Source organism: Syngnathus typhle, linkage group LG2, assembly GCF_033458585.1.
Source record: "Syngnathus typhle isolate RoL2023-S1 ecotype Sweden linkage group LG2, RoL_Styp_1.0, whole genome shotgun sequence".
NCBI lineage: Eukaryota > Metazoa > Chordata > Actinopteri > Syngnathiformes > Syngnathidae > Syngnathus > Syngnathus typhle.
The window spans coordinates 18,935,928-19,480,853 of NC_083739.1; the positions used below are offsets into that span (position 1 = coordinate 18,935,928).

The following is a 544,926-nucleotide window of genomic DNA, read 5'->3' on the forward strand; positions in this document are numbered from 1 at the left end:
GGTGGCATGTTTACACTCGCAAACCTACAAAGATAATTGTCCTGACTTATGCTGTTCAACACCAGAGCCCATGTTCTGCACCGTGCTGGGCTTACATGTGTTTAACACACTACTCCTCACAGGAGAGTAATTGTTCCAGTTGAAAATCACTTAAGGAACGGTGGGGAGGCTGGTCGAACAGGAATGCAGTCGTAGTTTACACATTGTGTCCAGATGGCTCAAGTCAAAGAGGAAATCGACGAGTCACTGAAAAGCAAAGAGTTCTACTGAAAGAGATGATACATTCATTCCAAGGTCTAGAAAATGAAAAACAATAGGTACTTGACAGTAGTTCAGTCTAGATGCCAATTTGATTCCTGAGCGCTGTCAAGGTATAGTATATTGACAAAAAACATGTGGTCAGGCACCCATAGGAACTACGGGTTCACTCCAAAGGAACCCAGAAGGAAACAGGTAGATAATAGCTGTCAGTTCTAATCATTGCCCAAAGTGGTGATCGCAAATGCTTTCCAGATGTCCATGCATGGTATACATATTTAATGTCAACTTTTAATAAAAGTTGAATTATTTATAGGACAGGTCTCCGGTGGGATTCTCCTGGGTCAAACGGGTAGAAGTTTAATTATTAAGGTGTTTGCACTAGAGAAAATATTGTAGATCAGGCTAACACATTTAATGACCTTTGAACCATCTATGAAGTCAAATTGAGAGAGATGACAGAATTTCCATTCCTTGTCTGCAAGCAAAATTTCTCTGAGGTTCAACATTAGTCTTGAACTCTTAAACCTTGTAAAGCTCATAACTGAGTGATGGGACTGTTTTGGTGAAAGTATATTGGCAAATATGTATAAGTAAGAGATAGAAAGAGAAAACGAGAGGTAAAAGACAGATCATCCCCGCTGAGAGGTGATGAAATAGCTGAATGTATAAATAGATGGTTACATACTCTTACACACACACACACACATACGTATATATATAAAAAAACATTTTTATACATATTTATCAAATCCACATCCCTCTCTGTGAATAGCCACCAAATACTTGTGATTATTGCTCAGAGTTGCACTTTTCATTAGAGGGCCCCTCTGAGGATGTCAACATCAATAATGTCATTACCTTTTAATTAGCCTCTATCATAGTCTGTTTATATAATCAACACTGCTAAATGTACTCTGTATTCTCCCAATAATATCAAGGAATCCACGGTGAAAGTTTAGGGACGTGACTGTCTTTTGCAATCTGCATTTCCATTCCATAATATTTCTTTGACATTTTTAATTATGTCTCTGTATCAGTGACCAAAAAAGCTCCTCCTGCTTCTCGTTTTGTGTACACCAGAACTCCTATACTGGTGTTCCACTTGTGGAGCAATCGCCCTGGCATTTCTTTTAACTTAACCTGACATTGAAATGTGAACATACTAGAGGGCTGCTGGGAATTTAAAATTCTTCATGGGCATTCTGAGACGCACGCTTGATTCCATATCCTGGAAACAATACCAAAGTGTTGGATTCTTGTGAAACTTTCCTGACTCATGGCTCACTACTTTTACGACATGCCTGCCGTTCCTTTAAAGGTCATCAAAGGGAACGTTTCAAGAATTCAGCAGACAATTTTAAAGACCCAGAGCACACGCTCCTCTTTGATCATGGCATCTTCTCTGAAGTACAGTGTTCGTTGTTATATCATGGGAACAACCAAATAAGTTTCTTTGAGATCTAACCAGGACGACTTGTTCTCCTTGTCTATCCATCATGACTTCCCGCTGGTGTGCAAGGGCTGTTACTTAATTTTTCATTTCATCCTTTGAAAAGTATGAGCAAAGTTGGTTCTCTAATTAACCCCATTGCCTATGCACACTGAGGCAGAGGCAGCCTACAGCAACCATGTTTTCCTGTTTGCTCACACCAACTTCCATCACCCAAAAGCCTCTCCATTCACTTCGCCAAAGAGACACGGCACATATAGCAAAATTCCCTCCATTGGCCAGCGACCTCATAACATAACATGCAACATAGGGTGCTCACGTTCACTTTGCAGATCTACACACACACAAAAACTACACAAACGTATATATATATATATATATATATATATATATATATATATATAAATATGTATATAAACTTGTTTTTATTGTGTATGTAACCTGCTGTGAATCCGTCTTTTTCTATGCACTCAATCCTTTTACATCTGACAGCAAGAATAACTTTGAAGATGATCGCCTATCTGGAGTGAGAATAGAAATTAAAGCCTGTGGCAGCCCATACACCTAAGAGAAAGAAAGAGAATGCCATCCATTTTCTTGTTATCGCCTGTCTGAGAATTGAATTGGAGAAAAAGACTTAAACGGTAAGCATACTGCCACATTCTGGTCTTTTTTCTTTTGCGTGTGCCAGGAAGCATGATGCAAAAAACCTCTTGTCCTTATTGTCATAGCAAGTGAAGCTATGCCAAAATTGTGGGAGACATAATGAGGAAATGTTCCATTTTATCTTCGGTGTCCAAGAGATAAGTAAGTGGAGAATGTTCGGTTCATTGCTAGAAGCGTAGTAAGCAGTATGTACTTTTGCAACTTTCAGCTTTGAAAGAAGTTTAAGATACTGTAAGACACCATTGAATTTTAAGACAGTGTTCCATGTCCGTGATTATTCAGATACATCCTCAGTACATAAAATGTAAATTGTGTATGTGTTTTACATGCAGTATGGAAATGTATTTTTCAAAAACTGAGACAAAGAACAGAACAGCTTAGACTTGCACCAAAATCCTCATTCTCTAATCGTACTGACGGTAGCAAACAAGTTTTGATTGGATAAAAAACAAAATACTTTTAACTCCAGAAAACCCAGGTAACAGACGTTTGAGGATCTCTTAGTTACAATATGTTTCAAAAGAGATATGAAACGGAAATAGCTTTGTTGTTGTAGACAAAATCTGATAAATTGTTCATGCAACACGCAGTTTAACTGAAAATGTAGTCGAACATGTAGATAGCATACTCAAACGAGAAAGTTTATAATTGGCATCAAGGAGAGCTTTTGAATTGTTGATTGTAAAAGAAGGCTGTGTAATGTTGGCTCTTGTGAGAAGTTATGTAGAATGTCATGGTCAAAGTCATGTATCGAGCAAGAAAAAACTGCACAAATCCAATTTAGTCTATGATTGATCACTGTGCCAGCCACTTAATTACGTGACCAACGAGGCTCAGAAGAGATGTAGATACACAGGAGCTATTTCCTTCAGCCTCGCTGTAAACACGCTCGTGACCTTCCCAACTTAGTCTATGAACTGCAAACAGCCCTCCAGAATCACTTATATGGAACTGGTTTCTAGAAGAAGGGAAGCCACCCTACCACTAAGAATGTACACATCACTCATCTTGTCTGGAATCAGCTTTATCAAGATAAAAACTCCTTGATGAGCAGTAATCGTTATGATTTGTTTGCTGACCTTTTTGCACAGATACCATCCTCATCTCAGACGGAGAGGACAATTTGTTTGTATCAAGAAAGTAATATGCTTTGATCTTATCAGACAAAGGATGATAAGACAAAGTTGAGTTAGATAAATACAGACATAATATTCAGATTCATTGTGAGTGTTTTTAACGTAGCAAACGGAACTTTAAAAAAAGAAAAAACAAGACTTAACAAGCTCTCTTTATCTCGTGGTTGTCTAAAGTAAGTATTTAGTGACTGAAAAAAGCAAGATTTTAGATATTTATCCTCCTCATTTAGGGACATAACAATAAACCCGTTTCCGACATTTTTTGTGAGGTGATTTTTGTGTGATCATGTCACGCAGGTCTTTTTTGCACTGCTCTCAGAAAAATTAGCTTTGGCTTTTTAAAATGTCTTTTCCAATTCCTTTTTTGGAAAATGATACACAGTGAAAGTCTCTTCAATTTGATGATTTTTCATGCAGTTTTATTGCACACATGGCGTGATAACTCATCTTTGACCTCCAAAAAGGGTTTAAAAGTTGTGTCCCCTAACCTTGAATGGGGAGAGACAGAAAGAAGCCATCCAGCGGGATAAGTCTTGCGCCTTGGGGTGCTGGACACAGAGGATGTGGAGGATGTGTACATTTATGCATTTTTACCCTCATTCTCGCATGCTCATTCTGAACCTCACAGTGCTGCAAGTGAACCAAAAGCTGAGGAAAATGAGGTTTGGTTCCCTAAGCAACGAGGAAATTCCAGCTTTCCTAAAAGGGATGAGAGCCGACCGACTTTGTGTCGAGGTCTGGTGGTCGTCTTGTGCAGCTCTCTTGTGTGCTAAAAACAAGGTTGAAAACAACACAGAATACTCTAATTTCCTTTGAATATCATGTTTGTCAGTCAAGACAGAACTAATATTAAAATATAAAGCACAGTGGGAAAAAAATGTAATGTCGAATGCTATGCCCTTCCATCTGTGGTCCCTTCTCAAGGTTTCTCATTTTTCCGCTAGTATGTTTTTTTTGCGTTTTTCCTTGCCCTTTTGGGAGATTAAGATCAGGGGATGCTTTGAGAATAATTGTCAATTGTTTGTCTATGTGAAGCCCTTTGAGACTGCTTGTGATCTAGGGCTATACAAATAAACCTGACTTAACTTGACATGCCAGTTTATACTAATTTGACAAAATATCTGTTGCAGACTGGAGAACTTAGAATTTAGTATGCAGCCAGACTGATGTAGACTTGACTGATGTCAGTTGGCCTGATAGGATAAAAAAAAAAAAATGCTGGGGCATCACACTCAGCTGCACTGAGGTGCGGATACATGAAAGTGAAAAAGGAGCCTATTTGACACAGTGAAGAGGAAAGTGAGACAAGTTCAACCTTGACAGTTCAAAGTGTGATTTTTGATTGACTTTGCTCTTACTAGTGTGGGCCACCATTCTTAGAAAATAACATATATGGCTTTGGTTTTATAAAAAAAAGCCAGAACAAGTCTGCATCAAGAAAATAACAAACATTTGCATGTTAGAATTGGTTCACTATATCTATAGCCAAAACGCCAAACATACTAAATGTCAGTGTCTTTTGCAGGAGCTCCGTTTTTACAAAGGTTATGAAACATTAAACTTTATTTTCCAGACACATCTGAGTGGTGCCCTAGTATGACAAAATAACAAAAATATACAAAATAACTATTGATTGAGTGTTATAAAATAGTCTGCATGATTTTTATCTAAGGAGACTAAATTGAGAGAACGGTTAACTAAATTGAGGATACTGATAAACTGACAAAAGTAAATAAGCGAGTAAAACTAAGGTGATATTTGTTCATGAACTGAGGTTCCACTGTAAATTGCTCATTAGAGCAGACAGATTGATGTATCTTGGAGCCAACAAATGTGTGCCTGTAGATTATTGGATTTAAATGACTGTTAATTTTTACAGACATTTCTCTTCAACCTGCATGACTTTGGATAAAAGCTTTAAACCCAAAGTGAATTCATAAAAGCATTCTGACAATATGTTACAAGGAAGGATGGTAAATATTTGACTATGGCGAAGTGAATAAGCAGACTGCCAGAGTGTTGCTCTGCAAGAAAATGTACATTTAGAGAAGAAGCAACAACAATTTCTGGAACTTCACTTTCACTGTGCTGATTAAATATAACTTCCTCTGAGGAAAAACCTGACCTCCCTGTGCTCAAAATCCCTCCCTTCCTCCAGTACCACCACCACCTCCACACACATCCACCTCCACCTATCTCCAGGGATCTCCAAGACCTCCAGCACACCAACTCTCAATCCGCGACTAAACCATTTTAATTACAGCTGGCCACCGCCTACACTCAAACTCATGAATTATGCTCAACTGTCCACAAGCACGCCGTTGTGTCATGTGATAGCTATCAACTGCCTCATTTCACTTAGCTACGGTTCACAAGCGGAGGGTGTCTGGGTCCTTTAGTGGAAGATGGATCGCCTCACACAGCCTAAATCAATATGGACCCCACACAATGGTGGAATTAAGGGAAAGTTGAAGTTACTCTGCTCTTTCCAAATGCTATTCTTTCACAACCTCCACCCCACTCGCCAAAAGTAACACTTATTAAACATAGAATACACATTTTGGCACTCAGTGCGAGAGTAGTTAAGGTCCATGAAGATTCTCATGACATCCCCCCCCACTTTCTTCTTTTATGTTTTCATAGGGAAATTTAGAGGCATATACAGTAACCATAACTTTTATACAATGAATCATTGAGGGAAACCGTAAACGGGCAAAAACAGTTAATGATATATTGGGCACATATGAACAAAACAACAACTTTGCTCAAAATAAAATCTGCGCATAAATCTTGCCAAAGGCATGTATGTAAATGTATACGTGATATCAAACAGTGTGTTCTTCAGTGTAGACTTTTAATATTTCTACAGTTGCTTTTTCCCTGCTTTGTCTCCTGCCGTTTGCAAATCACCTGAAGGGGAAGGAAGTGCTTTGACGCGTTTGACCGAATGCGGAGGTTGGTTGTGAATAACCCCGATTATCCAACAAAAACATTGTGGGGAGGGAAAATGCTGAATGGAAAATAATTCTGGGAAACCAGTAACCACAGTGGCTGATGAGTTCATGTCAAGCCACGATAAAGAGACATAGTGGGTGTTAAAAGCATGGTCTCAAATTGCATATTTGCCTTACAGTTTCCCTAGTTCAAAAACACTGAACTGAATTAGCATGTGGATTCAGCCCAGGGATTGGCAAGGTTGAGCAGAGGTTGAGATAAAGTGGCATGCTTCGGGCATCGTTATCTCCACGCTGCCCTTAAGTCCAACAGCAAGCTTCCAGTCTTCTCAACCGTGCTGCATGAACAAATGTTTTAGCTTCCAGTCAACATTTCTCCACTCTGAATATCATCTGAACATTTGAGCAAAAGTTGTTCAGACTGAGCAAAGGAATCAAGGAGGTGCATTGGTAAAGGAAATATGGAAGAGGGTGTGGCTTATCTGGCGACCCTCATCCTTAGTGTTAGCCCCATATAGTAAATTACCGGCGATCTCTGTTCATCTGCCCGATTACAACGCCTCAAGAGAAGGCTGCTAATCACTGCAATTAACTTCCCTCCAATTGAGGCTTTGCTTTTGGTCGTGCTTTAATGGACCGCACAATGCTGAGAAATTAATCCGTGCTCAGATAATGAATCTGATTGACAAAGCATAAACTCATTAACCTTTTGACAGTGAAGGTGTCAGCAGAGATTGTTTCAGCGTCTTATTGTTTTAACCATTCTACACTTTCTCACATTATTCATTGAATGGTGTACAAGTTAAGAGCCATGGTTCAAATGAAAATACAATTACACAGGGCTAAATAAATTGATTTGACCACATGTGATAAAGCATGCAGCATCATAAAGTGCCTTCATGCCGAATCATTACATTTTAGCGACTGTTCACCATTTTACCATTTTAAACTCAAGCGAGGAAGGTGGTACATAATTCATCTTTTGAAATCCACATTTGGGGCATCTCACTGGGCTTGAGTTTCTCATTCATTCAGGTCATTTATTTATTGAATCGATCTCAGCTGGACTGCTCTGGTTGTCTTGGAAGACGTTTCGCCTCTCATCTGAGAAGGCTTCATCAGTTTATACAACAATGCTTGTTTAGGAGTGACCAACCTGAGTTGATGAGGAAAACCGAAAAACTCCAGCTGAAGGCACGCCCTTTGACTTATTGACTGACACAGGTGTCTTTGCAAGGCATCTTAACGATGGTCATTTTGCATTCCAAAAGAATGATATCATTGGTAGTGATGGTGCGGGCCTCTAAAAGACAAACACAGTAGTCAAGTGGCGATCGATTCAAGAATAGCATTCAACCTAAACCTTTGTTTTCTGTCGAGTAATATAAGTACAAAGAATAATTATAAATTAACAGCTTAATTTTGTTTTCAGGTTGTTGTGTTTTTTTGTAAAAAAAATATTTTTTTGGCTAACAATATTAATTATACTTGACATTACAAATTGCATCTACATACTGCAGAAAATTATTTTGGAAATGACCTATGTTATTAGGTTGGGGTAGCTGTGGTAGTCAAATAAAAGTATTAAGCACAATACCAACACCTTATATAGACAGAGCATATATGACAGATGCATTATCATTATTTATTCTACTGTGGTGAGATTATTCATTTCACACAAACGGTGATGTGTTTGCCAGATTTATCCCAGAACAGAACAGTTTTTGCTTAAAGGCCTGCCCTGTTTTCATTTTTGGAGTGCTCTACTTTTGAGGAGAATTATAGTCCACAAAACAGGACAATGCACAGAGAGACAGCAAGACAGACTGAGGCAAGCCAATTTATATTTACTAGGCAACTTCAAACATATTAGTTGCATGGAAAGTCACAACTAGATAGGAATGGTGGATATAGAGTTTATTCAGACTGACAGGCATGTGGATAAAGGTCATTTACCTTCATCAGTAATCTGAGATGCGTACTTTGGAAGTATGCACTTGCTAACCTTTGTAAGCATATACTACATCTGTCCTGTCCAAGTGGATGAGACTTTGAGAAAAGGGCCGACATATTAGCAATATTAAAGTCTAGATTGTAATCTTGCGATAATCCATCCATCCATTTTCTGAACCGCTTAGTCCCCACAGGGGTCGCGGGAGTGCTGGAGCCTATCCCAGCCATCATCAGGCAGTAGGCGGGGGACACCCTGAACCGGTTGCCAGCCAATCGCAGGGCACACAGAGACAAACAACCATCTGCACTCGCACTCACACCATTGGATTCTTCAATCGGCCTACCAAACGTGTTTTTGGGATGTGGGAGGAAACCGGAGTGCCCGGAGAAAACCCACGCAGGCCCGGGGAGAACATGCAAACTCCACACAGGTGGAATCGAACCTACACCCTCCTAACTGTGAGGCGGACGTGCTACCCAGTGCGCCACCGAGCCGCAATCTTGTGATAATATCAAACCAAAAAGTGATTTAAATATGAATCTCAGTGAAATAGGAGACACATTTCTATACACATGAAATATTGGGGGCAGCTCAGTGACGCACTGTTTAGTCCGCTTGTGTGTTTGCATGTTCTCCCCGTGCCTGCGTGGGTTTTCTCCGGGCACTCCGGTTTCCTCTCACATCCCAAAAACATGCATGGTAGGCCGATCGAGCATTCCATATTGTCTGTAGGTGTGAATAGGTGTGAGTGGGGATGGTTGTTTGTATCTCTGTGCCCTACGAGTGGCTGGCAACCGGTTCAGGTTGTCCCCCGCCTACTGCCTGATGACTGCTTGGATAGGCTCCAGCATGCGGTACAGAAAATGGATGATGGATGGATGACATATTGGTTGGCTGAAGTATCAATACCTGATGTTAAATTCAATTTATCGAGAATGGAAAAATTGGTTGCTAGAGATTAGCCAACATTGTTAATCTCTAAACGATTTAGACAGCAGTGCTATAATCTCATGAAAGGGACAACATTTGCACTTGGGTTTCCAACTTCTAAAGACAATTAGTGGGGTTTTTTAATCATTCAAGGTTGTGTCCACATTAGTGCCTGGGGGTCTAATTTTACTGCAATGAGCAATATGTGAATTATTGGGGTGTCCAAAGTCAGATACCTGTTGAAATTGACCAAGGATTTAAAAAATAGGGTATGCATTCATTATTATTATTTTTATTTACAAGCGTTGATGTTCTTTGTCATAAAAGCAAATGTGAAAGATAAATGAACTCAACTTTTTTGATATTTGAATCAGAATGTAAATTTGACATCATTAGAGGCGTATCTCTACATACAATAAATGTACTGTCTATATTTACACTGATTATTGGGGGGGGGGGGGGGGGGGTTATTTGTTAGTAGCTTGGAAAGGTTTAAAGGTTCCTACAAGATTTAAACCTCTTAGTCTCTTAGTCTGTGATGTTCAATCTAATTACCTCTGCAAAAGCTTAAAAGGACATAATGTGGCAATCACCATTTGTTAGTGATTTAATTATCTGGCAGGATTATGCAAAAGCTGCTTAACTGATTTCAAGGAAAGTTTGTGGCTAGATGGCACATCATCAGTCAAGAACCCATTCCAATTTGGTGCGGATTGAGGGATTTACTTCCACTTTCTGCTATCTGAGTCACTATGTTTTTTGCGTTTGGCATTTTCTATTCCCTATTCCCAGGAAGTAGCCTGTGCATACATACAGACACTTACATTGGCAATTATAATAAGTAATCATTGTAGTACAACAGAATGATTGAGAAAAAAAATATTAAAATTGGGCTGGAACTCTCTGAAAGCGTAGAATGTTTTGATAATCTTAAACAATGCTTGATTGACTGACTGACTGACTGATTGATTGATTGATTGATTGATTGATTCATTCATTCATTCATTCATTCATTCATTCATTCATTCATTCATTCAAGACACCAAATGCAACCCAAGGGTAAGGGTTAGTACGTAACTCATCAGTTTAGTTAGTTTTAGTTTTTCTTTAATGCAGTGGCAACAGGGATCTATGTGTTTTTAAGATTTTTATTTCACTTTTGATTGTCCTATCTTCCTTGTTGGAGGTCATTCCCAAGATCTATGCTGTCCTTGTCTGTGATTATCCCAAATTCGTCAATGTGATTTGCCAAAGAAATTTTCTTACAGCCACTCCAAAAACATCCTTGTATTTAAACAAGCTCAGCCCAAAGTCAAATGGGAAACAAGGACAGGCAATTTTAAACCATTTAGAGCAGCTACACCACCAAGATGGTATGCTCTTGATCTAAACACTCTTACTTAAAATTCCACTTTGCAAATTACGAATGGTATAGTGAATATTTCTGTCGACAACACGCACATGCATGTTTGCTCCCCAGAGATGTTGGTTGCGGGATTATCAACAATGTCTTCCTTTTGGGAATAGCATTTACAATAGACCTCATCATTGATATTGTTTATTTGGTGCCTTGTTAATATAGTGGCAGCTCTGGTGCTATGATTGATAGGGTACTCACTTATAGGCGACAGCTTTCAATTATTGAGGAGAATGCTTCCTGCTGATTTATGCTGCCATGCAAGCAGTTTATGTTCTCATAATCCTTTGTTTTTGGATGGATACGCCTTTCAGCAACCTTCTTTTATTCAATGTTTGAATGTTTATGCTCTTGGGAGTGTGTTAAGTAGTTTCCCCCCCCCCCCCCCCCCACACACCTTTCTTTTTTTTTTTTTTAATCATTTGTGTTTCTGCATGCTTGGTGGATCCGCGTGGTTGTCGGCTGGTGCACACATTTTTGCGGCATAAGGCCACAGGGGAAACCAGTGAACAGCTGCTCTTGAAGCACTGGGTTCTTCCAAAAAGGCAGACCAAACCACCCACTGTATGTGTGTGTCACACATTGTATTTGTGTCAACTTCGAAACTTAGAAGTCAAGAAGCATTTTAGACTCTCATATTACTTATTCATTGTGCTCTTGACCTACAGTCATTACCATATATGACATTACATTTCATTGGGTGCACAGTCTGTCAAGGCGACTTACCAATGATTGCCATTTGACGTGTGCTATATTTAAGCAATATTACCCACCATTGGAGTTTGGACATTATTCTTTTCTGATGTAGGTGGTAGCTGGATGCCTGTAATGCAATATGTAAAATTCTTAATGATGAAAACATTTGTTACAAGCAACATTTTCGTTTTTCTTGTCCCTTCATTTGTGCCCCTCAAATACAAGCAACAATACCTTTCATGTGTCGTGACTATGGATAAGAATTTGGAAAATTCTTTGGAAAATAGACGTAAACTCAACCAAGAATACATCCACCTTTACATTGCTTTTATAGTGAATAGTCCACTTTAACTGCATTAATAATGAAAGTAAGACTTGTGTTTTTACTTCCACTTAGGACGTTTGAGTCCTTGCTTGTTCTGGCGGCATCCAACAAGTGGTCAAATTTGATATATACAGAGACAGAGATAATATATCACATGTAATTTTAATTATACAGAAATGTGCCATAAACAGAACACTCTGAATTAACTACAAAAACAACAAAAACTGTTCATTCCAAAATGTAAGAGTGCATATCTGAGGAGGTCTCCCCTGTCGCTGGGAGAACTGTTGCCCTCAGGTAGTGTGTGTGCGTTACATAACACATAATATAGGCCAGTGTGGGATGCCGCTACAAAAGACCTGAGAAAAGCAAGCAAGCAATGGCTTACTCTGGAGAGATACTGGTAAAATTCAGAAATAGTTTTTAGTAAGCATCAATAAAGCTTGTTTAACTAATAAAATGCAGATAATGTGAGATAGAACAAATTATCATTCTGGATAAAAAAGTAATATTGGATTATTTTATAGCCTATTCTTTCTTTAAGATAGCAGATTTAAAGTAAACTCAAACCACACAAAATAAAGCGAAATTATGGCCTCATCCTAATTTACTCCGAGATTTATTTTGTTATCAAATGTGTGAGTGTTAATTGAACACATAATTGATGTTCTGATTGAATAAAAATGTACTGCCTACCTACCCACAAACTAAACGCCATTGCTGTTGTGGCGTCAGGTTTATTGTACCTCCGGACATCGAATAAAAGAACATTGAATTGTTGTCATTGGTATACAAGACAATATCGCACAGAACATTGAATTGTTGTCATTGGTATGCAATACAATATCGCACATTATCCAAGTGAATAAATATAAATTTCTCAAATGATTTTGCACACATTAAATGGATAATGATGAGCTCCCTCAGCACCTTGGTTGGGAATCGCAGGCCTAATACATTAAATGTTTTCTTAGTGAACTGTGATCCTAACATTTTTTGAAGGTTGAGGCTTCCTTTTTACAAAGCCATTGACGTCAGCATGCCCATCATTGACTGTAAAGCAGGAAAGTGTCCAGTTTTTATTTACACTCAAAGAATAAACACTCAAAAGGCGCAGAATAAGACCCTCCTGCGCCGTATTCATCCCTGAGGCAGTGTTGTGGTGTGCTAATGGAATTTTGCAACAAAAGTGTATCTCCAGGCAGTTTGAAGAAGCAATTATGCCTGTAATGGTAGCGCTACTACAAAATGAAAGCATCAGCAGGGTGGCAAAAATGATCATAGAGAAGACCCCAACAGTGAATTCTATGACAAATGTAATTGTTCGTTTCTTATCCTAACCTCCAATAATATCTCTGTACTGATGGATGCCTATTGTATTGTATTGGTTATTAAGATAGATTATATTGAGAGGGTAACAGTTTAACTCCAACCTTGTTGTTAAATCAATATGTTATCAGCAATAAATCCATAAATCCAACTAATAATATCTGTTGTTCCAACAAAAGAAAAAAAAAACACAGCTTCAACATTAAAGATGACTTGTTCTTCACAGCAAATAATACTGCTGACTTTAGCAGAACCAAATAAAACTTTTCTTATTGGGCTATGAACAATTACTAGAACCTCTAAAGTTGTGTTCACTATGCTTGCAGTATTCAACATTTGACAACATATTTTGGTAATTTAAAAAAATAAAAATAAAAAGTTTGTGTCACAGTAGGCATAGGGTACACTTGCCTGACTTTGGTAAAGGGAGGGTGGTTTCAGTTCCAACTCCATGCAGGTGTAAATATGAGTGTGAATTGTACTCAAAGTGTCACTGTGTGTCTTATTGTTAATGTTTTTTCATCGTGGCTCACACATTGTTTACACTTGCATGAAAAGTAACAATTTTCAAATGAGAGTTTAAAGAGAATGGCAGTTTACTAATCTGTTTAATGTTTAGTAATCTGTTTACTTAATTAATCAGATTTGAAAATATTTTTTTGACCAAATCAGTGGTTCCACTGTTCATTCAGTCTTTGCGTTGTACTTTGAAGCAAAACCTCTCTTTACTATATTCGGTTCTTTCCTCTCCAAGACTGAGAAATGTGCTTTAATCTGTGTGACCACAAAAAAATGGATTGTGTTACTCCACAAATAAAACCAACTGGTTCTAAAATAAAAAGTAGAGAAGAAGACTGGGACTGAGCAGTGTTTGCTGTGTTTAGAAGAAAGAAGCAGGGTGCGATTGAGATCCCCTTGAGGTGGACAGGCTGCTGCTTTTGGACTTGGGCCTGGAGACATAGCCAGCTCCATCATAGGGAATCGCAAAAGCACTGAGATTCAGGATGCTAGCCAGGGACTGATAAGCTCAGAAAGAGCATGTAGAAAGATAACAAGACAGAAGAAGTGATATCAGATTTGTGAATTAAATGGATTTTAAAGGCCTTAGAAAGTGACAAAGTGGGACAAGTCTCATGACATTTCTAGAAAGAGTAGAGAGGGAAGATGTGTCTTACCAATGCTCTAATCCTGATGGATACACAATAGAAAACATGAAAGATCACAGTTTTAATAGAAATAGTACATGATGTTGCAAAAGTCACTGTGCACTTGGGTCTAACATGGTTTAATAAAAAATAGTACTGTATCTATCACCCGTATTCCATATTGAAACATGACTGATCGAGCCCAATAACTTTCCGAATAATACAGGAGGTACTACAGTTCATCAAGGGGTGTCAAATCCAGGACCCTGCCAAAAAAGAAAAAATACGGATTTGCCACTTGCACAAACATTTGCAAGCTTTTTCCGCTCAGTGAGATATGAGCTTTGAAGCTAAGTAAATTGGGGCATCCTTTGTCTGGTTTTAAAAGACAATTCCTCTTTTGATGAAATACGGAGTTATCAGAGAAGAGTGCTAAGCATCTTGGTGCCTAGCAAGACGGTGGCAGCACCCGAGGCTGCCTACAGGCCAGGTCTGCTGCACTGGAGCTCCCCCCAGGCCTTCTCCTCACCACCTGCTCTTCCAGTTGTGATGGAGTCATGCCAATAGATCCATCTTGAGCATTCTGCCTTGCGGACAAGCGGAGTAGAACTTGAGTTGGGCGCTATTTGTTTAATTTAAATCATGAAGTGAAATTACTGGGAAGTGGATGGAAACACACAAGAAAAAACACAGAGGGAGGCACAGATTGCCATTTGGCTGCAGTTTATGAAAACTGTTTTAAAAAGAATCCCTGCAACTTCTTGAAAGCACACAGATTTCTTGGACGTCATTGATATGGAACTTTTTAAAGCTGGGCGGGCTCACCTCAATATCCCCATCGCCACTGGTTAATGTTTTTTTATCTTTAGGCTTTTCTCCCAAGTGTGCCATGGAGCTGTCCATGGAACTCGTGCAAAACAAGCAGGTCTTTCCATGTTTGTTTGTGAGCGCTAATTTGGATCCTCATCGCAGGTGGGACTTTGCCTTCGCTGTGAAACACTGACATTTGACTCACTCATTACAAGATATATGAATATTAAAGCACTACCTATGCTTCCGTGCAGCTGATTGGCAGTTCCATTCAGGAATGTCGATTCTGTCACAGATAGGATGTAAGAAAATAAACAAAATTAACATGAATAATTTGTATGCACGCTCGATTATACTCTCAGATTTTTACTATGCACATGTAATTAACAGCATTACCCAACAATCTTTAGTGCGAAAACATTAAACGCTTTATGAACAGTTAAGTTCAGTTAAGCCGAGCTCCCGAAAGTTGGCCTTAGATGGCTTTGAAAAGCACTTTGGAAAGTCTCCAAGTGCAGGACTCATGTCCCATAAGCATTGAAGGAAAAGGACACTCGAAAAGACGAGTTTAAAGCATCTTCAGATACTAAGGCGTCAAAAGAAGGAACCCACAACATGGTTTAACCTTTTAAAAGGCTACTTAAACAAAAACGGTATTTTTCTCCTTCATCCGTCAAGTGTATAGAATGCCATGTTGCTTTTGTTATCTCAGGCTCTGATCTTTTTTAAATTGTTTTGCTGTATGTATAAAAACACGGATTGTGTGAAGGCTGAGGACTCTGTTAAAACACTTCAAGTCATGTGGGAAACCATTTTTCCCTGTTTCACATTTTCACAGTGAAAAATTTCCCATTTATTCCCAATTCCATATTCAACATTTCCATTGTTTCTATCCCTTAGTAAAACCACTAACCCAACCCTAGTTTCAAATCCTAGTATGAACCCTCATGGTAGCCTCCCCACCCCTAACCCTAAGCACACACCCTTACCTCTGACCCTGGTTTTAAACCTAACTTTAATTTGAAACACTACTTGAAAACCCAGCCATGGCACAAATACATGCAATCTCTTTGATACCTCTGCTGCCTTTGTGCTGTCCAGCTCAAAGTTGAAGGAAGTCAATACGGCAACTGACAGACTGAAATCATCTACCAACCTTGCGTTGTTGTTTAATTATGGCATGTTGTTGAGACCATTTGCCTTTCAAAGGTAAAACATTTTCCTTGATAATGTGGAGGGGAGCTATTTTGGAGCTCCACCTCAGCTGAATACTTTAAAAATATTTTTTCCCCCTTTGCTTTGGTTTCTGTCCCTGGGAGGTCAGCAGGTGGCTGACATCCACAGACAGTCCCGCTGAGATAGAGGGGAGGAATAATCATGCACAAAATGGACAGTCAAAGAAGTAAAGTGACGTAAAAGAACTGTGTCACATGCCTGAAGACATTGACAAGTCATTGTAATCTCTGTATGGCCACTGCGGAGCTGCAGACAGAAAATCAATAGCTGTCAACTGTTTGGACTCACCGATTTTGTTTTTATTACTTACAACATAATTGACAGCAGAAAAGTCACGTGGGGACAAGCTTTTTAGAAGCAACATTCGCATCCACTCTCTGCGCTCTCCGGAGAAACAGAGTGGCGGTGCTTGCTTGAATGCAACCCTGGGCCAGGCCGCTTGATGAAGTCTTTCATTTTGAAGGGTGCGCTACTGTCACCGATCCCCTTACACATTCTTTCCTCCATGCTGCTATTTTTCCGTATAGTGGGTCGCAAGCACTCGCACTCCAGCAGTTTCTCTAATTGTTCAGTAATTGTAACATCACCGTTCCACCAGCCTATCATTCTGACCTGCGTTTCTCGTCTTTCCAATGAGTACAATCTCCTTTTAAGTTCTCTCAGACCACATCAAAATGTCATCAGCAAACACCAAAGTATGCAGAGACTCTTGCCTGACATCATCTGTCACTCCGCCTTTTCACCATCGCAAACAAGAAGGAGCTCCGAGCCGATCCTTGATGAAGTCCCACCTCCAATTTGAATCTCGCATCACTCGGGCAGGACAACTCTACACTGTTTTACGGTTCTCATGTGCTGGTGGACTGTAGTACAACATACAGGTACTTCTTTGGAGTGCCTTGGAGCAGCTCGAGTGCATGGTAATATCTGAATGATCCAAATGCCTATGCAGGGTTACCACATACACCAGCTCACGTGACTTGTTTTTGGCTCATCTCGGCGAGTACTTAAAGGAAATATGCTTACTGCCCTCCCCCCATTCACCTTCATATTTGCTGGATCAGTAAACAAAGACCAAGCAAAATCACACTCACAGATATTGATTTAATGACAAAGACATTTGCCATGGAAAAAAATATTTCCTGGACCTGTTGCTACTGACTACTCAAAAACAAACATGTAGGTGAACAGGAGCTCACAGGTACAGTGTTTATTAAGCAATAACAACTCACTTGACTCCAAGATATTTCCTGTCAGGAATGAGTTGAGCCAGGCGACCAAATGCAACTTGAACCAGGATTTATTGAAGGGAAAGGGAGTTGGAAGGGAGGTAGGTGGGGAGCCGAAGACACAGACGGGATAGAGACTCACGGCCAGCAAACAGACAGACCGACCGACAGACAGGCAGAAGTCCACTTGGACAAGGTTAGAATTCTGACCGTGAGCCTCCAGACAGACCAGGGGGAAACCAGACGACAGAACAGGAGCCATCTGCTCTGCCCTCCACTCGGCCCTCACCCACCTGGAGAGGAGGGACTCGTGTGTGAGATTGTTGTTTGTGGACTTCAGTTCTGCCTTCAACACCATTGTGCCACAACGCCTCATCAGCAAACTTGACGCGCTGGGCCTCAGTACCTACCTCTGCAACTGGCTACTGGACTTCCTCTGTCAGAGGCCACAGGTAGTACGTGTTGGCGACAAAATCTCCGCCAGCATCACGCTGAGCACGGGGCCCCCCCAAGGCTGCGTGCTCAGTCCGCTGCTCTTCACCCTCCTGACGCATGACTGCACTGCAATCTACAGCGACAACCATATCGTGAAGTTTGCTGACGACACGACTCTGGTGGGTCTCATCACCAAGGGAGACGAGACTCAATACAGGCTGGAGGTTGACCTTCTGACCACGTGGTGCAGGGACAACAACCTCCTGCTGAACGTCGACAAGACCAAGGAGATTGTTGTGGACTTCCGGAAGGGTCACACCCAACACCTGCCGCTGACCATCGACGGTGCTGTGGTGGAGAGAGTGAGCAGCGCCAAGTTCCTGGGGGTGCACATCAGTGAGGATCTCTCCTGGTCCACCAACACCGCATCACTGGCAAAGAAAGCCCAGCGCCGCCTGTACTTCCTGCGGAAACTCAGGCGAGCGAGCGCTCCTCCGGCCGTCATGACTGCATTTTACCGCGGCACCATTGAGAGCGTCCTCTCCAGCTGTATTGCTGTTTGGGGTGGCGGCTGCACTGACTACAACTTGAAGGCCCTGCAGCGCATAGTAAACACGGCTGGGAAAATTGCTGGTGCTTCGCTCCCCTCCTTGAAGGACATTTACACCTCCCATCTCACCCGCAAGGCGACCACGATTGTGAGTGATGTGAGTCACCCCGCTCACTCTTTGTTCGAGCTTCTGCCCTCTGGGAAGAGGTACAGAAGCCTGCGCTCCCGCACCACCAGACTCTCAAACAGCTTCATACTCCAGGCTGTTAGGATCCTGAACTCGCTCCCCTGTTCTGCGTAGCGTCCTGTACTTTTACTGTTTGTACTGTCTGTATGCACACTGGCTCTTATTTGTTGTGTTATCTGTTTATTTATTATTTATTATTACTCTTATTATTTATTGTTTGTGCCTTTTTGTTTATGATGTTTTTTACTTTTGCGCTATGCTTGCTCGCTCCGTTTTGCTCCTCTTATTTATTGTGTTATCTGTTTATTTATTATTTATTCATCACTCTTACTATTGATTGTTTGAATTTTTGCCTTCTTGTTTTTATATTGTGTCGCGTACTTGTATGTCTATCGTGTTATGTGTCTCGTCACCGTGGGATGGAGAAAAACGTAATTTCGGTCTCTGTGTGTTGTGACATGTGGAGAGATTGACAATAAAGCTGACTTTGACTTTTGACTTTGAACACTGGGCACAGACCGGGACAGAACACAACAGTAGACACCGACAAGAAGGAACACACGGGCAGGGTTTAAATACATCAGGTAACAAGAGGGAGCAGGTGACAGACATGACGATAACGAAGGGGTGTGGCTGAGGGAAGTTGACGGCCGAGCGTGCTCTGGCACGGGCGTGACACTTCCTAGCTGATTTTTTTAATCAACCTGGAGTTGGACTAGACACCTTATTTATCCCTAAATTTTAAAATGTTCTAATTTGGTGAATAAAATAAATTCAACCTCCACATCTTCAAACAACACACATGACCCACATGCCGTGATGAAAAATCAGACATAAAAGAAACACACCAACAAAAAAACAGATGGATGACGGTTCTGTTCAGCTTTGAACAGTCAGTAGAGCCTGTGGGGAAAAAGATGGAGTCTTCAGAAGATGTAATTATTGGATAATTATTTATTAGGCAAAATGCATTGTTTAGTTATGTTTTCACAAACAAAGGACACAGTTTGCTTGAGCATTAGAAAGCGAATTTGAAACAGTGACAGAATGGGCACCAACTGGTGCTGTAGCACTCCTGTACTGCTGAACCGCCACCACCTATTCTCTTGGCTTCTTTGACAGACTCAAGACAGGTATGAGTCACATATGTCATAGCATCCAACAGCATTGTACAGTATATTTAGTGACCATTGTTTTGGTCAACTCTGGACTTCCCCAAGCGAGAAATCTTCACCAGCTGCCACTGATGTGTACCAGCATAAAGTTGTTATTATAAAACGGATTACAGTTGTTTAATCACTTAAGCAATTAAACACAAACTGATTCCATTCCTTCACAGTTATAAACTCTCCATGCAAGTACTTATCACCAGTAAATGCAATTTGCTGCATTGCAGAACCTTGAAGGCAAGTGTAAATTGACCAACTAATTATGGTGCAACTGCTACTGATGGCGTACCGTCTGTAAGTAATGCTAGTTGACAGTGTTTCTCTTAATGTATTGCGCGAAGAATATATAACGACTTTTAGCAGGCCTTTTAACACCGTCAAGTCTCCAAAGCAGGTGTCCTACCATATGCTGCATTAATTATACAAAAATCTTTAATGACTTATAACACCACTGATTACCAAACTGTATGGCAACATGCCCTCAATCCTTTTACTCTGGCCTGATTGATATTTATAGCAGAGATTACAGCCTAAATAGCCAGGCAGAGACATGTACATAAAGTAGACAAGTGGAATTTCTTCTTCTGGGGAATCCCAGAGGGGGTAAGTGAACATTAAGCAAATGTACTTGTTTCCAAATAATGAAGAGCCATCAGAGTCGGATGTGGCAGCCCGACAGGATTTGCGTTTTTTCCAGCACTGTATAAACAGGGATGACAGTCTAATGAAAAGGCTGATTGCGGTGCATGACTGTAGTTATTGTTAAAAGTCCCTCAGAGGGCAAAGATACACTTTGAAAATGTGTTGATCTTCTCTGCTCAGTCTACAGTCGGTGAGACAGAGCATGGAAGGTGACATGCAGTGTATGCAGACCGCTGTCAATGAGGCGAATTTGCAGGAGCGCTGACAACAAGACCCGAGGCTGACTTGACCACAGAGGTAGCACGAATCCTGAATATCACGCGCCCACTCCTAGCCAGTCATGACAGCATACATGGCTGAAAAGCTACGGTTGCATCTTGTGTTGCTGGGAAAAGGGAAAAGGTTGTTTCTAAAGTTGTCATTTCCTCTGCTCTCCAGCCCAAAATAGCTTGGCCCCACCATTTATTTAACCTGTGTACCTAACACTACATTTTGTCCCGGAAGTCATCTCCTCATGGATTTCTTTCAACATTCAAAAAGTTGGAAAGCACAATATGATCCAGAAAGCACAGAGGGAACACTGGAGTCTCTCAAACAAAACTAAAATCCTTTTGTTGTATTTTTCAGTTTTATTTGAGTTTGGGTTATGATGACTGAGGCTGCAAAATTTTATAGATACATTTTTAACCATTTGGACTTTACAAAGTGGCTTCAAAATAATCACTGTTGCCCCACCCCTGTTATCAGTCCTCATATTGGTATAGATTGCTGAAAATAAGTTCTAAAACAAATGTCCAATCATGCTGTATATTTTCATTCAGAGAAACAGTTGCAACAACAAACAAAGTGAGTCTTTAATTAGCCTAACATGCATGTTGTGTGAGAAAGCTAGAGCCAGAGAAAAAAACATACAAGCAAAGAGAGACAATGCAAACTCCACACAGGATTCAAACAAGCATCTCCTGACTCTGAGGCCGACGTGCTAACCGAACCACCATTTCAATTTAATTTCTGCTCAAAGTGGAACAAAAAAGCATGTTAATACCGCTTGTGTGCATTGGCTAAATACAAAATTGTATTTTAACAATCCCACAGTGAGCAAGGCTTTTATGTGACTGTGAGCCGTGAGCTTGTCCTCTCACATTGGATCATTCTTTGTCTGACGGCAACGTGAACCCTGAATGACCTGCCACTCTGGGGACTGGCTGCGGGTCTGTGGACAGTGACGCTTGGCCTCATGCCCGAGCTCAGGACTACACACAATCTCTGTGGGTGCTGGGCCTAAACTCTTAAGAAACACCCAGACTCCAAACATTTAGTTATTTCTTAATTCACACTGCAAAAGCTGTGAGATCAATGCACGGCCATTTTAAGAGGTGCAGAAAAGTGAGGAATTTATAGAACAACATGGTGAGTTCGCAGAGGGCCCACTGCTGTAACCGAACTGCAGTTTGTCCAAAAGAGAGTCAAAATACAAACATAATACATTTTAAAGTCACTGATCTCCCATGTAGTGTCACTTGACAAGATTGTACAAGTCACAGTGTTCCAATGGACAACGATCATGAAATGTTAGTCCAATAAATGTCTTACCAAACAGCTGTAAATTTAATAATGTAAATGAACAACTACATAGTCAGCTTCATACCATGCCAGCAAGGAAGGATGTACTCTAACCCCCCCCCAATTCCATGCATGGTGTTTGTGCATAATGGCCAAGTCAAATCCCAAAACGACTCCTTCAAAATCAGAATAGTTTGGGTTGGATGACAAAAGAACGATAGCTGATATGGCCCTAATAAAACATTATATTAATCTCCGGGCACTCTGGTTTCCTCCCACATCCCAAAAACATGCTTGGTAGGCCGATTGAACACTCCAAATTGTCCCTAGGTGTGAGTGCGAGTGCAAATGGTTGTTTGTCTCTGTGTGCCCTGCAATTGGCTGGCAACCGGTTCAGGGTGTCCCCCGCCTACTGCCCGATGACAGCTGGGATAGGCTCCAGCACGCCCGCGACCCCAGTGGGGACTAAGCGGTACAGAAAATGGATGGATGGATGAAATTAATAAGATGGTTTTTTTTTTCTTCTTCAGTGGTCAACCACTTGGTAATGAGTTTACTGGCACACACAGGACTGGAAGGGATTATTACAGGCTTCTGCTTATTTCTAAATTTAGAACAAAGATCCGGCAAACTAGTGACAGTCCAAAACGTAACTAAATCTATGTAAGGCTGTCAGAGGTAAACCCAATCGGGGGTCCATATTTTAATTTACACTCTCCCTCATTTTCAACACTTAGTGTATTAAGCCAGAAATCTCGGGACTGATTTTCAAAGAGACTTGATTAAACTGAAATGGTACATGATTTCTCATTTGAAATTTAAATCCCTTCTACCAGTTGAGTACTTGCTATCTGCATCAGATTGAATAATTTCCCTTTCACGGCATCAGTCTAAATTTAATTTTAATTTGAGAGCAAACTGACTCAATCGGCAAAGTCTTGCCAGTGGAAGAAAGCAAAGTAAAAAAATAAAAGTTCATACTCCTACAAGAATTCGAAGTTCCAGGATTTCCTGTGAAGGGTCAGAAATGTGCAATATTAAAAGATGGAATATGCGGAACATTAAAACAAGTTCAAGAAAAAAAGATAGGAAAATAATCCTAAATTTACAAAATTAAATGATTTTCAGAGAAAATCATGAGAATAAGAATGTCAGTCAGTCCAGAAGAATGAATAACGACGACGGTTAAGCAAGTATACAAGTCCTTTGGTTTGAAATGCAAATGGCGTGCGACCTTTTAATGTGCAACGACTTGATAAAAATCTCATTATAAAGTATAAGCTAGTATTTACAGCACCAACTTAAAGCTTTTACTTGAAGTGTATTGTATAGCGCTGTCAGCAAACGTGACCTTTTACCAACCGAATTCCATTTACACAAAAGTTAGCCTGTGTTTGTCATCATCTTCCATTGTGCACTCAGTACTCACGTCTTCTTCAAACAGTGTTAAAAGAAAAAAAAATCATTTAAAAACAGGCATCCAGTAATAACATCCATTAAACACAAATATTAAAGTCGAGAGTTAGTGTTTACACCTCTCTTTAGTGGTAGCAGGATTATGAAAAAGCATCATCTTGATGCATGATGGAATAAAAATGAGGCTCCAGAGCTTCATCATTGGTGACTTGCTGAGGAGACTGAGAGGCAGTGATACAAAAACACTTAAGCGAGTGGTTGGGAAATCTAGCTGTGTCTTGGGCTGCAAACCGGACTCCGTTGAGTAGATAGCAGATAGAAGGATATTGGCCAAGGAGACATTTTAGACACTTTCGAATCCCCGAGCAGCTCCTTCAGTGCCAGACTTTCACACCATTTGTGCGAGAGAGCGCTACGGTAGGTCAATCCCGCCAACAACAATAAGACGATTCAATAGCAATAAAGAACTATACAACACACAAATACTTTCAAATGTCACACATGTATAATATTTTCTGAAGAGTGTATTAAAGAACAAGAATACAATTTAACGAAGCTAGAAACAAACAAAAAAACTCATCACCATTGAGTCTCACTTCTTACTAAGAGTAATATCGTTACATTTGAAATAAGGGACTGGCTTGCAGTACTTGGAGTAAAAAGGCCGTGAATGGGTGTTGTTTCTCGTCTAATTCTAACTACAGTCGGCTCCGCATGCTGCTGACCTGATATGCTTTCATTCAGTTGAGCTCATTAACACAGGTCAGTGCAGCTACTTGCTGTGGTTCAAATAAAGAATCACCTGGTTGCAGGTAGGTAGAGGAATTTGTAAAGGAGACAATTATTGTTAAGGAAGACCACCTTGAAGTATGTAGGACTATTTCCCCTCCATTGTATAATACCCACTGGGACAATGGGCACTGATTGATCTCTTAGTCGAAACACCTTAGCTCCTCACACAAAGTGTGATTGTGCTTGCACAGTGCTCACATATAGAGATTAAATAATTGCATTGAATAAACCAAAGTCAACTTGTCAAACATACGCCTGCGTCACAGCACATTATACACTTGCACATCATAAAAAGTGAAAAGGTGGCCAAATGTATTGAATAATTATTTGGATGCATATTAATAATAAAACTCAAGCATTTAAAGCAGTGCTATTGAATGTGAATTATCATATTTTTGCTACGCAGCCATTATCACTTTTTTCATTCCAAGCACTTACTGGTTATCACATTTTGAAATTTTGCTCCATTGCAGAGCGCCTGGCACTGCTCCCAACCACTAGGAGGAATATTTGCATTATATCTGATGTTAGTTATGCCTTAATTAATATGCTTATTTCTGAAACATTTCAGCACTGCTACAGCATGTCAAACCACATGTATACAATTTCTAAGGGAATTGTAATTTCAAAATTTTAAGTATGACTCAATCCATACCATTAAGACGCCACTCCCAAATCCTGCCAAAAATTAAAATGCAAACTATTCCAGGAGAGTCCGAATGCCCAACCCAACATTCTATCATGAAGTGAATGGAGCTGGGCGACCAAATGCAGCTTGGACCAGGGTTTATTGTAGGAACTCAAGACAGACTATAGAGGCGTGACTAGGGACGAGAATAACTGAATAGAAAGACGAAACAAGACGAGAGCAGACAAGCAACTATCAAAACAGGAAACAAGAAGACACGAGACGCAAACCATCCGACCGGGAGTGACTTAAATACAAGACAGCTAACGAGAGGCTGGTGAGGGTGATCACATTGATCAGGGCACACGAGGGGAGGGGTGAGCACACAGATACGCGAACCGAAATTATGACAACATTAGAACAAGGAAACAAACTGTGACAGATCTTGACACATTCAGTTGTATTTAACTTAATACATGTTCATTTAAGCTTTTAGAACGGAACACAATTTTATTTAACTTATATGCAAAACATTTTAGGTTAATCATTATTTATTATTTTGTTCTTATTGTTCTATATTTGAGTATATTTGAGTACATAGTTAATGTTCGAACTATGCATAATGTTATGGTGGCTTACAATGATTAATATACTTTATATGAATAAAACCCCTGCCTCATTTTGATGTCAGTTAGGCTTGCTGGACTGAAAACCGCAGGATCTGTGTGTTCGTAGGATTTCTAAAAACCGACGTGCCAGTGTGGCTTTAGGGACTATGTTGCCCACTTGTTGCAGCTCACAGCCATTTCATAGTGGGGACATTGTGCATTTGCCGTGCCACTTGGTATTAAAATAATGCTAGAAAATCAGTGCCATGGCGATGTCTTCCTTGTCAATGGGAGCGCCAAAAATAGCGTAAAACTGGCTATACACAACAATGCTCTTGTCACACCTCTTTAATGGAATTACGTTCAAAACACACACTAGAGGCGACATGAGGGCAGTGTTTTTGTTGTATAAACAAGTCAAGCCGCATGATGGTGGTGACTGGAGTAGGATTAATGTCAATATGTGTGTAATCCGTGTGTTCAAACTAGCACATTGGTACCATTTTTATTTGCCTTTTTTTTAACTGATTTTCATATGCTCAGCCTCTTTAAATGATGTGAACACAGCAATTCGTTGCAGTAATGCACACAAAAATCTGACTCAAGAGCATGAAGGGGGGAGTTGGCTACACATATACTCATATTCATTTACACGGCTCTTGCAGGTGTCCTCATCAGATACACTGTCACTTTGACACACTGTGATGCCCCTCAATCAATGTGTGTGAGCATGTTGTTTTCTTGTACCTACTTGGATGGGAGCTGAAGGTCACCAGAGAGGTGAAGTGTGGTTTTGCTCCACATGAGGACAATAAGAGCCACCTGTTACTGTCTAGTCAACCTCCCCTCTGTACTACCTGACAGGAAGGAGCCCTGCACTAACAAGGTGAGCAGACAGTTAGGGGAAGGGGGAGGTATGGGTGCTGGTGAGTGGGGGTTAACGTTACAAAGCCCCCACTCCCTCCCCCCTCCCTCATGGAGCTGACAGTTACTGGACTTGCAGCACTTAGGTGTTATAAAATGCCCTGGACCTTGCTGAGAGAGCAACCATGCTAGTGCGACTGAGGGTTGCACTTCAGGCCAGGCAATTACTCTGGTTGTGACAACAACAAAAACACTACTGGAAGAGAGAATAGCAACCCATTTATCACCAGATGCACTTCCATTGCTTACAGTGGCCAGGCATCGTTTATAGCATATCGCATTCGCAATATCAAGCATTATTTTCTGCATCGCTTGGTATTTGCTGGCAACTGGCTCTACTAGTGGGAAGAAGTACAGTAGTTTTCCTGTGGCTGCTTTATTACTCAGCTGGCAAGCGTGAAAATGGATGGATGAACGAACAGACGGATAGAGCCACCAGTGAATAGTTTTTTGATATACATACATGGCTGCCAACTGAACAAGTTTTTTTTATGTATCATATTAATTATTTGACTGATGACAAAATCAGCAGCATTCATTTATATCTGCTCATATTCAGCGAAATGCATTAGAACTCATTAGATTGCGGTTCACGGTGCAGCATGACCATGACCCCAAGCATACTGTGAAAGCAACCAAAGTTGTTTTCAAGACAAAGCAGAGAAATGTTATGCAATGTTATGCCAAGTCAATCACTTGACTTGAATCACAGTGAGCGTGCATTTCATTTGAAGACAAAACTAAAAGGAAAATGGCCCAAGAACAAGCAGGAACTGAAGAAGCAAGGCAGATCATCACAATGGATGACATAAAGCATCTGGTGATGCAGTCTATGCGTTACAGACTTCAAACGGCTGCAAAGGATTTGCATCCTAATAGGAAAGTGAAAGTTTGTCCCATTTGGTGCCTTAAAAAGTGGGAGCCATACACACTTGAAAATGATAAAAATGTACAAGAGCTGGGGTGTCTCCGTGCAGGTACTTGCTCCACATAGGACAAACGTGGTCCTCACCCCAATTAGATGACCACACGCAATTACAATCAACCTACCCAAGCACTTCTGCAGTCGCTCAGATGTGAAGTGTGGGGGCGTTTTATAGTCTTGAGTCTCGCCGCACCTCAGCATGTCCTTTATTCTTGTCTTATTATTGTATTTAAATTCTAATTTACTGTCATATATGTTATTTTAGTATCATTAATTACCGTTCTTACCATGTATAATGCGCAAAATTTAACTAATTTATTGTCCTAAAGTCTGGGGTGCGCATTATACATGGGTACAATTTTTTATTATATTTTTTTTAATCCCGATATCATACGGAGGCCGCCATGATGACAGATGCACTTTCTTCTCTGCTGTTCACTTCAAACACGCTCCATACGAACACAATGCTCTCGTATCAGACGCTTGCTGGATCACCTGCTCGTTTGCTGTCACAATGTATCCTACACAAATCCGAAACATTTCTTCGCTATTGAGTTTTCTAGCGCATGCGCAGTGATACTGACCGGCAGAATAACATCCGGTTGTTCCCAAAGATCATCTTTTTTCTGAAATAATTTTACGTTTACGGACTTAAGTAGGAGTCAAAATTTGGGTGCGTATTATACATGGGTACAGGCTTTTTTCCAGCATCAACATGCCATTTTTAGGGTGCGTATTATACATGGGGGCGCATTATACATGGAAAAAAATGGTACTTGTGGAATAAGATTAATGGTTTATGTTAAATAAATAAATATAGCCCAAATCCAGTAGTCTCTTCTCATAAAGCTTTGATGCTGTGCGTAAGGACCATGTAAAAGCAGGAAAATTAATATTTTGCTTCGAACCACATATTAGAAAAGGTAAAGATGAAGTGTACCCAACTGAGCTGTTATCTTCATTTTATTAGTCTTCACTGCTGCACTCAAAGCTCAGTTTGCTGCCTGCATTCTAATGAGAGAGAAAATGAGACAGGAGGGGGTGGAGGCGATTGTGTAACGGGCTGTTATGCAACACAACGTGCACGCCATTCTCTTTGTGCGAGACACATGGCAAGAATGAGGGGAGCATTGTTCTCCTCACTTCAAAACATCATACCCCCATTATGGCGGTGCGTCTAATAATGGCATGATAAGGATAAATTATTTGGGAGGGTTAGAGGGGGCGCGCGGACCCCTGGCTTGAGTTAGATTAAAACCTGACTATAAAGTGGCATTGAAGAGGGTTTGCTGGGCAATTAAAGACGATAAAATGTTATTGCTTTCACCCTCGATGCGTTTTCTGATGGTTGGGGATGAACTGTCAAGAACATTGACTGGACGCCTCAAAAGAGGGAAAACGATAAGCCGGGTGCGAAAGACAGTGCAGCTGAGATGATTAAGTTGTGTTTGTCAAGGGTTGATTTATTTCAGGCAGGCTCGTTAGATCAGCACAAAAATAAATCCCACTCGTGGGCATTCATACAGCAACTCATAGGCCAATTATCAAAAATACAAAATAGAAATCAAAGGCTCTTACAAGTACAAAATTATATATTTTAGGTAGAAAAACTGAATCAGACACATATCACATCTACTGATTCAAAAGTAATTGACCTTCACGCAGAACGTCTCCTCAGTCTTCTCCTCCAGGTTGTTCACGTAGACCAGTATCTCCACTGAACCTGCACTCTGGCTGGAGGCGACGCGCAGTCCAATGGTGTAACTCTCTCCCCCATCAAGCTGACCAGCAAACAGAAAAAAAAACAAACAAATGAAATTGTGTCTTTCTGAAGACATGATGAAACCAACTTTTCTCTCCCTTTAAATGCAAGTAACCGATGATTGTTAGCAGTATGTCAGAAATGAAATGCCATCCCGATGAGGCAATCACCGTTAATTAAAATGGTGAGGTAGATGACCGGATGACTGATAAACTCATAAATATCTTCCATGTCTTCCCAGAAGAGTGAAAGCTGTTATAGCAGCAAGTTTTTTTTTTCCATTTTCACCATCTGTATAGTTGTCATGACCGTGCCAAGCAATACTTGTGTTGATAAAATGTAACTTTTAAACGCAGTCACACCTAAAATCAGAAAAGAGTGTATGGATAGGAGACTATTGACAACTGCGGCTCAAAAATAATCAATTGCTTTAGGATAGTGATGATTGGCTGTGTCCCTGTGGGATTGGTTTAGACATTTAGCATTTGTTTTGTGACCAATCTTACTTGCAAATCAGGTAAATATTTGCCATTGAAATGTAATTGAAAAGAAAAAAAAAAAGCATTGTTGCTGCATAAAACGATAATAAATAACGAGTTTTATTACATGGAATCACCCTGGAGTCTGACGTGGATCCTCGTAAGTGTTTTAATTTTAAATTTGTCAGAGTTTCTCCTGTGCAATGAACAGCTGAAATTGCAGTGGCCAACGTCCCTATCTTTTTTTGCTCTCCCCACAATAGGACCCGTGCATTCATCATGGGGAAAATCACAATTATTATGAAACATAACTGATTAAACAACCAAAGCATAAATAAAACTCACTTGCTGATCCAATCGTCGAAACAATCAAACACCACAGCATAGTCTTTGAAATACATGCTAGCAGTAATGTCAGAATAAATGCAGCGCGGAAATCTTACATAAAGATTTATTCCTCCTCTGAGGCAATAAAAACAAGACCCTGGCCCAAGAGATTCTTGCTGTATTCTGATGTTAAGTCTGAGAAGCAGAAATAGAAAGTGCAGACGAGAGCAAGGGCAGTTATGCAGTGACACTATCTCCGACACACAGGAGAGCGTGTACAACGTGGCTCCACATTCTTTTCAAAGTGGAATAAATGTGCTCCTAGGAAGCGCATTGGAGGGTCTAGCAGCAGTTTCTTACAGCTGGTTGGAGATGACTAGCAGCTCCACATTTTATATCACACATGGTCACCTCACACAATGGCCGACTGTCTTCCTCTCCAAGGCTCCATGTGGTAGCAGGGGCTGGAGTTACCACTTAATAATAAACTCATACATGTTGTCCACCATGCGTTAAATCAGAAATAAAAGTGGGAGGAAATACCCCGTCACCCCGCATTTGTATGGATGCTTGTTCCCAACAGAATCATAAGCTATTTAACTGCTATCTGAGGAAACTTTCCTGGAAGGCTGTAGAATGGGCCAAAAAAGGAAATGTACAGCTTCGTAGTGGATCCAAAAACAGCTGCACAAAACTTTGTATTGAACTGACTTTCTAAACTCCATTTCCCATTGAGATAAGTTGTTTTCAGAATAATTTGTTACAGAACCTAATATAAATGTCAATTTATTAATAGAGAATGAAATATTGTGATCCCTCCAATTGGTTGGGGCAGAGCTAAAAGTCAGCTGGTCCAGCTCACCTGCAACCCTAATGAGTACTGCCACTCACAAAGATGTATGGATGGGTGGGATTAGGATCCTTGGGGCCACCATGTTTGTGCCTCATCGCAATTTTGCCTTGAGTCGCTATCTGTGAGTATCAATCACCATATTGCCATACTGTGCAGCCTTAGGTTGAGATTCAGTCTAAAAGATAGCATGCACTGATAAGACAAAGAGGAAGCCGTGGGTGGTTCCATGGAGGTAAACAAAATCCAAGAGAGTTGGAACCGTGTTCTCATCATGCGATTTACACATTTGATCGATTGTGACTTTTCTGTGAAGAGGTCCAGATTCGGTGGTGAAAATTGGTGGGTGGCTGACTATTCAATCAAGTAATATATTTTGAACAATTAATATTTTATAATGTCTACAGATGAAAAAAAAAAAATCCGCTCCTCTCGTTTGGTCCTTCAGGCTCTGGAGGTTAAGCAGATCTAGAATCATATAAACATAAAAGTAAAATGGAAAAACAGTAACTGGGCAATGTCAGATGAGTCTATGCTTCAAAACAAGTAAAAAAAGCCAAGTAAAATAAAAAGTAAAAGTTTGCTTTTACTTTACTGATTATTTTTTAGTTCTCATAGATAGGGATTGGTTTCACCAAAGACCCCAGAAATGTATTTTACTTTACCATTCATTCATTCATTCATTCATTCATTCATTCATTCATTCATTCATTCATTCATTCATTCATTCATTCATTCATTCATTCATTCATTCATACATGAATTCATCCATCCATCCATCCATTCATTCATTCATGTTATGCAAAGATATATTGCACCACTGTGACTTGAATGTTAGTTTTTGTTTTAGTGACGCCTCAAACATCTCAACAGTCTTTTCCTTCGATAAAATACCAACAGGAACAATGAAAATTTGTTTGATGACAATGAGCAGTATGTACAAATATGACCAGTGTTTTACCACCAATTTTACATTGGACTAACTTTACAAACTATTTGCATGCTTGTGTGTGCGTGCAGTATACCATGCATATGTGTGTGTACGAGTGTGGGTGCATGTGCATTACGTCGTTGCCTCCAATTTGGATTTAAATAATTATTTTGGAACACTGTTTGTAGTAGACACAAACGCTTTGATCAATCGAACGCTGCATTTAAGGGACATATTTGTATTCTAATCTATTTTCATCTCCTGCCAGCTCATGTGCTCAATTTTCTTTCACTGTTACCTTTATTCTTCTTCCCGGTAATTCAATCAATCCGGTTCCATTTTGTATTACAGCATGCGAGAGATAAATGAGTCTATGTCGAGGATTTATATCCCCCAAAAGCTTATCGGTATTGATCTCTGCTGGGCTTTCCCTGCTGAAAATGTGTTTTATTATTAGAAGTCAAATGAAAAAGGAAGCAAAGTTTCCCCACAATTGGTAAATGCTGCTGGCAGGCTTAATGCGTTATTAGACACCTGGAGCGTTGCTAACAATATGAAATAAAACAAAAGGCCCACCTCCCTCCCTCAGGCTAATTGATGCAATGAGGTCCTGGTCAGGATCAGCATTTCGCCTTAATAGTTTATGTGGAAAAAGACTCCCATTGCATCTCACTGGTTTTATTGTTAATGGGTTTTGTCATTTGTTTTTCCCTTTTATCACATCTCATCAAAAGAACTGCAATAACAGCAATGACTCCTTCTTGTGCATGACTCAAATAGGCTTTTACTCATTTCCCTTCATAATTAGAAAATAATTATTTGTTAGCATGCTTTTGTTTTTCTGAAGACTCCACCTAAGAAACAAGTGCAGCGTTACCATATACCTGTATATTGCTGCAAGGAAATACAGAAAAATTGTCACACAGTCATTCATTTGACTTTTTCAGCATCTGACCAAGTCTTTAAAATATAGATATACATTAAGATGATCCACCATTAAAATCATTCATCCATCAATTTCTTCATTTGCTATAGCAATTATGCTCTTTAGGGATGAGGGCGGGTGGAGCCTATGACAGATGACTTTTGGGTTGAGAATTCCACAGACAATCATCCATACTCATTTTCACAATGTCATTAAATGAGAACTGCTTGCACTTAAGTCATGCGAGTGAGCACTACATTAACAGTGACCCACTATTAAAAATATGTATATTAAAATATTTAAGTGGGTTGAAAGGTAGTTACGCATCACAACTGTGTTAAGTTACAAGTTAAAGTTAAAGTCCCAATGATCGTCACACACACGTCTGGGTGTGGTGAAATTTGTCCTCTGCATTTAACCCATCCCCGTGTGATTTTAATCCATCCCGTGGGGGAGAGGGGAGCAGTGAGCGGCAGCGGTGCCGCGCTCGGGAATCATTTGGTGATCTAACCCCCCAATTCCAACCCTTAATGCTGAGTGCCAAGCAGGGAGGCAATGGGTCCCATTTTTATAGTCTTTGGTATGACCCGGCCGGGGTTTGAACCCACAACCTTCCAGTCTCAGGGCGGACACTCTACCACTAGGCCACTGAGCTAATCATTCAATTCAATTCAATTTAATTAAACAATAGAAAGCAAAACTAGACATTTGTTTGAATGTTTTTACTGTAAGCCTTGTTTTTTTTTTAAACCGCTTTATATTTGTCTAGTTTTATAATGCTGGAAGCTTGCCATAGAATGGATTGAATCCATTTAATTTAAAGTGCAAAAGATAGCTTTCAACCTTATGCCTGTTAATATAAACACTGAAACACTTCATAGGGCATAAACCGCCTTTTTTATGGCACGTTTGGCCCTTTTGACAAGGTTTACCAGCCTAATTTCACCTGGAATTTATCCTCTTTGAACTGGAGCAAATCCGGATGGTCAGAATGGAGCAGGAAGGTGCGGCTGCTGGTGTAAGGGTTAACGTAGGTGATTTTCTTGGAGCTGCCCCGACCACTGCTAACTGGGACGCACACTTCAAACGCCTGCGCACACAAACAATTTTACATTTAATAGAATGGTCTGAGCAAAGTATTTTCTTGCACAGAGATCCAAAAAGTACATTTAGCATGTAAACAAATCCTTCGACAACATCTTCTGAATTATTAATTCTAATCATCTTCTGTCATTACCAATGTTTGCTTTTTGATGTGTTTCTGGGATAATTAGGAATATTACAACTTAAATGTACACTGCATTTTAAAATGCATTTTGACTAGACACATAAAAGAATAAACCTTGTGTAAACCTGAGAGCTAACAGTAGAGCTTCAGAATCTGAAATGGAAAAAATATGTACATTGTGTCACCCACTCAGAACGGGACTATATTGGTTGACGAGGTCAACGTGTTTACAGGATGGCGGAGTCACTGCTGTTATGATGAAAATCAACAACATGCAGGGTGTCTTGTCTGAGTGTCTGGAAGAGCGCTACAGTCATCTGTTCACCTTGGACAGCACAGGCCTGTGGACATTGAGGCACAGGAGCCAAGCGGTCACTAACTGCGTCTGCTCCACGTCCACCGCGTTCACATACAGGAAGCGACTGCCTGCCCGCCATGGCTGCACCTTTAACTGAAGCTCTTGCACTCCTGCAGGTGGCAACATGAAAACACCTCCAGGCTTGACCTGCGGAGAAAGTTAAAATAAAGAGAAAACTTGTTTGGAAGATGTTTGTTACTTTTATATGGCATTGTACAATATTTAATCGTATTATGGCGAACTTCCACATACTAAGTATTCGTGATTCAGCCACACAAATATCACATTTTGGGGCAAAGGTTTGCCAAGGGACGTCCATTTTGTGGGCAAAAGATGAGGGATAAGAAAGTTTAAAAAAACACAAGGACTGAGGACGGACTGAAGGGAATTTTCGTCAGTCTGTGTAATTGTTCATGTCAGTGCCAACGGACTGTATTAGCGCACTAACATGGAAGTCTGCCAAAGATAGTGGTTTCCGTTTCCGCTTTGTAAGCCGTGTGTGATCCGTATGTAAGTACAAACCGATTGTTAAAAAGAAAAAAAAGAATTAAGTTTCTTCATGCAGGTGGCAAAATGAGACTGTGTGTAAGTGAAGTAAAATGACAAAGAAAGACGTGGATTGAGGTAGAATTCTTATCTGGTATAGTGCCCACTTCAATTGACAAATGCATACTAATTCAGTGAAGTAAATTAGATTTGAAAGAAAATAATAAAATTGTCAAGGCAATATTATGAAGAGATTTATATTCTATAAAATTGTAAACATAAAAAAATATTTATTAATTGTAACAATGTTCATAATTTCATGAATGTACATATTACCAGCAAAAATCTAACCACTGGATCCTTGGCAAAATACCCATCATGAAATATTCAGGTTGACAGGAAGTTGCAGGCAAACCCGCCAAAAAAAAAAGAAAGAAAAGAAATCCACTTACCATAAGCTTTTTGGCAACCAAATTAATGAGTAGGTGTAAGGGAGGGGAAAAACGAGGACAGACCATGAGTGAGAATCGTGAGTACAGTGAGACGAAAATAAGGAGAGACAGCAGGATGTGAGAATGAGAATTAATGCATTGGTTTTTTTTCTCTTTTGAGAAAACCTAAACTATTCTCTGGCGGTGAGCTTTATCTTGTTTCATAAGACTCCTCCAATACGTTCCACAGCGTCTCAACCTGCTGAGAGTCACATCAAAGCAACCACTGTGATGCACATTATGCTGGAATGTTTTAAAAATACATCTGTCGATTTTGTCTCTTTTTTTTTTCCGGGCTGTACCGTATTTCTTCAAGGAAAGTACCTGTATCTCTACTACGTATATGGATGATAATGATGTAAAAAGATTGATTATCCTGTCAAACCACTTTGGGAAATTTCAAGATAATAATTCTGTCGGACATTCAGTCATTTTGTCTTGCCTTCATTAGGATGGAGCTGCGCAACAAAGTAATCCTAGATCACGGCAGAGAAATGCCTAATCTTGTCGTTATCAACACACAGGACCACTTTGTTTTTTGTTTTTCTAATTTGGAAGAAGTATTTTGTTTTATTGGATTCTAAACAGAATGTTGTAAATGTATTCTGTCATTGTCCAGTGAAAATCATGTATAATTCTATATGTTCTGAGATGTTCTTTATTAATCTGAAAAACACCAAAAACATTTTTCTGTTGAGCTAAACAAAAACAAAACATGTAATACATTTGTGTAATTTGTTGTTAATTATAATATGGGGGCTATAAAATCCATCAAAACACCTCAAATCATCATCAATTAGTAGCTTAGTATAGTACATGCTTTGACGTTAAATAGAATATAACAAAGATATCAAACAGTCCAATAAAAATAATCTCCAAATTGTGAAGTTTTGTTTTCAATGTAATGTTATGTAAATAAAAGCAATGTGATTTTGTGATTTGAAAAAAAAAACCCAAAAAGTAGCAACAGTGGAGAAAAAATAGAATACATGGTGTTCATTTCAGAGCCAAACTCTGAGTAACTTGACTTGCGCATCCTGTGTGACAGGATGTAAACAAATGTGACGTGAAAATATCAAAATGTCAACACACGCCACAAACATGGAAGACATGCTGCAAAGAGAAGTCATTTATTTCTGTGGAAACATCTAGACAACCATTTTTCAGGGAGATTGTCCTGATTAGGTGGGTGAGCTTGAGCCTATGCCATTTGACTAGAGGTTAGTGTCATGGGTAAACCCTGCACTGGTCACTAGCCATTGGCAGGGCACGTCCTATTATTCATTAATGCATCCAATTTCTACCGCTTATCTGGACTGCGGTCAGGACATATTTTATGATATCCCGCTAAGTTCAGGCTTTGCGGAATAGATCTCAGCAATGTGGTTTGTGCAATGGAAAGACAAAAGACGGGGGAAGTTCAAGTTCAGTAAACTTCTCAACTACTTCTAGCATCAGGAAATGCCTCAATCTGCTACTTTTCTACATAATTAGACCAGAACGTGTTTGATGAGAAGAAAGAGATAACACCAACACTGGCAGCGTAATGACGCTTCGTCTATTAATGAGCAGCTGCCGTCCAAAAGTGCAGCAATGCATGCCAGTTTCTCACTGCGCTTCATGGTTCACACTCTCCATCTGCCTCAAAAACATTTTCTAGAGAGATCATCCGCCTAACAAAAGCAGGTATGCAGTAGGCTTTTGTCATACTAACCCAGACTCGAGAGACCCAAAATACTGCAAGCCAAGGCAATGCTACCCCAACCTAATGATACCCTTGGATCACTTGGAAAAATTAAGAGGATCGGACTTCGGTCAGATTCGAAGAACCATGATGGGGGTCAAAATGACTAGTGAAAGAATACATGATCTGATAGATCAAATCCATGTATGATCACCAACAGGGTGGTTCAAGCATGTAACTGGACCTTTTTTGGCAAGATGCAGACTTTGAATTGAATTGAAATAGTGTTGAGAAGTCACAATAATGACTTGAAAATCAGTAAACGCTTTTGTTGGCTTTTGAATTGTTGGTGCGAGGTTTCCCCTCAGATTTGCGGAACAATTGCTGGAAAACTCCAAGGCAGGGGTGTCAAACTAATTTTTCTCACATTGTAGTTGGGGTTTACTTTGGAGGGACACTATGACAGAGAGAACACAAATAAATGTATAATCGCCTTAAATTACTTATAACCAACAAATGGATGAAAAACTACTTCTGAAATCAGATGCCAGTCAAAACTGTTCAAATGTTAATACATTTATTTTAAAGGGGAATTTGATTGCAATAATTCTTTAGCATTTTAAAAAGTGTAGACGACTTTCAATTTTGGAATTTTATCAAAAAACATGAAGTCGATGCAAATAAGGTCTGGCTGGACACCTGCAAGCTAACGGCTATAAAAATAAAACGGGATTGAATTGTACATTAAAGAAGTGACCATGAAACACAAAACCAAATCTTGGTTTATAATACCCAAAACCTATTTAGCATCTGGCAAGTATGAGATTTTCTAGGTTATTGAGTTCAACATTGAGCTTGAATAATCTTTCCATCTTGCTCTGTGAGTGCTGTCTAGATTGAAATAACTGTGCGGATGCCCTAAGCAAATAAGGATTACAGGCAGAGAACCCAATGTTCTGAACATAATAAACTGGGACCAGAATCAAATGAGAGTCACACTATAACTTTCTAGGCACTAAATTTACAAACTGGCGCTGTACCTCAATCTCCTGGGGATGTGATGAGAAACACTTGACCTTGCGAGGAGCCAGCCTCCCCCTCAGCACCAGTGATTGACAACTCCGTTGGCCAGTGATACAACTGACATCAACCCGCTCCATGAAATGCACATAAATCTGCCAGATCTGCGAAGGGGCAGCCATCCACTTATCACTGTGGAGAGAAATCATCATCAGGAACAAATGCGGCGAAATAAACCACCTCCACCATCCCCACTCCTAGGAGACAACAAGAGGTCAAAGATGACGAGGGCTGATCTACAAGTGCCCTAGGCATTTTAATGATCAGCCAATACTGCCACCGCCATTCCTATCTTCGTCATCATCATTATCATCATCATCCTCCCACCGCTGAGAGGAAGGGAATTCAAGTCTCAGCTGCCTGAGCTGAAACGGAGAGCTGTGAGTGGGAGGTGATGTAGTCACATACTCAGCAGTGCTCTGTGACAGAACTGAAAGAGCATTCAGATATTTGGAAGATGCTTTAAGTCATTTGGGAACTTTGATGATGAGAAAGAATGCCGCTTTTGCCCACTATCAACATGAAAGGAAGTCTAAAAGGTATTGTTTTTAAACACCAAATCAACTATAAATTCTCTCTAATACTACTTGATTAACATACTATGCCAGACCGTATTCCAAACATGTTAAATAATTATGACTTTTACTTTGAAAAAAAGTGTATTGTTGTCTTAATAAAAGCTGCTTTTACAGTATATTCATAAAATATTCATCAATATCAATTACATTTTTCTACATTTACATTACACCATTACACCAAGATATAAATTCTCTCTAATACTACTTGATTAACATACTACGCCAGACCACATTCCAAACATGTTAAATAATTATGACTTTTACTTTGAAAAAAAGAGTATCGTTGTCTTAATAAAAGCTGCTTTTACAGTATATTCATAAAATATTCATCAATATCAATTACATTTTTCTACATTTACATTACACCATTACACCAAGATAATTTGAATGCATTCTCTCTTATTCATCAACATGCAAACAGCAGGAACAAAAAAATAATGAGAATCTTCTCAAACTGCGTCTAATGTGCCCACCACAAGAATACTTACGTGAAAATCATCACAAAGAACATTTTGATGTTAGGACTCGGACTTCCAGGTACCTTCAAGTGCACATCCTGAGCCTCTCCTGGCGCCTAGGGACAAAGTAAAACTAATAAATGGATGAAGGTAAGGGGGGAATAAGTGGGCAGAAATTACCATTAAAAAACAGACAAGCATGATAAAAGCATTCAACTGGGTAAAAAGACTCAAGCCGTCTTTGTGTTTCAAAAAAGATACTTGACTCATTACAAAGAATGCTGGAATAGCACTCTGTCCTGAAACAAAGAATGGTGCTGAAGCTTTCACTTTAGTAATTAAACCCTTGCTTACATTAGTGTGGGCTGGGAGATTTATAGTATGTACTGTGTGAAGGAAGTCATTCTCTCACCAGCATCCGGGTCTGACAGATGATGTTTGGGTCACTGCAGCGTACAGAAATATTAGCCTCAGCATTCATGTCTCCAACTGCTATAAATATTAATAAAGAAGTTTTTTTTTTAAAAGAGCACATAAATACTGGAGTCAAAATTCAAAGTCAAATAAATACACATTTCCTGTGTAATGCTTTGCTTACTATCGACTAAATGACTAAATTAGTGTATAGCAGTATTTAGTAGAATTGTATTGTTTTAAAATACATACTGCCGGCGCTTTGTTTTCTTTGGACTGCGATGTAATGCGAATTTCGGTTCAGACCTCAAAGTGCAGCAATGAAGTTAAAATACATGACTGCTATTTTTAATGTTTAAGAGCATTTGTTACAATAGCCTCCTAACGAAAGAAAAATATGTAAATATAAACCCGTCCAACATAGTTAAAGATGTAGATTTTGAAGACTGTTGCATAATTTGTCTATGTAATTACAAATAAAATCAGTCATATGTTTTACTGCTTTATAGTGAGGGACACAAAGTATGTTTCCTTATCCAACAAAGACACCAACTTGAAAATTGCTGCCGTAAACAGTAATACATTATTTGGAAGTGTGCAGTAGTAATTTATCTCTTTTACCAGTGAGTGCATGCCAAGGTGGCAAGCGGATGGCCTTCTTGAGGAAAGTGAGTTCTGGGTGGTAAAGTCGGAATGTTTGGTCCACAATGTGTGGCGATGGTTCCACAATCACCTGGCAGACGGCTATTGGATCACCATTTTCTGCTTTGAATGAAACCTGGAGATAGAAGGTCAATAAAATTATTGCCTACAGGATTTCTTTCAATTACCGTTTTTTTCCATGTATAATGCGCAAAATTTAACTAATTTATTGTCCTAAAATCTGGGGTGCGCATTATACATGGGTACAAAAAAAAATAAAAATTTAAATCCGGGTATGATACGGAGGCCGCCATTACAGATGCGCTTTCTTCTCTGCTGTTCACGTCGAACACACTCCATACGAACACAATGTTCTCGTATCAGACGCTTGCTTGATCATCTGCTTGTTTGCTGTCACAATGTACCCTACACAAATCCGAAACATTTCTTCGCTATCGAGTTTGCTAGCGCATGCGAAGTGATACTGACCGGCAGAATAACATCCGGTTGTTCCCAAAGATCTTTTTTCTGAAATAATTTTATGTTAACCGACTTAAGTAGGAGTCAAAATTTGGGTGCGTATTATACATGGGTACAGGCTTTTTTCCAGCATCAACATGCCATTTTTAGGGTGCGTATTATACATGGGGGCGCATTACACATGGAAAAAAACGGTAGGTTGATTTTATTACAACAGGTGGTTTATTTAGTAGACAACCAACACTTTGTCTGAGAGAGATCATATAAATACTGTTTAATAATTATAAATACTGTTAATTCAGTGTCGTTGTGGCTCGAACCTGATGTAGAGATATGTTCAATGCTCATGTTTACGTTGCTGTGACATCGCAGATGCTGTATAAAATTTCAAGACTGATTTTTTCCACAGATGGAACAAGCCTGATTTCTCTCGAAGTATGTTTTTAATTATTTTTAGTCTGCTGTGAAGCAGATTTGTATTTTATCACTAAGAATAAACTGAAAATGGTTCTACTTAAACCAGCTGTAGTTTTCGTGTGTGTGATAATCATAAATCATCTTTTTAATCAGCCACATACGGTTGTACGAACCATGGAGGTATGTTCACATAAAATTAAAATGTCTTGCCAGTGGGGAAGCTCTTTGTTGTCACCAGACAAATTTAGATCAAAATGTGACATTGTACATTTTGGTTATTGACTCTCAACCTGACAGAAATTGATTTACCACCCAACAGCAGCTGAGCAAATGATTGATGTATCAGATCTGCAGACCTATGCTGACCATATGTGGCTATGGTGACGTTCTGACTGACAGTGGCATCAAAGCTGGCATCCTGACAGTCTGTCAATTCAAACAAGACACATACTTGACTCAGACCTGACCTCATTCACCTTAACAGGATTCAGGTTTGTTTTTTACTTTTCATGGGAGAGCAGTTCTGACACCTAGACACAAATGGGAAGGCGACTATTGGAACATGGGTAATTATTCCATTAAACAGGGCAATGAATGTACTTAACACAAATAACCTTGATACTATGACTGCATGTTTACTTTTTAGTCAGCTGCCTGCTATGCACTCACTTCCAAATATGGGAAAGCTTGCATTGGGATGCTTTCCATCTTGTACGCTGTCTCATGGCACACAACAAGAAAACCAAGTGCCATATGAAAAGGGATTTAATTTCTGAGCTGGTCAGAGACTGTAATAATCTTGTATATCCAGATGGAAGAAAAATCAAACCACAGCAGTGTTGCCCTATTATTATTAATAGAATAATATTGTATATCCAGAAGGGGAAAAAAAATCAAACCACTGCAGTATTATTCTTCTTCTTCGAGTATTTCTAGTTATTCAGAAATGTCGATTTTGAATGAACCAAACAAAACAAATGCTACATTAACATAAAATTAAATTAATTTGCAAAAGAGCCAAAGATAACCTTGATTAATTCTAATGATTACAGATGTTAAGAAACAGCTTGTTTTAGTCCATTCTATTCTATTCTGTTCTTTGTGGACATGGTTGCTGATTACTACATCAGGTGAATATGAACTCTCTTTAAGTGCTTAAATTTAATTCGCTGCCTAATGAGAGCAGAATACAGTGCAACTTCCAATTCAATCTCACGTAGCAGAAATAGTTTTTGCTGACAGCAGTAATATGATGCGGCTACACAGTAAATTACATCACAAGAAGATAAAAAAACAAAAAAACACATGGTCTTATCAAGTTCATCCAATAGAAATGTATTATACTGACATTGTTTCTCCCTCCTCTCAACTTCTTACGTATTATTAACGGTGTGTGAAATGGGAAAGTAACTCCAGCCATACTTAGCGTGCATGGTTCATTTAACTAGATTAGCCAGACGTGTCAAACTGTCCTCCTTTTAGAGGCACTTTAACGCTTAAGCCTGACATTTCCAGTTGGAGATAAAAGAAAAAAAAAAAGGGAAAAGTTCAGTAAGATAAACAAGATAAATGTGATTTCTGGCGTATAATTTTGCTCGACACTCTCACTTGTCTGGCTGTAGTGTAACTTTTGAAATAGTTGGCACTTCAAAGCAGCAGGAGCTGCAGCGGAGGGAAGAGCAAAGGCTACACACTGCAAGTTCTGTCTTAAGAAATCTTGCAGCTGAGAATAAAATCAGATAGGAGGTAAACATGATCCTCTATAGCAAGGAGATCTTGAGCACAATAACACACACGCTTTACCTTGATGGTTTTGGCAGCAACCATATTGGACACAATCTTCTTCGCCACATTAGAACTTTTGCTCGGAGGTAGAAAGCTCGGCCCCTGCTGTGAGGATATGATAAGACACAGAATGCTTATCAAAATTGATGATCTGTCAAGCCCAGATGAGAATGAGTGCATCGGATATCTTGTATTTTGCACCCCAAGCCAGAAAAAAAACCTGACAAAAACAAAACAACAGCATGAAGCTTTAATAGGCAAGTTTGTCCTTTAGGCATCAACTTTTGAGTGTCAGTACATGTTCACTAAGTAAAGCCAGCTATGCTATATCTCATTAATATTACATATATAATATTTATATAAGTGGCTTAATTTCAGTTCCACTCCCATCTCACACTGGGCAAAAACAAATTCGGTACAATATGAGGTGATACTTGCACGACTCAATACAAAAACTGCACAAGAAGAACTCCCTAGAAAATAATAATGATCAGATTGGATTTCATATGCCACAGCATTTCACACTTTGATGTCACATTAAAATGAAACTTTGACAAGTTATGGCATGTACTGAGATGTCATGCTGGTATATGACTGCTTTGAACGAGAGTTCCATTTAGGTCATGCATCTTCAACAAAATCCAAAGAAAAAGGAACATGTCTTTTTTAAATGATTTTTTATTTTAGGGGGCAGATTTTTCCTGAAATCTACACGAACGCAGGGACATTCGGCTTTTCACTGTGTTCATTATTGTGCTGGTGACTGTGAGCTTTTTCAAAGATTTGGCGCAGCTAATGGTCCTGAGATCGAGCTAAATATTGACTGGGTTGCACATCACAGCACACTACCAACACAGTAAAAAGCCCACTGTATTGCAAAAAGAATTACACTCCTTTGGGGTCGAATGATTTGTGAAACTAATATTTTAAATGCACTTTGGCAATTGATTGGAAGTTTTGTTTAAAGACTGTTTTGTAATACAAAGTAATTAATTTTTACATGACCAAACAATATTATACAGCTCTTTAGTGTGGTGTAAAATGTCCTTTTCCATATGCTGAGTCTATTTGATATGATTAATACAAATATTTACATTTAAATTAAAATTACTTCATATACACAAATATGTTGTGGCTCACTTTGCTGACATTAAAAATATCAACCCATAGGTCTGTTACAACATTACATCTTTATACCGTATTTGGAAAGCATAATTTTTTGATTCAGCCTTTGTATTGGAACTCATTTATTGTTGTGACTGGGAAGAATATGTTTGAACTAAGCACCTGTCGAACTCGTTTGAAGACCCATTTTTATTCTTTGGCGTTTCAATTTACTGTTTTCACTGTCTTTGTGGTTGTCCCATTGCTATATGTATGTGAGGCGCTTTGTTACAATCGCAGCTGTGGTAAAATGCACTTTCTTAATAAGACTGTATGTTATTGTGTTGGATTGTAATTAGAGTTCAGACATGTTTTATAAGAATAACGCTAAAAATCTAAAGCAGGAAAGATTTGCTCTCAACTTTACCTGAGTACTACTCATGTTATGGTCACACAGGAAGCTCTGGTATTTTAGCGGTATATGAACGCTCTCCTTAGGTCGTAGGTAAACCTTTGGTCCCAGAGCTCCTTCCTCCAAGTGGAACATGTCCTCCTCCAGCAAAGAAGGTGTTTTAGTAAGTTCTTTGAAGTACTGCCACTCTTTTGTGTTAGTGATGACACTGGATCAAGAAAATATTACACACAAGTGACTTTAAAACATACATCATCTCATTGAGGTGTCAACATTTATGAACTGTCAAACCAACCATAAAATAGACACCATTGCAAATATTGTGGTGTGTATAAAAATAAATCAAACAATGAGCTGGATTGTGTCATCTGGGTAGAAACATAAAAAAGACCCCCGTCTGTAAAATTGTCAATAGCGGTAACTCCAAAATATCCAACTTTCCTTGTTACTTGATAAATTTCTGACTGTTTGAAGAACAAAAGGGCATACATCATTTAAAGAACTCTCAGAAAATAATAATCAAGGAAACTTTAAGGAGCAATATCTTAGAATAAGATCGATGGAAAGAAGGATGACTCTCAATTAGACTGGGTAAACCTGATGGTAGGGCTAATGCCATAATGAATCATCCATGGCGCTCTCCAACCTTTGTTGATCAATGAGATTTGTGTTAATCCAAAACACAGGCATGAGCTGAATCCCTAATAGGCGATTTAGTGTGTGTAGATTAACAACAATGCAAAAGAAATAAACATGACAAGATACAGAGTGCAGGGGATCCAAGAATCAACACTATTATGGCTGCCATATGTGTACCGTATTAAACAGGGGCAGTCACATTTTACCAGCATTATTCTTGTCTTTATGTGTAAATGTGCGTGATTTGTGTGTGATGTGTGTCATTTGAGATATATTGGTCTTTGATTACAAAACAACAATTAGACAATTGTTTGATGTACTCTGCACAAGGAAGCTTGCGATCATATGCAAGTGTGAAGCCCATTTGTCATATCTGAAAATAACAAAAAGTGGAAATCAGCCTTATAAAATAATGTACAAATGCTTCGTTATTGTACATCCAGTAAGTATTATATTCACATCTGTACATTATTTTTATTTCTGACAACGCTCGCTTATACTCCACCACATAATGATAATAATAATTATTATTATAATAATAATAATAATTATAATAATAATAATTATAATAATAATTATTATTATTATTATTATTATTATCATACCTTTTACTAAAGAACACTTGTCTACAGTTTTGCATGTCCAGTTTGACTTGTACAATTTTGGCAGGTATCCTCGGCAGCAGTAATAATCTGTTTTCTCAGTGCATCCAAATTCAGTCTACCATTGGACAGCAAAAAAAAAAAAAAAAAAAAAAAAGGTTTTTCTTTATGTTTCACTTTTTCACAATGGACAGGGTCTGTGAACACTGTTAACAACTCCACAAGTATTTCCGTCCCTTCTTTACCACCTTTGGGAACACATCCACAAAGTGTTAACATGTTTTCATTTCAGAGCAAAGCGTGTTACACTGTCAGCATAGTTAACGCTCAAACACAAACTACATGGAAACACATGCTCACAGTTGGCGTGCTAGATTTGGGACATCATGTTGGGCACCTTTTCCCTCTTAGAGAATGATGGAACCTCACCTGAGCTCAGGATCATTGATGTGGATGGTGACTGTCTGAGGCGAGTTGAAAGGGTTTTTAAGAACAAATTCCATGTACTCGGCAGAGCCCAGGCTGGCGAAAAGTTGATGCGGGGTTGTGATAGCATGGCAAAGCATGTTGCTGATGCCCTCTGCCTTGCTGATGTCATCAAAGAAGATGCTCGAAGAACGTTGTATGGTCAAAGGAATGTCTTTAGTCCCATCCTAAGACCAAACAATATTTTTAAAAAGCTGAACAAAATACAAAACAAAAATTATTACTCTACACTGTACATCAGCATTACATGTCAATTTCTTATCTAAGTATCAAATGATGAGACCACATTTATTGTTTGAAAACAATAAACTAAACAAAAAAAAAGCCTATGGGTAGTCTCAATTTTTCACAACACTGTTTGGATCAACTGCTCATAGTTAGAACCTTACAAGCAGTATATGTTTTAGTGTAGAGAAATTGTGAAATAATAGAGGAATGAGTTACATATGTAAATAATATAATAAAACTATCTACATTGCTGTGCTAAATCTGAAATGAATACTAACTTTTTCTATAATCCTTTGTTCACTGCCAAAAGGTTATCAAGAAATTAACCTAATATTCAATTGTAGTTGCCTTCTCAATTAAATCTGTAAATAAAATAAAGTGTCTTCTCAAATAGAACCAATGGTTATAATAATTTAGGGAATCATTTCAGGGACATCTCAGAGTACTACAGTAGGTTAAAACCTGAATACAGTAAAACAGCAAAGCTTAACGTATAACTGGATAAATCAGCGCAAAAGAAAATAGATGTTTCATGAAAATGTGACGTACAAGACCAAAATGTTTGGTTAAACAATTACCGTAATTTTCGGACTATAAGTCGCTCCGGAGTACAAGTCGCATCAGCCATAAAATGCCCAAAAAAGTGAAGAAAAACATATAGTATAAGTCGCTCCGGAGTATAAGTCGCATTTTGAGGGACAATTTATTCGACAAAATCCAACACCAAGAACAGTCATGAACGAGCAACAACAGGGTAAACGATAGGTATGCTAACGTCACATAAACACAAACTAAGAGCTGAGAACGGCCCTGATGTAAAATTCAGAGTTATTCAAAAAACTATTACATAAATAACACATTAATAAAACCATCTGTGTCACTCCAATTCATTAAATCCATCAACAATGCGTGCGAGCCGCTGACGGCTCTTGCACTTCAAAATATTCCACAGGCCCATATAACGATATATAAATTAGGTATCAAATAACTATTATATAAGCAATTGTATTATCAAACCATCTGTGAACTCTAAATCATTAAATCCATCGATCAAATTCCTCGTCCTTTGTCAACAACGCCGCGCGTGCGCCCTGACGTCAGCCTCGTCGTTATTCCACAGATCTACTATATAACTATATTGTAGCGTTAACAAAGTTTAAGGAAAGACGTGGGTTTGGTAAACGGCACTTTATTTAACAACACAAACTTCCAGGCGTGTGGCGGCGTGGACTTCCAGCCACGGAAGTGGAAGAGAGCTCCATAGAATAGGACCGGGCGTGCGTAAAAGCCATGACCGATCCCCATCCACCGTCACCGGACAGCCACCCAGCTGAGCACCGGCCCCAGACTTCCATCCACGGAGGTGAAATTGAGCTCCATAGAATAGGACCGGGCGTGCGTAAAAGCCATAATAGTCTGTCACTCCAAATCCTTAAATCCTTCGTCCGCCGTGTCACTTAGAAACAAAGCCGCTAAGGATGCCGGTAGTACGTGGGGTCATTCGTCATCTTCGTCTTCCCGTGATCAATCTTTGTCCTTTATGTAAACAACCGCCGTGCCACGCCGCGTCGCGCTGCGTCGCGCTGCGTCGCGCTGCGTCGCGCTGCTGACGTCACTTGAAATTCAAATTACAGTAATCCCTTGCTACATCGCGGTTCGTTTATTGCAGTTTCCCTTTTTTTTTTTTAAATCTTTGAAAAAACCACACAAGTCGCTCCTTATTATAAATCGTCCCCCCCCCCCACCCAAACTATGAAAAACTTATAGTCCAAAAATTACGGTACTAAACATGGAAAAACATTTCAAAGCTGTTTTGAATCTCAATCGTATTTGTAAGGCATGGAAAATGTGCTGAGGCTGTTAATATTTGACAGGAAATTGGCTGTAAGGGCTGTGTGAAATAAAAACACTGGTCGTACCGCAGGAAGTGTAATGTACAAAACGTGTGAGTGAGACACAATACTGGCAAAATGACATTTAGCATGTGCACCCGCGAGTGAAAGAACAAGTTGTACCTACAGGGAGAGGAACAATTAAAACCTACTTGTACTGTTCAGTCACTAAACCACGGGTGCCTGAAGGGCGCGCCACCGTGACAATAGTAAAAATGGCAGGCTCCCTGGCAGATGCACCACATCGCTATGAAACCTCCCGTGTGAGTGTGTTTCTAAGCCAGAAGGAAAGCTGACACTTTCTCAACTGTCTATTTAAGTGACAATAAACTATTTATAGGCTTTCAATATAAGATAGTGAGCTCCAACTGACATTAGGCACACTCCAGAAATGCAGTTTGACCTTACATGAGTCATTTTATAAGCATCCTTCTTGCCCTCCTTCTGGTGCACGGCGGCCATACACTGCAGCTTGCGATGGCCACTCTCAAGCTTGCTCTTTTCCCAAGAAAAGCTGGTGCTGTTGTTGATCCCACCTCTGTACGCTGGCCCATGCTCCTCTTGTACCTGCAGTCTTTGGGCCTGTGCGGTGTTCTTCACTGCGAAGAAGAAACCATATGCAGGCATGAAATGTATTTATTCACTGAACAGAATAAATTGTAATCGCTTTGTTGTCACCGCCATATGTTCGAAACTCTCGCCAAATGTCCAGGGGAGACAGGCGCAAACAAATTATAAAGTATTTTTGGAGCACAAAACCAACAGCTTGTGCACGTACATGAGTGGAGTCAAACAACTGGCACCACGACAAGTGGGCCAGAGTCCTACCCGTGGCGCGACATACACACACTCCTTATCTCCAATCCAAGCCCTTCCCCCAACATCCCACCAAGCCATGCATCCACTGCAAGAGGAAGTGACTAATTATTGGCATTTGGCATTTGTCACCAAATAATCCATTATGATTCGGACTGGATCATGCAAATCATCCATGTTGCTGTAAAAGCTCTGACAAGAAAATTTCCCTAATCCTGCACTTTGCACAACACTCCAGCATGGCCAAGGTTGAAACAGGGGACTACTTAAATCATTGCCTCTTTGCATTGCGTATTTTTAAAGTCAGTACACAGAAAATGTGTAAAGCTATAAAAGTTAACTTTGGGCTTAGCCAAAATATGGCAGCTCACGCAACAGCTAGTCATATTTAAATTAGGTTCAAATCCATCAATTTTCTTCTGCTTATCCTACTCAGCGTTGTGGTAAAGCTGCATTCTATCCCACCTGACTGTGTGGTGTCCAGAAATGTATATGAAAGAGACAGAGCACGAGGGTTGAGTGGCCATGAGACAATAGGATGTAATACAATACACAGCCATGGGGAACAAAGAAATAGAAGAAATGAACCCACCCTTGTGTCTTCAGTTTCCTGTTAATTTTTAGATATCTAGTACAACTAAAAGTACCGTAATTTTCGGACTATAAGTTGCTCCGGAGTATAAGTCGCATCAGCCATAAAATGCCCAAAAAAGTGAAAAAACATATATAAGTCGCTCCGGAGTATAAGTCGCATTTTGGGGGGCAATTTATTCGACAAAATCAAACACCAAGAACAGTCATGAATGAGCAACAACAGGCTAAACGATAGGTATGCTAACGTGACATAAACACAAACTAAGAGCTGAGAACGGCCCTGACGTAAAATTCAGAGTTATTCAAAAAACTATTACATAAATAACACGTTAATAAAAACATCTGTGTCACTCCAATTCATTAAATCCATCAATCGTACTTTGTCAACAATGCGTGCGCGCCGCTGACGGCTTGCACTTCAAAATATTCCACAGGCCCATATAACGATATATAAATTATATATCAAATAACTATTATATAAGCAATAATGTTATCAAACCATCTGTGCACTCTAAATCATTAAATCCATCGATCAAATTCCTCGTCCTTTGTCAACAACGCCGCGCGTGCGCCCTGACGTCAGCCTCGTCGTTATTCCACAGATCTACTATATAACTATATTGTAGCCTTAACAAAGTTCAAGGAAAGACGTGGGTTTGGTAAAAGGCTCTTTATTTAACAAAACAAACTTCCAGGCGTGTGGCGGCGTGGACTTCCAGCCACGGAACTGGAAGAGAGCGCCATAGAATAGGACCAGGCGTGCTTTTTTTGTTTTTGAAACAAATTAAAAAAACACATATAAGTCGGTCCTTATTATAAGTCGACCCACCCCCCCCCACCCAAACTATGAAAAAAACCTCGATTTATAGTCCGACAATTACGGTACATCAGTTTGGACCAATATACGTTGAAACTGACAAGTAGTGAGAAACTAATGAGTAACCTGCAATGTTTATTTTTTGTTTTCATGAAAACAACAAAGTGATCATTATTATATATAGCGAAAATATTATGATTGCTTTTTTGAAATGTTATTACATACTAGAGATGCACCGATCCGATATCTGGATCGGATATCGGCCCCGATATCAACAAAATAGATGGATCGGGTATCGGAAAATACAGCCGATCTGTGAGCCGATACTTTCCTTAATCTATTGGGACGCGGGGTACGTCATACGTCAGCAGCACGTGTGCCGCATGCCACGAGAGTTTTCTAAACAAATGCAAACATGGAGCGAACGTTCGCTTCTCTTCCCCGGGTTGCTAAGCGGACGTCAAACCATGCGCGTTCGCTTCTCTTCGGGTTGCTAATGTGACGTCAAAGGCTGCGCGTTCGCTTCTCTCCCGAATGGGGGGGCGGGGGGCGGTGGGCGGAGGCTAATCGGATGTCAAACGCTGCGTGTTCGCTTCTCTTCCGGGGGGGTGTTAATGTTATATGTTTTCAGAATTTGCTGCGGGCCAATAAAAACTGGACCGTTAGTTTGGACACCCCTAATTTAGAGCAAAGAACTGTGTAGTCTGCCTGATGCCATTGCCTTTGGTCTTTTCTGTTCCACATGTAGAGTTATGTAGCTTGTTAAGTCAACCATAATATCGGATCGGTATCGGGTATCGACCGATACGCAAAGCCACGGCATCGGTATCGGTATCGGAACTGAAAAAGTTGGATCGGTGCATCTCTATTACATACATTATTGAACTGTTATACATCAAGGTATCTAATCAATTTTTCTATAATTTTCTTTCAAATACGTATATGGAGACCTTGCATTTGAAACTCTTTTCACCCCTTTCATTAATTCCTCAGCAAAATAATGTGTGCATCTTAAGAGAAACATTTTGTAAACTGCATTATTTAGTAGTAATCCATATTTGTGGCCGTTAGGCTTTGGCTGAGGTTTCAGCCTCACTAAAGTGCCTTTCAAGTTTATATGCAAGTGTCATTCATTTTAGACATTCCAGTGCACACTTGGCATCATCACACGCTATACCCTTGACTAGCCATTGCTTGTTTAAGTGAGGGGAAAAAGTGGTTTCTGTTTGTGTGTGTGTTTGCTTGGACTCAGCATACCCACACACACAGCACACACACACAATACACACACATACACAGACATACGCAGCAAGCTTGTGGCTCGCCACCAGAGATGCTTCTGCAGGCTCAATTAGGCTGGAAATTGAGTGGGTCAATGGTGCAGCCAACAGCCACAATGTGAAATTGAGCTAGTTGGCTTGATCAAGGCGGTCAGCAGCCCGACAGTGAAAGACATTGACTGCTAATTGCTGAGATAGAAACACATGAAGGCACTTTGATATATTTGATAAATATGAAAAAGTAAAACAGACATGTTAGGACAAACAGAGTGTCGGCTGCGGTTGCTTACTTACCGTTAAGTTGGAGAATATTCCTGGTAGAGAGGCTACCCCCTGCAAAGCCACCAGTGACCTCATGAGGGATGATGATGTGAGAATGAGACTGTAAGCGGTCTGTTGTCCTTCTACTCAGATTTGCTTGGGAGCCTTCAAGGGAGAAAGAAGTTGGATTTTCAAAGCCGTGTCGTTTTATACCTCAAAGAGCTACTTAATATGAGAAGGTCAAAGAGAAGCTTAAATGGACTTTTATTTCACTGTAAAGGGCAAATGTTCAGATAGTTATCATTGAGCAATGACCCCAAACTTTCAAACACAATCAGCCTGGATGACTGAGGGCATGCAATATTAAATCAAACGTGTCTTCTAAAACTCTAGAAAATAGGGTCAATTGTTATACCTTTTGAGGAGCAATCAATGGATTTTTTTCTTAAACTACATTTCATTGCATTGTTGCTCAACACCGGGCTGAAATGAGTGAAACACACGCACACACACACACATCTATTTTCTACTAACAGTAGAAAAAAATGTGAACAGAATCTTAATAAATTTGCTGCATGATTTGCAAGCTCATCTGTGTAAACAGACAAGCCGAAAAAGCTACGTACATGTAATGTTTCTCCCGATTAAGAAATTATGTTCCCCCAAGGATCAAAATATTAAATGCAGCACGACAAAACATTAAATGCAGCCCGACAACAACATACAAGACAGCAGACAAGTAAAAATGCGAAAACACTGTGTGGCTACTTGACTTGACATGGAATCACTTTTTACTCAGTTAGTGACGCAAAGGCAGAGACAAAATGGTTATTTGACTTTGTCGAAACGTAGTAGTCAAGCAAAGAAAAGGTTCAAATTTGATTGACAACTGATGTGTTTTTTTTATGTGTAAACATTTTTTGGCATCATCTTTTTTTATGGAAGCCCTTTCTTTCCTTTTAGTCAAAGTGAACACACTGATGGAACAATCTTGGCTTCCAACACCCGAGGCTCGATCAATACCATGGTCACAAGTCTGGCAGGGTTACAGTAATTGGCATCTTTGACTGACAAGAGGATTCGAAATGGAGACAGCTGATAACATGATGACTGTCATTCTGATTGATGGTTAATGTTCTCTGGGTGAATAATCAGTGTCGTTTCCACAGTAGAGCAAAGCCAAAATGTTGGGGGTTGCATCATCAGAGAATCTTTCAATTTCAAATTTCAGCGTCAGACATCATATGTCCTTCAGCTCTATGACTGATCCTGATGACTTTTTTAAGGCATATAAATATAAATTTGGAGTCTGAGAGGGAACAGTAAATTGACCGACTTGTTCATCATGTACCATCACAAAACCTTTACCCCAGATAAGTTCATGTGGGGTAAGAGGAATCATTTATGAACTGAACTTAAACATACAGTAACACACCTTATTTAAATATGAGTTCCAGGACTACTATCACAAGAGAAACATTTCAAATCCTATCCTAAACTGTGTTTATTCACTGAGATATCTACCAGCAGGTCTTTCTAGTGGTTTCCAGCAGGCTTTGCTTCAATAGTGTGTAAGGAGAAACAGGACAAATGGAGCCTGCTTCACCATGACAACAAGCCTGCTCACAGCGCCCTGAGCATTCCGCTTGAACTCGAACAAAAGAAGACATAAAGATGGCAGTGACAACGGCGATGCGGATCAAGTCAAGTCAATCCATTCTGAACCGCTTATAAATCAAGTTTATTTAGCCCTTAATCACAGATATGTCTCAAAGGGCCCACAATTGACCAATATTCTCTGATCATAACTGCCAGCAGGGCAAGGAAAAACGGCTTCACATGCCCACAATTGACCAATATTCTCTTATCATAACTACCAGCAGGGCAAGGAAAAATAAACAACAACAAAACGATCACGGAAAAATGACAAATCTTGAGTAGAGACCACAGATGGAAGGATCCCCCTTCCAGGGTGACCAGGCTGCAATGGAGGCCAAGTAGGCAACATTTAACACATTTCTGGAAGAATGCTTCCAGAAGTAAATGAAGGTGTGGATTACTTTGAATGAAAGAAAAAAAGTAGTTTGTAACTGAAATATATCTTTTGTGACACCAGTATCAACATTTTTCTCACACACCCAGGCCAACATATGGAGCTGCCAAAAGGTCTAATCATGTTTAAGGCCCTGTTAAATCTAGTGTACTTGTACAGAATGCCTTGATCAAATTCTAAAATTTCAATTGTCAACACACACCCAAGGAGCTGCTTAGTTGATAGAGAACATGTTTCATATTTTTTTACAATAAAGTTCGGTATACCACTGAGGACGCTTCCTTATGAAATACAGTGACCGCATCAGTTATGCTGCTTTACCACCTGAAACACGCAGCTAAGTGAGCACGGGAGGTGTTAGTATCAAAAGCACTCTTCACATGCTTTCCATGCAGACTCCAACAAAAAACTGATAATGGGCAACATCTAAATGAATAATAGGAGCCTGGGGTTGCCATGAACACAGACAGCAGTTCTGCAGATTAATGGTCGAGGTGTCTGCCGTCTCAAAGCGTCGCCTTCATCATCCATCAGCCTTTACCACCACCCCACTCTGCGCAATGTAATTGTTTGAGTTCTATTTCCCCAAATACTGTTGTGAGGACATTACTTCTGCATAAACATCTCCAATCTATAATAAAACCATCAAGACAGACGCCTCAATGATTTATTATAGGCCTTTCAGTTAATTTCTTTTGTGTATAGGATTGTTTTGGAGATGGATAGAATCATGCAAGAAAGCTTGCTACGATGCAATGTGAAGAACGTCAAGTACTATTTGTTCACAATAAAACAAATGGCTTAATAATGAACTCAATTAAAATCCTCTGATTTAATCTGTTAAGCATTCTAATTAACCATCTATCACCATATGAGATTTAATAGTCCTAACAAATAATGCCTATTCAAATACTCATCTAATTGACATGGAAGTCTACATCTGGGTCACACGATTTCTAAATTTCCCATTAAATTATGGATTATACTTTACATTGAACTATAATGGCAATAACATTGTGACCTTTTTGGAAACTTGGAAATCTTTGCAAATTGATTTTAGCTCCTTTGTATCATGTAAAGGTCTTAATTTTCGAGTCAAAAGGCACTGTATCTCAATACTTCCTGAACTCCAATGACCAATTTGTGAGAGTTTTAATTTCATTATGAGGCATCTTTGGGTGTTACAGAAAAAATACAACAATACACGAATGAGTCAGATAGTGAAAAACAAACCACAAAAAGATGAGTTTTTCGTGTGTGTTAGTGAACAAAAAGAGGCTTTACAATTTCTGTTACGCATTGAGATGTATTGTTGATAGCTATCTTACTGAATAAATTATTCTTTAGCCTTGATATTGTTATATTTTAGTTGCCAAAATATTGCAACATTATATCTCAGTTACTCTGCTATTATCACCCCTAAATAATATTATTTGTGCTGCAGAGAAAACACCTGAGTAAAGCTGTTCCTCATTTATGGGAAATGTGAACTGGAAAAAAAATAGCTGTTCCTCATTTATGGGAAATGTGAACTGGAAAAAAAATAGCAGGGGGCTGAACTCTTATCACATTTATTGATAATTTGGCACTGTTGCATGACAATAATCACATTGGGCGATACCCCCTGGCCCACTCCACTTTGCTCTGCTGGCAGTTCTTGAGGTTGAGGCCACAACAAACCAGCAATTTACTGGCCCAAGAACAAATAGGAGCAAGCATCGAGGGACTTTCAAAGTAGTTTGAAATAATCAAATTTTCCTGCCTCCTGATTCCAGGCCACTGATCTTTCCGAATAAGCAGATTCTCCCTGTCACCTCAGAGCTAAAAGCAAGGTTGATAGAGCGAGGCCTTTGAAGGAAAGAAACAGCTTTTAATAAGTAAGACATACTGTACTGTATGATCACCCCTTGGGGAAGTCCCGCAGACCAACTAATTGTTAGGTAAATTCCACATATAATTTGTTTCACTTAGAGCACCTTTCAGCAAGAGTTTCAGTGCTCTCTTTAGCTACAGCACTCACTCTGGGGCTTATCAGACTGCTGCAGATATGTGAAGGTTGAAGAAAGTCGCCTTGTCTACTGTGGAGAGACAGATATATATATATATATAAACTTTCTGTTTGCTTGTGTGCATGAGAGCATACGCATGCCGGTCTATTGGCAGAGCAAGAGAAAGGCTATAGATGCAGTAGTTCGAAGCAAGTAAACAGATTTAACAGGAGAGGGCTCTTCGTTCCAGTGGCACGCATTTGCTGAGCAATTTGAAGTCACAGGTTCAAATCTCAATTTTGGACTTTCTGCACATGTTTTTTCTGAGGGTACTCTGCCCCTTCCACCATTCCGTTTATTGAAAGATTAAATCCTCCAGTAAATGATTTGTACAGTATATACCCTGTGCTTGGCAACCATTCTTTCTTGTACCACACCTCTTGTCAAGAATTAACTGGGAAGGGCTGCAGCAATTAAATGAGAGGTTTCATTCTCTTAAATCTATTGTAAGTCTGTCTGTTAAAAAGTTGGTGTTTTGGTACAAAAAGTTCCTTCAAAATAAAAGCTTAACTGGTATTCAAGTATCTATCGATGTCGAAACAAAATGCAAAACTACAGAAATGGGCCTCAGTTTTTCAGAAGTTTTGATGGCAGCATATTTGGCGCGACTTTATGGGCTAGGTGTGCATAAATTACTTTGTAACAGAAAAAAACCCCCGATGTTAATCTTTTTGAATACTCTGATGGCATCTGACATGCTGATAGCCTGTGTCAGTCGATGATATACAGTTGTTCGTAAAATGCAACTTTGCCTAGGACTTGGCTATACAGTGCTAAATGTAGAAGACTGTCTGCCTTGATTTATTGTCCCAAGCGAACATCATTGATGATTACGATCTAGACATGAAGCACTTGCAAAGTGGCCATCGAGGCTGAGGTGAAACATCGCTTTAATGTATCACCTAGGTTACCACCAATTTACTTGCATGGCTTCATCAGATAAAGACAATAAAGCAAAATCGATTTCCTCTTGGTTGACCAGTCAATCAGTTTCATTGGAGAACTGAAAACTTTACATTTATTTTACATTTACATTTCATTTCTTTTTTGTCCTTGAATCTTCACTAAGGGTGGCTTAATAGAATAATGAATAAGGCTGTCACCATATACATTGGCACTAATTTAATGACTTGTCAATCCCAACCTAACTTTACGGTAATAGGAAAAGACATCAATTGGTGGTCTGCTGTTTCTCATTTAAAATAACAGGCTTAGGCAAACTTGTTCAATTAAAAATATCTGATAAATATAATAAGACACGTTTCATAGAATGTATGATTGAAACGCATTGAAGCAGGACTGCTGTAACAAGGCCCATCATGATGTTAGAGGACATAATTGAATCTATATTTTATACCTCTCACTAATGAGACTTGATTAGGTAGAAGTGAACAATCGAGTGAAATCCAAGAGAAAAACTGTATTAAAACTGCCTTTGCAAAGACAACATTGTACATCTCAAATTCACATTGATATTTACAATTAAAAGGTGTAATGTAAATTCAATGTATTATTTACATCTGTATTTGATGTGATTTTGATTCCGAATGTTTGAAACTGAAATATTTCTCACCTATCAATATAAATAAAGCTTAAAAAAGTATTCATAATGGATGTTTAACAAAATTCTAGCAATAGATTTGTTTGTTTGTTTGTTTGTTTCGAACATTAAACGAAATACAAGAAAAAAAGTAAAAAATACAGAAAAAGATAACTCCATAGTACAATAGAACATAAAAAAAAGAAAACAAAGATATTGCATTATAATTTTCCCTTTATCGTAAATTCATTTGTTCAAAAGGGAGTAGAAGGAAGCCTAAGCTTATCTGACTCTACCCCCTGTAACTACATAGATAAGTATATGCGTCTGCTAAAATGATTGGAAAAAGCTTTTCCTCCATTATGTGGCACACAAATCATTTTAGTTGTACTTGCTACTGTCACCGTCATATGCGTCAGGCTTGAAATAAACAGTACACCAATGTTCACATCAACTTAAGTTGTAGCTGTGCCTTCCCTATGAATGCTACAAAAATATAATCCACATTTATATTTTTATATACCACATTTCTTGCTACCCCTCAGTCTCTTCTCAGTTAAGATGTGTCACCTTAAGTAAATTTTCGTTCGCTTCCATTGTTGTTGTTTGTGCCAATGTGTTTCCCTCATGACTACAGTACACAAGCATGCGGACAGGTATTGCGTCGTTCAAAAGCAACATTCGCTTGGCCTGCATGCATTTTTGTAAATACAGCCAGGGTGGATTTACAAGTATTTGAATTGCAAGAATCCAAGGATACGACAGAAAAATCACGAGGCGAAGCGTCTCACATGATACCAGTGTTCTATTGCAGAATATTTCCATCCGCCAGCCTCATCACACAAGGTGCCCCATGCTCTGCTACACCTGTCTGTCTATATGTCTGCGTGGACGCATGAGCGCTCGCCTCCTCGGCATGTGTGAGCGGTTTGATTTCCACCCTGTCCAATCTCAGTCAAAGCCTTCACCCGGCACATCCATCTCAATCCATGTGCAACTTTTCGCCTTTTTGCCCACTAATGAATGCCCTTCATATCCTTCAACAAGCCACCCATTAAGAGTTGTTGAGTCTGATGAAAAGACACCTCGCTTCCTCCTCCCAGATGTGTTGTCGAGGAGGTGAGGGGCGGAAAAAAAATGTGAGAACTAGCAAGAAGAGAATGTGAGGAAATGAGCTAACATGGATAAGAAAACAAAGAAAAGTTCTTGTGAGCCCGCCTCCCTTTCCAAATTGATTCCCACTGTCCGCCAAGCTGTCTAATGGATAACCGAGCGTTGATTGGAATTTACATGCAGACACAATCCACCCGCTCCCTCGCCGCCACTTCTATCCAATAAGCCGTTGCACTCTCAACCTGCTTTGAGTGATAAGCACAATGAGAAAGTGCTGGCATATTTAGAACTTAGAATGGCACTCTGCACTGTTTCTAAGGCTGGGTACAATGATGCGTTGTTTATGCAAGGGAGTATGTTTCAGCAGTTGATGCATGGCAAAAAAAAAGATACTGGCAGCAGCCATTGCTCTGTACAAGCCCAAAGTGAATGAGTACAAAAGAAGGGAAGAAATAGGGAGCTCCCTAGCTAGCTGAAGTGGAACTATCACATCAAAATATTTCTCCATAGCAGAGTGTTAGCTTTGCAGCCTTCTAGACTTTAAAAAACATCAATCTTCAGGATTCCCCTGCCATTTTCCAACCATAGTAAAGTAAACATGACTTCACGGGAAGGGACATTGGCTGAATACCGTAAGTGGTTTGTAAATATTTTAGGGGAAAGAGGAAGATGATGGATCAAAACTACTCTATGAAAAGTACTCTACACTGAAAAATATTCACATAAACTTGCATAAAAGCAACAAACACAAAAAAATCATAACTTTTTTCAATAGTAATAAAGCGCATATTTTACACACGCACGCACGCACGCACGCACGCACACACACACACACACACACGCACACACACACACACACACAGACAAACTGTCAGCATTAGAAACAACGGATAACAGCACAAAGTAACAGAAGCGTCTGCTGAAATTTGCTCAACTTTCAACATGGTGTTTTTCATCATGATGAGGGTGCGTACGTGAGCAGCAGATCTTAATGTCGATAATCCTCATGTGTCAGTCGGCTTTGATTAAAACCAAAAAAACAATTAACACACAACATGGAATTCATCAAAACATTCCCAAACGTGATTTTGCTGCATAAAAAGCAAGATGGTAGGATAGATGAACGTGTAATGCTCCTACAATCTGAAAAAAACACACCATTCTTTTATCTGCAGGGCCTAATGCTTGGGAAAGAAGTCGTGTCTTGTACTCTAAACTTTACAGAATCACTGGCCCAATTATTATTTTGGTGGTTATTATAATTGGTGTGTGTTTGTCAGAGTATATTTCATGCTTTAAATGTTCCAAAATACTTGCCGCCAATGTTTCCAGTGCGAACATGCAGCCGACCTCTGACGATGGTGGAGGGGTTGTAAGAGGCGTCGCCTGTCTGCAAGGTTTCCTCTCCGACATAGTCGGTAGTCAGGACCTCCAGCTCATGGAGTGCTTGCACGGCCATTTTGCCGTGCCGCAACATGTACTGGGGATGCAGAGGCAGAAAGGGACGTTTAAAAACTATTTTGTTAGGATAAGTAGTTCTGATAATGGATAGATGAATGTATATTTACACTACCGTTCAAACGTTTGAGGTCACTCAGACAATTTAGTGTTTTCCATGAAAACATTATTTCACAAGGGTTTTTAAGGTTTTTCTAATCATCCATTAGCCTTCTAACACAATTAGCAAACACAATGTGGATGCTGAAAATAGACCTATGTGGAGATTGCATTGAAAACCTGACGTTTGCAGCAAGAATAGTCATTTACCACATTAACAATGCATGTATTCCTGATTAGTTTAATCCTAATTGAAAAAAATAGTGCTTTTATTTGAAAAATAAAGACATTTCTAAGTGACCCCAAACAAAGTCTTTCTTCTACTTCTTTATAATAAAACAATATGGGCCTAAGATATGATGGAATTAAAATGCATCTGTGCTCATCTGGTACTATGAGAGAGAAAACTAATGTGTTACAAAAAATGTGTTAGGTTTACATGAGAAAAAAAAATCATACAAAAGCTGTGTAGTATATTGTAGTTAAAGATTTGTTTTATTGTTAGGGAAAGGCAGAAATCATAAGTAATGTGGAGGTTTTTTTTACGGAGGATATGGTGTGCTTTATGCACTGAGACATGCTTCTCTATGGATGCACTGCAATGCCATAACGGGTTGTGAAAACAAATAGCAATCTACCGTAATTTTCGGACTGTAAGTCGCTCCATAGTATAAGTCGCACCAGCCATAAAATGCCCAAACATGTGAAAAAAAAACATATATAAGTCGCTCCGGAGTATAAGTCGCATTTTGGGGAGCAGTTTATTCGACAAAATCCAACACCAAGAACAGACATGAATGAGCAACAACAGGCTAAACGATACGGTATGCTAACGTGACAAACACAAACGAGGAGCTGAGAACAGGCCTGACATAACATTCAGTTATTTAAAAAAAACTATTACATAAATAACACGTTTATAAAACCATTAAATCCATCGATCAAATTTCTCGTCCTTTATGTCATCCTGGTGACAGAGGACATGTCCAGAGGATATGGCGCTTTAAAGTGTTGATTACTTTATTTGATTTTTTCTCTCTATTTTTCATGTTTTGAATATGTTCAAGATAAAGATATCAAAGCATGTGATGTGACCAACTATACTAAAAATAACACGTGAAGCTGTCAACTATACTTGTAAGTAAGTGATGTGTTAATGATCAAGTAAGAATTTGTGAAAAAAAACATACATAAGTCCCTCCTGAGTATAAGTCGCCCCCCCACCCAAACTATGAAAAAGAAACGCGACTTATAGTCCAAAAGTCACGGTATTATAAATTATGCTCTATCACTGGTGGTTAAAATGTCACATGAAATGGAATGAGAATTCTTTCTGTAAGAGCCATAATATTGTATTGGTTTTGCTCACAAATGGAGTGTATTACCTTGAGCTCAATAGCTGTTGAACCTATGAGCAGCAATGACTCACTGTCCCAAATGTCAACATGCATGGTGTGAAGGGCCAGGTAGCGCAGGAACCAATGCTTCTCTCCTGGCTTTAGAAAACTGTCATCAACTCTGAACTGTACCTGCAGCCCAGGTGAATCTGCACAAAGATAGAGAAGGTGGCAATGCAGCCAAATAACACATTGCAACTACCAGGAAAAAACAGACTAGTTAAAAGTAGCATGATCGACACTGAATAATGTACCATGAAAGACAGACATGAAAATGAATCGTTATACCTTATGAAAGGTGACATTAAACTACAGTTACTCACTCCATCACAACTTACTGTTAGTACTCCCACTTTATTGTTTAATCAATTGTGTTTTTGTTTGTTGTTTTGGTATTTTTACACGAGCATACTCAGACCTAGCCCCAGACCTCAGACTTTAGGATGGAACATAAAATGCATGGGGGGCCCAATTACTAATAATACCCTACAGACAGTCCTTACTCAGCTCCATATATTTGATGCTAGCATACTCGGTTGGCTCAGCAGTCAATAGTCTTGATAAAGTTTAAATCTGTTTGAGGCATGTGGGATGGCTAAAACTATATTCAAAAACATTTCTATATTCTGAAATACTGGACGGCTGGAATATTTTTTGTCTGTCAAGAAGTATGTTTTGAGTATGATGACCACAAGAATGTTCAAACACGGTAAAATCATTTACCGTCCATCTGCCCAAACACCCAGGAAGTCTTCACTTGGATCATTAATTCACCCAGCATGCCATGAGCTTGTAACAATGAAAGAGCAAGAGAAGAGCCAAGAGGAAGATGGACAACACTCTGTGGGTGTTTGCGTTCAGAAGCAGGCAAGGACTGAGATATCTGCCCCGAGGGGCATATATGTGTGTGCGTGTGGGTTGGGAGACTTGGAGCGACACCCAACAGAGTGACAAGTCACTCTGCAACACTACTACACAACCAGGATAGACTGTCTGATGTGTGCACAGCAGGCCAACCAGCCTGAAAGTCATGCAGGGCAACAATGAAGTGTGCGTTTCCGTGTGTGTGTGTGTGTGTGTGTGTGTGTGTGTGTGTGTGTCTCTATGGTCATTATTGTTTGGCTGTGTAACTGCAGGTCTCAGGAAAGATACCTCTCGTGGACAAATGGCAAAACTGCATCATACAATGAACTATCAAACAGCATTTACTGGTGCGTGAGAAAGTCAACATATAATCGGCATTTAATTGGCAAACCTCCAATCGATTATGATTATTTTGTAAAAAAAAATAAAAAAAAAAGGCTCTTTTCTTTTCTTGGAAAAAAAACCCAGCAGAACGATTCATCAAAAGTTATGTTTGCACCAAACATTTTGGATTTATAGCCAAAAGATGGCAACTTGATTTCTCTTCACCATAACAAAATCCCCCAAACAAATGTTTGGAAATTGTGTTATCAAAAGAACACACCAGTAATCAATGAAAACTACGATGAAACAATGGCTGATGGCTGTCAGCGGAGTAATGATTAGGTCATCTGCATCAACAGCACATTTAAACCAACGGTGCCAGGAGTCAAGTCAAAGGCAGCTAAAATTGGAGCCAAGAATGGAAGTCACAGGGTGTAATATAAAATGATGTAATTTTGTTGCATTACATTCAAACTTGCATTGTGCTTACTTGCTGCACTAACAGGACTTCTTTTTTTTTGCCAGCTTTCTCGACAGACTGCCACACTTGGACTCAGGTTTTGGTATTTATCTCTGTTTGTGGGCTCACATAAACTATAAAATTCTGGTGAAGATCAATATTGCAGAGGAATAGGCTACCAGGTGGTACATGTTATTCCAAATATATTTATCATTATGAAAGCTCCAGTCACTTCAAGAGCCCATCTGTTGCTTGCCTGTTGTGATGCATAAGATCACCACCTCCAGGGTTAAAGTAAAACAACATTGACTGCTGTTCTTAATTTTGTGATTGTTATTTCTGCATTATACTGCCCTAATCGGTACATTTTGCATAAATTTGATTTATTCCTTTTTTCCCCGGATTTCTGAAAATAAAAATGCAAAAGTCTTTTTTTTTTTTCTTTACAAAGACCAAAACAAATTGACCAATGTGTTCTGTATTCTTCACTGTTTTCACGCTCCATCGCTTTTGGTATTTATATTACAGCGGAAGCTCAAAATCCATCCACAATTGTCCATCACGGAACATTGGCTGTTGTTGTTGTCGATGTTTGGCTGGCCTACATTAATTTGATTGAATTTCCCATGGAAAATTAATTACATTTGGAATAATTTGTTCCAGAGAAGTTCCACAGCTGTGACTCAGTGGACTCAAATGACCAGCATCCACCCAACACAAAAAAATATCCAGTGAAAGTCTAATGACGTGTGATTGTATGATTATGATGACACATATGATGACAGTTATAACCTCCAAGATGAAGCATTATTGTCACCAAAAGAGCACATTTGGAGCTCAGAGGCTTCCCATGATATCTGTTTGCGTTTGACAAAGAACTCGATGTGTTGTGAATTCAAGTTGATTTCATGTCCTCTGCTTTGACATTTTCATTTAAAAACAAAAGAAAAGGATGTGACAGGAGTCATGAGAAGAATAGAACGTTAAACCCAGAAAGGCAATAAACCGACAAACTGCTAAACGGCACCCTTAACCCTTAAAAATTAAAAGGGTAGAGTTATTCAGCTTTTGCCAATGAATTGGTGTAAAGGTTTTCCGGGTGATAATACTGAACCATATATGGAAAGATCTTGGTGAAAGTACACTGGGTAATATAGTATAGCGTGCAGCCAGAAATATTGACAGTGTTAATCCAGAATGTCTTTCTGAGGATGTCTGTAGGGTAAGAGGGGGGGTAATGTTTGTGTGTTCAATATCACACTCTGTCAGTAGCAGTAATATCTCTTCCATTTCATTAGTTGCGACATGAATAGATATCAATCACTGGCCGCTTGGCTGATTGAAAGGGAAGTGGCATCGGAGAACATCGTGGAGCATCATGGAACTGGCTCGCAGTTTGTACAAAATGATTGGACAACTCCGAGCTGGATAGGGCTGACATAAATCACAATGAAGCTTGCACGCACAATATGAGTTATAGTTAATGCTGTTCACATGAGGAATGGTCCTTTGATGTTTTTTTTCCTGGTACATTTGGACCTTTTGTGCACATGCTTCCCTTTGTATTATATGATAGAGAAAGTGTTCATTTGTGTTACGTGATTTCATTTTAGTTTTTTTGTTATTTTACATTGCTTTGAATGTTAACTCCGCATGCTACAATGTTAAAAAGTGTTTCCTATTGTAATTGCAGTTGTGAAATATCAGGACTTGTGCAAATGAGAAATGCACGTTTCATTTACTCTTATATCATTCTAATAAAAATCGCCTGTGCAAAATGAAACGGGGGGCGCACAGAAGTGGTCTCACCCAGGTGGTAATTCAGTATAGAACTGCCAATTGCTACCGTTTACAAAAACATTGTGTAGGACGGCAGCCTGCATAATATTTTGATAATTTTGTTATTAGAAAGTTTGTGTATACTGTTCTGTTTTGGTTGTGGTTTTGACTTGTTTATGTTGTTTATGTTATTAATTCTTTGTTATCAACCATTTGTATGATTCTCATTCCTCATTGAAAGCAAACTACTGTGACTACTTACTCTATAACCAGTGCAGCTACAAACTAAAAACTCCAAAAGAAGGTAGCACAATTTATGAGACACGTATCAATATCTTTTCAAAACAACAGAGGATCATTACCAGAGTTGACAGAGCCGTCATTATTGATGGAGGTTAGAACACAAGGAAGCGACTCGCTTGCTTTCTGCTGCACTTTGTCACTGTTGAGCAGTCGAAGCTGCTGTGATGTGACTGGTGGAAAACGGTAGAACTGGAAGGTAAAGTAGATGTTGGCTGGCCATTCAGGACCATTCCCCACCACTGGCATCCTGATTAAAAACAAACAAAAAAACATTGCATTTAACAAAATCAAGACCGGCAACTCAGTAAATAAACTGAGATACTCTCTTCTGTACATTGTAAAGGAAGTTGTCTACATATGAATTCACCCTTTGCTGTACTAAACCTGAATATACAGTGTATTCTTCTATAACTGTACAAACATTTACCAGGAAATCATATAGTTTGTATAGTTGGGATCTATTCTACGTCACTTCAGAAATTGACTATTTTCTAGCATAATGCCTCATGGTGCCTGCACTAGCTCAACAAATATGATGTCCTAAAAATATCATTAATTAACAAACAGTGTACTGTTTCATCATTTGCTCAATTATTAGTTAAAAAATAATTATTACATCTAAATAAATTAAATTCTAGAAATAGATTGTTGTAAAATGTAAAGTCATTCATTCAACAATCTTTAAAACAACCCTTTATCCTTTTAACAGCACCCACACAAAGACACAAAGAAACATCTACCGCTAAACAAACTTGAGGTTGTTAAAAAAGAAAAGAAAAGAGCCTTTTCTGTCATTGTACACTTGAAAGATTACACTGAATTACACTGAATAATGAAATCAACTTCCGTGCACTTGTATTGGGCTGATAAGCAATCAGCAATCACCTTAATAGACAAAACATTTTTGCATGCAACACAAATGTATGCAGAGAGACAACCACATTTCCTTTCAGGTTAATATTAATACATTTTAAAATCATGAAATAAGATTCCACAGAGTGAATACAAAGATGAATAAATTGCATATGTACAATGACACTGACTGTATGGGATGGAAGGATGGATGGATGGACGGACGGACAGCCAAATGAAAGTAAAAGGGCACAGGACAGAGTGTTCGGGAGAAGGTTGGTAAAAAAACAAGAAAATATTTCAATGTAAAAATTAAATTCTTCAAAACACTATATTTATGTGTTGATTGGTCCAATCATTTTTTTTTATGATTATGCCGATGCTATATGCATTATTACTTTTTCATTCAATGTTTATTGTTACTCGTTTATAGTTGACAAATAGGTGGTCATTGGGTCTCCAATGACTATCTAGAGGGAATACGCTGACATTTTGATCCTGCTTTTAACAAATAATTGCGCTAATACTTTTTAAAAATAGTTGTGCTAATTCAATTAGCTTACTTCACAAATTTCTTTATGAACTGACAAACCAGCCACACAAAGGAAGTCATCCCTTGAATACGAGGATGCTGTACTCACTGTGTGTCATTGAAAACTACCGTACGCAAGTCTGTCCGCTGCCATTTCCCCATTAACAGTGGTTAAGGGGATAATGGGACACATACTGCTTATTTCCTTGTTAAAAGCATGTACATTTATTTGAAAACAAGGCTAACATATCCCGGGTGCTTGTGCACGAAATGTCATGGTGACATGTTGAACAACAACAAAGAACGGCCTTAATAAACTGCTGACATTGCATACACAACGAGACAAGGACACAGTAATGCGAGTGATGTGTTCAGCACGCATCTTCTACTGTCACTGAGAGGGGGCCGGCTCCGGGGCCTTTGTGACGGCTTGCTGACAGAGGGTGTGCTGACAGGAAATGTGTTTTTGCGAGAATTGTGAGCATATGTGTGCGTGCGGTGCATGAGCATGCAGCTGACATGTGAGTAGAGGATGACTGACAGAACTTAATGCCTGAGTGCGTCTGTATCTTAGACGCAGCTCAGCAAGAGGGGGGTAAAAAAAGAGAAACTCGGCCGTCGGCATTTTTTTTTTCTCGGATGCGATTGAAAAATGCAAGGATACGCATTTGTAGTGCATGGTCAGAAGTGTGAAAAAGGGAGTATTTTCTTTATTGTATTTCAAACAATAGATTCAACCCTAGCCCAAAAGAAATCTTTCTCATTATGGTGTTTTAATGATGCAAATAAACAAACTAATTGAACTAAATGACAAATATGTCATTGAGTCAGGTGTCAAAATTCACCACGTCAAATTAATTGCAACAATCCGATTATCAGATGAAGCTCTCATTCCTTTGTGACTTAGGGAAAATCATGTAACTTCTTTTAAACACAAGATGACCAAAGAAACCAAAACAAATGTGTCAGTCCAGTAGATCTTTCTCAAGAATAGACAAACTTTTAGACAATTACCTAAAACTGTGATACTGACTATAGTTTTGAGGTGACATTGACTATTTCATTGTTTGTGATTGAGTGCAACTTGGAAACACTCTCAAGCATGCCTGCAGGATCTAAGCTGCAGTTGATAATAACAACAATTACAGGACTGCCAACTTTACCTTGTAAATGCAAGAAATTGGAAGACCAAAAGATTCTCCCGCAGAGGATCCATTTCTTCACGGTGTGGATCAAAGGGCACTGGCTCTGTGGCATCCAAGACTTCTGCCACCTGCCCTCTCGAATCCGCAATGTTAGGAAAGCCAGCAGAGTAGAGGTGGGCCAGTGAACTCCTCGAACTGACTGTGGACAAGCTGTGAGGAGAAGAGTTGCATTACATTAGAACCATTCAAGGTGAGATTGAGTTTAGCAATTAAAGTAACTGTGTAAAAAATAAAATGTGTTGCTGTTAAGAATCTTGTAAACAAAATTAATCTGAGATGGAAACTGAGGGCAACAAGAAAACAAATTGCTGCAGCAAAGTTAAGACCAGGAGTTATACTGCTGAGGCACGCGTGTTCATTTCTGGCTGTACATCATCAAAACAATGATGTGTCAATGACAAATCTACCCGACTGACCAGTTAATACAAGGTCGACATTGAGTAGTGGAAAATGCCATTCCAAAGACAACTTTTCAGGCACGCCACTGGAATCCTGCATCAACATTATTTTAGAAAGCATATGTATTCCTTTTGGAAACCACTCCATTCATTTAATTTTTTTCTAATTTTTCCTGTGACGTCAGAAGGGAGCTCAAGATTGCGCGTAATTTACCGGAGCTTAACTTCAATTTACTCATTGCATTTCGTTACAATCAAGTTCAACTTCAGTCTTCACTTTCTCCAAAATGTTTTCAGGAACATTCATCAAGCACAGGGACCGTGAGAGTACTTGGAGGGAAAAGACAGAGGGCGCTGAAGTACACCCTGAGGATTTCCTCACATAATTGTCAGTTATGGCTAATCATAGCAACCACCTGTCTTGCGGCAGCCATAGTAACATTCATAACTTCTACTGTCAACAATGACACCCAACACAGCACACAGATGGCTGGCTAAAAGCACAGTGAATGCTAATGTTTCGGATAATGTTTAGGCTTATCATGAAAGCGTTGTCTGTGCCCAGTTGGTGAACAGATGATACCCAACGGTGCACCAGACTGAAGCCTTAATCAAACTAATTATGGTGACAACAATGAGGTTGGTGGATCATTTTATTTTCTCTCAGATGTGGCTTGAATTTCATATACCAGCCACTCAGTCATTCTTTTAAAAAAAAAAAAAAAAAACTATATTTATGTTCAAGGCAATTAAGGCAAAATGGTACAGGTGTTAAACGTCATTGCTGTCAAACAAATGAGTCATTCCACCCGGAAAAACTTTCTACTTCCACAAGAGGTGGCAGAGATGTTTCAGCCCACTGAACTGAAGAGCCGCATGTCTAAATCCACATTGTAGGGTCGAAAAGCTGTTTTTGCAAGTTGCTTGATTACACACTCTTTGTACTAATGCAAGATCTTGTTTCTGTGTCAGAGTGCCCATTATTTTCTGGATGTAGTCCTTTCTGTCGAAAACATTGGCACATCTCTATGGCAGGCTTGCTGTCTTACCGCTGGACTAAATAATCTATCTCTTCCATCTAAAAGCCAACTCTACTTGGATCATTATCCAAGTAAACACAGCAATACCAGAGTTTAAACTGGCTATACATATAAGAACAATAATACTGGATTATGCAGAACAACCACTGTCAATTAGTAAGACAATCGATACCACTGTGGATAGCAACACAGTCACTTACAGCTGTAATGAACGGCTGTACACACTAAGATACACAGGAGGGTTTTACAGTATGTGGCTTCATTGGTGACTTTGGCCAATCAACATTAACTAATGCGACTCAAACATCCACAATTACAAAGTTGAACTACTTGAGGAATAATGTGAAGTGCCCTTCAAGTACAAAAAGTCACAAAAATATACTGTTGCAATTATCTTTGTAACTTTAAAGACACACAGGCATGCACAAATATTGTGTGGATGTCTGGTGAACGTCTTTGCAACCTTGAACAAACCCTGATGAAAAAACAGTATTCGGGCGATGAAAAAACAGTATTCGGGCGATGCAAAAACACTCACAGGAAAATATACGGGCTTCAGAGATAGGGTGAGAAGTTTGGTCATCCAGGAAAGGATCAGAGTAGAGTCAGATTGGGTGGCTTGGGCGGCTTGGGCATCTAGTTAGGATGGCTCCTGGAAACCTCCCCAGTGAGGTGTTCCCGGCAAATTATTATGTATGTCAGTAATATATTATAAGTGTAAACATGATAAACGGATGTGATTTCTATGTGATGTCCTACTAGTATTCTCACTGTTTACAGCACAGACAGGCAAAAAGTGTGCACGGGCACATACTGTGCTTAGTCACCAATTTCCCATCAGCCTGTAGCACTGACAGAAAGCGGTGTAAGCCAGACACTATCTGTCTGGTGAGTGGCAGTCCACCCAGTGCTTCTTTTGATAAGGAGACTTTACAGAATGTGGTCAGACACAGAGAGGTGAGGTAAATGTTGGAGCATGAAAAAGATAAAAAATGCAAGGTATGGGTGGACAGTATGTATCAATCAAAGGCAATTTACTACTTCAAAAGTCACACTGACTTTGAAGAAACCAAACCATTTTTTTTTTACTTGACACACCTTGGTGTAGTCACACCCACTGTGATAACAGGGGCATGGACAGGAATGAACGGGAGTTCCTGAAGTTGGTCTTCCTCGTGTTTAAGTAAATGGGTCTTATCCCTCTCCGGCTGAATATCCATCTCTAGGTGCGGAACACTGCTGACAACTGAGCCGACCTGAAGAAGAATGGCATGCATGTAATGATGTAATGGGGGAAAATACAACCTAAATCATGAGTGCAGTAAAACTAAAAGTGACAGTGTCAAAACTAAGCATTATCATTTTGCTTGGAAATATGAACATTTGGATGTATAGTAAGTCTTATATTGGCTCTCATTAGGTTGTGCAGGTGTACCTAGTAAAGTGTCCACAAGGTGTAGATGCCTAATGCCTGTGGGTGAACATGGTCCAATTATGCAGAGACAAGGCAGCTTTCACAGGCAAAGTGCTGATATTGTGCTGTGCATACCTATAACTGGGGGAGCAGGTTAGCCTTAGTTCATTTCTGGAAATTATTCCGTAATTAAACACAGCACAGTCTAGCTGACGTCTTCATTTCTTCATTCCCCTGGCTGAAGCAATGAGACTCCGGAAGTCCATAAAGCTGGTTATCAGTTACACCCAGTTAGCTACGTTTACAGGTATTTTCCATTATGTTTGAGGTCTAAAAGCTTTCAATTAGACACATTTGTTGGGAGAAAAAGGCATGACCCAGTATTGTGATTTAAACAATTAAAGCTTTTTGAGATACAGTAGGTGAGACAGAAATGCATTTTAAACCGCAAAAAAAACAAAAAAAAACAATACAGATGAAAAGCGGAAATCTGCTGCACGCAGCATCGGTCATATTTCCACAGGCAAAATAAATGGTTTGAGGCTAAAGTTTAGTTTGGCAGCACAAGTGGAGTACTGTAAACATGTTCTCGAACTCAGTCAGTGACTGCCTGTGTATACTTTGGTTGAAATGATTATGCATGCTGTATTTTGTACAAAGTATTAGTGTATGCTGTCTTTGTGAAGGCCTCTTGGCTTGCTTTCCAACTCTGAGTGTGCACCTACCTCCGTATGTGTGTTTTGTGCATGTCTGTGAACTCGTAGAGAAGGAGCAGCATGTGATGGCCACTGGACCGGCGCCGTTAGGGAAGGCTGGTGAAGAGACGACTGTTGCCATGGCAACCCTGAGCTGGAATTGCTCATGGTCGGGTAGTGTGAGGTAGCTGTCAGTTGAGACAGTGATAGCTGAAAAGAAACACTGGTTAGCTATCATCACGTCATGTTATGTTATATAGCTTGTGATTGTTTTGGTATCATTGTTTTATTATGAATAACAAGGGAGACGCTTGTACTTAATGAGTTTCAAATGACAACCACAATTTAAAACATTACAAATAGTGTTTGTAAAAAATTGGCGGTTTATTCAGTTGACAAGATGCAAATGAAACCTCAAAACCAACTAAAATGTTGGCATGAACAGATGGTGTTGCACTTGTCTGGGAAAACCCAGAAAACATATGAGTCTCCACTAATTTAGATTAATCGAATCAAATCTTATTCTCCTTGTTTTAGCATCTTATCCAACCACCCAAATTACAAAGCATAGTGTCTCCTTTAAAATGCATCTTCTGTGATGTAAAACATCTGCAGTAGGAAGTTGAGTTTCCCTGCCAAAAGCTGTAGAGCCACTATCACAGCACCATCATTAAAGTTAAAGATCCAGGAGATGTCCATTTAGAAGTACTTGACTGCTTAATAGTGCAATGTAACCTGAAATGTTGTAAACTCCATTTAAACTCAATATACAGTGACCCAATGACTTTCCTCATTGCTCATACAATGACTTCGTTTGAGGAGCACTTTGCCAATTTTAAGGAGCATTACAGGTTAATCTCAGCGACCTGAAGGAAGGGTTTTACGAAACAATAAAAGTCTAAAATTATGTTGAATGTAAGGATTCAGCCATCTCAGAATTCAAGTACTGTACATTGACCATTGACACCTCATACGTAGCTGACAATTTGATGGACGGGCCGATGTCTTTACTGTGTAGCAGGTATCGTCCGGTACACAAAGGTTTTCGAATGTTGCCAGGATGTTGGGACAGGAAAGGAGAAAGCAAGTGTAATTTTAAGAACAAACGGTGTAGCAGCCAAGCACACAAAGGAACATATTAGCGAGCTGTCAGAAGGCGACTACTAAGTCAAAGTATGAAGAATTGGCGCTGACAGAGACTAAGCATAGGTGATAATAGAAGGTTCTACACTGAACCTATCCTTTCATCAAATCCATCCCCTCCATCATCATCCCCTCCATCCATCCATCCGCACCAACTGTCCGTCCATCCATCCATCCACCCACCCATCCACCCACCCATCCATCCACCCATCCATCCATCCATCCATCCATCCATCCATCCATCCATCCATCCATCCATCCATCCATCCACCCAGTCCATCCCTCCCTCCCTCCCTCCCTCCCTCCCTCCCTCCCTCCCTCCCTCCCTCCCTCCCTCCCTCCATCCATCCATCCATCCCTACCTGCCAGCCTCCCTCCCTCCCTCCCTAACCCTAACCCTCCCTCCCTCCGTCCGTCCATCCATCCGTCCATCCATCCATCCATCCATCCATCCATCCATCCATCCATCCATCCATCCACTACAACACTGTTCATCTTGTTTAGGGTAGCAGGATAGGACAAAGCCTGTAGTAGGAAGACATTTTAGGTCAACATTTAGCATTTCAAACAAGACTATTTTAAGATGCTGAACTGAACTATGACCCTGGGCGAAATTGTGTTTATTTCTAATGCTAAAAAGCATTGCACTCCAAGGACTGTACCACACAAACATCCAAGGATTTGAGCAAATAGTGCTTCAATCCTACTTGAATGCAAAAATATATGTTCTATACATATTAGTCACGGCTGCTTTTAACCCATATTAGATATTTTTGATGCCCTGCGTCTAATCTGGTGCAACAAAAATACAAAACTGTAGCTTGGGAGAACCAAGGACAACAGGGAATAATAACACCTCTTGCAATACTTTCAACAAATGTTGAAACAAAATAGCTGCTGAGTTTTACAATCCTACAAAAAGGGTTGTAGAGCAGGAACGTAATCATGGTCTTGCGCCCGTTTCAAGAAAATAAGTATTTTTTTAACGACATCTCTGCTTCTGAGGGAAGCCAATTCTACAGGCCCTGGCAGCAGTGCATTAGAACGCTTCCTTTCAAAGATAATACACCTGCCATTCATATTACATTGCAGTTTCATCAAGCTCTGTTCAACAGCCACTATCGGTGGTCTGGAAAGAAAATGGATACCTTGCAATTTGCATGTGACAACAGAAGGACCATTTGTAGTTTGACAAGAAAATATGCTTCAACAATCACACAAAAACTTAGGTCTCTCGCATGGATGGATGGGATGGATGGGATGGATGGGATGGATGGATGGATGGATGGATGGATGGATGGATGGATGGATGGATGGATGGACGGACGGATGGACGGACGGACGGACAGTCGCAGACAGACAGACAGACATTGTTATGAGTATCTGCATTGTGTTTACAACTTGAAGACCGGTGACAAGAGTGCTTGCACAAAGCAATGAACAGTAGTGCTAACATAGAAATGAGGTAAAACGAGACGATTGTCACGGTATCCAAAGACAAGAATGGGATGTAACTTATTCAGCATTACAGGCATCTGTGCAAATGAGTTGTGACTGAGACAGTAGCAGCTGCCAGATCAGCCAGTGCCAACAAAAAAAGTGCAACAGAGACTCACCCTGGCTTGGAGACTACGCGTGCGCTTGCATTTACAGCATGACCATGAAAAACATCCACGACCCGATGCAAAATAGTATCAACATCTACATGGAAAGTCAATGGCTAGCCCAAACGTTGGCTATAAATATCACAGCATAATTAGCATTCTGCACAGCAGCAAACAGGGGGCTAAAAATCAATAATGTATGCAAGCAAGAGAAAGTTGTCAGATCAAACAATGGCTGCCGACAGAATCGGAGAGAAAGGCTTGTTTACGCTCGCCATCCCAGAAAAGGATGCGATTGATTAATCAGCACTTGACAGCCATGTTGACAAGGGAAGAGAAATTTGTTGAGCAGGAAAAGGAAATGGGTTTAGTTGGTTCAAACACTTATTTTTATAGCTGTATCTTTAAAAGCAGAGGAAATGGGAAAAGAGTGCATTTGTGACTACTGCTGCACAACTAGTCAAGATGAAGTTTAGGATGCCAAAAGCAATGTCATGGCTTTACACATTGATTCCCATTTCATCTCTCCATGCGAAGACTTGGAGTGCCATTAAAATGATAGATGAATACATAGCCAAAAAGATTTATGGTGTGCACTCAGAGCAGCCTCAGCAATAATGACTTGTGCTTCACACCGTTATTTACTTAGTCTTTCATATAAATGTAGGAGCTAGAAGAAGAGACATATGCACTTCAGCCATTAGTTGGCTCATAAAACATCTGACATGTTCCCAGGTTATACCGTGAAAAAGTAACACTACTCACTGTTACTCTCCCCTGCAACACATAGCTACAATGAATAGTAGTGGTAATAATAGTACTCGTAGCTGTGCATCTGGAGTGGCTAACGTGCTATCGGGCAGACCGGGCCATTGTACGACGGGGACAGTCGCGAGGAGGTGGGATGTGCGTCTACATCCGTGATGGATGGTGCCGGGACTCTGTGGTGGTATGCGAGCACTGCTCGCCACTGGCGGAGTTTGTGATCTCCAGGCTGTTAGGGTCCTGAACTCTCTCCCCCCCTTCTGCGTAGCGTCCTGTACTTTTGCGCTTTGTTCTGACTGTCTGCTGTGCACTCTTGCCCCGTTTTGCTCCTCTTATTTACTGTGTTATTTGTTTATTAATCACTCTTATTGTTCATTGTTTGTGCCTTCTTGTTTTTATTTTGAGTTGTTTACTTGTATGTTTATCGTGTACTGTGTCTCGTCACCGTGGGATAGGGGAAACGTAATTTCGATTTCTTTGTGTGTTTGGCATGAAGAGATTGACAATAAAGCAGACTTTGACTTTGACTTTTGACTTTGACGAATATAGTAGTACTAAAAAAAGTGTTTCAATCAATGTTCGAAGCAGTTCTTCAGCTGAAAGAAATATGCTTGTCAAATTGAAAAATTCAACTCTCGCTGCTCTTTAAGAAAATACTGAACTTCATTTTATACAAAACTCATTTTGTTGTGCCTTCGACACATTTAAGTACACTAATTTAGTTGATCGGCTTAAACAATGGGTACGGTCCAGAGGTTCTGGATTAAGATGGTTTTACTCTTTTCGAGCAAATATCTTTGGTCAACTTGGGCAACGCCTGCTCAAGCCAATTACCCCTTGTCTTTGGTGTGCTGCTGGGTTCAGTTACGTCCAATTTTTTTACCATTTATATGCTGCCTGCCACTTGGCCAAATTTCTGAGTGCCATAAAGTGTCCTTTCCCTGTCATACAGTCAATACAGGATCCTAGCAGCCTAGCTGCTGTAAAATACTGCCTTTCTGACATTTGTTGGATGACTCACAAAACTATTCAAATGGTAGTTTGTAAACTCATTTTTAAAGGTGCTAAAAATGTATCATTATTATTAATACTCTTGATGTACTTTCTGAAAACAATAAAAGGTTACTAATTAAAGCCACAGCACATGGATTCTTAAAGCTCAGTCATGTTTGCTTGGAAAAAAAAAAAACATAGGCGGGCAATGAGGTGACCAATTGGTTATCACGTTAACTTCAGTTATGAGGTTTAGGGTTTGCATCTGGACTGTGGAGTACACATTAACTCTTGACGTTGGAAAAGAAAAACCTTGGTAAAACAGTGCTCGGGCAATTTCTGCCAAAAGCTTTGAGGAACTATCAAAATAACACGATAAAAGTTCGAATGAACGAGACCTCAATGTTGTTTACCTTAGGGCCCCATGGTGACTCTGGAGAAAAAACCTCGTGGATGTCATTTTGACCTGCAAAATATATGTGCAAAAAGTTGTTGAATCATAAAGTAAGCAGTGACCATCTCAAATTAAATCTGTCACTTGAACTCACATCTTTACCTCCTGCATTCTGAGCTAACAACCACAACGGGATACTCTTGCATTCAAAAATCAAATAATTGGAAATGGAATAAAAGTCACTGCCATTACTTTAAATAGCTAAAAGAAACTATAATGAGAAGATGCCAACACACTGCATTCCGAGTATTGCGCTAACATGAATAGTGGTTCGTATAAAAGATAAATATAAATCCACATTTTACCATGATTACACCAAAGTAGAAAGTGCAGAACGCAGTGTGTGAAATACTAAAGATATTTGAACCGAGTAGTAAATGTATCCACCCTGAAAAAGGGTTAGATTTAGATGTCATTGTGAGTTTTAAGTTCAACAATGATTCTTCCTGAGGTATTTGGTTGGTCGCCATGGTAATTCCGGAACAAAAGGTTTCCCAGCATCTTTGTCCTTCCTCCTACTCTTTGTCGTGCTCTGTGCTGGAGCTCGAATGATCTTTTGGAAATTGCTAGGTCTGCCCGAGGTGTCTCACTGTAGCTCCCATTTGTTCATACAACATGCACACAGAGCTATGCTGGCTCTCTGTCTCAAACTTACGCTTGCATTACCTCTCATCTGAAGACATTTGGCTTGAGGATGTTCGTTTTCATTATTTTCCTTGCCAGTGGCGAATGTTTTACCTGATCAAGATGGACTTTTTTTTCTTAACTGAGCTAAACTATGGACAATACATACAAGCTCAGCAACAACAATAAGACATTTTTGCTCCTACGTTTTTAATTCATTTAAATTTTTCCTTGGCTGAGACTCCCTTTTCATTTTTCCTGCCATATTTGCATCCATCCATCCATCCATCCATCCATCCATCCATCCATCCATCCATCCATCTATTTTTCTACACTTAAGCTCATTAAGATAATGGAAAATGGAGCGTGTTAAAGCACACCTTGTATAATATTTGAAGTCTTGATTTTTCATTTAATACTCATACATTAGTTGTGAATGATTTGGACCTTTTTCCAAGAAAAGTCACTTAATTTTTTATACTTCATTTCTACAATATAGGTAATAGGATTCAAACCTTGACGTGACATTACAGGTCATTTTTGGGGGCTTTCTGTTAAAAATGCTACTTTTTTCTTCAATATCGGTATTTTATTTTAATAGGGATACTTCATTGTCATATTCAGTCAATAAAGACCTTCTAAGAGCTATCTGAAAGAAAAACAAAAATACAAATTCTATCCATGCACGAACATGCACAAAGCCAATAATTATTCAGTGTCTGGAATTAACAAAAGGCAGAGATCATTGGTTTTCCCTCTCAACACATGCTTCAATCACTCAGGCCACTTGGGCTTTCTTCAGAGAGCGCTCTGCTATGCATGGGCCCTTGAAGTGGACCCAGATCAAGACCATTCTTTTCCCCCACAATAAGTTAACAACCTTATTAAAGGGTCCAATCATTGAGCATATGGCCAGGCTCGACTCAACTTATTTGAGCTGTCATGGGAGATGAGTGGCTGTGTGTTGTGTTTACTACAATTTTGATGTATTTACTGGCAGATGCCAAGTACAGAAAATAAGCAGTTTGGGCTTCAATAAGAAATGCAGACAGAGGCACATTTATCTTCAGATGTGTGCAGGATGTAGAATATCTAATAGGGATTTTAGAACTTGTAGTTCAAAAGTTATTTTGGGAGGGATATTATTATATTGGGAATGATAAGGAAGAGCACGCTTGGTAATATAAACCCAGCAGCTTTGAGTAAACCTCCAAGAAAACGTGTAAAGGACTCAGTGGCAAGGTTTTGTTCTACGGTCACATAGCCCTCTGTTAAACCACTTTTATGTGAATTAATAGTATCAATCCATCATCCAGATAGCGGGTATGCTGGAGCCTATCCCAGCAGTCTCTGAGCAGTAGGCGGGGTCCATTGTGAACTGGGTGTCAGCCAGGATCAGCCGGTCCCCTCTGTTTGGAGGGATTATCTTTTATAGTTTGTAACTCCTTTTAGGCCATTCCACAGTGACGCAGTCGCTAGCGGTAAACTCTTTCCCCAGTGTTTCTGCAAAACTTCTCTTGGCAATGTTAATGTTCTTTTTCAGCTGGTTTTGCGACCATTTGTACAGTATTTTGAAAGGTGTCTACCTTAGCCTTCCTGAGTGTCTGAGTTTGGCAGTGAACCATGCCATGTTGAACGAGTGAATTTTTTTTATTGAGACACGTCCTCACAAAAACTAATGTACGATGTCCGTATATTCATTCAAGCTGCCAGCTGAAGTTTCAAAGCCAGTCATCGCATTCCAAACAGTCCTGTAGGGCCGTCTTTGCTTCACTGGTCAACTTTTCACAGTTTTCACTGCAGCTTTGCACGTTTAAAATTGTGCTAATATATATGTTGTGGACCTTGTTCCGCGCCTCCATTGTTGAGGCGGCCGACCGGAGCTGTGGCCGTAAGGTCATTGGTGCCTGTCCTGGCGGCAATCCCCGAACCCGCTGGTGGACACCGGCGGTAAGGGATGCCGTCAAGCTGAAGAAGGAGTCCTATCGGGCCGTTTTGGCCTGCGGGACTCCGGAGGCAGCTGACAGGTACCGGATGGCCAAGCGGAACGCGGCTTCGGCGGTTGCTGAGGCAAAAACCCGGGCATGGGAGGAGTTTGGCGAGGCCATGGAGAATGACTTCCGGACGGCTTCGAGGAAATTCTGGTCAACCATCCGGCGTCTCAGGAGGGGGAAGCAGTGCAACGTCAACACTGTTTACAGTGGAGATGGCGTGCTACTGACCTCGACTCGGGACGTCGTGTGTCGGTGGGGAGAATACTTCAAAAACTTCCTCAATTCCACCTACACGCCTTCCATTGTGGAAGCAGGGCCTGGGGACTCTGAGGCGGACTCTCCAATCTCTGGGGTCAAAGTCACTGAGGTAGTTAAAAAAAACTCCTCTGTGGCAAGGCCCCGGGGGTGGATGAGATCCGCCCGGAGTTCTTAAGGGCTCTGGATGTTGTGGGGCTGTCATGGATGGCACGGCTCTACAACATTGCGTGGACATCGGGGACAGTGCCTATGGATTGCCAGACTGGGGTGGTGGTTCCCCTCTTTAAGAAGGGGGACCGGAGGGTGTGTTCCAATTACAGGGGAATTACACTCCTCAGCCTTCCTGGTAAGGTCTATTCAGGGGTGCTGGAGAGGAGGGTCTGTCAGGAGGTCGAACCTCGGATTCAGGAGGAGCAGTGTGGCTTTCGTCCTGGCCGTGGAACAGTGGACCAGCTCTTCACCCTCAGCAGGATCCTTGAGGGTGCATGACAGTTTGCCCAACCAGTCCACATGTGTTTTGTGGACTTGGAGAAGGCGTTCGACCGTGTCCCTCGGGAGGTTCTGTGGGGGATGCTTGGGGAGTACGGGGTACCGAGCCAACTGATAAGGGCGGTTCGGTCCCTGTATCACCGATGCCAGAGTTTGGTCCGCATTTCCGGCAGTAAGTCGGATTCGTTCCCAGTGAGGGTTGGACTCCGCCAAGGCTGCCCTTTGTCACCGATTCTGTTCATAATTTTTATGGACAGAATTTCTAGGCGCAGCCGAGGCGTTGAGGGGGTCCGGTTTGGGGACCTCAGCATCGCGTCTCTGCTTTTTGCAGACGATGTGGTGCTGTTGGCTTCTTCAGGCCGTGATCTCCAGCTCTCACTGGAGCGGTTCGCAGCCGAGTGTGAAGCGGTCGGGTTGAGAGTCAGCACCTCCAAATCCGAGTCCATGGTCCTCGATCGTAAAAGGGTGGAATGCCCTCTCCGGATCGGGGATGAGATCCTGCCCCAAGTGGAGGAGTTTAAGTATCTTGGGGTCTTGTTCACGAGTGAAGGGAGGATGGAGCGCGAGATCGACAGGCGGATCGGTGCAGCGTCGGCAGTAATGCGGACTCTGTACCAGTCCGTCGTGGTAAAGAGAGAGCTGAGCCAAAAGGCAAAGCTCTCAATTTACCGGTCGATTTACGCTCCTACCCTCACCTATGGTCACGAGCTATGGGTCGTGACCGAAAGAACGACATCACGGATACAAGCGGCCAAAATGAGTTTTCTCCGCAGGATGTCCGGGCTCTCCCTTAGAGATAGGGTGAGAAGTTCGGTCATCCGGGAGAGACTCGGAGTAGAGTCGCTACTCCTCCACGTTAAGAGGAGCCAGATGAGGTGGCTCGGGCATCTCAACAGGATGCCTCCTGGGGAGGTGTTCCGAGCATGTCCCACCGGTAGGAGACCCCGGGAACAACCCAGGACGCGCTGGAGAGACTATGTCTCTCAGCTGGCCTGGGGACGCCTTGGGATCCCCCGAGATGAGCTGGATGAAGTGGCTGGGGAGAGGGAAGTCTGGGAGTCGCTCCTGAACCTGCTGCCCCCGCGACCCGACCCCGGATAAGCGGAAGAAGATGGATGGATGGCTATATGTTGTGATTAAATGGATCTTAAACAGTGGTCAGACAAAGCTGCATGGACAACAGTCTTTCAATATTCCAGCAGTAATTCAAAACGTTGCTTTCCTTGGTGGTACAAACAACGGGCTGCATATACCTAGGAAGTTCATGGATAGCTTTCGCTGTTACAGTCACTTAGAATAATGAAGTTTAAATCTGGGTGCATTAGTTTGAGTTTTAGTGCGCGTCTAATAAAATACTAAGGCTACAAAGCTAAACCCCCACTGCGGTTTATTGGATCAGTTTACGAAAATTATATATATAAGATAACACCAACAGATCACCACATAAACACACTAAATACTGAATGGTAATTGGAGTATTCTTTTGGAGTTCCTATTGCAACAAAGTAACTTCAATGGCTGCCATTTCATTAGATTGCAATTAACCATTATTGTTTTTTTCAAGCAACATTAAGGCATGCTTTGCAAAAATATTAAAGAGATCCTAGGTCTTAACCATTTTCTTTTGTAAAAACGTCCCAAGAATCAACAATTATAGCACACACAGCATCGCCCGCTCTAAACAGCCATATTTAATACAGTCAATTTTGGTGGACTTCTTTATGATGCAAATTAACCACTGCTCATATCAATTTTTGTGAATGTTGACTAAATTGTGATGTAGTGTTAATATTTGTAATTCTTATGACTGCTTATAATAATTTTAGACTATAATAATAACATATACCTTTTTGTAGATAATTAAAGCAAAATAATTTAACGTTTTATACAAATACATACAATTAATATGGCACACAATCTAGCAGGTTGGCATGGCCCTAACAGCAGTTCCACTTATCACATGATACCCATCTAAATTTAAATGCCAGGCCCAGACTTCTGTTGATAAAATAAAAGATGTTGTCAATGACTAGCTCAACAAACAGGTCATTGGGTTTAATTCAATAATTGGTATCCAAATTTTAAGCTGTAACAGGGTTGGACTTTGGAAGAGTTTCTTTGTATTAGCCAGAGTTGACCTCTTCGACATGCACGAGAAAGACATTTCAGCCCAAGTGTTTGCACTTTGACTGCAGTTCCCGTGAGCCTCAGTCATGGAGTGTGCTCATCCTCAACGCTGGATAGTGGATTCTGTTTTACAGGACATGCCAACTTGAGTGAGGTGAAACAAAATTATTTGTCATTACAATTATATTAGTTAAGCAATGGAAAGAATGAAACGCATCTGCAAGAGATAAGGCGACATTTACTTAGAGTGGGCGATGAAGATGAACGTCCCTGACGTGCTCCATCGTCCAACTTTGTTCTCACAGACGTCTTTGGACTGGATGTCATTTTTTCTGAACTGGGGGACAGCCGAAATTTGATCATATCCTAAAAGGTATACAAGTTCAACATTTAAATATTGTGCGGAAAGTTGAAAGATTATGTGTTGTAAAATTTGTCACAAATGATAGAGGCACGTTACAGCAGAGAAAGGTGTGCCTGTCCCTCTTTGGCAGATAAAGATTAAATGATGGGGTTCATAAAAAAAAAAAAATTAACCCCCTAGTCTCTTCGACCTCTATAGAACTTTATAACCTTGACCCTAGTTTGAAAGCCTAGTTAGAAACCCTAAAAGTTGTTTGAAACCGTCGTTGGAAACCCTAACCCTAGTTTTAAAACCTAGTTTGAAACCCAAACCTTGGTTTAAAACCCTCGTCCGGAACCCTAACCCTAGTTTGAAGCCCTAATTGGCGATCGTAAAACTCGTTGGAAACCCTAGTGGGAAATCCTAAACCTAGTTTGAAAGCCTAGTTAGAGACCCTAATCTTAGAAACCCTAAAAGTAGTTTGAAACCCCCGTTGGAAACCCCAACCCTAGTTTTAAAACCTACTTTTTAACACGTGACACTTCTGCAGGTGGCCCAGGCACCCCCTTTGTATCTGTTCTGTGCTATGCTCTGATTGGTTAGTCCTGTGTGGCTTAAGAAAAGCAATTCGGATACCAATATTTTCATATTCGAGGCCGTTGAATTCCTGCAGCACCTTTTTTTCTAGCTGCTTTCTGCTTTCGAGCCTTCGTTCACAACAGTGTGATACCTGAACTGTGCCTGAAGTTGAGAGTGGTGCAGTGCTCTCAGTTGTGGCCGAGCTGTAAACCATGAGTCCAAGAGGGTTTGGCTTTGAACCCCCTTGTAGTACCAGTTGTATCTCTTCCCCCTTCCAGTTTGGCTGCTCGTGGAATGGGCACAACATCGCCCAACAAAGGCACTGCAGGAATGCTGCCCGGGATGTTGATGTGGCAGACAGCTGTGTGATGGGAAAAGACACGGCAACACAGTTACTGACAATGAAATCAATAAGCTCCCATATGCAGTGTTGCAACATCAGTTTATGCAACATATGGTGTGTGTGTGTGTGTGTGTGTGTGTGTGTGTGTGTGTGTGTGTGTGTGTGTGTGTGTGTGTGTGTGTGTGTGTGTGTGTATGTATATATATATATATATATATATATATATATATATATACACACACACACACTCACGCACATATATATACACAGCTCTCTCTCTCTCTATATATATATAAATATATATATACACACACACATATATATGGCATATATATACATATATATATATATATAGAGAGAGAGAGAGAGAGAGAGCTGTATCCACTCAAGGTATTGAAAACATGCCTTGCTCAACTCCGTATGTACGCAATAGTCTGGAGTTGAACCACAGGCTAAATAATGTGTGCTGTGTCGTTGCGCTTAATTAACACAAAACTTTTCAAATGTCTCTGGTGTGTGGACACGCACAACCAAAACCGAGTGAGGCGGTGATTTGTTGGAAAACATCGAAGCCGTCCGTGGGCTCACACGTGAGCTTGTTAGCCTGCAAAATGTGGACCGGCGTTGGCGTCGAGTAGACTGGTGGCCGGGCCATCTCTAAAGCCGGCACGCACTGTGGCAAGCAGAGGAGGACCGACTAATGCCAGAAAGACAAGGTGTGTAAACTTGCCCCCCCCCCAAAAAAGTAATAATCACAATAATTCAGTACTTAAATGTTTTTAACACTTGCAGTACCTTCAAACATATGTTGAGAGATAATTGAAAACACTTTACTGGATCTTTAAGCAAAAACACTAACTGATGGAATTCTTGAAACCAAGCTAAACAAATGAAATGCTCCATAAATATGCGGTATAAATAAAGTCGTATTGTGTTGTATCGTATTGTATCGTTCAGCAGTGTGCTTCTCCATAGCGATGCCAACTCTGGAGCCGGCCAGGTAAAGAAGCGCCATTAGACTTCCCCAGTGCAACAAACGAGCGCCAAAACTGCCTGCCATTCACAGCTAAGGAAAACCTTTACAGAATGTGACAAATGACAGAAGGTGATCCCATCAGAAAGTGACAGGCCAGGAGGGAATATAGGGAAGCACTTGTAAACTGCAGGCCAAAATGTTGGGCGCAATTGAGCTTCTGGGACTCAGGAGGCCTATCCTGAAAAACAACTTGAAAATACAGGGGGAAAATTGCTACTGGAAACATAGCGTAAACGTAACCTTGAGGTCGTGGTTGAGCTGCAAGCATTCATGCCAACATTAACTTATGGAACGTGGCGAGTATAATAAAATAAAATAAAAACTGGTACCCAGAAACAACCGACACTAGCATAGAAAAATAAAACACAAATTCCACACGGTAAGGTCAGAGCTGATATTTAAAACCTCGAACCTGAGAGCTGAGCTACTTTGAAAAAGGCAAGCCGAGAAAGGCCGTGACAACCCGCTTATCTGATTGGATGGGACACATAGGCGTTTAAGCAATGTAGTGTCAGGGAACGCCGCTCTACACCCAACTTTGATTCATATGTTTTTATTTTCTTCCTTTCAAATGATTAACTTTTTGTGTGATGAGCTTGTATGTTTGTCCAACAACCAACCAACCAACCAACTTTTTCTTCCTTTCAAATTGTTAACTTTCAGTTTGATGAGCTTTTCCTTTTGTCCAACCAACCAACCACTCTATCAAGCAAACAAGCAATCCTTCTTGGTTTATTATTGAATCAAATTTGAATGGCTTACCCATAATGTCTGCTTTAAAGATCTCCTCATTGTTCAATGAATACATTTAGTTAGTTGAGAAAATCTTGCTTCATAACATGGACTCAAAATATGAGTGAGTGCGGAAATATTTGGGCAGCCTGTGTCTGTTTGAAAATGATCACCACTGAAAGTAGTCATCATGTCAGCTATAACTAATTATTGTTAAATGTGCGAATAATGGTCAGAATTAAACTTGGCAGGCATGTCCTCAATTGTCAAGAACAATTTAGTTAAATAGTACGATCCTGACTGTTTCATTTTAACAGGGACAGATTAGAGATGTTTATTTCAAATTGATGTTGACCCTGAACGAACACACACAAAAATATCATTCTTGCATTTAACATCAACATTTAGCTTATCAAATGTGACATATTCTAGCACTGCATTAACACATTTCTAATGGCACATCCTTGTATTTGGGTCTATTATTTCCAGTATGAAACTTTAAAAAGTTTACATTGCTGGAATCTGGGTTGTAACACTCTGTGTGCATATATTTTGATGATTTAATAGTTCAACTCTAGCCCCTAACCTTAAGTGCAAAAAATGCCTTACTGCCGCAATTCTATTTATTTCCACATTCTTCGGCAGTGCAAAAAAAACCTTGCTTATTTTTCAATAATAATTTATTGTACAGTATTGGCTTTCTAAGCACAGGAAATAATTATTTAAACTGCAATTGTTGCATTCACCCTCTCCATAGGGAACCTTAAATCTAGGTCACACAGAGTTAAGGAAAGCTTTCCCGTGGATGAATATGATTCACAGTCTGCCCTGTTGCACCTATACTATAAAAATCGTGGGAAAGTAAAAATAAAAGAAAGAAATGAAAGAAAGAATATGGGGTGAAAGATTGACGTCCTCCACGAGGGACCGCAGGCTTTTGCTGAATCGATTAATAAGCTGGTCAGCTTCATACAACTTTAATCAATCACAGGTAGAATACACAAGGCGCACAATATACAGTACACAGCCATCCTGATAGTGGCCATTGTTCAAAACAAAGTGAAACCCACCATGGTTCACTCAATAGCATTGAGTCCATTTTTTTTTTTTTTTTTTTTTTACATGAAAGCCATAAGCATTTGCTACAGGTCATCAGTCAAAAAAATATATAAAAATAAAAATAAATGTAAAAAAAAAAACTAAATATAAAAAACTATGCCGGAATACCATGCAAATCACTAGCGCCTTTGGTGATCCTGACATAGATGGCAGCATACGTCCTCATATGTGCTGCTGTATTACAAATCTGGAAAGAGATAACATCAGCTCTCTGCATAAGAATGTTTAAGAAAGTGGATGAGAAGCATTTTACTTTGTCAGTCACAGTAAAATCGGGAGCATCAGTATTTTTTGTTGACTCAGTAAAAGCTTATTCCACACAAGTGGACTAAGCTGCCAACAGAGGTGAAGTCAGCCCCTAGTATAAATACTTTTCATTCACACCTTTGGAGAAGGCTTTTTTAAGCATTTAAAATCAATTTCACTGTCAGTTTAGAAACCTACTTTTTTTTCCTTTACTTTGCTTTTAAATGCCCTAAACTATTTTGTTAGTGCATGTATGTAATTGTCCTCAATGTACGTTCTTTTAATAAAATCTACATTTGTTAAGATAGTAGGGGCATGCAGAAAAAACTACTCTAAAGAAAGTTTTGGACTTAAGGATTTCTGTATATGTCCAATTTAAGCCATTACGAGTCTAAAAATGGTTTATCAATGTTATTTCATCCATTATAGCTAAGGAACACGAAGTAAGTACCCCCTCACAGGGAGATTTTTTTTCCATGGCTATTTCTTTGTTAATTAGCAAGATAATGCAAAACTTATTAAACAGATTCTCCAAAAGTGCATGTTTAGCACTTTCTTTTATTCCTTTATTTTTCCTTTTCCTGTGAGCAATGCATGGATCCAACCATTCATCACGGGGCAAGCTGGAGGTGGGGGTACACTCTGGACTGGTCACCAAGCCCATCACAGAGCAGATAATAGCTCTAAACAAGCATTCACACTCACATTTACAACAATGATCAATAAAGAGTAGCATACGGGTGTTTGGAATGCGGAGAGGCGGTGGGGGATACCTGAAGAAAACGCACAAGCGCATGCTAAATCTCAGACTTGAGGGGCATACAATGGCAACCAATTTGTAAAATGCTTGAATCCTTACAACTAAACTTAATTACTAGCAGGTTTAAAAAGACAAAAGAAAAGACATGCTGACTGAGTCAATGATAAATATAGCCAGTTGTTTTTTGTGGGTACCAAAAACTGAACAGACCTATACAAAAGCAGGATGTTGAATGTAGTCCACCAATATTTTATTATACAGGCCATTACGTAGATACTCCAGGGTCTCCATGGAAACTACTGAGAAGCTATTCTCTTAATGTCAAGCCTTGAGAACCATCACAATGATTCCTAAGCTGTTATTCTTCTGTTTGTTTACATATGATGAGACTCTCCAGCGCTTCACACAAATTAAGTAGCAGAGAATTGCGAATCAATATTCAATTCCTATGGGGAGTTTGTTTGCTTCAGACTATAATTTGACCCTCAACCATTAAAAGCACAACTCTTTCATTGAATTGGAAAAGCAGAAGTATACAGCAGATCGCAGCAATGACTCACTCAGTAAGAAGTGCTTTCTGCTGTTCATTTACTTGGTTAACTTGGTTAGGGATTAATATGACACTGTATGAAATATTCCACATGCATGTTTTCAACATAATATATATATAATATATATATTTTACTGTTACAGTTCGAAAATATTATGCTACGCAGTGAAACCGGTAAAAATCCTAAGGAGCCCGATGAAGTCATACACGTCAAGCATAGCAGAAAAGAAACCTTGAGCAACGTGACTGTCTAGCACACGAGCGATCATTCACCTTGTATTATTCAATGAATATGGTACTGTGTAGGAGTTATTCGGGGGCAGAAATGCTGGCTGAGCTCTAAGAGAATGCGAGAGACAAAGAACTAATCGGGGGCCCTTTCTACATGGTTGCCTACAGCGTTGGAGAGAGAGCTTTTACTCTCCTACACTTATTGCACATGTTCAGTCGCCTGATCATCAGAATGAGAAAACAGTTTTATCTTCAATACTTGCTAAGAGAAAATAAGTAAGAATATGAAGGCCGAAAGGGGCTGTGGGCTAGTCTTCACAACTACATCTCTTTAAAACATGCATTACATGAACATCCATGACTGAGATCAAGCAAGGAATAACATATTCATAATCAACTGACGGGATCTCTTAAAAGCAGTGTATCCACATTGAAAGGAAAAGACAATGGGGGAAAAGAGAAAGAATATCCTTTTGAGAAGAAAAGCTCATAGCGGCACGAATCGCTATCCATTTCAACGCTTAGTTTTTGCACTGGGGAACGATGTGATCTACATATGAACTGCATAAACGTCAGAGAGCTTAGGGTATGAAACAACAGGATTAAAGGAATCTCACTGGGACTGTTTACTTGTGGTTTCAGTAAATAAACAGGGATAAGAGTTTCATTCAAAATGGGGTTAAACTCACATGCAGGCATGTAATCCATGCGCACACAGTCCATGGTTAGTCACACACAAAAGCTGGAGGATGACAATGAGAAGTTGTGCGAGTGGAGGTGGTGTTTAATGGCATTATGATTTAAAAAATATACTGTAGGAACCAGCTCTGATGCTCGCACATGTTGGCTTGAAGAGTTTGACACATCCACAAAGTAACAAAGTAAATCTAAAAGTCTCATTTAACAATACCAGATGCAGACAGCTTTCAATCGTTTGTAGCAGTAAAATACACTGAGTATTGTACATCATCATCTGTTACTTTAGAGCAGCGATGAGAGGGAGCCAATTACGTGCAAGTCAAGTCATTGACTTCTAATTTCACTACACTACAAAAATAGAATATAAACTAACGAGTTATGGTATAACAAATTAGGCTTAAATAGCTGTCACAACCGTTAACTCAACGTTTTGATGCAAGGAACGTATCTATGCATACATACATGCATACATACATACATACATGCATACATACATACATACATACATACATACATACACACATAAATTCTATTTTAACAGTCATAAGGTTTTACAAAAGTTTTAATAGTGCATGCAATTGGGGAGGAATCGGAATAAAAATAACAGCCTATGGCAAAAACAGGGAAGCACCAATATTTCTCACAAAGTTACACTGAAAACAATAACAGGCTATGTCACTGCTCATGTAATTGCTCCAACAGGCAAAACATTTGCAAGGGGAAGAATCCATTAATCTTGTTTGCAAATGTAAAAGAAAATAAAATCTATGTTTCAAATACTTGCCAGGTTGGAAAAGACTTGAGATCTGTGACCTGGAGCCAGGCCCCCTCAAAAAAAATCATCAAACTTAAGGAGGAACATAAAGGACAATGGGAAAATGGAGCAAAACCATCCAAAGGTAGCAGACTGTGAATTCTGAGTCTAACACAGCTGAAATTCCATTATCCCTGAAAATGGGAGGAAGAGGGAGGAAAAGTCATTAAAGGGTCCAATATTCACCATCTACAAGGTCAAGTACGACTTGTTCCTGAACTCCAAAGTGACACTATTATTGTTAGATATAAAACTTTAGGGATGGTGCTGGTTGCATCTTTTGAAGCAGAAAAGAACTATAGCTCCAGCTTTGTGTTGGATAAAATGATAAGACACGATGAAAAAAAGAGTTTCCTAGAGCACAGCGTGAATTAATCCTAAATTAGGAGGATGTGAGCACTGATGGGAGACTGGGCCTGACAGTTATTACTATTACCGCATGTCTGTTGGGTTTTTCAAGTCATTATTTCAGCCCAGAAGACTGCAGCGGCCACCAGCCCAGTGCTCCTACTACTGTACTCATAGTCTCCACAATGAGAAGCCCTGGAGGGGGGGAGCCAACTCGTGCTGAGATCATTAACTTAAGAGCACTAAACCATTCACATTTTCATCCATCTGCATGAGTAGCTCAAATGAACCCGGCAGGCTATATACTGTGCTGGGAAAATTAGACTTTGCTTTCGATCACGGCTTCAAGGAGACCCTTTTGCAAGGCATGTTTAATGTTTTCACTTCATTAGAAGTTTTGGATCTTGAAAAATTAAAAGAAATGGAAATACAGAATAAAGATAATGACCCCATCTACAATCACCACTGAGATCTTTTAGGAAAATATATGAAAATTAGAAAAAGTCCGATACGAATCAAAGGGCTTTTTATTTCTATTTTTAAAACCCCCTGGTTTTGGAGATCGTGTCCAGATCTCCCATCAAAATTCTATATGACATGCAATATTATTAAGACAATCACAGTGCATACAACATTGCTGTATTCTTAGGCGGAAAAATAAGATAACATATTTAAGGTCTGTAACTGCAATCAAGCGGGAGCTGGAGCACGCCGCAGTTTTGATGCCATGTTTTCTTCAGGTGGTACATAGCAGTGTATAATTTCTGTCTCCTGTTATTGCTTTTCTACCGGAGTGCCTGTTGCACTTATTGGTGGTCGCCTGGAGGACGTTTTATACTGTGTTATGTCGAATTCAAGTGACTCATCATAGCAATTGTGCAAAAGGGGCGGACTAAGTCAGTAATTTAGCTCCACAATGCGCACCAATAGTGAGGAAATGCCAAAGCTACAACTCATGTAGACTGTAGTGAAGTTCCACAAGTTTTAACCTGATATAAACGCAGGCTACAAAAGCAGGGAAATTCACAAGCAAATAAATAAGTAGTTAGTCGGGCAATTGGAAAACGAGAGGAAATCAGCACCAAAAGGCCATGTACGATGTTCTTTTGCTTTAAAACTGCACAAGGGACTGACAGACTAACAAGTAACAGTGGAAATTGATTTTTCGCCAGATGTTCAAGCCTCGGATGGCTCCAAAATGCCACCAGCCACTTTGTACAACTGCCGTTATCATTCAAGGCGGGATTTAAGATCCTCGGGAGTGCGAGCCCGACCTAAGTGTGCGGTGACCATCCACAAATCAGCGATTCCATATGCAAACATTATCGCCACTGTCTGTCTAGCTTCTAGGGGAATGCATTTGTCTGGAGAAAGATGGCACTGCTAGCAGATTGTGACAGGGTACGACTCACTCTGGGCCTATCGTGAGGGGAGATTGATGTACTCCTCGGTGTGTGTGTGTGTGGGGGGGGGGGGGGGGGGAGTCTGACATTCATTTTAATTAGGCAGGCGAAATATTGTCTCTCCGGCATATATATAACCTCCTTTGCCATGTAATTCAACTTTTCCTCTTGATGTACAATAGGGAATAAAAAAAGTGCCCTAGGGTAGGACTGACCGCCGAGGAATGAGCGGCAAGCAACTAAATATAACACTTCCAAATCCTGATGACATTACCGTGTTTAAGCTGTTTGATTAACATTTAATTAACATTTACATGGCATTTCACATCAGAGACACAAAATTTAACAGGTTTCTTTGAATATGAGGTCAACAACGCTGGGAGATGTTTGTGGGGGATGCAGTGAGATACTGTGTGGTCAAGAAAACCAGGACAAAGATGGGAGTCATGGGTTGGGGGTAATCGTATAGTAAACTAGGCTCTTTAATGAGCATGTTATTGCAGGAGCTTTTCACTCAGCAAACATCATTAAGAGCTGCAGGGCCCCTACGATCACTGTGTTTACACACACAACCAAGAACATATCGCACATTTTTCGGAAAAGTGGCAATACCATGCCGCAATGTACACAGCATGTTACTGTCACCAGCCAATTAAAACGTGGCCCAGAGGAGAAGCTGTATACGGCAACACCTTTAATGAACTTCGCCACTGGCCATGTCACTGCATCCATCTCCACAACCACACGTGTGTCCATAAACCAATTGATCTCTGCTATTTGTGCTGCAAAGGAACATTTACAGGAATTTATACATTTAATTAAGGTGAGATTCATTGATGGAATTATTTTCCTATGCTAAGTCTGTTGTAAACTGGGTGTAATGATTTGAATTTTGGTGGACAATAACTTGGTTCACTCACGCGAGTGCACATAGCTCAGCTCTCACACTTGTGAATGTTGTTTGTTACGATATGGCCCATGTGATTAAATGCCGATACTGCAGAGTGTAGTCTGCCTTTTGCACTTGCCCACGATCCGCAACCTGTGATTTAAGAAATGGAAGGACAGAACTTAAATTGTCACATTTGTATTGAAAAGGTGCTTATCGTGCTACAACTACTGACCTGTTACGACTACACACCTGAAATAGAGTAAGGTCTTCCTGGCTGCCGAAATGAGTAGCAATACGGTTGAATTCAACATTACAAAAATGTCATAACCTGTCATTAAGGAGGTTAGAATAGGTTGTTACAGTTGGCTTATACATCTGAAAAGATGGAGGAAGCTCTACGCATCAGGTGCTGTATTTAGACTTGTTTTTTCTTTCTTTGGTTCAAACAAGTTAATGAATTTGTTTAAGTGCCCTCCTCCTTACTTTCCTTGAATGCCCATTTCACTCCATGTTTAAACGCCATTTCGTGGCACACAGTGAAAAAACATTTAGCTTCTATGATTTTTTTACACTTGCCTTGAAGCATAATGTCTGCAGCAACACATCCTCCAGTTTTCCGACAGTGATTCATTGCGCAAATCACTCAATTATATTAAAATTATGTTCTGTTCCCACCCGAACGTCTGATTTGGAATTTGTCATTTATAATCAAAACCAGACTGAAATAGAGGATGACGACCTTTTTGCTATTCAGCGCACTCAGTGAAAAAAGGCTCGAGTATTCAGCCTACTGATGATTCTGTTTTCAATGTGTTGTAAGGCTGCCTTGTGTAGCAAACAAATGATAGAGATATTGCTCTCAGTCCCATTCTCTGTCTGAAGAAGCAAGTAAAAGTAAAAGCAAAAGGGCACAATAAAGAGGAGTTTGAAAGGTCACATAATAACGCTTGGACTTTCTTAGACAGTAATCAGAATTTGCTGAGCCTCAAATCCAGTCAGGGTTGAAGGTGAACATATGATGTGCTTGACAGGCACATTCATTAATGATTTGCTTAAATGAAGAACCCATTTTGACAGGCATCAAAAGCTGTCACCATCCAAGTTTGAGAGAGTTGTCAGTTATGTTCTGAGGAAGGAACTTGGTGCTTGCTAGTCTTTCAAGCACAAAAGACAGAAATGAAACAAAGTGGACCTTTGGAATAGAGGTCAAACAACTTACATTAAATTGAATGCAAAATAAGCAACAACAAAAACGTTTCTCAGTCCATACAGTTTCTTTTTTCTTATATGACACTTAACAAGGGTAAAATAGATTAGAAGCCCAAAAGGAAAACTATAATGAAGACAACAGAATGAAAAAGGAAAGTGTTACTCCTCACAGAAATCATGTCACTTTTGTTTTTGTTTTACGCTGGAAAAGATGTATACCACCTTTTATACTTGCACGGCGATCAACAATGGTAAAGTGTAAGGTGAAATTGGAACCATAAATTAGATAAATTTCCATTATTTCTCAGTGAGAAAAATAATCCAGTTTATTTTTATGTGCTTGTGTACCGTTAGCTTCAAATCCAACAAAGTGGAGGCAGTCACTCATTCCTTGTCTCGAAACTTTGGATGAGTGCAGCTATCTCCTTGCCCCATGGCAAATTGTGTTTTGGCAAAAAGACAAAAAGTAACAGACTAGGAGTATCTCCTGCCTCCATTTATCTTCCAGGGTTCCATTAGTGATGAGCTAATGAGTGTCATCAAGAGCAAAGCAGACAGCAATACGCCCCAACCTTTTGACTAAGACCGCATACAGTGTGATGTAATTGATAGGCAGCATCAAGCACAAGAGTAGGAAAACACTTAGTGACACATTCTCACACTAAGTGCAAGGAGCATATCATATCCTCTGACATGGAATGATAAAACCAGGGAGGGCAGCCCAGATGTAGAAAAAAGAATCACGACAAACAGATGACACAAAACATAAACAAGACAAAAGAGAAAAAGAGCAGGAAAAACATGAGCCAAAATTGCGAAAATAAAACAACAAAAATCACACAGTGACGAGCTTAGACTACGCATTGGAGCCGAAAGAAAAATCCCAAACGGTCACTGTTGTAGCTGATCATGAGTTGGAAGTGTCGTATTTTGTGTAGTGACATAACCAAAGACTGCTGATCTGGCATCTTGGACGCTTCAGGACCACCACACAGAAGGTTTGGTGTGTCCAAAAAGTTTTGGTAGGGAACGATGATTTCCACATAGTGTGACACGGCCCTAGAACCTGTTTTTAGACATTGACCATTACTGTGACAAAGTAAAACCCTCATTACTCTCTGACCAGCGTAGACTAGTAGTTCTCTTTTCTGCTCAACATATTGGCACTCACCGGGATCGTGCAACCATTTTAATGATTACTTGTTTTTTAACAAAAGAACAAAGGATTTATCCTTTTTCAATTTGATGTATTGCTTAGCAGTGCCAATAGAGGCATTATAGTCTCTGCTATTCTATTTGATTTCAAATACAATGGTATGTGCTATTCTGTTGTGGTTATAGAAGTTTTTTCGCTGTTCCGCAGCATTGGCAGATCTATTGTACGTATTTATTTATTAGTTTGTTAGTACTTCCATTCAAAGCTACACAGCACAAGCAATTCAAAAATAATAGAGTCAACAGCCAATACTCATCACCGTTCCGAAGTTAATTGGACATTGACTGAGTGGCCTTGGAATGCAAACACTAAGTGAATTGCTAGTCTGTTGTACCTTTGCAAGAAAACAGAAGCAAAACATTGATTGTGTCAAATGTTGAGACTTAAAAACACATTTCAACAAGGCCTTGAGTGGTATTTGATGACGTAGTAGCAGCAATCAGAGCCAGTCCCGTGCCAAATAAAAGAGTTTCAAGCAGCATGAAGTATTGTTGCCTACCCTGAAGGCAGAGCTCAGCTCAGTCCCTATTAAAGCAAAGAAAAAAACTGTGTCACATCTGTGACAGCTTTGTCACAGCACAGGGACATGAAGAATGTCCCATCGCACTTCTCAAGGTAGTCGAGTGACACATGACGCTTTTTTGACACCGTGCAAGCTTTATCGTCAAAACTCACTGTGAACCTGAGTGTGATTTCAGGCATCACTCACATAATCTCCAGGAGGGAGCGCTTATCTTGCTCTTATCACAGTACCCCCAAGGCAGACTGCTGATTAGAAATACAACACATGCATACAGCAACACAAACACTCCACTCCCGCACACAACCTAAATGAAGCACCTGTAACGTCCCTCAAACGTCCAGGCCTTGGAAGGTCACAATGGTGAAGTCAAATGATTGCATCTCATTTGCTCACCCAGACAATCATTATTTACAAAGCAATTGTTTGTGATGTACTGTAGATTACAGTATTAATTTTAATGCTCTCCGCTTTTTGAGATAAATCGTATTAGATACTCATTGCCATTTTTGAATTGTGTTTACCTCATCTGCAAATCTAACATTGATATTTGGAGGAGGGGAATGTGGAGCACAGTTTTAAGACTGCTCATAAAAGCTACAACACCACCTTCTCTCTGAAAAGCAAGCTGGGAAAGGCAAAGGTTAAAGAATTGAAATGCCAGTTGATATATTAGAGCCAGTCGCTATATTCATCCGCTACCCTTTTCGGGAAGATACTGACGTTTATTTACTCCCATCAAAAATTGCAACACTTATTCATGTGAACTCGTCTGGAGTGGAAGATGTTGACAGTTGGAATTTACTCACAGAGCACAAGTTTACCAACATGAGGAAATGTGCCACTGGCATATAACGGCATTCAAAAAAAGTCCTAAGTGATTCAAGATAGCCCAGTTTGTCTTCATAATTGTGGCATTTTGCTAATTATCTCCGTATATCTTCAGAACATTTTGGTTTGGTGGTAGCAAAAAAAAAAAAAGAGGTTAGCAAAAAAACACGTAGTGTAACTCAAATTTATGCCGCTAATCTTATTACCTGTCAACACAGTTTAGTTGATACGCTAAAAGAGCATAAATTGGTCAAATTGCACATAAATATGTAAACAAATGACTAATGTAACGTGTCAAGTGAGGACAAGTTCTGTTCTAATATTGTTTTAATTTATTGTCTTTAAGTGTGTGCCATAAATACGGTGCATTTATATCCCTCTTACCATTGTCTCTCGGACAATTGGAGCAGAGAAGACATACTCCAGCTGAAAGACAACTGCTATAGCTTGGTGATTGATCAGCCTGATCTCCAAGTTGCTGCGAAGGCCGAGCGTCTGGGGGGCCAGTGATCCTGCCGAGCTGAGGATATTTCCCCCAGCACACCACACACACACACACACACACACACACAAACGCACACGCACGCACACGCACGCACACACACACACACACACACACAGGCATGAAATGAAGGTGTGCCAGCCAAACAAGTGATGATGCACAACCATTGAATTAAATGACAACAGGTCCCTTCATTTAATACAACTCCAGTCATTAAAAACATAAATCTTTGCATTGAAGATTTAACACTTGTTTGCTCAGTGTACCTTGGAAATGAAGTGGTATACTGCGTAAGATGTGGAACAGCACTCCTCATATTTGCAATTTACAGTTTGCATACTCCTTGGGCAAGATTAAACAGTGAGGTTGCGTCAAGCAAAATTTACCTTTTTTACTACATAAACCCCAGAATATCATCCTATCATTCATTATTATTATTATTATTATCCATCTATCCATCCATCCATTATTTGTACCACTTGTCCCACAGGGGTCACAGGCGTGCTGGAGCCTATCCCAGCCGTCATCGGGCAGTAGGCTGAAATGGTTGCCGGCCAATCGCAGGGCACATAGAGACAAACAACCATCCATTCTTGCTCTCACACCTAGGGGCAATTTGGAGTGCTCAATTGGCCTAACAAGCATGTTTTTGAGGATGTGGGAGGAAAACGGAGGACAAGGAGAAAACGCAGGGACAGGGGGAACTTGCAAGGAAGGCTGGAGGTGGAATCGAACCCGCACCCTCTGAACTGAGGCGGACGTGTTAAAGAGTGCGACCCTGTGCCACCCTACTATTATTATTATTATTACTATTACTATTACTATTGCTTTCTCATCCTCAGATGAGATCAGAAGATTACCAGTAATAAGTATCATCATTATGGATTACAAACATACTTTGATTACGACAATACTGTCTTATTCACATAATATCTATTGCAGCTACATAACTTTTACGTGAAGACTAGCGATGGGATTAAAAAAAATCTGAGAATCAGATAATAATTATCCGTTAAACACATTCAAATAAAAAAATATACACAAAAACTGATTTTTGGAAAAAAAGAAAAGGCATTCAGGTCTACAAAGTGTGCAAATGTACACTATTGCCTGCTGTCTAAGCAAATCAAGATAAAACCATTAGTCTGTGGGCTTGCACTCATCGCGGCCAGTAGATACAGAGACCTCTTCTTCGTTTAGTTGGCCTATTGCTGCATTACATCAACATGTAAGCATGTTTTCATGAGTGTTGACAGCATACAACCTTTCGTCTTTAGGAAATCCATGATACCAGAGAAAGGTGTGGGCACACTTTCTAACGCATTAATAGCTCTTTGTATTTGCCTCAGCTATGAGGCCTTCAACAATACCGAAAATTTTAAAAAAGCGCAGAGGGGAATCCTCTTATACATTATTGCCCAACAATTTCACTGACAAAGATATGACACCTGTTGTTATGTCATGTAAAAGTCTTGCTCACCTGTCTTTGGTCTGGCTATTATGTTTGGAGACGCTGTCCACTCGTCCTTTGACCCCTGAGCATAAGGGCTCTAGCACCATTATTTGGGGTGTATCAATGAAACACCAGCCGTTGTGAACCCCAACGTGAAGCCTTCTTTCCTGGATGACAACAGTCTTGAGTGAGCTCTCTTGGCTCGACTGTTGCTGAAAAATAAAGAGGCAAAGTAGACAGTAACTAACATAGTTGAATAAAAGCATCATCTACTCGACTACTTCTCCTATGAAGATGTTCATGCAGAGGACTGATTTCTAACCATATTGGCATCACTGCAAAAACATCCTGCACGTCAACGTGCGACATGATCTTGGTGCAATTTAAAGTTGATCTTCGAATGTCAAACACAATTTGCTGCGGGGTGCTGGCGACCTCCTCCAGGAAATGATGAAACTAGAAATAATAATTGCCAAGGTCGGCGAGTAGCTGTCATGAATGTTTTATTAACATTATTGGTATTTTTTCTCACCCAGCGTCTGCTGGGAGAGGTTTCTGCTCTCCCTTGACCATTACAAGAATAAATGTTTAAAACGGACAAGTGTAAAACTAAGTTACTTAACATCCAAACTTTGAGCTCTGATCAGTCATGCTTGGCATATAATTTTTTGAGATGAGAATTCAATAAATGCAAACAAAACACAAAACATTGATTAGTGCATGAAGTCACAGACTTTGGAAAGCACAGTTGTAGGAAATCCTAAAAAAGTTGGATGTGTTGTCTAACACGATTTGAGCTAGACCTCACAAAGCAAGGAATAAAATTGTGTGTATGTACAGCAAAAAGGGTGAATTCCAGCAAGATGTTTTCCGAGCAAGATGCTTAAAAAGTAAAATATCATGTGGACAAATGCAGCTAGAGACCTTGACTATATCCCGAACAAATTTATACAGACTGACTGTCACCTTTCAACCCAGAATACTCCGCTCCCCTCACCTTCGACTTCTCTGCACTTCAATGTCGACACATCTTCTACTCCCATACTCTACCTGCATCCTTCTTTTCTTGCCATTAGCTCTTCCCGTCCCTCTTGCTGCGCCAGACTTCTCCACATCCACCCACATCTTTGCAATCAAATTAGCATTTCAAATCCGCCCCTATGTCCTCTGTGTAGCTTCCAAGAAGCAACAGCAAGGTCCTATTTGGCTTGTTACTCTACAAACTAGATAAAACGTCTTGTTTTCTTGAAATTTACAGCTCTGCTTTGACAGTCTCCATTATTCCTCCCTCTATTTACGACTAACTACCCTGTCTTGTTAGCGCTGCTCATCATCTTACTGAGCAACGGTTGAGTGTACAAAATTATTCTGTTATTTGGGGACACTAGATTTGGTCCTCTTGTCATAATCGCGAATGATGCTTTCATTTAACTTCTTCCATTAACACCTCTTATCGCAAGTTCTGTGGCGGTGAGAGAGAGTCAGGCAATCAAAATGGATATGCCAAGGTTTCATAATGAATACCCAGCAGCCCTTGTCTACAGGGCCACTGCGGTGCCTTTTGTCAAAGTTGTCGTTTCATTTTGTTATATGATGCGGTGACTCACCATGGTACATATGGGCTGTTTAAAGCATGGCAGCTCTCATTTGGCATTGGGGGTGTTATGTAACTGTCTTCCAGCTGGATCGCATAGGGTAGGCTCTATCCAATTAATGTTTTTCACCTTTGCCAAGTGCCAGAGCTAAAATGATCGCTGACAGGAGACTATAGCATATTTATCAAAACAAAAATAGCTCAACTGAACATACTCTCGGACTGGGCCACTGATCAACTGAGGTAAACAATGGTAGACAAACAACTTACGGACTCCCTTGGCAGAACGTTACTACACAGATGAAATAAAATGCAACTCACAATCCTGGTTCTGAAATGCTGAGGGTTTTTTCCAAAAATAAATTAAAGCACTTTATTCCTTGACTCCTCTGAGGTCGACAGTTGCTGCTAAGGTTTCAGTTTGCACAAGACATGGCTGTATTACATCAAATCATGTGTTATATAATTTTTAGCACCCCTGCTGTTCAAGCCCCTTTTGCCAACAGAACCGCACCTAATCTTCTTTTATTATGTTTCACAAGATCAGAGAATACAGAAAGAAGGATCTTTCAACCAGTCCTCTTTGCTTAATCACTGAATCATCCAGTGACCTGGGTCGTCCTCTTGAGCTCACTCCACAGATATTCAATGGGGTCTGGGAACTGAGATGGCCAAGGGTGGAGCTTGACTCTGCGTCTGGTGAACCAACCACGTCTGCGATTTTCAGAATGAGTGTGCTTTTACAATAAAACAGAATTTATTTTAAGGCTTGAACACATCTTAATCAGGGGTGCCAATAATAACGGAGGGCACTGTATATCACAAAGACACTGAATTCAAATCTGCTCATTTTGCAGGTTTTCTAAACACTACAGCATGCAAATGCAAACTCACGTAGAATTTCAACTTAAATCATGTCATATTAATTTGACTATATTATGCATAAAACAAAAGAACAAAATTCATTTTGATGGCATAGGACCTTTAAGATGCTGATAGATAGGCATATATCGCTCCCCCCAAAAAGGCAATTTAGAAGAAGGTTGGCATACAGTCATGGGAAAAAATTAAGAAACGACCCATGTTTCTTCAGTTTAAAGGTACATGTGTTTGGTCCAATAGAACAATGTTAAAAAACAGCTCATGTGAGTTGGTTTAAGAGCCTATTGAGATATTTTCCAAAGTTTTTTTGATAATGGCCAAATTCACTTGATTAGTTCTTAGCTTGGTTTTGTACTGCCAAAAAGTTTTCTTTAAGGCATTGCATGTTTTCTTTTTTGTCAGTTAGTCATTTGATAATCCTTTAGTGGCACCTGACATTAAAATGAACAAGAAATTGAAACAAGATGGTCTTTTTTTTTTTTCTAGGGCTGTATTTTATGGGCTTACAAGTGTGCTTGCAGTGACATCTGGATTATAATTAGGATAGTGGCTTCCTAGTCTATGAGAGGGAAGATAAGAGGAAATGCTGTTCCTCACTCGTGTAACAGAACTGCAATGGAGTAGTTTTCATGGCAGCAATACTCAAAGCTGTTTATAGGAAAACATCAATTAAAACACTCGTGTTGCATTTTATACTCCCCGTTTTGCTCCTTCCAATCCTCATCCTTTTTAGCTCCTCATTTATTTCACCACTTTTCTTCCACACTTCATCTGTTTCTCTTCTCTCTCCTGACGCGCTCTGGCTTCAACCGTTACAGATTTTTTCCTCCCTTGCCTGCAATATGAATATTTTACAGCTAAGAAGCTTAAAGGGAACAATGAAATGGACTCACAGCCCCTCAAGTTAAATTGTACTCTATTTCAAGCGTCAAATAAGCACAGCTTTTCAGAGTAATGAACACACAGGTGGCACGCGGTTGCGTCTGTCTTGATGCCCCCTTTACACATACACACACATACACACACACACACACAAACACACACACACACACACATACACACGTACACACAAGTTTGTCATCTCCTGCTTTGGTGATATCAATGCACAGACTCCTGTCAGTAGCTGTGGACCCAATCAATCGGGTCCCTTTTGCGTTCGGGCTGAGCACTTGACAATCGAGGCGGAACAATTGAAAAAAGTCGTTTGGGGCTGAGGTGACTAAATTATGTTAGTATCATTAAAAGGAAAAGATGTCTTCTTAATGGGGCGGTTTGTTTGTTTAACAAGAAAACAAGGGAATTACAGACATTTGTGGCGGGATATTTGTGTTTAATTAGAAAAGTCGTTCTTGTGTGGACATCATGAAGGGAATTGAAATTCTGCGAAACCATAGAATTGCTGTGAGAAAAAGAGAGAAATACTGTATTGATAGAGAAAAAAACAGGTATGACAACTTTGCACATGGCTGCTTGCCTGTATCAAAAACATTATATTGATGTGGCCTTGAGGACTTAGCGCAATGTTGCATCCCTATATTGCAGAAGAGTAACCAAGGGACGGTTTTTCAAAGCACAGAATCCTATGAAACGTTTGTGACTCTTGCAGTCATCACAGATGTCTGTCCATGAGCTAAGGCTACGCAAAAAAGGTGATGGTGCTTTTACTTGACACGCTGTAGAAAATCGAGGGGGGAAAAGTAATTTGAGAACACATTGCCTGTTCAACTAGAGCTGAAATCAATAGACTGCCTCACCCACGTATAAAAGAAGAGGTGACTCATAGGATAATTACATCTTGTCTTTATCTAGCTCGCAATATTATATTCCCTCTTCTTTTTGATTATCCAAATTACCACACGTCAAAATTATTTATTATGCATTTTGTTATCCGTTCTTTTACCAATTTCCTAGTGTGGCAGTGCATTTTAGGCCATGCTTTCATTTTTGATTATGCTGATTATTATTCCAGGAAAGAGAACTGAAGGCTATTCAAGAGTTAAAGCCCTCTGCAGAAGGTAGTGTTAAATTATTAAGGTACACCAACATTAATATCACTGTAAAAAAGCCCCATACAGAATTCAAGACTAGGTCAAATTAACGTAGTGAGCTTTTTTAGCAAAGAGCAGGGTCCGTGCGACATTGATATATGACATGCTCTATTTTCTCTCTTTCTTTATGCATTTTTCCTTCCCACTCCATCAACCATCCACCTGCCAACATCTTTATATGAAGCGACCACTAAAATGCAAAAAATCTAGTATCGTTCAGGTTTCATATATACTTTTTTGGAAGGGGGCTGTAAACCTTTTGCTATGCGTAGAGAGGGTGAGAGCAGCGTGCAATTTTGCCTGCGTGCATTTTAGAGGAAACACTGGCCCAGATGATAAGAATGGAGAAGTCTCTCTGACCTTTTGTGGACTTTTTTTGAAACCTTTTGCCAACTGGAATCATTTGACAGCACATCTGAAATATAATGACCAATACAAGGCGTGCAATTTATATACACAAAGTACTCAACATGCTGTACTCACCTGTACATATCCAGCATCTACAAAGTACCCACAAACAGTACACATTCTATATTATGTACTGCTCAGTCAAAACGTTAAAATAATCTACTTTATTGTGGAGCCCTGACTTTTATCCAACACAGAAGTGGAACTCAATCATTTGGGAAAGTGACTGGCGGCCTGCGTGCTCGTGTACATGCACACACGTATGTGTTGCTACCCACACTGTGGATGTTTGCGCCCCCATGTTGAGCGTGAGTCATCCATTGCGAGAAACAGAGGCAGCATCATTAGCATTCTGCTCTCGTCCTCCCACCTCCCTACTCCTTAACACATTTCAACTGCCACAGCGGTTTGAGTAAATCGCTTTTGCCCAACTGCTGAAACACTTCCAAGTATCCGAATCGGACGCTGCATTTTCATGTTTTTTCTTTCTAACACATTTCATTACGTGCAGGCATGTTATGTTTAATATTATCCACTAAAAATGTTGCCATACAAGTCTTTTTATTGTTACTTTTTAGCAGATTTTATGGGGAAAAAATGGTGTTCCTCATGGCATGCGTTTGAGGGTCCAACAGCAAAAGTAGAGCAATTATGTTATCTAGAAGCGTAACATCGGATTTGTCACCAAAGTTTGAGACCCTAGACGGCAATATTTTATCAGCAGTTATTAAGACTGCGTGCTAGCATTTTGAGATGGACAATTTAAAGATTAATTGATTGACTGATAAAAACAGCGAGACATTAGTTTTCCCAATTTTCTTTGTACTGCAGGATTATGAAGATGAAAATAAAACGATCAGTCCCAATTTTTGATTACGTGATCGGGTCAGGACAACTTCACTCATGACCCCCCACAGTAACCTGAAACAAAGCTGCCATGCTCACTGGTAGCATAGTGCAAAAGTAGCTTTAAAAGATTTTCACATTTCACCAAGGCTTGAAATGGTGTTTTTCAACTATTGTTAAAATACATATCTCTATAATTATCTTAATAGAGTCAAAATACTGCTGTTGCTAAAATATGATGCACAATTTGCTAGAATTTGTTTGGAAAACAGAGGCACTTTATGAGCTAAGAAAGGCAGCAAGACTCCAGTGAGTCAACGCATTTTACGTTTTTAAGAGGAACCTCATGGTCCTGCAGTTTGAAAAAAACCTGCTCTGCGCCATCAAGATGTGTCATATAGAGTAGCTGGTTGTTCCGAAAAACGTCTTTCCGCCGTGTCAGTTATGAGGTAACATGCCTTGCGATTACAAAGTGGCACTCTGCCTTTTATTCTAAGCCAGACATAATGAAACTGCCTCTCATTTCTGGGCGTTTTCTACCTCCATTTTCCATTTTATAGAAGCTGCACCTCTGCAGGGGCAGTCCTACTTTGAGGGAGTTTTTCCTATTTTAGGACAAATGAAGAGTTCCTGGAGCTTTGTTGGCAGTCTTTCTCCATTCATTAAATCAGCCTTGGGCGTTTTGTTCTGCCTCCGGCAAGGCACCAGTCCCTGTGTGCTCCTCACTCCCCTCTTCGTTATCGTCTGTTCTCGCTCTCCGTTTGATCATGAGCCAAGATGTTACTTAATTTCTGACACAATCGCAAGCCTTTTCATCAAGAGTAACAGATTTTAGTTGAGACGTGGGTGAACCATTGCTACGGGATGTTTAAGGTGATGACGTCACCTCTGCCATGAGAGGTCAAACATGCTCAGGGTGTAGAGCAGATGAATGTTAATGTTAGTTTCTTAAAAAAAGAGGTCAGTGAGTGTTTGCAGAAGTTCAAGAGCATGGCACAAATGAGCCATGAGCTCATTAAAAGGCATTACAAATTCGTAGAGTGGATGCAGATGTCATGAAATGTACAAAATCTAGGACACTAGCTACTGTATACAATATGTGCTAGCAAAGATAAGTGTAATAAGAAGCCAGTGTGATAGTTTCTCCACTAAAAATAGACATACTTATGAGGAGATTATGTGAGGTCCAGGCCTGTATGCCAGACTTGCAGGAAGCATGAAGGATCCACCTCATGATGCACTGTACATGTACCCGCCACCCTATTCCTGCTTTTTTTGCACCAAATTTTTACACATGGACATCGAGTCAAAAACATTTACCCGCATTCACTGACACAACTAAAAAAAAAAAAGTGAGTTGGCGGGTAAGGCGACAGCATCACAAGCCAGCTTGATGACAATCCAGTGGGAGTCACACTTCAAAAGGTCACAGACTTTTTCTCTCTCTATCCGCATGTATTTGGCCCTCACACATGCACACTCATACGCAGTTTAATTAAAAGCTGTGAGCGACGTGACTTCTGCTTGTATTAACACCCCTCAAAGATGTGAGAATGTCGTCACAGTGTTCTGATGAAAATGAAAAAGCATAAATAATCTGCGCAGGACACGATGGTTGGTGAGTCGTAATTTGACAAAATTACGCTCTGGTTTTCAAACCGCTACTGTGGACAATGACGTGGGAGACAGCATGAAACAGCTCAGGTCCTTCACGTGACTTGTATTCAGCATGCATCAAAGGAAAGATTGTTTAGTTTTTTCTTTGCATTTCAGTACTGCAAAAGAAATAGTCTACTCTCAACAAGGGGTTTTAGTGAAGCAAAATCCTACATTAATATAATGGGTGGGCAGATTCAATACTCTGCCACCATCCATTTGCATTTAGCGCAACGATATGTTCCAGACCCACCTAATCAATACAGGTGAAAATCTGATAGAGATCGTCTACTCAGTGGGCCCTTTTTATCACAAACGTTACATTACAGAAATATTAAAAAATTGTTAACGCGCACTTTTTTAGTAAGTGAGCAACTTACAACCTCACCTACAAAACTGTTACTATGATGACTTGCCCTGACTGGAATAATCACAGGGATGCACAGTCGCTGCTGATAGCGAGCCTCAAAACTTCATCAGTCATGGCGGAGCGGTATTGGGACTTTTCTCAAAGCCCAGAAAATGTTGCTCCATATTTCCCTTCTTTGATGTAGCCATAGTACATCGGCAGATGAGGCAAATCAGGGCTCGAAACTAACGATTGCCCGATTGCCCGGGGCAAGTAGCGATGGCAGACGGGCAAGTAGAATTTTTTCCTCACTTGCCCGAACTTGCCCTGCCATAATACCATGTTTTCAAGCTGTAAAAAGACGATTTTGTGCATAATTTCTCGCAACTTCTGCCGCTTCTGGTCCGACATTTTGTTTTCTAGGGAGCGGTTAGTTTCTCGTGTAAGTCTGCAATACATTGATAACGGCAAAGCGCTTCGTAATTAAATGCATGCTCTCTCACCCGTCCCTGGCTCTTCTGCGCCTGCGCACCAGCAGAGCTTGTTTCCGGTTGGCGGATACGAAGGCATATGAAGGCAAAACTTATAGTGTTGTCTTTTTTATTGCAAAAATGTGTCGGGCAAGTAAAAATCCACTCCAAAAAAATTCGGGCAAGTAAAATTTTGTTTCGGGCAAGTAAAATTTTCTCCAACTTACCCGAGGGCAACTTGGGCAAAAAATAAGCTTCGAGCCCTGCAAATGCAGTTTAAGAAAATATATCCTCCCACTCCGTCTATGGAAATACTTGATCCCCTAGTAGGTGTTAATTTTTTATTAATTTTAGAATAGACGAAACATAAAGGAGCCGAATCCGGAAACTGGTCTGATAGTTTTGTGGCTGAATGCGCCATTTTATGTCCATGCCCGGTGACGAATCGTCGACATTAATTGCAGCTCTGCTTAACACAACCTGTTGGGCCTTTGCAAGCTTATAATGGAAAAATATAATGGAAAGGTGAGTAATGGGTTAGTCATGGCTTCACTGTTATATCAGCACTTTTCTCTCCGCAACCTCACCTTTTTTCCTATTTCTTTTATTTCCTATTTTCACGTGACGGCACTGCTAATAAGCTTGCTACAAAGAAGAGAGGGAGAATAATGATAACCAAAATATACATTTGAATGCAAAATAACATTATGTATGTATGCTCGATTCTGCATTCTTACAAGAATAGCAAGGCTACTTTTGCACATGTCAAATATGATAAACCATCTTGTTTCTTTGGAGCCCAACAAGGAGAGAATACATTACTGTAAGTCACATTTCATTGGGAGGTAATGTGCAATGGCAGCTCTCGAGAAAAAAAAGAGAATTTTGTTTGCAGATTATATAAATAAAGACTGAGATAAAGAAAAATGCCAAGACGGAGGAAATAATCCTGTAGAGGTGTGTCAAGGCTATCACAGTTATGTTTAATTTGACAAATGTGCCTCTAAACCACAAGTGTCGTGTCAAACCCACGGCCCGGGGGCCAGATACGGCCCGCCACATCATTTTATGTGGCCCGCGAAGACAAATTGTGCATCAAATTTGTGTTATTACTAGAATTGCAAATTGTCTTCACTTTTAATAATATCTTTTGTTTTTAAATATTTGACCAGTTTTTACTCGTCTGATTTGAAAACAAGTTATTTGTCAGTTTGTTTTGTAGCTTTTACTGTATATAATATGAGGTGCTCATACATTTATTTGGGTTGACAGTCATAATGGCCCTTCGAAAGAAGCTATGACTACAATGCGGCCCGCTAAAAAAATGAGTTTGACACTACTCTAAACCATTAAATGGTATCAGTGTACGTGCATGAGTATCATAAAAGCACATTTCAAATATGCATGTGCAAGAATGTTTGCTGATTGTTGGTGAAATAATGTTGAAATCATTCAAATCAAATTTCATTTGGAACAAACACTAAAAAAATTATGACATGTAAAACTTCGAAAATTCTTTAACTAAATTCATATATATATATATATATATATATAGACTCATTTGTAAATTGGTACCCTCATTTGAACAAATTTGAGTATAGGGTCAGGGTCAATTTTGTTGGTATTGGTGCATTTGGTCGCAATTTAAATTAGAAAATCTCATTCAGCTTTTTGGAATATGTATTGCTTATGTAGGACTGATTGATGGAGCTCTCAAATGTTGGCTCTCAATGACATATGCTGTTGGGTGCGCGAACAATAAAATGATCATTTAATAGGTGATTTGTTCCAGTTAACACCAGAGTGGCATGTGAAAAGTGGATAAAGGCCAAGCATGTCATGGCGTAAAGGCTTTACCGTGTTCTGGCAGTCGGCATTGATGAGCTGCAGCACCTGACTCTCGAAGGCCTCGAGGGATGGCTGGAGGCTGATTGTCAATCTGCTCAGGGTGAAGGGTAGCATCTTGAGCAACATAGGTTTCAAGAGTGCATCCCCTGTTGACAGCAAAAAAACTAGCATCAAAGTATGTTTATGCCATTTGCATCTCTGGGATTTTCTTCTTTGCTTCCAAGAGCATTCCAGCTTCGCTCCGGGCACTTGCCCTCTTCACTGAATTCAAACTCTGCTATGTTGGATTGCAGTTCAAAAACAATGTTACAAAATAAACTGGAAGTTACAAAAGGGATATTTTATGTGAACTATGACTCATTTATTCCTAGAAAACCTATTCTGGCAAAGCCCAATTTGTGCTCTCCTAAAGAAGGGAATAAGATCAGAAAATATATTATTCCATATTACAGTCATGCCAGTACAACTTAAATGTGAGCACAGAACATTGAAGAATGGAAGAAACTAAGCAGAACATTTGCTTAATGTTTGCTTCCAGAAAAACTTGCAGCCTTACTTAGCATGGATCCCAGAGATAATTCAATAAAATTCTCCTCACTGTTTTAACCTTTAAAAAGTTGACACGTTACTTGTTCGTATTCTCTGAAGTCAGGAGAAAAGCTGCTTTTACGTCTGATGACCTTTAACACTTTGGCTCAAGATGACATATTGCTAAAGCAAGTGGATTCATCGGTAAGTTAACACTGCGATATGGATTGTGATCATGCAGAGAAAACCGGGGAATTGACAAAAGTACAAACAACCATCAAAGGAAAGACAATCATACATTTTTTTTAGATGAGAACTGAAAGAAAGATCAGGTCTAATATACAAAGTGTTTTTCTGTGGCCAGTGATTCGCATTTTTTTTTTTTTTTTACAAGGTAGGGTACAATCACAAGATTTGCACCCAGTGAGAGAACAAACTGGTAGTTACTTAAACTTTAGTGACCTTGTGTCTAAATGGATTGATATAACACAAATTCAGTAATAAACAGGCAGGGAGACCGGATTTTGCTCTTCACTTTTTCTGCGGCCATATTTCTGCTCTTCACAAAAGGTACAATTTAAATCACATAGTTATTACAGTATAATGGTTGGTCTTTCTGCTTTTAGTTGACCCAAGCCACAATTATAACAGTCCTTCGATGCGCAATGTCATCTCATGAGTATTTACTAGTAGACGAAAGAAAAAAAACTTTTGGGAAATTCAAAGTTGGGGGATTCATGGTACTGTGATAAAAAAATATAACCGTGGAGCATTTGATTGCCGTTTTTGTCTCGAGAGCGCACGTTTTGAATGCAGTGTGAATATCAAGCCGGAGGGGTCTTAAAACGCAGCTTAGGTCTCCTCTGCTCGCAGAGCCAGAACATAACGAGGATTAGTCTGTTACCAGACCTTCCACAAACTCCCAATGATTGCAGCTCAGTACTGCCATACTTCATTGCATTCCCTCTGAGTAACTCACTCCCAGAGCACTTTTGACATTTCAACTTCTGATTGAAAAAAGTTCCCAAAGAGGACAGAGGTATAAACTGTCAAAAATGTTCACAACAGTAGCTCCTGAAGTTTATTTTGCGCCTGTACTCATGTGATTTAATTGGAGTTTATTAAACAGCAAAAACTAAAATTACTCTTTTTACTCAAAATATTTATCAAAAAATAGCCCTAGTTGCTCTATAATTATGGTAAATATTTGAGTTTTCCTGCACCCAACCCCCAAAACATTTCCTCACACACTTTGTGTTGTTTGCCATTATGTTATTAGTTCAAGGGCAGTTTCTAAGTTTTTGTGTGGCTAACTTGACATATGACTGGGTTTTAGAATTTTCTAATGATTTCATTTTGTGGTTCTTTTGATTGCATACCAGACAGTTAATCAAAAATAAACCCGGGAGGAATGAGGACTTCCACGTGAAATGGGCCAGACATTATAGCCTATAAGGAGGATAATTTACCTCTTGGAGAAGGTGAAAGTCCAGGAATGTTCTCACTGCTTGACACGAGGACATTCTCTGGAAGGAGGTGCATCATAGAAGCCAGTGCAGGGTGTGCTTTTAGCACACATTCCAAGTGTGTCTCATTAATAGCTTTCAGATGATCACTGTCTGTCAACACAAAAAAATTGGATACACTTCAACGAATGTATATAATTTCTAAAGACACAGGGAAACTGTTATGATGAATACAAAACAATGACTAGATAAAGTAAACATCTAAAGTTGAGTTTGCCCATCTGTTTTTTAGTTATCAGACTACTTCCTGGTTCATGGAGGAGAATAAATCGACTGTATGGTGTTATTATGCTTCTCTGTGGTGGACAGTTCCATTGGTGCCACGATGACTCAAAGGGAAAATAAACTTTTTTGGGCATCCTTGTACCTCATACAATGTATTTTTTTCTTGGGTTCTAAGCCGCTGCACTAAAATTTTGGGGGGAAATAGCTTTGCATTTTAATTATTTATTTCTTTATGTTTTATCTGTCTTTATAGTTAATTTTTTGCCGTATTCAAAAGTATTGGAAAATTGAGGCCAATTTTGGCTAATGTTTGTATGATGGCGTTTATACAGCTGTCTGGTTATAATGTGTTTACCTCTACTGTGTTTGAATGTCTTCGCAGGCATACCCCTCTAAAGCCGAGCATACACATTTAGTGCTGTTTATTGTTTGATTATTTATTGTAATCTGGCACACAAGGGAAGCAAAACAATCATCTTCTACACACTTAGGGCAGAATGATCCATCTCCATGGTGCATCACAGTGTACTATTTTCAGTCGCCTGACAACATGACACCCAAAACACAGTCGCTTTCATTATTCAACATTTCATTTGGCTGTCAGCAACCTCACTGCAATATTCCCTTACATCGCCAGCATCATTTTCCAGGTCTTTACCGAAATGACAGCATTCAAATTGGAAAATATGCGTCTCCAGAAAGGCGTCAGCGGCACATATAAGCCTGTGGTGTGAGCGATGAGCACAATGTTGTCATCTTTCAAGCAGTTCATCCCACCACATGTTGCTCGCAACAATCCCAGCCATCAACTAACATCTGCAAGGTGAGCAAATGGGAGTTTGGTGCCTTCCTTCAAGCCACGACAGCATCACAATGTTTTACTCTGACAAGGTTAATGATTGCACTTTCAGCAGCATCAATGACAAATCAGTACAAGTTGCATTCCTGACTATAGAGGCTGAGACATCAACCTCAAATCACAAAACCATCAAGTTCTTCATTCCTCCTTCGTCAAAATGTCCTGGAACAGAGTGCCGTAGCCATATGCAGATGACACACGTACCCGTATGCACAACATTTTTATGCCAATAGATGTTCCATACATTGTCCATTAATATCTAGATTTTTTGTCATAAAAATAACAACATTTACACACATCAGTCCATATATTTAAGAGGCATTTAAGCCAGCAATTAGTCTACAATTAATGACATGTTGTACAAAACCACACAGGCACCTGTTCAATGAAAATGTTCAGGAAATGAAATTGATCTAAGGTTGTCAAGCATTCCACTGCAAGTGGCACCAACGAGAGTGTGGTTGCAATACCAAGTGGAGAACTCAGTTAATTAAAGAACCATCAACTCTTAAACATATTTAGCATGTTTAATTCCAGTTTGTCTTCGTTGGGGTTGAAGGTCAATTGAAGACTATCCCCTCTCAGGGTACACCCTTGGACTAATGCAGTGCTTCTCAATTATTTTCTGTTACGCCCCCCCCCCCTAGCAAGAAGAAAACTATTCGCGCCCACCGTGACTATCCTAACTTGTCTTGTAAGTCGTAAAATGTTGCACTGTCGCAAACGTGACAGAAGTAACAATGAGAGCGCCACTGCCCCCTGCTGTAGTAAATGCGCAATTACACTTTATTCTAGTACTGCCAAAAAAAAAGCCTGTTCCCCAGGGTCACACGCGCCCCCCCAGATATAGCACCGCGCCCGCGCCACTATTTGAGAAGCACTGGACTAATGGCAAGCCTTTTTTTTTTTTTTACCTCTGAATAAATTGACTTAACTCCCTTCTGTTTTATTTTCATATTCTATTTCGAATTTTACAAGTATTCTTATTCAATGTTAAACATTGGTTGGAAAATGTGACCACATTGACTGAAAGAATATGTACCACTGTGAGAGAAATTTTAACATTTCTAATCTGTTGTAGATTGAACAATTGGATATTGTTTGCCACTGATCCACAGTAGTTGCTGTTGTTTTTATGTGCAATGAAAGTTTATTTGAAGGCGAATTTAAAAATATTTTTCAAAGACCTACTAATGGAATATGTGGTGGATTACAAAACATCTTTGTGCTCTCTTCTCCGACAACTTTTTCTTCCCCCCCAACATGACACTTCCTACAAAAATGTCTAAACCTAAAAAACAAACAGTCCAGTGGTGAAAGCTGCTTTCAGTTCTAACACACTCCCTATCGAGAAATGCAGAAGTAACAGAAAGGAAGAAAAAGGAGAGCAGTATGTATCCAACAGAACTTGCTTGGCACACCTGTCCAGTTGCCAACAACTTTTTCATCATTTATTGCTTTTTATTCATAATGCATCATCCTCAAGTACCTGTCTGATGCTGTGTGCATAGATTAGAAAAACAGCCCTAAAAAAAGACTCCTTACAGCTGCAGCACACAGTGTGTGCAGCCTCAGAGTCATCTGAGGAGCAGGTTGGCACAAGATGTGAAAACGAAATGGATCTGAGGTACAGATGCAAAAAAATAAGTAAATAAAAAATGGCTCAGCATCAGACAAACAGTAGCAGTGGGTTTTGGGAGAGGTTGAATGGAAAGAAGAAATTAATAGAGATGATTACAAAAAAATATAACCTTCATGGATGGATGGAAGTACAAACATCTAGAATGCTAGAGTGGGGGCTGGTGCTTAGCTACCAGTAACATGAGTCTGCGTCTACACTTGCATTATTATTTTCAGTTATAGGCAGGATACTGCTAGAATTTAAATGGGTGACCTGTATATATTACGGGTTATTGCCATTTTAAAGAAATTAGTTTCATTAGATTCTGTCTCTCAATTGTAATGTGTACTTCCATGTTACTTTTGAGTTACTTTCACAAAAAGACAGAGGCAGAATTCTAAAGTTAAGACAATTAACTTTAACATCGATGGCCTTTAACATGACAGCAAGACCAAAAGAGCAGATTTCCTACAATAACCCCAGGAGGTTTACTTTCAGTTAAAAATTTTACTTTGACAAAGATGTGAAATGTTTTTCGCTTTATGTGTTTGATTAAAATAAAAAATAAGTGGCCTCTGGTCATGCTTTGCCACAGTCGTGTTGCTAAATATTTGGCCAATAAAGCTCAATTCAGTCCAAATAAGCCTTAAAATGAGATGATGATCTGTGTGAATGAATTTAAAATCCCAGTTTTTACGCAGCTCAAATAAACAAGAAAAGTGGTCAAGTCAGTCCAACATTAAAATGCATTGTCGCTCACGCTACTGAGATTGTACCATGAATGTCTATTAGCCTTGTGCCCGTCGATCTTTTCCATAAAAAAAATCTGAAATACAGGGGACTAGTTTAAATTTCAGCTCACTACAACAAAATATTCACAAGTCAGTGTTCTATCTGCACCCGCCAGAAGCTTCCACGCAGAAGGCAAATCTCTGTGGACACAACACAAACATACAAGTGAGCACGACTGCCGGACTTGGCAGGGCTCAAGTTTGCTGGCTTGCCTGACTGACATCACAAAACAAAGGTGGGTACATTATCTACAGGACAAGGGAATTAATAACCGAATAAGATATAATTTCTGCCAACATGTTACACATGATGTTCCAATGAGATATATAAAAGGAAATTAAATGCAGCTTCTTAAACATTGTTTTGTGTTACCAGCAACACACGTGACATGATCAACGTGCCCAAAAAGTTTGTAGAAGCAAAGGAATGTCAGGCTAAGCGAATAAAGGGGAATTTAGGGCGTATATTCTCGTCATAAATCTTTAACACAGGACACCAATGACCAGTAAAAGAAAACATGTGTCTCTTATCCAGCAGCACAATTGACTTTTATTTTTACAGTTCTTGGCTCTCTCCCATAAATTCCCCTTTCAAAAGGTTTCACATCAAGACACTGTGTCTCCCTGTCACAATGATGGAGATAGAAGTCAGAGCGAAAAAAGGGCTGTGGCCATAAAAGGGCTAAAACACCATGAGTGGCAGCAAGCAGTGTGCCGCTTGAAACAGAAGAGCAACGTTTGACTAAACAACGAGCCGTGTAGTTAATAATTCAACCCATGTAAGAGTCCGTTCGAAAGAGGCCTTTCTAATATTCATGGGACATGATAGCCAAGACAAGAACCCTGTGCTCTCACTGAACACATTGTTATTCATACTGTAAAGCGCTACAGTCTTTTGTAATTTATAGCCTGACTTTTTAACAAACTGCCTTTAAACAACCATGAGATTAAGGGGAAACCTTGAAAGGATTTGTTTTTACATTTAATTAAAATGATGACATAACCTTTCTAATGGGTGTGCTTCCTACAAACACAATTAGCTTAAAACTTTAAGCAGTATTTTGTTGGCAAACAGCATGAAAATCTTTTCATTGATGGTTGAGGTATTATTGATTGGTCACAGTTTTATTAATTTTTAAGTTTTAGTAATTTGAGTTCATTGCAAGCAGTAGAGGCGCTGTTGATTCACGCAACTCATTTGCAGTCAAAATAAGAAAATGATATCAGCTAAAGTCAACATTCATGCACACCTGCGAATATTCATAAAATGTATTTAAATAGATGCTACAATTGATATTTACATGTGAAATGTAAATATTTCCTGTAGAAATTGGCAGAAGATTTACTTTTCTCTGCTCATCAGTGACATTTTGTGTTTACATATGTCTGCTTTTTCTTTTATTCAATGAAATGAATTGAACAGAATTGCAGGAGTTCAAAACATTCAGATGGGGATTCTTCCTTCCATTGTTTGAAAACCCACACAAACAGTCAATTTACACAGGCTAGCCAGGGTGACATAGTTGGCATCTCAAATTCTCTACATTATTTTGGTTTATGGGGGGAAAGGCCCATTTTAAGAGCATGCAAAGCTCGGGTTTTATTGTTAAAACAAATTATGCATAAATCTTGGTTCACTCATTTGAAAGCAACTCAGATTCAAAACACATGTTTTCATTCCATTTGAAATTAAGTTTAAGACCAACTTCATAACACATCACTGTTTTATCGTTTCCACTCTCATGATTGTACAATGTCACAAGAAATCTTTCAGGGAATTATTTCTTTAAGAATGTTGATTTATTTTATGATTCATTAAATTCTTCTTATCATGTCAACATTAAGACTTTGAAATAATTATTTAAGACAATGTGTGGCTTTTTTGGGGGGGATTAATAGATTTTAAGACTTTTTAAGGATCTGTAGAAACTATATAAAGATTCTTACAGTCAACGATATCCTTCAGCAGTGGGTGTAAAAGAACTCTTGGTGACCCATGAAGTAGATTCAATCTATGGTTTGAAAGCAAAAACAAACATAAAAGATCAGTATATTTGGCCTTGTACACGTATGACATTGTATAGCAAAAGTACAAACAAGACAGAATATTATGGACTGGATTCAAGGAGCCACCCTGACATAACATTAACGTCCGATATAACCTTTCGACAAGAACATTCATTTCTGGCTGCTAAGGATGACTAAGATAGGCTCCTCACCTTCTGTCCCCTTGAGGCTCTGTCTTGTTGGGGAAAAGATCCAAAACAGTGAAGCCTTGCCCGAGGGCTTGTTCTGAGCCATCTGACCTTGTTGACAATGCCACCAGCTCCAAAACCAACACGTTGCTGGGCAACCTCAGAGATGTGTGGAAGTACAATATCTGGAGGAAAGGAGAATGTTGTTATAAAAAGGGACTTGCTCAGAATACAAAATGGGACTTGTTCAAGGCCTCAGCATTGTATACTGAAAGACATTAGAGGAAAAACATTAGGGGCGTGAACTAACTGCCAACAAACAGCAAACTGAAACAATGACACCATGAACACAATGTCACAGAAGGTTGATTGGTTGAGTGAAATGGTTAGTGAGAATTCTGAGAATAAAGAGAGAATTCTCACTGTAAAGTCAAGATTTTGAGAATAAAGTCAGTATTGTGGCTTCAAAGTGACAATTCTATGAATAACATCAGAACCCTGTGTCCCTCTATTTATTTTCTTCACTAACCTAAATCCTCTTCCGTATATATGTACATGTCCTTATGCCCTTAATTCCCATACAGTTCATGAGAATTTGCAAGTATACACTGGTTGTTGTAAACCCTTTTTATATTTGTGTATTAAATCAACATCATCATCACTGAACTTCAGGTTAAATAATCCGTGTAACAAAGTAGGAAACACAAGAAGGAAGGAATATCGTGAAAACTGATTGTAGGTAGAACAAACTTGAACACAATATGAAAAACGCTTTCTTGGAAAATGTTTCATTGATATGGTGTGCTGCTTTTGATGTTCTCTCTCACTCTTCATCCTGCAGTTCCTGTAAAAGAGTAGTCAGACAGACATCAGATTGGCAGGATAACCCGACTATGGAGAATTCGTCATCACACGTCTCACATTCATGAATGTGTGCCTCTCTGCTGAATAGACTTGCAAAGGTTTAACCTTGCTATTTTTACCAGGGTTCAGAGGAAGACACTCAAGTCTTTTGGGAGACTTTTTGTAGTCCGCCGTAGTTGTGGTGGTAATTGTTTCCAAAATCTGTTTTGCCATTCAAATTGAAAATAAGGCACAGAATCTCACTTATTCACACACAGAAAGGCTTGAATATGAGTTTAAAACATTATTCATCTGATATACCACCCACCAACCCCCCCTCAGCTGATGTATTATTCTTTAAAGCTATAAATATGATTGCTTCATTTTCATAGTGCAATTAAACCTAGTAGACCTTTCCTCGACTTTCAGTCCCCATAGAACTGTAGCACATTTTGAACATTTTAATTAAGAAACCAAACCATGCATCTATTTTCTATAGGGTTTCCTACTTCAACCACTTTAAATCATTGGTGCATTGGATTAATATACTGATTTACAACTATACATAATCTGTTTTATTTGTAGGAACAAATGGCAAAACTATAAATGTGACCCACTGTACAACCTATACAACTCAATGGGAGACAAAAAAATACCCTAGCATTTCTAGCAGTAGCCAGAAGTTTTTGTGCTGACTGGCATTTGAAAATATTCACAATTCCATCGACAGTGACTGAGCTCCCACTTTCATGTGAAGAAAAGCTTGATGTTGTCAAAAGGACATTCATTGGAGGTGTGGTGCTCATTTGGTGCTGAAAAGTAACCTGTTTGTGTTCACGTTCTTTGCCCAAAAAGTCCCACTGATTTCATCAGATCAAACACATGCGTTTGGGAGATTTCAAATGTCCTTGGACATATAAAGACAGAGATCGTTGTCTCAATACTGACTGAATCATTAGTGTTGTTGTGCATTCATTTCGTTGTTTCCTTTGATTTATTGATGTATTAATGCATGATTAATGGAAAAGGCAACCCCAAAATATATTTTTAATAATATGTTCTGTGCAGCCCAACTAGTCAAAACACTGTACGGTTTTTTTATGGAATATGAATTAAACAGGCAAAATTCACCTGTTATTATCCATCTCAGGGGTGGCCATTTTGCCAATTGATGTCTATTGAAAATGACATCACAGCTGCCAGGTCTCAGGTCTCAATCAATAGTGGCTCACTTGCTTTCTGAAGCTGAGCTATGATTGGTTGTGACCTGGCAACTGTGATTCTGACCACTGTCAGTCGAAATCAACTGCCTGCAGAGGTGGATAACGACCGGTGAGTTTTGCTCCTTAACTCATATTCCACAAACGAAATACGGTGTTTAAACTAGGGAGGGCACATACCACATATTGTACAGAAAATTAAGGGATTGACTTCCCCTTTAAACATGCAGCATCTTTCTGTCAAGTTCAAGAAACAAACGGGAGAGTTCAGCCTTCAGATAATTCATACTGTCTATCAGTCAGTATTGAAAGGCTTCCATGCAATTTCCTTTCCAAACAGAAGACGCACCTTTGACTGGATTTTTCTTGAACCTTTACAAATACATTAATTCCAATGTCATCTGGTACTTCACAGGGACTCAGGGTAATCCAGATGTGAACATTGTTCCTAACAGATTTTCCAATAAAAGGGTCCAATTTCTTTTTCATCTTTTTCTCACTGCTTTGATACATGTCCAAATTCATTCTCTTGCAATCTCTGGCAAAGGGAAAGAAAACAGAAATGGGAGTGGGTGAAAGAAGTCCCATGAAGCACGTGCTCAATTTCTGTTTAACTGACCGGCTGGTTATGAATATGATAACAGACGTGCTGGGGAAAATAGTCACAGTAGTAATTGAGTCCCTGAGGCTTTACAATTGTTTAGAAAAGAATATTATTCAAAAGTCTCCCAAAAACAAGTTGGTGTGGGCAAGGATGGCTGCCCTTGGGCAGGAAGCAGCACTAATAGCTTTAAATTCAAAGTTGCCTTGTTCACACACTCAATCTTCCACTCAAGGACAAACTGCCTGCCGTTATAACAACTACCCAGGCCCCTGTGAAGGCCTATTTACACAATTTCATAGAAATTCTCCAGTTATACATACACGTGTATGTCTGAGATTAAAGTCATCAGAATTTTGCAGCATTGGAAGGGTGGCCTACATAAAAACACAATTCAGCTTTGACACATTATGAGAGTAATTACAAACTCTCACTTTATTGTTGACTTCCACATGACTATGCCCTGAGATTTTGCTATTATAAGACAAAGTTCTATGAAGATGGGCAAGGACGTTCACGCCAGAGGATTCTCGGTCGTGAAGCGTTCATACAAGGTTTGTAATGCATTCCCAACAAGCAGTGAGTGAAAGAGTTGTTTCATTGGCACAAAATCAGCAGGTTACATTTCACATCCTCTCAGAGTGAAATTCTTTGGCTGCCACTGGATTTGGAAAGATTAGATAGTTGCGCAGATGATAAGGAAATTCTACGGCTGTCAGTTAATTTGAAGGGGAAATTACAGGAGCTTTTGTGACTGGTACAAGTCAGCCTGGACATACATCAGCAGACATAGACCAAGAATGTAAAAAGTGACCCAAGTAGAATATATGTAAGTGACAAAATCAGATTCCAGGAAAGACAAATTTTCTAAATGAGAGACCCAAAAAGTGGTACAAAAATTCAAATACTAACACTCAAATGGGCACAATTATTAGTACTTTATCACAAATATTCAGATATCATTCAAAATAACTGCTCTTAATAAAGATTAATCGTACTGGTTAAGTTCTGGTTGTACTAGTAAGACTTTGGTTGACTTTGTGTGTCCCCATTGTAAAAATAATTTTATATGCTAGATCATAATTCTGAATATCTTACTGTATCTATGGCATGGTTTTGTTAAACATTATACCAGAAACTTTTATTTCTTGACAAACCTTTCAAGCTATACATTTGGAAATAATAATAATGGGTTAACACCAAATGAAATTCTGGAACTTGTGACGTCTATTTAATAGGTCGAATGAATATGGCGAGCGTACAAACCTAAATGTGTGCCATCTTACGATAATGATTACTTTATTTGCATAAAAATAATGATTATTTGCCCATCTCCCAAGATGGATAAAGGAAGAGCAAAAAGATCTACAGACAACAACAGATAGAGGCCAAGGAGAAGCAACTGACTTATCAGCCAAAGATAAAATGACTTCAGTAATTACTGAATTCACAGCCCAATATCATGTACGTATATGAAATCCCTCCAAGGAGAGAGGGTGACAAAGAAGCAATTTATACCCACCAAGGAAAGAGCGCTTTACATGCTTAAATAAATTGGCTATTGAAGCACATTTTATGTTTGACATTTGTGGCATGAGAAAAAACCCTGATGGTTCTGAAAAATTACAGATCAGCGTTTGATGTTGACTGATGATTTTATAAATCATGATTCCTGATTTGAGGTGTCAGGGCAAACGACTGGAAAATCCCAGAGAAATTTTAAGGTTTGACATGTTTGTCATTACATTAGAGACCCCACAACACATGCAAGGTAATCATACTTTGGTATTGAGCTGAAACTGGAGGTTTTAGCATTTGCCAAATGCTTTGGGGGCAAATTACGACAGAAATAGTTCAGTGAGTGATTGCATAGGTAATTAACTGATTAACGCCGGGCCTGTAAATCCTTTACAATTGACAGCAACCATGTATTTCAGCTGATCTTGTGCAATTCTTTAGACGAGTATGCCAGTACCCCAAAGCTATGTGTCAAGTTTTGTCAAAATGATTTGAAAATACAGTAAGGCAATGAAATGTCGGATAGTATGTACAATATTTACTAAATTACATTTTGTGAGGTAAATATTTTGGCCTCCATGGACAGAGACGCAAACAAAGATGGATGATAGCTCGAGAACTGACGTGGACAAAATAAATGAGTCTGGAAGCTGGGCTCTTGACTCACAGAAGTCCTGAGAGGCCCTACCACCTCAATCACAACACCATCTAGTTTCAAGTAGAAAGGAGTAAACAAGAAAGCAATAGAGATTTGAATATTTCCTTGAGGCTTCCTTCCACTGGTCATAAGTGCAACCCTAAAGTTGCCATCCCTGGATCCCATTAGGTACATATATATATTTACTACTTTCTCCGCCTAGCGCTGCACATGCCAACATATCCTACATAATGAAACATCTCATGTTTAGCCAACCACAGATTGCAGTTCCCACTTGGTAAAGTCTTGGTTTTTCACCCATGTTTTGCTTCGCTTGACATTTAGTCTGTTTGAAATGCCCCATAGTCAGCCCGCAGGCACTGTATGGTGGGTGGGGGAGTGGGGGCCATGTGCACGTATGTGCACCTGTAAGCGCAGCCCAACAATCTGGAATATTTAAGTGACAGGCAAGAGCAGTTAGGTACAGTGTAAATCTGAAGTGAATCGATCCTGGTCTAAATTTGACCAAAATCTATCTACCTATACCTGCTTAGTATTTTGGACTGACTCGTCGAACAAAATGAGATAGACCAAATAGTGGACGGTGCCACACCATGGCCAAATACTTTGCAAAATCACATACGTAAATTATAATTTTATTAAACAAAAAGTTGTAATAATACTTTTTATAAATGGAGCAATTAAAGGGATACAGTTTTTTTACCATTGCTGTATATTGCAGAAGTGGTGATTATGAAAATTAAAACTCAATATTTGTAGTGACCCAATCATAATATTGTATGTTTAATACACAAATGAAAACAAGCACCTTAGATGTCAACATTTGTCATATGAGAAAAAAATATGGCATACTGTATTTGATTCTGAGGAGTCTTTTCCAGCAATATGGAAGAAATGCATGGAAAACAGTGTTCCGCCAAAGAGAATAAAAAAAAAATGAGAAAACCAATTTGCCAATAATTCAAAGCCATTCAGTCATATATGAAAAAAAATGAAAATAAAATATAGAAAACAAAGTCATTTTGGGCAAACAGGCTTCATTCACTGTGACACCAGAACTGAGCTTAGGGACAATGTGTCCAAAACACATACAAGTATCCACAACAACTCAACCGAGCTTTATTTGTAGAGCACTTTAAAAAAAACAAGTACAAAATCAGTAGTGCATTTCCCAAACATTTTGCACATTCAAAAGAGTCTTGTCTTCATTCCTCTGCCTGCGGCTGTCATTGTGCACCATCTAACGTTCAACATCAATGTACTCACAAGAAAAACAAACACTTTTCCAGAATGATGGCAGCATCATTTTCTTCTAACAGACAAACGAGCCAAACAGCTAAACACCTTCCACACATGTCTCACCTAACTTAAATATATGACGTCAGGTCATGTGGCCAATTAATTCCCTTAAGTTCCCAAGTCTATAGCTGTGTGGTGCAGGGCGGGTGTGCCACTCCAAAGTGTAAAGCTGTTAAGCAGCAGCTGCTCCGCTGGATGTTTTGTCCCTTTGGAGCTGAAATATTGATCAGTTCTCCGGCAGCCCTCGCAGACTCGGCCCCCACCATTCCCATGTATAATTGAAGCATATAACTCTCCCTTTCTGTGTGTGAGTGTGTGTGTGTGTGTGTGTGTGTGTGTGTGTGTGTGTGTGTGTGTGTGTGTGGCATGCCAGTTGGGAAAAGGAATTAAGCACAGAGGTACCCGGAAAGCCTCTCTGCGCTGCCATAGCGGCTGCTTTGTCCATCAATCATAAGGCGTTTTCACACAGAGGATTTCATGGGCTCGCTACATTTACTGAAGGGAGTGTCATACCTTGTGAAAGAACATCGTGAACAGAAGACACAAAAACACATCACTCGATACGAGTTCACTGCTGGTCATTTATCGGCACACTTAGCAGTTTAAAGCATGACTCCTCTAGGTCGTTTTGGGCTAATGAGCTTTCATACCAGCTCAGTGGCCTAGTGGTAGAGTGTCCGCCCTGAGACTGGAAGGTTGTGGGTTCAAACCCTGGCCGGGTCATACCAAAGACTATAAAAATGGGACCCATTGACTCCCTGCTTGGCACTCAGCATTAAGGGTTGGAATTGGGGGGTTAGATCACCAAATGATTCCCGAGCGCGGCACCGCTGCTGCTCACTGCTCCCCTCTCCCCCAGGGGATGGATTAAAATCACATGAGGATGGGTTAAATGCAGAGGACAAATTTCACCACACCCAGATGTGTGTGACAATCATTGGGACTTTAACTTTAACTTTAACTTAGATGGCAAGTCAACTGGTCGCTTTTATATGGCTAGTGCTGTTTCTAAATTGCAATCCCAGAAAAGCGGGGATTTGGCCGCAGTCTACCACATCTATTGGACTTTCTCGACAACACTCAAAACAATTCACAACTCATTTTCGTCAAACTTTCAAGGAGTTCTAATGCAGAAGGCCTATTGCACCGCGGTCTAATTCAATCATTGTCATTCAATGGGATGGTTTACACCCTTGTGACATAGCTACAGCCATCTGTAGCCTAGCTTGTAACATTTTCTAATTCTCTAGTTGCGATACAATTGCAGAATTGCTGTTCAACTAGACCATAACAAAATCTCCCAAACACATTTGATATGGTCCAATGAAAGCAAGGTGGAACTATTTGGCAAAAATTCCAAAAGGTAAGCTTACTGCAAATGTTCATCACTGAAAGTGCACCATATCTACGGTGAAGCATCATGATGGCAGCATCATGAGATGCATATTTCAGGAGAGCTCGTGCCCCCATGCCCCCGCCCCAGCTCCACCAGCGTCTCCCAATCCACATATAGGAGAACCACCATAATACATGTTTGCACTTCGTTTGAAGGAGTGAGCGGTGCAAGTCTGACTTTTTAACATTTGCTAATTGGAGTTAAATAATTTGTCTGAGAAACTATGATGGCTTCCTTGACGAGAGTCTGCCTGGTGTCCCTGAAAGGCTTTGTGATCAGCGGTGCATGCGATCAAACAACACCCCTCTGTCTCAGTCTACAGCCTCCGACTGGCTGGTTTTGTCGCACCTCGACAAGATTCAAAAATAAAATGAGCCTAGGTGGGGATGATTGTTCAAAAGATGATTTTAATATTCTCCAGTACACACAAAATATTGGTTTATTTTCTAAACTACACACTCTACCTTTAAGTACAACACACATTATAAGTAAAGTAAACACGCACATGGCATTTTTTCTCTTGTAGCGTGGAAACTCACATATTTGATTAATCAGTTGAGATGTAAAATATCAATATGTGTGGACCCCACTTTACATGTACAACATTTTTTCTGCTTAAGAAGTGACATTTCTTTTAAATCTAAATCTTCTAAACCACTCTGGTTAATGCACATAGGAGAAGGTACGTACGTACATGAATCTTCGCGCAATAAATTAATATTGATACTCCAACATCACGAACACGTTAAACCTGTAAGAAAAACTTTAAAAGGCATTGGTATTATCTATTTCCAATTATCATCAAATGACATTTGACCAAGGATATTCAAAATATAACAGATTTTCCACCTCACAGTTCAGGCTCTACTCAGGTACAAAATAGGACAACAACAAAGCTCACTGGGAAGCAGAGGCCATTACTGCATCAGTCGCAATAAGACAACAATTGAAGGGGCCTAACTGTTTTCAGAGCTTTTATCGTTGCTTCTTTTTAAAATGTCAGCACTCTGCCGGCTCACACTTTCAAATGACCCCCCCGACTACTAATTAGTGGTTGCGTTACATGGCTACACTCAATCGCGATGTTCTTCTTTCCAAATGCAGAAAAGCATTTCCAATTCCTTATTCGTCTCTATCATTTCTCACAGCACAACTCCTACTTGAGAGGCAAGTTCCCAAAAAATAGTTGCAGGCAAATATTCATTTAACAGAAATCATATCGCAATAAATAATATATTATTCATACAAAACACCGAAATACATTTCCAAGGTTATGGTTGAGCAGTGTTCTGAAAGGTGCAGTTGGTGTAAATAAATAAATAAATAAACGCTATGAATAACGAATGCCTGAATAGAGAATTGCTGAAAGCAGCTAAAAGACCTCCAAAGCCTGACAATACAATCCACACAGTCATCCATAGAGGCAAACAGAGCAATGCAAGTGCAAATATACAATGTTTCACAATGTGAGCCCAGTGACACAGGTTCCGTTTATCCCCCTTCACACTACATAACATCGCCTGCTGCTTCACCTCCAGCTTGTGGAAAACTCGTGCATAGTGCAAGAGACATCGTGTATGTAGCTGCACTTATGTGAATAACTCCAGGAAAGAAAAGATAAATTAATTGCACTTGGAAGTGAGCTAAAAGATGCCTCTGACTTATTTGCGTAAAAAATGATGGGCAAAACTGTTCCACTCCATACCTACACGTGGAATTACGGTAATGCATTCAAATACAACACAAAACTAACTTTTTTATCAACTTTTTTATCATATCACTAGCAAATTTGTAGCCAATGTAAGTGGACTGCAAAAGGGTAAGCAGCAGGGCTGTGGACTCGGTCGGATTTTTGCACCGAGTCCGAGTCCGGCCTCTTGACCATGAGTCCGAGTCCGGCTGTCCATTTTTTCTGTTAATTCATGTGACTGCTTAGTCTTTATTCAAGGCTAATTTAGATCAAAATCTAAATAATTACAACAGTTTTGTGATGGCTTTGTCTTTATTAAACATATAAACGAATACAATAAACATCAGTTCAGGGTGTCCCCTGCCTACTGCCCGATGACGGTTGGGATAGGCTCCAGCACGCCCGCGACCCCTGTGGGGACTAAGCGGTACAGAAAATGGATGGATGGATGACAGCGCAATATAATTAAAAGCTGGCACGAGAGCAATGTCAAACGTGTTCATTTAAGAAAAAGCCACACACGTTTTGTGATCAAATCTTTCATAACGAGAATGATTTGAGTGAATTGATTTTACAATTTTTATCCCCCCTCCCCACCATCTGTCACTTTGCTTGGGACAAAAGGAGCCTTCAGAACTGAAATTTCTTCTCAATTATTCATTCAAATCAATTCGGGCGGGCGGGCGGACGGACGGACGGGACAGAAGAAAACATTCCGCTTCACTCCAAGGTGTTTTCTTGCATTCAGTCAAGGACATGCAGATTGTACACGGCAATACAAAAGGACTCTTAGAAACACCTTTTGTGACTGGAAGTGTTGACATAAAATTAATCTCACCTCTCCTGTTAACACTTGGGGAAAAGGGCACAGGTCCATTGTGCCTGCGAGTAAACACGCTTGAATAGACGTGATTCGTGCTCGCAGTCAGGGGGTTTGCAAACAGCGACAGAAAACCTCCAGACAGAGTCATTAGACTAGTTTTTCTTCAGCTAAATTATGCTTTGTGGATTTTGTTTCTTTAGGAGAATAAAACGCTTTTAACAGCAGCTGCACTGACAGATCCAATTTGCAATGCTATTGTGTGCCTCCACTTCATTATTGCACCAAAGTCTGAACTGTATTAACTTTAAAAGCGGTTTATTCTCAGGGGAATACCCTTTTATAAACAAAGGTGGACAAATTGGATGATGATAAATGCATGCTCACGTTTCTTAGCCAAGTTTTGGGACGCCACCAGTGAATTGGAGATGGACATTAGAGATGATTTATCATAGTCTTTCAGCCAAGGTGGATTTCACAATTGGCAGCAACCAATAGATGGCCTAATTACTTATGTTGCCAAAGTGTGGGACCATTTTGAAGTTACTTAACATTTGGCAACATCGGACAAATTGATGGCAAATAAATGGAGTCAGGTTCTTCTTGTACATCTTTCGGTGCATTCACACCAAAGGTTGTATGAATCATGTCTGGAGTTTATTCATCTTCTTCCAGCTCATTTCTGTTTTTAATGTTCTGCCGTTTCATTCTATTGTGTTTCTTCTTTTCTTTTGTTTAATTGAAATTACAATGTTTTCAAATAACCATGCTTGTAATGAATTAAAGTTTGGAATGTAAGATTGTATAAACATGGATGGAGGAAGGACATTTTGGCCTTTTGTGTCTTTTTTTCCCTATCATGTGGCTGTTTGAGGAAATAGTAATATGACTTTTATGGTACTTTTAAGACACGGCAACAGAAGGCGTGAGAACAGTAAATCATTTTGGGGGGTTCTTTTGAGTCATTTTCTGTGGCAAGCTTTGCCCCTTCGGTCTAGTTCGGCACCACACCATAATGCGCGCATCAGCTATTTCGATCTACAACACAACTTGGGAAAACTATGTACAATACCAAACCATACTGCAATATTTAAGGACTTTTGTTAGCAAATGTGAGAGAAGTTTGTAGCCGGGATGAACCATCTGATCAATGGATATTCATGTCATTATTCATTTCAGGTAATGTGCCAATGGTTAGAAAAGTGGTCCAAACATGCACATGCTCTTTTCTCTATTACGTCCATGCCTAATAGCATATTGGAAGGCCAAAAAAAAGAAGATTTGGAGGAGGCCAAATTGGCCTTTTCTCCAAAGCATTGCTGTCAGCCTGACAATTTTGCAGGTCGGGGAAGAAAGCACCTCCTCCATGTGAAGACAGTTAAATGAGGTGATCACAGTGAGAGATAATGTGGAAGGAGTCACCATTCTTTTTGTACCTCTTTCAGTTGATCCATTCTTTGTCATTTGAGGCACAGCATTGCCCTCTGCTGTTCAGTCTTTTACTTAGTGTTAGTTAATACTTTGGGTAAAAATATCCTTAAGGAATCAAAAAATAATTCACTGTCGTTGAAAACCGTGAGAAAACGACGTTTATAGGCATAGCCAAGATTTACTTTTTATTAACATTATCACCCAATATTTGTTGGGGTTTTTTTTGTGCCTTTGGATGCTTCCAAATAAAATGTGTTCCCGACATTATTGTTTAGAATATAGACAGAGATGTAGAAATAGAAAGGAGTTTTTCCACAACCTTTTAGGGAAAATTAACAGCTATTACAATGATAAATAAATGTCCTAAATGTTCTGGAATTCTGTTCTCATCTCCTCCATGTAAGGTGCTTGTAAATCATTATTTCTGTTGGAGTTATCATCACAAAAGCTGCATATTTTTTAAGAGTCAAATAAAATACAGAAATTGTAAGAATGGTTGTTACACAGATATAGTGAATTACTACATTTCCTTAAGTGTGGCATTGCATCCAAAACAGCATATTAAAAAAACATATCACAATCTGTGTGTGCTCCTTTGCCAAGAAAAAGTCTAATAAAGCAAGATTTGACTAGAAACACAACAGAAATCCTCACTGTTGAGACATCTAGTTTCATAAACTCTCTCTAATCACTGCCCCTATTTGCTTTTCTCACAATATTAAAAGCAATCCATCATAGCTGACAATGATAAGTTGAAGAGGCCCATGCGGCTTCCTTTTAGTATTATCTGGATATCAAACAGTGATTTGACACCCATATATATATATTTTTTAAAACAGTTGGAAGGGTTTCTTGCTGCAGAACAAATGCAGGTCCAGCTCACTTCATGATCTGGTTTCTATTATTATCATCATCATCCCTAGACAGATAATAGAATTCAAACGCTTGTTGCGGGTCTCATATGCAGGTGACGGGGATTATGGTAGCTAAGCAATAGGCCTGACAGTGTTTGTCGGATCAGATCACCTGGTAATGAAATTATGTACAGTGCAGTACTAAAAAATTACATGACAAATGTTTCCATTCAAGTGTGACTCTTTTGAAAATGAATAACATTTATTAGCGGTCAGCAGTACTCTGTTTGTTGAAGAAAATTTCAGACTTGAATTTCAGGCTTGAGGCTGACGCTCTGTCTGGTTACTGTAAATTCAGGGAGTCAGTTGCCTCAAACCAGGGGTCACCAACCATTCTTAAACCGAGAGCTACTTCCTGGGTACTGATTAAGGCAAAGGGCTACCAGTTTGACACACTTCTGAAATAGCCAATTTGCTCAATTTGGCTTTCACTATGTGTTATTATTGTCATTTCCAGTTCCCGTGTAAGTGTGATTTTAACAAGAATAGCAAAAATACAGTCAAACCTTGGTTTATGACCACAATCCGTTCCAGAAGGCGGTTCGAGAAGCGAATCGGTCGAATTCCGAATCTATTTTTCCCATTACAAATAATGGAATTTTTTTTAATTCGTTTCGAGACAAAAGAAACCCGCCTTTTTTAAGCATTTTTTTATTTGCGCATATTTGTCCGATCGCGCAACTGCAGCACACCGCCGAACGCTCAACAGTAGCGCGTCGCCGACCGCGCAACTGCACCGCGCTGGTCGCATTATTGTGACAGAGCCATCGCTAAAATTTAGAGAATATTTTTAAAGTCTTGATGTACTTTCCAAAATTTAAGTGGACCTCAGTGCGCAGGGAGCTTAATTTAGTCCGATCGCGCAACCGCAGCGCGCAGGGCGCTCACTGTCGCATTGCTTTAAGAGCGTCTTTGTGTTTTGCTCGACAACCGAAGCAAAAAAAACTCGATTTTTTTGTTAAAACTCCGATTTGTTCGAGAACCAGGACGTTCAAAAACCGAGGTTTGACTGTAAAATAAATAGATGCAGCTCACTGACAAGTGCCGCTATTTGAGCTAATTTTAGAACAGTCCTGCGGGCGACTCGTGCGGTCTTCACGGGCGACCTGGTGCCCGCGGGCACCGTGTTTGTGACCCCTGCCTTAAACTAACATCACAATCAGACAAAAGTATTCGATGCAGCTCTTGTATGGGATCTCATTGTATTGTGCAGGTGCATCAAATGCAAATAAAAGGCTAAACTAAACTATGGAATTGTGTTGCCCTCCACCCAATATATTTCATGTAACAAGGACACGCTCCGATAAAAAAGTCACCTAAACTGATGAGTGTTATTAATCATATCACTAATTAGGCAAAACATGCGCTGCATGTTTCCGTTAATGTATCATGATTACAGATAGATGCTTGTATAGATAAAGACGGACCTCATTTGAAGAATCTTGAATTGGCAGATTACCCCAAACTTGAAATTGCAAGTCTTAACTGTGATTTTTTCATCAGTAGTAAATCATCTAAATGAATTGAGTGCTCGCTGATGATATCCGATACAAGGGCTGTATCAAATATCCTACAAGTTGAGAATGTTCCGTATTGATTGTCAGAGAGTTATTCAATAGACAATGTCAGAGCTTTGTTTTCAAATGCTGGCTTCCTCAATTAGTTACATAACAGAGTAAAAAGAATATAGAATGAACAGGACCTATTAGGATACGGGACAGCAGTACATCACTGCAATGTACCAAAAAAAAAAAACAATGATAAATATAAAAACTGCTCTGACCGTGTCAATTAAAACTCAACATCATCACTTTTGTTAAGGTAGAATATTAGACAGTTCCTACATTGCATATCATGCACATAGTTATCAATGCACATGGTTCAAATGTTCATCATTGGTTGTAGCTAGTCAATGTACTGTTTTATTTAAAAAAAAAAAAAAAATTGGATGACACCTCTTGCGCAGTAATTGCCTACAATGAGATAACGCAATCTATGTATTTAAAAGAAGGTTAATATCTGGCCAAACTCTTTTACGTTCGCCTCAAAGAGGCTTAGAGGTTATAAAAGTTTGGGCGTTTGTTCTGTAGGAGAAGAGCTACATAAAGACACCGACAGAGTTTAATTTGGTTGGATTGGGAAATCTCATTTGTGTGCATCTGTGTGTCAAGAGCAGTCAATGTAATGAAATCATCCAGTCAAGTATAAAAAAAAAAATACCTCATTGAGGGTCATCTTATTGTTTTTCATCTTCTGCGGGCTGCTCTTCCATGTTCTCCCAAAGAAGTACTGATGATTTCTGTCAAAGAATGTCACTCGCAGCTGGTAAGTGGCATCTGGTTCAGCCTCTGAGGTCTCCTGTGAGAATTAAAGACCCCCAATTTGTGCAGTGGTGAAACAAAGACTCCACAAACAAGTTGGGTATTTGATAAGTTCCATTGCACCAAAAAATGAATGAAGGCAGCTGAGCACTTATGGCATGCAAAAGGTTGGGAAACACTGTTACAGCGGAAAAAGTGAATTATTTGTCAAAAGCATGTGTATTGAAAAAACAGGGGTTCTTTTGTGGAGCTGGACATGATTAATGGAATTTAAATTCAACCGAGAAATGTTATTTGAGTATGAATTGTTTTGTTTGATCAGGGAACTGTCCTCGATTATTTTGTTACTCTGGAAATGCAACCTCAGTAAATGATCTTCGGCCATTGCCACGACCGTATTGCTCCACTATACCGAAGAGTCAGAGATTGCACGTGTAGTTTATCTTCTTTTCTGTGATCATCTTTGTTTTGACCGCACCCCGATGCCAGCAACAGCTCTTCCAGTCGAACGAGCTATAGCAAGTGTTGGCAGTGAGTCTTCTCACCTTGGGTCGGTGCGCCGCAGTAAGCCGACTTAGGGTGAGTTGAACGCCGCGGGACTGAGTGAGGTGGCTGTCCACAGCCCGGCGCACCATCTGCCCGGGCGGGGGAATCAAACGTCCCCTCTCAAACACGTCTCTCCAGCTGTCCGCCATCGATGAGAAGTCCTCTGTTTTTACCATACTTGTAGTAGCATGAAAGACAGTGTGCCGTGGGCTCTTCTACTGGTCGATTTTTTTAGAGGATCACACATTACATTACAGTACATCAATAAAACAGGGTTCCTGTCGACATCGGAGACTTGAGGGGAACGTAAGATGAAAACGTCAATTATAAAGACTCGTGGTTGGTATTCAACGAAGGAAACAAGGGGGTCGCCATGTTAAAATTGGGTCGTACCATGTTGTACACGGGGGTCATTTAATAAACCAAACGTTGCACCACGCGTATTTGTGATTATGACAGCAACGTATGTACTAATGATTAAGAGTAAGACGTAGTTTGCGAAATATAGCGATCTATTTTATCGTGGAGTGTTACAAAGACCAAAATTTGGTGATGGGTGTGTATGCTTGTCACACCTCGTACTTGGAGTCGCCTATCGCGTAGCGTCGGTTGCTATGGTAATAATTACGTTGTCATGCTCCGCTCCAACTCACGTAGTCATGGCTAGGAACACTATTTTGGCCTGATTTTGCAAATCTGTTTCACTTTAGCTTAATTTTTTATTTGTTTTATTTGTTCAATTCATATATATTCATATTTCATTTTTTGTTCTGTTAATAATCGTTACTTATATTATTAGTAATTGGTCCAGTCAAGATATACACGGAGTCGTTGATTATGTGTGCTCATGTTGATGTCAAAATGTGATGTTGATAAATTAAAACGAAAAAAACATTTGATGAACAATAAAATGACGACAGAGCGCAATGCGTCCTGGGATAGATAAAAATTCAAACAGGTTGTGGGTGGAGCCAACATAGAGCACTTCATGAATGGGTTGACCCGTTCCGACCCAATCTCCAAGCGTCTGCCGTGTTGGGTGTGGCACATCTAACCATAAAAGAATCCTATCACATAGACTAGAGTTCACAGTAGAGCTAGAGAGATAGTGCAAAACATGACATGTCGGAAAACATTAACAGTAATCCAATCAAAACAAACGAACAAGGTTATTTTTTTCACTGTAGCAGCTTTAGATGCACACCAGCAGCTGGAGTATAGATCCTCCGACTGCCACCAAACATTCACACCCAGCAACAGCAGTGTGAATAACACTGGAGATAAGGTGGGCAAAGTGTCTTGCCCAAGGACACGACGACATATGACTCAGGCAGACCAGGAATGAAACAGTTGACCCTTTGATTATTGGACAACTCTTCTTCGTGAACCACGGCCGCTCAATTACATTAATTATGTTGCACAAATAACCCCTTCAAGGGTAAATATAGGTAACCAAAAAAGATCAATTTGTAATAATTTCATGAATGTTTATGCCTCCCAAAGAAAGTAGCACAAAACAATTTCCCGAATGTATATGACTGAAACACTGATGGTAAATATTGAAATATTCGTAACCATCCATCCATTATCTGAATTGCTTATCCTCACGAGGGTCGCGGGCATACTGGAGCCTATCCTAGCTGTCTTCGGGCGGTAGGCAGGGGACACCCTGAACTGGTTGCCAACGAATCGCAGAGCACACGTAGACAAATAACCATTTACACACACAATCACACCTACGGACAATTTTTAGTGGTCAATTCACCGACAATGCATGTTTTCAGAATGTGGGAGGAAACAGAAGCAAAACTCTAGTATTAAAATTATTAAATTGAATCTGTGTCAAAACCTGAAATATGGCATGGGATTTTCCATATATGTGACTGACTTTCATTTGTCGTCTTTTTATAAAGTGATGTAAATCAATTCATCATTGCAAACTAATAATAATAATGACAACTAACACTAAAGCATATTAAATATTAAAGTTAGCATATTCATGTCACAAAATATGAATGGCCAAATATTTTACATCTGACTTGCGTAAAACCTTGCCACACACAACATGGCAACAAAAGCGACGTGCGAATCCGCGCTGAAGGCGTTATCGGATACCCGTTTGGTTCCTTGCAAGACAGACAACAAACAAGTGCACAAGAATGCGAGTTTTGGGTAAACAAGACTTGTGCAGATAAGCAACCAAATGTTTGAGCTATTCAGAAAAAGCAGGCCTTTCAAAATCAGAAGCCTCCACGATAACAGGAAGTATGGAGTTGCAGCGAGAAACGTTAAGGAACTGCTTAAAAAGGGTTGCAACATATTAGAGGTTCGTCGTTATCTTCGTGCTTCGTTTTAAACTGGTTTGAATTGCTCCGCTTAATTTATTTATTTATTATTATTTTCTCCGAAACAAAATAAGGATGTGGCGATCGTTACGTACACACACGCACACACGATGCACTCCAAAAAATCGTAATAATCTCTTGTGCAAATTTTAAGAACATGAATTATGGATTAATTTGCAATTTGCCCTTCATAAACAAGCAGATCCTCGATTTCGAAATTCGTTCGAAAAAAGGTTTTACTGATGTCGAAACATTAGTAGTTTCATATCCCTAAAGAGTGGAATTATAAAATTTGGAAACATGTATTAACGTCACTTTTTGTGCGAAATATACAAACTTCAAGTGCGGAGGTAACTGAGCGTGCCTTGTGACTTAATCTTATCTCTACTGCCGCGGTAGTTCATTGCGCGCATTTTGTGTGTTCTGTTGTTTTACAGTTGCCACTTTCTGGTGCAAATCTTTGTTTGTACGAAGACGGCACAACGGTGTCAGAAGAGTTTTTCGGAACTTTGCCTGACAATACAGAACTTGTTGTCCTCTGCAAAGATCAGACATGGGGCGGAGGTAAGTGAAAGGTGTCTTCTCCTGGCCGGCCCTTCACTCGACCTCCAATTCTAAACCATGATGTCAACACATCTTTCATCAGCGGTGTGTGACATTGCCCAGTTACTAAACTCGGACCAGCACACCAAGGCCCTCGTCCGAGCGGCAAAAGGCCTCCTGGCAGGAGAGAAATCTCCCAAGAGGCAGAAAATCCTGAGCGACCTTCTACGAACCCTCGAGGACAGATCAGAGCTGGAGAGCAGGGATGAGGATGAAGACTGGTTCAGGGGTAAGGATGGATGTTTTTCCCCCACTATTTTCCCATTCCAAGTAATCAATTCCAGAGTTAAAATGTACCCTAACTATCCTTAAAAAAATAAATTCAAATTTTAATATTCTTCAAAAATTGTTTTCCACCCAGGCGTGGAATCTCGCTTCAAGACCAAGTCTGCCTACTTGAAGTATAACTGTGAAAGCAGGATTAGAAGCTACATGAAAGAGGTGAAGCCATAAAAGCATGCAATGGTTCTAATGTGTACCACAGCTCAATACGCATTTCTTGACTGTTAACAGTTGGATGTAGCCACCAAATCAGTGCAGAAAGCTAAAGTCCGAAAAGAGTCTTTGCAAGCGGCGGAGAGCATCTCGCAGATGCTCAAGTTGGACAAATACAATGGCTGCTACTTTGACCGCACTCAAAAGGAGACGCAGCGACTGTGTACCCGAGAGGGCTGGTTCACCTGCATGGTACTGAGCTGAGGGTTGTCATCTTTTGGAAAGGGAGAATTTCTGAGGCACTTCTTGTACACTTGCACCCACAGGGCCCTTTTGACCAGGCTAAATGTGCGTCACTCCACTCCATCAACCCGTACAGCAGCAGGGAGAGCCGCATCCTGTTCAGCACTTGGAATCTGGACCACAGGTTGGACACTTGGACTGCACTGACAATATATTCACAGCATTTCCACTGAGATCTGAAGAAATGTCAGGACAATATACTGTATGTAAATAAGAAAAATGCGCGGGAAAAACATTCACCTTTTGTTCATCTAGGATCGAAAAGAAGCGTACCATCATTCCAGATCTCCTGGAAGCCCTGCAGAATCATACAAGCGATGACATCAATTTGACCTACTTCTACAGACTGCTTTTTACGCGGGACAACCTGAAGCTGGTCCACATCGTGTGCCATAAGAAGGAAGCCCACAATGTGCCATGTGACCCAAACAAAATCTTTAAAAGAAAGCACCAGCGGAAAAAGATACGCTTAAAATGAATTCATAACATTTTTGATTTCCAACAAAATGACCTCACTGTTTTAATCGCTTTGATCACCTACTACGCTTTTTCTCAAGGAATGACAAGACATCACTTTGCAGCCTTAACTGAAGCAGGAAAACATGAAACAGGGCAATTTGTCATTAGTCTTGGCACAGTAATGTTTACTGCATTAAATGTTTACAATGACTGCTGAGTTTGACAATCACTCAGTCCGAACGTTGCATAGTACAATATGAAAAACATTCACCATGAATAAGGCATGGAGTAAAAAAAGTATAAATATACAAAACATGTAGATGTCCTGATCAATCTGCTCGAGACACTGTCTTCAACAGCTATGAAGCTCAGAGATGACTTGATCACAAGTTAACTTTTTTGAGTGACTTTTTGGAGGGTTAACAAACAACACTGTATCATGAGATATACATGAAGGAATATGATTTGATATACAAAGATGTAAAGATAAAGCTGCCTAAATATAATTAAAAACAACTTCAAATAATAAATGCTCATTTTCAATAGATTCCTGGTGTGGTTGTTTGATTTGATGCCTGGTTCACGTTGCATCATTCCGCATTACATTTTCAACAATATCAATTTGGCTACCGGTGTAATGCAAAGGTGTCATTCTATTGCTTATAAGGACTTCAATCTGAACCTAAAACCTTTTCATTTACGTGGCATGACAATTTCTTAAAAATAGCACCTTCAATATATTATGACACCACTTTGAATAAAACGCATTTTTATCTTAGGTAACCTGAATGAGTAACATTTCAACATTCACACTGTGCGGTGTTGTGGACGTGTGTGTCGCTACGTCATTGATTATAGAGTTGAATTGTGGGGGAAAGAAGTTAAATATTCACAAATAACACCTTAGTGATCACCAATGATTGGGTTTGTTACAACTGACAGTAGTTATCCAAGTTAGCTTGTCTTGTGTCTTGAGGTCGCTTCGCTCATCAACATCCTCAACAACGCTAATAAATTGCTAGCAGGTAGTACTGCGTTTTAAAGTGGGATGTTTCCTCAAATGTCATTTGCAGCACCAAAAAAAACCTCAAATTACCTTGATGCTTGTGACAATCAAGTTGACAAAATACATTTCTCTTGGCCGCTTTTGCTAAGTGCTTAAGAGTACATCAGAGGTGAGTGTCTTCACAAAGTGCTGATGCCATCATCTTTTGGCATGCCTTCGAGGTGTGCCTCCTCATTACTTTCGTCACTTTCCTCCCGAGCAAAGTAATGCCGTCGTCTACGCTGCTTCTGATGATGGGAAGAAGTTGCTGGTGTTCTCTGAGGAAAGTCCTGCCGGGTGAAAAAGACATTTTTTGTGTGTAATTTCGTCAACATATTATGAGGGGAAACCAGTGGCTTACCTGTACAGCGTCCAGATTTCCAAAGAACTGCTCCACAGGAAGAATCTGGTTGCTGTCGTCATCGGGGAACACGTTTTTGTCCGTTTCTTCACAATCCATGCCCTCAGCAGCCTCAAGCCCACCCCGCACATCGTACCATGCACAGTTGTCAAACACAAGAGCCGACCTGAGCGCATTCTCCTTTCCCTCCTGTCCGTCCAGCAGAGGAGATGCCGAGCATCGCCGCCTGCCCGCGAGCTGGAGGCACTCGCAGCTGATACGTGACAGTCTTTCAGCGTCACCGCCTGCTGAGCTGCTCTCTGCTTCAGAGTGCGTCTTCTGACTCGTCACGCATTTCCTCCTTGTGGCAGAACCCTGTGAGCCACATGAAAGACAAGGCTTTGAGTGTTGGTACGACTCTTATGCTTAACCTCAAAAGTCGTAGTTATTTTGAGAACTCCTCCAACTGTTTTATTGAGGACTTTACACTGCACAGCCGACATGAGCCGCATGTAAGAAGTACATGAAGTAGCACAGAGTAAACCAACCTGTTGAGTGTATGTGGCCTCAGACATGTTCTTCCTCTTTCTGTGCTTTAAATCGTTGCGTTGACCAGGCATCTGCAATATAAACATCCGCTTAGACTTGAAATAGTATCAGCTATTTATCTTCCATCAATTGACTTATCATTCTAAAGTCTTGATTAAGACTTTAATCACTGTGTGGGTATACAGTACGGCGTGACTTTTGCTCACGTGACCAAGGTCATGTCAAGCTGGCTAAAATGTCCAGGGACACCTTTTCATTGGGAAAAAATCTCAAAGCACACCACCAACAACAAAAATCTGTTAAGTGTTACACCAGATTTTATATTAAAATGTGTTATGATACGACAAAAGCCGTTGTGAAGGTGCTGTATAAATAAAATTGTATTCATGTATACATAGTAAGAGTCGAATAATTAAAAAGAATTAAAAAATATATTTTTTTGTATTTTTTGTATTGTTCTTATTGCCATTAAAAGTGACAGTTTAAAAAAATAAAAAATAAAAAGGTTTTAGGCAGTGTAAGCAATAATGGATTGAACGTGATTGCAATTAAAATCCAAAAGAATCAACATATTTACTGTTTTAGACGAGCTCTATGAATACTGTGACAATAACAACAATGTCACATTTAAAGACGCTCTGCTGATCTGACAGCAGCTGAGTGGTGATCACAGTGAAGGTGCCACATGAAATCTCAAGATTTTCCAATTAGCCACGAACGTGCGATTAGCAAGTAACTGACCAGTGGTTTGGCGATCCAGTTTCCAATGCGCTCCGTAATTAATATTGGACAATTTCCCACCAGTGTGCCAGTGGGAAACACTGAGCTAGGGGGGCTTGTGTGGTCTCGGTACACTTCATGCTAACGCTGCTAAAAAAACTAGTAACCTTAAATGACTTAAGCTGTTCATTAACAATCACCCGTACACTGACCTTGTGCATCGTCGATTCAAACGACTTCTAAACTTGTTGCAACTTTGGCTTTACATCCGACCAATAATGTCTTCCCGGTGTGACGTTGTTGTTTTCTTAGATCTGGTGGCCTTGACAGCGCCTCGGCTACTCCGCTCTTGCGTATTTCCTGCAGTGGGTTCACGTTCAGGACAGAGCGTGATGACGTATTTTACGTAATTATGTCCATTACTAAAAATGAACGCTCGGGCGTGGACCACGCCGCGTGGTAGTTTAGCTGGGCAAAACACTCTTGCCCCTTGATTCATTTTCAAAACACATAAAGGTTTTTAAAGGACAAACAGAGTAGCTAAATAATTTTAAAATTTAGAGTGAGTTTCGTGACATCATTGATTTTTTTTTTCTTTCAAGTGTGTGAGTTTTTTTTAATTATTATTATTATTTGGGGATTAGGATAGTGGATCTTTTATACATACATTGGAAACGACTCACTTGGCTGAACTACATTCTATTGTAGCAAAGACTGCCCTTTGCAATTGCTGTACAGTAGGTGGCGGTGTGCGACAAAGAGATATCGGTCATGTATCAAACAACGGGAATTTACTCGCGTTACCATCGGTTTTTGCGTTCATTTCTTACAAATAATTATATATATTATAATAATATTGTTCACGTGGCTGGTAAAAGAACTGTTCAAGATAGAGGCAAATAATGTGCAAAAACGGAAAAGTTGCCAAAATATAAATGAATCGACCGAATTAACATAGCATTTAGTATCCAAGTATATTATAACGCTCAATGCATTTTTATAGATAGATAGATCTTTATTTGTCATTGTAACATGTACAACATTATTCGGTAGAGACGATGGATAATGTAATAGACGCTTATGCAAATTGGCAAAAGAGTCACTGTAAAATTGAAAGTCAAGTTAATAGCTAGTGGAAATAGTTATTAGAATGTCTTAACTGTACACACTTAAATCCAAACTAAGTTAAATACCAAGTGTGGACTTTCTCCTCGCTTTTGGTCGGATATGTATATTAGGTATTAAACTTGTGGACACCTGATAGAAAAAAGTAGGAAGGGGAGGAAATATTTGCAAGGAGAAGAGTAAATATAACGGGGGCTGGGTCTGTGCGTGCGTACGTGCGTGCGTCGCCAAGAGTAGAGAGGTTTGGGGCACAAGTGACGTGGCCGACAGCATTTGCCCATTCTCGAAAGCCGACCATAACGTCTCCACCATGACCAAAAAGAGCCCCGGGGCCACATCAATGTCAGCGCATCCTGTTATCAGTCTGCGCAGGGGCCCTGGGGGGTCACACGAGAGGGAGTGCTGGGGACAAGAGACACAAAGTTGAAGAGGAATCACGATGGTGGTCCGAGGAGAAGTGTTGGAGATCCGCGTTCCACTGCACTGAGCACCATGGAACAGCTTTTTCGGAGAAAGCGGCTAGGTTTGCTGAAGCCTCTTCTGAGTCTCTCCCTGTTCTTCGCCTCGCTCCTTTTGCTCCACAAGCTTAAATTCCCCGAAAAGGACACTACGGGCACGTATGTGAGGCACACCGACTGGTGCGGGGAGTGTTCTTGGTTAAAGAAGAAGGGCAGCAAGCCCACTTTTACGAGCCATAACCATGCGACAGTTCCGAGCGCACGCGAGGCGCGGAGGCGCTCCAACAGGAGCGCGCCTTTCTGGGACGCGCAGGTGCTAAACTGCAGCGAGGACGCAGCGGTAAGGACGAAGGACTGGTTCCGGAGGTTGGACCCGAGGTTTCACCAGTTCGTCCTGCACCGGCACTGCAGGTACTTCCCGATGCTCATCAACCACCCGGAGAAGTGCACGGCTACTGAGGGAGCGGTGCACCTCCTCATGGTGGTCAAGTCCGTCATTGAGGAGCATGATCGGCGCGAGGCGGTGCGCAAAACCTGGGGCAGGGAGCACACAGTGGAAGGGAAAAGCATAAAGACCCTCTTTCTTTTGGGGAGTCCCTCCGTTGGCAAAGACCGCAAGAACCTTCAGAAGCTGATCGAGTATGAGGACAAGATCTACGGGGACATCCTGCAGTGGGATTTCATGGACACTTTTTTCAACTTGACCCTGAAAGAAGTCAACTTTCTCAAATGGTTCCACATCTACTGCCCAGACGTGCAGTTTATATTCAAAGGAGATGATGATGTTTTTGTGAACACCGACAACCTACTGGACCTCATCAACTTCAAAGTGGAGGAGCACAGGGAGACTAACCTATTTGTGGGGGACACCATCTCCAAGGCCATTCCCATCCGGAACAGACAGAGCAAATATTACATCCCCAGGGAGCTCTTTGATAAGCCATACCCTCCTTATGTGGGAGGAGGGGGGTTCCTCATGTCCTCCCAGCTGGCCAGGAAGCTCTTTGTGGTCTCAGAGGACCTGGAACTGTACCCAATTGACGATGTCTTTCTGGGCATGTGTTTGCAGAGGCTACGCCTGAGCCCGGAGATGCACTCCGGCTTCAGGACCTTCGGCATTACAAGGCGCAGGATGAGCCCCATGAATAGCGAGCCGTGCTTTTACAAGAACCTCATTGTGGTACACAAACTGGGCGCCCAAGAACTCCTCAAGATGTGGAGCATGGTGCATCATGAAGTACTGGTTTGTGCAAAGAGGGCCTCTCTATGATGTGGCGGTGCAAGAATCCATAAAGGAAAGCAGAAGACTATTATGATACCGTTCCATTTTGGGAAACCACTACCATACAGGTCTACAGTGCAATTCTCTGTGCCATTTCAAATTTGAGTCTCATGGATCCAGAGTTGAATGTGTTATGGCGGTTTGTGCCTTACATTAATAACAGTGCAAGAGTTTCAGTGTGTATTGTCAACAAAATCAGGGTAAAAGAAACCAAAGTGTCTGAAATTCTGTATTTTTTTGGAGAGGGGGTAATATAGTGTAAATAAAAACAAAATAATTCTGTGTTAATCTCTGTTAAAAGTGGCTTTTGTTTGATTCATTAATAAAAAAAATGCTGCTCGGGAATAACGCCATAGTCAACAAACAAATAAAAACCTGTGTTATGCAAGTTTATTTATTTTTTAAAAAAATGCAGGTACTTTAGGCAGAAAAAAATAGTCATTGTCATGAAGATGTACACAGTATCCAACCTACATTACAATTATTACATACGCAGTCGGGTCAATAAATACGTATTAGGACATGGACAAATACATACTCATCGTTTTAGGTTTAAACTCCCCCAAAGTTTTTTGGCTTTCGATACGATTTTTTAAGGTGTGCCCAATCCAATAGTGATCTGATACCGCCCCCCGCCCCACTATACTACTATATACGTATATATTTTTTAATTTCAACCCTAAGGTGTGGAAGAAATTATATATAACAGTACACATTAAAATGATTATTTCCATGTTTTGCTATACTTACAACACATTGAACTATATAAAGTTCAATCTTTTGCTTAAGCCTTAGCAAAACTCAACTTCAACTGTACATTGAAATGATTTACGCCAGCCAAAAAGCGAGTCTGTGACTCGACGCCGCAAAAACACATAAAACAGGATCGGCCCGTTCCTGTGACTGAATCCGATTCTGTAAGGAGCAGATACCGATGCAGAATAATGGATCGGGACATTTCTAGTGTAAAGTTGCTCAAATGCACACCTCATCTGGCAATACAACAAATACAGCAACACCTCTTGGTGCCTAAGGAGCGACTTCTGTTTGTGTAGCCGCAGTCGAATGCCACAGGCACTGGGCATAGAGTATATCGACAGCTGTATCGTAGCATCTGGGTCTCTAGTTGTAGGAGGGTATTGTCAGGTCTGACAAAATAACCCCTGATGACGTCATTGGAAATTATCTCGGTTCTATTTGCCATCTGCCACACTTTAGCAGTCTAACTCGTTCAACTCGCTCCCAGAGCAAGTTTGTAATTAAAATAGTCTCATGCTTTTCTTCTGAAACCTTTTTAATGACAACATAATTGTCAAAATGTCCCCTTTTTGAACTTTGTCTTTTTTCTTGGGTTTATCTATGTGACGTGGGTGTGCTATACAAATACTGTGAAACGACTTACTGCGTGCCTCATCATTGGCTGAAATGAAGCATACCCTGGACCTATAATTAGTTTTTTTTTTTTTTGTAAATTTGATGTGTGATGTGAACAAGTGGAGCCAATTTGGACCTTGATCAAATTTGGACTAAAGATCTCTGACTTGAATTCAGTTGGCATGACAATGATTTCATTTTTACGACCAGTAGGTCACCTTCTAATTTCAGCCCGTATCTCACTGAGCAATAACTGTCTGCGAACATTTTTGCAACGTTGTATGAACCCTGACAAATAGCCGAAATTCGTTCTGATTGCAAGCAGGTCATCAAATCACATGGCATAAAACCTTTCCCAAGATTGAGAAACTAGGATTGATCCTCTACAGCAAGAAGGTGAGTTTTCTTCTTCACCGCTTCCCAGGTGTATGTCCTCTAGCCAGGGGTGCCAGAGACGGGATCCGACTGCCTCTTCCCAAAGGCCTGGCTCCACCTCGACTTCCCACCGACCAGGTGTTTGGGACCTTTGTGCTAGCAACAGCCTTACCTGCGCACAAACAGAGAGGCCCACCATTTGTCAAACCCTTGACAAAGATAAAAACCTTGGTCTCGTGTTGTATTTATGACCAAAACAAAGCAGCCATATACGTACAGCAATTAAAGAGCATAAACATGGCGATGTCGTTTTGAATCGACTGTGTTCCTGTGCTTTGAAGAAAATTTCGGTGAAAGTATGAAAAAGACATTCAGAAATCTACAAACTGTTCTTAAACTGCGAGAAAAGGGCAAGATCCTTCAAGAAAAAAAAACTCATTGCAGGGATTCTTAAGCAGTAGTGAAAGCACTTTCCAGGGGTATAATGCTAGACTCGTATACCAATGGCTTAACACTTTGGAAAATGCTGCTCTATTCCAAGTAAATCTCCTGGAACTTAAAAAAAAAAAGGAAAAGATATTTGCCACAGTTGTTTATAGCCAAAGTAAAATGAAGACCACAGAGATTAACTCATGGTGGCTTTCGGTACCTGCCTCTACCTTCCCTAAGGTACACCCTGAGAAGTAAACACATTCCATGTTTGGCTGTTGTCTGTTGACACTCTTGACGAGCCCACATTATGCCATTAATTCCAAACGGATGTATTTCTGGAGTAATTGTGGCTTGAGATGCCGCACAGACAAGACCATTATCCATTCCTTTGAAGACTCAACATGAAGAGCCACAAGAGCTCTTTGATAGGAATTGGGTTTTTTGTACCGACAACTGTTATCAGTAAACATTCCGGTGTTACTGTGGTTCTAAAGACTGTCATAAAAAGAAATGAACAATCACAATGTAAAGATTTCATAAATATAATCGAATCATGTCACTAAGTAAGAAAGCCAATTTGGAAAAGTTGCACTTTGTAATGTGTGCTGTGCTGTGCTGTGCTGGTGGATGTATGGACAAGCGGGTATGAATGCTTCACCTTGTGCTGGTTGGGTTCTCTGGGACACCGCGGCCCTGCGTGAGTTTTGTTTGCAGCCCTCACTGGCCGTTAGGTGAGCCTTCCAGGCCTGCAACATATACAAAAGCTGCTCAGTAAGTCCAGTTGTGCCCTGGAGGACCTTCAATCCGAGGATGCCACGGGCAACTGTAGGTACCAGCCAACGGCAGAATGGCCGCCCTCCTTCCTTCTACAACACTGCGGCCTTTCATGGCATCTGTTCAGCCAAGAGTGCGACTTTCTCGTAATGTTTTTTTCTCTCCCTCAGCAATTTTGAAGGGTGTGTTTGCATCAAGAAACTGCATGTCATGTCTAAGTTTTTAGTGAGATCACCGCAGAGTACATTTACACTATTTGTGTTAGGTCTCCTTGAGCAGATTCTGCTTGAATACGAGCAATGATAATGAAATGAGAAAAAAAAAAGATTAAATGTGTTATTGTCGATAATATAATTATTATGCTGGTTGTTCTGACACTCTCAGCAGATGCAGAGTATACGCAAGACAAGTCCGGGGAGCAGTGCAAGGGAAAGGCCAACTCAGTCAGACTCAGAGAGACCTTTTGATTATTTTGCTCGCCCTCATTCCAAAGATTTATTATTTGATTGATTATTTTTTTCCAGTACCACCCACAACAAAATCCCAAAATGATTGTGTGCATGTGTGTGCGCATGAATGTGTTTTGCTTGCGCCCGTGCATTTAAGTTCGGGTGTGAACATGCACGTGTGGACAAAGCCAGGGTGGCCTGGTTGCAAAACTGACTCCTGGCCTGAAAAAATCCCCCAGTCCAGCCCTGCAGGTTATTCAGGGTTTTCCCTCCTTGGTTCTCCTTGTGCAATTAAACTTGAGAGAAGGAATGAGGCAGCACAGCAAGGAACAAAGAAGTCTCCTCGTTTGAAGTCTTTAAATGGGTCAACAATAGCAGTGTTTTACCTCCGTTCTTCTGTGATTTTTTACTTTTTTAGTGTTGGTTTGACGGTTGAGGGGAAATGCTAATGGTGTGAATGGTCTGTCAAACAAGCTATTTGTCTTAGTACGTGAGACTTTTGATAAGAATATTTACTTTTTTGATATTTGCAAAGGTGATCTAACTAAATTTTCTCAATCTAAATCAGAAAAATGAAAAGAATGAATGGCATCTTAGTTGTTTTAGCTGGCACACTTATGTTCAGAATCTTACCTCTTCTCCCGGTGAAAAGTTGCTGTGACACAAAGGGCAGTGGCTGGAGCGTTTACCTGAGACAGGGGCTGAAACAGAAATGTGACACCTTTAAGCTACTGTACAGGTAGAGAGAACACTGGAAAGGAAAGGAAAAATGTGATAGGAAAGAACGGAATTTTAAATTTAGACATTTTAATTCATCAAGAAGGAATTCATCAAGAAAATCCAATAGTGTCGAGAATAATGGGATTTATGGAATAACAAAGCCAAACTTTAAAGAAACGCAAAGAAGACTCCACACTTGTCAATTATTAATACTGGCATATGGTTAGAGCACCAGCCAGATACAACTTTTAAATAGCTGAAGCTCAAAACGACATCCACTTGGCCTTCAGATGCTTTCTGGCTTCTTTTATGCATAATTCCAGATTTACAGTTTATTGCATCTGGTTTATATTCCAATTCAAGACAATTTTCCAAACTTCCATGGGATAAAGCAGAGCAAGAGGCTTAAATAACCAACAAAGTACCAATGAACAAAGTCAGCGGATAAAGGCTCCAGCTCACCGACAACCTTAATGAGGATGCGCAGTATAGAAAATTTTTGGATTAATGAAATAAAAAAAAAATATATTAATCACTTTTGGCTTGAACACTTTGATGATATAAAAATACAAATTGTCATCGCTCCCACTTAACCAGTCATCCAAAACATTAGATGGGAAACTCACGTTTGCAAGTGGTACCCTGGATGTGTCGAGTCAGATCTTCTGTGGCCACTGCCTCCGAGCAGCGCAGACACTGGCTGAACTTGGACCTACTATCACATTCGCTTAGTAGGTGCTCTGTGAAGCTGGAGATCTCTACTACCTGCAAACACCACAAGCTGCAATAAAAGAGAAACAATTTTTTGCTTTGGTGGAAGCTTACCTGCTTGCATTCATCGCAGCGCCGCAACATGGGACAGTGTTTCCAGTAGTGAAGGTCTAAACCATCTTCCGTGAAAGAATCATCAGTTTTGCCGCAGAATATACATAAGCTGGAAAAAACAGTGAACTGAAGTTTTAGAATACAATGACCATGAATCTGTAATATCTACTGCATTGTATTGTGAATGAAGATACTAGTCAGCTAAACAGACTAATGCCTAAACGCAAGTCACTTACTTATCCAGGTATATGACAGATTGCTGGACCTCCTCGGTGGGTGTTGTCTTGTTCTGAGACAATTTTAGAACTGCTGTTAAACAAGAAGATGAGACCTGTCACTTCCAACTGGACAGCACTATATCAAGCTTTTTCAACATTGAAATTATGAAAAGTTTGTACATTTAGCATTCATTCAATCAATATTTGTTACCACTGTTGGTTTTAAGTAAGAATTATTTAATGAATAAGTTAATTGTCATTTATTGTTTTATGTTTGAGATATTAACTGCAGCACTTTGCTTCAGCTGTTTTTTTTTGTTTGTTTTTTAAACGTGCTCTATAAATAAACAAAGCCAAGTTGAGTAAAATAGGAAATACTTGACATTCGCCTTCATGGCTGATGCAGCCCGCAAGTTCAGTGTCTGGACAGACAAATTATAGCAGTTGCGACTTAACAACTCCTTAAATTGTGAAAGCAATCCACAATGAACAGGTCATGTTTAGGGCGATCAATATTTGTCTTTGCAGGTTTCAAAAGATTAACAGTACATTCAATCCACTCTCAAAACCAAGCCTGATGGTGGAAAAAATAAACAATTGAAAGGCATTAAAGTGAATTGGATCGGTCTCCACATACGTACTTTGTTTACCAGTCTTTTGAGACACCCTCTTAACTTTAGGAACTTCTTTCTTGGCCATTTGTCCTTTGGTACTTTTCCCGTCTCCCTCCTTTAAGAAAAGACACACATGTGAATAAATGGTCCCAATCTAAAAGAAAAGGACAGACATCCAAATTGATTTTGACACAGTCATTTGTTCATTGACAATGGGAGGTGTCCTTTCCCTCTTTTGTTAGAATACAATGTACCAGTTTTATTTGTAAAAGAGACTTTTTGAAAGCCCACCGAGTCAAATGGAGTTATAAATGTTAATTAGAAGCCTTTACAAGGTGTGATGTAACTGTGCTCCGATGACAACTCCACCTACTGTCATGTCTTTCAAGGCAGCCAGCTGCTCTTGCAAAGAGTGGATCTCCTCTTTCTCATTCTGCCCATCCTGCAAACCACCACCCATTATAGAGCCGGACAAATTTGTCACAACGTCAATACACCATTCATTTGAATATTGAGTAGTGGAGCCTGATGTGTGCTACTAACTCGAAGCTTTGTAACCTTTGGAGCAGCAAGGTTGTACTGCATTGATGTTGATGATGACTGAGGCGCAACAGTGTGCCAATTTGGTAATGGCAGGGCTAGCATTCTGATGATGCTGGTGCAAATTAAGCTTACTCACGGGGTGACTCACAAGCATTACAGTCAAATGTCCCAGCATGTCAGTCATCCAAGAAAGCCAAACCCGTATATGAGCTACATAGTGCAAAGCAAGTATTGGAACTTAAATAAATGCAGAGCTAGAAGACAGTCTATCTTAAATAGTTAAATGCTTACAAATTATTTGATCAAAATAAGCATTGATGCAGCTTTAAGCTAAAATGTTGATGGCTCCTTTTGTCCTTTGTAGCATAAAATTTAAAAAGATATCTATGGTGTCATGTGAAAAAACATCCATCTGATATGTGAAGCAGCTCCATTGCCTACCTACAAGCTGCTCTTCATCGATTGCATTCCAATGAAACCAACAGTTTATCTTTCTTGTCCCAAGCAAAATTTGAACATGTTAAAAATTCCCTCGCGACAAGAAAAGTACAGGCGAGCATCTGCCAAACAAACCTCAACTGTTTGAACGAACCCTGACATGAAGGCAAAAATTCATGTGACTGGTATGGGCAAATGTCACTCATTGGTATCACTATCAGCAACATAAAATCCTGATCGTAAAACGTCTTGCCTGAGTTTCCACCAGCTTTCCGTCGATTTTGGCAAAGCCATCAAATAAGGTTCTGTAAAGGAAGTTCTTCCGCGCAGCATTAGGAGATGGAAAGTAGCTGAGAACAGCCGAACTGTGCTGCTTGTACATGGACAAGATGATGCGCACTGCCACTTCTCGAACAGCAGACGCACCATGCTCCAAGGCTGCCATACAAAACTGAAAAAGATACAGCAGAAGTGTGTTTATTGATATACAGCTTCAATACACCGATGTTCTGTGTGACCTGGCTCAAAATCTGTTTTAGTTCATCCCAAAAGCATTGGTTGTGTTTGCAAAAAACTCTAATACAAGTTATACTGACATTGCAACACACACAAAAAAACCAGTAACATGGTGCCACAAATGAGAGCGGTACATAAATACGCCCAAGCAATTACGGCTTCCGTGCCTTGCTCCTCGGCAAGTACACAGATATGCCTCCCACCTGCACTTTCCTGCAACCAGTTCCGATTCCCATACCTTGTTACATAGTGGGCCCCTAAGCTGAGTCCTTACAGAATTTCACAAGGCAGATCACCCAGGTAACGGTAGTAGGAAAAGGAAAAAATGTTCCAACCATCCCTGTCCTAACACTCTTGGGGTATCAAATTCACATACTAGCTACATGGACATGTGGTATGTGGACATATACAGGACATATTTGTTATATTACTATTGTGCTTTGCAAAAGACTAGTTTTTTTCCCTAATATTACCGTGGTTTTCCATGCATAATGCGTAAAATTTAACTAATTCATTGTCCTAAAATCTGGGGTGCTCATTATGCATGGGTACAACAATTTTTGAAGAAACTCTCCCTCAAAATAAAACTTGAAATCACACCTTTCTTCTTGTTTGTTGTCAATCGCGCATCGCATTCAGCCATCCTGCCCAACACAGTCAGTAAAATTCATAATTGACGACACATCGTTTGATGCGATGGTGCAATCCTTGATGGTGTGTTATTGTTTGTTTTTTAATCTCCATCGCAAACCGGATATCATACGGAAGCCGTCATTACAGATGGGCAGAACGGATGCGCAAGACGCGTCAGCTATATAAAGAGCGAGAGTTCAGCGTGTCGTATGCGTTTTATGAAAGTAATTTAGGAAAGGGAGTGGGGAATAATAATTGAGTTATATCAAACCGACAGTTTTTAAATGTGTTAAATTGCATGTTCATTCTAAACAGATCACACATGCTTGTGGTAGCTATGTTGTATGTGATCCAATATGACTGGGGTGTTTTACTAAGTTTAGGGGTTAGGGTGCACACCCAATTGCACGTTCACTATAGATTGTGCTTGATGTTAGCAATGGGTGTGAAACTGTTGACCACCATATTTAAATGAGGGTCTTGTCCATTGGATGGCTCGGATGGTTTTCACTACAGAACATTTGAGAGTGGAAGACATATTACTGCGTAACGGAAAAACAATCTAGCACTCTGGTTATTTTGCGGATGCTATCGACCGCAAAAAAGGCATATTTTGTTTGATTCAACTAATTACAGCTGTGGGATCAAATAGATAATAATAAATAGATTGTGAAAAAGTTTTAATCGTAGCACAGACCATCCATGCAGGACATTCGCTGAAATGTTTAAAGTGACATGAGCAAAGGAAACCCCCCTCCATCCCGTCACATCTCAATCATGACTGGAAGTGTTTCCTAAGCAAATCTTGGAGGCGCTCAACACAAAGGCAACCAGCAAGCATGTGCAAACATGCAAACAAAGGCCACCTGTGTGGAAAAGGTTAAAGGCAAACCTAACAATTTGCCCTCAATGATAAAAGATTCGGGAGGAGGGCTAAAAGGGGTGAGGGGTCATAAAGTAAAAGAAAAGGACAAGTATTGCCTTTTCCACCGTGGTCAGTAAGTGGACATTTTGAACATGGATGTTAGGTTAGTTCTGAAAGCTAAGGAAATGAAATGTTATTTTGTGTCTAGAGACTGCGTATTGCCTACACGAGGTGTGTAAAAGCTTTTGTAAAGGTTACAAAAATGAACACACTTTGACACCAAAAATTCAATTCATGGATACCTGAAATAATATCAACCAAAACTTGGCCTTTGCGATATATGACATTCTACTTTTGAAGTATCTTGTGAAGTGGGGAAAAAGAGGTTGCTTTCCCAAAATAGTCTCAAAATGAGTCAACAAATTCGGTGACCCAATGCAAGAGCCAGGACATTTAATGAATCAATTGAAGTCCTTTACCATCATTACATTCGCCACGGTGAATCCAGAATTCTCTGTGCCCAGCTCCACCAGGAGATTTTCGAGCAGCTCGGCTCGACTCTGGGCTAGACGAGAGGGAAAGTTGGATTTGAAAGGCTTCACCAGCTCAACGTGTGCAAAGTGCAAGACCCGAACATCCTTCAGGGCAGCAATTTCCTAAACAGCAAACAACAAAGATGATGCACTGTAAGCCAATGTCAAGTCGCATCCGTGTGCCGTTGTACATTCTAATTTATCCTTCAACACAAACATCTGGCTGGAGCGGAAGTCATGTGCAAAGAAGATGGAACACCTCATCTGTGACATTTTATCAAGTGACTGGAATGTGGAAACATGCGAACTGCACCATGCGTTTCCACCATGTCGAGACTTAATGAATTAAATGAGCCGCCTAGACTGGCTATGAGTGTCATTGTGATACAATACCTGGATAGTAGCTGTGGCAGCGTTGCGGAGGTAGTTAGTCAAGTCTCCAGTCCTGGCCAGTAGGGTGGGCCAAGTGTTCTCCAAACAGTGGGTCACCTCAACTCTGCCCAGACCTGGGATGAGCTGGCTCAACATGAAGAGTAGCAACTTCAAGGAGGCTTGGAAAACCTAAGTTGAGGCAGATTTCATGTGTGTTTACTAATATATCCAAAATCGAATTGTGCACTTTGCTGTTGGTATATTCATTTGCATTTGCTTTTATCGTGCTTTGTTTACTCTGTTGTCTGAAGGCAGGTTGGCATTGAATTGCCTTACCTGGCTACTTAAAGGTTAAGTTAAAAAAGAAGATGAGTTTCAGGAACCTGAACGCATTTCCAAACCCCGGGTGCAGTTACTGGTATATGATCTAATGACTAATCAGAAGATAATGACTTGAATATATAACCACATACGCCAACACCTTGATGGGGAACGTATGTACGTGTAAATACATTTAGATACATGGTGGTTCAAATAATAAACTAATAACCTTGAGAATTGTTGTTGCTCTACACAAGAGAGAAATGTTACTGTGCTATTTTTGTGATGTTATGTTTTTTTTTTTACTGAGGAATCAAGCTCTGGGTGAGGAGGTTGGGATGCCATGCATAGGGAAAACACTGTTCCGTGTGTAAGAGTTCAAAACCAGGAGCATAAAGTGTGTTTGTAACGGGGTTCCAGTGAACATATAATATAGTAACTGCGAATACATTGGTAGAATTGATTTAAAAAAACTAATAAACAAACAAAACACCGCCTAGTGTTTAGAAAGAAAAGGAGTTACAGATGAAACTTTCTCCGAGAGGGCCCTCTTGACCAAGAAGACTGCGGCTCTTATCATGCTTCTCAGCTCCTCTTTGGGAGTCGTGGAGGGCACTTCCAAGAGTTTCTTGTGCACTGCCAGGAGTGCATCTTCCCTATTTGACCAGGATTTAGAATACGCCCTTGCAACCTGGAAAAGAGTAGTCAAGAGAAAAAAAACTAATCGTAATGTTTACTTTGGAATTCATCTGTTTTTATGACACACTAGATATAGAGTTCCTATACAATCCCATACAATCACTTAGCGGTTTTCACCTTTTCTGCCACTTACCAGACTCTCACCGTACACCTCTATTGCATGGCCAGCCTCTCTCTGAGCCTTTTCCGAGAGGGGCTCCGGTTCTTCGCCCACCACAGGGCTAAGCAGACTACGTTGGGTGTCAAGTGGAACAGAGTGAACCATTGCAGGGCTCTGTATAGCCTCCACTGGCTGGTCCTTTCTTTGTGGGGCTGGCAGATGCCTCTCATCAAAAGGCACACCGATGAACTAATGAAAGAAATTTGTTGAAATGGAAAACCCATTGTACTTAGAATGAAACTAGAAAAAAAAGATCCAGTTTACTTATTTGAATTTAAAGAAAATAATAAAGTATTCAATGCGCAGGGTTGAATGGGCAGGAGTCATGGTAGTTTTACTAGTTGAATAAATATTAAGTTTAAAATAAATGTGATTGTTATGTTTTTCAAGATCGTGCAGCCCTCGGCACCCTTCAGTAAATCCTCTTTCGCTTTGCCCCCTGGGCCGATCAGTGGTCGGCTGCTTCGTACCAGCTCAAAAGTTCGGTCTTAAACCCACATGGGCAGCTGGCGGCGTCAGTCATCTGTTGCAGACTTTTAATTAAATAGAGAAACTTAAACCTGTAGTTGAGGCTGACCTCAGGAGGTGGTGAGTAAAATGTAAAAAGAATCCAACCACCAACAATCCTCCCGTGTACCTGGCCTGAGGTGGACTAGACACGCTGACTATGAATAAGACAAAATTACTTATGCAGCCAGACACCTTGAGAAGAAACACATTTTTTTTCCTTCAATTGACTTCACTAAAACCTTTCACTGTTTGGGTACACAGCACATACCCTCTGCCATGTGTTCCACCCACATGACTCAAAATGTAGCCACTTTCAGTACTCTACAGGGATAGTAAACAAGCCACAAATTCAGCACTGTCATACTAAGAGACCTAGCCTGCAGCACCGGCAACTCAAAGTTAGTGAGCTACTTTAGCCTCTCACTCATTTGTGTGATGCTGATTTTGGCTTGTCTCTAGTCCCACATGGCTCATCACATGGTATATTGCTCGTCTTTGTCAGAGAGCAAGGCCCATGTTGCACTTATTATAGCAGCATGTACTACAAAGAAAGAGAGCTAAATCGGAATCACTATTTTCTGTGGGAGTTTTCTTCAGCTAAGATAAGTGGCACTTACATTTATTATTTGAATCTCAGACGAGGAGCAAGGTGAGTTGCTCCATTTTGGTACGAGTGTGTCAGAGTCTGACAGACGGCTCTGTGGAGTATTTGAAAGGGCTTTCTCTTTCCTTTTTGTGTCAATGGACTTGGTGGGGAGCGAAGGGATGGCTGAAGAACAAAGAGGTGATGGAATCTCCTTGGCTGGACATGATTCCGATGCACTTGTGATCTAAAGATGAAGCAAATGAGCGGAAGTGACTTCAAATGAATGGAGCCTCCCACACCCTACCTTCTTAAAAAATACGGCATAGAGAGCAACTCACGAACCATTGCCTGTGTTTGGTGACTAACAATTGCCATATGATCAAACAGGTTGTGGACTTCCAGCTGCTGGTAGACACTCCGCCGGTAAGCATCCATTTCATCCTTCTTTTTCTTGGCGAGGTCATATTCCTCCTTTTCAATTGCACACTGCCTCTCCACATCAAACCTTGCCAAATGCTCTCCAGCCTGTCCAGAATGGGTAGAGGTCTTGTCAGGATGCCATTCAGACAGAACAACTGCTCTTTCTAACAAGTCATTCTTTGGTGTCCAAACCAAATGAAGTCAGCCAATTACTTAGAGGAAGAATTACTGCTGCCAAAGAAACACTACAGTATGGGAATTATGATTAGGTATATAGATTTAGATATGTGCTAGTCAAGTACTGTTGAGAATTTGGCACAGTAGACGTAAGAAAATTGGGAAAACAAAGGCACAGTAAGTTTTCATGCTCATGAAGCTTATAGCAGTTTTGTCATCATGTTTGCAAGTGTGAAGTTTCTATCAGTCACCGAGTCAGCACCACGTTCTAATTAATGAAAGGGTTATATAAATAAATTTGGCTTGACTTGTCCTAATGGTGAATCTATATTTTCAAACTGAACTCAACGAGGCCAAATTCATTTGTGAGGAAATGTCATTGTCCCTAATTAACATCTTTTCTCTGGCAAGAAAATTGTACAATGCTTTTCTGTTGAGGAGTTCCGCAATTAAGAACTTCTTTTAGTGGATAAAATAAAGCTTGCAATTAACTCCATGCATACAGTGTATTCATTGGCTTTCCATGGCAACAGCTTTGACTGCTGTGCAGCTGACAAGTGTGGCTGCGCTCTGGTTACAAAAAGCTGTGAGGTTGAGTAAGAAGGCAGAAGAATCGACATGACCTGACTGCAGCTGTTGAGGTTATTAAGAATTCATGGTGTGCATGGCAACACTGTATACAAACGGGTCAGTAACGGGAATCTGAGCAATGTTTAAGTACTGTTCAATAAATGTTGAACAGGTTTAATTTAGGGTGGCGTACACAAAGAGAACATTCAGAGGTGCAATAATCAGAGGCAAAATATTGTTGGCGAACTTTCTTCATTTAAGGATTTTGTTTCAAAAGAAAACTAACTATTTTTCAATATACTGGAACAATATTGATGGTACCTTTTGAAGATCAGCAATGGCCTGCTTCAGATACTTGGCTTGCTCAAATCTCTCCTGGTGAACCATATCCTGCTTTTTTTGATCCAGCTGGCGGATGATGCAGGCAACTTCAGGGTCCTGGTACATATCAAAGGCCAGGTCATCCAAGGGAGATGTGGAGTCATATTTTCTAAGATTGAGAGAAAGACACAAATTGGGCTTTATTTTGGTGTCTGGCGAATGTCCAAAGCAAAGCACTGTCTAATTGTGCGCCATTGCGGGTGTGAACACAGCTGAATCTGTCTGCCTGCACCATGATCGAATTTAACAAAAATCACGTTACATCACCTGCACCGCTATTTGGACCTGCTTCCAGCTGCTCTCAAGTTTAGTCTACTTTAGGCCAACAAGTTTCAAGGGGCAGTGGGGTCTGCCAAATTCCCAAAACCGGTCAACTAGGCTTAAATGCGGGTTTTGGATTTAGATGCGGTTTCAAGATTTTCGGTTTATTTCCAGGCTTCTCCAATTCCGATTCAATGATAAAAAATGTAAATATCATACAAAGATAACCCAAGTAAACATTTGTTTGTTGCTTTGTTTGTTTGTTTGTTCTTGGGGTTGCTCTGGGCACATTTGTATTATTACTTTTGTATTATCCGTCTCCTCAACTTGTCATTGGCATGTTCTAGCTACGCCCAGGGAGGTTGGCTAGATTCTCATGGCTTTTAAATTTATCACAGAAATATGCTCGTCTCTAATTTTCGGGTCAAATGTCTCCTTCGCTTCTTCGTCCCATGTTTAGTGTGGAACACACCATGTCACCAAATAGCACAGTGACTACTTGAAACTAGTTAGACCGGCTCATTGATTGCAAGTTTGAAGACACCAGGAATGCTAAAAAGAGCACACACCAAGGTTGAAAATATTCATATGGTTAAATTATTTTGAATATTTTACAGGGGCACAAGGCTCAAAATAACATTTTTTGATGAGCAATTTTGCAAATCTGCTAATTTGTCCATCAAACAATATGAAATTGTTGTGTTCTATCTACGAGTCCTTGAATGCCTTATTGGTTGTCTCTTGCTTGTGCAGTATTATTAACACAAGACAAAGACACCCGGGTTCAATGGCCGAGTCTCACCCTGCAAGGGTCGCATCCAAGGCGGCTTCCAGCTGGGTGCCGTTGAGGTAGTGTTCGATCAGCTGCTCTCCTCTTGGCTGGGGGTAAACAGATGGACACATCACACGCACGCACACACACACACACACACGCACACACACACACACACAACACACACAACACACACAGGATGTTCCCTTGTTATCTGGCAGTAAACTTGTACAGATACATGGCTACGCTTACGTGTACAAAATTTCTTCAATCCGAGCAGAGTTCAGATTAAAATTAGGATTATAAAATACTACAAAATGAGGAAAATACACTTCACCATTGACGTCCATATAAATTACTACAACTCTATGGCATAAATATTAGAAGTCTTGTTATAAATGTCATCCAGAACCTCTAATAGTATTTAGGTCAAAAGAAAAGGTCTTGCTGGCCTGGACCACCCAAAAGGCTACTGATAAAATTAAGTGGAAGCAATAGTAAGAACAATGATATGACCTGACACAAAACTAAGTAATACAATGATAAACATTGATGAAGGCCGCAAGTCAAGAAGCCATTGCATTACATTACATTACATTACATTACATTACATTACATTACAAGATGTACATACTGCTTCTTGCTGCTAGGAATACAAACACCACTGTGCATGTTCAGCATGGGTTGTGTCAAGACAACTTCAGACCAGGGAAGAGATGTATATGCAAGCAACTGAACCCCTACAGGTGGGTTCAGTGCTGAGGTGGAGGTCCTTAGTTAGATTAGCAAGAAAAACAATGCACTGCTTGTTCGCTGGAATCTGTGCACGAGTGTGTCAGTGTCTTTACATAAGGGAGAGAGTGAGAGTGTGTCTGTGTGTGTGAGCGGGGGTGCATGTTTAAAAGTGCTCTCCCCTCAAAAGCTATCTGTCTGCAGGCTTATCTGATTACAATGACTAACTAAAAGACTCCCTCTTGTGTGATTGAGTCCGAACTTCCCCTTGTATTTCCTTTCTACATTCTTCTCACATCAATCATTCAAACATACCGTATATATATATGGCCACCACAACTAGCATTTCTTAATGATTTAAGCCTTGGAGCCAAAAACATGTTCCATTCAGTTTCTATGCAGCTTACTTATATGGAAAGGGTCAGAGGTTGCATTGCGTCCCAGAGACGGAAAGGGTTAGTACACCATGGCCTGGGGCACAAGCAATCAATCGTTCACACTCATGACTATGGACAATTCAATTAACAATGGATGCAAATTAATAAAATAATAATAATATCATATTTTTCCTTCAGTTTAAGGCAAGGTAAATCTAAGACTTTTTAATTCCATTTGAAATTAAAGTTAAGACAAATTTCTCAATGTCCACCATTGTACAGGAAGCTGGGGAAATGTACCAAGATAAACTACAGCACAACAGCGCCACCCACTGCTGCATAAATAGAAGTTCAATAACAGCTGATACTTACAATAGTGTAAGAAGCGCCCCCATCCAGGGGATCACCCAGCACATTGATGGCCACCAGCGCAACCTGAAATCCCAAATAAATTGTCTGTGAGATGTAATATACAAATTTTGACATAAGGTAAGATGATTTATTCTTCCAACCACAGAGCTATCAGCTTCAGAACGGGTCATAGAAAGGGTGTTAAAGTAGCCACAGCGTGCTTCACTTTTACTCTGCACACTGACGAAGATAGACTGTGACATCACTGAGCTTCATTTACCTGATCGTAGCGATTGTGACGATTCGCGTGATTTCTGTGGAATGTGATCCTCAGGTACGTTCCAACAGCATCTACATGGACCGACTTCAGCTCCCGAGCTCTGAAGCCAGTCTTCTCATTGTCCGACAGAGACACGTAGCTGTGGAGAGAGGGCGTCATGCAGAATTGTATCTGTTTTGTGAATTAATCTTTTGAAACATGCTTACAGATCATTTTGAAATGAACATTTCTTTACATGTATCTCATGAACGTCTTGTTGTCACATTACAAAATCAATGGATTCTACAACTCTATTTCACCAGGAATGCCTTCTTCAGCTCAGTGGCCTGAGTGTCCGCCCTGAGACTGGAAGGTTGTGGGTCATACGAAAGACTATGAAAATGGGACCCATTGCCTCCCTGCTTGGCACTCAGCATTAAGGGTTGGAATTGGGGGGTTAGATCACCAAACGATTCCCGAGCGCGGCACCGCTGCTGCTCACTGCTCCCCTCTCCCCCAGGGGATGGATTAAAATCACACGGGGATGGGTTAAATGCAGAGGACAAATTTCACCACACCCAGATGTGTGTGTGACGATCATTGGGACTTTGGACAAGTGTAAAATATCTGAAAAAACAGGATTTAAAATTATCCTCAGTAGTCTCACCCTAACTTGTGAAGTTGGCCGATGAACATGGATGTGCAAGGATCAAGAGGACTGTCTCCAATGTGGAACTCCACCTTAGCTGGGATTAGGTAATGGTGGGCCAGCAACTGCAGCTTCCTCACCCGACTTCTTTCCACCAGCTGCAGGGTGATGTGCTGAGGGTAGCTACACAACCTGTGGAACATTTTGCATCATTTTGGCCAGCGAGTCAAACCCGATCCAATCGTACCGCCATTCCAGGAGCCATACAGCAGTCACAAGATTCCGTGACTATTTCAAATAGGTCAATTTTAAGGTTTCACAGCACAGAAAATTAATTTAGCAAGGGAAGTGGTTCAGTAACAGAATTCAACAATGACACAAGCCAAGTCTACAGTAGAAGTGTACTACTTTAAACTACTTTAGAAATAACAGGGCTTGAGGTTTCCCCTGCACAATAACAATAATCAGGACTTAATCAAAGAATCAGGAACTAAGAGAGGCTGACATCATTTTATGAAGTGACAGGACATTGCTTGGGTGTCTGTATAGGACAAAATAAAATGCAGATATAATGCAGATCAGTAGTATTGTTGCATTTGACCTTGATTTTTAGAATTCCCGAAATGTAACCAGTGATGACAACAGTCATTGGGTGATGTACAATCAGTGGGGTGTTGCTATACTACCTGCTAGATCTCCAACCACTGACAGTGGGTGCATGGACAATGAGGTGCTGGGCACTGAAGTTGTCCTCATGACTGGAAGAACTAAGTACAATAAATGCTATCTTTCTGGTCATCCCTCCGCCGTATGCTGCAAAAATAAAAACAAGCCAGGTAACACATTCCCGTGATGTATTGTGTGGAGATTTAGTCTTAATGAGTTACTGTTTTAGGTCAAGAAAAAAAAAAAAAAAAAGAGACCTATCTTTCTGTACCGATTTTAACAGGGCAGTATTTAATACAGAATTATTGTATACAATTCCTTATTGCTATTACTATAAAATGGTTGTATTTGACTAAACAATATTAATAACGAGATATCTTTCCAAAGTATAGGTATGTATGTGTGTAGCTATTGAATGGTGACAAAAAAGAACCCAGAACATAGTACCTAATACTACTACTGTATATTACGCGGGTAATGATGATACTGACCGTGCTTTAATGAAATAGAAACACTTGAGTGGTAGTTTCTCGACGCGACTTTTCATGATGGGCGAGCGCTCATGGGGATTTGACCAACATGGCAGAGCTTACTTACACTAGCTGTGTTGTGACGTTGTTTTGGCCAGCTCTCACCGATCAGACAACAATATGTATTCCAGTCTGTGTGCTTTACGTTTTAAATAGTTGCAAGACAGACAAGGCACCATTTGGTGCGTTCAAATAAGTCTTACCGTAAACGTCACCGTAATGTTGACAGCTCGCACTAGCGTCTCATCCCCATCACCACAAGCGACAACTTGCACGAGCATGCGCGATGTCGCGGCTGGCATCGCAATGCACTGTGGTCAGTGTAGTTTCACACTTACCGGGCCTACGGTAACCCTCTGCCGTCTTCCGCCTATAAACCGGATACCACGTTTGTCATTTCAAACTAAATGTATTAAAAGTGTATTGTTGAGGGTCACGAGTCACAACGTATAGTTTTAACCACTATTGTTGAAACAAGATAAAAGAATAGATCTTTCTGGTACGTTCATATATTTTAATTCTCATTAGGTCCTTTGAAGGACGCTAATTAGTAGTGTTTTGTTTTTTATTCCGAAGGATTTAAACGGGAACTACCGATTCCCTTGTTTACATTTAGCGGCAGTCGAATCGCCAACATGGATGACACGAAAGCATGGCCAGAAGTGGAAAAAGCGGCAGCAGAGAAGAGACGTGAACTGGTTTTACAAGGTACTTCGGCCAATACAAAAATTTCATCATACGGAGGCCTTCCGTCAGCCATTTATTCCCTCACGCTCCTCAATTATCTGGAGGTTAGCCAGTGCCCAAGTCTGACAGAGCTCCACGAGGACATCCAGCATCTGACAAACCTTCAGAGTCTCATCCTGTGCAGAAATAATCTCGCATGTATCCCGAATATCATCAGCAGCCTCAAGTCGCTCAAAGTTCTGGACCTGTCAGCTAACAACCTTGGTCTTTTACCGGAAGGGATCACGCAATTACGCGAGCTAACCACTTTGAACGTGAGCTGTAACCACTTGGAGGCTCTCCCGGATGGACTGAGCCAATGCCCCAAGCTTTGCAGCGTCAATATGTCCAAGAACCGCATCATCGGGTTCCCGAGGGACTTCTACTCGGAGAGGCTGGATTTGCTAAGCACCCTGATGGCCTCGGATAATGCCATCGTGGAGCTCAGCACGGATATTCACAAGTTATCAGCTCTGAAGGTGACGTTAATAATATTACAAGAAACAAATTGTTTGCAAGACGTAACACAAGCATGGGTACAAAATAGTATTTGGTTGCCACTGTTTTTTTTTGTTTTGTTTTTTAATAACAGAATTAGCATGAATTGCTCCTTCATTTTAAAGTGCTGAAGTCACTCCGAGACCTTGATGTGGTTCTACTCTTGTTCGCCATTTCAGGTGCTAGATCTCTCCAACAACAAGCTGACCGACATCCCGTTGAGCCTGAGTGACTGCCCCAAGCTAAAGGAGATCAACTTCAGAGGCAACAAGCTGAATGACAAGCGCCTTGAGAAGATGGTGAAAGGCTGCCAGACTAAGTCCATTCTCGACTACCTCAGAGGAAAAGTAAGGCAGGGAGAGGAGAAAGGTGACATGGAAGGGGGGCGGGGTGTAAATGACAGGAAGAGGAAGCAAAAGAAGAAGAAGGAGGAAGAACGAGACGAGTTGGAAGAAATCAACAAGATGGTGTTGAGGGTCCTCCATGTTTCCGATGCGCCTGAGGCACTCACGGTCAGAGTGAGTGCGGAGGTGAAGGATGTACGCCCTTACTTGGTGTGCTGTGTGGTCAGAGGCATGCTCCTGAAACCTGGAAATGCTCTTAAGCGGTTCCTTGTGGCACAGGTACGTCAATAAATTGTGATCTTTTGGGCTTTTTTACACTTCAATCATTATGTGGCCAAGATATCTTTTAAGCAATGCAGGCATTGTCAACAACCCGCAAAGTCCACTTTGGTTTCTGTAGAAATTGAAACTGGTTGAGCCCATCCAATCTATCCACCCATCCATTCTCTATACATCTTGTCATCAGGGTCGCTCTACAAAGTCTATCTTCTGCATTCTCCTCTTCTAACATAAGCTGCCCTCATGTCTTTGCTCAATACATCAACCTTCTCTTAGACTTACTTAGAGGTTTCACTTGTCCCCACCAGACGAAACTTCATGAGGACATATGTGGAAAGAGGACCATCGCGACCATCGCCACTCATGATGTACAGCTTCTCAAAGGTCCACTAGTGTATGATGCCAAACCTCCCACACAGCTCAAAGTAGGCTTACATCAAGCCCTGTCTAATTCCGATGAGCAAAACAACCAAAGTCTTATAGATTGTCATCAGTGGCTCTTTTTTTTTGTGCCTTGTCAGATCACGCCGTTAGGTCGGAAGGAAATGACAGCCGTGGAGCTGATGAGACATCTTCAACTGGAGGCTGATGAGCTGAGGAAGCAGAAGAAGCGGCAGAATGTCACTGGTCTTCACAAGTAAGTCCCAAAGTTTTATCAAAACATTTCTGTCTGTTGGGGGGGAAATTAAGCTTACAAAATGACTGGAAATTGCAAGAAACTGTTGTAATACATTAAACAAACAGCTAACACACTCCTGTCCAAATACCAGGATTTTTTTTCATGTGGCCAAAATACTATTAAAATAAAAAAAAATACTTTTTCCACCAATAGTGTGATTTATAAGCTGCTCAAGTCAATTGGCAAGAAAAAATCTTTTTGAGAGGTCAAGTACAAATAGATAATATGAATTTCTATTCGGATCTGGTTAATTGTAAACAGCATATCCCAACTAGGGTGTCTACACTTATGCAACTATCAGTAGTTAATTTTTTTTTAATATCTATTGATTGAGTTGTTTACAGTAGGTTACAGGTCACAATCATTTGAACTAGAGATAGGCTTGTAATATCCACTAAGTATATTTTGATTTCTTTTTTTATGCTTCAATTTATGGTCTTTCACAGCTCATATTTCTTACAAAATCTGAAGCAACTTTCAGTTTGGTTTTTAAATAAAGGCAATACATGCTTACCACCTTGTTCCAGATACCTGGACCTTCTGCAAGGAAAAGCACTTTATCCCTGTATTGTGGATGCAGAGGGCCACCTGATCTCATTTCCACCTATCACAAATAGTGAGAAAACCAAGGTGTGTGTGATTCTTATAAAAATATAATTTGGGGAGCATTTATGACAAGACTTCAAAGAGCCATTTGAAAAAAGCTGAAGTCCATGATGTTGTGTATGCCGCTTCTCCTCAACAGATCCAAAAGACAACCAAAGAGTTGTTTTTGGAAGTGACGAGTGCAAACAGCCTGCAGACTTGCAAAGAAGTTATGGACACTCTGATTGCAGTAAGCCCCTTTTGTTCAAATTACACAAATATAAAGCATCGAAACTTATAAGAACTTTAAACTTTGAAATAAGTCAGAACGGTGCAAAGCAAAAGGATAACTTGTTTGCTTGCAGAAAATGGCAGAGTTGAACAAGTTCACGGTGGAGCATCAAGAGGAAGTGGGCTCTGATGAAGAGGACGCCCCATCAGGCCAGCAAACTAGCACAGACGCCTGCAGTGATTTGACCATCCAACAGGTCCGAACTGTCGACCAGGACGGGAACCTAAAGGTGGTCTACCCGTCTAAGACAGACCTCTCCGGAGATATCCCCAACTTGACAGTAATTTGGTAGTACAGTAAGCCCGTGATTCCACAAGGGCTGAGTTCTAAGAATGAAACACAAATTGGACAAATTCATTTTTTTTCTAGTTTAAGCCTGAAAGCACCTTCACACCTCATTCTAAATTCAAATAAAGTTACTGTAATGTGTTTTGTGGCACTCATTTAAATGGTTTTAACTGGCATTTAGACTCTATAATCGACTAGTTAGTGCAACTGTGCATGACTGTCATACAGTGACTGGTTTAACTGGCATTTCTGCCAAGATAACGACCCTTTTGCGGCACTATGTTCACAGGTCTTAGTTCATTAAACTTACATTGTTGAGTTGCAGTGTTATTTGATGGTATATACAAATAATTCCTAAAAAGGTACCAAGTGAGCCATGACAAAATCACAATGGGACAATGTTGGACCAGTTCTGCAAATGTCAATTTGCTTTAGGCTAACTGTTAACTGGTGTGCATTCACCGATCCGAACATCAACTGCTTACAAAAGTGATTGCGACCAAGTGGCAGAAACTCAGAATTATTTGATAAAGGAACAATAGCTTAATTGATTCCTGCAATTGTCACAGGTAAAGTTTCATGCAAATCATTTCTGGAAAATTGCCATAATGGAATACACTGACCGATTTAGAATACTAGAGTCTTAAAGCTACAAATGTACCATGTCAGCTCTAACATAATGCAACAATGCCAAGCTTTCAGGAGGAGCAGTGTAAATGTGAAAGGGATTGTTTTAAGGGTGCACACTGCCTAAGAGGTGGTAACATTTCACAAGCATTGGGTTCAAGTCTCTTTATTGAGGGGAAAGAGTGTGTGAATCCAATTTTAACAGCGACATTTGACCGCCATCGAGTATGGGACCAGCAAATGTCCAAATGCACAATGGACTCAAAAATGCAGGTACTGGAACCGCAAATTTAGTAACCATTTTTGAGATCACTCCCTGGAGCTGTAAGGGGAAAAAAAAAAAAAAAAGTTTAGACTAAACCACAATTAAAAAAACTAAAAATAATCTACTGGTAAACTTCTTTGTAATAAAATTGCAAAGTGTGTAAACTATGCATCCGAAACAATGACTTTTACGATTAAACAAATTTGTTAATGTCACATTTTCACAGCCTTTTCTGTGAAGCAAAAGTCACTTTCTACATGAGCAACAAACTACTTACAGTGACATGTGTAAGAAACTTCCAAGTACTTGTAGGTGCCTACACAGGGGTCTCCAAACAAATAATTGGTGGCTGCGATCCTACAGCTGTGTTTTCCATTGCACCTGAGAAAAACAAACAGGTTACATTTTGTATCGTCACCAATCACTCAGTGCATGTAGACATAATCTGGAGGTATTTAGAACAAAGTGATAATTGTAATGCAAACAGGCGGACTCGTGTTACCACACCTTGAGGCGACAATGTCCGTTGGGTGCAGACAGTTTGTATTTTCAATCGCTTTTAGCTGCCTTTTGTTTGCGCACGTCACTCGGTCACGGCGTCCGTAGTCAGCACCATAGACGAAAATAACAGTTTGTGGATCTGACGTCAAGATGAAAAGTGGTAATTGACATTTGAGTCAGCCAAATACTCAAAGTTCATAATGGGAATTCAGTTAAAAATAGAATAAAAGGATAGTGTCTCACCACAATACAAATACGCCTCCGACTGTTCACACGCCACACTAGTAACTGTAGAAAAAAAAATTAAATTAAGGTATGAATGCACACTATCACACACAGGTGACTTACATGCATACACGCAGGTGAAGTTTGTTTGCAAATATTTGAAGGTGCCAGGACATGGATCGGGGTTGCGCAACTCATTGATGCCCACTTCGCACACCGTCTTTCCATTGCATCTGGAAACAAATAGCATGACTCAGTGTTCCTTTAAAAAGTTCCAAGCATAATCCACATCTTACACTTTTCATAAGCCATTACCACATGGGTGATGCCAGACAGCTGCTATTCTACAATATGTAGCTGTAAAAGCATGTTTTGAATTTAAAATGCATCGGTTCATTCAATTTATGTCTGTCATGATTTTTGTAGACAATTATCTAATAAATGTTTCTCAGTTTCAAAAACTAAAGAGACAGTTCCTCCATTTTCTGCTGTAACACATTTAACGCTATCAAAATGCAATACAGACATCTGGGATTGTCAAGGGTAGCAGCACCGTTTTGTTTTTTTTAAACATTATACTTTATAAACATTAAGACAAACACAATGCCAAAGATCGTCAAATAAGCCCAATGAATACCTTGTCTTAATTTTGTCGAAAGTGCCTTGTTGAGCACACCGTACGTTAGCCAGCTCTTGATGAGATTTGCCCTCATGGCAGATCAGTGAACTTGAGCGACCATACAAAGCCTGCTCCACGTTGATCACGCCATGATCTGGGAGGGAAAGACAGCAATCAACATGGCGCTGGGTTGACCCTCTTTAAATTAGAGATTGCCTTAAAAAAAAAAAGCCAAAACTAAAATAAACTCTTAAGACCATGTCTTACCACAGTGCAGGCGATGGATGTTTAGAGCATACCAATCACAGGTTGTCACTTGCTCTCCAGCATAAACTGCAGAAACCAATGTGAATGCATCAACAGATTGTTTGCGAAAAACAGAAATGAAAGGCTACTTGTGTATGCTGGGCATTCAATCTGATAGTCACCTGCTGTGAGAAGCAAAGCCATTGCTGACAGCACTGCAAAATTAAAAAAAAAAAAAACATTATGGACTGGCCAAAGATATCTGATGTGAGTTTCTCAATTCTAATCCAGTTTTACAAAGGCTGTATGAGATTGTGTTTATCATTAAATTGTAGATTTTTCAAATACCTAGATTATTTAATAATTCTTTCACTCAACATCATGTTTCTCATTGGAACTCTTCATTGCCATTGACAGCTAAAAATGCCAAGCCTGCCTTGTAACCATGAAGACTAAGACGCACGTGTGTTACATAGGAAAAAAAACAAACAATTTAGCTTTGTGAAGAGAAAATTATATTGGTACAAATTGTCAAATTAAAACTCAGTCTCCTTGAATTTAACAATTGACATGTAGCAGATTTGCCTTTAAAGTGGGTACTCACATAATGCTCCACGAAATCTCAGCGACGCTGCCATTCTTTTGCACGATGCAGTCTGTAAGACAAACGGTGATGATGTGAAGTGGACTATGTGTTTTTATAGCAAATGCCAGGTTTACAGCCAATCTGGTAATCAATAGCCCCACCCCCTCATCGTTTCAGTCCTGTTGGAATGTTCTGAACAATAAATCGGTTCCTAAAATAATGGCCTGACAAAAAATGCTGGCCATCTTCTATGGAGGACTGTAACTGCCAAAATCAAAAATAAAAGTGAAAATGAGAATCAATATAAAAGATATGTAATTGAAAAAATATAAGAATACATACGTATATTGATATTTCATTCTATTTTTATATTTATTCCTACATCTATTTTCATTTTTATGTTTTTTATTTTCAATTTTTTTATATATTATAGTAAACACTATTGTTTATATTTTCATATATTTTTCGAATGTATTTTCTCAATTATATGGTTTCAATGTTTTTTTTCACTTTTATTTTTTGATTTTTCATTTTGACAGGTTTTGTCCTAAACACAGAAGGATTTTTTATTATTTTTTTCTACTGAGTGGGTGTCGAGTTGATCGATTTGCCCATTGGAGGTGTGGCTGTTGATTATTAGCAGATTGACTGGAAGCCATGCAGCCACTATAAATTGGAGTGATACTCGCCTCACCATGTACAAGCGTCACGGACTGGGTTGTGTGAAAAATGGCATCGGGCTACTTCAGACTTACGATAGCAGTTTGTGAGTATTACCATAGATGTAAATTCTAATATTGTTTTATGAGCAGGATTGAGTTTTTTCTCAGATGCTTTCAGTAATATACACGTCTGTCTGTCGGTTAATCAGCCAGCCTTTTCCATCGAAAAAGCAGTGAAATCTACTGTTCATAGCAATAGTTTGTCAAGCTAAACTGATTTGTTTTTCAGTGCTGACAGCAACGTGTCTGCTCCTCATAGCAGGTGACTGTCAAAGTTCATTTCAATATGTAGTATGATTCTTGTTTCGGAAACTTGTTAAAACTAATTCTATCCCTCCCCCGCTCCCCCTTTGCAGTTGTTGATTCTGCAGACAAAATTACCACATGTGATCACGGCCATTGGCAAGTCCATCGTCTATACTGCGGTGAGACTTCAGCCTGTGTCTCGTAACTAACTTGTTTGTGGTAAAAGTAAATCTATTAAGTCATTGAGGATTCATTCTGAACTGTCTCCCGCCAAAAATACATTCAATAGAGGTTGATACCAGACTGCAACGAGACTACTTTCCATGTATGTTGATTGCACTCTTGTACAACAGATCACGGAGTAATCAACGTGCAGCAAGCTTTGTATGGTCGTTCAAGCTCACTGGTCTGCGCCAATGACAAACCTCAAAAGCATCTGGCTAACACTCACTGCGCTCAGCCAAACACTGCTAACAGGCTCAAGAAAAGGTATGCTTTGGGTAGGAGTTGTTAAAAACTTAGTTTCTTGTGTAAATGGAGTATACAAATCCCACCCCCTATTTGTAACTGAGGTGAGATTGGTGGCTAGCCTGTCTGTAACAATTACTTTCAAATGGACTGCCTTTGCTTTTTCTGAGTCATGCCAATTGTCTGCAGTTGCAATGGCAAGAAATTGTGTGAAGTAAACTTGGAGGATTTCCGCAAACCTGACCCCTGTGCTGACACCTTCAAGTATTTTCAGACCAACTTTACCTGCTTACCAGCAAGTATGTCGTCATCTGCTGAAAAGAATATGCACGATTCTAACTTAATTTACTTCAACAGTTACTGTGGTGACATGTGAGGGGTCTGTGGCGCACTTGCATTGTGGTAAGATGTATCCCATCCCCTGTTTCTGACATTGTGATTTGTGCAGCTTTTGTTGTGATGGCCTTTGTCGGTCCCATCACCCCTGCCAGGCATGTTTGCGCACCATCTACTGGTAACACCCCTAATTCAGAAATTAACTGAGTTTAAATACTACAGTATAAAATCGGATTTTGGACTCATTAAATCAAGAATCCATAAGTTTTATGCACATGCAATAAATGTTTTTAATTTGCTACAGTTCCATCACCAACTTTCTTTCTCTCATCCTGATGCCAGGTTTCGGACATGTTATCTACGTCTATGGTGCAGACTACGGCCGCCGTGACCGGACCACATGTTCATACAGAAGGGCAGCCCATGAGCTAGAAAATGTTGACTGCACGCACCCAACAGACCTTGTTGCCAAAATGTAAAATGGCGCAGATGCAGGTTTTAGTTATTGAAAAGAAATAATCCCTTTTTCCTCATTCATAGGTGCAATGGAAAATTTGCCTGTGCAATCACTGCCAGCAACACTGTTTTTGGAGACCCATGCGTAACTATTTACAAGTACTTGGAGATTTCGTACACATGTCAATGTAAGTATTTGGTAGCCTATTTAGTACCTCCAAAGTGTTCCTGTTGTCAATTTATACTTTAATTCTAGTTCACGATTGGTTAACCAAAATTTCAGTGTTGAATTTGCTGACTAAGGTAACTATCATTTTGGAAGGTGTATAAAAACATTTAGTGTATTAATCTTTCCCTTACGGCATTAACTCACCCAAATGTCCACATTCCTTCGCTTGAATTATTTGACTGCCTTTTTTGCAGATCCTGTGACTCATCCCTATTAGCCAGAGCGTTTCAGTTGAACAGTGTCTCCACAATCTGCTGCTGACTGAACAACTTTATACTTGTGTTTGAAGGAAAATAAAAATTGTTTCTTGCCATGAAGGTTTGAGTGATGTTATACTCTATTGGCCCAAATATAAGACTATCCCTTTTTTTTGTTGTTTTCCAAGACTCAAGTTTGACCAATCCTAACCCAACAACCTGCATAGTCCATCCATCCTCTATAAATCTTGTCATCAGGGTTGCTCTACAAAGTCTATCTTCTGCATTTATAACATAAGCTGCCCTCATGTTTTTGCTCAATAAATCAACCTTCTCTTAAACTTAGAAGTTTACTTAAGCTTAGAGGTTAAGCTTACAAAATGACTGGAAATTACAAGAAACTGTTGTAATACAATAAACGGCTACCACACTACTGTCCAAATACTGATATTGTTTCACATTGCATGTGGCCAAAAGACTATTAAAAAATATATATACTTTTTCCACTGATTTATAAGCTGCTAAAGTCATTTGGCAAAAAATATATATTTTTGAGAGGTCAAGTACAAATAGATAATATGAAATTTTATTCTGATCTGGTTAATTGTAAACAGCATATCCCAACTAGGGTGTCTACACTTATGCAACTATGAGTAGTTAATTTTTTTTAGATCTATCGATTGAGTTGTATACAGTATGTTACGGGTCACAATCATTTGAACTAGAGATAGGCTTGTAATATCCACTAAGTATATTTTGATTTCTTTTATGCTTCAATTCATGGTCTTTCACAGCTCATATTTCTTACAAAATCTGAAGCAACTTTCAGTTTGTTTGTTTTTTAAATAAAGGCAATACATGCTTACCACCTTGTTCCAGATACCTGGACCTTCTGCAAGGAAAAGCACTTTATCCCTGTATTGTGGATCTAGAGGGCCATATGATCTCATTTCCACCTATCACAAACAGTGAGAAAACCAAGGTGTGTGTGATTCTTATAAAAATATAATTTGGGGAGCATTTATGACAAGACTTCAAAGAGCCATTTGAAAAAAGCTAAAGTTCATGATGTTGTGTATGCCGCTACTCCTCAACAGATCAAAAAGACAACCAAAGAGTTGTTTTTGGAAGTGACGAGTGCAAACAGCCTGCAGACTTGCAAAGAAGTTATAGACACTGATTGCAGTAAGCCCCTTTTGTTCAAATTACACAAATATAAAACATTCAAACTTTTAATGTTAAACTTTGAAGTAAGTCAGAAAGGTGCAAAGCAAAAGGATAACTTCTGTTTGCTTGCAGAAAACGGCAGAGCTGAACAAGTTCACGGTCGAGCATCAAGAGGAAGTGGGCTCTGATGAAGAGGACGCCCCATCGGGCCAGCCAACTAGCACAGACGCCTGCAGTGATTTGACCATCCAACAGGTCCGAACTGTCGACCAGGACAGGAACCTTAAGGTGGTCTACCAGTCTACGACAGACCTCTCCGGAGATATCCCCAACTTGACAGGAATTTGGTAGTACAGTAAGCCCAGGTTTCCACAAGGGCTGAGTTCTAAGAATGCAGCAGGAATTGGGCAAATTCATTTTTTCTAGTTTAAGCCCGAAAGGACCCTCACATCTCATAATTTGAAATTCAAATAAATTTACTGTAATGTGTTTTGTGGCACTCATTTAAATGGTTTTAACTGGCATTCGGACTCCATAATTAACTAGTGCAACTGTGCATGACTGTCATGAAGTAGCATTTCTGCCAAGATAATTACCCTTTTGCTGCACTATGTTCACAGGTCTTAGTTCATTACACATACAATGTTAAGTTGCAGTGTTATTTGATAGTATTTGCTAATAGCAATTCCTAAAGGTACCAAGTGAGCATTGACAGTAAAATATCAATGGGACAATTATGGCCAGTTCTGCAAATGTAACTTTTATTTAGGCTAACAGTTAACTAGTGTGCATTCAGACCCAAAAATAAACTGCTTACAAAAGTGACTGCAACCAAGTTGCAGAAACTCTGGATCATTTGAAAAAGGAACAAGAGCTTAATTATCCTTGCAATTATTACGTGTAACGGTCCAAGCACATTTTTGGAAAATGGCCATAATGTGATATAGTATTTTAAATTGGTCACCAAGTCTTAACGCTAAAAATTAAACATGTCAGCGCTAACATGCAACAATGCAAAACTTTCAGGAGGAGCAGAGTAAATGTGATTGTTTTAAGGGTGCACCCTCAGTGGTATAGCCAAGCCGTTAGGACTCCCTGCGCCCCGGTTGAGAAAAAAAAATAAAATAAAGCTTTTTCGATTAGTCATTCATGTAGTTTTTTTCTTTCGGTCTTGCGCATTTGCCTCCCGGACCCGGATGTTGTTTTAACGAGCAGCGAACCAGTGGGTGATGGTCAATTTTTTTTCCTGTGGGCGCGCGCCCCTACTGGAAAAATTCCTGGCTACGCCACTGTGCACACTGCATAAGAGGTAGTCATTTGGTAACATTTCACAAGCATTGGATTAAAGTCTCTTTATTGAGGAGAAAGAGTGTGTAGATCCAATTTGAACAGTGACATTTGACCGCCACTGAGTATGGGACCAGCAAATGTACAGTTTCACAATAGACTCAAAAATGCAGGTACTGGAACCACAAATTTAGTAACCATTTTTGAGATCACTCCCTGGAGCTGTAAGGAAAAAAAAAAAAAAAGTTTAGACCAACCCATATTTAAAAATATTCTACTGGTAAATTTCTTTGTAATAAAAAATGTGCAAGCTATGCATCCAAAACAATGACTTTTGATTAAACAAATTTGTTAGTGTCAACAAAAAATAAAATACAAGGACACATTTTCAAAGCTTTTTCTGTGAAGCGAAAGTCACTTTCTACATGAGCAACAAACTACTTACAGTGACATGTGTAAGAAACTTCCAAGTACTTGTAGGTGCCTACACAGGGGTCTCCAAACAAATAATTGGTGGCTGCGATCCTACAGCTGTGTTTTCCATTGCACCTGAGAAAAACCAAACAGGTCACATTTTGTAGCGTCAATCACTCAGTGCATGTAGACACAATCTGGAGGTATTTAGAACAAGATAATTGTGATGCAAACAGGCTGACACGTGTTACCATACCTTGAGGCGACAATGTCCGTTGGGTGCAGACAGTTTGTATTTTCAATCGCTTTTAGCTGCCTTTTGTTTGCACACGTCACTCGGTCACGGCGTCCGTAGTCAGCACCGTAGACGAAAATGACAGTTTGTGGATCTGACGTCAAGATGAAAGGGGATAATTGACATTTGAGTCAGCCAAATACTCAAAGAATGTTCGTAATGGGAATTCAGTTAAAAAAAAAAAAAGAAGTGTCTCACCACAATACAAATATGCTTCTGACTGTTCACACGCCACACTGGTAACTGTAGAGAAAATTTAAATTATGGTATTTAATGCACATTATGGCACACAGGTGACTTACATGCGTGCAAGCAGGTGAAGTTTGTTTGCAAATATTTGAAGGTGCCAGGACATGGATCGGGGTTGCGCAAGTCATTGATTCCCACTTCACACACCGTCTTTCCATTGCATCTGGAAACAAATAGCATGACTCAACAGTGTTCCTTTAAAAAGTTCCAAGAATAATCCACATCTTACACTTTTCAGAACCCATTATAACATGGGCCATGCCAGACAGCTGCTATTCTACATTATGTAGATGTAAAGTCATGAATTTAAAATTCAGCGGTTCTTTCAATTTATGTCTGTCATGATTTTTGTAGACTATTATCTAAGAAATGTTTCTCAGTTTTACAAACTAAAGATTTTCTGCTGTAACACATGCAACGCTATCAAAATGCAATACAGACAGGATTGTCAAGGGTAGCAGCATAGATTTTTTTTTAACCCTAACCCAATGCCAAAGATCGTCAAATAAGCCCAATGAATACCTTGTCTTAATTTTGTCGAAAGTGCCTTGCTGAGCACACCGTACGTTAGCCAGTTCTTGATGAGATTTGCCCTCATGGCAGATCAGTGAACTTGAGCGACCATACAAAGCCTGCTCCACGTTGATCACGCCATGATCTGGGAGGGAAAGACAGCAATCAACATGGCGCTGGGTTGACCATCTTTAAATTAGAGATTGCCTTAAAAAAAAAAAGCCAAAACTATAATAAACTCTTAAAAACATGTCTTACCACAGTGCAGGCGATGGATGTTTAGAGCATACCAATCACAGGTTGTCACTTGCTCTCCAGCATAAACTGCAGAAACCAATGTGAATGCATCAGATTGTTTGTGAAGAACAGAAATGAAAGCTACTTGTGTATGCTGGGCATTCAATCTGATAGTCACCTGCTGTGAGAAGCAAAGCCATTGCTGACAGCACTGCAAAATTGAAAAAAAAAAATACAATTTACGGACTGGCCAAAGATATTGCTGATGTAATAGTTTCTAATCCAGTTTTACAAAGGCTGTATGAGATTGTGTTTATCATTAAATTGTAGATTTTTCAAATACCTAGATTATTTAATAATTCTTTCACTCAACATCATGTTTCTCATTGGAACTCTTCATTGCCATTGACAGCTAAAAATGCTAAGCCTGCCTTGTAACCATGAAGACTAAGACGCACGTGTGTTACATGGAAAAAAAAAAAAAATTTAGCTTTGTGAAGAGAAATTTATATTGGTACAAATTGTCAAATTTAGACTCAGTCTCCTTGAATTTAACAATTGACATGTAGCAGATTTGCCTTTAAAGTGGGTACTCACATAATGCTGCACGAAATCTCAGCGAAGCAGCCATTCTTTTGCACGATGCAGTCTGTAAGACAAACGGTGATGATGTGAAGTGGACTATGTGTTTTTATAGCAAATGCCAGGTTTACAGCCAATCTGGTAATCAATAGCCCCACCCCCTCATCGTTTCAGTCCTGTTGGAATGTTTTGAACAATAAATCGGTTCCTAAAATAATGGCCTGACAGAAAATGCTGGCCATCTTCTATGGAGGACTTTAGCTGCCAAAATCAAAAATAAAAGTGAAAATGAGAATAGATATAAAAGATATGTAATTGAAAAAATATAAGAATACATACGTATATTGATATTTCATTCTATTTTTATATTTATTCCTACATCTATTTTCATTTTTATGTTTATTATTTTCTATTTTTTTATATATTATAGTAAACACTATTGTTTATATTTTCATATATTTTTCGAATGTATTTTCTCAATTATATGGTTTCAATGTTTTTTTTCACTTTTATTTTTTGATTTTTCATTTTGACAGGTTTTGTCCTAAACACAGAAGGATTTTTTATTATTTTTTTCTAATGAGGGGGTGTTGAGTTGATCGATTTGCCCATTGGAGGTGTGGCTGTTGATTATTAGCAGATTGACTGGAAGCCATGCAGCCACTATAAATTGGAGTGATCCTTACCTCACCATGACTGGGTCATGTGAAAAATGGCATCGGGCTACTTCAGATTTACCACAGCAGTTTGTGAGTGTTACCTTTAGATTAAAAAAAAAAAAAAAAAAATATGTTCCAAATTGAGTGATTATTTCAGGAATGCAAAGGGAGGAAGGAAAACCAAACTGTTTTAAATCAACCTCACCAGAAGGTTGTTTATTTGTGCAGTCATAGGTGTAAATTCTAATGTTGTATGAGCAGGATTGCGCTTTATCTCTGATGCTTTCAGTAATATACCTGTCTGTCTGTTAATCAGCCAGCATTTTTCCATAGAAAAAGCAGTGAAATACTGGCTGTCCATAGCCATTGTTTGTCAAGCTAAACTGATATTTGTTTTTCAGTGCTGATAGCAACGTGTCTGCTCCTCATAGCAGGTGACTGTCAAAATTCATGTCAATTTGTAGTGTAATTCCTGTTTCTGAAAGTTGTTAAAATGGGTTTTTTTATTCTATTTTTCTTTTTCCCCTTTTGCAGTTGTTGATTCTGCAGAGACAATTACCACATGTGATTACAGTGATTTGCAAGTCCATCGCCTATACTGTGGTACGACTTCAGCCTGTGTCTGTAAACGTCATGTTCTTAACGGAGTTGATTGTCTTAGCAGAAGTAGAGCTATTCCCTCATTTAAGATTTGATCTGGACTTAATCTTGCTAAAAATATATTCATATAAGTTGGTTACTTACTGCAACCAGACTACGTTTCATGTTAATTGCGCACTTGTGTAACAGATCATGGAGTAATCAAAGTGCAGCACGCTTTGTATGGTCGCTCAAGTTCACTGGTCTGCGCTGATGACAAACCTCAAAATTATCTGGCTAACACTCACTGCACTCAGCCAAACACTGCTAACAGGATCAAGAAAAGGTATGCTTTGGGCACGACTAAATATATAAATGTGTAAATCTTACACCCCCCACCCCCCTCCTATTTGTAACTGAGGTGGGATTGGTGGCTCGCCCGTCTGTAACGATAACTTTCAAAAGGACTGGTTGTCTTTGCTTTTGCTGATTTCTGCCAATTGTCTACAGTTGCAATGGCAAGAAATTGTGTGAATTGAGTTTGGAGGATTTCCGCAAACCTGAACCCTGTGCTGACACCTTCAAATATTTGCAGACCAACTTTACCTGCTTGCCAGCAAGTATGTCGTCATCTGCTGAAAAGAATATGCACGATTCTAACTTAATTTACTTCAACAGTTACTGTGGTGACATGTGAAGGATCAGTGGCACAACTGCATTGTGGTAAAATCTATCCCCAATTTCTAACTTTTGTGAGTTGTGCACCATTTTTTGTGATGGCCTTTGTCGGTCCCATCACCCCTGCCAGGCATGTTTGGGCACAATCTACTGGAATCCATCATTTTTATGCACATGCAATAAATGTATTGATGCTCTTACTCTGCAGTTCAATCACCAACCTTCTTTCTCTCATCCTGATGCCAGATTTAGGCCAAGTGATTTACATCTATGGCGCAGACTACGGACGCCGCGACCGGACCACATGTTCATACAGAAGGGCATCTTATGAGCTACAAAATGTTTACTGCAAGCACCCAACTGACCTTGTTGCCAAAATGTATAATAACACAGGATACATATTTTTGTTTGGGAAAGGCAATAATCCCTTTTCCTCATTCATAGGTGCAATGGAAAATATGGCTGTTCAATCCTCGCCAGCAACGCTGTTTTTGGCGACCCATGCATAACCACTTACAAGTACTTGGAGATTTCGTACACATGTCAATGTAAGCATTTGATAGCCTATTTAGGACCTCAATATGTTCTTCCCATCGTCAATTAATACAAGGATTTTAGTTTAAGATTTTGTGATGTCTTCATCGTTGAACTATCATTTTACAATGTGTGCATGTAAATATTTACTGTTTATTTTTGATTCCTTAGCGCATGAACACTCCAAAATGTTCACATGCCTCAGCTTGACTTGACTTTTTTTTTTTTTTTTTGCAGATTCTGTGACTCCTCCCCATTAGGATGAGTGCTGCCATTTGTGTTGTCAGTTGTTGAATGGTGTCTCATTGCAATTTGCTGCTGACTGAACAACTTTGTATACTTGTATTTGAAAGAAAATAAAACTGTTTTCTCAAAAGTATGTGTTCCCAATTTTTGCATTTAAAACATAACACACAATTTTGCTTTTTCAAACTTGTGTAACAAATGTCACCTGAATCCTACCACTAACTTTACTTAGCTTGAGTTTTTTCTACAATTGCTAAAAATACCTACATGACAGTCAAGCTAATTGTGCTTCCATGTACTCCTTGCAAAGTGCTTAGACTTATAACTGGTTGGTGCAAGTGACTCTTAAGCCTCGATTAGACTGTCGAACTCCAGAGTCATTAGGCAGTTGGAAATCAACATTGGTTAAAATGGTTGACTCCCTAATTTTAGTTTGAAGATGGAATCAGGTGGGGTCTCTTCTCATAGGTTGATTTATTCTAATAAGGCTGCTGTTAGAATGAGTACCCCTGCACCTTTGCTTGCTGAGGGGTGCTTGTATCAGTGATAGAAGTGATGCTACCATGAATGCTGCTGTTTGGTCCTATTGGATCAAAAAGTTCAATGTCTTGCTCAGTCAATGATGCGTTAACCAGGCTTGAATTTTCTAAATTTGAGTGGTCCTTGAAAGCATCTCACACACAACGCAAGTGCAAACTTAAATAAAAATAACTTTTGCAAAATAAGGTGAAATAGCACAAATGTGCCACAGTCTTCAACACAAACTGGCATTGGGTGTTGCCGCTGCTGACTGAGCTACCTGCTACATTTACATCATCGCCATAGGGGTTGATGGTAAACAGACATTTGGAACCGTTTTAAGAGCCAACCAAGGAAGTAAGCTGATTTACTGCATCTGCCAGTGATGTAATACTATTTTTATCACTTTATGATATTGTTAACCATAAAATGTTTATGTGGCATGTTACTCGTTTGTGTTTTTGCACTATTACATCTGTTACGACTTGAGCTGCTAAGGTTTTTAGTTAATGTTATGACTGAATAGTTGCATATTGTGCCACCAGTGATTTTGCATTCATTCTCTTGAAAAAGTAAATATTTTTATTTCTTTCCTGATCAGCACATCCCTACCTAGATGAATACCCCCCAAATTTAACAAATCTAACCGAGGACCACGTGTTTTTATAATGAATGTCAGCCTTACATCTAAACTGGTAGTCAATAGCTCCGCCCCCTGATCATTTCAATTCTGTCGGAATGATTTGAACAATAAATTGGTTCCTATAATAATGTCATGACAAAAATTGCTGTCCACCTTCTATGGAGGACTAAAACTACCAAAATAAAAACCAAATAAACATGAAAATGAAAAAAAGATATATAATTGAAAAACAAAAATACACATACAATGATATTTAATCCACGGCGGCTCGGTGGAACACTGGTTAACATAGCTGCTTCACAGTTAGGAGGGTGCGGGTTTGATTCCACCTCCAGCCATCCCTGTGTGGAGTTTGCATGTTCTCCCCGGTCCCGCGTGGGTTTTCTCTGGACACTTGGATTTCCTCCCACATCCCAAAAACATGGTTGGTAGTCAGTCCAATTGGGCACTCCAAATTGTCCCTAGGTGTGAGTGTGAATGGTTGTTCGTCTCTGTGTGCCCTGCGATTGGCTGGCAACCAGTTCAGGGTGTCCCTCGCCTACTGCCTGATGTCTACTGGGATAGGCTACAGCCCGCCCGCGACCCCGGTGGGGACAAGCGGTACAGAGAATGGATGGATGATAATTAATCCTATGTATATATTTATTTTTGTATTTCCACATGTATTTATTTTTTGTATTTTTATCACCTTTCTTCTTGTTTGTTGTCAATCGCGCATCGCATTCAGCCATCCTGCCCAACACACTTAGTCAGTAAAATTCATAATTGACGACACATCGTTTGATGCGTTGGTGCAATCCTTGATGGTGTGTTATTGTCAAATATTGTTTGTTTTTTAATCTCCATCGCAGACCGGATATCATACGAAGGCCGCCATGACAGTATGCGCAGAACGGATGCGCAAGACACGTCAGCTATATAAACAGCGAGAGTTCAGTTCTCTACCTATTAGTTTCAATTCACAGTTTAATTAGCAGTTTCAATCAGCAAATAACAAAATGCGTATTACAGGTGGGTAATATTTTATTTCACAACACTTTGCCTTGTTCCTTTCTTCTCTGCTGTTCACTTCAAACACGCTCCATACGAACACAATCCTCTCGTATCAGACGCTTGCTCGATCACCTGCTCGTTTGCTGTCACAATGTACCCTACACAAACCCGAAACATTTCGTCGCTGGGTACAGGCTTTTTTCCAGCATCGACATGCCATTTTTAGGGTGCGTATTATACATGGGGGCGCATTATACATGGAAAAAAACGGTATATGTTGCAGTACTCTTGTTTTGTTTCCATATATTTTCTCAATGTAATTTTTCAACTATTTATTTTTAATGTTTGTTTCAATTTTCACTTTTATTTATTTTTTATTTTGACAGGTTTTGCCCTATAACACAAAAGGATTTTTTTTTCAGATGAGGGGGTGTCGAGTTGATTGATTTGCCTAATGGAGGTGTGGCTGATGATGAGCAAATTGACTGGAAGCCATGCAGCCACTATAAATTGGAGTGATCCTCACCATACCATGTACAAGTGTTACAGACTGGGTTGTGTGAAAATGGCATCGGGCTGCCTCAGACTCACCACAGCAGTATGTGAGTATTACCTTCAGAAAAAATAAATAAATATGCATGTTCCAAATTGAGTGATTCCTTCAGGAATCTAAAGGGAGGAAGGAAATACAAATATACTTATAAATCAACCTCACCAAAGTTTTTTTTTTTTGTAGTCATAGATGTAAATTCTAATGTTGGATGAGCAGGATTGAGCTTTTTCTCAGATGCTTTCAGTAATATACACATCTGTCTGTCTGTTTGTTAATCAACCAGCCTTTTCCATCGAAGAAGCAGTGAAATAATCTACTGCCATTGTTTGTCAAGCTAAACTGATATTTATTTTTCAGTGCTGACAGCAACGTGTCTGCTCGTCATAGGAGGTGACTGTCAAAGTTCATGTCAATATGTAGTAGGATTTATGAAACTTGTTAAAACAAATTTTATTCCCCCCCCCCCCCCCACCTCTTGCAGTTGATTCTGCAGACAAAATTACCACCTGCGATTACGGTCATTGGCAAGTCCATCGTCTATACTGTGGTGAGACTTCAACCTGTGTCTCATAACTAAGTTGTTTGTAGTAAAAGTAAATCTATTAAGTCATTGAAGATTCATTCTGAACTGTCACGCCACAAATACATTCAATAGCAGCTGATACCCGACTGCAACGAGACTACATTCCATGTATGTTGATTGCACTCTTGTACAACAGATCACGGAGTAATCAACGTGCAGCAAGCTTTGTATGGTCGTTCAAGCTCACTGGTCTGCGCCAATGACAAACCTCAAAAGCATCTGGCTAACACTCACTGCGCTCAGCCAAACACTGCTAACAGGCTGAAGAAAAGGTATGCTTTGGGCAGGAGTTGTTAGAAATGTAGTTGCTTACGCAAATGAGTATACAAAACACAAAGCCCGTCTGTAACCATTACTTTACAATGGACTGCCTTTGCTTTTTCTGAGTCATGCCAATTGTCTGCAGTTGCAATGGCAAGAAATTGTGTGAAGTGAGCTTGGAGGATTTCCGCAAACCTGACCCCTGTGCTGATACCTTCAAGTATTTTCAGACCAACTTTACCTGCTTGCCAGCAAGTATGTCTTCATGTGCTGAAAAGAGTTTGCACGATTCTAATTTTTAATCTACTTCAACAGTTACTGTGGTGGTATGTGAGGGATCTGTGGCGCACTTGCATTGTGGTAAGATGTATCCCCCATTTCTGACATTGTGAATTGTGCAGCTTTTGTTGTGATGGCCTTTGTTGCTCCCGTCACCCCTGCCAGGCATGTTTGCGCACCATCTACTGGTAATCCCCCCCCCCCCCCCCCTAATTCTGAAATTAGCTGTTTTTAAATACTACAGTATAAAATGGGACTTTGGACTCATTAAATCAAGAATCCATCAGTTTTATGCACATGCAATAAATGTATTGATGTTTTGAATTTGCTACAGTTCCATCACCAACTTTTTCTCATCCTGATGCCAGGTTTCGGACATGTTATCGATGTCTATGGTGCAGACTACGGACGCCGTGACCGGACCACATGTTCATACAGAAGGGCAGCTCATGAGCTAGAAAATGTTGACTGCACGCACCCAACTGACCTTGTTGCCAAAATGTAAAATGGCGCAGATGCAGCTATTAGTTATTGAAAAGGAATAATCCCTTTTCCTCATTCATAGGTGCAATGGAAAATATGCCTGTGCAATCACTGCCAGCAACACTGTTTTTGGAGACCCATGCGTAACCATTTACAAGTACTTGGAGATTTCGTACACTTGTCAATGTAAGTATTTGGTAGCCTATTTAGTACCTCCAAGGTGTTCCTGTTGTCAATTAATAATTTAATTCTAGTTCAAGATTGGTTAAATTTCAGTGTTGAATTTGCTGACTAAGGTAACTATCATTTTGGAAGGTGTATGAAAACATTTAGGTTATTAATCTTTCCCTTACGGCATTAACTCACCGAAATGTCCACATTAATCCGCTTGAATTAATTGACTGCCTTTTTTGCAGATCCTGTGACTCATCCCTATTAGCCAGAGCGTTTCAGTTGAACAGTGTCATCGCAATTTGCTGCTGACTGAACTTTGTACTTGTATTTGAACGAAAATAAAAAATGTTCTTGTCATGAAGGTTTGGGTGATGTTGTACTGTATTTGCCCAAATATAAGATGATCCCCCTTTTTTTTTTTTTTTTTTTTTCTCAAGACTAAACTTTGACGAACACCAAATTTAAATTTTATACAAAAAACAATTCCAGTACATCTGAAACAAATGATTTTAACAGAAAGCATGTTTTGCCTCTTTCGTGTAACGTCAAATGTCCAACTCGGTGTCGCGTAGCCATGCCCGCATCTCTAGTCCTAGTTTGAAGAGGCTGGCTTCCGAGGGTGGAGCATATAAGGGGCAGATGTTGATTATATGGTCGGCGGTCTGCTCAGGGTCACCACATGTTTTGCCTCATTAAATAAATCAAAATCTCTCATACTGATATCTGAACGGTTAAATGTTAACTAAACCAATCTGAATATGTATTGCTGTTTGGGGTGGTTGCTGCACTAAATACAACAAGAAGGCCCTGCAGCGCATAATGATCACGGCTGGTAAAATTATTGGAGCTTCACTCCCCTCCTTGAAGGACATTTACACCTCCCATCTCTCCGCAATGTGAGTCACCCCGCTCACTTTGTTCGATCTTCTGCCCTCTGGGAAGAGGTACAGGAGCCTGCGCTCCTGCACCACCAGACTCACAGCTTCATACTCCAGGCTGTTAGTATCCTGAACTCTTTCCCCCCTTCTGCGTAGCGTCCTGTACTTTTGCTCTTATTTATTTGTTTATTATTCATCACTCTTATTTATTCATTGTTTGTGCCTACTTGTTTTTATTTTTTGTGTTTACTTGTATGTATATTGTGTACTGTCTTGTCACCGTGGGATAGTGGGAACGTAATTTTGATCTCCTTGTGTGTCTTGGCATGCGAAGAAATTGACAATAAAGCAGACTTTGACTTTTGACTTTGAAAAACATTGCAATAAAATGCAAACTGCTACCGCTATTATTTTTCTTCGTGACATGGGTTTGCTTTGGCCTGGGGAGTTAAGTTCAGTGTTTGCTTTAAAGATATCTGGCGCCATCTAGCGTTGTGAATGGGTATAATGTCTAGACCCCGAATGTAAGACAAACACCACTTTTCCAGTCTTATTTCAATGCAAAAAACACCGTCTTATACTTGGGTCAATACGGTAGTAGCCTTTGCCAATGTTTAGTTATGTACAAGTTAATACAGTGGTACCTCAACTTACTAGATTGGTTCTGTGGTCGGGTTTGTAAGTAGAGGCAACATTTCCCATAGGTATCAATGTAAAAGCAAATGTGTGCCGGACTATTCCAGAAGTCATCCTTTGTGCTCTATTTTTCCATGGAAAATTTACAGAAAACTTGTATTTGCTTTTTCAAACTTTTATAACAGAGGTAAAAGTCGCTTTATTTTTGAATTCCTGACTTTGCTTAGGGTGGGTCTAATTTTCTACAATTGCTACAAATACATCCAATCTGGTAATCAATAGCCCGGCCCCCTCATCGTTTCAGTACTGTTGAAATGTTTTGTACGAGAAGTCTGTTAAAATAATGGTCTGAGAAAAATGCTGGCCATCTCCTATGGAGGAGTAAAACTTCCAAAATAAAGAATAAATAAAATGAAAATGAGAACAAATATAATAGATGTATGATTTAAAAAAAGAAAGAATACATATGGTTCCTTTCATCTGTCACTTCTCTGTCCCGCTTGTCCCCACGGGGGTCGCCGGCGTGCCGAAGCCTATTCCAGCAGTCACCGGGCAGTAGGCGGGGGTCACCCTGAACTGGTTGCCAGCCAATCGCAGGGCACACAGAGACAAACAACCATTCAAAGGATTTTTTTATTATTTTTTTCTAATGAGGGGGTGTCGAGTTGATCGATTTTCTCATTGGAGGTGTGGCTGTTGATGAGCAGATTGGCTGGAAGCCATGCAGCCACTATAAATTGGAGTGATCCTCACCTCACCATGTATTAGTGGCACAGACTGCGTTGGGTGAAAAATGGCATCGGGCTACTTCAGACTTACCACAGCAGTTTGTGAGTATTACCTCAAGAAAAAAAAAGAATATGCACGTTCCAAATTGAGTGATACTTTCAGGAATACAAAGGGCGGAAGGAAATACAAATATAATTATGAATCAATCGCACCAAAGGTTTCTGATTTCTGTAGTTGTAGTAGAGGTACTTAATTATATTATTCTTTTATGAGCAGGATTGAGCTGTTTACAAAATGCTCTCAGTAATCTACATGTCTGTGACTGTCATTAATTAGCCAAATTTTCCATTAAAAAAAGCAGTGAAATAATTAATGTCTAAAATAAAATGTCCCCAGCCATGGTTTGTCAAGCTAAACTGATTTGTTTTTCAGTGCTGACAGCAACGTGTTTGCTCCTCATAGCAGGTGACTGTCAAAGTTCATGGCAATATGTAGTATGATTCTTGTTTCTGAAACTTGTTAAAATGGTTTTATTTCCCCCCCTTTGCAGTTGTTGATTCTGCAGACAAAATTACCACCTGCGATTACGGCCATTGGCAAGTCCATCGTCTATACTGTGGTGAGACTTCAGCCTGTTTCTCATAACTAAGTTGTTTGATCTAGTAAAAGTAAATCTATTAAGTCATGGAAGAGTCATTCTGAACTGTCTCACGCCACAAATACATTCAATAGCAGTTGATACCCGACTGCAACGAGACTACATTCCATTTATGTTGATTGCACTCTTGTACGACAGATCACGGAGTAATCAACGTGCAGCAAGCTTTGTATGGTCGTTCAAGCTCACTGGTCTGCGCCAATGACAAACCTCAAAAGCGTCTGGCTAACACTCACTGCGCTCAGCCAAACACTGCTAACAGGCTCAAGAAAAGGTATGCTTTGGGCAGGAGTTGTTAGAAATGTAGTTGCTTACGTAAATGAATATACAAAACACAAAGCCCGTCTGTAACAATTACTTTCAAATGGACTGCCTTTGCTTTTTCTGAGTCATGCCAATTGTCTGCAGTTGCAATGGCAAGAAATTGTGTGAAGTGAGCTTGGAGGCTTTCCGCAAACCTGACCCCTGTGCTGACACCTTCAAGTATTTTCAGACCAACTTTACCTGCTTGCCAGCAAGTATGTCTTCATGTGCTGAAAAAAGTTTGCACGATTCTAATTTTTAAATTACTTCAACAGTTACTGTGGTGGCATGTGAGGGATCTGTGGCGCACTTGCATTGTGGTAAGATGTGTCCCATTTCTGACATTGTGAATTGCGCAGCTTTTGTTGTGATGGCCTTTGTTGGTCCCATCACTGCTGCCAGGCATGTTTGCGCACAATCTACTGGTAACCCCCCCCCCCCCCCCCCCTAATTATGAAATTAACAGATTTTAAATAAATTATGAACTGGAGTTTTGGATTTATTAAATCAAGAATCCATCAGTTTTATGCAGATGCAATGAATGTATTGATGTTTAGGAATTGCTACAGTTCCATCACCAACTTTCTTTCTCTCATCCTGATGCCAGGTTTTGGCCATGTTATCTACGTCTATGGTGCAGACTACGGCCGCCGTGACTGGACCACATGTTCCTACAGAAGGGCAGCCCATGAGCTAGAAAATGTTGACTGCACGCACCCAACTGACCTTGTTGCCAAAATGTAAAATGGCGCAGATGCAGCTATTAGTTATTGAAAAGGAATAATCCCTTTTCCTCATTCATAGGTGCAATGGAAAATATGCCTGTGCAATCACTGCCAGCAACACTGTTTTTGGAGACCCATGCGTAACCATTTACAAGTACTTGGAGATCTCGTACACATGTCAATGTAAGTATTTGGTAGCCTATTTAGTACCGCAAGGTGTTCTTTCTATTGTCAATTAATACTTGAATTTCTAGTTCAAGAATGGTTAACCCCAATTTCAGTGTCTAACTTGCTGATGTAACTATTCTTTCCCTTGCAGCATTCACTCACCAAAATGTCAACATTCCTTAGCTTGAGTTAATTGACTGCCTTTTTTTGTAGATCCTGCGACTCATCCCCATTAGCCAAAGTGCTGCTATTTGTGCTGTCAGTTGAACAGTGTCATTGCAAATTACTGCTGACTAAACAACTTTGTGCATTTGAAGGAAAATAAAACATTGGTTCATCAAATGATTCCTCAGATGTGAACAAGTAAATTTTTGTCAAAACACTCATGTTTTATAAAAGCAATAATAAACACAAGAAACTGTTACTGCAATCTAAAATGCTCATAATGTACAGAAATTCAGGATGGCAAACTGTTAATCTCACACATGCGCCAAATTCTCATCACATGCCGCAACAGCGGGTGAAAGTAAAATGAAAGTATTGATCTAAAATTATTCTTTAATTTCAATATAGGCAACTTCTTTGCAGCCACGCAGGTGTAATTGGTCTGCAAATATTGGTCTGCAAGGTGTTACTACAGATTAGGGGAGTTTTTCTTTTTTATCATTGCATCTGCAGACATAAAAATAAAAGCATGAGTCAGCAGAAGAAACACTTACAATAGTTTGACTTTAAGCAATACATGTGATGTACGTACATGCATATGCTTGACTATTTCAGTCTTAGATTTGTGAGATTGTTGAAGACAAAGGCAGGAGTTTGCAGTGTTGTAGGCAATGGATGTTCAGAGTTCAAATCACAAGTGGTTGCTTGCTGTACATCATAATTGCGCCAACTAAAGTAAATGCTAGAAACGCTTGTTTAAGGAAAGAGCTAAAGTTGAATATACACTTTGATAGTCACCTTCTGTGAGGAGAAAAAACGAAGCTGTCAGCATTGAAAAACAAACATCACTTTAGATACAATAAATGGATGGATACACAAAAATCTGAGTCAATTTTTCAATTGTGGATTATTCCTAGTTTATTATGACCACACCTGCTCTGCGCCTCTCACTGCGTGCAACTCCAGAGTGGAGGAGGGTGAAATACAGCAAGTACTCCCACTTAGTGAGATAAAGTCCCTTAAATCCTTGAGGGCAATGATCTGACAAGTAAGTCATCTTAATCCATTTTCTTTAATTGATAAGAACACTAATCAGAATTTGTTATAATTTACCAGTTCAATCTGGGCCACTTTATAATCTCCCTGTCATCTCTTATAGCAGACTCATTGGCTGGCAACAATCCTAGATTGTCTGTCTGCTGTTGTTGGCAACGCACATTGCTTCAAGTGCAAAATAAGTGTTGTGCTCACACAAAAAGCATTTGTTTTTGTTGCGATGGTGACAAATACTGATGTCACAATGGCATAAGTAGTTTCACTACAATTACAAAGGCTACCCTGAACCAAAATGTTACATTGTAGAAATTACTCAGTGTAAAAATCTGTTATAAATACCGACAAAGAAATGGAAATTGATACATTGTGCAAATTGACAATTAATTTAGACATGTATAGCAAGACTCAAACTGCAATGATTTCGTTTTTGTCTTTAATTCCAAAATATCAAATGAAAATAGACCATATCATCCCAATGAATTGCTGTCTTTTTTTATTTGTTAAAAAAAAATCTGCACAGTACAGAGTACAGTAACATTTAATTATGTTGAACTGAATTTTGTCCCGGGGCTGAGGTTTGAAAGTAAAGATGTTTTCTAAGGGAGTTAAATGAACTTGGCATTTGCTTATAGATGCCTTTTGCTGAGTTTCGGGAGACTTCATTGTTAACCTAAAAACAAACAATCGAAATTAATCATTTCATAATGACTTATTTTAACAGAAAATATGGCTATGCCTATAATGAGAAGAGAAGCTCACCATCATTAACATTGTGACCAAATCAACAGTGGCAGCATTTTCCTCAAGGATGCGGTCCAGCGTCTCGATGTACCAGGAGCCTGATTGAGTGTCCCTCCAAGATACGTAACCTGTCAATTGATCAAAAAATATGAAGATGGTGTGGGTTGAGAGTTAATGTCTATATGAAATGTGTTAGCATGCTTATCCATAAACGTTCCAATAGAAATGAAAATCTAAGCTCTGTAATCAGGTAAAAGAAATGCCCTCGAGGTGCACTACTGCTATCGGGTAGACCAGAATGGCTACATACACATTCTGCTCATTCTGAACTCTGCAATGGCGTGTACCCGGAAAAGTAGAGTAGGACACAAGAATGTCACTTGGGGTGGGCAGTGTGGCGCCGGCGTCTGGTTCATCAGACGTGCTCAGCGAGTCGCTGCTGGAGGAAGCGGGGATGGCATCCGTCTGATCATCGATTCCGCCCTCGGACGATTCGAACTCGTCAGATGGCACTTCGAAGCCTTGGTCTTTTTCACCTCAATGACAGAAACAAATCTTTGCTATTACTACCAATGGTGTCAAAGGAGTCAACGTTGACCGTTAGTTACCTCCTCCGCACGCCTGGATGAAGAAGAGTTTGGGTTTCCCCTGCAGGGTGGGACAATGTTTCCCGTTGAAGTAGTTTGTGATGTGCTGCACTGGAACATACTGGCCGTCTACTCCATAAACGGCACCGGGGAAGCGGTTGTGATTCACCTGAAATGGTGGCATCGCGTTGCCTAAGATTTAGGGTACTTATATGGGTCGGACTCAACCAAATGCAATCAAATGCAACCCAAGTGACTGGGCAGTGGTACAGGGACAGCAATGGTAGAGTATCCGCCGCTCAACTCTAAGGTAGTGGGATCGATCCTCAACCCTGGTGACCATGTCAAAGTGTCTTTGAGCAAGACACTGAACGCTAATTTGCTGGTAGCATGCCTTGCATGGCACCAGCCTCCCATTGGTGTGTGTGTGAATGTGAGGCATTGTAAAGCGCGTTTGGCACCATGTGGTGTAGATATAAGTACAGTCCATTTACACCTACTGTATTTACTGTAATAGGAAAAATGCATACAGTGGTCATAACAGTAGTAAAGGCGCAAGTGAAACATTGACGGGGTAAACATTATTGTCTTGTAAATATGAATGCATCTCACCTCTGTCCCATGGGACAGAATGATGACCACGCAGCAGTCGTACGGCAAATGGTCCTTCTTGGATAAATAGGACAACTCGTGTTTGAGGCGCTGTCATGTGGAGAGAAGTGTTAGCATCACACCAGTTGATTTGGCATCTTGCAAGAACAAGGAAGGATTCTTACTCGCTGTTTGAGGTTTGTTCTCACTTCAACGAGAAAGTGAAGTGCTTTGAATCGTCTCTCCAACCTGTCGCAATCAATGTTGGACCCCGTGCGATTACTCAACTCGCTCTGTGGCTCAAAATCCACGTTGTTGATAATAAAGCAGTGTCCGCATGGGGTGGCATCCATTTTGTAGATCTGGGTTGCAAGGGGAAATTTACGTAAGCAATGACATGTATTTGCATTGGCTGCTCAAAAATACGACAAATAAATGAGTCCGAATATACTACAAAATGTGAATCAACCTGCAATTAACCAGTTTTAACAGTGGTGCAATTTGAGATTGATCTTGGTCTTGAAACCACTTTAAAGGCACTTTTAATTGTTTTTGTCTGGGTTTCAGACAGAGCAGACTAGGGATTTTTGATCAATTCTGGTCCATACTGTGATTTGTGATATTTTATCCGCGCATTGAGAGGAAGCATAAAAGACAAGTAAAGTAACCATTAAATTGGCAAATGTAAAATAAGAACACCCCATTCTAAGACAATGAGCAAAAATTAGCTCTTCTTTACAGACGTAAATTACAGCTCCCTTATTCCATACAAGTGCATAACAACTAATCGGTGCTTACCTGAAAGCTGTCCCGCCGTCTCCTGCCTTCCATGCGGGTTCTGATCTGCGTCTGAGCTTGTCGGTTCTCTTCTCCGGGGGCTGTGGCAGAAGCATGCACTCATGTTCATTTCATAAGCCAATCACTCAAACTTGGGACCCAACACAAATATGATAACTTACATGGAGTAGGACTGTGCAGGGGATAGATAGGGGCAGCCTTTATTTGCTCCTGGAAATCCACTGCAGAGGCTGCAGAAGAAACAAGTTCAAGTGTTTTTTAAGCATCTGCTCAACGCAAGGCATCCAGTTTCAGAATGCTTTTGAAACCATACACCGAAGAAGAGCAAATTTCCCTTGCGTCAAACAAGCAGTGGCCATAATATAGGGCGTGCAAAAAATATTGACATACGTCATAGAATTTATAATGTCCTTGTTAAAAACACAACTCAAAACATATAAAAGTGTATTCATCAAAATTCCAACAAATGCACACCACCTGTGACATGACATACATTTTCACTGCAAAATCAAGGTCAGACACAAATAAATGTAATGTCCACTTACAAACCGGAAGAGTCCGGACAACTGGGAGAATGAGGTCGTTGGACATTGACCCTCCACTTCGAAGGAGCTCTGCCAAACTGTGCTGCTCTGAGTCCTGAAGACATTCCACAAAGAGAGGGAAGGCCCGACTCCCACGGGTTGCCAGGTCCCGCGCCAGCTGCCTGGCTTGGTCCCGTGGTGTTCCTGAGCTCTGTTAAAATTAATGTTCTTGACATGAATAACAGTCACACTCGTTTATACAAAAGCTCATATTTGTTGGAGTGTTATTTTGAAGGAGAGTGATTTCAAGTTGTATGGCTCCAAGGAGAGTTACAACGTGATCGATTATATGACTATAATTACTTTTGGATTATTGTTTCAAAACACGTTCTGGTTCCAAATATCCATCAAAAATCTTTCAATATTTCATGAAAGGAAAAATATTCACATAACAATTATTCCTTGCTTTCTGGGTTGTTTAAGCATGAGATGAAGTCTGGTCTGCTATGATTCCGTCTTGGGGGAAAAAAAGAAGGATTTTTCTAAAAAAATTCATTTGTAACAGAATCCAGAACCCCAGAGGAAGTTGATGCGTTGACTACTTGTCCACCAAGCTGCACGCAACGTCCCCCCTTTCGCCATACTTCAAAATTGGCGTATCACTACAGTTTGTCACCAATTTTGAAACTACAGTGTCCATTGCCATCCTACCTTAATTTTCTCGATCATCTCTGGAGTGAAAACCTCTTTCTGAAGCAGACGGTCATAGACACTTGATGGATCCAAACTTGTGACAATATCTATCCTATAGCGCTGAAGAATCTTCTTGTGACCTTCCTCCATTCTCCATTAAGTACTAAATAGCTGTCAGAAAAGCTGTGATAAAAAACGAAACAAAAAAAATACTCGTACTGAGCGTAAAGGCGATATTTTATATCAGCGCGTTGTGCTGGCAAGGGTGTCTACTTCCTGGTTTCGGTATTGTTTTGTGAATGACGTCACCAGAATGGGTGGCCCCATCTTTCTTTTGCTACTGTTTTTTTGCAGATTTGGCAGGGTCTGTGCGTTTTTGCCTTTATTTCGTGTATAAGTGTTACTGTTTTAGTTAAAATAATAATTACTTACTTCTCAGTTTCAGCATTTTACCTGATTATATCGGATCTCGAGGTTTCCCAAATAAAACCCCAGGGATATGGCTAACTTGACCAACAAATGTCTCTGTCGTACAATTCTCGCTTTGAACACAAACTACTTCTCAACACATCTTGTTTGTAACGCGACACTAAAATATGCAAGAATAACAACAATTTTGGGAAATACACGTCTTTTCCGTGCATCTTGTTTATGGTCGATTACAAGCGTTACTTCCGTGTTTACATCACACTTGTTTGTGATTGGTCAACCCTGAGAGCATGCCTTAAAAAAAAGGTGCGCTTGATATGACAACACCCACCGAACTATGGAAAGACACCGTTCAGCAAGGAGCACTTTGCGTTTTTGTTTTGTTTATTAAATTATAACTCCGATCACAAATAAATTAACGCGGATTGTGTATCCATGAAATACTCATCTTCCAGATAGTACTTTCCACTGATCGTTGACTGTCTCCTTGCCCCGGAGGAAATGGAATTGCTGCCGAACACGCCTTGTGATTGTCGTCGTCCAGCATTCACCAAGAACCCCCACGAACATCATCACCTGCTGTAAAGATGTGGCGTAGTGCCGGTTGACTACTGCAGCTTGAAGGTGCCTGATATTGCAATTACACGGAAACGAACAATTTTTGTACCAATTGAAATTCTTTTGGTGTCATATGTATCTGATTGGACATTCGATCGTGGCCGAAACCAGTACTGTAGCACGGTGATATACTGTACGTAGTTTTAGCGCATACGGTGACAGATTGTCACATTATTGTATCTGCTGTCTTGTCTGCTACAATTCTGGTTATGGCCTATGTATTTATTTGCATGTGATCATTACTTCATGTCCTCATATATTGTAACGTAATTTAAAAGTGTGAATTTGTCCCAATATGTAAACCTTTAGCGTCCTGCCATAATTTTCCTTTGGTCTCTATTAACTAACTACTGAGCCATTCAAAAATAATAATCAAAGTCTGCTTTATTGTAAATGCTGGGGCATTTATTTAATATGTATGAGCAATTATTAGGATTCCAATGTAGAGCATACCAGGTAGTTAAGCGACAGGAAATGTACCTTCCTGCGTAAACAAATACAATGCAGCTCAACCTCAGGTCAGCAGATTCATGGCCAGCAAAATGCTTTTGGCAATAAGTCCCCATTGTCGTTATGATAGGAGCACAATCATTCTGTTGATGTTACACCCATCTGTATTGTTCATTTCCTAAAAACAAGACAAACTATTGCGTTTTCCCTTTCCTTAAAATGATGTTAAGGTAACAGTGATGGCAGATTTCAAGATGTCTCTGCCATTGGCTGTCATAGTGGTCATATCTGTTCTGGAGCTCGGTGTGGCCAAGGCTGGACCTGAACTAGACCCGTACAAAACCTTGGGTGTCACTAGAGGTGCAAGTCAGATTGAGATTAAGAAAGTTTACAAGCGACTTGCTCGAGAATGGTGAGTATCTTTAACACAAAAGTGACACAAGCTTGTCAACCGTTTTGTAATAAATATGTTATTTTCAAGGCATCCTGACAAAAACAAAAATCCAGGAGCTGAGGATATGTTTATCAGGATTACCAAATCATATGAGGTAAGTAATTTTGTGAAATTGAAGAGAAAAATAGTCTACCTATAGTTGACAATATTCCCCAGCTATATCGTGGGTCAAGCCGAGTGTTGTATAGTATTTTTGTAAATTACATTTCATGCCTGCACTTTTTGTAATGAATTGTATTCACAGTTTGTTTAGAAAATGTGTTTTTATGAGTTAATGTGTATCTAAAGTGAGCCTACCTACTGTCAAGATTCTATCCAGTGAGGACAAGCGTGCCAACTACGACCATTACGGACAGACAGATGACACTCAGCCGTATGGCAGCAGCCGCTACGGTGGTCATCGCCATGACAACTTCAATTTCGAAGAGTCCTTCTTTAACTTCCCATTCAACAGCAAAAACCACCGGGATTTTTCCGACAACAAGTACTCACTGCACTTTAACCAATATGTCAACGACGTGGTGCCCGACAGCTTCAGGAGACCCTACCTGATAAAAATCACCTCCGATTGGTGCTTCAACTGCATCCACATTGAGCCCGTGTGGAAAGAGGTGGTGCAGGAAATGGAGACGCTAGGTTTGGAATCAAGAAATGATTCAATAGCTCTGAGATGTCAAGGTCAATGGTAAAAGTCAAAGGGCGCGCATCTCATCTGCGCAGGTGTCGGAATCGGTGTGGTGGATGTTGGCTACGAGAGACGGTTAGCCAATCACCTCGGCGCTCATCGTACGCCATCTATACTCGGAATTATTAATGGCAAAGTGACGTTCTTCCATTATGCTGTAGCAAAGGAGCACCTGAGGCAGTTTGTGGAAGATCTTCTACCGCAAAGACTCGTGGAGTGGGTAAGCATCTCTGATTTGACTTTACTCCTGCATAACAACATGAATGCAGATGGCAGCATTCATATCAAAGCCTAATTTTATCTTGTCAGGTCAGCGACAAGAATGAAAAGCGGTTCTTGAACAGTTGGCATGAACTCAACAAACCGCACGTGCTCCTCTTTGACCAAGTGCCTGCGGTTCCCTTACTTTATAAAGTGAGCCCGGTCGGGAGTGTTGTCGCAATTGCATTTTCAGCTCAATGTGCTTATTGGTTTTAATCTCTCGCTTGTCACAGCTGACGGCTTTCGCGTACAAGGATTACATGCAGTTTGGCTACGTGGACCAGGGCCTTTCAGAAACGGTCGAATTGCAGAGACAATTTAATATTAACACCTATGCTCCGACCATGCTGGTTTTCAAAGAGAACACAGACAACCCTGCTGACATCATACAGGTGAGTCACTGTAATTAGGTGCCAAACAAAAGAAAGAAGGTGAGTCTCTTTGTAATCAGGGAAGCCAAAAAATATGACTCTTTTCCTTCTTTGCAGACTAAAGGGATGAAAAAGCAGATTATCGACGAATTCATGTCAAACAACAAATTTCTCCTGGCACCCAGGCTGGTGAATCAGAAGCTCTTTGATGAGCTCTGTCCTGTCAAGCAGTTCCACAGACGGAGGAAGTAAGAAAGCGTGTGTTTGTTTGCGTCCTCAAATCACATCCATGGTGCACTTCATCATTGCTGTTCTTCCTCCCATCAGATACTGTGTGCTGCTGATTACGGGCAACGACGAGAGCTTTTCTCCGGGGAACCAAGCCTTTCTGGCTTTTGCTTCGAGCAACACAAAGGAGGTTGTGAGATTCGCTTATGTTTACCAACAACTACAGCAACCGCTTTGTAACATCCTGATGACCAGCAAGGACAGCACGAAGATACCACTGCCACCGCAGGTACTTATGTCACTCTACTCCATTAATTTTTGTCTACTAACAATTGTTAAAGTTAACAAACCCAATTAGCTACCAATTACATACATTCTCATTCATCTATACAGATAGCCCATCGAATTACCAATCCACTGATTTATACATCAATCCAGATAACCAACTCAGCGGCCCACCCAATCGAACTTTCCCTCTGTCCACCGATCCCTCCAATTTAATATCCAGTGTTTTAGCGTGAAATAATATTTATATTGTAATGATTATCTCATTATGTTCATTGTTTATGTGAAAAATCAATGATGCATTTTTAATAAAACCCACGAAATTTGCCTAAAGAAAGCAGGATTGTGCTAAAACAAGATCAAATCCATAGCAGCAGACATTTAAGCCCACCATTAATTATTACTTCCAGATTTGCCTTTGTGTGTGGTGTTCCAATTTTACAGGTGGTGATCCTGGAGAGGCGCAATGCTGCCGGGAAGGCCCTTTTCAAGCCAGTGACTCCTTGGAATGGCAGTGAAGAAGACAAGCAGCGTCTTGTGGCGGAGTTGCAGCGACTCCAGAAGGACCCGTCAATTCTGATCCATGATGCCATGCTGCCCGAGCTCAACAACGAGTTTGCATCTGTATGCTATTTGGCTGGGAAATAGTTTGGCTGCCCAATTCAGCCAAGAATAACATTTGTTGGAATCAATTTTGGTAATGAGCTAAGCACTTTGTCTGATGCACTATTGTCTCTCCTTAGATTTTTGTGATCCAATGGATCTATGCATTTTATGATTACCTCACTGAAGTCATCGATGACATTCTGCACAACAACTGGTGGGTAGAATTTTTGAAACGGTTACAAGTGGTCATCTCTAAACACAAATCTCTTGGAGGCTAGATATGGAGGCTAGATATCTTGAACTATGAAATGATTTCCACTCTCACAGCCATTTGAGAGGGACAATCACAGTATTTTGGACAGATATTTATGTGAGTACCTAATTGAGTAAATATTTTACGTTACAAATAAGACGGAAACAACAGGCCCACAAAATAGTGGGTGAATGCGCAAATAGTACAAATAGAATGGAAATCTCTGAATAGCCAGGGCTGCAAAGTCTGAAGCCTATTACAGTAGGGACTGTTACTTTATGTTTATAAATGATTGTTAATTTCATTCTTTGGTGATTTGCAGGCGTGAGATGATGCCTTTGCTGTCCCTCATCTTTTCTGCCTTATTCATCCTGTTTGGAACTGTGGTCGTCCAAGCATTCAGGTGAGCTTTGTCTCTATGCCTCTGTAAGGAATCGCACCTTGGATCATGTTCACTTTTTTTTCTTTTTTTTTGTGGCTTCAGTGACTCGAGTGACGAAAACGCCCCCAAACCAAAAGCAAAAGATACAACTAAAACAGAAAATGAATCTCCGGGTAGTCCTGGTCCGTCAAGGTAATGTTTATTCATTTGGATTTAATATTCGTCCAAAATGACCATTAACTATAACTACTATCACAGTCGGCCTCCCAAGAAGAACTTTGTGGAAGTGACTGAGTTGACAGACATCACCTACATAAGCAACCTGGTGAGGCTAAGGCCGGGACACATGAACATTGTTCTCGTGATCACGGATGCCTCGAAGAACATTTTGCTTAGCAAGTTTGCCAAAGAGGTCTACTCTTTCACAGGGTATGTTGAAATGGTCATTTTTCATCCATGAAGCTGTATTTGGTGCATTATTTGGTCATTTCTAACCTGAGTGATAGCTGGTCATTTGTGTAAGACTCACACATTCCAAAAGAAGAAAGCTTGTGCCTGTGGTGAGAGAATATTTTAATACAGTTGAGCTTGGTAAAAAGCAGTGGGAGCTTAAAGCGCGATCCACTCCATGCCGGTGGTTATTCATAGCATTTCCCATTCAGTTAAATGACATTTGGAACCATTTGTTCTAATCTATACTCTAAACTGTCACCATCATAAAACCTTTATTTATTTTACCTGGATCTTTAAAATAAATATTTGTCAGTGTTAATGAGCCCAACATAATTACGTTAAAAACAAAACACGATTCAAACCCTCTTAAAACAAGAAATATTATGGAAAATGTAGTTTCTAAGCTATTTTATTCTCAAGCCATCGAATGTAAAAACTACACAACCAGGGAAATCTTTGCGATTTTGAATTTTGGTGTATCGGGGCCATGACTCGACAGCGGGCCTGGCCTATTGGGGCTTGTTTAATTGTCTGTTTAATGAGGTAACTTCATTCGCAACACAGGAGACGAGACACAATATGTTCAGTTCGTACAGGTGAGTTTGTAAAAACTGTGTCTATTGTCTTAACATCTAACCGATCATGACATTTCAATTGTTTGAAATATTCTAGGAGCCCGGCGCTGCATTTCTCCTTTCTCAATACAGACAAGCACAAAGAGTGGATGTGTACGCTGATGGAAAGCGCACAGGACACCGCGCAGATCTTTGCATGCGAGGACGATGAAGTCAACGGCAATATGGACTACACCGGCTCCGTGCTGGCACTCAACGGACACAAAAAGTACTTCTGTCTCTTTAAGCCCGTCTACACCGGGGAAGACCCGGACAGCAAAATGCCAGAGGATGAATCGGCCCCGTCGGTGAGAAGGTCGAGGGCGGCTTTGCGTGACGAACACCCTCCACGCAAGTCGGCTCGCTCCCGTAGCACGTCCACCCTCCAGATCCACCACAAGCTGGATCGTTTGGGGTTGTGGATGGAAAGGCTCATGGAGGGCACCTTGCCTCGTTATTATGTCCTTGCCTGGCCAGGGCTCCACAAGATTACCCCCAGTAAATAGATGGAGACAGGTTAGGAGTGGGTGGTGAGTTCACATTCAAAAGGCTGCTTGTATGTCCTTTTGTTTTGTCTTGGAGTTTTTGTGTTACAGCAAGGGTGTCCGAACTTTTTCTTCTCTGCCCACCATAAAGAAAAATCACAAGATGTAAAGGCCTCTTTGACATTGGTTCTTTATTTTTATTATTAAAAAAAAATAAAAAATCATCAATGCACTTAAAGATGGGCAAAATATATAATGTCTCGTATATTAAAAGTCTGCACACCCTTGTTGAATTGACAGGTTTTTGTGCTATAAAATGAAATAAATAATGTTAAATAATTTTAGAAATATTGTAAGTTGTGTTGCACCTTTAATATTACCTAAAACCTGTGCAACTCAGTGTGAGAAAACATCTTTTCAAGTTGGGAATTGAAAATAAACAGCTGACATAATGTGGTTGTGCAAGTGTGCACACCCTTGTATAATATTAAAATGTATTTATCATGGTGCCATTTTTTATACAACAAAACATGGCATTTGAATAGAGGGGTAAAAACCTTTTATATCCATTTGACCCTGTTGATGAAGCAAAAAGTTTTTGGTCATCTTCATGTCTGCTTTATGTACAAATCTACTATTTGAATTGAACTGTATGGAAAGGCAATTAATCTATCCCACCCTACCAAAAACATCCTAAAATGTTTTAGTGGATATTTTTTTATGAGAAAAATAGCTATGTATTCTGCTGCTCCAACTGTTTCTGCGGCATTGTGACTAGAGACGGAATATTGAGACAAGGTTGGCTATTCAGTCTTGACCGGTCATCTTAAAACATACTACATACTACATAAATCATACTGGCGCACTATTAATGCATGTTTTGTCTTCTGTTGAAAGATTATTACTCTGGATGCTGAGTGGCTTGTGCAATATTGCGTACTACTGTTGTGTTAATTGTGATCTTTCCATCGGACCTCAGAATAGTTTTCCTTTGAGATAAAAAGACCCAAGTCCCGAGTGTAAGATTTAGCTGTGTTAGTCAATGTAGCAACCAAAACCCACAAGTAGCTTCATGTAGCCCAATGAAATTTTGTAGTTGCATTGTGTTTGCTTGTTTGGTTTTTCTTGTTTTTCTGGCACGGTGAATAACCCTAAGATTTTACTGTGAACAATATCTTTGTTGTATGTTTACGAGTTTCAGTGTACTGTATAGATTTCATTGCTACTGCACGTTAGTCACCAATGTTTGCTTCTGTAAGTTCACCAGTGGAGTTCTCCTTTTGTGGGGGACATAAAAACAATTTATGGTTTTTAAACAGTGTGTTTTCTGCAGTCTATTTGTCATTCAATGGGTAAATTAACGCATTTCTAGTGGGCTCAAAAACCAGGGACAGGGAGCTATGATACTATGATACTTTTTGGAACTTATTACCATTTTTCCTTATGGTTTATCAATACCATTGTATTTACACACACACACACACACACACACACACACACACACACACACACACACACACACAGTCCGTCCGTCCGTCCGTCCGTCCGTCCGTCCATCCATCCATCCATCCATCCATCCATCCATCCATTATTGTAATTGTCAAAGAATGACAAAAGGATCAAAAAGCTAAAAGAAAATGAACCAGTATGAAAATTCAAACATTTATTTGTGAATTCTATGACAAAACACAGTGGGCAGTTAAAAGACAAGCTACATTGGTCTAAAAAATAATGAAAGAAACTTTTTAAAAGCCCTCTTGGGATGACTGGTCTATTTTTTATTATCACGTGCGTGTGTTTGAGCCGCTTAAGATTACACATACCCTACGTACAGAGAAAATGCTCAAGTGTGGTCAGTAAAGGGAGACAGCTACATATTTCCACAGCGACCTGCATTTAGATCAGCCGTTGACATTCAGCTTTTCTCAAAACAACAACATATTCTATTGAATGTACAACATATTGGAATTTGTTTTTTTTTGCACTTTAATGTAGCTTCCATTGCATTCTCGTTTTTCATGAGGCATTACTTACTTAAAAAAGTCAAGCACATTGTAGGTAATATTTCTCGCTAATTTACAGAGTGTCACTCTTTAGGTATAAGCCTAAATATGAGCTAATACTATGAACAGCTAAGAAGTTATTTTACATATTGCCAACAAAAGGTTTAGGTAGTTTTCTCAACAACTGGCAAATGCGAAAAAGTGATTACAATGCGTCAATTGACTTATCCACAATGACTTCCAAAACGCTGGGAATGGCTAAAAATGGCTTGATGACATTCTGATGGAACAATGGTGCATATTGACGCCAGCAGTTCATGCTGTTCTACTTTTAAGAATAAAAATAACAATAAAAAATTTCTAACATGCATTTCTTTTGCAATTTTGAGCAACAAAATTGCAAGAGTGTGTAATACGACGAAATGTGCGATGCCAGTGAAACGCAAACAACAAAAGCATTTTTACATACTGTATTCTTATTAACAACAATCCCACAAAAGAGTATTTCAAATGTATTTTAAATGTGATCTTGAGCCAAGCAACATCATTTGCTACGTACGTTAGAATATGATGTTACTTTACATTTAAGATAAATGGCCGCCAATAAAAAGTGGATAGTGTAGATAAAGAACCAGCCCCCCCAAAACACACGTATACATATATAATATTAAAAAAACTAAATAAAAATAATTTATTTCCAGAGAGAACATTGGTATAAAATGTGAACTAGATATATCAGCCTATCCTAATCCTGTAAACCTTTTGCTTGTTGTTCCTCTACTGTGGTACATACAGTACTTGTAGCTTCTTTTGTGCATAAAAACAATCTTTGTCATTTAAATAAAAGGCCTGCTGGGCTTGTTTCAACATGGAGTCCACAGCCATGTGACAGGCACTTCAATTATCAGCTGATCTTCATAATGGAGATGACGCAACGGAATGTACAGCAAAGTTTTCAACTGCATTTCTCTGTCCATTTTGTTATTCATCATGATTTGATGACAATGACAATTTGATGACACTGTTAGAGTATGAGAAAAAAATGAATATGAAGGGAAATAAAATCATAGTAAATGAGTGCATGACACAACATAAAACGTTTTGCTAAATTTGTTTGACAGTAAGGCCGTTTCATTAAAATGGGACTACAGTGTTTTCACACACTTCTAATGTTTCTTTTTCAAATTTGATTGATTTTAATGCAAAAAAGATTAAATGTTTGATTTTTTCTTAAGCAAATTCAGTTATTTTCCGTTTCACTGTGACTTTTTTGAAACAAGGAGAAAAACAGCTTAAGCTAGGCATGCACTTGTTAGTAGCAAAGCAGACAAATTATGCTCATCTCCATAATTGAAAGCATTTCCTAGGTGACTATAATAAAAGGTCAGCTCCACAAATTTGTTGAAAATCAATTAAAAGTCCATTTTCTATGGTATGTCCCTTTTGATTCAATTGAACAGCTTTTCTCTGCAGAAATAAATGCAGCGGAGGTTGTTTGACATCATGTGAAAAACGGCGTAATGTTTCCATGACAATGAACTTTTGTCTAACTCTCGCCGAATCACTGAGGATATTTCCCACTGTGTGTCCCATGAGGATGCGCGAAGCAACAATGGGCCCAACTACGCATTACTGTCATCGCCTTGGCTCTGGTTTTGACATCAGTGAAGAAATGAAACAGGCACTTCACCTGTGGCCACATTAAACAAAACATCTCTTGCAATCAACGGCCGATGTTGTTTTTTCCATTATAGTTTACAACGACAAACATTACATAACATAATGGTCCCATGTTTGGAGAAAAGGTTCCAGGCTTCCGCTTATTGTTGAGGTCTTCAATTTGTACAATTTTTAAAAATGGATCGCCTCACTTCAGTGGTGAGAGCGATGTCTTATGGGCATAAAAAGGTCCTCTCTGTGTTTGTTGTAGACAAAGCAGCACGTGCAGGAGGGGGTGACTACATTCTTTCGTTTCGGTCCCCCGAGCCTGCTGTAATAGCTCGGTGGTGTAACACGTGGAACTAGTGAGGGTGAGGGGTATCATTAGGTCCATAGTGATACTTATCAGAACGTCCTGCTGGTAGTATTGTGATTGTTAAACGGGTATGACGGCTCGTCCTCCTGATGTAAGAACTACTGACACTGAAAATGGTGACCTGATTTTGTGTGTGTAATAGAAATGTGTGCTGAGCGGTGTGTGTTATGTTTGGCAGTGCACGTATGTGGCAGGTTAGGTGAAGGGAGTGAATGTGTTGCTATGGCAGTGGGGTGCCGTGTTTGGAATCGTGCCAGTATGTGTGTGCGTGTGTGTGTGTGTGTGGGGGGGGGGGTCACGCAGGAGAAGTAAGGTTTTCACTCTGTCAAAGTGTCTCGTTTCTCCTCGACAGAGGCTGAAGACTCTTGTGGGCGGTGTTTGCACTGTCCTGGCGAGGTGCGAGGGCCCCGAGAAGGTCGGGTGGGACAGTTGGATGGGGCAATGCAGTCACAGGGTCCATCCTGACAGAAAAAAAAAATCTTTCAATCACTACCCAATGAAATTGAATCGTTCACCATCTGCTACAGTGAGGAAAACAATTGAAAGTGCTCAAACATATGTTCAGTTTTACACTTTAGCATGCTTTGAGCGAAATATCGTTTGAGCCAAAGCCATCACCTCTGTTCCAGATCCTGCAGTGCCAGCGCTGACCGTCCCGTCCTTCCCTCCTCCGCCCATGATACTGACCATCTCGTCGCCGGCCGTCTGCCTCATGAACCGCTTGTTAACGATTCTGGTCACATTGTCGTTGCCCCCACACAGTCCGGCCAAGCCGCCGAGACCTCCCACAGCAGCCGGCAGACATTCTTGCTTGAGCTCATCGACGCAGTTAAAGCCTCCTCCAACAAGGGAGTCTCTTTGCATTCTCTCTCCCGAGAGGGTGACCGCTCCCTGGCTACGGTTGCTGCACACATTTTGAAAGAACTCCTGGACAAGACCTCCGAAGCGCTGAGCGTTTGGCTCAGATGGGCAAACTGAGGCGCAGGGGGGTTTCCCTGCTGTGTGAGCGTGTCGAGCTGGACTGGCACCTGAACACACACATGAATTATGATTGGCTGAAAATGAATAAACCTTATTTTATTTGGGTTCGTTCTCTAAGAAGATGTACGTACAATATGGTACATCAGTATCATCTGCTATTATCTGCTAAGATGTAGTTTGGAAGTAACTGATGATGAATGTATGAGCCCTCCCAACTCTCTGTGGAACATCATTTTGTTTTTGTTTTTAGAGAAACTGACTATGCATCTATACATATATGATGGTGTATTATACCTCCGTCCCCCCTCCAGAGATTCTCAGTGCTTCCTGAATGTTCCACCACACTGAAGAGGCTGGAGAGGCCATCAGTGAGGCCGCTGAGCACGGGGCTGTCCCTAGTGGTGGTTGAGCGGGCCCAGGCTGAGCCCCCACCCCCACCCCCACTAATGGCTCTTTGTTGGAGGCTCCACAGGCTGCGCTCTCGAGACGAAGGAGTCCCTTCCAGTCTGGAGGTGGAGCCTGAAAACAAGATCATTATAATAATTACAAAAACCACAAAACAAAGTTGACAATAACAGGGTATACGCTCAAAAAGTGGAAGTACCAGAGGATACACGGCGTTGAAGCTTCGGAGATCCAAACTTGGGTGAGCAACAGGGCCTCTCGATTCGGCTGTGAACTTTGTCCAGAGATGTTGATATCTGTCTCACTCGAGTTGACGCGAGCGGGGAAGTGGTTGCAGACGAGGGCCGGGGTGACCAAGCTTTGGTGTGCAAACCTGCGCCCCTGCTGCTGGTGAGGTTGTCAGTTTGAAGCCCGATGCTAACGCACTGTGCAGCTGTTTGTGTGGATCTGGTGGACATGCTCACCGCCTGAAAAAGAGTAAGAGAACATTTTTAAATGTTTGTATCATTTTAAATTGTGTTTAAAAACCTTAAATAATATGTACCATTAAGGCTATGAAACATTTTTTCTAGGTAGAATTTAAATAGTACTATGAATTAACTTACAGGTTCCTTGCCAGGCTTCCTCTCCAGAGATGAGGAGCGAATGGCTTGGCGGACACAATTGGTCATCTCTTTCATGTCATCACTTAAGTTTGCTGAAATCTCCCCCATCTCCAAGTCGCGGAATGGTGATGACGCCATCCCATCAGCCAGGCAGTTTGCCGAGCCATTGTTGACCACAGCGGTGACAGAAGCGGCAGTGCATGCGCTTCTGCTCTCCAGCAGCTCTCGATGCTGCTTGGATAGCGAGCTCAGCCACTGCTCATAAGATGACGAAAAGCAGGATGAGGGCTGCTGGATCTCAGCCGGGCCTGCCTCAGAGACACTCAGCCTGAGGGCAGAGCTCCCATTGGAGTTCCCGTGCGTATTCTCGCTCTCCCGCTTGCTCTGTTGGTGCTCCGTGCGTCGGACAGCAGGGGGGCTGTAGTACATCCGGATTCCGGTGCTTTCTGGAGCAGTGTGGCTCCTCTGGACGGACTCCAGATCCAGTTCTGACCCTACTAAGTTGCCGCAGGAGAGGCTAGCGCTGGGGCCATCCCAAGTTTTACAGGTTTTCCCAACATTTGGAATCTGAGAAGATCCATGTAAGTAAAAGTGATTAGGGCAAATACATGTCAATAACTTAAGGCTAAAAATGAGCACCCTCACATAGGCACATCGAAAAGCAAACTATGAGCGGACATAACATGGAAGCAAAGCTATTCGGAGGTTGATTTACTAATTCAAAAAAGTGTTCACAAAAACTGTGTAATCACCTCATCAGTCAGACAGGTCCAATTCTTCTTGCTGGAGTCACTCAGCTGTGGACAAATCAAAGGAGGCGGGGCCGCCAAGTGGATCAAGCCCCTAAGGTCAGCTGTCGTTTGGAATTCTGGGTCATCGAGCTCATGTGTGGATTTTGTCCTTTAAATGAAAAAAGATCATTCAAATGGAATGCTCACTATTGCTACAGCCGAGTGTTTACCTTGGCGATCCTGTTCCGCTGGTGACAAGTGTGTCTGCCGGGGACTCAGCACCTGAAAACTTTGACTGTGGAGATAAATAAATATATATATAGATACATGGAAATAAAAACATGACATTGTAAGATTGAAATTCTGTGATAGGATTGCAACCAGTTTTGGGTATAACCACTGCTCCCACCGTAACTCAAGTTTAACAGTTCAACACGATAACACTTCCATCCTTGGGAGCATTTGCCAAGTTTCGTTTACACAAACTGTCAAGATGGGGGCATTAACGATGAAGAAAAATGAATATGAGACCAGAAATAAAAAAATCTGATTAGAAAGTTTTCTGCAAACTATAATTTGTGTCATCAGCAATTATGCCAGTTGCTTTCAGGTTCTGTCTTCAACAGCTATTGTGTTTCTCTAACCGTTATCTGTGGTTTCTTTCTTCTTCGAAACATTCCAAATGGTTGGACTATGTTTGTCCATTAGGTCTGTCTGATTTTCATCTTGTTTATTGATCACAATTGCTTGTTTTTACCAATGTAAGGATCTATTGTTTTCTCTTTGGTTAACAAGTATGAATGTCTTCATAAGTAAAATCCTAAATCTGAAAATCTATTGCTTAAACAAGAATTGTAATGGAACACGCCTGGGAAACACTTGGTTAAAAACTCCTGTCTAAGTGCAAAACCTGAAAAGAGTTGATTCAAAGCGGCCTTATTAAGGAGTCGAAGGATCCTCCAATGTTCTTTCTTTTTCTGAATTTTCAATAAAACATCAAATATACCGGGGAACTGAGGTGAACTATGACAGAAAGCATCTCATGAAAGGTCTTCCAAGGAAACCCTTATCACTGCTGCACGCCATCATCCACTTCCATCATTTCAAGACACACACCCGTCTTATCTTTGACTTTTCCTTTTACACACACGCACACACACTCGCCTTGGTCTCTCTCAGAATCTGCTCCCACTGAGCTCTCTCCTGGCTGAACCGCTCTAAGAGCTCCAGCTTCTCCCTGCCCCAGTTCCTCTCTCCAATCTGAAGCTGTCATGCCAGAGAGACAAGAAAGAGAATCAATGACCTCTAATAATACTGTCTTTCACATAAACATTTTTACCTGTTTGGTCAAGTCCATTACGGCAGCATAGGACTCAGCCAGAAGGTGCTGGTGCTCCTCACGTTCCCTCTTCAGTGCTACCTTCAGGTCAGGTGGGTCTATTGCATCAGCAGAGGACAAAGAGGCTGCTTTGGGTGCTTTGCTCTCAAGCTAGGAAAGAAAAACAGTGAATTGTGTTAAAAAGATTGGAAGTTAAAAATTTGGTAATGCATCCATAGTAAGTGTGTGTGTGTGTGTGTGTGGGGGGGGGGGGTTCTTCCATTTTTTTAATGAGGACCTTAGCTTTCCCTTTTCTCCCTGTCGCTGCCTCCATGTAAGTTCACGCGGTGCAGGCGAGCGGCCCATTATTTTGACACACACCCACGCACAGTGACTTTGTGGACCAGGTCAGCGTGTTTAGCCAAGATCATTTCATGTTGAAGGCGGCCCACTGGAGTCCCTCATGCAAACATCGCTTACCCATAAAAGAGACATTGCATTTAAATAAGCATTTACTGCTTTATAAGAGGTAATTATGCTTGTAGATAGCGGGAACATAATCATATTTTTGCCATTTTCCTTTAGGGAGAAAGAAGCCAACAGATCTTCACATTTCAGAGCTTCTATCTGCTCACCCATTGTGTTCGTAACCATGGTGAAACCCCTGGCTGAGGTGTTAATATAAGCAAATAAATTGCACATAGAACGACAAGTGCACGGGGTCTTCAGTTCACAATGTTATCAGCAGAAGTCAGTCCAGGTTACGATGGTCTAAAAGTATTTTCCATACAAATGTTTACTTTATTTATGGCTTATTGTAACTCCTACATTGGTGTAAATTAGTGATTTTAGTTTCACAAAAAGATAATTCCTTTATTTACATTAGCTTGCATGTCATTGAATCGTGATTAATTCTATTGTACCAAGCGACCAGATACTTTGCTGTGTCGGCAAATTACATTTCTGGTTCTATGGTTACATTTAGTTGTGGAGTTACTGTATTAGATGTTCAGAGCTAAAATCTTAAGATTTGCAGGTCTAAATCTAAAGTTTGACTTTGGAGGTGCATTTCGACTGAACTCCAAATTGTAAGCATGTTGAGGCTTTTGACTTTAGGAAGTCCCACTAACAAAGAGTTTTGTTTAATAGATTGGCATGCCTATTACAGGTAAGTTCGAGCTGGGTTTATTACATTGACTTCAAAGTTTGGTTACCCCTTCGAGGATTTGCCATTGAAAAAAAGGGTACGAGGACCCACTTAGAGCTGCTTGCAGGATTATTATTGTGTCACGCCCGTGCCAGAGCATGCTCGGCCGTCAACTTCCCACAGCCACACCCCTTCATTACCGTTGTCTGTCACCTGCTCCCTCTTGTTGTCTCATGTATTTAAACCCTGCCCGTGTGTTTCTCCCTGTCGGTGTCTACTGTTGTCTCCCGTCTGTGTCCGCACCTAGTGTTCCTGTGCTACTCGTCGATATTCCCCCGGTCTTGTCTGGAGGCTCACGGTCTCCGAGTGGACTTCTGTCTGTCTGTTTGCTTGCTGTGAGTCTCTATCCCATCTTCGTTTCTCCACCTACCTCCCTTCCAACTCCCTTTCCCTTCAATAAACCCTGGTTCAAGCTGCGTTTGGTCGCCCTGCTCCACTCTTTCCTGACATGTTGCTGTCATTCTCTAGAGCCTCATAAATGAAAATACTTCTCCTTGCCCACCTGAGCGATGAGGCTTTTAAGTTCAGTCCTCTCCACTTCCCATGATGCCTTGGCCTTTGCAAACTGCTGGGTGAGTTCCTGGGAGCCTTGCCGCTCCTGCCGCAGTTCGCCACTCAGGTCCTGCAGCGCTACCTTTAGGTCGGCCAGAGTGCTGCTGACAGCACTCAACTAAAGAGTGAAAATGATGAATCCGCATTGAGAGAGTGTGTTTTGGAACTAAGCAAGCGTGTTTTTATGCATACGTGCAGCCAACCTTGATTGCTTGGCCAACTGCTTGTTCGTCTCCATCGTTTTTTTTCCCCGTTAAGTGCAGGTTATCCTCCTCCAATAAAAGGTAGAGGTCCTTTAGGTTGTTCATCTAGATGACCAAACACAGAATAGGATTTGTTTACCCCACCTTCCGACAATATAAAATGTATGGTCTTCATTTTAGGATTTAGATTAATTTTGCAGCATGAGACTAAACAATTTGTTCATCCAAAAAAAAAAAATCTGAAATGTTTTTTTTTCTAATATCCATAGAGTGATGATGCTGTAATACAAGAGAAGATTATACCTCCAGAATGTCTTTCCACTCAGTGTCCTTCTTGCAGCCCAGCCTCCAGTGTTTGAGGAAGCAGCGTAGCTTGAGGCTGAGCAGCAATAGCGCTTGTTTGAGGTGCTGTGACTCCTGTACCAGCAAGGTCCTCTCTTGGCCCCATCTCTTGTGCTGGAGCCGAGCCTGGAGGCCTAAACTCTGCAGCTGAAAGTCCCGGCGGAGCAGAGCCTTCTGTTGCTCCTCGTGGAGCTGAGAGATTGACAAGGAGTTTGAAAGCTACCTGGACCGTTCCTGGTGCTAAGGATCCTTGTTACAATATCTCAACGTTTTTGTTTTGCCGAACCCCTATTTTGTACACACCTAATCTGTATCGTGAGGAATTTGATCATAATGATCAGCTATATTGTGGTCAAGAACCCACAAAATAAAATTCACACTCAATAAAGCATGTGCATTATGCCAAATTCAGTGAAGATGATGCATATTAGAAATATTTGGCTTGGGTGACAGTCTGAGTGCCATTTCAGTTTTTCATTATTCAGCAGTGCGTGAATTTGTGACACATGACTAACCTGTGAGAATTTCAGTGTCATTTTCCTTTGAGCCTCCATCTCCTCCAGCTCCACTTGAGCGGAACCGCCTGCCTCGCACGACTTGGCAATGGAATCACTGGACTGGATAAGATCGAGGAAGGCAATTTAGATGCGGTGGGAAGGGGGGGGGAAAGATACGCGATGAGTGGACAAGGCAGCAAACAGGTTGGCGAGTAAGTAATGAAGGGGGAATGAATAGAAAAGTGGAGGAAGCAAAGGGCCATCTGCTGTATTTGGTGGGGTACTGCTGCCTTTGGGCCTTGCTACTTCCAGTAATACTGTACTCAGAGTATACATACATTGTAATCAAAGTGTTACTGTTAATTATTTGTCAAACGAGACATTTGTGCATTCTCTCTAATGTGGTGAGTTGAATAGGTATTCGACCTAAAATGGACTGGAAGCATCAGAGGTGTAACAAAGGCGGAAAGACGGCTGAGTAACTCAGCTTTTAAAACAGTACATTCTTACAATGTGATATGATTTAATGAAAGTAAAAATACTACATTCATGACTTGTAATGGTTTCAAAGATAACTAATCAATTCAGCATCTGTTTTCCATAACAACTCAAGCATCTTGGAAGCTGTGAGATCTGACAGGTGGCTTGGTGCAGCGTCTGCAGTCATGCAAACTCTACATTGGTCCGTCGTTGTGACAAAAGGGCTGAGCTCTGAAACAAAGCTCTCCACTTAGCGGTTAGTCTAAGTTCCCAGCCATTGCAGTGGCCACAAATTGTGGGTTGTGACCAAAATAACTAGATCATGGATACAAGTGGCTGAAATTATTTTACTCCACAGGGTGGGTAACCGAGTTCTAGAACAAGAATGAGACCTGGACCCCTCCAGAAGAGCTATAAATAGTTCAAGACTATTTGACTCAATGTGAGAGTCAGACCGGTTCTACTGTTACACCTCTGATGCAAACATTTTGAGTGAAAGAGGCTTCAGTTCCAAAACAACACGAGTTCTGTTCTAAATCACAGTGTGGTGTTACTTACTAGTGTATCTTGTGTCTCCTTTTCATCCTCCTCTGCTCGCTCAATGTGCTTTTTTCTTTTCTCTGCCTGACCGTTCTCCTCTGATTGGCCTTTGAACCCTGGTTGCAACTGGTCCCTACAATCAGGCTGCTGCATTCATGCGTGGGCAAGTCAATGAAGAAAGAAATGAAAAACAAACATACAAAGAAAGTATAGAGAACAAAATGTGGCGTGAGGTGGAAAAGCAAGCCGAAAAAACCACAAAAAAACCCCAAAAGGAACAAAAACAAAATAAAATGCAGAAACTCAACCAACAAACACATACAAAAATAACAATCGGTGGCTCTCACATGACAAAAAAAAGAATGTAGAGGAAAAAGATCTTGGTCAGAGAAGAGAAGGACAGGGTGGAGAAAAAAAAGAAAAGCAAAACAGAGGAAATAATGAAAGGCTGAGGAGAGGATAGTGACAGAAGAGCACACAAGAGGGCAGCAGGAGGAAAAAGGGTGGGAGAAGTAGTACGAGTGAAAGGTCAAAGCGAGAGATACAAAAACAAGCGTTGGAGGGAAGATTGCAAAGATAGGGAAAAGAGATGCAAGGTGTGATAAAGATGGGGGGAAAGCGTGAAAAATGTCAGAGAGCGAGGGTTTTAAAAACAGGGCAACGGGGGACGAAAAGCAAAGTGTTATGGTGCCCATGCGGAGAAAAGGACAATTGGAAGAGGGAAGAAAAGGAGGGAAAAGGGGTGGAGGGTGTTTGGACTCAGAATTGGCCTCTAATGGAGTCTAAAAAGTATTTCACTTAGCTGAAAAATCATATCACAATTGAGTTAAAGCAAAAAGGTGGAATAGAAATGCAATTATCTGAAAATAAGTGCATAAAAAATACAAAAACACTATAATTTTAGAAAAATTTGACATTTCTATATTTTTTTCATGTCAAATAAAAAAAAGGTTTTCCATGGTTTTGACGATGACTCAATTTAAATGTATTCATAGTCGCCCTTGATACATTTAACGATAATGCAAATTAGCATAACGCTGGCGTCGCGCCAAAACCTCCCAGGTTCAAGTTTAGTGAATTTCATGTTTTTACAAATACTGTAAATACCATTGGTCATTCCTCACGCAAGTCTGCTATTTGATTTTTAAATAAATCAATAATCAAGTTAATGTGTTGAAAATGGCTTGCTCTCTTTGACAATGCAATATCGATGACTCAAAAGTCATGCCGTTGTTTGGGTTCCCTGAATTCATAATTTATGAATTTGCAAATGCAAGGATTTCACCCAATTCCAGCTACAGTATATGTAGCAATCATGGATGCTTTAAAATAAGTCAGGTATTATTTTGTACTTCCGAACTAATTGCCGTATACAGTACATAAGTGGACTTGAAAAGGATCTGAAACAGCACGTCTGATATTCATGGAGAACACATTACTACAATTATGATCAAATATAATTGCAAAGACCCAATTCAAGCTACAAAATAAATATTGAACCAATGTCATGCAACAACCAGGCTCCATTTGAGGCCTACAGCAGTGTGGAGAATTTGGATTAGGAGGTTGATCCAACTGCATGCAGAGGCCACAGAGGGAGGTTTACATTAGCAGCTCAATTCTGACTTTTTTTTTTTTTTTTTAAATACATCTGATCTTACCAAATCTTACTTTTTTTTCCACAACATTGGTAAATATGTTTATCATAATGGTCAGATTTGAACATGCATTGTAAATCCAGTGCAAGAACAATGAGATTGGGAATGGTTAAATCAGCCCAGAAAGTAGAATTAGCAGAGTGTAGTAAAACGAAAAGAACCAAACCAAAAAAAGCTTACAAAAAAAAACAAGAAAATAAAGAGAATGGAAATAAATGAGGAGGAGGATGGAACGTCGTGTGTTTTACCTTCTCTTCTGCAGTCTGGAGTGCATTGTGCTCATCATCAGCGCAGGCTAATACGTTGACTGATGAGGTCAAGGAAGACTGACCCTCGCCATGTGAGGATTTACCCAGGCTGTCGACACGCTCCACAAAGACCTGGAGCTGGCTGTGCAGTGCCTGCAGCCTGCTGGTCAGAGCGCCAACTAGAGGCCTGTCAGCCAAGTCGGACAGCTCGGAAATCTATCGAGAACACCCATAGTAAATGCCACTAAGCAAGTTGAGTCAAATAAGGCAGTTCAGAATGTGATCAAATTTACACATAAAAGTGTGCAAAGTTCAAAAGGTCGCGATTTAAAAGCCACATTTCCATTAAGTGGTACAGATACTTTTAATGACCTTATGTTTGGCCATGGTAAATTTGATGGTGGCAGTTAATGGCATGACACTGTGACACACTATTAAGGACAACAATGATAGGCAGCTACTATTGTTTATTTGACACAAAGACAAGCTTTGTTGTCTTTTGAGTATTGTCGTTTCATTACTGCTGTTGGATTACTTTGACTCTAACTACAGAGAGAGAAAAAAACCCCCACGAACCTGGCAGTGAGGCTGCGCTTTCTCCAGGTCACCCGATTCTGCCGCCTCGTTGCTGAAAACATTGTGATAGATGGACGGCGAGGACGGTAGGCAGTTGGACTCTGGAGATGTGATGAGCTGAATCGCTGTGGAAATTAGGCGCGCCTGATCCCTCATGGCGAGCAAAGCGTCAAGGTCCTTGAATCCAAGGAGGCTGAACGGTGAGGATTTAGGCCCGGCAGTTTTGTCCATCTTATTTTGCTCAGTGCTCTCCAGAGAGACGTTCTCCACACCTAACGGTTCTTTGCGGTGTGGCGAACTGATGGAAAATGAGAGCAACATCATTTTATTTTATGTTACAGTGGACCCATAGCCTTTGTCTTGAGCCAAAAATGTGGAACGGATGACGATTAATACCCGCCCAATAAAAGGGGACAAAATATGAGTCATCTTATTAATTGAATGGCGAATCAAAACCCAAACCGAAAAAAGGCTATTCATCATTTGGACACTACCTGGTAGGGAGACACTCGGCTGAATCTCCAGCCTCTTCATTAGTCTCCAGAGCCACTCGTAAAGATGAAGAGGAGGAGGACGGGGGCTGGTAGGACGCCAGGTCACATCGCTGCAAGTTGGACAGGAGCACTCGGTTCTCGTACTGTAGCTTTTTCACCTTCCCGCCTAGCTCTACGATCTGAAGCCGGGCTACTCGAAGTTCTTCCTCTTGAGGGGACGCATCCGGGCTGATGAGTACAGCTCCCTCCTGTACGGAGTGGAGCGACCCGTCGTGAAGAAGCCTGTCTGACAGCGAAGCGAGGGGCGCCGTCGGTGGAGGCAGCTCGGATTTATAGCGGTTGATTTCATTCATCAGGAGCTTGTTCTGCTCTTCCATCTCCATGAGGGACCTCCTCAGGAGCTCTGCCTCCTCCTCCACAAACTGGAGGTGTCTCTGAAGCTCCATGACATTTTCAGATGAAGCGCCTACTCCAACGACTGGCCCTGTCCCTGGTCCAACTCCAAGTTCTAGAGAGCCATCTAAAGAAGAGCAGGAGGGATGTTAAACAACAGTGGGGGGAACCAAAATAGTCAGAAGGTGAATGCTGTCATTCCCAAAACGTATTCTTGCTTCGACATTAACATACTAGAAGAGTGTTATAATAGCATACAATACCTTTTTTTACATTCACATGTATAGTGAACAGTATAGTATCTATCATATTTTATCAATATATTACTGATGTATATTTCTGTCCACTGTTTATGGTGGAGGGAGACAAAATGTTTTTGTTTTAATTCTGCAGAATATTTTTGCTATGCTTCACATTAATTTCTGACTATAGCATTGATTTATTTATTTACTGTTTGACATTAGACATTTGCATATAGTATTTATAGTACAGGTATTATCAACAATATTTGTTGCCTTCATTTTGAATTTCACAAATTTAAGAGCATAAAGAGCATAAAAAAAATCACAAACATTGAGTGCGACAGAATGGTACCTTGTGCTACTTTCATATCGTCCATCTCAGCTCGGAGGCCTCTGTTCTCCACCTCCAGCTCCACAATTCGCCGACTCAGCAGGTTGGCCTCCTCTTCCACAAGCTTCAGGTGAACTCTGACCTCTGCCTCACGGGTGTGAGGGGAGTCGGCAACCTGACGGCAGTCAAATAAAATGAGCTCATCTCCTGAACTCGGCGCCTTGATCTTGCCGTCCAGCCATCCATCTATCATATTTGTATCTATCTACACATATACACTACCTCCTCGACAGTGATGGAGGCGTCAACGTCCCCATAAAGGGATCTGAATTTGGCCAGCTCCTCCTTCATGGACTCACTGTCCTTCACCAGTTTGGTTAGCTTCTTGCACATCAAGGCTGATTCCTCTTTGGCGAAGTGGAGCTGGCACTTGAGGTCTGAGCTGTCTTCCTGTGGTGATGGAATAAAAGACAAGCACAATATAGTGAGCACTCAATCTTTATGACGCAGCTGGCATCAGCTTTTTCTTTACCAAACAAGCACTTGGAAAGATTCATTTATTAATTATTTTAAAAGTCTGACGAGACTCTCTTTAAATCAGATGACTATATCATCACCGAAATAAAATTGCATTCTTTTCTCAAATGGCAGTTGTTTAAGTTCATTTGAAGGGCATTTAGAGGAAATCTAGGTCTTGTAGCTGCAGCATGTTGACTCAGCAGTTGGGAGAACATTTTCCGCTGTACCTGAAAATGTTTTTTATGACAGGGTATGAGAGAAATGGGAGAAAGAAAATAGCAGACCTCAGTTAAGCAATGCCGAGAAATCCTAATCCACACTAAATGATACATATCCAAAACCAGCATTTCACTTCTGTTCCAAATGTAATTTATCTCAATGAGAAATTTTATTTTGAAAGTCAACCAAAGAGTCATTTGACGCACCACTGTGGTGTGGAGAAACACATGACTTGGTACTGTGACCCAAGTTGACCCAGTTCAACCACACCTCCCTGGCAACTCCGTGGGTGTATTTGCTTTACAGCCTGCGAAGCGTTTCCAAACACATAAAGTCAGAAGGTGGGCAGCGCATTCAAGACCATTTATGGTAAGTGCTTCGGACCGAGAGCCAATGAGAGGATCAGCTCTTGTTAGTCTTGACATGTCAAATCTGTATCTCAGTTAAATGCTGGTTTTATCTTTGCAATACAATGTTAAACAATGAGTGGGCCGAACATGTGCGTGCACAAATACCTGCAAAGACAAGATAAAGGGCAGCCACTTGGCAGAAATGAAGTAAAAACAATAAAATATACAGCAGACATTGATTTATCGGCATACATTGATATGCATTTGCTTGGACAGATTGGAACACTTGAAGGACAAAATATGCACACTTCTCGATAAGAGATATTAGTTCTAGTATGTTCCAATATGTGGGGGACTCGTTGCTGTGTAGGTTTATTAATGATGATATGTGAATGTGAATTTTGCGGGATTCTTAAATAACTAAACAAATTAAATAAATTCCTGAGTTGGATGGCAAGCTGCAGATATTTTCTTTTGTGTTAATGATCATGTTATTGTGGGTCGATGAGGCAATCTTTTTGGCTGTTTTGTCTCGCAGACATGCACTTCAAACTGTAAAACAAAGAAGTCACTGGAGCTTATTATTATTGATGGCAGCCGTTGTGACAACCAGAGCAGCGATGATAGAAGTGTTTTGGAAATAAAGAGGATGGCGGGACGAACGTATGATTACATTATGAAAAAAGACGAACTGAAAGGTGCCCGTGTCGAGTGACCGACCGGCAAAATGTGGTAAATCGTCCACCTCTGATGTTTATAAAATGGAAAAACATGTGTTCACATTGATCTGTTTTAAAATAAAGATAAAATATATATAAAATATATTCAGTCCATCATAATTGTGGAGTGCATAATGCATCACTGCAAGGGTTTGTGTATGTGAACTTAATTTCTATTTTCATGCACACGCTTCTGTGAAGTAGTCCAGTTGAAGAGTAAAGCAGTACTTAACTTTTTGGTTAAATGACGTACTATTTTCCTGACAACTTTATTCATTACCAAGTGATTACGTGTTCACTTTTTATGACCACTTCTTTCTTTTATATATGAATAACCTAAAATGATAAATCAAATAGCTCCCTTTTGTGAGGCTGCTGGTTCAGAATTACAGTTTGATTTGTTTCCTTGAAGAAAGCTTTATTTTTATTATTATTTCATTATTTATCATTATTATTACCATTACTGAATGGTAGAAAAACTAAAGCGCTATCTAAATCTGCCTCTCTCCTTGATTTCCACTTTTGATGGTGCTCATATTGGGTTAGTTAAGACATACAATTTTTTTCAGAAACTGGCTCAGTAACAATGTATATTTTAGTGTGCTTGAGTAAGCTACCTGCGGGGGAAGCTTCTTGTCAGGTTTGTTGTTGGGTCGCGCTCCTCTTTTCTTCTGGGAGTTCTGTAACAGCAAAAAGCCACATTATCATTATACGTTGCACATCATCAGCAATGCATTTGATACACCCGTCTCCATTTATTGATGTCAGAATATAACCTACACAGTACTGAATACAATTATTTCCCTCTGTGGTGCTGTAGGTGTCAGTAATGCACAACATAGAGCAAGTGGCTTTGTTCCCAACAACCTCATCTGGTTCACTGTTCAACAAATCAAACCACATAACTGATTAAATGGAATATTTTACCAGTAGATAACTAACAATTATTGATTTTATATTTTGAAAATAATTTGAGAAATACTGTTGGGAAAATTATGATTCAGAGTGTTTTGAAATCCGCCATTAAAGCACATCCGGACACACGGACAGTACAGCTGTCATTGCTATGCATATAATCATCGCCATTGGGGTGTTTATCACCAGGGCAACACTGTTAGGAGCAATAACATGACACAACACTGGCAGGAGGAACTGCAGCTGTATCGCAGCGGTGTCTCCCTCTGGATCACTGCCTCAACACAGTTTGAGGTAGACAGAGGAGAGAAGATTTAAAAACAACAAACAAACAAACAAAGCATCCTGCAAAAAGCTGCTTTACGATGCTAACTCTACTCATACAGACACCAGCCTGTGCTCATCCAAGTGTCTGCTCAGCATATTAGATACTCATGAATCATCATCCCGTATTCACTTCAGCTCATACGCGAACGCACACTACCATCTTACCATGGCTCGGTGTGTTTCCATGGCAACAAGCTACTCTGCAGTGGACAACAACAAAAGAGGAAAATGGTGGGAGGGAAGAAAGAGGAGGACAAAATAAATGATAGAAGATGATTTGTGTCTTGTTGAGAGTGTAACTTTTACATTGATAGTATTTAATGCACTGCCTTATTTTTTTTTTCATTTCCAGAGGTATGAAGAGCTCCTCCCTTCCCTCTTTGCTACCCATTTTCTGCCCATCCTGATGGTTTCTTTCTCCTCCTCCCTCAATGTTTTGTCAACACGCTGACCTTTTTATTTTTCGCACCACACCGTTCTTGCTGTCTGATACTTTCCCAAAATTTCTCTTACCCTCCATGACCCCAAACCCACTTTAATACATTTATCACAGTGCATACAGTCTGTGGCTCTTAGATAGCTCATCAATAAGCCTGCCTGTTAATGGGATTATCGATTCTGGAAAGGAGTTGAAAAGATGCCGGAACTACTTGATCAGGCTTTCAACTGACAAGTGTTAGGACACTTTACTTGACACAAGACTGGCATCACCGAATGCCATGCTTCCAGGTCTTGACTTTCAGACAAGCATTCCAGTTGGCTGATCTGCTTGGGTCTGTGCAACACAAAAGGAATCCAAGAAAACCTGATTGTATGGCGATAGTAACATTTGACAAGGGAATTTCCATGCACTTGAATGGATTATGCAAGTTATGTACCTGCACTGTACAGTGCATGTATATATAGAACATCTTCAAAGGATGTATAAATCATGCAATATTCATGTTCCAGGCAATTGGTGCAGCATAAAAACTAGAGCATACGTGCATATCAAGATTAATATTTTCACGGGGATTTTAATTGAAGATCATTTAAATATTTTATCAGGATGCTTTAAGAGGTTGGATGCCTTTGAATTCTATATGGGATATTCTAAAGAACATCTTTACGATATAAAAATCTTATGAATGTCTTCACATTTGTTTATTCTATGCTGTATTTTAACGCAGCTTTTCCTTATCTTTTACTCAGGTACTCATTTTTATAAAATTTTCTCTGGCCTTTTCCCACCCCATTTCAGATCACTTTTTAGTTTTGTGAGCTGATCTTCAATGTTTTTTTCTAAGGATGAAGGATTTCACTCAATACATTTTTTCATGAATTATTCATCACAGAAACACTCAAACACATATGCAATAGGTGGGGACCACAAACTGGTTCTCACATTGCCTTCAGGTTTACAGTTACTCTACAGGTGATGAAGACAGCTTGGTTTACTAGCGACCTGATAATGTTTTACCTTTTTTATTCATTAGTTTCCAGTTAGTTAGTTTGTTTGTTTGTTAGTTAGTAGTTATGTGACAATTTATAAAACTCCAATAGATAATTCCAGAAAACAAGAAATTATTCATAAAAAAAAAAAAGAACATTTTTTTCATTCCCACTTCATTTTCACCATTTGATGATGATGCTGTTACAATTTCCCTGGAACCGATAACCATGCAGTTGTGAACAATATGAACAAAAGATATAGACAAGAATCAACAGAGTGAAAAGGAACAAAGGATGCAAGGTGAAGAAGAGGGGGGACAAATGAAAGGATGAGGAGGGAGTAGTTTGTAGTTCTTTGTTAGCGTAGCTCGGCTCGCTTTCAACCACGACTAGTAGAGAAGCTTTTGTGTGTGTGAGTGTGTGCGTTTGTGCCTCCAGACACTTCTTAATAAGGCACAGTTGTAGTGTAGTAAGTGACCTTGGACAAATGAACAGTCATTCCGACAAGACCGACTTGCATATTGATCGAAATTCTCTCTGTGTCTTCCATATGTTGTCTCTTAAATACAGAATAGGGTCATCTTATTTCAACCGTAAATGCTTAAACCACCACTAATTTTAATGAGCAGAGTTATGGATACATATCATTATTAGACAAAACGTGGAGGTTATTAGTTATATTTAATGGATTTCATTGTTTTATTTTGCATATATTTTAGGAATGAGATCACGGAAATAAAATGGAATAAAATATGTTAAACAGCGTCCATTTAAACCCCTAGCAGCCCTGCACCAAATACGTTGCTATGGTAACAGCATCAGAAGCCTGTCAGCAAGCCACCCAACGGCAGCATATTAATGAAACAACACAGAAGGACAAAAAGGAAGAGGTAATGAGATGGGAGAAGGCAGCCATGGAAAGCATGCATTATAGGAGGGCCAAAGGGGCGTGATAAAGAGGTCACTAAGTAGGCTGCAGCTTGTTGTGCTCTTCGTAAAATATGCTCCTGAAAACTTAAAATAACCAAGGCCTCATATCGTACGCTGTAAAAAATGTCGAGTGTACTAAAGTTTTTTTCACTCTAAGTACATTGTACAAGTTGAGATTTTGAGTAAATGTTACTAGTTTATCCCCAAAAAGAAATGGCTGAAAAACCCAAAACATGCTGTTTGAAAGATGGCCACTCTTCCTGTCTGCTGGCACATCACTGCTGACGGGTTGAATCCACTTGGAGACATCAGCAACAGAGGCAGTGGGAGTGGAATAGTGTAATTGTTCGAGTGGCCGTCTCCCAACCTACATGTCATGGATTTGCTCCTCAATACGTAAGTAACGTTTTTCTTTTTTAATAAAACTGTATCATATCACTTTGTGAATATAATGTCAAAAGTCAATATATTCATACGCGTTTTGTGCATAGTAATGCTTGTATTTCCGGAAAATGGTCCACATACAAAGATAATATAAAAATATAAAACCTGAGCTCAAGGGAAATATGACAGTTCTACAATGCTCTCCATCATCCTCCTCTTCCACTCTGTAGACACATGAGCTGCCAACAAACCATATGTGAGGGAGGACAGCAACACACAGCAAAAGCTTTTCCATCAACGAATCTCCATCTGCTCTGTGGATGCACGTGTGTGTCTGTGGTTGTGCGCACTCTGATACGCTTCACTTCGTTGCAGGCAATTTTGTCATATCAATCAACAGCGCCGTTGCAGTGAGGTGGATTTCTCCATTTTGCATGATACAATTAATTAATAACCAATTTACCACAATCAATCGGTCCTTACTGATTAATTATAATGCTCATTATAGTTGAAACTGTGCCTCCCTCGGAAATTGGGTATAATGAGACATATTGTCAACTTGGCACCAATGAAATAATCATGATCATGCCAATATAGCCCCTAATTTTGTTTACTAGCAATGTATAGGGAAAGACATCGGAGTGATTGAATGCAGATGAAGCCATTAGATAACCCTATTTGCCACATTATAGAAAGAAGTAGTAGCTCACATTTTGTTCCAATTTGCTAACAGTGATGTATTTTAGTGTGAGTGTTTGCATTCAACTAATTCATTACATTGCATTTTAACAAGTGCTCCATTAAAGTGCACGACAATCTGTTAATCCGTTCTTCCTGTCCGATATTTGGACGTGAGAGCAAAGCAAAGGGCGGCTTTGACGGACCTGACACGCCACTGGCAACCTTTGGGTGAGTGTTTGATCAGTGTGCAGATCAAATGCTGCATAAGCAAGCACATGTTGCAAGTGCACCTCTTCCTCACTCAGCAGCTTTATGGGAAACCATGGGAAGGTCTTGCTGTTCCTTCCTATCCTAATTCGTCTGAAGTGACAGGATTAATAGCAAGCGTCCAGCTGTGTGCGGAATATAAATTGTAGCATAATTTCCTGCAATAGACGATGCAAGAGGAGCGTGTTTATTCCGAGCATCAATACACATATGGAGGATTAATAGGCCAACTCGCTGCCCTGGCATTTATGAGATGTGAGACTTAATTTAAACAAATGTTCCCACCACCAGAGATCAACATATCATCCAGTTATGTTAATTACTATGTCTATATCACATCATGTCATTACCTGAACTGACTCAAATGAAGCAATTCCTGATGCCTGATGGTCTCGTCATGATGGATGGCCTAATAGATTTGTCAAGCGCAAGAGATATACTGTATAGTTGGAAAGCCGTTCGGGTGATGAATGAATGAAGAACACATCGCAATATCAATCATGTTGCTGGCCCATTTATGGTGTTTCACATTAAATGTTAGCATTAAAATAGTAGACTTTTACAGTACGATTCGGCTGAACATTTTATGCAATGTTTAATTACTTAGTTTTAGCACTAAGTTTGGGGTATTATTCACGGATTTGCCTTTTGTCCTCCAAAGCTGCTGCACGTGGCGCCCCTTCACACTTGCTTGTAGGGCCTGGAAGGTGTTCCGCTAACAAATGCATATTTTCCAGTGACAAACAAACAGCTTAAAGCCAGCAAGCTTGCTTATTTTTTGGTGAACTGTTTGCTATCGTCAAACTCAATACTACACCAAATTACCAGTGATGGAAATATGGTATTGTTTTTATGGTGCAGCGTCTTGATAGTTTTCTTGTAGCAGTATACCGTGCAAACTTGTAGTAGGAATTGTATAGTTTTGCAATGTAATGATAGTGCAGACAGTCGTTTCCAATGCTGGTCTTGTGATACTGCACCGAGATAATGTGCTAGCCCGGAATGTTGATGATATATATTGTTCCGTCTGGACTGAATGATTTCATTCGCGTAAATCTATCTGACTTTATCTCAATATTTTCCTGACGACTCTTCCTGCACTGTCTTCGCTGCATGTGGTGGGGACTAGCACCACCCCAGGTTGTAAAGGAAACTGTACAGTAAGTTTCTTTATTGCCCTTTAGTGTTTGGCATTTGTCTCACTTTCCTGCTTTCCTTTACTTCATTTCACAGCATGTCTTGAGTCTGATTGGATTATTTTAGAGCTGAATGAAAATGACAACAAAATTATTTATGGGCGATTTCGTTTCAGCACTGTTATTGAAAATGACATGACAAAATTAGGAGCAAAAACTATCATTGCACACACGTCTCATTTTGACCTGACTCACCGACCTAGTTACAGTCCTGCTGCGGTCCGATTGCAGAGCGTCAAAATAACCCAGATGCTGGCCTGCAATCAACACAGGCCCATGAGTGCGTAAATCAACTTGGTCTTAAAACAGACCAGTCTATTGACATTCTGTCAGCCCGAAAGACTATAAAAATGGGAGACGTAAAACATCACTGATTAAACTACAAACAACACTAACAAACAAGATAGGTGGCTGTTAATGGCTGCAATGCACATTTTCCTAGGGAACAACACGCACACAAGAATTTGTTTGGCCATCCATCAAAAAGAAATACTTTGTTTAATATCCACAATTCTAAGGGGGAAAAATAAGGTGATTTCAACATTGCATCCTAACAAAATTAGATATGCATGGTCAGCTGCAAACCAAATACATCTCACGTGACAGCTTCTGAATACACAAGTTAGTATACAAATGTAAATAAAAATAAACATTGGTCACAATTTCTAATAATTTCTTTTGCAAATAATAGAATGTCATTTAGAAAAGAAAAGTCGTCGATATTTAGTCATCTTTGAATGCAAGACGTTTTTTCCTTAATAAACCACAAAGTACACTACTTTGTTTTCTTATTATGATCGCTTAGATCCAGCTACAAAAGTGACTTAGAGTGGGAAAGCTAAATATCTCAGTTGGTCTCACTATTAATATTGTGATCTCGATGGAGTTGACCCGTGGTCATGGTCCAGTAGTGTCCTCTACCAGCATGCGAAATGATATAAATCTCTTTTACAGCAGGATTAGAGTGTCATCCACTCAACTGAGCACATCTACAACAAACCTCTCACGCCATCGCTGTATACTGTAAATTGCAATTGACAATAAGCTTTTTTTAAAGACACTGAACTGATTTTTTAAAAATGCAATGTTATATAATTTTTAGAGTTATTTCTTTGGGACTCAAAATGAGACGAGCAAATTTCCAGGAGCACATTGGATTTTCTGCTGAGTACTCCAGAATCCCAACAGAAAAATCCACCTCAGTAAATGTTCCAGTTAACTGGTGAATTTGCTCTTCCTCCTGATCCAATCGGAGAGGACTGTCGGCACCACTCAGCATCTTTCATATAATCTGGTCACCCGTGAGATGAGGTTTAGTGCACAGAAATAAAGGACAAGGGGCACGGAGAGAACAGTGCTTGTCTTTCTGTCCTTTTGTGCCTGTTACATAATTTAACAATTAGGAAACGAATGGAAGCCTACAAGGTAGAGACATAGATAAAGAGGCTGTTGAGGAAAATGTGAAATTGAAAAATATTTAGGGACAACTTAAACTAGGAATTGGTATAGAGCCCAAGCACCTGTCACAATATTAATTTTCAGGACGATATAGTTTCACAGAAACTACCATGATAAACGATAGTATCACTTGCGTTTAATTTCTTTTTTTAATGCCACTAATTAGAGCAGAAATATTTCAATGAATAGTCAAGTCAAAAAAGATCTTTACACTAATAAGTTTCACACGTACGGAAGAGGATTAGGGCCAGTGAAGAAGAAAAAAAAAGGGCGGGGGGTGACAGGATTCTGACTTTTTTTTCTCAGAATTCTGACTTTAAATGCAACGAAAAAGTGCATTGATGACACTTCGACATCACTGTATTATTGAATAATTCTCTACGACTGCAGTATAAACAATCATTTTACAGTCCAGAGCATTTCCCCTGCCTGCTGTTGTGGGACATCACACTGCAGGGTAACCATAGCAACACACACGACACCGTCGGTGTAGTGTTAGTAACTGAGCAGCTGCCAGACTAGCATCAGCCGGAGGCGCCAGCTCCTCATTTTCCACGTCTCCACTTCCTCTTCCCAGCAAGAGACGGCCGCATATTGATGATGTCACACCGCCTCCTTTTGAAGCCAGGAAGAGGGCAGCAGTGAAGGGGAGGAGATGGGAAAAAATAAGAGGGGGAGGGTTGAAGAGAGAAGAGAGTTCAGGAAAGAAGACAAATGAGGGACAACAAGGAGAGAAACTGGAAACAAAAGAGGAGCACATGACGCTGAAGGGGGAGTGAAAAGATTCCAGTGCAGACAGTGTGGATTGCAGTGGGAACCACAACGTGTAACAAATCAAAACACTCGCACGCTCTTGAGTAAACGTAATACGGTATAAATGCAATGAAGCAACTTCGTCTAGTTCTGTGCACACAAAAAGAGAGTGGTCCGAAAGGGCTCTGTACATGTATACTCTTTGTGGCCTAGAAGTACAGCAGCTAAAAACCTTTTGTGTCTGCCATTACATTCCAGATCGTGTAATTTAAAGCACATACTATCAGTTAAGGTAATGTACAAATAGTATAGAATGAATTCGTCTGTGCCGACTCAGTCAAATTTCCCTAAACAAAAAGGATGAAATTCTGCGTGTGACAACAGCACTAAGGTCCATTAAGGCTTAAGGGGCACAAAATGGATCTACAGTGTACTGGCTATAATTATCACAATCAATAAACCATCACTTTATTCACACACAGGAGGTGTGTTCTTAATCGTGCTAAACCATCATTTTTTTCAGTGTGTCCGTGTGCGTGTGCGTGTGTGTGTGCGTGTGTGCGTGTATATGTGTGAGTGCGGGCTCATCAGACACACTCGATCCATAAGGAGACCAGTGCCGAACCTTTTAAGAGAGCCCATCTGTCCTCCCACAGGTGAGGTCATCTGCACACCAATTATATCTTAATGGCGGCATTGTCAAGTAATGTGTGGGTGTATGAGTCCACTAGTTTGTGTGAGTGTGTACATTACGTGTGTTTCTTTCCTTGAAGCTAAAATGTTCCAAAAAATTGTTATATCATTTAGAAGGGAATATCCCTCAAATGACATTAAACCTATCATTTTGATTAATTCCCCGCTAAAAAGGCAGTAATGCAGCGGCAATTTTTTTTCTGAGATCATGTGGTTCTACGGCTTCAAATTAAGAAATAGATCATGATTTATAGATAAAAAGACATTTCTGTCAATCTCCCTTTGCCTTTGTCTTGATACTGAAAATGTTTCTTCATGCGCTTATATATTTCTCTTGGTGGGAAGTGGGATACTTAGAAGTCACATGGTTCTCTTCTCCTTGGAACGTCTTTAACCTAATCAATCACTCACTCTAAGCCAGTTTAAGTTCAGCCGCTTTGATGCGCTGACCCATTTAAGAACACGTGTCTCTGGAGAGAACACATATTTCATTGAGAACTATGAGGAATGATCACTGTTGACATGATCTGCAGGCTATGGACCACAATGTTTTAAGGAATGAAAAAAAGGGAAAACAAACAAGTCATCCGAATATTTCTAAGGGAAATTCTGAGGTTTAGCCACACATTAGGCCAGCAAACATCTATTTAATCAACACAATTACATGGAAAAGTGCACAGCAAAGTACGTTGCTACCTTCTCCCTACATCCCTCTACTTGGTCTGAAACAATAGATAAGGCTTCCTGAAAGTCAAAAATACCAAAGAGCACTTTCCTTCTGGAATAAGTAAATAGCGGATATGGACTTAGCGTGGATAAAAACTTGCAATTCGGCCATCGGAGCAGTATAGAAGAGGTTTTCACATAGGTTCAACGTGTTCCTCCTAGCAACGCGCCAATGTGCATGGGGCACCTACACAAGTGGCACATTATCTAGTGAGGTTGGAGGGATATGTTTCCAACACACAATACTAACTAACCCAAATCAAAGCAAGCTGTGGATAAAGCTGTGTGTTTACAACTACAGTTTGAACCACAAGATATGAACAACTCATGCAAGACTGCATTTGAGCACATACTGTGTATATTTTTTAAATGATGGTGTGATGTGTGCCACATTATCCATCACAAGCCAATTGCATGGCACTTAGATTCAAATTCACACCTAAGGGCAATTTGGAGTCTTCAATGAACTTGACATACATGTTTTTGAATTTGAGAGGAAGTTGGAATAGTTTCAACAGAATAACTGCACATTGGGTTTGATTTTTCTTTGGCATTGAGCCTAGACAAGGGCTGATAGGAGAAGAAGGTGAGATGTGTCAGTCAAATTGGCTCCTGACAGTTCAATTATTGGAATATGGCGAGAGAATGCAGCAATACCATGCTCTACCCAAGTGGACAAGATGACCTTATCATGCTCAATGGACTCATCCTAAATCAACATGCACTTGCACTCTCTCTCACAGTCAAGGACACATGGGGCGATATTTCTTCAATGACCTTCAGTTGAGTTATGGTGATCATATGCAGAGAAGGAGCGAGAAAGAGTGGCTACATATGGACAAAAACCAAATCCCCAAATGGTATGCAGCCTTTTTTTCTCAGTAATCATCAAAGATTATTTTTCCAATTAAACTCACCCAGCCCTCCTACCGAGACCCCACCTGGTACAGCCCCCTTTTGTCTCCTTTCTCCTTGCCCTCTACAAAGAAATGTCGTTCTTGTTGTTTACAACCTTGTCTCAATTTTCCTCTCCTTTCTTGGAGCAACTTCAAGCAGCCAATGGAGAAGCTGTATCTTTTTCTCTACCCAAACAGCAATCTGTCTATATGATAGCTCTCCACCTCTCCATTACTGTATTGTGTTTGCTTACCTTGAGCCTGAGGAGTGGCTCGGTTCAGTTTCCATCTTTTTCTTCAAAAACATGACATAACTTTAGAGTGACAGTGCCGCAAATGCACAAAACTAAACAAATTAATATATAGCCACTGGTTTGGTTTGTAACATGTCAGAAAATTGCCAAAACGCTGCTATTTGTTTTAAAAGGAAAAACAAATGTTTTTTTTTTTTATTATTACACACAAAGATTACCAGTCTTCTATCGTACAGGACAATAATCAGAGAGTATCAACAATCGAGGAGATGAAATTTCAAGCATTTTTTGCAATTTTCGAAATGGAATAGGGTATATATTAAGGATATCTATTAATTTTCAAAATTAATTTATTTGATAATTGATAAGTTCTCAATTAATCTGTGCATCGCTAAAAATACAGAGATAGATTAAAAATTTAAACAATGCTCATCAGAAGTCAATTTGAATCCCAAATCACTTCTGTATAAATTCGTTCAAAATTCAAACAACATCCCGTAACAGTTTGCAAGGTCCACTGTATTTAGAATAGATAGTCCTGATTAATTTCCCATTTTGTTGGTGAAGTAGATGAGCAGTCATTTTTCCTTGCAGAATCACCCCGCATGTCTCTATTGCAAATCCCCCAAACTCATTATCTCCCCCTCTCCTCTACACCTTCAATCAATCTTTTACTTCAGTCAACCTGCTTACCTTCAAATCAAACATTCTCAGAAGATGCACCCCCCTGGAGCTTCTCTATCCCCACAAAAGAACAGACACCCACCCCTCGTCCCTCCTCCTAAACCAGCAGCCTTCCCTCTATAACCCTTTTGCCATCAAGTGTGACCTTGCTGCATTCCAATGTCAAACAGCTGGAATGGAACAAACATTTTGGAGACAGGTGAAGACACAGAGATTTGAGAGGTTGGAGGAGGTAAGATAAGAAATCTGAGGGAGGCAAGAGGGGGGGGGGACACAAATTGTGGATGGGAAACATAGTGTATGCTGCCCATCACACTAGGGTTATTTTTTACCGCCAGTTATACACTCCCGGGTTGTTTTGTTCAACCCGTTTCACCATGGCCAACTAGCGTTCTCATTCATATGGTGACTACCGTGGCAATTTTTTTTGACAGTTGAAAAACAGGCATCCATGGCAACCCAGCCTGTCGGGTTAACCCATTCTGTTCCCGCCCCACGGTGTCTCACAACTATCCTGTTTTGTCCATGCCGGCCTAAAAAGGGGCTGCCTGGAACATACTTACTCATAACCTTATGTACTGTACATAAGGATAATACTAATAACCAGAGGCTTCAGACATTGCGCTCGATAATTCACCAACACCTTTCGAATACCACAACGTTTATTGTCCTCTGTGTTTTCAAAGTCTTTTGGTCAGACTGTTGATTTTTGGCTATAAACACTCCTATTCCTACTAGTACAATGACTATACGACCAACACTAGTTTGTGAATTCAATTCATATCACCCAAGGTGAGACACACATGGGTGAGACATTCCTGTGTGAGTAAATGCACACACAAAGTTCCCTAAACCATATCAGCAATGTGAAGAATTTTCTGCGGGGTTGGCATAGCTCATCACAACACAGCCAAACATGAAGCCAGGTCAGCAAGTCCAAGAACTGTCAAATAGCCACAAAACCTTCTGCGGCTCTCATGTGCGCTGAGAAAAGCACACATCAGAACAAACGGTTGCTGCTCCTGCAATACAAGGAATCATTAATACATCTACTTCCGTTAAAACAGAGCACTGCAAGCGAGAACTTCAAAAACTTCAGCCGCACTATATAAATGAGTCATGAGAATAAAATGCTAAACAAAGTAAATCACTACTTTTATAGACACAATTGTTCAAATATTAGGGATTGAAGCCGATTTAAACGTTATCTGGAGCCCAGTCAAAACATATTGGAGTGAACTTGTGGAACAAAACTATATAAAAGAGCAGAAACGAGGGAGAAAATATTGTTTTTAATCTGAGAAAATTCTGCTGAGCTCAGGCTCTGGCCTTCCTGTGACAAGGTTTTTGTGTTCTCAAATTCCGAAAATATTAACATTTAATCCAAGACTACAAATTATTCGTCCAGTTCCGGGTGCACCAATCATTCCGTGGTGTCTTTAGTGCATACCATTGCTAGTGAAAGATCCGTTGCAAATAGACAGACAAAGAAGAGCACTGTAATTTTCCAACCAAAATGCCCAATGACTGTTACCCATATGAAACCACCACTGTAACTACCTACCCATGCGGAAAACAAAACAGAACATTTCAAAAACTAGCCTGGAAGTGTCCAACGAACCTTAAAACTGACAACAATCAAACAAAACATTGCTATTTGCAGCAGTCAAACACTTGAAACACTTTCATTCACTTAACTAGCCTGCTGGGTTATATAAAGGCAAAATGATTCAATTAGCAGCAAAGCCAAATTAAAGTCGAGTGTCCGCGTACAAGTGAGGATGCAGTGGGGAATGGAGTGGGCAACATTCTCTATTAACAAAAAAAATTGGAAGTAAAATTGAAAGACAAGTACAATACATGCACCCCGCAGGTCTATCTAATTAGTGAAGGACGAGGACAACAAGGGAGCTTTCTGTCTCCTCTATCAGGCAAACGGTCAATCGATAGATAGTTAAGGAGTAGAGCGATAAAAAACACAAACATCCAATTTTATTGAGGGAACACAAGCCAGCTCCCCTGCCAGCAACCCGGCCTTCCACCTCGTCGTGACCCACATCGGGTCTTGGGCCAGGACCAGAACTTTGAGAGCCCAATCAAACATGGGGGGGGGAATAGACAAAGAAGCCTGATCAGCATGCTCACAATGAGGCCCGCCAGGATACCACTTTTAAAGCAGTGAATACAAAAAAAAACATTTAGTTATCTCAACTGCTTTCCCAAATTAGTTTTCACTTCACTTGGTGAGGGGACCAAATTGTGCCTTTAGTTTTAAACATTGTTTTCAATGCTCTTCTTGGTCTCTTGCATGGCATCAGAATGAAAGAAAAGAGGGTCAACAAGAAATGTGTACAGTGGCTGACCAAAGACTTTTTTCCTTTATGGAGTTTGATATTGATTTACACCACACCCCGGTTAATGTTACCCACCATGTCACACACAATAACCGCTTTTATGTCTTCCACCTTATTGTCTTATTATCGCGAAGAGAAAGGCAGACCAATTTTAGAAATCTTAGATCAGACCACTGTGAATAATCAAGTCCTACCTTGTCAATTTCCTGTTGCAGGACCTGTTTGGCGACCTCCAGATCCTGAAGTCGGACTCTAAGTTCCTCATTCTCCTCCTCCAGACGGGCCCTCTTCTTTTCCCCACTGTCCAACTGACTGTGGAGACGGATGGACACATCCTTCGCCACCTGTGAGATGTGAGCAAGTACAGCAAGGGTTTAACTTGGTTGTGTGATTTTGGGCTTGTTCCTTGGCTCTTTGTGCACACGTATTCATAGCGACTGCAGGGCTGAAGTATAGGAAGCGGAGATATCTGTGGATTTACTTCATTCCTACTGATATGGGACAGTCTATATTGAGTCAGTTCAGATGATCAAATCCTGATAAGTATCTAAAAAAATATCCTTCATTCAAATAAGACCCATTGTAAATATCTTGAACATTTTCCCTGGGGTTAAAGCCATTTCTCGATCAAAGTAGTGAGATGACGTGAGATATGGAAAAGGCACCACTGGATAGACCAAGTAAAAACTTGGCATATACGTACGTAACGATGTATTGTATTGTATCGTATTGTATTGTATTTAAAGAAAATCAGGGAGATCACTTTGTTAAATAAAATTAAAATCAATATACTGTATATGAAAATGAAGTGGAGTAACTTAATGCTCTTTGAATACAGCCATCAAAAGCAAAACAAAACAGCCAAACATTTATTTAAATCCTGCATACATGAAATATTACTTGCGTAAGACTTGTAAGTCATGAACCTTCAATTTGAATGTGACTACTGTTTTCAGTTTGAATGCTTAATACTCAACATTAATAGGTTGGTTACTAAAAGGCAACAAAATCCGTACTGAGCAAATTGTACTGCATTGCTGTTGTTTGTGTATGTGTAGTTATTTGATAGACTCGTTTTGTGTCTCACTGGTCATGTATAACATCTTGGTATGCAACCACAATTAGTAACTGTGTGTTGAATCTACATGTGTATGTCATTGTATGAATGTTTCTAAACCGGACTAAGCGTGCAGCTGAATGCCACAATACTCCAATTGACCACCCACACAAAACAATGCCCCCCTGAACTTCTCCATCACACACAGTCCTGTTGTGTGTGAACGGAGGATTCTACATCATTCTTTGTGAGTGCTGATTGAATCTAAAAGTGACAGTGAGCTTGTTTAGTTTAAAGGTGAAACTGAGGTCACTCAGGCTCACCACACACTCAGCCTTGCAGCCGACTGCCACTGTGGGTCACAGTTGCTCAGGTTTCAGGTTAACAACCAATCATGGCTCAGCTCGCAAACGTTTTATGTCAATATTCAGAAAACAGGGGAGCCATGATTGGTTTTTGCCTGAGCCCTGAGCAGCTGTGATGTCATTTTCAGTCGACAGCAAGCTCCAAATTGGCCGGGCACTGAGATATATTTTGAGAGTGATTCAAATTTTGCAGCTTAATTCATTTTTCACAAACACAATAATAATCAGAATGCCGTGTTTAGACTCACGGTGGTCAATAAAACACATTACGGGAAAGAACATTTTTGACTTGACTTCTGCTTTAAAACCCAAAGAGCATTATTGGGCCTAGCTCACGGGCAAGATTTACACACTTTCTGCAAACAAATGTCCTTTCTCTGCTTATTGCACAATGCGTGCGTGCGTGCGTGCGTGCACGTGCGTGTGTGTGTTTCTGTGTGTCAGAGGACATAAATCTGTAACCGGTACAGTTGAGAGCAGGCGGGTATCCATAAGTCATGGTAGCATAAATCATTAGGTCTTTAGTGATGGATGAGACCTTTTCAAGTTTAATGTAACACCGGGACAAGGTAAATGTCCCCTATGATAGAAACATCACGGTCCGTGTGTGTATTTCTGTCAACTAAAATTTTAAAAATGCTGCTTTATTTTTCAGATTCACTTTTGTTTTCTTGTGCTTCAATTGTTATATTTCAAGCAATTTAGAGTATGCACATATTGGTGGTCATATGAGAAAGAGATGAATAGATCAACGTAATGCAGTTTTGATATTCTTAGTGTATTATACACTCAACCGAATCAAAGACAAATTGGCAAAGTTCCTAAAGTTGCATTAAGTGAAGCCATCTATTCATCACAGCAGTGCGTTCATTGGCCATTGTCCTATTTTCTTTTTCCTCTCTTCATTTGGAGAATTTTCACCTTTGTGAGCCACTGAGTGTCTATAAATGCGTTTTTGTTCCTCTACGTCCAATTGAACGCGATGGAATTTACATCCACTGGAGATTCGCTATAGGATTCAATTAGCATTCACTGGGACTGCCAGTGAGAGAGGCATGTTGAATTTATTGTGTGTGTGTGTGTGTGGGTGTGTGTGTGTGAATGCATTTGAAGTCAAGATGGAAGGGAAAATAGACTGACAAAAGCAAGCAGTGCAAGTCCTGTCTTCCACAAAACACAACTCAGAATATATATGCACACTGTGCACGCAAACAGAGACACAGAAATTGTAAGGTAAGGTGTGTTAAGGTTGACGCTGGTGACGTCGGAACAGACTTTTGTCTGTTGGACACACAACCACATAGTGTAGTGTCAACTATGAGATTACTAACTGCCATTTGTTGGCTGAGGAAGCGGTTTGCCCTGTGGCGTGAGTGCGTGTGAGCATGTGTGTGTCTGGAATTAGGTTGTTTTTTCAGTTCTTGGTGGAAGGCACAGCAAAAGAAGTTGTAATATAAAAAGGGTGGGGCAAGATGCCATGCATGTGTTGCAGGGAGGAACATTGAGCTGACAAAAAACAAAAAGATAATTAAACCACAAAAAAACTTAAAAGGCTTTAAGTGTAGACCTCGCCCCGAAAAGATGATGAAACTAACAATCCATGTGAAATAATGACAGCTTGGAGGATGGATCTGTATATTTTTGGATTTTGTTGGGCTGACAGTGTACATATTTTCCTTTGGTTTGTGATCACGTAGCTCCCTTTCCAGCAAGAGCCGCATATTGCATCATTGTTATTTTTGTGCTGTGAACACTGTAAAGCTGCTTGTAGCTCAAACCTCAACTAGCTTTTTACACCTACGGGGGTTTTACGCGAAAACAACATATGCTTTTCCTATACCTTTCGATGTCTCATCCAACTGCAACATACTCAACAACACAGACATGCACAATTCGATACAAAATAAACAATACATTTCCTGCGTCAAGACACATTTATTTATATAGCCCTAATGTCAAAAGAGTTTCAATGGACTTCTTTCCCTGGTATTAGATATAAAACACATTGTAAGAACAAAAAAACGAAAAATAGTTATTTTACGGAATTGCACCTGACATTATCATAGCACATCAAGGAAAGTGTGACTATATTTGCACAGTAAATTTCAACATACAAGAATCTACTCTAGGTTTTACAGGATGTTTTCATGGGCAGCCCTAGTGTTGATGTTCAGCGGTGACGCGAGTTGACCTTTGTGACATCCGGCCTGCACAAAGTCCTCTCGACGCCCATTTAGAGGATGTTACATCATGACTAATCTGTGGAGAGTCTATATATAAAACCATTATGTGTGAAAGAGAGAGTGAGACGCTGGCACGACGGATGATCCTCTGATCTTTGGATAGGACGTAAAGGGATGACGGAATGTGATGAAAACTCAGTCCAGTGCATGTTTTGCTTCATCCCAAATGGGCACGCAATGCCTGTGAAATCATCTGAACAGCAAGTAATGAATTACTATTGTGAGAGCTTCTAGTAAAGGCAATTTAGTTTTGACTTGATACAATTTCCTATTGTCAGGAGGAATTGGAGGTCCGACACTCATGTTGAAGCTTTACTTCCTGCAATGGTTTTCTTGCAAACGCTTGCAAAGTAAAAACCAAGTGAGCAGAAGCTGTTCAGATAGAGCTGCCTTTGATTGATTAACTTGCTTCAGTCCTTTTGCTTTGACAAAAGATCATTCTGACTTAGACATTATAATGAGGACGTAAGGGGGTTTGTGTCTGACCCTCAGTTGTCTTGAGGGTAAAGTGAAGCTTCTTAAGAGAGTGGATCGCGTCATAGGATGACGGTGTGACAATTAAAACATCTTTTTTTTATCTGATTGATTGATTAATCGACAAAATATTTGACAGATTAATTGATTATTAAAATAATTGTTAGTTGCAAGCCAAAACATATTTGTCGACAAAGTTGGGGGTGGAACCTATCTTGGAAATGATTAACAAATGCACCAAACAGATGTAAGACACATTAAACAGGCATGAACGACATTAAGCGCACGCCAATTTAGCGCCAGCTAATGCTAACACCAGTTCGTAAATCTCTTAACAGCACCCCACTCTTAATTTAATTGCTTAACAACTTGTTTGTTGCGTGCGTCATGCGCTTAACGTGAGAATGGTCGTTTTGGTCTGAAACGATCGGAAAAATCTCATCCCTGAGGCAGAGGTAATAAACCTGAGGGTTTATTTTATGTATTAAATACAAAACAACTATTATACAATGCTTGTAAAATTCTTATTGTAATTTGAAATCTCGTTCTACTACTACTTCTACAGCAATAAATATAGTTTTTGATCTTGTAAATTATCATTATTGTATTTGTACATAATCTCGGGGTAGCGAGTGTATGCAGCACACATATTACATGTTTCACCATAAAGCAAATTTAATTTTGGGTCACTGCTGGAGTAGGCTGCATTCTCTCCTTATTTGGCACTAACTAAGAAGTTTTGCATTGCCTCCAGTCAGTGCTGAGCAACAGTCACTAGAGTGGAGCCACATGGCTTTCATGCACTTAACTATATATTATCAAGTTATCCAAAACCGGCTAAAACAGATGATGAACCTTAAATGACAAAGGAAAAAAATACACACTCCGAATCGTTGACATCATGGACAGCATAACTAGGTACATCCTGTGTCTAAATACGGTATACACTACAGTATGTGTCCAGATGTGTGCAGCTGTCTGTGGGAATGAGAGCAGTGTGTGAGTGGGACAGGAAATTATGTCAGGCCTCCTGAAGGAGATTCTGTTTTGTTCTGGGAAATACACTTGCCGAGTCACATGGCGCCTTGACACTGACACACATTACAAAGCAAACAGACGTGATGCGTTTAAAAATAACAGTCGCCTGACTACAACATTGACAGTACGTATTACATTCATCATGAGAGTTTTCACACTCTCCCAGGCTCAAGAAATGAGCAGTAAGATGGGGGATGATGTATGTGTGAGTGTATGTGTGTGTGCGTGCGTGCGCGTGCATTACCAAATCAGTGCCTTCAAGCATAAGCAGTAGTTAAGCCAATTTGGTAAAGCAGCTCAGTTTTGTGAAGCTCAAGAAGTCAAGGTCAAGTTGTCACGACTAAGAGAAACACTGACTGGACAGCACCAATTCTGTCTGTTTAGTCTGTCCAAAAAGTAAAGCACTATATTATGTCAGAAAGGGACAGTGGACCCGTTGTCGACTGGCAGTTCTGTACCCGTAGATTTGCATTAGAATCAAAATTTGTTTTATTTTTAATCTAGAATTTTGAATGTTTGTGTGATATTCATCTTTTAATTGGCAATATAGTCAGTACAGTATACAGCAAAAGCTATGGAATCCACTTTTCTGTCCCTTATACTTTTGGAGGGAACTGCATATAACGGTTGTTGCTTTTGTTATTGTTATTATTATTGTGTTTAAAATAATAAATAAAATTAAATTAGAAAATACTCATTTGAAAAGGCGATTATTCAATTCCTATTCTTGGACATTTTGCCAATATCTTAGCTAATCATTTTAACAGTACTAGTTTCATTAGTGTTGCCAGTTTACCAGTTAAAAAGACTCAGTGATGAGAGGCAAGAGTGCCTGTCTGTAAGGCGAATGATAAGACGACATGAATAGTGAGTAGACACACGCACACGCACACACACACACACACACACACACACACACACACACACGCACACAATGCGTTGTAACTTGACCCCCGCCAGCGTTTGCCCCTGGTAGCAAGGCGACAATCACTCATGTGTTGTTGAGGGACACACTGATGTCAGTTTGTATCTCCCACCAGTGTCGTTTTTCACAGGACGCGTATTTTCTACTGCAGTCCTCTGCTGCTCTAACTCAAGTTGTCTACATGTGCATGTTTTCTTTTCCAGGAAAAGTTCCCACAATCATGCCTTAACATTTTTTTAATACACTCTAAGAAGGTGTTTGATGGGATGCTATAATGCCTAACCTAACAGCCACTGCAGCCAAACAGAAGAAAGTAATTTGTGGTAAAAGCACAATAAGAACAATTGTCTTGAGCTGCGGAAATGGGGGACTCATATACATTTGAGGAAAGTATTCTCAGGGGGCACAGTTGTCTGTTTTATTGTTTTGCATGAGAAGACAAAAGGCACGTGGAAAATTATTTTCTTTTTATGCTCACGGTATGAACGAGCCTTCTCTTGCTTTATAGCATTTTTCAATTTACATTTTAAATCTTTCTATTTAAAATTCAAGTCAGATCTTGTTTCAAATCAACTCCATTAAAGTCACATAATCCCCCTTGCAGTCTTGTCCTCTTTTTACTCGTCCCCCCTCCCTGTTTTATCGCTCACTCTGAGTGGCTAATTTGAATTTTCAAACAGTCACCAGTTGCCCCCTTTTTTTTTTTTTTTAACCCACACAGGATGTATACTCATCCCTTCCACTTCCTCTTTCAATCATTCCTTCTTTCAGGACAACCAGATGGTGAGACAGCAGCTGAGCCGCAGACAGAAAAGGCAAGCGGGGGGGGTTTGACGTGATATCACACAAACACACATTTGGCCTACACACACACATACAAACTATCACTTAGCATATAACACTTTCTTTGTTCTCCATTACTTGGAAAATTTGGGGGGAGAATCTGAATACGTCTATCCACATTCCTGGGACAAACAGACAGAAGCTCAAGCGCATACACACGTGTGTGTGCGTGTGTGTGTGTCATGTGGGTGTTCATGACAGTGTGCATGCGCATGTCATTGAGGTCAGTTTAACGGAAGAGTGTAGTTCACTGTCCTTAAGGCAGCCTGATAATCAAATCAAATAATATTAAGGGGGTTTTGAAGCATTCCGTCACCACAGTCTTTAAACTGTGGAAGAACTAGGTCATCCATGACCAAGGTTATTTGAGGAAAGTACATTACCGTTTGGTAACAAGTTGAATTTCCCTTGGACGGTTGGAATGCTTGATGGGTTATCAAAGTATCATTCACCAAAGTTCCTATCTTAATTTCTTAAAGTAGGTGGACAATGATTCTTGGCAAAAACGGCACATTCCTGTGATGAAAGGAAAGTAAATGGAGGAATGACAAAATGCTAATTTCTCCAAATGAAACTATAATAGCCAAGGCAACACCAGTCTCATCATAATACTTAATCACAAAGCTTGCAGATTTTTCAATTGTGTATAAATCTTATTTTGACCCAACTTTCAATTGTTTTGTATCACAAAATAACCCCCATAATTGACCCAGAAAAATGGGGCAAATTGACCCAAGTCCAATTTTGACCCAAATGATGTCATTTTCGACCCAACTAATTTCTGAATGAGTCTATAAACTGTCTGTCTGACGTGACAGCAAACCTTCAAGTCTGCATACTAGGCGAGATCTTGGAAGCAAACACTTACTTTGACATCTTGCTCCAGCGTTCGTATGAGTTCACCATCAACCTGCCCCGTTTGCGCCACTCGGATGGAGCGCCGCTCTGACTTTCTCAACCGATACTGCAAAATGCGGCAGGTCTTGTTCGCCTGCCAATCAAAGACACACTTAGGGTCAAAACCACTTTGTAACAGAAAAAAAAAATCAGAACTTGTGAGTGAATTACATTGGATCTTGATTTTGAACTACAACTGAACACAAATACTTCTCAGGTTGTAGAACTTTTGAACTCAAACGGTAAATATACCTCAAAAAGTTCCACTGTCTTTTTATAATGCCCTTTACATAATACTTTTTTCCCTAAAGAATTTGAATTAGAGGCTCCACTCTACTCTCACATGGCTTAAAAACATTCTGCAGCAGTCTCTGATTTATGTCTGTGTTTTCAAAATATGTGAACAAAGAAGATGAGGTTCAGTGTGAGGTTGAGCTCTCATCCACACATGCTTGGGTGAGCACACACACACGCGTACACACACACACACACCTGCTCCAGCTGTTGCCGCAATTCCTGCAGCTGGTAGACGTCATCCTCCATGTACATGTCCCTCATCTCCAGCATTTCGGATCTTAACTCTTCCATCTCATCCTGGAAACAGAACAGAATACATGATGGGAATAAATTCTCGAGCTATCAAAATGAATCGATTAATTGACGACTAACTAATCCATTATCAAATTAATCGACAACTGTTTGATGGAGTAATTGTTTAGAGACATTTTTTTAGCTTAAAATTGTCCAAATCCTCTGCTGTCAGCCTTATATACAGTATTTATTATTGTGTCAGTCATTCATACAAACAGATTATCCTTTGTGTTTATTCAAAATCACCGCCTTTTGTCATTAGCTGACATGCCTTCCTCACAATCACAACGCATTTCAGGATGACAAATAGTATGACAATGTCTCCTCTGTTCAAATAAAATAGGTCATATAATCCAGAGATCATGTCCTGAATAACAAAAAAAGTGCATAAAAAGTAAGGTAATTGTTTTGTATTGATTCTTCAGTCCTTCTACTTTCTAGTAAGGAGGTAAAAGATCCGATCAAATATATTGGATTCTCTTTGTGAATACTCTTACAGTCCCCGCAGGGAAATGTCAGTAGTTAAGAGCAAAGCAAAAAATATTACTTCATCAGGAACTAGATGTCAAATGAAAAAATGACAGAGGGTGGACAAGGCGCTACGAGGATAATTCAAGATTTGTGTATATAATAGGAATGAATTATTCATTTCAGTAGAGGAGCATAAATCATATCAGGTCACTGTGTTTAAAATTGCGTGCCTGGTCCCAACAAAGACTGGGTCACTTTTGTTTGTGGGACACTGTTGAACTAGTAGAGTGATTCCCAGAGTGTGTGTGTAGCCAAAAAAAGAATTACTGTTTGCAGTAGTAATAATGCTGTCATCATTTACCACAGCTGGAAAATATGGGTCAGCAGCTAATGATAAAAGAACATTTCACTGCTGTAGGCTGGGTGTGTCTGCACTCTTCGTGTATGAACAATGAGGTTGAAAGAAGAAAGGTCATCACCAATCAATTATCTTATGTTAATAGAAAAGTCACCAGAATATAAAATAAAAAAATAATTCCAAACATAAAAATATCCCAACATCTTTGCAGAAGTTTACTATTGAGTGAATGAATCTGTTGGCGCCACACTGACTAGAGCGCAATACATTTGCAAAGAACAGAGGGGAAGAAGTGAATTAAAGGCGAAAACAGGAAATGGTAGGCCGAAAAGACAGGAAAGGTGGGGAATAGGAAGGATAAACGCCGGTAACCAAAAGGGGGAAAGGTGGGGAAAACAGAGCATGAAACACGTGTAGACAGTAAGGCGGAGAAAACACGGCCGCAGAGAACGAAGACGTGAGGTCACAGAGCTGGGGAATCACAAGTTCATGTACCGAGAGAGAAATGCTCCACTGACCCGCTTTTCACAGCTAACTGGTAGGAACAACAGGGATGAGGTTTTCTTGCTCCCGTGATCAGCGAGCAAGTCAGAAGAAAATGAGCCAATCAAAGACCTGATTGCAGTCTTGGTTCAAAATTGGAGCTGAGCAATATTTGCAAGGAGAAAAATATTTTGCTCTCATTAAGTGCAGTCCTCTACAATGTAGAAAATACAAAGTAGTTTTTTCTTGGTTGGTAGGGTTTTTATTTTATCGTGTCACACATCATAATATATAATGTATCGTCAAAACAGTGCGATTTACTTTTATAATTAAATATTTACATATTATGTCTGCATGTTGAATGTTTCACATTTAGTGACACTTTGACACCTATAAATAAAAGGACTGTTTTGAATGAGATGCACGTCTGGTTTACAAAAATATTCTATTCAAGTCCTCTGGTTTTGATGCTCACTTCATCTGCACCAAGCAGGTGTTCCTCACAGCTGCAACGACAGATGCTGTGAGGCTTTTGCGGGGGGGGGTATTGTCACATTGTCAAATTGCTTCCGAGATCTAGGTTGATCTAGGTCCCCTTTTCCACAAATCCGAGCTCCCACTATCCGCTGTGGAACTATCTTTGAGAAAGGCACTGGCTAGACCGTAATTGGCTCTCAGTGGGCCTGGCAACACTTTGCATCGTCAATTTGGGTTGTTTAGTACAAATAAATTGGTGGTTTTGTACAAAACAAACCAGGATGTCGGTCCAGTTTTTTACCCAGATTGGGTTGTTTCTAACACCATTTTTAAGGGTGTGCCATTTAACTGACAGAACTCAATTGATAATTATGTCAATCAACATACGGCATTATTATCAAACAAACTACAATCAACTGCACTCGAGTCAATCCCCTTTAGCAATCAGACATAGCAGATACCAAAGCAAAATATTCAATTTGGATTTTTGGTATGGGTGTCTGGTAGCTTTGGATAGCTGTTATGTATATAAATGAGACTGCACAAAAGCATCATGCCCTTAAAATATTATTGTGTGTCATCATGGCAGCTCCAAATCTGCAGGTTTTGCTCATAAGATTCTAAGGTCATTTACCTTACCTTACCTTGGTTTGCATCCAAACAGCAGACGCATGTCTGAGTCAACTGTACCGTAAACCCTAAAGGCACATTAAGGAGCTCGCCCGAAAAAGCCAGAGTAGCATTGTGGGTCCCTTGCAACAGGCAGCCCAATATAAATGGTCAGTGTTATGACATTAATGGGCTTTAATATCTCGAGCAGCACCCTTATGTGGGTCCGGTGGGTCAATGATAATGGAAATGATTCTACCGTAATTTTCGGACTATAAATCGCGTTTTTTTCATAGTTTGGGTGGGGGGGCGACTTATACTAAGGAGCGACTTATATACATATATATGATTTTTTTTCTTTTTCCTTTTTGGGCATTTTATGGCTGGTGCGACTTATACTCCGGTGCAACTTATAGTCCAAAAATTACGGTAATTAGTGTGCTGCATGCAATCAACACACTGCCAACCTGGCCAGCCCATGATCATCAGCCAATTCAAATATACAGTATGTGACTTACTTTGAGGTAATCATTCTCAGATCTCAGCTCCTCAATTTCCCTCACAAATTCCTCATGCATACTGTCCACAAACTCCTCAGTGAGGTCAGAGAAAGCAAGAGATGTGCTGGCCGGAATTCGGCTGTCCACCGAGGTGACCGAGCGCTCCTCAGCCGGCGATGCGCTCTCCTCTCCGGCCTCAACACCAATGGACAATCGGTGCTTATCGCCCTTCTCAGTGAAGATTTTAGCAGCAGCGAGTTGTTGTGATGTTCCATTCCCGAGCAGGTTCTCCCCTCCGCCTCGGCTGCTCCTCGACTCAGTGTCACTGCTGGGAGCGTCTGATGAGAGCTTTTGTTCTTCGGAGGCGCAGTCCGACAATTCGGAGCTGCTGTCTGTGGGGGAAAGCTTCCCAGTGGCGCAGCCGGAATCCTTGGATAAGTCGTCCGATCCAATGCTGGCGTCCGATACCCTCCTCCGTGCACCGCTGCTACTTTTAGACATCTTGGCGGCCGGGGTTTTGGACGACGCGTTGACTGAGGAAGCGCACGACTTGCCCACCGATTTCACACCACTTTTATCGGCTTTGGTGTCTTTAGCGCTCAGACCTCCTATGGGGCTGCGCCTGGAGGTGCGGCTCCCCAGGTGGATTGCACCCGGTTTCACACTCAAACTGGGGGCGCCGATCCCACCTCGGATCTTCGTGAGGGACCACCCGGGTACATCCTTGGGTCTGGCAGGTGACGGAGCGCGATTGATTTTCTTCTTTCCTCCCTGAGCTAAGACTATAGCGGGCAGCTCCGCGTGCTGCGCTTGCCCACTGTCCGAGCTCTCTCTCCCGCCTCCGCTTTCCATCTTCTGCCGGAGATGGAGTCTCCGTTCCTTAGGCGAGGCGAAGGAGAGGTGAGCCGGGCTGTTGTGGACATCAACCTCCTTTGACTTTGTCATGCATTCCGTTTGAAGCGAACCGGGAAAACAGAAATGATAGCGCTTGTTGTAGGGTAGTGGGAGGCAGAAGTTCTACAGAAATGAATAAACAACAGCGCACAGACAAAAGGAGCGAGATCCTCGCTCTGGCTACAATGAAAAGCTCACGCACTGAAGCGATACAGAAAAATACATACGAGAGGATCCCATTAATAGATGTGCACTCTTCACTGTGTTTAGGAATGCCTAAAATTATCTCAAGGTTTTATGTATAAAAATATGCATTTCCTAGCAAAGTCGCAACGGTTGTCGTTCGCAGCGTTTGCCCTCCAGGACGAGTATGCGTGAAGAGTCGGAGGCGGAGATGTCGCTTTCTCTCTCCGCCCACATAACGGGACGTGCGACAGGAGAGAAAGACGAGATTCAACCAAAACATTATTATTATTATTATTATTATTATTATTATTATTATTATTATTATTATTATTATTATTATTATTATTATTATTATTATTATTATTATTATTATTATTATTGTTGTTGTTGTTGTTGTTGTTGTTGTTGTTGTTGTTAAAACGTATTACCCTCGTAGACATCAACCTAACTAATAACAATAACAAAAATGTAACCATAAAATAACAAACCCTATCTATCCAACTCGAAATCAATCAATTCTTATCTGTACCATCTATTATAGTTTTTATAAATAAATGCAAATAAATGTCAATATATAAGTAATAAATGTTATAGAAACAGCTGGCAAATATTTACAAGGCATGACAGATAGTGAGTGTACATGAATTTGCAAGTATTATTTGGGCAAAAAAGTTGATATGGTTTAGAAAATAATGTGGATAATTGTAATCAGCGTCGACTCAGTGACATTTCTGGAACTTTGTCGCCACCTAGAGAACATTATGCGATCTTACATTTTTTATTTTTTATTTTTAATCTTTGATGCGGGACTAATTGGTCAGCAGACCACAGTGGCCACACAGGAGAATGAAAAGACACACGATGACTTAAGTGTGGAGGAGCCTGACCTTTGAGGGCCCTGTAATTCGACATTTCACTGGAACTAAGCCAGTGCAAAGATATCAAAACGAAAGCTATGTGTCTGAACCAAGACAAAAGCCTAACGGCTGCGCAAAGGCATGAATAATCATGCAGTTCATTTAACTCATCTGTCCATGACCTCATCATACAGGTATGAATGTTATATTAAGAGTTGGTCCTCATTGTGTTGCCTTATTTTATGTCATTATATTTTTTGATGGTGCATGAGCAGTACATTGGCTTTCAGAAATACTTTGTTACAATTCGGTAATGATAACAAATGGATGTCAACATTATTAAATAACAAGACCACTTGATTTTTCATTGTTTTGTTGAGGGTAAAAGGGACACATTATAAAGATGCTGCCCTTGCATGTTAGAGCCTAAGGAACTGTCAAGCTTTCAATTTTGTTGTGTTGGTGATAATGAGCTGCATCAGCAATGTTGCTGCTGCCACAATATATGCAACAACAACAAAATACACTTTCCTTCCCTCATTTCCATTTTTTGTTTTTCTCTGAATGCATTTTCTATAACCTTTGTTTATAACATCCGAGTTGTTAATCTGTTGTTAATTGTTTGTCTTGTTTTTAAAAATATATTTACTGTCTGCTTTCTGCCACATCCCTCTGAAAACAAAAAGCCTCCATATGAACATTTCAACAAAGTGACATTTCACAATAAAACATATACCGTAATTTTCGGACTATAAGTCGCGTTTTTCATCATAGTTTGGGGGGGGGGGCGACTTATACTCAGGAGCGACTTATATATGTTTTTTTTTCACAAATTCTTACTTGATCATTAACACATCACTTACTTACAAGTATAGTTGACCACTTCACATGTTATTTTTAGTATAGTTGATCACTTCACATGCTTTGATATCTTTATCTTGAACATATTCAAAACGTGAAAAATAGAGAGAAAAAAGCAAATAAAGTAATTAACACTTTAAAGCGCCATATCCTCTTTGGACATGTCCTCTGTCACCAGGACGACATAAAGGACGAAAAGTTTGATCGATGGATTGATTGATTTGGAGTGACACAAATCGTTTGATAATATTGTTGTTTATGTGATAGTTATTTAAAATATAGTTTATATATCGTTGTATGGGCCTGTGGAATAATTTGAACTGCGGCGCGGCACACGGCATTGTTGACAAAGGACGATCGATGGATTTAATTAATTGGAGTGACACAGATGGTTTTAGAAACGTGTTATTTATGTAATAGTTTTTTTTAAATAACTGCATGTTACGTCAGGCCCGTTCTCAGCTCCTCGTTTGTGTTTGTCACGTTAGCATACCGTATCGTTTAGCCTGTTGTTGCTCGTTCATGTCTGTTCTTGGTGTTGGATTTTGTCGAATAAATTGCCCCCCAAAATGCGACTTATACTCCGGAGCGACTTATATATGTTTTCCTTTCACATTTTTGGGCATTTTATGGCTGATGTGACTTATACAAGGCAATTTACAACACCTCTCATGTATCAATTATTCTTGCATGGTAAAATAATATAATAATTTATCCCCCTAATTGTAGTGTTGTAGAAGCAGATTGAACATCTGCACATTTTCCCTCCGAGACAGACCCGAGGGGTTCTCAAGCTGTCTATGTGACTCATAGAGAATGTGTCTCACGTGGCCTACTTTATCTGGAAAAACAAGTCGTGCTCCATCCCTTGGTGATATAGAAGATGGCCTATATACTGTGTTAAGACACAATTGCAAAATTGCCCATGCGCCACCAGTTTCCCATCCCTGGATTATAGGGTTAAGGTTTTAGTGGATTGAAGTTTGGGTTTGTTGGTTTGGGTCAATTTACAAAAAAAAAAAAAAAAAAAAACCTTCTGAGTCGGCCCAATTTTCAACACAGCATTTATGTAAAAAGGTGTACTACAATGTCCCATTCAATACATAGAAGGAATACATTAGTTCCTAACCCCTGTCAGGGAAGGACAGAAGAATGTGGTATAGGGGACAGTAGAGGAAGACGCAGGACAAGAGTGGGGGACCTTTCTGCAACTGGGGTGCAGCTGGAATGGCTACATATGTGAATTCTAAACACCTGTAGCAGAGGAGTGCAAGTGAGAGAAAAGTTGAGAGTTGTTTATAGCAAGAAGGGAGTGGCCCCACACCAAGGAGCTGAGCCCCATGCCTGGGTGTATATATAAATAATATAAATAAACTTAACTAATTGATCAACCAGAAAGGATGCAACACATTTTCCCCAGTATTTTTATTTTTTTTAATATTTCTTTCAGGATGTGTTCGATCCATACTGTGACCTGCCTGCATATTATGATGCTGCTCCCACCCCCTTCGTTACGTTCTTGCTACCGACATGTCTTGTCATTGGACAGCGTGCACCCACCCCCGGGCTTGATTGGCTGTCTATTATGTCAGTCATTCTTCCATTCCCTTCCCTGCGGCTAGCAACTTCCGCTTCTGTGTCAGACCCAAAGCTACACTGCGAGTTCTTTCTCGGGACTTGTCAAAGCGTTTACACTGTCTACGCGATCCTGGTAAGACGTGTTTTCATGGCGGCTCTTTTCTGTCTTTATATAGTTTTAGGTGTCATGGCTGAGCATTTTAAGGTCTGTTATGTCAGATATGGACGCTTCTGTACCAGGTAGCTTTCCTCACTTTTAGCCGCAACGCTAACGTGAATGCTAGCTGTCACTATGATGTCCTGTCAGTGTTGGATCAGACATTTGGCTGGCCAATATCGTTATGATAAACAATAACACTTTAAGTTGTTCGTCGGGATGTCATACCACGTAGACAACTGAAGTTTGATCGCGATGATGATGTGCTAGCCAGATGAATTGTTGTACAGGACTTGCTAATGATAGCAGCCAACTCAGCATTTGGGAAAGTCTGTTTTTTTTTTTTTTTTTTTTTGTCTTTAGGCAACACTGAGTAGGGGTTGTTGGCCGCTGTTGATAAATCCAATAATGGAACACACTGATTGACTTCTGTCTATAAGTTTCACTTTAGATCCGTTCAGCGTCAAGTGTGATATAAGCCCCAAATTGGAAATGGGACAGAATGTGCTATAGATTTCTGCAGATTTGCGGGAATCTCACTGATCTGCGTGGAAACATCTGCGTTATTATCCCAAGCTCCGTGTTGGTTAAAGTTTCCTCCCATGGAATGATACTGCCTCAGCAATGCCTGTTCAACTTGTGACCTCCTCCATCAAAATCTACATCTAACACTCAGGAAACCCATTGTTTTCGTTTCGTAGGAGGTTTATTGTAGGTCATTGACACTGAAGTCCATTGCGGCAAGTTGGGAAATTATTTTACTGTACCGATAAACTCGTTCACACTGTTGCAACCATTATGTGTGGACAGTACTAAGTAAAGCCTGTATGTTTTAACTACTTGTTTACTTTGTAACAGTTTATCAAGTGAAACATCCCAATTTGTTAGTTTTTAGCTGACTACTTCCTAGTTCATGGAGAATGGCGAACAGACGGCTCCAATAATACCACAGTGAAGCAATGGGTTAAAGTAAATTCTTTTACATACTCTTTAACATGCTGTGGGTTCTTCCTCGGCTTTGGCACCACACTCTACAAAGTTTGAGGGGAATTTATTATGACCTACTCCTTGCTATTTTACACTGGCAAAATGATTGCAGTGAAAATTGTCTTCTATCAACAACAGAGAAACAAAGCTAATTCCTTTGTATTCTATTGTCAAGGGCATATCTTTTTATGTAGTCTTAACTGACTGCAGCGGCTGCAATGTCTAAGAAAGTCATTTATTTGTGCAAATGCATTTTTCCCAATGTTTCTGTGATTTTATATCATTTATATAACATTCAAACGAATGAGATGACCTAAATATTAATACGATAGTAGAAATTGATTCTCTCCCTGGTAATAGTATAGCTCACAATATAGTGTGTGTGTTAAGCTTTTCATTGTGCCACATAAATGCCTGATTGCAGTTTTGCTTTTTAATGTGTTGGGATTATGTATAAAATGTGCATTTTTCACTCGCAAATTGCAATTTGATTCTGCCTATTTCGAGGCTTGGTCATCAGACTGTGATTTAAGTAGAGAAAACTCAGAAGCATTAAGTTCCGAAACATAAAAAAATTTGAATTGTTCTTATTTATGAAATTTGTTCTGGCCCAGTTGGCCCAGTGTCAATGAACTTTGAGTAGCCTCACACAATCAGGCTGTGGCCCAGCAGCAATAATGCAAGATATTGTCAAACTGGGACAAGATGTTAAAATATAATCTTTTGCACATGGTAGTGAAGACTAGAAGACCTCTTGAACTAGCTTTCCATCATGACGCAATGTCAAATGTCCAATTAGACCACAATAGGAACGCTTTTTGGAAGGGAGTTATACTGTATCTTTGTTGTTGGATCAATGGTTACTACTACTTGAGTGGCAGCATTTGTTCTCCAATTATTGTTGACGTGTGGTTAAAATTTTGCGACAGGAAAGACATTTTGCAAACGCATGTTCTCAAGGCCACATTTCAACAGATTTGAGTTGAATCTTGCAGCGGTAGCCAAACTAATGGGCATGTGTGTGACAGACGTCAATGTCAAATATTCTTCAAATGTTAACTTGTGGGGTCTGTGATTGAAGGCTGTCTGGCTACCATGTGTTCCCATAAATGCCATAGGAATTTTTTATACTATTAATATTACGACATAAATATTTTCTTAGTTGCTGATTGATTAGGTGTAGTTGTCATTTTACATACATATGACTAAAGTACAGTCTGGCATTTCCTTCATAAATATATAATTCCAATCAAATACGATTCAATATATTTTAAAGTGACATAATTGGATTCGGCTTGATTTGATGCACTCGCGTCTTTTAAATCAAAACTGATGTTCCGTTTCAATTATTTTGTTACATCCTCTTTAATCTGTTTTTGGGTACGAAATAACAGGCAGTTTTGTGCACACAATCAGTGTCCCACTGTGTAACCACCCTGCTTTAAGATAAAGCACTGACCAGCAGAGAAACTACAGATATAAATTACTATGGAGCTGCGTTATAAAATCTATTATCAGTCATGGATGCCTCTATCAACTTCTTTGTGAGTTGTTGCGTGGTTTAACCTTAACATTTGTAAACTGGAAAGGGATTCTATACCTTATCAGTATTGCTCACAAGTTATCCAAAACTCATTCCCCCATGCGATCTAAATGCATTTTTAAAAACATTTTTTAACAGTGTTTGCCCCAAGCAGAGTCTATCTCAAGTCGAATGGTCCACAATTGTGGAAATGTAATGTATTAGTAATTAGGGATGATCATAACGAGTAGAAAAAAAACAAGAACGCTGATATTTGCTAAACAAAATTGTTTTATAAAAATGAAATGTGCCAATTCGCATAGAACATTGTATTAATTATGTTCGTGGGTCTCTGTGCGCGTATGAGTAATCAAGCATCCTTTTCTAAATGAATGGATATCCTTTTGCATAAGACACATGACTTCAGGAACACTTTGAGGCATTTTGCCACACTGTAAAAAGCCAGTTTAGAAGTAATTTAATTACTAATTTATCATAGTTATTATAGATAGTCATCAATGGGTGATTCAGTTTCCTGGAACAGTGTTTCAAAGGTGACTTCAAAACCTGATTTTATTGTTTATTTTTTCCCCCTCGCCATATTTGATCCTGCGCAAGTTAAGTTTGTTTTTCAATAAAGGTTGGCAGTCAGGTTTACTTCCGAAATTACAGGATGTGCCTGGAGTAACTTGTTAAGAATCACTTGCATTGCACATTTGCTTTTTCCGACATTAGATTGCAGTTAGGGATGGGACAGTACCGATATCAGGTATTGGGCCGATACTTGCTTTATTTTTAAGATATTGGGTCAAGTCGTAGTGACGATACCAGCTATAAAGTATCAAAAAACTATTGTGGTATGACAAAACCTATATAGCAAGTTATAGAAAGGATTACAGAATATCTCTTCCTAAATCACAAGCTGATTGTAGGGGAAAGATGTGAGGTCACACTTAATTTGCGGGCGACTGACATTAATTCTCTCTTTACAAATCTTGTGATTTTGTTGCTCACGTGAAATGGACTTGTGGTACGTTTCTCGGTAAGTGCGTGCGCATACGTGCATGTGAGGGGAAGAAAGATGTGTGTATGTTCTGTCTCTGTTCAGTATTAACTGGTCGTTTAGTGCTAAGTATCTTGACTCTGTTTTCTTTTTACCACCTTATTTTATTTTTTAACACCACATTGAGAAGTATAGTTTGGTCTTTACTGGATTTAACAGGATTTGTTTTTAGAGGGAAAAGAAAACTTGAAAAAAATAAATAAATAATGTTGACATTGGCTTTTAGATTAGCCGTTAGTGGATTGGGACGTCGACAGTCATGACTTCTTGACGAACCTTGGCAGCCCTAGTGCTAGTCGCTTTCCATTCCATTTCCATTTCCAGTGTGTCTCTCAAAGCTTCTATTTTAGATCAAACAATATATAATATTCCACTCCAGGAAGTGGATTACAAGACAATCATTCACACTGTTTATCGATGCCATGAAGGAGGGAACATCCTGCCTTATCTTTTTCTGCTTGGACATGGTAATCTTGGTTAGAGATCTACCGCTGATGACTTTATGTCACCACCTTTTGTTCATAACAACAGTAGTGACTTCATTATAAAATCATAGTGTCTGGTCATCGTGTTGCCTAAGATGTAGTTGGGCAAAATTTTCATTAGACATACAGTACATTTTCAAAATCAAAAGTGAAAGCATCATATTGTTGCGACAAGTCATCCAGTGATTTAACATTTTTCTGATCTTTGTGATGAATGAGTCAGAGTATCAGTCAACATTCCTTGTGTTTATTTACCATGTGAATTGTGTCACAATAAAAATACCATGCCACTTTCTTTTTTTTTGTCCTTTTAGCATTATACACCTAAAGTATGCTGCTTGGATTAGGGAGGGAGCAAAACCATGTGATCGCATTGCGTGATTAAAGTTTCGCCATAGTTGCAGTTAGAGATGCAAAGAGATGATAAATATATCCTTAGTATACAGTTGTCGAAATTATGGTGATTGCGGGAATAAATGTGCACCAAAAATGTGGTGTACCTAAACCATTGTAGTAAGTTTTGAGTTAAAAAATAATGAAGCCTCAGCAACTGTATGCATTGTGTGCACATTAAAAATATAACCAACAGCAACTAGAATTAATTTTAATGAACTCAAAAGTCCAAGAAAATGAGGTGTTTTTAGTAGTACCGTATTTTCCAGACTATAAGGCGCACCGGACTATAAGGCGCGCCTTCAATGAATGGCCCATTTTAAAACGCTGTCCTTATATAAGGCGCACCGCATTATAAGGCGCACTATTAATGCATCATGTCAGATTTTTAATCCAAATCATTAATAATTATATTAATCAATTAATACACAGACACCTACAAAAATCTTGTGTGAAATATTCATTAGGTGTTTTTCCCCCTGTAACTTAGTCAGGTCAGAGTTTTTTTCTCCTGTTGCTTTTCAACAACTACTTTTGTCTCCACATATTTCTATTTCTACCTTGCATCATCAAAACGCAAAACAATATGTTCAATAACACCATCTTAGCGAACATTCACCTTTATCTATTTTTCAAACAGCAGACATTTGCTGGTGTGCTTCTTCTTCCTCCATAAGCATCCATCCTAAGCATTTTGTGGAAACCAAGCACAAATACTGTGCTGTTGCTGTTGTGACGATCCAGTGGGAACCTTGGCCGACCATTTTCTATCCAGAAGAACTCTCCGAGGTTGTCATCAGAGGGACCATGTGTTAGAGGTTGACCAGTCAACAGTCAGATTTGTCAGCGTTGACGACAGAAGATGAGCAATGAGGAGGAGTTCTTCGACGCCGTTACAGGTTAGTGCCTAGTGTCTGTTTCGTTGCTGTCATGTTACCATATTTACATAGTTATGATTATTATGCTTCACAGGCCTGGATTCGGACGAGTCATATGAAGGGGTGTCAGAGTCCAGTTACAAAGATGCACTGGTGTTTGATAGCAGCAAGAACAATGGATCAAAGCCACAAGAGAACGGTGTCAAGAGACACAGGTACTGCTGCATTCTAGCAACACCTTTCAGGCACGCTTGTGTATTTGTAGCCGAGTGAACTCCACCAGAAACTACTCAGTCTAAAACGGGTTTTACTGTCATGGGCATAGGCATGGGGCATGGTTAGAAATTGTCAAAAATTATGACCTCAAGGTAAGAACATCATTGAGAAAGTGGTTGTTCATTCACTTTGATTGGATATTAATGCTTTTGAGGTTCTTGTGGGCAGCCATTGGTAGTTTTGTACTCGTACTTGACTTGCTATCCAGTCCAGGATGTCTGCCTATGCCTACTATCAGCAAGTTTTGTTGCGGCTTGACCAAACCAACCCCAGCCATGACCATGAACAGGCTTGGTGATACAGCATATAGGTGGACGCAGGGAGATGCCTGTAGGTTCATACTTTGTGTTCTTGTCTGTGACACTCCAGAGATACGATAATACAGTGGCAGGTGAAAAGCGTGCTCCGTTTTTTTTTCTCATTTCCTGCCAAATGGAAAAACAAGCTTCCTTTTTCTGATAGCAGACCTGTTGGACTGCATGCAATCCTTATCTGCAAACTTTGTTTGTGCCAATGCATTGTTTACACCTCAGCGTACTTGTGTCAGATAGAGTTGCACAGATACAGTAATCCATCGCCTAATCACATTTTTATTTGTTGTTGAACCTATCCGGTTTTCTTTCGAGAACGCTCTAAGATCAGAATCAGAATCAATCTTTATTTGCCAAGTTTGAGCATGCCAAACAAGGAATTTGACTCCGGTAGATCTCGGCCTCTGTACAACATTTAAGCAGCTAACAACATTCAGGACAACATGTGCAAAAATTGACAATTATTCTCAAACATCCCCTGATCTTAAACTCAAGGCAGTGTATGAAAGTGATGCAACTGGGGTTGAGAGACAATCTTTGTTGGGTGTGGTGCTCGAAGTTAAGAAAGTGCCCCATGTGCATGATTGTTAACGTTTTTTCAAGCTATTTGGCACTCCCAACTGTAGTTTACTGTAAAACTGACATGTAAAACAAACGATTACACAAATATTTGCTACCTAAATACCATTGCAAAGGCCAGACATGCTAATTAGAATTGAGCGTCTGCATTTAATGTAATACTCTGTGAATCAACGACGGTGCATGTTCCTTGCAACCATGAAAGGTAGTTTGCACATTTGTTAAACGGATGCACTCAAATACAAAAGTCCTACATACATAAAGTGTGAAAATCTGTCAGATACCAGATTGATTAGAACAGGGGTGTCAAACTCATTTTTTTCGCGGGCCGCATGGTAGTCATAGTTTCTTTCGGAAGACCATTATGACTGTCAACCCAAATAAATGTATGAGCACCTCATATTATATACAGTAAAAGCTACAAAACAAACTGACAAATAACTCGTTTTCAAATCAGACTGGTCAAATATATAAAAAAAAGATATTTTTAAAAGTGAAGACAATTTGCAATTGTAGTAATGACACTAATTTGATGATCAATTTGTCTTCGCGGGCCACATAAAACGATGTGGCGGGCTGTATCTAGCCCCCGGGCCTTGAGTTTGACACCTGTGCATTCAATGCTGATTGGATTCCAAGTTTCAGATTCGAAAGATGATCTGCCTCTTTTTTTAATTCTGTTTTCTCTCCACTCATCAATTGTCATTTTATTTCTCTTTTCATTCTAGGACGTCATTACCTGCGCCCATGTTTTCCAGAAGCACTATTAGTGTCTGGAGTATCCTTAAAAAATGCATCGGAATGGTAAGGATTAGAATTGATCCTATCTTACTCATTGACTTTTTCGACTGAATATGCTCATCATTCCCAAACCTTTTGTTTGTGCCCCACATGTATCTTAACTATTTTTTTTTTTTTTTTATGAAAATTGTGCACACCTCCCCCAACTCCCACTCCAACACACTAAAAAAAAACAACACATTTTTAGTAGACAGATGAATTAAACTAAAACTACAAGAAGATTTACTGTATTCTCGATACATAAGGAAATAAATAGCAAGCAAAATTCATGGGCAGGCGGTTTTTTTTTTATTATTCAGACTGCACTAGAGAGGCCATTGACATCTCAAAAATGGTTTTACACTCACAGCTGTTATGTAGCAATAAGCAGTGATCTGTCAATGTGAAGAAGAGGAGAAAGATGACTTTGAATGTGAGTGCTCGAAACAATACCAACAAACAAACAAAGTATTTACCTGTATTGAAAGCTCCCTTCAAGCTATGATTTACTCTTACCGAGGAACAAATATCAAGTTTGGGAAATGATGATTTCATTGTTAATGTGATTGTGCAAGCAATTACTTTGCATTTCCCAATGCAAGACTGTTAGTGTTGGCAATAAACCAAGTCATCTCCACACTTCTTATCATGTGTACTTCGTCAGGAACTCTCCAAGATCACAATGCCCGTTGTCTTCAACGAGCCCCTCAGCTTCCTGCAGAGAATCACCGAATACATGGAACACACTTACCTCATCAACAGAGCTTGCTCGCTGTCTGACTCCATAGAGCGCATGCAGGTCAGACACTCAGACTCCTTACCAACTGCGTGAACTACCGCACAATTATCAGCTTGTGTGTTGTGTATCCCGCTTAAGTTGCATGGTGGGACGATATCAAACACACAAACTGAATTGCAATTGTCCAAAAGAAAATTGCCATCTCATCAACACTTTAGAAATGTCTGAGACGTGTCCGCCTTACATTTTTTATTATGAAGTCAAACGTTAAATTATTCACCACCTGGTTTAAGAGATTTTGCTTCTCAACGTACAGTGTCGTTACATCAGGGCAGGAGACGCCACCTTCATTTTTACAGCTGGCATCTGTGCGATCTGAGTGATGTTTGTTTTTAACATATTTGTGTCGCATGTTGCGTCAACATTGTTTTCTTTTTCTTCAGAAACCTTTCTCTTGGATTCATCCATGTTTTTCTTACCAGGGCTCAATCATCTCAATCTTAAAGCCAAGTGTCTCAGATTGGTGGTTGTGATGCATATAAAACAACAATTTAACATTATGGAAGTGCCATAATCCTAATATTTAGGTATAATTTGAAAAACAAACAGGCAAAATTACATTTAAAATAGACTTTCCAAAGTCAGGGAGAGCCACAGCCAAAGGATGAGCCGCGGGTTGCAGACGAGCTCGACTAAATAGCCAAACCTGTGAGAGAAATAGCTTTTCCGTGAGTGATCTAAACATGTTGTCTATAATTGTTTCTTCAGGCTGTTGCTGCGTTTGCCGTGTCAGCGGTTGCATCTCAGTGGGAGCGAACTGGAAAACCTTTCAACCCTCTTCTTGGGGAGACTTATGAACTTACCAGGTACATCTTCACATCTTTTTTTTAACATGAATTATTCACCCTTCATGCTCCTGCGTGTCTACACAGAGAGGAGCAGGGCTTCCGGCTGCTAGCAGAGCAGGTATCCCATCATCCACCAGTGAGTGCCTTCCATGCTGAGAGCCTGGCAGGCGACTTTGTATTCCATGGCTCCATATACCCCAAGCTCAAATTCTGGGGGAAGAGTGTTGAGGCCGAACCCAAAGGGACCATCACTCTCGAGCTACTTAAGTATGTCAAAGAAATGTGGGAGTTACTTTCCTCGTTTAAATGTGTTCCTTGTGGCAATGTCCCATCTGTGTCTCATGTGTCTTCACCTTCCTTCTCTATTTTAGGCACAATGAGGCATATACGTGGAGTAACCCTAACTGCTGCGTGCACAACATCATTCTAGGCAAACTATGGATAGAGCAGTATGGCTCAGTAGAAATAGTCAACCACAGGTAAACGAATGTAGTGCTCTGCAGTCATGAATAACGTGTTATGCCATGAGACCTCTTTCTTTTGGTGTGCAACGTGTAACATTTAGGTCGCATACAGTTCACCATGATTTATGGAGAGGTGTTAAATGCTTACACTCTTGTCTACACAGCACTGGAGACAAGTGTGTGTTGAATTTCAAGCCTTGTGGGATGTTTGGCAAAGAGCTGCACAAAGTGGAGGGATACATCCAGGACAAGAGGTTAGCCTTTTTACTTTGTCACCCATGATATAATTCCTAATATATTGCGTAAGGTTTTCCAAGAAAGCTGGTTTTGTAATCGGATTTTCCTCTTGTGTTTGTCATTGTGCAGTAAAAAGAAGCTTTGTGTCATCTATGGGAAGTGGACGGAGTGCATGTGGAGTATTGATCCTCAGTCCTACGAGGCTCACAAAAAGGCAGAGAAGAAAGGAGACAACAGGAAGCAAAAACGTGTAAATTGATTAAATGAGTCAGAATCACACGAGTCTCTTTTCTCTTGGGTTGATGTAGAATTCTTCATTAGCGTATTCTTGGTAGAACGGCTAATGTTTGATTAATTAAATGATTAACCATGTGATTTCTTAATCCACTCTATTCCCATCCACCAGGAGGAGCCAGTAGGATCGGAAAACGATGATGCTGATGACATGCCAGAGGTCCAAGAGACTGTGTTGGTCATACCAGGGAGCACTTTGCTCTGGAGGATAGATCCTAGACCGGCTCACTCAGCTCAGGTATTGAAAGGGGAAGGAAGGAAATAAAATAAAATAAAATAATTGTGTGCTCAAAATCTCAACAGATTCTTTCTACTTCTCTTTGTTTAGATGTACAACTTCACCAACTTTGCATTGTCCCTCAACGAGCTGGAGCCAGGCATGGAGGCCATTTTAGCCCCATCAGACTGTCGCTTCAGACCTGACATTCGAGCCATGGAGAATGGCAAAATGGGTAATTGCATTGTCTACAACCAGCTAGTGTTTTGTTGGGCTCTGTTTGGCATTGTTTTAGCAAAAATAAATGCCCCTGGCTTTGAGAACTCTGCTCTATCACCCCTGTGTGGAATTTGCATGTTCTTTGTCCATGAGTGCAAGTTTGAATGCTTGTTTGTCTGCAACATGGCATTGACGGGGGACCATTTCACCGGATGGATGGACGGATGAGATTAAGATAATGAAGCGCTGCCTCCATCTGCTGTTTGCCTCCATAACTGCCTCATGTGAACGACAAATGGCTCCACTCTGTGACTCTTGTGGTTTTACAGAAGAAGCAAGCCAGGAGAAGGAGAGACTAGAAGAGAAACAACGAGCAGCCAGAAAACAGAGAGCCAAGAATGAGGAAGAGTGGTCTACAAGGTTTGTGTAGAGTTCATTTGCTTTTGGTTTCACACTATTGCTCTCTTTCACTGTGTAACACATTCACAGTCTTGCTCTCTCACACTAACTAGCAATGTGACAAGGAGTTTCCAGGAGTTTTGTGAATTAAAAAAAAAAAAAAATCAAGCACTTCAAATGCCTCTAAAGTCCTTCATTCAGAAAAAAAAAAAACAAATTGCAGAAATACACAAACTACTCACACTGCTATTCTCACCCGTAATATTACCTTTGCACTTGTTAACTTGAGTTTTTAGGGCAAATGTTGGTGTTTGGAATATCACTGGAATTTGGACGTCTTGGAATGTTACTAGCAATTGGTGAATATGTTTCACGGAAACGTGTCAGTTAATCTCAGGAGGGAGGGCATTTGACTCATTGGGCGGAAGTGCGCACCAATCAGCTGCTTTTTCTTCCCCAAAATAATTTTTTTTACGTTAGTGTTTTTCATTCATTATTTCTTTTTTATTGAAGGTGGTTCCAATTGGGTACCAACCCGAACACTGGCGCCCAGGACTGGAACTACTCGGGTAGTTACTTCAGTAGAAACTACCAAGACCTGCCTGATATCTACTGATGAGACTAGTAGCCTTCACCCTGTTCCCTTTCCACCTCTTCCACACGCCTTGTCATAAGCAGGAGGGACGCGTTTAAAAATGTAACCCTTCACCATTGCACACATCCAGCGCAGATAGGAAAGACGTACACAGAGGCCTCTCTTGAACAGTTGACTCATCTTGACTTGCTCGCTTCTTCCCCATAAAGGATTGTACATCAACTTGAATTGCGATACCTGTAACTGTTTGCCAGCGCTAATTGTTTCTTCCATATGTCACTATTAAATGGCCCATGATGGAATATGTGTCATATCAATGCAAAATTGTGTGTACATGGGCTTGAACAATAGAATGAGGAGTATCAAGTGTTGGTACGATATGGTTACCTTGCTGTCAAGAAAACACACACGTTTAAGATGTTGAAAATTCGTCAAAAAAAAAAATTGAGATTATTTTGGTGTAGACACTTAAAGATAAGAGAAAAACCTCAATTGGTAATGTGACACCTTGTTAATATCTTCTACATTTTGCAACAGACCATCAGCACATTGAATCCTTATTTTACATTCCAAGTGAAAATGTTGTAAAAATGTAAAAATAATACAATGATGATAATATAAAATAAAAAAAGCTCAGCTCTTGTGCTGACTGTGGTCGTAATAGTAAAGACATTTCAAACAGCTAAAGCAAGAACATCTCTGGACAATGGTTTTTGTGACTATTGCATACTGTAAAACGCAAACATAAATTTTGTTGAATGGTGGCCAAACTCCATGTCATTTCCCCCCCCCCCCCTCTTCCATAGCCTGCCTGTATTTATTTTAGAGCACTTAACCACATGCACTCGTTAGACTTATTTGTACATGTAGTTTCTGTGTCTGTTACATCTGCCTTTTTTTTGTGGGGCAAAGCCCAATTCTGCTATGTGATGTGTAATCAAAACACTAAAGTTGGCTCCAGTGTTGATATGCACAAAATTTGTATTTAACACAAAATGGTACAAGGCCTCTTTCATTAACGCACATAGCAACATTTGGACCGTCAAGTAATTTTTTTTGGTTTTGTTTGCTTTTGCTATTTCTCCCAACATTTCCTCTTTTGAATTTTATCCCCCCCTTCTCTTGGACTATCTATGTGATTGTTGTAGTTTGTGTACTCGTGTTACACAGAGGTAATCACATGCAAAATGAATGACACATTATTTTGTGCAATTGATTTATTTTTATAGTATTTAAAGCATTTTCTTTGGTGTGGACATACCACCAGATGTTTTATTTTTTGGTGGGGGACCACATAGGCATACTGTGGACAGCTTGATAGAGTCATGGACAAGAGAATGTCTACTAATAAAATCCTTAATTTCAATTATGGATGGTGACTTTTTTGTTTTCAGCAAAGTTTATATGAAAAAGAAGAGAACATGTTCTGCCCCCAACAGAAATTATTTATATTTGCTATCTATTGCAATAGATGTTGGTCTCTCTTATTTTTAGATTTATTTTTTAAAATGTTGTATGCTGTATAAAGTATGCTTGACAAAATATAACCCCTTTAAAAAACCACCAACTAATAACTTGTTGAATATGTTAAGACCTTATTCTGGTCAAAGGAACTCAAATAAAATTAAAGTGTGAAATTTACAGGTTTGGGCAAATGTCACGTTTTTGTTAGAACATTCAAAATTTTGGAAAAGAACTCTTCATATTTGTCCTTGGCTAACATCTTCCAATGTTACCGTTGTGGTGTTTCAAATATTTGTATCTATCAAACCGATGAGAAGCTCCATAAAGAATCCTTTAACGGTCCAATAAACCAATAGAATAAAGCCACGGTAAATGAATGAGTGCTTGATGGACTGCATGAGTATGATTGATTTTAGCTGTTTACTTTTATTTAAGACAATCATGAACAAGTTTTGATTGTAATACAATATTATTTCAAAGGGGTCACAGTCATTCAAAATATAATGCATTTGATTTATATTGTGCTTTTCCTGGAGCACACTCAATGCGCTTACAGTGGATGCATTACTTTATTCATACGCTCACACATTCACATTGGTGGTGGTGGTAAACTGCATTACGTAGCCACAGCTGGCCCCGGGGGCAGGCTAACAGATGGGGAATATGAAAATTACAGTGGCGTGGATTAAGTTCAAATCCTGCCCAGTCTGATGTAGAGTTGTGATCATGAGAGGTTAATACGAAGGATCCCACGAAGCACTATTGTGTATTTGGTAAGTATCCCGCATACCAAATAAAATGTCCACATCAGGTTCGTATGTATTTGTATTTTATTTTTCCTGATTGAAATGTATTTTTAGGTCATAATTAATCATTCATCACATTACATGGCATGATGCACCAGGTCTACTACACCCATTTACAGGAGGAACACACAGAAACGTACACAAGGTTTTACAATGGGGAGAACAGGAAGTTGAGCTCATTGCACTTACAACAATGGACGTTGTTATTATTAGGCTCTTTTTTTTTCATCTCCAGCTTCATAAATTTTATCTATATAATTATGTTTTTTTTACATGTATTGTCCATTTCCCCTCCAAATACCATGTGCCCACCCCAGAATTTACACGGAAGCCGGAAAAGTAACCCACCTTTTGTTTTGAATGCTATCGCATTTTACAAACACAACATTTATAGAAACTCTACAGAGATCAATGTCATCTTTCTCTATATCTGATTCCATTTTTTTCAATCAATATAATCAAACAGTCGGCACGAGCCAGCCACACCCACACACAATGCAAATGTTTGTCCTATACTCATTTGTCTGATTTTCAGCTCTCTTTGTTGAAGTTGTTTTTATACACAATTAAAGCGCACGTTTGGCTATAAGGAGGCTCAGGCTTGCATACGCTCCAACTTGTGTTGCCTTGTGGCGGTTTGCAAAACCCCCCACTCGTGCCTGCTTGTTTTATCATTGCTGACATTTACATGTTGAAAAGAACATGTCCATGACCTGCCATGATTGTGTCAGGTGAACTGGCTCTCATCCCTTATTTACACCGGGAACGTACCCCAAAATATGGCAGCTCGTGAGGTGGAATGTCGACGAGGCTCAAAAAGTCAAGGGAAGGGGTTGAGTGGACTCTCTTTTCGGATTGCTGGGATAGGTGTCAATTCATGCATGCCGTTTCACTAATGATTCTTTATATGGACAAACAAACAAAAAAGACTCCCATACAATTTTATAGCTTGTCTCTGTTCCACTCCTGCTCACCTTAAACATCTCTTCATAAATATCTATTTATAATACGCATTTATAATATCTCAAGGTCTTTTTCATGGAATGCTGCCCTATGTAGCACTGCTGTAAAAACATTTTGACCATTCGTACATACAGGGGGAAAAAAAAATCTCTGAGCGACATTTACACGTGCACTTTTTCTCGACTGTAAACTTATCCGTAAAAATTGTTGAACGCGGAACTTTTACGTTGGTCTTTTTCATGTCTGTAAAATCAAGGAAACAAAATTTCTTTAAAAAAAAAAATAATGTAAACATCATTTCAAAATGCAATCTAAGTAAAATTGCTCACTTATTGCTGAGGCTATCAAGAAACAGTATTACAAAGAAAAAAGTGTTAGTGACAGTTCACAACTTTGAACACTCCAAAATGTCATCGGTTCCATTTTTTCATTTTGCACATAAAGCAGGGTTGATGTGGTCATGGAGATTTATCTGAATCCTTTTCACATCCAAAGTAAATTTAATGTCAAAATGTGAATTATTTGCAATCTGTGTGTTTAGTTGTCTACATTTGTGCTTCAAACATGCCGTCGGTTGGTTATTTTCACTCTCAAGTCTAGTCTATTACATTGCTAGAACTAGACAAGACACCAACAGAGTGCAGACAGCACAACTGCTTCAATGGCTTTCTTCGATGACTAATATTACACTGTAGACTAAAAGCCCTTGCTGCGATGCATATTTAAGTCACCTCGAGTGGCTGATTGAGACAAGCAAATGCGAACTAACGGTGGCCAGGCTACGAAATATCCATTTATTAGAAACCTCATAAAGATTCAATTTGTGTTTGAGAAAATAGTGTGTGATGACCTTTGATAGTTTCGCCAGCTGTGTATGAAATACTACTTTCCGCTCTTCCACATTTTTTTTTAACGTTAGAGTTCAACGTCCTCCTTTCTGAAATTCCCCAACCGTACAGCATCCCCTATGATTATTCGAAAATAATTTCTTAAATACTCTCATTCATATTTCATAAAATATAGACTTCTTAAAGATGACTGATTTGTACGCCAAACAAAAATAGCAATTTTCTTGAGCCCCATCTCCACCCCCTTCTGACAAATACACATTCTTATCATAATACAGTTGACCCTCATATTATATCATGGGTCAAATAGACTCATCTTCAAGTTAAAATGTTTTGGTATGAAACTTCTGCTCACGTGAAAACAACATACTGTATACTTTATATAACTGCCGGCTGATTTGATAAAACTGAATAATGAACAATGTTATTGAGATTGGGGAGAAATATTACAACTTGCCCAAGGAACATTATTGCAACATAAGAGAACAAATAAATATAATAAGTATAATCTCTTCTGAGCCTTTGATCTGACTCTTTGTAAACCGTCATGGTATCGTCAATGTCATCAGAAACAGACACAAAGAAAACATGAGGTCGCTTTCACCACTGAGCAGCCATGGAGCACATTTTGGAATCTTCGGTAATCTGTATAGAATCTCTCAATATATATGAATTTCTTGATAAATATCTGGGGAACACCTCTCAATGTTTATTCGGCCAAGGACTGCATGTACTGCTTGAAGCATCGTATCCAGTAATGACTGACATTTGGGATCAACTGTGTGCCGCTTTGTTTGTTTTTTCTCACTTGTTCTATTTAACTCTCCTGTTACCGTAAAAATCACCAACAGTTTGGATCCTCGGGGTCAATTTGACCACAGCAAGATTTTTACCAAAGTTTACTTCTGAAATAGCCCTAAATACAGGCGTGCGTATTCTAATACATGTCAATATCGTGGAAAAAAAAATTCATAAACGAAACTCATACTTTATGTAGATCCACTCTTTGCACTATTTGTTTTATCAGAATTTGAATGATTATAGCTTTATAACTAATCCAAACCGAAAATAAACTTCTCAAATTATACAGTTGCAAGAACATTACGATTCATTTGAAACCAGCCTTCTGAAAATGATTTTCTTTTATGAATGTGTACGAGTTCCACCCTTGGAATCAAACTAAAAATGTATTACGATGCCCCTGTATTTTCCATTTTCCAGTTGAACGCATCGCGTAAGCTTTGCTGCTATTATTCACTAATGGCAAAACCTTAGCGTTTGGCTATGACTGTGTTTTTTTTATGCCAACTTGTCTGGCTCATATTGTTACTAAATGGGATTCATTGCATAGAACGAGTGGAGATGAGAGGTGGCCTTTCCTTTTAGCCCCGTACCGTACCTGTGGCGATTGATTGAACAGGTTTTCTTTTTATGTTCATCGTTGGCGGATACATACAAACACAAGTGCCACACTCATATGCACATACATACGAATTTTAGGAACAAAACAATATAGAGGTGACTTTGAGGTTTTTCTTTTCCTTTTTTTTTGTTAACGCCGGGCAGCATGCGAAGGTCCCCGGCGAGCGTTCACATGGACAATATACAACACAAGTGTCGGTTTCTGCTCGTCACGTTTGGCCTCGACAGTACGTTTGTTGTTGCTGTCGTGCGGCGTATAGGCAAAATACAGATCCATCCCACAATGCACTGCAGGAGCGTCATCAGCAGGAGGGAGAGCACTGACCTGAGTAGTTTCCATGACAACTGAGATAGGTTGTAGGTCAGGGTGAGATAGAAAATGGGGAAAAAAGCGATTTTTGGTTCCTTTTTCTCCCTTTCTTTACACCATTTGGAAATGTGCTTTCATGTGCACTGCGCACATTCGACTTGACATGCGGATGCATACTGACGATATGCGAGGTCGTGGCTCGGAAGGAGGTGGGAGTGTGGGTGGCCTTGTCCCAACGTGATCCCGAAACCGAGGTTAGGGTGCCAAGTCCAGGGTCTTCACTGCCTCTCTGCTGGCCTGCAGTGCTCTCGGCCGCATCGGTGACTCGTGCCTCTAAATGTCCCACTGCGGTTGGTTGCAGGTCGTTGTAGTGTATTAGTCAGCCGCAACTGTGGTACAACATTGAGAGGTTGGGATTAAGGGATGGGGATGGGAGGTGGGTGTTCCGTTTCCTTATATGTTGATTGGTGAGCGTCACATGACTGCTAATTTGGACTGACGCAGGCAACTATTTTTTACTTGGTCAAATGACACACTGTTGTGCTCTTGACTCGGCTCCCTAAATTCTATTGCTTTGATATAGTTCATGAGTTCATGAGTGTTAACGCAACAAAAACGAAAGGGAGCTTGGCAACATGAATAGAAAAAAAGTGATGATAAAAAAAATGATAATCTCATTGTCAGCGTACAGAAATACGCGGAGAAATTGTGTTCATGGATGCCATAAAAAAATAGTCCACTTTCACGTTAAAACAAAATATAAATAAACAAGTAAGGCTGTGCTGGCAACTGAACAAAATTCAAAACTCAAAAATGGGGACTTGTGACAGCAGACAGAAAACGTCTTGATGGCTTTGTAATGGCTAAAACGGTTTGCTTCTGAATACAAACTCCCATTTCCATTTTGTTCCTGCTTGTGTAGTCGAGCTCCGACGCATTTGCCAGTGTCTTTATGGCCTCTGCTTAATGATGACGAACAGTGTGAAGGTCTTAGATATAAAGTTCCATGCATTCCAAATTCTCTCTCCTTCTCCACTATGCTTCTTTAAAGACAAATTGAGGAGCGTTGGCGTGGGAATTAGAAAACAGAACTGGAAGAAGTGCAGAAGAGGAATCACAATCTGGAATGTAGATAGAAAGAGAACGCCCGCATAACGTCGCCGTTGACGTTTGTCAACGATGCATTTGCATGAACTGGACGGGTGACGGAACAAAGAGGTGGTCGGTACCAGAAAAACCTGCATTGCAAATATTCTACGTCCCTTTCGCTTCCAAATCCTTCGGAAGAGAGGAAGAGGAAGATGAGCGAAGCAGCTTTGTTGGATGAGACAAAGCATGCTAAAGTCCTCCAGTGGTACGGATCGGAGTCCTCTGCATACGTTGCATCATTCATGTTCTCCCAGTCATGTGTGTCTTGGAGCCACATGGTTGACTGGTTGTATGTGATCTTTCTGCTTTACTTGTTCTTCAGGATTGTTTTTGATCCACCATTTGTTTTGTCTCAAAGCCAGTTGAGGTTAAAGTGAATTTTTGGATTGATGATTGGCGCCCTGGATTAATCTGTGGAAAAACAGACGTCATTTAGGTAAAACGTCAAATGTTCTATGTTCCATCCTGCAGATGTAAAATGTCGACGCGGTTCCAAATATTTGACAGAAGTCAAAGGACGATCCCAACACTTCTTGAACATGCGCTCATCGCCAGTCTGGCTATATGCCTGCGGTGTAAGCGACACTTTTCTGTTTCAAGAAGTAATGAAAGTTATGTTTTCTACAAGATAATAGATTAGGACAGTTTGAGGCCACATATGCCAGGAATAGCTATCATCTTTTTAAAAATCTAAAAATAAGCCTTGAATCTGTTTTTAACTCGAAATGCACAGACTGGTGTCCAAAAGTGTCACACTTCAAACAAGCAAGGCTCAAAGAGAACCACTTCATTTGAAGGGGAAATGTTATTGATAATTGACGTATTTGTATTGAAACATCCGGCGTACCTGCTCACGCATGAAATGACAAACTGACCAAACCAAATAAATCGTTTGTTAGCTTTCGATTTTGGAAAATACGCCAACTGTTCAGAATTGTGATGTCACACTTTGCCTGATCTACAACATAACCATGCCACCACTCTTTTTTTTTTTTCCTGGCTATTATTTGGCATTCTGGTGGGCAAATATCTGTCATTTTGAGGCAGCAGCCAGAGTTGAATTTTTCTCATGGGCGACATCGCGCAAACAGTTTTTGGAATCACAGAGGTCTTCGATGACACTGCCAAAAGGCATTCGATTGCTTTTGACATAAAGAAAATGTTAAAATGGTAGTAAAAAATGCAATGTTGCCAATACCGAGTATCTGCTCACTTTGCCACACACCCTAGCTCCACCCTCAGAAATCATACTAGTATTTTCTCGAGACAGAACCGCGTCCTCTGTCACGACTCGTCCCCGGTTGTTTTATTATGTGTAGGTTGTCATTATTTCTGTCTGTGTACTCGCCCCTCCCTTCCTGTGTCTACTCACAATCTATGTACTAATCACAGTCACCTGCCTCTCAATACCTGTCGCGTATTTAAGTCCTGTCTGCGGGTCACGCCCTTTTCGGATTTTTTCTCCTCTCCCATCTCTGTCAGTTCTGTTTTTGTTTGTCAGCCGTGTCGGTCAGTCCCGTTGATATTAGGCCGTTATGTTAGTTTGCCGGTTCTGTTGGCTTATTTCCCTTATCCTCCCTTTCAACTACCTTTTTCCCTTCAGTAAACCCTGGCCCAAGCTGCATTTGGTTGCCCTGCTCCATTCCGATCTGTGACATTCTCAAAACTGTGTGATTTGAAAGCGAGTGTGCCAAATGTTAAGTGTCTTAATCCTTTGTGTATTTTGGCATAGGAATGTCTGATCTTGAATTACGACACCTGGGAATGGCTTTAAACCTTGTGCCCTCATCAAATTTACTATCCCTAGAAGTCCGGATCCAGTACTCACTTGCATGCTTGAGTCTCAACATTGTCTGCTCCTTCCCTTTTTCTCTCTTTCAGGGAATGAAAAACAAGAGGAACGTTGCAGGTTTATCTGGTACGGGTCGCATGGCTTTGAGTTTTTACATAGTCCTGCAAAGGCACAAATCCGTTATGTCAGTTGTTACAGTTTCCTAGTTCGATGTTTTGATGCACCTTAACCTTCTAACCCAGGGGTGACTAAACCTTTGGAAAACGACAACAACTTCTTTGGTACTGAATAAACCTCAAGGGCTAGAATTTTGGTAAAATTGGTAATTCTATGTGAAAACCTTTAGTACTACATGTGAATCTATTTATTTACAGAATGAAAAGAGCAACTCTGCAAACAGGATGACAGTAGCTTGCTTTCCCAAAGTTAAAAAGCACATGTGCAAGAAATCAAACAAAAATACACACCTTGAACTTAGCACTTTAGAAGAAAGAGGTGAACTTCTTGCCAATGCCGGATATAGCTGGGAATAATAAAACACAATACAGGATGATCTTACTGAGGAATGATTTAAAGAGTACTTTGTGATGACATCAAAGCAACTGACTATGCATGTACTTTTACAATGAATGGTTTCAGGATACCTTCTCCTAGTTTTCCAGCCTGCTCAGCAGCTCCTCCTGGCAGGATCTTGGACAACATGCTGTCTCCCTCCATGCCTGGCTGACCTGCTGCCGCACTGCCTATACCGCCGGGCCTTGGAGCTGCCTTGGAGCCTACCGGAAGATGATTGGAAAGATGACAAAGAAAGGAACCAATGGATGATGAAAAACTGGAAACGTAACATGAAAAACTTGTTCATCTGAGGCAAATCAGCTTCTCAGAATGAACATTCCATTGTATAGAGAATAACAATGTGAATGTGCGTGTGTGCATGTGTTCGTGCGTGTGCATAGGTCACCTATGCCTGTGAGAGGTGGTTGAGCTCCTTTTGTGGCCATGACAGGTGCTGCTTTTGCTCCTATGGCTGTTGTTGGAGGTGTCTCAATCTTGGCCTGCAAAGAGAACGAGAGAGCTCATCGCTTAGCAACACTGCTGAAAACAGCAGGGGGCAAATCCTCCATATGGACCCGAGTATTGTCTGAATAACACAGCCGCGGGAAGTGAAAATGAAAGTTAACAGTTCTTTTAAGATCTGAATGGTGTTGCTTGATGACATTACAGATCAGGATCCAAGTCAAGTTCAGCCACACCAAACTCAACCAAGCACGACCTCATTTTGTGCATTATGCCGGGAACAACTTTGCTTATATGGATGGATGGATGGAAGCATATAATGGTCCAAAATGACATCATACAATCAAACTCGAGGGTTAAATAAGTGATTTCTGACTCCTGACGAACTGATTTAAAGTCTGTCAAGACTTTTGACTACATAGTGCAGCCACTATATGCACCATGCTTGCAGGGGGCCAATCGGTTCAATTGTATTGACTTCTTGAAACACCGGCCATTAGAGTAGAGAGATTAGGGAAGAAGGAGGGAGGAAAAGAAGATACAAAAAACAATGGTGGTAGACTGAGTCACAAAAGCAGTATGAGAATAATTGTCAATTTTTGTACATGTGAAGCACTTTAAGACCTGCTTGTGATTTAGGCCTTATCTTGTCAACAGACTTTGCATGTCAGCCAATTAGCTCTTACCCCATCTTCTACCAGCAGACGAAAGGAAAATATATTGTCAAATTGTTGGAAGCAACATATAATGCATGTAAAATGGAGTTTAAAAGAGTATTGTTGACTCAAACAAGTGTAAATAATTCTATAATTTTTGTCTTCATCACTAATCTTTATTTCCTATACTCACCATGGGGGCAGTTGTTGTTCCCGTGGGTCCTGTCTGCCTGGCCTGCCCCATAGGTCCTCCAGCTGCTCCCATTTGCCCGGGTTTGGCCTGGCCCTGCCCCACCCCCATGCTTTGTCCTTGGGGTGGGGGCTGTTGCTGAGCACTAGTGGTAGTTGGGGGTCCTTGCTGCCCCGGCCTTGCCGTTGACGTCTGGGCTTGTTGTTGGAGCTGCGTCCTCTGTCCTGGGACTCCGTCGTTCTGGGAAACCTGGCCAACCTGTCGCCCGGATCCTGAAGGGCCACCTGCAGGGCCCTGTCCCCTTGAAGAAGAGCCAGACCTGGAAGTACCTGGATGATTTATATGGGGAAAAAAGAGATTGACCTGGTAAGGCTCATGTTTAATTTTAATGTACAGTATATACTGTGTTTCATTGAAGCCAATTCAAAGTGAGGTTTGAATTTACATGGTAAACAACTGCTATGAACACTGAAAGCAGCCGTGGAAAATGGAATTATAAGAAAAATGAGAAGAAGCAACAATCTGAGATTTAATGAGTACATGACTAAGAACAGTGATGCCCTCGGGGAGAAAAATTCCTCCAAGAGGTTACGGTTGATAGATTTAATTAAAGACTGTTGATCCCCGTGGGGACACTAGTGTAAAAGACAACCAAACTGCATCCGAACAAGTGATATTAAAGATGTTTGTCTGTTATTAGAATTAAAATAATAATTTAATTCAAGAATCCCAGTTATATCAAGGTCTAGTTCTGTAAATAACTTTCATTTAATTCGACTCAATGATGTTACTCGTTTGTAAAATAGGTATCAACATTATCCAAAATATCCAAATCCAGATTTATGGGAAATTTATAGAGTCTTCCATTAACCGAACGGACGGGAATACCTAGAGAAAATTCACACGAGCATGGGGGATAAAATGCAAATTCCACACTAAAAAATCCAAGCCATGATTGGAACTCAAAACCTTTTTGACACAAGACATGCTGGTCAGCATTTCTCCCTCCAAACTATGTTAGAGAATGTTGTTTGGAATTCTATTTGACATATTTTTCAAAGAGGGTAAGTAATACACACACAATTCCTCCACATACCTGGCTGGCCTTGCATGTCGACTTGTTGTTGAGACTTGCTGCGTGATGAGCGATGCGGATCCCCTTGCCTCGAAGATCTCTGGCTATGATGGTGGCCAGACGGATCCCGAGAGTAGTCCGATGAGTGGTAAGCTCCAGACCTTGAATCACCGCGTCTTCCCGATGAAGAAGACCGCGCTGAAGGTTCGTGCCTCAATGGAGGTTCTTTAGTATGGGCCTTAGATGACCTAGAGGACCTTGGTTCATCGGAATGACGTGATGAGGATGAGTGCCGACTTGAGCTGCCATGATGCCGGTGGTCTCGGGTGGACGAAGAGTGTCGTCCTCCATGGCCGTACTCATCCTGAGGCCACAGGTCCTCCTCAGGAGGCTCATCGTAATCATGATAGGTGTGTTTCACACCATGGCGACTCCTTCCGGTTGAGTGGCTGCTGCCGTAGTGCCGAGAACTGGAACGTGGCTTCTCAAACCAGTCTGTCTCTTCCTGGCCCAGATGGTAGGCTTTGGAAACCGAAAGCAGATCACAGTCAATCTCCATGTCGTTCGGAGACAGCGGCATGCAGGCTGAGAAAAAGAAGAAAGACCACCCACATGCCAAAGAAAAGTATAAGAAGACACAGGAAATCAAAATAATACAATTATATCCATGCGAAATACAATTTACTTCACTTTCACGGTACAAGACTGTAACTACAGTAGACCAAATAAACACTGCAAAAACGTCCACGGTGAAAACTATATAGGCGCCATTTTTTTCTTTACTAAGGATAAGCCAATCATGTTGAGTAGAAACCTGACTATACAATAATAAATAATATTTACATTTGGCTGAGGTTGTCCTGCCAAAATGAGAGACTATTTTGCAGTGCCGCCAGAATTTAGAAATAAAAACATGTGAAAAGTATCAATGCAAAAGACAAACACTAGATTACGATAAAACCCTGTAAAACAATTTGCATTGGTGACGTGCAAAGAAGACCTTCCAAGGGAATCAGAGTGGTGCGAACGAAGAAAACGACCACGCCGGAGAACCATGCGTGAACTGGACAAACAGAAGACCAGACGAACAGGCGGCGGGACGGACAGGCAGGCAGACAGACAGACAGCAGTCCACTGAAATGAGAGCTCCAAGTGACTCTCAGGAAGAAGAAAACATTTGCATGCAACAGCTAGCTCTGCCTCATTTTCTTCTCTTTCTCTTTTCTAAGCCTATCTGTTGGGTGGGTGGGGGACATTTAGATAAATGGTGGGAGCAGTAGTAGGTAGTGAGACCGTGGGCATTCAGCTCCCACATTTACCTTCACTGTCTGACACAGCGCAATGATAATCGTCTATTATGTATGTATCATCCGACTTGTAGACATGGGTCCGGGGTAGGTCCCGTATGTGGTCTTGAACATCTGGCAGAGAGTGACTGGAACCATATTGGCCATAATAGTACTGGTATCTACTGCTGCGACTGTCATATGGGTCGGGGCCTAAGCTTGATGATCGCCCGGAACCCATGAATCTCCCCAGGGGACTGAGTGGCCTCTCCTCTTCAGAATACTGCCTGGTTGGGTGGCGCCCCCGGCTATAGCCAGATCGGTAGGAGCGGTCATCCCTCTCATAGGATCTGCTGCGGTACCCAGAGTAGTCTCTGGCTGTGATCTTGTCCATGCCGTAGCCAGTGGAGCGTGAACGGCCAGTGGAAGTGTAGTACACCCGGTCATCCTCCTCTCCAAAGTATCGACTACCATGGGTGATGCCGCTGCCAGTGTCGTAAGTACTCCTCTTGAACCCGTAGTCCTCGATCAGCTGACGTCCTCGGATGTTGGAGGAAGGGTAACCTCCGCCAGCTGCTGAAGAATAAGAGGCCAGGTCTGCCTCTACATCTCGAGCCTCCTCAATGGGGGAGAATTTGGAGATTTTCTGCTCCATACTGCCCAGTTTCCTGTGCTTGCTGCGTTTGCTGGACATGACAGCAGGAGCCAAAAGGCTTCTGGGGGACGACGATTTCTGCACCCCAGACCGGAAGCTTCCATGTTTGTAGTCGTAGTCATAGTAATAGGAGGATCCCCCACCCATGCTAGTGCTCACGCTGCTGCTGCCCCCTAGAGGTCCGTGCCTGTAGCTGCTCTTACCCCTGCCATGGTGGTCGTACAATTCTTCCTGCATCGCCGCTTCCTCCTCGGTTGCCCTGCCGTACATGGCGCTGCTAGTTCCCCCACGCGTCGTGCTGCCAATGGTGCTGCTGTGACCGTGGGTGTCGCCGGGGTAACGGCCAACGCCGCCGTGATGCATCATGTCCACTGTTGTCGTGCCCAGCCCGTTTTTTGCCGTCAGCTCACTTACATCATCTATCATCATGTAGTTTCTTGGGATGTTTTGTTCCAAACCAGGTGCCACGTACATGCCCTCAGCCGTGGAGGGACTATCCACAGCATGTCCATAGGCATTGGAAACGGTTGTCGTGTACTGTCCATATGAGCTGGCTGTTGTTGCTGTGTAGCTATATGCATTAGCAGTGGTTGTGGTGTATTGGCCATACGAACCAACTGTTGTTGATGTATACTGTCCATAGGTGCTGGGTGGAATGGTAGAAAACCCACCGTAACCAGTGGAGACTGTTGCTGAGCCATAGGGTCCATAGTTGGCCATGGTTGTTGTTCCAGTGTATTGACCAAATGAGGCAGCTGAACTGGAATAGGTACTGTCTTGTGCCGTGGTTGTAACCACGACCGTAGGATTGCTGATTGTCTCATAATTGGTGGGCATCTTGTGCTCCAGATCAGCCAGCGACGTTTGCCTCGGCCTTCCCTGATGTACTGTCAAAATTTCTGTTTGAGGTTGCGCAGGGTAAGGGGCATTCTGGCTGGGGTAAGAGGACACAGCACTCGGATAAGGTGAGCTGTGGGTGGGGTATGGGGGCTGACCAGGTGGAGCTGGACCAAAACCAGTGTGCCCTGGTTGGGGCTGAGATTGCGGTGCACTTGGCAACCCTATGTCGGTTTGGGGGTATGGGGGTTGAGTTTGCGGGTAGGTGTGGGAAGAGTATGCAGTTTGAGATTGGTAGGATGGTCCCGAAGGATGACCATGACTCTGGAGGGGGGCCGGCTGTGGTAAGGCCTGGGACTGAGACACTGTTGGATAAGGAGCCTGGTTGAATGTTGAGGACTGGAAGCCTAAACTTGATTGAGTTGGTGCTGCTGGTTGGCTCTGGGGATATTGCGAGTGGAAAGATGATGTGGGTGTGTACTGGGCTGCTGTGTTCAGATCGTTGCTGAACTGGCTGAGAGGTGCAGTACTTGGTCTTGTCAACAGTCCATTGGTCTCATGTGATGCAGCTGCAGCTGCCAATCGTAGGTTGTTTAACTCACTGTCGGACATATAGTCCCGAGCATCACCCATGCACCTCAGATAAGCAATATCCCTCCTCTCTCTCTCCTTGACCAATGTCTCTTTCCTTTGGTGAATCCCCAGCTCAAGGTATCTCAGCTTAGCATCAATCTCCTTCTCCTCCTCCTCCAGTTCAGCTTGCTGCTTTCTCAGCTTTGTTGATTCTTGCTCCACTGCCTTTAGCTCATGGGTGAGGTCTTTGAGAAGGCTGGCTTTGGCGGCTAGGCCAGACCTGGAGCTGGGCTTTAGGCTGGGCACGGATGGCAAGTAGACCTGTTGAAGGGCAGGGGTCATCAGGGGCAGATGAACTGATGTCGTCGTCTCTTCCGGAGGAGGGCTGGGCAGGGTTCTCTTGACCTTACGTAGCAGCGAGCTCTGATGAAGGGCTGCCAGCTGTAGGATGAGAGAGAGGGTGGGGTGGAAGAGCAGTACAATATGGGGGACAAAGACAAAACATGAAAAAAAGGAGTCAAACAGAATAACAGGGTGTGATTGTTTGGATGACAGGCGAATTGTTTGGCATTTGGTAAGAGATGAAATATTGAGAACATAATAGGGCAAAATATGTTGGGAGATCAAAGGATCAAATTGGAAGCAAAAAATGAATAATGAAGTAGTTTAGGATTGGAAGGTACCAACGGAAAGAAGGAAAATTAATAAAAGTAGGAATAGGGATCACAATGGTATGATAAAGTTTTGGAGAAAAATCAAGAAAACAAATCAATCAAAAGATAAATATCACATGGACAGGAAGAAGGCAAGCTCGAAGAAAAAGTTCATGGAAATAAATATAAGGAGGCAAGGGAGACATACACAAGAAGACAAGGACAACAAGAAAGAACAAGGGGGTTGTGTTAGAAGACATGACCTAGTAATTGTAAAAGAAAAACCTTGAATGTTATGATGCGAATAGAACAGTGTTAACAAGCAGCTGACATATCTCACTAGAGAATTAAATTGAGTAATAACATTATCAGAATTGTTAAAACATTTCTGGTTAGACGACTGAACAATCTCAACAAGAGATTGAATTATTGTAACTGCCAAAACATTTTTTGGGTCATTGTTCAATGACTCTATTCTTGAACTATATTTTTTTTAATATTGCAAATAAATTTAGAGATCCAAAAAGCATGCTTATTTTGTTTTAAACTGAAAATCTGAGATCAAAAACTTCTACCATTGTGGTTCAGATTACTCCCCAATTCAGTAAATCCTAAACTGACTGCTGTTTTATTAGGATTATCGAGCTAATTGAAGCTGTTTTGTAATATACTGTCAGAATTTGGGATGCAATGTCACGTAATTTGTCCTTTGTCAGAGATAAGATCTAGTTTCTTAGGTTTGCTTGCTCAGGGAAAATGGTTAACTACTTTCCCATATAATTTGTCTTTTGCTCAGTAGAAATTAAAGCAATATGTATGACTTGATGCAATTAGCTATTATTTGAGCAATGCTTTGTGTGACATAGTGACATAAATTGCCAGTGCCAAATTAACCTTCAATGTAATGTGACAAGGCTTGTAATTTTTTTCTTTTCTTTATTTCTGGAAAAAAAACTTTTCTGTTTTTCCCAGCAGACCACATGACAAATTAATTCAAGATCTTAGGTTGACACCTAGAAGAAATAGGGTGTTTCAAATAAATATTTTATGTTTCATTAAAAGTAGTATATTAAAACTTGCAATTTTTTTCAACTTAAAAACGTTTTAAAATATAGGGAACATGTGATATTTGGGAGCTTAAAATCAGGGGATGCTTTGAGAATAATTGTCAATTTCTGTCTATGTGAAGCCCTTTGAGACTGCTTGTGATTTAGGGCTATACAAATAAACTTGACTTGACTTGACTTGATATCTGGGCTCATCTGTTCAATATGAACTGTGCACACTTTAATTCATAAGAAAAACACATCATTCCTGTAAAACACATTATTCTTCATGCATTGTCTGTAATTCCGACATCATTGTTGTCACCATCGAGTGACTTTACCTGGTTCTGTAGTGCTTGTTGTTGATAAAGGGACAGCCTAGCCTTCGTGTGCTCATCCGCTGTAGGACTAAGAGATTTAGGGTCTGACATGGACCTTTGGGTGCTCTTTATTGGTCTGGGCATGGAGGGATGTCGCTGGGGGGACTCTGCAGTGTATGCTTTTTGCTGAGGAGTGACATGGGCCTTGTTCAGCCGCTCACTCGATAGCGAATTCTCCAACAGGCGATGAGGTGAAACCGGCGAGACAGGTGAGTAGAGGACCTGTGTGGTTTTCGGGACCGTCTGCTGCTGCCGGATGATGCTCGAGATGGACTCATTGTGCAGGTGGTTGTGGGGTTGGTAGTTAATGTCGAGTGGGTCAGGACGTCTGCGCTCAAACTTGGCCGCATTTGCTGAGATATGCTGCTGCTGGCGCTGCTGTGACGAAATGTCAGTGGAACCCGATTGTTGGGTTCCACAACTGGTGGAGGAAGAATACGGGCTCACTGTGGTTGGTATGCTGAGCTGGGGAGCGACAACACCTTGTGACTGGGCTTCTGGGTCAGTCTGGCATGCCAGTGACTGTCCTTTATTGGTCCGTTCAGGTCCTGAGATGTAGTGCACGATCTCTACTTTATTTGGGTCTGGTAACGTCACATGGATGGCAGGGGAAACTCTTCCAAGGTGCTCAACTTCGGTTTGGCAGGACATTTCCCTGATGGTTTGGATGGCTATGCTGGAGGATACCATCTTAGACGTGCTGGTTTTGGTGTCAGTAGCAGCCGTGCTCGTGGCAGTTCCGCTGCCAGTAGCGCTGGATTCGGAATGTCGAGAGTAGCGAGAGCGTCTTCGGCGGACTGGCTGCCCTGTTTCAGCCTTGTCCTCATCGTCATCTGTCTGAACCGAGCAGTCCACGCTGCGACCACGCCGCCTGGTTCGATGACGCATCATGTACCTTGTGATGGAGGGAAGAATTCAACAATTTTCATTATATTTTAATGAGACTTTTTGTTTTTACAATTGAAATCAGTTTCCTGGTGTCTGTGTCATGATATCATCAAAGTACCTCAAGGATCAAGACTAACAGAGCATTTTACAACCTGTTTTTTCTGTTTCATGCAAATGAGCGACTGCTCATTTAGCTCTTCTCTACTGCTGGCCCAGATTTTGTTACCATGACAACCAGGGCAGTGCTAGGGAGTTGCGACAAGGCTGCTACTACTAGCTCATACTGTCAGGAAAAAAAAAAGTATTTATCATCAAAAGTAAAATTTTTAGGACCAATTGGAGGATTAGATTATATCCAGCCTATACTGTATGGTATATAGTACTCAGTGAAAACATTTCGCATACACATTTGTCCCGCTCATCTTCATTGTCGTGCAGAAACTGTTTTTTTTTTTATGCTGGAACAATTTTTTCTGCGCAACACAAGAATTTGAAATAATTCCCATGTGGTTGTTTATATTGTGGTATTATTGCAAATGCAGTCAGACAGAACAAGGTTTGTGAGCTACACAGAGAAAAGAGAGAACAGGACAGAAAAAGAACAACAACAGAAAAGCACCCTAAACTATAACAGATTACAAAAATATGACAAAGAAGTGACATTCTTATTTGTAAAGGAAAGATACACCCGCACCACAACCAACATCCAAAAGTGTGACACGGTCACCCAATAGACTCAAGCCAACCATCATCCGCCACACACTAGTGCACCCTACTGCGATTTGTGATTACTAAGGTGCATGATTTATTTGAGGTGTTCTCTTTTAGTTTCACTCTTCCGTGTCAATTTACTCCTTCCCTATTCAGTTCACTTTTGAGCAGATAATTGTCTTGCCGTGCCGTGGATACCGTGTAACACAGGGGTCCCCAAACTTTTTCCTGTGAGGGCCACATAACCTTTCCCTTCTCTGATGGCGGGCCGGTGGCAGTTTGTAACAGAAAAAGTGTGCCGATCGTAGGGGAGCTTAAAAAAATTATTGTTTTCCAGAAAGCCACACATAACCAAATAACGGTTATTTAATAACCCTTTCCAGGTTCTTTACAGAAAAAAAGTCAGGAAACAAATAATAACACTATTAATGAAATAAATAATAACTAAACCCTCTCTGAGTTCTTCACAGAAAAAACAGGAAATAAATAACTAAATAACTCTCTCTGGGTTCTTCATAGAAAAAAAAACATGGAACATTAACTTTCTGTTGTGCCATGCACAATCTTAACAGATAAAAGTTCAGCTCAGTTGTCAGAGCAGAACCTCTCTGACACATATGAGCAGTCTCTTAAAGTTCTTGTGTTCCTTCCTTATAATCCTTTTGTAGGTTCCAGTAGGCTTGTAGACACTGCTGTCTTTTTTGTTAAAGTTTGATAGTGCGTCATAGTCTGGAGTAAAATTTGTTGTGGCAATTCTTAGGCGAGATCCGAGGTGTTGGTCCGTTTACCTCGATCTGTGACGGGTAGATGTTGACGTTCATGTGGCTGAACGTCACGTCGCGTACGTCGAGCCAAATTGGCAACTCTTTTAAACGCTCGGCACTGTGTTCACCCTGCTTTACTTGGGCGACATTTTAACGGAAGGATTCCAGGGGAAGGTTTGTGGGTGGCTTTAGCGCAAAACTGCATCTGAAAGCTCAGCGCGCAAATTACAAGAATGCTGTCGTCACAGCCCACGCTCTAAATTCGGGACTGATACAAATAGAGCGCGAGTGCGCCATGTCCGTACACGCACTTGTGAGTGTGCACCGAGCTTTCTGACACGGCTTCCGGTAGTAAATGCGCAGGCGAGCGCTTCCCCATCTACTGGGGAAACGCAGTCATTGCAGGCAAAATGACCAAAAAAAAAAATTTAATAATACAATTTGTTCAGGGTTGGCGGGCCAGATTAAACGGTCCCGCGGGCCGTATCCGGCCCGCGGGCCGTAGTTTGGTGACCCCTGGTGTAACATTTTGGTTCGAGATATGTCGTGGTTTTGACCGTTTCGATTCAGCCTTCTAGTGCTTCCTCTTGAAACCATCTAAAAAGAAAGCTGGGTGTCTTTTTCGGCATTTCGATGTAGGACCTAACACAGTAGGGTAACAATATATTGTCAATTTAATTGGGATCAACCTCAATTTAGACTTGCGTTTGTTTTCAAATGAAGTGTTTAGGTTTTTTAACTGCTAACATATCATCTGTAATTGGTTTGTATGAACTTATCTATTAATCATAACATACCATATACAACTACATACTATTTGTGCTTGATATAAAAATGTAACACACAATGTTGGAATTAACACAAACACTAAGTACTTTAAAGGCTGAAATATATCACACTCCTACTCAGACACACAGACACATTCATAAATGTAAATACCTTTCCTCTCCATCTTCTTCATCTGTCTGCACACAACTATCCACATTCCTGCGAGGGGAAACATGGAAGACAACGCCTTCTCCGTCCAAGCTGTCTCTGCTCAGTCTGGTCATGGAGCTGTGTTTCCTCATATTGCTCTGGTTCTCAAAATGCTCCTCGTGGCTCTTTAGACACATCTCTGAAGAGGAGTTGGGGAGTGAACGGGTTCCAGTTTGATGGTCAGTATAAGGATGTAGAGGCTGTCCGTTCACATCCATCTGCAATAGGAGATCAACTGTCGTCATTTGTCATCCATCACATGATGTAAGGTTTACAACGGCCGCAGACATTCCTCACAGTCAGATAGGTTGCACTGTATCTGTACAACTAAGAATCCTCAGTGAACTGTCTTCGAGTTTTTGTTGACCTCACCTGCAAGTTCTGGACCGCAGCGGCTGTTTTCTGTCGCTTCTGTTCTACAAGCTGCTGTTGGAGCTGATGCTGTAAGGACTGGATCTGGTCAAGTTGGGACTTTTGCTGGGCCAACTGTTCCTTCTGGACAACAAGTTGTTTCTCTCGTTCTTGTTGCTGCTGTTGTAGAACCTAGATTGTAGAAACAGAAACAATCATACATAGGCGGAAAGCAAAGGTTTTTGACAAGTATTTATGAACGGGTTTTGTGATAATGAGGCACGAGGGAGAGGTTGATCGTAAAGAATGAACTAAAACAATGTAAAAAAAAAAAAAAAAAAAAAAAGAGTATAGCAAAAAGCAGTTTCTTCAGCGCAGCTGGCTGGACAAATGATGATTGAAAAAGAATAAAAGATCACAAGCCTCCTGAACCAGAATATGGTATGGCGTTAATTCGGATGGGTTAGAGTAGACCTAAACCTCTTTGTATTGCCAGAAAACAAAAATACAAGTACAGCACACAGAACAGCATCTGCAGATAAGTGTGAGTGCTAGTCATGTAATGCGTGTAAGAACAGATTTCATGGAGTTTCCTCATTGCATTAATGACAGGTTGTTGCAAATAAAAGTGCTTGGAATTTTGCTGCAATTGGAGGCTATGGGATGCAGAAACATTCTCTTGCTGATTTTGTATCAAGCAAAGCTTCCACACCTGTTTAACAGAGTTAACTTGAAAGATTTTCAACTGCTTGTTCTATCGAGAAAGAAGACAATTATTATGTTAGCTCTTCTGTTAAGTCTTAAAGCACAGCAATAAACATAGTGGGAGGTAAAGGAAATTCTTTTGGAACAACGATAAGACATTCTACTATTTCACCACTGTCACCACTGTTGGAAATAAATATGATTTTATAGAATATGGACCACCTTAAAAACAAAAACAACAAAAATCAAAATCCATTTCTCATCACGCATGTTACATGCAGGATACTGTATAAGCATTTACACATTCAGAGGAGAATTGTAAACCATACAGTGGATATGACATTTCAACAATGTAAATTATGACAAATATGTAATAATTTGATTGAAAAAAAATTAAATACTTCATTGTTGGTGGACAGTAATCAAATGCTAACATACGCAACCACATAGGTTCAAAATAATTGATTTAATTATTGCTAATATTGATTATATTAGCATATTTAGCACGGTATCAATTAAGATTTCTTATCAGGTTGTTAAAAACAAAAATATGGGACTTTATAATGTCACTCCCGCATGCAAACATTGTTACAGTACCATATAATGCAATGGAGAACAAACTATCAATAACACCACAAAACAAAAAATAACCTCCAACCACAAAACACCTTAAATCTCTGTATTTTAGTTCTTGCTTTTCCTTATACCTGTTCCTTGATGCTCTGCAGCTCCTGCAATTCTCTCTGCACCAGAATATGCTCCTTCTCTCTGTGCAGCTTCAGCTCAACCCTTTCTCGTTCCAGCTCTTCCTGTAGACGCAGTTGCCGGAGTTTCTCCAGCTCGACACGCTCCCTTTCCATCTGCAGAAGCTGCTCCTGCTGACGATGTAACCTTTCAGCTTCAGTTTCACCATCTTTGTGTACAGCACCAGGTGGGGGGAATGGAGGTAGACCCCCTGCTACCGATAAACTGCTAGAGGAATCTGTATGGCCGACTGATGCGTAACAATGAGCAGTTGTTGCTTGAGTCTGTGGTTGTTGACTGTTCAGGTGCGCTTGGGACATGTTTAGCGGTTGATGCTGTGGGTCAGCTGATGTGACCTCTACAGATGAAGAGGTTACAATAGCACCTTTACCCAGAAAAACCGGTTCATCTTGGACTGTAGCTGTCATGGGAACAGATACTGGGGCACTCGTTGGTGCTAAGGTTGTTATTGCATCAGCAGTAGTGGCAGAGACTGATGTTGTCTGGAGAAGACCTGGTCCAGGGTAACGGATCGGAGCTTGTCCAGATAACGACGTTCTTGGCGTCATTGGCAATCTGGTGAGACTAGACAAGGGCACAGGCGTCATGTTGGGGGATGAGTAAGGTCTGTAAACCCCTCTCAGTAGTGGTCGAAGAACAGAAGCAGGCTGAGTTGTGATAGGTAAGGTAGAGGCAATGGGTGTCTGAATGGTGGAGTAGATCATTCCATCTGAGGAGCGAATGGCTGCAGGGTACATGGCTCTAAGACTGGCCTGTCTGGCATTTATGAGGTGAGTAAGTGCTTGGTTGTGGGATAATGGCTTCCCATCCAATCCAAAAAGCAGATTTTGTCTCAAGCCAAAACCAGCTGATAATCTTGAGGTCGCTGGGCTGGTTCCTCTCCCCAGACTCCCAAACTGCATCAGGTCTGGGTTGCTTCCGTAGCGATCCATTGAATTGAGCGCAGCACACATTCGGCTGATCTCTCTGGCAGTTGTGGCGCTGTACTGGGCTAAATTAGCTTCCTGGAAATTGGCAATGTCACGAGCAGAGTAGCCATAGTCAGAATTGATGTTGGACAAGGAATTGTATCGTCGTATAGGCAATGTTGGGGCAGGGAGTTCCGCTCCATGTCGCAAATCTGTGTATGAGCCATACTGCATCCCGATATACGCCCCATAGCCGTGTTTTACAGCGTTTAGATCCATTGCGTGTTCTCCTTGGGCTTGAAGTTGTTCTAATTTAGAATGGTAGGATTGTAGCCCCGCCTCAGACAGGTTTGTGTCAGACATTGAGGGTTGAAGCCTACCAGGATAAGGCAATGTGTGGGACTTGGGCCCTTCCACTGGATATTCACAATATCTTCCAGGTTGTCTCTCTTGATCAGAATCATAGGAAAAAGGTGGAGCGGAAGGAGGTCTTATACCTTCTTTCTCAGAAGCACCAACACAACTTCCACCAAAGGGAAGTCGGTATACAACATCGCAGCAAGCTGGTTGGTTGTCAGGTTTAATCTGGCCTCCTGACAGATCTGCTGCATCTTGTCCTTCCTCCACTTTTATAATCTGGGTCACAGCCCTGACCTGCTCTTGTCCCCCATCTATCTGTACTACCATACTATGTGGTGTTTTCCCACCTGTAATCATGCCAGGGGGGCTGGGCTTTCCTTTCAGCTCAATGGGTCCAGTGATATACATCTCCGGGTTGATGACTGGTGACACAGCACTGACAACAGCTGAGGCAGTGCTCGTCTGGCTGACCAGCAAGTCTTTTTTCAGCAAGGGTGAGACCTGGCCGGAAAAGTTGTACTTGGCTAAAACAGATCCCTGCTGCTGGTGTTGTTGCATATGGTGATGCTGCTGCAATTGCTGCTCAAGAAGCTCTTGTTGCATTTGCAACTTCTCTTGCTGTTTTTGGAGTTCTTTCTGTTGAATACTAAGGTCTTCAAGTTTTGCATCAATTTTTGGAATTGAAGGGTCCAATGGAGGTGATAGAGGGGGTTTGTTTTGGGAAAAACACACAGCTGAACCCATGCCATGACCTAGATCAATTCTATTTTGATAGGGATCACCGTAGATCATTGGTTGTTTGGTCTGAGACATAAACATTGAAGCCGCCACAGTTACACTCACAGTGGTTGGTGTGATTGTCTCCTGGGCATTAAGGTTCATAATCAGAGGTTGTACAATTGTTGACTGTCTGCTCCCATCTGAGCCACCTTGGTATTTTCTGCTTTCAGTGGCTAGAGAGGTGAGATCCATTCCTTGATCAGTCATGATGATTGGAGCAGGTTTGGTGATTGTTCTCAGGTCCACAACGCTTCCACCTTGGATCATATGGCCCTGCTCCACCCGAGAAGTGCCTGGAACTGTCGATATGCGGCAGAGGGATATATTATCCATAGAAATGGAACCTCTTGTATAACTACCGGCTGTGGTAACCATACTTGTTCCAACATTTACCTTTTCTATTCTTTGTGTTCTGTAGAAGCTGCGTGTAGGTGAATGTTGGTAAGGTGGCGTATCTGGCGGGCTACCACATGGTGAATAAGAATCAAATGTAGATTGACGGCTAAATCGTGTGGGTGAAGACAGAGGGGATGTAGCCGTGTTGACGGTCATCGGACGAGCTGGACTGGCAGGTGGAGAGTATGGCACATCCTGAGACGACTGCTGCCGGTAGAGACGTGGGGAGACCGATCTATGTGAAGTTTGGGTTCCCTGAGCCATCACTGGAGATGTCGGCCCAGAACCCCCAGAGTCCATTCGTAGTGCTGAATTGAAAGTCTGTGTAGAGAACTCAGCTGTAGCCCTCCTGGAGGGGGAGCGGGTGGGGCTTTGTGGTGGTGGGGACGGAGAAAGGGGAGGGCTGGTGCTCCTGTAATAAGTTGTATACTTAGGGGAGCGTGGCTCACTGATTCGCTCATTAGAAGCTGTTGGGCTATCACGAACACCGCGAGTGTCCCCGACTCTTCTGGTGATAACCTCTCTTTGACTATAGGCTTGTGTAATCTCTGCAATTTTGCTGCATACACTTGAGACTGTAGCTGAAGATGTGGCAGGACTTGTGTGTCTGCTATACATAGATGACTGTGTGGATGTCATCGTGTTACTTGTACTTGTATGTGAAATTGTTACAGCATCTCTGGCATAAACTCCATAAGCTGCAATTGTAGTGGCAGCTACTGTTGGGGTTATTCCATTTTTCCCCGCTTGGGTTTTTAATTTGTCTTTGTGTCTGTCCTTTGAAGCAAAGTGTTGAGTTACTCTAACATCAGGGACGCGTCCTCCTGCTTCGGCAAAAGACACAGGAGAGGAGATCTGGGTCGAGCTGGTTCCTGGAGTCAAAAGAGCATTGCTTTGCTCCAGTAGTTTTGCAAAGGATGAACCTGTTTCAAGAAATTGCTTGTCTGGATAAGAGCTCTCAATCTCTACTTGCTCATCAGTGGCCTGCTGCATCTTTGTGATGTTCTGAGATGTTTGTCGAATCTCTTCATAGATATCACTTTCCATCTCAACTGTGTCATTGTCATAGCCTGTTTGATCTTGTTCATAGTCATACTCCTCATCATAACCTTGTCCATTAATGTCTTCTTCATAGTACTGACTGTGTCTTACTGGAGACTGCTGCTGTTTCTGTTGCTTTTGAAGCAGCTCTGCCTTCCTCATCATCTCTTCATAAACCTCCTCAGCACTCTTTAATGGCTTGGAAGTGGTTGATGACGCAACTGTGGTTGTGATCGATGATTTCTCAATTGGTGAGTAAAGCGACATGAAGGTAGGAAGGTTGTACTCACTGCCTGACTTGTAAAGTTTGGACTCATAGCCCTCAGCTTCTGAATCTAGACTCTGAGGGGAGTATTCAGAGGCAGAGGAACGATGGAGTTCTTCCATTTCGGCAGCTTGTCTCAACTCCTCTGTTGGAGAAGCATCTTCGATAGGTGAAAGATTACTGGGTGGTGTCTTGGACCTTTCTCTCCGTCGTTGAGCCCTCAGCTCCTCTTTATCCCGCTTAGTCTTGCGTGCTGTGCTTCTGATTCTTTGTTGTTCAACCTCTCTCATCTTCTCCTGCTCTCTCAGGAGTTCCTCTTCCTCTCTCAGTTCATCTTCTTCTGAAGAGTCTTCAATTGTAGGAAGCAGAGGGCCATGAGAGCGATGCCGTGCTTTCCTCTGCTGCTTAGCCTCTTCCAACCTTTGTCTCCTGCTGGGGCTACTGTCACTGTCTTCTTCCATTGATGAGATGGATGTAGGAGACTGGCCCGAGCCGTAGGAGGATGCAGAGGTTGGTGGAAGAGTGGACGAGTAGTCACCTCGAGAGCGCTCCTCGGGAGAGCCGGTCAAGCTTTCCATCTCCAGTTCGGGTTCTCGATCAAGGCTCAAGTCATTTTCGTTACTGAGCTCAATGTCTCGGCTGTAGCTGTTTGTGTTATTGAGTTCAATGGTTTTAAAGCGCCTCAGACCACCTTGTGACGCCATCAGATCTTCCTCACCCTCTTCTACTGAGCTTTTGTAAACATCGGTGGAGCTTTTTGTTTCCTCCTCAAAACTGCTAGAGTGGTGCTGTAGGCGGCGCTTCTCTTTTGCTGTGTCAGATAGGGTGTGTTTGTGGTGGCTTTTCTTTCGCTCATACCCATATCCTTCGTCTTCCTCATCGTCATCTTCCTCCATCTCTTCTTCCTCATCATTTCCTTCATCAGCACTCATCTCCATTATCTGCCTCCTCATGAATTCCTCATCGGTCATCTCGGTTGGCTCACCTTCCTTTTCCTTTTTCTTCTTTTCCTTCTTCTCCTCCTTCCCTTCTTTCCGTTTAGCCTCCCAGTCTCCTCCGTCTTCCTGTTCTTCCATTATGTCCTCAAGTTCTTCATCTGAGTCATATGCATCTGGTGGGATTGACAAAGAGCGTGGGCGATGCTTCCCTCTGTCATCCAAGTCTCTATCCCTGTGCTTCCTTCCTCTTCTGTCCGCTTTGTCTTCGGAAAGGCTCTTCTCTAGCAAAGGCCTCATGGAACTTTCCAGCTTCTTAATTTCTGAAGGGCTTGGCGGGGAGCCCCGTCCGATGATGCCCCTCTCACTCAATTTCATCTCTTCCTCTTGAATTAGTCCTGTGATTTCGCTGTGAGAGCTGGAGATGCCGTCAGAGGAGTAACCGGTATCACTGAGGCTCTGCGGGCTGCGTGACAAGTCATGTGTGCTGTTTTTTGTATCCTAAAGAAAGAAAGAACAAAAAAAAAAGCCTTTAAGGTCTCAATGGGCGACACTTTGCATGCAGTATATGCCACCATCTAGCCGTTAATTTTCTGAATCGCTTTTCCTCACTAGAAAGTCTTCATGGATTTAATTCTAAAACTCATCTGCAAATATACATACTTCATACTTGTCAAGAGTTTATAATTATATTAATCACGGAAACATCTCTGCATCATAAGGGCAATATTTACTGCCCAATCAATGACAAGGTGAAATTATTTTAAAATAATGAGACTAGCTAGCGTAAAAACATAATTTCTCAGGGAATCAAAAAACAAACGAACAAAAACAATCAAACAATAAATAAATAAATAAATAAATAAAAAGGCCATTCTTGTTGAGGGGTCAATGAAATCGAATCAACAAATAAGATTGCAGTGCTAAAAATGCAACATAAAAAAGTGAAAAGGTGATTCAGAATTCATCAGTGGCTGATTAATAACATGACAAATCAAAGAACTAACCTGGTATAATGAAATTCAAAATGACTGAAAGAATGCAAAATACAAAAAATAGGATGATGAAAATCTTCCAGGACTATCAACAACATGGTCTCAATCATGATTGCATATAACGAATTACATCTGTTTTTTTTCTTCTTTTATTTTTAGAAAGTCCCATCACATTATAGTAAAATACTTGTGTTTAATGGGCGCTGTTCATTGTTTCGAGAAAGGTCAAGATGTAAAAACCAAGTTTGCAGTTGTTGACCTCTTTGCCAACAGAAATTTTACACAGGACAGGTTGTGCACTTATCACCTATTTGTTGTTAATTGTGTTGAAAAAACTTCAACAGTGCATTAAATAAGCTTTCACTTGACCTGTTTGCCAACACTAATGTGCAAATTCCTTGCATTTCAAAAGCTCACCGAGCTGCATTATTTCAGTGAGCCGCTTTAGTAATTATGATGTTACATATAACATACCAGAGTACATCAAATATATCTCTGCTGCAATGATGGCTGCAGTCGAGTAAGAAAAAGCCTCACTCGCTCCCCATCCAAACGCTAATCCATGTCTGCCTTGCTGTGTTTGACAATGTCAGCATTCTGTTAGAAGTAAATCAATATTCTGCTTTATAAACAGCTGCAGACTGCAGCTGTTCCAAACTTCACTTTACACAAAGATAAACGCTATCAAGAATAGTTAAGTACATATCAGAAAAATTCTTCGTGACTGTTTACGCGACACATTTTGGAAATATTGGATTCCTTGACTGGTCGCAACATGAGTTACAATGTTGTGTGAAAATATGTTTTAGATTACCTGTTCAGTGCAAAACAACTGCACTGCAACTTATCAGCTGACTCATATATGACAAGTGTACAAGTCCTGGAAAGAGAAGCAGTTTATGTGCATATTGTTTTCATACAATGGGAGCACCGCAATGTTTGGTTTGGTATACATAGTGTATCTGTCATTAGGTTTATGGGGTCCATTTGAACAGGGATTGTTATGAAGCGTAACCTTTAACGTATAACCTTTAACGCAAAGTTTAAAAAAAAATGCCTTCCTAAGTAGGGCAATGTAATATTAAGGCATCATCAAAGGTACTTTGGAATCTTTCCTAGTCTGAATAAATGGCTCTATCCTGAAGTAATCTCTTCACTTTAATTCAAAGTCACAAGAGACACATGTAGTTTTGAAGATGTGGGCACATGTCAAGATAAAACCAGGAATGAGAATGAGCAAGGATACACATGGATAAACTGTTACAATGCACTCCTCCCATTACTGTTACTTACGTCATAATGCCTTGACTTCTTAATTTCCCTGATTGGTGTGATTTGATCTCCTTTTTTGATCGTGATTTTGCTGTCTTTGGCAGTTTGGCTTTCAGGCTCCATTTTAGGTTTTTCGTCTGTGGTTTTTGTCTTCTTCTGGGTCTCTGTTGTTGGTCCAGTTGTTGTAGTTGGTATGGCGCTCTTGGTGTCTGGGGGCAGTTTGGTAGCATTTGGCCCAAACTGTTCACTACCTCCAGTTCCCGACTGTGGTTTTTGTGTCTGAGGCTGGGCTTGTTTGGACCCTTGCAGGTTGTTGGCTTTGTGGAGAGGGCTTTGTTGACTAGCTGGCGCCTGGTGGCGTGGGGACCCCGAGGGTTGTTGTTTTGGGGACGGGTGAGGAACAGGGAGAGGAGGTTCATCGAGACCTCCTCCAGACATCAGCCGCTGGGTTTGGCAGTTGAGACATAGCCACTCTTTTTTCTGCAAGACAGTCCAAATCATGACACTTTTAGGAAACAACATCTGAACTTATTGACGTAATGTTTGATAAAATGCCTGTATCTTCCGCTGTTTTCCCTTCTGCTTTATATACCGTAACAGTTTTGGGCAGCGTGTTATGGAATGCTTGGGATCCTAAAAATCATTTTGTGTGACATATTGGCCATTGCTTGGAAGTGTTTGCACAGGTCTTCTTGGGATTGGCACAGCTTGGATGAAATAATATTTGTTTTGGTCTTTCGTGTGCAATTGTATTTTTCTAAATAAATGGCAATATACGTAGCACCCCCTACAAATTTTCAATCATTTCTCATTTGTAAAAATGCGAATAGAATAACTTGAATTGTATAAAATAAAGCCAACAACTACAAATTGAGAGACATTTGTAACAGACCAAGACCAATAAAAAGATATTTTAGAGCCATATGGTAAAACTAACAGGATGTCTGCTATTTTGGCTTAAGTTTACAATTGGGCACCATTTTGGCATTTATAAACCTGGGCGAAAGATGCAAGTACCCCAACGTTGCCACGCTTGCCATGGCTCTTTATAGCTGTTGGCAGCACTTGTTGATTGATAACACTGATAGCACTAATTGCTTGCTATATGTCCATGACGTTAATAAAATCAAGTCATTATTTTGTTGATTTGAATTGCGATTGCTTTTTGGGTTCCATCTAAAAATCCCATTCTGCTCTGTTCTATTCTGTTGCTTTGCTATGAGTTTATTTTAATGCTGAACAACTTCATTAGAACTCAGCAAGCTTTTCCCTTTGTCTTTCACACTTGTGAGCATAATCACTCCTTTCATTCCATCCTCTCACACTCTGGTCTCCTCTTTTCTTTTGACAGAGGAGAAGCTATTTTTACCCCTGAATTGCATTGTTCTGCTCACCCTGGCTGTTGCTTTAGGCTGCACTCTCCTGCATTGTACACTTACTATGTTTAGTTGCACACACACACATGTTCACACACGCACATATCTCATCAATGACGAGCTGAATAATAACCAAGAAGTGAGCGATGACAAGCAGAAAGAGACTGGGGAAAAGAGGAAGAAGGATGGGGTAGCGGAGAAGGCCAAAGGGTGCAATGAGAGTCGAGTGAGTGATAGCACACGTGCATGTGAGGCACACACACACACATATAATCACTGAAGTCTTGCCTCAAAAGATGCGCCTCCCCGCTGAGGCTCAAGCAAGTGGAGGAAGAAACTTGAGCTGCAGCTAAAGTAGGCATTGGGAAGCTACTGATTATTATGGTGCCAAAGGTGCTTCAAGACAGGCTGAATTGACAAGAAAAGAGAATGTCAGTGCAGTAACCATGGTTTTTTTTTTCTTTCAATAGCTTTCCGTGTCCAGTTTAACCTCCTGTATGTGGCCTAATGCACTACTTAAGGAAACCCAAACAACTTTCATTCCATATACACGCCTGTCACAATTTTAGTTACACCGAGAGCCCGACTTTTATAATAGCACCTTTCTGACTAAAATTTCAGCTCTTGGGGAAATCAAAAGCACAAGCTTGGGAGCTTTTAGCAATGTTTATATGCTAATTTCTCACCAAAAAACACCAAATTCCTGCTCATTCCTCCTTTCTAAGCAGCAGCCCTGTCTGATCCAAGGGAATGACCAGGTAATCACTTAGTGTGAGGAGCTCCTCCTGTACTGCCCCTGCAGACTAAACACGCAACACGCGTCCAGTTTGTCAGAGCAACTGTCCCTGCAACTTGAGTTAACAAGCAGCTGTTCTGATTTTGGAGCATCAAATAAATTATTAAACGTTTCCACATACCCCTCTTTGCTCAAGTCATTGCTGTTTTTTTAGACGTCCTAAGTATATTTTGGCCATGAGAGCGATGCCGTGCTTTCCTCTGCTGCTTAGCCTCTTCCAACCTTTGTCTCCTGATGGGGCTACTGTCACTGTCTTCTTCCATTGATGAGATGGATGTTTTTTAGATGTCCTAAGTATATTTTGTCTACTTTGACTGAGTGTACAGACAAATGTGAGTAAGTGCAGAGGAGGCCGGGTTTGAATGAACCAGGTGTCTCACTTCCAGGTTAGAAAAACTGCCACCAAAATAACTCATACTTCATAAGAAATTAGATTGCCATTGTATAAAAGGGAATATATATAAAATTAACTGTGGGAAGATTAAAATAGCATGCTATTTTACCATGATACAGACCCTTTAAAAAAATGAACATCCCCAAAATGAACCTCCCCGATGTGCTAGAAAATAGTAAAACAAATTAAATCAGTGCCAAAGATATATTTCGAGACACAGAAAGCCATTTCTGATGTGAATTCGCTGTTGACCATTGTATTTTCAACTAAAATGTAACAGCAACTTTACAAGATTCCTTGTAGCTGTTCTCCTGTCTTAAAATCAGTCCATTTTTTTTTCCTATTTATGCACAGGGTCACCCCCAAATGAGCTCTGTAGGGACAGCAACAGAAAAAAAGCTGACCAAAGTTCTTGCTTTGCCATATACACCCTGCTGGGTATTAGAGTATTAGCCTTGGTGTAAGGCTGAGAGAGACGGCAGCCTTTGAAGTGCTGAAGTGTGGACTTTGAAGAGCAGAAAGCATTATGGCTACTGCTGCTGCTCCCCTCTGAGGCTAGGAAGTGATCAGACAGAAGAGAGGAGAGAGGCTGAAAAACCAAAATTAAGTTATGATGCTGGCTGACAAAAGTGAAGCTGAAGACATTGAGCTTCTTTTGTCAAACAAATGGAGAATTTAAAATTGTGAATCTTGGATGGGATGATGGCTTGTTGTACCTTCCTAATTCCGTCAAGACGAAATAGTTGGAAAGAAAAAGTGTGTATTACAACTACAATGCTCCACTTATTTCACACAAATTTGTGGACAGCTGGTATAAGTGCCTAAAAGAAGTTGTAAAATCTCAGATAAAGTGGTCGATGCGGGGATGTATTTACTTTGTGAGTCACTCGTTTGATCAAGTAGCCTTTTGACAAACACAAAACAATAAATGATGATTCATCTTCTTTTATTCCACATTCAAAAATGTCATTCTTCCGAGTGACATTCAATTTTATGTTAATTCACTATTGGGATGAAATATATCAAACTGCGCACTATATTTCACTCAAAGAGAAAAAAGAAAACCACGTCTATACTGAACACCTTTTATTATGACATGATAAGAAGTAAAATATTTATATATAATAAAATATTTCTCCCTTATTGGAGAACTTTATTGGTGCTATTTTACTTTCTACAAATGTTGCTCCAATACTTGCAGATGAAGAGCTTGCTAGTGGAGATAAGAAAGTTCACATAGCAGCCACTAAGGGATTGGAAAAGAGAATGAAGCGGTCAGACATGGGGGGTATATTTCAGGTTGAATGGTGAAGGTAGAATATTGAGCGAGGAGCGCGAAGGAAGTATGAGCAGAGAAGACAGCATAGAAGATAAGCACATTTGTGAATTAGAGGTGAAAAAAGATGTGAACAGAAACAGTGAGAGAACAGAGAGGAGGCGGAGGAACAAAAATGAGCAGTGAATTAGTTCTGCTTCATGAAATGGGCACTTCTAGCTGAGAAGCTGCTTTGGGGCTCTTTGTGAGAGTGTATATGCGTCTCTGTGTGTGTGCCTGTGTGTGGAAATCCTCCATTATTTCTATTGAGTGACGAAGGCTTTCTGTCTCAATGTGTCAAGGGTTATAACTGACGGGATTTTTGCAGGTTATTTCTTCCTCGCTCGCAATTTTCTTTTCACAATATAATTCGATTTTTCAATTAATATCCTTGTTTGATTATCCTGTTGTCACTGTGTCTATATGTGCCCATGCCAGTGATTTTTATATCCATCATACATCGTCATCTGCCCTTCACAGCTTGACTCATGTCGCCAGTGTTTTGCCACTAGGTCTGAGCGCTCTCTTTCTCGCTCGCGCTCTTCTGTATGCGAGCGTGTGTGTGTGCGTGGGTGCGTGTCTACTAACTGTGACACCCAAATCAGTGTGCTGATTCAGCCTCCACACATGTGCTCACTTTCTTTTTGCAACCACTGCAGCCAAACGACATCTGGGTCATTCTGCATTCACTATTCAGTGGTTTTATTAGCTTGTTTAGGGAAATTTGGTGGTATCCAGATGTTCAAGAAATGGACTGGGCTCCTGTTTATTTTGTGTAACTCAAGTTGTAGTATAGTATAGTATAGTATAGTATAGTATAGTATAGTATAGTATAGTATAGTATAGTATAGTATAGTATAGTATAGTATAGTATAGTATAGTATAGTATAGTATAGTATAGTATAGTATAGTATAGTATAGTATAGTATAGTACGGTACGGTACGGTACGGTACGGTACGGTACGGTACGGTACGGTACGGTACGGTACGGTACGGTACGGTACGGTACGGTACGGTCCGGTCCGGTCCGGTCCGGCACGGCACGGCACGCCATAGCATAGTATAGCATAGTATAACAGCATAAACTGTTCTCATATCGCTTTCCGTCTTCACCCCTAAGAATGGCAAAGTTAAGGGTGCCTATAAATGAACTGGTAGGAAAAAACTAATTATAATCATATGATTGACGAAAATGAACATAAATGATATATAATATTTCAGGTAATAAATATCGACTGAATCCAGTGGCTTTGGCAGCTCTTAGATTGAGCAAATATCATTACGCGGGCATTTCCTAAGGGCATAGCAGAAATATTTCCACTCGTATGTGAAAATGACAAAACCATTGCTCAGCCTTTTTTCATCAACCCAACGTAGAAAAGCTGCTAGTGAGATTTAGCTGCACCAAAAAAACACACAAGGTAGTTGCCCTGAGGCCGTGGACCGGTACGTGATCACATCCGAGATTATTTATGGGTCGTGACAACACAACTGGGAAATGAGGTGAGTGGTCAAAGGTGAAATAAGAGGAAGAAGGCGAGACGGAGCACAAAATGACACGTGACGGAAAACAACAACAACAAAAAAATTATATATGTATTTATGACATAAGAAAAATGAATGTACATACATGGAAACATACCTAATCAGTAACACACTACACAATAGTTACCCATAACAATACTATCTATATCCATTGGGGTAATAAAATGACCATCTAGCCTTCCAGAGATTTAGTGCAGCTAAACACACACACATATACTCACTTTCTTGATTGTTGCCCACGGGAGCACTGTCATTGTGAGATGGAATCGAATCTAGTTGGAGTCCAAGAAGGCTGCAATAAATAACTAATAGTTTCTACTATTGCTGCCAGTTTTTAGTTTCCAGGGGGAAAAATATTGACTGTATCCTTTTTTTTGTGGCAAGTTTAGATAACTTAAAATTACAGATTCAAGAGGAGTTTATAGTAAAACAACAACAATAAAATTTTAGACAACATTCCATCACTGCCTTTGTCCAAAAATTGAATTTCCCATGCTGAGAATAAATGAATAAAAAGTATATTTGGTGTCATATGAATTTAAAATGGGTGCCAATGTCCCCAAACAGTGTAAATTATAATGTCGTCAACTGAAACAATGAGTCTAATTGTGTTTCTTTCTGCTCCCTTCCTCCACTTTTAAAAGCAGGCTTCTGGGAAAGTTGTTAACTGTTCTCAACAAAGAAATACAACATCATTAAAATAATAAAGTGGAAACCTGTACACACTCAGGAATATGATAATTTGAGCTGTGGACTATGACCGAGGTGCTGGTGTCCCTAAATATAGCGGTTCACAATGGATATTGGAGGAGGCTCAAACTGCGCTCTGACAGCTGCGGTGACTCCTGCTGCGATACGCTTTTCATGTTCGCTTCACTTTATGTTTCACTTCCGCATCACTTCCATCTGTTTTGAATCACGGAACAAACATACTGACAGTCAATCCGTGTTGAGGCAACGCATGCAAGGTTTATTTCATTAGACAGACAGCAAACGGCTTACTAAAAAAGATGTTGGTTTGACTTTGATGCCACTAAAGTTGTTAGTTCACTTGCAGTTTTTGATTTTTTGTGAATATGACTTTTGCAAGTATGTAAACTGCAATACTTTCTGTACGAAATCCAACCGTTAAAAAAACTCAAATCAGGACCATGGAGAGAGTCTACATAGTACGAAATACAACCGTTGCATAAACTCAAATCAGGACCATGGAGAGAGCCAACACAGTACGAAACCCAACCGTTGCATAAACTCAAATCAGGACCATGGAGAGAGGCAACACAGTACCACATCCCAGCAGCAGGGGGACAGCTGCCCTTCTGTTAGATATGACGATTTAGCCAGCCCTGTCACGTGTGTGTTCGTGTGCGTGCGTGCGTGCGTGCGTGCGTGCGTGCGTGCGTGCGTGCGTGCGTGCGTGAGTGAGTGAGTGAGTGAGTGAGTGAGTGAGTGAGTGAGTGAGTGAGTGAGTGAGTGAGTGAGTGAGTGAGTGAGTGAGTGAGTGAGTGAGTGAGTGAGTGAGTGAGTGAGCTACTGAGAAACTACAACAGCAGTAGAATGCAAACACCTGGGCTTCTGGTTGCAGCTGGATTTTTCTCGTTCTACACATGCACACACACAAATTCATGCACACACAGAGACACACACCACAGGACAGGAAAACCCCAATGAGAAGCAAAAACCACGTATGTGTGACTGTGCATAGTCATGAGTTGTATGTGTCTGCATAGATCCTCTCCTGGTTACATCTGAAGCAAGCAATCCTCAAATTAAATACAATTGTCTTCATTTTGAAAACACAGCAATGTCACTTAAGTCTGACATGCACCAATGAATGAATTAATGAAAGTCAAATAGCTGAAGTCATTTCAACTTATCATCAACAGTCGCCCTCTGCAACATGTTAGGGTTGAAACATTTTTTCCCTCGCTCCCAGCTCTCAGCATCAGTCACCCCCTCCAACCTCCTTCTCTCTTTTTGGTTTCTTTCAAGCTTGCGCTCTCAGGGTGTTGGAAAGGACCGTCGTCGTTCCAATTTGTCACCATGAATAACAGTGGGGAAGCAAGTGTACGCATACTGTATGATATAGGTCATAGGGTGTATACTATATAGAGGATAGGTTGGTGCAGGGCCATGCTATCACTGATATTTGTTGCAGGTTTCAAATGACTTGTCGTGCAATGAAAGCAGAAGGGACTTTTGGCCACATTTGCCACTTAGAGAGGAAACTCGGTTATTCTTTATTAAAAAAATAGATGTTTGATTTGATTGAAGAGTTTGTCCTTAATGACTTGAGACATCAGGCCATGAATGCAAATGACTTGATTAAATTGTATTGAACTACCATATGAAGGCTGGACCCCTCATTGCTGCAGCTTTATTTGATAGCCATAGTGCTGCTTTGTCAAGTTTAAATTTGTGTTTGGGGATGCTACATTTGGTTGATTAAGTTAATTAATTACAATTTGACTAACCCTAAAGTGAACAAATTAATTTGATAAACTTCACCAATTCCACAAGGTTCAAATGACAAAATGCTAAAATTAGAATCATATCAATCAATCTCATTTCAAAATAAAAATGGCGCTCAGTAGCATACTAACCTTTAACACAAAATGTATATCAATGGGGCATATTTTTAGTTATTGAGTTATTGATAGTTCACACATTGGGCTCTATTTTCAAAGATTTTAATATCAGTGCAAAGCTTGTTACGAATATTTGCCAATTTGGCAAAGCGCTCTCTGTCAACCTGGGTGGGCCGGCACAGCAGAAGGAGTCTCTTGGTGATGCGTGTTTGAGACCAAATTGTATGGCTATTCAGATCATGTTTAAGTGCTCAGCCAAAAAGTCTAATGTGATGTGGTTCATTCATAAATATGTGAACAGAGAGCATCAAATCCTCTTCATGTTTTTTTTAATCATCGCACTGGCAGTGGTGGAGCAAGACTTTTATGAGGTTTTATGTGTACAATCACAATATTTGTGATACTTCTGAGCAAATGTAAGAAAGGGAACATTTATTTCCCATTCCACATTTAAAAAAGAATTCCTCCAAAATGGAATTGGCTCTTTTTGGCCTGTGAAGCAGTTCTTCACAAAGGTTCCAGGAATTAATTTGTGTGTGTGTTGTTTTTACACAAACAGCAAACCAATCAAGCAATTAAGGCTGAAAATCATCATCTCCTAGAGGCAAATATGACGCCAATGCTCTGTATCATTTCTATTTGTTTTGAGCTTCTCTTTTATGGCCTGAATTAACAATATGTCATAGTTTGACCTCAGCATAAAAGTCAGTCAAATTAAACTCAGTTTGATAATACACAGGATTGAAATTTTCTGGCATTGTTATGGCAATCTCTGACTCACCGACTGGTGTATAATGTTAGTAGACCAGATCAGACACTTCTCGTGTTGTGGAAACACATGCATCAACCTGATGTGTCAAAGTTTTGTTTTTATACGAATGAAGCTACAGTTGAGTGTTCTAGTGGACAAGCAAGGATGGAGTATGACTCATCCACTCAATAAGCAGCAACGGGGAGCAAGAAGAAGACCCAGGAAATACATCCAGCCGGGTATACCCCTCAAGTTAATCTCTCTCTCACAAGTGATCCCTCGCTGCCGGACCTCTGAACTTTTCCCAGCAGCTCACCCACTGCCTAATTCGTTAAGCTCGCTCTATCAGATTTGCTCTGTGTCTCCCAGTCGAGTCATCGTGTGAGTCATCCGCTTGATTTCTCTCATTTCTCAATCCTGCACTTCCCATGTCGTCTCCCTCCGTGGCTGCCGGCTACTGCCAAATTTAGTTCTTAACAGAAACACAAGAGTGGCATTTGTCACCTAGTAGAAACATATAGGGCAGTAGTTCTCAAATCTTTTATACCAAGTACCACCTCAAAATGTGCTTAGCTCTACAAGTACTCCTATAATGACCACAGATAAAGTATAGCAATTGTTTATCAAAAATGAGACAGACGTTTTACTTCAAAAAAGTGTATTTAACATTATTGTTAGAGCTGGTCTGAATAGTTTGAACATTAACACCATATTATATTGGAAAATAAAAAAAAACTTTACTTAAGTAATGATTTGATTAAAATGTTGGACAAAACTAATGCTATCAAAAGTAAAACAAGAATTGTTAAAAAAAAATGTATTCAAGTTTGAAGTTTAAAAACAAACAGTGTGTATGTATGATAATTCTGCATGTTATTTTTCTCTGCATGAACATATGTTTTTTTGCAGTATTTGTGTGTGCACGTGCGTGTGTGTGTGTGTGTGTGTGTGTGTGTGTGTGTGTGTGTGTGACAGGTTACTAGCTGTCAGCAAAGTCAAGGATGGCCATTGTGAAAGCATCTGACAGATGATTGGCAGCTAGTCTGGCAGCTTACGTCCTGGCAACCACTCACGACATTGTCAAACTGTCAGTGTGAGTCCATTCAGAGCGGTTTGCTAAGTAGTACCCTAAATGTTCTCCATATGGTCATAATGGCCTCACACCCCGATGGAGTAAAACAAATTTGGTGAAATCACATTTAGTCCCTAACAATATTAAATGGTGTTCATACTGGAACCTGCCTGCCATCACAAGGAAGTAGAAGCACCTATCTTGGATTTTTGTGACTTTTCATTTAATTTGACTTTGGGACACATCATGGAAGTTTGACTTGTAAATTGGGTGAGTGTCTACACACCAAGCTTTTGCCATCTGCCTGTTTCTGAAAATATACCTGTGAGCAAACAGTTCTGAATGTTGCCCCTCTGTGAGGTAACAGCACAGCTAATTTACACAATATGGCACCCAGAGAGAATTTTACTGCCCATGACTTGGAAGCTAGGCTGGAATATGATTCACTATTTATAGGCAGACTGGAGTCCATGCCACCATGTGCCTTCTTTAATATCACATTTTCCATGCGGGTATTCTTTTGATCATTATTGACTTTCTGACATACACATTGTTTCATTCTGTTCTGTCTCTTTAACTATACAGAATGGATGGTTAGAGCCATCACGTTTGCTCACTTGTTTTTATGTTACACCCCACGTTTCTCTCATGTTTCTTGCGACTACATCACATGTTGTGCAACAATTCAACAGTCCCCCTGTCAACACACATGTAATCTCACAATCCTATTGTTACACACATCAGGATTTTTCTCACTCGAAAGGGTTTAACATTTGGGTTGTTTGTCAGATCACATGAGTAATTTACCATTTTCATTCAATTTTATGAGTCACCACTGTGAGCTTCCTATTTGTGGCATGATGTGCTACACAGGCAAACCTATTTTAGACACACGCACGCAGAGTTCCAGTTATGACTCACTAATTCATCCGACTTTCAATGCTGCTTTGAGAAGAAGAAAGACATATCAGTGTTGCTCTTTGAAATGAACACCCGCAGGGAGGCAGGAAGAGGTTGTGTGGGGGCAGCGCTACAAAAGACCATGGTCCCTTTTTCTATTTTTGTCTCTTTTTTTAAAGCACAATTTAGTACAAGTGCTGTAGTGCAGTGAGGCGCTTGAAGTCCCTCCAGCTGCTGATTCCCCCACAGAGCCTCCACAAAATGTCTGCTGTGTTAAGAAAGAGAACTTCCTTTAAACACTTTTCTTTTGTCTAACCTGCTGACAAAGTACATTGAAAGTTCAAGTGGTTGCTTCTTTGCATCAAACTATGTGTGGATGTATGCTTGCTATGAATAACACCAATGTAACATGATATTATCATAATAATAATAATAATAGTAATTTGCGCAATGAATCTGTCTGCCTGCACCTCGATCAAATCCATAGAAATCGCATTACACCACCCGCGCCACAACTTGGGCCTGCTTTTAGCTGGTTGAATTCTATGCCCTTAGTCTAGCGAGGCAGTACTATGCGGTCTGCCAAATTCCCTAACACGGTAAACTCAACTTGCATGGAGAGCATCTCTGGGCTTAGCCTACTGTGAGCATGTTTTTCTCTTATCCATTAATAAACTGTCAAGCTTTATAAACAAGGATATCATTTTTCTAGGTGATTAACATCACAAACTAGTATATTTAAAAGGCAAAATATTATGGTTGATCATTTAAAAAAAAATGGACAGTGTTATTTAGCTGTCTGTATGATTTTATTGTCATAATAATGGGTTTAGTGTGAATATTAACTACCCAAAGTTGGTTTCTGACCTTCTCCTGCTTGGCATTGGGCAAGCCACATAAATACCAAATAACAAAATAAATTGTAGGGTCATAAAAGTCTTCCGAGCTATGGGACTGAGGAGGACGCCCCTCTGAAGCAAACAAACAATACTACTCACATTTGAAGAATGTTTTTGATGCTTTAGTTTTACTTCATTAATTGAGAGTCGAGGTCTCATAAGTTGGTTCACTGAAATCGTCATTATTACACGCACGGGTGACACACTCAAATAATCTGTACCTATTTGTATCAGATTTAAACATGCCATTTCTTTAGCCAGAACATGAGGTTGCCATTGAATGTGATGAATGAAAATGATTAGTTTCATTCCGTCACGCGTCTTTCTGATTCGTACTCATTTATTTTCACTTGTGTTGAGTTGAAATCACCAACTTCAGTTTGAACAAATGAATGGAAATAAATTGCAAATCGACAAATAGCTGCTGTTTTCTGAATTGCAAAAACATGCAAACATCTCTCTGATTTAGTTCAGATGAGCTCCATGAAAAAACATTGTTTTACTCCTTTGTTTTGAACCTGCTCTTCATCCATTCTGGCAGAGTTACCTTGTCGTACTTAATGCTCTTCCCGCAGGATTTTCAGTTGCAATTACAGGATGCTGTTAGTTTAAAGCCAGTAAACAAGAGATTAAGCATTCTGAATCAGCATTTACAGTATTGGATGAAGTCAAGGCCACTCAACAGCTGAATGCATTATAAAAAGAGAGAAAAAATGTGTTTGTTCCCCAAGTTCTTTTACCTCAAAAGTCCCATTGAGGGAATTCCACACATTCCGTTACAACATCGTTCCTTCACCTTTATGTTTCAACTGTCTCATGGTGTTCCTGTGGGTGTCTTCTATTTCTGCTTGTGTGTGTTGTTTGATGTTAATGTGCACTACAGCCTGTGCCCTATCACTCTCAAGTTCCCGAGAAAGGATATACAAAAAAGAAAGAAAAAAAAAAGTAGCATGTGACCTGCATGAGGCGAAGATGACAACAGTCAGAAGTCTGAGCCAATAAGATATACGTATATTGTATTTATTTAGTTATTATTTCATAATTCTCATTCATCGCTTGTTTGAGCTGCTATGTAAATATTCCAATGGCGAAAAAAAGGAATCTGGTGCGGTATTTTAAAATGATGAATTCTATGTTTTCTTTGTTTTGTTTTTTTCTTCATAGCATTTTGCCTCATTGTGCTATTTTTTTGGTACAAGATGTACGTATAGTCTGGGCGTGGCATGATTATACCTTGTACTTATTTTGCTCCACCTACAGCCATGAGGGAGAGGTTTGAATAATACTTTTATTATTATTATTATTATTATTATTATTATTATTATTATTGTATTAGTACTTTATTGTAGTAGGGTGATATTATATTTATTATTATTATTATTATTATTGCTGTAGTAATATTGGTAAGATTTTATCGTATTATGTTTTGTGTTTGATCTTTATACACTGCACTGTTTAAGTTGTGTGTATTTTTAAATACTCTAAAAATGAAGTTGAGTTTGGATAAAGTTGTGAAGCAAGAAAGTAAAGGAAAGAATGTGGAGTTGTTGTATTATTAATTGTAGCGAGCTGTCCTGAAGTAGTGGAGCGAAGCGTTGGTCCATTAGGAGCAGCTTTCTGGTTTAGCTACTGCTCGCTGGTTTTTTTTGTTCTGGGTTCTTTCTAAATGTAGGAGCGTGATTCACTGCATTCTAACGCGATCTATCCACCCATATTTTGAAAGGGTGATTTCATCTCTTCTAGTGAATTTTTCATTTGGATCCTTGTCTATGTTGCACATCAGTCACTGCAGTGGACGCTTGAGTGTCAATCCAAATACTACCACTCACTCTTCAGAAATTGTAGGAAGGAAATATTTTGCCTTCTTTTTAAGGACTTCAAGGACTGGATTTAATGCTCAGTCAATATGTGATGTTGTTGCATGGTGTAAAATTTCTGTGGCCCCCTATAGGCACTCTATGCACGTTCAGGATAGTGGCTGGTTATTGTTAGAAACCACAATTGCAAATGTAGTCAACACTAGCTTAGAGCTACAAAAGTGGGGCAAGAAAAACACACAAATGATAAGATGGTGTCTCAAGTGGGTAGGGCTGGTGCAGTAATAATTGGTAAGACAGCACCGGCAATGGCTGTGAAAGTTGGAGTGACAGACTGGTCTGTACAAATGGCCTCATTCAGTCAGTCACCAACACCTGCTTATGCAGCGTACGTGTGCGTCATTATTTCGTTTTATTGGCATTTGAACAGCTTCTACGATGGCGATGAATTGCACCATTTCAGGTCGTGCATTATTTACTGGGAAAGTCTTTTCTGCTGTGTTTTGTTGACGAAAATGAAATGAGTTCTGGAGTCTTCATTCATAAGCTTTGTGTCTTCTATTATTTATTTACAGAAAACTGCTAAAGTCAGGAATAAGGACCAAATAGCCGGCCAAATGAAACACAGTAAACCCGGTGACTCTCTACTTTGCTGTTTCAGGAGACACCACCACCTTTTACATATTTAATATTTCCCACTATTTATATTTCAGAAACCGCCATGAATTATTGAGAAATCAAGTGTTTTGCTGTCACACAGTGTTCTTGTCTTTTGCCAGTCATCTGCACTGTCATCTTAGAGCGTTAGGTGTTTTTATCGATGGATATACTGTTGTAAACAGCAAGGTACTGTGAGTTTAAAAAAGAAAGCAAAGAATTTTCCATCCCTTCTATACAGCTTTTATCGCTTCCAGCTTTTTGTCTGCAACATGTAGCCTCTAAAATAAAGCACCAATTACCAGTGAACCTTTGGTTCCGTTTAATTATTTCTTTTATTTTTTTAAATCACACTTGTATCGGTGTAAATAAAGGAGAGGAAATACAGAGAAGTAACAATTGTTTATGATCAGTATTTTAAATGACCAAATCATAGCGTTTGAAGAAATGAGCTAGAGGGCACTATGATAATGAGCAGATTATTTAGTTTTGAATAAATCAAGCAGATTTATATTTTAGATAACCGGTCGCACTTGGCATTAATCACAACCCAATAAGTAGCTCTCGGGTAAAATAGACATGGGTGCTCCATGGTTTGTATATATAGTACATTATTCTGTATTCCTATGTTATTATTGTAATGCTGTTCTGTCTTCCTGGTTTCTTTCTAGAGCTGCACAACACACAAACACAAGCACACACAAACACAAGCACGCACACACAAACACACACACACACACAAATACACGCTTGATTGAAATAAAATTAGCAGCTAGCTGTAGTAGCTAAATATAACTTTGTGGATTATCTTGAGGTCTATCTCTAGGCAGTAGCACAGTACAGTTGTACGACCAACTGTATTCCCCCAAGACCCTGGAGGATTCATGCCGCCTCAAAGCAAACGAGTCGTTTTCAATGTGCCTGTCTGCACGAGTTACATGCTTCTGCTCTCAATTTGGAATATTTTTTCCATCAGTTGATAGTAACATACTGAGATTCCCCCCTTATGCTGATCTTCCGCCTTTCATTTTCTTTATGATGTGACCTTTACTTAGGAGAATTTTGCTTTCTTTGCTACTTCCTCATTTTCCTTTTGTTTTGATGGACCCACATTTATTTCGGTGTGTGAGATATTTTGAGTCATTCGTTGCTCTCCTTACCTCAACCAGATGTGGTGTAGGGTTGAAGCCGCACAAGTTGCACACTTGAGTGTGACACTGCGTACATGAGTTGTAGTTGGGTGGGTCAGAGCTGTCGATGTTCAACTCTGTTTTACACAGAGGACAGTTCACTTTGGGCTTTGCTGGCTGCAGAGCTGTGGTGGGAGCCGTTGCTGTATCCTGCTTTAGTTCCGCCTTTTGCCCATGTGATGGCATTTGTCGAAGCTGCTGCCCTTGAGGTTGTTGTGGGTCTTTTTGTTGAAGGGACTGCTGTTGTGGCATTCCTTGTTGTTGGGGTACAGTCTGCTGCTGTTGCTTTGGTGCATTGGTAACCCCCATTTGGCTTGGTGCGTGGGGGCCGCCCATTTGGATTGGAGGTTGAGGGCCACCCGTTTGGGTCGGCGCATGAGGACCGCCCATTTGAGTCGAACCATGAGAACCCCCCATGCCAAATGGTTTGGCACCTGAGACCCCTTGTTGTGGCTGTTTGTTGTCAGGGGCCGCATTACTGAATACCACCTTGCCTCGTGCGGGACTGGGATGCGCGGACGAGGTTGGTAAAGGGTCCACATTGATCAGGGTACTCGCTTGGTTGAGTAGGGAAGCTCCAAAGCCGAATAGCTTGGTCAGTCCATCCTGGGCAGGAGGATGGGCCTGACTCTGGGGCTTGTGAGCTGGAGAAGAGCCAGCGCTTCTGGTGTGGTCATGATGCCGTGCCATAGACTGGTGCATGGGAGAGCCACGACCTAGATCAGGCTGGGACGGTGCTTTTGTCAAGCCAGGGAGGGGTACAGCACCAGGGTGAGGGATTCTTGGACCACCAGGTTGGTTGGGACCTCCTGCAGAGCCTCCAGCAGTTCTTGGATCTTTCTGGGAATATGAGTCAGACCTCATTCCCTGATGGGAAGGACCTGTCTGGATCTGGGGACCACTGGAAGATGTGTGACTGTGTAAGTTTTGTGAACTGTGAGGCTGTGTCTGAGGCCCTGACTGGGACTGTGGAAAAGGCTGCTGCTGAGCCAGTGGATACTGCTGAGTTTGGGGATATTGCTGACCCTGGGGACCAGACTGAGGCTGTGGATAAGGCTGCTGCTGCTGACCCTGGGGTCCAAACTGGGACGCTGTGTAAGGTTGCTGCTGAGCCTGGGGTCCAGATTGGGACTGTTGGTATGGCTGCTGTTGAGCCTGGGGTCCGGATTGGGACTGTGTGTAAGGCTGTTGTTGAGCCTGGGGTCCGGATTGGGACTGTGTGTAAGGCTGTTGTTGAGCCTGGGGCCCAGATTGGGATTGTTGGTAGGGCTGCTGCTGAGCCTGGGGTCCGGATTGGGATTGTTGGTAAGGTTGCTGCTGAGCCTGGGGATACTGTTGAGACTGGGGATGATGCTGAGACTGCGGATGCTGCTGGGAAAGATTATATTGTTGAGATTGGGGATATTGCTGGGAGTGGGGATACTGCTGGGACTGTGGATGCTGCTGGGACTGTGGATGCTGCTGGGACTGGGGGTACTGCTGGGACTGGGGGTACTGCTGGGACTGGGAGTACTGCTGCGGCTCAGGATACTGCTGGGACTGGGGATACTGTTGGGACTGTGGATACTGTTGGGCCTGGGGTTGTTCCTGGACCTGGGGATACTGCTGGGACTGAGGATATTGCTGTGACGGTGGGTATGTCTGGGATTGGGGGTATGCTTGGGACTGTGAATATGGCTGTGACTGAGGGTAGGACTGATTCTGGCCATAGAGTTGAGTCTGTGGTTGTTGCGGCTGCTGTTGCTGGGTGGGCTGGCTCTGTGCCAAAGGTTTGGGCTGTGCTGCAGTCTCTCGCTGTGTTGGCTGAGGTGCAGCCTGCTGAGGCTGGACGAGAGGTTTCGCTTGATGGGAAGGCGAATGGATCTGTTGTTGACTCTTTGAACGAGGTGTGGTCATATCAATGCCAAGAGCCCTCTGCATCTGACAGTTGAGACATAGCCATTCCTGGACCTGCAAACAGAAAGCCAAAATGACATTTTAACTTTGCCCTCCATCTCAGTTATTAACATTTGAATCATTTGTTTTATTGCATTTGACGCTACACAGAATTCCGCGACCCCCCGTTGGGACAAGCGGTACAGAAATTGGATGGGTGGATACTGTGGCATTGTATACGAGCTGCACATAAACATAATGTCACTATCGGTGTTGGAGCTATGTTTACAAAGCAAGACAAGGTTTGTCTACTTGAGTTGTTTTTATCAACTCAGTTTATCAAAAACAGAAAGCTCCTCATCTGATGCAATAAATACACACATTTTCTGCTGCTTATACAGTGACATCCCACAAATCCAAAGGTGGACAGGAAAGATGTAAAACATAACAGGACTTATAATTATTACTATCACAGCAGACTCCGACACAAGACACACCTTCCACTTCAATACAAACCACGTGAATACTATATTAATTCAATGCCTAGCAATGACAGAGGGAGTGCATTTGGACAATTTCACATAATGACCATCACTTTTTATTCCTTTAAAAACTGGCAACACATTCTGACCAGAATTGGAAGCTGAGCTCGGCCATAGGTGGGTGTTGAGAGATCACTGCAACGTGGCTGAGAAGATTTTCAAACATAAATCCATATGGTCACGCACACAGCAGTTATAAACGAGACTCAAACAAATATAACAAGAAAGATTAGGAAATGAGCCTCACCCTTCATCATCTCTCAACATCAGCTCTCCTCCTCCAGATGATAACTGATGCTTAATTAAATACCAGGTTTGCCCTCGCTCACATCTTCTGACTTAAAAAAGACATACCCTGTGAAAAACCTCCTATGTGAAGTGTGTCGACCCGCTCGTGTTGCGTCTGTCCTCACAGTTTCCATCAGCCGCTAACACTCAGCCACCATACCGACTGCTATTTTAGCATCTCTGCAGCTTGAGCACAGCACTGTAAATCTCTTCACATTGCTCCCATCCCCTTTCATTCCCATAATGCAATGCGCAAACATACAGCACTCCTACACCCGCTCACCCCTCCACTTCAGAATCTCCCCGATAGTGTTGCTCCAACACACTCTTTGAGGATGATCAGAAAGTATCTGCACAAGATTATGGTTACTGCAGAATGTAATTGCATCCATGCTGTACCACAATGAGACCTTTAAAAAAAAATCATGCTTAGTTTTGAGTGCTTTACCAACATGCTTATTACTGTGGTTGTAGTTTGTTGTGGAAAGGATATACCAGAGTATTGTTTCTAACCTCATAACCCTCAATCTTACAGCTACGTGTAAGTAAAATAATAGAAACAGCTCTCATCTGACGTGAGAATCAAAGAAAAATGTATTTTATGTTAGACAATCAAAATAATACAGGGGAGAACAAACAACTGAACTGAACTTATTGGTTCTGTTAAAAACAAGATGTGAAGAAAGTAGACCTCGGAGGGGATCAACTCAGCAGTTAGTTAATCTGGTTGTGGTCTAATCATGTCGCGCTTCATTAACAGCCCAGCCCCAAGGACTATCTAACCACTTCTACTCCAAAAAACACATAATCCTGGACTAACAGAGATGGGTTCCCCACAGGGACCTATAACTCAATCACCCCCTATGACAAATCCTATGTAATCACAGTATGTCGTTTGTTTCCAATGTAATACAGTGGAAACGCCATTACCACTCCATAAGACAGATGGTTTCCAATTTCAACAAAAAGTTATCTTCTAAAATTGTACAAAAATTTTAGACGTAAGGATGTCTGCATATCACATAAAACATCAGATATGTGAATATCATCTTTGAACTTTTCACCCTTCTATTTATGAGCCAGTATCCTTCTAAAAACCTCCTCTTAGATATGGTATGAAAAAAAATGGTGTGAAATGCAAATGAAAAAGGGGTCCAACAGCATTCTGGAATAGCTTGAGATCAACCATAACAGGCTCCACTGTAAAAAATAATACTTTTGTTGTTTTTGGATCCCATAATCCAAAAGTGTGACATCTAATCAGCGTAGACATCAAAACCAATCACATGACTCCATTACACTTAATGATTTACTGATTTTCCAAAATAGATTCTTCAAGAACCTTTACTTCCGTCTTTCTTGTGCATGTCCACCTCGCACTTACCCGCATGCGTTTATTCCCACCACAAAACGATTGTGCATAGCAACAAGTCTCTATGTGAATTTGACACAAACATATGCACTCTGATGTGCACATACAAACAAACACGCACAGGCAGACACACACACTCTCCTTTACTGTGGTGATCTTTTCATGTGTGATTTGATTATCACATCTGTCAAAATAGTGTTCCCAATATCACAGAGTCTCATCTGAGAATGGGGGTGGGAGGAAGACTGTGCGTTCCATTGGGCAGAGTTCAGCATGACTCTATAATCCAATTTGTCATTAATTAGCCTGCTGACATAAAAAGATATCCAGAGAACAGGCTATGGAGCAAGATTCAATTGAAGAGCCAAAGCAGCACAATGAGGGTGGAACAGAACTCGCTACCGCTGTTATGAGCCATCCTCTCATTAGATTCACTTTTTTCTGCTCACTGCTAACAAAATGGCAATAGACTAATGAAAGTGATGGCAAGCATTGATGCGAATAGAAATGTAATAGAATGCTGGCTGTGATGTGGTCTGTTCCTGTGGTTACAAAACATACACCATTGGTGCAGTGACAAGGAACTCACTTCAGTGGGTTTTCAAAATGGACCCTGAATGTCTCGCCACATTGTCAGCAAGGAAAAAATTCAAGCAACATTTCCACGGAATGCACGATTAAACTTACGTAAAGTTTCAGAGTTCAGAGTTCAGAGTCTCGCATGATAAAAATGACTACCTCTGCATGCATGTTTTGCTTTTTCCTTGGATTCTGCATAACTATGGTAGCTACGTAACGTCAAGTTATATACGTATCTAACCTACACTGAAGTCCTAATTACATTATGCATGAAGAACTTGTAGGTCATAAATTTAAAATGATCAAATGAAAAACAATGAGTACTGAGCGTGCCTCTTTCTGCCATGTGACAATGTTTTCTTCCACCGGTCTGTTAATACTTCATAGCATCCCAACCGTAACATCAAAAAGAGACATGATTTTCCATAAGCCACGCACCCCTGCATATTCCTATTGTTCTGTTGCTTTTTATATATTTTAGAGTGGTTGAGCGCTTTTTACACCTGTGCACCAGCTAAAACTTTAAGCAGATAAAGTGATCATGATTATGTGATACGAATGTACGGCCTATCTGCTGCAAATTTCTTCTTATAATTTTATCACAATCATATGACTAAGGACAAATTTGTTCATATGCTATATAATGTAGGTTTAAAAATGCCTATAAAATTAATAAAAGTTTAGCCGGACGCTCGATTGGTTCTTGCCCAATTTTGTTATTCCCTATGTGCCCCTAATATGCATATGTTTGACTAGCAAGGTTCCACTGTGATTAAGAAACATTGGTGTTTGATTTGATTTGATATGTCATTATTTCGAACATATTTAAAACACGAAAAGAGGAAAAACAAAACAATGAAATATCATGAAAAACACTTTAAAGTGCTATATTTAAGTCACAGAAAAAAACAACAACAAAGAATGCTCGAAAAGGAGTAGGAGGAAGCAGAGCTTTTTAGATTCCTACCCTTTTCTTACTTAATCCGCTTCACTAATATTTCGACATATAAATCAGTAAAACAGAACACAAGGAGACAGTTCCAGGCTTATTTTTCAGTTCCCTTTTTGCCTGTGTGTAGTCAGTTTGGCTATTTGTCTTTTTTCTCATACATGTTAAGAAACCAGTTTTTATACAGTTTGAAAACTGTTTTTATACACTTCAAAACACCTTTTAAACACACACTTGGTAAATGAATATAACATTTCATTATAATTAAGCAATTTAAAAATAGCAATTAACATATTAAATTAATTGTCTATGGACACATTAGTAATATTTTCATGTATGTTTTATAAAATCTACTCTTCACAGTGTATTTACTAAAACAGCCAAGTGACTACCAAAAGTGCAACCAATTGTGCCCTAATATAAATTTAATCATCCCTATTACAGACTACGCAGTGCCAGGAAGAAGTGAGTGACGACATCACCTTATTCAATTTAAAGGTGGGTGTCTAAGTATACTGTAAGTGGGATAACACGCACGGAACCTGTTACCATGACACACGTCACAAACACGAAAAGCATGTGTTCGAGTAACTTCACAGCCGATATCATGCGTGTCACCGGGGTGCATATTTTTGAACAGGCATTATATGATATCATAGAATCTGATTGTAAAAGGACCAAAGATGCTGGCAGGTGTCCAATGCATGTTAAAAGGTAGTTGTCCTGTTTGTATGATAAATGCTTTACTTCAAGGGCACCTCAGCACATTTTAATGGCTCCTCATACATGAAAACCATCCTGCAGTTGTTCCCTCGTTCATTCGATCAAGCCAAGTCACATGAATTTGATGATATTAGCACTCTAAATGGAAATAAGGGGCTTGTTTATGTAATCAATACAAGACTGTCCCTGTCTACATTTTATGTATAACACATGTCAGAGTGCCCTGAATATCGCTTAGCCTGAGACAAAAGTGGACATGGTCACTTCTCATTGGGTCCCTCACTGGAGCATCTTTTAACCTGCACTTCAATGGAAAGCATGCATTGTTATTTTGGGGTGTTTTTGTTTGTTTGTCCTCTCCCTTATAGGTATGAATTGGAACCAGCATTTAACTGTGGTAAATTCAAAGAGGATATATTAGCAATGGGAGTGTTCCTCTAACCTGGTAGATTTTTATATTTGCTTCAGATCTTGTAGGTAGCCTGAAATAACATTTTTTAAATTATTATTACTCTGAACTGCTCTGGGTGATGTCTATGGCACCAGTGTGGGCTGTTATACTGTGTTTTCATCTAGTATTGCAACATGATTGTGTTAAGAGCTGTTTGAAGCGGGGTAAATCCCAACTGTGCCAAACACGCAGTTCACCACTGCATATTAGTACGGTTGTTTGCAGCCTATAATTATAATCTCAACTTTGAAACCATTGTGTTAAGGTATAATTAATAGCATTTTTCTGTACATTTGAAATAAAACAGGCCTATAACAGCTATAGAAAGATTAAGTTGGACCTGAAAAATCAAATGCAAGGCATTCAACAAGCAGATGTGAATTGATAATTTAACATCAATCAGAGTAATGGATTTGATATATAGTCGCTGCTCACTTGTGTAATTTAAGATAGTGGTGCAGTATCATAAAAATAGATGACACTGCAGCAACACACAAAAATGTATTCAAAGTTTTAATAGGCCCTCTGAATGGCTGGTGACCAGTCCAGTAGTAAGCTGGGTCGGGATTCAGCACACCTGCAATGCTATTAATAGTGTAAAAAATGAATGGCTGGATTCATACTTAACGGGAAGCAATGACTCAACTACAGCAGTGATGTATGAATAACATAATTCTTTCAGTGCTTTTTTGGGCGGTATTTATTTAGCATTTAGTGGTTCAAGCCCCAAGGTGCCTGAAGAAAGTATGACAAGATAAAGAGTTGCTGTCTTGAAAGATCCATTATTTGAACACTCAAAGATGGTGACGCGGTTCAAGCAAGATTCAGAGTGTGGTAATGTAAAGTAAGCAAGTACTTGAAGCTGTTTGCGGTCAAGTGTGGCAGTCCAGAGTGTAATACAATATAGCCCATTACATACTCTACAAATCTGAGCCTGGACCGTATGCACGCACACATACAGTAACAAACACTCAAGCACACACACTCACAATTGGCCACACTTTGTGCGCTGCACGGCTCCACAGGCTCCCGCAGGATCCATAGGCACTTACATCTTGAAACCCACACACAGCATTTACACTAATAGACCTGTCCATCAAAATGCTGTAAATTGCTTTTGGGCTCAGGAAAACAAGCGGGCAAAGAAATGGGGAGACAACTGACAAGGACTGCTCCAGTGTTAGCGTTAGTTCACAGGTTTGATCAGGAATGGTTTCACTTATTTAGAGTTTTTACTTTTTCAAATATCTGATTGAAACATTGTGGAACATAATAATTAAAACCGTCAAGACTGACTGATATTTCCTAAAAACATGCCTGCATGTAAAGTTGTGCATTTTCTATGCCATTGACCTTTTGTATGGGATAATATGTATTAGAGCTGGGAAGAAGAATATTCAAGATTGTTTTGATTTAAAAATGAGTTGATAGTTAAGCTGAGATACTGAAATTTAGGAAACACGATTACTCATTGATCGTGCCTATGTTATGGTAATGCTTAACTTTATTTATACTTTAATATGTAGTTGTGGCTAAAAGCAAAGTGCAGATAGCGTCTGTCGCCAAAATGGGAGGTGTAGTTGACCAGCTTCTCAAAATATCCAGTTTGTCCTTCATTTTGTTTTTTTTCCTCTTCTTTGTGGCCTTCTGCTTCATGACCAAAAAAGAAATGTTTTGTTTTTTAACACAGTGCAGGATATTTTATGTGGAGCCTTCAAACCTGACACAGGGTCACAATCTGTCTCTTGGATTGGATCGGTATTTTATTGTATGTATGGGACAACACTACTAGAAATGACACTGCGAGAATATAAAGTAGTTAGTGTGCAGCTCATAAATTAACTCTGCCCACACAATAACTCAACACATTGGCATTAGTCACTAAACCAATGGCAACAAAAGCGACTACAAAGTCTAAAGGTAAAACAACCACAACAGAAATTGTATTACAATATCATTTATTTGGGTGCTGCGCCTCCTGTGAAAAGCTAAAATGTTTACAAATGTTTGTACTCACTTCTGTCGGATGAACAGTGACTGTAGTACGACTGACATTAGACATTGAGTAAAGGCTGATATGCAGAATGACTCCAATGAAGGAACAGTTTGTCTTTCTGGCTTACTTGACTTACAGACTAATGCACTGATCAATATTCCAAGCAAGCTGGAAGGACGTTCCTGGAACTTTTCCAATAATAAAGCACAGAGATTCATTCGCTAGTTATGAAAATGCACACGCATATTAGTCATCCTTCAATGCAAGAACGGTGACCTCTTTGATTAACTGGAAATAGACACCCGATGACTATTGACCAGTGTTTTCCAAATCTAATCAATTGAAAACTAGTCCGTATGAGGCACAGAAGTGTATTTTGGGAGTTGCATATGTCAATCACACATTCAAAAGTGGGAGTCACACTGGCTTTGTGAACTTCACCGACTCCCACACAATTACACACACGGCGGAAATAATAGCTAGGCAAAGTGCGATCAATGAACCATAATTGGCGCCTCGCAGGTGCTGCACTCTCCAGCTGTGTGCACAACACTCTCGCTATCTTCCTCTGCCTCCATAGCAAGCAGCAGGAGCCACTGACACACTCACACACAACCGGTTGTATTATAAAACATCTCGTATGGCGTGTGTGTACCTTCACTAGCTTGCAGAACAAAATGACAGTACAATAATGTGTGTTGACATTGGGAACAAAACCCTCACTTTAGGGCGTTTGCACTTGCACTAATTTCGAAGTCATCTTTCGATTAGGCTGGTATTATTGAAGACTCTAAATATGTTGTCCACGGGTAAGAATGATTAGTTGTCTGCATGTGCCCTGCGATTGACTGGTCACCCACAACTTAAGCGGTACAAAAAATGGATGAACACCAAACACACATACACACCTCTCTTTCCATTGAACAACCTCAAATGGTTCGATGGTATTGATTAGGATTGTACCGTATGTTTCCTAATTAAAATCTGTCTCAGCACTTTGGAACAAACCCAGTGTGATCGCAGCTTCCCTGCCAACCGCATGCACACAATCAGTGGGAGTGGACAAACTGTGAATAGACAAGAAGATTGTCGCTGGATAGATGGGTCTGTTAGAGGCGGATAAGACTTTTAGTGTGATAAAGTTGCAGGGGGATTAATATGAATATGAAATATGTTATGTGTAAATGCAATTCCAAAATGCTGTTAAACTACTCCTAAATCAGAAGAACGGAAGACATGATGGATTCTAAAATTCCATTAAATGTTTAATTGATGAAATGTGTCTACATGAAAGCAACTCATGAGGCTGGATGGTCTTTCTTTGAATTTTGTGGTCTGTCACATTTAATCTTGCTCTAACACATTTATTGGTCTTCCTCAGGATAATTAGTTTGATTATCTAAACAATATACAATGCACAGTACAATATGTATCCTTATTCATCTATCTACATGTGACAGTGACAGGCAGAATTGTTAAACACGCTTCCATTGCATGGCAGAGCATACATAAACCTTATGTATCCAGTTTCTGTGACATTTTTGTCTTACATCGCAAAATACCTGAATAAAGGTTGGGGAACACTAATCTCGAATATATTCCAATACGTACAGCATATGCGGGAAACACGCAACAATTTAGTTTTACATCTGAAGTCATAAGCTGTGTCTCCTTATGTCATCCAATCAGCTCTCATTCCCACTTTGTGTGACCTAGCCGTGTCTCATTTCTATTAGCAGTTCATGTCTGCTTAGACCCCGAGTGTAGCTCAGAGTAGTTACAAGAATATGTCTCTCCAATTAATTCTGTGTGCTTTTTTTTTGTGCCTGGTTATTGCTTTCTTTGTTCAATGCTAAAGGTTGTTATTAGCTTGCCACTGTTGTTTTGCTGTATTTGGGTACAGCAGTCGCCACAAAAGGGTGTCTGTTGTGTGGGAGAAGGAAACGGGAGATAAGACATCTCCCTTCCAGTGCAGACCTGTTTGCAAAGCTCAGTCAAAACAGGGCGTTATCGCACTGGGGCAGCAGCCAGCCAACCTTTGGAAATCCTCCTGCAGCTTCTAGTTATGCTGCTCTGCCACCTTCATGTCCCCCCTGTGCTGTGATGTGTGAGCAAGCCCACATTACTACTTTTGCCTGTGATGTTGGGAATAGGTTGAGTTAGGGATAGGTAAATCATTGGCAATTTTTTTTTTTGCATAGCCGCTGACATGACTGCATCGAGGAATTAATTTACAAAAGACTCAGGAGTTATATTAAGGTGCCTTGCATGCTCTCGTCACTGCAGGTTCAATTCCATTACAGATCAGGGATGTTGAGAATAATTATCAATTGAGGCCATGTGAATCCTTTTGAGACATATCTGTGATTAAGTGCTATATAAATAAACTAGACTTGACTTGATAAGAGGCAGAGAAGGTTTCTATCTAAACTCCAGCAATAGTTGCTGTTCCCACAGATGTAGATGTTCAGTGTGGGAAATGAGCAGCTGTTTGAAAAGTTTATAATAACAATAACGTCAATGTTCATTTCCATTTGCCCATCTATGTCATGTTGTATTATATGCTATCGTAAAGCGGCTGGTTTGATTAAACACTTTGTTCTCTTTGACTTTATGCGGCACTTTTAAAATATTTCAGTTTATTAGTCACATTGGTATTTTCATTTTGTCACAGTGGAGCTGCAGCCTGGCTCGAAAGCCACGGCCGGCGCCATCCTCCCTCCCATCTGCAGCCATGTGAGTGCCAGCAGAATGCATTCATCATTTAAAACACCTCATTAGGAATTCCCGCGCTTGAACTGCTGGGCTTGCAGCTGCATCCTCTCGGTGCGGATGTGCTCAAGTCAACGTTTGTGTGTTGGTCAAAGTACACACGACATATGCATGTGTTTACTTGTCGTTGTGAGAGCGTCCTGTCTACCTGCTTGACTAAAGGAACTTCTCATAGTTAATGAATGTGAGGAGAGAACCCTTGACTCTCTCACCTTCTCCCCATCTTCACCCCCCCCCCTCCTCTCTCTTACCTTCCATCTCATCCTACTTTCCCAGAATAGACATGATTCTCTCCATGCAGGAGGAAAGATAAATCCTCCTCCCCCATCTTTGGCACACAGCTCAGAGGGGTGTGAGGAAGGGCGTGAAGATAAGTGAGAGGAGAAGAAGCAGGAAGATCACGATAACGAGCCATAAGGGCACCCTTATACTAGAGGGAAAGGGAGCGGAGAGGCCAATAAACGTTAATGTGGTGCCCCCTATAGGTTTTAGTCAATGTAGCCTCCTTCATAGACTGAAGATACAAACAATGTTTTGACATTTTAACAAACCATCAGTGCGCGCTGTAATGATTCGTATTAAGAGGAATGCCCCTGAGGTTGTAGGATTTGGATTTTGACCCAGATTTCGAGACTGTAAACTAGCACAAAATCATCTGACCTCTCATCGCCTTTCATTTTGAGGTTTTGCCACTAAAGATTGTGTCAGTCCAAAATGCCTATAAAAAAGGGGGCAAGTCATTGACAGTGTGTACAAGAGTGTGACTGGTTGTTTGTTCATACATACACTGCAACTGACAGACGACCAGCCCAAAGTGTGTCTTGTGTCACATGTCTTGAGTCTCATTGTCATGATCATGTTGATGGCGTCACACAATTTTCCGGTTTAGCATTTGAATAAAGCTTCTCTTTTTCTCTAAATGGAAACAAGTAGCAACCCCCATTTTCACATACACACATACGGTTTGAGAGAAGAAGGAGAAAGATGTGAAGGGAAAATAATAAATGTGAATCCGAAATATGAAAAGCAGCGGACAAAAAGAAAATGAATCATTGATTTAGTCACAATGCCATGCAATGAAATAGCACTGGAGTTGCTCATTCCCTGCACAACATGTGAAAGGTAATTGCAAGCTCAGGAAATGACTTTAACTTATCATCTGCGGGGATGACTAATATACAAAGTGAGCAGAATACTTTGTCTAAAGTAAAATAACAAAGGCCAACGTTTCTTTGATGCATGGTACTGGGATTTGAAGGATGACATCTCACTGTTTAAAATATGTGGGAATAAGAAATGTGTTGCAGTTTATGAATAATCAAGTAAACATCTTATTTTGGAACAAATGGTTAGAGTGTGAGAAATGGGTGGAGAGGTAGCTGCGGCCAGACCTCTTAATCAACGAATTCATTGATAAATTGGCTTATCGATCCCTCAATCTTAATTGTTCGAAAGATATTTGCGATGATTGTACGCAATGGAATGGGAACAGTTTAAGACAAGGCCATTTTCTGCAGGCTTGAATGAGTTTGGTGTGGAGCTTGCACAGAACCCTTACCTCATCCCCATCAAACACCCCTGGGATGCACTAGAGCTAGAATGATAAACTGTTGCCAGAAAAAAAGTATTCAAATTAACTCACACATTTGAACATAAAACATGTTTGACAGGCAGTGAAACCTCAATCTGCAGATATTTTTTTTGCTGAAACCAATTAATCCCTTCTTTTCTCTCCCCTCTGACACGCGTAACACGCACACACATAAGCAGACACACATCTCTGTCAGCAGCCATGTGTGCACACTGAGTCTAAAATTAGCATGCTGTGTGTTGAACAACAAACAGGCTGTAGGAAAGAAGACATTGTCGGCAAAGGAGTCTGATGACAAACGGCAGCGAGAACGAGAGACAGAGGAAGAGAGACAGAGTTGAATGAATGCATTTATATCGGAAATAGCAACAAATGATATGTTTATCATTTCTTCACACATACAAAGGCCAAATTTAGCGTTGTCATCATCATAATAGAACTTCATGTGAGAAGAGTTGTTGTAATGTTCCTGATTAAAAGAAGGTTCAATAAATAACACTACAATACACATACTGTCCATTTTTACACACTAGAGGCACTTTGGTTAAAAGTACCGATGGAGTGGGTCTGATATTTCCCAGAAAATGAGTTGCTCAAGACACAAGCAAATACAATACCATCAGCTTGCATTACCACCCCTCCAGGCTGCTAAATGGGTTTCCCATCTCCCATCTTAGCATAATTATACACAGTGAGCGAGTGCTGCCTTTATTATTGACTCTATTTTGATGTAATGCCCTGTGAACTGACAAACTTTAATTACTTGGTTGTAACCATTGACCAATGCTATCTACCAATTTATCCATTTCGTATTGCGCTTGTCCTTATTTGGGTCAAGGGTGAGCTGAAGCCGAGCATAGCAGACTATAGGCAAGAAACAGGGAGCCGAAGGAAACCGGGCATCTGGAAAAAAACTATGTATGCAATCACGGCGAGAGCATGCAAACTTCTCGAGTATAATTTTTACGGAGCGGGTTTATAATTTGACTGTAGTTACTTTTCATCTTTTATTTACCGAATAGATTTTGGGGCAAAGCAAAATTGGGTGTCTTTGGTCAACAAGAAAATAATTCCCATAGATTTTGCAATGTGTGATATAGTACATACTGTAATAGCTATAACAGAGTAGTTTGGGCTTCACATATAAATAAATATAATAAATATATTGGACATTGGACAGCGACAGTATGGATATCAGATGGTGTATCTAGAGGTGTTGCACCTGTTGGGGATGTGGGTGTTCAAGCACCTCCACTTATCCCAAAGGGTCAACACCCACACTTTTCCTGCTGTTAATCATTCAACGACTAGCTTCCACACAACAACTTTTTAACATCTTTCCCAGATGTCATTTTTCAACAACAATAAGAGAAACATAAACGCATCAGGGAGTGTGGGCGTTTAAAAATGTCTCATCCATATTAATAAGAAGCTGCATCTCTTGCAAAATTGTATCCATTTAAAGTGATAAATTGGCGAAAGCAGTGCACAATGATGGAAATGGCTTCATGTAGTTCATCCGTGTTTCAAAAGAGACAGGAGCTTCCTATAAAACACAGGTGAGCTCCAAAACATAATCATAATCATAATGATGGGGGACGGGGAAACGTTAACCTCCATATGTAAGTCTACGTGTATAATACGTGCATGAATCTCTATAACATGCTGTACTACAATTCCAGGTCAAAACAATCAAATAACAGTCAGCAACCCATGTCACTAATGAACTGAATCCCAACATAATCAAAACAAGTGTAATCTCTTGCTGATCCTCCTAATTGGCATCACTCTCCTCTCTGCTAAATGCTATCTGGTGTTATGATGTGACATCTTATGGATGGAAGTAGCATTTATTAGATTACAGGCTGCAACAATGATGCTGAAGGCTCGTTTCAAATTTCCTGTAACTTAGACCAGCACAATGTAACTCCCAATCAGGTTTTACAGTACAGCAGTAATGTGTATAACAGTAAAGTGCGACCAAGCAATGAATTGAAATAATAATTTATTATATTATTATTATTATTATTATTATTATTATTATTATTATTATTATTATTATTATTATTATTATTATTATTATTATTATTATTATTATTATTATTATTATTATTATTATTATTATTATTATTACCAAGGCATATGCAAGCGCGACCTACCTCAGTGAGGTGTGGGTTTGGGTTGAAGCCACACTGGTTACACACGGTGGCCTTACACTGGGTGCAGATGTTGTAGTTGGGCACAGCTGGTGGGTTGGAGAGCTCTGTGGTGGTACACACCGGACACAGTTTGCTCTTTGGCATGGGCGCGATCTGTGGCACCGAGTAGGGCGAGGTGGGTGTCACACCACGGTCTGGTGACACCGAGGGGGAGCGACCAGTCCTGGAGCCGCCCGAACTGTTGAAGTCGACTTGCAGGTTTCGTCTGGAGGCGTGCTGGCCGGGACTCTGCCCTGTATGGGCCCCCATGCCGGCCCCGGCTGGACTGTGACTCATCCCGTGGCCTGAGGCCTGTCCAGTTCCGGACCCCTGGCCTGACTGCATGTGACGCGGGGAGGTTGGCGTGTCATGGGCGGCCAGGCGATAGGGCTCACTGCTTCTCGAGCCTATTTCACCTCCAGTGGCCATTCCTCCTCCCATCCCACCTCCCATTCCTCCGCCTCCCATCCCACCTCCCATTCCTCCGCCCATTCTGCCTCCCATTCCTCCACCCATCCCACTTCCTAAACCTCCTATTCCTCCCATCCCGCCTCCACCTTGAACTCCTTGCTGCATGCCAAGTTTGGGGCTACCCATCTGACCCATTGGTCCCCTGAAAGAGAAGAAGAAAAAGAAGTCAAAGATTAGACATAAAGTCATTTGTACTTTGTGTGAGTAGAAACCGAAAGTGGTTGACTTTCAGTACGTCAACATTTACATCTGCTGCTCGCACAAACTGTATCATAATAACAAGCAAGTAATCCAATGCTGGCTCAATCCAAATACATCCTAAAATTAAAAGAAAACCAAACACAAATGTGTAGTGCATGTGCGTGTGTGCGCGTGTGTTAATCCTATTTCAAGTTTGTTCCGTAACTGTATGGGAAACTGATTCATTTAACATAGTACTGGATGAATAAGCAATTAAGAATCCTAAATGTCAATGTTTGGTAGCCAATCCCATTATCTTCTTACAACCAGATTGACAGAAACAGTATTGAGGGGGAAAAACGCAAAAATAATTAGTCCAGGCTGCTGATGAAAGCTGGGAAAGGAACTCACAACAACCACAGGCACAGAGCAATTAAAAGGGAGCATAGCAGGCTACACACACACCCCACACACAATCACACACACACATCTCGCATGTGTGAATTCCAATCGCAGTGGGCCGCCGTGTTCAAATTTCTACCGGCCGCCAGCCTCTGGCATAATATTAAGAACTTGTGGTCCCTCACTGCCAACCACAGAAGAAAAGAAAATGTACAGAAAAAAGGAAATTATATTTCACTAGAAGATGGCAGCAGACCTGATCCCGGGTGCTTTCGGAAATATGCTCCGAGCTCACGCTGCCTCTCCGAACACAGCGATCCCAAGGTCGTGTTAGGTGTCAAACTGAACCTCTCGCTGCATGACTTTTGTGTGGCACTTTCCAGAGGAAAAATCACAGAGAGGGCTGTTGATTCCAGGACAAGTAGAAATTGGCATATTTTTATTTCCGAAATAAAAAAAACAACTGTGTCTGCCAAGTTCGTTGAGAGGCTGGCTGTTTTCTAAAAATTCATTATCAAGAAACACTACCAGATGAAACATGCAAACTACAACGTTCGTGAAAAGTTAAAGAAACTGGAAGCTCAGTGTAACTTTGCATGGTAGCTGAAAGCAAGAAGCGCTGAGGCCGTGGAAAACGAACGAACCAACCAAACTGGTTGTAATAATGCATGGGCACTGCAATTAATCCTGTTCTTGAGAAGTTACTCACAGCTTCCTCTTGAAAAAGAGCAACGAGAGACGCAATGTGAATTTTTAGAGGTTTGCGCTTCTATAACTTCCCGATTAGGACTTCCCTTGCCGTGATTGCTGAAAACCAAAGTTTGGTAGGCTGCATAAGTTGCCACATCGTCCAATCAGCTTGAAGTATTGCACTCAATTGTCCCACCTTTCCCGAGCATATCACAGTGGAGCAGTCCCACATTGATACTGTGAAGAACCCTGTCTGGGGATTCACGTATCAATCTGGCTCTTGCCAGGTTAAGCTAAGCGGTCAGCCCCCAGACATTTTCACCTCACCAAATCTGCCCCACTTTAGCAAATGTGCTCCTTCAGATTGTTCTTGTGTGTGTTTCGGTCGTACGAAAGTAGAAACCAAGAACTTTAAGACGTTGAATAATAGTATTATATTTGCGCGCAGGAAAACATTGTGAGGGAATTCTGCTATGTATGCTTTATGTGCACACTGTCTCATCATGTGTGTATTTGATAGAGTGACTCAACAAGAAGCTCAGGGCGCCACTAATTCAGGCAGCTGGCTGATGGTGGAAGAAGACAGAATAAGAGGCTTAAAAAGCTGGTGAGGGAACCGCAGTACAGTAAGAAAAGGATAAGCTTTAGTGCACAGCTGGAAAAAAATAGTTCATGTCTAAAACTTAAATGCAGCAGCAACACGTCTACACAATCTTGTGAGATCCAATACAAGAGCTGGATTAAAGATTCTGTTGTTATTGTTTTGACAAGAGAGCCTCGTCCTGCTCACGTCTCGGGATTGAGAAGGCGGTTACAAGTTTGATGTGAGCAAAGTAAACACAATGATGCCATCTTTGCAATCTTTTGCCGTGCGTATAAAATAGGAGAGGAAATGAGCAAGATGTTTATCTGCTTTAGTGGTACTGCAGCTGCTTGAATTGATCTTTTCCATCTTACTTTGCTGCATCAGCTGACTCATCTACTGGCCAGTGGTTACACAGCCAAGGAGGAAATAATCCAAGTCAATCTTGCATCGGTCTCACATGTTTGTGGTACAATTTGATACATCCAATCGGTAGTGATGCCTTTCCTCAGTTTTTCGTGCACTTTCATAAAGCCGCACCTTTTCAGAAACTATAAAACCTCCACAGCAATCATGGAAGATCTTTTGTATGGAATAGACTAAACCGTACACTACCGATATACAATATGATGATATGATGACATCATATTTGTCAAGGGTTGCAAGTAGTTGTCTTGAGAAAAAAACATGATGTGCATAGCATCACTGAATACTACGTAATGCACAGCTGGAACTCTTGGTGGACAAATATCGAGGAATCCACCAATTTTCTATGCAAATGAAGTCTTTAAATGACGACAAGACGTAAGATTGCAAAAAAATATTTCAAAGTCTTCCGAACTTTGAAGTCATGTGTAGTCGTTTACAAAATTACATTTTGAACATTGCCATGGCAACCAGATCGACTTTGTTGGTCCTTAATAATTGGTGGACCGGCCAGGATAGCTTTCACATTATATTGGAGCCAAAAGTTACTCTTCTGTTTCTTTGCCCCCATTAGCAACATAAATAAACAGAATTGTTCAATGAACCATGAGGCTGTTTGCAAAAGAAACTAAAGGCTGATGTTAATGACGTGCCCTTTCATAATTTACTCAGCCCAAAAAACACGATAAGGATTGCAATATTGAATCATTAGTCTGAATTCAATCTGAAGGACCTAATTGGAAAGTAAATAGAAGCAGCACCTGAATGACTATTGAGACAGCCTGTTTTCTGCGTTGCTTCTGAATAATAATTGTCAAAGAATGCATTGTAAAAGACCCAAGCACAAGGTGTTGCACATAATGCAGAGCCATTCATCCAGGCCATTCATCCGGGCAGCAATTACATTACCAGGAAAAACAACATTTACGCATTTGACTGCAGCCTGATGATTTACACCACAAACTGGCTGACAATTTTGCTAGCCGGCCTTTCACAGAAAATGAATGAGCCAGACGGGCAAGACAGAGTGACTCAACTGCCTTGGACCCTGAAATGAAAAGCCATAACAAATGGCGGCAGGTGTGAAAAGGATCTCAATGAAGTGCAGCAGAGTGAAGAAAGGGATGGTCTGAAATAATGATTATGCTTAGCATGCACCAGTATATTTGAAAACCGACATCTCTGTCATTCTGTGCCACCATGCATGTGCCACATTGAGTTGCCATCCAAACAATCTCTTCCGCTTATCCAAGGGCGAGTCGCGGGGGCAGCGGCTTAAGCAGGGAAGCCCAGACTTGCATCTGCCTAGCCGCCTCGTCCAGCTCCTCTGGGTGGGATTCCAAAACGTTCACAAATCAGCCGAGAGATATAGGGTCCAATTTTCCTTCCTGAAGCAAGTCTTCTGGAGAGCTAACTTTTCTTTCTTTTGGTTTTGCTAGACGTCGTGCTGGTGGAATTTGGCGGAAGGAGGGTGTTTGCACTTGTACGCTGGGATGGAAGTAGACGTTACCCAGCTAAGCCGCACCGTGTCCCTCATTTGCGTCAAAATCTGGGTGATTGGATTCCAAATCTGTAACCATCTCATATTCTGTGAATGTAAAATGACTGCCACATCCTGGCACTTCAGATCACACATCCCTCTGGCGTATTGCAACAACATAAAGAGGCTCCTTCTAGTGGTGGTAATGTAATATAAAAGAAAATGGAACTCATTTGCATTAGTTTTCATGCAAGGTGTATTAATAAAAAATCTAGACCGAAAAATGTAATTAGCATCTCAGAAAACACGTATTAGTAAAATAGATGTTTGCATTAAACTACTTCTTTTGAACATTTGAATAAGTGTTGGAAGTGTTATGATGACGTGTGTTTGTTTTGGCTGAGTGTTCCTATCAAAACCAAAATGATACTGACAAAAAATGTCCCAGAGAGGTCATGAAGGGGTTGCCATCTCTACTTTTATTTCATTTAAATTATTTTTATTATTATTTTCCCCATGGGGAAATTCAAACTGCTGTATAACGGACAACCAAACGATACACATGCAGGTGTGTCACAGTGAAAGGGATGCAAACGGAGTTGCAGCTCTTGAGCTGAGCGATGGGGGACACTGCCTTGCTCAACCGCACCTCACCAGTAGTGAAGAAGCACACTAGCTTACCTTTATTTCCAATAACATTTGAAATGCATTGGTATTCAAATAAAAGCTGACATGTTCGCTGATTCATTTTCATTGGAGATACTTTGGATCAATGCACACGTGTTCAAACTGAATTGAATTGTCAATCATTTTAACACAATCAGACAAGTCGGCATAAAGCTGGACTCCCGTTTGACAAAATGACCTAGTTTTGAAAACTTACCCCGCCAAAAAAAAAAAAAAAGAATCTTGCCGACTATAATAACATTCCATTTCTGTCTTCGATGGTGCCAATCCTTTCACAGTAAAGGGAGCCATGAGAGCTAAGTGTCACTTTGCTGCTGAGGGACCATCTCAAAGTGCTCAGAAATACTCTTTGTTGTTGTTACTTACCTCAGCTTGAGCTTTGAGGATTCATTGTGCACTTTTGACTCAAGGAGGATGTTTTGCTACATTTTTCTTGCAGGGATATTTTAGCATGCAAGGCATGTATTTCCATTAATTAAGTCCATTGTATTGCTTCAAGTGCAGATGTTTTTCTTGTGTGTGAAAAATCCAATGAGCCAACTCTTTGGTGAGCTTACAAGCCACACTCCACTGCCCCATAATGCATTATAATAATCACATTGCAACTTCATTAGTACCAAAAAATGTGAATGCAGTGCATTTAAAATACAAAAAATATCAAGAGCTATGCAATTCGAATTCTTGGCAAGAAAGAAATGATGAGGTTGGTGGATAATTTTACTTTAAATTTGGGTAAACCACAGTGAGGGCGAAGGGACAGACAGGATGGTAAATCAGTGTAATGTTCTGGAAAAGCAAATAGATGAATCTGAAACTCATTTGTCAAAGTGCTTCACAAAACAATACGAAAGGCTAATGAGAGTCAACGCAATAAGCTGTATAGCGGCAATGTCGGCTGCATACTTTCCGAGCTATGGCAAAGCGTACATGCATGTGAACGGGTGGCAAATTCTGGTCGACAACATCATGAGAAAACACGTCGTGACCTTCACAACTGCAACGAGGGAGAAAAGACGCCAAGCGTGGTAAAACAGCAAAATAATCACAAACTACATAACTGCACTGAATTACCACCTGACGACATATCACCAGGATTTAACGCAAATGCGCGGCACCGCAAGGGCCTTTAGATCTCCACCAATGCAAAAGTTCAAACTGTTCAACATAATAAGCATAATATATATATATTTTTTTTTTGTGTAGCAGTCGAATTGTTTTGCAATAAAATTTGCAACAGCACTTAACAAGGTTGCTGTTTTGGCTCAGAGTTACAACATGCATCATTTAGGGTGCAGCAGGAAATGATCTCCTTTGACTTATTTGTCCCAATAAATATTACACCCTGTACTGGTTGCCAGCCAATTGCAGGCACACACATAGACAAACAACCATTTGCTCCCACAATCACACCTATGGGCAATTTGGAGTGCTCAATCGGCTTACCATGCATGTTTTTGGGATGTGAGACGAAACCGGAGTACCCGGAGGAAACCCACGCAGGCACGGGGAGATCATGCAAACTCCATGCAGGAAGACTGGAGCCAGAATCAAACCCATAACCTCAGTGAGCTGGATGTGCTAATCAGTGTTGCTCCCTTGTCACAATACAGTTTGACAAATTCCAGTCTTGTAACTTGTGATTGTGATTTTTTTCTATTTGTTCATGATTATATGTTCACAGAGCTATAGATCACATATGGGCATATGCAAATACAGACAACAAAGTGGGCATAAATCCAGCCCGGCATGAGTGAGCTGAGTCAGATGGAACATGAACATGTGACACCACAGCAAGCAAATGTTCTGCTCCATATGTGCTTTCTTTCTCTCTCTCTCTCTCTCTCTCTCTCTCTCTCTCTCTCTCTCTCTCTCTCTCTCTCTCTCTCTCGCTCTCTCTCTCTCTCTCTCTCTCCCTCTCCCTCTCCCTCTCTCTCTCTCTCTCTCTCCCCTTCTCTCGCTCACTCCCTCGAAGTTCCTTTCACTGAGCCATCTGGTCATCATTGCTCTTGATTCCTGTCTTCATTTTCTCCCCACGCCAATCCAGACTTCACACATTCTTCTCATATCCTTATTTGTGCCTTTTATGTATTTTAGTGCGGCTCCGACTTGAAGAAAATTAGGGCTCCATTGTTTTGCGCTTTTATGCACTTTTCAGTCTTGGCCAAATCACCACGGATCGATTGGAACATTTTATTATGAATATATAAATTTAAGAAATTGCTGCTTTATTCACTTTAACTGCAACTCCACCTTCATTGCAGTATAACATTATTTGTTATTTATTAAGCATATTTTTTTCCTATTTCTTCTCTCTATTATTGAGAGTTGCACATGAAAAATAAAATGTACAGTACATAATGCCAAAGCTTTTAATAAAATCACTACATATTGTACACCTACAAATATACAGTATATAATGCAAAAGGTTTTCAAAAAAATCACAACACATTTTTATTTTCAATTTTGTTATTCTCATGTACTTTATGAACCTTGTGTTGGATTCATACAAAAACAGTCAACTTTGTTTTTCAATTAGAAATGAGAAAAGAAATTGAACATGAAAAAAAATAAGGTAGCTACCTAATTTTTGCATACTTTTTGGCATACTTTTTTGTGGCTAAATTAAATGTTTTTGGCCAAGAATGTCAAGCATGTTTGTTGAGTGGATCTCTTTGTTCTGGAATGTTTAGATGAGAGAATGTTGTTAATATTTGTCAATTGTGGGGTTGTGAAGCCCTTTGGGACTCTTTTGTGATTAAGGGCCGTACAAATAAACCTGACTTCTGTTAAAACATTAAAGTTCCATCCATCTTCTCTTCTGCTATCCCTCACTAGGCTGGTGGATGTGCTGGAGCCTCTATATGGAGCTCTGGAATATAAAACTATAATGTTTGTAAACATCAAAATGTACTACGGGAGATATTCTTTGGCAATATCGGTGATATTTATTTTTCTCATGATAATATGTCAGACTTTATTTTCAGTTGGCTTTTTCATGGTTGGCCTTTCGTTCCCTCTGTTCCTCCCACCCACTTTCCTCTATTTCTACGCCCTTGCGAAAGTGGTCTTTTCCATAGCCTCATTTCTTTTTTTCCCTTTATTCACTACTCTTACCCTTTCAGCTCTGTATAACTCTATCACTCTCTTCCACCCTTACATCTTTGCACTTTACACTGCACAAGACTAATACAGCAGCGGGGAGGTGGAGTTACTTTCAGGCTGCTTGTGATTGGTTGAAAATCTGCAGGGAGTCAAGCTTCGACAGCACATCGTAAACGTATGTAATAACCTGGACTGCCAAGGCCTCTCACGAATGAAGCCAGAGGGCAGCCATCTTGCGTGAACAAACTTACTGACAAATTCTGTTTGGTTTTTTGTGGAAAATATTGTTGTCAGTTTATACCAGGATCACTGTATGGAGTGACCCTCACAAAGAATAAACTTCATTTGCTGCATCCACCATTAGAGAATGTTATCTTATTTTGTGAATCGTGACTCACAGAGGTTAGGTTGACATAAAGCAAGCATATGCAACTTGCTTGAGGTCCAGTGTGTCGAGGCAGCTTGTCAAAATTTTAAGAGGCTCTTGCATTACGATGATCAAGATGTACAAGGTGTTCCGGAAAATATATAAGATGTCAAACGTTTTTCTTCTTTGACGCAGCGTTACACAAAGGGATAAATATGCTATCGGTGCCGCACAAATGAACATGTGCAGATGCAACCTCCAACATTATGTGAAACGTTTCTCCAAGGCTCTTCAGATGGAGCCAAAGCAATTAAGTATTTTACATTATTGTTCTTTTTTCTTCTTCTTTTTGCTCATCCTCAGTTTGTAATAAGATGTTCTGAAATACACGTTCAACATGTAACCATGTAGTTGTGCTAACAAACAAATGTTTTTGAAGGCTATTATTCAGACATCTACAAAACTGGGTCACGACTTTGTGGCAACAGGAAAATGTGGGTCCTAGGGTAATAACCGTTGTGAACCGCTGCAATGTGCCTGTGAAGACTCGTTTGTTTGTCAAAATGCACGTCTCACCTAAAGTCAGGTGAGATAAGCGCCAACTCGGGCGACCATTGTGAAGAAAAGGGCTATTTATATTTGAATGGACGGACTGACATGCTAACATACAATACATGATACTCTTTCATCTTCATGCTTCCATTCTATGACCACACAAATGTAGCTGGAGGGGATGAGTAGAGTGATGGAAAGAAGACCAAAAGAAGAGGAAATCTAAGCATCCTCCCTCCAGAATGGAAAGAGGGAGGCGGACATAAGGAGAGGAGGACTATGTGCAAGCATTGCAAACGAGAGACGAAGAGGGGAGGGGCAGGCAAACACGCTTTGCACGTGATCATTCTGCTCACATGGCCTCTTTATCCTGTCTTATCAATACTTAATGTGATGCGCTGCACGCTATGCAAACCTTTATTCCAACATATCTGATAGAAGCAACACTGTCTCAAATGCAATCGTGCTCCTATGATGCCTCGTCTGAACTGTCGTTTATTAGAAGGCAGCTTAAGCTGTCATCGTGCCTCCTCTGAGTCGCTATGTTATATAATGGTGGATATGCCATGCCGTCGCCCCTATATGCACCCTCTCTCACGAGGGGTGAGAATCAATCATGCACACGGCGTGCCTACATGTAACATGAATCTACTACTTATGCTTATCCTGTTTCTGCATTATTTCCACACGTCAACTTGATTGCTTCCAAGCGGGGTTTTTTTTTTTCCCGTCTTACTATACATAGCTGGGAATGCTCAGTGATGCATTGGGCAATAGCCTCTATGGACAGGAAATTTACAGGTCTGCAAAATCTCTTATTTCCATCAGAGGGGTGTGCAATTGAGTTTATCTGTTCTAACCCCTAACAATACGTAGTACCACTATGACACACATCCCACGCATTCAAGGCAAGCCCCGTGAAGCACGCGCGCGCACATGCACACACACACGCGACACAAAAGTCACATGTCGATCACCTCTAGAATAAAACACAAAACAAAATTTCATGAGTGACGTCCACGAATGCTGCATTTGGTAAGAAACGACAAACACGGAGGCTCGCCTAAGCGTGCGCGTCAGGAAGTGAGCGAGTGCGGTCGTGTAGTCGAGCGCGCGCGCGTTTTTCTGCAGCTGGTCACGCCAGGTCCGTCCAACGCACCACGCAAGAGGGGAAATACTACCATCGCAGCACATGACAGCACCGAATACGAAGGCGGATGATGGGCTTCGGGTAGTGGCTGCTATAGCAACCGTTTTCATTCAATGTCAAGTTGTTTTTTCTTTGGGGGGTGGCAGGAGGTTCCACCGTGGTATCAGTCAAGGTATGAGGCAACCTTCCAATTCGTATGTGCATTCTTCACGAGACCAACATTTAGCGGAACCACTGGCCCTACCTCGTCATCCCCATCCCGGGGCCTCCGACTCCCATCCCTCCGCCGGCAGCAGAGCCATTGACGGGTTTCACGTGAGGTCCTCCCGGCCCTGCGGTCGCGGGTCCTCCGGGCATCACGGAGCCCATCATCCCGGCCTCTCCGGGCTGCCCGCCGCCCTCCATGCTCGCCTCGTTCCCCATCTCGGTCTCGACTCAGGAGCCAGGCGGGCGGTGAAGAGCGCTACCGCGTCCGATCGGTCTGAGCTGTCTCTGTTTCTGTGTCGCTAAGATGCCCTTTTAATTGAAATACATGTGGTCCAAAATAGAATGGACCGGGGTAAGAAAGGGGGGAAAAGAAAAGAAGGAGCGGACTCAGCGTTGCTCCTGTATCACCGCCATCGTCTTCATCATCCTCCTCCTCCCCGTCAGCCTCAGCACCAGTAGGCTGGGTTCTGACGTGTGACGGGAGCGCGCTTGGGCCGTCCGGGCAGAGGGGAATACAACCGATAGGCAGCGCAAGAGAGTGCGATTGGATTCATGGAGTCACACGTTGCAGTTCAAGAGAGGCTATAGTTAGAATGTGACTCCTAGAGAGAAAAAGAAAGCAAGAAAACAAAAAAAGCTAGAAAGAAATAGACAATGGATGAATGAACAATGCATTTTTGGGTGTTGTTTTGTACAAAAAGGTCTGTCAATTTTTAAGCAAAATTGGGTTGTTTTTGACTCAGCAGTTTGAATCATGTAATGTTTGATTGATTTATTGATATGTCTTTATTTCGAACATATTTAAAACATAAAAGTTGTTGTTAACAAAAGGTCGTATTCGATCAAAATAACAATTGGAATTAAATAATTTCACAATTACAATGAGAATTTTTATGCATCGTGAAGCTACCACTGTGGATTAAATGAATTGACTCACAAAAACAGTGAAACGTACTTTTGCAAATGTACACGAGTAACAGTACTAGCAAATACGCTCGAACCTAGCATTTTTTCCACAATGCCACGTGGCATTGACTAGTGCATGCACGAGTAAAAAGCTGATTTGTTTTAAACATTTGGACTACATTATACTAAAATGTTCAAATATTAAGAAAGCAAAAAAAAATTATTCGTAACATAATGCGTTTATTGGGGCTTTATTGCCCCTTTTTCATTGCAGCGGTTCCACTCTGAGGACTCCGAAGCAGGATGAAAATCTCGTCCCAGGTGGCCAATGAGAAGAGAAAAGTGAGTGGTTTGGTCTTTAAAGAGCTTGACTTTAGAAAGGCTTGTATACAAATAGAGTCACTGGGGTGCCTGCACACCCATCAAGTATGAACTTAAACAACTGAGCAAATCATTGGCCTATTTCTGAAAGTCTGAGAGCAAGACCTTCTACAGTCGACAAGTAACAATAATCGCCTGCCTTCACTGAGTTGCTCCAGCCATGGCATAATTAGCTGAAGACCCAGAGCCACTTTCAAGTGACGGCTGAAACACAAGTTACTCAGACGTTTTGAATTTTAAAAAAGAATGCATACAATGTCTTCTTTAAGGCTTCATTATGCCAGGGTAAAATGTTAATAGACAGCAGCCAAGGAGCATCTCTGCAGTGCGCCATGTTGAAAGAACTACTCCAACCTTGAAGCCTCACCAAAAACCTCTAACCTTAGCGTTGAGTCAATCACTTTGACATGATGGACTCATTGACCTGCCTGCCGGGCCGATTACTTAAAGAGATTAAAAATGAGCAACGTGCCAGCCTTCCACTTCACTCTGAGCAACATAAAACACTATTGGTCAACTGTGAATGCTTAATTGAATGACTGATGGGCCGCAGAGACCTCATCAGCACTTTCACTGGCCAACTCCTTTTCTTTCACTTGAGCTCATCGCCACAAACAAGCGACAAAAAGATACAACAATTCCATCTTTCACTCTTTGTTAACAACATAACAAGAATCTTTTTTCAAACTTTGAAGTGCTTGCAAATGGAGTATGCTTGATTGCAAAACTGTAAATAAAACGTCTGTTTCCTTGGTAATGTAAGAAAAAAACTTTCAAAATTACCGAAGTAAAAATACACGATATTTAAAGTACACGAACATCATTTAAACCTTTATTTGATTCTCTTTATGTTGGCCTTCTCAATATATCTGAATGAAGTTGACATTTAACTGCACTTAACAATTTATTAAGCCAGTTGCTTCATAGGAAACCTGAAACCCCACCGCCCAAACCACCAAAGAAAAAAGTGTCAGTCTCCGTTTCCTTCAAACAGTACATCCCAAAACATTTCACCACCTAAATGTAAAATTAGTTACAGCTATGTGTGATGGGAGAGATTCTGCTCTCGTTGACATTGTGTCCATGCCCAAGAGAAGTACTTTTGTTTGCGGAATCAGAGGAAAAGCTTTAAAACTTTACACTTATTAAACTACAATAAGGACGGCGGGACGGATGGACGGATGGATGGACGGACGGATGGATGGATGGATGGATGGATGGATGGATGGATGGATGGATGGATGGATGGATGGATGGATGGATGGATGGATGGATGGATGGATGGATGGATGGATGGATGGATGGATGGATGGATGGATGGGGGGAGGGAGGGATCAACGGGTAGGTGGATTGAATCAAAACATTCTCTTCTGAGTGAATAGCCCAGACAAGAAAAAAATGAACCTACGTAGTTGTTTGTGCAAGATGTTTGGATCCATCCATTTCCACTATTGTTAGTTTCTCTGCAAAACTCACTATTTGGAAAAAATAGCAACAAGTGTATTCTGCATACGATGAATAGAAATGATTGGACTTCTTGGCTGTTGAGGGCTTTTTAAAGTCAGAATCTTAGATTCATATACAATATATTTAACGTATCCCTCTTGCGGGTGTATCTTCTGAAGTTGTTTGACAACCAAGAAGTCCAGATGCTTCAATTCAATGATTCAATCCAGATGATCTCAGTTTGAGTTCCAAACTTGTCCTAAGGTAGTCCAGAGTTGAATTCACCCATATCAAACAAGTGCTGATTTTACATTTGAACAAGCCCTCACTTGGTAACCATGACTTGGTCTCATTACTTTCATTCTTGTCAAAAAACAGTGTCAGTTTTTTTTTTCCCCTCATTTAATAGTCCTGTGACTTCTTGTCTGCCATGACCTAGATCAGTCCGTGTTTCGCTGAAGCGGCACTGAAGCACTAACAAGGATGGGAAGAGCAATAACTCATGCCTTAGCCTTAACTGCATGTTACCACAGAACCTGTGTCTTTGTTATACACAGAGATTGTGCAATGTTAGCATAAAAGCCTGGCCGACATCATGCTATCTTACCAACACCTATGTGCTGCTTCTTCAGGATGGAAGAGTGGAATCTACCCGAAATAACTGCAGAGAAATAAGAGACCATGCGGTATCAAGAAAAGCTTTTATATAGACTCTTTCAAATTCTGTGTGTTCTAGGACTTTTATCTTGAATAGGAATGAGGAATTTTGACCTAGATATGCCTTTATATTTCTTGTTTTTTAATCTATTTTTTTTTGCTGGAAATTAATCGATTGAATTACTAAAACAAACATTTCTATCCAGGACCAAAATCAGCTATAGCATTTTGAGGCAGTTTTATTTTTACACATGCTGCATTTCCCTAAATTAAGGAGAGCAAGTGTGAGAGAGGAGAGAGCGAGATCTTCACGATTGGTGTCTCCATCTAGTGTACAAAAGTGGTCTGCACAGTTTACACTATACAGTCGTTTTGTTTCGGCATTGGAATTGCTTTCAGTTATTGCATGGTAAGGGTCCAGAGTGCATGTAAAGTGCACATAACCCTAACAACTGTATATGTAAAAATGCATTACCGAGTTCATCATGTAATGAATAAATGATTAGGTTGCGAGCAGTATTGCCGTTGGCATTGTGCAGTTTGACTTTTAAAATATCTACTGCAAGACAAAGGCAGATAAAGACAGACAGACATAAAGGAAAGAGGAAAAACAGAAGCCAGTCTAAACCTGAACACTTTCAATTTCCTGAGAAGCCAGTGACGTCCATCTCCTCCGTCGCTCCACAGATATCTAATCAATGTTGTTTTCATATCGGAAAACATCCACACTTAATCTACTCTGTCATTTAATGCTATTTTCTGCTCTCGAGCGTCTGGCTGCAGGCCCGCTGTCTCTTGGTTCAGATATACTGCTTGGATAATGGGTTGAACATCCGAAATAAAGGAAGAAAGAATTAGAGAAAGAATTGGGGAGAAGTAGAGCTGTAGATGACAGTTCAAACAGAAGAGAAAACTATACCAAATAGTTGATACCATGGGGTTATTAAATGAAAGTAGGCCAACAGTTAAAGAAGTAGGTGGAAAAGAGTGCAACAAAACCTCTAATGGTCGCCAATCTTTCAGAGGTCACATAAACAAACAAGTATTCACACCACCACAATTTCGGCTCTTCAATTTACTTAACATGCATGTTTTGGGGATGTTGAAGACATCCTGGAGAAACCCCACACAAGCACAGTGACACCAAACTCCACACAGGGTGGCCAGAGCGGAGATCCGGAATGTAAGGCAGCCACAGCAGCGTGACGGTGACAATCCTGATTTGATTTTGTTATTATGGAAAAAATAAGTGTGTAAAGACTGTAGAGGAAAACAGAAGTAACATACATATTTTGTCACGAAGAAAAAATAAATCCGTATTTATTAAACTCATTAACCAGAAAACTATGCAAAAAGAAAAATCCACTTATTTGTGCGACCAAATTGCACCATTCACTGTTATGTAATAGCTGCACGCATTTTGACCACTAGATGACAGTGTAGGAATACTAGAGCGACCTAGTAGGGGTCGAGAAGTGAAAACAGGTTGTGCCTGTGTTTTCGTTACAAGTGCACTGTATACCGGTTTGAGTATTTGTTTATTGTCATCTCATTCTAATGGCAAGGTTTTTATCATGAGCATTTGTGTTGGGCCACAGTAAATTTCAGGTAACTTATATAACCTTGTGGCAGGTAGAGTGAGTCAGAGTCAAGTCAAGTTTATTTGAGAGTGTGATCATAATCTTATTTGGCTCATTTGTGTGTGTTTTCTCCATTGTTAAACTATTTATTAATGAGGACCTGGATCCGTGCCTGTTGTTAACCTTTTGTTTAACCTTCCATCCATCCGATGGCCTGAGTCCATGAGCTGTAAACTATGACATCAGAGCAATCTGATTTCTTATACGTTTCTGGTCATGACAGTCCACTTTGTAGATAGTTGAATACTTCATTATGATTTAGTTCAAAGTGATAACTCACCATCCCAAAGTAGAAACACATTTCGTGACTGACAATCTTTTGAGAAATGGTGCTATCTGTGAAAGCAGAGGGATAAAAATAAAACCCACAGCATACATCATTAATTAATTTTATTTTGCATGTAACATATTTGTGTTGGTTTTATATTGTCAAATTCTTAGTAATCAATTTTACACAATCACACCGATAGAGAATATAGTATTTAATAATTATTGAGCGTGGGGAACATGCAAACTGCACAGGGAGCCCTGAGCTGAGGTTTGAACCCTGAACTTAAAAATTGAGAGGCAGACTAGATGATCACTAGTGCACCAGGCTGCCCTTGGAAAAATGTCTCCTTTCAATGGATGAAATGAAAAATACTTTTAAGATTGCAAATTTGGTTGTGTCAAATTGGGACATTTGAACATGCACACACGCACACACGCACACACACACACACACACACACACACACAGGCGCACGGGCGTGGATACAATTCTTAAAACAAAATAAGGCGCAGTATGCAACAATATGCACATTCTTTCAGTAAAAGTAACAAAAGCATGTTATCATGTAGCTTCGGTGCTGGTTTTTAGTTGCTCGTGTACTTCCGGAACTTTCGTCCCGGTGTTTGAGTGCCGAACAGGGTAGACAGGGGCTGCCCTGCCTCCTGTGGTAACAAAAAAAACGGATGAATGACTGGAAGCCCACAAGCCTTCCAGCCTTGCCTGACGTTACACTTGCACACCCTTTGCTTGCTTTTCTTTTGTTTGGAGCAGAATCGCAGCAGATCAGCGGCGGGAGGGCAGGTGAGAAACGTTTGCCCGTATGCAAACACTTCGATTCGGCTTGTTTTGTGTGCGGGTGTGCGCATGGTTGTGTGTGGACTGGGGTCTGTTTAGGCTTCACAAAATAGCGGCTGCAACCTCGGCGCCCTCAGTCCGCAGTGCAATGATGCAGCTTTCCATGGTTATGAAACAAACGATCACGCTGCATTTTTTTTTTTCTAGTGGCCTTTCCCCTCATTATGCAGTTTAATCACATCCCTTCTGTCTGCCAGATTACCTAATAGACTCCTGAGGGCCCAACAAAATAAGGTACGCATATCTACTTGGAGCCCTCGTGTTGTTATACATCGCATTAAATGGACCCTATTCTGATTCAACTTGAATGTGTGTCAACTTTTTAGGCATGCTATACGACAGTGTTTTTTTAATCGCAAAGTTTTTTTTTTTCAGTTAGAACAGCATACAGCAAGCACTGTCAAGTTCTTGTCTGTGTATTGACTCTTTAAATTAAGTTTAAGGCAAACTATATATATATAGTTATATATATATAGTTATATATATATATATATAGTTATATATGTAGTTATGTATATAGTTATATAGTTATATATATATATATATATATATATGTATATATATATATATATATATATATATATATATATATATATGTGTGTATGTATATATGTATGTATATATGTATGTATATATATATATAACAAAGCATGTTCTTTTCTTTTTTTCTGCAATATTCCAGATTGATTGTTTCTCTTAGCCGTTGTGCAATCCAAGTTTCTATATAGCAGCCAAAAGGATCAGCTGCCCCTTCCATGGTTAATAAACACCTATATATATATATATATATTTATATAATGAAGGGCCATTTTATATACGTATATGTTAGAGAGAGAGAGAGAGAGAGAGAGAGAGAGAGAGAGAGAGAGAGAGAGAGAGAGAGAGAGAGAGAGAGAGAGAGAGAGAGAGAGAGAGAGAGAGAGAGAGAGAGAGAGAGAGAGAGAGAGAGAGAGAGAGAGAGAGAGAGAGAGAGAGAGAGAGAGAGAGAGAGAGAGAGAGAGAGAGAGAATTGTTGGTCTTCTGGTTGCACTTTTGTTTAGTGGGTTTCCTATTCTAGTTCAAGTACTGTATTGGCCTCCAGCAGCTGAGACCCTCGTGAAGATAAGCGTTTCAGCAAATGGATGGATGGATAACTAATGCTTTAAAGTCTTTGTTTGTGGTCAACACAGTTCGAACAATCTACAAACTCTGTGATTGTGACATGAATGGTCACAATAATTTGCAACTCGAATCCTGCATAGTTGTTAGTCACAATCAGAGCAACTGGTTGGTTGTTTGCATGCCGTGTCACCACATTCACGACATATGCACACAAACACACGCACACGTGCACACGGATACACACGCAATCATGGCTTTTGACATTAAAGGAAAGAAAATCTGAGAAGTGAGTGGTAAATGAGTTGCGATTTAAGAGAGTAAGGAACACCATTAATTAAGTACAGATTAATTGATGTAACATCAGAGCCATGATTTTATTATCACACCATGTTTTTGTTTGAGCAGCCAATTGTCATTACAAACAAACAATGTACTTTATCAATTTCATCTCCAGCATTGGTTCCCTTTAAGGTAGCAACACCAAAAACGTAATTTTCTTGCATTCGAAGTAAGTCACTTCATCTATTGCTTTATTTTTTTTCTCTTTTTCTGCAATATTCCAGATTGATTGTTTCGCTTAGCCGTTGTGCAATCCAAGATTCTATATAGCAGCCGAAAGGATCAGCTGCCCCTTCCATGGTTAATAAACACCTATACCATGGAAGACCCTTCCCCTACTTGTGTCCCCTTCCAACCCTAAACAACCTCCATGAACCCTCAGCGTCATCAGTGATTGGCTGGAGGGCTGCCAGAAGAGTCCAATCCGAACATCTTACTTAGTGATTTCTGAGCCCTCCCCCACTCCCTAATGGCCTTGGGATGTTTGACTTGAGGTTGCTGACTTTTGTCATCTTTCACAATGCAGCTTTTTAGATTGAAAATCAACACAATATGTTGACTGAATTTTATGCATTGTAACTAAAGCCTCAATTCACAACGCAGCAGACTGCTGTACTATATACTAAAAGGAAACCTTGGTTTATTTTGCCACACAAATGAGGCGTTTGGACGAGATGGCGCCTGGGTGAGGCTGGCCTGAGGTGTTCATTTATTTAAAAATATCCCCTGAAGCAAGTCGATGCAGGTCAGTGTTTTTTACTGATCCAGGTCACGTGAGTGCGTGCGCATGTTTGTGTCTATGTTCCTTACTGTTTGATCCATGTTAATCCTGTATGAATTATGCATCTTACGGGCTCAAAGTTAAAAGTGTATGAAAGTATTTGGCTGTGGTTTCAATACAAATGCAGCAGACTTGTTTTCTAGGTCAGGTGTGGCTTTGGACAAATGTGCTGACATCATAAAACAAGGCATGTTCAAATGGAATGGAATGCAATGCAATTTTGCATAAGGTGTATTCTTGCTTATGCGCTCCATTTTCTACCCTTGGCAACACTGTTAGTAACATCAGCAGTAACCTCCAGAGAGCAGGAGTGAAGGTCTCACAATTGACTTTCCACGTTATGCAGGTTATACCAGAAGATGCAACATTAAAGTATAAGACACAAGTTACACAGCATTTGTGAGCATCGCATTGCTTATACAAAAACGGTGCACTTTGAATCCATATAGCTTAGCATGTGTGCAGCACCAGCAGGGCCTCACTATTGTGTAATTCTCTTACACAAGCTATTAAAAGCTGTAAGCCAACCTAATACATCAGGCCTTGTTATACAATATCCATTTTATGAGCACCAGTTCCTATCTGTGAGCTTGTTGAGTGGGGTGTTGTGGGGCGTGACCACTTTCTTTGCATACAACTGTGTCCTTAATGATATCAGAATGGGAAAGTAAGTGGGCGATTTATAAAAAGATGAGGTTTGCTTTGATTCACTTCAAGTCGGTATGGATCGTGTTTTTTGCTTAATTTTGACAATTTATCAAGACTTTTTCCTGGTACTTTTGACGTAGACAAGATCCTCCTTAGAGAGCTTTTACAGCGCGCCTTGGGATGTTACAGGAAGGGAAATGAATCAAATGAGGTCGACAATTACTTGTCCTTGTATCTTGGCACACACCTTATATAACTTTATTTTCTAGTAAGCAAAACGGTGACATTATTAGCCAGACCTTATGTAAGCAGTCTTATGCAAGCAGCTGTGTTCACACCCCCCTTAATCATTTCTTTTATTTCACTCCCCACTTTCTTTCGTACTGACACCTCAGAAGCCACATTTTCTAACACTTCAATAAATAACTTAAGTAGCAACACTCCTGTCATTTCAACTAACACGTGGAGTCTTGATGATCGCAATGTTGAACAGGAAGAACGTGTGTGCCACAAAATGTTCCTGTGACTTAAAAAGCAATGCATGTTCTTTCAAACTTGTTCAAATCTTGCAATATTTAAAGAGTGGCGTTAAAGCTAATTTTGGATTAGTCATCATCTTCTTCCAACCTTATTTCTGCATGGTGTGAATGTACCGGGATTGGACAGCATTTCGGTCTTACAAGTTCTCATGTCAATCACTTGGGCAGGACCGCTGATGGCTAATGATGTATTCTCCTCCTTTCTATTCAAATGTATTGTATTGTATTCCCCGTCAAGTCAGTCAAAATGGGAACATGCCCATTCAGTTTCTACAATGGCTAGAACTGAGTATCTTCTATTATGTTTGATAATTCCTAAATGGATGTTGATTTTATTTTTTAATGACGGAATATTAAGTTAAAAGAAACACCATAAAGTAACATATATTCTTCTTAAATAATTTTTAGTTTGATTTCATTTTTATCTTAATCTAATTATTGTAATTGTAACGCTGGCCAACCCGGATTTGTATAGCCTCAACTCAACCTTTCATCCTAAAAGTCAGCTGTCATTGTCAACTTGTACTGTTGAATAAAAAAACATCTATTTGTGCTTCTCTGGCACCTCCCCCACTTTCCCATGGTGACATTTTTTCTTAGAACAGCAGACAGACAAGCCTCCTCCCTCACCCCAGCTTCCCCATCAAAACCCAACCCCCAAAACCTCTTATTGCTGTCTGAAGTCAGGCTACACTCAAGTGGCCACGTTCCAAAAACATGCATGTAAGGTTCGTTCAAGACTCCATGTTATCCATACGTGAGAATGTGTGTGAACGGTATTTGCTCTACGCTTGGTTGCTGATCAGTCCAACTCCCACCTCCTGCCTAAAGTCAGCTGGGGTACTTTAACTCCCCCGGGGTCCTAATGAGGACAGAAATGGGTGGAGGGTAAGTTTTAAAGCTGGAGAACATTATTGATGGAACATTATTTTTCAGTCTAGATACAATAGTTGATAATAATTAATTTTGGTCATGTTGAATCATGACAAGTATGAATGTTAGCGAGTTGTAGGCACACCAAAGACCTTTTCTACAAAGCCTTCCCAGCCATGCTTACAGTAGTATGTGCTGCCTCTCCCTGCCATGTCATGTTACATAAGTACACATAATTGTACGCATGATTTAAAGTTGTGTGCGTGTGTGTGTGTTCCTCGCAACAGTGTTTATTATTAAACTGAGGTAGAGTCATAGAGTTTCTACCTGATGTGCTATCCTGCATAGTTATCTGCATCCATTGCAGCCTGGTCATCCTGCAAGGAGGATCCTCCCATCTGTGGTCTTTTCTCAAGGTTTCTCATTTTTCCCCTAGTAGTTTTTTTTTTTAGTTTTTCCTTGCCCTCCTGGGAGTTTAAAATCGGGGGATGTTTGAGAATAATTGTTCATTTTTGTACATGTGAAGCCCTTTGCGATATATATGTGAACTTGACTATCGTATGAATGAACTTTGCATAATCGGGCAGATGGGTTTTTTAAAATAAAATAAATAAAATGTATTTAATCTTTGTATTGTCATTTGAATTCGATACATGCAACAGTTACAACATACCGGCTGTTAAAATCTCGGCGTGGTTTGATAATAATAAGTGCAATCAACTGAGATGTGACATGATGATTTTTCCCCTCCATTTTGGTCCCATCACCCTCGAGTACATTTACACACATGCCAGGGCATTGGATGATAGTTTGACATTATCCCACCCAGGAAAACAAGTGGATGTTTCACATTGCCGTCCGTCTCTGCTGTGAGCCTGGTGGCTGTAGAGTTGTTCCCTTTTGTTCCTTGTGCTAAATATAACATATTCATTGGTTATTGAGTGTGACATGTCATTCATGGGAAGTCTAACAGGATTGCGTAACAGCATTTTTGTGTTGATGAAGTTAGCAGAGGGCCATTTTTGGCATACAGCTTGTATTTTATTGTCCTGCAACACATTTTAAAAGTCAACAAAGCATGGCCAGGATCAGCACACAGGAAGCACTATGGCCATGTTGAGGAAAGACATTTGCAATATTCAATCTTACAGGTTCATTCATGCAAATATATTTCAACAGCCAATTTTATTTTTTGAAGAAAATGATTTCTCCATAAAATACAAAATATTGGTGCGATTGTTATCATACGTTTTGAGGTTGATGTGTGCAGAAGTGAGATGGCCAAATACATCTTGAAATTTGCAGTTTTCTGACACATTAGGCAACGTAAACTTATACGCTCATGTTGCGTTTTAGACCCAGGTGTCAGTCTAGCGTGTCTCTTATTTACAAATGCGTACATATTTTGCAAACAGGTTATGCTACTTTACACAATGCCAATTTACATTCAGCCCCGTGGCCATTTTTCTTTTAAAAATGTGGACGGAAGCCTTGGCAAAAACTCTTTCACCAGCAGGGAAGCAGAAAGGCTTGAGGGTGGAACTGTGAACCTCGGCCATAATTCACACTGCTGCCCACATTTGGTTCAGTTAGGGATTTTCACTTGTCAAATGGTTACATATATTGTACACCTACCCACGCAAGGCTCGGTACGGTGTGTTATTACACTAAAGAAGCAGGTCCTAATCCGACCCTTGAATTCGAAATTATCTGCATTGTCTAATTTGATTGGAGTCATGATTGTGGTTAAAAAAAAAAACGTTGTCAAATTTCCACTTATGCAATTGGTTGTGTTGGTTTCCCAACCATTTTTTCTCGAAATATTTATAGTTAGTCAGTAAACAAAGCCATGTTGATTCTTTTGGATTTTAATCACAATCACTTTTAATAGTTTATGCCTTACACTAAAAGCTTTTTTAAAAATTGTCACTTTAATTAAAAAAAGAAATACAATTTAAAAATAATTATTCCACTCTCTCTCCAGCACGTCCGCCTCACAGTTAGGAGGGTGCGGGTTCGATTCCACCTCCGGCCCTCCCTGTGCGGAGTTCGCATGTTCTACCCGGGCCCGCATGGGTTTTCTCCGGGCACTCGAGTTTCCTCCCACATCCCAAAAACATGCTTGGTAGGCCGATTGAAGACTCCTGGTGCCTCCTCGCCGTAAAACAAAACAAAGAAAATGACGTAACTTCCCGTTCACGAAGGAGTCGTGAATTGCATTTCCCGTTCACAACGAGTGTGAGTGAACGAATCAGTGAGTGAGTGATTCGCATTTCCAGTTCATCGCGAGAACGAATCCGTGAGGGAATGAATCTTGACTTTATATTGTTATTGTTTTCACTATTTCGAGTGTTACTATATTGTGATTGCATTAACGTTTGAGCAACGTTGAGTTATTTATTCTATGCGCCTTATAATCCGGTGCGCCTTATATATGAATAAAGTTTTAAAATGGGCCATTCATTGAAGGTGCGCCTTATAATCCGGTGCGCCTTATAGTGCAGAAAATACGGTAAGGTGTTTTATGAGTTGTCCACATAGACATGACCAGAAGAATTTCTGCCATTGATAAGATATTCTCTCAGTTGTGACAGTTTATGATGAATGTCACGCCTTTTTGTTCATTGCCACCATCAGGGCAAAAAGCACATTAGACAGTAGAGTTGTTTTCCTTGATAATATGTAGCCTTTTTGAGGGTCCCAACATTTTTGTTTTGCATCAGCATTGTCATGGAGATTTTCAAGACTGCAACCACACAATGGAGAAAAGCACGAGAGAGTCATTAGCCCCCATCAGAGAGAGCTTTTTAAGTGCCCGAGAAAGTCTTGAGAGCACCTCGCCTCCATTATTGTCTCATCTGTGCCCAATCACTGGGCGAATCGTGGGCTGAAAAGTGTTCATCGTTTTCGATGGATGGATGGATACAAAGAAACGGCCAATCACACTCTGTCTTCTTTCAGGCGTCTCGCGGCAATGCTAAGGTAGCACAACAGAATGTCCGATGAAGAGGAGCAGCAGCTGAATGGCAGCAGAGGCCAGCCAGAAATGTGCCACATCACTGACCAAGAGGCAGAGGATACTGGAGATGATGATGAGGATGATGAGATAACTGGTGAGTACAAGTGATTACTGTCATTTCATTATGTCTAAACTGTTGGCCAAGAAAGCTAAAGCTGAAAAAAATTGAAATTAAAAATTAAATTAAAGCCACTTGGATTGAAAAGTTGCTTGAATATAATTTCAATCATTTTACAGTACCTTTGAAAAAATTGTTTGATTTTGAAAATGAGTGTACCTGAATTGTAAGGATGCTGGCGTTTGTTTATCTTGCTGTTATTCAACTCGTAAAAATATCACTTACTGCTTTCATCTTTCATGTTCAACTTTTAAACTCAGTGAGACAGAGAGCATTTTGTTTCTTTCAAATACACACATAGTAAATATTTATCTTTAGTTGGGTCATTACCAGCTAATCAGCAACTAGGTGAGTTTGCAAGTGGTTTATTTTGACTGATCTTTCTTCCGTGCTACCACCTCTCAAGGGCACACAAATGGACTCGACTCAAATCAACTTACCTTTATTCATGGAGCATTTTAAAAAATGACCACAACTGAACCAAAGTGCTGTACATAGAAATGTTCGAATCTATTTCAAATGTTTGCCAAAGCTCAGAGTCGCATCCAAAATCTGTGCTTACTAGACGTTATATCATCAAGTCATCAACCAATGAGTCCCGGGACATTTTGAATGGGCTACTAATTATACTTGCTGAAAAGCACATCATAGTCCAAAAAATGTATTTGATGGCACATGGTTAACCTAATGCACTTATGTAGTGCTTTAACTTCATCATAGGTTTAAGAAGACATATTAACGCGGCCTACACAGGTATGCTGATGTAGTGTATCAACCCACCGAAGTTTAGAATACTAAGTCACTTTAATTCCCAGGATCCCAGGCTATTTCATTTTTCGAAAGAAGCTTTTAGTCATTTGTTTGGGTGTTTAAATCATGTGTGCAAATGTTTTTATTTGCTCTTCATAGCATTTGGGACTGGAATGTATCCCCCATGGGTTCATTCTGTATTTGTATTTTTGTCTAGGTTAGTCCGCAAGCCCTAACCCCCCCCCACTACACACACACACAGAAAATAGACATTTAATTGAAGCATTAATCATGCAACAACAACAAAAAAAGGCTGGAGTTGTATCTTGACATTTTTGGCTTATAAAACATTTTACCTCAGCAGTTGTGCAACACTTTGCATAACTGACCCGACTAGACGTAGACTGTGCAGGCGGATTAGGCCTAAAAGTCACTTTCGGGATATGTGGTTGGTGAAACTTATCTTCCTGGTAACAGAGAGACTAAAATCCAGGTGTACTGTATGTTAATGACGCAACATTGTGGTTCCAAAGTTGTCCTATTTGCAGGGGAACTCACCCCCCTGGGCAACCAGGGTGCCGGAAAGCTGTCCTCAGCTTTGTGGTGTTACTTGTGATGCACACTTACTGGGCCAGCTTGATTCTTGAGCAATGCAAAGATGATATTGTGCTTGCCATTACTCCAAAAATATTACTGATCAAACGCAAATTTTATTCAGAGATAGCCTACCTTTGTGTCCCTTATGGTATTTTTGATGCCGATTTAAATAGCCATTCCTGTTTGGTCCCCTAGCACGTCAGTCTTTTGATCATTTTTATTTTTAAGTTTGACCTGTAAAAGCTTATGCAATACCATTTACGCTGCGTTGTAATTGATGTAAAATCCTCTCGTTGCTGAACCTAACCCTTCATTTAAAAATATTACTAAATCATTTATGTGTGATTATTGTGATTATTAATGTTACTTCACCTTTCAGGGCAAGGGATGCTTTGCTTTGTTAATCAAGGGAGTTGGTATGTTTGAAACCTGATTTACATTTTCCCCCATGGTGACGTGGCACATATATTTTCCTCTGGTGACTTCATAGCCACCCGCCATCATCTCTTACGTCTGTCCTACTGTTGCCATGACAGCTCACCAGGATGCCACCCCCAATCAAAGTTGTTCTCCTTAGTTTGGCATCCCATTTTGTTCTCCTTGCAGTCCTTTTACTTTCATGAAACTCTAATATCTTATCAAAAATCATACTGTGAGTAAGATAGTAAGTCAATCAGAAAATATTGATATGCAGATAAAGTACAGTTGATATTTATGCATTATACTATACCCACAATTGTCTTAATTTCTATATTTTGCTACATTCAGATTACCTAACAATTGGATGTTCTATTGCTGTCCTAAAAGGAAGCTTTCAGATTGTTTTACGTTCAACTTCAATGTAATATTCACCGTTTTCGAATTATAATAACTTTACATATGCTGATTTGATTATTGTTTCACACAGTGACTGGAATTACTTTAGTACATGATTAGGGATAATTACAATCATTATGTGGTTTTCCCTTGTTTAGCAAGCTTTCCAACTATAGCAGTTATATGAAAACAGGATAAAGATTAAGAAAGTTTGAAGAATCATGTAAGTTTGAAGCACAGGTTCTAACAATTTGGTGCATTTTTACTCCTTTTAAAAGTGATCACTTTCTAGTAAATCTGTGTCTCAGCTAAAATATATCAATAGAGACTGTGTAATAATGCTGGTTTCTTGTAAATTTATTACCCTTTGAAATTTTATGCACATACCTAATGGCTAGCTATTTATTCTGCCAATGTTAGACACACAAACTCCTGTAGCTGTTTGCAAATGTTCATTTCAGGAAAGCTTTAATTATATTTTTACCTTGAATTTATCAAAGATTGATGGGTAGGGTTCTCGTAAATGTGAAATTCATTTGTCGCAGCTATAGAATCAGACCTCCATGGTAAATAGAAGAGAAACCCTGCAGGTTTACTTTTTAATCTGCATGCCTGGCTGGACTATTACATTTTGACAGGCATGTGTCAGAAACGTAATCGCTTCATTAACAGAATGTGTTCATATTTGTTTCTCTCTGATGTATACATAATAGATAGAATTTTGAATTGTGATCTGCAGTTATGATATTTCATGTTAATACAATATTTTGTATGCTGTACCGTCATCCTCACTTTCTCAATAATGTGCCCTGTAAGGAACTTCTCATTTATTTATTTATTTATTTATTTATTTATTTATTGTACGTCTACGTATGAAAGTGGGGTGCGACTTAGCAACAGTCGGTAGATGTGGGTGACAACAGTTGAGAACAAGTGACAAATATAGATAGATCAAATTGTGTGTGCATGTTTGTCGCGAACATTGTGTACCTTTCAGTACGTGAAAGGACTGGTGTGTGTTGTGGGTGCTTGGCACAGTTAGCACCAGGGTTAGTTACTTCTTTCGTAAGGTCGATGCACACGCGCATGCATACATGCACACATACACACATGCAAAAACACAGGAGCAGAAGGTGAGTGTGCTAATTAGCGTGTTCCTCCCTTGCCACTGTGTAGGCGTGTACAGCATTTCTTTTTTTGCATTCTGAGGGATGGAACACAACAACATGTTTTCCTCCCACCATGTCACAGTCTCCTGTTGGTCTGACTCCTGGTGAGTGACTCAGAAGACATTTGTCCAGTTTGTACCAACTTCTCGCTTTTGACTCACTCGGCATTCAGAACAGATCTGGATGTTTTCTTGAAGTAGTTAAGGATTAACAAACATTGATCCAGAAAAGCATCGATATTAACTGCCTCCATCAATCAAGCGGTGGGAATGGAAAACGTAATTCCCTCTATATATGAAGTTTATTTCTTGGTAAGTGATTTGGGGCAATTGTATGCATCCGACTTTGAGAATTTTTTTTAAAAATAAATAGTGCCAAATATTTATACTTAGTTACTCCTACCGGCCTACCTAACAACATAATGGCAACAGCAAAATTAACCTAGATGTGTACAGTCTGCGGTTTAAAAAATGATTGGCAGCTAGACGATGCCCCAATACATCACCCATACAACAAATAGAAAAATTACTGACTGAAGAGCTACGAAAAGCATCACAAAAAATGACAGTGGCCCGCAGGCTTAAATGCTGTTCTCGCTAAGGATGCAAATAAAAATGACGTCATATTCACTTCAGTCCAGTTTCTTTACCTGCTTACTGCAAATGCGTAGAGCGTTATAACTGATAATATTAAGTTGTGTGGCAGACCCTGGAATTGGCCTCACTCACTGTTACGGCATTTTTGGAAGAGGATATATTGTATCTGTGCTGATAAGGAGCTGCACTGAGTGATGAGTGGGAGGTGATAAAATAACACCAGCTGGTCAACATACTGGCACACCAGACTACCAGGTCACAGCGTGCATGTGCTTGCTGCGTGTGTATGCGTGTGGTCGTTCGAGTTTCAACTGTAGACAGAGGGGTCATCAAATTTGCAGAAATGCTTAGTCATACTGTTGAGTTACACAATAAAGTCATATGGCTTAGTTTCATCTCACACCGTAATCTTTCCGTCTTGAGGGCCATTTTTTAGTTTGAGGAGTCAATAGTTTGACGTGGTCAGCTTTTTTAAAACAAATTTCAACACCTTATGTTTGAAATCATGGATTGCAAAGTCCATTATGAAACCTTTTTTTACTCCACAAACACATAACTGTATAACAAGTCATATATTAAGCAGCATTTTAGCATATACGTAATAGAATAATGCATTAATTTATATGAAGCGCAGTAGTTTGATTGTGTGTGTGTGTGTGTGGGGGGGGGGGGGGAAACCAGGTAATTTTCTAACCATTCGATTACAATATGGCAGGGGGGGTCCAAATCGGGTCCTCGAGGGCCGCTGCCCTGTATTTTTCAGATGTCTCCCTTTCCCAACGCACCTAATTCAAATGATCAACTCATGAGCTGGTGAGATTTTTGCACAGTACCTTAGTTCAGATGATCAATCAAAGTGATTTATTTATTGTCAGTCAAACTATGTAACAGTGTATTACACAGAAGACTGAATTGCACTCGATTGCATTTAAATGAATTTAAATGATTTGTAAAAACTCCACTAAATGTATGCAAAAAAACAACAACACGCATTCATCATTGTTGTTATGAATCAAGTAAATATCCTGCAAATCAATGAGACCCAACCAGTTTTGAAATGTTTATGTCTCAGACACCAAGACATACAATATTTGTCATGAAAATGGACAAGTTGAAAATGTGCCTTACTTTCCGATTAGAATAAAATCGAATTACCAACCAAATACAATTAAAATGCTCTACTATATAAACACTTGGATCAAGATAAAAACCCTGATGGAATTTCATCACATTAGTCTTCTACATATACTTGTATGTCCTATTTGTTTTGTCTGTCAGAATAGGTAGGCTGCGCCTGGTCTGCTCATGCTCTGCGCACCATTGTCAGCATTCCAACAGAGTTGATGCACCCCTTCCCCCCTGCCTAAAACCTTAAAAATAACTCCAAACAAAGCCTGATTTAGAGTCAATGGAGGCATTATGTGACTAATGAAAAATCTTTTCAAGGGAATAGATTATTTGATAGATGGATTACTACTTAATAGATGGATTACAACTTGCTCTGTGCACAGTTTGTGACACAAACACACACACACACACACAACACACACACACACACACACGCTTCATCGTGGAGGCGGGGCCACATGAATTGTGCTAGTGTGGCAAAGGTGAACATGTGTGCTATAATGACTTAGCAGCCAGTCTGCCTGCCGACCCCCCTTCATTTTGCTTTTGTCACCGCCTCTTTCTCCGCTTTCTGGCTTGTCTGCCCTCCCCCCAAAATTGCATCGCACTGTCTGTGTATGCATGTGTGTGTGCACAAATGCATGGAGCCATGCAGATGGAGTCTTATGGAGATAAGCACATACCAACACTGACAGAAATGCGATGTTGTTCCTTTATTTAAACCAGTGTGTATTACAAAGAAATACGATGAAATATAAAGATACGTAAAAACACATTCTTAGATATAAAGAAATAAAACACATTCTTAAATATAAAGAAATAAAACACTTAATCAACAATAATTTAATCTTATTAACTTTAAAAAAAGGGAGGGATTTCAATGTTTTTAACGTCTATCAATTTATTGGTTGATTTTGGCATTGATTCTGTAACCAAAGAAATAATAAAGTGAGATGTCACACTGTCCTTTAAAAGATTAATTCATTCCTCATTTCTTTTGATCTTTTTTATATTTGTTTTACTCTCTCTCACGCTAGTGTACAGTATGTACATATATACTGTATAGTCTATTTATACACTGTATAGCTACAGTATATTATGGACAACAAAGGGACCATATTATATTATTATATAAATGAATAAAAAAACAGTTGTGCTAATTAAATCGAGTTATAGGTGAATGGAGTCATATGCTACTAGAATAGACAAAATCCTCCCAAATCGACAATGCACGGAAATCGAGACGATTATTCAATCTTGCCATGTTCCCTGTTGAACCCTTAACCTTGTTACCTAAGGCAGGCTCTGGAGTGGGTGTGGCTTGCTGACATCATATCCCTGTATCAGTTTGCCGTGGGGCGGGGAATAGGAGGAGCAGCAGCAAGAAGAGAAAGCAAGCTGGGAGGTTTCCAGCGTGCGGCAGGCCCGGGCAGCTTTCAGCGACCCGGTGTTTTGTAATTGTCCCAGTGGCCTGCTGCCTGGAGGCAATACCATGCTCGCCGAGTGAGCAAGTGTGTTAGCAGTAGGGAGGGAAGAAACATGGATCTGTCAGAGTAGATGAAACCACACATTATGGGTGAGTAGATGTCATTTTTAAAAAAACTGGTTAACTGGGTCTTGAGTGGCTTTTGTTTTCCGTGTTTCTGTCCTTGTCTCACTTAATCTCTTTTATTGTGTCTTCTTGCGAGGGGGGGGGGTGTTTTTCACCCTGACCCAAATGTGGTGCATGCCAACGTGCACTTCAGAGGTTTCATCAGACTTGTTATGGAATAGGACGAGCAAGTTTCATTAAATCTTTTGTAACTGTGACATTGCAACAAGTGACACCTAAAATGTTATCATGTCACTCCAGTGTTATGACCAATGTATTAGCAGTATGCGGGTTTCTGTACATATTCATATGGGCTTCCCTCAGAACGCACACACAGTGTCTGTCATGAGCTCTTTTTCACAGCCCTGGTTCAACGAACAATCTTTTCTGTAAGAACGGCACTGACATGTAATGTCCTTTCCAAAACTTTACTGCTTTTGGATGTAGTCCATGTCCAGTCCTACAGGTCCATGTCGCAATGGGGACACTCAGAATGGCAGTGACGGTTCAGGCTCAACACTCAATTGTCACGTGCCGTGTTGAGGATCAGAATCAACGTCAGTATTTGATACTTCTCAACAGATACTGCTCCTAACATTGTCGAATCGTGAAATGTTTTAAAAGCACAGGAAGTTGAAGCAATATCCTGACTTCACTTGGATCGGTGTAAAAAGCAAAAGTGGCTTAATGCAAGACCTTACATTTCCCATGGTGAGCAAATATGTAAAGCTGCATGTTTGTCTGCACACGTGCTTGTGAAAGAAATTGTTAACTCTGCTGTCTGCAGCCCAGTCAGCATTACAAAACAGAATTGGCATCAGTTGCCTTACCTGGTGGATGGATAAAGGTTAAATAATTGCTGAAATTATTTCTGGAATCTTAAAAATGTAAATCTGAGCAGGTGCAAATTCTGATCTACTCCAGTCCTGAAAGTGAGTTAGGGGGCTAATGTTCAAAGCTGTATTTTAAAAGATGCATTTTCACCACTGATACATGGTAGTAAACAAAATCCTAGTTTCTACATTACACAAGCAACACCCGTCACAATGTGTCACGGAAATGCTTGCATAGTTATTCTCTTGCTGTCAAATAAAACAGCATATGTTTGGAAAGGTTTTGAGTTTTTTTTTGTGTATTAAAAATCCCTCAGGGGCAAAATGAAAGCCTCACACTTGTACAGATTTGTTTCAAACTTGAAAATATTTGTACGTCCTTTTCTTCTAATTACACAGTTGCTTTCTGTTCAAAACCCTTTCCTTCGAGAAAAGACTTGAATGTGTGGGCGTCTCCTTCTGTCTCGGGGTGTGCGGTGGGTCTGAGTGACGCTCGGTCGGCCGTAGTAGTCCTCCCTCATTGGGCCCCGCCTCCAGCATCAGGGGTTATGTAAGTTTTTCAGCTGCCAGCCCTCCTTCCTGCCTCTGCCTCATGTTGACATTGTTATTGAAAACTGCACACAGAGCGGGCCAGCCAGTAGTCAGTGAGTCAGTCAGTCACTGTGGCAGTAGTGCTATAGAAAGGCTCAACGTAAAACAAGCTGACGGACAGCCATCACCGCATCCTGTTGGCTTTCTTAAGGCTTTTGGCTGTGCCTGGAGGGTAGCAGATTATTTTAAGCAGGAGTTGGGGGAAAATCAAGAAGGGAGGAGGAGGAGAAAAGCCAAGAAGAACTGAGAAGCCTGTTTCTTCACTCCCGAGTCATGCTGCTCCTGGACGAATCCGAGTCGTTCACAGGTAGGTGACTCGAACATCACATTGGTATTGCACGGCCAGGGATGGAGCAAGTTTGTTGGAAGAATATCTTCCTGTCTGGGGATCCAAGATTGAAACAGTTTTTAATTATTTGAAATGTTAGAGAAGACAGGACAACAGACCAAACCTGACTTGGGAAAGGCTTTTTCTCAAATGCAACTCAGTTGTATCCCAATCCTGGGACCAGAAAAATGAGAGCATTTTGTAAGAGAGAAATCTGAGCCAAATGGTACAAGAAAGCCACTTGGACATCTCAGAAGTCCTTCGAACGTGCTTCAGCCGCTAGGTGATAATCGCAAATTTACTTAACAGCGTTGTGTAACACTGGATCCACAGCTGGTTGAACATGCATTGTCCCTGCCACCGTTTCCCTCATTCCCTTCACTCTCTTGGATCCCCTCTCTTCCTTCGTGAGTGCTTCCGCACTCCTTTTTATCCACTTTCAAGGAATTTTTACTCCATTGATTTTTGTCGAGGTCCCACGTGCACCGACCGGCTGGCTCTCCCGTGTTGTCCTTTCCCAGATGCGCTCCGATAGGCTGTTTCTAGGGTTACTTTAAGCAATGCCCGCATGTGATTGGCCATCGCGGGCTGGCTCGAGCCATGCTGGAAATGTGTGTCTCTGAAGGCAGGAACACATGGTTCATCAGACCACTGGGTTAGCGGGGTAAATGTGTTAGGCGACTGCAGAAGGAACAGAGCGACGCCCGCGTCTCGTCTGGATGAATGAACCGATGCATTTTTCTGAATAGCTTTTACAGATTGGTTTTTCCACAAACCGACATGCATGATGCAAGTCAAATAATACAATAATACATCACGTATGTAATGTCACAAATTGACCCAATCAAGCCCAGCCCAAATTCGGGGAATGCCACTTCATACAATGTTGTTTTGTGTTGGGGCTGGCTGAGAGAACTCAGCAGGGTTTTGTTTGTACACGTCTCTGCACATGTTGTCCTGGATGTAACACAGAATTGCTTGCATTGGAATGACTAAAAAAAAAAAATCTGATTTGTCTGGCGCATTTTGAAAAAGACACTATGTGCCCTGTTGTTTCTGCACCATGTGCGGTAGTGAAGACAGGGTTTTCAACACACCCTGTTCTCTTACACCCAATGTGGATGATGTTGGTGTTTACTTGCCCTTTTGATTGTGTTGCACCTGCCCATGATGATAAAGTGTGTATCAGACTAAGAAATATTTAGTTAGAAATGAAGCTGTTAACAGCACCACTGAGGTATCTGTGCTGCACTAATGACTCAGCAGGGCTGTAATTGGCTACAGCGTGCCGGTAAGGAACAAGCTGTCCTATTCGGAAACAGCGTGAGGGTCTGACTTAAATGCAAGGAGCACATGAAGTCTGACTGCTTTCATAAGACCGCCGCTGCAGGCGGAGGCTGCAATTATGCAGCTGCTATTACCCAAAATGTCCTTTTAAATTGAGGATTATTTAGAAGTGTGTGTTTTTGCATCACTCGTCCTCCTCTTCCCTACAGTAATGCTGACATACTGGCCTACAAACAAATCCAACACACTTCACCTGCTCTCTGTCGCTCTATCACGTGTGTGGTCTTTGTCCTCTTCCGCTGTTGAGTTTCTTGAACTTTCTGGTGCTTCTTCACTCGTGCGTCCCCTGCGGTGGGTTTCGTATCTCACCTGCTTCCACGCTAATAAAAGCAGCCTTAATAACTCAATGATGAAAGGCTGTTATACAAGAAACGTGTGTGTATGTGTGTGCGCGTGTGCATGTACGTATGCGTGTGTGCTTTTTGGCTTTCGTAAGACACGTTACATAACCCATTTTATCTTGGTATTTCCAAGAGAAAACGATTTTACAGACTGGTCAATTGCAGTGCAGCACAAAATAGAGATCCATCACTTTTTCCGGAGTGCTCAGTTGAATTCAATAATACATTTCCATTACGTGCTATTTGTCGTAGCTGTCAGGCAGAAGCTTCACATCCCCAAATCAACTTGGAAAGAAATCAAAAAGATAGCATCTTGCTTGAATGACCAAACACTACATCCAGTAAAGTCGTGCCCATCCAAATGTGCAGTCGCACTAAGCTACCAACAAGAGAAAAGGCTTTTTCACTCACAAAAACAGATGACTGTGGTTACGTCATCTTCCTCAAACATTTGTTTCAAGTCAACACTCTGAAAGCTATGAGTAATACAAAAAAACAATGATCTGACTAGACGGTGTAATAGGTGGAAATGAATATGCACACAGCCTTACCTTTGTGGCTGACAGGCTTTCTTCTGCTACAAATCATCAACGTCATCTATTTTTAACAAAACAGGCCTACTCCAATTAGACTTTACTCAAACCAAAAAACAAAATTACAACTACAAATGTCATGAGATTTCTATGCATAGTGTGCAGGCCCCATAGCCTTTATATTTTATTACGAGGAGTATTGATATTTAAATCATAGAGGCATAGTCTGCAAATCAACTTGCAAAGTAAATACTCACATTTCCATTGATTTTTATTACTGATAATTTGGATGACGTTTCAAAATGTCAAAGAATAATGTATAATATTTCCCTGTGGACTATTGTGTTAGGTCCTTTACAAGAGGCTATGTAAAACAGTATTAAGTGGTTGTCATGGTTACAGCAATAACAGCCTGGAGTCCTGTTTTGTTTAAAGCACCTTGCAGCTCTATGACGACTGATGATTTCACATATTGAAAACATTTGAGGAAGTTAGTGTTCAGTCTGCCTCAAATTGTGTGGTTTTTTTTTTTAAATAATTTAACTGATCCGTTGCTTAAAACAACCACAATCAATGAGTCCGACTTAGTTGACAGCTCTTCAAATAACAGACGAGCATGAAAGAGAGCACATGTAAAACACACACACACACATGCAGTATGTGGTACTGTTTTTTTTGGTGTGTGTGTCCCTGCGCGCGTGTGTGTGCGGTTCTTGTGAACACTGGTTGTGTAACAGCCACAGGCAACCGTTATATAAGCACCCTCTCACATCCCCCTCAGCGTCGCTGGCGTTAGAGAGTAACGTTCTGTGCAAGACTTGCACTCAAGACTCTGCGTACCAGTAAGGACGCAAAGTACAAAAGGCCATCGTAACGTATGATGCAGCTTCACGAGACAGCATGTGGACAAACTGCGTGTGCAGTCTATAACAAACTCAATTTCCCAATGATGCCTGTTGAAGCAAGTTGGAATTCTGTTGCAGATTGATGCTTTTTTGATATATGCTTTATCCTTATTTTTGTTTTCAGTACTAATACTTATTTGTGTTACCTTTTGGGTTTCGTTTTGTCTTATTTTGTGGGGTTTTTGACGGAAAAACATTTAATTGTCTAAATTATCTTAATGAGATGAAAAATGGAGGTTTAAGCGTACAGTACATAAGGGGTCTAGTCCAACCACTGATTGAATAACAACATGTAAGATCCCTCCTGTACTATGTTCTAAAATGTTAATCAGAAATGAGGATGTTACATTCGGGAAAAAGATGCCAAATATTTTAATCGGAGCAGGCTGTTCGAACTAGATGTGCATATTAGCTTAGTGTTAGACAATGTCTGTTGAGGTAACTGAAGAAGGACAACTGCCTTCAGGAAATGGTATGATAAATTATTTTGTGTTTCTTACAAAGTTTCTTAGAATTGAATTTTGTTCTGTTCCAGCCGAGCTGAGTGTGTGAGTTACATCCATCAAAATTGTTGGTAACATGTGCACTGGAATCTGATCATGTTAAGGAACGTTACCTTCAGTGATGTATTAGAGCTTCACAATTCTCTAATTTCAATCATAATCGAAATGGTCATGGTTATGATTTTGGCCATAATCATGAAGCCCGTCAAAGTTTTAGTCACTTGATTTTGGTGCAGGAACTGTGGGTACAGTTCCAAATCAGTGGCTGTGAATTGTTTGTCTTTATTTGTGCCTTGTCTTAATCAGTCTATAAAGTGTAGTACACCTTTCAGCCAGAGTCAGCTAGGATGGGCTCCAGTTTACTGTGGCCATAAAAACTGGATTGAAGCATGTACGTATAAGATGTTCAGATGACACAGACAACTTAATGCACCTAAAAGACTGGAGTGGAATAGCTTTAGATGCACATTGTTTACCATCTAATCAGACAAACATGTTATTGTTCCAGTTTCCTTTTGTATTGATGCCAGTAGAAGACACAGAAAATGGAAAATTGCAACTGTTCAAGCACAAAGCACATCTGAAAAGGGTTCAAATTGCTTTCATGTGTTTGTGATTCAGCGTTATGTAAGCCGACGGTTGCAAACGCTTGCGTCAAAGTACTTTGTATGTATTTTATGGTTTTTGAATCAATTTAGTAAACTACCACTACAGATTACAATCCTGAATGTAATACATTACTTGTACTGTTCCATTGAAATAGTGCTTTTAGTGAAAAGCAGCAGCTTGACTATATTTTCACTGTGGCTAGGGAGGAAATAAAAAGCATGAAACTTGACACACCTCAATCTCAAGTCAATGCCAAGTCATTGTTACTGCTCTTTGTTAATCATCAATCTAATGGATGACATTCATTTGAAAAGAAAGTTTCATTTCTCCTTTCCTCTCAGCGCCAACACTTTCAAGCAAAAGCCATTTGTTTGACATGCGTTCAAACAAAGAGGGCAAGTTGTGGTTTTCAGCCCTCTACTGAGAAACCTTAAGCATATATGTAGATGTACTTCAGTAGGTTGCTGAAGACGTTTGGATGGATGTGTGTGAAAGGTTGTACATCTTTCTAGAAATCTTTGGTTGGAATTGAGATTTAATCCGAGAAATGAGATTCAATATTGCAGTATCCTTTTTATGTTTGTGGTCTTGTGTTGTCCTTCATTCTCCCCTTCACATGTTTTTTTTGTTATTGTTGTTGTTATCTGTTTCCTGTAGTTGAGACACACATTTAGCACATCGTGGACAAGAAATGAAACTAACTCTAAATGCACTACATGTACGTAGAGTATGTATTAAAATAGAGGTTCAATAGTGAGACAATAGTTCACTGTGATGTGTGAAGCAGACAAATTCATTGATCATGCGTGTGTCTGCCCCCTCTTCCGCTCAAGTGCAGCCTTTGAATGGTGACCTCACTTTCATCTGCCCACTCCACTTCCTGTCCTTCCCTAACGACTCCCTTTCTGCTCAGTGTGCGGTTGTGTGTGTGCGTGCGTGCGTACAGCAAGCCATTGTGCGAGTTTATTGATGCCAGTGCCCTTTGGGTGACGTGAAGTCATATACAAAATTGTTCTGTCGGGTAACATTGAAGGTAGGAAACAAGGGGCTGACATGAGTGGAAATGTGGATGTGAAATGTTCACGTTGACACATTGTTATGTCTCTGGCGCTATCTCAGACTGAGATAAGAAAACCTGTGTCCTTTGCCGACGCAATATGGCAGCGCAGTCTCATCTATCGTTCACACTCTAAGTGTACTTGCAACTGTCAATTGAAAAACATATTTTGAGGCAATTTCATACATTCCTCGTCCCGCAAAATGTCATTATAAAACCTCGTTACTGTACCGGTAATGTTTTCAGTAACATGTGATGGTAAGTCGAATACAAGTGTAAAAATAAGTTAACTGGTGTCAATAGTAAGGCTGAACATCTCTATCACCAATATGTAGTACAGCAAGTTAGAAAAATATTTTAATATTGACATGACTGTATTTACTTCCCATCATTAAGGGTTTGTCCTATGAAGGGGTTTGAAATATTAGTCCTTCCTCCATGTATTCAGATATGTCCCCATGTGCATGCATGCACGCCCACACGCGCACACACGCGCACAGACTGGTGTCATTTAACCAACCGCATTGTGTTTGATTATGTATCATGACCAGACTGGGTGTTTTGTGCAAGTTGTTTTGCAAGGCAGCTAGGCTCAGAGTGTCTGCAGACATTCTTATCACAATGTGAATATTGCAAGTCCACAACGGCAACATGATGTACCAGGTGTCATAAACATCGAAAGTTGTGAGGACGCTGTGTGTTGGCAACACAGCATCATTTTGTCCCGTCATCCCTAGCAAGTTCCTGGGACAGCTTGTTCTTGGTACTGTTTGTGTGGGTTTCCTGTTTTTCATTTCGTAATCTGTTCATATTTATGATCCAGTGCTTACATAAACCCGAGATTTGGTTCAGTGTGTTTCTGGCAGAGCAACTGAAAAGGGAGTAGTGGAGGAAAAGATGAAAGGTGAAAAAATGAAGTGAAAGCAGTTTTCAAGTGGGTTGGTGAAAGTACAAACATAAATTCAAATATGCACAAAAATATCAAGCTTATAGATTTCCTTCAGTGTTAGAACGATGACTGCATACTTTGGGTGTATCCCCAAAACGGACTTGGAAATGTTCTTGTTCATTTGGATGATTCATGTCTTTTCTTTCATAGCTTTAACTAGTGAGTGCGTCACTTTGACGGTTAAGCAATTATAACTAATTAAAGCAAACACAAAACTGAGCTTTGTCAACTATCCTCTTGGGCAAAATCTTCAAGTCACTCTTCTACACTGGAAAATCTCACGGCACACCACCAAACAAATATTTATAGCACAAAAAGTACGAACACTGAAATAACGATGATCCCCTCTTTTGGAAAAAAAAAATAGTAAAATAACAAATATTTAGTCAGTCTTAATTTTGGACCTGTTTCACTGAACACAAAGGTGAAATACAGGAAGCTGTGTCTTATTCTAGTTGTGTAAATGGGAAAAGAATGCAAACAGACATTTATTTGACCTTCTGCCATTCACATTGAAGGGAAGATAATTGTCTTTTCATCTCTAGACATTGCTGGCAGATAAATGAACAAAGATATGCTGTACAGCAAATGGAAGTATGGAAATAATTGTCAGACAAATTAAGTGTTAATTAATTTCCCGCTGCACTCGTAGTGAGCTCTCACCACACACAAGAGTGTCTCTGTTTGAGGGCACAAATTCAACACAGAAACGCTGACGGCCTCCAGTATTGTAGAAAGGCGCTGCATTCAATGTTTTGGTAACCTCACTTATGGTTTACATTTATTTTCAAACTCAAACTCATTTTTAACCGATGTTGTAAGGATTGAACCCCGACTTCACACTGGATGGAAGCAGTTAAGTGACCCAAAAAACAAAGGAAACACTTAAATCACAAACTCAAGCTCACGATGAGATGAAATTTCCCAGTTAAAAAATGTATTATGGCTTGTAATTTTAATGAAGAACAACGATCAATGGAAAAATGGCTAGTTTCAGAATAATCTCAAAAGTGTAAATTGAGGTGGATCACACTTGTGTGAATTTTCTCAAGGCAACTCATTTTGTGGCTCAGGACTGTGCATGCTCTGGACATGATTAGTATGCATTGTCTACGACATCTTGGGAATGCTCTTGATGCAAAATAAATAGCTTGAATTTTGCATGTTTAACAGTGGGTCCCCCTTTTGTTTCACAGATCAGTCCCACTGCGCCTCCTTCAGCTCAGAGAATGAGGCTCAGGGAGGCGACACCGCAGCATGGCAGCGTACCCCTCCGCCATCTACCTCACCTTCAGGGGGGACGCCAGCCAACGCTCCCCCCTCACAACCTGCTTCAAGACCCTCCAGCCAAAGGACCACCCCGCCTGCCACCCATACAGGAAATAGAAAGAGGAGCTCCAAACCCTCGCACATGAGACGCAACATTCGGTAAGCAAAATCTATTTATCGGTTGTATAGGGAGTTCATTTTGGGGCTTGAGCATTTAAACATCACATTTTGTGTCTCCCAAGATTGTACACTCTGGAATTAGTTATAAAATACACATTCAGCAGTTCCTCAGGGTTTCATTCTGTTTGTTTCCTTGGTACACGAGGGACACGAAAACACACGTCTAATGTTTGTCCATCATCACATCAAGTTTCATTCCAATCTCAAACAATCATACTAAGTTCTTGTTGAATTTTTGTGTTCCGCTCTTGTGATGGTAGGAAGTTACTGAGGGACCATCAGCTGGAAGTAGTCACCAGAAGTGCTCAGCAGGAGGAACAACAGAGAAGGCAACGTCTGGGTGATCAGAGAAAGCAAGATTTCCCCATACCACTGCTGCCTGAATATGAAACAGGTATGCATCCATATCCATCCCTTTTCAGTACATATTACACTTGTGCCACTTATTACATTGAGGGTCGCACACACGTTGATCACCCGCCAATCACTGGACTAACACAGAGACAGACAAGCGCAACTTATTATCTGTACAAGCTTTGAAGTGTGACCAGATTTGGGTAAGAATGAAAACACAAAGCATTGAATCTCTCATGGTTTTTGCTAATCCCTTTGTGCAGGTGATGTAACAAAGCATGTGTCATCATCATCATCATCAGTGTCGCAGCAGGAGTTGCGACAGGGAGTCATCTGCTTCGAATCCAGTAGCTCCGGCACATTCCAGGATGTCAAGACCAACATATGTGCCTCCACCACTGAGCCCACTCACAAAACAGGTCAGACAAAACAATAGAGAGAGAGACACACACACACGCACACACGTGCACAGTGTTCCTCGGGCAACTGCTCCCTTCAGGGACGGCACAATTTAAGAGAAGTGCTATCCATCCTTCTCGAGCGGTTGTGCTCATTGGGGCCGCAGGTGAGTTGGAGGCTGTCTCAGATGAGAGGTGTGGTACACCTTGGACAGGTTGCCAGCCTGTCAATAGGCACTCGTAACACTATTAATTTCTAAAAAGATTTTATTTACTGTAAATAAATATTTAATTTTAAATATTTCCAATTAACTATTTACAAATAAAAAAAACTTGTCTTTGATATCAATACTTACAATAGAAATGTGTAAGGAAAACCTATTTGAGGCGGAAAATTGGTTTTGATGTAAACTCAGTTTAATTGAATTAAATCTTTCCTTTTTCAAATATACCATCCTTGAATCATATCACACCCTGTGTATCGAAATACTTATCGAATCGTTTTCATGCGAGATGGACACCAGGTACAAATTAGTTGTGGCTTTCACTTGTGTTAACTAGAATAGTTTGGGCTTTAGAGACCTTTTACGTTTAGGCTGTCACGTATAAATAAATATGACAAAAGCTGCTGCCGTACCATATCGAATTTTAATTCCACTGACTCGAGCCAAATCCAATTGTTCCACTTGAAACGGTAACTCCTCCTCTGACGGAAAGAAATGGACTAACATCGTGAGTGTGCTTGCCTCCACTCGCATCACCTCAAATGCGTCAATTGTGCCACCTGTCGCCAGAGTTGCGCCTATCTGCGTGAACGGCATTGACTTCGCATGTAATCGCCTCTCGTGAATAGCTCAGCTCCGGTTCGGTCTGAATGCACTATTAATATGTATGACTCCGTGACAGTTACTATTTATTATGAATAAAAAACTTAGCATATACTTTACAACATCACAAATAAATCAAGCATTATAAAGACACATGCTTGATAAAATTATTAATCATCACAGCTCCAACGAGTACAGGTACAATACCAGGCCGCTGAAGTAGCTTGCCCCACATGGAGTTGGCCTCGGGGCCCCCTTGCACTTTGTCCTTAGACAGTGTTCAGTGGGCTAGTAGGTCAGGTCCCTCTGGAAGGTCAGAACAAGCAGCGGGAAACTCCCAGCTTGGAGATTATCCTTCTGACTGGATAGTTGTGACATTTGCATTGCGCATGCTTTTAAATGCTTCATGAGCCAAATGCAACAGAGACACACAACAATTTCAAAATCCTACCAACTGGGCACATCATTTTTCCCACTTTGACAAGAGCTGTATCAAATATTCTTGTTCCACATACAAAGACATTAATGTTCAGTTTCATGCTAATTTGTGTTTGTAGCTTTCTTGACTGCTTCGTAGTGAGGTGTTGTTGTGTTTTGGTTACCTGAATTGGTTCCATGCAGTATGGCGTAATGAAGCCATTGTAAAATTAAGACTTCCTTCAACTGCATTGTTTTTGGTAAAAACTGAATATTTGATACATCTGTTGTTTTGGAAATCATATCAACTCTAATGCTATTTTGGAAGCTGTTTCAAATGTCCGCAGGGTACACTTTGTACACTTCTCTCATTCCCAAGTCGTTTTTATAACTGGCTCATGTGCACACGCTTGATAACGCACACGTCCTTAAATTTTAGAGACGTGTGTTTAGGAGCCTGGAATGACGGGAAGAAAAGGGCAGTGGGCAAATAAGTAAGATGAGGTAGGTGGAAGAGTGATAGAAGGAGCAGATCAGCACAATAAAGCTGGCTAATCCAAGTTGGGACCCAGAAGACATACACGCGCACATGCGCGGACACACACACACACACCGCACCACCGTGGCACAGTGACATTTCTAGTTAAAGTTGCATAACCAGTCTCCCCCGCCACGCTAATCCTACTTGTATAACCAGACATTCATTGCAGTTATATAAGCTCTCTCTCGCTTCATCTTCGTCCCTCTCGCTCTCCCTTATTTTTGTACACACACACTAACATACTGACACACATGCTGCCATCTTGCGTAATGCATGACATTAGATGTTCTTTTTTCCCCTAATCAATTAGGGATGTTGGTCTGGTGGCCACTGGCCACACACAAAAACACCACCCTAAACACCCTAAAATTCTCAAAAATTGGTTCTTCAGCAGGATATTCTTGTTATTCTGGTCTGTTTTTCTGGTCTCCTTCATTCTACGTACAACCTGTGATGACATTATCAGATTCCATACACGTGGGCCAAAAATGACTCATGTCTTCTGTTTTACAGTCCTGCAAAAAACGATGTTTCCATCCCCTTTGTCTTTTGCAACCTGTTACAACCACTCTACAATTTTTTCACCCACAATGGAATTTAAATGGAGCAATAAACCGGTCACTCTCTCAATTTACTTCTACCATTCACGCTTGCGTGAAACTAACTACAGTACAAGGATTATATTTAGCATTAGCAAAATCTAATAAAGAAAAGTTTCTCTTTCATGAATTAATTCCGTGTTCAACTTCTCATGCTATTTTTAGCAAAATTCCGAAGAAGACAGGATTTTTTCCCCCCATCACACGTCCTTCATTTTCTCCATAGGTGCGAGTAATCTGAGCCAGAGTGAGGATGATGCTAACAGCAGTGACTCCGCCCACCATGAAATAGAGCGTGAGCAAAGTGGCATGCACGTCAACGACAGCTTGAATCTGCCAGATGACCAAGGACGGGTGCTGGTCAACTTGAACCATCCGGCAACAGACACAGACATTTTCCTGTCACCTCAGCTGGCACGAGCAGTGAAACCTCACCAGGTACCAAGTGATACCCTTTTTGAAGTCTGAGTAAAGACCAACTGAGCTCTGTGTCATTTATCTCAGATCGGCGGAATTCGTTTCCTGTACGACAACCTGGTGGAGTCGGCGGAGCGTTTCAGCAGCAGCAGTGGTTTTGGCTGCATCCTGGCCCACAGTATGGGCCTGGGCAAAACGCTGCAGGTCATCTCCTTCATTGACATTCTCTTCAGACACACAAAGGCCCACACCGTGCTCGCCATCGTACCTGTAAGCACCTTCAAAAGTCAATTTCAAGTATTGAATGATGTGTTGATGTTCAAGTTCAGACATCTCTTCAAAGGGTGTAGGAACTGAATAAATGTCTGATCGGAGCGAGGAAAAGCCTGTTGAAGAAAAACTCCATTATATTAGTTGACAACCTTTTTATCCCACAGGTGAACACGCTGCAAAACTGGCTGGCAGAGTTTAACATGTGGGTCCCAGATGCCGAGGCCTTGCCGCCAGATAGCGACCATGGCCTGGTGCAGCCTCGAAACTTCAAGGTTCACATCCTCAATGACGAACACAAGTGAGTTTACACAGGCGTGCAGCTGGTGTGGATTAATATCATGAAAGGTGTTACCTTTATGCTGAGGTCCATGCACCATGCCAGTGTGCCCACATGTGAGGGAAAATGCTCCTTCTGTTTTGTTTTTGTTTTTTTTTCCCCAACAGCTGAACCTTTGACCTGCCATCTGGTGCTACTACATCGTACAGCTGTTTGCAATATGTGTGTGTGTGTGTGCGTGCGTGCGTTTGCCGCACATACTGTGTGTATGGGGCATAATGTGTGTCAATGAGGGGAGTTGTAGGATGACTCTTTCTGTCTGCTCGCAAACTATCACGTGTATTTCCTCTGCCCTTTAGTTTTGGTCCACATTTAAATGAACGAAGGCAAAATACAACAAAGAAGGCCAAGCATCTGCTGTGTAAATTAAATCTTTTCTCTGTGATTATCCAGAAACACAACATCCAGGGCCAAGGTGGTGGAGAACTGGGTCCAGGATGGAGGTGTGCTGCTAATGGGCTATGAGATGTTCCGCCTCTTGTCGCTCAAGAAGAACTTTGTGTCTGGGAGAAAGAAGAAGTGCAAGAAAACTGCGGGGCCTGTCACAAACAACCTGGCTGAGGAGGACCGGCAGCAGAAATTACTCACAGGTGGGAGAGATACATGAAAGAGCAGATGAAGAGGTGCAATAAATCAAATTGTAAATAGGGAATTATCTTTCTCCAGCTATTGAGAGAGCCTTAGCCAGGCCTGGTCCTGACGTGGTGATTTGTGATGAGGGTCATCGCATTAAAAACTGCCATGCCAGCACCTCTCTGGCTCTGAAGAACATTCGAACCAAGCGCCGTGTTGTCTTGACGGGGTATCCACTCCAGAACAACCTAATGGAGTACTGGTGCATGGTTGACTTTGTTCGGCCTGACTTCCTCGGTAAGTCAATTGTTTATTGCTACTGCAGCTGGCTGACATTCAATGACTAGCACTTTTGGAGAACATTAACAAGAATTAAAAACGTGGAGCATAACTACAAAAAAGGATATTTGAAAGACCTTCTGATATACATATGTTTCAGGCTCACGGCAAGAATTCAGTAACATGTTTGAGCGTCCCATTCTGAACGGGCAGTGTGTGGACAGCACACCCCAGGACATTCAATTGATGAGGTACAGGAGCCACGTGCTACATAGCCTGCTGGAGGGCTTCGTACAGAGGTGAGACAGCTGCCTGGCTACTCTCAAAAGCACGAGTAAACACGAACATTAGGAGAGAGCGGACCTAGTTATTCTTTGTTACAATCAGATTGTTTTTTTGGAGCAACCTTTTGTTGCATAAGCTTGCAAAGAAGCAGAAAAAAGATTCTCTAAATTAACTACAACCTTTCCATTGGATGTTTCACAAATATTAAAAATTTGACACTATCCAAGGGATCCATATGGATATTTAAATTTGTAAGCGTATTGTACAACATGAAATGACAATATCACAGGAATTTGCTTCAGTCAGTCTGTTTAGTTGAACAACAAAAATATTAACGATGATGAAATAATCACATTACCTGTCCTGACCACCATCCAAGGGCCCATTTCAAAAGTCACTGTGGCTGGTTCCAACATAGTAGCATCGCTATTTCTTTTTAACCGAGAGTATTAGTGTACTGACATCAAAGTGAATCTAGTTCCTTAAAATAAAAAGAACAGACAGGAAGTTAGACACGGACAAATATATCCCTTGGTGAGATATTTAGTAACTTATAGGAGCCTTAAAAAATTTCCATAAAATGAATCTGCAATGGTCAATGTATTTAATTTAAAGCTGTTTTTTTTTTTTTCATATTTTAAATGAACACATTGTGATTCTGTGCTATAGACGAGGCCACGATGTTCTTAAGGACCAGCTGCCCTCTAAGGAGGAGCACGTGATCCTAGTGCGCCTGTCTCCCCTGCAAAGGGCGCTCTACACAGAGTTCATGAACCGCTTCAGAGAGGCGGGGAACTCTGGCTGGCTCAGCCTCAACCCGCTCAAAGCCTTTTGCGTTTGCTGCAAGGTGAGACAAAGAACGTGCCAAATGTGCCAGAGCTCGGAACTTTTGGGGAATATCTGTTGTGTTTGGACCACAGGAACTACTGGAAAAAGAAGTTCACTTTAGAATTAGAGAGGGGACATGGAATCTAAATAATCCACATGTCAAAGGAAGTCGTTTTACATTGGTTGTTCTTTGCCCTTTTTAAGATTTGGAACCATCCAGATGTGCTCTATGAAGCCTTACAGAAGGAAAACCTGGCCAATGACCAGGACTTGGACCTTGACGACATCACCTCAGCTGCACCAACATGTTGTCCCACTGCCGCCGATCAGAAGCCAAAGCCCCTGGAAACCCCTAACCCAAATGAGGGAGTGAGTCTCAACCATTTGCAGGAGAAGGCCAATCAGGTCATCACATACGAATGGGTATGTGCCAAAATTCCTTAGTAGGCATCACAATTATTATTATTTATTTATTTATTTATTTATTTATCTTGAATAACATTTTATATTTTTTAGAGTTAAGTATAATTCTTGGGCAGTCAGCATTTCCTTTGTCATTTTAAACAGATTTAGAAAATGAGGTCATTTTTGCATGATCCCCGTTTGTGAGTGCAGGGCACCAAAAACCTCAAAGTCTTGGTGGAGGTAAAAATAAATGACCCATTTGTTTGCAGTGCCCTAGAAAAAAAAAAGTTGAACACATCAGCTTGTCACATCATTCTCAATGAAGTTGTGTTCCTGATGACAAATTAATATATTAGTTAATTATGCAAACCCAAGTGAAATAATTACCTAATCAAATCGTGCTGTCAATAATACATCCAATTTATAATGTACTGCACTTTATATTTCAGAGAAATCTCATTGAGCATTTTACAGGGAGCGTTTAAAACATGAACCAATCTTAAAACATTAAAAATTAGGAAACAGTCATTTTGAAAGACAGCTGTTTCACATACATGCTGGTCATGCTGAACAAAAGTAATGGGACACCACTGCAGTCCTTTGAGCGAGTCCCTGACTTCCAATTAAGTAACTAACTACGTTGCTCTTGGTCATCGACAAGTGAAGAGCTGAAATCTTGTGTGATATACTTATTACTCAAGTTCCAATGACTAGAGGAGAGAGGTTCCACTTTACCGTGTGTGTTCTGGACTCTGTTTGCACAAACCGTCATCAGTCTAACATCAACATTATTGAAAGCAAGTCGTAGTTGTTCAGCTAACGGCACATTATAAGATGTGATTACTCCTGTATGCTTCCCTAGGCGAAGGACATAATGTGTGATTACAAGCCCGGCATCCTGGAGAACTCTGCAAAAATGGTACTGCTCTTCCACCTGATTGAGGAAAGTGTCACAAAGGGAGATAAACTTCTTGTTTTCAGGTAAAAGGCTGAAAAATACATCAGTGAAAAGGACATTTTAAATGGTTCATTCTTTTCCTAGCTTTTCCTTGGATTCCCATGTTCCCCATCTTATGACCCGGTCTTTTATTTCTGTGTCCTGCAGTCAGAGTTTGTCAACTCTAACTGTGATTGAGGATTTCCTGGCTAAGAGGCCTGTACCGCGTTCTCCCAACACCTCCGCCAAGGACACAGCCAGTCAGAACTGGGTCCGAAATGTCAACTATTACAGTGAGTGGTCTTTTCACACTACAGTACATGCTCTGTGTCTGTGACGTTGAGCTGAGATTTACTTGAAGAGTGGACAGTTTATTTTGGATAAAACACAGTGATGTTTTACTCATGAGGTGCGAGAAGTACATTTAGTTTTTTTTTTGTGATGATTTATGGCTAATATACTCAAATGATGCACATTAATTTGAATGCATTGGCGATGTCCTCCCCCATGTACTGTAGTTGTAATGAGCACTGCCACCTGCTGGTTCTTTACGGCCGACAACGTAATTTATAGTTTGGCGTTTCATGATTTTTAAATCGAACCTCTTAAAATCAATAGTCACTTTTAGTCATTTTGAAAAACATTTCTCACTTTTTAATTGCCACATATAATGTCTAATATAGCTGGGGTAAGGGGGAGAAAATCCCTTCCAACCAATTATCAGAAGCATGTGTCCCTACAGTAAAAGGTTTGGAGCACCAACTTCTGCCAAGGCCGATAAATCCTTATTTGCCCACCTTGCCCAAATTTGCCCAAAACCCCGCATTTTTCCAAAGTACCATCTTTCTCCAAAGTATGGTGTACAGTTTTGTTCAGTTTTTGTATAAGCTGTTGACAAGCGGGTGAATAATAAATTATTTTTAACATTAACGAATCTTGTATATTACACTATTGTTTTTAAATCTCTGTTCTGGCTGTGTCATGTGTTAAAGGACTGGATGGCAGTACAACCACTTCAGAGCGAGAAAGACTAATTAACCAGTTCAACGATCCCAACAACACATCAGCTTGGGTCTTCCTGTTGTCAACCAGGTAACACACAGACACACGGAACATGTGTACACGCATAGATGCTGTTTTTCAATCTGATGAATAACTGGACTGTACACCTATGTGGGGTCTCAGGGCAGGTTGTCTGGGCGTGAACTTGATCGGAGCAAACCGTGTGGTGGTTTTTGACGCCTCCTGGAACCCGTGCCATGATGCCCAGGCTGTTTGCCGTGTCTACCGCTACGGTCAGAAGAAGCAGTGTCACGTCTACAGGCTCGTGTGTGATTTCACGCTTGAGAAGAAAATCTATGATCGCCAGATTTCCAAGCAGGGCATGTCTGGTGAGTGCGCTCCTGTGTATATAGTTGGGAAAAAAATAGCCTAATGTTGTGCAGATGTTTGTTTTTGTTTCTTTGCATTATTCTAACCCTCCTTCTCCATCAATCAGACCGGGTGGTGGATGATCTGAACCCTATGCTGACCTTCACCAGGAGGGAGGTGGAATCTCTCCTACACTTTGTCGAAGAGGACCCAGAGCTCTGCCAAGTACAGCTGCAACCTTGGGACAACATGGATTGCGTCCTCGGGAAGGCGTTGTGCCTCTTTCCACACCTCATTACCAAGGTAGAAGAACAAAGAAGAACATAACCCGTCACCTTCTTAAAATGTGAAGTAGCTGAGACTAGTGTCAATTTACAAACAATAACAGATTACATAGCTCACCTCCGTTTCTTGAATTCATTTCAGCAACCGTTCCCCCATGAGTCTCTTCTCATGGACCGCAGAGAGCTGAAGCTGAGCACTGCTGAGAAGAAGGCTGCCAAAAAAGGTTACGAGGAAGAAAAGAGGGCATCTGTGCCATACACTCGCCCTTCCTACGCTCACTACTACCCAGCCAGTGACCAGAGCCTCACCAACATCCCCGCCTTTAGCCAGCGAAACTGGTATGTAATTCTAAATATTTGCAGCCGATCCAAAATCTCGAGTCAAAAAATGTTTCCTTTTTGCACATTTGATGCGTTTACCAAGTACCTTCGAAAGGGTCTAATGTGATGTTTTTCATGTAAAACTACTAGAAAAAATCATTAAATTTATTAAAAAATAAATTATCTATATTTTAAATGTGAAAAAGTCCTTGAAAGGCAGTCAGTGTTAAATCTTCAAAACTATTCTCAGGCGCCCACCTCACACTGAGAAGAAACTGGGGGGCAACGTCCGACCAGTCCAATCTGCTCCAGTTCCCGCTGTTCCTTGCCAGGCGTCTGCAGGTTCGGCTCTAACTTCCAAAGACTCATCACCGTCTAGCTTTGGAGGTTTTCCTGTTAGCTGCTTACAAAAAGCTGGAGTTTTTGTGCAGAAGATTATCACCACTACAGGTAGGTTGCTGCTGATTCGTTGTTTTTTTTTGGGGTTAGTCGGTTTATGAGCTTATAGGAAAACTACCATTAAAACTTCGCAAAGTGATCGCACTATTTTTCCCTCCACGAAAATGCAAATAGCCGCAAATATTGTATATTGTTTTTCGTGTAGATATGGTGATTCCAGGCACCAACAGCTCAACAGATGTCAAGGCCAGAATCACAGCCGGAGAGAGCATCCATGTCATTAGAGGCACCAAAGGTAACACTCATCATTTCAGTTTTGGTACTTGAATTTTAGATTTGGTCAATTTCCTGTCACATGAGGAAACTCTTCAACTTCAAGGTCAACTATTTTCTTTATTTTCAGGGACCTACATCAGGACATCAGATGGCCGAATCTTTGCTATCAGAGCAGCTAACAAGCCTAAGATCTCAGAGGAGAATACTGCAACACCACACAAAGGTTGGAAGACTTATGTTATAACGCAATGCTGCTGAACATAAAGTACTTTTCTACATAGAGTAAATTATAACTCTGTAAAGAGGCGGTGTTTGTTTGTTTATACTTCCTGGGCCCGTGTCAAACAAATGACCACACATTAGTCTGACAATTCCCAAGGAGTTTTAATTGTTAAATTATTATCAAAATAAATCTTTCTGGCTGTAGGGTCAAAACTGTAATGCTAAACTGATAGAAATTGCACAAAAGGTCCTTACTGGATCAGGGTGGAACGTTCTCAATTGTCCTTTTTAGCTATTAAGGGCTTTTAGCCATTCTCAAATGAACAGGGTCATAAATGTTTGTTTTCATAATTGTGTTTTTTCTCTTTAGAGCCACAAGGATCTGCAGAGGAGCAGCCAACCACTGGTAGTCGCGGTTGTCCCTCACCGGACCAAGAGCAGCCAGTAACCGACAACAGTTTGCCCTGCCACCTTTCCCCCGACAGCCCAGAGATAATCAATGAGTTGCAGCGTTACGCTGCAGGTAAGGGGAGTCAGCCAGAAAGGGAGGACGAGAGCAATGTGGACAAAATGCCTTCAGCTAAACCGGCCCAAATCAACAGCGACAGTGGAAATGTGTCCCACCCTGAAGCCAGCAGGCCTAATGTCATCCAGCACAGTATGAATACCACAGCTGCACAAGACTTGAGAATAGGCTCCAAGCGCAAAGCCTCTACTCCACTGCCGGAAGAGCGGGCTAGAAAGCAGCCTGCTGCTGACAAAATCTCCACAGCCTCTTTAGCCTCACAGGGTTTCCCCTACACAGGCGGCTACGGCCTCGTTCGGGGCTTCAATCCCGCCGTGCTGGGTGGCTCATGGGGACACCCGCTCTACATGGGGGCAGGCTCACCTTTCTTCCACTCTTCCCATACGGCTGCACTCGGCGACCCATGTTTCATGCCGGAGCTGTTCGGTTTAAGCGCAGTCCCCACTTTGTCCTCCACCTCAACGCGGTCCACTTCTACTACCGCTGATGTCTCATCTTTCTCATCGCAAACCTTCTCTTCATCAAACACTTCCACTTTGGCTCCAGGAACCATGCCGCCGTTCACGTTGAGCCCCAGCCTGGCAGGCATGGCGGGGATGCTGCCATCAAGCTTCGCCCTCTCTTATAGTCAATCCCTCCCCAGCTTGTATCAGGGGTCAATGCTCTCCGGCGGGCTTCCAGGTCCAGCGGCCACCCCTGGCCCAGCTGGAGAAAGCTTTCTCTCACAATACCCACCAACCGGCTCCAGCTCTTCCTCTTCATCTTCCCCTTCATCCTTTTCCCCGTCAGCACACTCTGAGGACCAGAGGCCCAGAGTAACTGTAAACGGCAGGAACGTCGGTAGCCCCGACAGCTCGGATGACGATGAGGAAGTCGTTGAAGTAAACAGTCAATGAAAACAATGTGTTTGTAATGGGAGCTACATCCTATTTGGGGCAACCTTTAAAAAGATCCTGTGAGGGACAACGGACAATGCAGGAACGTCAGCGTGTCCCTTTTGTGCAAACTGCACAGTCATGTCTTGATGCTGAATCTCTGAAGTTACCACCTGAAGATATAAAAAACATTTTACAGGGCAGAAGACAATTGGAGAAATCATAAACCTTGAGGCCTCTACCTTTGACCTCTAATGCCTGGACAAAACGCCTGCAGTGACTGAAATGGCCTTTTGTTGCTCGTCGTCCAGAGAAAACCAAATGGCAGATTTGCCTGGGGGAAAATGATTTGATACGGTAAATGGTAGTAAGGGTTATTATTGTGTGTGTGCATCAATTTGCAGGGGTGGGCAAATAATATAGTTAAGAATTAGATTGAATTTGGCAACGATCAATGCTTAATCATGTCTTGAGCCTGTTGACAGTGAACTACTTGACTGCAACCAGCAAAGGCGCTATTGGTTCAGCTTCAGCTCGGTTTTTGGTGTCTAAAGCTTGACATCACATTTACACAGTCCTCTCCTGCGGTTCTACTCTTCACTAGCAGCATTATTTTTGCTCAAGTTGCTGGATGGAAGGAAGAATTCATATTTTCATCTTGTTCAAAATTTGCCCATCCCTAATTGCCACATCCAATCTTGCAAAAGAAGATTTCTTCAACAAATTTGAAAGAAAGCAGAACTTTTAGAAGCATTTCGAACTTCTCTGCCAGGTGAGCAAAATTGAATCTTTTTGTTCTTGGAAAGACAGATGATGAGGTACAAATGATAAAACCTTAATTCACAGAATGTATTCTTAATCAAATGCCTTTGAACTCGGCCTTTATGATAAAGACCCATACTGAGGCATGTGACATGGGAATATCAGTTTTTCTGCATTCTTTGTGTATTTTACCTTTGCCTAAAAACAGCCAGGGGGAAATGAGGAAATACTGTGCTCTCTTAGTAGCGGAGAAACAACCACCAATGGAAAATGCCTTTTATCTTTCTGAATGTGAACTGTGAGAGAAAAGATGCAAACAGAGTTGTTAAAATCTCACCCACAGTCTTACTGTAGCCTAGTGACAAATGATGCAAAACACTCACTCAAGCCTATATACCGTATTTGTACATGCAAACAGGAATCAAGGTGACCCACACCTGAGTTTAGGTTTTTGTGTCGTCGTTTGTGTGTTGTGATTGCAAATGTGTCAGAAAGAAAGAAATTTGGTTGTTGATATTCCACCTTTTGCTCTGATGGCTTTTCAGTGTTGAGTGCGTCACATTTATTATAACTTAATGTCTTGAAACCATTCTGGGTGAGAGCTTTGCCAAAAACAGCACATCTGTGACCTCGGTCAAAAAGGATTGTGTCTTAAATGACCAAAAATAAAAACAATACCATGTTTCCTCAAATAATGGCCATCCGTCTTGTATGAACTTAATGTGATTTTTTTTTCATTCAAACACAGTCAACTGCACTGTATTTACGTTGCTCACCAAAACAGTTGAGAGAACTGCAATTTTGTCGGAGGTTGAATATATAGCAGTACTGATAACATTGTGTAAAATCTATTCCAAAAACAATTTTGTACAAAGACCTCCCCTCCTCTGCAGTTGAGTAAATAAACATCCGTGGCTGCCATTTGTGGAAACATGCTATATAAATACTGAACAGGCCCATCAGGCAGATTGACCTTAGGGTTAACACAACACTAGGCTCCAAAACACCTGTATGTGTAGACAGGGCAAAGGAAAAAAAACATTTTTCATTTTGTGATCAAGCCCCCTCTTAGAGCTGCAGTTAATATGCTGATCAGATTGACACCAGTGTACAAATGTCCTTTGACACCATTGCATATGTGACACTGTCCTAGCGTCATACAATAAAAAAACAAAACTTCACATGAGTAAGTAGAGAATTGGCAAAGGAAGTTGTATTTGTGCTTCATTCTGAAATGGCGAGTTTACCTGTTTCATTTTTGTTTGGGCAATGTTTGAATTTTCCAAGGTGATTTATTTATTACAATGAATATTTATTCATTCGTATTTTTTTTTTATATATCTTTTGTATTTTTTTAAATTTGTATGGTCATAGAACTTTTGTTGTTACTAAAAATAAAAAAAATAAAAACATCTGGTTTTAAAAAAAAAAAAAAAGTTCTGTTCCAGAGCATGTTTAAAATACAGTTTTTGCTTCTGTGGACCAACCAATCAGTAAGTGCAGGTGAGTGCGCAAGAAATTTGGAGCGATTATCATCCATCCACAAATGATCTCTCAAATGATGCAGATTTGGGTAACTGGTCATTGGGTTGTCTTTGGTCATCATCATTGAATCTGAAACCCTTTTATCTGTCTGACCACAGATTCCCCCATGAAAGTTATGTAGTGAATGCCTGCTCAAAATTGGATATTAAAATATAAGACATTTGCTTCACACATGGATAAGCACAAATTATAGATTGTGCAGAGATCATCTTTAATTATTGTTGGAAGTGATTTCTATTTGTTTTTTTGTACCAGAAATGGTTGATGGCAAAAGCTATGGGTGTCAGCTTGACATTCGCTTTACCAACTGACTTTTATTTTACAAAGTTCTCAACTTGAATTTGCATATTTATTTAAACGAATCAAAGGAGTCTGAATTCCATTCGCAGTGACAAGCTTGAAACTGCTGTCTTGCAGGACTAAATATGGTCAAACTCTGATGTGTAGCGAATCCATAGACTGAGTGTATGATCTTAAATTACAGTGCTCTGAGTAGACAAGTTATTTGTTTGTTTTAAGAAGTTTGACAATAAAAGAAGTGTGTTTCAAATGGTACTTTCTCATTTTCTATAATGACACACATATGTTGCCTTGCCTGCCAACCGGTTCAGGGTGTCCCCCGCCTACTGCCCAATGACGGCTGGGATAGGCTCCAGCACGCCCGCGACCCCCGTGGGGACTAAGCGGTGCAGAAAATGGATGGATGGACACACATATGTTTCTCACACCTTTAACCTTTACACATTCACTCTGTTCTGAAAAGAGGTAGATTAAAGTTATATTGTACTCCCTGAAAGAAATTACACTTCTAGGCACATGATCCAGATATTCAAGCAGTTCAGTATCTAGTATTTAATGATACGTACAGTAATTTAAATTAAATGGGTTGATGGAATGCATGTATTTGTAACATGAAAGTTAATACACTATAGGTATAAGCATACATCAATTTAGTTAAATGCCACCAAAGCACGTGTCTTTTTTTTTTTTTTTTACAACAGTCATTCAACAAACAGCGAGAATATTTTGTCACATTTCACAATTTGCTAGATCAGACATGTCAAACTCAAGGCCTGTCACATCATTTTATGTGGCCCGCGAAAACAAATTGTGCACCGACTACATGTGTCAAGACTAAAATTACAAATTGTCCTCACTTTTAAAAATAGAGACATTGCCATAAATTATTAACGATCATCTTTTTAAAATATTCGAACAGTTTTTACTCGTCTCTGATCTCAAAACTAGTTATTTGTCAGGTTGCACTGACTACAACTTGAAGGCCCTGCAGCGCATAGTGAACACGGCTGGTAAAATTATTGGTGCTTCGCTCCCCTCCTTGAAGGACATTTACACGTCCCATCTCATCCGCAAGGCGACCACGATTGTGAGTGATGTGAGTCACCCCGCTCACTCTTTGTTTGAGCTTCTGCCCTCTGCGCTCCCGCACCACCAGACTCTCCAACAGCTTCATACTCCAGGCTGTTAGGATCCTGAACTCGCCCCCCCTTTCTGCGTAGCGTCCTGTACTTTGCGCTATGCTTACTGTCTGCTGTACGCACACTGGCTCAGTTTTGCTCCTCTTATTTATTGGGTTATTTGTTTATTATTTATTCATCACTCATGTTATTTATTTATTATTTATTAGTTATTGTTTGTGCCTTCTTGGTTTTATTTTGTGTCGTCTACTTGTATGTTTATCGTGTACTGTGTCTCGTCACCGTGGGATGGAGGAAACGGAATTTCGGTTCCTTTGTGTGTCTGACATATGAAGGGATTGACAATAAAGCTGACTTTGAACTTTGATGTGGAGCCTATAGTGCAGGGGTGTCAAACGCGGGCTGCATTGTAGTCATAGCTTCTTTCGGAGGGCCATTATGACTGTCAACCCAAATAAATGTATGAGCACCTCATATTATATACAGTAAAAGCTACAAAAAAAAAACCCTGAAAAAAAACTCGTTTTCAAATCAGACGAGTAAAAACCGGTCAAATATTTAAAAAGAAAATATTGTTAAAAGTGAAGACAATTTGCAATTCTAGTACTGACACAAATTTGATGCACAATTTGTCTTCGCGGGCCACATAAAATGATGTGGCGGACCGTATCTGGCCCCCAGGCCTTGAGTTTGACACCTTTGCTATAGTGTATTTAATTTAAGGCGCTGATAGTCAGAATTGCCCTCCGCAGGAATAATGAATTCAAATTGTAAATCCATTTCAAACGGGAAATTTCTTGGGCACTTTTGTATAAATGAACTCAGTTTCCCGATAAACTCAATTTCCCAGCATGCTCGTGTTTTTAAAAAGTTACGTGACTTGACGCCTTTTCGCCGAGTGCAGATGACGGTGGCAGGCAGTGGTTTTGTAGCTGAGTCGGGTTTATAACCGGAGTCGTACTTTATGCTTGCATACTTCCACTAGCATTCCAAGGAGCAAAGTAGATTTAATTGAAAATGAGAGTCTGGAAAATATATTGGCCGTTAACGAGGAAATATTGATCAATGACGTGAACTGTCAAACGTATCCGGGGTTGTTTTGATCAAGGCCTGTTGCTGGCTACGGGGAATGCTCCAATTTGTCTGGTAGATGTCGAGACTGGGTGATCTGTGGACGGGATTGCTGGTCCAGTTTACATTGCGAGAGGTTTGTCTTCTATCAAAAGATAATCCAGACGTGTTTTGTGTTTCTCCATGGCGGGCACACACCACCAGCTCACGGCTTCTTCGGTTAGCCAGCCAGCTAACATTAGCGTGCCCGTGTTGACAAGCTAACTGGCAAGATATCTCAAGAATTTGGGACTTTGGAGCACTTTGTCTCCTAACATTGAAACAATTTGTTCTTGCTGCATACTCCGTAGTTCCCCCTCGAGAGATTGTAAGCAAATGACAAGATCTCTTAGCTAAAACGTTAACAGCCCTTTGCATCGCGCGTGTGATTTTCCTCTCGTCCAAGATTTGAAGTGTAGTTTAAGCGTAGATTTTCAGTTAAACGTAATGAAATCTTCTCCTGCCTACTCTACTACTAAGGTAGCTTCCAGAGAAATGGGGCTTGTGGATTCAAGTGTCACTTCTCTGGCTTGCTGTTAACCTCAAAACGACGCCGCTTGGTCTGTGAGCTGTTTGTGCTCTGAAGGGATCCTTCTCACCATGAATCGTTATCTGCCTGTGGCAAGGCAGCACTTTCTGGCTGCACTAGCAAGCACTAGTGTGGTTGTGAAAGCCATCAGTGCTCTGGTGATTCTCCTCTACCTGCTCTCCTGGGCCGTGGACACATCATATGCACTGGGGGTTACCCCCGGTTATCTGTTCCCTCCTAACTTCTGGGTGTGGACTCTGGTCACCCACGGAATCATCGAGCAGCACGTGTGGGGGGTGGTGGCCAATGTTGGGACTGTGATGTCCTGTGGGCGCCTGCTGGAGCCTTTGTGGGGTGCCCTGGAACTGCTGATCTTCTTTGCAGTGGTAAATGTATCTGCAGGCCTTCTAGCAGGCCTCTCCTACTTCCTCACCTATGTGGCCACCTTCAACCTGGACTTCCTATTTGCTGTCCGCGTCCATGGAGTGGCTGGCTTCCTGGGAGGTGTCCTGGTGGCACTGAAGCAGACCATGGGGGACACAACAGTACTCCGAGTTCCACAGGTGAGGCTAAGATTATTTGGTATGCGCTGATGCCAGCTGGAAGAAGCATGTCTTTCGTGAGAATAGGGCTTGACTTTTGACAAACAATTTATTGTCCCATCTAGAATTAAAACCCTCTCTTCTCTAATTGCCAGGTAAGGCTCAAAGCAGCCCCAGCTTTGAGTCTCTTCCTCCTGGCCTTGCTGCGCCTCTCAGGCCTGCTGGAGAGCTCCGCCCCCCTGGCCTCATACAGTTATGGCGCCCTGTCTGGCTGGGTGTACCTACGCTTCTACCAGAGGCACAGCAGGGGCCGCGGCGACATGTCGGATCACTTTGCCTTTGCGAGTTTCTTCCCTGAGGCGCTGCAGCCGGCAGTGGGCCTACTGGCAGGATTGGTTCACGCCACCCTGGTGAAGGTGAAGGTGTGCAGGAAGATGGTGAAGAGGTACGACGTGGGCGCGCCGTCGTCCATCACCATCAGCCTGCCGGGGACAGACCCGCAGGATGCTGAGAGGAGGAGGTGAGTCAGGAGATTAAATGAATCATACCATGTTTTCATGCAACAAATTATTATTTCATTAAAAACTGAGGCCCGGCGGGTATGGATTTACGGATACGCCACCACCCCTCCCCACCTCTCTATTCCCCCCCTATTGACTATTATCTCCTCCCAAGCGGGTGCTTTTTCTTCTGATCCAGCTTAACACTACTGTGATTGGAATTGAGGAAAATCTTTGAGAAGTACCTGGACATTTTGTAACATTCTGGTTTTGGTTGACGAAAATAGCATCGTTTTTATTTTGTAAGCCACATTTAGGAATTACCGATTTAGTTACCGTTATTGTCACGTGACCAGCATTTTTGTTGCGTCTCCTCTCCCTCACGTGATAATGTCTGAACCGAAACACGAAAACAAAAAAGTGATGACAAGGTAGGGGATTTGCTCTTCGTCTTTGTGGTATGGGCAAAGAAGTCACAATCTTGTCCTCCTCTGCACAGACAACTTGCTCTCAAGGCTCTGAACGAGCGTCTAAAGCGTGTGGAGGACCAGTCAGCTTGGCCTAGCATGGATGACGAGGAAGATGAGGACGTGGACGAGATCCGGACCGATACGCAGCCCCTCCTCCCTCGTGACCCTCCATCCTCAGTGCCCCGGCCAGCAGCGGGGGGCGCTGTCGGCATGACCCTCTCCTCCACTTCCTCAGCCTCGATGTCGCACAGTGGTGCTGCACAAGCCAACCCAGAGTCAAGCATCATCAGTTTTGAGGACGCACCTTCTAGATCGTAATAGACACGATGGGCATGTCACTGGCAGGCCTAACTTCAATGATAGAAGGCGGTGGACCTGTTTATACGCTGTTAATTTCACCGTCGACTCCAAACGTGGATTTAGCGTGTCTTGTCACTTGACACGTATTGGATTTGCTCAGTGTGGTCAGGCAGGCAAGCCTACACTTCCTCCTTGCATACAGGCGCAAGTTAAGCAGCCATTCTCGTGTGCTGGATTAATCCCAACTGAGCTGAGCAATGTGCACCGCTCTGTGAGGTTTCTTTTTGTTTGTTTTTGCTTTTTAAATAAATGGCAACTTGGATGTACAATTCCTCTGCTTTTTTCACAGCAGACCACAGATGTTTGCCAAGGGAGTGCTCATTCATGACAGGCTCCCCAAAAGACAGACTCTGTACAGGCTACTTTGCTGTCAAGGGTTTGGTTTGGCAACCCACAAGCAGCACGAGACGGGAGAGAGGTTCTAGCAGATTGGCAATGGGCAAAAAATATCTTTGGGACTATTTTGGACCGGTTCTATGACTTGTCTTTTTTTCTTCCTTTTTGGTCACAACTTGACAGTAACAACTTTCCATACATGCATATTGGATGTCTTGTGTTAACATCTGATCTGTCTGATGTTTTAGGTCGACTCTATGTAATCCTCTGTCCTACTTTACTGTTGAGCGGGTTTGCATACTGTCAATACTTTTGTTTTGTTATACAGTCAAATTTTATGGATTTGGTTCTTTTTGTTTGTGCTAACTTACAGAAGACAAACCGAGAGAGGTCACCTGCACTGAGTGGTAGTCAGCATAGTTTGTGCTTTTCTGGAGGCTTGATGCATTCATAGAATTGCTTTATTTTACAGATTAAGACTCACGGTGCCATAGATCAAGTGCATGATGAAAATCATGGTCAGATTACGGCAGGCAAGTCAATTAGACAAAAAGGAACATGTTTAGGATACAAACACAGAGGAAGAAATTGTGGCATGTCTTGGTTGTATTACGATATGATGTTGGTTTGACAGACTACGGGTTGGTTTCTTGTATGTTGGGAAAATGCTGTTTTTTAATGGGTCAGTTGATCATCGTTGATCAAAGTCCAACTGATTTCAAATCAAACTTGGTCAAAGGCTGAAAAAATAATGTTGGGTTTGGACTGATAGAAATTTACTATACTATAAGGGATTTTGAGCATGTGATGAAATAGTATGGTAATGAACTGATAACTCCAGAGAGCATTTTTCCCAGCCTTGCGTGCAACTCGCAAAAGCGGAAATGAAACTTGGACAAAGTTAGGTTATGAACAAAATGTTTGATTACTGCATCATATGTTTTCATTAATTTTATAAAATGCTCAGATAACTATGAAAACAGACATTGCCTTGAACTGAATGGTTCTGCACCCCTGACTTCAAATCATGCTTGAGTGGGATGAAGGATTTTCAAAGCCAAACCGTTATTTTCTGTTTGATTTTTAAATATGAGATAAAATAGCCCAATTGTTTTACTGCTGACCATTAAAGACCAACTTTCAGTAGCACTCGTTATAAAAAAGAAATAAAATGTGCAAAAGCAAGTTCTGTATACCTTATGATTTTATACGTTGTATGATTTTGGTTCATAGGCAGCTGCGTGGAAATTACTTTATTGGCGTTACAGAAGAGGATTAGGGCCAGTGAAGAAGAAAAAAAGGGGAGTGATAGGATTCTGACTTTTTTTCTCAGAATTCTGACTTTAAAGTGAGAATAAGTCTCAAGTCTACGGAAGAGGATTAGGGCGAGTGAAGAAGAAAAAAAGGGGGGGGGGGGATTCTGACTTTTTTTTTTCTCGGAATTCTGATTTTAAAGAGAGTATTCCACTTTAAAGTCAGAATTCTGTACACGGCAACTATGGGTTTTTTTCCCAGTAATGTCCCAAACTGTCCACTGGGTGGGGCAGTTTGCCCAGACTACTGACAAATAACGCTCGGTGAGCGCTTTTCATCCTGATGGGGAGACTGTAGTAATATACATTGTAAACACAAAATGATACTAATTGTTTCAATTAAGCACGTCTGCCAGTTGATGAATTACATGATATCATTCGTTGATATCATTGAATATATTGTTGCTTCCGTGGCAGCGTTATTGAACGTGTGCGCGCTTCTTCACGATCAACGTTAACGTGCTCGCGCAGGTGTGGCTCTCGAGCACGCGCTCGACGCCCCTCCCCCTCTCACCAACCTTCCTCGCGCGCTCCCGTGAAGCATTGCATTGTATGAAAGTAGTACGCTGACGGGCTGCACTGGTGGCGCGACTCTTCTCCTTCGAGCACTACTGTCTGTACTTGTCAGTCCGCACGCACTGCAGGTAAAACTTTACTTTCTGTACATTCACACAAGTAGTGATGTTTATCCTTCTGCCTCGAAGCAGGCAAAAGTGTAGTTAAAGTTGCGCTGGTCTATTAACGCTGACCAGGTTCGCCGACGCTAGCTTCGTAAGCCTTTTTTCCTCCCTGACGACCTCCATTGCTAAATGCCGCTTCCGCACTTTCCAGACAGTTGAGCTCAAGCTGAAAGACGCTCTCATTTGAAGGTAGGATCATCAGTGGTGTAAACAACACCGACAATCTCACAAGAGCAGCCTCTTAAATACGGTCATCCATTTATTAAAAAAAAATAAAAAAAAATCGAAACGTTGACATTTGGCCTAGATTGTCGAAACGGCTGTATTCAAACAAAGAGGCTGTCTTCTCGACTTGCCTCGGCAGAGCAGGCGCCTGGCTCGTTGACTTTTCATTAAACTGGTTCAGAATCAAAGACAGACCACAATAAGGTATTCATTCCTCTTCGGTTTTATTTTATTGTTCGGTGCGATAAATGATTGTACACCGAACTCCACTTATTTTAAAACGCCTTAGAGCAACGTACAATTTTAAATGCAACCCTTACATATTGGATTTTCTTAAAATCTTGATACCATTCAGTCATACGTCAAACATGTTTTTTTTTTTTTTTTTTTAAATCTTTTTTTCTTTCCGCCGGGTGTTGAATTTGAAATGAGGCCACCTACACGTTCTTCCACTGCGGACACACTAGCCATCTGTTGCCTCTGTGATGACGCCATCTTTCTGGTGACCCACCCAGTGGCAGGCTGCTTTAAAAACACTGGTTTTACTGGGAAGCTCTCGTTGGAAAGGCACAATCCCCTCTCTATGCTCCGGTGGTTTGGGCCATTAAAACAAGGGATATAACGATCCCGCTTTTTTTCCCCAGACCAAATTCTTCTAGACCTACTTACAGTATATTTGAGTACTCAGCAATGCCAAATACTGATAATTTTTGATGAAAAATGACATTTTATCTCTGAACCACATGGAACAAAATAATGGGGGGGGGGGGATGTAAAACCTGTAAGAAGTGTTGCTTATTTGTCGCCATGGAGGTGATGATTACTGCCTTAAGACTGCATGATGCGTTGCAATGCTGCACGAGACAAAGGTCGTTGCGAGCTAGTTGATACTTTGTCCTTGGACTACCTGCGGCAGGTGATGCGAGTGACATACGTGTTCCAGTCCAATGAAGCTTTTTCGTATCGTCTCAGCGGTGGATTCTCGTTTTGCTGATAAGCAAATTCAGACTGCGATGCAAAACCACGTATTTTGAGTCTTGTCTTTTTTAGGCTGTTTATTGCACACCCTTTCATGACCATCCCGAAAAGAAAACAAAACTAACCATTTGTTGGCACTGACTGTTCATTATCATTTTATTGTCTTCTTTCTATGTGGTTTCAGCTTTTGATCTGTGCCCCAAAATGTCATTTGTAACGTTACATCATTTTAAGACATACCTCTGAAGGAATTGTAGTTGGTGGAAAACATGCTGCGTAAAGCAAAATCTTCTTTTCTTAACATGAACCAAACATTTGCCCTGTAAGCTAGACCTATTCCCATTCGCCCATTTGTATACATCATTGGCAAGGAGCTCTGAGACTTAAGTGATAAATATTCCATCTTAAGTGCTTTGGGGTGTCCCCAATGCTCACTGCGCAGAGAATAGATCCCCTTGATAATTGACGCCATGAGCAAAATTTCCAGGTCATGGATGTAGGAGAAGGGTTGCAGATGAGCAGCAAAACACGCACCCGTGGTCTCATTAGCCATCATTTTAATTTTGAGAGCAGGTTGCCTTGAGACAGTGATTGTTCATCTCCAACTGCATTCCCTGGGACGAACACACACGTACTTTTTTTTGGGGTGGGGGGGGGACAACAACCTGGTTGTTTGTTAAATGTTCGGAAACCTTATTAATTTTGCATTGGAATTTGACGCGTCTTTGTCAGCCATGTGTAATTTGACCTGATTTTGTGTGTGCGTGTCATTGAGGCCTTTGTGCTCGGTTTAGATTTAAGTTGTTCTACTAAAAGCTTGAAGACGTGCAGTAAAAGGAAATGACTTTTGAGTTCAGACACAACAATCTTCCATGTTATGTTAATAGGGATTTTCCTGCTGTTGTTTTTTTTTTTTCTTGTCTCACCTTTTTTTTTTTTATCTTCCTGCTGGTGTTTTCCTCTTCCGGTTCTTGTTCTACTTTAACAGAAAGCCACTCATTAATAAAGTGGTTACCCGCATTGATATCCACCCTCAGTATGCTTTGTGGTGTGCTTTGGATCAATATTTGTCGGCTTTTTATTTTTTATTAGTGCTGAAGCAGCCGTCAGTCTGTGATGGCCCGCCTTACAGCACCAAGGTGGCATTTGTTGAAGGGGTGGGGACATTGTTATCAAGACTTGGTCAAACATTGGTCAACACATGCCTCCAGGCTGCTGCTGCCCCATTTCAGGAGCCCTTTCTTCTTGTTCAAGTCTTCGAGGGAATGCTCTAATATTTTTGACAAGACTGTCCTACTTAGATTATTCATCTACCGTGACGCTTGCGGCCTTTTGTCAGATATTTCACTGTCTAATAGTGAATTAGTTTAAGGATAATTCCAAGATTAGAAAAGAATGTCTAACCAATAGCACCAACCTGCAACAACATTAAGACCACTTTGGCTTTATGATAACGTTGCATTACATATTCTGCCGTTTTGTAAGGTACTAATGCCATGTTTTGATTGCCGCTGTCAGAGAGGCAATATTCTTAAACCAAATTTGTTGTATGTATGTAGTTTATAGTGTAGCGTTGTGCAACTGCGTGAGCAGTTTTCCATTGTTGTAACTGGAGCTTTCTAGTGTTGGTAATTTTGTTTGTTTGGGAAAATATTTTCTTTCGTTGGCCTTGCATAATGATGCAGATTGAGTCGAGTTCAGTGGAAAACAGCACAATTGCTCCGAAGGTCCTTATTTTCCCATTTGTGTACTTGCTTGTTTCCCAATAACTTCCCTTTACTGAGCAAGCATACTTCCGCAGTTACTGAAACTCGTTCTGAAGTGTAAATTTTGCGTGTGTGTGTGGTGTGTTTCTTCCTTTGCGGCGCTTTGCTGCCAGTATATCACAGTACACGCCGCGAGGTAATTGCTTTACATTTGATGGTTGGATGTGCTGTAAAAATAGCAGCGTATCAATTTATTTTGCTAACCCCCCACTCTTCCGTCCCTCTTCAAGGATGGCAGCCATCCGTAAGAAGCTGGTGATAGTTGGCGATGGAGCTTGTGGGAAGACCTGCCTTCTGATTGTCTTTAGCAAGGACCAGTTCCCCGAAGTGTATGTCCCCACTGTGTTTGAGAACTATGTGGCCGACATAGAAGTGGATAGCAAGCAGGTACGAAATAACACTCACTGATGGTGTGCCACTATTGCACATTTAGTTATCTTGTCAAACAATTGCCATGTTATTTCACATAAGAATAACAAGAGGTTAACTACTAATGTAAATTTAAATCGTGTTAAAAATATAAAATACACTTTTTTTTTTTTTAATGGATGTTGTGCTGCACCATGTTTACTTGGCTATGTGTGATTGCACTACCATGTAGAGTTTAAACATACTGCAGTCAATCAATGCAATTCTTCTGATTGTGTAATTGTGTTGTCGTGCAGTCAAACGCACACCAAGTCTTCTATGCCTGGAAAATCAAATCAAAATAACCATTTGTATGTGTGTTTCAGGTGGAATTGGCGCTGTGGGACACGGCCGGTCAAGAGGACTATGACAGGCTCAGACCGCTCTCTTATCCAGACACTGACGTCATTCTCATGTGCTTTTCCATCGACAGCCCTGACAGCTTGGGTGAGCGTAAACACGGTCATGCGCATCAATCAATTTTGTACTGCTCTTCTCCAGCCATTTTGATGAGCAACATAGGTACTTTCCGAGGTTACTTAATTCATTTGATTTCCAAATAGTCGTTAAAGCCGTTCGTTGATTAACTGCCAGAGCAAGTTGCTGCAGCACAAGCAGCGGCAGGCAGCCATGCTGCAAAATTACACGCAATGCACTTTCTGCTATTAGGGTTATGAATATGGAAATAGGTTCATATGAAATCATGTGATGAAAGTGCTGGATAATTTAAATGTCATGCATAAATGTGATTAAACGAGTAGAAAATGTCTATTACCTGGTATGTTAGTAATAAAAACAAGGTAAGAGTGCTATTCTGCGCTCTTCGAGACATGAGTACCTTTTTTCACAAGTACAATGTTGTCTTTTGATTTGAACAGTGCATGCAAACAGCCTGAAATGAATGTTTCACTGGTTGCTTGGTTTCACCCAGAACAAATATGAATGCAATTTCTTTCCCTTTGTCTGGCTTATCTGATATCTGGAAAACCTGGTTTCAAACATTCATGAAATGTGTCTTGTCAAACGCACTGCCTCGCCTAACCAACAAATGATTTCATTTTCTTTTGCGCACAGAAAACATTCCAGAGAAGTGGACACCTGAGGTAAAACACTTCTGCCCCAACGTTCCCATCATCCTGGTTGGAAACAAGAAAGACCTGCGCAATGATGAGCACACACGCCGGGAGCTGGCTAAAATGAAGCAGGTGCTTGATCTCATTTAACATACATAGTCCAGTCAACAGCCACTAGTCCATTAGATGACTGAGCAGAAATGTTCCCATGTGCTTTGTTCAAGCGGTCTTTAGCACTCTTACTGTTTTGTCCTTTTTCTGGTTGTTCCAATTTCTGTTAGCTCAATAGGACTTGATATTGACTAGTTGGCTATGAACAAAGCATTTTAAATGGAATCTTTGCATTTGATTGAGTCCATCTGTTTGTGCTATTTGGTAAGAAGGATTACTGAACAAAGATTCCTACATTTGGTTCTCAAGCTAGCTAGCTAGCTTCCCAGTAAGTTAGCAAGGTAAGGTGATGCATGAGGTGCATCAGAAGTACAATGTTTAGGGGCCATCCTTGTGCATCAGTTATTTTTTGCTTCCAGTTGCATGCTGCTAATAGTATGTTAATGTTATTTAAAACTTTGTTGTGTTGAAGCAGTATTGGTAGTAAGACACTGTATTAATTGTCTTTTTTGTCCAACAGGAGCCAGTGAAGTCTGAGGAAGGCAGGGACATGGCTGGTCGGATCGCGGCATTCGGCTACATGGAATGCTCTGCAAAGACCAAGGATGGCGTGCGGGAGGTGTTTGAGATGGCCACAAGGGCGGCGCTGCAGGCTCGCCGCAGAAACAAGAGCAATAAATGTGTACTGCTGTAACGTGGCAGTTATTGTGGGACTGTTTGCACCTGGCCTGTTGTACCTGTGGCCAGGGAGGTATAGAGGAATTAGTAGCCGGCGTGCAGGAGGGAGGTCAGCAAAAGACTGCAATCAATGGCTCCCGCTATAAAATGGCTGTTTGTCGGACTGAATTTACCCAGAGACTTTTGTTTGGGAAGCTACGAAGGAGAGGGATTGGATGTGGGCAAATAACGACGACCTTTGTAAACCTTTGGCCTTCTAATTTGGTGGGAACTTGACACCATCCAAAGACCGCTTGTCCTCACCCCGCCCAACACCGAAGGTCATTAAGAGATCCTGCCCCTGCTCAAAATCTAGCCATGCGTGATCATTTGTGGTGGGGATGTTCCGCTGACTCTGTTATGTTTGGATGGCAACCTTAGTTTCCTCTTTGAATGACTTGACGGGTCAGGGCACAGCAAGTACACGTAAATAATGGCTGCCAGTGGGATAGTTAACCCCGATTGTGCAGGCAAGGCAATCTGCCCTCTGATGAGGCTACGTGTACAGTTAGAATTCTCACTTTGGCTCAAATTTAGGTGTGCCTACCACAAGACAACCTGAATACTGGTGTCTGGAAACATTTTGTTCCTGTGTGCAGCTCTAGCTGACCCCCTCCACTTCAGATACGATGGTTTTACAGCCTCAAGGCATGATGTCTATGTGAGGCTAATCCTGTGCTTACAGGACTACTCAGCCCTCGCCTCACATTCCTATTATCCCACTGTTGCAATTGACAAACCGTTGCCCCCTCTTGCTATTATTTAAAGTGCTTGTAAGATGGTGATTATGATTCGGCAATTATGACATTAACACGCACACCCCCACCAACAATAATATCATGGGTTCTAAAAATGACAAATCAATAAAAAGGGGGCCCAGTGGAAGGATTTATAAGCCCCTCAAACTCGTCTGCTCCCCATTCCTCCTCCACACATCTGACTGCTGGTGCTGATCTTCTAGCTGTAGACCAGGACAAAGAACGTGGATACTAAGTATTGTGTTTTAGATGCGCGCCACCACAAATCTCTTGATCTAGGAGTGACGCAATTTGATTTCATTTTATTTTGGGGGGAGAAATGTAGACTTGAAGACAGTAATCGGAAGCCTACATACCCTGTTGAATCTGGGATCCTGCCTTCAAACGTTATAACACCGAGCTGAAACGGCCCCGAACACACTTGTGTTGAAAGCAATTGCTACCGTAAAGTATTTTTCATACGCTAGTCCTTCTGTTACGGCACAAGTGCGGCTGTTTTGTAGGTTGTCTTTGTAAAATAAGTTTCAGAGAATGCCTGGATCCGCCATGAGCACATTTTACAATTGAATCTGCCTTATCGTTTAAGAGCTGGTACCTGCCGATCCATAAAACTGCATGACAGCCTTTTTGGGGGAAACAATGTTCTTCATCACTGTCTAGAAGAAAAAAATAATAATTGAGACCTGGTTAGTTGCTTGCTATTAGTTTTATTTGATTAAACATGCTGATGGTGGCCTGTCAGTTTTCCCTTAAAAAACAAAACAAAAAAAACTAGTTCCTCTTCCTGGCCTACTGAGACACGAGGTTGCTCCAGAAACCTACTCCTGTATTGTTGGATTACACTTTATTGCCTTCTTTTGTTTTTAAATGTATTGTTGTCTGTCAGTATTTAAAAGAAAAAGAAAAAACAGGTAGAACAAGAGCGGATTGCTACGCTTTACCTGACCTTACTCTTAACGACCTGTCAATCAGTCCCACCAAATGTTTTTAGACAGTCACGAGAAGATTAATTATTGCTTGGGCCCTGGATTAAGATGTTTTGAAATGCAAAAAAAATGACATTGAGAGGGCAAAAATGTAATGTACAAATCATTTTTATTCCTCATTTTAATGAATGTTTAAATCTTAAATTTTGATGCTGAAGTCAGAACAGGTAAACAAAGCTGTATGCAATGTCTGTAAATATGAATTGTGGGTTTGTTCATACTAAACTATACACACAGGACTGGAAACCGTATTTGTAAACTAGCTTTGGTTTGTGTAATAAATTACTTTCTATAACACCCAGTGCTTTTCGTTCTGAGTCAAAGATGGGGCAGAGCTCTTAAAAGACAATCGATGCACACGCGAGTGTGATGGATGAGAAGTTTTATGAAGTGCCTAGTTTATTGTTAACGTTCCCCCTGGACTCTGATTGAATACTAACTAAAGATGCGAAAAGAGCCCCACCGGAGGGAACGTATTTCTTTTGGATCAATGGTGTAACTGTTAAAGGAGGCTTCAAAACATTTATGGGTTACTTCAATCTGACCCGTTGATAGAGAACTTTGGAAACACATTCTCTACTCACTATTCAATCTGAGTCCAAATCACATCTGATTGCCTGTCAGATCTTGGGAGGCATGTGAAGCTGCAGTAAACTGGATATCAGGTTCAAACGCACGTGTAAATACGTTTGAAAATATTTGCCAGTCAAAAATGTTTGACAGTTTATCAGTTCCACACTTATGTTAGCACTGTACAGCTAACTACTGCAAGTACATACATACACTGAGTGAACGCAAAGCAGCTAATGCCAAAATACAGTGAGCTGCTTTGACTGAGCAAGGTGTAGCACCATCCCTGCCTACGACTTCTGACATAATTGCTCTAGTTATTTCTTAGCTGTCATGAGTCCTAATTAAAAATGAAATTAAATAAACACATGCTCATGTTATCTTAGAATGTCACTAATACTGCACTCTGCAGTATTATCTGTCTCAACTGCAGCAGTCTGTTTTCTTTTTGCCCTCAGCTTCATACATTGTATAACTTTAGATCAAAACTCCCTGTAAGCCAAAATAGTCATTTTTCAAGTAGAGGAAAATGAGCTGTTTCTCATTCAAAGTCAACGCAGATGAGGATTTTTGCAAACCTGGGTGAGATGATTGCTGCCTAAAGAGCATAATGCTACTACACCAAGTCCTCTTGGCAGCAGCAGCCGCAGCCGCCTCATACTCTTGACTGATGGCTGTGTTGCAGAGAGGGCTTGTGTGGGATGCAAAGGTGAGCCAGTTTGCTCCGGTGTGGGATGGGACACGTAGCACATCCATATTCACAAACTGCAGGGAGTGTGCAACATAGTGTGGTGTTAGATTATTAGACTCCACTTGCACAGAACAGCATGGAGAATTTATTTGCTTTTTTTTTTTTATCTGTACAGTATTATTTGCTTGTGAGGCAATTATGGTTGAGCCCAATGAACTCCGCCTGGCAACAGCAGATTTAATCCGATTTAGATGAAGCTGAGAACTATACAGTGGACCCCCACTATACGTAGGTTAACTCAGCTCACTGCAGTAATATAGCCCATACATCCAGTTTACTGCAGTGGTCCTTTTTCTCTCTACCCCTAATCTCTTCTTGTAACAGTAAGCAAAACAGAAAATGTCAAGTTTCAAATCTAAATGTGCTTAGTGCCCCACCCTTTCCCATAGAAAAACACCACTGGGCCACAGATCATTCATAAAGAGCCCTTGAAACCAATCAGTATTCTATTCAGTCAAACACTAAAAACCTGCAGAGCACATTGTGATGTCAGTAAACCTCTCAGTGTATTTATGGAAAATGACAGCAGGCTCTGTTAAGAGTGAAACCATAGGCCGGAAGGAAGGAAGGTCGGTCGTCACTGCGTACTCCACCCAATGCGGTGGTCAGACACCGTGAAAGAGGCACAAAAGAACCCGAGAGCGGAACATTTCAGCAGGGATTGAAGCTTAACGACAGGTTATTATTATTTTTTGTTGTTCACAAATTGCCTCGCCCTCTCTTCTAGCTTCTTCTAGACTCCCCTTGCTTCCCTTCCCTTCCTCCTCCTCCAGCCCGCGAGGTGTGTGCTGCTCCACATGCTGGTGAACGCCGGTTTTATATACCGGGCTATTTTTAGCCAACTATTTTTAACCAATATGCTTTCGTCGCTTGCTTGAAATCTCCAATGAAACTGGACGCAGGGCACACGAAATGTCCAATGGGAGGACGGAGAATTAGAAAGGAGCGGAGCTTGTACAAACTGCAGTGAGATCGTCGAGAAAAAGACTTGTCACTCTGCATCTATTACTCAGTCGCTATTTTTTATTATTATTGTAATTATCTCTATCTGAAGCACTGACCTATTTAAAACAAATTCCGATATTTGTTCCATAAAACTGTATTAATTAATTCACTTAATTTAGAAGCGTTTCTCTTCTCTTGCCTCTTCTCTCCCCACTGAAGGTCAAGGTACCATATTTTCATCCACCCCTATACTATATTTTAGAGCAGTGGCGGAGTTACATGGTGGCCACCACTGGTCACTTTCATGCCAGCCTCTTGGCCACCATCACATCTAGAGGAGGAGTTTGATATTTCCAAATTTCCTTCCATTTGGACATAGATGAGGCGTGCTTAGATCTCGATACTCCCCAACAAGCCATTTACATTAATTGCATATTAAGAGAACGAATTTATTATTGGGTTGTATGCAACATCTAAAATATGTATCTGTATTTATAGATCTGTATTTAGTAAGATATGTTTGATTCTTACAGTCAGTCACTCAACATACTTAGCATACCATGGCAAGCAACACAACATGGCAGGGAAGTCAGTAAGATAGTGAATCACTAGGGGAACTCCAGTGGAAAAATTCCAGAGATAGTCTATTGTATTGTGCATATATTTCCGTGTACAGTATTAAAGTACGAGTTTTCATCGCGCAATAGCATTGCTCTTAATAGACGATCTCTGATTATGACTGCTGGGACGTCCCCCTGTCAGTGCTGAGGCGCCAGCCCTGTCATTCAACCACTTAACCGAATTTTTCTGCTCAGGAATGTAAAGTACTCGTGTCAAACGTAAAACTTACGAGTAAAAAAAATCTATGCTGCTCTATGATATTTTTTTAAAATAGGTGATGCAGTGGTAAAAGTGCTGCACTGGTAAAAAACACTGCAGACATAAAAATGATTATGGCGTAATCACCTAATATTGGGTGGTGGTCGGCTTCGTTTGTTAAGCACTATAGCACAACTCAACTGTTGACTCTGTTTTAAGTATACGCCGAATTATGAATTAAATTCGTCATAGTTTCATTTAAATAGCTCTATGAATCTATATCTTTTATATATTAGGAAGAAAGTAGGTCAAAAGAGGAAAGGGTATTACGCGCCTTGTGATGTGGTACTGTATTTTAAAGTTTGTTTCCAGAGTAACAGAAAATACATGATAAAAGTAAAAACAATAAAGCAACATATAAGACATTTACTTGATAATATACGCCGTTTAAACAACTCTTGAGGTTTGACACCGTTCGCCAGCGCTGGAGGTTGAATTTAAAGCAAAGTTTAAGTTACTCTGACATCTAGTGGTAGAAGTTGCACATTACAGAAACGGTGCGTTAAAACGACACCCTCGGTGACGTCGACAGATGCTGCACGTCTTGCCCGGCGGATAAGTCAGAATGTCCGACGTGTTGTAGCAGCCATGGTGCCACATCAGTATTCTGCTTGGGGTTGCACAAATTGCCAAGCAGACAGTCATGAATAGATTGTGTGAAATTACCTTTATGAATGAAAAAAAAAAATAACATTGGGAGACAGAGCGGTTGAAATAGTTAAAAGTGCATTCCCATGCATACCTTTAAACAACAATAGAGAAGGTTTAGCTAATGGGAGCCAATTCTGTTGCAGTGCATACAGATTTCAATATAAATCAGTCACTTACGTGCTATAATTTATGAAGGTTATTACATCAACTTTTGTTCTTTATGCTCACCCTCAGTAAAGCAATTTTAATGGGCAGTCTGAACCAGGGCAAAAATGAGTGTCCTCTTTCAGCCTCAACCAGTTTGTCCATCCCGAGGGCATATTTTTCCCAGGGGGCACAGCAAGGACAAACACTATGCTATTGATGGCCATATCATCGTGGGCTCGTGTCAGTGATCAGATTTGCACAAATTGATTGTATCACATGACCAACATGAGAATGTTGAAAAACGCTAGTCACACTGACTTGTACTGCTTGACAGGACGGTCATGGGAGCTGATCTGATGTATTGAAGGAGAATGGACAGTTGATGACATTGACATGCAGTACATGCTGCCTTGAGAGCTGAGTCGCATCTCAATGTGTTTTTCCTGCTTGGAGATAAAGCGTTTGACACGCAAATCCAGATCTCATGCTGGGATGAATAATTGTTTTTGACACAATTGTTATTAAGTTATTGATGTAAATTTCCTCATACCGTGTAGGATTCCAAAATATATAGGTGCAAAAATATTTAAATTATCATTACAAAACATTGGTAGCTTTAAAACATCACAAAATACATATTGCGCTAACTTATATTGCAAACATTCGTAATGAACTTCTTTTTTTTTTTCACAAGCACATGACTGATGGTCTGAACGGGAGAACGAGACGCATTGACTTGCACATTTTATGGCTCGGAGCTTTCACATGCAATATGGCAATCGCGCTGACGTATCCTCACGAGCTTTGCAAAGTTTGAGCTCCTCTCGGTTGAGTGAGCCCCAAGAAATGACACAAGGTGGCAGCACGATAACAACAGAAAGTCTTCTTGCTGTTTTCGGTGAAGGTGCAAGTAAGGCAGGTGGAAGCTTGTCTTCACTGCCATGGACGATCGTTACAAATAGTTTGTCCACATAATTCTTCAAACTCATCAAATGTTGGCCCTCCATCAAGCAATATTTGCAGGTAAAGTGCTTATTTATGATTGCGCATTTGGTGTGTGCTGCAGTGAAATCTGTAAGGTCGAGCGTTGATTTGACTTTTGAATTGGTAACATGGCCAAACTGTTGCCTCAATCTTTGTTAATTGGTTGCAGAGCAGTGCAAAAGATTAAAATTGTAATATTTGTGCAGTATACATTATTTTACATTATTTGGCATCGGGGGTAATTGCCCACTAATCAACATAATAATTTCGACTCGCACACAGTCTCAGACAATGGATTTGGCAAATTTATGTTGACTGAAGACTTGATGTCGAGCTGATTTTCACGATTCAAGTTACATTCCTGATTTTGTGGTCATCATCACATTTTTGACACTTTGACGTCATCTTTACCTCCTGTGGCGTTGTCAAAAAAAAGTTATTTATTAGAGTCAGTAGTTTAGATGAGCTGATTGAGCTTTTGTCGTCATGGATGATGGCAGTTCAAAGTTGCAACATTAGAGGCGTTCCCATCACCAAAATGTCAAAAGTTTAAAGCAACAGTCCCCAATCACTGGACCATGGACTGGTACCGGTCTGTGGACTGAAAAGCCCGGCAAATAAATGAATGAGTAAACGAATTTGAATAAATAAATAAATAAATAAATAAATAAATAAATAAATAAATAAATAAATAAATAAATAAATAAATAAATAAATACATTTTTGTTGTAATCCTTGCTTCAGGTCTCTGGGATTAACACTGCAAAGAAAAAAAAAGTTGCTCTTCAAATAAAGTCATCGATTTGTAATTAAAACAGTTTCCAAGCAGAGTACTTTGCTCCACTTTATAATAAACAGTATGGGAAAAAAAACCCCAACACAAAACAACTTCCGTATCCACTTGCCGGAGCACTGCTAATCAATATGCTTGCGTAATCAAAGTGGACACTTTGGTCTTGGTATCAGCCCAAGGAATAGACGAACCTCATGCTTCTGAACAAACAGAACAACTGGCTGACAATGAGAGCTCATTACCCGCAGCGTTTACACTCAATCCACGCTACACGGGGAATGTGCACGACAACAAGTATGTGTTAGTGTCGCTGTGCTTCGTGCAGAAAGGGAGCGGTGAGATGTGAGGTCCATAATGATCTCCGCAGCCAGAGCTCACACAACAATTGACTAATGGATGTCACTTGTCAGCGAGAAAATCAGAGGCTTTTTGTTCGAGTGGGAGGGAGGTTTTCTGTTGCAATTAAGAGGCCCTGTGGTCAGGTCACCAATTATCCCGTCATAATGACCTGATGGCTTAGCGGACGCGAGTTATAATACCAAAAACTCTCTCCACTGTCTCTCCATCTCCACACACAGGTTTGTGAAGATCATGGCAATTGGACCACCACTGTATTGTTGGAAAGAGCTACTGCATAAAAAGCACCAGTGATTCAGGTACTGGGTTTAAAAGCTGATTATTTTTATTTCTCTGATGCTTGTTCCTGCAGCGTAGCACACATCTAATCTCGCAGAATCAGTGAATGTGAACTGCATTAATTAGGCCAATGTTTGACGATCTTTTTATGAGCCAAGGTTCCAGTTTTACATTAGAAAATAAGGGTAGTAGAAAACCAAACAAAAGTGCCACCAGAAATCATGATGCTCTTGTCTTGTCAAATTTCAACTTTTTTTCAACTCGATGACTGATGTTGTTGTATGATTGGCAACAGGTGGCTGCAAAGGTTTATTCTACCTCCAGTCAAATTGAAGAACATTTTGCTCACGTCACTTAACAAACATTATTATATTTGTAATTATTAAACAAGTGGGTTTGAGTTAGGATACTTTACCACTGATGATTGAGGGATTTTTTTCCCTGCATTGGGGTATAAAAACTTTTTTTTAACAATTACAGAAAATGTTGCTTCTCAAGTGTTTTAAAAAAGTAATTCTGGTCCTCTTCATATTTTTTTTAAATTTGTTTAATATTTTTATTAAATCATTTAAAAATGCACGGAAAATCTATTAGAATGCACGGAAAATGTACCGTTTTTTTTCGTGTATAGTGCGCCCCCATGTATAGTACGCACCCCTAACAATGGCATGCTGATGCTGGAAAAAAGCTTGTACCCATGTATAATACGCACCCAATTTTTATGAATTTTTTTTAATTTTTTTTTTTTTTTTTTTTAAGTCCCAAAGATCGTCACACACGCAGGGAGGCAATGGGTCCCATTTTTAAAGTCTTTGGTATGGTCTTAACTAGGCTGGATGTCATTTTTTTTGTTGGCGTTGATTTCTCCGACTGCCCCTAAACGCACCACCGCGCTCCGTGCGCACACGGCGGCTCTGTATGGGAGAGACGTTGAAGAGGAATAAAAACACCCTTGGAAACCAAAACTTGCCCCTCGTCGTGACTCGGAGCCGCAACAAATGTTTCGGATTTGTGTAGGGTACATTGTGACAGACGGCAAACTAGCAGGTGATCGAGCGAGCGTCTGATACAAGAGCATTGCGGTCGTATGGAGCGTGTTTGAAATGAACAGCAGAGACGAAAGGAACAAGGCAAAGTGTTGTGAAATAAAATATTACCTGTAATACGCATTTTGTTATTTGCTGATTGAAACTGCTAATTAAACTGTGAATTGAAACTAATAGGTGGAGAACTGAACTCTCGCTCTTTATATAGCTGACGTGTCTTGCGCAACCGTTCTGCGCATCTGTAATGGCGGCCTCCGTATGACGTCCGGTCCGCGATGGAGATTAAAAAACAAACAATATTTGACAATAACACACCATCGAGGATTGCACCATCGCATCAAACGATGTGTCGTCAATTATGAATTTTACTGACTAAGTGTGTTGGGCAGGATGGCTGAATGCGATGCGCGATTGACAACAAACAAGAAGAAAGGTGAGTTTTATTTCGGGGGAGATTTGTCATGTCTCGTCCCCAGTTTTGCTATGTGTCTAGGTTGCCATAGTTTCTGTTCGTGTCACCCCGCTCTTCCTGTGTCACCTCAATCGATGTAACGTGTTTTGTATTTAAGTCCTGTCTGCCCCTCGCTCTCACCGTTGGATCATTGCATGTGTTACTGTCATTCTGTTCCTGTCTTTGGTAATGTCACCCTGTCTTTTTGTTCCACGACTTTGTCGGTCAGTCCTGTTGTTGGTTTTGTTGTACCATGACTTTATTTAAAAAAAAAAAAAAAAAAAAAAAAAATTTTTTCTTTGTACCCATGTATAATACGCACCCCAGATTTTAGGACAATAAATTAGTAAAATATTGCGCACTATACACGGAAAAAAACGGTATTAGAATTAGAATGTATCCGTTTCAAACCCAAAACCAAGTTTCCTTCATGCGTGGCCAGCTAATTTGGCTGCCAAAGAGTAGAACTTGTGAACACAGAGCAGGGAACCTCTTGCCCATGATGTATGAGAGTAAGCACAACTGAATGTTCTGTGCAGATGACTGTTCCCAAATTGAAAGATGTTATATGTGAACCAATATATTCATGAGCAGGGTCATTTGTAACCATAACAAACTGTGGGGGGGGGGGGGGGGATAAAGCCTGCCACAGGCTCTTATGGCGGCGCATCAGGGGGTTCAGTGTCTTGCTCTGGGACACTTTGACAGGGTCACAATGGTCAGGGATCGAACCTCCAACTTGTAGGTTTAAGGACGGCCACTCTACTCTGGCCCCCCCCAAAAAGGCCTGCTGCATCACCTTATGTTGCCTGATAGAGCAAATCTACTACAGGAATGGGCATCTTAAATGCAGGGGTATGCGCACAATTTTTCATCAGTGCTAATGGGGGGGAGGGGGGTGGGGGCACATAGAACCACTTAAACAGCTATATGAGAAAGTTAGTGAGTTATTTTAGGGTTACGGTTCTTTCTCTGATTATTTCTTTCTCAGCCACCATTTTTCTGAAAGGTCGAATTAGAGGTACAAGATGGGTCAGAGAAGCATACTTTTTTTCACCTCGGTGTATACTGACCATTATTTGAACAAATATGGCGAAAGGCATCTTTTTCTAATCCACTATTAAAAACAAGTCATCTCACTTATGAGAAGCAGGATATAATATATAGGTCAACTACATCACTACAAGGATATAATAAGTGGCGGGCTGACTGTCTCTGTTCGTATGAACTTTTCTTGTGAAGTCTGTTGGGATGTATATCACTTTAACTTTTATAAATTAATAATTGACTGAACACAGTCACTTGTAGTTAGGAAATATGTGCGGGAGTAAGAGTAAAAAGCTGAATTGAGATGAAGTGTCATTTTTCCAGGGAGCAGTGATGGGTGTTACTGATTGTCTGCACGTGGGTGCGGCTGGCGTGAGTGTGTGAGTGTGCGGTGTGTGTGGTGTGTGGTGTGTGTGTTTGTGTGTATGTGAGAGAGAGCGAGAGAGAGAGAGAGAGAGAGAGAGAGAAAATGCAGAGAGAGAGAGAGAGAGAGAATGCAGAGAGAGAGAGAGAGAGTGAGAGAGTGCAGAGAGCGAGCGCAAGAGAACAGTCAAATGCAGAGAGGAGCAGGGACAAGAGCAGAAGAGAGCTGTCAAGCTGCAAGGAGGCAACACTGAGACAAATTCATTTTTTTCCTCTTCTTTTTTCTCACCACTTCTCTGACACCCACAGACACACACGCAGCCAACCCAAAGACACAAGCCCACAGATGGTGATGCTACATGCTTACAAGGAGCGCAAAATTATTTTCAGGATTTGGACTCACGTCCTGCAAACTGGGACATCTTTGTGACTTGGACTCACATTCCAATTGGAATTATTTTTCTATTTCTCTGAACTGTTTGTTTATTTATTTTAACAGTGCAACACTGTGGTGCCTCCACTGACACTAAGAGAGTTTGGGCAGTTGTGAACTGCCTGATTTGGTCCGATCCGGAGCCAAGACTGTGACTTAGTGGGTGTTCTTGTGTGTGAGGAGTAGGAGGATGTGTGGAGCGGCAACAGTGGTGCTTCTAGTCCACCTCGGAGCCACCTTAACGGGGGCCTGGAAAGCATCTCAGCCACGACTGCAGTTCACACACTCCGGTAAGAAGAAACATCGTTATGATGGGCTCTGTCTCACATGTCAGTCACTCCATCTCACCACAAACGCTCTTTCCTATTTGTATACAGTATACTGTGTACAGATTATCTAGTCTTTATTTAGTAATCTGAGTTTGAGTTTTTAGACGAATAAAAGCACCTGGTTCATTTCATGTCTACTGAGCGTTACATGACATTTGTGATAACGTCACGCAACAATCAAATACTGAAACATATATTCGAGCACTTGATTTTTTCCCCCCGAATCATAGCTCCTCAGAGGTTTTATTTATTTGAAAATGTCATGGGTGGACAGATCAGGGGTGGAATACTTACTAAATTGATATAGCCCACGGACTGTAGGTTCCCCCACCTAGATGGTTTGTATGAATTAATCTCTGCTGAACTGTTTACAAACCACTTAGCAGTGAAGCTTGACACCTAAAAACACCCACCCCCAGTTGAGTTCTTGACAGCTCCCTCCCACCCACCTTTAGGATTCAGAGTCAAGTGTCTGTGACCATTTCAGAAAGCTTCACCAAAAATAATGTTCTGATGGCAGAAATCCCAGAAGCGCATCACAACCAAATTCATTCTTTCCTGGCCCTGTGCTGATTCAACCTCCACTGTATAATGTGTGATGACTTTGCCACAGCAACTAAACCAGAGAAGATCAGTATAATAGCTGACTTGTAGCGGAGTAGTCCTTGTAACATGTGCACGCTTGCTGACCACACTCCAATCTCATGGGAGCAGCAACTGTCTGGGTTGGCCCTCACTTGAAACAAGTTTGAAGTGTGCCATTAATGACGCTATAATGAATCGGTCTGAGCACAATAATGGTTTGTCACGGCGTTAGAGATGGTCTTCCCAAAAATGTTGATCAAATTCCAAATTATACAACCTCAGAGGCACTTGAAATGAAGGATTTCACTTGAGATTGATAGTTGGCATTTTTATCACAGTGGCAGTTCAGATATTGGGGGATTCTCAGAAATGTTTTATGTTTGAAGCAGAAATACCCTATGTCACGATAAATTCATCTCCCATTCGGAAGAAAAAGCAAAGAGTTCAACAGTGATTTTCACAAAAACAAGTGAGTGAGTACAAAGGTTTGATTGTAGTTTTAAGTTGTAATATCACCATTCGCCACTAGATGGCAGACACAGTTGTGCTTGAACCACCTCTTATACTGCCCTATACTACAACGTGAGTAAGCCTAGTATTTTTATTATTTGGAATGATATGCAGGATAAACATTGTTTCTCAATAATATTAAAACTTTTAAGAAAATGATTTGGTTTGCTGTTCAACAGTTTGTGTGTGAGAGCCCTGTGAAAAAAATCACAGTATGGATATTTTGTTATTTGCTTCAAACCTTTTGTTATTGAGTTAGGATAGGTGCTCTTTTATACATGCATTGATAAATGTGTCAAGAGCCCTTTGCATATGAGCATGTATTTGTCCATATTTAAAATAGCATGTATGTCGTACATGTGGTTAGGAAGTACGTGGACCTACGTGGCCTCCCCCAGCAGCACTACTAAAAAAGTGTGGCCCACTCCAGTATTTAAGTAGTCCATCCCTGACCTAGAAAATACAGACAGATGAAGATGATCGTTGAGCTCTTCCAGGTGGGAATTAAGCTTTAATGATATCTCAGCATGGGAGCAAGCGCTTCACCATTCAGTAAGTGGGGTTGCATGGAGTGGATGGATGGCACTTCTTGCTTTGCATGCATGATTATATATATACTATATACATTTCCACAGAGACCAGCATGTTCATCTTTGCAAAGATTAGAAGCAGAGAATAGATGTGTTGTGATTTGTATTGGCATAATGTGGACTGTGTGTGTGCGTGGGTGGTTGTGGGTGTGGATGCGTTCTGTCGCTCTCTGTGGGAGATCTATGCCGTGGTCATTTCCTTTTCCATCACCACTTTATACTCATCATTTTCTTCCAGCAGATGGAATAGACTTTTTTGCCAGTCATTGTAATTAAAAGTATATTCAGGATGAAGTTTTTATTTCATACATGATATAAATTTGGATTTGTGTTTCATTCTCATTATCAATCAAACTTTATTTTTATGCAAAACGAATACAACTCAGAGTGCTTTACGTGGATTAAAATCAGCCCTCCCACCACTTGTCCACAAGAACACGCAATGATCCCGTATCGATGTAAAAAAACAAAAAAAACAATGATGGTACAGAACATTCAGGTGATTGTGCATATCAATGTGACTGACCTGCTGACTTGCTGGTGGCAATGTGTCATCCTTCTTTAGCCAACAAATTTGTTGAGGCTGAAATTTAAAGCCCCCTCCTCCCCCTGTTAATATAATTGCTGCATCGACAAAATTCCACACAATTGACGAGACACAATCAGCGGATTAGTCACTTTTGTGCCCATCAATTGTAGCTGTTCTTATGAGGGTGCAAATTTCCTTAATTAAATTTGGTTCTGGTCGAGCTCTGTTGTCCTCTAATGCCCAAGAGAAATGTAAGATTAAGATTAAAGAGATCAGAGTGAATGATCATCTTAAGTAGTGTTATTTGAAAATCATTATAGTAATGCAACTTAAAGCGAAACGGCACAATTCTTTTGTTTTTTGTTTTTTACATGAAGGCCCAGCTTGAACTGCGGCCAGGCATAGAAGCAGATTTTTCCACCAGAACAGAAATTCTTTAGCTAAATTGCTGGCTAATTTGCTCATCTTCCACTTTCCCCAAACGAGATCGGTGAGATGCCTATTGAATATATCAGATATCCGACTGAAAATTCTAAATAAAAAAATCGAATAATCGAGTACTCGGATTAAATAAAGAAAGAAAAAAGTTTTTTTCATGATTTCATTTCATTTAACATGATTTCGAAATGTGTGTTGTGTTGATGTTGGTGGCAACAGTTTGTGATGGCAATTTAAATTTAAATTGGGCTCCAACTCCTAGTCGGGAAGAAGAGCCAAGTCAGCCGCTAGGCCACCCTGCACTGCCACGAAAAACTTCAAAAGCATACCAAGGCACTGATGTCTGTGCATTACTGTAATTGGGAAGATTTTATTTTGAAGTTGGCCTTCTCACCACGCCGGCTGTGTGTTACCGTCATGCATAGCATTGCTACGGTTGGCTTGAATGCCTTCAAGACCACACGCACCAAATAAACCAATACTCAAAGCAGAAAAAAGCATTTATTTTTGGCTGCTCGAATTACTCACGTTTTTTTTCACCCCTATAACATACGGAATGCTTTGTCTTCCAGTAAAGTAATCCCTTACAGCACAGAATGTAAAACAGTAACCCCACCAAAGCAATCAATACGTGTCCCAAAAATAAGTAGCAACAAACTCACAGACAGCCTGGCTATAAATTCAAAACACATTTCAGGGCTTTTTGTTTGCATTTAGAAGATTCAACATAAGTGATAAAGTACAGCTAGACTCTAAATTCAATGTATTGTTGATTACATCACATGAGCATGCACATACATTCAAACTCAAAGCTAACACGCTGGACACAAACAATGTGTGTTAGCACGCCTCATCACATTAACAAGAGGCTCATACACACGCACGCACACGCACACACACACATACGCTCAATGCAGATTCAATGCAGATTTTGTGCTGATCAACTAATGTCCAACCATAGCAGAATCATTGCATGAGAACATGATGTCCTCACCACTTCTAAGGTGATTAATAAAGCGGTATTTTTGATTCCGTGAATTGGTCTTGGAATTGGGTTTGTTTTTGATAGAATCGTTCTGTATGAGAATCTCTGTGAGCAAATGAGCTAAGATGTCATTTTTTGACCTGTGACCCGCTGGCTGCTTCTCAGGCAGGGTCTTAAACTAATCCCATTGTCACTTTATGGACAGATGCCCAAAATACAATGTACATTTAAATAAGTGACTTCATCCAAATTGCCCGATAGGAGGGGTTCGTACTGCTTTTGTTCACAAATTCTTGAGGAAAGAAAACAATTAAATTAATGACAGTCTGGTCATAATAGAGATGTTTTGGAAAACCAACACATGGAAGGATTCCAAAACAGCTGTTTCCACGCATCCATCGCAGCCTTACAAATTAGCTGTTTGGATTAACTATAAGGCCATCTTGAAGCTCTGTGGTCCCTGAAACACCAAAGCTGACAGACACACAACCCAGCTGCCATGTTCTCATTTTGACCTCGACAGAAAACCTTAAAGCAACAGCAGCACATCAACAGAATTCAAATTTGTCGTTAAACGACAGTCATCAGCATTAGAACTAATTGTGGTTTTTATTGCTGATTAAAAGCACCTTCAAATCCTAATTAATCAATAAGTTACTGGTCGATGATCATGCCTTTTGATAATAGTAATATTGCTGTGCTCATCATGGTTCATGCTCTTTCCAGTGTGTACCATTAAAGCACAAATGATTCCAGAGTGATATCAGGATATCGAGTGGTTCCATTATTCATTTATTCTTTCAGATGTGTTTCTATCTAGGACAGGTCTTTGCAAGCTCTGTGCTGCAAATTGCTGCTGCGGAGATGCACAATTCACGTGGATGGCGATGTGACACCACAACATTCTCTATTATTCATTTTAATGCTTGTTAGTCCCCAGTGGTCGAACGGCCATTGTTCGTCACTGTTTAAGTGCCCATTTGTGTCAAAACCAGCTGCTGGCTCATGCAAAACAAAAAGTTATGTAAGGAAGGCAACTTTGTATTTGAGGATGTCAATTGAACCAGACAAAAAACAGAAAAATGGAGGTCCCGGAGGTGTCAACTTTTGCCAAACAAGTAAAGCAGCAAACAGTGAAAATGGCTTTTAAGAAAAGTGAAAATGTTAAAGGGAGCGTCAGGACGTTGTCTGTCATAGATGAGCTGGCAGATCTGTCTTTTTCTTTTCACGTAGTACATAGATACGTATAACTTTTTCATGTGAGCAACTGTATCCCTTGTTTTTTGCATGTACAGTATTCAGGAAAGTAGACTCATGGTTTGGTAGCAAAAACAGTGAGCATGCTGTTAATGGTTACTGGAAAATGTTCTGGTGTTAGGAGGCTATCTTTAGCCTAAAGCACACGATAAAGTAAAAATTAAGCCTCACATTGCTGCTAATTCCCTTAAGTATCAATTTAGCACAATTTGCTCCCTCCCCGTATTAGTTATCTTGAGTTGGATCTTTTTCCTCATCTGCTGTTGAGGCCATTCCTTTCTATCAGTCTAGTTTCACCTCTTTTTTTTCAGAAGATCTACACTTAAAAATAATAATAAAAATAATAAGTCAAGCAATTGATACCATAACATCAACATTCAACAAGGAATCCTTGTTTTTGAAAGTTGAATTTGGATTGACACATCTTTAGCGACACTTATCTAGACATAAAGGATTATTTCAGATTCCTTCTGACAAGCATTCTTGTCATTCTGATTGCTCGAGTGAATGCAGTTCACAAAGCACGCTTGAGTGGCGAGCCAGGTGCAAGTCACAAATGGACTGGACGTAGAACAACTTGAGGTTTATGTCATTAGAGTTCTGTGCAGGGGAAAAGCTCCAAACTCAAGAATATCTACTCAGTACCTTTTTGTCCCACAATTTTCAGTCCAAATGGCCAGGACCTTTCAAAAGAATAAATAAAGGTAAATTGAAAAAGAGGAGATGTTTTTGAATAGCCAAGATCCCGCCAAGGTCCCAATCTATGTTCTCTTTGTGGGACATTCTGTTCCACTCAACACATGCAAATCAGCTACAGTAAGTCTTTTTGCCAAATGACATCAGATTTTTTGTTCACTTCAAACCAACACAAATATTTGCTAAAATCCATAAATACCAATCTGACATTCCTGTTGCAACGTAAATGAGGAGCAGCCTCAAGAATACTTGATGATGGGAAGATTTGCCAAGGACACAAAAGGTTGGATGTTGGCCTTCCCTTTCCTGTTTAAAAAGAGATCATCTTATCAGGAAGTCGTCGTACTGTATACGGGGATTTTTTTATCACAAATATTTTGCTCTGACTTCTTAAGCAGCCATTCATCATAAACCTAAAAATGAACCCCTCTTCAAGTCAGTAAATATCCTGAGTAGCTTTACTGGACAGTTTGGCAATTTCCATGGATTTCTCAACTCTGCTTTGAGGCTGAGCCAACAAGTAAATCATCATCATCAGTCTGATAGCTTGTTATTTTTTAAAGAGCACATTAGCTAGTCCACATTACATTTCATTTGTGTATTAGCTTTTTTGTTTTCTTATACTTTTTGTTTTCTGATACATAGAGACAAGGCACCCCATGCTCCACTTAATGCACAATTTTTTTAGGTGTATATTCGAATCAAATTATCCACTCCATTTAAAAAATATATACATATATTTACGGTGTCTGTCACACCTTCAGGCTGTCAAGTACATACCATAGCAACAGGTGGCAGTCTTCAGCAATATGATTATGGACGAAAGTAATTTTGGGAAATGACACAAACATGCCTCCCCCCTGAAAAGAAAAGTCCAAATATTTTGTTTTTAGTAATAAAACATGTTTCACGTGAGTGCAACAAAGAACATTGAAAAGTAAACCAGAAACACCCATGCTTGTTTGGCTTACTAGTTTTCCTACCATGAGAACATTATTTGTTCATTCAAAACACCTTCTCATTTTAAATCATTCTCTAGAAATTTGTTTTAGTGAGTAGACACCTACCACACCAGCCGTCATTTGCAACAAATGTGAAAGTGAGGCTTTCCTATAATAACAATAGGCTAGGCTTAAAATTTGACAAGTTTATGCCATGCTTCACAGGGAGCCAAACTGCACAGTCTGATGATGATGGTGATGATGATGAATAATCACACGAGCTGAGGTCAAAGTTCAAGCCGTGTACAAGGGCCTGGTCTGTTGGTGACACAGTCCAGACATGCCGTCTGTAGGTTTGGTCTGCTGTTGACTTCAGTGTGTGTGCTAGTATCAATGTGAGCTCACGTGGGATATTAATAAGCCATGAGTCAGAAATACAGTAGTTGCGAGTTGTGTTGGACTCATTCTATAAAATGAGAATAATGAATATATTAAATACTATTTTCTTCAATTTGGGCAAATCTTTCTTATAACTTTGTAATCTTTTTTTTTATTGTATCTCTGTGCCCTGGAAGTGAAAGAGGCCTTTTTGTTGTCATTGTTGTAATATTCAGTCAGAGGGTGAAACAGTACTACAAACTGCATCATATCTGTCATTACAGACATTGGAGGCATTGCACATACACAGAAACGATCAAGCTTTGTTAATATTAGTCTCATGTAAGGCAGCAATGATCAAAACTAATTGGACACTTCAAACGGTATTGTGACCTTTTCCAAAATGGAACACCGGGAGGTAGCAGTACTCTAGGATCAACAATGCTAATTTGAATGAACACTTTCGTAGATAGCCACCTCTAGTGCAGTTCTTAATGTGGTAGTTAGGATTCATACATTATTTACAGAGAAATTACATCCTATAGATGGAAAGTGACCAAAAACATGCATCTTGTGTTGAAAAGAAAGCCTCGGAAACAATGAAGACATACAGTTACGTTTTAATTGCTTGTTTTTTTTGAAAGGGCCTTTTGGCTCTGTAGACGTTCCCAGGCTTCTTCTGCGAGGTTCCTGTTGTAATTGCACTAGTAATTGGCAAAGTGATAACCCCATTTCCACAGGAAACATGCCCCGGTTTCCTCACCCACCCCCGCTACCAGTACCCCTCCAGTAGTGGCGTAGCCAGCAAATTCCACCCCCAGGGAATGCTGCACCAGACACTGGAGTTCCCTCGGGCCCGGTGAATAGACCAGCAGGCGGACGAAGATACACACAGAGACAAAATACACACACACACACGCACACATACACACACACGTTGTTAGGGTAATTTCTCAGATAAGTGATAGTGCTAATAAGTGTGTCTGCCCAGATGTCGAAATAGTAAATGGTAAACAAGATTTCTTTTTTTTTTTTTTTACATCTGAGACACGCTCCAATGATAACATTATGGAAAAACATGGCTTTGCCCATGACCTTGAATCCCATCAAGCACCTAGAACAGAGACCATACCCCCTATCAGGTCCATCATTGACCTCTGACAAAAATTCCCAGAGACACACGGCAACATCTTCCCATAAGAAACATGGTCTTAGATTAGTATAGCACCAACTGCCCAAATATTTGTCTATACCTCGTATTTGTACAGAATAATTATGGGTGGACCTGCAGATGCGTTTTCATGCCTGTGGATTTAGAAATTCGTAAATATTCCTTTTAAGAAATAATCACGGACATGTGTACATGACCTCAGAATGGTATACTGTATCGCAGAATACTGGACCTGCATGTCACAGTCAAACCTTCACCAATTCCATCATGATGGAATGTGCTAACTTGTGTTACGCTGTTCAATTGGAAAACTGTGCAAAGTTTCCTTCCTCTAAATGTATCACTCTTGGTCAAATTAAAAGAAAAACAAATCCAGTACTGCTAGTCTGCTACCCAAATTAGGAAACGTCCCACTTGTTCTTGACTGTGTCGATGAAGTCGTCAGCGCCGCTCTGATGCATTCAAGACATGCCGGCATGGAAAAAGTAGTGTTGACACTCGCCATATGCTTCATAGCTTCTGAGCTGAGTTTTTCCGCCTCATTGCTTCATCGTTGCCGTCACCGTGACATCCCTGCGCTTTAACTGGCGGCATCTGCATGTGACAGTCACGGTTCACTTCCAAACCTGGTAAATGTTTGTGTCAGAGAAACAAATACAGATTTTTTTAAGAAATTGGCAATGGTGTCTTATGCAAATACACATTAGGCTTTGCAGATATTTTAAAGAAAGACAACAGGACAAGTGCAGAAGGTAACTTAAGGTACTTGCAAACACAGCATGTGTTGACCTCTTTAATGTCATGCCTGCTTGTTATGGACAGTAATTTGCCGTATAAACACAGACCACATTAGTTGTTTCTCACAGCTTTCACAAATAACTTCCCCATATACTGTTGCTATGGTTGCTTAAATTATCTTTATCCTTATTTATTTATTTTTTGGATTTTTTTTGTCTAACTGTTCAAGCATTGACACTTTTGTTTAAGTCACATTAATGCTTAAACACTGCAGCAGTCGACAATAATTCTGATGCCACATTTTTCACCCATTAACTGTCACTTAAGCGTAAAAATAAGTAGTGCACACAAAAATAGTGCAAACACGAGACTGAGTGCTTGTGACTGACTTTCTGGCCCTGCCTGTCACCCGGCGTCATTCTCACAGTGTCGCGCGTTAATTGAAACAATTGTGTCATGTTCTTGTAGGATGTTGGCGTGTGAAAATGTTTTCTTTTTCCTAACATCTGTGATGTGACAAGAAGGCAGATAGATAAACATAAACCAAAAGTGTCATTTGAGGCCACATGGCCCAAATACAAATGTGTTTGTTTACAGGGCTCACTGATGAAATTGCAATAAAACCAAGAGCCATAATCGAAATTGCAGGACAACAAGCAGTGCTTGCGAAAGACACTATAAATGAAGCATTGCGAAGTAACCAAGACGCCCTGACCAGCAAATCATTGTTATCAGGCGTAAGGGAAAGGCAATGTTTTCTTTCAACTAAAATCAATACCATAAAAATGAAAAACATGATGTCACAATTAATGATTTAAAACACATTAATTTTGATGGGACAACTACTCCCCTTCACACACCAAAAAGATGGGCACAATGATAATGCTGATTCTGTATCCACTGAATGATTTTTTTTTTTTTCAACACAATAGCTATAAATTATTATTCAATCGTTAAAATACTTGTCGATTCATTTTGACACCTCTAGTACTTGTGTGTGCGTGTGTGTGTGCACGCGCGTGTGCAGGAATGCTCTTAGCTGTATCACAAGCCACACATTTACTAATCACGTTGAGGCCCATCTGAGTTCCCATGACCAGTAGTCTTTAATCTAATGTCCAGCATGTATAAAACTGTTGACCCCTAATGTGAAATGAACACTCATGAACATCGAGTGGACACTCACTGAGGCGTATACTGTATGGACATGGACAAGCTTAAACTAATATAAAGTGGCCATTCATGCATTTCCCACTCTGCATGTCTGCCTTTGTGTGCTTGCATGTCTTAATAGGCGATGGCCTTTAGGATTATGTCTTGGTGCGTCCGTTCCTTTATATGTGAACTTTGATTCAGAGTGACAGGGGTCAGAGGGCAATTGGCTCAGATCAAAGGTCATGACCCTCATTGACCCTGCTGTCAACTTGAAGTTGATAAGGAAAGCTGGACTCAGTGGGCATACTTGTGTGCAAGTCTGCCACATTGCTTGTTTTCCTTGTGGACATTATATATTATTCTTATGATTCTGACACCTGACTGTGAGGCCTTTCCGTGTGGAGTGTTTTCACCATAGCTGTGTAGGTTGTTCACACCACAACCCAAAATATCCAAGGTCGAATTCCTCTCAAAGAATAGTATGAGAATAATTTAGGAAAGAAGAGCTATATCCACCGATATTTAATTTCTCCAAGAATCATTATTGTGCTTATAACGAGATGAACACAAAACCACAAGTTCAGAACAATCAAATAAATTCTCCCATTCCATTTAATACCAGAGCTATCGATGATTTGGTCATTAATTTCCTCATCCGTTTAATCAGCGATATTTAGTCAAATGTTCAGACAGTGTCATTTTTGCCAACCACAATTTTGTGGTTGGAGAGGGAGCGGTATGGAGGGTCAGCAAGGCCAAGAGCCACCCTTCGACCAACCACTCACACCCGCTCGCAAATTATGCCGGCATGGCTGCTGTTGCCACGGCAACATTCCCAGGAGTAAGGGTGGGGCGGATGGAACTGCTGGTTTCACGACTGAGTCAGTAGCGTGCGCAACCGTGCGCGTGTGTTTGTGTATGAATAAGCCATTCATGACGGTGAGTTCAAGATGGCAGGCATTTGACCGGGCTAAATTGTCGACAAGAATCTGTGTTTGTTTAGGATAAAGAGGGCTAGACGGATTGCAACCAGTCTGACAGATTTGGCTTGTGTCACACTCAAAGATCTTCAAGTATTCATTAATTGCTAATGAGCCTCCAACATCAGAAGTAATCTAACTTACATTTCTTAATAGTTGTATCTTGTCATGCACCTCATTAGAAGCAAACAGTGACCAATAAATGCTGCATAGCTACTTCCTGTTTGGCTGCTTGGTAACCAGAACTAAATGTGGGCAAGCTTAGACTCAGACTCAACTTTATTCATCCTGTGGGATTGCTCCCTTAGGAAATTCTGGTTCCGGTAGCACACACAGAAATGGCACAAAAGAGAACATTACACATGAGTTACAAAGAAAGAGGAGTGTAATAAATAAAGCGCATCGGAATAGTAATAAATAAAGTGGTGAGTAAGAAATAACAATAACAGCCAAAACCAAGGAAATTGTGTGAGTGCAGCGTGAATAGAGAAACCGTTTATGAAAATGATGACGGCACACAGTATTATTGAGTTCATTTTTTACAATCCTACTCATTGAAATAGCATTTTTAGGATTCTGATGGTGTGAGTGGGATCTGGTTTGGTTTGGCCCCCGCGATCCTATTGGGATGTTGATGTTCCCACTGCAGAGGTGGTTTTGGGTTCAATTAAGCTGAGCTTTTATATTGAACAAAGCAAGGTCGAGCTGCTCTTGTGGCATGCGCACTGTAATTCAGATGACTTGCTGGATGCTTGCGTATGCACATCCAGTACGGTTGGTTCCCTGTGAAGAGACTGGCTTTCATAAGACGTATGCCTTCAACTGGAAATGTGAAACTGTACTTTGGATATATGTATGCTTGTTATAATAAACCAAAATAAAGTACACTGCAACTGACAAACCCGCTAAAAGCACCACCAAACATTTACAAAATCGACATTTGGTGTTTTTTTGCCATCATGAAGTCCCATGAAGAAATTTATTCGGCTGTTTCAAGTTTAGGTGTGAAACATGCTGACTCACCGACATGACCAAATAGTCCCTCTCTGTTTATATCCTGCAATTACAAAACGCCTCTTATTGAGTAGGCCCGCTTGAGCATATTCAATTTGGGTGAGAATCAAATCCCACGACAAGGGTACTGTATACCTTATGAGTGTTTCCAAGGCGGTCATGTTTTCATCGCAATTTGTGGGATTACGCAAATGCCACTAAAATATTTTCCAAGTAACACTGTGGGCAGTGCGGAATACACCATTAAAAATATTGCCATATTGGGTGTGGATCTTTTGGTTAATACTGCGACAAACATTTTCTTTTTCTCTCTCTCTCGCTCTCTTGGTGAATATTTTGTTTTCAAAATAATCCTTATTTCTGATAGGCATGTAAATAGATATTGTCATCCATCTTTGTCCAAGTATTATGTGGGTAACCTTGAATGTTTGTCATTTCCATGATTCTATATCTGAACGAAACAAGAATCACGATCCCATTATTCAGGCTATTTATTCCCCCCACTGTTTTTAACGACTCTGAAAACAGCATACAACTGAGCTATTTATCACTCTGACTATTTGCAGAAATACCTGGTGAGTTTCCCTATTGAGCTGAAGCAAAGGGTCACCAATCTTGTTTTTCTTTAGCTCCAACATCTTTTCTTCCTGTTGTTTTGGCTGATTATGACATCTCAACAGCTCCATCACAAGAGATAGTTCTCCTCAGCAACATTCTCATGCTGGGACAACACAGTGACTGTTTAAAATGTGGAAATAGCTCTGATTTTTTTGTTTCACCTCTGCCAAGCAGAAGTGTTTTGATTGTTTTTTAGTATGCTGTCATAGCCGTAGTTCAGCTTTTTGCAGCTTTTCTCTTTTGTTGAACGGGTACTAGTGTTAAAGCATACAGCACGCTCCTGAATACACTTGCATTGCATTCTTACAAATGGCTTTCCACATTTCTCCGTAGTTTTAATATACCAATTACCTCTCATAATAATGTCCTTTCCCCCTCTTTCTATGTTTTTCAATTTGGTATTGTGATGTTCTTCACAGTCACCCTGGCTTCCTTGTCTTCCCTCATTCATCAACCATCCAATCATTATTTATCATCCCATTAGCCTTCTTTATTATCTCCCCCTATCCTCTTCAATACACCTATTCATGTATCGCTTTGTGCTCTCTCATTACTCTACGTTATTACACTCGGAGTCGGTTTTTGGCTTGAGCCATGTGGTGCGGCTTCCCCCTCAATACCCCTCCATGCTGATCATGCCCCTCGCTGCCATCTCCTTCACAATCACCTCCTGTCGTCTCTCATTCCCGTCCACCCAGCTCACCGTCATCCATCACTATTTCATTATCTCCTCCATCAGGATTGCTTTCTCTCCACAGTTGCTCTTTCCCTCATCTGTCCATCACCATGTCATCTTTCGGCATTCTCATCTCGTAACGGTCTTACAACTATCAGACCGGTTTCATCTGGCTGTCACTTTTCACCATGTCAGATTGTCCACTTTTTTTTTATCTTACCTCTCTGCTGTGCCTCCACCTCCTCTTTTTCCCCATCGACCTATGTACGCTTGAATTTCACTCACATTCGCGAAAATGACAAAAAGAGAAGCACACTTCTTTTTTTTAACTAATAGAATAGAATCATGAAGCACAATGGCCCTTTCAAAGCTTGGTTCAATCACATAAAGGCCAAAAGAAAAATAGAGGACTCCTGTAGGTTCTGATTATTGCTTCTGTGTGACAAAGTTACAGCACAGCTAGGAAAAGTAAACAAACCCACAGCAGCTCCCAGCATGTAGTTGCTTAATTGGACTGCATTGCAGAAGATTGTCATTCCGCCAGGTGAGACACTGCCACTCATTTGGCAAGAAACCAGACAAAAACAGCAATTAACACTTCACTAAGTTTCATGTTTTTCTTTTGAAAACAGTTGAAACAATGCATAAATATAAATGTGAACAATATAAACATAAATCAAAGTCGAAGTCTGCTTTATTGTCAATTTCTTCACATGGCAAGACACACAAAGAAATATGTGGACACACACACACACTCACACTTTGCTCTTACCTATAACAATTAGACTACCGTATTGTCCAGACCATAAGTAGAAGTGAGTGGTAGTTTTTGCACAAGCTTTGAACTCTTACCAGTGCGTCTTATCTATGGATTTCTCATGATTTTTATGATATTGTATGATTTGTGCATAAATCTTATCTATGAAATACCTGCGGTTTATAGTCCAGTGTGCTTTATATATGAACAAAACAAGATTTCCCCCTAATTTTAGCTGGTGCGGTTTATAGTTCAGAAATCCAGAAGAAACGTCTTTTTGTTTTCTTTGAGGCATTTTTGGATCAATATTTAATCCTTCTCATTGCTGGTTGTCTGCCATTAGGGGGTCAATCTACAAACAGGTACGGCTTGTCTGCGTGTGTGGGGGGGGGGGGGGGGGTTGAGCATCCTGGAAATCTTGTCTTCATTTAAACGCAATCGTGGGAAATGAGAATTTTTGGCGACAGTCCTTGAGACATAATGAAATGGATAATGATTAAGGGAACCTTTGAAAAAAGTGCATGATGTTCCCGCAGAGGTTCCTTGAGCACATAGTGAACAAGAATAATTTAAACTACCTGTCGCTACACTTTAAAAGCAGTTGAGTCAAAAGTAACCCTAAACCTAATCATAATCCCCAAATGATTAACTTATAAAACAACCCAGAAATTGGGCTTTTTTGCAGTTCATTTATTCCTTACTTAAAATTCTGTTTAGCAGCACATTTCCACCAAGTACACCAGTTCAGTTCAACTTACCATGATGCATTTTGGATCTGTAACACTTCATCTGGATTCTGGAGGAGTCAGCTTTAGTGTTGCTGTATGAACTAAGAACAGAAATGGTGTCAAACAGCAATGGTGTCAAACTCAAGACCCAGGAGCCAGATTCTGCCCACCACATCATTTGATGTGGTCTACATGTGATCATACATTTATATAGGTTCACAGTCAGAACTGCTCTTCGAGGGTAACTATTAATTACCAGAAAAATTACCCCAAAAAACTTGTATGACACCTCGTGATCTACAGCAAATGGCCTGACCATTGTGGTGCGACACAGTGTGGTTTGCCAATCCAATGTCACTTTTGTAGTTGATGGGCCACAGTCTAGAGCCACAGTTAAATTACTGTACCACCCGAGATATTTCACAACCACTTTCAATCGTTGAAAAAGCAAACACAAAAACAATTTCATACATACTGAACTTAACTGGATTTTACTGCAGCCTTGTGAAAATTAGACCTCCACTTGACTTTACTTGAAGAAACATCTTCCAGGTATTAATCAAAGTTTAAAGTATCTAAACTGGCTGTTAAAAAGAACCATGTGTGTCATTGCATAACAAGTTTCTGCCTTTTGCTGTTATGTGGAGTTTGTACAAAGGCCTTTTGCTCTTAGTTTTACAATTTGGTGCAAATTTGAGTCTATAAAAAATATACTGGTAGGTGAAATATGAAGTATTAACACAAGACAGATGGATGTGCATTGCCTGCACTTGCTCGGTTAGCCGCTGATCACCAGTGCAGTTCTCATAGTTGACATGTCAGATGACAGCTGCGTGAAGATACACGACGTTGTGCTTTAGCCGTTTGTTTATTATTCAGTATGGTTTGCTCGTGTCTGAATCTTTTTTGAGCCTTAAAATTTGAATGTGTAATTTATTATGTGTAATTCCATGAATAAGGTCAACTGAGACTTAACTAGTGTTTTAATAGGAATGTGTGAACGTCTGAATTAACAGTTATGGATTATGTTCTGCCTAAAACTAATCTTACTGAGTCAACAATACCAACAAAATATCTGCAGTTGCCTTCATTGTAATCATTCTGGTTAATGCCTATGTGGTCCTTCCTCAATAGAACTGATCCAGAATGGGCGCTTGCTGACGCTGCCCTTGGACGCGGGAGATCTGCACTCTCTGCTGCCTGATGAAGATGGGATGCATCTTTATGTGGCTATGAAAGATAATCTGTTGTCGACCAGCATGGATGACATTACACAGAACCCCCGCAAGGTAGGTGTTTGTATTGCAAAGTATGATGAGGCACACACAAACATGACTGCCGATTTAGACTTTTGGGCAACATTTTGGTTTACAGCCCACATGTGCTTGGGCGTGACTGGCACATCTTGATTCTTGTGTGTGTGCGTGTGTGTGTGTGTGGGGGGGTTGTCACACACAATTGCGCGATAGGGGGTAGAAGGCAGTCTCAAGTACTCACTTCACCGCAGCCAACTTTATGTCCCCTGCAAGTGAACATCTGGGGGTTCCTTGTAGGGGTACGCGTCAATCTCCTGCATGGACTCGTGCAAATTTGTTTATGCTTTTGCCATGTTGATTGTGTAACTCTTTTGCACTGAATTTGAAGAGAGTGAGAGCAGCCACTTCCATTGGCTAGGAGCAACTCGACCAAAAGAAAGAAAACCGCACCTTGTACTAGACTAGCACTGGGCCGGAAAATAAGGCCTGTGAGTCAGAATTTGGAAGTAGCGGTGATTGATATGTACCGTAAAACACACCCCTCTGACTAATACTTTTTTTTTCATTGTCCTCTGCTTGCCATCGTATTAAATTTGTTTCTTCATTCCACATGCAGGTACTCATAAAATGAACCAAAGGAATTCTGGTATTTTCCAGATTCTCATCTCTCCAGCTTGGCTTGTAGCCATGTTTGAGTGCAAGTTATGTTGATGTTTGATAAAAGAATCTCGGCCAAAAATGGTAATTGGTGTCAACTTTATCTATTCAAGTGATGCATTTTGACTGCTCGGAGATATTTTGGGTCCAGAAGGAGCTCAGTTTGTCCCGAGTTGTTTGTAGTCTTTTCCACTTGTTTGTTTTGTATCTGCTGAGTGGCTGTTGAAAATCTCAAGCTAACAAATGACAGATGTCTTGAAATTGCTAAATTTACAGGTTGTGAATGCAACATACATGGCACCATCCTCACAATCTTTCCCAAAGCAATGGTCTGAAAGCCATTCCTTTTTAGTGAAAATGGAAGGAACTGTGACAACCCTTTGCAGTCGTCACAGTTCTAAAAATAATTTCTACAAGACTGTGTCGTGCGTTTGTTCGGAAGTTTTGTGTGCTTGGACCCAAGTGCATTACAATCTCTCATCTACTTACTGCATTCCAAATGTCTTTGTTTGGGTCCAGTGAAGTTCTTCTTCTGGACCTTGTTTTGCACAGGCAGACAACAACCCTTGCCAAAATTGTCCCCACAGAAAACAATGTCCAACAAGTATTGCTATGTCAGTAAACAACTCACTAAGTGGGATGTAAAGCCCGACTTTTTAATTTCTTTTATTCACAATTTAATTCATCCTTTTGTCTAGATGTCGTTCTTTGTTTCGCATCAACGTAGAATGAGGAGAATCTGCTAACATGTTTGTATAAATCTGTGTCTATTGTTTGTTTTTATATAAAAGCAAACACTTAAGTTATTGTGTTTTTCTTTGCCTTTTCCCAAATAGTGTAGAAAAAAGATATAGATATCACTCTTCAATTTGACGCCAGTCTCAACACCCTGAGGCAGGATGTGCTGAGTGAGCCCTGCCCTTTCCTGGCCAAGATCCTGAGGATCACATTTCTGTCTCTCCCCGGTTACACTGATATTCATGCCACCAAATGTTTGTAATCGAATCAATTTAGAAAAGATTCATAGCCAGATTTAATGCTCATGAACACAAACCTAGGCCTTAAATCTCTTGACATTTGTACGTGTCAGTAGTTCTTTGGTTGAGCTTTAACATGCAGACAGACGTGATGATGGCTCTGCCAGCCCGTTAGGATGTGTTCGGGGTCACAGCAAGGACAGAGACAGCGCTGCACTGTCGCAGAAAAACAATACTTGCGTCAGTGAGACGTGCATGCGGGTAGAGAGCCTAGCAAGCAAGCAGGCGGGCGGGCTGGTAGGCAGTGCACAACCAAAGAGTTTGCTGGCTGACCAGCCACCCACTCTGCCAGGCAGGCAGCCAGCCAGCACCAGGATAGATAGTCACATCCAAGACATAACTCATTTCTGTGCTGGCTAGAAAGTCATGTGCCATATTTATAGTCTGTTTATGAGCTGTTCCAACTTGTCTGCAGTATTTTTCCTCCCTTCCCTGTGGTGGTACAACCCCCCCCGTGTTGCTACATTCTCATCATGACCGTTCATCTTCTCTGTTGACATATAGACTTTTCTTCTTTTCAGGACTCAGTGTAATAATTAGTAACTTCTTTTCACATGATGTGAGGTTAACCACATATTTTGGCAAGCTTAAGTGTTAAAATGCAACATCTACAGTTTTAGACAAGCGACATATTCTTCCAAGGATATTTCTATCAAACTTGGTGAAAATCTGCCCACTCTTCACATCATACAAAGTAGTCAAATCATTCATCAACAATTTAAGCAAACTGAAGACCTTTATTTCTTATACTAGGCAACTTAGGAAGAGAAATGTTAGATGATGTCAAGTTATCGTTAGTATGAAACGAAAAAGGATTCTCAAATATTATAGATTGAATGTTTGTGAGAAGTTGCATAGTAATATAGACAAGATAAACACAAAATTGATTTGATTTGTTAATTAGGTTTTGGACAATGTGCAGCGTGTGCAAGGGAAGATGTTTCACATTCCTATTGTGTGCATAACAATTATTCTAAGTCCGATGCTCATAACCTAATGTGCAAATATTGAAAAATAATTGGCAGTAATAAGGTTATGCCGACAACAAGTACACATTGTATATTTGATGACAATGAAACCTTAACATCATTTGGCACTTACTGTTGGTAATTCTAACACAGACATTATTTTATCAATGTCGAAATGCTTATACCGTGTGTTATACTGTTAGACCTCATCAGCTCAGGTTTGTTGTCGTTATGCCGGATACATTTGGTGCCTTGGTATGTTTGGTCTTTGGTTATGCTGCTGACAAAGGTTGCCCTTATTTAGCTCTGCTGGTAACTACTGTACAGTTTGCCATGTACACTCCATTTTAACTTTTCAATTTAAGTTGGAATTTAAATGTTATTCAGACAGCATTATAATCATTGACACAATTCAAAAGATAGCAGCAAAGACAATCCAAACAGATACATACGTATATAGATATATCTACATATAGAGAGAGTCCCTAAGAATCCTTGACATGCAGAAGAAACAAATTTGCTCATGTCATGCCGCAGGTTGAGGCTGCGGGTCGTTGACAGTCACTTCCCTCAATGAGGTACATTTCCAATGAATGACATTTTGGCATAGTGAGAATCCTCTGGCGGTGGTCCATGCTGGTTCCTGCCAGTGTGTGGTATGTGGCGATAAGGCGGACTGTGGTTTCTAATCTAATCGGCTATCCATCAGGCAGCACTGCAACTACATCAGGGAGCCATTACTTGGCATCCAAGATTGTTTCCTCACGGCACCCTCACTTGTCAGGACATCACTTTGGCACAATTTTTGCCACGTTTTCAGTTACAATGATTACATTGGAAATGTTGAATGGACTTAGACATTATCAACCCACAAACATCATTTTATGAATTTCATACATAGATGGCACCAGTTATCATATGTTGTGATAAACATTGAACTGTATAAACCTTTGTGTGGATAAGCTTAACTAATTAATATGCACCAAATTTCGGCGCTCTGGGCAACATACTCTGTTATATTTTTTGTCAGAATGCAGACAGAATTAAATTCCTCCCTTGCTTCTGCTGTGTCCAAGAAAAGCATTATAGGCCTGAGTTAAACAGGTTTCAAAGAACTACAATCTGTCTTGACTTCGATATGTGCAGCTTTATCAGGTTCTTTGAAAAATTCTCGTTACATTCTTTTTTTTGGCCTTGAATAACAACAGCGTGGCCATACACCTTGGAACATAATCAACTCATCCCACATTGCGCAAGAATTCTTGACATTACTGTCGACAAATTCTTGAATTTTCATGAGGCAAAAATGTGCTAGAACTTCAGGGCAAGGCTAGGCCAGACAGTTTTATTTGCAGTATATCGAGTATTCCAAACACACGGTAACTCAGCGTCCTTCACATAATTAGGAAAACAACATTTATTGATGTTTACAAATTAGACATTTAAAGTGGGAAAAACACAAAACAACAACAACAATGAACATTATTGTGATGATTATGAAATGCTTCAAAAGACCACTAATCATAGATTTATTTATTTTTACCTGGATTTAAAAGCATTTGCTCTTGGGGGCTGACTTCACTTCTGTCAACATCTCATTCTGTTTGCATGCAGTGTAACAGCTAAACGCTGATTCACCATTATTGGTTTGACCTCCGGGCTCCACTAATCGACCTGAGTCTGCTGACTTCAGAAGCATTCTGAGTTTGTATTTAATTAGCATTGAAGCATGGATAAACTTCTGATCTGCTTGAAGCACGCTAGTAAAGGACTATTTTAGTGGTTGGTTTGATATGACTGCCGAAAGATGGATCCGAATCAACACAACGAGGTTTCCGATTTGGGAATGAGCAATGAGGGGAGCTGCTTTAATTGCATGCAGCAGTCACAATGGCGAATCCTAATATCCACCACGACCATATTGATTGACAACTTCTCCAAACAGTGAGAAATATTAGAAGTTACACTTTGACATGAGTACAGCTCATTTTTTAATTCAACAAGACTCATCGCTGCTCAACTTTCCTTTTGACTTGCACTTAGTGTTCAAAGAGTGCCAAGCCACATTAGGAGAATCTTGGTGTGTTGATTCACGTGATACTTGAAGTCATTGAAAACGCTAAGTGATTGTAATGGCCAAATTAGCCAGTGGGGTCAGTCAATCAGAAGATTGATTAGTAGTCAGGCTGGTTGCTGCAGTAACAGCCCTGTCTCTTCTCCTCCTGACCTCTTTTGTCTCGATTAGTGTTCCACTCATGCTGACTCTCCTCCTCGTAAAGCACCTGCCACTGCCAGATCCCCGTTAAGTGAAATGTAAAGCGAGCAGTGAAAGCCGTCGTTAAATCTCACTTTCTCTCACTCTCTCCAGTTGCATTGGCCTGCCAGCCCGGATCGAGTCCAAGAATGTCTAATGGCTGGAAAGGATCCAGAGGTGAATCAGCATACCCAAACATAAATAGACTCTGCCTCAGCATATAAATTACTGTGTGTTTGTTGTGCACACTTCTTGGCAAATACGAATCTGTGGCAGGAGTCACTTGAGATATTTTTTATTTTCTCCTCGCTGTCGGGTACGTTTTCCCCAACTGTAGTAAGTAATTCAAACTGTCAAAAGTTTCATATTTGTTCAGGAATAAAAACAACTCTCAAGAACAACATTCACACAACTATAGGGAATTAAAAACAGGTGATGCTCCCACTGACTTTAAATGCCCCCTTCGTGTGAGTTGAAATCGGAACTTGCATTGCTGTCAAACAGAGAAACACATGCTATTTGATGATAATAGATTATTTTTCATAACAATAGTTCAAAGAGTTTGGAAAAGATCAACATCACATGACTTTCTCTATCCAGATGGAGTGTGCTAACTTCCTACGAGTCCTGCAGCCCTACAACAAGACTCACCTGTATGTGTGTGGCACAGGGGCCTTCAACCCAAGGTGTGCTTTTATAGCTACCAGCATCTTCCAACAGGTATGACAGCAATTTGTCTGGACCAGGCATAGTCACGTTTCAAATTTCCTCATTTCTGTGTTATTATTAGCAGTGGGCATTACAGACTAGCTCCTTATACAATAACACGACAATATTCGGCCCAAGATAACGGTAGCATCATGATACAAAATTGGACCATATAATTGATTTATTGCAAGAAAAGTACACCACATGTGGATATCAGCGTAACTGTAGAAAAAGTTGGCTTTGTGCAAAATAGAACCATATGCATAGAAACCACAAAAATGTTTTCTTTAAATATACACGTTGCAAAATACTGTTAAAGTCATAAACTGTGCTCAAACTGGGTTGTTATATCTGCATTATCATCCGTAGTTTTGAATTCCTCTTGCCTCGACACAACGTTTTGGACAAATGTTTGTAGTGTGTGTGTCTGTGTGTGTGTGTGGGGGGGGGGGGGGTAGTGTCTGTGTGTTCCAACTTCCAGTGTTGGCCCCCATGCACATCCCTATCAGGTAGTGTGGTGTCTGCCCCTACTGCCATGCAAGGACCGCTATTCCTCCAATCTCAACTTTCTCTAAAGTAGAAATGTATGCCCTGTTTTTAAAATACGAATGTAAATATCCAGCGTGATCTCTCCAATAAAATATGTACGTATCTTGATAAATGGGGTGCAATAGTATAGTATATTTTAAAGTGGAATGACCCAATTTGGTTTGATTCAGTGGTGAAAATTGACAACTATTTTGCAATATGAATAAACATGTCAGCACTGCAAATGTGACATTTCCGTCAAAGAGACTTAGCAAATTCTAAACCAGTGTATTTGTCAGTTATGTTTATCAACAGGTAAAAAGTTCTAAATTATGTGATTGGCAATTATGAATGCATAGGTTTAAGGCCGTGCCTCTTGTGTGACCGTGTGGTCAAAAAAAGCTGTGTGTGCTTGTGTGCATGTGTCAGGGACCAGATAATCCCATGAAAGGCCACGCAAGATCAGAGCAGGTGTTCAGACGTGGTACTTAGAGGAACTGGTGGCGCTGTCTGATTTAGGACTGGACTTAACACATTTTAAAATCCCTCCACTTAGCCTATTAACCCCAAATTGTTTTTGTGTGTATGTGCGTAACTGATTAGCCAGTTCTCAATGAAAAAAACTCTTTCATACATTTAATGCAAAATCTGTTTTGGCCTCCCAGCCAGGACACCAGACCCTCTCCTACAGCCAAACCGAAGGTGGGAAGGGCAAATGTCCGTACGATCCGTTTCAGAAAACAGCATCAGCAGTTGTCGGTAAGTTCGGTGAGGTTTGGAGTCGAGATTGAACATCTTGGTGGATGGAAGCTGGCACGTTTCTCCCACGTTGTGTAGATGGCGAGCTGTATGCTGGCATTACTTCAGACTTCATGAGCAGAGACTCTGCCTTCTTCCGTAGTCTTGGCAACCGGCATGTCATCCGCACCGAGCAGTACGACTCCACCTGGCTGCAGGGTAAGAACAAAAACATACTTAAAGTTGCTGTCGTATGCCTCTTGTGTGTCCTGACTTCTATCCAAACACATATTTCTTTTCAGTTAGGAAATATTTTTCTTCATAGACTGACATAACACACCAAAAAGTACAAAACATCGAAGCAGACGGGCTTGAGCAAGTCTAATTATGAGTCCCCCAAAAAATGTGGGGTTCAATTGGTCTCATAAAAAAATTAGCAGTGTGTTTCTGGACATGCTCCATGTATAAAAAGTGCCCCAAGACATCCTCTGACGTAATTGGGCCCATTATAAATACAATTGAAATACTGTGATTGAATTAATTGAATCAACTGGGAGTAATCATAATGAAATCTGGAACAAATGAAATGACATTGGATATGGCTTTGGTCAGCTCTCGTCTCAACAATAACATCGTTGCATCACTTTCAGATTTAATTGCTGCTGTGATATTGCATACGCGTATCCAAACAATTACTACATAGGAGGGCTTCATCTCCAGATGGGCCTTTGTAATATTGGTCCCACCAATGTAAAGTAAACTGTGATGAAAATAGCAAGCGTTGTACATAGCGTTGTAGATGATGGGATCGACTCTATGTTAAACCATCTGCTGAACACCAGGCATTGCTTCGCAGTTGTCTGCTAGTGATAACAGATACAGTCCAAGATGGTTTCTTTACTGCGTATAAGATGAACCTCTATTGTTCCTACTCTCCCTCTTGCACTCTTACATGTAAATGTGCAATCAACAGCAGGTTGCGCAACAGATTAATGTTTTTGTTTTTGCCTCTGTCCCTCACTCACCAGATGCCCACTTTGTGCGGGTCGCGCCACTGTCTGAAACTGATAATCCAGAAGACGATAAGGTCTACGTGTTCTTCACTGAGCGCGCTCAGGAGGCCGAAGGGGCCACTGGGAAGGTGCTCCACTCCAGAGTGGCCCGGGTGTGCAAGGTAAGGATGCTGAAATGTTTGCGGCCGGTACCTGTATTTGTTTACATGCTTCTATCGGCCTCAGACTGCCTGTTTATTTTAAAGTGTTTGCCTGCACATGTTAGATACGTGCTTAGCCGTGCATGTGTCTGAGTCCATGCAGGTGTGTGTGTTTTTTTTGTCAAAAGTTTTGTTTGGATGTTCCAACCACATCATGTAGATAATCGCACACACTGGGACTGTTTATATTTGTCGTCTTCTCTTGTGTCTGCTGCATCCTCTTACTCTCGGACTATTTCATGATGATCGTTACGTGTGCATGACGGTGTTTACATTTTGCGCAATGTTTGTTGCTCAACCTCCAATTTGCTTGGATTTGATTAATCAGTTCCTTCTACAGTCAGATTGTCACCATCACAAACCTGTAGCTGTTTATTCAATGCTTTAAGTAACCCAAGTCCAAAAGATATATATTTTTTGTATTTATTGTATTTATATTTTAGTTTATATTATTATTTCTAATTTGAATGCGATTTGTTTTTGTGTGCAGAATGACATTGGAGGCCAGAGGAGTTTGGTGAACAAGTGGAGCACCTTTCAAAAGGCTCGTTTGGTGTGCTCAGTCCCAGGACCAGATGGCCTGCAGACACACTTTGACCAATTGCGTGAGTACAAAGAGTGATAAAACCTCACATGTGCAGTAAAAAAGAAAACACGTCAGTCTTTCACTGTTAGACGCAGTAACGACCTGGTTGCCCTTGCTTCATTCCTCCTTTTTGTTGTCTGTATGTTGTGTTAACGAGAGTGAGGAAAGGAAGGACGAGCAACAAGTTTTTGCTTCATAGAAATGTACGAGTGCACAAGCACCGCCTTGGCGTAAATGAATAACTCTGCTGTTTCCACGGTGATCAACAGCCGTGTCGGTCACCTTGGGTCTGTCAACGTGCCTCAGCCTTGGTAACCGTGGCAACTGGCCTCAACAGTTAGTTCCTGCCGTTTTGTTCATTATCAGAAATATACTCGGGGGGGTTGTGTGTGTGGTTTGGAGCATCTATGTTGGTGTGTCTTCTCTCAGCCGAGTTCCCTTTCCATTTAGTATGATTCTTTCAGTCTGTGGTATAAGCGAATATCAAAATAGTTTTGCAGGAGCTGGCTTGCAGAACAATGAACAATGTCATGGCGTAACAAATGCAGAAGGCCGCCGGATCCGATCCGGGTGTAATGTCAAACCTTCACCTACTGCCCTCAGTGTGCTGAAAGCAATTGTCGCTGTCCCAGGCACAGATTTAATTATCTGAATGTCCAAAGCTGCAACAGCATATCCCGCTTCACTGAAAGGGACTGGCTTGTCCTTACTGTAAGGGACATGTGAATAAATTTCATTAAAACGATTCCCTCTAATGTAGAAAGGCGCATCAAGGCAGTTATGACTACGATAGATTTGAGGCACTTTTATTCACGCACAAATGCAGAGTGACTGAATTAAGGAAACTGGAGATATCATCATCCATAAAAAGAATTCCGTAAAGCCTTTTTACCTTTTACAGTAACTGGTGGCTGCCAGCAATGACCTCAGTTGCAAATCAAGCTTGATTCAATTTACTAAAGAAATACTGTAAACTCTACTTTAGAGGCTAAGAACAAATTGACATCCTTCTATTTCAACATTTGACGCACTTGTCGCTTTATTCCTTCTTTCAAATAGTGCACAGTCACAACATACTGTAAATCAAAGATTCCGTGATGGTCATACCTTGTTTCTTTACCAATATTCTACCAACACTGTAGAGACATGCAGAGAGAAACCGTGGAAATTTGGGGTATGTGGAGACAGGACTGCATTCTTATCTGCTGTTTTTGTTAACGGAGGACGCGCAAAGTAAACTTCAGCGCCCCTATGTTTGTTGAAAACTAAACGTGCCCACACACACACGTACACACACACACACACACACACAGAGCGCAAGCTCCTACACGGGGGATTAAGCCATCAGGTTAAGAATGCTGTCAGTGCTGTGTTTACGCCACGCTTAACCACACAGAAACACTACAAATCCCAAGAAGCCTTGAGGCAACTGCGGGTCCCTCATGGAGGAACCGTGGTTAACACCTGGCTATATGTGCGATTGTGCGAGGTGGTCAGATGACGTGAAAAAAACCTTAATAGGAAGCATTCCCATAACCCTTCGCTTCAGGGGTCAAGGCCATTTCCATGTGTGTAGGCCATGGGGACGAGGCTGTGTTTTCAACCTCAAAATATGTCTAAAGCCAGTGTTTAAAAACCTTTGCAGAACTTTTGAATTGTTTATACTAGTTCAACATGTTGCTCAGGTCGTCTTTGGATATGAATGTCAACAGGCGCGTCTGGGTTTATGTGTCAAACTCATCTAATGCAGCACTGTTTACACTGTCTTCTGAATGGACGCAGAGCTGCTGCTCATAAACATTGTTGGATGAATGTTGTAAATATTGACTTGAAATAACATCTAGGTGACTGTAAAGAATCACGAACATCTAGGTGACTGTAAAGAATTATGAATGCAACGTGCTCATGCAAGAGTATCATAGTGGTGAAAACTTTTTAAAAATATAATCAATTAATATTCACAAATTTATTACCTTGATACAACCATTATTTCTGATCAGTCACTATTTAAGTGTCATTTTATGTCAGTTGAAACACGTTTAAAACTAAATGATCGATAAACAAAATGAACTATAACCATATTATGTAATTATAACACAAACGAAAAAAGAAATCCCGAGATTTACTCAAGTCTGATGTGGTACAACATTTTGCATGACAGTGTTTTGACATTAATGTGTAAAATTTATCTTGGATAAAATAAGAATATTTTCAAATATGTAGATACAGATGAATTCTACTAATTTCCTATGACCTGTAAGCTATAACACAACGCAATTGAGCTATTAAAAGAATAGAGCTATACTTTAATTTGAAGCGATCACCCCCTCACGGGACAAGATTTCTCTACGTCACTCTGCACGCACGCACTTGGTTCCACTCATGTGCTTGTGAGTGTTGATGCAACACGTGAAACTGTGAGTCAAACGTCTGCTGAACCATAAACACAGACAGTCGGCTGTGTTTACTGTTTTATGTCTTGTCGATGACATTGTCACTGCCTTTTTTGACTGAAATGCCTTCTGGTAAACGCCACCAGACATGGGAAAGCTACTCTGCTCATGTTTCGGAGAATGTCTTATTATAACAATAATGATGAAGCCATTCTTACTCATAATACATTTCTATTAGGTAATAAAAAGAAAATGAGCATCATCTTCTAGGAAGCCACTTGAACTTCAAATTTATAAAGATTTGAGTGTCCCCAAGAAATGAACAGAAACATTCCTGAAGTTGTAATGTTGTTTCAAGTAACGTTCTAATGTTGCAATGCAAAAATAATTTATAGTGACTCCTGTCTGTTGATAATCAAATGTGCAGGTAACCTTACTTTTTCATTGTTATGAGTATTTTTTCTATTTGTGTTAGTTTTACTTTATCAAAGACCATGAGTATTTTTTCTATTTGTGTTAGTTTTACGTTAACAAAGACCATTACTGTCATTTAATTTTCCATGAAACATACAAAGAAAGACAGGAGGGGTGAAATAGGAGGCCATGAGATGGATTTACATGTACTGTATGACTCATCCTACCGAACATCAACACCGTCCGATTACTCTGTCAAGTATTGTTTAATACTTTGTTACCTCACCCAGGAAACATCTTCTACAAGTATGTGAAGTGGGCATGAAAAGATGCTTTGTTATAACGAGGAAGATTGATTACGTTGGAGGCCTCCATTCAGCTTCTCCTATCCATCATAGATTGTGTGAAGGAAGAGTTTTTGCAAAAGCAACACAAAAAGGAATTAAAATGGCTGCTTGCCAGAAGAGGAATAGAAAAGAAGGGCTTCAAAGGAAGGCGGTGAAGAGGGAACACAATGAAGCAGAACGAGAGGGAGAGGTTGGAGGTTAAAGCGTTGGGTGTCGACCAGACCAGAGTAGGAAGGAGAGCGGGGACATGAGCTAAAGCTGAAGCTTTAGTTGGAAGTTAGGGAGGGAGGAGGAGGAAACGAAAGAGGAGAGCGAGAAGGTGAGGAGGGGACTTTAGGCTGTTATCTCCTCCACACAGTGCTGATTATGGAGCCGTTCAGTAGTGCAATCTAACATAAGATGAGAAGGGGAGGCAAGGACGATAAAGAGGAGGGAGGAGGCAATAAATCGAGAAAAGTTTTTACATGTTCTGTCCCAAGATAGAGGTGGAGGATAAAACCTGAGGCAAGGACCGGAGATGGCGCCAACCCGGGCAGAAGACATTTTACCCTCAAACAATTCAGACATGTGAAGTGAAGCAGAAAGGCTGTGAGGGGGCGATGGGGAGGCAAGGTGGGAATAACTGGCATGGGGTGGGAACACACACAAATGTGGAACGAGGAGAATGACATGGAGGTGTTGGGGAGACGTGAAGTTTCAGGAGGTAATGGCTGGGACAGAAAGTACTTCATGAATCACAAAGTAAAGCTTTTTCAAACACGTCACAAAGTTGCTTTTGAACATTGTGCGCATGTCCTCATGAACTATATTGGTGTTGACACATTTTCATCTTGCCATATTACTTCTCACGTACTCAAATATTTTCAGACAGTAAAAAATAAAAAAAACTTGAATGACAATATTTAGAAGTTAGCAGTGATACTTTGAACAGACATTATTTGGGATTGAAAAAACATTGGAAGCCTGAAAACTGTTTGATCTCCTACCGTATTTAGATAAGGCAATGAGGAAAACGGTAATGGTGATGGCATAAGAAAAGGAACCATAAGACAAAACAACAAACCAACGGGTCAGACAGCCTCGTCTTAGCATTTGTGTCCTTGTAAAGTGGTCTGGACCTTTAGGACTGAAAGCAAATGAAGGACATCAAGTGGAGGATGTCAGCCGTTGCCAGAGGGCACAAAAACCTGTCAGACAACAAAGATGGAGCAATCGGAGAAATAAGGCCAATAGCCCAGAGGGCTATAAAAGCAGACGAGCTGGAAGTGAGCCTATTAGTGATACAATAAGACAATGAGGGTGAACATTAGCAGTGCGGCCACAAAGGTGACAAAGGGAAGAAGGTATGTTGGCATTCATGGTGACTGGTTGGGAGGGAGGCGGAATAGGGGTCCCTGCCTTGGGGGCTACGGCGAGACAATTAGGATGATGAGGAGGAGGAAGATGATTAGCTTGATACGACAGGTCTGCAGGCTAGACAACACTATCTTCCCTGAGGGGGTAACTGGCTTTTTTGTTTAGGGAAGAAGACACAAGAACAATCCTCCAGAGAAAATAGGCCAGACAGATAGATAGACAGATGGATGGGGAAGATAGAATGACTTGGACAGCCGTGAGGAGGGAGGGAGGGAGGGAGGAAGGGTTTTATGGAGGACAAGGGCGGGATCTGGGTTTGTAGTGAAAGCGAGAAACAAAGAAAAGGGAAGCAGCACCAAAGGGGTCCTGAGAAGCCCAAGTGGATTTGAGCAAAAAGGGGATGGGAGCTGAGCACCTGGTCAGAAGATAAAGACACAAAGAAACTCACAAGTGAGGGTTGTCAGGAAACTGTTGTATATTAGCATAAATGATCTGTCATGTATTATATTTGTTCATTTATTTATTTTTGCAGGATGTCTGTGCGTATGCTTTGCTTTCCCTCCCACGTGAAGGAGGTCATGTTACATTTGCTGAAGTTAAATAATAAATCAGGATGAGGGCTCAGGCAGAACTCAGGCAAAGCAGCACTAACTCAGACCTGATTTAAACTCGTCACACGGTGATAAAAGTAAATTTTCTCTTGCCACGCTGAACTTTAAATAAGAAAGATGTTCTCGCAGAGAGGAACAAAGACGGAATATTCAGAGATGTTTTTTATAGTATCCAAATTACACCACAGTTCTCTGAAGTGAATGTCTGTTTTTACTTATTACACTGTGGTCTCCTCACAATGTGCACAGTCCCTCAGGATTATATCTTCTCAGCAGGCGCCACAAATACAGTGGGCCCCTAGCTCGTATAATCATGTATGCATTCATGATGTCACGCAAGAGCTGTCCTTTGGCAATACTTATCCCAAAGAATAAGCAACCTCAATGTGGAGACATAAAAAGAAGAAAAGTAGTAATTAGATGTAGGCAGATTTGTATCCAGAACATTTAGACTCTTGTGTCACCACACTATACGTTAGATTGTTGAACCTTCTATCTCCATCATTAAAACTTTTGTAATTGTGAATTCAAAAACTCATTTTTAAACTTCAATAACAAGTTAAGATGTTTAAATGCTGCTTAAAACAATGCTGGTGATGGTGACTGAAAGAACTCAGGTGTCCAATTTTTAGAACAGGATTGTTCAGCAGAGTGCCAGTATTGCAATAATGTTATGAAAATACATTGGGTTCAAATTGACTGAATGAATGAATGATTTTAATCTCAGAGAAATTGTGGCAGGATTTGCTGTAAAATATTCTTAAATGGCAAGTTATCTTCCATATTTGTTTTGTTTTTTTGTGCTTCTTTTTCTGGTTAATTGGTTCTTTAATGCTTTAATTACTTTCACTGGGGTGCTTAACTTTTCAGGTCAATTATTGCAGAACTCTTGCCTCTGATATTTTACCAGCAAATTATCCCTCCATATTTGAGCGTGTGTGTGCATGTGTGCATGTGTTATGAGATGAGATTAACCTTCATCCAGGGACGTGTGGGTCCATGGAGGCCACCTGAAGCACAAGGAACGTTAGGAATGTGGGAACCGCCAGACGCTTTGCTGTTTGCCATCAGAGGAGGGAAGAGAATAGGGGAGCAGAATAAAGGAGAGAGGAGAAATAACAATTGTTTGTAATCTAAAAGTGGTACACGTTTATTTTATCCCTATCCACATTCGTGTGCCTATAGACACATATACTGTGTATAATTAGCGACCTTGTTAATGTCCATAAAAATTGTAGAAGTCAAGATATAAAGAGCTACCGTAGCACTTGCATATGCAAATTGCAAGTAGAAAGTGATGTTCACGTCTTTGTGGTAGTGACTTACTTCCTGCATGGCCAATAAATGAGACTCCCCTCATTCCCTTGGAATGAAGCACAACAGAGTGCACGTGTACTTTGTCTATGAGACTATAAAGCCCACAATGTTACATTCAGTGGACCCAATTTTTATTTTAAATTTCCAATCACCTCATTTGAAAGCATGCAATACAATTTTGTCAGTTGAGTTTAAGAATGCATCTATCCTGAGCTCGCTCTTCATCATTCTCTCAACAGAGGACGTCTTCATCCTCCATGGCAAAGACAAGAAGAACCCACTCATCTATGGCCTGTTTACCACTTCAAGGTACCACCCAACACTGTTTTGTAATCGTGTCGCTTGGCGTGCGGGAAAATGCCAGCATGATGGTGGGTGGGAGTCGGCAGGAAATCACGCTGCGAAGCGAGATCTGTGATCACACAGGGTGGTGGGAAAAAACACTGAATCATGGTTATTGATCAACTGCCGCTGTTATATTTAGATTCAGGACTGCACAGAAGTTATGCTGAGAATATAGAGGTGACAAATATCAGATGCCACATGAGATCTTTGCGGATTTCTACACAGAGAGCAACAAAGGCGATCATCTGTGATCATTCCCACCACGGTTGCACTTCAGTGTGTGCGCGGTGCAGAGATAATGCAACATATTGTGGAATTCACACTGGCTGCAGGACCTTCTGCCACTGACTTCTGAATTGAACACATTCATGCTATGAAATGGCACGTCATCATTACTGATCCTGCTGCGACAGTAGCTTTTTGTTCGCTACACGGTCACATTGTGTATCTCATGGCGAGGCAACTTTTCTTTTTAGTTTACTATTAAGACTAAGGTTGTTCCATTCCCACAGCACTATTCTTCATTTACTTCTTCGTACTATTCAGAGATGGTTGGATACTAAAATTATGTGTTTAGCTTGTCTTGATTCATGTAGTTGCTGACCATGTCTTTGTATTTTTTGAAAACATCGACCACATTGGGTGAAAATTAAGTTACACATCACTATAATTGTAGGGAGATCTTGGATCCTTTCCCAGTTTTCTCTCACAAGTAAAAATAATCAGTAGCAGCGCAAGTGTGATGACAGGTGACACCATCGAATGGTGGTGGGAGTTGATCTGCTTCAGGCTTTTATGAAAAAGTCTGTGGAAGCTCAGCAGGAACTGACAGGAATCCAGGGAGGGGTGAAACCGCGTAGCTTAACCAAGGTCATTGTTATGAGGTCTCTAAAGCACTCATGACCACACAAGTCAAATTCATTATAGGGTGTGCACTATAACCAGCTTATTGAAAAATGTCTAATCCTTCTCCATAAAAAAATCATTTTTCTCCGTTAAATTGTTCAGTTTGACTATTATTTTCCAGGTGATTTATTTTGAAATAAATTATGTGGTTTCTGTTGTAATAGGGCTGTGTTCAAAGCTGCTGCAATTTAATCACTTACATATTCTCCAAAAATAATAGCACTACAATTGTGAAGCAACAGTCGAAAACAATATGTAAAAAGGTGAACATCCATCCAAGCTGGACTTTGGAACACATTTGCGAGTCGTTGCTGAAAAAAAAAACCACATGACTCACACAGCTCCACATTTAGTGCATGCTGCGAAGACGCCCCCCCCCCCCCCCCTTTTTTTTTTTTATTTAAACTGTCCGCTCTGCTCTAAGTGCATACCCTCTGCTTGTGTTTTCATTCATGCAAGCTGCTAAAATGTGTTCAGGTCTCGCCTAATTGTTCTTTCCCTACTGCCTTTGTTATCAGCGACATCCTCAATGGTTCAGCCATATGTGTTTACCGAATGGAGGATGTGGTTCGGGCTTTTAAAGGAAACTTTCTGCACAAAGAGGGGCCGCAGTACAAGTGGGCAGAGTTTACTGGCAAGGTGCCCTACCCACGTCCCGGAACTGTGAGTTCATACTCAAACCTCATTCATTATGTAGCTCAACTCACTTTAATCGTTTATCTAGATCGGCACCAAATTCCATCGACCCCTACACAGTACCTACTCGCCTTGACAATTCCTACTGACACTTGAATGGAAAATCACTGCCTGTGGCTCATTGGTGAAGCTGATGTGTCAACTTCATATATTTATGGCAAAAAAAAAGTGGTCACACATGTCCCCAGAGTATGTACATGTCACGATTAATTGAATGGTGGCGTGCGCACGGGAAAGAGATTTAAGGAAGAATCTTAATTCTGCACAATTTGAATGGCCACTATACAAGTTTTTTTTTTTTAATCCTGCCACAGATTCACCCATCCACTTTGAAACATAGTATATAGACACAATTATTACCTTTTTTTTTCTCTTCTCAATCTCAGTGTCCCAGCAGCACATATGGAAGCTACAGTTCTACAAGGGAATATCCCGATGATGTCATCTTCTTCAGCAGGACTCACCCGCTGCTGGAGGTTCAACTCATGTTTTATTTTGAGACCCTAATGTTAACTCCTTGTGTTTTGGTGGAAATACCTTTGAGGGAGATGACTTTGCGCAATCATTAGATAATGTGTTGAAGTTAAATCAAAATGTCTGCACTTGTGTAGGAAAATGTGTTGCCCTTGGGAGAGCGCCCTCTCCTCGTCAGAGTTGGTGTTCACTACAAGTTTAGCAAACTGCTGGTGGACAGAGTAGAAGCCGTGGACAGCACCTACGATGTCCTCTTCATCGGCACAGGTACAGTGAGCCCGGTTCTTGAAATGTATCTTTTCCTTTTCAGAACAGCTTTTTGTAATGTTTCAAATGGGATGTTTTTTTTGCTGCAGACTCTGGCCTGGTTCTGAAGGCCATCCATCTGCCCAGAGAACACGGACCAAGTCAAGAGGTAACCCTGGAGGAGCTGGAGGTCTTCCAGGTAGTTTACGTCATCTCATTTCTCTATGTTTGTTTTTTTCTTGGTCATTTGAACTGCTTGTCAATATGTATTTTTGTTTTTGTTGCGTCGGCCTCGACCAAGTCCTGAGCTAACTGAAAGATGCTATTTTGCCAAAAATGGTTGCAAGGCCATAAAATGTTAACTTGTGCAGGCTTTTGTTCACGAGCCACCAAGCTATGATGATATCAATTTTAAGTTCTGAATTTTTGGTCTGTATAGTAACTACCTGACAAATTAACTAAACTAAGTAATCATTATTGTTTTGTGTCATCCTCACAGTATAAGTCACCAGTGACGGTGATGACGCTCTCTAAGAAAAAGGTAATAGATGCAACAAAAACATAATTTTCTTACGCAACCAATGAGACAGGCACATTATGACACTTCATCTGCGCACCTACAAGGACAGTTGCTATGGTTACTCGACCCCAGTCACAGCAGTTGTAAAGAGATGCCGCGCGCGCTGTCACTCACAGAAATGTACATAATTAAAGCAGCTTCCGTTTCCTGCTATCAGGCCAAACGGTGATGTTTCCTTCTTCCCTCCATCCAGCAGTGGTTGTTTGTGGGCTCCAGGGAAGGGGTCTCCCAGCTTGGCTTGTACCAGTGTGAGCTGTACGGTGAAGCCTGCGCTGAGTGTTGCCTGGCCAGAGATCCATATTGCACGTGGGATGGACATGCCTGCAGCCCCTACATGCCCACTGTGCGCAGGTATGAGGTCTATTTCCAAGTTGGAGAAGCAAAGGAGAAACACATCAGGCTTGAATTGTGTAAAACAGCCCTGCTTTTTTGAAGCCTGGTTTCGATTACAACTGGACTCAGATCTCTCTGGTGAGCATTTTCCATTGCCACAGAACCTCTCCGCAAACTCATCCCCTGTTTTAATCATCCTTGCTCTTTGCCAACTCCCAATGTAATAATGTAAGAGGGATGTGCTGGACAAATTGAGGCTCCTTGCAAGTTTCCTTCTCGCCTCATCTAATGTGACAGTCACACGGTTTCTATGCTCCAATCAACTCAGGCCGAGAGGAGAATGTTGTAATGCTTGGAACACACCAGTTATTCCCAACTTAAAAACTTTTTTTCTCTTGCACCACCAATACATGAAAGATTAAACATCGTTGAAATATTTTGATTGCTTCTATTGGCTACCATCATCTGGATCTTCAATATTTAGAGAAGTGGGTTTTACGCAGTTGGCTATGTCCGATGTCATCATGCAATCAGTGCAGTTCTGAGTCTTATTTGAATGAAAATTGAAATTATGTGAGATATGATTCGACATTCTGTTGGAAATCTCCCACAGTAGGAACCCTGGGATTTCATTGACTGTTTGTTTTCTGCAGAAGGAACGCTCGACACCTGGGCGAGGATGAAGATCCATTAACTCAATGTGTCAGACAAGGAGGTAAAGGGTCTATTTTTGCCCGTGTTTTTATATACAATGTGTCTCATAACAGCCAAAGACGAAAATGAGAGATTTGCACAAAATTGCGTGGAAGTGGCAGGCAAGGAACACCTGGTGCAGTCACAAAAGCTGCGCTTCCATCTGGAGTTCCTTGCGAATGCTTGACACTAGACAGTTTTTTGAAGGACCTGGGTCAGCATATGTGTCTGACCTGAGCCCACGCTTGGGGCGGCAACTTTCTGAGTAGGCACGTGCACTAGCACTGGAGAATTGACCAGAATAAAAAAGAAACTTTGAGGAAGAAGGAAAGAATCTAGCACTTTACTCCTGTTGGTTTTTGTTTTATTTTTCATGTTCATATTTGCAACTAACATTTAATAATTCAATTCTCAGTTGTTGCCATGGCAATAGTGACAGGTCTGTCTTTTCTAGACACCAAAACAATAGTAAGTGACAGCTCATTCTTTTTTCCATCTTTTCCTTGGTCTCTGTTAGCTGGGCTGCAGGTGGAGGCCGAGCAGAGGTTGATGATGGTTGCCGAGGGCAACAGCACCTACTTAGAGTGTCTACCCCGATCCAGGCACGCTGCTGTCATATGGTACAAGCAAGCCGGAGAGAACAGCCCCGAACTAAACCAGGTACACATGTTCAGTTTAACTTGGAAAAATACAGTGAAAAGCGATATCATAACACGACTGGAGTTCAACCAACATTTTTTGGAAAAAGCCTTCTCGGGAGCCAAAAGTGATAACACGTGAGAAGGCAAACGTGTGACGACGACCACACAAATGAAACTTATTGAAAAATGTGAACCAGGGAGCGTTAACAGTGACAGGAACAGATTTGGAGAAGCAAGATATTCCCCATACGTGGTGTTTAAGCCTAAAATAAAACAGGTTCTGCCACGCACAAAATTTCTCCATTGCATCTGAAAATAAAATCCACATTTTTTAATTATATGCAAGCTCTCTTTCACAACATTTGCAAAGTTTTTCGATAATAAATGTTAAGCTAGCTCCATCTTGTTTCTGGCAAACAATTATGGCAGTCTAATGTCATGTGACTTTGGCCAATGTTCCCTGCAGGTGATGTCAGGCGAGCAGGTGGTGGTAATCGAGCGAGGCGTCCTCATCCGTCGGGCCGAGCTGTCTCACAGCGGTGTCTACCATTGCCAAGTGGAAGAGCACGGCTACCACTGGACCGCCGTCACCGTCCACCTGGCGGTCTGGAGCCCCTCGGCCGAGCGACTCATGACGTCCTGGTCCGCCTCCTCGCATCAACCTTGGTACGGCGACGCCATGACGCTGGTTCACCCGAGGAACCTGGGCCAGCACTGCCGCGCTCTGGGGTACCGCCCGCCTCGCAACCGCCACCGTGACACGGTGGTGCAGGGGGCTAAGGAGAAGGCGAGGGCCGAGAGGCACAAGCACGGTGGAGGACGGGGAGGAGGAGGTGGAGGAGGAGGAGGTGGAGGAGGAGGAGGGAGGTCAGCGGGTAGGAAGAGCAGGAGCAAACCACAGCAAAGAACGCCGAGGAGCGCTTGAATATGTCGCAGAGCAAACGCTACACGTGCATGTCCACACACACATCTTGTTCAGGGTGGGCCGGAATTCATGACTCTTGGGGTCTCCAACGCTACCTGTTTTGTCAAAGAACTAGTTCAAACAAAGTCTTTCTAGTGAGCTGTAAGTTATGTACATTACTCAGCATACTTCAATAAGGTCCGTTTATGAAACCACATCACACATTTAAAACATTTGTTTAAGCTTTACCCATTCCAAATCGTATTATTTTATTTTTGTCTGAAATTATTAAACATTAAATACGTTTTGGCAAACATCAGTGAAATGATAAAATAAGCAAAGGGAGAAACATATCAGTCATGAATTCTAGCCACGCTGTACGTTTAAGATATTTGCATGCACTTGCCATCTTAAAAAACAACAACTTTTTATTACACTTTAGTGACTGATGAACATTCAAAGTGACAAAATGACTGTGTTTGAACTCAAGAAGTAATCAGATGGAATACTTTGCGGAATGAAGAATCAGCTGCGTATCCACGTTTCACTCTGACTGAATAGGACTCTTGTTCATAAAGTAAATATTCTACATGTAAAAAAAAAAAAGTTTGGGCCCCCAGGATCTGTTTTTGTGCATGTTGCCAACTACAAACACAACTTTCCACACTTGTTTATGGCAATGACAATCATCATGGAAATTCATATTTAGCATTCTCAATTAGACTTCTCACAAAAAAAGTGAAATTTCAGGATGAATCTAAAATGCGTTGTAACATTCACAGGTAAACTCATTTTGACCTTACATTTTGATATCATTAGACAGAGATGACTCAAACAATTGACCAACAGCTTCTCGCCGACAATTGCAAGGCTTCAAACAGACCCCTGAGGGAAAGTAGCAGGAGACACAGAAAAGCACTAAAATGGATGGACGACCTTAAAATTGTATTGCACCATTCATGGCTCAAACACCCTTTGGGAATTCTGCCATTCAAGTTGTACAGAAAGCAATGAAACAATGAACAGTTGGACATGTGTCTTCAAAAGTTCATAGATGGTCATATTGAATTTACTCGTGAAGGTTATAGTACATTTTAGATTCACCCTGGAATTTTACCTTAAACCTGAATATCCCTAACTTTTCGGAAGTAGCGTTTATGCAGTGTGTTCAAACAGTCACACTGAGCAACACTGCTTCTGAGAGATTTTCTTATTCTTTCCAAATCGAACTGAATTAATGTGGATGGTTGATATTGCATCATAAATGATAGATCCAGAAGGTAAACACTGTACATTTAAAATATTTAGTGTGATTACACTCAGATTAAGTCTTTGCATTAGAATGACTGCAAAGGAGCAACTTTTCATCTAAGGGAGAAAACACAGGTAGAAAGGTTTGCCGTGCTGAGGGCTAAAAACACAACCTGGGTCATGTCATTTAAAATGTGCAAGTTAACAGAAAATGGCACTGAGGAGTTGAGTTGTTTGGAGAAGTTGTGACAGTATACTGGGGAGGGATAGAAGTCATAAAAAAATGAGCGCTTCCTTGCTCAAGGGCTTTCCCTACAGCTATGAAGTGTCTTTAACTTTGGGATGCCTCGTTGGTGAAAACAAAAATGAAACAGACTAACATGCATTTGCTAACAGAACACGTGAGATGTCTAAGCTGGTACAAAAAGCACTGGTGGAGCTAGAGGAGGGGTCATTGGGGCACTGATCCCCCCACCCCCAAAATATGATTGGACCCCTCAGGTTCCAGGCCTGACTTTTGGGTATTTTCTGATTTTTCAGATTTTTTCCCAACATTCCATTTGTGCCCTGTAGGGAACATTGAAGGCAACTTTAGGTTTGTAAAATATATTGTTGTTTTTCTGTGGACCGCACAAAGGGAAAACAATCCAAGCTCCACCAGTGTCCAAAAGAACCATATATGATCCTTATAGTCGTGATATTATGCTTAAAAATGTTATTTGAAGGAGGAAATGTCGCAGTGGAGCTTCTATAGTTAAACACAATTCGTTCTGGACGATGGGTAACTTCCAATTTGAGGACTTCTATCAAATAAGTTTCCCCATTGGTAATAAGGAAGATAATCATTTCCCGGTCTATCACCATTCTAAAACGGCTACCTGTAGAAAATATTTTTTTTGAACATACAGTATTAATATTCTTGAAAGTATAAAATAAGAACAGAATGTAAAAACAGTCATTTGTGTGACAAACGTGCAGAGTGGGATTTCTGCGTGATGCTTGGGAGGCGATTCGCTTCATGAAATGCAACTCACTGATGTACATTTCTTTCTTCTGTATTATCCACGTTGCTGGAGTGTACTGAACAGCCAGGTTTGTTTTTCTCACGGGTACTGTTCTGTGGTGGTCACAAAAAGACCAAGAAAAAGCAACTCAATTGTGGAGTAATACTCAAGACCCTCAAGTGAGCCTTTATTTCCTCGAAAATGTTGGTTGGAGGTTTCACAATATACAGTATCTCTACTTTTGAGGGACTTTCCTTAAGATGCTCACACACTAATTGATGACTAATTGATTGACACAATCTGGGTGATGAATTCTTGTAGATTACCTCATCTCACAGGGATCCAAACTAGTATTTAGATCATGAATTGGTGAGACGGTTGTCAATTTTAACATGGACAGTAAAAGAAGTTGCGTCGCAAAAAGACTTTGGGCAGGGTTCCATCCAACTTGGATGAGTGGACTTTCTGAGGACTCTGTACAGATTGTGCATGTTTTTCATTTCGTTTTGTGTCTGACACATTTTGGAGCCAGCCGGGCAGATGAGGAACAAATTGCCGGTGTTCCAATGTACATTCTGTAAAATAAAGCAAGCCTTGTGATGGAACCTCGCGGACAAAAATGACATCGCCGACTGTGGCAGTTTTCTCAATTTTAAATAATAGACCAACAAAAGTGGTTCACATGATTTTTGTCTCAGTGTATTTATTTCCCTCACAAGTTGTGTGCTCACTTTTTTAAAAACTGCTTCCAGCCATTAATCGACTGGAAACATTCATCACATAAGTACTGTGTGTTACTGTGTAAAAGCCGAAAGACTTTACTTTTTAACTTGTTGATTCTACAGGCAGATTGCAGTCATCTGACCTTTCTTCGAACATTTGGTTAGTTGATTAATAACTAGCTACATTTGAAACACCGGTTAATGTAGTTGTGCATTTGAAAGCACTTAAACATGTCGTGCAAAAGTGAATAGATTCATTTTGTGTAATTTTCAAACACAGGTGATGTCTAAAGGTTACACCACAGGCCACACTGCGAGGCAATATAACCAGCCGAGTTAGAATTAGTTTGAAATGTGAAAGAAATGTACTGCTTTTGGCTGACTATGGTGTTTCCCGTCATCCAACTTCAGCTGGCGTAGGTTCCAGCTCACCCACGACGCTAATGAGGACAAGCGGCTTTCCAAAGGGATTGATTAAGGGGGTGAACAACAAATTGCTTTTAAACTGTAAGTAAGCAGCGCAAGACTACGTTTTGCATTCTGGGGCAGGATGTTCTTGTGAATGTACTGCATGTTTGCAAAATCATCGAATTGAACATCGAGGTAGAAAAGACCAAATAAGAATCTAATCAATTCACTCAGTCCGACCAAACAGTCCTCAGACTGTGTTTTGTTTTTTAGCACTATTGTCACATGCAAGCACAGGGTGCCTCTACTGAAGTGAATGGATGAGAAGAGAAACATTGGCACTGCAGCTTTTTAAAAGAGCTTTTGTGTATGATGACACGTGAATGTTGAAAGTGTCAAAAATGAGAAAGGCCATGTGAGCATGTTGTATAAATGAGAATGTGATCAAACGCTTGCACACAGAAGACACATGTCAACCGTCTACAGCGGGGGTCAGGCAACTATGACCCGTAGGCCACACACATCTTACCCAGTTCTTAATCCGTCCCACCAAGTATTTGCATTAGTCCTGTCGTATTTGTTCTTTTATTTTAATGATTTATACTCAAATATAGTTAATTTAAATAAAACTGCAGTATTTTTTGTTTACCTATCAATGTATCTGCTAAATATATACACTTATATATATACGTATCTGCTTAGTTGATTCATTGTTGTTGAATTAGTATAAATTACAAGACTATATAGAAGACTATATTTTTTGTATAAATAACATTTTGGAATACTATTTTGCATATTGAAAGACACATTACGAACATCTTTGTTTTCAGGGGGTTAGTGGTTGGAATGGATTAATGTCATTTCCATTCATTTCTATTAGGAGAGATGATTTGAGATGAGTATTGTATGACTTTAATGGCATCCCAAGCTGATCTCACTTGCAAGGCAAATGTTTCCAAGTGTTTTGAGGTATTCCCAAAAGCTGGTGGCTGATCAGATTGGCCACTAAGCGAGTTTCCTTTTTTTTCGAGGGGCAACTGTGAAAACGATTGTGCGGACCTATTGGAGTGATGTAATTGTGTTTGGTTAATTGTCGCGGCCTTTGAGGCTTGACACAGGACTGGAAAGGGAGCAAATGGGATCAAGTGGTCGCTCTCCCGTTGACATCGAGCCAACGACAAAGAGGGAGCAGCTGGGCTACATTACACTCCTTCTTGTTCCCCTTTCAAAAGGTGACGTCCTTCTCCTCCTCCTTTCCCTTCTCGTCTTCCCTGAGCAGCCTCAGAGGCGGTCCGTCCGTTCGCGTACACCGACTTTCCACTCACTTAAATGATGTCAAGCACCATTTCATTAGAGGGCTCACAGTGCACAGGCAAGTCAGTGTGATTTATGATGTGCACACATGTAACCTATTGCAAAGAGATGATGAAAATGATGAAGGCACCACTTTTCTCGGTTGTCGCTTATTAAGTCACAAAGGGGGTTTTGTGCTTTTTATTCATGCCATTTATTTTACTGCCAGCACAAGTCTTTTCATATCTTTTATGTAATGAGATGTGTGTTTGTGTGTGCATATTTAACCCTGTTAAATGTCAGTGACTTTTTTTATTGTGTAGCACTGTGCGTTAGTGCTGAGTATATCTGCCTCACACTTGTGAGGTTGGGGGGTTTGGACCTTGGCTCATGCAACCCACCTCTTGCCTAAATTTTGCAGGGATCAGTTCCAGCTGAACTGTGGGTGGACTAGCACGATAGAATACGGATGATTGGACATTTCAATAGCTAGTTTTTCCTGTCCATGATTTGACCAGGTAAGCTTGGTGAAAATCTGACATTTTCAAGTGAGAGAGTCCTACACAGAAGCTGTCACGTCAAAGCCGGGAGGCAAATTGAGTTGCAGCGTTAGTGTAGATTAGTATTAGCTCGCAGTATACAAGTTGTCTATGTGGGGCCAGGGAGTCTACATGCAACACATGCACAGAGCCAAACACAAAGTAAAAAGGGCAATTTGGTGACTTGTTATTGAAGTGGTGCATTTATTAGTGAAAACAAAATAATAGCTTTGTTTTTTACTGCATGGAATGGTGGTTATATTAATTTGCAGTCTTGATGAGAAGATGGGACCACCTCTCTGGATGGAATATCTGATTCTCAGAAGTCTCCAGTAGCACCACAAGTTGCTGCTTCTGGTTTGATTATTGTTTTTTTGAAGCAGTCAAAATTTGCAGTAATTCGCAATGAATTTGGAAAATGTAGAAAAACATTGGCTCTGGTCGTCGTAATTAAAGGCCTTTTTTGTATTTGCAGGAGACAGAACTTGCCCCACAAAACCAAATAGTGAAAGAATGTGAAATTGTCACAAAACATGCAATAGGCCACCTCCTGGACCCATGAGCACGTTTGCCAAAGAAATAAACCAGGAGGGTCATTAAAGGACTATAACAAAGGTATGAGGCCACCTTAGAAGACTGAATCCATTTGATAACCTTGCAAATACTGCCACACAGTGGTCAAAGTTTATTACATGCGAAGAGCTCACCTTCCCATCCATCCATCCATCCATCCATCCATCCATCCATCCATCCATCCATCCATCCATCCATCCATCCATTTGTTTGAATTTGGTAAAAAAGTAATACTTTTATTATAATACAAGATTACACATATTATGTGAATCTGTTAGCATTGAATTTTGTTTTCCTACTTAAAATAAATACATTAATTATTTACAAATTATTAATGAATATAATAAAATACCAATGAAGTAATAATAAAGGGGAGAAATGAATGAATACTTGGTTTTTCCATTTATAATTCAGTTTTTTAATTTTTACTATATTCCCATAAACTAAAGAAGAAAAAAGAAAAGGGAAAAGTACATGCGGAACAATTTATTTTCGTTCAAGGCGGAACCCAAACCGTTGCTCTTTGCAGGGAAGGAGTTTCCGAACGGACTTTTTAGATGCTCTGTTTCATGACAGCGTAAACAACCATAGTGATCGTTTACATCATCGAATAAGTGCCGAATTGGTATGAAAGCAAATATGACTGTTTGTATATAGATTCTATAGAATGCACCTTTAACGCAGCTGCATGCAATCGTCATTGTCTTTTGAGAGGCCTATAGCCGGTCGATGCTAAAATGCCGAATGTCATTAAATGAAGCAACTCTCCATGTATTGACAGACAGCTAACAGGGGGGCCAAATGGCAGCATTTTTTATATCAGCATTTCAATTTCCCTCTTAATGCGTTTTCGTTTACAGTGGTTTGTGTTTCACCATTTCCTTAAACGACGAGGCGACTTCGCCTCGGCATATATTATCATATGATAAGATGTCATGTGATTTCATGCTAGTGCTAATAAAGTTGAATTTGATCTAGGCTACTATTTAGCTAAACGACAGTCATAAAGCTGGAGCCAGATGTATAGGAGGCTTTGATAAGCCCTTTAACAGACGGCGATGTGCAGTTTTGATGACTACATAGTCACATTCAGTTTTGTATACTGTCGTTGACTTGAACTATGTTACTTGTGATTTAGGCTGAAGGGGGGGTCCTGAGTTTACAACCAAGTTCCGTTCCCACAGCAGCGACGTACGGCAATTTGTAAGTATTGTACCGTAGTCCAGGGTTCGATATGTACTTTAGGAAAAGCTCTCATCCCACAAACTAAAATTTGCATTATTGCAAAATGGGGGTATTTTTTATTGTCACTGTTGCACCCTTAGAGAATCACTTATTTAGGAATGAAAAGGTTGATTAAAAGAAGATTAGAAGTTTGATTAAAAACAAACTAATGTAACATGTTCTCTCTTCTCCAGCGGGTGGAGGGATGAGTCGCTCCCCTGTGATTGACACAGAGGTGCCAGAAATGGCAAATGGGGTAGCGACACCTCCTTCCTCGGAAAACACTCCTCGTGTCGCAGACTCGTTGAATTGTGTGCGGCGTAAGGAGAACTTTCCAGAAGAGGGGTCAGAGGATGCCTCCCACGGACACACAGAGAACCACGTGGGTGCAGAAATCGGAGTTCATGAGCGGCGTTGTTTGGACACAGAAATGGGTCATTATTCTCCACATTCATCTCATGAGATGGACCTCTCCCCCTCTGAGGACACACGCACTGCACACACTGACGACAATGTCGTCTGTCCTGCGGGCTTGGGCGCTATGTGGCCTCTGCGGCAGGACCGCTCAGGGAAAGCGCTGTCCGAACATTCGTCTTGGAGAGGACATCCAATCGGCACAGACATGGACAGTGGAGAGGAGGGGAAAGAGAAACAGGATGAGGAGGAGGATGAGAAGAATGACAAGAAATGGCGCAATGAGTCCACGGGAGAGAGAAAGGAGCTCGAGGTGAGGTTTTCGCCGCCTATTTTTACTTAAATGTGTGTAACTGACATGCTAATTAAAGTACTCTCTGCTTCCTTGATTCCCCTCTGCACATACGTTCTAGTCGTTACGTCACTACTCCTCCTCAGCACCAGGTCCCAGCACCTCCTCCCCGCCGCCACCTCCTCTTCTCCCCTCCGACGACACCCCCTGTCCCCCTCACGTCATGGCCCAGGTGTGGGTCCGCAACGTTCGAGGGATGCAGGACAGCAAGAGCCTGGATGAGATCAGCCAAGCGTGTGGAGGTACAAGCAGGATTTTTAAACATCTACTAAGGGCTTCCACTTTTAAACCTAATATGTCGGTCACTCCTCATTAGGTGGAGCAGGGGCCCGGGGGGCAGGCAGAGGCGGCCAATCCGAGGGTCGACGGGCAACCATCTCCTCAGCCCTGGAGCTGGAGGGCACAGTCAGCCATGAGGGAGACCTCACCAATTTCATTACCAAGAACCTGGAGCAGAAGATCAAGATGAGCTCAAAGCCCAGTCTGGACTGCAGTGACTGTGAGTATAAAGTAAAATGAGAAAATGCGTTTGGCAAAGAGTGAAAACACAGACATGAGAGGATTAATCGACTCGGTTGCCGTGGAATGAACAAAAACCTAACACCATATTTTAAAGTGAAACCACTGAACCTCTGATTTAAAAGTCGTTCCAGTGCGCAATATTCCGCCCTTTATCATCTTAGGCACCTTGTGCGCTCAAAATGAAATGACGGCAACAGAATTCTTTTCTACGGATAGGTTGTCACATTATGGACAACGTGGAACTCAATTAATCAGTGTTCGCCGCTAGGTGGTGATTAGACTCTCAACTACTACGTGTCAGAATGTAAAGAGACTCCAAATGTCCTTTGGGAAAGTACAATTGTGCTACACTACAGAAGACGTTTAAAAGAATAACTAAGTCAATTTAGTAATTGTAAAATGTCATTTTTCACTGATAGGAAAACAGATATCGTCTGTCATCTGAAATTAAAAGAAAATCTGATCTTGGTTTCTCCTTCTAATTTCTGAAATGTGAACTTCTCGGCAGCGGATTGTTCAGGTCCCATCTACCGTAGCCGAGGGTTGTCACGACGACCGGCAGATATTCCGCCCATTGATCCGAGCGTCCTTGTCGACCTGCAGAAGCACACTCAAGAAGTGGCACGGAGTGTGGAAGTGATGATGCGCAGCCTCAATGGAACCATCCAGAATGTGAGGCTTGACGACCTGTGAACATGTTCATTTCCTCCGCCATGATTGGTTTTACCGAATGATGTCTTCCTTGTCCCCGCATCTCTGAGCAGATGACGGCTCTGAGCGTGGGCTACATTCAGACATACAGAGACTCAGTGGACAGCCTGGGGGAGTCTGTGGACATGAGTATTAAGGTGATCGGCCGTATTCTGACAAGACCAACATCACCGCTCCCATATGCAAAAAATCTAATTGTGTTTGACAAAGTCCCACTTCATGTTCCCCACAGGGCATGTACACACTGATGGCGCGTTGTGAGGAGTTGGACCGCTCCATGCGGCCCATCGGCATCCTGGCAGCGCAGATACGAGACATCAAGCGGACCTTGGACGCGCTGGAGGCCATCTGCAAGTAACTCCAGCCACCGTTTGTGCCCTGACACCAAACATACCCCGGGGGTTCCACCTTCCTGCGCTCTTTCCTACTGGGGTCATCTTTGCGGAGTACCAGGCATGCTGGATTATTTGGACCTTGCTCGTTATTTAACGATAATCACGTTTGTGTTTCGAACCTGATTCTTTCCATCGCACTGTTGCGAGACTTTCGAAAAGGAGGAAACGTATCCGTCCAGTCAGCTTTCTTCAGGTTGCACTAACCTCTCCTTCTCACATGGAGGGGGGGTGATGTTTGTCACTTTTGCAAGGACAGTAATTTTTATTTTCTTTGGGCTGGGAAGATTCAAACAAAGTCTATTTTTAAAAAACTGCAATAAAGGCACCCATATCCTTCACTGCAGGCCAAACGGGGGAAGGTGAGCATCACGGAAAGCTGCTTGTATTTATTTTTATTTATTTGGTTATTATGTTGCAAACTTGTGTCTTGGAGATGCCAAAGCGCCATTTAGCAGACATGGGCCATGTTTCTTGATTGCTAGTCAAAGGATAAATGAAAGCTAGTGATTGATGTTTCACTGCCCACGATGTCACACTTTTTGTTAAACTGGTAACCTTAAGACACATCACAGGTGGCTGCCTGGGTAATACTTGTTTGTATTTTGTCAGCCAATGACAGACACAATTACAGCTTTGGAGTTAATGCTATTATAACTGTCCAGTACAGGCAATTCTGTGATGTTTATTTTGTTATTTTTATGACTATGATACTAAGCCACTGCAGTGTCCACCCAATAAACCACAAAAAAAAATGGATTCGTTTGCAGATTAATTGATAACAAAATGCGCCTTTTGGACCGTGCAAATGAAATGTAAAAAAGAAAAAGTGAATCGCTGCTGCTTCCGTTTGGTTGCAAAGTCACCAGTTTCCTATCATGGAGCATCATATATTGTATATCACATTTCACTCAATAAATTCACTTTGGTTGTTGACTCACATTTTGATGTGACGTTTCCATTCAGCTGATGGGGTTTCATCATTCAACACATTTTTAGAAGTGTGAAGAAGGATTCTGGACAACTGACATTAAAAATGGCTTTGAAGAAAGGTGCATGCACAAACCATCATTTCTAGTCAGGTGGAAATCTAAAGTCAAAAGGTTCAGAGGTTTTACAAATTAAAATTTGGCCATAGTAGAGAAGACACATTTGTATGCAAAGCTGCAGGAAAAATCTTAAACATGACATACAAAATGTGTGAAGAAGTTGTGAATGATGAAAAAAAAAATGGGATGTGTACAACCCATCTTTGTGATTTGTAACAAACTTAGATACTCGTCTGTTTTAAGTTTAATATTAACATAACTTATTTTTACAGTATGGAACATTACATAAAAAAAACATTTTCATCAAAGCCTAATCGTGCTGGCATCAGCGTGAGCTGTACAATAAGCGTGGGTCACTCACCAAATTTATATTCATTTGTTACCCTGCCTTGTTAAAGGTGATAATGTATTTTTGTGGCGGCCGGCCGCCCGTCTTCGGCGTGCCACAAACCGGGTTGGGTGAGGTTGATGCAGAATTGACCCACTACCACTGGAGAGCGTCAACGAGCTTAGTATAGTATTGTATTATTCAGGGCGTTGTTATTGAGCAAGATCAGAGACATTCAAAGTACGTTTGACTCGAGATATGTCCCAGTTGTGCCTCAAGTGGGGTAAATGCGGGTTTCCTGGGTACCAAGTGGTTCTGGGTTTCATCTGGTTTTGTTCCTGGGCACACCTGTGTTAGCCCACATTGTCTTATATATGGACTAGAAGTGGGCAAAGGTACTGGGTTCCTTATCGACCACATTTCGGATTTGTGGGCATGGGGTCGAGCTGGGTTAACGTGGTGGGTGTAATAAAGGTTGGGCCAGGTGGGCATGGGTTAGGGTTAGGGTTTGCCTGGGCGACACACCTGGCACCTAGTCCTAATCAGAAGCTATTTAAGGGCAGTTTCAGCACTGAGCTGGTGTCAAATGTTTGCATCGCTTGTTTCCATGTGCCTTGTAGTTTTTGAGCGCATGCTCTTTGTATGTTCCATGTGCTTGTGGAGTTTGTTCCTCTTGCCACCGTAAGTACATGTGACTCTTTGGAATTGTTTGTCTTGTCGTAATTCCTCAAGATACCATTTTGTCCGTCTGTCTAACCTTCTGCACATCCTCGCCATTGGTTATTTTTTGCATTTGTTTTCATGCACCCTAGTTTAATAAAAGTATTTTCCAAATTGGATCAAGTCTTTTGTCACCTGGCATTGCCGTTGTCCTCGCACATGACTACATCAAAGCCACCAAAATTAATTGGAGCCCTAAATGGGGAAACACAAATGGGGCCTACATGGGTTGCATATAATTTGTCCAGCAGGAACCCACACAAGGAGCATTCAGATCCCCAGTTCAAGCCCATATAGTCAAATACACATGGGGCATAGGTGGGACAGACGTAATATTCCCCATTTGGAAACTACCTAAGACCCAGTTGCAAACCCACATAAGGTAGATCCTTTTTTTGTTAAGCTATTGCATGTTCACATTTGGTAGTTTAATACCTAATTATTCATTACATTTGTTTTTTTAAGAAAACATTTCACCATTTCGTTTTATGTACTAGTGTTTATATACTTATTTATTGTTCTAGGGTATCATAAAATACATCCAAATGGTTATTTTTGTTACTCTACCTACTTAAACACTTAACTAATATGCAATAGTCCACTTTGTGTTTTTCATATGAATTTTCTATTTGTAGTGTACTATTTATTTCAATTGATTATATTATCCCTTGAGAGGAAGTAGCAAATAAAAAATAATTCTCAGAAATAGAGGTCCTGATTTAAATGTTGCTTAAGGCCTAATAGGCATGTTAGCTCTGATGATAACAGGCACCTTGCAAAATATACACCCATGTAAGTTGCTATGAGATTGAATGATTCAACCTTTATTTTTAAACAGTGCAGATTACATAAATTGATAACAAAGAATTTATTCAAGATTTGGTTGGTTTGGAATCAGTTTTATTGGCAGTGGTATGATGTCTTTTGTTAAGGTTGCTCATCAAGCAGCTTTCCACCAGTACTGTATCCCAACTGGAAAAAAGTGACAAGTGCTACAGTATCACTGTGCATTGGCACATCCTCAGAAAGTTTTGTACAGACTTTCATGATATGTCTGCTGTCCTGATTAAAGGCACATCTGTTTAATCCTCATAATTGAAGTTTGCTTCAGTTCACAAAAGACAAGCAGTCACCAGCAACAACAAAACATTGAAAGTGTTTGAAGCCAACGGTGCCGCAGCGCTTCCACTCGGCTCCATCGGTGCCGAAGCGCTTCCACTCGGCTCCATCGTGGGGGCACCTTTTGTTATGGAATCTGTTGTAAAGGTTGCTGCAGTCCCTCTGAGCTCTCTGGAAATTTGCTCAAGTGTCCCGCTGACAGAGGCTCCATCTTTAGGGGATTGATCTGAGACGTCCCCATCTGTAGTCTTGTACCACTGACACTGGAAGTCTTTCTTCCACATCTCGGCTGGGTCCGGTTCAGCTGCCTTAAAGTCTGGATCGGGCTCGTCTGTGGCTTTGGCTGCTTCCGCCTGCCGGTAGAAAATGTTTAGTGGCGGGTCTATAATTCAGTACTTGAAAATGAAAATATTTGCCATCCATCCTTTTTCTATTCTGCTTATTGTCATTAGTCTGAGCCAGAGTCGCTCTGCTCATCCACCCTGGACTGGCTGCTGGCTAATGGCACGGGACATACAGCATAGACCAGGATTGCGATCTGGTCCAGTCCTCGAGAGTCCTCATCCAGCCTGTTTTATATTTCCTTCCACCAACACACCTAATTGAAATGATCAGAACTATTACCAAGCTTCTGCAAAGATTTCTGGTGATCTGATCATGTGGCGTGTTGAAGTAGGAAAACATCTAAAACAGGTTGGATAGAAATCTCAAGGACCAGACTTGGGCACCCCAGGTATAGACAAATGTTCACATTTGTACCTTATGTGGAGAATTTGGAAACTGAAATGAACCTAACATGCATGTTTTACGAATCTGGAAGGAGGCTGAAGGAAACTGGAGTATGCATAGAAAAACAGGAAAGAGGATGGAAATTTGGTTCCGTAGGAAAAAAAATGTGAATAGGTGTGGGTGCACTACATCCACATGTCAAGCCAGCTAGCACGACTTTCATCCTAGAATTTGATTTACATTTAAAACAGGCTTGTCCGTTTTCATTAATGGCTCATAGTCGAATGAGGCCTCGATAAGGACATCATTATCATCATGCACCAAGTGCCTTCTACAGTATGTGTAACGACTGCAACAATCATCAATCACTGTTTCTGACACCTTCTCCATCACGTCAGGGGGCGGTGGAAGGTGGAGGTAGGCGGAGCTGTTCGGATTCTGACGGACGCATCTGCCTTTTCCTTCACAAAGGGAGGCTGAACAGAGGCCGGTTGCTGTGGTTACGTTGAGAGAGTAAGGTCCCAAGAGCTTGCGGACAAACTCTGCCAGGTCTTGACATTCTCTCTGCATATGGACACACAAACACATTGAAATTGATTTGAATGAGAACCTTTTCCCCTTTTGAAGAGATAGATGTCAGTTTCAATTGAAAAATAACAAACACTATAAGATCTCTCTTGATATTGACAATAGACAAAGAAGCTGCAGTCAACATGGATCAGTAAAGCTTTTTGGGTTTTTTTCAGTCCACCACCAGTCACTTATAATGTTCATTTGAAAATGATGAAGTCAAAAATCATGAAAGTGGGATATTTTTTTTTTAAATATATTTTATTATCTTCAAAATGGCATTTTGTTTCCCAACGGGCCAATACAGGATGCATTATCAGATATAAATAAATGAATAAATAAATAATGCACCCTTAGACACATTTATTAATTGTCAAATACATTTTGTAGGCTATTTTCTTATTTGCGACTGTACTATTTATTGATTTTTGAATAATAGTCACATTTTTCTTCTACTCTCCATTAATCCAGCTCTCTCTGTTTTTCCTTTTCCATGCAATCACTACTGACTGAGACAATGTCTTACATCGGTCCTGGTCTCACTTCTCTGCCAGATGACCACCCCGGCTGTTCCCATGGCAGCGCTTTCCCCAATGCTGCTGACCAGGTCTGCCTGAAGGAGGACAAGGTGCAAAGACACTGAAAATGTTTCCCGTATTGGATTGCCAGCAACATTCTTTACACTAAGACGTTTTGTGCACTTCCTGAAATATCCTTTTGTCATGTTTATAATAGTGCCTCGGTGTCATCTTGTGGTCTTTTGTCATCAAGCAACTATGGTGAAGTGAGGGGAGGAGCTTCTTTTCGACAGGCCAAAGCAGTGGCTAATAGAAAAGCTGTGCGTCGTTGCCATGTTGTGGCATGTCATCGTTCTAATTTCCTTCTTATTGACCTCGTATGATGCATCCCTGCCTTAAAAACCTCTTTTCAGACCTATGAATTCGGAACATTGAAGCACTCAGCCTCTGTCATCATGTGAGTCCAAATCTCACATGTATCCCACCTGAGAAAGGAACGTGTTGGTCGAGGCGTACACACTGTTGACCAGTGGAAACACGGGAAGATCGAACGATACTCCAGCCAGAGAGGAAACTCGTAGCGCCTCCTGGATTTGACTGGTCAAATAAAGCTTCCCTCCAGATGTTCCACCCTGTACAAAAAGTGGTCAAGCTGATACTTTTGTACAAAAACCAGAAGCAATACATGATCATGAATCTTGAGGGTATGACCTGACATATTTGGACAAAGTTGGAATCAAAACAAAGTCTTGATTTGTTGAAAATAAGCTTGTGTAAATATGCACAGTGCAGCAAAGCTTCTGGCAAGCCAAAAATACTAGTGTCCTTCTCTTGTCTTGTTTACACTTGTTTGACACCTTCATTTCCTGTACAGAAGATGAACTATTGATGGTGCGCTTTCCTAAAAAGATAACATTCCATCTGTTGTTGATAAAACATCAACAACTTGTTTTACATTTGGCTTCTTTTGTTGCAGCAAATGCGAACCTACCTGTGAAATTTGCAAGCTGAACACTGATCTATGGCTTACTCGTGCATACTTAATACTTTGCTGATCATAACTACCCCCTGTGGACAAGCATAACGAAGATGCGGCCCGTGATGAAAACAAGGCTGACACCGCTCACCTTTGTGGTAAATATCAACAGGAAAATCAAATCAAAACATTGAAATTTTTTAGCCCAAAGGCTTCACTCACCTGCAGCTTCTCCAGGGTGAGAAGAGGGTAAAGGGCGGAGCATCGCTTCCACAGCCAGAGAAGCTCATCATTGAGGGTCTTTTCAGCAGGGGAGCACTGGCCGCTGTAGTTGGCTAACGCGGTTTGGGCCAAATCGCCATTGTAGCAGCTCGGGTAAGGGGAGACGCCCCACAATGCTTTGGGTCGCAGCCGTCTGATTTCTCTCAGGGTTTCCATCATTACTGACTGGGCTGCTGCCTCAAAGTCCACCTGGCACAAGGGCATAGAAGTACTTTAGGTCATATTTGGCCGTCCCTTTTTTTTTTTAACCAAATTTTGTATTGGCAGATTGCTGTCAAAAATGTTCTATATTGTGAGTAGGCGGCATCTTTTATTTCTGTTTTATATTTAACAATAAAGAAAAGCCTTGACACCATTTTTAGGCAGTGGTTTTGTGAGACCCACTATGCAGTTGTGAAAAACCTCTGAGGTGAGTCGACCCATTTAAAAAAGCCCCAAGCATATAATCCATAAATGTTCATAATGTAATCCTGGTTTGTACAATTGTTGCATCATATTTTTATTAACCTTTTTTATTTAGCGTGACACTTTAGTTGAAATGTTCCCATTATAGACTTACAACTTTCTTATATTAAAATGAATTTTTGTATTGCCTTGAGCACACTGGAACATGTTGTTCCGAAGGAGGCCATCAATAATGACTTGTCTGACAACAGTGCACGTTTCTATTGTGTGATGATCCATTAGAGTTGCATCTGGACTCAGAGGGAGGTCCGCAACAATTTTTTTACTCTTTTATGTTTCAGCTGGCAAACCCTGTTCAAAAGGTTTTTGATGCATTTAGGTGTTTTAGTTTCCATCCATACTACAGTGTCCCTAAATCTCATAGATTTGTATACAAGCTAAATGTCCTCAAAAAGGACTTGCTATACATTTTCAGTATTTATATAACAATGTCCAGTTCATAATAGATTCACTCTTACAACATATCAGTTAGTACATGGTGAAAAAGTAACAATATCTTTTGGTCTGAACTTTTCCTGATCCCCTCTGTTCCAATGACCTCACGTTTAATTCTGCCTCACCAAGTGGAGATCATCAGATAACGGGATCAATTTGGATTACTCTGCAAGGTGCCGGCAGCACAGAATGATAGACTTTTCTCTAAATAACCACAGTGGGTGGACTTAATATACGTACATGTAACAGTGGATAAAATAAGCAGTTTAAGTATGTAATAAATGACTGCTTTTCCAACATGTAAATGGTTTTGACAATATTCAACATGATCTCTGCCATACCCTCCTCAACGGGGCTCATGAAAGAAATAATATAATTAGTAAATTAAAAATGTCATATTTGTCATACATTTAATTAAGTTGCCCTATAAAAAATAAATAAATAAATAAATGCATAAATAGTTTAGATAGATAGATAGATAGATAGATAGATAGATAGATAGATAGATAGATAGATAGATAGATAGATAGATAGATAGATAGATAGATAGATAGATAGATAGATAGATAGATAGATAGATAGATAGATAGATAGATAGATAGATAGATAGATAGATGGATGGATGGATGGATAGATAGATAGATAGATAGATAGATAGATAGATAGATAGATAGATAGATAGATAGATAGATAGATAGATAGATAGATAGATAGATAGATAGATAGATAGATAGATAGATAGATAGATAGATAGATGGATGGATGGATGGATGGATGGATGGATGGATGGATGGATGGATGGATGGATGGATGGATGGATGGATGGATGGATGGATGGATGGATGGATGGATGGATGGATGGATGGATGGATGGATGGATGGATGGATGGATAGATAGATAGATAGATAGATAGATAGATAGATAGATAGATAGATAGATAGATAGATAGATAGATAGATAGATAGATAGATAGATAGATAGATAGATAGATAGATAGATAGATAGATAGATAGATAGATAGATAGATAGATAGATAGATAGATAGATAGATAGATAGATAGATAGATAGATAGATAGATAGATAGATAGATAGATAGATAGATAGATAGATGAATAACCATGCAAGCACAGAATTAACAGAGCCAAGATTGAAATTCGGTAATTGTCATCAGTGCACTTGATTTAAAAAAGTAAACAGAATGGCTGATTGTCATTGTCACGTCAACTGACAGGCAGCAATCATGCATTCAAGGGAGTGGCTGGTGGTGTAGGGGTACACTTGCTTGTCTTGTGTGCCGACACCGTGAGTTTGATCCCCACATACGACCGTGTGAATGTGTGTGAGTGATGATGTGAATGTGTGTGTGAGTGACAAAAAAAAAAAAGATCATGCATTCAAGTTATCCACTCCAAAGCTGCAGGGGGCAGATAAAAAACACCCACACCACAATTCACCAAACTTTCTGTCAGATACCAGGGATGGCCATATTGCCTGCAGACCAGCATGTGAGTTGGGGGAACAAACAGTGAAAGAAAAAAATCTTAAACAGAGAAAGCAAAGAAAAACAAAACCCAAAGAGACTCCTCAGTTTCTGGTCACACGCAACTGGTAAGAAATGGACTTGAATGCTGTAGTTCTAAGTTTGGTTAATGCTTAGTTTGCTTGAAATGTTTGGTTTGAACTACAAGCTGTATGTATATGTATTTATTTGTGTGTTTATCAATCAATTCGAAGTATTCACAAAGGCAAAGTGGATGTTTATGTTTAAACACTCAGTTAAGTTTTTGTACTTATGCTTCACATTTCCCTGCTATACGTACATATGTGTGCAATTACTGAACTTAGTTCAACTTGAAATAATGCAATCTTTTCTTTGTTTAAGGTTATCAACCTAATCACCCTCTAATTAACCTTGCAATAAACTCTAAACAGAAAAAGGAAAAAGAGGAACATCTGAGTTGTTCTTCCGTTCTAAGGACCAAGGCTCTTTTTCAAGTTGGGCAAAGAACTGGGAAAAAATCAGGACAACGTAACAGTCATATTCAGATATCGTGTCAATGTCCCTTCAACTTAAAAAAAGGAATAGTTTTAATTGTACAATGCGTGTTTAATTGAATTCTGATTCTTTCAGCTGCTTAGCTTGTATGATGGTGCTCTATTGCCACCCGCCACAACCTTGCTTTACAAACCACTCATAGTTAATTGTGTGCTTGATGTTTGGGAGCGCAGTTGACGTTCCCAACCTGGCAACATTTGCCACAAACATTCATCAATGTGCACGCTACCATGTCAGCAAAGGAACGTTCCAGCACAAATGTAGTCTTTGTGATTACCTAAATCTCGGGATTTAGCTGCTGTCAACCCCCATCGTCCACATCAAGATATAATGTTCTACCAACAGCTCTGCACTATATTGATTTTATGGGGGAACTAGATACAGAAATCCGCAGTTTACGGTAATTGCATATTGGTTTTTACAGCTTTTTATATTGATATGGCAGTATTGACAACGTAAATATTGATATTCATGGCCCCAGAATGCATTGCGTCTTCAAAGGCATCTAGTAGGTGTGCCTAAGAGGAAGATTGTGGTGATTGAGAGCATACTTGTCCCAGATATTGGGCCATTGTAGGAACAATGTTTTATTTCCCTCTCAAAATCAAAAACAGAGATAGAACTGAATACCTGAGGCCAGGGATGGGCAACTTAAAAGATAGCCCATACATTGTCGTCAGCGCTATTGTGGGACCTCATCAAACCACACATTTCATCGATGTGTGAGAAAATGTTTAAATATGGACAAGATTCAAACTCTCAACCTTACAACTGCAAGGCTTACTCAACGATTCACTAAATATTCGAACTATGAAATTGTAGAGGAGTTGTATCCAATATTAGTCTCCACCACTGCAAAGTTTTTGTCGATCGCCTCTTTGTGAATGTCTGACAGCTCTCATCTGCCACACTTTCTCCCTTCTTACCCGCGACCACTTCTCCACTTCCTCCGGGGTCCAGTTAGGAAAGAAGGCTTTCAGCAAGTTCCTCGATGCTTCCTGATACACGGCCTTCTTCTCTCGATTTCTTAACCACTGCGGTAGCCACTCGGCCCAGCGTAAAACGCCCAGCCCGAGATACCTGGGCGTAGGCAAAGCTGCATCTAAATCCATCTGAGTTTTCTGAAGATGGCTGTCCAGCCGCGTGTGCTGCGGTAAACCCCCATTGACCCTCGTGTCTTTGTCGATAAAATAGGGGTAGCTTCCCAGCGTGTCCTCGTAGAAGACGGCCACACGGCCCTCGCGTTCCATCCCAAAAGAAGCGGGGTCCGGCCTCATGGTGCAGGAGGAATCTGGGATGCCCCAGAAAATGATAAAAGGCTGTCCGGACAGGAGAGGCGGGCGAGCTGGCTGCGGCGGACCGGCCGCACTGAGGCCAGCAAGCAATAAGACAAGGAGGGTCAGTGGAACTGTCGCCTGTCCTCCAAGGCCAGCTGAAGAGCAAGAGATGACTGATGGCTTAGTCCTGTGTTTAAATTGCGGCCATCTTGGCTTTAGATTGAGTGGTGGGTTGTTCCATGCCATTGGAGCTACTCACTCACAATCAGTCTCTCACTCCTTCAGACTCCAGCAGCCAACCATGATCCTGAAAAACAATCGGCAGAAAAATAAGTCAGTCATGGTCGTGATGTTGAGCATAGGTGACACCTGTACGCTCCTCAAATTTACAGCACAAACAAACTGTTGGAAAATCATTTTTTAGCATTGCTAATAAAAATTTCAGCGGTAATCCATTGAAGAATATTCATCAGGTTCGTTGATGTCACATGCAATCTGTGACATCGAGTGTGTAAGAAGAATAAGCAGAACTTTGTTACAATTGGATGGAGTCTGATTGATTGTACGGTGTGGATTATTAGCAGATGATTTGCCTCAGTGAAATCCATTACGCTCATGACATTATCCCTTAAAATCACACCCGCAGAAATGACTTTGGACACACAACCTACTTTTTGCCAATAATGGTGTTTGCTTCTCATCCACCTCCATGATTTGGGATTTAGGCTCTGCTTTCTACTCTGGATGAATATGTTGTATTTTCATTTTGTCTGGAAAAGAACAGGCACTGAATGCATACGATTTATTGATGCCAAAGAGACTGGTTGCATTTCAGTTTTTGTTGCTATACAGTATTTATTTCCTTGTTCTTCTAGTCATTGTTACTATATTCGTATTTCATTTTCATTTTTTTTCAATTTGACATGGTCATTCCATTAACGGGGTGCACCGAACTGTCATATATTTGTGTTTCTGCATTTTCTTAAGCTTACTGGGAGCGAAAGTCGTTGTATTAAAAAAAAAAAAGCGCAAAGTAAGTGCTCCATTAGTATTATGCTAGAAGAAAACTTTCAGTTCCGTACGGTAAATTATGCAAAAAGGTTCTATCAGGTATGATGAACGTGAGCGCAGCTATGGGAAGGAAAACAAATATGACCTCTCCTCCATTATGTGGTCCAGCATTCTTACAAAATTATTCTCTGTATATTTGTAGAGAATAAACTTTTCTAAAAAGTAAAAACAATCCTGACACTATCCCATAGCGTTTGTTTACACGACTGCTGCCTCCGCAACCCGACCCTGTCTGCCCGTCCGTCTGTCCGTCCGTCCATCCATCCATCCATCCATCCATCCATCCATCCATCCATCCATCCATCCATCCATCCATCCATCCATCCATCCATCCTCAGTTCAATCTCAATAGGGTCAATAGGTGAGTCAGACTAAGTCAGACAAAAGATCAAGTACATCCGACACTGTTCACCTGCCGATCACACCCACATATACACATACAACTATTCTCTCTAACTTTCACAACTACTGTATGTTGTCTTCAATTTGCATCACATGCATGCGATTGGAATGTGGAAGGAAGCCCCAGTACCCAGTGAAAACCTACGAAAGAACAGGGGAAACATACAAACTCCACACCAGAAGACCTGAGTTGAGATTCAAACCCAGAAACTCACAACTGAGAGGCAGACGCGCTAACCACTGCCTTCAATGCGACATAAAATAATTACAGTAATTTATGTTGTGGAATACTGGATGCACAGTTTAATTTTTTTCTTTAGATTTATTTTCCTTGGCCCTTCTAGGTCGTGTTTCCCCCACACGAACGATTTGCACAAGCATTTGGTTGGTTTGTTTGTTCTCAGCCCCCTCACCACTCCCGACATCACCTTCCAGACTCCAGTGAGTAACGCTCTTGTGTTGTCGCCACATGGTGTATGCATCACAATTCTTGTCGTTTTTGTTTCTCATCTCTAATTCTTGTCAGGTCAAAGATATTTTGTTCTGTTCAGACGGTACCTTGACACGTTGTTACAGTATTAGGGGAAAAAAAACAAGATTTAACTGATTTTTGTCCTATTTACTCAGACAAGATTTACTTGCAAATGCATACGGGGGCAACAAAACTGACTGAACACATCAGTATAAATGCATCTTTTATTCAGCTCTGAGTGGTGGAAACAAATGAGTGGGAGCAACACAGAGCCAAGCAAGACAAGATTCAATATTTGAGCGCTATGTGAGCTTGAGGTCATCTCCTCTATGAAATCAAGCCACAGAGACACTGATATATCACACCCAATAAAGCATCCATAAGCCTCTGGTACATTTTTCTGCTGGAGAGAAAGCCTCTAAGAATTGACTTCTTCCATTTTAACTTTGTAAATTCAGGGCTCCGTCCTTTCTGTGTATTCTCCCCATGTTTGTGAGGGATTTCCTTTTGGATACTCTAGTTTCAAAATCACAGTATGCGGTTATTTTTAGCTTGCTTTCTTGTTGAATAGTGGATCTTTTATACATGCATTGAGAAATGTAATTTGGAAAATGGATTGTTTTAAGCGCACATATTTATTATTTTGATTTTTTTTTTTTTTCATAGATCTGATTAGTTGGTCCAGTGTGGCCCTGCAGTAGCACTCATGAAAAATAATGGCCCTGCCATCATTTAAGTTGGCCTTCCTTGCCTTAACGTGTACTTGATTGCTTTAACAGTACAACAGAACAGCTGAATAATGTCCCAGATCACATCCTAACTAATGCTAAGAGGGTTAAAAGGTCATAGAATGCATAGTATACACTAAGTAAAGGCTTTTCAATCCTTGCTCATTAGTGCCAGACAGAGGAGACCTCCAACTTGTCTTCAGTTATGAAGTTATATTAATGATAATAATTTCATACTGGGTTCACCCCCCCCCCCCCCCAATTCATTCATTACCTTTTGTACATGTCCCACACAGTGGGTAAAGTGTGAGTTAGCAGCAAAACAATGTACTAACACACACTAAGAAAATACATCTAAAGCATTACGTTAGGAATTATGAGTTCACGGCCATTCATTTTCTAATGCAAAGCTTTTTCAAGTGACCTTTAACTGTCAGTTTAAGTCCCCACAAGCTGCTGTGTTGCAGAATATGCGCAGGGCTTCACGCAATGTCATAGGTGAAAGGCCAGGGTGATGGTTGCCTAATCTGTTGAGACAAAGCTGCTGGTCTGTGTTTACAAGTCAGTCTGGACTGAGGCTCATTCTGAGCCCACCTCTCCTGCTCAATTCAAATGAATACAGATACGTATCTATATATTGGCAACTGCAAAACATAACGGCATCGAGATTTGTTTTATGATAGAGACCTACAAATCACTGCTAAGAAATTTTAAAACATTTTGTGTGGTTGGTTACAGTGTTGGTGGCACTGCCTTATAGATACACGCAGTACAATCCAATCAGGAAGTGAGATTAGAGTAATAATCATGTCAGCCCTATCTAACTGCCTGAAGAAAATACACAAGGGTGTCTGCATATTTTTATGGGCTAAACTAGATTAACAAAAGGTTGAAAAACAAAGTCTGATGTCAATCTCTTTTGCCTTACTGACTACGCTTACCTGCAGATTTTTTTTCCAATTTGGTCATCACTGGAAATACTTGAATTTACTGTAGAATGGAGAACGTAAGGTTGAACTGAATCCATTGTGGGACGCTCAAACGACTATTCAGAATTGTGAACAGTTTTTGCTCCAATGGAAATAATGGAAGTGAATTATCTGGAATGTGTACTTGGGTTGCTCGCCATTGTAAACATTTACCAAGCAGGCAGGCAATTTTGTACAGCCATTCATGTGTAAAAATACCTCATCCACAGTTAATATCCATCCATTTTAATCCCACTCATTGTGTTGTGGGTTGCTGAAAACTGCAGTCTATCCCAGCTGACTTTGGGCAAAAGGCAGACTACCGTAAATTGAGCGTCCGTCAGTGACAGGGCACATGCAGTACAGAGACAGGTAACCTTTCACACCCACACCACTGAGTGCAAATTGAATACACAGGCAAAGGAAGTTACGCCATCGGTGACTCATTGTTGTGTGGGCACGTAACAATGACACACTTGTTAAGGCAATGGTTCTTAAACTGGGTTGTGGAGAACGCTGGCGTCCTGAGAGTCCCAATTTGGGGGTCCACAGGGTAATTCGCAATAAATGATTTTGCATCATGCACAGTCACACCGTAAACCGTAACAACTGTAAACACAAATCTACTCAAGCAATGACTGCTCCCTACCTTAGATTTGGTCACTTAAAAGCTGTGATATGATTGTGATAAATCTCACGTTCTACTAGTACATATTCTATTCTATATGTTTTATTAATATAACATCGATGTTAACTCAGTCGGTAGACTTTTTACAACATTTCAATATTGTTTACTTCACTCAGGAACATATTGAGAGGATTGTTCTCTATAAAGTTGTTTGTTTCATATTTATTTGTTGGCTCAATCCTGCAAATGCATAGCAATTATAGCTTTCCCCATCCTCTTTTGTGGAGAGTTGTAGCATAATCTTTAGCGGAAACATGTCGGTAATGTTAGCTAAATATTAATTCAATTAAATAATAAGATTAATTCAATTCATTAATTTAATTCAATTGAATTTGGGGAAATTCTCATCTGCACGACCTGAAGCCTCGTTTGTCACCGAAATGACACACGCTCTGAATTTTGTCTTCATTAGGCATGCCCACTCTTGCTCGAGACAAGCTCTGAAGCATCTGTACATTTCATAACATCACTAGCCCCTGACGTAATCTCGAACGCCAGGACTTTACAGGCCCTTTAGCCTCGACATGTTCATCGTGTTAATTCATCCCCATGGCTAGAAATGATGAAATGCGAGCGAAATGTCACATGACCTTTAACAGTGTAGAGTATATTATTCTTCCGCTTATAACTGGCCTTGTTGTGGGTGGAGTTAATCCTTGCAAGATGAATTGAGGCTTCAAGAGGAACGCTGAGTTCCCGTATGTTTTGATGACCTCTTGGGAGGTGTTACCCATAACTGCTGGCCATCTTTTTGAAATTTTTATGTATCAAGAAACACACATCTGTAATTAATCCTTGGTGCTTACTATCTTGCGTGACATCATGGTGTTAATTGTAATGAAAGGAATTGTACTGTCTTGGGTCTTATAAATTGTTTTATGGCCAGAATAACATTTTGTTCCTAATCAACTACATTTTCTTGCAGTTGTAACCGTAAAAGTAGTCCACAAAAATATTTTTGGTCAACGCCAAGAGGTTGCAAAACTTACCAAAGCCAAGGTTGGGTTCTCCTCACAGTCTGGACATTGTTTCAGAGTGTCTTCACCTGAATTGCAAATGCTTTCCTCTTTAGAAAAATCCACGTCATCTCCTGGATTAGCGGAGACATGGAAAAAGACACGCAAAAGCAGCCTAACACCCGGAAGAGAGAGGGGCAGAAAAGCAGGGGGATGAAGAGTCAGGAATAGCCAAGTGAGATGAAGATTGAAAAGAAAAAGAAAAACGAAGGGATGACATTAGAGAAATTCGCCGAAGGAGTGATAAAGTAGTACATGGAAGGATGTGTGGGTTGGAATGCAGGGGTGTATGTGCCGAGCTCTGCTCCCTTCCCGCGAGATGCTAAACGAGTTCAGCAATGACCAAAGCGTTTCACATGACCATCGACACCGGCCGTAATCCCATAATCCTCCCCTACACTGCTGCTACCCTTGTCCAAACAAACACTTGACGTGTTGGATTATCTCACCTGGCTGCCTCTCTGCCTGCATATACTTTCTCTCAGACTTCCGCTCTCGTTGGTCTATTTCTCCCTCTCCATCGTCTTATTTTTCACTGCCCTCTGTGCAGGATACTTTGAACTACCCAACGATGTTGGAACAGTTTGCAGAAAGACCTCATTAGTACTATATAACTTCCCACCATTGGTTCATATAGTCATCTTGAATTGGAGTTTCCAAAATCAAAAGTTCTTATAGTTGTACAATTGAATGTTTTTTGTTAATATTGTGCCATATACACAACAGTTCTCTACATCTCTCAGTAAAACAATTTAGTCCTCATCAGTTGCTACATCCTTATTTTGTCCATCTGCTGCATTCATTCCCTTTCTGTTCTGTGCAACAATCAGCATCTCTTTCAATGTTTGTCTCATCTCATAATTCCAGTTCCATCACCTTCATGCCTTTCACTTGCATTGCTTGTCTGATTAGCATCACACTTGCCATCAGTCTTTCCTATACTGTATGTTCACACTGCACCTCCTTTAAATCTTCAATCGAAATGCTGGATGAATACAACATCTACATATTCCTTGTGCATATTGACTGCTGATGTGTCATATCAGTCTGATCAACTTTGAGATGAGCATTGACTGTCATAGTTCAGCCTCTTAGTCTATTCCCTCATGCGCCAAAGTGCATCACAGCACCACAGGAAGTTCAAGATAAAAGCAAGTGCAGCATGCTAATAATAGTCTTTACATTTGAATCATAAATTTGCCTGGGCTTATGCGTCCTCCCAGCCTGCTAAAATGTTCTTTTATAGAACGAGAATTGTGTTTTCAGGGTGACTTTGACTCCACTGCGTTGATTCGTTTGCTTTTTGTTTGTAGCTTCATGAATTACATTTTAACCCTCAGGCGGGCTTGTACTGCATGTAAATGGGTTTGCACCAAGGTCCAGTTTGTCGTATTGTTTTATTTAAAGTAGTGCAGTGAGAGCACATAAGGGTACAGAAGTATGTATACAGTGGAAAAAACACATAGGTACCTGTGGATAGGGTGGGGGTGGTGGAGGGGGGGGGGGGTTAAGAGTATTGTAAGTGGGTGGATGTAATGGCAAAAGAGTGCACAGAATACAATTGGAATAAATGTATGCTTAATAATAAACTGCCACTTTTTCATCAGATAAGGGCCTCAGATAGCATACAATTCATGCTCAAATTACAGTGCCTTATCTGTAGTATCAATGCTCACAGTTGGATGTAACTGTTTAGACTCTAAACTTTAGAGGGTCCATCACTTTAAATCAATAATCTCAGCTATGCAAAATTGTCATTACTTTTCAGTCTTTCTGAAAAAGAAAAACCTCCTGTGATCGATAAAAGTCATTTGAAACTGAAAATAATAACAAATAAATACTGAAAATTAACTTTTTCTTTAAATGGAAGGCCACTACAATCTTGTGTGAAAAATGCACACCTTTAGATGTACTCCAATCTTTCATATGCTCGAGTAACTGAACATTTCTGCTCATTTTGTGTCTGGTGCGTTAACAAAATTGGGTTTGTAGATCCGCAAATCTTTCCGGAACAGTTCTTCCATGGCCCATGCCATGGAGAAAGCAACTAAAAGGAGGGAGGCATTAATAACTCACTGAGGAACAAAATCACCCAGTCATCCCTTAATCCATCTTTAATGATTGCCGAGCACGTTTTTGCTTGTAAGAATTGAATCTGCCACAGGTTTTTAGCATCGGTGCCATCTTTCTTTATTAAATGAACCATTTCACCCTCCCTGCATGAATGCCTCTTGCAGTGCGTTTCCAGCGGCGTAGACGCAGGAGTTCCAGCTCAATGTGTTGCTGAGCAGAACATGGGTCTCCAGTCCCAACCTTATTAGAATCCACTTTTGGTGGTCAGCAGAAAAACGTAAGCATTACTCTGCTTGTAAAAGCGACCGAAACTGTCCACCTTAGCTTTTGTGCCCTTTGCAGTTTTGGCCCATGAGCCCATGTCTACTTGTAGATCAAAGCCATTTATCTGTCCATTACTTTTGCAGTGGTTCATAGACAAAAGGGGTTCTGAGAAATATCACAAATTTTTAAGTGACAAGTGACCATTTTTTTGTGTAGATGTATATACAAAATAACTTCACTGGATCTCAAAGCCATTGTTTAAATTAAGAAGTTCATACTAAAAGTAGTCTTGGCTTCAGCTGAAAATATTTTTTGTAAAAAAAAAAAAAAAATCCATCCATCCAGCCATTTTCTGTACCGCTTTATCCCCACAGGGGTCGCGGACTTGCCGGAGCCTATCCCAGCTTTCATCGGGCAGTAGGCGGGGGACACCCTGAACTGGTCGCCAGCCAATCACAGAAATGATAATAATAATAAATAAATAAAAAGCACAACTATCTAATTATTAATAGGCCAATTGCTTTGTGTGTCCTTACAACGTTAACATCAACGTTGCATCTTATTAAATTGGTGGGAAAAAACGGATCAACGCCATTGGACATTTTTCTTCATCTGTGAGGAGCAGTTTCTGGGACTTGGAATAAGATGTGCTTGTCTTGAGCAGTTTTCGTCATGCATTTCTTAAATTTCAAGGATGGCAGTCATTCCTATATTGTGAAGTTTTCCGAAAGCCATCTAAATTCATTTAGAAAATATGTCACACTTAAGATTTGAAATTAACTTGGTAGCAGACAAAAATCATTTATTGGAGCTTGTCTTTCAGCATTGAACGCATCATTTCAAAACCTGGCAAAATTGTGACCCGGAAGGAGAGCCACCTTCTTCATTTGTCGCATTGCCTTCCCATGTCATTCCTCCCTTATTGGTCAGTGTTTTTGTTTTCTTTGTGTTAATTTGATTCTTTAAATTCTGATTTGTTTGACTTGTTTAATTTCGTTTTTTCATTCATTGCTCAACAGCAATGTTGTTTTGGAAAATAAATTCATTTAGAGATTATTCCTGCTCCTTGGGCCTGTCTCCCTGTTCCCCTGCAAATAATCATGGGCAAGCAAAAATCATGTTACTTACTTTGTTGCTATACTCATTAGTAATGCGGATCATATGACAGTTGACTTTCGTAAACGTCTCGAGTGTGTGATTGTCGAAAAATCCCTTGTTGGCAGTGAAGCTACTGTGAGTAACTTCCATCTTGTAGGAGAAGCAGCAAATGTTGTTCGCGACTTTGGCAGCTTTCTAAAGATTTGATGCTCTTTACAGCTCGGCACAGAGTGCCCAGTCCTCACTCTGAGTCGCAATCCTCTAATTACAAACAGTCTAGTTTGGAGCCAGCATGCTCTGGCACTCTTCATGCTAATCAGTGTACGCGCCCACACTTTGGCCTTTGTAGCATCACACAGCTGCTACTAAGTATTAGCTACAAAGTCCTGCTCTTCTGATGATGTTCAGAAACTTGAGTCTCTGTGAGGAGAAAACCCCATCTTTGCTGCCAGCCATATATGAATGCTGTTGCGAAGTTAGTGCGTCTGCTCCTTCGTGCACGCATCTCTCTAACAGTTCAAACAACTGCACACAAAGCACAGATTCACCTCTTGAAGCCGCGAGAAGGAAGAGAAATAAAATTACCGTCATTTTCGGACTATAAATCGCACCGGAGTATAAGTCGCACCAGCCATAAAATGCCCAAAAAAGTGAAAAAAAACATGTATATGTATATAAGTCGCTCCTGAGTATAAGTCGCCCCCCCACCCAAACTATGGAAAAAAAAAAAACGCGATTTATAGTCCGAAAATTACGGTAGCAATCATCATTTTTAAACATCAATAGGCCACTGAACTTTAGTTAATGGCTATATGAAATACAAACATATTGACGGTTCTACAGTTTTTCACATTCAACAATATAGGCAACATATCAAGGGGTTCCAAATATGCGTTGTGCACGCGCGGAAATGTGAATTCACATGAATTTAATCCCACTAGACACAAAGCATGAAGTGGATGTTTGTGGTGATAGTAATAACTGTGCTTTGCAGTTGAGACATGCGTCATTGACATGTTGTCAAATGATGACACTGAGGAGCAATCATCTCATTCGCCAAAACATTTCTACCTCCTTCTGACTAGCTCCCCTGTCAATCTCCTTGCTCTTCAGTAGAACTTCTGGTGAGAGGCGCTAGCATGTAAACAGAGGAGCCTGAATGCTGTAAATTACCATTCATGAGATGAGCCCTTCGAGTCTTCAATGAACCCAAAATGCAGGTATTTGGAATCATGAGGAAGCAGGACAACCCAGAGAAAACCACCAACACAAGCACAGTGAGAACATACAAACTCCACAAGCCTGGAATTAAAACCCAAATCTCAGAACTCTGAGGCAGATATAACCAATCGATCGTTGCGTCACCCGTGATGACGCACGCTCTTTATAATCTTACTTTGTCAACCAACAATAGCCTTCATGTACTTCTGGCCAAATTGGTACCCTTGAAAAATAAAAATACAGTAAAAATTCACATTTAAAGCAAACACTTCTTCAAATCATTGTGATGTGGGCATTTCTTTTCTGAATGGGAAAATCAAAAGTTCAAAAAGAAACTAATTGTCCTCGCGGCATAATGCATTCTCGCAGTCGAGGATGTGCATGCACATTTTTTACACTGCACTTGCATCTTTGAGTGATTAATGGCACTCAGATGCATAACACACGTCTCATTACCTCGTGAAGATCAACCTCGGTCGGCTTTTACTGTCAGTCGAACATTTTAGACAGCACAAAATCAAATGTCGCCTTTTCAAACAGCCCCACGGTGCCAATATCTCATTTCTTTTTGTGTGGCCCACTAAGGAAGGTTTTTCCTTGCCTGCTGTTTTGCATGCATTAGAGTGTTGCAAGCAACCACTGAGCCAATAAGCCAGCAAGCCAGCGACTTTTGCTCGCCTTCTCTTTTCTCTCCAACCGACAGACAGTGGAAAAGTTCACTGGCTTCCACAGTCTTATGGTTTATGCTTTGCTCTCCAAGGCTGAAATGAACAGGAATGTTGTTTACCTCCAGCACAGCGAGCCATCGCAGAAAGTAACACATAAAAAAAGACACAATCTCCACTATGGGATTCAGGTAATTTTCTTCAAGGGTTAGAAGGCGGTGAAATAAAATCTCATTGCACATTTAGATGAAAATTCCTTTATTTCACACAGACAAAATAAAACCTGACCAAGTGTGACAGCAACAAAATAGATTCCGATATAATTCAGGGCACGCTGTGTAGGCGTAGGTCTTGCAGCAAATATGAGGTTTAAATAAAGTGCAGCCGGTTAATAAACCAACCCTGTCTTGTGAAATTAGCCAACACGTCCTTAGGTTATTAAATTTGTTTTACGGAATGGCTTGTAATCTTCGTTTTGCTGTAAATATGGCACAGTAACTGGAAAGTGAACATTAGTTAGTTAGTTTTTTTTTTAGTTAGTTTTATTGTTTAGCACATATTATTATATCAATAACTGTGCAAGGAGGGAGACGAAGCTTAGGGCTCGTAAAGAGCTCCACTCCTTCTAACCCCCAATTCCAACCCTTAATGCTGAGTGCCAAGCAGGGAGGCAATGGGTCCCATTTTTACAGTCTTTGGTATGACCCAGCCGGGGTTTGAACCCACAACTTTCCAGTCTCAGGGCAGACACTCTAACCACTAGGTCACTGAGCTAAGACATTAAGACAGTAGAATGAAGTTTATGATCACCCAACTGTGACAGTGATACATTTTTGTGTTACTGTTCAGCCAGGGGAGGTGGGTAGTGTGACATTTTGACTCAAGTTTATTTCTCTTATAGTTCACTGAATGGTAGCATCCATACCGTAGCTGTCAAACTCAAGGCCCGGGGGTCCAGATACAGCCCGCCACATCCAGCCTATCCCAGCTGACTTTGGGCAGTTGTTGGAGAGGTTTACACTTATACACCTACACATAAACGCATGTCCTAAAAACATGAAAAAAATATGACCAGAAAACATCTGAAATGTATTATGTGATGTTAGCAAAAGGCACTTTAAATGGTATCACCTATTTAACATGAGTTTCATTGTGTGAGGTTAATTCTGAACATAGCCACATCTCATCCCAGATATTTAGAAGAGGGTGTGTACAGTTGTGCAACCACATTACTTATTTGTGTTTCACCTCCCTAAAACATTTGCTTTGCACATGAACAAAACAGCTATGAAATGATTCACCTTGGTGTCATTATTTTTATACCACGAAGACATTTCGTTGAAAGGGAGTTTTTAGATTTTTCTTTTTATATCCGCTGTGAAGTACATATTGTGCCAGTCAGGTGGACTCCACTCACAAAAAAAACTCTGTTGGATAAAGAATTTGAGGTAGTTAATTGGAGGAGTCTCAAGTGATTTTATACACCAAGTGGGGCATTTTCAGAAAAACCGTTGATGTCTGTGTCGATGTATTAAATGCTTTTCACTGTCAGTTAGGCAGTGTGGTTTAGTGTATTCACAGAAGGGCCCCAACATACCTCTGAGAGTCCTCTAAGTCTGAATAGTGACAAAGTTGAAGTGGGAGGTCTATTCACAATAGCATTCTCCTCTATTCATTCATAACATGCTTCAAGACTGAATGACATTGCCAAGGTCAAAGGTCATCTCTTGGACCGCAGAGTCAGTTGTTAAAAAAACTGCTGAAAATTACTTGACAACTACTAATATAATGAGCAAAGCTAAAATACAGTAGCGTAGTAGACCCAAGGGTTAATAAAAACCTACTTCACAGAGATTTTAATCTTAAAAATTATAATTAATATGATTGTGAGCAACTAAAACTGTGCTTGAATTTAGGAACATATCAAGCTTTACTTAATCATTTCATTAATATTGAATTAATTGAATTGAATGCACAGTTTAACATTAAATATCTTAAATGAATGACATCACTATGGGAATCACTGTGGCACATTGTTTGTTTTTGACCATCCGTGTAAGATGTACAAGTGGGGGCGGGAGAACTTTACAGTGGTACATGTCATAAAGTGGGATCTATCTGTTATGTGAGAGAAATTTTGAGAACCAATCCCACAGTGTGACCTTAGTAAAGTTAAGCAGGATTGCATCCTAGTGGTTGAGAGGACGCACAAAGGCCAGAGCGAAAGGTAGACCTTTGGCTGTCCTATCCTGGCAGGTTATAGTTGTCAGTGACCTTTGTGAGCCCATCCAGCGCTTGGCCAAATTGACTCCCCCGATGCCAGATGATGTTTGTGAATTTATGACCTTACGTAAAACATTTTCAATATCTGCTTTTGCCCCAAGACCACGATGTTAGTTTCAATGAGCTGATTTTTCAGGTTGCAAAAGGAGTACAGGGAGAACATTTCTTAAAAAGAAATTTGCTTCTCTCCACTTGTCGGCTGACAGGTCATCATCAGGGTTATCAAGGACTCTTCAGATAGGTGATCTCTTCAACTGTGTCATCCCGCCGACCCTTCAGTAATCAGTCACCACCTCTCCATAATTCGTCAAGATATTACTGTTTGTGGCACTGGACTACAAAATCTGATTTTTGCCTGTGGGCGATGCGTTTGTATGCACACATCATCATGACTTTGACAAATCCAGTAGAAAACTAACCATGTGAAGTTTGGACAGATGGCCTGAAAAACCCCAAATAGTAACATGCAGGAATGTCAGGGTGCAGAGGTGGTGCTATGGGGTGGCCATCTCGGGCAAGATACTTGTACTTGTGACTTGGATTGCTTGGATCCCTTGATACTTTTATACATTTATGATCTGAATCCAAATTATAAAGGAATCTGCCTTCAGTAAAGAACATTTGCTGTATTTGTATTTGCTGTATAAATAAGATGAGATGAGCTTTATGAGTCCCACAAGAGAGAAATTGGAAAAAATGTAGGCAAAATGTCAGAAATATCCCAAGATCCATGACTTGGGTTTGTGATTTGCACCAACAAGCCGCAAACCTTTTGAGAGCATGTGCTTTTATGACGCAAGCTTTTTTAGTGCATCACGTCAGCACTGTTTGCAGACACAAAATCAAAGCGTAGAAAGAAATCAATTCCAGTAAATCCAGTATATCTGCTTCAAGTTTTTGATACCTTTTAGATCCACATTCAGAACAGTTGGGAAATTGCCTGAGAGGAAACCCCCAGATCCACCTTCAACATTCATTAAGTCATCAAGTTAACCTTTTAAATACATGCTGTGTTGTGGCCCTTGCTGGGCAACGAAAAGGACTGTGTTGCACTGCCTTCAGTAAAGAACATTTGCTGTATTTGTATTTGCTGTATAAATAAGATGAGATGAGCTTTATGAGTCCCACAAGAGAGAAATTGGAAAAAATGTAGGCAAAATGTCAGAAATATCCCAAGATCCATGACTTGGGTTTGTGATTATTATTATATATATTATTATTATCATCATTGAGAAATACTTCTTAATGATGATAATAATATTAATAATGATCATGGTCAGTGCAGGGTTAACACTAGCAAATTTGGCTGTGTGAAACCTATTATAACATCAAAATGCAAATGTGATCATATTGGTGAGGTCCCAAGGTAACTCTGACATTAGCAAATCTGTGTGAATACTATATAATTAGCATATCTTCTTTTGCCCGCTTTGCTGAATTGGCTGCAGATTGGTGATTGGGATAAGAGCACATTTATCATGCTGACTATTACTGCTGGGTGAATAATACATTTTTTTCTTTTTTTGGGGGGGGAATGACTAAATGTCTATGTATTTGAGAGTTCAGTCTGATTCAGAATCCAACGACTTTATGTCAGATTGGGTCAACGAGAGTAGAACCAGTGGCAGACCCCCGTCTCCAAACCTCCGATTTAAGGGAGCACATAAAATGCATAGGGTGGGGCAGGGAGGCAATTATTATGAACTCATACATTGTCATTGACGAGAATAGATGCCAAACATATTTTATTACTGGATTGGTAATGAATGAGTTAATACGCTACTGCAGGGGTCTCCAAGACTAGTCATTGAGAGCTGTTTTGTTTTTTGTTTCTCTCACACAGTGATCGGCTCATTAGCATGCTTTACACAAACAAGCATGACAACGATCCTTACATAATATCACTGAATTTGAAATATGAAATACTTCTTAATGGATATGTGTTGTCTGTAGATTTCATAGTATTGAATGAATCTAGATGTCATCGTTGTTGTGTCAGTTTTCTCTGAGTTAAATGTTGTGCCTGTCTATTTCCCCTACTTTATCAAAACATACTGGGAATCATTTTAGGATGTAACTCCATGAAGCAGCCACTGCACTTTGCGTCGTAACATAGCAATAGTTTGCCAGAACTGGAGCGTGCATGAATGATGATAATAATATTAATAATGATCATGATAATAATAATAACTGTAAAAAATGAAAGGCATACTCTTTAAATGCAGACTTTGACTCGGCAGAGAAGTCTCATGAATTCCAAGTCAAAGTCAAGTGTGGAGACACTCCAATTGTCTAATAAGAGGTGCAGGTTGGTTCAGATTCTTCTTATCCATGTAAATGGCAGTTGAAATCTAAACGTAGTGGATTGATGTTGGGGGAGATGATGTGTGAATTTTTTGCTTCAAAGAGTGATTTTGTGCTCAGGTGAGCTTGTGCAGATACGCAGACCTCCCTGAATTTGTTCAACCGCAACATGTAAGAAATTGTGGATGATTTTCTGTAAAGAGATGGCAGCACCCCAGTGCTTGTTAGTTCCTTAACTTACAGTCCATGCTGTGCTAAACACACACACACATACGCACGCACAAGCACACAACCGCTGCTTCAGTTGCGTTACACTTGGCTTCGTGGCTCTTCTTTGCTTAACTGTATGAAATTATTTGGCTCAACAACACACACCAGCACAAACAAAACAGCACACTCTCACAGACACCACATGATAACATATTATATTATATAATATTTCTAGCCCTTGTAGGGTATAAAGACCAGTCAAGAGCCTACACACAAAACACGCATGCACGCACACGCACACACGCACACACACACACACACACGCACGCACACGCACACACACACACACACACACACACGCACTTCTTACCTCCTGAAGAGCAGATACTCAAGCTCCTCTGTGTCTCCCGCAACAGGACTCATCTGTCACAACGCACACAGATACAACATGGGGATGGAAAATAATGATCAAGATGTGTGTGTGCGTGTGCATGTGCGTGCGTTTTTCTGTGTGTGCGTGCGTGTTTGTGTGTGTGTGTGTGTCCATACACATGCAAACGACATGCACATTCCTTGAGCCGCTGACCCGGGCTCTGTGAGTTACTATGACAACCATTTCCTCACCATGGTTACAAGAGCCCCACTCCGACTTCTTGATCGTTTAACACAATCCCCCCCACACACTTTTTTTCCCTAGTCTATTTCCCCTCTGCCCACTTTAACTCAATTTAAACAACTGAGACAAATGCACTGACGACATGTAATTGTGTTCCATGGGCAAAACTGAAAATCTTTTTCATGCAGACATCATCTTGATGTATTAGAAAATACCAAAGCCACCAAGCTTTCAACACACAAAACAATTAAAAGGTAAAGCGGGAGTTTGTAGTTTTCAAGGCTACATTCAAATCTTAATGGCAGTATGAAAACTAACCTAACCCTAAACCTTTACGCACATACTTTAATTGAGCTTACACAATGTCTGATCGTACCTGGAAGTTCTAACAAATCCTTAAAGTATGGTGGTCAACCCTAGATGTGTTTGGATTTTGGATCGAATGTTCCTTTTGGTAATAATTAAAATAGTAACCTGTTAAAACTTAAAGCGTAATCATGTCTTAATTTTGGTCTTTTGTCGACTTTAGTTGATGTTTGTATTGGTAACGTCAAATATATGATCATATACTTTACCTTTGGCAAGATGGCAACCTACTTTCCAATTTTTTTGCTACTTTTCTGAGCCAAAAGTAAGACATCTTGTTTACTAGAACCCCCACCTCCGCTGTACTGATTCATCGGTAGACTCGAGGTGCCCGCTCCCAAATGAGAACAAAATACACTTAATAAAAGGCTCATTTGCTGTGCCAAACAGTAATGACTTGTACTTGGGCACATTGCTGGGGGTACGTGGAAACATTTGATCACTTATTTGATGCAACAAAATCAGAACAGCCGCATGTGAACTCAAGTAGAATGACAGCCGCTCTGAGAAACTCAGCGGGTGTTTCGTCTGCAGGGGCACCTCTTAGCTTAAAGTGAAGACACTGTCCTGCTCCTTTCAATAGAACACATTCCCACTATTTCAGTCAATGTGAATGTGGAAGGTTGTCAGTCTCTGTTTGCGCTCTGTGATTGACTGGCAACTAATCCAAATTCATAACGAACAAATCTACCCTTCATCCAAACTCAGTTAAAGTTAAAGTCCCAATGGTCGTCACACACACATCTGGGTGTGGTGAAATTTGTCCTCTGCATTTAACCCATCCCCATGTGATTTTAATCCATCCCCTGGGGGAGAGGGGAGCAGTGAGCAGCAGCGGTGCCGCGCTCGGGAATCATTTGGTGATCTAACCCCCCAATTCCAACCCTTAATGCTGAGTTCCAAGCAGGGAGGCAATGGGTCCCATTTTTACAGTCTTTGGTATGACCCGGCCGGGATTTGAACCCACAACCTTCCAGTCTCAGGGTGGACACTCAACCACTAGGCCACTGAGCTGGATGGGCTCCAGCACCATCAAACTGTGCAGGATAGCTGGTTTGGCTTAAGAGAGGCAACTTGTATGATAACCAACAGATGCTGATATATTGAAGTTATTAACAGTAAAACAGCAAGTAGCCTGAGTTTTGTCTGACTTTCTTCCGCAACTTTGTTGAGTCCACACGTGACCCTGCTAGTTCCCCGAATGCAGGTGACTGCAAAGTGTTTTAATCAGCGGGAGGACATTGCTACTCTCAATTTACCCAGCTGATGAAATTTGCCTTTGGGAAAATTGATTCAAAGGTTTATTTTTCCTGACAGGCAATCAGTAACATTAATTTAGGTCGTTTTTGGGGAGCAGGCACATGCTGTAGTATTATTCCAAGTTCTGCAAATATGTTCAGTTGCAGCAAAAACTTCAACAGCAATGATAATGATAATAATGATGATAATACTAATAATAATCAAGACCCTTCTTCCCCAAATGGTCAGAGTCCTGCTGGTTTTGAACTTTCGTTCACGGATAATGGATGCCACTGTGCTCATTTGAACAAAGCAATATAATATATCTTCAAAGCAACGCATTTTTCCCCCTCTACCCTTGCCCAGGTTTGTGCCTTAAGACAATCCTGTCTTGGAGGACCACAGACAACTTTGACACACTCACCTGAGTGACGCTATATAGAACGGTGTATGCCCTTTCAACAGAAGGACTTTAATTAAGTTGTACAAACCTCTCAAGGATGATGAGTGGAAATATGATGCGGCTGGGCTCAATTGTGAGCTTGGTTGCAAAAAAGACTATGAATACTTCTGTTCTTGTGATTTCTTGGTTTTCTAAAAAAGTCAAATACATTTTTGACATTGTTGTTATAGATGAAGGTTCTGTGATTGTGAGTGAAAATGAAATTATTCCATTTTGCGAGGACGCTGTAACATGACAGAATGGGGATTTTGCACTTTAGCACTTCCCTGTTTTTTGTCGGAGTACACCAGTTTTATGACTCATTCCAAATGCATGCATGCATGGCAGTGCAATTTCAGACTCTAAACTAGCAGAAAGAGTGAGTGCTAATGTTCTTTTTGTGTTCTTCGATTAGTTAGAGACCACTTCAGGGTGGATCCCAGCTCTTGGCCCAAGTTAGCTGCAGCGACTGTAGTCACTAGTGAGGAAAAGCAGTACAGCGAACGGATGGACGGAAATACTGCACATGCATTAAGGACACGTTAACCATTCCACCTTTTGCCCGGAGTCACTTGGGTTAGGCTCCAGCTAACCAACTTTGTGATGTGCTTCCATCTCTGCCTTGAGGTGCGATTTTATCTCGGTGTGACTGGACGGGATCCTCCGAGAGGTGGATTACAGACAGCAAGTCGACAATCATGTGATCAAGCATGTGATCATACAGCTTACAACAGGCTTCTCAAACATAAAATGAATGGCGACTAAGAGATGTCTTTCATCAGCTGTCCTCTAAATTGAATTGTTGAGAAGAGTGATGAGCTATTCCTGTGTGTGTGTCTGTGTGTGTGTGCGTGCGTGTGTGCGTGTGTGTGCGTGTGTGTGCAGAGGAGGAGGACACCTTCTCTCCTCACCCGCTGTTTGCTGTGTTTTCAAAAAGTCAATTTTTCTGAAATGGAGAAAGGCAGGCTCATTTTAAGATTGATGGCCATGGATCTTTGAAATCTCATTAAAGATAGCGAATGGATTCTGGGGCCCCCAGGGGCACAAAAAATTGCTGTAGCTATAAAATAGTCCCCCCCCCACACACACACACAAAACATCCAAGTTAGAAAAAAGAACATCGGAATTGAGAAGTTTGTTTCTCAGAGAAGCTCAGTGAAGAAGGCAACCCAAACTCATACATTTATTGTTATTTTGAAAAATGAATGTTGCTGCCTTTTAGTCATCAAATTTGTCATATTAAAATCACACATCTAAATCTTGTGAATACTATGATTTATGGTTGATATTTGACATGTCCCTATATGTTCTGCAAATGGGCAATGTGTTGAAGTCCTTGATTTAGACTAGTGCCATGAACTCACTGTGCTCATGACTCCACAAATCACCATGTATGTTTTTTTATGCTATTTTTCTGGCTATAATGTTGCCCTGATGATGATGTGTGTATCCTTCAAGAAATACTTTTAATGGGAAAAAAAAAATGTAGTTTTCCAGAGTCTTGACTAAGTCTCTGGAGCAATTAAAAAGTCACAATACTATAACATGTCCCCTTTAGCGTTTTGCATTTGTTTTCAAGCTGACATGCATTGAAAAGTTTAAAACCTGTTCCACACCATGATAATAGTCGTGTCTTCTCGTTGTCATATGCAAAGTCATATAAAATTCTCGAAAGGTTAGTCTCTCCCTGCAGTAACCTTCGGCTGACTCTGGCGTCTAGCTGAGATTTAATTGCGATGAGCAGATCAAGTGAGGAAATAATAACGAGATCATCAGGCTTTCAACAAAAGATGCTTTGCCACATTGGCTCAAGAAATGACTTTGAACAAAGCTTGTTGTCTGAATGGATGTGAAATTAGATCTGTTAAAGCCCTATTGGACTTGATAGTAGAAGATGTCATGTTCTTGAGCTTTTGCGCCACTTAGATTGGCTCCTTGGATGTTTGTCCTTGAGAGTTAATGAGGAAACGCATGACATATACATGGCAAATTTGTTTTGCCCTCTCTGCCTCGGTCCTTGCTTCTACTTCTTTCTTTGCATTTACCAAAACAATCATTTTAGTTTTGTTTGAAATCATTCATCAGGTGCATTTCTAGACCCCTTGGGGGCTCAAGGCAAGAGAGAACACGAAAGCCCGCCCTCCAAAGATTTAATATCATAGACAGACAATAGAGTGCATGTACAAGTCATTTTGTCGCATTATTTTTATTTGAGGTATATACACTGATTCTAAAACTATGGTACGCTGGCTCCTTCTGGTGGTAAGCAAATGAATCAGTGCCTTTGCCTTTCGGTTGTATTTAACTTTTCACATTTACATTTCATTTTCATGAGCAGTTTGTTTTGGATCATAGATTTAGATTTTTAGCCTGACATATATGTGCAATAGAGGTTGCATTTGAAATGAATCATTGTTAAAAAAAACATTTTTTGTTACAAGTGTGCATTTTGTGACTTATATAGGAAATATGATTTTTAAAACTTAAAACATGTCTCGTTTTTGATCCAGGCATACCTACTGTGCTACTATATTTTATTGACGGTCAATTTGATGGCACTTTGGAGAGTTTTTTTTTAGATGCCATTTGGTGTAAACATTTTAAGAAACACTCCTGTATTAGAGTGAGTCCCCCCCCCCCCCTTATAACAGGACATTTTTAATTGAGATAAAATCTGAGGTTTGGAAATCGCCTACGCTGTCTTAGATAATTAGTACACCACACTGCAAGCGCCTTAATCTTCCACTGCTGTTGTTGATGATGCCTGCGACCGTTTTTTTCTTTCATGACATTCACTCCTTGTCTACCTTTGCCGTCCTCTGTGTTCATCTGTGCCATTTCGCTCCTCATCACCTCCTTTCTTCTCCTCCTGTCAGATGATCTCCAGGACCTGTTTGATCCCCAGACCCACTTCCCATTCGCACACTCATGTGGCAGCCCTTTTTTTGGTCCTTTTCGTCTATCATCACCTTTCATGTCTTCCTCTTCCTCAGATTTTTTCCCAGGATCTTTTCTTTCATTTCATTTTTTCCCTGACACATTTTGTCAACCTATTCCACTAACGTTTGAGTTACAATGATCTTCTCCCTGTCAACACAAATAAGCCCTGAGCAATTGAGTCAGGTTTTCATCATCATCATGATCACCACATCTTTATCATCATAAAAATATGTAATATAGTAACAATCAAATATGTATGAATTAGGGGTCATGTCCAGCAACAGTTGAAATCATTTTCTGAGATGTCATATAGATTACTACACAGGTTGCACAAGCTTTTATAGTGCAAACTTAAAAAGCAAAACACAAAGTATCTCCAACACCTGATGTGCTAGAAAAAAAGTAAAGGCGTTTTTTAATCAGCGTCAAATTATACTTAGCCATCTCTGATGAAAATTTGCTGTTGACCCATGTAATTCAAGTGGAAAGGTGTTTATACATGTACCTTGCATCTTCTGAAGAATCACGCCATGTTTTTTTTTTTTTTTTTGAAAGGCTCTTTTGTCTTCTTGCGTCTCTCTAAGATGAGAACACATACGCTTTATTTCCCCGTCTTGTTGAGTGTACTAATCTGTCACGTCACACCTATCGGTTTGCTTTCATTCTTTTTGATCCTCGTCATTGTGTACATGTATCTGTAACTTTAGTCCGAGACTCTCTCTCTCTCCCTCTCTCTCTCACTCTCACTCTGACTCTCACTCTCACTCTCACTCTCACTCTCACTCTCACTCTCACTCTCTCTCTCTCGCACTCTCTCTCTCGCACTCTCACTCTCTCTCTCTCTCTCTCTCTCTCTCTCTCACACTCTCTCTCTCACGCTCTCTCTCACACTCTCTCTCCCACTCTCACACTCTCACACTCATTCTCTCTCACTCATTCTCTCTCACTCATTCTCTCCCACTCATTCTCTCTCTCTCGCTCTCTCTTCTTCTCTCTCTTTTTCTCTCTTTCACCTCTATCTGTCTTTATCTCTATTTCTCTCACGTCACTCATTCACTCACTTACTCACACATATGCACGCACACAGACACATACATGCACACACACACAGACACACACACACAACTCCCCTCATTTATATTCCATCTGTGTCAGTCTCCTTGGGGTAGTCAAAATGAATCAAATCCACCTTCAAATTCATCTTTTATTGGTCCTTTTACACAACTACTCCAGGTATCTTTTCTTCCCTGACTTTATGCATCAATGAGATGTTTTTTGTTTACGCAGCCATACTTATTTTGGAGAACACAGGCAAAATAGTGTGCTCAAGCACAATCACTAGACAGGGGATGGCATTTCTACATGACATCAAATTGTATTAGGTGTCTGACGGCATTTCCCAAAGGCGTCTCTTTATAAGAAGATGCCACAGCAGACGAGGCCAAGGTGACATGTGAGAGATAGAGAACAAACAGAAGAAAATGCCGATCTATTTTGTGCAGAGGACAGTCAAGGATACTTGCGGTTTTAAAAGTAGCTGCTGTTTCATGATTTTCTTTTGCCATTAATACGTACTATTGAGGACTAAAGGATTACAAATTGCAGATTTCTTTTATTTTATTTGTGTTCCATTACAGCTCATATTGTCAATACTGACTGGGAGATACTTTTTAAACATACATACAACAAACGAAATATATAAATCGTATATTATATATATATATTATACTCATATATTCGTCAGAACTTGAGCTGCACTGTGCTTGTTTACGGACTAGGCGTGGGGCTACAGCAGTTACATTTTTAGGTGTTTTGTGGAAACCCTTATAATCACACCAATACATTCCCCTTTCATTTTATTAGTAGCTTTTGATTGTTAGTTTTGAGTCAAGTAAAAATTGTGGTGAGCTTTTGAAGGCAACATTAAAGTATTCTTGAAAGTCTTCTTGCGCAGTTGATACATTATGAGTCAGTCATCTGCATCATGTGAAGTGATGACAAAATTCAAATATATGAAGACCATTTTAAGTTTGGTTCACTGGCTGTGATTCCAAGAAGGGTGACCACCATTTCACACATCAGTCCATTTGTGGGTCTTGGTGGGGAATGAACACCAAAGGGGGGTCTTGCATAGGGCGTTCTTCAAACAAGCATCACTACTTTCATCACAAGGAAAAGTATTATGCAATCTCGGGATTCTGGTGTGAAGTTTACAACCTGACACCTCTCCTGGCTTGCTGTGTTGAAAGCTATTATCATAGAAAAACAATTTTATACATCTCAACTGACACTTACATTGTCACACATTTAATTATCGAATTGTGAGACGATGTGTTAATGCACAATGTCTTTGTTAATGCACAGTGTATGTATCCAACTTATTAAATGGCATATTTACGATGTCAACAAAAGAAGATGCAAATTTTGTACTCTTTGTCTGGAAATATGTACCTTTGTGGTGAGGCTCAAGGTCAGTTCAGGGATAGGTATCATACCTAAAACATCTGCTCAGGTTTGTTTTGTTGCAATAACACTTTTCCCCACTAAATGGTAGACATCCTTTAGAAGCACTTTCACCAGTTCATTCTCAACAGACGAAAACAACAGAGATGCTATTAGTCATGATTGGTTTTGTGGCATGTTAGCATCATTAAAGGTAATGTAGACTCTTTCATCACAAACATGGAACAAACTGTGATTTTACTGTTTTGCATTTGTGACGGTCATTGTTTCATGTTAACGACAAGCAAACAAATTGAATGTGACAGTTAATTAAGACATATTTAATAAACTGCCGCTAACGTTAACACACCCATAGGTAACGATTAACAACCTAAAGACGGAAAGGTTTCAGCACTGCATGCCGCATTGCTCCTTGTGAACGGAAGACCTTCCAAAAACAAGAAAAGTACTTGTGCCACAGCTTGCATTCACATAGGCCTAGCACTTGTTTATATTCATCCATCCATCCATCCATCCATCCATCCATCCATCCTCGCTTCTCCCCACGGGGGTCGCAGGCGTGCTGAAGCCTATCCCAGCAGTCATCGGGCAGTAGGCGGGGGACACCCTCAACTGGTTTCTAGCCAATCGCAGGTCACACAGAGACGAACAACCATTCACACTCACACCTAGGGACAATTTGGAGTGCTCATTCTGCCTACCAAGCATGTTTTTAGGATGTGGGAGGAAACCGGAGTGCCCGGAGAAAACCCACACAGGCCCGGGGAGAACATGCAAACTCCACACAGGGAGGGCCGGAGGTGTTGTTTATACCCATACATTGTAAATAAAAAGAGATCCCCTTGCCAGTTTGGACCATTTATGTAATTTTCTAGACTAAAAAAGTACTTTGTTGTCGTTCATTTGTGAACAAAAATGTCCTCGTATTAATTTTTCAACAGTGTACCGTGTACCGTTCAAAAGAATCTTCAATTTGAATGGTAAAAGTCCACTCGATAGTTCACATTACAGCTGTTGTACAATTTTTAAATTTGGAGGGTTAGAAGTGTGTATGATCCAGTTCAAGTGAAAGAAGTTTTAAAACGAGTAAATGCAAGTAGACTAGGCTATGACTCCCGCCCATTCTGTCTCTAACAGGCCGGTTTGTTTCCCGGTGAGAGCTGACCTTTCTCCTGAAGGAGAGCGGGAGACGGCCAGCAAACCAAGCGAGGGAACAATGTGTGGAAATGGGTCAATGACAACTTACTGGAACAGAACGATGAGTCTGGAGGTGCATGTGAAGATGTGTCGTGTTTGCGGCAGGTGGGTCACTTGGAGCATGAGCGTGTCTATTGATTGCTTGATATTGGGCTCACTGATAATTGCAAGTGAGAAAAAAGAGTGTGTGTGCGAATGTGTGTGAGTGTGTGTGTGCGTGTGCGTGTGCGTGTGCGTGTGCGTGTGTGTGTGCGTGTGCGTGTGCGTGCGTGCGTGTGTCTAAAACTGATGTTTATATCGATTTTTTTGCACCCCCCTGTCTTCTTGTGGTAACCATGACAATATCACTCCATGGGAGAGGCTGTACACTATGACATCAAGGTTCCACACGCACACAATCACACACTCACCAACACACACACACACACACACATGCTGCATTCAGCCAACACACTCATACTCTTAGTGAATGCGGCTGGTAAACACACAAACACATAGTTGCTCCTGGTTACACAAACCCGTGCATTTACATGGAAATACTGACACAATGCCGAACAGCAGGTGTGTGGTCCTCCAAGTCTCAAGAGGACAAACGTGACCAGCTCTTAGCCACACGCACACACAAGTGGATTGGGTAAAAAGCACTGTCTGCGAAGATGATGCCAATTGCAGAGCAGAAAATCTATCATCTAATTATCACCATTTTTTGCGCATTTATAAGATTGACAAAACATTGCCTGCACAGCAAGGTTTTATGATGGCAACAGTGTAACACAGCAACTGTTTATTTCCAAGGGGAAAATCTAGTTCACCTAAGGTTTAGAAAAGCATCGCACTTTGGTGTTAGCTACAGATGGTCACATGTAGTTAATTGAAATGCTCGTATTTATAAACGGTGTTAAATGGCTGGAAGATTGCAAAATCCATCAAGACACAGTGACACCTAGACAAAAAGTTAATTACGAACTGTAGAATCGGTTGTGGCTGATGTGGAAAAGCCAATGAAAGGAAAACCAAGCATGAACATCTCAGATTGATGATATCGAACAGAGGAGGAAAACTGCAAAGATTTTTCCCCCCCTCCTGTAACGACATTGAGTTAGTCGTGTTTCCAAATACGATCCATCACCACAATTTGGTGTCTGTGCGACTGTGCGTGTAATACAATGAGAGCGTCCACGAGAACGTGAATAAGGCAAAGCAAGAGTGAATCATTCCTTAAACAGACCACCTTGGCAGCGTGATATCAGATGCATTATTTGATGATTGGATCACTTGCTGCAAAAGCTGATAGATCGCTGCCTGAAATTGATTTCTGTCTGGATGTGGCAGACCTATACACACACACAAAGACTGTGAGACAGACACCCGTGAGAAACTAATTACTAGTTCACAGGCTGTCTGAAAAGCGAACCACAATGAAAACACCTGAAGGACTGTCAGGCTGGAAAGCAGAGACAAAATAAATTGGGAAATTAATGTTCCATTATTGGGCCCAGAGTGTGTGCTGAAATTTTCAGAGCTGGGTGATTTGATTGCCAGTGGGGGTCACGGGTCTGTCATTTCCAGGGGCAGTGAATATCGAGCAGTGTCAGAGGTTAACATCTGTGTAATAAAATACCAAATTATAACCCGCAACAAGCTCATTTAGGCTTTGCTCTTGTGTAGACTGTAATTTTGGCTCTCTAATTTGGAATGTGGAGGCTAAGAATTTATTCATTAGATGTAAATTGTGTGTAATGTATTAGAATCCCTGTGTATGGCTTCATTTAGATTCTGACCACTTGATAACCCTCAACCTGTTGTATAACAATAAAAAGGTTGAACTATTTGCAAGGAGCTTGTAGCCCAATGATTCCCAACCAAGGAGCCGTGTGAGACGGGTGTGTCATGAGACAGCATCAAGGGTGCCTTGGGAAAGGATCCACTATCATTGTCTGGAAATGATGCAATTATGACAAATTATTTTTCTCTAAGTCATTGTTCATCTCCTATCCGTGCCAGCAATGCTGCATTGAACCTGTCGTCATTTATACAACAGCATAAGTCGTAGCTTTCTATATCGCTCGCAGCTTTATTTTCATTTGAACAGGCTCAGATCTCAAGAGTGTTTGTGAGTAAATTGAGTTGAGAGCATCTTTACTTCTATTTATACTACCCAGATGTCTGACGGGACTATTGAACCTCCTTGCCCCAGAGGAGCACCGTGCCTATTTTTCAAGCAAATATTTACTGTAATTATGACTTAAATACTGTGTTGGTGTAGGTTACTGATAGACTTTGGTGCGTTGAGTTATATCGTCACCAAAGGAGCATTCATTTGCATGATCAGTGCCAAGATAGTATTTATTTGCAGTTGTTATTGTGTTCATCCTTAATGAGGTTCTCATTTTGAAATGTGATATGCAGTTATTTACACATGTTTTTAAACGCTACTTTTTATTACTGTTATTCACATTTATAACAGTGAGTCACGAATCGGTCATAAAATGCGGCTCCCAAGGTGACAACAGTGCCCTCGTTCAGATTTGAGTAAAAGGCTTGAACTGAATTGAATTACACTTTGGGGGAAGCAAGTATTTTCCGTTGCAGTCTATTTACATCGGTGCAAATAGGGCAGACCATCTGCATAGTGTGAAGTTGATACTTGAGCAGTTTCTGCCCAGGCTCACACCAAACTGGAGCAGGGATAGTCTCCACCCTCAAACAACCTTTCACAATATCCACAGCTGGGCATATTTTTGGTCAGTGCGTTCCAGAAAAGATTCCTTCTTCATTCTAAGCGATTGTATTTTTCCCTGTGTGAGGATCTTTTTCTCAGTTGTTTAGTTTGGAAGTACCAGAAGAAAAACATTTTTACTTTTGTTGTAGCCAATGGGAACATTGTTTAGTTCCACCCTCCAGGTAAAAAAAGAAAAAAAAAATTGGATGAACCCTCTGCCATATTTCTGCATCTGCCGTGTAAAGCGGTGACACAAGCGGTCATGGCAATGTTGTATCTGATGCATGTGTGTGTGCGTGTTTCAGGTTAGGTTAGGGCGGGGTGGTGGTTGTTACCTCTCTGTCAGAACTCCTCTGTCACACTCGGTAATGATCAAAGCTCTCACGGGGACCCCCTACCGTACACACTTACACAAGCAGCCAACCGGACAAGAATTGCTCAGCCATGCATCCCTCGCTCTACTCGGCTCATGCGGGATCTCTCTCGCTCACTCTCACACATTACACGGTGCACATTACCCACCATTTATTTATCCCCATCCTTTTATATACTCCAAGCCAGGGGTCTCCAACTAAATCCAGTACATCAGAGTTGTAAACACTGTAGTATTCTGCTCTTGCTATTTATTTCGAAAAATGTGTTTGCTCACGCAAGTATTTGCACATGCACGTCTAGAGAATGACGTGAATTACAACACTGTGTATAGCAAATAAAATATTGAAGAAATACTAAAATACTTTTCTGGGAATGCAATCTTTCTGACTCTTAATTCTTTGACCTTCTGTTTTTATCGGTGGCAAAGCTAGCAAACTGCTCCATGTGAGGTGTTGACTCAAATCAAATTTATTTAGCACTAGTTCTGTTCCATAGCTGAGGAGACACAATAGTTTGTCTTCTTGAACACTGTAGTGTTTCCATCAACTGTTTTATAAAAGCCTTTCCTATCACATCAACTCCTCGTGCGTGCGTGCTATTTAAAATAAATTTTTAAGTTTCTTTTCCTTTTTTTCAGACATTGTTTTCTCCAGTAAAGAGAGAATTCTCTTACCTTGCTGACAGCTTCAACTGTCACTCCAGTCTTTGTTAGAGCTGTCACCACTTCCTTGTGTGAGTGCCTAAAAACAGCTGATTGGGTGGAGAAGCCTTCAAAATGAAGCTCCCACTCTTTAGAACTCATTTGTTTCTGATGTGATTACTTTTGCAGTTTCCCAGTTTCTGCAGATCTCTTCATGTCTATGTGAAAGCTGTTGTGACAGTCATCTTCCAAAAAAGAAACCAAATGCTGAGCTGAATTTGACTAACACAGGACAAAATATTGCCCCAATCAATTCATACCTGCCCTTTTAGTGAGGATGTTGTGCTTTGGATGACTTCCATATCGTGGAAAAAGTTGGAAAACTCAATGCTGACGATGCTGTTCTGGTCAATCAGCAGCAAGTGACGGTCTTCAGATGGGAGGCATAACAAACAAGAGCTAAAATACACAGATAGCCAATAGTTGGCAGAGGATGATGTGAGGAGGCTCCATTTAATCATATGCATACCAATTACATCAAACCCTGCTACTGGATGCCTTCCCTCACAATGTTTATATTTTCCTATAGCTTCAACTGACATAATTGTAATCACACTTGCTTTTGATTCTACTCAACCTATGCTGAGCTACTAAAGGTGCTCTATGTTTGTACCTCTTCATACTAATCTGTCAGTTTCTTCACATTATCATCGTCACATTGTCATCTTGTGCTTATAGCAATTCAGACGCATGTTGAGGACACCAGCTTTTGGCTTTTTGGTTGTCATCATGGTTTTCCTCGTATCCATATCTTCTATGATGGTATCACAAAAAAAGTCGGATCAAAACACACATTTTGAGTTGAGCCTTCGGATGCTCACTGAACTGAAATCCCAAAATGATAAACATCTCACGGAAACTCAAAGCTGTGTGACTTAAAAAGGATTTGACTTTGGACGGGTGCGCTTTCTGTGCTATTTCTCTGTCTTCTTCCCACTCCCCCCCAACATCTGTCCTGGCCTCCTCTGTGCTTCAACTACCGCGTTTGGTTTGATTAATTTTTCACAGTTCTTGAATATTTTGCATCTCAGCATGAAACTAAGCCTTGAAACTGTCTTCAGAGGCAGATGCTTAATCATCGTTTTTCCAGAAGCATTAAAAGATTCATCATGTACCACAAAGTCTTTTCAGATTTTCGTGAAGTCGTGATATCCATGTATGAGCCAATGGCATTTCAATTGTTTTCATTACGGTGCATTTGAGTCCTTTATCCCTACGCTGTGTATGTGATTTGCCACTGATTCACGATACACGTCTCTGTAAAGGAGAGCATGCCTCGCCGCTCATCTCCTCTCCAACCTACATCCCCCCCCCCTCCAAGATACAGTCCGGGGCACAAAGAGGCAGAAAATGGAGCACAGAGACTGCACGGCCCAGTGTGAGACAGGAAACAAATGGTGCTTCCTAGCACTTTAACGTGTTAGTGTGTGTGTTCATGGTTCCCAACTATGGTTTACGAACAAATTTGTCCTGCTATTACTTTATATTCAGTCTTCTGGTAGATTCAGAGCCTTAACTTCAACGTTTAGTTATGGTTACAGTACAATTTCACCAAATTGTTGCATTAGCTTAATGCGTATTATTCGGTACGTGAAGTTGCATACATGGGTGAACGGTGTATTTTTTTTAAAGGCAGTGTCATGGGCCATTCCGCTACATGAAGTACCAAGTGTATTTCGGTGCTACATATGATAATGCAATGAGCCGGTCCTCAATTTTAGTGCGCTTGCTTGATTTCTGTGTGACGTCAAGGAGGAGGTGGGGGTGGAAGGGGTGGTCACTTGTGTTTGGTGACATTTTCATGCTCCTCATTAAAATGTGTTATTCCACACTGTAGGCAATGATCAGTGAACATTCTCTAGGAAGAGGAGACGGCCAAACAACAGCAGGAATGCACAAGCAGAACGAGGCGTGGTTAGGGGGCTGACATGGAGATGGCTCTACCCGCAAAAATTTTACAATGGCAAGAAAGCTGTTGCAAAATGTCTAGAGTTCTTTATTCCTGGGGCATTTTGATAAGAGCATACCACAGACATGTCAGTAAGACACCTAGGAAGTGTTTCAGATAAAAATTAATGTATAATAAAGTAAAAAGATTTCATGCAAAAGTAAATGCTTATTATGTTAAAATGTTTAGGCTGACTCAGACTGTCTGTGTTAAGAGAGAACATGTTTCGTTTCTTGTTCGAAGTCTTTAATAAATGTCAATAATTGGTTCCACATTATTCAGGGTCATAAAACATTACATTTAAATATATTTAATGATTTGATTTAGCCTTCCAGTTTTGATTTGGTTGTACGAAAATACACGTTCATGTTTTTTATCCGCTCAAATCATTACATTCATAATTGTATTCCCTAACGGTATATGCCTTTGTTTGTTTCTATGACAATAGAGACTGCAAAGATTTTCAATGCAAATAATGTGGGCTATAAATGGTCCCTTGCACACTGAGCAATTTTCTCCAGGATGAAAGTGTGACTTCTAAAATTGTTTTAGTTCTAATTTCCGCAATGTTGCCACATAAAAATAATACCACTATATTATGTGGAGCTGTCATCTCCTTGAACTTGTAGAGGGAGACAATTTAAAGCTCATTGTGAGCTAAATCTATTTTTGGAGCACTTTTCCAGACACCGGAAATAAGTGCATCCCTCTGCCCCGAAGCACTGCCAACCCACCTGAAGGAATCTCATTAGAGGTGGTTTCAGCTGAACTTGACTAATGTCTGACAGTCGACACGCTGTTTCAGGGGCTTCTCCACGCTGTTGATTTGAAGGGAGCTGCTGTGTGGCTAAAACCAGGATAAGTATGGATTTTAGACTCAACAAAAATAGCATTGTCTCCAAAAAGCCAAGCTTTTTACGCCCATTAACCGAGACAAAAGGTGAAAATGTAAAGTGCTCACATCAGCTATAATGAGCTGCGACACATACTCCACAGCAGGCACAAGCCCGTGCACTGCTTTAACTTGGTTACTGCACTATGGGGCTGACAAAGCATATAGAGACAGACAGCATAGACACATGGGATAAAGTGAGAGAACAATTAAAAAAAAAAATAGTAGTCATCGGCTCTGTGGAGCTGAAATCCCCTCTCTCAGCTTTCTGGCTAGAAACAAGCTGGGGGCCACAATGGCCAGCGGATTCCCCCTGGATTTGGAACACAAAGAGTGGGCATCAGTCCACCCAATAACCCTGAAAATGCCATCCCTGCCTAGCCACATGCGCTCCATCCACACGGGCTATCGTGCACTAAGCTTACCCTCACAACAGGATTGAGTAGAAATCTAAGATTTTCACATGGAAAAGCTTCACTTTCACCGCTACCAAGGATTTTCTCTGCTGTTTTTCCTGTGCATGTTGCTTCCAGTCCTAACTGATGCAGTTTCACTTTTACGTTTACACTGTGGGATGAGCATAACACCTTTGTGTTCTTATAAGCCTTAAAGTCAACAGATTCTGGGTTTGAATCTCGGCTCTGGCTGTCTTGTATAGAATTTGCATGTTCTCACTGTGCTTGTGTGGGTTTTCACCAGATACTCCAGCTTCCTCCAACATGCAAAAAAACACACACACACACACAAATGGAACCATGCATTTGCTGGCAGTTGATAGTGTGGCAAATGTAGCATTCTGATTGTCCACTCTGACCACTCGTGTCTACTTCATTCGTGGGTGTATGTTATATTTAACTCTGAACGTGCGTTGATAATTCATTGCGTGAACATTCAGGTCAGGCTTGTCCTCGGTGCATTAAAAGTAACCCGTGGGGGCGATGTGGTCTCAGCAAGAGAGGACTACAGCCCTGACCCATTTCACGTCCACTTAAGAAAGTCTTTAAGTTTGTCACAACCAGGTGTTGAACGCACTTTAGATCATTAGGGTGCTCACAGACAATTAAACAATGAGATAATTAAGCAGAATTAATGTCTAGTGTCCCAGGTACGGCTATGCCAGTGCCAGAAGCAAAGCTATGAAGATGGCAGCAGGTGGCCGAGTGGTGCTGCTGAGCCAAGTTTTAACGATTACCTCTAGTCTCTCTAAGTGTGTGTGGGGGTTTGTGCGTGCGTGTGTGTGGATGTGCGTGTAGGTGTGCGTGTCAAGGAGTTGCAGACTGATTCTCATCACTCTGATTGTTCCACTTGCGTTTGCCGTGACTGATAGTAATTGCAACAGCATTTGGCTCCAGTGCAAATGGAAGTGTGATGAGCCTTCAGCGGTCACTAAGGACGTTTGGCCATCGAAAGATCTTTATGCGACGTGATGCACATCTGAAAAGTACTGAATGTTTTTAATCTATTTCATGACTCACCTGCAAAGGGTCTGTGACAGCTTGCGCAAAAAAATATATTAATGATTAAATGTTACAAAATGTGGAATTACAGCTTCCTGTTTTATCACTGACCTACCCAGCTTGAGCTCCCCTCTTTGCAACTTTTTCTATCTTCACTTTCGTGCACTCTCTCGTTCGACTTGGGCATCACACAGCTTCTCAAAACACGGAAACACAAGTAGTTTTGCCAAAATGCAACTTGTCTTAAACGAAAGTTGTGTTCACAAGCGGCAGCGTTGGCAGTTATTATCACCGCTTTGAATTAGCCACAATTGCGTAAAATTAAAATACAGAGAGGCTATGAATTTTTCATTCATCGGAGTTGAGCTAAGAAGGATCAAGAGGCTCAGCAGAGGCACAAATCTAAAAATCTGATTTTCTGCTCTGGTGTAAACCAACTCAGTAACTCACAACCTATGAGCTCGAGAGCTAGATCCCCTTTCTAAACCGTTTTTGGGCAGCTGACCAATGCTATCAAAGAAAAAAAAGGCATTTTAATTCCCTTGGCATGTTTATTGATCATAACACTGCCTTTTGATATGTGCTGCTAGAAGGAGCGCTCTGCCTGAATATCAATGAAGTCCCACTGACAGGCAGATAGAGTGGGAATATTGCCAAGGCCTTGTTTGTATTGCACATTTTTTATTACAGCCTTTTCGCTTGTGTTCTGTTGTGTCTCGCACCATTCATTACATGCTGTTTTATTTTTCCTTGCCAATTTGTCACAACCTACTCTCTCTGTCCCGTAATATTTTGTGTGTATAATCACACAATCAGCCAGAGATGTCAACCCTTTTTGTCCTTGTGCTATTTCAAAATGTTCCAATGCTGACAGCACTGGGGCCTGTTGTTAAGCACATAACGGGACACAGGCATGTACTAAATGTATTCGTTTGGGACTTGCGTACATCATAATTTTATATGATACAATTTGCAGAAACGGAGAAATTAAAACATTAGTCTTTTCCAAATTATGCTTCAATTGAGATAATACTCTCAAGACAAACCAGCCCTCTAATGTTATGCTTTTTTTCCCTCTCTGCTGAAAAATATAGCTCCACAATCATACATATTCTTATATGATATCCAAAAACAAAATAGAGGGATGGAGCAGAGGCGTAGCCAAGCCGGGGCGAGCCGGGGCAGCGCCCCGGTTAGAACTCCCTGCGCCCCGGTTGAAAAAAATCGAGCTTTTTCGATTCTTCATTTTCATGCCGTTTTTTTCTTTCGGTCTTGCGCGAATGTGCTTGCGCTATTCTATGTGCGCGATGTTATCCATTCACCGTTTGCCTCCCGGACCCGGATGTTGTTTTAGCGATCAGCGAACGGCGTGGGTGATGTTCGATTTTTTTTCCCTACTGGAAAAATTCCTGGCTACGCCTCTGTGATGGAGTGTGTATTTTATTTCTGGCTGATGTATGGCTGGCAGTGTGGCAAATGGTGGCTAGTCAAGGTTTCCCAGGAGATGATTTATAAATTATAGTGTTTTGACTGACAAATGTTATGCATATATTTGGTGTGTATTATTGATGCTGTCATTTTCCTGACAAATATAAAAAGTGAACATTATACAGACAACTACTAAGATGAGCAAAGATTTCTGCCAGGGAACAAAGATATTGTGAGCAAGGGAGTCTTTGTAGTTATTCACTATCCCGCCCCCAGCCCCCCCATTGCTGTGTCACAGCCAAAGGGGTAATTTTTTTAAAAAATGTAAAACATATGATAATGATGCATCCAATGATTGGAATCTACATTTTACTCTTGTCCGCAGTGCTGAGAATCTGTCTGTACCGCGATCAAATTCATCAAATTTGCATGAGAGTCTTAACGTCAATAGTGACTTTCTACAGGTCTAATGTTCAGACAACTTTGTTCGCTTTCCATTTTCATTTCTTGCTTCTGTGGATTTCCTCCAACATGTTAAGTTCAAGTTTCGAAATTTGAATCTAAGTGTTAATGGTTGTATATTTCCCCTGCCTTTGGCCGAGACTTGCTCATTCACCTCGCTCTAGCTCACCTGTGACCCCAATGAGGTGCGACGCAAAAGGTTGCTGAATGCTTTGAAAACCTTAACTGCACAAAATAAACCACAAAAGCGCTCATTACACAAGCAGTATGAAAATGCAAGACACCGAATCCCCAGTTGCTCCTGATGGTAGTATATCATCAGTCGGTGAATGAGGAAGCAGAGTGTAGTGCTTTGAGTGCCAAAGGTAAAATCGTTCTGTACAAGTACAGCCTGTTTATCAAATGGCTAAACACGCATTATTAATTTCAAGTTGTATAAGAGACACGTTATTCTTTTTTTTTAATGAGCCATTTTCTGCATATGTTAGTGCAAAATTATGCAAAATCGCTTATGGATGGATGAGGAACCCAAAAGAGTGCTGGATCACTTGTGAATTGGACAGTTTTCAATTTTGCTAGTGGGGTCGTAAAACAGTAGCTGAAATGCCAACACAATGTAAATGTTTGACATTAAAAATAAGTCTTACTGGGGGAAACGAAATTGTCTAATTTTCCCTGCTCTTTGCTTAATGACGTATTGAAAGAGTCCAGGTTGTCATTGTAACAAAAGGCACGCTAAAGGAATGGTGTGCACTCAACAGCATGTTTCACCTCCTCACTATTCATTCCCCACGACAGTTAATGCAGTGTCCCTTAGAGCACACTGGGTCTTCAATTGAATATCTGCCAGCCACTGTGGCTCTCAGAGTTTGAACTGTGTTTGAGGCTCAGACTGATTGACAGTCAGCGGTCTTTTTCACATCTCATACAGACTGATTGACATACTTGTCAATGAAAAGGATGTGAAAGGAGAAATACCAAACTGACTTTTAGTCATATCCTTTCTCCAAATTGATTGCCATACATGTGATTGCTGAACAACCACTGAGACAGCTCCAACTGGACATTTTGAACATCTACTGTGTGAGCATTTAAACGTACAGTCATAGTTCAACCATTTCCTCTTTGTCACATAAGTAAATACCCAAGAATTAGGGCTTTTTGATCAGTATCACCACCACACCACTTTGTTGGACCGTCATGTGTGCTGTGGGAAATTGTCGGATTTCTCGCCGTTGATCTGAAAATCATTATTACTACAAACCATGGATCATTGTTCCTCTATGTATGCCAACGGCATTTAGCGAAGGGTAGAACAAATGGATGTGCTTTGACTTGTTGGCAGAAGGTATAATTAATCTGTGTTAACTGTATAGTTCATCCTTTGTTTGCAGTAGTAGGCCATGTCGCTACTGGCCAAGCTGAAAAAAAAGCCGAAGGTAACAGTTTTAATGAGCAAAAAGACAACCAACGTGGCTTGTGATTTAAATATATTTCAAGTTAAACTGTCCCAATGTTAAATGCGCCCGACCTCCTGCTCCTTTTCTCAACTGGCTTCTCCATGGTTATCAACCTGCCTGCGTGAACACGGCGCCAGAGAAGACGAAGACATGCTGGGCTGCCGACTGAGAGCACAAAACGTGTGTATGCGTTCGTGTGTGAATGTGGGGGCGTGTGCGTGTTTCACACTTGCTTCAAAAGGCTCAAATGTGATGCGAGCTGAAAAATAATATTCATATTTTGGGAGTTGAACAAAGTGATTCATATTTTTACTTTTTCCTCACTTGTGGTGTCTGAGTTCAGGGATTTTCTTTATTTTCCCTGATACAAAACATGGAATAAAAAAGTGTAGTTTTTTTTTTTCTAGCGAGGGGCAAATATTGATTCTTTACAGAAAATGAGAAAAATTCTCATGCGGGAGGTCCCTTATGCCAAAACCTGAACGTAACCACAATCTTGCGCTAATTAACTTGTTCAACATTCATTTAACATCATAAAATTGCATGTTTAGGCTGGTGCATGTTTTTTGTCAAAGAGTAAACCAGTGGGGATACCCCCCCCCCTCCTCCTATTTTTCTTAAGGTCATTACTCAAGTAGAGTCACAGGTGTACTTTGAAGCACATGGCTCGGGGTCAAAAGTTTCCAGCAATCATTTATTTTGCAGACTATATGGACATGATGTCTTTGGCAACATTCCATTAATTTTCCATACTTCTTACATTGTTGACTTGCTGTCATGGGGAGCTGGGGCCTATCTCAGCTGATTTCGGAAAATAGGGGGACGGCATCCTGGACTGGTCGCCAGTCAATCACAGGACACATAAAGACATGACAGCCATTCACAATGGGAACTGAACCCACGCTGCCTGCACCAAAGTCAATCAAATCGGTGACTCGTGTTGAATCTTTCAACTTTATTCAAGCACGCTGACTAGAATAAATCGGTCAGATTCCAGAGGAAAAACAATCCTCAATGAGTTTCTTTAATATTTAGAAAAAAGGCTAGGAGGAGTTTGGGTGACTGGTAAGAGGGGGTCATTCATTTTCATCCCTCCCTTGCCTCTCCTCTTCCATTGTCCCTTTATGCTCCCCTTCCTTCTCTGCATCCACCTTTACCTTTGTCTTGTCTATCTTTCCATTTCCGTCTCCCTCTGCCCCTCTCTCATCCCCAGCCGCCCCTCCTTCTCCTGCCCGGCATGACGTGGGATCACATCAAGGAACTGTTGCTGGGAGTTACGGGGATTGAGAGCAACGCGTTGGAATGCAACTCCAGGGGAGCCCCTGAGAACAATTGGAGGAGGGAGAGAAGGAGGTTGTAGACTATTTCCACTTCATGCCTCTCAAGTCGTTCACCTCAATACTCTGACTACTCTCTCTCTCTCTCTCTCTCTCTCTCTCTCGATCTCTCTCTCTCTCTCTCGATCTCTCTCTCGATCTCTCTCTCGATCTCTCTCTCGATCTCTCTCTCGATCTCTCTCTCGATCTCTCTCTCGATCTCTCTCTCTCTCTCGATCTCTCTCTCTCTCTCTCTCTCTCTCTCTCTCTCTCTCTCTGTGTCTTTAACCTCGTTTTATCTTTTCCATCATACCTCCATCCTCTCTGGGCATCCACACTCTGCCTTTCACTTCTTCTTTGCCCTTTCGCTTGACTTTTGTGCTGTTTATTGGCCCTCTGTCAGGCTGTCCAACCAGGTTGCCTGTTTGTCTGTAAGCAGTGTAAATGCCAGCTAAACAGACAGTGGCAGAGGCAAGGGAGGGCAAACACATGGAGATGCAAATGCACACACGGACACGCCATGGCCAAATGGCCAAACACACATTCTCTCTCATCAGCAGAATGAAAGTGCTTTCTAGTGTTATTTGAATGAGACAGAAAAGATCCCTATTCAACCCCTCTAGTCAGCTTTTATTAACACGGTGAGGCGACATGAGCGCCCTCTCCTCCCTATCCCCTCCCCCACTTTGCATCCCTTGTCTGACATACACACACACACACACACACACACACGCACACACACACACACACACGGGAGGTATGTTTCCTGCACAGGTATGAAATACTCTCTCCTTTGGTTGGCCCCTTCCTCATTCTTTTGTAACCCCATTCCCCCCTTTCTTTCTCTCTCACCCCCCCTCTCTCTCTCACTCTGGCTCTCTCTCTGGCTCTCTCTCACCCGCTCTCTTTTTCTCTCTATCTGCGTAAAGGGGCAGTCAAAGGCACACATCCACCGGTGGCTGAAGCAGCAGCAGCAACAGCGGCAGCGGCAGCAGCAACAGCATCTCTTTGGAGCAGACCAGAGGACAGGGCAAGTGTTCTCTCACTGCAGCAGCATGGAGTGACGTGGACTCGCGGGGACTTGTCAGAACCAAACCGGAGGATGGACCACCTGCCTTCCCGTGCATGGATGCTCGTCTTCTTTTTCCATTATGGTGCCACATGCATCACCCAGAAGCTCCTGCTGAAGTGGTAGTTTTATATTGTATTTGTTGGTATTTTTGTTCACACATTTTTATAGAGATTTTAAATATGTTTTATAATATCCTGTGTCTCTGTTGAGTTTGGGTTGAAGCTTTGGATAGTCTGTCAGAAGTTTATTAATGAGGCGTTTAAATGACAGCGCAATATTGGATTCCTTTTATATCTACTTGACACTGAAAGTGACATAATTTTAATTAATGTAAATACAAAATCACAATAGCCTGATTTAATGCATAGCCAATGAGTTCATTTGCGTGAATGCAAATGAGTGCATTCAACAATTGAGAAAGGTTTTTATCTCATACAGAACATTAACCTGAAGAGCAAATCTGTCTCAGTTTTCTTCCAGTTTACCTCCCACTCTGCTAAGAATATTGTCACAAGTGGCAGAGTGGAGACAAATCCTTGTTAAAGCAACTTTTTGTTGATTTACTTTAAATGGGTCCGTTTGTTGATTCATTTGCAACGTGCTCGAGTGGAACCCACTCTGCTCACTTTGGTCAAATATGAGACAATTTTGTTTAGATTGATTCTGATTTGCCCATTATGACAATGTTTTATTTTACACTTGAGAGAAAGCTATTTTATTATCAAAATAATAATAATAATACCAGTACTTTGTAAATCAAAATCCTAGTAATTGTCATTGTTCTCTTACCTTTTTTACATTCATAGTAATATTTTGTTCCTAACTCTACCTACGCATTTGGGCTGTTAAAAACTAAAATAATCGACCAACACAGCAGTTCGATTGAGATATACTATAAATACACAAATGTATAATTTTCAACACCTCAAGGAAATACATCCTACAATGCTAAGTAAATCCAATGTACAAAGTGGGTGTCACGCTTTAAACAACATCTCATATTTATTCATAGTCCGTTTCTATGTGTGCATGTGTCTGCTTGCCCATACAACCCAGTCTCCCCAATGCCCAGTTCGCTTTATGGCTTTTTATTCCTATCTGACTCTACTGACGGTTCATATAGGGATGGAAGCCATGCACCGCGCTGGAAGCACACACAACACACTGGAACATACACAAATACATATATATTGTGTCGTTTATGTATCTGAATACGGATTCTTGCGTTCAGGAGAAGAGCTGTCACACAGGGAGCCATGGGCACACGATCATTGTTATGAGGAATTTGTGAACATTCTTCAACACACACATCTGCCACTGAGCCTCAAACAAAATTGATATTGATTTCAACACAGAGGACAAGTGGATTTTGATGTATCAGATCAATTTGAAGTTGAGAAGTAGAACACTTTCTCAGGGACCTGTCGTCAAAATAACACAATGAAGAACCATTTAGGGGCTATTTTTGGTCCTTGTAGTGTGAAGAGACTTTGCGGCAAGTAATTGCGACGACAACAGTATATTGTCAAATAGTGGCCTAGACCATTTATTTCCTGAACTGCAGACTGGATCAGAACTGTACTGTATGTTACAATCCATGTAAACTGAAATAGGATTTTAAAACTGGGGCTTTAAAAAAATGGAGGGACTGTTATGAGTAGTGAACTGGACGAGGTGGAACAAAAGTCTCGTAGCTACCTCATCATAAACATGGACGGACACAATGTCTGAGTCCTCTGGAATGCATGAAGATCTTTACACAGCGATGTCATTGACATGATAAGACGCCACAATAATTCATACAAGGAACTGTTTACACGTCTTACAAGGTGCTGCTGTTTCGGTTTGCAACAGAGTCAAATTGGCTAAAGCCCCTGATTGAAACTGTCTGGGAACTGAAGTTATTACAGTTACAACCTTTTTTTCTTTTTCTTAATAGGAGAAGTGAGTGATTTATTCATGTTGATTGGATCTAACCAGTGAATTGTTAGGAGGAAAAAAGGTGTTCGAGCTTGGAAAGTAATGATACAACATTGTACAATCATTGTAACAAGCAGTGAACAACACTGTTGACACATCAAAAACTATTAAATTGTACTTCATAAAGACAAAAAAGCAAAAAAGGATGCTATTCATAAAATTCACCTGTCGTGTTTCAGCCATGTAGCCTATTTTCCTCGTAGTGTCCTTGTGTGCATCACACTGATGGAAATTTACAATGTAATCGTGAAAAAGGTGCAAATGAAGTATTTGTTTGCATTTGACTGAAACGAACTGTACAATAAACTTTTGCCACTAAACGTTGTCAAAGTTGTCTTTAATTCTTGTCGTAGCCGGGGCGTGACACCAATCTACACATATGAATTTTTTGCACAAGACAAAACTGTGTGTGTGTGTGTGTTTGTGTAATAAATAATCTTTAATAATAATAAAATAATATTTAAATAATTAAATAATAATAAATAAATAAATACATATATATATATATATATGTATATATTTTTTTAATTATTTATATATTTCTAATATTTCAGTACTGTTGGTTGTAATGGCAACTTTCCTTATCCTCTGGCGCCACCCTCAGGACAAAGTCCGCATTTTCGTTCTGTACTACCAATACAGTAATTCAGCTAATCCTCGTTTGTATCTCCTCCGCCTGACGAATGAATTAACGAGTAAATAATTTTCCCCCCTAACAGAGTAGTGTACTTTTAAAGTATTTTGATGTTTAAAAGTCTTTCCTAATCGTGTACTTGAACAGCACCAGGGTAGTAGTGGGTGGTTTTTGCCGTAGCCTGCAACTTACTTGTGTTTCCACGTGGCGGCAGTACACTCAAAAGTGGTTGCGAGTCCGCAGAATGTCAAAAGAAAAAGAAGGTAACCGGAAGTGACACCCTAACCCGCCCCCTTCACGAATTGTCTAACAACTGTTATCAAAGAGGCGTTGAAAATGATACATAACTTCTTTTATTATGTTATCCATCAGCGCATGATTACGCGCAAGGGATTTTGAGACTTACCGTTTACATTTTTACATGATTTAAAAATAAATAAAAAAGAAATACGTATTCTAGCGAAGAAAACAGCATGGCAAAGCGGAGAAGCTGTAAGAAGGCAGATGTCGATACGAAGAAGCTGAAACAAGTGCCGAAGGCAAAGGGTGAAGGAACTAAAGTGCGGGCGAAGAGAAAAGATGCAGGTAATATTTAATAAAACACACTGTGCTGTATTAGAACTCGGAACTTCAATTTGCGGAACACGTATTTCATTACGCGTAACCTATTGACACAATCAATGTTCATAGAAAGTAGACCATTCGACCAATTGTTCAACATTGCAATTGCCTTTATTACTGCATAGCAGTATTAGCAGCATAGCAAATTTTGACAACGAAGCATGCAAAACAGAAAAGCTTTAGAAAGTAAATGTCCGACCATTACAATCCTAAATGGTGTCAATGGTTTCCTGTTTTCTCCAAGGTGATGATGAGGACAGTGCAAAAGAGGAAAAGATGCTCAAGAAGAGGGTAAATCCAAAGCCACGTTCCTCTTCAGGCCACAGAGTTGGGAATACTGTTGGCATCAGCACCAGCAAACACGTCCGGGCACCGGTGAAGAGAGAGGAGACGCACAGCACTAATGAATGTGATGAAAAGATGAGCTCAGCAGCCCTGGTCACACACAGTGGAAAGGAAGAGGAGGAGAGTGAGGAAGAGGAGGATGACTGGGAGGAGGTGGAAGGTGAATAGAAAAGAATAACAACACTGTACCTGTATTTGCTTTTCAATTGACTTGTGTTTGTGATTTGTGAGAACTGGCTGAGCCTCTGAGTCCTGCAGAATCCTCAGAACCAGCCCTGCCCTCTCAGCCTGTAGAGATAGAAATTGAGACCCCTGAAGTCAGAAAAAAGTAAGTGAACATTAATAAGCATTTTATTAGCCTTCTTGTGCAGCAAATACCTATCAAGCTGTACTAGGTGGCTTCTGACTTGTGTTTCCAAAAAGGGAGTAGTTACACTTTTCTATTACTAGTTGTATTTAGTTTTGTAATACCATGACAGTACATGACAGTAAATTCAGACACAATTAACCAACACAATTACCAACTTAATCCACAAACTTTTAACAATCAGTAAATTAACTAATCAATTATTATTATTATTATTATTATTATTATTAAGTGAAGAACTGGATAAAAGCCTAATTACAATAGCATTGGGAAATGGTCTACCTTCTGGAATGTTTGTACAAGAAGTATTTGCGCCAGAAGACTTTTGTCAATACAAAAACAGAAAGCTATTTAATTTCGGTTGCTCCTTACATGTTGCTAAGATACTGTGTTCGTATTTCAAATGTTTGAAACAACCTGTGTTAATAACACCACATATTAATATATTTACTAATTTCACAGATTTCCACTTACATATTAATTGAGTTGTAATCAATCATTATTCTCTGGGAAATTGAGGAACATTTCCTGAAAAGTGATTCTGCTTTGACTCAAGATGAGCAAATTTCATTTCAAGTTATTTTTCCCTTTGAGCCATTTGACTGACAGATTGTGCTTTTAATGATGCTCAAATATTGTTGTGAGTAATCATCATTTGTGATTGTCCAGACAGAAGAAAAGGGCAGAGTTTGAAATGTACCTGAGACGGATGATGAACCGTTACAAGAAGGACCTGCTGGTCGACACACATAAGGTGAACACACTTATGTATGCTTTTATTGTGAGAATCTTTCCACCCTGCCTTTGGAAGTTATTGCAAGATTCTTCTCATACTCTGTCAGGTGCACCTCATGTGTCTTTTGGCCAGCGGGATGTTCCGCAACCGCCTGTGCAGTGAACCCGATCTGCTTGCCATCACTCTGTCGATGCTGCCCGCCCACTTTAGTGCGGTCGCCAAGGAACGTAAAGATCAGAACTACCTCTCGGGGTTGCTAAAATGGTGTGTACACATTATCAATAGTACATGTATGTTCACTCATCCTTCAAATCAGTGATTCTCTACTAGGCAGCTTTGGCTCATAAGGTTGAAAAACACTGCTTAAAGGGAAAGCCAACTCAAAAATGTATTCATAAAAACATGTACTATACTCCCCTACTTGCCTAAACAAAGCATTCAAATTAACCTGCTTTAATTCATATGCAACCAACCGCTTATCTCCGGTGGGCATAAACAAAATTTAAGTATTTATCGTGAATTTGAATGTATTAATCTATGTCCAAGAGCGAGCTTTTTGGGGGTGCTTTGTTGGCAACAGCAACAACAAACAAGTCAAACTAATTATAATTACCTTAAATGTGTATGAAACCAAAATATGCACAGATTTTGAACTGTTTACCTTGTCAAGGAAAGGGTCAATAATCTCATTGCATCGCCCAGGTTTCAAGCAACTTTCACCCTCAACCCCAGTCTTCCCTACGAAGAGCGTCCCGACCCTCGCACTCTGCTGGAGAAACGTCTAGCGAGCCTGTCGGCAAAGAACCACCAGGAGATGACTCATGTCAGTAGTTCGACCCATTCAAGGGAATGGAATGATTCAAATAAATGCTGTTGACATGGTTATATTGTTTTGGTTTCCCGTAGATTTTCTTGCTGGTCTTGAGGTCTCTTCAGCTCTTTTGTCGGTTGGTTCTTTCTCTGCAGCCTCTTCCTCTTAAACCTCCATCAGCCAAGGTAACATCACCATTTTAGAAAATCTAAGCCATCCATCTATTTTCAGCACAGCTTATTCTCATTAGCGTGAAATACTATTATCACAATATTATTAAATGTATTAGCACAACATTTGTGGGCTGTGGACTCGGTCGGATTTTTGCTCCGAGTCCGGCCTCTTGACCACGAGTCCGAGTCCAGCTGTCCATTTTTTCTGTTAATTCATGTGACTGCTTAGTCTTTATTCAGGGCTAATTTAGATCAAAATCTAAATAATTACAACAGTTTTGTGATGGCTTTGTCTTTATTAAACATATAAACAAATACAATAAACAGATACTTTTAATCATTAATTACACCATTATAGCTCAGACATTTATCTAAACACAAATAATTAGTGACGACCCCACAACTATCAAAACACATCAATGATATAAGCTGGGTGACATGTATGTACCTTGACATTGGTACATAATGTAAACATTAGCCTAAGTGCAACTCAACGTGGCCGCATTGATCATAACTTACGCTCCGTTTCCCCCCCAAATCTAGAGGCAAAACATTGTTCTCTCGCTGCTCCCGGGTTCTTCCATCTTGGCTGCGCGCGGGGCATTGTGGGTCTTGTACGTGCACGCACGCAGGCAGGCGGGCGCACACGCAACAACGAAATTTGTCTTCATAACAAGCAAGCAGGGCTGTGGACAGTATTCCTACGCGCATTCTCAGCAGCACGATGAAAATAAAATTGAACGTATTTTTTTTATTGTCGGACTCGGTCAAAATCAGCACCGAGTCCGGCAAAAATGACCGTGTCCGACGAGTCCGAGTCCACAGCCCTGGCACAAATAAAGGCTTATGCTTTTGTTAACGCATTTCTTTTTATGAATACATATTAATAGAGTACCTGCAGTTCAGTTAATAAATAACTGTGGCCCCAGTATATATGGAAAATAGATACATTTCTATGCATGGTCAGATCACTTCCCCTTTTTGGCCTGATTCAGATTTCAAGTCATGGAAAGTGCATGCTTATATCACATCAGGTAGGATCCAGTAGACATTCTGTTCCTTTGCCTGTTATTGTGTTCCTGTCAGATAAATACTTTTTATATAAATCTGTGTCTTGTCAACAGGGCAAAGGCGCCACAACCTCCTCTAACGCACCAGCAAAAACAAACCAAAACCAGGTAACATCTAAGATCAGCTCACTTGAACAGAAAGTCTCTCGAGGCTCTAAGAGGCCAGCTGAAGCAAAAAGTGCTGGAGACAGGGGAGGCAAACGAGCAAAGAGAAAACCATTAAAGGGAGAGGAAGCAGAGAAAATTTTGTCGCCAGGTGGCCCAAGACCAAAGAACTCCAAACGGCGTAGCATTGCCTCAAAGGTCACCTACAAAGAAGAAAGCAACAGCGAGGGTGAGGAGGAAGTTAGTGATGAAGACTTTCAACAGTCCAGTGAGGAGGACAGCGAAGATTCAGAGATTGGGAGCAAAACTGCCAAGATAGTAAAAGGTAAAGAAAGAGGTAAAAGTAAAAATGACAGGAACAATACAGTCCAGAAGAAAACGAGCGGTTTAGGAAAAGACGAGGAGAATCATGAGGATGGAGAAAAAGGACAGGCTGGCAGCAAAGCAAAGAGACAGAGCACGAAAAAGAAAAATTGTGTCGGAGCTGACCAGTGGGTGGAGGTGTTTGTAGACAAAACCTCCTCATGGGTGTGTGTGGATGTGGAGCACGGAGTGGGCGCACCTCAGCTCTGCTCCCAGAATGCCACGCGGCCAATCACGTACGTGGTGGGTGTGGACGAAGACGGCTTTGTGAAGGACCTGGGCCGCAAGTACGACCCCACCTGGATGACGTCAAGCAGGAAGAGGCGGGTGGAGGAGGAGTGGTGGGAAGAGACGCTGCAGCCCTTCCTGAGACCAGAAGATGAACAGGACATAAAAGAGGAGAAGGAGGTGACCCATCGTCAAGTTTGAAAAAAAAGTCTCACTTAACTGGATCAGCGTGTGATCAAGCTTTGTTTTATTGCCCAATCAGATGCAGAAGAAGCTGCTGAACAAGCCCTTGCCTGTCTCCATCGCAGAGTACAAGAACCACCCGCTGTATGCGTTAAAGAGACACCTGCTCAAGTATGAAGCCATCTATCCCGACACAGCCGCCATACTCGGATACTGCCGAGGAGAGCCGGTGTACTCCAGGTCAGTCAAACACTCAGGGCACTTTAGTGTGAGGGACCATCACGGACATCATTTAGGCTTACCTCTCACACCTGCTTTTGCACACCGCCCTTCTGTGTGGAGTTTGCGTGTTCTCCCCATGCTTGCGTGGGTTTCCCCTGGGTAGTCTGGTTTCCTCCCATATCCTAAAAACATGCATAGCAGGCTGATTGAGCACTCCAAATTGCCCGTAGGTGTGAGTGAGTGCGAATGGTTGGTTGTTTCTGTGTGCCCTGCGATTGGCTGGCAACCAGTTCAGTACTGCCCGAAGTCAGCCGGGATAGGCTCCAGTGCACCCGCGACCCCAGTGAGGAGAAGCGGTTCAGAAAATGGATGGACTGAAGTATAAAATTGTGTGAATGAGAGTGTTTTGATAAGTGTGAGAGGTAAGCCTGAATCTTATCACCAACGGCCTCTCATTATTTTGTCCCATTCTTCATCGATAATCAGCGGGTAGTCTGTCCAGTTCACAGGCTCTCTGACTAAGTGTGAGTTCAGACACTTTTCAGAATCAGAATCGGCTCTATTGGCCAAGTTTGTGCATGCCAAACAAGGAGAATTTGACTCCGGTTGATCTCAGCCTCTGTACAACATTTAAATGACTCATTATTTTATGTTAATTTTGTGAACATTTTGACTGGTTTAAGAAAGTCTTGATACTTGCTGCTCTCTGGAGACTATATCGATGTTATACGCTAATATTAATATGTTTTAATGATTTGCTCGACTGCAGCAATATCGGGCTCTTGTTTGTAATGTTGATATTTATGATACAGTATTGTAGTTGTTATTTCAATTAAGCAACGACAGTGATCTACTGTAGAGGCAAACGAAATTAAATGTGATCTTGTTCCTTTCTGCTAGAGATTGTGTGCATACTCTACACTCCAAAGACACGTGGCTGAAAGAAGCACGGACTGTCAGAATAGGAGAAGTACCATACAAGGTAAGAGTTTTGATGTGGAATTTTAATTGTCAAATCGTTGCTATTATGTGTTTTATTTATATATTATATAAGCCTCTTCTATAGTGATAACAATAGGAACGCCAGATATTGACCAAACTCTCCAATGTTGTTCCCTTTCCTCATCAAGACCTTAAAGTAGGATCTCCGGGGTTTCACTTTAATGTTCTTTTGTGTCCACGTCAGATGGTGAAGGGCTTCTCTAATCGTTCGCGTAAGGCTCGGATGATGACCGAGCAGAAAGATGACAATGACCTTGCTCTGTTTGGAGAATGGCAGACGGAGGTGTATCAACCTCCCATAGCTGTGAATGGAAAGGTATTCAATGCTAGTGAATTTCTAACTTTGTCATTTCAATACAAAGGAGAATTTAGGAGTTATCTATTGGGTTTAAAATGTTTGAAAAACCAAAATCTTGAAAATATCTCTCAAAAGATGCATGTAAATGAAGAAATGATCTCAGATTGATCCTCTCACTGCTGTATTATTTACTACTCATTTGTTGCCCTCAGGTTCCCCGCAATGACTATGGCAACGTCTACTTGTTCAAGGCTTCTATGCTGCCGGTGGGCTGCGTCCACCTCAGGCTGTCCAACCTTCACCGTGTGGCCAAAAAGTTGGACATGGATGCTGCTCCTGCCGTTACTGGCTTCGACTTTCATGGGGGATATTCGCATGCGGTGTAAGACGGTTAATATAATCAATAGTACAAGAAATTGTTTGTTTATATATTAACTTTGTTCCGACGTGTGCTCCAGCACTGATGGCTACATTGTGTGTGAGGAGAATGAGGAGATCCTCAGAGCTGCCTGGCTGGAAGAACAAGAGCTTCAAAAGCAGAGGGAGAAAGAGGTGCGTGGGTGTCCACTTGTGGGAGTGTCTTGTTCATTGTTTGGGTAAATGGCCATTTTGTCTCTCATTTTTCAGAAAAGAGAAAAGAGGGTGATCTCCAATTGGACTTTGCTTGTGAAGGGCCTTCAGATCAGAGAACGTCTAAAGCGGCGTTATGGCAAAAAGGGCCAGGCCGCTGACGAAGACCGATGTGATGGACTGTCTTCAGATGAAGGTGGTGTCGAGGAGGAGGAAAATTCCAGAGCTAAAACTGCCACGGAGACACTGGCTATGTCTTGGCCACAAAACAGGCAAGCAAAGGAAGAGAAAGCAAAGGAAGAGAAAGCAGGGAGTTTCAGCGGACAGAAGACAAAGCGGGAGAGGAGAGGCAAAGAGAAACATTTGTTCCCCTTTGAGAAAGCGTGATTCATGCATGTCATTTTGTACTTTCACTCTGCCGTTGTGCAGACACACTGCGTAGTGTGTATGCATACAGTCAATCATGGGTGGTTTTACGAACGGCGAAATAAAATCAATTAATATGACAACAACCACATCTGACATGGACAGTTTTGACCGGATAGAAGCTGAAATGTGTTATTGTTGTTCGACATAACTACACAACTTCCATTTTGTCCATATCTAAAGGAGACACACTTAGACTATGTCTTTTTCTCACTGCTGTGCTGTGTTACAGTGCATGTTTGTTTCTGGATGATGATGATGACACTTGTATTTCCATTCTTTGATGAAAATTATTTTTTGTAAGTGAACATTAAAGTACGATTAAAATAATGTGGAATGCTTCAATTGAAAGTATCTATGGCCATGTTCTCTGGGCCCAAGGGTTATTTTATTTATATTTTCCCACAGTGCTCATTCAAGTTGCAATTTTCAGCCAATTTTCCTCACCAGTCACTGCAAATCAATGTTTGGGGAATTACACAACAATATTTTCTGGGTATTAAAGCACAAGAAAGCTTGAGGCTGTCATTACTATTTCACGGGAGGCACACTAACCTATCTTATGACATACGTATTTACCTAACTTAAAATTTTAATTATCCAGTCCATTGCAGAATCTATAGAACTTGAATAGCAAAAATGATGTGTTCATGGAAGTAGAATAATAGAAATCCAGTTTCAATGAAAAAGATAGGTGACGCAGACATTAACTGCTACAATTTATTTAGTTAGTTTAAAAAAGGCCTTGCATGGCGCGTTCAGTTTTTGAGCCAAATATATTCAGTATACCTACTTCAGTGGACCTACTAGTTTATATTGTGATGTTTTGGAAAGAGTTTGCTCAGGGTTAAGTTATTTAGTTAGAAGTGTAGTTTTACACAGCACTCGTATTTTCCAACTTCGAACTTATCAAAATACAAGTGCACGTTGAATATGTATAAATATATATTTTTGACTATTTGTGTAGTAGAATGTGTCAGGTATCCTTTTCCTTTTACCTTGAGTGGGGACTTGGAAATTCCGAGTCAGTTTCTCTTCAAGAACGCACCACATCGTCCGCCTACCAGCGATCGCACGGAGCGGAGCGGCTTTGTAGTCTAAAACACACTTTTATATGTCACAGTGGACGGCACCGGCGTCGCCCTGAAAGGTAAAAATGTCTTGAGTTAATGTAGAATTATTTGCTACATCTGTGGTTAATTGTGTTTCGAGTCTCTCGAGTTGCTGACGGCCTTGTTTACATCCCAATCCACGGGTTTGGAGTGGGCAAGAGGCGTTTCACAACCATCAAATGCTAACGGGGAGCTAGCAGTTGCATTCTTATCTTAACTCTTGTGGTAAACTCGTATAAAATGAACTTGTTTAACTTTTGATCGTTTCTTTTCAAGGAATCCTTTAAACCTCGTCAACCCAATGACGTTAGCTTTGTATCGCTTTATGACTCAATCTAAATGTTTCAAGGCTAATCTGGCTAACTCAAATTGGCTAGTCGATAACTGGACAGCACCTTTGTGGCTCTAACGCACACGATTCGCTGAACAAAGGAGGTAAATGTCGATGTTATGTGAATTCAAAGTATGGCATATTTGTTTTATCTCGTCTAGTGCATTACAACCCCCCACCACCACGTATTATGAAACCGTGCTGACTCGATGTGATACATTAGCTTAGCAAGATGTGTGTCACCCAGTTTAAAGAGACTATTTTTAGCCTGGATCAGGAGCGTTTAGCTCTTGCCTGGCTGACACCAGGAACGCCTGGCAGGTTCGTTTTGGCTCCTGTCGACACGTTCCGGGTAGATTTTTGATACTGATCCTTTGTCTAAAAAGTATTTAAATTTTTGAAATTCACTATTGCACTTTTGAACTTCTGACTCAGTAAAGTGGCCATTCTCCTGTGTCACTGGGCTACACTTTTTAATATGAACTTTCACAAACTGCAAAAAAGCTCACCTCTAATGTAAAACATAAGGTACACAGGCGTTATGATAGTCCAGCTACACTGTTTGTCTCATGCTTTTTTTCCCCTGCCGAGGGAGTCCACAGGTGTGTCTTCCTTCTATCCCCTTTAAAGCTAAAGCATCTTTCAACTAATCCTCTAAAGCTCAACCACGAAGGCTCAACACGTCATCCTTTATCCTGCATCCTGGTTAACATGACACAACTTCAAAATAGTACATCACCAACATAACAACCCGATGATAGTTGGAACATTCATTGAAGATTCAATGTTTCTTGTCAACACCAGCCAGTACTTGGCAATTGTTACCATATTGTGGGCATCTAAGTACCCCTGAATGAACGCAAAAGTGTAAATTTGTGAAAAGGCGGGGAGGTTGACCGTACTGTATTGTATTTTCCATTTCACAGTACTCTCATTGATTTCCCATTTGACTCACTCTCTGCCCACTCTGTTTTCTTGAATCAGCCTTCCAAATGAGTGACGGCGAGTGTGACTTCTTCTGTTTCTTCCGCTGCTGCTGAGCGCGCAATCCTCGCGGCTCAGACAATCTGGACGCCAGGTTGTCTCTGGACAGTGACGGAGAGGTGGAGCTTATTCAAGCCATTCTAGCTAATCAGAGCCACGGAGATCCGACAGGTAGGCGTACGGTCTACCTGTCTGGGTGGTTGATTCTGTCGACTGGATGTCTGTGGACATGAACAGCCAGGCGTCTGACAGCAATGAGGAAGACTTTGGGGTGAACTCTGAAGAAGAAGAGGAGGATGAGGACGACGGAGGGGAAGAGGAGGATCAAGGGGATATCGAAACCTACTACGACGGCGTGGCCGGCGATGTGGAGCAACAGGGAGCTGACTCTTTTGATCCTGAGGAGTATCACTTCACTTGTCTCACATACAAGGAGAGTCAACGGGTTTTGAGTGAGGAGGTCAACATTGTTGCTGCTGCGCTGAAGGTGGGCCAGTTCTGCTTTGCATCCTTGTAATGCCTACTTTTTTTTTTAACACCACAAAAACTCAGTAGAGTTGTGAATCAAGTCGTTGCTGCTACAGTGCCACACATTTTCCAATGGGCAGTGATCCCAAACCTTTGTGCATCACAAACCAGTTTTGATAGGTACATGCTTTTTGTTCATTGTTAAAGTAACTACATTGCTTTTAAATTGCCTGTTTTAAAGCATTGCTATGGAAAACAAAATAACTGCAGAATAGTTCACTTTTATTAACATAAGCACAATGTGAACAGAACAATGTGAAAAATATTTCTTTCAATCATTTGAAGCATTTTTATTTAACAATAGGAACAAATATAGAACCATATAAAATAACACGGTATGTATGAACTACTAAAAATTGACCCTTCTGGAATAATGGAAATTCCTTAAAATTAGGGATGGGTGAGTAACATTATCGGTAGCTGTGCCAATACCAGCCTTATTTCAAGGTATCGGTACTCGTGAAAATAAGAATAGTTACGAATAATTACATGCAATTTTAAGGAAGAATGCTGTGTTGGGACATATAGGTCTTTGTTTATCATGATCACTCATCGTTTTTTGAGGGGAATATTTGTGTATCTAAAGTAGTATTAGTATCAGGTCTTGTTATGAGTACCAATGGTTACTAAAGAGTTGAGTACTTGTACTGGTCCCGGTCTGAAAAACATTGGTATTGAACATTCCCGCAAAATGTAAAACACGTATGATTCTACGTAAGAAATTAACATCATTTCCACTTGATCTGCATGACTAAAAGATGACACTTGCTGCTTTGCTCTGATGGCTGACTGGCAACCTGGTTGAGGTTTAACGCTGGGCAGGCTGTGCAAACACCACATCTATTTTCATGCATCCACTTCATCACTTATTCAAATGATTCAACAGGTTTGTTGCGCTGTCTTGTTATTGACAACATCCTGCACCTTACACAATGGCTTCATTTACTCCTTATCTCATTTGTACTGCACACAGTAAGTTGCCAAACAAGAAAGAGTTGTGTGGGTTGTTGTTCGTTTAGTACAGATGCGCCCTAGTAAATAAGAAGGGTAGATTTAGGATCAGATCTAAATTGTTTTGACCTACACTCTGCTTCTGGTTTATTAGAAAACGAATCAAATGTCAATGCGTACCAGAGAAAAATGTCAACAGTGTATTATCATCGGCGGTCTGTTACTAGTTTGGCTTGTAATACAGGTGATGTCGTCATGCTGTGTTCCTGCCTCATCTCATGTTCAAGAAAATAAAACTAGTCTTCTCTCTCTCTCTCTCTCTTTCGCCTCCTCTTTTCAGGTTTTACCGGCTGTTGCAAAGCTGATCCTCGTGCATTTTCACTGGCAGGTCTCACAAATACTGGACAGGTATTTTCCCCCATTTTTGTTACCTTTGCAGAGTTATTCCAGTCTGTTTTCTTGTTTTCCCAACATTGGAAACCATGATGACCTCTGCTGTATAAAAGGCAACAAACGCTGCCTTTTGCCATCCAAGTAAAGACAAGTTGTTATGCCTGCCGCCACATGCCACTGGAATAGACAGAAAAACAATAATTTAAATAATAATAGTAATACAGCGCAATATTAAAATACAGTTTTGTTCATGTAGCGCTTTCACAACTGCTTTCGCCGTAACAAAGCACTTTACAGAAAATCCAAAATAACACTCAATATACACTTTTAAGTTAACTACAAGCCATAATTGATTTTTCAAAGAGTCTACTTTGGGTTTTGTGAACTGTTCCAACTCAAATTTTTCGTTCACAAGAGCAGCACATACCAAATATAATGTCTCCCTCACAGTGAAGATGTTGGGAGCATCTTCTGTGGTTATTCATCAGGTACTCAGGCTTCACTCTGATTCATTGAAGACTGAATTATCCTTTAGATGTGAGTGTGTATCATCAAGTCTAGGGTGTATGCTTCTTTCCCAAGACATCTGAGATGGGTTCCAGCTCATCCGTGACCTTATTGAAAAGCGCTATATAAAATGGATTGGTGGTTTTCAGAAATGTATTATCATCCAAGAAATTTATAAAGACTCATGGGGAAAAAGTTTTCATACTATAAAAACTGACCTTGGAACCACAGCTATTAAGTGCTGCAACACTTTGAAAATGCTTGAATCAGACTTTGGAAAAGTGTTTGCAAGAACACTGTTATTGGTTTGTCCTCCACAATTTTAACCTTTTCCATTCTCATTTGAGTTTGTGTTTTTCCTCTTGTATGCAGGAATAAGTCCAGTGTGTCCCTGGTGTTGTCAGACGCTCTGGTTCAGCCTAGCAGTACTTCCAGAGCGGTCATTGTGAGTAACAAACAAAATAGGCAATCACTTTAGTATTACACAACAACCGTCAAGTTTTTGTCTCAACGAGTACGTCTAATGAAAGTTCCAGTAATGCTCATATGAGACATTTGTTCACTTTTGGGCCAAATGTCACAGGCTGTTTTCATGTCCTCCGGTCATATCTTTAGCCTGTTCATATTTGGTTAGTTGTATTCATGTAAAATGTATGCAAGGCCATCTACATACGTTTTGTGTTGCTCTGTTACATGAAACAAACACACTGCAAGCAGACCAGTGCAATGTGCGTTTGTGTAGTTTATGATTTAGACTGTACTTGTAAATGTATTCACATTGGGGCAATTTAATTTGAACTGGAATTGAATTTGTGTGTTTCAGGCCCCTCAATCCCTGCAGTGTGGCGTGTGTCTCCAGCTAGTACGGAGAGATTCCCTCCTGGCGCTGCCCTGCCAGCACTCCTTCTGCAAAGCTTGTTGGGAGCAGCACTGCACTGTACTGGTCAAAGATGGTATAGGAGTGGGTAAGTCAAAATTCTGTGCATGTGTGTACTTATCAGTACAGTTGTGGTCATTTGATACAAAGTTGACCCTTTTGACCATGTCTATGTGTCCTTGAGCAAGATACCAAACGCTAATGTGCTCCAAGTTATTGAGTAAAAAAATGTATATAGTACAACATATTGTACGTGAAGCCTCAATGCGATACAGTAGGTGAACGGCCAACTGTCAGTACACAATGTGTAGCGACCTCGTGGAATCTTTCTGTGGTTAAGTGCAATTGGTAGCAGACATTAAGGCTGATATGGGAAATCAGCTCCTATGTGTGCGGGGTCGCCCTTGTGTCTTTCCAGGCGTCTCGTGCATGGCTCAGGATTGCTCCCTGCAAATGCCAGAAGATTTTGTCCTGCCTCTACTGCCAGGAGAGGAGCTGAAGGACAAGTATAGACGCTACCTCTTCAGAGACTATGTAGAGGTGAGATCTTGCTTCTTCTTCTTTAATCTACAGTCAGATCCCTAAATATTGGGACAGCGACACTATTCTCTGCTTGTTTGGCTTTAAACACCAATTGATTTGAAATGAAATAAACAAGATTTGCTTTAACTTGAAATTGAAAGCATTAAATCAGGCAACTGGAATTCTAATAGTTTAGGTACCTTCCAGTTCCCATCTAGTCCATGTTCAAGTGTATGTTATTCCCTTGTTAACATTCTGCTCAGCTTTACCTGACATCTCTCTGACTGCAGAGTCACTTCCAATTGCAACTGTGTCCGGGTGCAGACTGCCCCATCGTCATTAAGGTGCAGGAGCCACGTGCGCGCAGGGTGCAATGTAGTCGATGCAGTGAGGTCTTCTGGTAGGTCCACAACACACGCACGTACACATGCGTACACAAACCTACAGAACAAATAAATACAAATTCCTAATTGTAAAGTTCTAGATGTCAAATTAACCGCATTGGTTTATGCAGTTTTGCACACATTAATGGTTCTGTAATGGTCTGCATTGAAGCACTTCATGATTGTGCATGGTCCATGTACTTCTTTAATGACAGGTAGTTTAGCCAAAGAGATTCAATAATAACATTCAAATGCCAATTGTATGCAATTGAAGTTTCATGTTGAAAAAATTCTCTCTTTTATCATTTCTCATTGTTAGTTTTAAATGCCGTCAGATGTACCACGCACCCACCGACTGCGCAACCATCAGGAAATGGCTCACAAAATGTGCAGACGACTCGGAGACGGCCAACTATATCAGTGCACACACTAAAGATGTATGAGCCGCCTCATGGTTTCTATCTTAACTTTGAACTTTCAAAAAAGATTGAAATATGAAACAACTCTGTCATGTTTCAGTGTCCAAAGTGCAATATATGCATTGAGAAGAATGGAGGGTGCAATCACATGGTAAGTAGCAGCAGAAAAGTCAATGCAGATACAGTATATCGTTTGTAGTCTCTTCTATCTGAGTCTGCAACACTTAATTTTTGCACAGAATCTTTAATATTTGTACAATGTAGTGTTTATAGGCTTAGTTACAATTGTTATTGTTTGCTTGCTTTGACAAAAATATCTTGTTTGTTTATTCCAGCAATGTTCCAAGTGCAAGCATGGTAAGTTCGAGATTCAATCAATACATGGAATGTCCTGTCCAGACATAATTTTAAACAAGTCTAAAGTATTTCTGCAGGACTTTGAACTGCGCATAAAATAAGAGTCAGTCTAATTGCCCTGATTGCATATGAACAGTGATTTATACAATGAAGCATGCATGTAATTGGTCAAAAAATGTTTGAACTGTTTTTCGAAAACGATATTATTGTAGATATCTTTAATAAATTCCCACCTTTAATGGTTTTGAACTTTTTAGCATGTCTTGACGTTAAAAAACGTATTTAGTCTATTTATATTTTTGGTGGTTGGTCTTCTAAACGTCATTTGATTGGTTTTCTTTTTCTGTCTGTTTTGGCCATGATACAGCCATAGCTGCTGACCTAGCAAAAACGAAATGAAATGAACTGTGTCTGCCCAAATAATAAGTAGTAGTCTAACCATTTAGGTGTGAGCTCAAAACAAGGCTGAAAACTGTTGAATGAATGATTTTAACTTTTTATTTTCAGACTTCTGCTGGATGTGTCTGGGTGACTGGAAGACACATGGCAGTGAATACTACGAGTGCAGTCGCTACAAAGAAAACCCCGATATAGTCAACCAGAGCCAGCAGGCTCAAGCCAGAGAGGCTCTCAAGAAATATCTCTTCTACTTTGAGAGGGTGAGTAAGCAACATGACAGTGAGCGAGCATATTTTGGTCTTTGAATAAATACTGATACAGGGGGTCCTCGGTTTACGATGTCGTTCCGTTCCTGTGCGGCGATGTTAACCGAATCTTGTCGTATTTCGGAACAGTAATAGAATGAAACAGTACAGGAATAAAAAAAAAAAGAGAGAAAACAATTCCTTGCCTTTGATGATGATAATGATGAAGATTTTCCGTTGCATATGTTGGGGTCTGCATTCATGTATATATTTTCTGTGTGTTTCCTGCACCAGTGGGAGAACCATAACAAGTCTCTACAGCTGGAGGCTCAGACGTATCAAAGGATCCAGGAGAAGATCCAGGAGAGAGTGATGAACAACCTTGGAACCTGGATTGACTGGCAGTACCTTCATAATGCTGCAAAGCTTCTAGCGAAGGTATTTTTTCCTTGCTTGGGATTTAGGTGTTTTGGTTGCTTGGTTTGTTTTTTGATTTTCGTGCCAGATGTACAAATTGGTATGTTCCATGGCGTAATGAGCAAATTTGATTTAAAAATAAATCGGAAGTGCAGTAAGCGAGACTCCTGAGATGGTAATAAAATAAGTGATTCTTTGTCATAAGAATGAAACAGTCAGAACAGAACACTTCTCATGTTGTGTTAGTTCTTGCGTCTGTGCGAACAGTACTGTTCAAAATTGTGCCCTGTGCTTGCAGAAACAAGTCAGGCATGAGTCTGTTTGCAACAGTAGGGTGCAGAGAATCTTTTTAATTGACAATTTCTGTGTTTCACTGATGCCTCTTCTGTGTCGTTTCTTTGCTTCCAGTGTCGCTACACACTGCAGTATACGTATCCTTATGCCTATTACATGTCTGGCCCACGCAAAAAACTGGTGAGAAACTGTCTTATTGCCTGATTGATTCATCAACTTCACTCTTTTGTTTGGGAAAAAAAATGAGATGACAAGACAACAATAATAATATGCGCCTACTCAGATGTGTTTTGAGGGGGGGCAAATGGAGAGAAGAGAGATAAAAGCTTGAGTGCGTGTTGATGTTGGTTTTCTTTGCTGCAGTTTGAGTACCAGCAGGCCCAGCTGGAGGCGGAGATTGAGAACTTGTCGTGGAAAGTGGAGCGGGTGGACAGCTACGAGAGGGCAGTGGTGGGAGGCGAGGTAGATCTCAGTGCCAGCGACAGAGGGGTAAGACTCCCTCTCAAAACTATTGCGAGTCACGAATTAAATGTGGCATTCTGGTGTTAATGAAAGCGCATAGATAAAAATATATATATATATAAAAATAGTGTACTGCATGCAGTGAAACACTGGGATGCATGTTTGGTGATGTCATATTCGAAAAAAGAAAAACACTTATTTAGAGTTGAATACTTATTTAGTATTTATCTCAGTACAGTGCTGTATTTAGTCAGAATTACTGTAGTACCCAGTGGTACCTTGCCATATGAGTGCCCCGGCTTTTTTGTTTTTTTCCTCCTAGACAAAATTTGAGATATGGCAACCTTTTGATCGGTAGCTGCTCAATAGAAGTGAGAAAAAACAAGGAGAATCTTAGTCACACTCAGTTACACACACACACACACACAAATGAGTAGTTGGCAAAGCGCTACATTCAGCCAAAAATCACTCCCAGACACAGGCAGCCAAGGCAAGTTCCCAACTTCACTCACTAGGCCCTGCCCCTTAAAGGCACAAATCAACTACATTTGTTTATGTGACTTTAGTTTTTTTTCCCCCCCACTGTGTAGTAATTACACTATATTTATTTTCATTTTCTTTATATTTTAATGGAAGATAGTGGTATTTGTCAAAAACATGAAACAAAGGTGAAATGAGGTGAAAGCAAAATGAATTAGTTGCGTTTCTTTTGATTTTCATTGGCAAAATTGAAAATGAGGAAGAAATCTATACAAGCTTTGGAGTGGAACAAACTCAACTTGTAAGTCAAAATACCACTGCAACTTAAGGCGTGTTGTGTAAATGCAACTTAGGGAAAGTTTCAAGCTTCCTTTTCTCCGTGTAAACAGGAGCTGGAGAATCAGATGCACATTGCCGAGCAAAGGCGACGCACGCTGCTGAAGGATTTCCACGACACCTGAAGCGCCATTGAGACTGCAGAGCACCAGCATCTCTTTTGTCCGTCCTTTCTACTTTCCTACCTTCCCTCCGTTACTTGCCCCACTTAACGTTTGCTTCCTTCAGTGACCACACCCGGGCTGAAGTCCGGTGTCCTTTTCCTTATCAGAAACGCTCATTTCCTTTGTCACTTTCTGTCTTTCTCTCTTCCTTATCTCACTCCTAAAATGCTGCAAAGTCATGAAATGGCACGATTGTATCTCTTGCCCCACCCTCCTCTCATGGTCTATCACCATGTTTCGGCTTTAACACCATCACCCAAGTTAAACATCTTGATCAGAGCCCACCGTTAATGTTTCGGCTTTAACACCATCACCCAAGTTAAACATCTTGATCAGAGCCCACCGTTAGAATCTAATGTGTGTCTCAAATACCGTTAAATGTCGAGCATCATACTGGTCCCAGACACACAAAAAGATAGAATAATGAAAAAATATATAGAAAGGTCAAATCAGTCAACAGTCATCAGTAGTGTTACTACTAGTGCTGAGACCATAAAGCCTAGTCGACACTTTGTGGCAGTTCTATCGCACACATTTACATATGACATGTATTTGTGTTTTCATTTAGTTGGCTAATTTAATTTATAAGTAATCCAAGCCATCTGCATCCTTCTTACATAACTTGGGCAAAATGTAGCATTTTAATTTGCATGGTACATTGTTCACATACAGAACATAATGCAGATGAACGCGTGTTGTTTTGTTTTGGGGAATTTCTGGGCCACAATCAACACACTTTACACGTGATTTTTGTCATTGCCAAACATAAAATACTTTGACCACAAATGCCAGAAAAAAGCTGCTAGTTGTTATGATCTTGGAAAAATAAATTGATCCTTAGATGCTCTCTGCTCATATTACTTCAAACAGGGTGGGCAACCTACAAAGAATGTGCCCCTTGATTCGGCCTGCCACGAAAGTTTGAAAACGTATATCTCACATACCGTGTTATAAAAAGCACCAGAATATAAATGCTCACAAGAAGAGTTCTTTTTAATCCATTATGATTACCTGAGCTGCAAATATACAAACTTTAACTTTATCCTGTTGAATCGATTCAGCGCATCTGCTTCACCGTTCTCAGGTGGATAAAATCCTTAATTGACTCTGTGAACAAATTCAAAGATAACACGACATAGAGTCGGCACACCGTTAACTGCTCATGACAGATCATAGGTGTAGTATTTTTCATTTCACTTAGTACAACAACACACATGAGGCATTCAGTCTGCCAAACATTTATTGTACTCCTTTCCCCTGATTTGGATGCTCTCTCTTGTGTTGATCGCCACCATTTCATCATTTTGGGGCTTTGGTTTTTCTCCTCTCTTCCTTGCTCACATTGTTCACATTTCTTCTGGATAAAAATGGCTGTTGATAGATGGTTCCAAAAAAGAAAGAATAAAGAAAAAGCTTCCAAAAAGTGCTGTAATTTTCAACAGTTGTACATTAATACAGAAAATAGAATTACTGAGAGAGTTTTTAAAACTGAAACCTTGTCTTGTGTATTAATTGCAATGCTATATGTCATGCACAGTTCAAACAAAATCTCTGAAGTCCGTATCACCTTTCACATTTTTCACGCTGGACTTTGTTGTTGTGACCCACTGGCCACCCACACTCGTTTTGTGCACTAAGTAGTAAAGGTGTGATTGAAGCATTTTCATCTGCCTAAGGAAATTACTGTGACCTAAGGGCAGATGAAGTATTAATTTAGGACCTGCGCCATTCTTTGATCCAGTACACTGAACATTTTATCAAGTGTCCTGTCATGTTTTTTGCACTTTTTGCGCGAAAAATTTTCTTCGGTAATTGTTTCATCGTAAATGATCAAAATATTTGTAAAATAAGCTATGGGTGTTCAAATCAGGTTTCGCCGATACCAACCATCTATGAGGAACCTCTGCAGATTCTGATACTAATCCCGATTCAAATTCTTTTTCAACTAATCTGATTTTATAAAAAATATCCCTTTATAATATAAAAACGAGACATTATTTGACTGCAGAAAATGAACTTGCACATATAATTCAGTTCCTGGTTTTAATGTAATGCCCAGTGTAAAAGAAAGAGTGGTCTCTCGTTAGCTGCAGGCAAAGTATGACCTGTGGGAGAAACTAATCACACCACGAATATTGTATTTTTTTTTTTGTTTTCTTTGCATAATTCTAAATATTTTCAAGCTGAAAATTGTGAACCACCTGGATCTCTTCATGATCTCACGCGAATGGTCTTCCGTTCAGTGTGGGGTGCGAGCGGACGTGACGTCATTAGACGTGGTCGGAGGGAGCACATGGTGACTCGCAATGTTCGAGTGGGCTTGAACCGCTAGTTTGACGTCCATTCGAAGCTGCTTTGACACTTGGACCGCGCTCACTGAAAAGGGAGGTCAAGAATAAAGTTTTTGGTCATTACCCACGCGGTCTCTGTGTACATAGCGTCGCTATTTTTTTATTTCGTAATTCACAAGTGCATAGAGCCGTGAAGGTGCCATTGGATCTCATGGCAGAATACCTTATTGGCGGAGGAACCGGCGATAATGTCCCAGAGGACGGACTGACGGGCCAGCAGTTGGTAAACAAAGGTGATGGACTCACATACAAGTAAGTTCGCCTTGTCACGCTCATGTTAGATAGACCCCGGTGGGTGGTAGACCCCTGTGGGTGGTAGACACCTGACCTGCCTCGAAGAGTTCATTTGCATTTGACTGTCAAAAGATCGTAGCAGCAATCATTGGGCATTAATCGGAACATTTGATGTCGTATCTGCTCCATACATTAACCCTGTTATTTGGGGATCACAATGCAATAAATGCAACTCGTTGTCGGGCATTTGAGTTGATGCGTCTCATGTTTCGTTGCGGTTCATCCTAAATGTGTTTCGATGTTGTTTAGGCCAGGGCTCGAGCATGGCGTGTTCGTCGAAGTTGACAACCTCATCCCATTCTGTGTCAGATCCAAATTCCCCTTATCAGGAACTAATCTGCATCTTTTTCGTGTTTGCTTTTCCCGCAACCTGTAATTTGAATGCTGTCAGAGCTCCAGCTTTCACTCACTCAAAGAAACACAGATACTGCAGTTGATTTCTTTGCATTTTCCTTCATTATTATTTTTATATTTTACAATAAAGTGCCATTGATCTTCACTAGACATTCACAAACGTAAGTGGTCAGATTATCATTTCAGTTCATTTAAATAAGGAATATTGATTTGATACTGATAATCGTAGTGTAACGCTTGGATGACAGTTAAGTGAACTGCTGGTTTTATGATCATCGTCAGGGTTTTTTTCTCTTTGCAATTATCGGTACTCTTGTAGTGGCATCACCAAAAAACAAGACATAAAGGAGGTCATCTGTTGCCGATTTGCTGAATTCTCCGGTGATGTCATGTAGCAGGCCTTATTTTCCCATCAAACTCTCAATTGTACAACCGATGAGTTCAAATTCTTTCCGCTCGTGAGTATTACTCTCTCGTCATTTGAGCTGGTAGTCAAGAGGGTTTATCGGACTAGAGGCTGGTTATATTTAGCCTCCAGCCATTTCAGCACCGCGGGTAAAATAGAAGTGGTGCATGCTGACCAGATGTTGACATTTGCATCTTTGACCTATTAAAGCTGGCGAGTAAGGCACGATTGCATTGATTTGAATGGTAAACAACTGTTCACTTGTCAAGGCACAATTGATGGATTTCAGTATGTCAACCAATTGCACTCTACTGTTTCTTTTCTGCCTATGTCGATCAGTATGAATGAAAATGAGTCATACCTATAAAGCACAGTCACAAGCTTCAACATGCTGTCTTGGGCACCATTTCTGTTTTTAGTCTTGCTGTCATCAGCCATCATTGCTATTGCACGTGGGCCCACATGCTTTAAAAGAAGACACGCTGGCTGTGGATGTTTCCTTCCATCCAAGCCGGAAAGGGTTTAGAATAAATTAGTTCCACGCTCCAGCTGTCATAGGTTATTTGAACTTCTTAATGCTGCACTCAATATTTTGACTGAGTTACAATTTGACATTCCTAACTGTTAGGTAAGTTAACTACGGCATAATATGACTAAATGAAACTAGTGAGGATGAGCTGTGCAGAAAATGGATGGATACAGCGATTAGCTGGTGACCAGTAATTGGTTAATGTTGTCTGTCAAAAGATGAAGCAAAGCAAGCAATTTAAAATTCCTTGTTTTTTCCTTCTCATTTTCAGCGACTTCCTCATTCTGCCGGGCTACATTGACTTCACGGCAGATCAAGTGGTGAGTCGGGATGGATCGTCATCACATGTTTACCAACACAGCAAATCTGATTAATGCAAATGTGATGATATTAAACTGCAGTGAGCTGAGTCTGAGATGATGTTTGGAGAGGGAGTGCAGGATTACAAATATTTCCTCACTGAGACTTCTCATGAATGATTCATTCCAAACTAGAGCTAAACTGTGTATGGTCCCGCACAGTTCATTTTATTTAGCAGGCTTGTGACAGTATGCAAGGCCACCAAGATTGGTCGTCTTCCAATACACCAATTGTATTTTACATGAAATACTTCTCTTTGTACAGAAAGTCCGGAATGTACTGAAGCTGCGATAAATGAACCGCGATGAAGCAAAGGATTAGTACTGTAAATGGTTGAGAGGTGCACTGACCATGTCTTATTTGGGATAAACACAAATATAATCCCTCTGCTTGTATGGATTTTCCTTTGCTGTTGTGAGACTAATTCTGGGGATTTAGACAATTAAAATTAAACAATGTCTCTAAACAATTAATTGATAAGCACAATTTTTATCCTTACTCTAGCAATTGGCTGTTGATTAATCGCTATAGCTATTAGCCAGTGTTTTCAGTTTCTATTGGTTTGTTTGATTGATTGTCCTGTTCAATAATCTGAAAGTGCATCACAAGGCTCGCCACATAAAGCACAATATAAACTAAAACTGACCAAGCTACAGCTCCTAACTTGTAAATTGGGGAACTCGTAGAGTTATCAATCATTTATCTTAGATTTAAGTGACGGCCGGACATTCAAACAGTCCATCCATTTTCTATTTTGCTCTTTTAAATGGTTTACGGGAGAACTGGAGCCTGTCCCAAGTGGCTTTGGGCAAGAGGTGGATGTCAAAATTAATTGGCAAGTCAATTATTATTACTATCAATTTTCATATTACTAGTTATTTGTATTAAATCTGTATGTCTATTTTGGGGATCTCAGCTACATTTGACATAATTTGGATGGGTAAATGATTCACAAAATTAGCTGAAAAATAAATCAAGTTTAAACAAGAAATCAATTCTTTATTTATGTTATTTTCCATTTCCAATTTTGCGGAACACTTGCAATACCGCCATAGACCACTAAAGGTCCGCCGACCACTGATTGACAATCCCTGGTCGAAAGCCATTGTTTAACTTAAAATTGTCCAAATCCTGTGATTGCCTGTTTGATGATTGCTATTGTCAATTCTCCTTCTGTCACCAGGACCTGACCTCATCGCTTACCAAACAAATCACAATGAAAACTCCCTTTGTGTCTACCCCCATGGACACAGTCACTGAGGCCAGCATGGCCATCGCTATGGCAGTAAGCCAAACACCCTCACACTCGTACAAATACTTGCAGTGCAGTGCACTGACCTACACCATCACAGCTTTTGTGTTGCATCGCCTGTAAAAATACCATGTATGAGCCATTAAATTTGTATCATCTCCATGAAGTTGTATGCTCTTATCCAAGTTAACAGGTGGCATCGGCTTCGTCCACCACAACTGTACGCCAGAATTCCAGGCCAATGAAGTCCGGAAAGTCAAGGTATGGAATGCTGTCTGATTTCTACCTTGGTACCGTGAAATTCTTCTCTCAAAGTCTGCTCACCTCACTGTAGAATTCTATCTATTCCACTGTTGATTATTTATCCATACATGTTTTTTCTCCTTCCTGCAGAGGTACGAGCAAGGCTTCATCACAGACCCGGTGGTGATGAGCCCTCAGCACTTGGTGCGCGACGTCTTCCAGGCCAAGGCCCGCCACGGCTTCTGCGGTATTCCCATCACTGATGACGGCAAAATGGGGAGCAAACTGGTTGGCATCATCTCTTCGAGGGACATCGATTTTCTCAAGGCGGAGGAACACAACCTGCCTCTCAGTAAGGTGCCTGATATTTAACTAATACAGAAGATGGGATAAGCTGATTGGGTTTGGGTAAAGTTTACACATGGACAAAATGTTGGTATCATTCCATTAAAGAGAGAAAAACAACAAAAAACAGACTGGAATTTGACAAAAATGCAAATTGACAAGTCTCACAGCTTCTAAGACAATGTTCTTAAAGGCTGAGACAAAATTGTAGCTTTTTGGCAAGTCAAATGAATTGTAGCTTTTTGGCAATGTGCGTAGTTGATTGCGTGTATGTGTGTCCTTGACAGGTTATGACAAAGCGAGAGGATCTCGTTATTGCTCCTGCTGGCGTGACACTGAAACAAGCCAATGAAATCCTGCAACGGAGTAAGAAAGGTAAAGACAAGACTTTTGGTGGTGTTTGTTCACCTTACATTTTACATACAGATAGAAGTCTTGTCCTCAAATAACCCTGTGACAAGTCCACTTTGCAAGACCAATAATGGACACATGAGCCGCGTAGTTAACATACACTTTGCCAGAGAAGCGTTATAAGCACAAAACAGTTCAGTGGTCGGCCATGGTTGTCTTGACTGAACCAATGAAAACTTTGCCAGCCTTTTGTTTTCAATTAGAAAGTACAAGCAACTAATCCCGTGTTTCTTTTCCAGGCAAACTTCCCATCGTTAATGAAGACGGCTGCCTGGTGTCCATCATTGCCCGAACTGACCTTAAGAAAAACAGAGACTTCCCTCTAGCCTCCAAAGACTCTAGAAAACAGCTGCTATGTGGTGCAGCCATCGGCACACATAATGATGACAAATACCGCCTTGATCTGTTGGTGCAGAGCGGCGTGGATGTGATTGTACTGGTAAGGATGAAAACGCTTAAAGCACGCGTGGCACGGTCCCACTTGCTCTGAATGCATTTTTTGTAGCAAAAACCGCTCCGATTTCAGGTCCTTTTTCAGCTTTGGTTCCAACTATGCAGAGGACTGGCTAGTACATCAAGTTTCTGTCATGTTCTGGGCTGCAGACTAACTAGGAGCACAATGGCATCCTAACCTGAAATTTTAGGGTGAACCGATGTGCAAAGTCAATATTCTCATTTCCACTCATTCTCACTTAAATGTACTGATGTGTTGTGGAGCAGATGATTATCAGCAGCAACAAAATTCAAGAATTGACAAAACAGTCAATTTACATTGAGTAGCTACTTGAAAAATTGACTTGCACTGTCTCAGATTTTAGGGCCACCGTTTAGGGGCACTCTGGTTCTCTGATGTATTATTTTCTTTGTTCAATAATTTGCAGAAATGGGAAACTTTCATTGCACTTAGTCATCTCTATTATTGACGGATGCAGCCCTAGTATTATTTTTACTTTAGTGTCTCCAAATTTTAGCAGTTGTAGATTTCCTTGCTGCCCTTAACGTCCTCATTGATCAAATGGGTCCCTATTCCTTGCCCAGCCCTGCTTTGGTAAGTGCAGTAAATAAAGGAGACCCTCGTTCTATGTTGTTGATGTTTGTTGCTGTGCGTGATAATAATGTGATGAACGTGGTTAGATGTTTTGCAGTGTTTTCCCAAAATAATTGTTTGGGGGTGAATAATTAATGATGAATGAATCTTCCATTTACAGGATTCTTCTCAGGGTAACTCAATATTCCAAATCAACATGATCAAATATATCAAAGAGAAGTACCCTGCCCTGCAAGTCATTGGTGGCAATGGTAAGTATACACATTTCCAGGATTTTGTGAATGTACAAAGTGGGATATTTTTGTTTGGGCTAAATACCATAGTGAGCGTTTTGTTTGAGTACAGTGTGTTCCAACATGTTTTGTTTGGTCTTGTCATTCAGTGGTGACCACTGCTCAAGCTAAAAACTTGATTGACGCAGGAGTGGATGGACTAAGAGTCGGGATGGGCAGCGGCTCCATTTGCATCACACAGGAAGGTGAGTGACTGGACTGCAAAGTCAACAAATCACCATCCGCACACCTCCCACAAGGACTGCAGACACGAGAAATTGAGCAATTTGAACTTTACAACCATTATATTGTCTGTCAGTAGATTTTGAGTCTGTCTGCTAAAAAAAAAAAAAAAAAAAGCATCATTCTCATTTCCAGAGGGACACGTTCTCCTGTCCGTTCATTCACAGAATGCGACTCTTTAAGTTCATGTGTACATTTTTGTTTATAAATACGTAATCTATTTTATTACCAGTTACCAGCATTTCATAACGATTTAAAGCTTCATTGACGTTTATGCAGCTGTCAAATGAAAACCAAAAGTTTATGGCACAAATTGTTTGGCATCTCAAAAGTCTGTAAACACAGTCAGTATGTGACCAAACTTTGTTTACATCACTGCAGCTTAATGCTGTTACCCTCTTCTCTTCCTAACAGTTCTGGCCTGCGGCAGATCTCAAGGCACAGCAGTCTATAAGGTGTCCGAGTACGCCAGACACTTTGGTGTGCCCGTCATCGCCGATGGTGGCATTCAGACTGTGGGACACATCGCCAAAGCCCTGGCACTTGGCGCATCCACAGGTACAAGTCTGATAGACCTCTAATTTGCTTGGTTTTAACTGAGTTTCCCCATATGAACTATTAGAAATGTCACACATCTGGGTGGCACTGCATGGTTATATTTTGTGGTTAGCACATCCGCCCAGTGTGGAATCTGGGCTAACAATTTAGCCCAATTTCCTTTCTTTATGCAGTGATGATGGGCTCTCTGCTGGCTGCCACCAACGAAGCTCCTGGTGAATATTTCTTCTCAGATGGCATCAGGCTAAAAAAATACCGTGGCATGGGCTCTCTGGATGCCATGGACAAAAACCTGGGGTCCCAGACGAGATACTTCAGGTGTGAAAACTTGCTCATCAACGCCGCAGTGTTTATGCAGTACAAAGACAAGTTCAAGATCAAGTTAATTCACTCATCCCAGGCCGTAATGAAAGACAGGCCCGCATCACCCACCCGCTCAGTTACACAGGACCTCATCCGAACCCCAGCATACCAAAATAATTTTGGTCTGAACTCATTTATCCGCACATCTATTTTGATCCGGAATAAGATACCCCTTCAAATCAGATCAGCCACCTCTATTATGCAATTTAAACGGCTATACACATATTTTTTAATAACAAACCAAACTTGCACCCATTAACAATAATATATATATGTATATTGTATATATTGTATTGAAATGTATGTAATGTTATAGGAACCTGCTGTAAAACAGTTCTTGAACTGAGTCAGGCCAGTCCATGAAACTTTGATGTTACGTGTCGACCTTTCCTTTAAATAAACTGAAACTAAAGTTCACCACTAGGTGGCAGTAATTTGCAACTCATGAGTTCAATCAGAAATATTGAGGCATCATACCATAAGCTCAAAATAATATTTCAACACATTAACAATTGAATGATGTGGGAATAGACTATTTTCAATTGGTGAACAAATTTTTTCCGGCCCAGCAGTGATGATATTAAAATTTAAAAAAAGTAAAATAATGCCAGATAATTGCTTGAATGTTTAGACAGACAACTGACTGTTTTGTGCGTGTGTTGGGTGTGTTTGTTTCCTACAGTGAAAGTGACAAGATCAAAGTTGCTCAGGGTGTTTCGGGAGCTGTGCAGGACAAAGGTTCCATCCACAAGTTTGTGCCCTACCTGTTGGCTGGCATTCAACACTCCTGTCAGGATATCGGCACCAAGAGTCTCACTCAGCTCCGGTACATACAAATGACATGTGGCATGAGCTGTGACATCATCATGCACGTCATAAGATAATTCATAATGAAGATAATTGTCACAGCTTTTTTTGTGGTATTGGGAATATCACTCCTTTCTGCACTTCGTTCTTCCTCGCTTAGCTTAGTGCATTTTCCAACTAATGATGTTTCAAGTTCACAAGTAGTATGAATGCACAATAAGGAGACAGTTCGGATATCTTTGCGATTGTTAAATTTCTGTCAAAGATAATTTTAAAAAATGCTGTTCAGTGTGTAAAGCACTGAATGGGTGAGGGTCGAAAAACATTTCTGGTCTGCCGCTCCCATACAAAGCATACAAACCTCCCTGGTTATCTGCGGCAGTTCTGTCAGCCTATAAATGCACTTCCGAATCAACTGACAAATTGTCTTCTTGTCTTGTCAGAGACATGATGTACAGCGGAAGCCTGCGATTTGAAAAGAGGACAGCATCGGCTCAAATGGAGGGTGGCGTCCACAGTCTACACAGGTACGCACTTGCATTGGACCACACCTCAAGCGATTTCGTAAGAGGTCCCTGCCATTTGGGCACAGTACAGGTTCTTCATTTCAACGGTTGCTCGGGCTTCCTCTTTAAATAAACACCAGAGCCATCTTTCTTGACAGGAAATGCCGTCGTCAGTCCTGTGATTTTTATCTTTTCTTTTCGTGACAGTTATGAGAAGCGTCTGTTTTGAAGAACCTTCAGCTGGAGACAGTCCTTCCTACGTTATGATGGCAAAACTCTCCAGGTTTTTTTTGCCATATTCTATTCATATTGTCACACTCGCACTTGTGCACATATGCATGACCTCAAAGCATTTCTATTCATCAAGTCTTCCAGTTAATTAGTGTCTTCTATGCATCCTGGAATAATGTGTCAAGGACAACGAAGCCTTATGAGTAAGTGATCTCTAATGCCTTCCATGTTGTTATAGAAAGTGTCCACTATATGGATGTGTTCATTTTCAAAGAATAAAAGTTACACTATTTTTCACAAAAGATTCTCATTTAATCTCATTCATTTGCAAAATGTTAACTAAATTAAAGTAAGATAAAACTGCATTTGGCACGGTGAAATACTAGTTAGTACGTCCGCCTCACAGTTCGGAGGGTGCGGGTTCGATTCCACCTCCGGCCCTCCCCGTGTCGAGTTTGCATATTCTCCCCGTTCCTGCATGGAACTCCGGTTTCCTCCCACATCCCAAGAACATGCTTGATACGGCAATTGAACACCCTAAATCGATAGTAGGGGTGAGTGGGGATGGTTGTTTGTCTCTGAGTGCCCTGCAATTGGCTGGCAACCGGTTCAGGGTGTCCCCCGCCTACTCCATGCTGACGGCTGGAATAGGATCCGGCACGCCACCGATCCCCGTGGGGATAATGGATGGATGGATTTCCCCCCGAATTACTGTTTTATTAACCAATTTGTTTTGTTTATTTGGTATTATTTAGTAATTAAAAAAAAAAGAACAATATCACACAAAATGGATTGATAGTCATTGTTTTCCAAAGCAGATGTTTGCAAATATCTTATTTTGATTAAACCGGAAAGATAAATCAGTCTGCTTGCATGAAAAGTTAAAGAAATCAGAATGATTGCTTCTGAGAGCCTGAAATCAGAAGATTTGGACAATCTTTCATGAAACAATTGCACTAAATGACTTTTCGATTGTTCATGATACTAGGGGATGAATGTGGTAATTGATTTGTTGTCAATTAATTGGTTAATTTTGACACCACAACTCTACACAACACGAGGGCAACGAAATGCTTAATTGTCCAACCTTAACCAGAAATGTTACAGCATAGCGAAAGGTACAATCCTAGTGAGTTAATGTCCCTTTTGGTGCTGTTGATCCTTGTTTTGGAACTCAAAAGATAGTTGCCACGACAACCGTTCTTCATCTCGGAAGACGCAGAAGAGTTTTTACTCGTACTTGGCCGTGCCAAGCCCGCTCACCTGCACCTCGTCTCTAGGGAGGATCAGGTAACGCAGACAAATCCACCGGACTTTCCGGGCCTGATATTCGACAGTCGTGTGGGAATTGTAGTGGTCACACTCTGTTGGTCTCACCTGCCTTGCATCCTGTTATGTTCACTTATCATTGACACATTCACAATTAAATGGCATGAGTGCTAGTATCTATAAATATTGTCTAGCTTGGAATTTTAACATCTAGTTCATATTCTACAACCCAACTGCACAAAGACTGTGAAACTAATGTTATGTTTTGAATGTTATGTTGTGATTTGTACAGCAGATCAATTTCACCATATTTGATGAGTGCCAAACATTTGATTTTCTTTTTTCCCCTCAGTAAAGGTCTTTACTGATGAAATGTGATTGGTTTTTAGCATGAAAGAAAATTCCCACAACATACTTGCAATGTGTGTTACTGCAAATAGGTTTTGGCCTTGGCTGCTACTTTACTAAAGTAACTTATTAGTAAATAATTTGTGAAATTACCAATCATAACCAATCATTCATTGTCTTTTTAAAGGCAATTACAGCTCTTGTTGGAGAGCATTAGATTTTGCTAATGTGTCCAAAGTTGTGGCCAATGACAATCTCTGAATGCAACATAAAATGAGCAATTGTAGTTAGTGTATTTCATTATTAAACAGCAGCATTACTTTCATAAATTAAAAAAAGAAAAGATAATCCGTACTGATTCCTTTTTAAGGGAAAAAATAATGGGTGAACAAAAGTAATTTAAGTAACAAATTTCACCAAAAATACATCAGTAAAATCGAAAGAGTCAATACAAATATTTGCATTTTATTACCTTAAAAGGTATAACATTTTAGAATTTTTGTAAAATAAAATAAAATCTTCACATTTATAGATCATTGAAGTTGGGAAAACAGTCCTGGATATGTATTAAAAAAAAATCTTAAAGCAGTTTTTGTTTGTCATAATGTCTGTATTCATATTGTATTTTTAAATATGAAAGCATTGGAATAATGAACCCAAAAAAGTACTTTAACAGTAGGTCCTGTGTGTGTATTCAAAATGCTGTCTGTTTCAAATGTGTAAAAACAAGACTAAAAGACAGAGTGATTTCCCTCTCCAGCTAGGAGATGTATCAGGAAGGAGGAGTTATGTCTTGCGGTTAGAAATGAAAGTGAAATGAATGTGAAGTGCTTATAAAGAGGAAGTTGTTTGACAAGACGCCACTGCTCGAGGAGGAAGAGAAGAGGGAAACTGCAACCCTGGTGAGATCCACAACAAACCTGCATACTTGTACACAATCTCATCGCAGTGTGTGTGGGTGTCATTTACTTCTTTGTGTGTGACTCGTCTGACGTATGAGCCTTTAACTTCAAGCTGACTATCGTTATTTGCTCTGAGTAGTGTTTCAATCCATGTGTTCAGGACTTCCTGCTCCTAGTTTCTAGTCAGCAGAACCTCCTGTCAGAGTTTGTCTCCATTCTAGTCAGGCACATCCAGCCGACCTCGTGTGACACGATGAGTTTTACTTTCCCTTCAGAGTCAACTGGTTTTTCAAGACAAGGCAGCTCCTATTATGTCCCCAAAAGAAACAGCAGGTGAGTGGGCAGCATTGTCTTCAGGCACAGCAATCTTGGGTGTGTGGATGTGTGTGCTGGGGTGAATTGAGCGGGTGAATTTAGGGCGGTTGTACAGAGAAAGTCAGCCACATATAACATAACATTGAGGTGATTAAGCAAAAAGTTTCTACGGATTTTGGGGTGGCCAAGGCCCCGCATCCCAGCAGAATAGGTGTGCCCCTGCAATGAGCAGCACCTTGTGTCATATCTGTGTATGGGGTACCAAAACAAGAGCAATCTATTCTCGCTGACCTTGACACACAGCTGAAAGTGGAACAATTATAATTCGTGCAATTTATTTTCTCCTGTCACCGAAATGTGTTTACTCATCACGGTGTTATATGAGCTGTGTTACCATTTTAGTTGTACACCACTTCTTTGCGTTTTTGCTCCTCTAGCACAGTTTTACAAACTCGATAGCATTTACTATTAAGAGTGTAGTTGTTAACGCCACCATTTGTGTTGTCAACATTTGAGGAATTTTGGTGCCTCCTTTCCTATTGGGTAAAATTTAACAACCAGGTAAATCTTTTGTGAGTTGCCTAGTTCTGAACATGCATTTGTGAACAAGAATTTCTCAATTCATTCTGCACACCGTTCTGCACAGTGTTCCTTTGCCCATTAGTCATGACTTGAAGCTCAGCTGGTTGAAGATGAACTCAATCACTATCATGTCAATGCTAAAAGCTAAGATTAATTTTAGCTGATCCTATTTGCACTGGCAAATTAAGGGTAATTTGTTCACATGGGGCAAATGAGGGCTATTGAGTTTTGGTGTTGTTTCCAGACAGTGATTGACTGAGTGTAATCTAGTGGCATGAAGATGAAGTGCTGCCTCCTTGAATGAAAATGTCGTTCGTTAAAGCGATTGACTGTCTACAAACTCTAGACTGTTTGAGTACAAGAAACTGTTCACCTGGTCACACCAGAGGGCCGTTCCGGTCATTGTCATGGTAACAAAATCTCATCGGGCCTATAAAAAAAATGTCTGTTGTGTTACACTACAATTACGAAAATAGTGTATGGATTGTGTGTTTTATATGTAATTCTCTTCTCCTTTTCAGGAGTGTTGTCAGGACAAGATGCCCACCTTTTATTTTGGCGGGTGGGATTGTAACGGAACCCATAATGCAGCTGTGATTCGGGCCTCCAGCTGGTTAGGGGCTCCGTTTCCATCCCACCACGCATAAGACATCTCAACACCTGAGCTGCCCATATCCCATAGTTTGTGATTCCTAATTGAATTTGATGGTTTATAGTAGTACAAACACCAACTGATGTATTTTTTATTTATTTTTTTGGCTTCAGGATTGCTGTACCGAAAACATGTTTGGAAGACTCGTTGGTGATTTTCCTCAATGACACGTTTTCTCCCGGCTTGCTTAGCCAACAGAATGCAACCGGGAATCCCGTGTCAGTAAAGAATGACACCAAATATAAATCTTCATTAGTAGCCTATGTGGAATTTTAATGCAACCATACTATCTCTCAGATTACATTTACCACATTATATTTCTTTCAGATGTTTATAAGACTGTCTACAAGAAATGATCACAAATAAATACATTATTATCTCCATGATACATTTCTGTATTATTATTACTATTATTATTATTCATATTATTATTGCTGTTGGCAGCACAATGGAACACTGGTTAGCACCTCTGCCTCACAGTTCAAAGGTGTGGGGTTTGATTCCAGCTCTGGTCTTCTCGTGTAGAGTTTGCATGTTCTTCCATGCCTGCATGGGTACTCTCGGGTACTCCGTTCTCCTGCCAGACTCCAACAAGAGGCATGGTAGGCCAGAAATTGAGAGTAGGTGTTATTGTGAGTGTGACTGGTTGTTCATCTATGTGTGGCCTGCAATTGGTTGGTGACCAGTTCAGGGTGTATCCCGCCTACTGCCCGAAGTCAACTGGGATAGGCTTTATAAGAAAACACTAAATTGGTGTAAATAGCATGAATGCTTGTTTGCCTATCTATCACAAAGGTGTCAAACTCAAAGCCCGGGGGCCTGATACAGCCCGCCACATCGTTTTATGTGGCCCGGAAAGACAAATTGTGCATCAAATCCGTGTCATTACTAGAATTGCAAATTGTCTTCACTTTTAATATATATATTTTTTGGTCAATTTCAAATTTGACCTAGTTTGAAACCAACTACCAAACCCGAACCCTAGTTTCAAACCCTAATTTTAAACACTTCCCGTAGTTAGAAACCCTAACTATACTTGGGGAGGTACTGGGTCGATCCGTATGTTTCCACTCCAGCTTCTATTACATCAAATACTATTCACTCAAATCCAGTAAATTATGTACAGTATTACTTTATGTTTAAATTCTCACACATTTGCGTCCACATTAACGCATTTTACCATTCACACGTAATTTCAACCGAAATTGCACACTTTCTCGTTATTATGCCTTGCCACGGTCGGTCCAACGCGGAAACACGCCCGATGGGGAAGACGAGTTGGAGCTTTACGTTCCGGTTGGGAAGGGGGGGCAATGCGCCCGACCACTTTAGCCAATATCTGACATCGACGAGTACTCGATAGTTCCCGGGTTATGTCGGCCGCCTCCACGCTTGAATGAATCCTGATTTCCATTCACCACGACCGCGTCTGTATTAGCATGTCGCGGATGTGTTTTTAGCTGCAACCGTTTGTGTTGTTATGATAGCAGCGATGGAGAACATCGAGGAGTCGTCTTCGCCCCTCCGTATCGCTCCCACGGTCCGAGCGCTGAGCTCCGCACTGCGGGCCAAGCTTGTCTATGCCCACGACTCTGGTCGAAGGGACAGCGAGAGGATGTTACCGGACCCGGAGAAGGAGAAGCTGTGGTTTAAGGAGAGCAACGCCAGGAACCTCCGAACTCGAGACTTTTTGTCGCCGAGTACTATGCTCAACACGCTCTATGCGGACGGACAGGTTGGCTACTGGCTCAATACACGGACCTTCCCGTCCCGTTTAGCACTATTACCTAACCGCGTCCACAATTTTAACAAATGGACTGAATGAATGAAACGGATGAAAATTCATCCAAACACATCATATTCGTATAGACTGTAGAGCAGTGGTTCTTAACCTTGTTGGAGGTACCGAAGCCCACCAATTTCATATGCGCACTCACCAAAACCCCTCTTTAGTAAAAAATAGTTTTTTTCATATTCAAGACAGATTTTTTTTTTTACTGGTGCACAAAATGAGCCGTGCATGAACATGACCTTGTTCTAAGAACAAAACCAACACAATGCATGAACTCTCAACAAATTACATACCAGGAAATCAGTGTGACTTCTGCATCATCACAAATTTACACGACGTACAAGTGTGTTCGGACCTCCGCAGTGGAGGCTCTGATGAACCCCTGAGACCGACCCACCGAATCCCTAGGGTTTGATCGAACCCAGGTTAAGAACCACTGCTGTAGAGCATAATCTTGTTCATTTAATATTGTTCGTATTAATATGTTTTCCGATTTCTATGAATATTTTGTGAGTAAAATACCCTCGCCTCCGAGAGTCATATACCAAATACGCTTTGAAGTCACATATTTACAACATACGTACATAAGACACGGTAGTTAGGTTTCCAAAAATAGAACAGAGGCCCCGGCATCCTCATTATTCTGTCAACATGAACGAGACTTGGAGTTTCAGTACGTTTCCAATTAGAACAATAAATCATATATTTATAAAGGCACAAACACAAAGTCGTATTTTAGGGAAGGGCCTTCAAGCTTGACCAGACATTCTGCTCGAGGCAGTGGTCATGAACCATGAGCTGCAGATCACAATGTGGGTCAGACAGTCGCACAACTGCAACTGTGTGTACATGTCTGTGTTTGTGCAAAAATCCAACTATCCATCAATTTTTTTGTACTGAGTCATGTAGAGGCAGGATATCTGGAATCTGGTCACCACCTTACTTGCAAGGGACATACAGAGTAGAGTAGACCATTCATTCACCCATTATCCAATGTCATTCTCAAACATTTTACATCAGTACCACCTCCAAAAATATAAAGTTAGCATTAAATACAGTGCACGTAGTATGCAAAGGTGTTCTTGAAAAACATCGTAGATGTTCTATCTCTAAAAAGCTTTATTGTGAGACACTGAAACATCGATGTAATTTGAACACTGAACAAAAGGTCAACAATTCACACAAACCAATTTTGGAAACAATAATATTTGTTTTACATGAACTACCATACAAGAGTTCAATTTTTTTCCCCACTCAGGTTCCTCCGGCAGTGATGTCTAGGATCCTGTCTGTCCAAGGCCTTGGCGTTCTGCCTATGGCGGGCGGGGAGGTGATGGATGAAGGTCTGCGGGTGAGAGTGGACCGAGCCGCCGCCTTCAGAGCTGTCCTGGATGGTGGGGCTACTGAGTACCTGACGCCCTCTGCTCAGAGGCAGGGCTGCGTGGTGCTCAACTGTCCGGCCCTGCATCCAAAACCCGAACCCCCGACTCCTGATAGCCTCACTCTGGGACACCTCAGGACGATTTTGTTGGCTGACCATATGGGGGCCCTGTTGAAAGGGCAAGGGTGAGTTGCTTTGTACAATTTGTCACATCAGCCCCTTTTGATTGAATTGTATATTTCACTAGAGGTTTTTTTGTTGTTGTTGTGGACAGGTTTTCGACGGAGAATATTGTCCACTGGAATTTTTTTTTCTTTCAGTCCTAAACGTAATTTAACACAAGAATAAAGTTGATCATAAAATAAATAATGCTACAGCTAAACAAAGTGACATTGACTATGTGGTGCTAAGCTGACATTGTAGTAATGGCTGTTACTATAGATATGGTATCCATGACATTTTACACAAGCTGACAATTGCCGCCTTCCTCAGATTTACAGTGTCTCTGTGCCCCCTGCTGCCCGAAGACAGCAGCATCGTCAAATTCCTCCGCACTCTGGGCATCGACTGGCCAACATTCCCAGCCTACTGGACAAATGAGGAGCGGGAGGCGAAGATCCAGGAAGCGCTGGATAACTCGACGTACAGAGAGAGGGAGATTGAGAGAGACAGGAGGATGAGCGGAGGGCCAGGCAGGAAGAAGGCGGACAAGAGTGAGAATGAAGGAGCAGTTAGGATCAATTTAAAACGAGTGTTCCAGGAAGAGGGGCTGCAAGGGTATGATCCCAGCCTGGGAACCTGCACAGGTAAGTTAAAGAAGTAACCACCCACTGAGGCATTGTAAACGTGTGATTCGCTGCAACTTTATTGTCGTTTTTATACACCATTCACCCCCCCTCCCCCCCAAAAAACATGTTTTTGGAATGTTGGAATAAACTGGAGGACCCAGAGAAAACTCACATAAGGAAAGGAAGAACATGCAATGGAAGTGTACAATAGTCCCAAATCCCACTGAGGTGCTGGTTCAGATGGAACAAAAGGGTCTCACTGTCCCAACCTCAGACTGATGAGTTAATGAAGCAATGTGTCCTTTTGTCCGTATTTGCTGCTAACAGATTATTGGTCCATGTGTGTTCAGTCCACAGAGACAGCGTTTCCCATCTGGCACAACTGGACCTCGCCACAGCTGACTGCACCGTAAGACACCGCACACGTGATCGCAGCGATGCACCACTTATTAAATGGAATGGCCCACAACAGAGCAATGAATGGGAGATTTAACAATGTAACATTTCACAGGTTGCCATGGCAACAGCCTTGCATGTGACTTCCTGCCAAGATGAGTTCCGCCAGCAGCAGATAGCGATGCTGTGGAGAGCCAGTGGGGCCACACACAGACAGGTAACTACACACACACATACGCACGCACACATGCGCACTGTTACTATTTTTACCTGGTCTTGTTGGGCGTTTGCAGAGACATCTGGTGTGTGGGCCTGTCAAGACTCCTTCTTCTCAGCTCTCTTCTGCACAGTACCTGCAGTAAGATACAGTGTCATCTTCAAACAGTGTTTCTTCTCGTCACACATTCTGTCCTTATTTTTTTTAACTTTCTGCAATAACATGCACATGCTGTTAAATTTCTTCTGGAGGTTACTTGCTCACCATTCAATTACTTTTCTACATTAAGGTTTGTATTTTGTTTCTTTTGTTCTTTCGACAGGCTTAGAAGAGGTCAAATGAAGGAGGCCTCAGAGATGAAATATGGAGATCAAGTAGAAGGTGTGTGTGCGTATGGCTGTATATGACACTAATTTTCATCATTATCATTACTTGGAGTAAATTAAATAAATTTTTCTTTCACCACGTGTAGGTCAGACATGGGATGACATCATCAGGGTCATGAGCTCTGCTACAATCAGATTTGAGCTTCTCGCGACAGTCCACACCAGTCCGGTAAGTCTACTGTCAAACACGACATGCAGCTACTGATAGTTATTTTAATTTGTAATCATTTTAATTGGTATTCAGAAAAACAAAATCTGAGATTTTTTTCCCCCATGCTCCCCACAATCAAACATCAAATGAAGAATATCTTGGCTCACCAAGTAACATCATCAACTGTAATTAGGTGGTGATTATTTGGCATACTGGCGTATTATCGCTACGCCCCCAATAAAATAAAGTATTTGCCTGTTATCATTACTTGAGTAGTTAAGTGCAATATCATGGCTCCACTGCGTTATAGTGACTCAAGTTTACAAATTTGCTTCAAAAATCACAGTACAGGCCTGTCTGTTCAGGTCACTTTGGATGTCCAGAGAGAAGGCGGCGTGTCCACCAAAGGCCCGAGAGGCGGCGTGTTTGTGATGTACAACTGCGCCAGACTGCACACGCTGTTCGACAGCTATGACCGAGGGGTGGAAAAAGGTCAGAGTCCAGACTTTGAATCAACTTAACAATTCACAAACGTCAGAGAGAGTATGTAACATTACGTCAAGTGACAGGAGAATCCAAATGAACACTAAAGCTGAACAGTATACTTTAAATGCACTGCATGTCTCATTAGAAAACACCTGCAAAATATAATACCATAATACTCTTTATCCCATTTGTTAAACTCTTATGAAAGCACAACAAAATACTTGCTCTTCTCAAGGTATTTGATGTTCTTTCCTATTCTCAGGTTTGTACCCAGAAATCCCAGACGTCTCGGAACTGGACTTCTCTGCCCTCAAAGAAGAGGTACGGCTTCATCAAAATTGCATTTACTGAAGTTTAATGCCCTCACTACTCTTCCTTTCACCCTATGAAAAGACTGCTGCACTACATCTGTGTTTGGATTTGCAGGGTGAGTGGCTGCTCCTCTTCAATTACCTCATTCCCTTCTCCGAGCTGCTGGACCAATCAGGACAAGTGTTGGACTGCGAAAGGGGAGGGGCCAGAGTCAATCTCAAAACCGAGCAGGTCAGTGTAAGTCATGTGTGACGTCATACATCATGTGTGACTTCATTTTGCATCGAATGTTGGGCCATATACTTAACTGCTCTATTAATACCTACCCCCCAACACACAGATTTGCAGGTTTCTGGTGTCTCTCAGTAAAGACTTCAGCTCATACTACAACAGAGTCCACGTCCTGGGGGTGAGACCGTGTTTGTAGTTCTTTAAGGGAAATGAGTTCAGCGAAAAATAACTTGTACAGTGAAACCTTTGCGGTTGAAAACACATCACTCCTTCTTTGTTCATATTTACAATCCCATTTCCCCATCAGATATATTGGCAATAGAAATAATCCATTAGGTGTGTCAAACTGCATCATAAAACACTTTTTAACTATACTTGCATTTTTTTGTAACATTTAGAACAAGCACCCAAGTTTTAAAATGTGTGAACCACTATAAAATTATATTGAGGGATTAAAAACAACACAACTTTTCTTCTCTCCGCATCATCTTGAAGAGTTTAGCAGCCTGCTTTCTTTTCACGTTTCTCAGCTAGCTTAATTGATGTTGCACAGAAAGACGTGTGAATCGTACAACCTGAGGGTCCTTTGTCGTTGTAGGTTTCATTGGACCGTATGTGCAATCTGTATTTCTCTACCGTAATGTTTGACTCCCTTTGATGTCTTTCCTCTCAGGAGCCCTTGCCTCATCTCTTCAACCAGATGTTCTGCCGTCTGCATCTTTTGAGAGCCTTGCGGGAGCTCTACCACAGCGCTCTGGAAACTCTCAACCTTCCCCCTATTCGGCAACTATAGCCTCCATGTCTTGCACATCACTCCGCTACTCCTGTTACTCACCTGTAGCCTCGTGTTCCACCAAGAGACAATATCGCAACCCTGCCCATTTTAATGATCAAATGAAAGTTAGTTTAGACTTACTCGTGAAATCTGAGGCCACTTAGTTGTGTGTCTCAACACGGCTTATCTTTATAATATGATGCTAATTTTCTGTCCTTTCTCCTTGTGCCAAGTACATATATTGTAGAACATTGCCACGACAAAATCTGCTTTTAATGAGCCGTATTCCCAAATCCATGTGATTTATCTATCCTGTATTTATGAATGGCATATAAATATAATTTATTGCAACTACTAAAAAAAGGTGTGTACAGAATAGCTATTGTATGATCCTTAAAAGCTGTCTTATAATTTCTATTGCTCCTGTCAGGCTGTTGAAATAATGCACGAAATAGCATGAACAAATTGCATCTGAAGATTTTTCTTTTTCAAAATGATTATTTATAAATGTTGGGAGGGGACTGTCATGATTTATTATTTTTCTGTCAGTTTATCAAGTGATTGTGTTGCCATTTCACCTTGGATCAAATGTGCCATCGCTTGTTTTCAAAACTACACTACAACCAAATGTCACTTCACTGCATGAAACTAAATGTTGATTGTTGTTGCTTGTTCAGTCCATTTTTAAAAAATGACCTTTTCATGTTTACGTGACAGTAGGGGGTGGAGGCAGGGAGGGAAATGACCAAAATATGCTGATTCATTCACTGTAACTTGTTTGCCTCCATGGCTATGGTCATATTATTAAAACAGGAGTGACAACCACGTTTCAAAACAAATTTCTTCTCATAGATTAATGCCACATTTTTTTTTTTTTTTTTTACAGGTGAGAGAATTGCTGTCTTGCCTGATGATTTGTTTAACTGGGGGTTGAGGTAATTCTGCAATGTACCAGGTTCACCACGAGAGGGCGACATGTTTTCAAGGAATAGCACAAAAACTCACTGGCAGAGTGTTACTGGTAGTGAGTCTGTCGCTACATATGACCGTAATGAACTCGCGAGTGGTAACCGGTCCTGTTTTTTTCATCCAAAGTGTGATGGGTTCCAGCTCTTTGAGTCTGTCTGAGCAGGATCAATGAAATAGAAAATGGATGGATGTCCAATATCGATTTAAAGCAGTGTTTCCTAACCTTTTTTCATCCACGGCACACCTTTTCATTGGAAAAAATCTCGACCAAACTAACAAACATCTGTTAAATTTTACACCAGCTTCTATATTAAAATCTGTTATATTACAACAAAAGAGGTAAATTTCCATTCCTATACATGTATGGAGAGTCGAATATTTGAATGAAAATAAATACTAAATATTCTTTAAATTGTATTTATTTTGTAATTGAAAGTGACAGGTTTTGAAAAAATGTTTTAGACAGTGTAAGGAATAAACTATTGAACGTGATTGTGATCAAAATCCCAGGAATCCTTCGACTTTTAATGTATTGCATGATGCTTCAAAGTGTTTAAAATAATATGAAAACACCGTAAATGCTATCAAGTAAAAGAAGGTGGGGGAAATAATTAAAAGCCATTCCATTTTGGGAAAGACCTGAAGGTAGCATGGTGCAAAGTCGCAGGTTGAAGTAAGGGAGTGTCTGCCATTAACTTTAAAAGAATCTACAGAAAATAAAGAATTCCAATAAAAAGATATGCGATGTGCTGCTGATATGACACCACCCTGGATAACTGCTGTTTGAACCATAGTGGGGAGAACTCATTTTGGACCAGTTGGCGGTGGCTGTTGCCTGCATGGTGGAAAAAAAGCTGCAAAAGAAGCTAAGTACAAATACTCCCTGGTGTTTCATTCAAAGGAGCTGTATTGTATCATGCTATTCAACGTAAAAACGCATGCATATGATTCTATATTACCTTTTGCACAATGGCGATCTGTTGTTTTAATGAAATCTGAGTTATTTGGGTGGCTTTTTTCTAAGACTCGAGCTGCGTTCAATTACCCATCACGAAGTAGGACGAAAGAAAACTATTGACTGAATGCACCAAACAACAATGACTAGTATTGGGGACATTGGGTACATGGAAACATTGTATAGTTTATTTGATGGCACCAAAATCAAAACAACTACAACTGCCCTGAGAAACTTTGTGACGTCATAAATGAGGACCCAGTCGTTTTCTTGCATTCGGCTGGTGCTTAAAGAGGAGGAAGGAATAAAAATACACCAAGATGGGTTATTGGAGAAAATCAAGTATTTGGGGCAGTTGTTTTTGTGAGAAATTAGCACTTTAACAAGCTAAAAGCATGTGAAATTTGATTTAGATTTTTTAAAAAGTTCACATATGGATAGGGACGCGAGTTTATTTACACAGATTGCAGTTTTCTGTGTTTGTTGCAAATAGTATTTCCAGTAGGATTGGGCACTCTAGCTAAATTTCACTCGGAAATCGTAATTATGGGCTCATCGGAAAGATTGGAAGTTATGAATAATGAATAAGTGTCATTTGAATTCTGAAAAGAGTTTTTATTTTTTTCCTGTCAAAGTTCAACGGCTACAAGAGGAAGATTACAACGCTCAACTACTTGATGTCAGCTCAGGTAAAGCGTCACTCTCTGAAGTAGCCATTTAATCAAGCTATTTTTTATGCAGAGTTCCAGTGCAGCCTCATGCATTTCCTTGCTTTGCTCACTGCTTAAGCCACCAAACAAAAATACCCCCCCACCACCACTTTTTTTTTTTTTTTTTTAATACAAGTCCCCCTTTTGCTTGTCAATCACTCCCCTCAGGCAATAGGTTGGAGCAAGACAAAGGGGGAGGGGAGCAAGTGAAAGGGAGTACAAAACGAGCAGGAGGAAGGGATGTGGTGGTCGTGGGGGGCGTGAAAGTGGTATGAATGGGAGGGGGGAACAGACATGAGAGAGAGAGGAGCATGTGGAGTAATAGCCGATCTAGTGTCATGAGGAAAGATGAATGAATGAGGTCAGGGATGCCCCTGAGAATAGAAGCGACGTGGGGTGGAGAGATGGGGGGGCGTAGTTTTGTATGAGAAAAACAGAGAAAAAGATGAGGAAGTATGTCAAGATGGGTTGAAGGAGAAAGGAGAAGGTAAAAGTGCAAAGAGAATCAACAATGTTGAGTTTGGAAATATTGATGTACAACTGTCACGTTGACAGCAAAGGTTTCTCGATGTTTCGGCCCTCTAATGTTTAGAATGTAACTGGATAAAAAATGAAATGAAATAAAATAAACACACACTGAAAGCAAGCAGTGTTGCCAGGAAAATGGGATGAAATGAAGAGAACAGGCTATTGGGAATAAATGAGTACCATGTCTGGGACAAATATTCCAATTTAGTTTGTAAATGATGATCAGTGCTTGTGATAATGATCAGGACACCAGCAAACGCCAAGCTAATGCCGATGATTCACCACCGATGTGATTCCGTTAATTTCAGTGCAAGAGCCAGCCGTAATTAACAGGTTGCAAGGGGCAAGGACAAAAAAAAAAGAAATGAGGGCGAGGGGCCGAGGATCACGTGAAGTGGGGGAGTTTGGGCAGCTGAAGCAAAGCCTGCGTTCTCCATTAATGGAATAAATTGAGAATTGAATTAAATTAAATCATTTCGATTAATAGTCTGTGTAGTCTTAATTGCTATGGGCTGCTGTGATGTGTTCAAGGCCAGAAAGCTTTTTTCAGACCGAGATGCTATTCTCTTCTGTCCTTGGGAGAATAGCCAGCAGTTGTTGTTTTTTTTGTTTTAAGGATATCATGAGGACAATAAAACCCAGTCATATATGTATTTCAATTTTTGACCTGTAGAATTGAAGAATGTCTTGTACGGTTTGTTTTTAATAAAGAAAAACAATTATTCGTGCCTAATATTTGACTGGAGAAAAGCTCGGAGAAAGAAGTCTGGCAGTCTTTGGGTTTTGTAACTACCCCAACCCTCCCTGGCCTAATCTTCAGCAGATGTTCCACTGTACACACATTCGCTTCATCAGCCAAATGTAACAGACCACTCATGACTGTATTAGTGCTGCGAGATCACAAATACGAAATTGGGCACACGTCCTGGGTCCGTCCACGAGTCCGTTTTTGACCCATAACGACTTAGACTGTATTTGCATGAGTGTGACTAGAAAGAAGAAAAAGAATTTCAAGTATAAAACAACAACAATCAGCCATCTCAGAACAAAAGAGGAGAGAAAAGGTCTAAAATCCTATTTGGTTGAAGAAGTCGAGTGATCGGCTCTCCTTTGTTCCGAAATCCGAATTCTGTTTAAAAAAGAGGAAAGGTCTGGCCTTGACGAGCTTAACCAACGCCGCAACATTGCCGTCTTCCCCTTTCTGCCCGAATCAGCTGTCTGCTCTGCCTTACTCGAAACTTAAAATTTGACAAAGTCCAATTCAAAGCTTAAAATTGGACAAAGTCCAATTCGAAGCTTAAAATTTGACAAAGTCCAATTCGAAGACTCTGGAAATTCATTTTAGTAGATTTTGGTTCAATCTCAAAAAGAATGAAAAATCCATCTTCGTCTAAACGGCATTCTTTCCTCCGGGCAGCGTCACGGCCATCGCCCTGACTAGGCAGAACCGCCTCGCTCTGTGTCAGGACAACATATTTATAGGCTTCTGGCATTACCTCATTGGAATATGTAGGTGAAAGGTCAGAATCCTTGCACCAGGTCATAAGAATATCTAGGTGAAAGGTCAGAATCCCAGCACCAGGTCATAGGAATATCGAGGTGAAAGGTCAGAATCCCTCCACCAGGTCATAAAAATATCTAGGTGAATATCTGGTCGTTTCGAATAGTGTAACAAACAACCTCTTTCGTCTCCCCACAACTTAATACATTCATGTATCGATGGAACAACAATGTTAAATACAGGTTGGATAAAACATTGCAACATTAAAATCATATATCTTGTCTAGTAAAGATCAATCTTCACACATAATCATTCTTAGCCATAATAATGGGTTCTTTAACACCATCTCCTGGTGACATTTTGGAACTACTACATGTTTTGGGATAGCCAATGTGCCTGGGCCTAATTCGATACCCAATTTTACACCATCTTGTACCACCATGCCACTTGACAACCTGCTTGTGAGGAAGGTCTGTTGGGTTTGTGGAGTTTGGCTGCCATGACAGTTATTTTAAGATGTAATATAGGAGATATTTCAGCAATGGGGCTAAATACAGAGTATGGACTTTTAGAGATGTCTGAAAGCTGGACAGCCACATCTTGGTTACTTGAGTTTTTTGGGGGGGATATTTTGGCTTCCTTATACATCTAAAAAACATGCTCTTGGTTCATTAAAAACTCTAAATTGCGTGTGTGAATTGGGGCTATAATGAAACACTAAACACGTCTAGACTAGGTCTCACCTCTTCTGTGCACTTAAATTAATTCCAGGATGGTGACTTTGAAGGCGCATTAACATGTTGGATGTGACTCGGCGTAGTCTTTTGAGGCAAATTTTATTAGCAACACAATTCCCATCTGTGTTCTCAACCGGGTAGGGGGGTGTTCTTATACTGTTGGCGGAATTGAGATTGGAGTGGCCACAATTTCAGGATTATTAGACATATTAACTCTTTTCCCTGGTCTTCTCGCATTGTTGAATTACCATGAGCTTTAGCGTTTTCAAAGGCAACAGGCAACTCTATATCCATAGAGTGCAGCAAGAAGTGCAAACTTTGCCATAGCACTTGTGCACGTCTTCTTCCACCTCCACTATACACCGGCTTCAAGTATAAAATTATTCGACCAATTTCCTGAATACTTTGTGGAACTCGAGCCTTTACAGAAACTGATTCACTGACGATGATGGACGTTACTGCCACGTACAGCTCAGAACACAATTCTGAATCTCTAGTGGCGACGATGCTGGACACTAAATAACACTGGTGTACGTTTAAAGTGGTAGACCAATTTACCTGACATAAATGGTTGCGGTAAATAACACCTTTGGTTGTTGAAAGGTGGAGGTATGGTTATAATTGAGGCTTCCTCTTCTCACTGTATTTGAGCTTTATAATCACGTCCTTGAAAGGCTTTTTACGATAACATGAATCTATTTTTTGGACGCTCACCAATTCCGCCGACTGCACTTATGATAAGTGGCGTCGGGCTGGATTGTAAATGCAGAAATGTAAATGCGCCATAAGGAATGAAAGATGGCAGCGTTCCTAATGTCGAGCGCTTAAAGCACGTCTCAAGGCCGTGTTCACTATTTTAGCGATTACATTCAGATTTCTCGCACGCTGCAGAGCGACCGCGGGGATTAACTCCAATTACACTGTCAAGCCAGTGCTCGCCTTGAACTGTACGGTACTTTAAACGAGTGCCTCAAAAGCTTTAATAGGCTGAAGTTTGCATTAATCACGCGCTTCGTTCCCAAGAAAAAAGCTGAAGGCCTTACTGTGACAATGTTAGAATCCAACACGGCAGTACCGTAAAAAAGTCACATTGATACTTCTGTTCTGTCCTCACACATGATGATTGAGATGTCTGTCTGGTGGTCTGTCTATACTGTGTATATCCACAGTACTATAAAGTTAAATGAAATATTGAACTGTAGTAATGAGACCATTTCCCTCCTGCTGGCCTCACTATTGATCCAGTGTCTGCGAGTGTATGAATTCAGACTTGCGCGGTGCCAACCAGACAGACTGTGTGACAGCCGAGGCTCCCTTCAAATAAAGATGTTCTTTTTGAACGTGACTGCAGTTTGACTCGGGTCCAAATCAAGGGAGACATCTCGACTGGCTCCCGTTATGAATGTCATTACTGCGGTTTTAGCTTGAACGTTTTTTTTAAATCCACCAAAATCATTTAGGGCAGTACTTGGCTGCAAGCAGCAGAGGTGCTGTTGAATCACTCTTGGCTGTATTGAAAAAAAGCACATCATTTTGCTGCATTGAGTCTGATTGACACGGCTCAAAATTCTATTCTGGAAATTTTAAGGCAATATACAATATATTGTGAGTAGTTTGGCTTTCAATAACTTCACTTGGATAATGAACATAATGTGAAATAATCTGTAATGCAAGAATACCATGATTTGACTATAGCAACTGTAAAATTCCCACACAAACTTCGAAATAGGACAATAATGTATGTGTGGTTGAAGTTTCAGTGAAAATGTAAAAGAGGCGAACAAGCTCAGATATTTATATCTTGATAGCTGCATAATTTCTGCTGCACTAATATCCAGCCCTTGTAGCCCGAAGCCAGCCAACATTTGTTGTGCTTCTTTCACTTGTTTCTAACTTGCCCCTTCCCTCCCTCCCTTCTGTGTTGCTCTTATTCTTACCCCAGAGTTGATCTGTTCACCCCATCATCCCCCTTTCACACTCAGGCTTTCTCAACCTCTCGCTCTTTTTATTCTGCGATTTAGGTCAGCTACTGAGTAAAAGACGACACACATCTGGCCTATAAAGCGCTCTGTCCTCTTCCCCTCCCTTCCTCTCATTTCAACAAGTCAATTCTGGGTGGGTTGTCTGCCGGCGCTGCCATGTTTACTACTTCTGCGTAGTATATGACAGAAAGCTGTATTAGCCAATTTCTTTGTGGAGTTGCACCAGCGGAGCGTAGAAAGTCCAACCTAAATTTGTTCCAGGATGCTGGTGGACTTTTGAAACAAGCGGATGTGTAAATTTGATTAAGTCAGGACGGGTGTGGGTGGCCTGGTGGGGCATGTGGTTAGTGAAAATGTTTAAAAAAAAAAAATGGTTCTGAATCTCTCTCTGCTGGGGCTTTTCTGAGTGGAGTTTGCATGTTGCACAATTGCCCCTGCATCGAGGTGTGTCTTACACATATTTTCACAAATTTAATTGGAAGTCATCAGTCAGAGAAATGTATTTATATCTGACTCAATAAGTACACCCAAAAGTGTTTTTTGTAATTGCAATCTCCACATTTAATATTCATGCCTTTTTAGTGAAACGTTAAGGAAGATATCAAAGTACCTAGCAAAGATGACAAGCTAACCGGGGTGTTAACTAAGAAAGAAACAAAGCAAACTGCTTTCCCTTTTGCATCAGGAGGAATATTGGTAAAACATCATCCCATTTAATTCTGTTTGGAGGCATGCTCTCCAATCTAAATCTAATCAAGTGGCCACAAGGAAGAGCACGGAACTACACAGTGACATGTTCTACAGGGCAAGTTTAATCACATAATCTCAAATCTCCCAAATAATTAATGACATCATTTTGGGCGAAGCTGTTACAATGTGAGCCAATTGGGCGCCAGTAATAATGAGCGAGACGGAGGCAGAGGGCGGGCAGGGGGGAGAGAGATGGCGAACAAAGAGAGTAGACTGTTAAAATAAAGCGCAGATGATGAAGACACAATTTACAGGCAGGAAAAAAACAGTTTAGGCGCAATGCTCCCTTGACATTGATTTTTAGAAGGTTTTCCTGAAAAAGATCAGCAGACAAAAAATGAGCAGAAAGCAAAAGAAAGCAAATATTGCTCATGAGAGCTCAATTTCTGTGTGTGCGTGTGTGTGCGTGTTTTGCAATACAACCTTGGAACAGATTAATTCTATTCCCTATCTAAAATGGAATTAAACTGTTTGGAAATTTTAGAAATACAAGCAAGGGTGACGTCCTTCCTGGGAAGAATTGTGTTCCAGTTTAGAAAGTCCACAGTGACAACATTAAAAAAATAAAGTACTTAATTCTATCACATTTATGCAAATGGCAATAACCTAAAAGGAACTAATCTAAATGGATTATTGTAAGGAGAGAAGATCCAGACAGAGCTACATATGGACTGAAACGAATCTGTCGGTCAAATGTGCTGGGTTATACAGGGTCATAGGCTATACAGTCATCTAGACTTTGACTTCACTTCTTTCCTCTCCGTCATTCTTTCGAGGTCAATCAAAGGGTTTTTATTCATGCGCTTCCAATTTTGAACATCAAGGCACGTGCCGTCCTGCTGCTGACGCCATATGTCGCCCTCACACTGAGTGGCTGCATGGAGAGTGGGGTCGACGTTGGGAGGGGTGCTTGCAAGGGGCTTTTCCGAGCAAGTACTTCTTCTGTCTTTGACTGCTCCTGCGAATGGAAAGGGAGGGGTGTCTGATGCGCGCGCACACACACGCACACACACACACACGCACACACACGCACTGTTTGAATATGCATCACTTAGAAAGCGGACAGATGAGCAGCAAGCCAGTGACCACCTGCTGGCCTGCCGCTCAGCATCTCTCCAGGCTTTTCAGGGTGGGTGTCAGGAGGGGGTATCAGGGTTACAGACAGCCTGTGGCAGCATGTCCCTTCACCCCCCCCCCCCCCCAATCACTCAGGCCCTCCCCCAAAACCCCACCCACCACCCTGTGGGATGGAGCAACAGAGGGGCAATTAGAGGGGGCTACTATATGCATGCACAGGGGCACGCTATGAAGATTGGAAACATTACAGAGAGTGTGTGCGTGTGCATGCGTGCGTGCGTATGTTGCGCGTATCAGCTTCCTCACCACCTTTGTACTTTAATACACGTTCTCGCATGCATGCATACACACACACACACACGCACACGCACGCGCACACACACACACACATACACAGAGGTGGCCATAATCTGCCAGTCTCTGTGCACCGCTACACACACACGCACGCACACACATGCACACACACGCACACACGCACACACGATCGCTCTGTTACCATAGAAACCAACACCGACAGAACGCACATAGGCCCATGCCTACAAGGCTCAAGACAACAAGGAGACTTCCTTTATAAGCAGTCAGCCAGTTATTGATCTTGGTGTACAAGTCCAAATGAGTAGATGGACACACACACACACACGTACACAAACACACACGTGCATATCTGTCTAAAAAAAGAGTCCACTGCTGTCCTTTATTCTCTTCTCTTTTCTTGAATCAATCAGCATCCCCTTTAGCCACAGTGACTGAGAATGAAGTCGGCCTGTGATTGGAGGCCCTTGGGTTCGATTCCATCAACTGTTGAGGTGCAACTGCTTTTGAGTGGGGATATCTAATTACGCCCAAAGCACCACAAGTTCTGGGACATTGTCGATCCGTCCTCCCCTCACACATAAATCTTGAAATGAACTCCTCCGTGTGAGGCAGAACTACACTTTACAAATTCATCCTTTTGCCACTGAACACTTGGATTAGTCTCTCTAAATCAGGTTGAGACACCTTTCTTTTAATCCTCAACCGTACTTAAAGAAACACTGATGGGTGCAGCTCAGAGAAGCCATCAGGATTGGATCTGAATTGAACACTCTCTTAAATATTAGGCCCAGTAAATTAATGAATAGACCTAATGACTGAGTGCAGGCGTAGTAGCACTGTCCACTTCCACTGAGAGCAAATTCAATCGGCAGCAGACAATTCGAACCAAACTCCTACGCTGATTGTACATGGACCAAATGGCGTGGAGCTTTGATCTCTGAAATCCATATTCTGTCAGAAAATCTCAGAGAATACCAGGAGAGTCCTGAATGAATGGCTTTTAAGAGTCCTCAGAGCAAATGTGGACCGATAGGGAAAACTCCTGTGCAGCCCTTAATACACTTGAAATGGTATGGAGCACAGACCAAGTGGTCCATGACCACTATTCTAACTATTGTACTGATACCCACCTTGAAGCAAGGCAAGGAACTCCGTTTTTGCAAGTATTTATAGAGAGAAGTTTCTTCTGTAGCTCTAGCATGTTCCCTTTCCACTATGCTACTTGACAGATGATCAGTCATTAAAAGATGAAAACTTTCCTGCTTAGTAATCTCTCCTTTTCAAAAGCGCACTGATAAATGGATTGCAGACTGCAGCTGAGCGGATCAGCAACAGACGGGATCCAGGCGCACCGCAATTTCGATTAGACCCACTCAAGTCTGATTATGACCTCCATGTTCAATTAAACAAAATAGTTGCAGTCCATAATTCAGATTTCATGAAAAACTTTTAGAATGAGATTGCTCAAATTAAAAGTAGAATTAGAAAACATCAGAGGAAAAAATGTGACAAAAGTCTTTACAAACAGCCCTACGTGAATGCTTATCATGCATTTTTAAGTATATTTTTGTCTGATTTTCTGTCTTTTTTCTCCGCCTCCTTCTCCTCTCTCCTACAATTGTGGAGTCCCTGTCTGATGTCAAAGCCCCACTGGGTCTTCTCATGACTGTCAGCCAGTCACTTTCACTTAGTGTTTGTAGTCCGGGGAGTGTCTCTGATCCATTATAAATAGCTCTAAGTGGCACAACATAGTCTCAGTGCTGTCACTCAGCACCTCCCACTTGTTAACCTGATCAGGTTCTCATAGCAGAAATGAAGGAAGACATGAAACATTTACTATATGTCATAAATACTTTTGTGTTTGTGTTACGGAATTAAAATGAGCCTGTTTTCTCCTGAAATATTTTTGATGACTTCACTGTCCAATGGGGAAAAAGAAGGTCCAAAATCCGTAGTTTTAGGGCCTAACGGACTGCAAGCTTTCTCAAAGTTGCTTCACTTCTTCATATTATTAGGACAAACTTTCTCATGTTTCAAAAACTTAATGAGTTTTATTCCTGCTAGTTAAAACTTACATTTTTGAAGGAAACACCTGTGGGACAACTCAAATTTGTTTTTTGAAAAGAAAAGCAAAATCCTTAGTTTAAATTTCACTTACTTACAGTTGGTTATCCAAAATAAATGAATGATATTAGAATTTTTATACACACACAAACACATGTATGTGTGCACAATTGTGCATGTGCAAGTACACTCTGTGGCATTATGGGAGGAAACTGAAAATCTTTTAGCTATTAACCTACGTTTCACAGATATATGGGAGCCACTTTATCAATATGTTAGAACAACATTGCCGCTTCGTTCAATTGACTATCAATATAACGACTATCAAAACGTTACAACAGTTTTACCAAATTGTTTTAACAATTACACTCGGGCGACAGTCCAGTCAAAATTGTTGTCAACATTGGCAGTTCAACCCTTCCTTAATGAATCGATTCGTTTCCATTCCGATGGAAATTCATTTTGAAATTAGAACGTCACAGTGAATACAGATTGTATTCCTCTATGAAGCAAGTCTTTTCATTGTTTTTTTTTTAATTTTCAAATGAGTTCTGTTGACACAGAAATTATACTGACCTCTTTGCATAAGTCTCACTGAGCTTGTCTGACAGTTAATGAGGACGCCAATAAAGGGGAACTTTAATGACTAATTTATTGCATTAACTAAAACCGAGCGCGTACGCCTGTTTTTTTTTTTTTTTCTTCGTGTAAATTTCAGGGATTTAGTGGTTAGCACGTCTGCACTACACTTCCGAGGTTTGGCCTTTCGCTCTTGGCTCTGTCTTCTTTGTGGAGTTTGCTTGTTCTGCCCGCGCGTGCATGGGTAGGGATGGTTATTGTCCACATTTTGCCTTGTGGTGACCAGTCCATCACCCAAAGTCATTGACTCCAGATCCCGCTGCTGTAATATGTGTGTCTGTGAAGAGAACAACACTGTCACACTGCGTTTTAAAGTACACGCTGCCTCGTCACACAACTTGACTAGACATCCTCCGACGTGCTCCCCTGACACGCGCCCCTTCCAAATCCTATTAAGGGCACCAGCCAGTGCCAAGTAACCTACATTCTGCTGTAATCACACTGTGTGACCAAAGCGTGCGATGGGCTTGCATCCACATCGGGAAAAAAATAACAAATCCTGTTGGCAAAGCAAAAGGCTGCGGGACAGACTGCAGGCATTCCTGAGGCCGATAGAGAAGAACATTTTCTTTTGTGCATTTAAATCGTCTTGAGAAATGGAATGTGTGCTTTTGGGAATACCGTGTAATTGTGGTTATGCTCCAAGTTTCTATTAGTGCTGGTAGAGAGAGGACAAATATGGCAGTGGTCCAAATGGATGCAACGTGTCCTTAGTTTAGTTTTATCTTGTGCCTCAATATATTGCAGATGACATTGCTCACTTATGTTCGACAGGGTCATAGTTCAGCATTAATTATTTTTCCACACAACGTCGGTGTGATCAGACTGCGATTGATTGTGGACCAGACCAGTCTGTAGTCTTCTTTTTGCCTTTCAACCCTGGACAGGATAAGTGGTATAGAAAATAAAAAGATATGGGTTTTATTTACATTTTTTTTAAATTCATTTTTGTCAATCAATATCATGTTGTTTCTTAAGATATGTTCCCCTCAGGTAGCTGCTTCTATTTGCTGGAAAGTTGGACTTGGAATTGCATGGTGCCACGTGACGCTCTTCATCCTAGGTGACCACACGCGCGCAAACACTCAGGCACATACACACGCATGCATGCATGCACGCGCGCACAGACACGATTTCATGCTCGCCCATGTTTCACTGCTGTTCAGCTTCCGAGCGGGTGGGCCGCCTTGTGTTTTCATCTTACACGCAATGCGAGAAATGCAGCCCCACCAATATCCCATTAGGAAAAAAAAAAAAGAAAGAGAAAGAACCTTCCCACACAACCGGAAGGATAAACATTAACTGATAATGAATGTGGGTGGGATGGTAAACGATTTCCTGTAGAAAATAGGCAGTCTGGGTAATTTCCATGATGTGATTTCATTCTATTCTCCAACACAGTCAAGATCTGTTAGCCATGCGCAAATTGGTGTTAAATTGATATGTTGTGCGTAAGCGCTATCTTTACAACCGTGATAAATGATAAATGTTTCGTCAGACCAATGACCAATTATACTTAATCTATCATTATTATTTGTTTGTAAACTAATTTGAATATGTTGACAATTGCCTGCGACCCTCGCAAGAATAAGCGGTTCAGATATTGGATGGATGCATGTTGACATTTTTATTTATGGTTGACGGTCTTAAAATATTTACTGAAGCAAATCTTACTCATCATGGCAATACAGACAATGACGTCACTTGTGAGCTGCCTGGCAGGGTTACGTCACCCTACTGGAATTTACTGTGGATTTTCTTTTATAATGATATGATACCGTGGACAAGCATGTGGACATTCAGATTTAATAAATGCACGAACACGCACACACACTTGCGTGCACACACGCGTGCGCAAACACAAACCCGCTAACACACACAAGGACACGTCACAAAAGCTTTTATTGTGCGCGAGTGCGTTTCTTAGCTTTGATGGTAATTTAAATTCTAAATATCTTTTAGGCAGCAGAACATTGTGTACATTACAGAAAAAAGATATATGACAGTTAAAAACAACGCAAAATGGACTTTTTAAATTTAGTGGTTATCAAGCTCGATAAGAGCTACATTACAAAAATGAAGGAATCCTGCAAAATACTCAAATAAAAACATGAAATAGTAGTAATAATAACGTTTCAATTAATCAAATCACAGTTTACAAACTTTCAGAGCATCTAAATGTCCATCTATTTTTTTTACATTGAAATTTTAGATTTCTCAAGAAACGTGCAGGTTTTGCAACGAGTTCAAGTGGTGATAACTCCACGTCCCCTCGGTTTTGGTGGGCGATATCTGTACCACTTCAAGGTAAAGACGCTGGCCGTAAAGGGGAGGGGAGAAAGGGGAAGGAGGAGAAGAGTTTGATTGTGTGCGTGCAGATGCTGGAGGCTTGTGCCGGCGCCAGGGGTGCGTGTGCGTGAACGCGCGTGTATGTGTATGCGAGTGAGAGAGGCAACCAGTGATCGTGTGAGCCATGTTGGATGTGAGTGAAGGTGCGGAGAGATGATGCTGCTGCTGCTGCCGCCGCCGCGCAGCTCCTGACGCATGCAGCCCCAGCATCACGCATCACAGCGTTTAGATGCCAGCTCTCCAGGCTGACGAAGAGACGGGGGAGCCTGGGGAAAGGGTTCGGGCGGTGCCGGCGCTCCTGGAAGTGGAGTGGAGGGGAGAAAAGTGATCGGGC

General features: G+C 40.7%; 23 protein-coding genes and 2 long non-coding RNA genes across 46 annotated transcripts; 16 read left to right on the top strand and 9 right to left on the bottom strand.

Moving 5' to 3' along the window:
* Positions 1-28,819: 28,819 nt before the first annotated feature.
* On the bottom strand, positions 28,820-131,641 carry nphp4 (nephronophthisis 4). Of its 4 annotated transcripts, none has more exons than XM_061273107.1 (29): positions 130,837-131,640; positions 130,191-130,328; positions 115,605-115,765; positions 115,333-115,397; positions 109,833-109,982; positions 107,845-107,981; positions 97,762-97,946; positions 96,164-96,299; positions 82,982-83,191; positions 82,151-82,274; positions 76,376-76,428; positions 71,488-71,667; positions 70,447-70,604; positions 67,869-68,060; positions 65,381-65,568; positions 61,580-61,740; positions 59,955-60,117; positions 51,917-52,048; positions 48,524-48,714; positions 45,939-46,162; positions 44,284-44,476; positions 42,771-42,854; positions 40,050-40,206; positions 39,427-39,506; positions 39,045-39,130; positions 37,939-38,110; positions 34,205-34,384; positions 33,598-33,741; positions 28,820-29,158 (listed from the first exon to the last, which is right to left on the bottom strand). In XM_061273107.1, exons 1-29 carry the CDS (start codon positions 131,011-131,013, stop codon positions 29,018-29,020), a joined length of 4,362 nt encoding a protein of 1,453 aa, XP_061129091.1. In that variant the 5' UTR covers positions 131,014-131,640; the 3' UTR covers positions 28,820-29,017. The 4 variants fall into 4 exon arrangements, 3 of the variants coding, with proteins under 3 accessions (XP_061129091.1, XP_061129090.1, XP_061129092.1); XM_061273106.1 differs by having other exon boundaries at positions 42,771-42,857; positions 130,837-131,639; XR_009713789.1 differs by lacking the exons at positions 28,820-29,158; positions 33,598-33,741; positions 34,205-34,384 and having other exon boundaries at positions 37,969-38,110; positions 39,427-39,460; positions 42,771-42,857; positions 130,837-131,641.
* A 1,310-nt stretch (positions 131,642-132,951) lies between these two features.
* On the top strand, positions 132,952-135,529 carry dffb (DNA fragmentation factor, beta polypeptide (caspase-activated DNase)). Its single transcript, XM_061273114.1, has 7 exons — positions 132,952-133,163; positions 133,620-133,746; positions 133,829-134,014; positions 134,147-134,226; positions 134,299-134,472; positions 134,547-134,647; positions 134,779-135,529. Exons 1-7 carry the CDS (start codon positions 133,041-133,043, stop codon positions 134,999-135,001), a joined length of 1,014 nt encoding a protein of 337 aa, XP_061129098.1. The 5' UTR covers positions 132,952-133,040; the 3' UTR covers positions 135,002-135,529.
* On the bottom strand, positions 135,140-138,010 carry lg2h1orf174 (linkage group 2 C1orf174 homolog). 2 transcript variants are annotated; one of them, XM_061273116.1, is made up of 4 exons: positions 137,849-138,010; positions 136,916-136,987; positions 136,389-136,742; positions 135,140-136,317 (listed from the first exon to the last, which is right to left on the bottom strand). In XM_061273116.1, exons 1-4 carry the CDS (start codon positions 137,855-137,857, stop codon positions 136,168-136,170), a joined length of 585 nt encoding a protein of 194 aa, XP_061129100.1. In that variant the 5' UTR covers positions 137,858-138,010; the 3' UTR covers positions 135,140-136,167. The 2 variants fall into 2 exon arrangements, with proteins under 2 accessions (XP_061129100.1, XP_061129101.1); XM_061273117.1 differs by lacking the exon at positions 137,849-138,010 and adding an exon at positions 137,658-137,842.
* A 1,243-nt stretch (positions 138,011-139,253) lies between these two features.
* b3gnt7l (UDP-GlcNAc:betaGal beta-1,3-N-acetylglucosaminyltransferase 7, like) lies at positions 139,254-140,789 on the top strand. Its single transcript, XM_061273113.1, has one exon. The coding sequence runs from the start codon at positions 139,254-139,256 to the stop codon at positions 140,487-140,489; it is 1,236 nt and encodes a 411-aa protein (XP_061129097.1). The 3' UTR covers positions 140,490-140,789.
* Positions 140,020-158,935, bottom strand: cep104 (centrosomal protein 104). Of its 4 annotated transcripts, none has more exons than XM_061273109.1 (22): positions 158,807-158,935; positions 158,094-158,220; positions 157,426-157,599; positions 156,780-156,918; positions 156,521-156,583; positions 155,070-155,146; positions 153,947-154,115; positions 152,801-152,983; positions 152,490-152,702; positions 151,336-151,551; positions 151,027-151,194; positions 150,204-150,371; positions 149,757-149,933; positions 147,517-147,714; positions 146,656-146,724; positions 146,310-146,397; positions 145,687-145,759; positions 145,451-145,559; positions 145,252-145,390; positions 144,539-144,606; positions 143,341-143,428; positions 140,020-142,422 (listed from the first exon to the last, which is right to left on the bottom strand). In XM_061273109.1, exons 2-22 carry the CDS (start codon positions 158,204-158,206, stop codon positions 142,286-142,288), a joined length of 2,829 nt encoding a protein of 942 aa, XP_061129093.1. In that variant the 5' UTR covers positions 158,207-158,220; positions 158,807-158,935; the 3' UTR covers positions 140,020-142,285. The 4 variants fall into 4 exon arrangements, 3 of the variants coding, with proteins under 3 accessions (XP_061129093.1, XP_061129095.1, XP_061129094.1); XM_061273111.1 differs by lacking the exon at positions 158,807-158,935 and adding an exon at positions 158,671-158,804; XM_061273110.1 differs by lacking the exon at positions 158,807-158,935 and adding an exon at positions 158,565-158,707.
* Positions 158,936-159,123: 188 nt separating this feature from the next.
* lrrc47 (leucine rich repeat containing 47) lies at positions 159,124-162,435 on the top strand. Its single transcript, XM_061273112.1, has 7 exons — positions 159,124-159,808; positions 160,007-160,450; positions 160,759-160,875; positions 160,972-161,087; positions 161,657-161,759; positions 161,875-161,964; positions 162,080-162,435. The coding sequence occupies exons 1-7, from the start codon at positions 159,239-159,241 to the stop codon at positions 162,296-162,298; spliced, it is 1,659 nt and encodes a 552-aa protein (XP_061129096.1). The 5' UTR covers positions 159,124-159,238; the 3' UTR covers positions 162,299-162,435.
* A 722-nt stretch (positions 162,436-163,157) lies between these two features.
* On the bottom strand, positions 163,158-172,835 carry LOC133150112 (L-rhamnose-binding lectin CSL1-like). The gene is made up of 16 exons (XM_061272420.1): positions 172,777-172,835; positions 172,358-172,390; positions 172,201-172,266; positions 171,952-172,087; positions 171,483-171,592; positions 171,379-171,423; positions 171,142-171,274; positions 170,917-171,020; positions 170,664-170,693; positions 164,799-164,864; positions 164,550-164,685; positions 164,036-164,145; positions 163,931-163,975; positions 163,694-163,826; positions 163,464-163,567; positions 163,158-163,243 (listed from the first exon to the last, which is right to left on the bottom strand). The coding sequence occupies exons 1-16, from the start codon at positions 172,808-172,810 to the stop codon at positions 163,212-163,214; spliced, it is 1,317 nt and encodes a 438-aa protein (XP_061128404.1). The 5' UTR covers positions 172,811-172,835; the 3' UTR covers positions 163,158-163,211.
* A 5,342-nt stretch (positions 172,836-178,177) lies between these two features.
* LOC133150115 (L-rhamnose-binding lectin CSL1-like) lies at positions 178,178-184,309 on the top strand. Its single transcript, XM_061272425.1, has 15 exons — positions 178,178-178,214; positions 178,523-178,555; positions 178,647-178,712; positions 178,885-179,020; positions 179,155-179,264; positions 179,325-179,369; positions 179,657-179,789; positions 179,854-179,957; positions 182,739-182,807; positions 182,985-183,120; positions 183,255-183,364; positions 183,425-183,469; positions 183,757-183,889; positions 183,954-184,068; positions 184,256-184,309. Exons 1-15 carry the CDS (start codon positions 178,178-178,180, stop codon positions 184,307-184,309), a joined length of 1,326 nt encoding a protein of 441 aa, XP_061128409.1.
* A 1,430-nt stretch (positions 184,310-185,739) lies between these two features.
* casp9 (caspase 9, apoptosis-related cysteine peptidase) lies at positions 185,740-189,869 on the bottom strand. 2 transcript variants are annotated; one of them, XM_061299526.1, is made up of 11 exons: positions 189,651-189,869; positions 189,216-189,380; positions 188,526-188,715; positions 188,142-188,210; positions 187,981-188,060; positions 187,368-187,544; positions 187,204-187,293; positions 186,613-186,760; positions 186,352-186,540; positions 186,023-186,132; positions 185,740-185,933 (listed from the first exon to the last, which is right to left on the bottom strand). In XM_061299526.1, the coding sequence occupies exons 2-11, from the start codon at positions 189,345-189,347 to the stop codon at positions 185,802-185,804; spliced, it is 1,317 nt and encodes a 438-aa protein (XP_061155510.1). In that variant the 5' UTR covers positions 189,348-189,380; positions 189,651-189,869; the 3' UTR covers positions 185,740-185,801. The 2 variants fall into 2 exon arrangements, with proteins under 2 accessions (XP_061155510.1, XP_061155502.1); XM_061299518.1 differs by having other exon boundaries at positions 189,630-189,869.
* Positions 189,870-189,934: 65 nt separating this feature from the next.
* Positions 189,935-197,087, top strand: dnajc16 (DnaJ (Hsp40) homolog, subfamily C, member 16). Of its 3 annotated transcripts, none has more exons than XM_061299484.1 (15): positions 189,935-190,250; positions 190,925-191,106; positions 191,176-191,242; positions 191,457-191,784; positions 191,869-192,053; positions 192,143-192,247; positions 192,328-192,486; positions 192,583-192,713; positions 192,793-192,982; positions 193,423-193,602; positions 193,722-193,798; positions 194,160-194,240; positions 194,322-194,411; positions 194,478-194,648; positions 195,345-197,087. In XM_061299484.1, exons 2-15 carry the CDS (start codon positions 190,934-190,936, stop codon positions 195,790-195,792), a joined length of 2,385 nt encoding a protein of 794 aa, XP_061155468.1. In that variant the 5' UTR covers positions 189,935-190,250; positions 190,925-190,933; the 3' UTR covers positions 195,793-197,087. The 3 variants fall into 3 exon arrangements, with proteins under 3 accessions (XP_061155468.1, XP_061155477.1, XP_061155486.1); XM_061299493.1 differs by having other exon boundaries at positions 190,974-191,106; XM_061299502.1 differs by lacking the exons at positions 189,935-190,250; positions 190,925-191,106; positions 191,176-191,242 and having other exon boundaries at positions 191,644-191,784; positions 191,869-191,908; positions 191,995-192,053.
* A 332-nt stretch (positions 197,088-197,419) lies between these two features.
* mtcl2 (microtubule crosslinking factor 2) lies at positions 197,420-239,981 on the bottom strand. 2 transcript variants are annotated; one of them, XM_061299465.1, is made up of 24 exons: positions 238,718-239,981; positions 235,703-235,804; positions 235,182-235,304; positions 227,563-227,712; positions 214,037-214,099; positions 211,895-212,062; positions 211,634-211,787; positions 210,647-211,166; positions 210,153-210,450; positions 209,577-209,792; positions 207,689-207,817; positions 206,669-206,770; positions 206,115-206,345; positions 205,812-205,916; positions 205,559-205,726; positions 203,871-204,020; positions 203,696-203,797; positions 202,762-202,826; positions 202,553-202,700; positions 201,801-202,367; positions 201,395-201,662; positions 201,085-201,309; positions 200,428-200,837; positions 197,420-200,270 (listed from the first exon to the last, which is right to left on the bottom strand). In XM_061299465.1, the coding sequence occupies exons 1-24, from the start codon at positions 239,642-239,644 to the stop codon at positions 200,127-200,129; spliced, it is 5,535 nt and encodes a 1,844-aa protein (XP_061155449.1). In that variant the 5' UTR covers positions 239,645-239,981; the 3' UTR covers positions 197,420-200,126. The 2 variants fall into 2 exon arrangements, with proteins under 2 accessions (XP_061155449.1, XP_061155456.1); XM_061299472.1 differs by lacking the exon at positions 207,689-207,817.
* On the top strand, positions 212,618-218,230 carry LOC133168185 (uncharacterized). The gene is made up of 3 exons (XR_009718160.1): positions 212,618-212,719; positions 217,270-217,418; positions 217,637-218,230. It is a non-coding gene; the product is annotated as an uncharacterized LOC133168185 (long non-coding RNA).
* Positions 239,982-243,070: 3,089 nt separating the features above from the next.
* Positions 243,071-255,884, top strand: LOC133170313 (oxysterol-binding protein-related protein 2-like). Of its 3 annotated transcripts, none has more exons than XM_061303135.1 (14): positions 243,071-243,208; positions 248,360-248,581; positions 248,655-248,775; positions 250,455-250,530; positions 251,171-251,305; positions 252,014-252,111; positions 252,178-252,360; positions 252,465-252,572; positions 252,722-252,811; positions 252,924-253,044; positions 253,201-253,326; positions 253,417-253,540; positions 253,854-253,944; positions 254,437-255,884. In XM_061303135.1, the coding sequence occupies exons 2-14, from the start codon at positions 248,545-248,547 to the stop codon at positions 254,537-254,539; spliced, it is 1,413 nt and encodes a 470-aa protein (XP_061159119.1). In that variant the 5' UTR covers positions 243,071-243,208; positions 248,360-248,544; the 3' UTR covers positions 254,540-255,884. The 3 variants fall into 3 exon arrangements, with proteins under 3 accessions (XP_061159119.1, XP_061159111.1, XP_061159126.1); XM_061303127.1 differs by having other exon boundaries at positions 243,100-243,208; positions 248,323-248,581; XM_061303142.1 differs by having other exon boundaries at positions 243,115-243,208; positions 248,326-248,581.
* A 910-nt stretch (positions 255,885-256,794) lies between these two features.
* bsna (bassoon presynaptic cytomatrix protein a) lies at positions 256,795-324,903 on the bottom strand. The gene is made up of 16 exons (XM_061272426.1): positions 324,725-324,903; positions 314,352-315,003; positions 299,025-301,004; positions 283,776-284,234; positions 276,745-281,988; positions 275,354-275,524; positions 274,943-275,199; positions 271,602-272,535; positions 267,530-270,002; positions 266,232-266,732; positions 265,139-265,464; positions 264,234-264,327; positions 263,917-264,048; positions 263,740-263,795; positions 263,309-263,433; positions 256,795-261,891 (listed from the first exon to the last, which is right to left on the bottom strand). Exons 1-14 carry the CDS (start codon positions 324,901-324,903, stop codon positions 263,755-263,757), a joined length of 13,443 nt encoding a protein of 4,480 aa, XP_061128410.1. The 3' UTR covers positions 256,795-261,891; positions 263,309-263,433; positions 263,740-263,754.
* A 19,838-nt stretch (positions 324,904-344,741) lies between these two features.
* On the top strand, positions 344,742-368,953 carry LOC133145371 (helicase ARIP4-like). 2 transcript variants are annotated; one of them, XM_061268836.1, is made up of 22 exons: positions 344,742-344,892; positions 354,100-354,331; positions 354,613-354,746; positions 354,970-355,125; positions 357,715-357,926; positions 357,993-358,175; positions 358,343-358,476; positions 358,909-359,105; positions 359,182-359,385; positions 359,528-359,666; positions 360,322-360,499; positions 360,685-360,903; positions 361,748-361,866; positions 361,991-362,115; positions 362,815-362,914; positions 363,008-363,213; positions 363,321-363,496; positions 363,620-363,816; positions 364,049-364,248; positions 364,403-364,492; positions 364,601-364,696; positions 365,066-368,953. In XM_061268836.1, the coding sequence occupies exons 1-22, from the start codon at positions 344,874-344,876 to the stop codon at positions 366,115-366,117; spliced, it is 4,368 nt and encodes a 1,455-aa protein (XP_061124820.1). In that variant the 5' UTR covers positions 344,742-344,873; the 3' UTR covers positions 366,118-368,953. The 2 variants fall into 2 exon arrangements, with proteins under 2 accessions (XP_061124820.1, XP_061124812.1); XM_061268828.1 differs by lacking the exon at positions 344,742-344,892 and adding an exon at positions 346,328-346,638.
* A 1,759-nt stretch (positions 368,954-370,712) lies between these two features.
* On the top strand, positions 370,713-374,874 carry tmem115 (transmembrane protein 115). The gene is made up of 3 exons (XM_061271387.1): positions 370,713-372,044; positions 372,179-372,543; positions 373,023-374,874. Exons 1-3 carry the CDS (start codon positions 371,553-371,555, stop codon positions 373,309-373,311), a joined length of 1,146 nt encoding a protein of 381 aa, XP_061127371.1. The 5' UTR covers positions 370,713-371,552; the 3' UTR covers positions 373,312-374,874.
* A 630-nt stretch (positions 374,875-375,504) lies between these two features.
* rhoab (ras homolog gene family, member Ab) lies at positions 375,505-383,001 on the top strand. Of its 2 annotated transcripts, none has more exons than XM_061265653.1 (5): positions 375,505-375,646; positions 378,882-379,038; positions 379,386-379,506; positions 380,134-380,264; positions 380,764-383,001. In XM_061265653.1, exons 2-5 carry the CDS (start codon positions 378,883-378,885, stop codon positions 380,935-380,937), a joined length of 582 nt encoding a protein of 193 aa, XP_061121637.1. In that variant the 5' UTR covers positions 375,505-375,646; position 378,882; the 3' UTR covers positions 380,938-383,001. The 2 variants fall into 2 exon arrangements, with proteins under 2 accessions (XP_061121637.1, XP_061121647.1); XM_061265663.1 differs by lacking the exon at positions 375,505-375,646 and adding an exon at positions 375,726-375,871.
* Positions 383,002-391,989: 8,988 nt separating this feature from the next.
* sema3h (sema domain, immunoglobulin domain (Ig), short basic domain, secreted, (semaphorin) 3H) lies at positions 391,990-432,617 on the top strand. Of its 2 annotated transcripts, none has more exons than XM_061270866.1 (18): positions 391,990-392,690; positions 408,610-408,764; positions 413,762-413,824; positions 414,248-414,367; positions 415,549-415,642; positions 415,721-415,840; positions 416,650-416,795; positions 417,325-417,439; positions 424,098-424,167; positions 425,628-425,772; positions 426,192-426,281; positions 426,417-426,546; positions 426,636-426,724; positions 427,025-427,066; positions 427,302-427,456; positions 428,092-428,153; positions 428,649-428,791; positions 429,239-432,617. In XM_061270866.1, the coding sequence occupies exons 1-18, from the start codon at positions 392,591-392,593 to the stop codon at positions 429,695-429,697; spliced, it is 2,298 nt and encodes a 765-aa protein (XP_061126850.1). In that variant the 5' UTR covers positions 391,990-392,590; the 3' UTR covers positions 429,698-432,617. The 2 variants fall into 2 exon arrangements, with proteins under 2 accessions (XP_061126850.1, XP_061126841.1); XM_061270857.1 differs by having other exon boundaries at positions 391,991-392,690; positions 427,299-427,456.
* Positions 432,618-435,973: 3,356 nt separating this feature from the next.
* Positions 435,974-440,023, top strand: borcs6 (BLOC-1 related complex subunit 6). Its single transcript, XM_061272671.1, has 8 exons — positions 435,974-436,091; positions 436,605-436,669; positions 436,885-437,417; positions 437,518-437,698; positions 437,773-437,955; positions 438,487-438,650; positions 438,743-438,826; positions 438,922-440,023. Exons 3-8 carry the CDS (start codon positions 436,896-436,898, stop codon positions 439,045-439,047), a joined length of 1,260 nt encoding a protein of 419 aa, XP_061128655.1. The 5' UTR covers positions 435,974-436,091; positions 436,605-436,669; positions 436,885-436,895; the 3' UTR covers positions 439,048-440,023.
* Positions 440,024-442,116: 2,093 nt separating this feature from the next.
* Positions 442,117-449,853, bottom strand: si:dkey-72l14.3 (Glyco_hydro_56 domain-containing protein). The gene is made up of 6 exons (XM_061272230.1): positions 449,257-449,853; positions 445,313-445,561; positions 444,600-444,746; positions 444,123-444,209; positions 443,408-443,590; positions 442,117-442,650 (listed from the first exon to the last, which is right to left on the bottom strand). Exons 1-6 carry the CDS (start codon positions 449,851-449,853, stop codon positions 442,291-442,293), a joined length of 1,623 nt encoding a protein of 540 aa, XP_061128214.1. The 3' UTR covers positions 442,117-442,290.
* Positions 449,854-491,047: 41,194 nt separating this feature from the next.
* On the top strand, positions 491,048-498,629 carry xpc (xeroderma pigmentosum, complementation group C). 3 transcript variants are annotated; one of them, XM_061298749.1, is made up of 15 exons: positions 491,048-491,364; positions 491,645-491,905; positions 491,977-492,073; positions 492,782-492,866; positions 492,955-493,112; positions 493,551-493,671; positions 493,755-493,844; positions 494,828-494,866; positions 494,957-495,778; positions 495,861-496,021; positions 496,904-496,985; positions 497,190-497,321; positions 497,516-497,685; positions 497,762-497,855; positions 497,931-498,629. In XM_061298749.1, the coding sequence occupies exons 1-15, from the start codon at positions 491,253-491,255 to the stop codon at positions 498,258-498,260; spliced, it is 2,754 nt and encodes a 917-aa protein (XP_061154733.1). In that variant the 5' UTR covers positions 491,048-491,252; the 3' UTR covers positions 498,261-498,629. The 3 variants fall into 3 exon arrangements, with proteins under 3 accessions (XP_061154733.1, XP_061154742.1, XP_061154749.1); XM_061298758.1 differs by lacking the exon at positions 494,828-494,866; XM_061298765.1 differs by lacking the exon at positions 491,048-491,364 and having other exon boundaries at positions 491,735-491,904; positions 491,981-492,073.
* On the bottom strand, positions 495,336-499,438 carry LOC133167823 (uncharacterized). Its single transcript, XR_009718107.1, has 2 exons — positions 499,298-499,438; positions 495,336-496,185 (listed from the first exon to the last, which is right to left on the bottom strand). It is a non-coding gene; the product is annotated as an uncharacterized LOC133167823 (long non-coding RNA).
* Positions 499,439-500,943: 1,505 nt separating this feature from the next.
* On the top strand, positions 500,944-509,954 carry arih2 (ariadne homolog 2 (Drosophila)). Its single transcript, XM_061298787.1, has 14 exons — positions 500,944-501,213; positions 502,546-502,613; positions 503,478-503,550; positions 503,929-504,070; positions 504,401-504,522; positions 504,795-504,904; positions 505,207-505,324; positions 505,407-505,457; positions 505,642-505,663; positions 506,171-506,322; positions 506,602-506,745; positions 507,133-507,198; positions 507,382-507,507; positions 508,350-509,954. The coding sequence occupies exons 1-14, from the start codon at positions 500,944-500,946 to the stop codon at positions 508,419-508,421; spliced, it is 1,536 nt and encodes a 511-aa protein (XP_061154771.1). The 3' UTR covers positions 508,422-509,954.
* A 759-nt stretch (positions 509,955-510,713) lies between these two features.
* Positions 510,714-519,335, top strand: impdh2 (IMP (inosine 5'-monophosphate) dehydrogenase 2). Of its 2 annotated transcripts, none has more exons than XM_061298766.1 (14): positions 510,714-511,063; positions 512,666-512,714; positions 513,938-514,039; positions 514,193-514,267; positions 514,400-514,606; positions 514,882-514,969; positions 515,245-515,444; positions 516,214-516,304; positions 516,436-516,531; positions 516,983-517,126; positions 517,300-517,444; positions 518,172-518,315; positions 518,740-518,823; positions 519,010-519,335. In XM_061298766.1, exons 1-14 carry the CDS (start codon positions 510,963-510,965, stop codon positions 519,029-519,031), a joined length of 1,548 nt encoding a protein of 515 aa, XP_061154750.1. In that variant the 5' UTR covers positions 510,714-510,962; the 3' UTR covers positions 519,032-519,335. The 2 variants fall into 2 exon arrangements, with proteins under 2 accessions (XP_061154750.1, XP_061154758.1); XM_061298774.1 differs by lacking the exon at positions 510,714-511,063 and adding an exon at positions 512,385-512,493.
* Positions 519,336-521,414: 2,079 nt separating this feature from the next.
* On the top strand, positions 521,415-530,841 carry dalrd3 (DALR anticodon binding domain containing 3). 3 transcript variants are annotated; one of them, XM_061272419.1, is made up of 13 exons: positions 521,415-521,552; positions 526,152-526,459; positions 526,767-527,080; positions 527,413-527,471; positions 527,574-527,675; positions 527,752-527,816; positions 527,998-528,056; positions 528,148-528,230; positions 528,578-528,704; positions 528,961-529,019; positions 529,125-529,247; positions 529,351-529,419; positions 529,915-530,841. In XM_061272419.1, the coding sequence occupies exons 2-13, from the start codon at positions 526,167-526,169 to the stop codon at positions 530,032-530,034; spliced, it is 1,473 nt and encodes a 490-aa protein (XP_061128403.1). In that variant the 5' UTR covers positions 521,415-521,552; positions 526,152-526,166; the 3' UTR covers positions 530,035-530,841. The 3 variants fall into 3 exon arrangements, with proteins under 3 accessions (XP_061128403.1, XP_061128401.1, XP_061128402.1); XM_061272417.1 differs by lacking the exon at positions 521,415-521,552 and adding an exon at positions 523,048-524,836; XM_061272418.1 differs by lacking the exon at positions 521,415-521,552 and adding an exon at positions 523,069-524,836 and having other exon boundaries at positions 529,125-529,241.
* The last annotated feature ends 14,085 nt before the right edge of the window (positions 530,842-544,926 follow it).

Excerpts from the sequence above, each read along its gene's own strand:
- nphp4 (XM_061273106.1), bottom strand. The coding sequence starts at position 131,013 with ATGGTAAAAACAGAGGACTTCTCATCGATGGCGGACAGCTGGAGAGAC. Across the intron at positions 71,668-76,375 it reads AGTCACCATGGGGCCCTAAG|CTATCACTGTCTCAACTGAC; the intron begins GTAAACAACATT and ends GTTTCTTTTCAG. Across the intron at positions 65,569-67,868 it reads CAATTTCTTGCATTTACAAG|GATGCCAGTGGTGGGGAATG; the intron begins GTAAAGTTGGCA and ends GTTTTTAATCAG.
- dffb (XM_061273114.1), top strand. The coding sequence starts at position 133,041 with ATGTTTGAGCTATTCAGAAAAAGCAGGCCTTTCAAAATCAGAAGCCTC. Across the intron at positions 133,747-133,828 it reads AGATCAGACATGGGGCGGAG|CGGTGTGTGACATTGCCCAG; the intron begins GTAAGTGAAAGG and ends ATCTTTCATCAG. Across the intron at positions 134,473-134,546 it reads AGGGCTGGTTCACCTGCATG|GGCCCTTTTGACCAGGCTAA; the intron begins GTACTGAGCTGA and ends TTGCACCCACAG.
- lg2h1orf174 (XM_061273116.1), bottom strand. Across the intron at positions 136,743-136,915 it reads AGGCCACATACACTCAACAG|GGTTCTGCCACAAGGAGGAA; the intron begins GTTGGTTTACTC and ends TGTGGCTCACAG. Across the intron at positions 136,318-136,388 it reads GAAATCTGGACGCTGTACAG|GACTTTCCTCAGAGAACACC; the intron begins GTAAGCCACTGG and ends TTCACCCGGCAG.
- b3gnt7l (XM_061273113.1), top strand. The coding sequence starts at position 139,254 with ATGGAACAGCTTTTTCGGAGAAAGCGGCTAGGTTTGCTGAAGCCTCTT.
- cep104 (XM_061273109.1), bottom strand. The coding sequence starts at position 158,206 with ATGACCAGAAAGATAGCATTTATTGTACTTAGTTCTTCCAGTCATGAG. Across the intron at positions 143,429-144,538 it reads ACTTTTCACCGGGAGAAGAG|GCCTGGAAGGCTCACCTAAC; the intron begins GTAAGATTCTGA and ends TATATGTTGCAG. Across the intron at positions 142,423-143,340 it reads GAGAACCCAACCAGCACAAG|GTAAGGCTGTTGCTAGCACA; the intron begins GTGAAGCATTCA and ends GTTTGTGCGCAG.
- lrrc47 (XM_061273112.1), top strand. The coding sequence starts at position 159,239 with ATGGATGACACGAAAGCATGGCCAGAAGTGGAAAAAGCGGCAGCAGAG. Across the intron at positions 160,451-160,758 it reads AGCGGTTCCTTGTGGCACAG|ACGAAACTTCATGAGGACAT; the intron begins GTACGTCAATAA and ends TGTCCCCACCAG. Across the intron at positions 161,760-161,874 it reads CAAATAGTGAGAAAACCAAG|ATCCAAAAGACAACCAAAGA; the intron begins GTGTGTGTGATT and ends TCTCCTCAACAG.
- LOC133150112 (XM_061272420.1), bottom strand. The coding sequence starts at position 172,810 with ATGGCTGCTTCGCTGAGATTTCGTGCAGCATTAT. Across the intron at positions 164,865-170,663 it reads TGATCTCAAAAATGGTTACT|TTTATGCTGGAGAGCAAGTG; the intron begins AAATTTGTGGTT and ends TGGTTTCTGCAG. Across the intron at positions 163,827-163,930 it reads GGAGGCGTATTTGTATTGTG|ATCCACAAACTGTTATTTTC; the intron begins GTGAGACACTAT and ends TCTTGACGTCAG.
- LOC133150115 (XM_061272425.1), top strand. The coding sequence starts at position 178,178 with ATGGCATCGGGCTGCCTCAGACTCACCACAGCAGTAT. Across the intron at positions 178,215-178,522 it reads CAGACTCACCACAGCAGTAT|TGCTGACAGCAACGTGTCTG; the intron begins GTGAGTATTACC and ends TTTATTTTTCAG. Across the intron at positions 183,470-183,756 it reads TGTGGCGCACTTGCATTGTG|GTTTTGGCCATGTTATCTAC; the intron begins GTAAGATGTGTC and ends TCCTGATGCCAG.
- casp9 (XM_061299526.1), bottom strand. The coding sequence starts at position 189,347 with ATGGAGGAAGGTCACAAGAAGATTCTTCAGCGCTATAGGATAGATATT. Across the intron at positions 186,761-187,203 it reads TTCTGTCCCATGGGACAGAG|GTGAATCACAACCGCTTCCC; the intron begins GTGAGATGCATT and ends CCACCATTTCAG. Across the intron at positions 186,541-186,612 it reads CATCCAGGCGTGCGGAGGAG|GTGAAAAAGACCAAGGCTTC; the intron begins GTAACTAACGGT and ends TCTGTCATTGAG.
- dnajc16 (XM_061299484.1), top strand. The coding sequence starts at position 190,934 with ATGGCAGATTTCAAGATGTCTCTGCCATTGGCTGTCATAGTGGTCATA. Across the intron at positions 192,054-192,142 it reads CGCAAAGACTCGTGGAGTGG|GTCAGCGACAAGAATGAAAA; the intron begins GTAAGCATCTCT and ends TTATCTTGTCAG. Across the intron at positions 192,714-192,792 it reads CAGTTCCACAGACGGAGGAA|ATACTGTGTGCTGCTGATTA; the intron begins GTAAGAAAGCGT and ends TCCTCCCATCAG.
- mtcl2 (XM_061299465.1), bottom strand. The coding sequence starts at position 239,644 with ATGACAAAGTCAAAGGAGGTTGATGTCCACAACAGCCCGGCTCACCTC. Across the intron at positions 211,788-211,894 it reads CCTCCATCACTGTCGAGGAG|GTTGCCGACTCCCCTCACAC; the intron begins GTAGTGTATATG and ends GACTGCCGTCAG. Across the intron at positions 202,701-202,761 it reads AGCGGAACAGGATCGCCAAG|GACAAAATCCACACATGAGC; the intron begins GTAAACACTCGG and ends TTTCATTTAAAG.
- LOC133170313 (XM_061303135.1), top strand. The coding sequence starts at position 248,545 with ATGAGCAATGAGGAGGAGTTCTTCGACGCCGTTACAG. Across the intron at positions 252,112-252,177 it reads GAGACTTATGAACTTACCAG|AGAGGAGCAGGGCTTCCGGC; the intron begins GTACATCTTCAC and ends GTGTCTACACAG. Across the intron at positions 252,812-252,923 it reads GGATACATCCAGGACAAGAG|TAAAAAGAAGCTTTGTGTCA; the intron begins GTTAGCCTTTTT and ends GTCATTGTGCAG.
- bsna (XM_061272426.1), bottom strand. The coding sequence starts at position 324,903 with ATGGGGAACGAGGCGAGCATGGAGGGCGGCGGGCAGCCCGGAGAGGCC. Across the intron at positions 264,049-264,233 it reads ACCACCTCTCACAGGCATAG|GCTCCAAGGCAGCTCCAAGG; the intron begins GTGACCTATGCA and ends ATCTTCCGGTAG. Across the intron at positions 263,796-263,916 it reads GGCTGGAAAACTAGGAGAAG|CTATATCCGGCATTGGCAAG; the intron begins GTATCCTGAAAC and ends TATTATTCCCAG.
- LOC133145371 (XM_061268828.1), top strand. The coding sequence starts at position 346,605 with ATGCTGCTCCTGGACGAATCCGAGTCGTTCACAG. Across the intron at positions 355,126-357,714 it reads TGAGCCCACTCACAAAACAG|GTGCGAGTAATCTGAGCCAG; the intron begins GTCAGACAAAAC and ends TTTTCTCCATAG. Across the intron at positions 362,915-363,007 it reads GTCTTCCTGTTGTCAACCAG|GGCAGGTTGTCTGGGCGTGA; the intron begins GTAACACACAGA and ends GTGGGGTCTCAG.
- tmem115 (XM_061271387.1), top strand. The coding sequence starts at position 371,553 with ATGAATCGTTATCTGCCTGTGGCAAGGCAGCACTTTCTGGCTGCACTA. Across the intron at positions 372,045-372,178 it reads CAGTACTCCGAGTTCCACAG|GTAAGGCTCAAAGCAGCCCC; the intron begins GTGAGGCTAAGA and ends TCTAATTGCCAG. Across the intron at positions 372,544-373,022 it reads CAGGATGCTGAGAGGAGGAG|ACAACTTGCTCTCAAGGCTC; the intron begins GTGAGTCAGGAG and ends TCCTCTGCACAG.
- rhoab (XM_061265653.1), top strand. The coding sequence starts at position 378,883 with ATGGCAGCCATCCGTAAGAAGCTGGTGATAGTTGGCGATGGAGCTTGT. Across the intron at positions 379,507-380,133 it reads CGACAGCCCTGACAGCTTGG|AAAACATTCCAGAGAAGTGG; the intron begins GTGAGCGTAAAC and ends TTTTGCGCACAG. Across the intron at positions 380,265-380,763 it reads AGCTGGCTAAAATGAAGCAG|GAGCCAGTGAAGTCTGAGGA; the intron begins GTGCTTGATCTC and ends TTTGTCCAACAG.
- sema3h (XM_061270857.1), top strand. The coding sequence starts at position 392,591 with ATGTGTGGAGCGGCAACAGTGGTGCTTCTAGTCCACCTCGGAGCCACC. Across the intron at positions 426,547-426,635 it reads TGTCCTCTTCATCGGCACAG|ACTCTGGCCTGGTTCTGAAG; the intron begins GTACAGTGAGCC and ends TTTTTGCTGCAG. Across the intron at positions 427,457-428,091 it reads TACATGCCCACTGTGCGCAG|AAGGAACGCTCGACACCTGG; the intron begins GTATGAGGTCTA and ends TGTTTTCTGCAG.
- borcs6 (XM_061272671.1), top strand. The coding sequence starts at position 436,896 with ATGAGTCGCTCCCCTGTGATTGACACAGAGGTGCCAGAAATGGCAAAT. Across the intron at positions 438,651-438,742 it reads TCAATGGAACCATCCAGAAT|ATGACGGCTCTGAGCGTGGG; the intron begins GTGAGGCTTGAC and ends ATCTCTGAGCAG. Across the intron at positions 438,827-438,921 it reads CTGTGGACATGAGTATTAAG|GGCATGTACACACTGATGGC; the intron begins GTGATCGGCCGT and ends TGTTCCCCACAG.
- si:dkey-72l14.3 (XM_061272230.1), bottom strand. The coding sequence starts at position 449,853 with ATGGCATGGAACAACCCACCACTCAATCTAAAGCCAAGATGGCCGCAA. Across the intron at positions 445,562-449,256 it reads AAGTGGAGAAGTGGTCGCGG|GTGGACTTTGAGGCAGCAGC; the intron begins GTAAGAAGGGAG and ends CCCTTGTGCCAG. Across the intron at positions 443,591-444,122 it reads GAAGTGAGACCAGGACCGAT|AGAGAATGTCAAGACCTGGC; the intron begins GTAAGACATTGT and ends GTCCATATGCAG.
- xpc (XM_061298749.1), top strand. The coding sequence starts at position 491,253 with ATGGCAAAGCGGAGAAGCTGTAAGAAGGCAGATGTCGATACGAAGAAG. Across the intron at positions 493,845-494,827 it reads TTAAACCTCCATCAGCCAAG|ATTTCAAGTCATGGAAAGTG; the intron begins GTAACATCACCA and ends GGCCTGATTCAG. Across the intron at positions 495,779-495,860 it reads ACATAAAAGAGGAGAAGGAG|ATGCAGAAGAAGCTGCTGAA; the intron begins GTGACCCATCGT and ends TTGCCCAATCAG.
- arih2 (XM_061298787.1), top strand. The coding sequence starts at position 500,944 with ATGTCTGTGGACATGAACAGCCAGGCGTCTGACAGCAATGAGGAAGAC. Across the intron at positions 506,323-506,601 it reads ATCTCTTCTACTTTGAGAGG|TGGGAGAACCATAACAAGTC; the intron begins GTGAGTAAGCAA and ends TTCCTGCACCAG. Across the intron at positions 506,746-507,132 it reads CTGCAAAGCTTCTAGCGAAG|TGTCGCTACACACTGCAGTA; the intron begins GTATTTTTTCCT and ends CTTTGCTTCCAG.
- impdh2 (XM_061298766.1), top strand. The coding sequence starts at position 510,963 with ATGGCAGAATACCTTATTGGCGGAGGAACCGGCGATAATGTCCCAGAG. Across the intron at positions 511,064-512,665 it reads GGTGATGGACTCACATACAA|CGACTTCCTCATTCTGCCGG; the intron begins GTAAGTTCGCCT and ends TCTCATTTTCAG. Across the intron at positions 518,824-519,009 it reads GGCGTCCACAGTCTACACAG|TTATGAGAAGCGTCTGTTTT; the intron begins GTACGCACTTGC and ends TTTTCGTGACAG.
- dalrd3 (XM_061272417.1), top strand. The coding sequence starts at position 524,582 with ATGATAGCAGCGATGGAGAACATCGAGGAGTCGTCTTCGCCCCTCCGT. Across the intron at positions 527,817-527,997 it reads TCTTCTGCACAGTACCTGCA|GCTTAGAAGAGGTCAAATGA; the intron begins GTAAGATACAGT and ends TTCTTTCGACAG. Across the intron at positions 529,248-529,350 it reads TCAAAACCGAGCAGGTCAGT|ATTTGCAGGTTTCTGGTGTC; the intron begins GTAAGTCATGTG and ends CCCAACACACAG.